This window comes from Bos javanicus, chromosome 18, assembly GCF_032452875.1.
Source record: "Bos javanicus breed banteng chromosome 18, ARS-OSU_banteng_1.0, whole genome shotgun sequence".
Taxonomy (NCBI): Eukaryota; Metazoa; Chordata; class Mammalia; order Artiodactyla; family Bovidae; genus Bos; species Bos javanicus.
This window is the reverse complement of record NC_083885.1, coordinates 7,772,975-8,250,645: the sequence shown is the minus strand read 5'-3', so window position 1 is coordinate 8,250,645 and position 477,671 is coordinate 7,772,975. Positions and strand designations below refer to the sequence as shown.

Genomic DNA, 477,671 nt, shown 5'->3' with positions numbered 1-477,671 from the left:
TCTGTCTTTTGTCCTGATTTCTCTGGAATTCTGTTTCAGTGCCTCACGGGATTCCGGCTGCCTCTGCTGTGTGTCTGGCACTGGGCCCAAAATGGGCAACTCAGCCCAGTCTCCAGAGCTAAGGAAGGGGGCACTGCTTCCAGTTTCCCACCACCTCCAGATGTCCAGGTAACGCACCCAGGGGACCTGGCTGGGCTTTATCCAGACAGGCCCCCTGAGTCTCGGGTTCTAGGCCCCAGACTCAAAGAAGGAAAGTAACCTGCCCCAGGTCTCCCAGAGACGGGCAGCAGGCCCGTCGCCACCCAAACCCCTGTCCGAGGGTGCTGTCACAGAGCACCATGAACTGGGCAGGTTGCACAGCAGCGACATCTTCTCTCACAGCTCTGGAGGCTCAGCAGGGTTGCTGTCGTCTGAGGGCCGAGGAAAGTGTCTCTTCTGCACCTGTCTCGCTCCCAAGGGTTTGCTGGCCATCTCTGGCTTGTACACAGGGGCATCTTCCCAAGCTCTGCCTTCAAGTCCAAGGCATCCTCCCTAAGTGTGCCTGTGCCCCAACTTCCCCTTTTTATTTATAAGGACACAGTCTTACTGGATAAGGGGCCCACCCTACTCCAGCATGACTGCATTTCAACTTACTTCATCTGCAACAACCCTATTTCCAAATACAGTGACAGGCTTTATTTGGAGGTACTGGGGGCTAGGACTTGGACATGTTTCTTTTCCTTTCTTTCTTCTTTTTTCTGGCCATGAGTGTGGCATGTGGCATCTTAGTTCCCCAATCAGGGATCGAACCCGGGCCCCTGGCAGTGGAAGTACAGAGTCCTAACCCTGGACCATCAGGGAATCCCTCCTTGGCCATTTCTGGAGGGGCACAATTTGACCCATTACAAAGCCCAAAGCGGGCCGCGTTAAGTGCTACTCCGTTCTGCCCTGACCAGCTCTGGCCACGACACCTCACTCCCGGCTTCTACAGCCCCAGAGGGCATTGCTCATCCTGTTTTCCCTGGAATGAGCATGGACACAAGTCTGCCCTTTGTCCTCAAGCTCACACGGAGCAGTTCCCAGGGCGCCGCCGTGATTCAGGAGGACCCACTGGGGCACCTTGGGTGGGGCATGACTCAACTCTGGGCGAGGCACTTAGGGAGCCTGTATTCAGTGGCCTGAGCTTCCCCACCACGCACCAGTGTCATCACTGGGCCTGAGTAGACCTAGCTCACAGCTGGCTAGTGAGTTTCATTAGCGTGGATGACAGTGACCCACACATGCGAGTTGGCTGGCGTGACCTCGGGCCTTGTGGTTTCACAATGGTGCTGGTTGACAGGTGGCTGGGTTGTGGGCCAGGGATTCAGGCAAGTGGTTTATTTCTATATTTATTCACTTTTCTGTTTGGTTTGGCTAAAAATATTCAGATTTTCTTTGGAGGTGAATTAGCCAAATCTACTCCAACCGTTAACTGCTTTTCAGAAGTCTGGGATCTGGGTTCAGGAAAAGCCGGCTGGGCCCGTTTCTTTAGCCTTGACGGGCATCACCAGTCCTTTGTGGAATGCTACCTCAGATCACAGGCCGGGAAGGGCAGGGTGAGGAACGGAATCCAGGATGGTGTACGCTACGGCCTGAGCTCTCTTGGTACTTTGACTTGGTGACTCGCGGTTTTGAGCCTGGACTTGGTGTTTCGGTTCAGTTCAGTTCAGTCACTCAGTCGACTCCGACTCTCTGCAACCCCGTGAATCGCAGCATGCCCGGCCTCCCTGTCCATCACCAACTCCCGGAGTCCACCCAAACCCATGTCCATCAGGTCCGTGATGCCATCCAACCATCTCATCCTCTGTCGTCCCCTTCTCCTTCTGCCCTCAATCTTTCCCAGCATCAGGGTCTTTTCCAATGGGTCAGCTGTTCGCATCAGGTATTGGAGTTTCAGTTCGCAAAGTATTGGAGTTTCAGCTTTAGCATCAGTCCTTCCAATGAACACACAGGACTGATCTCCTTTAGGATGGACTGGTTGGATCTCCTTGCAGTCCAAGGGACTCTCAAGAGTCTTCTCCAACACCATAGTGCAAAAGCATCAATTCTTCTGCACTCAGCTTTCTTTATAGTCCAACTCTCACATCCATACATGACCACTAGAAAAACCATAGCCTTGACTAGAAGGACCTTTGCTGGCAAAGTAATGTCTCTGCTTTTTAATATGCTATCTAGGTTGGTCATATCTTTCCTTCCAAGGAGTAAGCATCTTTTAATTTCAGGGCTACAATCACATCTGTAGTGATTTTGGAGCCCAGAAAAATAAAGTCAGCCACTGTTTCCATTGTTTCCCCATCTATTTGCCATGAAGTGATGGGACCAGATGCCATGATCTTCGTTTTCTGAATGTTGAGCTTTAAGGCAACTTTTTCACTCTCCTCTTTCACTTTCATCGAGAGGCTTTTTAGTTCCTCTTCACTTTCTGTCATAAGGGTGGTGTCATCTGCATGTCTGAGGTTATTGATATTTCTCCCGGCAATCTTGATTCCAGCTTGTGCCATTTCCAGCCCAGCGTTTCTCATGATGTACTCTGCAGAGAAGTTAAATAAGCAGGGTGACAATATACAGCCTTGACGTACTCCTTTTCCTATTTGGAACCAGTCTGTTGTTCCGTGTCCAGTTCTAACTGTTGCTTCCTGACCTGCATACAGCTTTCTCAAGAGGCAGGTCAAGGCGGTCCGGAATTCCCATCTCTTTAAGAGTTTTCCACAGTTTATTGTGATGCACACAGTGGACTTGGTGTTTACCTTCTTGAAGAAAAAGTGCCAAAGGAGTCCCCAACACATCCAGATCCTTCACCCCCAGGGAGCAGTCAGTGAGATGGAATACTGGCCTTGCCTGAGTGAAAAGAAAGTCCTAGGGGGCTTCTGGTTCACCCCTGTCTTGCAGGTGGGGAAATCTGAGGTTCAGGGAAGGGAGGGGGCCTTACCCAGGACCACACAGGTGATGGGGCGCGGGGGCAAATCCTTCCTCGCGCTCCTGACCCCTCCTCCTAGAGCTCCCCACCGCCAGTCTCCTGCTTTTCCTCTCCAGCTGCTCATGGAGGATGCCGGTTCCTGCGTATTTCTCATCTGTCTGCCTGGTGTCCGAGTTTGTGGAGTCAGATCCCTGGGGAGGCTCATCTTCCTCTTTTCCATCTGCCCCAGCCCCTCGAAACCAAGCTGTGTGCTCCCTCTCCGTCCTAATGATGTGTGCTGTTGCTTCCACGCTCTCCTGAGATTTCTGCAGCTTTCCACACTTTGCAGCGTTTCCTCTGGGCCTCCCTCCTGGGGTCACTGCCCTCAGCCCAGGGGAAGGGGCCGATCCAGACTCGCCCCCCTCCGACGGCCTTTCCTTTGAGCCCCTCCGGCTCTGTCTCCCACCTCCACATTCCCTCATTCTGCCATCTTCCATTGCCCAGTGCTGGTGGTCCTTCCTGAGGGCCTAGGGGGTGGGGCGAGCCCAGCAAACCAAGTGAAGACAGACCCCCTTGTGGCTACAAACCAATGTAGCTTCTTTGAAAAGTCTAGCAGCCCAGGGACGCTTTTAAAACTCTCTCTCTCCTTTTTTTTTTTTTTTTAACCAAAGGATATATTTTCATTGAGAAAAACCAGAAGATACAGATACAGAACAAAACAATGAGTAATGAATATTAATTAGGTACCTACTACATTTTAAGCACTATGCACACAGTGCATCTAATCTTCAAATGAAAAATTCTACAGGACAAATGATTTCTTCAACAGATAAATGGCAAGGAAAAAGCATGAGAGCAAGGACAGTGTTTAGGTCAAAAGACTTAAAAGTACTACTGACTACAGAGAGATAGGGAGATGGGTGAGCACGGGACAGTACCACGCCAGTGGTTGAATCTGGGGGCTGTGCACATGCTCACTGTAAAATCCTTTTGCCTCCCCTGGACATTTGAAAACTGTCCAATTAAAACTCTGGGGAAATGCATATATCAAGCAAGTATAATGTGTGGATCTTGTGGATCCTGATTCAAGCAAATCAAATTAAAAAGTATTCACAGGACAATCAAGGATGATTATACACTGATTAGATATTAGGTAATTTTTTTTTAATTTTCTTTTTTTTTTTTTAATTTTCTTATTTTTAAAAAAAATTTTTGGCCACACCACACAGCATGTGGGATCTCAGGTTCCTGACTAGGGATGGAACTTGTGCCCTCTGCAGTGGAAGCCTGGAGCCCTAACCTGGACCGCCAAAGTCCCTACGCCCAAAATTTTTTTAAAAATCAATTTTTTTAATTACCTAGGGACTGAAACTCCAGTACTTTGGCCACCTCATGCGAAGAGTTGACTCATTGGAAAAGACTCTGATGCTGGGTGGGATTGGGGGCAGGAGGAGAAGGGGACGACAGAGGATGAGATGGCTGGATGGCATCACTGACTTGACGGACATGAGTTTGAGTGAACTCCGGGAGTTGGTGATGGACAGGGAGGCCTGGCGTGCTGCGATTCATGGGGTCACAAAGAGTCGGACACGACTGAGCGACTGAACTGAACTGAACTGAGGGACGTCCCTGGCGGTCCAGTGGTTAAGACTCTGAGCTTCTACTGTAGGGAGCGTGGCTTCCAGTCTTGGTTGGGGAGCTAAGGTCTTGCATTCTGTGTGGTGTGACCAAAAAATTAAGCAAAAAAAAAAAAAACATATATATATATATATATATTTAGGTGTGATAATGGTATTGTGATGATTTTTTTTTTAAAGAGTTTCTTTGTTTGGGATTTGCTTTAAAATAACCAGCAAGAGAAGAGGTAGGGAGGCAGAGATGAAACAAAATTGGCAATTTATTGCTAACTCTTGATTCTTGGGTAGGGGAGTTCACAACTATTTCTTCTTCTTTGGTGAAGGCTTGAACATTCCCACAATAAAGCATTAAAAAGAAGAAAACATTCTTATTTTGCATCTGAGAAAACCAAACTGAGGTTTAGAGGTGTCAGGATATTTGCTCAAGATCTCCCTGAATTGAGATTAAGGAAAAAAACTCCTAGCTGCCATCCTATCACCCGTTCTTCACACCTTGGTGAACATCCTGCCAGACCTTCTGGGCATATAAAAGGATCGTACGTGACTTAAAATACCTGGATATATACTGCCTGAGTCCATCCTGGGCAACACGAATCATGTCAGCGCTGTCCACAGGCGTCTCTTTCTGACGTGGAACTCCGGAAAAGGAACTCACCCCTGTGGAGGGCCTGCTCAGCTAAGCACTCCCGCCTGGGCCATTCAGAGGACACTCATGCTTTATCATCAGTCATGTGACTGTCCCTGTTCCTACCGACAAGGAAACAGGCTCAGAAAGGAGAGGCAGCTTGCGCAAGGTCACAGACCTAATAACTGAGAGGAAATCCATGCCCGTATTTGATGATGTGACTTGGTGAAGGCCTGCCGCCCGCCCCTGCTGCCCGGAGCCTCCCACAGGGCAGAGGACCCTCACCGCCACACAGCTCTGAGCAGGAGAAATAATGCCAGACGGACAAAAGAACGCACGAAGAGGCGGGGCTGGGATTTGAACACCCCCTCCCCCCAGCCAGTCAGCTACTATACTAGGCATCCTTTCCCTAAAAAATTGTGGTGAAATACACATAATGTACTCCACCTTAACCACCTGTTACATGCACAAAGCTCTGCAGTGTTCTGTTTTTCCTTGTGACACAACCATCACCACCATCCATGTACAGAACTTTGTAACTTCCCAAATTAAACACTAACTCCCCTCCCCTTCCCACCAGCCCCAGCGACCACATTCTGCTTTCTGTTTCTATGAATAATCTGACTGCTGCAGGTCCCTTGTATCAGGGGATTGTATTCTATTTGTCCTTTGCGTTCGGCTTACTTCATTTAGAAGTAATGATCGAGGTTCATCCACAGTGTAACGTGTGTCAGAATTTCCTGCCTCTTTAAGCCTGAATGATATTCCACTGCATGGATAAACCACACTTGGTTCATCCATTTATTTGGGGATAATGGACGTTTGGGTTCTTTCCACCTTTTGACTATTGGGAACAATGCTGCTATGAACACAGATGGACACACATCTCTCTGAATCCCTGTTTTTCTTTACGGGTAGATGCCCAGAAGTAGGATTTCTGGATCATAGGGCAATTCTGTTTTTCTAGGCACTTCTCTGACTCAGTTTTCACGCCGTACTTTTCACTAATCAGGCACCCTTCCGTGTTGCCATGGTTTTGTGATTTTGGTGGCCGGTCACGGGTCCCAGCAAAGTAAGGAGGTTCCTGCAGACTTTGTCAGGGTGCCCTCCTCCTGAAGCGTCCTTCCTGGCTCAGCCTGGTCCACCAGAGGAAACTTAAGGCTTAGTCTCATGGATTCAGACCAGCTTATCACACCCAAGACTCCCCTGGGTGTCCACTTCCTTACTGACATCATGTGACCTTTCAGGCCATCACAAGTGGAACATCCCCCTCACCAGGGAGGCAGCAACCGTCCCCTCTTATCCTGCTTGGTCCTCTCCCCAGCTGCTTCAGTTGGGGTGACGAACAAGCGTTATTGAAGTAATTAAGTAATTACCTCCTCTCCTGGGGGTTACGTCCAACTTTTCAGTATTATCAACAAGGCAACAACAAGAAGATCTTTTTTCTCATGCTGTTGAGTCAGTTCCTTAAGACACATTTCCAGAAGTGGGATAACTCATCACTGGACCGGGGAGTCGGGGAGGAACAAAGGAGAAACTGCAGACCGGGCTCCCAGATCACCCAGCAGGGGAGCCAGAAGGCAGTGCACGTCGGTGAGAGAAAGCGACTGCTGAAGGAGAGCCACTTTTGCTGCCCCGGTGAGTAGAAACTCACTTTCCCACTGCAGATAAGACCTAGAGTGGGCTGAACAGTGGCCTCCAAAAGCCAAGTCCATTTAGAACTTGTGGATATGACCTGACTTTCAAAAAGGTTTTGGCAAACGTAATACAGGATCTCAGGGTGACATCCTTGCAGATTAGGGTGCCCTAAATCCACTGACAATGCTTAGGAGAGAAGGGGAAGCTGACACGGACCTGGAGGAGGAGACCATGGGAGATGAAGCAGAAATGATGAGTCACTGACCCATCGACAGGCCAGTGACTGCCAAGAACCACCAAAGGCCACAAGAAGCTCAGAGAGTGGCCTGGGACAGATTATCTCTTGCAGCTTCCAGAAGGAATCAACACTTCTGATGCTGTGACTTCAGAATCCTGGCCTCCAGAGCTATGAGAGGAAAACCTGTCATTTCCAGGCACTGACTTTGCAATCATTTGTTATGGCCACCATTGCTGCAGGCTCCAGCTCAGCTCCTCCTGGGAGCAGGCACAGACAGCCCCACTCTGAGCACTGAGCCCTTCAGAGGAAAATCCCCGTGTGTCATGGATGTGGGCATCAGGGGTCAGGATGCTAGAGCCTTGGCCCACCAGGGAAACCAGCTGGGATGAGTCCAGCCATCGGCAATCCAACGGGGAAAACAAAATTAGATTTTTTTTTTCATCCATTGCAAATAAAGCCCGGATTGACCAAGGCCAGAATGTGAGAAACAAAGCTTGAAATTATTTAGTAGAAAATATAAGACAGCATTTCCATGACGGTGACATAGGGGGAGATGTGACAGTGTTTGGAGATCGTTCTTTAAAAAGGTAAATAAGTTAAAATGAGGTCCCTCATCCAATAGGAATAGTATCCTTATAAAAGGGGAAATTTGGACACAGAGACAGAAAAGCACAGAAAGTGGCAGGAAGACTCATGGAGAATGCCATGCTCAAGGCCAGGGGCGCCTGAGGCCACCAGGAGCTGGGGAAAGGGCCTGGAGTAGATTCGCACTACCAGCCCTCAGGAGGAGCCAACCTTGCCGACGCCTTCACCTGAGACTTCTGGCCTCCAGCGATGTGACAGAATACATCTCTGTTGTTTAAGCCACCCAACCTGTGATATTTCATTATGGTAGCCCTGGAAAACCAATACAGTTCAGTTCAGTTCAGTCACTCAGTTGTGTCCAAGTCTTTGCGACTCCATGGACTGCAGCACACCAGGCCTCCCTGTCCATCACCAACTCCCGGAGCTTGCTCAAACTCATGTCCATCAAGTCGGTGATGCCATTCAACCATCTCATCCTCTGTCGTCCCCTTCTCCTCCTGCCTTCAATCTTTCCCAGCATTAGGGTCTCTTCCAATGAGTCAGTTCTTTGCATCAGGTGGCCAAAGTATTAGAGTTTCAGCTTCAGCATCAGTTCTTCCAATGAATATTCAGGAATGATTTCCTTTAGGATAGACTGGTTTGATATCCTTTCAGTCCAACAGACTCTCAAGAGTCTCCTCCAAAACCACAATTTGAAAACATCAATTCTTCGGTGCTCAGTCTTCTTCAGGGTCCGGCTCTCACATCCGTACATGACCACTGGAAAAACCATAGCTTTGACTCTACAGACCTTTGTCAGCAAAATAATGTCTCTGCTTTTTAATATGTTGTCTAAGTTGGTCATAGCTTTTCTTCTAGGAAGCAAGTGTCTTTTAATTTCATGGTGAAGTCACCATCTGCAGTGATTTTGGAGCCCCCAAAAATAAAGTCTCTCCCTGTTTCCATTGTTTCCTCATCTATTTGCCATGAAATGATGGGACCAGATGCCATGATCTTAGTTTTCTGAATGCTGAGTTTTAAGCCAGCTTTTTCACTCTCCTCTTTCACTTTTATCAAAAGCTCTTTAGTTCTTCTTTGCTTTCTGCCATAAGGGTGTCATCTGCATATCTGAGGTTATTGATATTTCTCCCGGCAATCTTGATTCCAGCTTGTGCTTCATCAACACCGGTGTTTCTCATGATGTACTCTGCATATAAGTTAAATAAGCAGGGTAACAATATACAGCCTTGACGTACTCCTTTCCTAATTTGGAACCAGTCCATTGTTCCATGTCCAGTTCTAACTGTTGCTTCTTGAGCTGCATACAGATTTCTCAGGAGGCAGGTAAGGTGGTCTGGTATTCCCATCTCTTGAAGAATTTTCCACAGTTTGTTGTGATCCACACAGTCAAAGGTTTTGACGTAGTCAATGAAGCAGAAGTAGATGTTTTTCTGAACTCTCTTGCTTTGTCGATGATCCAGCGGACGTTGGTGATTTGATATATGGTTCCTCTGCCTTTTCTAAATCCAGTTTGAACATCTGGAAGTTCTCAGTTCACATACTGTTGAAGCCTGGCTTGGAGAATTTCGAACGTTACTTTGCTAGTGTATGAAATGTGTGCAATTGTGCGGTAGTTTGAATATTCTTTGGCGTTGCCTTTCTTTGGGATTGGAATGAAAACTGACCTTTTCCAGTCCTGTGGCCACTGCTGAGTTTTTCAAATTTGCTGGCATATTGCCACCAAACAAAAAAATGGCTCATTAATTGTGGGACACCCACCCAATGAAATCCTATATGAAATGAAAAGTAGTCAGCACCCACTAGCTGCAGAGTGAAGCGGAGGGCATCACACCATTTACATACAGTCGGGAAATATGCAAAATGCTAGCTCTAGTTTTTGCAAGCATAAATAAACACCAACAGTATGAAAACAGGCATAGGAAGAGAAACCACAGACAGTGGAGATACATCTGCGGGAGGGAAGAGGAAACCTGGATACAAAAGGGCTCCCTGAAGACGGGAGCTTCAGTCACATCTGGAGTATTTCTTTACAAGGATCAAGAGAAATCAGGTAAGACTCATGCATTCAGTGAATGCTGAGTGCCCACTAGGTGAGGGGCAGGGGTGGGACCCATGCAAAACTACACCCAAGAGTCTGGGGAAATGCTTCCTGATTCACACCCTTTTCTGGCATCCACCCCCACCTTCTCCCCAGCAGGCAGCACAACAGCGCACAAGGTGAGCTTCAGCAGGCAGCTTCTTACCCACATCTGAGCGTGCATGCACGCAAACACAGACTTCAAGAGGAACAGAACAACATAGCAATTTTCTCTATTTTTTTTTTCATAAAGAAACAGAAAAATTCAGATCCATCTTTCACAGGATGATAAGAAGAAAAAAAAGAACAAAAATATACCAAGAAAAAAGCTACCAGCAAGACGAGAGAAACCCAGTTTTCAGCAGGAAAAGGTATGCAAATCCCAAAGCCATAAACCCACAAAGGCCGAGGAGGAAATTCAAACAGGAAACAAATGTATGGAAAATGGTTAACCTCAGGAGCAGCTGGAATCCCCACTCCCACCCCCCACCCCTGCACACTTGGGGGAGGGGGTTGAGGGGACTCCTGGGGGCTGAGGCGGGTCTGGGGGTTCCTACCCACTGGCTTCACAAATGACAGGGAGCAAAGGACCATGAGAGAGGCCAGGTGTCTAGAGTGAGAGATGGGGAGCAGGCCCAAGAAGGTGGGGGACACTGGGCCATGTAGGGAGGCTGGGGGCTCCCCAGAGACTGTCTCAAGCTCAGATGACTTGTGGGTGTCTCAGCCGCAGCAAAGTATCTGTCACAGAAACAATGAAAGCACCACTTTATTCTATTTCCAGTTTTTTAAAAACGCCCAGTCCTGGGAGTATGGGGACCAGGAAAAGCAGAGCTCCTGGGCACACAGGATCTGAGCCGTCCATGAGTCACACACGGTGCCACTCAGTGTGCGCCCGTCAGCTCTGGGGACCCGCGGGGCCCGTGCGTTCAGTCGACTGGTTTCCTACCTACAGCAAGTCTCTGTAAGGCCCTGGCAAGATCCGACCACCACCCAGCCTGTCTGGGTTTGCCTGGGACATGCCTGACTCCAGCACTGAAAGTCTCACATCCCGGAAAAACTGGGACAGTTTGGTCACCCTACGCTTTCCAGGAGAGGAAATCTGATCAGAGAGGTGAAGTGGTCAGACCCAGGCCCAACTGCCAAGACAGGGTTCAAAGAATCCACAGCAGCACAGAAAGATCAAGGGCAGCCAGATCAGAGCAACTCTGAGGCTCCACAACACGCTCTTTTGGACGAGAGTGGCTAAGGCTCAACGCTGGCTCAGGGCTGGTGAGGCGGGCAGACCCGGCTGCCACCCGAGTCGGCGTCTAGAGGACTGTCTCCTTGGGAAGCAATTTGGCAACTTGCAGTTTGTGCCGTGAAACTGTTCCTAGCCTTTGACTGAATGATACTATGCTGGGAAATCCATTCTAAGGAAATTATCCCTCTTTTTATTATTATTAAAAAGCTACTGGAAAGAAAATGTTCTCTGCAATATTATCTAGAAGAGAAAGTAAACCTGGACAGTCCATAGAGGGTAATGACTTTGTACATCATGACCCGTTTGCCCGGGGACACTGCTGCAGAACCACAGCGCTGTAACATGGAGGGCTGTACAGCGACATGGAAAACTCGGACAGTGCACGCTGTGTTTTATGGGAGGGAATAAGGATGTGTCTACAACTTGGCAAAATGCTTGACTGAGGATCAGGCTGGAAGGGAATATGCAGAGTGGTGGGTGTGGTGGGGATAAGGGAAGATTTTTAAAAATTAAAGCTAGTTTTTAATCCCCTTGTACCATCTTTTCGAAAGCAAGAAAGACACAGTTTTCCACACAGATGGGTGCATGTAACTGCTTAGAAACATCACTGAGGTGGTTTTTATGGCACTGGTGGGACTAGCAAATGGTAGGAGACAACCTGAATATCCATCAAGAGGGCAACAGTTAAATAAAAACTGGTACATCCATACAGTGGGGTTCAAATAGCTGTTTAAAAGAATGAGGCAGCTGTAGTTATGAGACCATCATTAAGATGCACTGCGTAAGAAAGGCTAGATGAAGACGTGTGTAGAGAATGTGACTATTTGTGTCGCAATGACACACACACATACAGATATATCTATATTCCTACACACACAGAGACTGTTTCGGGAAGGAACTCGGGGGAGGGCTGTGGGGGCGTGGATGACCAGGGTGGGAGGGCGCTCCCCTCCCCTCCACGCAGTTGGTATGGGTAGTGGGTTAAACGGGGTCCCGCCCCCGAAGTACCCCCAGCACCACTCTTCATAACTGCCCCAAATTACAACTTAAACTTCTGTTAAGAGCAGAGTAGGAAAAAATCAACTGTAGCGCATTAATACAATAAAACATACTCAGGAATACAAACTAGTGATCCATCAAAATGCGTGAGTCTCACAAACAGTATGACTGTTGAGTGAAAGCCGAGCCGGACACACATAAGACACCGGGTGTAATTCCATTTACCTGAAGTTCAAGAACAGGCAGAAATGACCTGCAGCGGTAAAGGCAAGAACAGCAGTTACCTTGGAGGGTGGTGACTTGGAGGGGGGCTGGGGGGCTTCGGGTAGAGTTCTACGTGTTGATCTCAAGGGTAGTTTCTCAGAGTGAATATGTGTAAAAAGTCATGGAGCTGTACCCTTAAGAGTTGTTCATTTAATAGTATATAAATTAAGCTTTCACTTAAAAAAATTAAAAGCAAAGATTAAAAATTATGAGGGAACAAGAGATCCCATATAAAGAGCTATACACCTCATTTTAAAGTGCTTTGATGAGGAGTAACCAAAAAAGATCTGTGTACAGCACAAAAAGTCAGTACAACAAACTCCCAGGAACTTTCCAGAAGCACATGGGGTTTTGGCATACCTTCATACAGCAGGTCACTCACCAGGAGCTGGTGGCCAGCCGGCCTGTGTGCCTGCCAGCTGGGGGCCTATGTCATCCATGCCTGCCATGGGTCCTTGGTACTGGAGCTGACCTTGAATTGCTTTCTGCCTCCACAGCAATGAGAAGGACAGCAACCTCTCTGTGGGCACAGGAGCCCTGCGGGAGCAGCCAGCCGAGCTGGACAGAGCAGGCACCCACTGGTCAGTCACAGGGCCGCCGTGCAGGAGTGGGTGGGGTCCAGGACACTGCAGGGTGGTCAGAGTTAAGGTTTGAAGGAAGAACAGGGATGTGCCAGGCATGAAAGGAAGGGTTAGGCAAGGGTTTCCCCAGGCAAAGGGGGCCACATGTGCAAAGGCACAGAGTATGGAAAAAACAAGAGAGATGCAGACGCCCAAAGCAATCCACAGACTCAGTGCAATCCCTATCAAACTGCCAAGCGCATTTTCCACAGAATTAGAAGAAACACAGTTTTTACATTTGTTCTTGTTGTTCAGTCGCTCAGACGTGTCCAACTCTTTGCAATCCTATGGACTGCAGCACGTCAGACCTCTCTGTCCCTCATCATCTCCAGAAGTCTGCCCAAGTTCATGTCCATTGCATCGATGGAAACACAAAAGACCCAGAATAGCCAAACCAAATCCTGAGAAAGAAAAATGGAGCTGGAGGAATCAGGCTCCCTAACTTCAGACTATACTACAAAGCTAGTCATCAAAACAGCATAGTACTGTTTGGATCCACCTCCTACAGTAATAAAAATAAAAACGAAAATAAACAAATGGGACCTAGTTAAACTTAAAAGTATTTGCACAGCAAAGGTAACCATAATAAAACGAAAAGACATCCTATAGAATGGGAGAAAATATTCGCAGACAAAAGAACCAACAGGGATTAACCTCCAAAATACACAAGCGCTCAGGCAGCTCAAGATCAAAAAAACAAACAACCCAATCAAATTATGGGCAGAAGATCTGAACAGACATTTCTCCAAAGGAGACACACAGACGGTCAAAAAGCACAGGAGAAGATGCTCAACATCACTCATTACTAGAGGAATGCAAATCAAAACTACAATGAGGCATCACCTTACCTAGGTCAGAATGTACATCATCAAAATATCCACAAATAGTAAATACTGGAGAGGGTGTGGAGAAAAGGAAACCCTCCTACACTGTTGGTGGGAATGTAAATTGGTACAACCATCGAGGAGAACAGTATGGAGTTTCCTTTGAAAGCTAAAAATAGAACTACCATATGATCTTGCAATCCTACTCCTGGGTATATATTCAGAGAAAACCTTACCGTTATGTTCAGAGCAGCACTGTTCACAATAGCCATGGAAACAACCTTGATATCCATCAACAGAGGAATGGATAAAGATGTGGCACACATGTACAATGGAATACTACTCAGCCATAATAAAGAATGAAGCAGTGCCATCTGCAGCAACGTGGATGGACTTAGAGATTATCACACTAAGTGCAGTGAGGTCAGACAGAGAAAGACAAATATCGTATGGTATCACTTATATGTGGAATCTAAAGGAAAAAATGATACAAATGCACTCATCCAAAAAAACAGATACAGACTCACAGACTTCAAAAACAAACTACAGTTACCAAAGGGGACATGTGGCCGGGGCATAAATCAGGAGTTTGAGATTAACCTACACACACTATTGCAAACAAAATAGATAATGAACAAGGCCTTACTGTACAACACAGGGAACTCTACTCAATATTCTCTAATAACTTATAAGGGAAAAGAATCTGAAAAAGAACAGATATATGCATGTTATATATATTTTATAAAATATATTTTGTAAAATAAAAATTAAATTTAAAAAGATACAGAATATCCAGGGAGCTGTTGCCATGGCTGGGCGAATGGGCTGGCTGTGGGAGTTATCAAGGTTCTTGAAGTCTGATGGGTGGTGACTTAGGGCAGGAAAGGGTACTGCCACAGCCTGGTGGCATCAAGGTGAGTTTCCTGGAGGAAGAGTAGATGCTCCCTCCATGAGAAGGAGGAAAAACAACCTAAGCCAAGAGCTGGGAGGGATGGCTTCGCCCACTAGCCCGTCGTGCTCCTGGGGCAGACGTGCCCCTGCCCCTGCTGGACATGCATGGGGAGCCACTGGCACTTGGTGGCAGCAGGGGGTGGGGAGGCTAGATGTCCTGCAATGTCCTGTAGCCTCCACGACAGAGATGAGCCCACGCACCCCATGACAGTCCAAAGGCTCATCAGGCATTCATGTAGGCAAAAACCTGGCTTGAAATTATCTGCATCTAGAATCTAACTTCACCTAACATGTAAATGCAAATTTTCTTTTCCTGTCCCATTTTAATAGTCACTGAATTTTCCAGGAGTGCTACCACTGTGTCAGTCGAGGGAAGGCTGTTCTTTGTTTCATTTGGACGGTAACCAAGAGCTGGTCACCATTTCGGAAAACCGCGTCACCAATGGCCTCACCCACAGGGCACACCTGTGACTGTATGCATTTGTGGCTGTTGCCTTCCTGGTGATCCTGGTATAGGACAAGATTCTGATTCTCTTCATGTGATTTTATGACAAGTTACCTTCCTTTTAATTCTCCTCCTTTGTATTATAATGGGGGCATTGTATTGCTGTTTTGGAAATCACAGGTACAGGTGAATTACATACCTGTGAATTCAACTTCAGGAAATAGAGGCACATTACAAAATAAAAAGTTTTACAAAAGAAGCATCGTGTCTGAATGTTTGCGAGCCCCTGAGTCAGGAGGAGACAGACGGGGAACTGGTTTTGTGATGGTGTCATCCAGGCTGAGTGGAGGGACCAGCCTGCCTGGGGCACCCACCATGGAGCATGCAGACCTCAGGAATGAGTCAGAGATGTGGGAATGAGTCAGGATGGGGGATCAGAATCTCGTACCATCCTCTCCAAACAGTGCCCTCAGGTGGAGGTTTCGAAAGGACCTCTGCCTGGTTTGACCCTTCTGTGTTCTCATATGACCTAGGTAAGGACTGATCACTGCCCCAATTTGGAGAGGCAGGGCAGAGGCTCCTTATGGCAAACAAGACTTTGAGATTAAATCTACCTGAGGTACAGTCAGCCTTTAAGGAGGGTGAATGACCCACCAATGAGGGCAGGAAATGTCAAATGAGACATCTCCAGATCAGCTTCAGAGGATGGCATCTAAAGCCGCTGGGTTCACCAGGAGAGAGAGGGAAGGCCTTTAATATTCATTAAAAATGCAGTTTCCTTTTGGGAAAGTGTGCAAATATTTAAGAACTATCAAGTGTCAAATTTCCAACCTGCCTTGGACCCCCAGGGATGGACCCTGGCTGTCCCTTCCTTACAGGGATGAGGCTGGAGCCCAGGCATTGGCCAGATGACCAAAGGCCTCATAAATCATGTCAACGAGTTGAAACTTAATCCCAAATTTAATGCGGAGCCTTTGGTGGATACTGAGCAGGGAGCAACATGACTAGATTTGCATTTTAGGAAAGTCAGTTTGGCCACAGGGTAGGTGGTGGGTGGGAGGGTTCAAGACTAGGTTGGGAGTCTGGCAGGGGGAGATTGTTTGGGGGACAGGAGACGACAGTGGGGTCCATGTAGGGAAGAGATGAGGTGGATTAGGTACTCTGGAGAGTGTGGGGTAGAAAGGTGGCCTGAATTGTTCAGGAGGGAGATGACCGCGGCAGCGGGCACGTGCAGCCCTTTTGTAGCCCATGCTTGAGCCAGGGATTGCCCACCCATCCTCCCAGCACACCTCTATGGCAGGTCCATTAGGATTATCTCTGTCATTTTTACAGACAAGGAAACTGATATACAGACAGCTTAAGCCCTTGTGGTGGTCACCTGGGTGGGATCCCCGCTCAGCGACCCTACTCTCAGATTCCAGGACTCTTTCCGAGGAAGCAAGGCCAGCGTCTCATGACTGACTTGTGCTAAGGATGGCTGCTGTCTGCTTGGGTGGACTGATCAGGGCGGGGTGGGAGTGAGGCAGGGAGGTGGTGGGGAGGGCGCTGCCCAACCTCATTCAGGAACAAAGAATGCAGGATATTCTGTCCAGCCCGCAGCCCCTAATTCAAACCTGCTCACACTGGGAAAGCCACTCTGCAGAGTTGCCTCCTTGAGAAATAGGTGGAAGAGTGTTCTTGGAGGGCAGCTGAGCTGGGAGGGTGCACCCAAGAGCTTCTTGTCTAAATAGACACAGCTCCCCGACACAGAGGAAAGACCAGACCCTCCTCCCACCACCCCCAAGGTCATGGGTAGCTCTGATCGGGGCCAGAGAGGATGCAGAACGCCCCTGCCTTCCTGCTTCTTCATCGTCACCAGCGAGTCACCTTAGCCTCGTCCACAGTCCGGAGGTCCTTCTGTAGAAGACCTGCCACACCCAGCTCGAGGCCAAAACCCAGAACCTCCCCTCCCCCCACGCCTCCCTGGGCAACCCGCAAGAGCAGAGCCGTCGGCCCTGCGGGTTTGGGGCGCCCTCTGCTGGTCGTTTCCCATCGTCCGCCGTGTGAGGCCGGACCCACCTCTGGATTGGGTATTGGGGTGTTTGTGGCAGCGCGGATGACACTCACGTGGAGAGAGGATCTCCTTTCTCCTCAAGTCGGGAAGGGGAGCCAGTCACAGGGGGGAGATGGCTGATCCCCAGCCGACCAGGGCACAAGGGCCTGCTTTTCATTTCAATTATCGTGTTCCCATCAATAGCGGCCTGCCAGGCTGAGACCCTCCCCGACTCCACCCTTCTCACAGGAGGTCTTTGATCACAGCTCTCATTTCGGATTCACAGTAGCCCACGATAATCACGGTGTTAAAATTATTTTAATGAGGGGCTTCCCTGGTGGCTCAGTGGTAAAGAATCCACCTGCCAATGCAAGAGGTACAGGTTCGATCGCTGGCCCAGGAAAATCCCATACGCCTTGGAGCAACTAAGCCCGCGCGCCACAACTGCTGAGCCTGTGCGCGAGCCCAGGCTCCACAATGAGAGAAGTCACACACTGAGAAGCCAGCGCCCTGTCACTAGAAAGCAGTCCCCGCTCTCTGCAGCTGGAGAAAAGCAACAAAGCCCTAGGCGGCTGCTGCTGCTGCTAAGTCGCTTCAGTCGTGTCCGACTCTATGCGTCCCCATAGACAGCAGCCCACCAGGCTCCGCTGTCCCTGGGATTCTCCAGGCAAGAACACTGGAGTGGGTTGCCATTTCCTTCTCCAATGCATGAAAGTGAAAGTGAAGTCGCTCAGTCGTATCCGACTCTTAGCGACCCCATGGACTGCAGCCTACCAGGCTCCTCCATCCATGGGATTTTCCAGGCAAGAGTACTGGAGTGGGGTGCCATTGCCTTCTCCGAAGCCCTAGGCTAGCACAGCCAAAAATAAAATAAACTCTAAAAATTGCTTTAATGAATATCATTGCTACTCTTTATTTCAGTGGGTATTATTTACTGGCTACTGGATTCACAATAGCCCATGATAATGGTATTAAAATTATTTTAGTGGATATAATTATTATCCCTACTTATTTATTAGATATTATTTGAATGAATACACCAATTCTTAGTTATGGATATTTTATTCAATATTATTGCTGGATTTGGAAATTTACTGATATAACTTACTGTTTATCAGATATTATATACTGGATTTGCAGTAGCTCAAGATATCACAGCATTAAACTCTTATTAATGGCTAGAGCCACTCCTCCTATTTATTGCATATTATTTGAAAGGTTAGACCCCCTACTGCTAATAACCATTCAATGAGTGGCCATGATATGCCCATGAGGCATCACCTACATGGAGTTTCAACTGCATTTCTGTTATCAAGCCCCCTTTTCTGAGGAGAAAACTGTGGCCCTCAAAGATTAAGTCCCATGCCCAGGTCCAGTGGTTGCGAGGAAGCCTGCCGATGCAGGGGACAGAGGTTCGATTCCTGGTCCGGAGCTCCCACGTGTCCGGGGCAGCTGAGTCCCGCGAGCTGCAATCACAGAGATCCCGCCCCACAACAAGGGGAGGCACGGACCTCCCTGCAGCGCGACTAGAGCGCGGGCCCCACTCGCAGTAACGAGACAAAGGCCGCAGAGCAACGAAGACTCAGTGCGGCCGAAAAGAAATAAAACGAGAAGGTAAATAATTAAAAAAAAACAAACCCATGCCTAAGCCACAGTCACCTTGGCGCCCCCGCCCCACGTGCTCGCCCACCTGCCCCAAGGCGGTGGGAAAGCTCTGGCTGGGCTCCCGCTCCCTCGGGGAGCCGCTTACCGTCCCCGCCCCCCAGCAGCCGTGAGGCAGCACCTGAGGCGATGGTTGGGCCTGACGCATGCGCACGCCGCTCTCGCGGGCCTCCCGCGCTGGGGCTAGGCTGAGGGGCTCCGGTCAGCCCCCCTGTGTGGACGCGAAGAGGGCTTGGCCGAGTCCAGCCGTGTGGTCAGGCGTGTAGATTAAAGAGAGCTCACGTCTTGGCTGGGCAAGAACAGTCTCTTGAAAGAACGTTCTTTCAAAACTAATCCACATCGGCCCTGTGTGTGTGTGGGGAGGGGTGCGCCCCAGGCTGCCGGCGGTCCTAAGGGGCCCCTCAGGGTTCTTTCCCGAGACTCGTGGGCTAGACGGGGCGGTGGAATTAGCAGAATTAGCCCTCACTGAACACCCTCGACGCCGCCGCCGCTTTCCAGGTCCTGTGCTGGGTGTTTTCATTTGCCATCTCAGAACAGCTCGGTGTTCACCGTGGGGAGACCTGAGGCACCGAAATGTTAAATGACTTCCTGGCCCAGGGTCCTGCAGAGGAGATGTGAAAGCCCTTGGATTTGAACTAGGGTCTTTCTCACGCCAAAAAATCCCATGCATTCCCACTAAAGTGACATCTGTATTTGGCCCGTGGCCCGCTTTGACTTCCAGATCCTTTTCTCCTCCACATCCACGCAAGACCAGGCTTATCCCACCTGGCAACACTGCGGTGTTCAAGTGCAGGGGCCCAGGGATCAGTCCATCTGGGCTTTAATCCTGGGCCTGCTACTCTTCTAGCACCAGGCACTCCAGCCTCAGTTGAAGTGAAGTCACTCAGTCGTGTCCGACTCTTTGCGACCAGGCTCCTTAGTCCACGGAATTTTCCAGGCAAGAGTACTGGAGTGGGTTGCCATTTCCTCCCAGGGGATCTTCCCAACCCAGGGGTCAAACCGGGGTCTCCCACACTGCAGGCAGACGCTTTACTGTCTGAGCCACCAGGGAAGCCTCAGTTTCCTCATCTGTGAAACAGGGATAATGACCATAGTATCTACCTCCAAATGTCACATGAAGAGTAAATCATCAGTTAACATTTTCATATGTAAAACTCTATTAAGAGTCTGATGCAAAATAAAAAAGCTCAACAGACATGGGCTTTTAATCACTGATGTAGTTGCTCTTGGCCTTGGCTGCGAATCAACCTGGGAGCTTTAGAAAAATGCCAAAGTGTGGGTCCCACCCCAGAGATTCTGATTTAATTGGTCTCAGGTGGAGGCCAAGTGCAGGTGTTTGTCAGAGCTCCCCAGGTGATGCCAATGCTCAGGCAAAGGTGAGGTGCATCGGGACAGAGTCTCCACAGCACAGCCGGGGCAGTCCCAGGCACCCGGGGCAGTGGGTGGCAACCAGCAGGTGTCAGGAAGTGCTGGAGGGCTGCTCAGATGCCTTGTGGGTCTATGTCACTAGGAGTTTGGATCTTATCTCCCATCAGTTAGGAGGGAGGTCACCCACTCAGACGAGAGGTCATCAGCTCTGAAATAAAGACAGGCTTTGTCCCATCCTGAAAGTCCCTTAACCCTAACATGAAGTCATCCTGGCCCTGGCCCTGCCTCTGCCCAGGGCAGTGTGAGCTCCGCCCGGACCAAGCTGAGTCCCCGGAATTTCTGAGAAGGGACCCGCCCCGTTTCTTTCTAAGTCACATGTTGCTGGCCTCTGGCTTTCCTGGGTTGTGCCAGGAGAAATTCAGGTCCAGTAAGGATTAAGGGTTAGGCAGACAGGCAGAGGCTGCCGAACTCCAGCCCCGGGCTCTGGTCCCAGCCGCACCCCGACTCCCCTTCCGCCCAAATACCTCTCCTGCAGAGGAGGTTGATACATGTTGGCCTCCTTTATACCATTTTACAAATGACTGCAACTCTCAAGGTCTTTCATTTCTTTGTCTGAAAACATTTTTTAGGTTTCAGTGAGGGTTCAAATGACTGAAGACACAGAGCAGGGCTGCACTGAGTGGTGGTTACAGTCAATACTCACAGGCTGTTGTGTCGGGGGTGGCCTGGGAAGCGGCCAGAGTGACCTCCTGGAGGGCGGACTGTGGTCGCCTCACCTGATGAGGGGCAGCTGGCTGTGCTGAGCTGGGAGAGGGGCGTGCGGGTTACAGACCCAGGTCTGACCCCAAGAGGGCAGGCCAGAGGCTGGCAAACAGCAGACAGAGACAGTGAACCTGGCACCCAACCTCCGCTGCCTAAAATGTTCCTAATTGGGACCTGACTGCGGACAGAGAGAACATATTCAGGGACCAGCATGGGTTCTGTTTGCAGCTCTGGAGCTGAGCATCCTCATCTCTGCTCTTCTGGCTCCAGCTGCGGACCCCAAGCTTGGGAATCAAGTCAGAAAATGCTCCCCAACCCCAAGACAACGTTTCCCCAAAGATGTTAAGGGACTCACACTTCCTGAGTTACTCTAGGCAAGGAGCAATATCCCTCACAGGCAGTACGCACAGCTCAGGGAAGCCTCCCAGCAGCCTTTCAGGGAGATCCCTGCCTCTGTTCCCATTTAAAGTCAACCATGGCTCGGAAGGGTTTCATGCTCCAGAATCCACACCCAAATTTGCTCAAGTGTGAAGCCATACCATTTCTATTCTGCATGCCAGAATTGGATGTGGCTGAAATATCAGCCAGGGGTCTAAGGGACCTCCCTACATTTCCTGGTTAAAATTATATGATGGAAGATAAGTCCCAAGTCTACGATGCTATGAGTTCCCTCCTGGGGGAACAGGTCACTTTCATCTCCAGCTTGGTGTTTTGTGACAAGAGGTTGGTATCATAAATCTTTGTTGACTTAAACATTCATTTCTTCATTCCTTGAGCAAATATTTGTTGAGCACCTCCTGGGCATGACATGAAGCACTAGGGACCCCACAGGGAACAAGATGGACAAGGTCCATGGGCTGATGGAGCCGCGGTTACAGGGTGTGTGTGGGGAGCTGGATGAGCAAAGATGGGAGACGAAAAGGTAAATAAACATCGATGATGAAAGACTGTAACAATGGCTATGTATCAGTTACCTGTTGCTGGCTTCCCAAGGGCCACTGTGGTAAAGAATCCACCTGCCAATGCAGGAGAAGCAACAGAAGTGGGTTCGATCCCTGGGTTGGGAAGATCCCCTGGAGGAGGAAAGGACAACCAACTCTAGTATTCTTGCCTGGGAAATCCCACGGACAGAGGAGTCTGGCAGGCTTCGGTCCATGGGGTCGCAAAGAGTCAGACACGACTGAGTGTGCACACACAGCACCCACGCCTAACAAACACTCCTATTCAGGTGACTTAAAGGACCTTCATCTACTTCCTCCCCGTTCTGCAATTCAGGCCGGGGGCAGCTGGGCAGTTCTTTTGCTGGTCTCTCCTGAGGTCATTTGTAGCCTCAGGTGTCACTGTGTTGCTTGACCAGAACTAGAGAGTTTCAGCTGGCCTCACTATTGTCTTCTCTCTCCATGCGGTCTCTTATTATCCAACAGTCTAGCCTGAGGGCTTCCTTACATGGTGGCCAGAGGGTTTCAAGAGGCAAAGATAGAGGTGTAAGGCCATTTGGGGTGGAACCAGCACAGCGTCACTTCTGCCTTCTCCTTTTGGCAGAGAGAGTCTCCAGACCAGCCTAGATTCTGGAGATGGGAAAGTTAACTCCCTCCCTCTTTTTTGTGGGAGCAGCTGCAAAATGATATGGCCATGTTTTTCAATCTACTCCAGGCTAGGAGAGATATAAACCAGGTGATAAAATAGGGCAAAAGTCAGAAATCAGGCCCACAGACATTTGCTTGGTCTCCACAGTGTTATAGTCTGGCCTCCATCAGATGCGCTGTCAAAGTTCTCACCTCTCCTTATTGCTCTTTCTTTAAATATTTATTTTGCTATGTCAGGTTCTAGCTGCGGCATGCAGGATCTTTTTTAAGTTGCAGCCTGCCAATTCTTAGCTGAGGCACGTGGAATCAAGTTCCCTGGCCAGGAATTGAACCCAGGCCCCCTACATGGAAGTTCAGAGTCTTTGCCATTAGATCACCCCGGAAGTCCCTCCTTATTGAATTCTAACCTTGAGGTCAAGCGATTGTGGTTCTGACATAGGGCTGGGCTAAGGAGGAAAGTGCAACACTGCTCCTACCTGTGGAAAAATGATATGCTTTCTGAGACTACGGCACTGAGAAGAGCCCAGGCTTGGTTATTTGTAATGTGTGTGTTATTTCTGATTTGCAGAGAATCAGCAGTTGGTTCTCTACACTTCTGCTTCACTTTAGCTCTTAGACCCTTTTGGCATCTTCCACCCTTTCTGATAGAGTTGGAGGAGAGAAGCAGAAACGTTCTCCATAAAGGTGAGCCACTGATGCTGCACCTGGAGGATGAGAAGCCAGGATGAGTGAAGGGAGGGGGCACAGCAAGTGCCAATGCCGTGTGGTCACAGAGGGCCCCTGGGGCTGAAGGGTGAGGTGTCAGGTGACACAGAATGAAGCTGTAGCAGTAGGCAGGGGGCCCTTGCAGTGGTTCAGAGGCCATGATGGTCAGGTCTCATTCTCAAGGCAGTGGAACATCAGCAAAGGGCTTTTCAGCTGGGGAGTAACATGGTGGGGTTCCCAAAGGCTGAGAAAGCATGTTGTGGAAGGGACTACTGGCAGAGGGCACTGCTGAAGACAAGAAGGTCTGTCTAGACTCTCATCTGTCTGAAGGAAGCCTGGGTAAAATAGACACCACCAGCGACTCAGGTGGCCCAGGGCCTGCTGCTGTAGCCTGTACAGGACGGGAAGTTGGAATGGCTCAGACCTCGAGGCATAGGACTGGCAAGCTCTGGTCAACGAAAGCCTTGGCAGTGTCCAGCTAACTGGAAGCAGATGCATCATTTATGCAAATGCAAGATCTATGCATCATCTAGGCAGACGCAAGAAAGACGTCTGGGAGATGGGTGGGTCGAAGCTCTGGCTGATCATTAGAGTCACCTGGGTCCTGTGGCTGGGCCCCTCCACCACCAATCAAAGTGGAACTTCTGGAGGGTGGGGTTGAATGAGTTTCCTAGGGCTGCTGTAACAAGTCACCACATGCCAAATGGCTTCAAACAACACACGTTTATTACCTCACAGTTCTGGATGTCAGAAGTGGTCTTACTGGGCTAAAATCGAGGTGTAACAGGACTGTCCTCCTTCTGGGGGCTCCAGGGTAGGATCTGTTTCCTTCTTTGAGCTTCTAGAGGCTGGCCATAGTCCTTGGCCTGAGGCCCTGTGTCACTCCAACCTCTGCTTCTGTTGTTACCTCTTCTCTGTGGCCCTCCAGTCTTCCTGTCTTAAGAACCCTGGCTGTGACAGGGCCCTCTGGGACCATCCACAATCACCTCCCATCTCAAATCTGTAACTCAGGTCACATGTGCCACGTTCCTTTTGCCAGGTCAGGTCACAGATTCACTGGTTCGGGGATTAGGACATCGATGTACCTGGGGGCCCAGGAAGCATCGTTTCGTTGGCCACAGGAGTTAAGGTATCTCAGAGATTCAGAAAAGGCAATGGCATCCCACTCCAGTACTCTTGCCTGGAAAATCCCATGGACGGAGGAGCCTGGTGGGCTGCAGTCCATGGGGTCTCGAAGAGTTGGACACGACTGAGTGACTTCATTTTCACTTTTCACTTTCATGCATTGGAGCAGAAAATGGCAACCCACTCCAGTGTTCTTGCCTGGAGAATCCCAGGGACAGGGGAGCCTGGTGGGCTGCCATCTATGGAGTTGCAAAGAGTTGGACACGACTGAAGCAACTGAGCAGCAGCAGTGATTTCTCTACAGGGTGAGGATGCTCAAAGGGAGGCCCCAGAGCACAGCTCTTCTGGCCATGTGGCCAGGCCCGTGCTGTGTGGACCCATCAGAGTGGAGACCTTGTTAGTGCAGAGCCTCCAGTGTTGTGTCTAATGACAAAGAGAAACAGCTTAAAGGTGAAAGGACAATTGTCAGAAGCAGCCTAATAAACAGGCCAGGGTCCAATCCCAGCCTGGCCTCGGACTAGCCACATGACTTGCAGCATGTGACTCAAATGGCTTGTGACGTCTAATCTGTTAGGCAAGGGTCACGCTCTCAGGAACGCTGTGAGGGTAACCAGCAGCGGAGGTCCTGCCCCTGGACGGCAGGTGTCTGATGGCTGCTGCCCCCCAGAAGTCTCTGGGCAGCTTAGAGAACTGGAGGGAAGGCAGCTGAGGGGCACCAGCACCCCAGGCAGGTGATAACCTTTCTCCCTCCTCCCTCCCCGCCTCCCAGCAGCACTGGGGAAACAGAGCCATTGCAGCGATGGCGAATCTGGCGGGGCTGGAATTGTTAAGTCAGTTTCCCCTTTCCTGGCTGTAGCTGATAAGTATATCCTGCTGGATAAAAATACACCCACCCTTACGGTAAGATCCTCAGGCTGGGAATTCTCAGCACCCCGCCTCCAGCCTGAGGGAGCGCCTGCTGCCTTTCCCTGCAAACATTTTAGGAGTGGCCACTGTTCCTGGGCGAGGGGTCTGACAGGCCTGCCCGGCTCTAGGAGCGGGAGGAGGAGGCTGGGGCTGCCGCAGCCCAGGCCAGGCAGCAGGGCAGGCGTCCTGTTTATAAGCAGCAGCCCCTACAGAGCTGAGGTGAGAGCCCTGTATCTAGCGCAGGGTCGTGCTGTGCATTGGCAAGGGTGGGGTACCACACCGCGGACCCTTCAGCTCCCACCACATGCCAGGATGAGGCCTCTGGCCCCCAGGCACAGGGGATAAGAAAGTACCCCAAGGAGGGGATGGTGGTGCCGACTGGCTTTGTATCCAGTGGTCTGGTGTTTCACAGGCAGACTCGTTCCCATTGAATCTGAGAAAATCTGTTCAGATTTTCAATTTCCTGATGGTGAGGAAGAAGTCGGTGGATCACCCCAAACACCAGGGGACACACACACGGGTGGCTGACTCTGCACACACCAGACACGCAGCCCCCCAGCCTGAATCTTGCCTGTCCCGGGGGCGTCTACAAGACACACCACTCGGGGCTGGCAAGTGGGTTCTCCTCTTTCTCAGTCTTCCCAACGACCCAGCATGTAGTGGTGATCTTTTCTCTTATTTGCTCCCCATATTCGATCCCTCATTTTTTTTTTTTAATCAAGGGAAACTTCACACAACACAAACCATTTAAAAGTGCACAATTCAGTGGCATTCAGTACATTCCGAATGCCGTGCAAGCATCATTTCTATCTGGTTCCAAAACCCTTTCTGCATCTGCAGGGAACCCATCATAGGCAGTCACTCCCCATCCCTCCCCCCTAGGCCCTGGCAACCGTGACTCTGCTGCTTGTCTCCAGGGATCTCTTTTCTGGACGTTTCAGACAAATGTAATATGTGGGCTTTTGTGACTGGCTCCCTTCACTTGGCGTGTTTTATGGACAGGCCACAGGAGGTGGATCCACTCATCTCCGCGTGGGCCGGTGGGCGGTCTGCACCTGTGGGCGAATGTGAGAGCAGTGCTGTTGTGAGCACTGGTTTGAGCCCGTTTTCATCTCTCTTGGCTGCGCGCACCTGGAAGTGGAGGTGCGGGGGCACATGGTAACCCTGTCGAGCTTGTGGTGGAGACACCGAGTGGCTCCCCATAGTGGCTGCACCGCTGCCCCTCCCCACCCGCAGAGCATGAGGGTCCCGGTTGCTCTACACCCTCAGCAACACTTGCCATTTTCTGTTGCTGTTGTTTCACGACAGCATCTCAGTGTGTGTGAACTGTTTTCAGGGGGGCGATGAGGAGCATACCCTGCTCACACCCAAATTTCAGAAGCTGCTCCAAAACCCAACAGGCAGTGAACACAAATGAATGAACTCAGTTCTTTAGAAAGCTACAGGTTTCTTTTAAAATGAAACAACACGTGCGCGGGTGTACACGCACGCACGCGCACACACACACACACCCCCACCCACCTACCCTCTTCACTCAGAGTTGGTCTTGGCACCCATCAGCGTCTATTCTAGCTGAACAAATAGTGGCAGTATCACCAGACCTCCTAATTTGCCTCCTATCCAGGAAGCCTTCCCTGACTGACCCCCTTGGCCACAAAACTATTTAATTTTCCACACTTGCCCATTAAGCAAACACATGAACAGCTTTCAAGAAGGTCTGTCCCCTTTCTAGAGAGAGGCCACCAGACCACCTGGCCTTGAATCCAGTTCTGCCCTCTCACCACTGAATCTCTGGAGTCTGGCCAAGTGCCGATCTCTGGGCCTCAGTTTTCTCTGCTGTGAAATGGGTTGTTCTGAGGATGAAGTGAGTTAACATGTGAGGTGCCTGAAGCAGCCCCTGTGCGCAGCTGGTCAATACGACGTGTTACCCTATGATACCAGCAACAGTTTCAGGAGGGTGACACAGTCAACCTGATGTCCCATCTTCACCTGTATGAAAACTAGCAAAGTGCCCCTGCCCCCACCAAGAACAGGCAATCTGGGGTGTATTCCCCCAGAACTGGGTTCCTTCGTAGGGCAGGCTGTGAGTAGATTGACACCTCAAGTAACGTACATACAAAAGGGACCTGGTGATGATCTAGTCCAGGGTTTTATATAAGGAGGAATTACATCCTTGCCCTCCAGACAAGGAAATCCAGTGACTTAAGTCTCATTTTATAGACAAGAAACAGAGGCTCTGAGAGGGCAGAGACTGCCAAGGTTTCCCAGGAGTGGGCACAGCATGGACCCCTTGGAGCTGCTGGCAGAGGCCTGGACATTGAATGGCCGGGCTTTAGGATCTGATGGCCCCGACCACACCCTTCTGCAACCAGCCAACTTGGGCACTGGTTTCTGGCCAAGGCTTTGTTTAAATAAAGGGTTCCACAGCAACCTTCCCACCCCCCAAAGATAAAAAGGCTGACAGACCACGGGGCCATAGAACCTTCTCGTCATTGTGGGAGGTGGAAAAAATTTTAAGCCAACTTCCAAACCTACCTAACGCTACACTGTGCAACTGAAGAGGAACATTCTGTTTCTTCTCCTTTCCACATGATTTCGGGAGCAATTCTGGCAGACCTTACATGTGTACCTTTGGCCTTGCTGGGAAGTCTCTCCACCTCACGCCTTCGGTGGAGATCTGCCTGTGACAGTTTCCCTGATCTCTGCAGCTTTGCAGTCTCTGGGCAGGACAGCAAATTACAGAGAATCCTATCTGTCATAGAATTCTCCAACCTATGACTAGACCCTTGATGTCAAGACCCTCTGTTCCTCGTTAAGTCTAATGTCTTTCTCTCCTCCAAGAAAAGGAAATCTGAAACTGTCTTTTGGGAGACCAAATGGAGACTTACCCTGATGGAGAATGGAAGACACCAAGGCAAAGACTGTGGAGTGTGGGCAAGGAGCGTGTAGCTTACACTGTGAGCCAGGATCCAGGATTCTGACACTCAGACCGTGCAAGATATGGTGTAAAAAGACCACATTCCGTTCAGAAGCCGGGTCAAGCCAAGCTGTACCGACCATGCTAACTTAGCAGGAACCACTGTAAAAATGAGGATCAATTGCAATGCCTTCCCCATCAAATTGTTTTATTAGGTTAATTAAACAGCTTAAAGACAATTCATTTGTTCGGTACCCTTCTAGAAAATATTTCAAGTTTTAAATGAACTTCCAATACATAAAACAAAATTACTTTACCATAGACAAATTTCAGATCAAAATACAACACTCTGTTTCTGTTTTCTTACAATTATAAAATCCAGTCAATACAAACTACATAAAAAAGATAAAACACTTTCACTGATCCTTGGTACAAGAGAACAGCACAATTGCAGTATGCTCCCAAAGCACAAACCCTGTGCTCGTGAGACGGGGCGACCCCGCAGTTGCCCCACAATGAACCGAAGCAGATAAACAAAGTGCGTGCTACTTAATTTAAGAAAGTTAACACAGCCTCTCTGCATGAGGATTACTTGTAAACCATAGAGCAACTTTGTAAGAAAGGTTACTAATTCAAATTTACTTCAAGTTCACTAAAATTTCATACCAGCAACGGAATAGAAAATTACTCCACGGAACAAACGAGTACACTTGGACCACAGAATGTTTGAGACGTGACATTTCAATGAAATCACATTAGCACAATTTCTCTGCTAGCCTACTGAATTCGGGGAGGATAATTCTACAAGTTGCAACTTCCCAGTACTTGAAATACTTTGAACTTTCTCTAGAATGTCTTTTGTCTAACTTATATATGATTCATTGCAAATCTCTAGTGTTTTTTCAGCAGTAGGTCTGTCTCTAAAGATCAGGATACCTTCTCACACACAATGTAACCTCATCTGAAAACACGTCTAAGTAGACTGGTCAACTTGGAAGCTTACCAGGTAATAAAAGCGGCAGGATTTAAATGAGAAACTCTACTATATGTACCATGTCAGAAAATGTAGCTACGTTAAACAAAGATCTGCATTTAAAACAGGATGAATTTTGGTATGGTATTTTGGGAATTTGGTATTCGTGGACTTTGCTTTGTGGCGTTGAAAGCATCAGAATGACAAGTCAAGAGTGTGCTAAAAACGGGTCCTGGACAAGGGTGGCTGTCACATATGGTGGCTGGTGTTGCACAGGCAACCAGCCAACAGAGACGTGTTTTGCTTTTATTTTAATCAGAGGATGATTACTTTACAATATTGTGATGGGTGTTTGCCATACAGCAACGTGAACTGGTCACAGGTGTGTCTGCGGGTCGTCCTGCCGGGCCAGGGCCCACTGCGAGGGTCAGCCCTGAGTCTGGGAGAGCCACCCTGAACCTGTGGCCCTGTTTCAAGGAATTCTCTTGGCAGTCTTCTCTCACAGTGGGAGCCGGGGGTCAGTGAGAGAAGACATGAACCTACAAGTTCAGGACGAGTGATGGACGGACCCCATCTACAGACAGGGACGAGCATCTCCTATCACCGGGAACAGAGTGAGAAAGCAGTCTGCCAGGGCCTGCTGGCGGTGCTTCTGCAATGGCTTCTGATGAGGGTGCGGGGGGTGCCTGGAGGAGGGAGGTGCTTTGGTTACCACTGATCACTCCCAGCTCTGTTGGTGCAACTGCAGGATGGGCTGTGATGGGAGTTCACAAGTTCTGCTGAGAACAGGATTCCTTTTTTCATGGTCGTACCAATTCACAAGGGGTATTATTAAAAACAAAACAAGTGTTTCTATGTCACTGGCGACTTGAAGGGGCACAGGAATGAGGAAGCAGACAAAAGCAGTGTTACAGATGAGTCAAAATGAAAAGAATTCCATCAGCAGAAAAAGCCTCTGATACTGCTTTTTTTTTTAAACTGAGTGCTGCTAGGACAGCCTGTGCTTTTTTCAACTGAAGGCCACTTGAGACATTTCCCACCATAAAATCATCTACCCCATGGAACGTGGCTGATCTCTGTTTTCATGTAGCACTTGACTTCTGAAGTCCCCTACAAAAAAACAATGCTAAACCCACCGACACTGAAGGTTTGTTTTTAAGCTGATGACACCCTTTTGCCCCACGTTACTACATAATTTTTTTTTACAAAGCATAGTCAAATTCAATGAGCATATGCCTAGGTTAAGAATACATTTATGTTCTGCGGTTTCTTCTGAAGCAAAAATTCCTTTTAAAAAAAAAAAACCAACAATATGAAGAGATGGGTCTCTTTCTTATTGTAAACGAGTAATTCTAATTTCCAATCCTATTCACCATTTGGAGTGCAGTGTGTTTCTAAGCAGAGCTAAATAAGAGAAAAGGAAGAGGTGGACCCTGCACGGTGCCAGGTGGCTGGGTGCTGAGGTAGAACTTGTGGCACGGGGACCCCTTCCCCGGGCTCCAGGAGGAGCCGAGAACCTGCAGGGCAGGCGTTGAAGGCGGGGACAACCCGGGCCCCAGGGAGGCTGTTCTCGTCTAGTTGCTTAAGGAGCCGCTGAGACACACTTGGCCACGCCTGGGGCAGCATGGTGGGGGGACGTGAGGCTCTGCTCCCTGCACCCCACCCTCCCGGCTGCCACGTGGGAGGAGCAGAATGGTGCAGACCCTGGGAGCTGCCCAGCCTGGGTGACCACTCTGGCTGCAGAAAGTGCTGGTCACAAAGGCCAGGTCAGGAGCTCCCAGAAGAATGCCTTTTCAACACATATTGTTAGACTAATGGTCTGGGGAACCAGAAGAGTCCACCCCCGCCCCCCGCCCCCACCACCCCGCTTCAGTACCACCATGTGCCCCGCCCCCACCCCCCACCCTTTTCTTGGATACTTAAATCAAGCAGCTAAAAAAATCAGGCTGGGAAAGGCTATGGGATGAGAATAGAGGGCAGGGTGGAGATGCGATTGCAAAAGTACATGACTAAGGGTATACTTGAGAACATGACCAAAATAACCTCCTTCTACCTTGATTAAAGTTCTTCGACTGCCCAGGAAGAAGTTGTGGGAAGGGCCTGCGTCCTCGGAGATCCTGCCCGCAGCCCATGTGGGCACAATGGTGCACAGGAGATAAATCAACACTGGGTCAAACCAAGGATTATTAGTGAGTGAAGATGACCAAGGGCATGGGCAGAAGACACAGATCTGGAGAACAACATGGACAGCACCCTCCCAATGACCTGGGCTTGGGTGCCTGGCCCAGCCTCTGCTCTGTTCCTGCGCTTTGGGGCAGGTGGCATCGGGAAGGACACAGAGGGAGTGGAGCCCCCGCTGCATGGCTTTCATGGAAGAGGGACAGACAGAGCCTGGGAGGAGGCAGGTCCTCTGGAGGCGCTTCCCAAGGGATGACAAAGTGACCCACTAGTGAGTGGACCCATTCCTGGAGTCAGAAGGTGCTGGAAGAGGTCGGCCAACCCAACTCTTCCCACTGCACGGTCCCCTCGATGGCATCCCAGGCCATAGGTCACCTAAGCCCTGCTTAAGAGAATACGATTTTGACTTATTAGCTTTCTTAACTCTGCAGAGATACTGAGAGATTGACAACGAAAAATACAGAAAGAGCAAGAATCGCTGTCTAGTTGACAATTACGGTTTTAGGGAAGTCTCTAGAGATTTGTCTGTTTATGAAGGTTCTGCTCATGCTGACTGTGCCTCGGGCCAGCGGCCACAGTCAGGAGGTGGTGAGCAGGTGGCGGGCAGGGAGGATGGGAGCAGCACACGAGAGGAACAGAGGCCTTCTCCCCCAAAGCAACGTGAAAGCTGAAGCACAAACATTCCCCCTCCTTTTTTTTTTTTTTTTTAAACTAAACTGTTCACAGAACCTCCAAGCTCTGGAGCCTGCGACAGTATCTGCACACCATCCAAGACCCCCCTGGCTGACTCCATCATACTCACGAGACACAGCTGCAGAGGGCAGCTTTGGGGTGATCCTCAGAGCCGAGCGCTCAAAACCACAGGAGGCACCCCGTTTATCATGAGGCAACTCTAGAAAGTTCTACGAGTGACAGAAACATTCTACCTCTATAGTTTCTGCTTCCTGGCCTGAGCCAGGAGGCAGTGGTCTGGGACACGCACACCTGCTTCTTCTAAAGCCCAGCAAGGCCAGAGCCTGGGGCCTCCAGAGCTTCTTGTCAGAGCTTCCAGAGCGCCCGCCAGCCTGGCTGTCATCCTCCTGGATGCTGGTTCCCAGGGCCCATCAGTGCAGCGGATGGACAAAACAGACTTCCTCGTCCGACTACCAGCCCCTACACACAGACAAGGGCCCTACTTTAAACAGCTGGCGTACGTTCAAATTATCAATGATTCCCACCCCATCCCACAGTTTGTTTCTTTCCCTTTCAACTGGGAACTGTCTTCTGTGAATCTGGACATAAGACTATATTTAGCCATGTTATTAGACTGTAAAATAAGCACCTAACACGCAATGCTTCTGTCATCTGTATTTTTATACGTTATTAAAGAAAACATTAAGAATACACACTGCTCGATTATTCCCATCCGTGTGGACACAAGGGCCCATTCTCATCAATAGCACCTATTTCTCAGCTCCTTTAAACCTATTTCTACTTCCTTTTCTCAATCACAAAAATATCAAGAATGACTTTATAAAATGTCTTATTGAAATCAAAACAAGCTGGATAAGTCACGTACCACTAAATCCAGAAGTCCATAATCTGAACTGGAAAGGAAGTGACTTTATAAAAGGATTAAGTAGCTCACTTTTGATATTACTTTGTTTTGGTTTTTTTTTTTTTTTTTGATATTACTTTGTTAAATAACCCTTTTTTAGTTGAAGGTAAAGAAGTTCTACACACCACCACAAAGTTTGTCTTTAGGTTCCACACAACATCCAAGTTCAGAGAAGTAGTTTAGGTCTAGTGATCTCAAACTGAAACATAGAAAATATCATTTATTTGACTAGCATTGACTACTACCTTTTATATTTTAGGGAAAAAAAGAAAAATTCAAGTTCCAGAAACTTTTAAATATTATTAGAATACTTCATGGAGAAGGCAATGGCACCCCACTCCAGTACTCTTGCCTGGAAAATCCCATGGACGGAGGAGCCTGGTAGGCTGCAGTTCATGGGTCTCTAAGGGTCGGACACGACTGAGCGACTTCACTTTCACTTTTCACTTTCATGCATTGGAGAAGGAAATGGCAACCCACTCCAGTGTTCTTGCCTGGAGAATCCCAGGGGCTGGGGAGCCTGGTGGGCTGCCGTCTATGGGGTCGCAGAGTCGGACACGACTGAAGCGACTTAGCAGCAGCAGCAGAGTACTTCATCAGGCAAACCCTGAAACAAAGGATATTTGTAACCACTCTAAATATCCTAAACACATATCTTGGGGTGTTTCCACTGTCTAGAATTACCCTGAATTCCAGGTTTCAGAGAAGCGGGAGAGTGGTATCACGGATCCAAAAAATATGCATCTTGTTAAAGGGAACGTGTATTTGCTTGTGCATCATGTGGCGGCAGATGCGAGCATGAAGAAAGCTCTGAGGCCAGGATACTGAGCAAGGGGCGAAGACTGTGGCTGAGACGGGCGGCAACTGCAGCCGAGGTCCCAATCACCCCCAATTTGTGCTCGAGGCGCCTAGCTCTCACCTTCCTCACTCCGCTGGCTCTCCACAGGAACCCGGGCAGGTGAACACCCATCCTTTGCTTCTGGGGTGGTGGGCTTCGAGGGGCACGCGGCAGTGGGAGCCATCTTTACACCCAGCATGCACCGGGCCCCCAACGCCCACGCATGCTCACAACCACTGGGTTCGCCTGGCCAGTACAGAGAATGTTTACAATTTCCTCAAAATCATTACGACCAAGGAAGCCTGGGGCTTTCCGGGGGTGAACCCCGGCTCTCTTGGAAACCAAAAAGTGGGCACGGCCCACGGCTAGATCCACCTGAGAACTTTGCCAGAATCCTGATGAGGGGAGCGAGCCCTTTAGTATGAAAAGCACAAGCCTAACCATTAAATCTTATTAATGCACAGGGACAGTGAAGGTTTTAGATTTTACCTGGTATGTAAGTTATTCCTAGTATGCCAGGTTTTTAGGAATGGGCATAACTCTTTTTGGCCATCAGGGGTCCTAAGTAACTCCTAATAAGAAATCACCCCCGGAAGGGAAGGTCTGTTTACAAAAACTGAAGGACCTGAGAGCTGCTGGGGAGGACAGCGCCCAGGTGTACCCTGTCCAGGAGGAAGTTGGGGACATTCCACTGACACACCAGACAAATCTGATCACTTGTGATTTTAAGTATAATGCAGTTCTGTGTTGTTTGCTCAACTCAACTCCACACTTTGAGAGTTTCACTGTAAAACCCCAGGTTATCAGAACAGAGGAACTTCATGAGCCCTATACTTTCAGCAAAGGTAAGATTCTTGGGAAACAAACTCATGAAAATACACCTATTAGATCCTTAAACTGCTCCCACTAGCACCTTATCGAATATGAAGAACAGTTAACCCCAAGCATCTGAATCCCAAACATTGGGTCAAATTACAGACATGTTTTCCTATCTGCTGTGAATGACCATGGCAATGAAGCCTACTATTTTACATAGCAGTGGTGTTTAAACATACTACTTTTCTACGCTACGAAAATACAGCCTTGTAAAGATTCTTTAAAGTTCAAGTCGAGTTTCAAGTAATCACTATGCAGCAGCTCTAGGAGAATTATTGTTCCTCCTGATTAAAAGTAAAATGGAAACTACGCCTTAGAGAATTGTATTCCTCAAGGCCGCTTACTGCTTGCTTCCAGGCTTTTGTTAAAGGACAGAATGTGTTGAATTCTTCTCAATTGGCAGGGGATCAAGCACAGCACTACATAATGAGGCAGCTGAGAACAGTTTTTCCTATAAACACGAAGAACAAGGGAATAAGTGCATGTGTGATTCTCATCCAATTAAACAGGAAACGTGATGAAGCAAACTATTTGTACAGTCATCTTTGAACCAAGTTCCTCTGTGTAACCTGAAAAAGTGTACTTCAAGGTTCTAAGGTACACCTTGTAACTGATGAGTGAGAGGAATACAAATAAAGTCCTTAAAAACTTCTACTGAGATGCTAAAAATGAAGTTATAATAAATATAATTCACCAACCAGAAAGATGAACCTATAGCCACTTGGGGTCTGAATTATTTGAAGTGGCCATTTACTTGGGTCACAGAAGTAGCTAAGTCTTCCCCACTTTATCTTATGCAGTGTGTACCCAGACTCTGAGGGCTTTCATCCCTTGCATCCTCTCTAATTCAAATCACAGTGATTTAAGAATTTGCAACAATTCTGTTGGGCCTTGGGGACACCAATATCAAAATCAGCCCAAATTTCAGTTGAGTAGCAATTTAGATTATTTTTTATCTCAATAGGAAAAAGAAAAGGCAATGGATATGTCTCACTAGCTAATTAAGCAATGTTATTAGAAATTAAAAGATACTTTTTCCTTGGAAGGAAAGCTATGGCAAACCTAGACAGTGTATTAAAAAGTGAAGACATAACTTTGCTGACAAAGGTCCATACAGTCAAGGCTATGGTTTTTCCAGCAGTCATGTATGGATGTGAGAGTTGGACTATAAAGAAAACTGAGCACTGAAGAATTGATGCTTTTGAACTGTGGTGTTGGAGAAGACTCTTGAGAGTCCCTTGGACTGGAAGGATGATCAAACCAGTCAATCCTAAAGGAAATCAACCCTGAATATTCATTGGAAGGACTGATGCTGAAGTTCCAATACTTTGGCCACCTGATGCAAAGAGCCGACTCATTGGAAAAGACCCTGATGCTGGGTAAGAAGACTGAGGGCAGGAGGAGAAGGGGGCAAGAGAATGAGATAGATGGTTAAACAGCATCACCAACTCAATGGACATGAATTTGAGCAAACTCTGAGAGACAGTAAAAGACAGGAAAGCCTGACGTGTTGCAGTCCATGGGGTTGCAAAGAGTCGGACAAGACTTAGTGACTCAACAACAAATTAGATATTTAATTTCATAAGAAAGGGAAGGAGTTTAAAAGTCCTTCCACTTAGAGAACTTCAAATGTAGAACTGAGCAAGAACTAATTTTCCTAAAGGGTATGAATCAGACCAGAGGAGATATGGTTACATGTGAGGTTCTCACATGTCACATATTACAATGTGACAAAGTTGAGACATGTTTAAAATTAAAACAATAGAATTACCTCTGAAAAAAGACAAAAAATTTAGAAGTTTTACTAGGTGGTGTGCCCTGCCCCCCACCAAAAAAAAGAATAGATGAAGCCACCAGCTCAATCTCACTGGCAACAGCAGGGCAGCTCACCTGAGCTCACATTCTCCTCAGACGTCAGCAAGTGCGCCACACTCCTCACCCGCGTAGCGTAAACTTCTATCATTTCTGAACCAGCCCCAAAGAATACTTCACGGATTGCTAGAAAACTAGAAAAATGCTTTCCTCAACATTCTAAGACACAGTATCTTTTCCCTTAAATGTGGTAAGAAAGCGAAGGGTAAGTGAAGCTTCAGCTTTTCAAAGTAAAAACAGCTTCTCTCTCAAACGCAAATCCTTATTACCTCGGCTCCTACGACTTCAGTAAATTCTTAAATTTCCCACAGCTAACTGACAAAGAAAACCAAAGATCTTTTAGTTTATATTTGTGTAACTTGTAAAGGATATATTTGGGAGTTTAAGTTACACTCTAAGTGATTCTTATATGATTAAAATACTTGCCTGCCTATAATATTAAGTGATATTCTAATGGGCTGAACAGTGAAATGATAGTCCAAAGACTGGATCCCAAATTTGGTTTCCATTCACATCTGAAGTGGGGAATGAAGGTGTATCTACGGGATGCTTTCTGTCCACCAGAGAGCAGTGCACCTATCACAGGCAAGTCAGGGTCAAAGAGTATGTTCTGGGAAGATTCTGAGCCCCAAATAAAAAACAGTGAAAAAAAAAATTAAATGTGATAGACATTATTAAATTCTGAGGATAGGGTCTCAAAAATCCCATGGCACAAACAGACCACAGAGCTGTGCATAATACAGGTCAGGCACTTTGCTTTTTTTATTCTCTAGGTTTCCGGCTCTATGTTAGGAGGCCGGCCCATCTGTATACAAAGCTTCTCATTTAAAAATCTCACTTAAAAGCAAGTCACTTTCAATCCTGTGAAGAATGTCACTTGGATCGCAAGGACACTATATTCATTGGTCATAATAAATGACTACCTACTGTGTGCCAAGCACTGGGATTAGCAGAACACTAAGGCAGGGTCCCTCCCACGAGGAGTTTACAGTCTAGAGGGAGGTCCGTATTTCACCTGCCTCCCTGTGATGCTCCTCAGAAGCCCAAGCAGAATTCTGAATAGGAGCTCAATCAACACTGGTGATTAAACCCAGGGCGGGCTTTTCTGTGCCAAGCGGGATCACTTCTCTCAGAGCACAAAGGGCAGCCCCTGAATCCAAGCAGCCTCACCCTTCCCTTCCCTTCCACTGGGTGCTCTGTAAGGGGGTTCCAGCACCTTCAAAGTTGATGCAGTGGAAGTGCCACCTCATTCTTTCCCTGGACAGTTCCATGTCTTCATCTGACCACAGGCAGCCTCCTCTTGAATCAGGAGAGCCAACATTCTAGAAGGTAATACTGTAGTGTTTTTAGAGCTCCTTGGAAAATTTTTGGGGATCCCTGGTCTGGCACACTGTAGGAAGAACGCACCAGGCAGAAAGCCAATGGACCAAGGCAGCTAACACATTTCTCTAGAACCCTAACCTGCTACCCTGAGTAACTGCAGTGCTGCAGCAAAGGAGCCCTGTCTTTACCCCGTCAATATAAAGGATGTATCTCTGGTGCATCGCCCAGGGAACTCCCCGCTCATAAAGGACAAAATGGCACTTCCAAAGTGTCACTGAAGAAAGTGCCATCACTAAAGTGGTAGTGCAAGGTGAGACAATACTTCAAGACAAACAGTATACTGTCCAACATCCCCCAAATATTCCTTTTTGGTTGCTGCACAGTTTGAAAAAAGCCTACTCTTAACTATCAACTCCTGACGGCGATCAAAGAACAGATTAGTGAAAGGAACGATGAATTTAGAAATTTCTTAGGCCAAATTTTTACAGTATACCAACTATGAGTTGGTAAGCACTGTTTTTACTATGCTAAAAAAAAGAAATGCACATAAAACTTACTACAAACTACAAATACATCAATATATTCACTCAACATGAGTTTAACACAGTAGTATAAGCTGAAGGGCCAGAGGCTCAAGAATTTCTCTGAAGCACCAGGAGACAATAATATATGTAGTTTGGAATGACAATTCCAAAAGTAAACATATATAAACAGACATACCACATCACATCACACACACACACTCTCTCTCCCCCTCACACACACACATACACACTTTTATCTCTCACAGGATATAAGCACTATCAAAAAAAATTTTTAAACTTCATTTTAAATTAAACACTTAAATCTTTGAAAAAAAAAACCAACAACTATGTTTGGATGTATTAAACAAAGAAACAAACAAACCTACTTTAGACTGTAGCCTAGAAGAAATCCTTTCAATATTCACTTACTCTAACCTGAGACAACTTGGATAATGAAAATAAATTGCACTTCCCCCCAAGATATTGTATTTAAAATTTTAAGATCTTTAGCCGCTAATTTCAACATACACCTGGTAAAAGTGCCTTCTGTTAAAAGAAATATCAAAAATTTACCAAGAAAGGATGTTTCAAGGCATAAGTGGATGGTTAAAACACAAACCTGCATGAAATGAGTTCAAATTTACTTCACAATACTGATGTAACCGTGATTTACAAGAAAGTCATGATTCATTTTGGAACATAATAAAATTAAATACATCTCGAAACTTCAATGTGATATTTTTATATTTATATATAATAAAATAAGTTTGGCACTTAGCAGCTTTTGTTGGTTATTGCATCCCATATTATGTGGCAAATTTACTTTTAGAAAACATTACCTAACTTTTGCAGCTACAGTGTCAACGAACTAAATAATAATAAAACTTTTATAAAATGAATTGACCAAGTCATGCAGGCACTGATATATTGCAACAGGGACTCATTCACTCCTGAACAATGAACTGTCTCCTTGGAGAGGCCTGGCGTAGCCTGGAAAGAACTTTAAACTTCAGAAATTAAAGAAAAGAGAATTGCTGACTGTCACAGCTTTAACAGGACATGGGTTACCACTTAGTGTACCTCAGTGGTGGCTTCTGAAGGCTAAGGTTCTGTTCTGTACGGGGCATTTTACCAAAGAAAACCCACTCTTTCGGCAGTTTATTTCCCATAAAATTAACATCTAGTTGTACAAAGAAAGTTTTCTTTCTTTGTAGTGGCCATGTAGTTTGCCTTGATTAAAAGACATCCAAGACATCCTGGGGAAAGCGTGCAGACAACAGCTGACTGGTACACGGCACGAAGCACAGAGGCTGGCTTTGACTTAGGGGTCAGATCTGCTACGTGAGTGGCCTCGTGCCTCTGATAGAGGAGATGGAAACCCCGTGCCTCTGTGACCCGCGTCTTCTGCCAGGATGGAGAGCGAACGTGCACACAGCGTTCTTCAGAATCCCCACAGCGACCTTTTCTAGCACTGGATTGACTTCTAACAAGTAGAAGAAAAAAACTGCCCACAGGTGCCCCTTCTACTGCCCCTGGGTGGAGGAACGCAAGTGATGTTTCATACGCATGTGAAAAGCATACGAACATTCTAGGCAGAAGTTTCCAGAAGAAATTCCTATTCTCAAATTTATAACCAAAGGATACGTTCGTTAATCTCTAAGACTAAATGCTGCTTCTTAGAGCCACATACTAAGAGAGAGGGGGAAAAAAAGCTGTAGAAAACAATTAAAATAAAGACCTCTATATTGATTAGAAACCTGATATTGCATAAATTTCAAATGATGAAGTCACTTTGAAGTCCCTGGTTTCACATGAAAGTGGCATAATTCAAATGGAAAACAAAGTATCTTACAAGGTTAAGTGCCACGAATGACTAGACTTTTTCCCCCCACGGGAAGTGGAGTCAATGTGGGTTGACATGGAGAGAGAGAGGAGGAGGAAAGGATTAATTTGCTCTACTATGAACAGAATGAAATTAAGTTGAGGTAGTTTATTCTACCAGCCAAACTTTACTTGTTATGTAATTTGTCAGAAACTCGTACTAGTGAACGGCATTGAGAAAATTCTGCTACAAAGGCTTGATTCTTACCATGGATTCGCATTCTAAGACATTTTCAAACCCTAGACAGTAGTAAACAAGACTGTGTGCTTTCAGGCAGGTTTTTTTTTTTTTTTTTTTGTAAGTTTTTGATCCCTATATGTTTTCTCTGGACCTTTTTTTTTTTTTTTCTTTTTTGGTCATAGCAGACCATTATTATTTGTCCGACTCAGGTCCTTCTTTTATAAAATCTCCTACTTACTAATGTCCTCAGATTTATAAAATGGTTCTGCTTAGTTGAAAAGGAAGAATGGCACTGCAGGAGATCCTTCTCAACCCCAGACATGACAGCTTGCCGCATCTTCATCTGAAATCACACAGAAGTTAGAACTTCCTTTAAAGTCACAGGAGGGCTGCCACCTGACTCCTTAATTTACTGACCCTTTAGATTACTAAGATAGAATGTCATACAAGAGAAATTTTATCTTAGTTTTTTGATTCATCATAATTTAGTTCAAAAAAGATTCTTAGGATGGAGAACTAGTAGTTAAATGGAGACTAACTGGCATTGAGTCCAAACTAACATTTTTAGGCACAAACCCTTAATGGTTGGGCAGAGTTAGGCATAATATCTCCTTCCAAGTGCAGTGGAAAAGCAATTCCGGTATGTTTGGATATGTTGATTTGCATATACGGATTTTTTTTTCCCCCCAACCAAAGCCAGGTACTTGAACACACCGGTCAGTCAGATAGGAGATCCCCTCGGGGAAAATGCACCTTAGGGCTTTAACTTCCATATTTTACACGATAGGATTCCCACTTCCCTTTTCTTCGGACACTGACTAGCCCCGGTTGGTCTAGGGACACACCTACGGGAGAAACGGATTCCCCCCGCTCGGTAGTTTTTTTTTTTCCAGCAGTTTACGTTTTCTCCGGAACAAGAGCTGAAGCCCAGGCTTCAAAGCGTTAGAAAACCACCCGCGTTACCGCACGGAGGCCGGCGCGAGGTCAGCAGCTGCGCGTCCCGCGGCCGCGCGTCACGGCGAGTGCACGCGGATGCGGAAGAGGCCCTGCTGCAGCTGCAGGCGGAACAGCTTGCAGTTGGCGATGCGCAGGGCCGCGCAGCCCGTGCGGCGCAGGTCGGAGGGCAGCAGGGGCTTGGTGTGCTGCCAGGTTCCCGTGCTCCTTTTGAACTCGCGCACGTAGTCGTAGTTGGTGCCTGCGCCCCAGGAGAACAAGCAGAGGTGACATACCGTGCCTGGGGGCCCCGGGCCCCTGACCGCCCCCACCCCGGGAAACGGCTCCCGCGAGATCACCCTTAACATGCTGACCTGTATCGAGATCTCCGATGACGTAGATACTGGCGCCTATGGGGACGGCTCCGTACACAAAAGAGGAACTGGCCGGGATGCACAGATTCTGGTCATTAAGATAGATCCACCTGAAAACAGAGGGACAGGATGAAGGAGGCTAAGAAGATGGCCCGTGACATCCGGGCCGGCTGAGATGACAAAACTCGGGGCGCCAACAGGAGGAGGCACGACCCCCACACCCCCTCTTGGGGAAACGCTCATCTCCCTCCTGTCACTGAAGATTGAAGCCTGTCTGTTCCGGAAGGTGGCGTGGACTGAATCAGAGACTGCACTGTTCAGTGTGCTCCCGTCCCTCAGCACAGTGTTCCTGAGATCACCCATGCTGTGGCTTCATTATCTCATTTCTTGTTATTTTAAGTAGGACTGCCCTACACTGGTGTAGCACTGGGGCAGCCTCTAGTGTTGCACTGGGGCAGCCTCTAGTGTCAGCCTTCCCTTGTGGTTCAGCTGGTAAAGCGTCTACCGGCAATGTGGGAGACCTGGGTTTGATCCCTGGGTTGGGAAGATCGCCTGGAGAAGGAAATGGCAACCCTCTCCAGTATTCTTGCCTGGAAAATTCCATGGACAGAGGAGCAGGACAGGCTGCAGTCCATGGAATCGCAAGTCCGACAGGACTGTGGGATTAACTAACTATCCAGTGTCTGGCTATTTTGAACATTAGAGGGCAAAGCTCTTTTGTGTGCTTATGCTATGGAGTTGCTTGTTTATACGGTTAAAGGTGTATTTCCTTTGATAAGAAAAGGCGCACTGTTTTCCAGGGTGTTATGTCCTTTTGCATGTCAATGAGCAACGTGTGAAAATTCCAGCTGCTGGGCATTTCTGCCAGCTCTTGGTACTGTTGGTCTTTTTTTTACTTTAATGATGCTGAGCATCTCTGTGTGTGCTTACTGGACACTTTGTGTATCTACTTTGGTGAAATGTCTGCTCAAAGATCTGTTCATTTTTCAAACTGGGTTTTCTGTCTTACTGAATTTTAAGATTCTTTTTTATTTTACAGTTACAAGTCCTTTTTTGGATATGTGTATCACAGATCCTTTTTCCCAGCATGTAGACTGTCTTTTCATTACCTTAATGGGGGCTTTTGAGAACAGCGGTTTTTTAATTTTGGTGAATTCCAGTTTATCATTTTTTTTTCTTTTTATAGTTCACACTTTCTATGTCCTTCTAGAAAATATTTGCCTATTCCAAAGTTGAAAAGTTTTTTAAATTAAAATTTCTGGAAATTTTATTGTTCTAGTGTTAACATTTAGGTCTTATGATAATACATTTCAAGTTATCTTTGGTATATAGTGTAAGGTATAAGAGTCAAGTCCTTTTTATCCCTATATCTAGGCATATAGATAGCTAGTTTTTCCAGCATCATTTGCTAAAAATACATTTCTCTCCCCGCTGAATTGCCTTGGCTCTTCTGTTGAAAATCAATTCAATAACCATGAAAAGGAGCCAGGGCTCCATGAAGAAGTGTCTGATTCCACAGCTGAGACAGAAAACACAAGATGAGCCTGGACCATCTTGTGCTGCCACGGAGGAAGCGCTGCAGAAAGGATGAGGTGTGTCAGAGGACACAGCCAACATGCAGCTCCTGACGGCCACAGCTGGACCAGCTGGAGCAACGCAGTAAACAACAGTCCTGGCCGGGTAACTCAGAGAGTAAGATGAATATCCCTGAGTCCATACTGATATAAATAAACGGCCGAATCCATTAAAAAAAAATAGGGAGAAGGGACAGCTGTTCTTTACAGAACTCCAGCTGACATAGGGAGAAGGAATGAGGGAAGCAGAAAAATCCCCAGGAGGCAAACACCATTGCTCTAACTTCTGTGAGGCCAGCCCATCGAGGACACTCCATTAGTGGTGAAAATTTAAGGAGAAACAGTATATTCGCATATTCTCAAATTATCTCTTCCAAGATATTCATGAATTACAAAGGGAGAAGCAGTGACTTTACAGTGGGGGAAACCCCACAGATGGCACCTTAACCATGTCATCAAGATTAGCATCACCAGTAATGGGACAAAGTGTCTCTCCCCCTGACACCAGGCAGAGAAGGGCCCAGAAGCACTGATGAGGGATCCCCACCTCAAACGCACAACCTCAGCCTCGTCACAAGGCATCATCAGACAAACCCAGGTGGAGAGACATCCTCGTAAAAAACCATCCGATAACCTTCAAAGACTCCCCAGTACAAGGGTGGTGCCCCACGCATCCCCACTTAATTCACTTAGAGTAAGTAGAAAAGTCAGCTGCAGTTTGGGTAAAAGGTATTAGTGGATGAACTGGTGAAATAAAGTCGAATAAAGTCTGTAGTTTACTTAGTACTGTACCAAAGTGAATACTACAGCATGTAAGATGTTAACAGTAGGAGAAGCTGGGTGAATGGCTTATGGGAACTCTATTTTTGCTACTTTCCTACAGGTCTAAAATTATTCCCAAATAAAAGGTTTTTGGTGTTTTTTTTTGCTTTAAAACAAAACAAACTAGACTCTGCTCTATAATAATGTTCACTTAAGTAAATTTGACCAATTCCCTTTCATAGCTAAAAGCATAGCCAGGTCAGAGCAGACCTCAGTTAGAGGAAATGTATGTAAGCCCTTTAGCACCACCAGTGTCCAGGCCTCCACTCACTACCGGAGCACATACAATTATTTCACTAAGAGCAGCGCTTTCTTTTTTCCCAATGCACATTCTCCCCAGACTGTTACAGAGTGGTACATTCCCTATTTTGAATCTCAAGAAATGTAGAAGCAGAATGTTGTCCAAGATCATGGAACAACTCAGAGGCCAAGCTGCTATAAAGCGAAGATCCAATTCCTCTAATATCTGAAAGCTAATTGGTATCAAGCAGTTTGTGGGACTGGGAATACAGCTTGGCCCCTGCCTCTGAGCTGCCTCTAATAAATAGGGAAAGGGAAAAACCAAGAGCTATCCCTGCAAAGTGAAATCGGGCCATCACTGACCTCGTGTCTTACAGGCACTGGACCCATGAATGCTTGCACCTGAGGCTCAGCAAGTCTGAGCACGCCCACTGGCTACAGAACGCTGGGAGCACCTCTCTGGAGTGCCAGAAGATACCTCAGGTCCTCAATAGTGTCCTGCTCACAAAGCCCAGACGTAATCCACACAGCAAAAGAGCCAGATAAATGAGAGCCCCTTCTCGGGGGACTAAACAATTAACAGACGCCAACTCTGATGACTCAGATGATGGGATTATCTACCAGGCCGGGATGTGGACACAGCTAGCACAACGATGCTCAGTAAGTGAAAAAGGAAAATAGGCTTATGATGGAAAGATAGGGGACTGTGGCAGAGAAATTTTAAAAATCTAATATGCTACCTGAAGAAGGTAGAAAAGGAAAAACAAAATAAACCCAGAGTAAGTAAAAGGAAGGAAATAAGACAGGAGAAACCAATGAAACAGATCACACAATGGAGAAAATGAACTCTGATGTGCAGCAGGCTCTTTGAGAAGGTAAGTACAATGCTAAACTTTGTCAACAGAGGGCGCTGGAGGGACTGCAAGGCTGGGAGAGGAAAGGGCTTCTTCCCTGGTATCGGTGGTCTGCTCTGCTGTCTCCAGCGTGCAGGGGCCCCGGAGGTGCTCACCTGCGGGGAGGTGCTCTGCTGGCCAGCAAGCAGCTTCCTGCACACCAGCTCTGGCCCCGGCGCCCAAGGGCTCTGCTGTATCCTGGGCCACATCACCCCTGCTCTACAGAGGTGAATCCCAGCCCTGCAGGGTCTGGAGCAAAGTTCCAAGTTTGTTCCTTCCTGGGACTCTTTCCCTCGGTCCTAAAGGCTGCAGCTGCACTTCTTTCTTGACTATTTCTGCTTTCATCGGAGTCTCCTCTCACAGGTTAGCAGTTAACTCCTCCAGTTAACTCCTACTAGTTAATCATTAGGTCGGTGACCACCTAACCACCTGTTAAGTTTATGGAACGCTGACAGCTATTTTCCACACTGAGCTGACTTTCCTACTTATCCTAAGTGAATTAAGTGGGGATGTGGGGGGCACCACCCCTGTACTCGCGAGTCTTTGATGGTGGCACTGAGGTCTGCATGTTCCTCAGGATACAGTGCTGCCCCTGGTTCTCTACCTTGGCAGGGGAGGAACGTTCTGGTGACTTCCACTTAACCCTTGCTCCCGTAATGGTCCCTGATCGCAGGTCAGAGAACCACATGGGGATGTGGCCAGTGGTCAGAGATGTCTATCCAAGTATATGTTCATCAAAAGATGAAGCCGACAGGTCTTGACTTCAGAGAAGAGTTAACTGATTTATCTATTAAAAAGGAGAAGGGGAGGGCACGTGGGCTGAGCAAATGCTCAGAGGCAACAAGACACGGACGGCTGTAAGAAGCGAGCGGCACTCCAGAGCACGGCAAAGGAAGAAGTGGAAAGGCGGACGTTTTTCTCAACCTCAGATCACAGAGGGCCCCGAGGAGGCGGCTAAATCCTCATGTCTTTACTTGGCAAGCAGGGGTAACTAGGAATAATCTCCATCTGAATGAAATGACCAAAGGCAGATTCATCTTTCAGAAGCACAAGTAGGTGAAATGTATCGGAGAGACTGGTTAGAAGGCTAAGGACACCGCACGCATGACAGTGAACTCGCTGGAGCTGTGGCAGAGAAATAAAGGTGGGTTTGTGCAAAAAACACTACAGAGTTTAAAAAAAAATACGATTTGGCAACTCATGAGATGTGAAGCATAAGAGAGAATCAAAGATGACTTTAAAAAACATACAGACCACTGGGAGGATGACAGTACTAGTCTAGTACAGTACTAGAACCAGGAGTGCAAAGAACAGAAATAGGCACACTCGTCTTTCTGGATATATGAAGTTGTTACTGTGACTTGGTATAAATAAAGGCAATTTTTAAAAAACTTTTTGCTTTCCTTCAAACAGTTTTGCTTTTAGTCAGAAACACAGAAAATAGTAAGATGTGGCATTTTTCCAGGAAACTTTTAACCTAAAAATAGGGAACAAAGACAGGAAAGACAAGAGATTACTTAAAAACAATAAATAGTCTTCAATCTAAGGCAGGTTGTTCATTTGGCAACAGCTTCCAAAGTATGCAAATACCACACACTTGGAAACATCTGAGCTTTAAAGAGAGAAACTACTCACAGATGTTTTCCCCCTTCTATAGGTTTTCATGGGAAAGACTAAGTTTTGAAGGCACTATTGTGTGGTATTTGAACTGGTGGTCTCTGAGGCCAGGACGCCCGAGTTCAAATGCCAGCTCTGCCACATGCTGTCTGTGTGTTTTGGGGCACATGACTCAACCTCTCTGTGTTTTGATTTCCTCATATGCAAGACAGGAATGAAAGAGTACCTGTATCTCAGAGGGCTGTTTTGAAGATTAAATGTGTTAAGTGAGGTAATATATGGCACTTAGTATCGTGTGTTTATGTTTAGCTTTATCTAGACAAGAGTCCTATATACTGACAACAGAAATCAAGCTTTCTTCATTCTATTTGTGAACAAACACTGGAGAACTTGAATATAAGCAAACTAGAGAAGTGAATTTTATTGGGAAGTACTTTAAATAGCAACGAAGAAGTAATAGTCATGTTTAACAATTATGAACAAAAGCAAGTAATACTCTTATTGTAAGTGAAGTTGCTCAATCATGTCCAACTCTTTGCGACCCCATGGACTGGAGCCTACCCAGGCCCCTCCATCCATGGAATTTTCCAGGCAAGAGTACTGGAGTGGGTTGCCATTTCCTTCTCCAGGGGATCTTCCTGACCCAGGGATCGAACCCATGTGCCCCGCATTGCAGGCAGACACTTTACCATCTGAGCCATCTGGGAAGCCCAATACTCTTATTACTTAATATTCCATAAACAGGAGACAACCTGAGAGAAATCTAAAGGTTCTAATGATGATAGCATATCAAGGGAGATTGAAAACTTCACAGCCATCTTCAAGTCCTCTACAATCAAAACAGAACAGGAAATGGTAAAACCATAAGCAACCCTGATTATTCCAGCAAGTGAGATACAGCTCTCTAGCTCACACTGTCCAAACAGTAGTTCAGTCATTATGAGAAAGGCTTATATCAATATTTTATCAGAAACCAAGTGTACTGACCCCTGCTTGTTAATGAACTTGGGCAACTGTTTTGAGATTCATTTGGGAAGGAAATTCATATACTACTTTGTAGCGTGAACAGTCAGCCCTCACAGTAACACATTATGGAAGAGAGGTGTAGAAAAGTCTTTGAAATTCTTCCCCTGTCCCAACCATAGTAGCAAGCATTCTCAAATTGCTCTCACACTTTGTCTAGTGAGTTTTCCTAAGATTGTCTGCCCCCAGTAACTGAAGGGGAAAAAAAAAATAGGCTATGCAAACATCATAAAATTAAAATACATTAATAGATAACATACATATTTCTAAAATCTTGGCACCTGTGCATTGTTTACCCTAAAATACTGTGAAATTAAACATTATATTCTGGCACCCCCTTCTGGTAACATGATCGAAATGCTATCACAAGATTAACTTGAGCACAGCAATTTCCCTGTAGGATGTGAACATATTACTGCAAGAAAAACACTGTTGGGTGGTTATAATAAAACAGGTGAGAGGAGCAAAGTGAGGGCGATTGGACCGATGCTGCAACTCCACCTCACATGTATGGCAGCCCATCAGATGATTCAAGAATCTCCAATACCACGTTTATTGAGTGTCTGATACAAGCCAGGGTGAGGCCAGAAGCTAGGACCCAAAGCTGAGCTGGAACTAGCCCTGAAGGAGCTTCAGTTCACAGTCACAATCCAAGAGACAGGCATGGGACCACAGACTGAGGAGTCCAACTCAGATCGGGAGACATGAGAAGGCCTTCTCTTGGCGGTGATCATTAAGCTGAGTTTTGAAGAAGCCAAATTAACTGGATAAATGTGAGAAGGGAAGTTTTAGGCAAAAGGAAAAGTATGAAAGCACAGAGCTGAGACAATGATACCATGCTTTGGAGGGAAGATACCACCCAGTGGGACTCAGGTGAAGCACCTGGGTTGAACCGTAGCAGAAAGAGTACACATAGGTCATATCACAAAAGGCCGTATCTGCTAAATTAAGGAGTTTAAACTTTCTCCTAAAAGCTATCAAAAGCATCAAGGTCTGCTCTGCACTTGAGAAACATTTTTCTCTGGCTTTCCTATGAGTTACCAAGACTTCTGAAGTCACTAAATAAATATCCGGTATGCATTAGACATAAATAGGTAAGTTCAGTGGAACAATTTGAAAGCAAAACTAAATGAAGCTAAGACATGCCTTTGAAAGCACAGAGAGAGAGCTGCAGAAGCCACACAAAGCCATCCACATGTACCTTTTAAACTCATCGTGGTAGAACTCCGACTTGCAAGTCACCATCTCGCCCCCCTGGATGTCCTCGCGACTTCTGACACCCCCGAACACGTACAGTTCCATGGCAACTCCACAGGCCACCGCGCCAAACCTGAAAGGCACACCACGCACACACACTGAGCACTGGGTTCATCGATGTATCTCAGGACTCGACTCCCTAATTCCTCTTTTGCTTGTCTTAGCTCTGTGACATTCAGTGTTTCACAAATACATGAGTCTTCCTTTTTCAGGGTGTGGATTATTCATCTAGCGTTATATGAACCAAATGGCAAGTCAAATAAAAGGTCCATTTAGGAGAAGGGAGAAGCGAGAGCTGGGCGAAGGGGGCTCTCCAGCCCGCCCCGCTCTCTCACCTCCTCTCTTTCAGGGGACAGATGGCGGTCCACTGCTGGGTCCGGGGGTCATAGCACTCCACAGACTCGAAGAGCTTCCCGTAGGATCCTCCGCCCATGGCATAGATTTTCTTCTTCATAGCTGCATAGCAGCCAATCTGGAAGGAGGAAGCAACAGTGGGGGAGGCGACGTTTATCATTAAAAGTTGGCTGAGTCAACACCAGCTTGGCTGGAACCCTGAGAGATGTTTGGAAAAGGGTCTGACGGAGGCTGGCTTTCAAAAATGGGACAAGCATGGGTAATACATATACTGTCCTCAGGGAAGGATCAGCTCCACCTGACACTGCTCCACTAAGCGAGATAAGCACACAGCCTTGCTTTTAAAGGAGCTTTCCAAGCTCTCTTCTTTCACCACTATTTGAAGAGTCCAAGATGCCGAGTCCACAGAGCAAGATGTCACTCAACTCTTGCCCCAAATTAAGTCAGCTGGAAGGGCACACACAGTGAGTGATCATATTACCAGTGAGTCCCAGTACCTAGGTGTGAAATACCCAGGGCACTAAAAAGGCTCTGGCCTGATGATGAAATGCCCGTCTCCACCAGGGAACAGAAATACAGACCAAGTCCTGAACAGGTAATGGAGAGCCCTTAGTTTTCATTCTTCTCAGAACCAATGGCAGTTCTTTACCTCTGGATCAATGGATTAATGCTTCCGCCCAAGTGTGCATGACGATTAAGAAAACAGGTTTGGGAGATCTGGTTCCTGCCTAGGTTAGTGCCGTCACGGAGCAGGTGTGGGCCGCAGGCACAAGAGCGCTGCCCAGAGCCCAGCGCCCCCGTGAACTCTCTCACAGCTCCCCAGCTTGGCATGTGCCTGGCAATGGTGAAGGCAAGAAGCTACCAGCAAAGGCAGACTTGCGTACTGTTAGCGCTTTAACACTATCAATCGCGTCAAAAGGCACCGTGGGAATGAAGACACAGTACCTTTCAAAGCCCGTGTGTGAGTCTCATCACGAGGTATATTTCTCACCTTTCTAACCATGGTCAGATCAGGTTGCTTTGTCCAGGTTTTAGAATAAATATCGTAACATTCCATGGAAATTAGCTCTTTTTCTCCATCTTCTCCTCCTAGAACGTACAGCATGCCATCTATCTCCACAATTCCAAAATTATGTCTTGCCTGAAAAAACATGAAAGAGCTTTGTAGACAAAAGGCCAACTCTCATACTGAAAGCTGATAATCATATATTTAATACAAATGACAGGTTTTCATTACATTCCTGCAAAGAAATACAAGACTCAGAACTGTGTCTCTCAAACAGTTCTGCTTTCCCCAGAAGCTCACTCTTCTATCACAAGAGACAGAGAACCCAAGTCCAGGAATTTCCCGGAACAAGGGATTTCACACGAGGTGGATTCACAGGTAAAATCCTTACCTTTCGCTCAAGTCAGCTCATCACAAGAAAAAGAACGATTACCGCCTGGTTCCATAAAATGATTTTTGTTCAGCATGGGTAGCAGTGGCTCCCAGCTGACGTGTGAAATTGTGTAAGAGCCCCAGCAACAGGCCTGCCCGTGGTCGTGGTGGGGTGGTGCGTACGGGCCTGCACGAAGGCTGCCCGCAGTGTGACACTCACCCACTCACAGCACTGACCACGCAGACAGAAGCCCTGCCATCCAAAAGTCTGAGAGAACAATTTAGAAAGGCCTAGTGTGTGAGGAGGGGCGATGTGGTATGAAGAAAGAAAGCAAGGGAGGCAAAAAGGGAGCTCAGGGCCGGGGGGAGGCCTTGCTAAGAAGGAGGCGGGCAGCGTGCCCCGCGGGCACCTGGCAAAGGACTGAAGCAAGTGTGTTCCCAGGAGGTGGGGTGGAGGGCACAGGCATGCCAGGCAGGGGTCTTGGTGGGGCCGCTGTCTCTGTCATTTCACTCAAAGGCAGAAGCAAACGAAAGTGCTAATGGGGGTAAAAAGAAACATCAAACAAAAAAGGCAACGCTTTATTTACCTCATTCATTGGTGGCAAAGCGGTCCACATATTTGCATCTGGGTCGTACTTTTCTCCTGAGCTCAGGGTCTGCTTGTTTTCATCTTGGCCTCCAAATACAAATAAAAACCCTTCTGAAAAAATCAAAGGAGACACACAAGAAAGTTGAAGCGTAAGTTTTCAATACCCATTCCCAAGCAAATGCAAATGCCGTGAGGGCAGAGAGAGTACGTGGAGGCACCTTTTTGATGACAAGGGATTTGAGATGTTTGTCACACTTCACTCAATCCTTGATGACACAGTTAATCTGTCAGTCACTCCGACCATTTCACTTCACTCAGAATCTCTGAGCAGATTCCCACTTCTCTATGGCTTAAAAGGGAAACTGACACCACCCATCCAGTCATCAAATGACTCTTAAGTTATTTCAGTTTGTCTGTTCCATTCCCCAGCCCATATTTTAAAATAAAATAGTTTTCTTAAAGAAGAAACAGCCAAAGGGACACTGGTAAAACTGAAGGGAAATGTAGGCTGGAGAGGTTACCATGCATGGAAACCATTTTGCTCTGAGGATATTAGCAATGTGGGAAAAACGCAAGCTTTCTCTTAATGGCTTTGAGGGCATGAAGAAAACAGAAATCTAAATCCCAGGCCCACAGAGAGTGTGGTTTCTGGCAGGAAAGCTTCTTTGAAGTTCTAACCCTCAGGAGGAAGGCCAACCAGAATGAGAAGCCAAATTTAAATATCCTTGCTTATCTAGGAAATCTCAAAATTTGAATTTGATTTACAGTAATTACAAATTAGTGTTTTTAGGCAATTGGCAGAAACAAATGCAAAACTTCTATGTAAGACAGTACCTTTATCTAAGTTTTAGAATCTAATATTCTAAGATTTTAAATCATTAAAGTTTTCCTACAAATAATTTTTAATAAAATGATCAGCACCCAGCCAAGAAACTCAGGTATATAAAGGAACTAGACTCTATGAAGATGAAGCAGTAGAAACAGACAATAGGAAGTAATCTAGAAAAAGACTGCGAATTTCAAATATTAGAGTAATAAAAGAGATGATAAAACAAAAATGCTCACTATGTTATTTAAAGATAGCTCTATACGAAGGGATGGACATAGCAGGTTTGAAAAAAAGAAAATTCTAGAGGGGAAAAAAAGATGAAATAGATTGAATAAAATATTCAATGGATGGGTTCAATGGCAGATTCATCCCAAAGAAAACAAAAAGAAGGCAGAAGGCAGGGGATGGAGTACAAAGGTCTAGCCATGCTTAATCTGACTTCCAAAAGCAGAGGGACAGGGGAGAATAAGCAAGGACAACATTTGAAGACATAAATAAAAATTTTCCAGATTTGATGAAAGGCCAACCTTCAGAGTCAAGATGCCCAACAATCCCCAAATATGGTAAAATTTTAAATAAAATGTTCACCTAATACTGAAATGACAGGGAAAAAAGAAAAAAAAGAAAACTTAAATACAGTCCAGAGAAAAGACAGAGTTTTATATCTGACAACTGACTTAACAACTAGGAATAACAGAGGTCAGAAGAAAAATATCTTCAGTGTGCTGAACAATAATAGAGGCCAACCTAAAATTCTATACCCAGTAAAAACATCCTTTAAGGATGAAGGCAAAATAATGACATCTTTAGACAAATCTTAGACTTTGCCGTCATTAGACCCATGTTAAGTTCAGAAGGATGAACTTCAGAGAGAAGGAAAATGATCCCAGATGGCAAGTTTGAGGAGTAAGAGGGAAAAAACAAAGAAGTTGGTAAATATGTGGATAAATCTAAATGAATACTACCTATAGGTGTGTATATAACATACATTAACAAAACACATATACATGTAAATATTTATTTGTAACTAACCACGTATTTTAATACTGTACAACTGTGGAACATGAAAAATAGAGTATAAATGTACTGAGTAACTCTAGACTTTGTTAACAATACAGGATGAGGACGCTGATGTGACTTTCAAAGGGACAGAGACATAGAATATAACCTCTAATCTGGTAGAGGGAAAAAACTGAATGACAAAAAAAGTCGGTCAAGTTTTTTTGAAAAAAAGGCAGGAAAAGAAGAAACATGGAATAGGCTGGACACATAGGAACTACTCAATCATTTCACAACTTTGGTCAACATGATTGGAAACAATTCCTCTCCTTACTGCTTCAAGTTTCTGAAACAACCACCCCTCTAGGAAACCTGAAAGTTAGTGATACAGGAACCTTTGTGGTAGGTGTGCATGTGCGAAAATTATGAACAACTATACACATTATGGGGGGAAAATTTAAGGAAGGTATGTCTGAGAAAAAGAACGAGAAATCAGACCCACATTCTGTTGCCTACACCACTCCATTCAGCTGACTACCGTTGATGAAAACATCGATAATCGTGGAACCTACAGTTTCATTTTCAGTCCACAGCTTTAGCCATGCCTACGGTACAGTACAGTGTGGAAGAGCTTAAAAATGTTATCGTAATGTTAGTGGGCAAACAGAGACTACGAAAGAAGAGTTCCAGGAAGACTGCGGACAATAGTTTTTACGAAGTGAAACGGCACCTGCGGGATGAAGCCAGCAAGGTAGTGAGAACTTCCAATAAGGCTCCAAACTAAAACATACTTTCTGTAGTAAAGTAACTTCAAGCCAGAACTAATTTAGGTAATATTTTCTCAAGTCTCCTATGAAATGCCTGCTCTTACATGACACTCTTACTTTGGGTGTGTGTTACATGCTGTAACTCTACCCTGCCGGGCTCTCCAAGATGGGGCACTAGCATGGCTCAAGGAGATCTGCATCTCAGATGTGATCGTCCGGGCAGTGGGCGGTACGGGTCACTCAGCTCTGCTCTTCCAGCAGTTAAGTCATCCAATAAAAATGCTCCGCTACTGACATCGTAAAAACAGCTACATATTTAAGACTTGGGAACAGTAAGGACTGGTCAGAAGACACTCTTCTTACCACAGTCTTGAAAGCTAGAGCCACGCTGAACATGTCCCCATAGAGGGGCAATATCTTTAAGAGGTTCTGCGTCATCCTGCACAGCACTGAAATCATGTCTCCCTTGATCTTGTGTTTAAGTGAAGCAGATGAGGGCACGGTACCTGCTGAGAGGACCCCGTGGTTGATTCTGGGCATGCTTAGAGGGGCCAGTTCGATCCACAGCTGCCGATTGGGGTCGTAAAGGGGGCACATACATCGCATCGCTGCCGTTGGCTTCCGCGAACTAAGGGGAGGCAGATGATCAGTTAGCAGTTAATATGTTTATATTCTGCTTAGAAAAACCACGGCGAGTTTTACTGCTCTCAAGAATGTTTCAAACATTAAAAAAAAAAGATCGATTGCTATTTAGGCTTTAGATACTGAGAACTGTCCTGAGTTCTTGTGCACCTGGAAATCTCTCTTCCCTTACTTAGACCACAGCTCACGGCCATGCTTACACTCTCTCCTCTCCACCCACGGTCACGATGCACTCCGAGTAGCCGCGGGGCTTGAAGCTGGCCAGCATGGCCTCCCCCTGCTGTGGCTGGCTGAGGGGGATGTTGCTGCACTCCTTGACGATCTCGCGGACCAACGGCTCATTGAGCATCTGCTCCCGTAAGTAGCTCGAGTCCAACCCTGAAACCCACAGCGCTGACATGACATCCTTCATGTGGACCTGCAGAGTAGGGTGGAGAGCACGGGCAGGAGAAAGGGAGAGTGTGCATTTAGAAGGCACATTTTCCGACTCATAGAAAACTACAAATGTTGATGAGTCAGATGATCAACAGGCAAGGAGTAAGGGCCAGTGCTGCTTGAATGTGTGAGGTGGCCCCTTTCCTTTCTACTTCCTCTGGCCTCGATAAACAAAAGTTTAACTTAAAATAGCATCACTTCAGCATCACTTTGCTGGGTCACTGCAAAGTTTCAAGAAGCTTCCATTACACCCTACAGGGTTCCCACGGCAACAGGAAAACCTACAAGAACCCCGCTATGATTTGCTTTATCTCACTAACTTGGATGTGCTATGAGTTATACCCCATTTATACAAATATTGGTTACAGAAAGAGCTTGACACAATATGTCAACTAGATAATGAAAATGTACCAACATCAAAATTATAAGAAAAATCTGAAAAAGCCCAAGTTCCAAAGACAAAAATCGTGACAACTGTGTAATCATTTCTTCAGGAATTACTACTAAAAATGATCTAACATGTATAATATAAATTACATGCTTTTCATACTCAATCATTAAATTTGAACCAAATGACTACAGCACTGTGCATATGTTAAGGCGACTAGTTTTTCTGGGCTTTGGAACCGTCATTTTAAGGTCCACTTGTCTATACCCTGAGTAGTAAAGGCCAGCAGTCCTTACAGCGTCAAGCTGGGATTAACCAAAGAATGAGGAACTGCCTTTTCTTTCCCGGCAGCCACTCCACCTTTGACACCCTCATCACTTTAAGGCAAGAAGAGGGTCACAGAGAAGCTGCTTCAGTGGTGCTGTCAAGTTGGAAACTCTTCTCTCCTCTTTCCTAAGCTGCCCCACCACCAACGTGGAAAACAACACTAACTGTGCCACCTGAGCCGAGGCTAGGAGTGCGGTTTCCCAGTGGACACAGCTTATGGGCCTACAGAATTAAAAAATTACAAGCTGATCGTTAACATGTAAATCAAGGATTACTAAGAACAATTAAAAACGCACTTATGCATTTTGAAAGCCTGTCTGTAATGTAATATATTTATTTTGGAGCTAGCCTCTAGGACATACACATGAGATTCAAAGCCCTGTGATGTCAAGGCTAAAGCACCCTCCCTAATGACCTCAAACCTGATATCCTCTAACACATTTCCCATTAAAAACAACATTCGAAGGATGTCAAGTCACTTTTAAGTGTTAATATTTTCATTGCTATATGATGAATTACACTCACTCTGGTAGACGGATCTGAAAAAAACCAACTGCTTTAGAGAGCCTATGGGAAGATGTATAACAGGTCATAGTTTAGATCACAACTCTGTAAGTTTTTCAAGTTGGAGGAGAAAGATAAAACATGTAAAACTGGGGTGAAGAACAGACAAATACGAATAAGTGGAATGTCAAAGTCAGAGCATGCTATAAGGTACCTTTCTTATTTCCGTATCGTGCGCTATCCATCGGATGACCGCTTCAAACACATATTTTTCGTTGCCGACGTTTAACTTCTCGAGAGAGATCACCTCCTTCAGCTTCTGCGGACTCAGCTCGAGGAACTCCTCGGTGCTGCTGACGTCCCGGAAGTGGGTCTCCAGGTACTCGGTGGCCAGGTAATGCACGTGGTGCAGGCAGTAGTGCAGTGCGAAGTCGCGGATGCCGATGCAGTTCTCGGCGGCGATGCAGCCCTCCAGGAACTCGCAGCACAGCGCCTTGAGGTCCGTCAGCAGCAGCAGGTCCGCCGCCTGCACCACGTCCTGGATGGTGTCCTCGTTCAGCCGGATCTGGAAGGACCGTCGCGGACAGTTTGTATCTGGGCGTGTACATCTAGAACCCACACCACTAATCTAGCAGGCCAAACCACGGGAGCTCCACTTTTGCAGGTCAAAGGCGACTGAGGATTGGCAGATTTCACTCGGTTCAACTTTGCTTTTAAGAGCAGACAGTGGGCCCCAAGGTACCTGGGGACGACACAGACCGTGCGTGGCTGGTCAGCTTCTCCCAGTTTTTCCCTCGCTTTACCCACATGAGCCACCACAGCCCTTCTGAGTGAACTGTCCACGGTGCTCATGCTTAACTTGGAGGAAAACCTTAAATGACTGAAATGCTTATCAGGAAGTCGCAAGTTCTGCAATTCTATGGTAAACGGAAAGGGATTTCTATAAATGCGAGCTCTTCAACTAATGAAAATCTTTCCTCCAAATAAATTAGGATCCCTCCTCTTTCCACACGGTATTCGAAAGATACCATGTGCCCCTGAAGAGAGGGAGAGCCACGCTGCCTGAGGCGCTGCCTTCGGGACACCAAGCACACCGTACTCGGTGCGAAGGATACCATTTGCTCTCAAAGCTACCTTCTGGAATAAATCCCCCCAAAGTTCCACTGCGAACATTTGCTTTTCCTTAATCTTCATTGTCTGATTGATGCTTCCTCCTCTACCCCCTTCAGTTTTTCTATGCCATGGCGAGGCAACATAAAGACACAGGCCCCTAAAATACTGCCATGATCACAAACGGCCCACACTCGCCCACGGCATGGGTGCTTATCCTCCACAAGGAAACGTGGAGGCGGGATCTCACAGCCAAGTGCAGCAAGAAACATTTTACCACGATTTGAGATGCACATGTCTGGCACCACAGGTAAGTAAGATCTCCAAGTTTCAAATGCAAGCCTGAACATGAATACGCTCTAACTGGCTTCTAACCTGTCATAACTGTCGCTGAATTGATTTTACAAGCTAGCTAAGAGTTGGGTCCTATGTCTGGTTTTTTGATACCTCAGAGCATCGCCAGTATTTTAAGGGCTGTCCCCAAACTGATTTGAGTGCATTTATTTTAAATAATCATATACATAACCTTACTTCCACACACTCACCACCTAGTGTTTAGAGAAACAAGAAAGTGGTAACATTGTGAAATGAAACAGAAAGCTTCAAAGAGGATGATGGTCACCGAGTGTGATTCTGGACAGAATGAACGCTGAGAGAAAAGTAAGGAGTGTACTCAGAATACTTATGCAGGAGACAGAGCCTTTACAGATGGAAAATCAGAAGAATGAGAAGGAAGGAGAGAGAGAGAGAGCAGGACACGCGCCCTCAAGAGGAGCAGAGAGAAAACGCACTCTCGCATAACCAGGCACAAAGTACATCAGCATCCTCCTAATTCAAACCCAGATCGTTAAGTCTTCATGCTACCCTTTAAACCACATGAATAGCGGGGTACGGGGCGACAGAGGAGGGCAAAGAAAAGTAAAGGATCCCTAGCCACTGACCACTTCCTTCCTTGGGTTTCATGAAATTCCCAGAAATGTAAGTGGGTACAGAGAGTAAAGGGTACAGAGAGAGCAGGAAAGAATGAGGGGGACAGGACCGAGGCACTGAGAACAACGCAGGCGCCCGTCACCTGAGTCTTGAAGTCTTTACCTCTAGAGAATAATCCCCACCGCCCACTGAGGCTCCCGGGTCCATGCCATGGAGACAGAACGAGTTCCCTGAGGGTGTGGGTCCAGGGCAAGACTGGAATGGAGGTTTAAACACCAGCAGTGAGGGGGCATCCCACATGTACACGTCTCAGACTGGACGGTGGTGCTCAGGACGGGAGAAACAAAGCCTGGATCTGGGTAAATCAGCCTGCTTTCAAGGGCAGACCCCGGAAGAAAGCGCTCGGGTGCCGCGTGTGGCAGGAGATGCAAGTCAAGCCCGCAGTGACGGAAGATGGAGGGGACGGGGCTGCTCGGCCTCACCCTGAGCCTGAGGGTCTACTCAGTCCTCCTTCCTCTGGGTCTCAGCATACCTGCCCACTGAAGATGTAATCCAGGATCTCTCTCATAACCATTACCGATATCCCTTCAAGTTCAATCTTATAGGTTGATCCATCATCTTTTGGAGGATTATAGTTTAACTTTGTCCTAAGAAAGGGAAAAAAATGTAAAATTTCTATGAAAGAACAGAAATAGCTAGAAATATTTATGCACTAAATACTCTACAAAGTATATGATACTTATCGATATATGAATCCCATCTAGAACATTTGGCTTATTAACTTTGGAGCAACATATGTTCTATGACTTTCAACTGCAAAGTACTTGTTCAAGGGTTCAGTGCTTCCTCTTAAAAGACGAGTGAAACAGACAACCAAAGCACTGAGGGCGTGTGAGTAAGGGTCTCTATTTCACCTGGGGAACCCAGGCCCTTTAGGCTTATTTTTCCCTATTTAATTATCCAGCTATTTTCAATGATGTAACAAGGACCCCACACATCCACCACACAAAACAAAAGCTAGGAGCTCAACAATAACCTGCTTCTAACCAAATCATCCTCCCCATCGGTTCATTCCCCTCCTTCCTCATCTGAAGTAACTATTAAACCAAATCCTGTATTCAAGTTTTCCGTTTAAAGTTTTCGATTTTATAAAAGTGTTTCATGCTGTCTGTAATCTTCTGGGGCCGTTTTCATTTACTATTATATTGCTGAGTCATTCATCTTGCTGAGTATCACACTTTTTTTTGGCTGTATAATAGCCCCCTTTCCAGTGGATGGGCCCCTGGGCTGTGGCTCCGGGTTTGGCGTACTGTGAACAGTACTGCGAGGCATTCTTGTGCATGTCTCCTTTTGTAATATGCTGAAGAATTTCTCTTGGGTTTATCCCTGGGGGTAGAATTAAGCTAAATTCTTTTCCAAAGTATGAGCTAATACTCAATTTATTCTGCCCAGTAGCTGGAGCAGTTTTCGGCCTCATCTGGTGTGGGTAAGGGGACTGTGCGGACCCGCAAATTCTACGACACTCGTCTCTGTCCCACTTCCTACTCCTGCCCGTCGATGAGTGAAGTGTGGTCTCTGGTGTGGTTGTGACCCGTCTTCCCTCACTACCCAGGTGCTGAACATCTCTTCACAGGTCCGTGGCCACACGTGGCTCCTCTTTCATGAAATACACGTTCAAGTGTCATTTTTAATTGAGTTCACTGCCCTTCTCATAATGAGGTGCAGGCCTTCTTTAGTAAACTCTTAGTAAACCTTGGCAGACTTGATACTTTTTTTTTTTCCCTACGGTGATGAACAAGTTGAAGAATAATTTTTCACAGTCAGTGCTTTCTGGGTCTTGTTTAAGAACAGGTCCTTTACCCAAGGTCTAAAAGATGCTCCTAATTTAGCAGCGAGGGACGTGAAGACACACTTAAGCCACACTTAGGAACCTGCCCAAAGGCTTGGAGTCGGCAGGATGAGGCAGCCGTGGAAGGAGGGTGAAGGACGAATTAAGTGCAGAACAACAGATGGACAGAGTCTTAGCAAACAGGTGAGTTCCCAGATGCTTGCTCCACGTAGGTAACGACTCCCCTGCCCTGCTGAGGAAGGCTGCCCAGCTCCAGTGGAAGACGGCTGATGTACTCTGAAAGGTGTGCAATGGAGAGTAGTTTAACCAGTCAAAATGCCGACCAAATATCAGGAATGAATAGATATTTTCATCTATACAAAGTCTCAAAACAAATGATCTTCCATGCAACACTTCTCAGAATGCTGTTCCATAAACTGCCCCAGAAAACATCCAGAAAGAGGGAAGATTTTGAACAAAAAAAGACATGATCCAACACAGGAAAGCAGGGAAGGGAATGGTGGAGGGATGACCCTAAGGATAACAGCCCTGCACCAGCAGGAGGAAGCTGGTTCACTCTGGGCCAACAGGAGGCCGTGGGAGGCCTTCAGGCAGGCGGAATCGATGGAATATATACCGCATCTGAAGGCAGAGAGAGGATATTTAGACAACTCTGCCTCCCCCCTACATTCCCTATCTGCGGTTCCTGCCTCTGTAGTTTCCCCTGAACTAATAATTTTACACAAAGGCAAGTCTTTTCTGCTCGCTGCACTCTAGGTGTATCTATACAAGTGACACTTTTATTACAAGTGAAGAAAAAATTTTTCAGTCAATTCTCAATCAAGAGAGACAGCGGAAGTGCTAAGAATCACACTGAAATCACTAATATTGGGCTCTACAATCTACTGTACGCAGACGCGTCCTCAGGGAATGTTTCACTGAGGATGGTGTCAGTATTTCTAAGTCGCCGTGCTGGCCATTACCATATCGCCTCTTTGGCGCCGAGTCCACCCTTCTTGCAGGCTCCATGAAAACCGATCTGAGCCTTCTGAGGGGTGAACTGGCAGGGTGCAAAGCGGAGGGTGCGAAGCGGAGGGTGCTGGGGAGACACCGCAGGGGGAGGCTCTGCCGCCTGGCCCTGGTCCCGCAGCCGGGCAGGCTCCTGGGGCTACGGCTGCCCGTGCGGCCCGGCAGCTTGCCCTGACACTCCTGGAGGCAGTTTTGCAGTAAACTGTCTCTGCTGAGACTCCTCCCTGTGAGCAGCGTTCCCCGGCAGCACAGTGGACAGACTTCTGGCGTGTTCCAGAGGGCTGACTTCAAGCAAATTCCACCAGTGTGGCTTCTCTGCCACGCGTTGATCTGTCCTGGCCGATCAACTCTGCATCTCAGCTGCTCCTTACGTCGGCTACGCCTTGAATTTGTAGAGTTTCCTCTTTGTGGCCAATCCCTCATTACTCTATAATCTCTTATAGTTAAATATTCTTTAAACTTTTGTTGCTCAGATTACTCTGTGGCGTCTTAATCCTGACTAGATGCAGTCTTGAACATATTTAAAGGCACTAGCTGCAAAATGTGTTCACACAGAGGAGCGCCACCTAGAATTCGAGTGGTTCCAACCAGAGCTGGCTGTGCTGGCCCACGGGCTGCGGAGAGCGTGGGGGGAGGCGGGCCGGGCTGATGGGGAAAGAGGTTCTGAAGAGGCTGATCAGCGTGCCCCCTTTCTACTTTTCAGCCATGTGACTGGACTTTTTTTTTTAGATGATTATACAGTCATCTCTTGGTGTCCTTGAGGGAATGATTCCAGGACCCACAGAGATACCACAATCTACAGACTCTCAAGTCCCTCAGCCAGCCCCCCACACCTGCATCTACAGGTTCAACCAACCATGGATCATGTACAACTGACCTCTGAACAACATGGGTTTGAACTGCATGAGTTCACTTACATGTAGATTTTCTTCAATTAACCCATGTATCAGTAAACCCATGCAACACTGAAAAAAAAAATCCACATATATGGACCCGCACAGTTCAAACCCACATTGTTCAGGGGTCAACTACTGCTGCGTGTTTTCACAATGAAAAAGAATCGCTTTTAAAGAGTACAGTTTCCTGGGGCTTCCCTGGTGGGTCAGTGGTTAAGAATTTGCCTGTCAAGGCAGGGGACATGGGTTCGATCCCTGGTCAGGGAAGATCCCACATACTGTGAGGGAACTAAGCCTGTGTACCACAGCTACTGAGCCCACACGCCACTTATCGCATCTAGAGAAAGCCCGTGCATAGCAACAAAGACTCACCACAGCAAAAAAATTAAATTACTAAATATATATATGTATTTTTTAAAGGTACAGTTTTATTTCAGCAGCTGGCAGGGTATAGTCAATGGCTAAGTGAACTTGCTCAGTCGTGTCCAACTCTTTTTGACCCCCTGGACTGTAGCCCACCAGGCTCTTCCATCCATGGAATTTTCTAGGCAAGAGTACTGGAGTGGGTTGCCATTTCCTTCTCCAGGGGATCTTCCCGACCCAGGGATCAAACCTGGGTTTCCCGCATTGCAGGCAGATGCTTTACCATCCGAGCCACCAGGGAATCCCAATGGCTAAGAAAACAGAAAAAAAAAAAACTTCCTTAAATATTGACCATTTCAGACGTCTATAAAATCTGACCCTTTTCAGAGTCCGTGAAAACTGAATCACTGTACTATTGAAGTCCTTAAATGTCTGAGGGTCAAATCACAAAACTTTATTTTAATTACAGTTTAAATTCAGATCCAAAATTTCCCACCTTCCTGTCCCTCTTATATTATCATGGCCAGGTGACAACTCACAGACCAACACCAGTCTGCAGGTTCCAGGAGGCTGATGTCCATTTGTCTGTCAGGAATGTAGTCAAAGTTGGCCGTTAGTCCCTTCCATCTGAGACGCTAAAAGTCGCTCAGACCTGTTGTGAAACTGTCTTGCTTCACAGCCCATGACCATTTGCAATGACTTCCTTCTTTCTTCTCTTAGATAGTCACCATCCTTTCTCACCGATAAACCTTATAAACTTGTCTTATTCCTCCTCCTTTTGTCTTCACTTCCCTATCTCCCAACTAAATCTCTACAGTTTTTGTTCCATTGTTTCACGTTTGTTTCCTCCAGTAAGTACCCTCATTTTCCCAATATCTACCAACATATTTCCTCCATACTTTCCCTTTTTTATCTAGAACTTTCTCAATCGTTTCTATCTCCCTTGCCACATATCGCATATAACTGAGAATTCAGTGAACTGGACTGAATGAGTTAATTTTAAAAAAGAAAAGGCTAAGCCAAAGAGCTAATAACTGACGGCTTTGTTTCTATAGTTAGTCCATATATTTGTTGTCGTCGTCTAGTTGCTAAGTCGTGTCCGACTCTTTTGCGACCCATGGACTGTAGCCCATCAGGCTCCTCTGTCCATGGGATTCTCCAGGCAAGAATACTGGAGTGAGTTGCCATTTCCTTCTCCAGGGGATCTTCCCAACCCAGGGATCGAACCCAGGTCTCCTGCATTGGTGGGTGGCTTCTTTACCACCCACCAGGGAAGTCCAGTCCATATATAATAGCAGGTAAATCAACTCCTTTTTTAATTGAAGTACAGTGGATGTACAATGTTATAAGCTACAGGTGCACAATATAGTGACTCACAGTTTTTAAAGGTTACAGTCCATTTACAGTTATTATAAAACACTGGCTATATTCCCTGTGTTGTACAATATATCCTTGTGGATTACTTTACGGATAATGGACTGTACCTATATTGCTGCTCTCCCTCTTCTCTCGTTTTCTGTCTCTGCCCCAGGTTTGGAATCATACGTGAATTCATCCATCGGAAATCACAATATCTTTGCTTTTATTACTATGTGACGTCAACTAACAAACTCTCCCAGAAGCTGCAGTAGTCTTAAAATACCACTTTGAGAGTTTCATAAGACTCTTTACAACAAGGAATAGTGGGGAGTATTCTAAGACGGGGCCTCCGGCATTTAGATATAAACATCCACGCCTGTCACGTTCTTGCCCAGTTTTCTGTTTCCAGGGCAGGGCGCTCCCCCCTCACCATCCCTGCTCTCCCGTTTGTAGAGAGAAGAGGTTAAATGAGGTGACTTGAGAGCTCCCCCATCCCTGAACACTCCTGGGCTGAACTGCTGAAACAGACCCAAGAGTTACTGTGGAGACTCTGCTCTGGAGACGCATCTGTTGAGTCCTAGATGATACAGTCCAGCCAACTCAATCTGTTTCCGAGGATTTACAACATGCCTCCTGTGGGTGACGCGGTATGAGTTCCTTTTCCCTCCAATTACCTACTCTCTGGGCAAGAACATATTTTCTGTTCTATTAAACAGAAGCGAAATAAAATCAGCTTTGCTTTCTTTTGACAACACTGAAAAGAGGTATAATAAGAAAAAACTCATTGCCTAATAAAGAAGCTGGTATTATTCAGTTTTACATCTATGAAAGAGGTCCATGACTTTTAAATAAGTGTTAACAGAGCAAAGTCCTCTGCTGGTTATACACTGTCCTCTTCTAACAGGCTTCCAACGGCTGGGAAAGTTCAGTTGAGCCTAGATGTCCTAACGAGCACCCGGATCATCAGGTCTGGTCCTCCTCCTCAGCGCAGACATTACTGACACTGGGATTTGAGGTGACAGTGACACAGAAGACATCTAAGTGACTTTTCTTCCCCTCAGCTGCAAAGGCTAGTCTCCAATAAGAGCAAAGAAACCTACTCAGACAGGATATACGAGAATGCAATGCTCAGGGAGTCATGCTTCACAGGAACTCCAGGGAGGGCAGTTCACGGGCATTACTCACACTGTTTCCAATGATTCCCGTCAAACCGGGCAGCTCCCAAGAGCAGAGGGCGGCGGGCTCAGCAGTGCGTATGCCCACGGAGGCCTCCCTGATGACGTCTGCACTGCGGGGAGTCTGTCTTACGGACGCGCCCTCTCAAGTCTTCATGAGCTCCTAAAAGCCATACCCAAAATGGCCCTTTTGGGCAGGAATCTCAGGGCAGTGACACTGGTCAGTACGCTACCACGATGGTGGACGCTGATCATCCTGCATCTGCCCAAACCCACAAAATGCACACCAAGGGTGAAGCCTAGTGTCAACCATGGACCCTGGCTGGTGAAGGGGAAGTGGAGGGTCGTCGGTCGTGACCGAGGCTCCCCTCTGGTGGGGGAGGATTTGCACGCGTGCCGGTAGGCGGCTATGGAACCTCTCTCTTCCTCTGTTTTCCTATGAAATTCACTCTAAAAAGAAAGTCTACTTTTCAAATGATTTTTGTTTTTAGTCCCAGTTGACTTCATGATATACGTATGTGCAGGCAATATTTCCATCAACCGACGGCATCCTCTCAGGACAAGGCTTGCTTTTTGGCAGCTGGGAATGCAGGAACCCGTCTATCTCCCAGCTCCCACCTGCTGAGAACTCCATCCACCCAGGGGACATGCATTTGCACAGACGCCTGACACGTGACCACGCGTCCCAGAGGGAGGCCCAAGGAGACCCTGGGGTGCGCAGTGGGATACGAAGCAGGTGCAAAGAACAACCTCTAGGAAACCCCCACATGGCACCTGGACCTACACGGGCCAGCTGATCCCCACAACGCTCCACCTACAGGGCCCTGCAAAGGCAACGGGCAGTGAGGAGAGAAACCAGAGAGAGCTCAGGTCATGGTGTTGTGTGACCCGTCTGGGAACTGCCACCAGCGCAGGGGGTGCCATGAAAAAAACCAGAAATGGGGAGCAGGGTCACATTTCTCTATTACTCTTAAGAATTGAACATGATTACAAGAGTGGGTCCAATGTTATTTCTTTTCCTTTGTTATTTCCTTTAATTTCCTCTAATCATTTCTCTCTGCATCCCAGTCTTTTTTTTTTTTTCCCACTCAGAGAGAGTGTGGTTTTTACTTATTTACCATCAAAACTTTTCCCCTCATATAGATCCTGGCATGACTCATAATTCTAATGGATTTTAAGAGTAGCTCCCCAACCTGCTTCCCGGAGAGCTTTTACAGATAAAGCAGGTCCTAGACCGATGATGTCAGGTCCAAGACAGTGTATATTTTCAAAGTTTCCCAGCTTAGTCTGATGTGTGCCCTCCTGCCTGGAATATTCTGTCTGCCTCCCACTTGCCTGATTAGGGGAAGATTTACTCCTTCACTGACTTTAGGTCTCTGCTCCGGTAACACCCACAAAGAGCGGCCCAGGTACTGTGTTATCTAAAATAACACCCCTTTCCCCTCCCTGCTTTATTTCTCTTCCTAGAATTTGCCACTATCAAATAGATGGTGTTTGTCTCATGCCTATGCCTCTGAAAGCAAGGACTCTGGCTCCCTGCTCTACCCCATCAAGCGTCTGAAGGGGATGTGGGAAACATCAGGGACTTGGTAACAGCACACAGCCAGTGGGTTTCAGCGCTGCAGTGATCAGCTACTGTGCTCGTCTGGGTCCAAAACAAAAGCAGCACCAGTGTTCAGAAACCGGTGTTCTGAACCAGTGTTCAGAAAGCAGACGTGCGTCCAGCCACGCAGCTGGACGCTCCCCTGCACGGCGCCCGCGGGCTGGTCCACACTGGGGGAAGGGGACGCTCTCGCCGGCCTCCGCCCCGGGTGTGCTGCAGTCAGCAATTCAAGAACTGAAAGCTCAAACGTTCCACCACCCAGAGGCCCCCGAGGAAATCATCGGCCTTTGTGCTGAGGCCCAAATGGACACTGGCCGAAGCGGAGGCCTGTCCTCTGTGCATAAGCCCGAATGCCTGCTTCAGTGCCGTCCCCGCACATCTCTGGTGCACCGCGCAGAAAATTAGCAGCTACAGAGTGATGGGCACGTATGAAGCTTAGGAAAGGGTTCCAGAAAACCAAAGGATACTGTTTGGGTGTCTGCCCACCCACCCAGCCCCCAGTAATGAGGCCAAAGCAGAGCCACTTCGTCGCAGAGGATGCCTCCACAGTCTCCACCCGCCCCGACTACCTCCCTGACCCAGAGCCTGCGAGGATTCACAAAAACGCTTTCCATCTTCCTCCTCTTATCACATCATCCGCTCTGAAGACGAAATACAGCGTTTCATATTTAGATCTGCTCTGAGTAACCACATCCAGTGACATCAATATCTGGAAGAAATATGAAAACACAAAATATCTGCCTTCCAGAGCCGTGTGATTTGAACAAAAGAGAAATCTATCTTAGGGAAGATGATGTCTCCTGAAATAAGAGAATGTGGAAAAGTGTGAAGTACCCCTCAAACAGGGACAGCTCAAGGAAACTGCAGAGTGAGAGTCAGGGTGTGAGTCTGGGGGACAGGGAGGGCGGGACGGTGGGTGTACACGACCGTGGGGGACATTAATTATTCCTGCAGAAATGCAGCCATCGCCAGAGGGAAAGATGTACAGACTACAAAAACCAAACCCATAAAAATGGTGACTCTGTTTTGCACGGCATTCAGCACTGGACATGGATTTAAAAACTGGACCTCAACCAGCTGGTGGTCCCCACCCTCGAGAAACTGACCAGCCCCACTTCTAACCACGGTTTAATGTCAGTGAAACGAAATGGTGCCGGCCATTTCTAGGAGTCTTGAGTTTTAAACTTGCTCATCTGAAGCCTCTGGATGAAGTACCCATTACTTTATTCTACAATAAATGCTTTGTCCCAGTCTGCTGAAAGCCTGTTTCTCCCTCTGCTGTTCTTATCGTGGTAATCGTTTGATTTCCTGCCCAGCTGCTTACCCCTAAAATTTAGAAGACTTGACTAATAAAATACAGAAGGAGTGACAGTTACACAGGGTACTTGGATGCTGAAACTAGGGAGGGAAAGTTGGTGGGGAATAGAATGTTCACATAACCTCCAAGTCTTACCCCTTAAGTTACATGTTAATTACAACGAAAGGCGTGAGATTAACCCAGGAGACACCATCTCTAACCATGTGATCAAACCAACACTGACAACGTCGGGACAAGTGGCTATCCCGGGCCCCTGATGCCACGCACCCAGGACGCGCCACTGCCCCTGCGCTGTTCTGGACAAAAACACATAGTAACGTGAGGAAGAACTAAAGAGCCTCTTGATGAAAGTGAAAGAGGAGAGTGAAAAAGCTGGCTTAAAGCTCAACATTCAGAAAACGAAGATCATGGCATCCAGTCCCATCACTTCATGGGAAATAGATGGGGAAACAGTGGACACAGTGGCTGACTTTATTTTGGGGGGCTCCAAAATCACTGCAGATGGTGACTGCAGCCATGAAATTAAAAGACGCTTACTCCTTGGAAGGAAAGTTATGACCAACCTAGATAGCATATTCAAAAGCAGAGACATTACTTTGCCAACAAAGGTTCATCTACTCAAGGCTATGGTTTTTCCTGTGGTCATGTATAGATGTGAGAGTTGGACTGTGAAGAAGGCTGAGCACCGAAGAATTGATGCTTTTGAACTATGGTGTTGGAGAAGACTCTTGAGAGTCCCTTGGACTGCAAGGAGATGCAACCAGTCCATCCTAAAGGAGATCAGTCCTGGGTGTTCACTGGAAGGACTGATGTTGAAGCTGAAACTCCAATACTTTGGCCACCTGATGAGAAGAGCTGACTCATCTGAAAAGACCCTGATGCTGGGAAAGATTGAGGGCAGGAGGAGAAGAGGATGACAGAGGATGAGACGGTTGGAAGGCATCACCGACTCGATGGACATGAGTTTGACTAAATTTTGGGAGTTGGTGATGGACAGGAAGGCCTGGCAGGCTGCAGTCCATGGTGTCGCAAAGAGTCGGACACGACTGAGCGACTGAACTGAACTGAACCTCAAATGAATTTTAAGCAATCAAATAGACCCAAGTTGAAAGACCATGCAGGAGAATCTGCACTTCACCTGGAGGGGAAATGGAGAAACCTCGTTACTTGAAATAATTTTGGACTCACGGGAAAGTTTTAAGTTGTAGGGTTCTTGTATACCCTTCATGGAGCATATCTACCAATGTTAATAAACTTACATGATCTTTAAAAAAAAAAAGATTTTATAAAACAAACTTACGGCTGCTAGTGGGAAGGGATAGTTAGGGAGTTTGGGATGGCCATGGACACTGCTGTGTTTAAATGGATAACGAACAGGGACCTGCTGCACAGCACAGGGAACTCTGCTCAGTGTCACATGGCAGCCTGGATGGGGGCGCTTGGGGGAGAGTGGATACGTGTATATGGATGGCTGAGTCCCTCTGCTGTCATCTGAAACCATCACAACATGTTAGTCAGCTATGCCCCAATACAAAACACTCAAAAGAAAAAAAGTTTTTATTTTTAATTTTTTTAAACTGAAGTAGCATTGATTTACAATGTTGTGTCAGTTTGGGGTGCCCAGCAAAGTGATCCAGTTATTCATACATATATATTTTTTTCAGTCTCTTTTCCTTTACAGGTTGCTGCAAAATACTGAATAGAGTTCTATACTGTGCTATACTGCAGGTCCATATTGTCTGTCTATTTTATATGTAGTAGTGGTATACGCTGATCCCAAATTCTTCAATTTATCCCTTCTCTCCCCTTTGGTAACCATAAGTTTGTTTTCTATTTCTGTGGATCTCTTTCTGTTTTGTAAATAAGTTCATTTATATCCTTATCTTTTAGATTCCACATATAAGCCACATCATTTGACCTTTGTCTTCCTCTAACTCACGTAAACTTAGTACAATGACCAAAGCTAAGAAATAAAGACTGGCACAATACTATTAAGTTCATTCAGATTTAAGCAGCTTTCCCCATAATGTCCTTTCTCTGTTCTGGGACCCAACCCAGGGTTCCAAACTGCACTCAGCTGTTGTGGCCCTAACCTGCGACTCTTCCTCAATCTTTCTTCACCATTCGAGACCTGACACTTTGGTGAACGCTAGTCAATTACTTTGTACAGTGCCCCTGAACTTGCACTGAATTTCTTATGATTAGATGAGGTTGAGCATTTCTGGCAGGGACACTACCAGACTGACACTGTGTCCTTCACATCAGGGAGGACATGATGTCAATGTGTTGTTACTGCTGACCGTAACCATGGCCACTTGGTTAGGTGATGTTTGTTGGGTTTCTCCACTGTAAGTTACCATTTTCCCCTTTGCAATTAATAAATACATTGGGGGAGCTAAGATGAGAATATGCAAATATCCTTTTTCTCCTCAAAGTCTTGCCCACTAATTTTAGTTGCCACTGGTAGCTCTTGCCGGCAACATTAACGTGGTGTTCAACTGACAGTTTCTGATTCTCTTATCCTGCTTCTACATTAACTAATTGAGCTTCTTCTATAAGAAAGGACTGTCTCTTCTCCCCCATTTATTTCTTTATCCATCCTCAGATACATCAGTGTTTCTTTATTCTATGGATTATAATCCAACGTTATTGTTATTCATTTTCTTGCTCAAATTGTTCCAGCTTTGGCCATCAAGACTTCTTTCAGGGCAGCTCCATGTTCCTGCTAAAAGCCTCTATGTTCTTTTGAGCCCCTCCTTACTTGCTGGCACAAATACTTCAGGCACACAGTCTATTTTTCCTGCCCCAGTGCCTGAATCAACCACATCCCCAAAGACACTGGAGTTTCGAACATTATCTAATTACACTCTAGAAACATCACTCTGGCGGCAGCTTTGGGAGACAGGTGGAGCCTGAGCATAGAGGCAGACAGGCCAGCAGGGAGCCTGCCACAACTCAAAAACAGTGGAAGCTCGAACCCATGTGGTGGCGATGGCAGAGAGGAGACGGCTTCCAGAGACTTGAGAGGATGAAATGACAGGTCTTGGCGTTAACGTGACGCTGAAGGGAAAGGGAGGAGGTGGCCTCCCCGAGGACTCCCCCGGGTCCTCCTGGAGAGCCTGGTAGGACAGCAGCCACCACAGCGGACGAAGGACCACCCGCCTGGGGGTAGAGGGAGCAGGCCGGGCTGGGCTTGGGGTGGCTGCGCGCCCGGCCGTCAGATGGACGCGCTTGGGGCTCAGGCCAGAGGAGGAGATGAGACAGCGGAGGGGAGAGGGCAGGGCGAGGACACAGCCGGTGCCGCACCACGTCTGGGGACAGACGGGGGACCAGAAAAGGAGGCTGGGGGAATGGGACAAGAGGTGTCGAGAGCACGGTAAACCAAGGACAACACACACAGCAGACAGGTCGAGGAGGACGGGCACTTAAAAGTTTTCACCCAAGTCAGAAGGAGAAAATGTCATAAGGTATCAGTTATACGTGGACTCTGAAATAGGACACACATGAACCTATCTATGAAACGGAAACAGAGACAGAACCGACTGCTGGTGGCCGAGGGCGGGGCGCCGGCGAGGGTGGAGTGGGCGGCGGGGGCTAGCCGACGGAAGCTCTTATCCGTGGAGTGGGCACACAGCAAGGCCCTACGGGACAGCACGGGGAACTCTACTCACTACTCCATGAGAAACCGCAATGAAAAAGAACGTGTGTATATGTGTAACTGAATCACTCTGCTGTATGGCAGAAATTAACACAACATTGTAAATCAACTCTAAAAAAATTTTGTTTTTACCTGATTTGGCCATTATATTTAGCACTTTTAGAAGAACAGTTTTAATGGAGTGAGAAGACAGGCGCCTACGGGCAGAGGTGAGACCAAGGACGAGATACATACACGCTTCCTTCACAGACTGCCGGCACAAAGTCAAGAAAATCGTGCACTTGTTGGAAGAGGATGCAGAGTGTGTTTGCTTTTATCAGAAGCATTTATTTAACATTTGTGCATTGCCTATGTACTGGGTGCTGGAAAGGACTTAAGCATACTTTTATGTTCAGGAAAAGGAGCCAGAAAGGAATGAAAATTATTACCATTTTTTTTTTAAGAACGAGGAAAAGGATACACTACAGAATGTCCTAGAAGGAAGAGATGAATATGGGGGCAGGGGGACAGAGCCAGGGAAGACTAACCTTGACTGTCAGCCTCTGCTCTCTGAAGACTGGCATGCAAATCATCACACAATATGTAAATAGCACTAAAGACGATCTCCAGAGTCAAAGATTTCATATCCAAATTTTAAAAAGATACTCTAGATCACGGCTGACACACTACAAACCACAGCCTGTTTTTGTATGCCCTTTCAACTAAAAAAATTTTTTTTATATTTTAAAAGATTGTTGTTGAAACAAGAAACAAAGAATATGTGACTGAGATTGGATACAGACTGGAAAGCCTAAAATATTTCTGACCCTTTAGAGAAAAGTTTGCCAAACCCTGCTCTAAATATTTTCACAATAGCAAACATATAACATTTAAAAATTCAGCCTAAAAAAATAGTAATGATATGCAAAAGAGTAATAACTTTGAGAAACAACCTGGAAAAGTGACCAGGCAATGGCAATAAATATAAAGGAAAAAAAAAAAATCAGATACATACTGTCAGGGTCTTGATAATGATAATCCAGTCTTCCTGGACAGTAATCTGGCCTCATATAACAAGAACAAATCTGCTCTATCTTCAGATACAAATATGCCTGGGACAAAGTCCCTAATGTGGGTTTACCCACAAAAAATACAAGAAAAAGAACCAAGAATTTTGTTTTTTTTTCTAACTTGTTTATAGTGCTACTATTCAGGAGAAAAAAAAAAGAACTGAAAATTAAAAGGTCAAAGGGGAATGATGAAGCAAATTATATGGAACATCAATGATGTCATAATAAATAACTATTAAAAATTATTATGGGCATTACCTTGAGATATAAGAGGGATACAAAATGACTTCAAATGAAAAGATGACTCAGAAATCACATATATATGTGTGTGTATAGAGAGAGATTGCAACTGTGACACTATATTAGTGCACTGTTCAAAACCGGAACTCTGGCAGATGTAAATAACTGAACTCTGATGTGGTTTCCCATAAAACCTTTTGTATGAAAAAAAAAGATTCTTAAAATGTAAATCCAGTTCTTATATGTTTCAAAGTAAAGCAGTCAATAAAAATTTACCTTTTAAAAAACAAGGTTTGAAAACGCATGTTAAAACTTTAAGATGAGTTCAAAGACAGAACCATGACGCAGCAACTTGAGAAGCAGAAAATTCTTCTAGGATGAAACAAGCCTGATTCCTTGTTCTGGTCACACCCTGGCCTTCTAGAAATAAAAGAAAGACATTCATGCCTCAACCTGTCAAACAATTCCAGATTTTCTACTTGGGTAAGATTTTTCAGGTGCTGCTTAGGAGAGGCTCCTCCTGTAACCTTAAGAGCCCATGGAAACGGCCATCTCAAGAGGAAACCCCTTTGGTTTGGGGGCACTCTTTTTTCTTTTTGGCTGCACCACATGGCTCGTGGGATCTTAGTTCCCGACCAGGGATCGAACTCACAACCCCTGTGTTGGAAGCTCCGAGTCTTAACCACTGGACCACTGGAGTGGTTGGGGGCACTCTTGGGGGCACTCTCACAAGTCTTCTCTAATTAAAAACTGGCAGATCTGGTTCTTCTTTGCTGCCGCACACAAATGGCACTGAATACTATTGAAATTTCTTATCACAGAAGTAGGTCCGTATTTCTCCTCACTTTCTGTTCCCTCTTCTCATAGAGTCAGAAGGAAGGTCTGCCTTTTCCAAGGCAAAATGGAACTCCTGATTTAAATTCAAAGGAGAAGTAAGAATTTATATGAATGTATTTTCATGTCTTTGTATTCTTCCTTTCAAAGCAGTTCAAACCAAAGCATTAAACGATGCTTAAGAAACTTTTCTTTTTGTAAAAAAAAAAAAAGATAGTGGGAGTAGGAAAACAAAAACCCACTACGGCCTGAAATACACCCCCACCCCACCCCCGCAGCCCGCCACTGCCCTTTCAGTTCCCTTTAATAATAAGAGACAGCTCACGATGACTTTCACTTCAGCATCTCAAAACACTCTTTCTGTTTCTGGCGCCTCCTTCATTTATAATCTGTTAATAAATGTCTCTAAACAACCTGAAGCTGAAAATGCCTTCCAAAATGTTGTCACGGGAATGAATGCTTCTCTATTAATTCTTTAGTCATGTTGTGACAAAAGCTCTCTCTCTGGAGCTACTACTTTTGAAGAAAGAATTTGGTTCCTGCTCCCAGGTTTCTTGGCACCAGAAATGGGACTTTGTTGAGCTTGATCGCGCCATCTAAAGCGGTACAAAACTCAAGACTCTCTTCTGGGTTAAAATCTGTCCTAAGATGGTTTATTCTGCCCCTCTCCCCCAGTCCCCGATACACGTTCAGCTATATAGTAAAATGCCTCGGCCAAAAGCTTCATCTCACTTCCAAGACATAGCATCCTGAACTCTCATCTCCTACTTCCTCATCGGCACTTAAGACTGCAGGCAACTCAATTCTCTTACCTACAGACTTACTAATGGATCTAGTGCCTCTGGCCCTGGAGATAAAAGACGCTCTAAGGGCACCCAGTCCATCTGTCTGTTCTGTTTCTCCTTACTGAATCAGACAGACACATGCGGCACTGAAGGTACACACCATCCACCACAGAGAAGCCTGTAGGAGGGAGCGATTATTTGGCAGAACGGGAAAAATATTACAAAAGAAGGGATATTGGGTCCTGAAGGATGGAAAGGAATAAAAAGCGAGAGGTCAAGAGAGGCAGAGATGAGAAACGCATATATTCACAGATATGTGTCACACTCTGTAGAAGCTGCAACAACTAGAAGAGCCTGATTAAAGTGTTTCTGGAGCAACGCTACCTTGAACCGGACGCCTCAGAAACCGATCGTAGTCCTCCCCATTCTTCACAGGCAGCTGGGCTCAAAACCTGTTAGCTCTTCCTTCTTCCTTCAGTCTAATTCCTGCGTCCAAATAGCAGTCGGTTGATTTCTCCTTTAACGTCTACCTTGGCCACGACTGACATGGGGGCCTGGGTGCTGGGGCCTGAATCAGTCAGCAACTCTGTGGCCCTGGGAACAACCACCCACCAAGCTACCTTCTCAGAGCACAGCCCCGTTCCCATTACTGGTGTAATACCACTGCTGAACGACTGAGTAAAACTCTAGACGAACTGGCCGGGCACTGGAGAACACCATCCCAACTGGCCGTCTACCGCACTTCGCACCACTCCAGTCCAGCCCCCAGTCCAGCCCGCACGGCGTGCTGACCACCGTGAGCACACACCTGGCCCCTGCACGCACACCTGTGCTACCCGGGACCTTCTCTTTGCCCCTCTCTTCACCTGCCCTACCCAGCCTTCTACCTCTAACTCATCCCCAAGGCCAGGCTCCACTGTTTCCTCCTTGGCACCTTAAGGGTCAAGCAAGTGGCCCCTCCTCCTTGGAACGCCTGTAGCTGGAAGTATCTGTACCATTAAAACAGCCTCGGTTCCACACTTTGTCCTTTCACACCTGAGCTGTAAGCTCTGAGGACGGAGCCTGTACTTGACAGAGTCTTTGAGAGCTGTCCTTCATTGCCCAGTAAGTGACGACCAGCGTTGTTCACTGATAGGACGTGAACCAGGGCTCTCCTGACTCTTCCCTTTTTCTCACCAAGTCCTACTGCTACTCCCTCTACTCCAGCCACTCCAACTCCACTGATGAAGCCAAGCCCAGGGAACTCCTATGTCCTGTCTGAACCATTCTCAGTTCAGTTCAGTTGCTCATTTGCGTCCAAGTCTTTGTGACTCCGTGGACTGCAGCACGCCAGGCTTCCCTGTCCATCACCAACTCCTGACGTTTGCTCAAACTCATGTTCATCAAGTCAGTGATGCCATGCAACCATCTCATCCTCCATTGTCCCCTTCTTCTCCTGCCCTCAATCTTTCCCAGCATCAGGGTCTTTTCCAATGAGTCAGTTCTTCATGTCAGGTGCCCAATGCATTGGAGTTTCAGCTTCAGTATGAGTCCTTCCAATTAATATTTAGGAGTGATTTCCTTTAAGACTGACTGGTTTGACCTCCTTGCAGTCTAAGGGACTCTCAAGAGTCTTCCCCAACACCACAATTTGGAAGCATCAATTCTTTGGCACTCAGCCTTCTTTATGGTCCAACTCTCACATACATACATGACTACTGGAAAAACCATAGCTTTGACTAGATGGACCTTTGTCGGCAAACTAATGTCTCTGTTTTTTAATACGCTGTTTAGGTTGGTCATAGCTTTTCTTCCAAGGAGCAAGCATCTTTTAATTTCATGGCTGCAGTCACCATCTGCAGTGATTTTGGAGCCCAAGAAAATAAAGTCTGTCACCGTTTCCATTGTTTCCCCATCTATTTGCCATGAAGTGATGGGACCAGATGCCATGATCTTAGTGTTTTGAATGTTGAGTTTTAAGTCAGCTTTTCACTCCACTCTTTCGCTTTCATCAAGGGGCTCTTTAGTCCTTCACTTTCTGCTGTAAGGAAGGTGGCATCTGTGTATCTGAGATGCATATCTGATTGCGTATTCTCCCGGAAATCTTGATTCCAGCTTGTGCTTCACCCAGCCCAGCATTTCACATGATGAACCATTCTAGCACCCTCCAAAATGCCTCTCATCAACGCCTGACCTAAACTTTTCTGATAAAATCTAAACTATCTCACACAGACTAAACTATATTGGAAAAAAAGTTTGCGGTCCCTTTCCTGTATCTGCCACCTGCCCAGCCAGTTCCCAACATACAGCCCTCTGGGAAGTGTTCCAGCGGGAGCTGGGCCTTGGTGGGGGTAGTGTGCACACCGCTCTGAACTCAGGGCTATGAGGCCCTGCTGCCCCCAGTCTGGATTCCTGCAGCTCCACCAACTGCGCATCATCTCCTTGGGCTGGTGTTGCAATCCAATCGTGAATCGGATCACAGCACTTCGGTTCCCTCTGCTCTCCCTGTGGCCCCCAGCTCTGCCCACACTGACTCTCCCTCCTCCACACCCCCTCCAGATCTCAGGTTAGACAGCTCTTCCTCAGAGTGGTGCTCCCCCACCTGGTCCACCCCTCCCATCTCTCTGTAACGAGATCTCTTCATTGTCTGCCTCGCCAGCCGAAGTCCACGGATCCAGAGCCCTGGAGGCCCAGGGCATGGCAGCACTGTGCATAAATGCAATGCTCAAGAAAAGTTTAATGAATGATCAAGCATTTAGGAAACTTTTGACCAAGGATCTATATTCTCTACTTAAAACAGCTGTTTCTGCAAATGTCATGAATGGGGGTTACTAACACAGTAGCGAATGATTAGATGAGTCATTTAAGTATACTTTTTAGAGCAGACTTTCAGAAGTAACTCCTCTGAAAATAAAATCAATCTCTTCTTTTTCCGTTCTTGAAATTCTGGTACTACCACACCACACAATATCGTGTAAAATTAAGTGAACATCAAAGATAACTTAACAAGCTCACAAGCTCACAAGCACATGGGTTAAAGGGTGATGACATTTCTAGAGAATGTTCTGACAGCTGCAACAGTGATGTCCGTTTTCCTAACTCCCCTTCCTATCAATAGGGAAAAAGACCAGGAAGTCAGGAAGCAGAGCCTCTCCTTTGCTTCTGCTCCACTGCAGGACTGAGAGAAACTCACAGGAAGAGAAACTCTTCCTGTGACTAACAGATGAAACATTCAAGACAACGATGGCTTCTGCTGGCCTCCAACTCAGCCCACTGAAGCAAAAGTGGGCTCTAGCGAGGAGAGAGCAGCAAACAGTGATCACTGACTTTGCTTTCTAAGGATTTTTTTGCTCTTCCCAATCCCACCTCCTCACACTGCCAGCCACTCACAGTGAATGGGCTCAAAGCGGTAGATAAGATGCAGACCAAACTCACACCTTAAATGTGAGGTTTCTCCAATTCAGAGAACTGACTGTTTTGTACAATTCAAGTGACAAAGGTCTGAAAATATTTTGAGCTCAGTAATACACGACAATTTAGAATTATTCAGAGGCAGAGGCACTTGGTTACTGATGAATGTGAATGTGACTATAAAACTATGTTTTACAATATTTCTACTCACGTTAACACAAAAATTGCAAGTGCAAATGGTCTTTAAAAAGAATCACAAAATACTTATGAGCAAAAATGTACATTTAAAGTTCTATATCCATTAGCACATTAACTGTACAAAGAAAAAAAAAGCACATTGTATTGGTCTATACCCCATTACAACAGTCTATTTTTAAAAAGCAGTCTTCCCCACTTCCACTTGATATGCGCTGCCTCTTAAAGCTTTATTGCCTGAAGGCCAACTCTTTTATCTAACAAAATATTTCCCTGAGATCTTATTTTCCCTGAGTATTCTATTTTCTTAAAATCTCTGAAAGGAAGGAAAAAAAATTACAATTTATTCCCAAAGAGAATTGAAAGCAGCAAACATTAGACCATCATTCTACGGTGAAGACATTCTTTGGCAATAAACGCTGAGGAAGACAACTTCAGTCTCCGCTCTTCTGAGCACAGGGGTCAGGAACTCCAGTTGAGCGATGAAGGACATTTAGAAGGACACACTACCTTCACCCTCCACACGGCTGTGGTTGCCAGCTTTACCAGAGCCTTTGATCTCTCCTTCCTTCTTTGGACCCATCCTGTTTTAGGAGGCAGACAACCCATGGGAAGCACTCAGAATTCAAGGTTGCAACCGTAACCTGCTCCTTGTCACACTCACACCCTGCATCTCCACCCTTAACCTAGAATTCCAACTTACAAATTATTCACTTATATCATAGCTCGAGCATACAAAATGATAGACTTGTGTTCTTCCAAAGGATGATGCCACTCCCCAAAGGACTCAGAAGCAAAACAACTCCTTATTTGTCCTAATTATGTTTTCTTTATGGAATATAAATAGAGTTTAAGCCTCACTTTGATATCATGAGACAGACTGATTAATAGTTTAAACAACAGATAAGGTGGTTTTATAATCTAGATGCTTGGTCTATATTATCCAAACCTAAATCCTTGGATAGCAAGGAGATCAACCAGTCAATCCTAAAGAAAATCAACACTGAATATTCATTGGAAGGACTTGCTGCTGAAGCTGAAGCTCCAATACTTTGGCCACCTGATGTGAAGACCCAACTCATTGGAAAAGATCGCGCTGCTGGGAAAGACTGAAGGCAGACAGAGAAGGGGGGCAGCAGAGGATGAGATGGTTGGATGGCATCACCAACTCGATGGACACGAATCTGAATAAAGTCCAGGAGATTGCGGAGGACAAAGGAGCATGGCATGCTGCAGTCCATGGGTGGTACAGAGTCAGACACCACTTAGCAACTGAACAACAAAAAATCTGCGAAGCCAGAATTCCTATGTGGAAAAGCACTTCGCTCAACTCTCTAAATTATATAATAAAAATTACTTTAAGAACACTGAAGAGAACTTGCAGAAGAAAATGGCAACTGGAAGAAGAGGCAGAAGCCAGAGGGCACAGTTAAGACAGGGAGAGGTTACCAGCTGGCATTCAGTGGCGCTCAGATTTAAAGATGCACCTCTGCCACACTGCTTTTTACTCAAAGTAACAAGTCTTGGGCAAGCTATACAGTAAGTCTAAACACTCAACACTTCTCTTAATGTTAGATCCCTTAGTCTAACAAGAATTGTATTGATCTGTTTCATCATTTGAAACCTTCCAAGAACCTGTCCAGAATTGGAGCATTCGCTGCTACTAAGAGTGATAACTGCTGCCTTGTATATATAAACGCGTATCTTTCAGCTGAAATGAGTAATCTATGCTAAACTCAGACCTCCAACTTACAAGCTCTTGGTTTTCTTAGGAACCCTGAGAAAATCTTTCTTTGATCTTCTGAAAGAGAACATGCTTCAATATTGGTTTCAGAAAATCTCACATTAAGAACAAGGTTTAATCCAATACTAAAGGAAGAGGAGGAAGAAGAGGGAGGAGAGGCGGAGGAGGGGGAGGAGGAAAGAGGAGAATGGAGATGATCATTTTGAACCATGTGACTGAAGCTGTTCAGGGCAGATTTCATCTTTTTAAGCAGTTGTTAAGGATGCCTTACAGTAAACGGATAGAAACAAACAAGGCCAAACACGGCCTAGATCCATTAATAAGATGTTCAAGCCCAGTGTATTTTCCATCACCATCAGAGCGCGGCATGAGTAGGTACAGTTGATTGAAAGATTGCTCAGGATCAGTAAGCATCTCAGAACCTGGAGTTTCCAGCTGAACCCGTGAGGACTAAGAAACCTAACAGGTCACAATCACTATGCAAAACCCTTATGTAATCATTCATGAGCTGCTTTGAGACTCAAGCACAAGTGAAAGAAAAGAGACTTCAGGACTGAAAGCTTGCTCTGCACACAGCAGACAAAACTAATAGACATCAGTGCTCAGAAACTAAAGGGCGGGTTTCAAGTACCCAAGGAAAGGATGACAACAATTTCCACATTACCATGAAACTTGGACTCCCACAGGTATCATATTAGTCTCGTTAAGAAGTTTCATCAGCATCATCTATGAGTCAAATTTTAGATTTAAACGGCAAAACAGGCTCATCAATACTTAGGCCTTGGAACGCATCCAAATTAACAGCATAAAATAAACGCTCGTAACAAAAGAACTCTATAGAGCTACAGAGCTACATATGCAGCAGAATATGCAACCAAGTCCTGCATGACAAGGCAAAGGGAAGGCTGTAACATCAATGTGCAACAAAATTTAAAAAAAAAAAAAAATCTTTTTAGCCATATTGCATAGCATGAGGGATCTCAGTTCCCCAATCAGGGATGGAACCTGCACCCGCGGCAGTGGAAGCTCTGAATCTTAACCACTGGACTACCAGGAAGTCCCAACAAAACTACAGATGGTACAATAAAGCGGTAAGACCGAGACAGACACACAGAGCAGAGCAAACACAGCACAGAGCCCGATCAACCTCGCTTCACAGACGAGCAGACCAGACTAAGGCCCATACAGCTGTCCAAGAAGATCCAGGCTGGAGTCCAGGCCCAATGGCTCCACTCCACACCCACTAGACCAGCTTTTTCTCAAAACACAAGGGACAGAAGTCGCCATTCTTACTGTTGGCTAACTTATCACAAGGTCCAAATTCTTGGGAATCTTTCTTTCCTTTACTCTCTGGGGCTAAAAGCTAAACAAACTCCTGTTCCAACAGATTCCCTAGGAAAACCAAAATTCCCCAAAGTGGATATGGGACTGGAACCTGTACAGAGCCCTATTATACCACCACAGAACCACACGGCAATTCACTTGCAAATTCTTTCACAGACATCACACCCCAAGAGCCACAGTTTATGAAAGAGAGGAGGGCGAACTCCACACCAGATCAAGGGAATTGTGCCAGAATGAGAAGAGCCTAAGACATGAAGCAAAGCAAACTTTGCAATACTCAGGAGAAAAGGAAATTTCCTACAAGCCTCAGGGAACCTTTCCCAGAAGGTCTCATAGTTGCTGAGAAAGGAAAGGGTTGCTGCGGGTTGTCATTATAGCTCTGAATTCAATGTCATCATTCTTAAAGGTCGTCAGCTACGTTTAGATTGTTTTTTTGCCAACAAACCGAAGTGAAAATACCATTCAGGGATCATGAGAAAGTGCTGGGCAGAGGGCATGCCGGGAAAGCAGCATCCCACGGTAAGCTGTGGGGAGTGACGAGCTCTGGGAGTCTCTGCCCATCCTCCCTGGAGCACCTCAATCTTCGGCGGTGTGACACATGCCCCACCCAGCCTTCCTTCAGGTGATCATTAGGAGTTTGTTGCTGAATTGAGGTTTTCCTGCCTTTTTCCTTTTATAATGAAAGTCTTCTGGTGCTAAGACGATCAGGAGGAAAAACAAATGCTAAACCAAAGATAAAGCACAGGAAAAGATTAAAACCAAGTTAGGCTAAAAGACTTTTTATATGGAGTAAAAAGTATGCCAAATGATTTGCTTCAATTCCTACAGCCACAAAGTTGGATTGGTTCCCTTGGCTGATGATACAGAAACAATATATAACATTGTTTCTGAGCCACACAACTTCAGACACCTATGACACTTACTAAAACCAGGCAAACTGGAGACTTTAAACAAAACTCAGACTACCAAATTTGCAAACACCCAATCCATTCATTAATGACATCGCAGACCTAAGTGTTTACGCTTCAAAAGGGAAAGTAAGAAACATCAAGTTCTAGAACATACCAATTCATTTTGTTTCACTATAACTCCTTAAAGTTTCATTCAAACAAAATGGACATATTATAAAAGTCCAATATAATCAGCATCAAAAATTAAACAGTTTGTTTCTAAATACTAATATAAAGTAGTCATATTACTTTGAAGAAGCCTTGAGACTGATAATTTTAAAAGAACCCCAGGAACAAATATACAGCTTCAATGACCAAATAAACCTACAGCAGTCAATCAGTCCCTGAAAAAACACATACTGACCAATTCATATTTACCTAGAAAATGTCAAAAATAACTGCCCTACCTACTGTGCAAGATGGCTGAAAATAAAAATCAAAATGAGACAGTATGTGAAAGTACTTAATAAACAAAGTCAGTAAGAGAGTTCACACAAAGACTAGTTAAACGCAAATAATGCTATAACTTGGTATCGTAAACAAGAAGGAGACTAGGTACCACTAACCTGGAGTCTGATCCTAGTTGAATCACTAAGTGCTGGTAACCTCACTGTAATAGAAACCACTAATGCCCACCGTGTTCCATTTTTTTAATTGGAAGGTTAACAGAATTGGACTAGAGGGTTTGAAGTCCCTTTTGGCTCTGCTACTATGATCGCTAATATTTCTCACCTAAATTACTACTAGTATAAACTAGTATTACTGAATATTATCATATGCGCCACTATGTCACAATCAGATAACCCCATCTTTCCTAACTTGGCAGATACAGCAGTGATACCTTGCCAGTGATACTTCTGGAGACCTGTGTGCAGACCTGTGAGGGGTTTAAAGCCCAGTTACCTATTTCTGCACAGGGTTGGTCCAAGATTAAATGAGAGGAAGACACATTTTATCCCTCATTGATCAGACTAGTGGGCTGAAGCCGAGATGAAGTCATCTACTGACAACTCGAAAAAGAGTGAAAGCTGGGAGCACAAAGCAGGTGCAGGGCTCTTCTCCATCAGAGACAACTGAGTGTCTGAGATGGAAATGAACCAGAACTGGTCCCCTCACGTCCAGTCGGCTGTGGCAAAAAGGAAGGCAGTCCCTGCTTCCACTCATCTGCTAACCACCAGGCACTGGTCCTTCTGCATGCCAGGGATGTGGAAATGAACAAAAGCAAAGTCCCTGGCCTCATGGAGCTTATACTGTGGTTGGGGAAGAACCACAAAGTAAATGAGTAAAATGCAGGGTATGTTATCGTGGTAAGGGCTATGGAGAAAAATGAAGCATGCCAAGGGAACAGAGAGCATGTATTTGGTGATTCACGGTTTTCTTTTAAGCCAGCTGGATGCCACTTAGAGAACGACAAGAATGCATCTAAAGTAGTTTTCCTCAGCATTTCCTCAAACAAGGAGTTCTCTGTACACAGGAAGATGCTAGCCTGCTGATCCCAATTTTATATTGATTGCTCAAAAGCTCTAAACTGCCAGCCGTGAGCTATCTGTCACGTGAGCAATCGAAACCCCACACTAACAATAACTCACCCCAAGCCCACCTTTGAAATCCACAGAGTGCAAATAGATTTTAAGAAAGAGAGCCAGGAAGAGCCAGAAGTTACCAGAAATTAGTTGAAATGCTTCTGACGAGGCACAGATGTCTCTTAACGCACAGGTTAAAAGGCAATTTGTGTGCCGAGGTCTGCTAGGACAAGGCATTGAGTCTACAGCACACATCATTTTGCTTTTTTCTGACCTGTCAATTCTAGTGACATTCTCTACTATTAGTCTGTATTTAACGAGCTTACTGGGCAGTTTCTCCAGCTTTTAGCATTTTCTCCATCTTTTATTAAAAGAGCAACTCAGTCTGCAAGAAAGTTCCTACAACATACCAGCCCCTGCAAGATGTGATACCCTTGTATGAACACTGTCCTATCCACCTTCAAATCACCTCGTTAGTTGAGCTGACAAAACAGGCTGATCTTCGTTTTAAAATGCCTTCTCTAAATCGCTAAAATCTCATCATGGTCCTCGGGTTGTATAACAGCATCCTGAGAATGACAGTAAGTCTTTCGAAATGTGCGACAGCTTACTGTAACGTCCATCTGTAAGACACTGCCCTTCTTTTTAAACGAGGACCCACAGGGGTGGCAAAGTCACTTTTGCGAAGAGCCCGGGCCTGGAGTGGAAGTGGGGGCGGGGGGGGGGGGGCGGGTCGGGCCGTCCATCCTAAGAAAAACATCCCATGGGTTTTCCCTCTGCCCGCACCGGAGGGGAGGCGTGTATTCGGCTTCTCCGTGGGAGGGGCGCTCCCTGGCCGCGTTCGCGGCGCGGGGCCCAGCCCACCGCGCGTCGATTCCGAGGCGAACGGCAAACTTAAGCCGGGATCCCCTGGCCGGGCCCCTGGCGAGGGGACAGGCTCTCCCTGGCGCCGCCCCGCCCTGCGCGCGGGTGCGGGCCCGGGTCCGGCCCAGCACGGCGTCTGGGGGCCTCGGAGGCCGGGCGGCGGGGACCCGAGGAGCGAGGGACGGCAGCGGTGGGGACTGCGGTCCAGGGTCCGCTCCAGGGAGCAGGGCCGGGCCTCGGGGCGGCTGTCCTGGGCGGGGGTGAGGCCCGGCGGCCGGGGCGTCTCCCGGGAGGCACAACGAGCCGAGAGCTGACCACAGGGACCCCGGCGGCCGGCGGGGGTTGGGGACCTGGGGCTCCGCGCCCCGCCCCCGGGCCCGGGGCTGCGCGGCCCCGCCCGGCCCCCGCCTCACCTGATGTACGGGCTGGCGGCAGCCAGGATATTCTTCTGCACCGGGATCTCCTCCCCGTCGAGGACCAGGTGCGCGTCGCAGAAGCGGGACTCCTCCCGGAACGAGCTCAGCGCGCGCAGCAGGCGCGTGGCGTGCTGAGGGTCGGACACGGCGCTGCCCTCGGCCATCGCGGCACCCGCTCCTCCGCCCGCCCGTGGGGGCTCTGGAAGTCGCCCCGCCGGACCCCGCGAGCCGCCTGCGCTCGGCGCGCGCCCAGTCCGCTCGGCCCCGCGCTCGGCGAAGCGAGATCCAGCCCAAGCCTCCGGAACGCGCTTGCGCCGTCCGCCCTGCGAGCGGCCGGCGCCTTTAAGGAGCCGCGGCGTTGCGTCATTTCTCCGCGACGCCCCCGTGCCCTCCTCTCTCTCTCCGTCCCGCCCTCCGTCGCCGGAGGCGGCCAATCAGAAGCCTCGTTCCCCTCCAGTATGCCCCGATCCCGGAACTGGCGCTGCCTGGGCGCGGGTCGGCGGCTGAGAGCTATCTCTGCAGCGCTGGAAGGGTGTGCGCGCGCGCCGGCGCTCCAGGGTTAAGTCCGTGGCTCTGGCGCCGTGAATCTGAATCCGAGCCTCGGTTCCTCCGCTCACTAGCCGTGTGACCATGGGTAAGGTGCCCATCCGCAGTTTGTCTTTCTGCAAGATGAAGCTGATTTCTTAGGTGTTGGTGCGGGCTGATGTGAGATAACCGCACGTAAAAAAGGGCGCACTAGGTGTAGCTTTCATTATTTACGAGAGAAAAGGCGCTTCCCAGATAAGAGCACAGAGATCCGAGAAAGCCAGCCCCGAAAAGAGCGTTTGGGTTGCGGGCCCGGGAGGGAAATGCAGCGGATGAAGCTGAAGACGTAAGCGAGACTTCTTTGGCTTACGGTCGGGAGGTTGGTCTTGATCCCATAGATGGTAGGAACCGTGATAGGGTTTTTCACGAAGATCGAGCTGCTGCGTGGAGAACTGGAGGGTGGGATTGGATGCCAACGGTAGAAACGTGGTTAAATATTGCCTTACTTGAGGGAAGGGACTGGTGGCCTAGATGGAAGGGTGATAATGGAGGTGGGCAGTAGCTGATGGCTTTAAAAGAACAGGCAGAATTAGGAGGGGGAGGGAGTCCTGGGTAATGTTCTGGATTGAGTAGCTGCGTGATGTTGGTACCTTTCAGAGAGAGACAGAAACGCTGAAGGAGTGGAAGGTAGAGAGCCCAGACAGAGGTGGGCTCTGTACAGGTGTGACCAGGCTCCCCCACCCAGTCAGGATCAAAGTGCTGACAGGAAGCAAGTGTGGGACAGCTCTATCTGCAGAGCAAGCCCTACACTGTCAGAGATTTCTGGGAAGGCTGCTAAGGGCACATGGGAACGTGAAATGTAGCCCCCGTTTTGTCCAAACGTTAGGGACTCCACAAGCTCCTAAGGAATTAGCAGTTTTACCAGGGCCAAAGGCCCAAAGAACATGGTCAGTATTCCAGGTAGGCTGGGATAGGGTTTTCAGTGGATCAGCTTAGGTTTTTCCTTCAGCCAACTCAAAGGCCCCAATAAAGTCTGGCATCTTTACCCTGAACCAGCCAGGGGTTTGGGGTTACTGGCAGGAATCAGGGTATTTAACTCTGGTGGAGTCACTGACCAAAGAATAGATAGGGAGAAGGAAGTTACTAGAGGGCTTCCCTGGTGGCTTGGCTGGTAAAGAAACAGCCTGCAACGCAGGAGACCCCGGTTGGATTCCTGGATCAGGAAGGTCCCCTGGAGAAGGGATAGGCTACCCACTCCAGTATTCTTGGACTTCCCAGGTGGCGATAAAGAATCTGCCTGCAATACGGGAGACCTGGGTTGGGAAGATCCCCCTGGAGGAGAGCATGGCAACCCACTCCAGTATTCTTGCCTGGAGAATCCCCATGGACAGAGAAGCCTGGTGGGGTACGAGTCCATGGGGTCGCAAAGAGTCGGACACGATTGAGTGACTAAGCACAGTGGAAAATCCAGACATTTCTAGATCAGTATTATGGATAAAATGATTAAAACATCTAGGATTGGCTACAAAACAGTATGAAGGGAAGGAGGGAAGTAGGTGGGAGTATAAATGAATCAAAGGTGGCTATGAGTTACTCCTATTAAAGCTGTGTCATAGATATGTGGAGATTCGTTGTGCTAGTCTCCGTATTTGTTTGTATGTGGTAAAATGTCATAATGCAAAGTCAACAAGATAAGCGGCTAGAGCTTATATCCTCCATGATATCTGCCCAGTATCCCTGGGAACAGTTGAAACACTTCTTCCTTGAAGTTGTTGCTGTACTTTGAACATTGCTCTGGAAGGAAAATTACTGTAAGGGGTTTATTTGCCTATCTTGCCTGCTAGCTTGTAAATTTAGTGCATCTCCATTTCCAGGTGCCAAGTCCACCGCCTAGCCCTGTTAGTGCTCAGTGGATGTTGGATGGATGGAGGGATTTTAAAAATTGTGAATACCGGGCATTTAATAAATGTTTTCTGAATTGCAATCTGTTTTTAGTTTCTTTGTGTTTGTCTTCTTTCTCAGCTGGGTTGTTGCTGGAGTCAAAAACGATACATATGACAGAAGGCCTTCATATCAAATATGTAGGTACTTGATAAACACTTACTTGGAATTAGTTGGAATGCTGATCTAGTCTTCGAATGTCAGCGGTTCCAAAACAAAGAGCTCAAATAACAGAATCACCCTCAGGTAACCAGTTTTCCCAGAATGGGAGTGTTGCCTTAGTTGAAGTAACTGGAGGTGAATGGGGATTAGTCAGGCAGGTTCTTCCTGGTAGAGGTGAAACTTCTCTGATGTTTTGACAGAAGGAAGGTATAGGAGGGCCTGGGCAGAGGGTTGTAGACAGACCAACATCAATCAGGGCAGCCTCCCACCTGACACCTGACAGGGGAAAGGCAGTTGCTGGCTTGAGAGGTTCCCCTGTGCAGCAGGCAGATGGACAGAAGACCGTGTAAATGTTCTCCATTCCATCCCCACAGTTGCAGTATTCCCGGCCAACCACCTGCCTGAATCACTCACATTCACCCTTCAAAACCCAGCTCGGTGACCTTCGGAGGACCTCCAGCCAGCTTCTCGGGCAGAGTCCCTGTGCTGCACCGTGTTTTTGCCTTCTTCTGTTCTGCACTTAGCTGGCAACGCTGTAATTCACCGCTGTATACTTGGTTTGCGAGCTCCTCCAGGGTAGGAGCTGTGTTGTATTTACCTATTTCGAGGGACTTGCACAGTGCCTGGTGCTTAGTGGGTGCCCACTGAATGCCTCACATAATCAGAGGTGGCAAGTTGGGTGAAGGAGCATGGGCGGCAGACTGTAACACAGTAGGGGCAGGTGGTCCCACAGGGAGTTAGGTGGGAGGCCATCCTGCACTGCCAGCTGATGGCTCCAGGAGATAAGGGGCCAGTGGTGCCAAATCCAATAATTTTTCAAAAGATCTGAAAATTCAGATCCACATGTGCAGTGTCCCAGTTTTTCAACATTAGCCACATATTCCGTTTGAGGAAAAAAAAAAAAAGATGCTGCACTTGTCTGCAAACAAGATCTGGCTTCCGTTCATTTCCAGAGGCAATCAGAAGTCCATCTTGGTTTACTGAGAAGGGAGTTAACAATCCAAAGGGTGCTTGATCCTCAATAAAATTGTTGAGTTGAACTTGGGTGCCCCCACTAAGCCTGATGCTGATGCTGTAGGGAAGGAAGAGGGCCCACGTGTGGGAGGATCTGTCGGGCAGCTGCTGCCAGAGCCACTCCTGGTTAGACCATGAACTGTCTTGCAGTCTATTGATACTGCTCAAACCGAGCCACCCTTGACGTTGCCTATGGCCATCAGAGCGGTGTATGTACTGTTATTGTTTCTCTACATTCCATGTATATCAGACATCAAGCTGTTGTGAAACATGTAATCTAAGAGATTTAATAAACGTCCCAGCAGTTTCAGTCTCTGGTGACTATCAGTGATCCCTTTTAGAGGCTAAAGAGCCCCAGAGGAAGGATTCTTTTTTGGGTCTGAAGACGGAAAATGGATATTTTCACAAGGTGCTAACAGTGGTCATTCACTCAACAAATATTTATTGAGCACCTGCTATATGATACATGTTGCAAAGGTGCTGATGGTGAAAACAGTTTCCTCCCATGCGCTCATCCAAGAGACTTTTACTCTCTTCCTGCTTTTCTGATTATGTATCATTTTACGATCAGGAAAAAACAATTTTCATTTGCAAAAAGAAAATACTTTGTTTCCAAAAATGAACCCTCCAAGGAAAGAATCACTTTGGGGTTTTCTTTTAAAATAAATGTTAGAAAGAGGAATAAGAGTCCAGTAAAAGAGATAATGCAAAGCAAAAGAATTAATAGTTTAGAAGCTCTTTAGAAAACACTGACTTGAGTGGATTCATTTTATTGAAGTGAAAACTGAAGCTCGAGAAGTAAAGGACTCAGTCAAGGTCATACATGTGACCTAGTTGGGGCAGAACAGACTGGCCCCAAGCTTCTGCCTTCCAGCCCTGTAAGCTTTTCCATTACACCAAGTTGACTCTTCGTAAACATTAATGTGGTTGAGACAGTCTCTTCTGATTCATTTTAAGGCAGTCTTCAGATATTTTATTAGGTAAATCTGTCTTTGGTCCAAATCTATATATGGCTCCTTTCCGAAAATCTGAGCTCTTCCAAATCGCTGAGTCAGAGAGCATCTCAGTATTTATAACTCTTGAGAGTTGATTCTACATATTTACACAACATTCAGAGAAGTATCTCAGAACCAGTGAGCTAATTAAGCTGTGCTGAAGATGGTGACTGTTTCTGTCCAAATCCGTGCTGTGTTGCTAGCGCCTGGCGCAGTGTCTGAGGCACAGCAAGCACTCAGTAAATATCGGCTGAGTGAATAAATCTCAATAAGTGGGGAGACCTGGATAGACCTTCAGTTCTATCCACTGAACGGGTTACTTCAGTTGTTACCACAGTCCCGCACTGAACTCCAACTAGTCTATGCAACAGCAGGCTAACATCTCCGGTTGAAAATAAGCTCCTGATTTTACTCTAAACCCAGTCATTCCCGGACTTCCTGGTGGTCCAGTGGCGAAGAATCTGTGCTCCCAAAGCAGGTTTGGATCCCTGGTCGGGGAATGGGATCCCACATGACGCAATTCAAAAAGATTCAAGCCGAAATTTAAGACCTGGCGCAGCCAAATAAATATGTAGATAAAATATTTTTTAAAAACCCTAATTGTTCCCCAAATAAAGTGACAGCATTATTCACTTAACCACAGACAGAGATTTCTTGACATTCTTGACCTTTTTCTCATGCCCTTCATCCAATTCAGCAGCAAAACCCTGCAGACTGTCCTGAGTCCAGCCTCATCTGACCTCTGTCGGTACCACCCCGTCCAGCCACTAGTCAGTCCCCCTGGACTCCTGCACCAACCTCTTAGCTGTGCTGCCTGCTTTTCCTCTTGCCCCGTTCTGAGTTCTTTCACTTCATAAGTTAATCAGATCCAGTCACTTCCCAAAACAAGACTCTCCAAAGGCTTCCCATCAAACTTGAGGGAAAAAATCCAAAGCGGAAAGCCCTGTGTGATCAACCTTGTACTTCCTCTTCAACCTCATTCCCCATCACTTTCCTCTCCCCTGATGTTCACTAACCAAACCAGCCCTTTTGCTGTTCCCTGAACAGGCCTCACATAGGCCTACTCCAGGGCCTTTGCATTGGCTCATCTCAGGCTGGAAATGTCCTTCCTCATATTCTCAGACCTTGTTCTTTCCTTCTTCATAGATCAGAGCTCAAATGCCAACTCCTCAGAGAGGACTTCACTAATCTTCCTGTATAACGAATGCCTCACTCAACTACTTCATTTTTTCTCACTGCATTCAGTCACTACTTAACATATGTTTATTTGTATATTAGGTGTCTCCTCTGACTTTAAGCTTCATGAGGCCTGGCAGGAACTTCCTGTTTTATTTATCAATGTTATTCCCTAGCCTCTAAAACAATGCATAGGAAATAACAGATACACAATAAGTATAGACTTACTGAAAGAAACAAACTGATGGAAGAGAGAACATATTCCTGGATCTTTTCATCCCTTGTTGCCTAACCTGACCTTGCCAACCTGGAGGAAGATGAATAGTCAAGGAAGATGAAGATTCAAGGACATGAAGCTTCCAAACCTCAGAAGGTCACAATGTAACAGCTCTGGACAGATGTTGCTTCAATTACTTCTTTCAAACCAAGTTCTGTGTGAGAACCTTCAAGCCAGGCCATCTTCCACTTTGTATTCTTTAAATTTAGTTTGAGTATTATATATTGTTACCATACCTAAAAGCATGTAAAAGATACTCAATTTCTGTCCTCCCTGTAGAATTCTAGCCAATACACTGAAGGTGTATGAGCTGATTTATTCCGCAACATTTATATCATGTAAGTAATTTGCCTGCTCCTTAGACTTATTTAAATGTAAAGTCACCTGAATTCCTTTAAGTCACTGGACTTCCTCTATACCTCCCTGTGGGTCTCATCCTCCTATTCTGGAGGCTCCAGGGTTCATTACTCCACTGCTTCAGTTTCCCTGGCGTAACCTTAGTAACTTCCCAGAGCAGTTGAGAAGCTCTCACACAAGGGTCTGCCGCACGGCAGGAGCTCCACAAACGCTAAGTGTTGCTACGTTTCCTATCGTGGTCATCGCCACAATCCTCATCCTGGTTTATAACGGCATCTTTCCCGGCTCAGGAATCACTACCTTCTATCTGATTTTCAAGTCAGAAGTCTAGCCTCATCACTTTTACAATCAAGGCCCCACCAGCTTCCTCCTCTCCGTCTGGGTTGACAGCTTCATTTCTTGTTTCTCTCTGATGTGAATGCTGGACTATAGCGAACTTAATGATTTTCTGACTCTATCTGCCATCTTCCCTTCTTACTCTTTAAACATTCCATTCTACTCCTTTGTATTTCATGCTCCATGCCTTTATTTTTTTACCTTTAGATTCATTCTTGTATTTTCTGAACTATGTTAGATCTCTTTAATGAGCAATGTTTGACCCAGTTAACACTTTAATGTATTTATTATCTTTGGAACACATCTTGATTGAGGTATAACGTAAAGCATATGGACTGATGAATTGTTTCATATGGATACCTCTGTGAACTCACCAGATGGATGAAGATAAAGAACACTTCCATAACCCAGAAGGTTCCTTCAGACCTGCTTCTAATCAGAACCTCCCAGTGGAAAGCACTGTTCTGACTTCTATCACAATTGATTTGTTTTTCCTGTTCTTGAACCTTTGCATTTGGCTTATTCCACTCAGGACGATGTCTTTGAAATGCTTCCATTTGTGGCTTGCAGCAGTAGTTAACCAGCTGCACCACATATGCCACCACTTATGTGTCTCTTTCCCTGCTGGTGGACACTTGGGTTGTTTGCAGTGTGGGGCTATTACAATGAAGCTGTCATGAACATTCTCAAGTCTTTGGGTGGCGTATGTATGTTTTTCTCTGTGGATGCGCCCTATTTCAGTTGTCAGGTCATAGGAAAGGCATGTATTAAACTTTAGCAGATAACTGCCAGTTTTCCAGAGTGGCTGTACCAAATTTTACTCTCACCAGTCTTGCACGAGAGTTCCAGTTGCTCCGCATCTTTTGGTAATTGGTGGTGTCTGTCTTTTAATTACACCCATTCCTGTGGGTATATAGTGGTATCTCGTTGTTTTAATTTCTGTTTCCTTAATGAATAATGATGTCGAGCACCTTTTTATGTTCTTGGTTCACTTGGATATAGCTTTTGTAAGGGCTGGTTTAACTTTTGTTTCATTTTTTAAAAGTTGATTTCCACATTGATTTTCAGGAGTTCTTTTATTTTCTATATGGGAATGTAAATGTCTTTTCCCACCCTGTGGCTTGTCTTTACACTCTCTTTGTCTCTGATAAACAGTCTCAATTTTAATGAAGTTCAATTGATCAGTTTTCTCTTTTATGGCTAGTGATTCTCATGTTCTGTTTTAAAATCTTTAAACCATGATGACATTCTCCTATGCTCTCTTGTAGCAGTTTTATTTTCTCTTTCACATTTAGGTTTATGACCCACATCAGCTCCATGCATTTTTCTTAAATCCAGCTTAAAATTCACTTCTTCAGAAACTCACTCATTCATGCTTCTAATCACTCCTCCATTTGACAGAATTTTTAAGCACCTACCATATGCCAGGTATTTGTGGGAGAACAAAAGCACTTAGAGTCAACATTTAAGGAACTTACAGGCTAGTAGGAGAGAGGGTTAGACTTGCACATAAACAATATTTAGAAAGTAGTAATTTAGCTGGAAATTATGATACGGCCTAATTATTTAGACATACCACCCAGAGTAATTTCCCCTTTGAACATCGGCATAAATTCCATTCCCTACAGGCCATGATGCTGTCTTCCTCATCCTTTGCTGGTTCCCCGAGACCCTGTGCCTGGCTTGCGAGGCGTCCCACCATCTGGCCCACCCCTCCCTCCTCACCCTCACCGTCCTCTATCCCAGGCCCTCTGCACAGACCCAGCTGTTGGTCCTGCCACCTCTTACCTCCTGCCTGGACTCCTTCTCTCACCACTTTGATGCCTGAAAAACTCCTTGCTGCTCCCGCACCTCCTCTGTGAAGCCTCTCCTGGCTTTTTTCTGTCTCTTTGTGCCTTGAAATCTGTCCCTGGAGCCAGATTTCTGGGTTCAAGTACTCCTTCTGTCCCTTGCCAGCTCTGTAACCCCGAGTGTGTTACTTAAACTGTCTGAAACTCTGACACCTCATTAGGAAAAATTGTGGTTCCTGCTATATAGGGTTTTGAGCAAATAAATGAGAGGAGCCAGGTAAACTGTCTAGCACAGAGTCTGACACATAGTTAAGTACTCCGTAAAGTGTCACTTTTTAAAAAAAGAGCAAACGAAACAAGACAGTCATACCCAACACACAAATGACATTTATCTGTTAACATATTGGTCTTTTTTCACTAGACTGGGTGTTTCTTGAAATCAGAAGTAGTCTTTTCCTTCATTTTCCTACAGTTGCCACTTCTTGTAGGACCCACTTGTGGAGTCCTTAGTGCAATTCACTGTGCAGGGAGCTTTACATACATTTTCCCAACAGATCTTTACAAGGAACTGCAAGGTAAATATTAGGATCTCCATGCCATGGTTCACAAAGCCGTGTCCCTCAGCTGATTGGTGGAGGAACCAGGATTTTCACTCCCTGATTCATTGCAAAGTTTTCAGCCATTCATTATCCTGCCCTTCCCTCCACGTCCCCGGCACCTACACAGTGACCTTGGTAACCATCTGATGAATGCAACTGAATCTAATAAGCCCCACTCTACCCAAGTTTGTCAGAAAGGAACCTGGATTTATCTGTGTTGCTAAAGTTCTGAACATGACCCTCAAAGGTCAAGCAATCAGGGACTGAGACCCTTCCGGCAAAACAGATAGCTCCTAGAACAGGTGGCTGTTTTCGACTTTCCCTCTTGGGAAACGGTGGTTTCAACATCAGTAATTTGTACTTTGTGGCTTGAAGGTGTGCTCTTCAATTGACACAGTGCCGCCTTTCCAGAGGAACAGGTTGTTGCTTTTCACAAAATTTGTCCTATTTAACGAAACTTCTTGTCTGCTGTCTTAATTACCTACCATCTCGCCTACTGCTCTATTACTGTGGAAATGTACCAAGCTTTTAAACTGCTGTCCCAAGAGGCTTGGAAAGATCCTTTTCAAGCAAATTCTGGAAGCTTGGCCTCTCCAGTTCAATTGTAAATATCATGAGAGCAGGAACCACCTCATATTTGTCTGTACCTCCCATGGCACCTGACTGGGTTAGGGAGGAATTCAGTATTTGCTGAATGGGGTCACCATTATCTGTCTGCTTATTTCATGCTGGAGACTGGGTTAAACCTTGGAAAGGAGAAAGGAGGAATCAGATTCAGGGATTACCCTCCAGGAGCTTCTAGTCCAATGCAGGAGATAAGATTCAAACATAAATAATGTGCATCTGATATGGAAAATGGTGTTTGTAATAGTGATTCCCTGGTGGCTCAGACAGTAAAGAACCTCACTGCAATGCAGGAGACCTAGGTTTGATCCCTGGGTCAGGAAGATCCCCTAGAGAAGGGAATGGCAACCCACTCTAGTATTTTTGCCTGGAGAATTATATGGACAGAGGAGCCTGGTGGGCTATAGTCCATGGGGTTGCAAAGAATCAGACATGACTGAGTGCCTAACACACTACACCGGGGTCCCCCCCAACATACACACCCAAAGCATCACTTGCACCTAAAGATTGATGGGAAATTCTTTGCTATTAAAGCAAGCAGGGAAATATTGTGGGGTACACCCTAACATGTATATGCATTTTGGTGAAACCACAGGTTTCAAGGTGCTTTATTTGGTAGACCTGTGCCCCCACCTTTCTTTAGGAATGTTATGGTGGGCGTGATTTTGAACAGTGCCACTGGGATCAGACAGAACTGGGTTTTCATTCAGGCTCTGCTCCATTACTTTCTAGCTGTGTGATTTTGAGCAAGTGGTCTGAGCTCTCTGAACCTCAGTTCTCATGATTTTTATGAGGATTAGTGTTTTATGTAAAGCTTTTGTCACATGCACAGTAGCTTTTATGCTCATTATGGGAATACAGGTGTGGGATGGGTGGATGGATGGAGCAGAGAACAGGCCAGTCTTGCCACAGCAAAAAAGGCACAGGTTCCCTGTGACATGAATACTTGGCAATTCTGTAGCATTTTGTACTCTTGAAGCACTTTCATAATTACACAAAAATCAAAGAAAGAAGAGCCATCCCAGTTCTACCTATGAGAAAAGCTGAAGCCTCAAGAAATGCCCAGAGTCTTGCAAGAATCGGGACTGGTCATCTTGAGATTTGAACCAGTGCCTGGTTCGGTATCTTTTACACAGGAGCCTGGAGACTTGTTAAGGGGTGGGGTGGGGAAAAGGGGGCCTGCCTTTCAAGCTGCAGCCTTTCTTTGCTGAGCCACGTAGGGCCTGTTAACCTGACCCACATGTTTGGAGACAGAGCCATAGCACCCGCGTGGCTGGGGCAGCACACAAGTCCTCCACTTTCCCTGGTGAGAAGCCGGTACAAGCGATGGACTCCACTCTCCTTATGGACATACAGATGTACAGAACCCCACATACAATTGCAGGAAGCCCTGGGCCTGAAGCCCCTCCACCATGCCCCCTCATAGGGGACTCAAGGCCATCGCTCAAGTCCTCTACAGCAACCATTCTGAACCTGACCCACTGCAGAAATCGCAGACTCATTTCCTCCAGCAGACCAGTAGAAACAGTCTAATCCAACATAACGAACCCTGGCAGTGTCAGCCAGGAACAGCTCACCCTCCCAACTCTGCAATCATCCAGATTCCAGAAAGTTTATCCTTCAAAAATGGCCAAAGTCAACCCGTCCATTTCCCTCCCAGACTTTGACAAGTCTTGATGGAGATGAGAATTGAGGTTACCTGAGTTTTAGAAATCGGAATTGCCAGCGTGTTGATGGAAGGGAGTGGAGAACAGGGATAATATGTAGGTTACCTAGAATTGATGGGCTGCACCACGGCCCAGCACCTTCCTTGTGAAAGTCAAGATCGAGCATGAGAGATAAGAACTCGACCTGCAGCTGAGGGAAACTTGGTAAGGCGTTAAGAGTGTGTGTTCATTACGCACTCGTTTATCAAGCGCCCACTACATGCCAGGCCCTGTTCTAAACACTCAGGAAACATCTGAGACAAGAATAGAAAAAAAAAAATCCTTGCCCTGAATGTAACCTCTGAGCTTACGTTCTAGTGAGGGCTGGTCTGCTGGAGGAAATGCGTCTGCGATTTCTGCAGTGGGTCAGGTTCAGAATGGTTGCTGTAGAGGACTTGAGCGATGGCCTTGAGTCCTCTATGAGGGGGCATGGTGGAGGGGCTTCAGGGTGCCCAGGGCTTCCTGCAACATCCCAAGTTTGGGATGATTTGTTACAATACGCATAATAAATAAGTTAATTTTATAGCATTCTAGAATACAAAAAGTGCTACAGGGAAAAAGAAATTAAGTAGGATAAAGGGATCGGGTGTGTGGGGGTGATAGAGAAATCAATTTGCAATGTTAAGCTACATACAGGAGATGTGTATTGAAGGTGACATTTGAGAAAACTTGAAGGTGAGGAGACCACACACATCCTGAAGCCCAGACGATACCAGTGAAAACAGTGAGTGGCTAACATTCACGCATTCACTCACCAAATATTCACTGAGTGCATTAAGAGCTAGTTGCTTGCAGTAGGCTGAATAAAGGCCCCCGCAGACCCAGGTCCTAACCCCTGGAACCTGTCTGGTCCGTCAGCTATGTGGCAAAAGGGACTTTTTGGATGTCAGGAAGTTAAGGATTTTAAAACAGGGAGATGGTCCTGGATTATCCAGTGGGCCCTAAATGCAACCATGGGGGTCCTTATACAAGGGAGGTAGAGGGAGATTTGACTTTATAGAAGGGAAAAAGTGAGGTGAGGAAGACAGCAGAGAGAAAAAAGTGATGGGAAGCAGGACCATGAGCCAAGGAAGCTGGAAAAGGCACTCTTGCCTGGAGACTTCAGAAGGAAGCTGCCCTCGGACACCTCGAACTTACTCCCATGAAACTCCTTTTAGACTTGTGACCCCTAGAACTGTAAAAATAGATCTATGTTGTTTTACACCACCAAGTTTGGGATGATTTGTTACAGAAGCCACAGGAAACTAACACAGCACTATTTTAGATGAGGATCAAAACTGACGAAAATCCCTGCCACATGGATCCCTTGGCCACTCATTCTGTGCCTGGCACTGGCCTGTGTCTTCGATACATGGCATTCTTTTAATGATCACATCCGTCCTAGGAGATGGCTGCTGTCTGAGCTGAGACCGTGTAACTCGGAGACCCTGTTCTTTACCCATCAGATGGTCTTCTGGTCATGCCGGATTAGACTGTTTGTTGTGTGATGGCTATTTTGGGTGTGCCAATGATATGCTTCTGCCATATCTGATGCCACTGGTCACTCTGGGTGCCTGGCACGCGGTCCCCTTCTTCTCTCCCCAGACCATGAGTAAGGCCCCTCCCAAAGATAGGAGGACCAGCAACAAGTAGCACCTTCTGCATGAACTGCCCCCACAATCTTCATTAAATCAAATGGTGACAGCTCAGAGGCAGGCACTTCTTCTAAGGGCTACAAGGACATTATTTCATCCTCACTGCAGCCCTGTGAAGTGTGTTCCAATGTCATCCCCATTTCGCAGGGCAGGAACCAGAGGCACTGGGAGTTTAAACAACTTATTAAAGGTCTTATGACTCATATGGTTTGGGAGCCAAGATTCAACCTCTTAACTGTTTTTAAGGCTCATCGGAGCTAAAACTTATTGAGCAACTGCTGTGTGTCAGGCAACCTTCATTTACATTTTGCAACTCTCTGGATGAGGGACATGTACTGTCTCTGTTTTATGGATGATGAAACTGAGGCATCATCAGGTTTCGAGAGGATCAAAACCCAGGCGGTAAGGCTGGAGCCCCTGTTCTCAACTCTCGCGCTGTCCTTTAATTACGCACCCACTTCGTCCCAGGCACTATACGTAGTCCCAAGGGTGATGAAGTGAATGAAATTAAGACAATAAAAGTAGTGGTTGAGCAGTTTGACTTTGGGGTCCCAGGAGCCACCTGTGTGATCTTGGGCAAATCACGTAAGTGTTCTGAGACTCAGTTTTCTCACCCATAATACGAGAATGGTACCAGGACCGACCTCAGGGCTGCTGCAAGGATGATGTGGGAACCAGCACCTGTGGGTGTCAACACATGTCAGCTACTGTTATACTGTTGCTACCAGCATAATAAGCTCCATTTCTGCCCTTAACTAGAGAAGAAGCACAGTGTAGCCATCACTGTTCCTCCCATATTAATTCCGATGATAATTTAAGGAACCCTGAACTGGGCTGAGACCTCCTGCCTGTCCAACCCAAATGGCAGACTGAAGACAAAATCAGGGACCCCGTGCCTTCCACTGGTCCCAACCTCCTGGAGGGGGTCAGCATCTCAAGAAACACCAGTCCCCCTCGGCCCTCCAGGAACACAGTGGATGCTCTTAAGGAAAGAAAGTGCTAGAAAATCCTACCAGGGCATGTGATTCTGAATTGAACACGCATATGCTGGACTTCCTGGAACTTTGCCAGGCCCAGAGGTGAAGATGGAGGAAGATGCTGCGTCTCCACTGACTGAGGCTTCCATCTTGGCTTCCTCGTCCCTGGACCAAAGCCTTGCTGGCACCAGCAGAGAGCTGTCCTGCAGTCTCTTCTTATTAGTTGAAGGCACCCTCTTCTAGGGGATGGTGGAGGAAAAGGACGTGCTTTCGTTTTCTCTGTATAGATTTATCAACCCTAAATGGTGACTTCTATACTTGGACAATTGTACACCTGAATGCAAAAGAATGAAGTGGGACCCCTAGCTCACACTGTCTACAAAAATTAACTCAAAATGGACCATTGACCTAAATATAACTGCTAAAACTGTAACATTCACAGAAGCACACATAGGCATACATCTCTGGGACCATAGATTAAATAATGGTTTCCTAGATACAACACCAAAAGCAGAAGAGATAAAAGAAAAATTAGATTAAATTGAACTTCATCAAAATTTTAAAACTTTTGCACCATCTAGAAAGTGAAAAGACTGCCCAAAGAATGAGAGAAAATATTGCAAAGCATAAATTTGATGAGGGGTTTACTTCTATAATATATAAAGAACTCTTACAATTCAATAATAATTAAAGAAAAAAACTCCAAATACCCCAGTTTAAAAGTAGCAAGGGATGTGAGTGGATATTTCCTCAAAGAAGATACACAAATGGCCAATTAGCACATGGAAAGATGTTCAACATCATTAGTTATTAGGGAAGTGCCCATCAAAACCACGATGAGATACTTCATTGTATCTAGGATGACTAAACTAAAAACAGCAGACAATAGCCGATTAGGGAGGATGTAGACACACTGAAACTCTCAGACGCTGCTGGTAAAACTATAAAATGGGGCAGCCACTTTGAAAAACGGTTTGGCGATTCCTCAAAATGTTAGACACATTCATCCTAGGATCCACCAATTTCACTCATTTGAGAGAAATGCAAACATACATCCACATTAATAACTTGAACACGCATGTTATTCACGACAGCCAAAACCAGGAAACAACTCAGATGTCTCTCAGCTGATGAGCAGATAAACCAAATGTGGTTTATTCATCCAATGGAATACTATTTATCCACAACAGGAATGAAGTACTGATTCATACAACACAGGTGAAGCTCAAAAACATGCTGAAAAATCAGTTACCAAGACACGCCCATATTACCATATGATTCCGTTCATATCAAAACACGCACATACAGTATGACTGCTTTTGTATGAAATGTCCAGACTAGGCAAATCCATAGAGATAGAAAGTAGGTTTGTGGCTGCCTAGAACCCGGTAGGGGAGGGATGCAGAATGAGGGGTGGCTGCTCATGGGTATAGGATTTCTTTTACGGGTGATGAAAATGTTCTAAAATTAGACAGTGGTAATAGTTACACAATATTGAATATACTAAAGGCCACTGAATTGAGTACTCTAAAGGAGTGAATTTTATGGTATATGAATTAGATCTCAAACAAGCTATTATTAAAAAAAAAGAATACTATCAGTCCTTGATTGTCCTTGAAGAAACCATCAGAGACTTCTCTTTAGTTAATGCTAATTCCACTCCATACCTGAGTATGGATAAACTGGGGTTCTGGCTGCAACTTGTCTTTTCTGTCCATCTTCTTCTGTGCTACAGAAGCTCTTGGTAAATGTCTACCCCAAGTTTACGTAGTTCTCTCCTGACTCCACGCCCTTTTCTTTATCTGCGTTGCCCATTTTACCTAGTTACCTACTACCATCCTTCACACGTCAGCCATCTCTGGCTCCCCAGACATGATTAGGGGTCCCTGGGGGTCCCTTTTTTACTGCTACTCCATTGAGTTGTGTTGGCCCGTTCCTTGGTGCCATGTCCTTCACTGTGCTATATGATCCCTGAGGACCGAGGAGGTACTGGTTCTGCTGATCATTATATGCCAATGTGGTCCTGGTCATCACTGAGGGAGTAGATGAGTCCATGAGTGAGTGAGTGCATGAGTGACCATACGCCTGAGAAGAACAAGTATCTGAACTGAGTGGAGAGATACAGAGCATAAGAAAGAACAGAGGAAAGGAAGACGGGAGGATCTGCACAACGGTTTTTTCGCATGCAGCTGCTTTTTTACCTGTTTGCTGAGAAGGTTGGATTTCTCAGCTCTATAGCCACTGTGACCATTTGAGCCTCCTAGATTGTAGAATGGCTTCTCAGTTTCCTATGAGTCAATCAGAACCTTTGGCCTTTGAAAGAACATCCAAACCTCATTTTTCTACTCTTTGGCTCAGAAATCCAAAGTTGGGAATCTGGCCAATGCACATGTGCTCGGTCACTCAGCTGTGTCCGACTCTTTGCACCCCCATGTAACCTGCCAAGCTCCTCTGTCCATGGGATTTCTCAGGCAAGAATACTGGAGTGGGTTGCCATTTCCTCCTCCAAGGGATCTCCCCAATCCAGGGATCGAACCTGCATATCCTACTCCTCCTGCATTGGCAGGTGGATTCTTTACCACTGAGCCACCTGGGAAGCCTAATCCAGCCAAAAACCAAAAAAAAGGACAACAATAACAAGAACCTGAATATAGAGAGAGATGTGGGGTGGGCACTGGAAATACACACATGAGGTCACAGATCTTGTGTCAAAATGTCCACCTGCTGGCTGGTGCATGTCACACCATGTCCCAGAGATGGAATAATTTGCATCCCTTAGAAGAATTTAGTGATTTGGGAAAAATACTTGTAATAAGCGGGGAAAGCAGGTTATAAACTGGTGGGTTATAAACCTATTGCCAATATGTAAACTGCATCAGAAATTTTTTTAAATGGGGGAAAAATACACCAGAAGGATTTCAGGGGTTTTCTTCTTTTTTTTTTTTTACCTTTAAACTTTTTATTTGGTGTTAGGGTGTAGCCGATTAACAGTGTTGTGGTAGTTTCAGGAGAACAGGGAAGGAGCTCAGCCATACATAGACGTGTATCCACGCTGTCCCAAACTCCCCTCCCCTCCAGGATGCCACATAACACTGAGTAGAGTTCCATGTGCTGTACAGTAGGTCTTTGTTGGTTCAGGGTTTTCTTCTGGTAATGGGGTTATGGGTGTTTTTTCATTTCTTGGTTAACACGAGGGGTTCTACAATGAATATATATGAATTTTATAATCACAGAAAGCAATCCCCTTAATTCTCTCTCTTTCCACTGCTCTCTTGAGGAATCCACTCTGCACCTGCTTTGTTCAGTCAACCCACCTCTGGCTCCACACCCTCTTCAGGAGCTACACCCTCAGCATCTTGCCAGGTGCTCCTGAAGGCCACTCAGCACGTCCCTCCTGGTCCCCAGGAGGAAGGCAGGCTGGCTCATCCCCACCTGTCCCAACACAGGGCTCCCACGTCCCTCCCCGCTCACCGTGTGCAAGGGAACTCCAGCCTCCTGCTGGTGCTTGACCTCGAGAGCCCACTTCCAGCTGCAGCTGGCGGCCCTGTGTCTGCACCTGGTTCCTACTCCTGGAAGGAACCTGAAGAGCAGAGGCCCCGGGTCTCACCGTTGTTGGATGAAGAGGAAGTCGGTGGTGACTTTTCTGTCTGCATGTTCTGATTTGCCATGAGAAAGACTTCTCCCGGCCATTTAAAAACCATCCAAACTGTCTCTAAATAGTGTAGGAAGTGATCAAAGGTGTTTTCATGTAATCTGGACCCGCAGCCATCTCAACAGTCAGTCTGATGCTTGGTGACTTTCAGAGGAAATGAGTACAACCCAGTAATGCGGATACAGCTGGAATGCACTTATAATTTTTGTGAGTTGATATTCCCTGGTAGCTCAGCTGCTAAATAATCTGCTTGCAATGCAGGAGACCCCGGCTCAATTCCTGGGTTGGGAAGATCCCCTGGAGAAGGGATGGGCTACCCGCTCCAGTATTCTTGCATGGAGAATCCGCATGGATAGAGGAGCCTGGCGGGCTACAGTCCATGGGATGCAAAGAGTTGGATACAACTGAGCGACTAAGCACATGTCCACGTACACACCTAGCTTATTCCTGGGGTGGGATCAAATTAGAGAAAACCTGGATGGAAAAAGTTAGTGGGTCAAACATTTGCAGGCTTACCACGTACCTGACACATCCTTAGAGCGCTTGTGAAATACCGTGGCTTTATCAAAGCAATAAACAAATCCCCGGTGATTTTTCCTGCAGAGCTTCCTGGTCACGTGTTATACCCACATGAAGCACAACAAGGAAGGCTCCCAGGGTAAGACAGACGGTCTTGGCTTCAAGAAAGGCGCATGTGTCTTGGCTCCTACAGCCTTTTGAGCTAATTACCCTGGCCTGTGTCTGAAACACAGGGGAATTCAGGATCGAGATAAATTGGACGTCCTACCATTGACCTTTGGTGTTTTTGAAACTGAGAAGAAAAGACGTGGCAGGCCAGGCTTCCTCATCGGTCTGGTATTTCACCTGTCTTCCTAAGCAAGGCAAATAAACCATGACATACTTTTCTTCCATGCCGAACTGCACCCTTTTTTCATGGCCACATCTGGGTACTGTTTGGCAATGAGAATTGAGTAGAATAGAGGTGGGGAAGCATTTTTCAGATACCACCCTCTTCTCAAATATTTGAAGTAAAATAATGAATAGGTGAGTGACTGTCCCATCTGTCAACTCTTTTCCGTTCCTGCCACCCAAATGCAGGCCTCCATCACACGTTTCTTAGGCCACCATGGCTGACATTTCCTCCCGATCCATCTTATCAATACTGGAGATGCTGAGGTCCCCAGAGGAGAAGAGCAGATGGTCTTCAGTCTACCATCCCCAAGGTTTATTTATTTATTTTGCCATCCCCAGGGTTTGGGTTTTTGTCTGATGGGCTCCATGAGCTGAGCTGAAATGGAAATGCTGGAATGGTACACGAGGTTTTGAGGGAGCAACAGGGGAAGAAAGAGAGACCAAGGATGGCTGGAAGAGGAACCTGGGCGTCATCATTGGTCTCCATGTGAACCACCTTCCTGGTCTTCCTGGGACACCTTCAGTAAAATATGTATTTCTTTAAAAAAAAAACAAACCTATTTCTTGTGGGTACATTGGAGTTGGATTTCTTCATTGGTGGAATTCATTCATCCAACAAATATTTAATTGAGAGCCTGATCCTCCAGGCAGTTTTCTAGGTGCAGAGGGTAGAGTAGTGAATAAAATACACCCAACACAGGACAACTTGGATGAAAACAAACACCAGTGTGGCTGAATCTCCAGGGAACACTGCCGAGGGGACTCCTGTCCTGTGTGGCTCTGATGCACCTCACTGCCCTGGTTCTCAGTCAGGCAAGACAGGACTCAGTCCTGGACTCCAGCCCCTCCACCCCACACCAGCCCTCTGGCCCCCTGGGTGTACCATGAGGCGCCTGTCTTTGCCTCTGTTTCTCTGTCTTAGAAGATCTTCAGAGGAAGAAGCCATGTAAAAAAATAAAATTAAGGTCTGACAGGGCTTTAAAGTTTTAATTTATATTATGCCATGCCTTGCATGGAATGACCACAGAGCACACGCCTTCTGGGTCAGCTGATTGAGAAAGCTGGAACTCATGACCAGGTCCACTGCGAAAGCAGAGAGGGAGCAGGGAGCAATGATAAATGTTTCTGTGTCTCTTCTCCAATGGGTCATATGTGCCCATTCTAGGGACAATGATTATGTGACAATACAGTTTCTGATTCATGGTCACTGTCTTTGTACTCAAGGAAGGGGGCTTTCTTACAAGGGCTAGAGCTAATCAATAAATATTTGATTGACTTTCAAGCAAGGTCCTCATGGCCAAAATAAAATGAAAGAAAAGATACAGATGAGTTCTGTTTTCAGAATGTTGACTCAAAGCAGCTGCGGAAAGAATAAGTGCGAAATGGAACGAAGGACCACCTCTCCTGCACCTCCCCCGGGGCGGGGACAGCCGTGAGCTGGGCGGAGCTGGTCCCCAGGACCAAAGCCTCCAGGCTGTCAGGTTCTTGGGGCCGCATGTCCGGCGGCAGCCCTGGCCGGCGCCTCCTGGGAAGGGGCCTGCTTCCCCGGGTCCCTGCCTGCGTCTGGGATGAACAGCCCGTGGATATCCAGGTGCATCTCCACATCGACGGACGCGCGGGCCAGTTCTGTAAAAGTTCTGGCATCGAGAACCAGCAGAAAAGGCGACTTCTGGGGATCGGTAGAAACTATGGCCGATAAGATAATCCCTTTGGGGAAACAAAGAGAGGCATTTTGTAAAAGTGCACCCTCGAACCTCTTCCAGCTGGGGTGGGGAGGGGGGTGCTAAGTTTCTCAGCTCTGTCTCCCTGTTCTTTGACTGTACCTAATGCGAAGAGTTGACTCATTGGAAAAGACCCTGATGCTGGGGAGGGATTGGGGGCAGGAAGAGAAGGATGACAGAGGATGAGATGGCTGGATGGCATCACTGACTCGATGGACGTGAGTTTGGGTGAACTCCGGGAGTTGGTGATGGACAGGGAGGCCTGGTGTGCTGTGATTCATGGGGTCGCAAAGAGTCGACATGACTGAGCGACTGAACTGAACTGAACTGAACTGAATCGAAACAGAAGGGAAGTGAATTTGATATTCTGTGTGAGCTGAAGGGAAAGGCCAGGGAAATCGGAAGGCTTGGCTGGGCCCATCCCCTCACCTTTCTGAGCCTCAGTCTCTTCATCTGTAGAGTGGGGATAATCTCCCCACTCTCAGGGGGTTGCTGAGAGGATCTTGCATGGTCAGTTATGAAAGCACTTTGTGAATTATTGCACATACAGAAGAATGGCTATTTTCCTACTATTTAGAAATTCCAGTTACAGCGAATCAGCTTCAACACTGCACTTAGCCTAAACTCAGACCTGCTGCATTCAAATGGCGTTTGAATAAGTGCAACCACCTCATGCGTGTGCAGCTTTCCCCTTTGTGAAATGAGAATAGTCTAAATATTCACTCTCAAAGGGACAGAGGGCTAAACAAAATAGAGCAATAAACTTCCAGCAAATATTCCTGATTCTTCCCGAGGCCTCCTGGGTTTCAGAGTGGCTGAGCACAACTGAGGTCAAATCAGCCTGGACTCAAACCCTCTCCTGTGTATGTACTGGGCGTGCAACCGTGGGTAAGTGACCTCAAGCTCCGAGCCTTTCCTCTGGTGGAATGAAGACAAGGCTGCTTCCTGTCCACAGGAGAATATGCAGGGCGTACACGCCCAACCCGGGGGAGGCCAGCCTCGGCAGGAGGTGGCACCAACCGTCCCCTACCTTAGAGGCGACAGTGACACGGGTCCCCTGCCTGGCACGCTGTGCCGTGCAGGTCAATAGGAAGACACTCCCAGGTAGAAAACCACTCCCTTCTCGCCCAAGGGAAGCACCTGGCAGGCTCAGCGGGCAGCCTGCCCTCCCCCCAGGTGTTTGCAGCCCCACCCAGGCTTCTATTTACCCTCCTTGGCATCCCCAGGGGGACGGGCAGGGCATTTCTGGGGCAAAATCAAGGAGGGAAAGGACCTTTAGGTCAGGTGGAAACCTGGATGAGAGAGGAGTCCCACAAGCTTTTTAAGGGGCTCCCTGGAAAGTTTATGTGCTCAGAGGAGTTACAAGTTCTGACCCAGCCACTGCAATGAATTTTAAAACCAGGATTCCACACTCTGGGCCAGGGCAGTGTTGCCCTGTGGCAAGGAAGTGGGCTTTTGTGTTAGTCTACCCCAAAAGGAGGTCTCTCCTCTGCCCCTGGGAGATGACGCCCGAGTCCTTGGACTGTCGGTCTGACGAGAGGTCTTTGTTTACCTGAGGCTGTGCCATCCAACCCGGCCTAGCAAAGTGATTCAGGGGAGGCCTTGGGCCACAGGGCTTCCCAGGAGGCACTAATGGTAAAGGTCTCACTTGCCAATGCAGGAGACGTAAGAGATGCAGGTTGGATCCTTGGGTCAGGAAGATCCCCAGGAGGAGGGCATGGCAACCCACTCCAGTGTTCCTGCCTGGAGAATCCGATGGACAGAGGAGCCTGGTGGGCAACAGTCCATGGGGACGCAAAGAGTGGGACACGACGGAAGCAATTTAGTACTTGGGCCACAGCCGTCAGCTCGACCTCCAGAGGGGCGAAGACTAGAAGTCAGCGTGGTCCGCGCGACCACGCCCCACACGGGCTCCGAGGCTGAGGGAGCACCCCTGGTTGGCCACGCTCCGTGGGGCTCGTTGGGGAAGTGGGAGTGGTCCGTGACTCCCGCAGGGAGGACCACCGGAGACCACCCATGGGATTCTCCCAGATTCCATCCCACTCGCCTTTTCTCTTTCAGTCTGTACCCTTCCGCTGAGATAACTGTCCCCACGAGTGTAACAGCTTTCAGAGTCTTCTGTGGGTGCTCCTAGTGAAGCTGAGGGTGGTCTTGGGGACCCCTGAACTTGCAGCTGACGTCAGAAGTGGGGGTGGGCTTGGGGACTCCCTCGCCCTACTGCTTTGCACTCAGAACCGCCTGGACTTCAAAGCATGGCTGCACCAGCTGTGTGAACGGTGTCTGAGTTTGAGGGGTGACCACAAGCACAGTGCAGCAGGTGGGTTGCCCTTCCCGGGCCTTACCATCATCCTCGTCCTTGGCACCTGGTGTGGGCACGAACAGGGGCTCCGCCGGCCAGCAGTGCTCCTCTCTCCACATCAAGGAGGACTTGGTGACAATGTCGTATTTTATTATCTGCGCATGCAAAGGGGAGAAACGCGAAATGAATGGTTGCAGAGCATGCTCATTCCCGGCGAATAGGAAGGCGTCAAGGCCCCAGAGAAGGGGTGAGCGCCTCAGATGGGGACCTCACACCAGCGAGCAAGGCCCCAGATGACACCTGCCTCTGGTCAGCACAAAAACAGGAAAGCAGCTCCCTTCCTTCTCCGGCTTTAAGCTAAGGTCCCCCCGCCACAGCAGAGCTGATATACACTCTGAATTCTTTAAGAAATAAGAACCCTGGATTTATCTGATATTGGGCACTATATTGCAATTTTTATACGTATCAGATAATCTAACATATTCATTGCCCAGCCTTTAAAGCATAATGTGCTTTCTTCATTGCTTTCCAAGCGTGAGTCCCTGGCCTTCTCTCTGTCTCTAATAAGCCTCTTTCCCCTTAGGGTGTGGGATTAATGGGAAGTGACTCGGGGCGTGTGGATGAGCATGTGGGAACCTTAATTTTTCTCATTGTACATTCCTGCACTGATTGCGTTTTTTAAAAAAAGATCTTCCATTTTCTTACTAAAAACTGAAGCTACTAAGGAAAAGTGATGTCTGTACAGCACTCAGCATGGTCCCTGGGAAACAGCAAGTGTTCAACAAATAGCAGTTTAGGAACCAAAATATGAACCTCTGTGCTGAACACCTGAAACTAACATGATATTGTAAATCAGCCCCGTTGTTACAGCTGTTTAGTTGCCAAGGTGTGTCCGACTCTGTGACCCCATGGACTGTAGCCTGCCAGGCTGCTCTGTCTATGAGATTTCCCAGGTAAGAACACAGGAGTGGGTTCCCATTTCTTTCTCCAGGGGATCTTCCGGACCCAGGGATTGAACCCTCGTCTCCTACATTGGCAGGTGAATTCTTTACCACTGAGCCACTATACTTGAATAAAAAAATTTTAAAAAGCAAAATAAATCCTCCAAGTTTCAGCTCTATTTTCTCTGCTTGAGACTATGAGTTCCTTGAGGGCAGGAACCAGGATCCTCCTGTTCACTTGCTTTTCCTGTGTGCCTAAGCTGGTGCTCAATAAACATGCATCCAATAAAGAAATCACTGGATAAACTCCGGCCACCACGTCTTACCTGAGTGAAGCCCATTAGGAGCAGTTCCCTCTCCTGGATGCTCCGTCATTGCTTCCAGCATATTTTGTCCCAAACTGACCTCACTCTCTGACCTACCCCCATCCCCAAGGGCATCTCAGTCCTGACATCCCTGAGAACTCAGATTTGCAGACAGACATGACCATCCCAGGCTGCCACCCGCCGGGGACCAGTACCTTGGTTGGGATGGGGCTCCACTGGACTCCAGCAGCAAAGATATAGCGGTATGGCTGCCCATTGTGGGCATAATTGATGTGAGGCAGTTCTAAGCCTGGAAAGAGACGACATGGCTGACAAAGCCCCCTTCAGGAGGGTGGGACCACCCGCCCTTCGTGGTATCGAGGCCAGGCATCCTTTCTACAAAAATGGCTCCCAAGCCAGGATCCCTGAACATCACTCAGGCCCTGAGTTGGATCAAGGGTGGTCAAAGGGCAGGAGGAGGGAACTTCAGATAATTACCCCAGCTCTATTAGAAGCTTCGGGAGCAAGGTAAGATAGACCTTGGTTTTTAAGTGTATAAACATCTTTAATTATCCAAGATAGAAATCAAAGAGAATTACATGATTAAAATCAGAGGCCACTGCAACTTTTTAAAAGCTCTTAAAAAAAAAAAAAGTATGTGCGTGCAAATGTATGTGGGCGTGAACAGAAACTTCTGAAGCGTGGAGGAAGCATCAGTGGGGAATAGTTAGATGAATCTAATGAAATCGTATAATAAAAAGTAATATTTACAAAGAATTTTAGTAACATGGGAAAATGTCCCCATGATAACGTTAGATGTAAAAGGCTGCCTAGAGAATTATCACCACTATGTTACAAGTGTAAAGGAAAAGTTTAGAAGTGCTACTGGGCTGATAACTTTCTTATTGTGGCTCGTAGTTTATATTGTCCATTCTGAGTTTCTCATGTGAAAATTTCATTACGTCTATCACTTTTGTAATCCAAAAAAGCCTTCAAATTTCATCCATGTCCATGTATACATATTTACATATGTCCGCTGTGTCAAATTAAATTTCCAAGTCCCCCCCACCATGGCATGGGGCAGCGATGTGGGGAGCCGGGCCCCTGGAGCCCTGCCCCTCCACTCCCCAGCCGTGTCCTGGGCAGGCCAGTTCGCTCCTCACCTACGCACTGAGCACACCCTGCTCTGAGCCTGGTTCCTGTCTCGTGCTGGTGACAGCACTGAGCACGGGGCACAGGCCCTGCTCCACAGGCTTCTGCTCTAGGACAGTGGTTCCCAGTCGGGTTGCAGGCCCCGGACGCTGCTCAACAGCTGCAATGCCCAGCGCTGCCCCCTCCGCCCCGCAGCCGCAGTGCTGGGCAGGGAAGCCTTGCTCCGGGGGCTGTGGCTTCTCTCCGAGGGGCTTTACGTTCTGCGTGGCGCACAGCCTTTCTGAGGCCCAGTTTTCTCCTCTGGCCAGCAGAGGAGATGGCGCCTGTTCTGCAGGGTGCTCAGTGTGCCCAGGTGGAGACCCACGTATGCTGTGCTGTCCAGCACATGGCAGCATCGGAACTGTGGTTTCCTCAGGGTGTAGGCCCTGCAGTGGGATTGCTGTGTCACGTGGTAGTTTTATTCCTAGTTTTCAAAGAAATCTCCATACTGTTTTCCATAGTGGCTATATCAGTTTACATTCCCACCAACTGTGCAAGAGGGGGTTCCCTTTTCTCCATACCCTCTCCAACATTTTTTTTATAGATTTTTTTTTGTTTGTTTTTTGGCTGATGATGGCCATTCTGACTGGTGTGAGCTGATACCTCCCTGCAGTTTTGATTTCCATTTCTCTAATAATAAGCGATGTTGAGCATTTTTTGCAAATGCATGGCAGCATTTGAGACAGAGAACAAGTTAGTGGTTACCAGTGAGGGGGAAGGAGGGGATGATATAGGGGTGGGGACAGGGAAGTACAGACTATTGGATGTAAGACAGGCTCAAGGACGATTGTACAACATGGGGAACACAGCCAATATTTTGGAATAACTAAGTGGAAAGTAACCTTTAAAAAGTGTATAAAAATTTAAATGCAACAAATAAATAAATGTTTTAAAAGAAAGCAAAAAAATTACATGGCAGCATTCAAAAGGCCAGCCGTGAAAGTTCCTGGGTCTAGAGACCACCCCAGTGCTGGGAGGGGTATGAAGGTACACGAGAGAGAAGCGTCTCCAGTACAATGCCTCGAGTCCCACAGCCTTCCCTTGCCTCCCTGGTCCACACACAGCTCCTCTGCACTGGAAGGAGGCGTTACGTGAAGAGGACATCCACCCCTTCCTCTGAACACAGAGAGAAGATGCGTTTTACCTTCACAGAGCAGCTCCGGCTGACAGGAGACCTGGTCATCGTTTTCCTTCAGGGCTCGCGCTGTTGTAGACGACAGTTTGATTAAATTGGAGCCCACTTCTGCATTCTGAAAGAGATCAGTTTTTCCAAATAAATCAAAACGTTGTCCAGAGCAAACACTGGCTTTATGTGCACATTTTTAAAAGAATGCTTCAGTGTCTTGTTTTGGCCTCATGCTAGCCACCAGAAGCAGCTATTACATGATTGGAGTTCTCAGTTAAAAATGAGAATCGGGGACTGGAGGTGACTCCCCGAAGAAGGCAAAGCTGGCGGGTTGTGGAAGGGGGGTCCGAAACCCTGGAACTTTTCTCCTGCTCTGGGCTGCCTGATCCCTCACAGGTGAAATGGATGTACTTATAAGTGAAATGGAAGTACTTACAAGTTCTCGCTTTTTAAATACTGTATGAGTCACTTGTCAAAGGCTGCATCAGTTATTAAAAAGGTGTTTATAAAGAGTTCATAATAACACAGAGAACACCGAGTGAAAGAGCAGAAGAGAGAACCGCAGACACGGTCTGAGCTCAGCCGTGTTAAAAAAGAAAAGAAATCACAGTGGAAAGAGCCTGGGAGAAATGTGCCAAATAGTAACAATAGAGCATGCAGCGGGTGATGCAGACTTTAATTTCTTTGTCTATGTTTTTCTAGATTTTCAGTATTTTCTCCTATGAAAAAATAGGAGAAAAACAAACCAGCAGGAAAGAAAAACAAACATGAGATAAAAATAACTTGGGAGGAAAAAATATCTATGAAGGACGTCTCTTGGTCTTAAGGGGCAGTCAAGACTTGGTTCAGTACTTTAACCCGGGAGAGAGACGTAACACAACTAATTAAATATCTATCGAGCAGCAGTTACTCCCTGTGTCCCCACACACTTGCCATGGTACTTGAACAAGTTACTTGACATCTCTGAAGTTCAGTTTCCCCACCTGTATAATGAGGTATAGCACAAACATTGTATAAATAGTATATGCATCTCTGAGTTATCATGCAAATTAAATAAAATAACGCATGCTGTTGGCTTACAAGAAGGCCAGGTTAACAGTAAGTGCTAAACAAATGTTAACTGCTGTTGATCACATAATTGTATTATTATTATTATTGTTATTGCCATTACCCCTGCCGGGTGAGTTCAGGTTGGGCACTTGGGAGGGGATGAGGAGCAAGACCACCGGCATCTGTGAAATTCCAGAAGGAGAATTACTGCCATGCCTGACTTCTCATTTAAACCTTTCTCGACTTTCCAAATGTCTCCAAACAAGTTTTTATAATTAAATCGATAAATGGCAACCCACTCCAGTATTCTTGCCTGGAAAAATCCCATGGACAGAAGGGCCTGGTGAGCTAAAGTCCATGGGGTCACAAAAGAGTCGGACATGACTTAGCAACTACCCAACAGCAAATTTGAACAACAGCAGCTTTTTGCTAGGAAGGCAGGACATTTACTGCATCTTAGAAGCTGAATTTTGAGATGTGTTTAGTGCAATCCCAGTTGACAGAGGAGGAAACTGAGGCCCAGGGTAGGAAAGTGGCTTGCCCAAGGTCGCACTAGGGGAGCGGAAGCTGAGCCCAGACCTCCACACTGGGGTTCTTCTGCTCAGAAACAGAAGCACTGCAGGCAGCAGGGAAAGCAGGTGCAAAGACCCTGAGGCTGGCCCATTCCCCTCCCACAGGTCTCAGCTCCAGCGTCCCTTTCCCTGACAGCTCAGTCTGCAGTGTCTCCAAGGTGTCTGTTCCACACTGTAATTATCTCCTTTATGGACCTGGCTCCTTCTTTGATGCTGTCTTCCCTGTGAAGACAGTGACCACATTTCACCCTGTGCATGGCACACAGGCAGCTCCTAAGAAGCAACTGCTAAAGGAATGTGTGAACGCTCAAGAGGCAGAACACGTGCTTTGCAGGTGGTTGTAAGAATCAGTCGTCCAGCGCCCGGCACACTGGGCGTCTTGTTGGGAGCAGCTCTTGTTTGCCTCCGCCTGTGCGCGCAGCCTCACAGATGGTGAGAGGCCCTGCCTGTTGCCTTGTAGTCACGAGGCAGCAGCCACGGGCCTCTAGTGCATGTCCTGGGCTTGATTCTCAGGGAGGCGGTCTGCGGACATGTTTTCTAGCTCCAGCATGAAACTGGTCAGACTGGTTGAGGCATGGACCATGAATTTTTCCACACACAGCAGTAACGAGCATGACTCGGCTGCTTTCTGTGGCCAGTGTGCATGACTTTGGGAAGAAATCGCTCTCCAGCCAGAATTCAATAAAATCTTGCAGACTGGCTTTGAAATTCTTCGATGCGAGGGACCTCCCAGGAGAAGAAGTTAATCTCAGTCATCCCCCCAAAACACTGGCTTTGAAGTTTGGCAGTCCTGGGTGTGAAATCTGACTCTATAGGTTTCTTCGTGAGTTCCGGCAGGCCTCCCTGAGACTAGGTGAACTGGAGCCTGCTTCCTTGTTTGTAAAACTGGGGGCAATCTGTAACTTCTGGACAGATGGCGAGTGCAAGCGAAGGTTCCTTCGACCAGCGTCTGAGCACCGTGGTTAGGATTAAATTAAATAATGGTTATGAAAACACTTGGTTCAGGGCCAAACCCACTGTAGTTAGTAACTTGGAATGAGACAGACAAGCACCCAAATCCCAGCTCAAATCCTACGGTGATTCTGCGACGTTTGGCACGTTACTTTCTTTCTCATCTGTTGTCATGGGGATGACAAATAACTTCAAGCACTCACATGCAGATTCAGTGAGGAGCATGCAGACCATTACACGCCCCCACACGTTTGAGGGGGGCATGGCAACCCACTCCAGTATTCTTGCCTGGAGAACCCCCATGGACAGAGGAGCCTGGTGGGCCACAGTCCATGGGGTTGCACAGAGTCGGACACGACCGAAGTAACTCAGCACTCACACAACATTTGCAGGACCCAGGATGAGTGCAGAGGCCCACCAACCCTTTGTCCACATATATTGAATGGTTAAGTCAAATACCATTTTATCTTCCCTTACTTTATACACAGAGCTTCAACATGTTGTGGAACTGTGCTGCCCGGGGTGAGGCAGCCACCCCCAGCCACAGGTGGCTATTTAAATTTAAATTCAGTAAAATTTAAAATTCCATTCCTCGGCTTCACTGGCTGCATTTCAATAGCCCAGGCATCCCGTCCAGCGGCCGCTGCGTTGGACAGAGAACACTGCTTCATCGCGCAGGTTTCTAGTGCACAGTGCTGGGTCTGGAAGGACGCGTGTGAATTTAGAATTCCAGGACTCCTTGGCCTTCTGGAATGGGCTGCAGGGGAGAATGAAGGCCGGCCTCTGGGCCCAGGCTCCCCGCCCCCTTTTCTCCCTGCCTTCCTCGTGGGCCTGAGGCCGACACACCAGAGCACTGTCTGCCCTCAGGAGGACAGAGGCAGGCGCTGGAGGCAGGTGTGGGACATCTGGGCAAGGAACTCAGGGATCCCAGGTATGGCTGGGGTCGGAAGGGTGCCCTTCTGGGTGGGCACCCTGTGGCCCTGTGGGTTCCTCACCCTGTGGAGAAGGGCCACTGGAGAAAAGCCAGAGCAGGGGCCCCTCTGGCCTGGGTCTAAGAGAAGAAAAGGCGTCTAACACAGGGCCCAGCGCAGAGGGGGCCCTCGAGAAACGGGGCTTCTCTTGCTATTTGAACACAAGACAAATCAAATTCACGGAGCCAGGAGTTGGAGCCACCCCTTCGAGGTCAAAGATGCCACCCCCATGGCAGCGCACGGAGCCCTGCAGGGTGAGGGCAGGGCAGCTGGCACAGGTGGGCCACACCACCCAGGCCCCTGGAGGCCTAGCTCCGCCTTAGACAACCCCCACGCCACCCTAACAAACAGGCCAAGGGTACCAACGGGCCCCTCCTTCCTCTGACCCCAGCTGGCCCAAACGCCAGGGAATCTGGGACAGCTGGGAGACCTCAGACTTCTGAACACACCTCACTCACTTTAGCCCATTCTACGTGGAAGGCGCTTTCCACTTTGGAAGTGTTCCAACTGCTAAAGGAAGGCCTTGTGTCCTTTGAGAGACCTTGCATCACCTTTCTCATTCATTCATTTAAAATATCTAAGGGCTTCAAGAGAACCTGCGGAGAACCAGACCCTGTGATGGGTGCAGGGGATAAATGGCTGGCAAGACCAAGAGTCCGGGCCCCCTGGGACCTTTCACAGGACGAGGTGACCCAACAAGCTCATTACTCCTGACATCAATGTGAGCAAAGAGCTGTAGGTGCCACTGGAATGTACAAACCCACTGAGGGAGTCAGGACGCCGGACCTGAAGGATCAGCAGGAACTAGGATCCTGGGGTGGGGGTGGGGGGTGCCTGGGAGCCAAGCCCATCCCAACCCCTCCCCTAGAGGTTCTGCCTTCAGTGGACTGGTGGTCCCGGAGCCCCCAGGCCAGTCCGACCTGCGGCCGGGACGAGAATGGAGGACTCATGGAAAGAGGACAACAGAGGGACAGCGATGTGCAAAGGCCCCAGAATGAAGGGCATTTGAGAAACGGTGGCATCGCCCGCCCCCAAGGCCTCTCCGTAATGTAGACTGTGGATGGGATGGAATCGGAGCTGCTGGATCTGAACACACAGGCCATGTCTGCCTGCTCAACCTTCCCCTGTTCACATGCAGTGAAGCAAGAAGACATTTTTTTAAGGGACAATAAATAGCAATTAAAAAGCGTGGCCAGAGCTACCCTTCCCAGCGCTCACTTTTCTTTGCAGATGGTTCACGCAGCGCCTGTTTAAACTGTACAGGCTAAACTTCTTAGCTTGGTTCCAAGGAAGCAGATTGTTTCTCGAGCTTGTTAAGAGGTGACAGAATCCCGCGCTGCGGGCGTCGGGGGAGAGTGCTTCCTCTCTGTGCTGAGGTCTGTGAGGCAGGGGGAAGGGTCGGCCTCGGGACTCGCCCTCTGGGTGACAGCCCCCCACCCCGCCCCCACTGCACCCTGGAGCCAGGAAATGCTCCAAGCGCTGCACTGTGGAACTTCCCAGAGTGGGGGGGGCGCGGAGGCCAGGGGCTCAGGTGGAGATTCTGTGGGCCCTGCTGTTCACTCGTTAGCCCTGAATCATACCAGGAGAAAGTTAATCCTTTCTTCTCTTCCAGTCTTCCCAACCGGGTCAAGGAGAGCGTCTCAGTTAGGTGCCACTACACCCTTAACACTGAATACTTCCCCAGTGTTCTCTTTAAGGGAGAGATTGGGTCTTGGCAAGAGCAACAGCATCAGGCCAGTGCTCGGGACCTATGCTTCATCACAGCACTCGGCGGTCATCACTTTCTCCTTTGGCAGCGCTCAACGCTGGCTTTGCCCTGGGTTGTCATAGGTTCCCTTCCAAATGAGCTAGGGAAAGAGTGAGTTGATTTAAATGAAAATGTGATTTTGTAAATTTAACAGAAGTGGTAGGAAATACAGTGAACATCATGACAGAGATACACAAGTGACTGCAGATGGGGGAAATGCTGGACAGGAGAAAGGACCCAGCTCTGTGGTCTGACGTAGCTGGGCTCAAATGCAGGCCCCAGGGCCTCTGGCTGGGAGGGGTCTGGGGGTGGCGGAAGCCTCCCTGGGCATGTAGGAGTGTCTCCTGTTCCCTAGGCCTGCAGGGGGGCCCTGTGAGGGGTCAAGGTGACCCCCTGGGGCGATCTGCAGAGTTATACCCTTTACCAGCTCCAAGGAAGGGCTCAGAGCCAGTCTTGGCTTTGCTACCAGGCTGTGTGACCTTGGGCACATTCCTTAACCTCTCTGAGCCTCAGTTTCTTCATCTGTAAAATGAGGCTAATGTGTGGATCTCTTGCATAGGTTTTGATCACTAAGTGAGGTAAAGAAAATAAAATGCTTAGCAACGTACCTGGTACATAGAGTGTGTTCAGTACAGATGAGCCATCAAAATTGAATTGAACTCAACTGGGTTTCATTTAAACGAATTAAGTCATGAAGTAAGGAAGTTCTGGAGCCAGAAGCCTCTGTAGCCTTTAAAACCAAGCCCAGAGCCTAGGCAGCAGCACCCTAATTGACGGTAATGTCTGGCCTGGTGGTCATTTTGAATGCAAGAACAGGACTGTTCAACATCAGGGAAATGGGTAAGCAACTGGAGATGAATTCCCACCGCAGATTGTCAGGCAAATATTTAAAATGATGTCACAGAAGAATGTTTAATGTCTTGGAAAGATGTTTAGATATATGAGGAGGACGGAAAAGCAGTACAAAAAACAGTGTGTACATATTCAGTCATAAAAAAAGAGGCACTGATACGTGCCACGGTGCTGACGAACTTTGAAAACATGCTAAGTGAAAGGAGCCAGCCACAAAGACTGCTTACGGTATGATTCCATTTATATGAAATAAAATAGGCAAATCCACAGAGATAGAAAGTAGGGCAGTGGTTACCTGGGGGTGGAAGGAATGGGGGAGGCTCTTTTGGGGGAAATGAAAATATTGTAAAATTGATTGTAGTGCAACTCTGTGAATATACTAAAAGCCATTGAACTGTACACTTTAAATGAGTGAAAATGGGTGAATAGTATGGTACGTGAGTTATATTTCATTAAGGCTGTTAAAAATTATGCACAGCGCAATTTTTCTCTAAAATTAAGAAATACATATTTATATGCTATATATTAGTTTCAGAAAAGAAAATCATACTGTACATACTTTTTAACAGCTTTGATGTATATATACAATATGCATATGTTATATGCATATATATCATTATATACTAATATGTATGTATATCTTCCTGTCTATTTGCCTGTCTATCTACGGAGAGAGAGAGACTTGGGAGGCAATACAAATATATTTGCAATCGGCTTATGGTGATTTTTTTCCTTTTCACTTAATCTGTATTTTCTAAAATTTCTACCCTGAATATGTTCAATATTTGGAAAAATAATGAAAGCATTTTCTGCCTTTCTCTAAGAACACCTCATTTTGAATTTCAATGTCAATGAAATCAGAACCAAAGCCACCTCCCGAGTGGGCTCACCTCCCCAAGAACTCAAGCCGTTACCTTGTCCACGTGGAGGGGAAGCACGAACCTCTTGAGGGTGGGCATGGAGGTGAGCCTGGAGTTCTCCTTAAAGTCCTCGTTCAGGTTGGCCAAGTAGAAGAGCTGGTAGAGGCTGCCGTCCTCGTAGGTGATGACGTCGAACAGGAGGCAGCCGTCCTCCTCGTAGGCATTGACGTGGTGAAACACCACCATGGGGTCCGTGTGATACTTGGTCGGCACGGGCTTCCGCGTCCTTCGGTCGATGATGTGGATGTGAGTCTGAAAGGAGATGCAGCCCGGGGCTCAGCGCTCCCTCTGCCAGCCCCACGCTGCAGCACTGGGTGGGGGACAAGCCCCAGCCAATGGTTCACCTGCTCGGGACCCTGAAGCAACCCCTCCCCTTTCTGAGCCTCTCTGTCCCACTCCAGGGGGCAAACCTCACCAGAAGCCATGGGGAGGAGGGAAGCTTTGCCGCATGGGGTCTCGGCCTCACGTGGAGGACCAGACCTTTCAGGGAGGGCCCTGAAAGTGCAGCGTCTCCCCGACCTTCATTCAACTGAGATTCAGGTGGGCGGCAAGTGGCCAGCTCCCCGGCAACGGCCAAGTTGGGGAGGACCAGCCCTCTCAGCTTCCTCAAGTCCCACCCATGGCCAGAGCCCCTGAAACCCCGTCCTGGACCCCCCACCAAAGCCCCGGCCCATTGCAGATTGTCCCAGCAACCAGGCTGCCCTGGAGGGCTGCAGTGCTGAGTGACCAGTCTAGTCAAGCTGATATCAGCCCAGTAGGCCTCCGTACACACCTCTGGGTGTCATAGGCGGTATCGCTCTGGGTGGCAATTAGCCGTATCTACAGCCCTAGTTGCTTAATCCGAGGGTGAAGGGGTGTTTTCTTTCTTTTGGCAGCTCTGGCCTAACCATCCTCCTCTGAAAGGAGGGAGAGGAGGCTCCAGCCACCTTCTCTGGCTCATCGTCTCTTTCTCTCTTTCCCCAAAATCAAGCTCTGAAGTTAAGTGGGGGTGATGAGGGCTGAGTGTTGCAGAGGAGAAGGGACAGTGGGAGATGAACACAGGGTGAAGTGACAGGCACTTCTTTCCCATAAACCCAATCCAGGGGTCAGCTGCAGGGACTGCTCAGAAAACTCTACAAATGCATTCAAAGCCCTGCCAGGGCTCGGGGGCTCTCACTGTGGGACTCTCTGGGGCCAGAGATCCCTGGGGGATCCCTGCAGCCTGGAGGCCAATGGGGCCCTGATGCTCCAGGTGGTCCCCCAGGGCAAACCCACTTCCGCCGGCCCCCTGATGGCCCCCTTGCCCAGCTCATTCGTGCCACAAACACTGACATATTTTCAGGGGAACTAGAGAGATAAACCCCCCACACTTTCATGCAGTTTATAGTCCAGTGGGGGTGAGGCCAAGGGTCAGTGACCAAATGTACAACATGTGAAGGATGATGGCTGAGCACGACTGGGAAAATGAGGTGGGAGGTGGAGAAAGCCTGGTAGTGGGGAGGGGTCTGTGACAGCTAGGGGGACCTTGGTGATGGAGGTGAGGGCCTTAGAGCCAGACCTGGATTCACAAGGGGAGGGAGCCAGCTGGGGAAGAACGTTCCAGTGGAGGGGGCAGAAAGTGCAGAGGCCCTGAGGCAGGAACGTGTGTGCGGCAGGTCTGAGGTGTAGGAGGGAGCCAGAGGCTGGGCTGAGGGCATGATGAGGGCCTTCCCAGGCCAGTGAGAGAGGCCTGTGGGTCCGATTCCGGGGAAGACGGGGAACCAGCAGAAGGTTCTGAGCAGGGGAGGGACCTCGGGGAGCTGCTTTGCTTCCTCTCCTCCCTGAGAATGCAGGCATTAAAGAGGGGGTGGCCACAAAGACACCTCTGTACGGATGCCCAAGGATGCTCGTGGTGCACAGGAAGGGGAGCAGAGCGGTGCTGAATGGACGACGGAGGGGGCCCTCTGGCAGGGCTGGATGGGGAGAAGTAGGGGGCTTGGCAGCTGCTTTCTACACTCGTGTGCTGTTTGAACAGATGATGCTGAGCCCCTTGCCCTAACTCGGGACCCCTGTGAAGGCCCACCCAGCCTCAGAAGTCTCTGGAAGGCTAGCTGGTGCCTCTGGGGACACTGCCTGGGAGCTCGCTTCCTCCCCCGCTGAGCCGCCCGCCCCTGCCTGCTGACCTCCGGCTGGCTCTGGCTGTCCTGGGGCTGCGGGGTGGGGGGTTGCCTGGCTAGGCCTTACCTTGTCCTCCCTGTGGAAGGCCAGGCAGGAAGCCCAGCTCACACCCCGAATGTAAGCCGTGGCCATCTTGAGGATGTCCAACTTGAAAGGCTGCTCGAGGAAAATGATGTAGTTCTCGCTGACTCCGAAGCTGTGGTAATAGCTCGGGGAGAGGAGGGAGTGGGCGGCGATGGAGCAGAAGACCTCCGTGTCCTTCAGGGGGCTCCGGCCCTCCTTCCTGCCCCCTGGAGAGAAGCCAGCCTCAGGAGCAGCTGGGACCTGACTGCCTCCCAAGGACACCACAGGGCCACCGCATCCTACAGCCCAGCCTTTCAGCCCGCCCCGCTGAGAAGAATCTTTGGGAGTCGACAGCAAACCGGGTGAAGGGCTGCTGCCTGGCTGAGGCAGGGACTGGACCTCCCCCCACCCGACCCAGGGGCCTGGTTTAGCATCTGAAACCGCTGCCTCCCCAGGCTCAAGGCCCCTGGGTCTCTGGGCCTTAGGGCCAGGTGTCAGTAACTCTGGCCTGGGGCTAAGCTGGCCTCCGCCTGCTTCCAAAATAAAGGTTTATCTGGAGCGAGGGCCACGCTGCCGCCTCCTGCAGAGTCCACAGCTGCTTTGCCTTCAGGATTCAGAGTCCAGCAGACGTGGCGCAGACCACACAGCCGGCAATGTCTCAAATAGTTACTCTGGGGCCCTTTACAGAAAACATTTGCAACCCCGGCTCTGGAGCAATGCTCCTGAAGCATTGAACGTGCATGCAGATCGTCTGGGGGTCATGACAAAGTGTGGAGGCTGACTCAGCCTGTGGGGCAGGGCCCACGGCTCTGTATTTCCGTCAGTCTCCCAGGCCATGCCCTGGAGTGAGGCATGGCAACCCACTCCAGTGTTCCTGCCTGGAGAATCCCCATGGACAGAGGAGCCTGGTGGGCTACAGTCCATGGGGTCGCAAACAGTCGGACACGACTGAGCGACTGAGCACAGCCACGCCCGGGCCGTGGGCTAGCTTCCCAAAATGAAGCTTTGACACGCTGCTGAGGTCCATCATCTGACATGCATTTCACAGGGTTTCTGTGAATTTCTCTTGGCATTTCCTGTTCTGAAGGACCTAGGAGTGAGCCCAAGTGCCTGTGTTGATGTGACAGACTGTGGCAGTCAGGGTCGGCTGTATGATTCCCATTTTACAGATGGGAAACCGAGGCTTGGCGGGGCGGCCAGAGGCACAGGGTTAAGCCAAAGGACACAGTCCCCTCAGCCTGGCCACCTCCTCTGTTCTTTGGAGGGACAACCCTTGGAGGGAAGGGAGGAACTGAAGGAAATACTGCAGGAGGCCAGGCGCCTCACCCGGCACCCAGCACAGAGGTGCTTGGGACTGCTTGGTTTCCTTATTCCTCTGCAAGGATGAGTCAGCTGCTGGCCAAAAGGCCTCCCCACCCAGGCCTGCGGCTGGGTTATAATGAGTTACATGCAAGCGTCCCTGCCATTCCTGTGGCCACCTGTGCACCCTGTAAACAGCTGGCTGGTGGGAGGCAGGCTGTCGGGTTGTGGGGTAGGTAGGTCTTTTCTTCACTAAACAAATGGAACACAAAGCAAACGGGAAGGAAAGGCACCCTGGCCTGGGAGGCGGGAGGCAGGTGTGAATCCTGGTGAAGCGCCAGCCTGGAGCAGGTGCGGAGGGTACCTGCTGTGAGCCGTGGGGACATCACCCGATCCCCTGGGGCTCCCGGTCCTCAGGAACATGAGGTGGCAAACTCAAATGGCTAGCCTACCCTCAGGTGGGACATTCTAGGATCCTGAGCCGGACCCTGCATCCCTTTATTAGCTTAATTAACGGGGGTTCCATTTAACAAGAGCACTCACTGCACCATGGGACCCAGGGATTCCCGTCTGCCAGTGGAGCCTGGAATTTGCTGGACGGGGGTGCTCTACAGAATGGTAAGGGAGGGGCCAGGGGCAATCTCCTATGGAAACCTGTCTTCCTAAACCAGAAGGTCTAGCTGAGCACCCTCGCAGTCCTGCACCATCCCCGGAGCCCGCACAGCCACCCTCGGAGGCCTGGTCTCCTGGGTGTGGTTGCGAGAGGGTCCTGCCCAAATAAGGGCTAGGAGTCCCACCCTTCTCCCCCGCAGGAACGCGCAATCACAATCAGCCTGGGCGCCATGCCAGGCTCCCGGGCCTGAGTGAAGAATGTCTAGAAGGCTCAGGGAACAGGGCGGAATCTGCAGTGGATGCCAGCAGGCCTGAGCTCCCTGAACAACCCGGGGAGCCTGGCTTTTGGGGCTTGGATGAGAAAAAGCAGCACAGCCCTGACAGATGGAGGTTTGTCAGAAAACTAAAAAATGAATGAATGAAAGGAAGGATGGATGATGGATGGATGACAACATCAGTGGATAGATTGATAAATACATGATTAACAGATAAATTAATGAAATAATGAACAGGAATCGAAAGAAAAGGAGGTTGAAAGAGCAAAGGGATTCACTTCTTCCAAAAGGAAACGTAGCATCATCCCTTTTCTCCTAAAGGAGAAAAGCGAGTCCATGGTCCTCTGAGTCATGGATGTGGGCAAGTATCAGGTTGAGTGTTGTGCCATCAACCAGAACCAGAACTCTTCCCAAAGAGCCACCTTGGTGTTCACGCCTCATCCCAGCCCCAGGATGACCCACCTGGGACTGGGGCAGGGATCTTAAAGATCACATATTTTGTCTTCCCCTTGTCCACGATGGACGTGCCAACATTGAGAACATTTCCAGCAGCGTCGTAGTGAGGATGTGAAGTTGCCAGATTTACAGCCACATATTTACGAAAATCAACCTGCAGAACACGACAGTCAGCTGCTTTTAAAAAGGGGAGAGGGCAAAGTCCCGCCAAGAGCTGCCTGACTCCAGGCTCAGAGAGGTGATGGCTATTTTTCCATGTCTCCCAACCTGAAAATAAGGCAGACATTGCCTTTAAAGGAGACGCTTCCTCTTGCGACCTGATGTAACCTCGTGGGGGCTCCCACAGCACACAGGCTGCAGGGGGCTTGGTGAGCTACGTGTGTTCTCTGACGGTTGTCCCTCTCTGGCCCCACCGGGTGGCCTCGGTGTGGAAACCCGATGCCTCACCGCAGAGAGCTCCAAGTAACATCGTGGGCAGAGAGGCAGCCTGGGTGCTAATCCCGGCCCTGGTGAAGTCATTTAAATCCTCCCCTTTTGTATCCCACAGAGGCATAAATCCCCAGGCCTCTCTCCTAGGGTTATTCTGGGAACGGAGAGGTTACAAAAAGCATTTGGTCAAAGGGAAACACTGACTAACGACCTCAGTAACGATCCCGACTCCAAACAGGCCACAATCATAGAGCAATGGGGTGGCCAGGGAACCAGCTGTCCGCCCTTCCTCCCTGAGAACGGCACAACCTTCAGCCAAAAGTCGGGCGCTACCTCCTTCTCACCTAGTGATTCCTCTCTGCAGCTTTGTGGAAAGTGCTCCTCAGTTGGACCTATGCTGCCTAGCTTCAGAGGAGCTGGACATGATTTCATGGCTAAGAAAAGCACTCCCTTGAACAGATCGTTAAGATGTATTGCAAAGACATCAAGGCTTTGAACAGCCAGCTGGAGAAAACTGAAAGTGGATCTACTGATCTTTGTGAAAACGTAGACTCGCTTCTGCCCAGGAAAGGTATCCACGTGGGCGCTGATTTTTGCACCCATGCTCTCTGCCTAATGCCTTCCTCTCCAGGGATGCTGGGGGTCCTGGACAGCCCAGCACTGTCTGTCATTCATTCAAATTTCCACTGAGGGGCCACTCAGTGCCGAGGACTGTCGACACTGTCAGGGGTCGAACTGGACCTTCCAAAAAGGCAAGTTGAAATAGGTCCTAACCACTCGTGTCTATATTTTGGAAATAGGGTTAAAATGAGGTCATTCTGGAATAGGGTGGGTGATTTGTATCTTTACAAGAGATTGGAACGAGGCATCTGTAAACCAAGGGGCGACCACCAGAAGCAGGAAGAGGCAAAGAAGTTTCCTTCCCTAGAAGCTTCAGAGAGAACAGGGCCTGCCAGCACCTGATTTCAGACTTCCGACCTTTAGAACTGTGGGGGAACACATTTCTGTTGACCTAAGCCACCTAGTTTGTGTTCCTTTGTCACGGGAGTGCTAGGAACGAATTCAGACACAGAGATGGCAGGGCAGAGTGCTAAGATGCCCGAGACGAGGGGCTCAGAGGGGGCTCCTCTCTGAGTGCCTGCAGCCTCCTGGCCTCCCCGCAGAGGGTCCATTCCTTAAGTCAGGCACTGAGGCTGCTTGTAGACTCACTGATACCTTCTCCAGGGTTTCCAGGGTCTGGGGGTTGATCCTCCTGATGTAACTGGTCTCTGTGGTCGCGTAGAAGTCTTCTCCACACCTCATGATGTTGATCAGACAGTTGTCTGTGAAATCGGGGATAGTGTGGGACAGGTAGGAGAAAGCTCTGGGGAGGAAAGCAAGTCAGCAGGTCAACCACTGTGTCCACTCAGCTGGAAGGTTCTACTCCAGATGGCTTTAGTTCGCCTACCACTTAAAACACTCTACTTCAACTAAGGGAGGGAAAGTGCTGGGTCACAACTGGTCGTTTGAGGAATCTGACAGTCCAGAGATCGAGTTAACCCAAAGCACCACCACAACCAATCAGCTAAGAAGGGAGTCAGCTGGGACAGCAAGGCTGCCCACTGAGCCCTCCCCAGCTCCCCAGATCCAAAGGTCTCCCCCACCAGAGCCATCAAGAGCTGGTGGACAGTTCTCAAGTATTTTAAGAAGCTCTATAGAAATCATACACATACCCATAATGGCTCCCCCGAAACTAGAAAAGCAGTTGATCTCTGCTTTGAGCAGGAATGACAATCCACCCTCGTTACCTCAACTTTGTCCAAGAAATTCGTTTCTTTGAAAAAGGAAAGTAAACTGAGTTAAGAACTGATCATCCGATTAGAAGGCACACTCAAAGCAGGAAGTCTTGGCCCCGAGTACTGGTGAGTGCTCCCCCTACTGGCAATCACTGTAACAGCAAGGATGCCGCACAAGCTGCGGTTTCAATTCCTTCCCTCCCGCTGCCCCCTGGCTCCTCCCCCGTCTGCAATGGCTGTTCCCAGCCTGCTATTTGCGGGACCCCCAGCGCTGGAAGCTGGGATTGGAGAGATGATGTCAGTTCTGGAGAAGCAGAAACCAGCTTCCCTCTCCAGGCCAGTCTACCCTAATGTACCCCTTCTGTGTCTAAAGCCTATCAGAAAGGAGATGATGACCACTGGCCTGATTCCCTGGCCAACAATTCAGAACGCGTAAGGCATTCATATGCATCACAACCCAGATGGTTTTAAATGTGTACAACTGAAAATCTCCCCCGTCCTTCCTCCCGTTGGTTCCCTACCTCGCCCATGCCTTCTCCCAGGCTTTCTGCACATTCAAAAACAAACCTAGATATCCCCTGCCTTATAGCACAAATTACAGCATATTATATGCTCTTTCTACACTTAGCTTTTTTTTCCTTTTTCCCCACTTAGCAGTGGGGAATTTTCCATTCAGTACATAGAGAGCATCCTCAGTGCTTTTTATATCTGCCTGGTGTTTTCCTGTATAGTGTTACTGCGATTTATTTAACACTCTTCTGTTAATGATCACCTGAGTTATTTTCAGTTCCTCATCATAACAGATCATTCAGCCACGAATAACCTTGTACATTTGTCATTTCAGAAATAGGCAAGCACCTCTCTGGACTGAAGGGAATGTGTGTTTGTAATTTTGATAGGTGACTTCAAAGTGCTCTCCCACCAGCCATGTGGGAGAACATCTGACAATCTGCCAGATGCTCTTTGCCTTGCCTGCTATCTGTAATCCAGAAGTACGTAGCCTGCATGGTCAAAGGCCATCATGGGAAGTTTTCCATCCACCCTAAACACACCGTCAGAGGAGCAAACGCTGGTTGTCTCGACCGTCAAGGATATTGGAAAGCGGGACTAGATACAAAACGGACAGTTACTTGGAAAATATGTTTTTGCAGGGGTCTGGATAGGCCATTGTTCCGAATTCTGACACCACAATCCTGTTTGCTTCGATGTTGGCAGTGTAGGTATCACTTCTCAGGTATTTGCTCCTGTAGTAGACTTCGCCTGAAAGAGAAGCAGCAGAATCATCACAGGCTTATTTGAAACTTATCTGAACTTATTTGAGCCATTCCAGGGATGTGAAGGGGTGGGGGTGGGGGTGGGGGTGGCTTACTGAGACCGTCCCTTAAATGTGTGTGCTGGATACAATAAGCGCTGGTGTGAACTCTCACATACATTTTGGCAAGGTTGACTCACAACAATACGGCAAGGTAAGTATTCCTAGTCCCAGCTCCATCTACGTATGGCGGAACTGAGGCTCAGAAATGTTCCATCGCCTTGTCCAGCATCACCCAGAGACCTGCTGGCCCAGGCCACTGACCATGCCTTCCACCACGTTGGAGTCCCTCCAGGTAAGGTCCAGGTTTAGAGGACTGATCCAGAAGGCCCCATACTCAGGCTGGGTTTCCCAAGGACCCAGTTCAGTTCTGGGGGCCTTACATTAACAATTTAGCCCCTGGAGTAACATTTTTTTAATTGAAATAAACATGGTTTCATTTTTAATTATTAATGGTACAGAAGACTTTTTGCTCTCACTAAAATTATTTTTCAAATCTTTTAAAAAATTTTAATTGGAAGATAATTGTTTTACAATATTGTGTTGGCTTCTGCCGTACTCTGCAACCAGGGAGCGCTCTTATACCCATTCTGCACACAGGAGAGGGTCAGTACATGTGTTGATGACATTGGAGAGAATCTCACTCACTCCAGAAAAGCATGGACCCTTGACCAGTCTGCCAAGACCAACGTGAAAATATACTAGATGATTCTAGACCTGTATTAATTTCTTGTGGCTGCTGTAACAAATTATCATAAATGTAGTGGCTTCACGAAACACAAATTTGTTATCTGTTTTGAAAGACAGGTCTGAAGTGGGTTTTTCAGGGCAAAAATCAAAGTGTCAGCAGGACGGGTTCCTCTTGGAGCTCTCAGGGAGAGTCTGTTTTCCTTGGTTTGTGGCTGTGTCACTCTGATCTCTGATTCCCTTGCCACAGCTTTTCAAAGCCCTTGAAGGATAAGTGGAACTGAACCACGAATCGGGGAGGTGGGGCTAGGAAAGAGGGCGAGGTGTTCCCAGTCAGTCTCCCCAGAGTCTGTAAGTCAAGACGTGGGGTTGGGGAGCACAGCCCACTTCCTGTGAGGGCGGAGTCCACAGCGGCTGAAGCACCAGTTAGGTGCTTGAGAGCAGCAGGAATGGGGGGAGGCTGGGGGACCCGTGGGGACCCCACCAGGTCTTCAGGGCTGTGACTACTTAGGCCTGGGGCCTTCATTTTGGTGGGTAATTTGAAACCTCTAGAGTTTGGTGGGGTTTTTTTGCCATTAATTAGCACATGACATTATGTTGACTTTTCACATTCCTTGCTGTAGTATAACCTATGCTTCCATGGTTGGTGCAATTATAATATGCCAAAAAGTGGGGCCCAAGACACACTGACAACTCGTTCCCATCAGAGAAATGCCCATCACATATCCACTGTCACAAGGATGGCTTCAAGGAGAGGCTGCATCTCAGGGAATTCTCACCCAGGGATTGACATACATACACTACTATATATATAAAGTAGATAACTAATAAGGACTTCCTGTATAGAACGGGAACTCTACTCAACACTCTGTTATAGCCTATATGGGAAAAGAATCTAAAAAAAGAGTTGTTCAGTCGCTCAGTTGTGTCCGACTCTTTTTCGACCCCATGGACTACAGCATGCCAGCAGGCTCCTCTGTCCATGGGATTCTCCTGGCAAGAGTACTGGAGCGGGTTACCATTTCCTTCTCCGAAAAAAAAGAGGAGTAGATACATGTATGTGTATAACTGATTCACTTTGCTGTACACCTGAAACTAACACGGCATTGTAAATCAACTATAATTAAAAAAAAATATCTCTGTGACTTTGACTCTTGGAATTCACACGTTCGATCCTCATGGGATGACGGCTTGGTTTCTTATTGGAAAACAATCAAATCTATCGCTAAGGGGGACCTGGGTTGACTCATCTTCAAATCTGCTTTATAAAAAATTTTAATTTTGAAAGAATTTTAGACTTGAAAAAAGCGCTCCTGTATACTCTTCCCCATCTCCACTTGGCCTTTATGATTGAAATCTTTGTTAGTGTTTGAAAGCATTATCTTCTGGTGGCCTCTGCTAAGGGTTATGAGTCATTTTTCTGTCTTTGCTGTTCTTACTCCAGTTCTTGTCTTCCCAGTTTGGCACTGATTTCCGTTCCTCATGCCAACTGTGCACTAGAACCGCCTGGTTTTGAAGACCACGGAGGCCTGAGGCCCACACCACCAGTGTGCTCGGGGTCATCTGGGAACACAGATGCTCTATCCTTCCCTTTGAGCCCTGGGCAGGGTCTCAGGATTCACAGCTTAAATGAGCATCCTGGGGGATTCTGATGCAGAAACCCACAGACCATCTTTTGAGAAGTACTGGCTTTATGTTACTTGCAAATCGGAGGGCCCTGATTGCCTTATGTGTGCCCTCTTAAATTGTGTATAGAAGTACTTAATGTTTTTGTTTATATTTCCACTGTGAGACACAGGGGAGGCATTGAGAGCTCTAGAGGAGAGGAGAGACCAGGCCAGGCTGTGCTGCACCAACACTGGCAACCTGACTGCCCATCTCAGAAAAGAACAGGAAACAGCTGCTTACCTCTGAGAGTAAAGTTTTAGTCTGAGACTCACTAGAAACTTTTAGGTGCTTTCCAGGTGGCTCAGTGGTAAAGGCTCCACCTGCAATGCAGGAGCCACAGGAGATGCAGGTTGGATCCCTGGGTCAGGAAGACCCCCTGGAAGAGGAAATGGCAGCCCACTCCAGTATTCTTGCCTGGAAAATCCCCTGGACAGAGGAGCCTGGTGGGTTACCGTGCATGGGATCACAAAAGAGTCAGACATGATTTAGCTACTAAACCAGAAGAGAAATAGAATTGTGTGTTGCTTTAAGATACTCCACCTGTGGTCATTTGTCACAGCACCCACGGCAAACCATGCAGTGCTCTTACCATCTCTGATTGTGAAGCTGTGGAGCAAGGCCAGGCCATCGAACCAGTGGTTGTATCTGGTCTCGCCCACCGTGTGCATCCCAGGCCCATTGCGGAGCAGGATCCCCTGCAGCCAGGCTGGAATCTTGCCTGATGAGAGAAAGAATGTTTAGTTTCCAGCTCTGCACCTAAACCAAAAAGCTCAAAGAAGTGTCCACACAGCCCCTCTACCACTCACTGAATCTGTTCACTTCCAGAAAGAATGTGCCTGGCATTGTGTGGGCGCTGAGGGTACCGAGATGAACAGGCAGCATCCTTATGTTCAAGTGGGGCTTCCCAGGTGGCACTAGTGGGAAAGAACCTGCCTGTCAGTGCAGGACACGTAAGACACGGGTTCCATCCATGGGTTGGGAAGACCCCTGGGGGAGGGCATGGCAACCCACTCCGGTATTCTTGCCTGGAATCCCATGGACAGAGGAGCCTGGCAGGTTACAGTCCATGGAGACACAAAGAGTTGGACCCAACTGAGCACCCATGCACACTGCTTCCAAGGAACTCCTCATCCATTAAGAGACAAAGACTAAGGAAAATACCCAAAATACACTGTGATAAAGGCAGTTCCACAGACTCAGCAAGGGTGCTGCGTGGAGCAGAACTCCGCTCCAAGGTGGGTTGAGAGCAGGAGGGTGAGGAACACTTCCTGGAGGAGGTGACCTGGTTGAGTTTTGAGGGAGAGTTGGTGTTTGCCTTGCAAAGGCATGAGGAAAGAACATTCTAGAGCTGTGCTGTCCCATGTAGGGGAACTGGGTACTGGAAACTTGGCTAGTCCCAACTGAGATGTACAGTAATTGTGAAATGCACACCAGATTCCAGAGACTTAGGATGAAAAAGAAATGTAATACATCTCATTAGCAATTTAAGAACATTAGCTATATGTTGAACTGATAACATTTTGGATATGTGGCATTAAAGGAAAAACACTATTAAAATTAATGCCATCTGTTTCTTTGTTCTTTTTGGTACGGGGCTATTAGAAAAGTTTAAATTATACGTGAGGCAGGCATTCCACGGCTGTTGGGACAGTGTTGCAGGTGCTGTCGGCGCCCTGCCCACGTCCCCTTGGCTTTCATCTCTCCCTGAAGGCTACTTTCTGCAAATACCAAAAGCTCTTCACCTGAGGGCTTTGTTCTCACTGTGGAGCAGCTCTGCACACACATGGACAAGCCAGAACCACGTTGGAGAGTTAATGCCCCTGGAAGCTGCTCTCACCCGACGACAGATGGGGTGCTGTGGGTCCGGGGCCACCACTTCCTTGCCCTCGGTGGACACAATGTGAGGCGTGGTTTATGCTTTGCCCGGAGGATGCAGCTCCAATAACTCCTGGTGGTCAATGGCTTGACAACGCCTCCTTCGCCCAGTGTTCCTTGGGATCAGATCAGATCAGTTGCTCAGTCGTGTCCGACTCTTTTGTGACCCCATGAATCGCAGCACGCCAGGCCTCCCTGTCCATCACCAACTCCCGGAGTTCACTCAGACTCACGTCCATCGAGTCAGTGATGCCATCCAGCCATCTCATCCTCTGTCGTCCCCTTCTCCTCTTGCCCCCAATCCCTCCCAGCATCAGAGTCTTTTCCTATGAGTCAACTCTTCGCGTGAGGTGGCCAAAGTACTGGAGTTTCAGCTTTAGCATCATTCCTTCCAAAGAAATCCCAGGGCTGATCTCCTTCAGAATGGACTGGTTGAATCTCCTTGCAGTCCAAGGGACTTGCAAGAGTCTTCTCCAACACCACAGTTCAAAAGCATCAATTCTTCGGCCCTCAGCCTTCTTCACAGCCCAACTCTCACATCCATACATGACCACAGGAAAAACCATAGCCTTGACTAGACAAACCTTTGTTGGCAAAGTAATGTCTCTGCTTTTGAATATGCTATCTAGGTTGGTCATAACTTTCCTTCCAAGGAGTAAGTGCCTTTTAATTTCATGGCTGCAGTCACTATCTGTAGTGATTTTGGAGCCCAGAAAAATAAAGTCTGACACGGTTTCCACTGTTTCCCCATCTATTTCCCATGAAGTGATGGGACCGGATGCCATGATCTTGGTTTTCTGAATGTTGAGCTTTAAGCCAACTTTTTCACTCTCCTCTTTCACTTTCATCAAGAGGCTTTTTAGTTCCTCTTCACTTTCTGCCATAAGGGTGGTGTCATCTGCGTATCTGAGGTTATTGATATTTCTCCCAGCAATCTTGATTCCAGCTTGTGCTTCTTCCAGTCCAGCGTTTCTCATGATGTACTCTGCATATAAGTTAAATAAGCAGGGTGACAATATACAGCCTTGACGAACTCCTTTTCCTATTTGGAACCAGTCTGTTGTTCCATGTCCAGTTCTAACTGTTGCTTCCTGACCTGCATACAAATTTCTCAAGAGGCAGATCAGGTGGTCTGGTATTCCCATCTCTTTCAGAATTTTCCACAGTTTATTGTGATCCACACAGTCAAAGGCTTTGGCATAGTCAATAAAGCAGAAATAGATGTTTTTCTGGAACTCTCTTGCTTTTTCCATGATCCAGTGGATGTTGGCAGTTTGATCTCTGGTTCCTCTGCCTTTTCTAAAACCAGCTTGAACATCAGGAAGTTCACGGTTCACATATTGCTGAAGCCTGGCTTGGAGAATTTTGAGCATTACTTTACTAGTGTGTGAGATGAGTGCAATTGTGCGGTAGTTTGAGCATTCTTTGGCATTGCCTTTCTTTGGGATTGGAATGAAAACTGACCTTTTCCAGTCCTGTGGCCACTGCTGAGTTTTCCAAATTTGCTGGCATAATGAATGTAGCACTTTCACAGCATCATCTTTCAGGATTGGGAACAGCTCAACTGGAATTCCATCACCTCCACTAGCTTTGTTTGTAGTGATGCTTTCTAAGGCCCACTTGACTTCACATTCCAGGATGTCTGGCTCTAGGTCAGTGATCACATCATCGTGATTATCTGGGAGGCACATCCCAAATAAATGACTTACTCCTGAATTCTTAGCTCTGGAAAAACCTGAACCCAGAGACCAGAGACTGGTTCAAAGACCAAGAAGTATGCAAGCTGTTTAGTAAGAGCTGGCCTGTAACTTTCAAGTGAGGGTATAGCGAGTATTGAGGCTGCAAGGCTAAGTAGAGGGCAAGATCAGTAAGACCAAATCTAGCTTTGATTTGGTGCTTAGAAGAAAGGGACACTTTTGATGGGTGTGACAGGGAATAATAGGATTAATTTTTTTCTTTTGCAATTTTAAAAATTGAGATATAATTCACATAACATAAATCCATCATTTCAAAGTATACAATTCAGGGTGTGTGTGTGTGTTTTTAGTATATTTACAATGTTGTGCAACCATACCACTAACCCAAGAGCATTTCCATCACCCTCAAAAGAAGCCCTGTGCTCATTAGCAGTTAGTCTGCATATGCCACCCAGCTCCTAGCAACCCCTAATCCACGTTCTGTCTCTAAGGACCTACCTCTTCTCATACTAATGGAATGTGATCAGATTTGGGGTACCAAAAGTTATTTCTGGCTATGGTGTGGACTCTGGGTTGGAGGAGAAGCTAGAGAGAGGTGGGAAGACCTGAGAGAGGAGGAAGATAGTAGCAGTGGGACAGAGAGAAACTGATAAAACAAAGGGACTTAGAGTTTGACTAATTGTAGGGGAAATGGAAGGGGAACACTGAAAAAGTGCCAGCCGAGTCTCCTGCCCTGGGTGTGACTATTCACAGTGACCTGGGACACAGGAGAAGGAGCAGGTTGAGACAGAGCAGGGAAAGATGAATCTGAGATTAAAAGTAAAGCCCTAGATGTAAAAAGAACATTTGTGCTGTGCTTAGTCGCTCAGTCATGCCCATCTCTTTGCAACCCCATGAACTGTGGCCCACCAGGCTCCTCTGTCCATGGGGATTCTCCATGCAAGAATACTGGAGTGGGTTGCCATGCACTTCCCCAGGGGATCTTCCCCACCCAGGGATCAAACCCAGGTCTCCCGCATTGCGGGCGGATTCTTTACCAGCTGAGCCACTAGGGAAGCCCTAAGAAGAGCGTTTACTGAGCACTATGTGCTGTAGTCGATTAAATCATTTGGTCATTGCAGCAATCCCATGTGGTAGGTATGTGCTGACTTTATCAGCCATACGAGGAAACTGAGTCAGGAAATGCTCAAGTGTCTTGTAAAGGAAGAATCAGAGTCACGAAAGCACAGCCGGATGTGAGGCCAGAGCCTTGGCCTGGCTTCCCTGGACAGATGTGGCCACACAGCACCGTGTGTAGTGAGCTGCCTGCCAGCAGACCCTGACTGGTGGATTAGACGTGACCCTGCAGGGAGGCTGGCACTGGGCTGGAGCCTGTCCTCTGCTGGCCGCCTGGCCTCGGGCAAGTCGATGCTTCTTCCAGGCCCGCAGCTTCACACCTGTCAAGGAAGGGGGCCCAGTTTACAGCAGTGATCCCCCACCTGCACGCAGCCAGAGGGCTCTGAAAACACACATTTCTGGGCTCCACCCCTGGGTGTCTGATTCAGAGGGTCTGAAGTGGGTCCAGGAATTTGAGATTCTAACAAGAGCCTGGGGAGTGCTCGTGCTGCAGGGCTGGGGACCATCCTGTGAAAACAACTGACTTAGATCTGACTTAGATCTAGAGGTTCATTCAGCATCTCAGGTCCTGGGATTCTTGTTCTCTAAAATTTCCAAGTATTGACATGCAGCCAATAAACATGAGCTGCAAGGGAGTATAATGGCAAAATGCCCACCGTACCCCAGAGCATACAATGATGGGTATCACAGATCCACTTTTTTTAAAAATAAAAAGTTAATAGTAAGTGTACATTTGTTTTTTGAAAAAGTATTTGTATATAAAGTCTACCTATCATCAGATTAATCTTATGGGTTTCCCGGGTGGCTCAGTGGTAAAGAATCCACCTGCAATGCAGGAGACTCGGGTTCAATCCCTGGGTTGGGAAGATCCCCTGGAGGAGGGCAGGGCAACCCACTCCAGTATTCTTGCCTGGGGAATCACATTGACAGAGGAGCCTGGTGGGCTACAGTCCATATGGTTGCAAAGGGTCAGACATGACTGAAGCGACAGAGGACGCATGCATATACTATCTATATCGATGTTTCTTTTAAAAACTTAAAGAAAATAGACTCAAATGTTAACAGTCCTTAAGAGACAGAAGAAATACAGCTGATTTTTATATCCCTCTGGATATAAAGTACAAAGAATCGGACACGACTGAGTGACTGAACTGAACTGAACTGAATATACATACATATATAGATTGCACATTACCTCTGTAATCAGAAAAAATACACATAGACGCTATTTCTTTCTTCCAAAAGCCTTCCAAGGCAATTCGTCTGCTGTAAAGCTCCAATGTGACTTGCCTCTCAGAGGGCAGTGCTGTCTCGTCCTTGTGAAAACTGCCCATCTGTCCAAAACAGTGGTGTGGCTGAGCTGACCCCCTTCCTTGTTCTCAGCACGGCTCCTGGGACCCGAAGTGCAGACCACTCTCTGCCCTGTACAGTCTAAACAAGATGGTCCCAGGAAAGTGGCCATGCAGAAGAGGAGGAGAAAGCTATGCAAGGAGGGTTCGTTTGGCAGCTCCCACCCTGGAGCTGTCTCATCTGCTCTGCAGTGCTCGCACCCTGAAACCGCACCTGTGAGGAAATTTCATCGGGATCTGCGGTGCCCTCCCGCACCGCGCATGCACAAGAACGGGCCCTCACACACGCTTCTCGTATCATTTTGAAATTAATTTAGGATGCACCCACTTTTACAAATACCGCACCCTGGGGACAGAGCACAGTTTGCAGGATAATCCCACTGGCTATGAGCCAATAGCAGTAGTCCTCGGACTTTTCTCCTGGAAGTAGTGAGAACCACTGACTCCCCTTGAAAGCTGAGTTATAATGCATAAAAGCACACCGAGATTTTCACAGGGAATATACCTAGAATATGGATCATGTCACCTCTATTTACGGTTTTCCAGATTTTCCAAAAGTGATTTACAGTAAGCATTACTTTTATAAGCAGGAAAAAAAAAAGTGTACATCTAAACATGTAAGTACCCGTGGTTTATACAAAATGCTCACCTGTTACTCTGGCCCTCACAGGCTCCAGTTGCTCCTTCTTATTTCTGCCAAATATTATTTCCATTGTGCAGGGCTCTGAGCGAGAGCGATGCTCGTCCGTGTTCAGGGACTGGTCTTGGCCACTCCTTGTCTTCCCTCCCTGCAGCTTCCTTTACATCTCCCTCCCTTCAGATGGCACTGCGAGGGCCTGGGATCTCTTCCTGCACAGGGAGAAGCTGTGCTGGCGTGACTTATATTTGGTCAAAGGTCAGTTCCCCGGCCATGTGTGGCAGCTAATCTTTAATCCTCCGATTACATCCCCAGCTCTCCCTTTCCACTTCCACATTTGGCTGAACCAAAACTAACAAACAACTTTCTTGATGGGTTTAAACTGGTGGGATGGGGGGAAGGATAAATTGGAAGATTGGGATTGATACATACACACTAATATATAAAATAGATAACAAGGAGCTTCTGTATAGCACAGGAAACTCTACTCAATACTCTATAATGGCCTATATGGGAAGGAACCTAAAAAAAGAGTGTCTATACTGTATAGGTATAACTGATTCGTTTTGCTGTGTACCTGAAATTAACATAACGCTATGTTATGCTCTTACTTTAGTAAATCAGCTACGCTATTGCTTTAGTCGCTGTGTTGTGTCCAGTTCTTTTTCGACCCCATGGACTGTAGGCCGCCAGACTCCTCTGCCAGGCAAAAATACTGGAGTGTGTTGCCATTTCCTTCTCCAGGGCATCCTCCTGACCCAGGGATCAAACCCATATCTCCTGCATTAGCAGGTGGGTTCTTTATCACTGAGCCACTAGGGAAGCCCCAAATCAACTATACTACAATAAAAATGAAAAAAAAAAAAAACCCAAAAAACAACTGGCAAGATCATTTAGGGAAAATTGTTTGGTTTTATTTTGACTAAAGGTCTCTGAGTCTCCTCACCACCCCCTACCTCCCAGCAAGAAAAAGAATCCTATGTAAAGAGCAACTTAATTATATTTCACTTTCTGAAGAAGTAAACATAAAATGTTTCATGTGCCCTTTTAAATAATAAATACTGGGAACCAAAAACTTTACGCACGAACTGTAAGGAATAGTACTGAAGGTTCCCCTGCATTTCTGAATCTCGAGGTGATGCTATCACCAGAAATCCACACTCACGTTGCTACGTTGGATGATGAGTTACTGACCTCACCTTTACTTATGTTGCTTCAAGAAAGAACCAGCTGTTGCCTCTCTGGGTGGAGTGAGAAAAGTGAGAGGCGCTGGCCTTTGTACAACCAGCTGGGTCTAGCAGGGTCAGGGCTGGGTCCACACTGTCTCAGGATCGCAGAGCTCAGCTCTGAGAGCAGCCTGGCCTGGCTTTGCTCCAGCGTGGCCACATGTCCTGACCACCTGGTTGGGAGCTTTAGCAGTGCCGGTGCTGGGCCCCACTCCAGGCCCACCCAGAGTCTCTGAAGGTACAGTCCAGCCCTCAGGAGTCTTGCAGCTTCTCCAGAAGATTCTCACTTGTGCAGCAGGTGCTAAGAAACTCTGGACCAAGGAAAGACGCTACATGTTTCCAGTGACGCTAGATTCATGTTCCTCCCTTTTGTTTCTGGGGTACGTTATGTACCCTTTGGGAGCCTCCGTTTCCTTATCTGTAAATGGAGGTATAGTGATACCAAAATCTCAAGGTTATTCAGAGTCAAAAGTCCAGCAAAAGCCCCTGTCCCCCAGTCAGTGTGGGGGTCCTTTCTTCCCCACTGTCTCCGAAGGCATTTCTATTTGACCCACATTTTCCATTCAGTCCCACAATAACTTGCAAGTTTATTCTGCTGTCTGGTTCAAACATGTGTATCCATGTCAGAGTTATTTATTCCTAGGTTGTGAACGCTGAGTTCCTGTGAGGATTAAAGGAGAATGTCTGGCATACACTGAGCATTTGGGAAAAAATTACACTCCCAAAGGTGGCAACTCTGGTGCAGAAGTAACGAGCTCAGGGCTTATGGGGATCAGAAGACCTGGGCTCTATGATTTAAAAACTGTAACTCATCACATGACCCCTCTGAACCTCACTTTATTCTGCCAAAAGGGTTGGCAATGCCCGAGTCATGGGGTTTGTTGAGAGGATCAGATTGAAGCTATAAAGTGAAAACATGACCACGTTCTCCTTGTCCATTTTGTATATTCAGAAAAGCAATGGTCCCCATTCATGGAAAATATTTTCTGAGTCAAGCACTTGGTGAAGCACTCTGCATGTACTGGCTTGCTCTGGCCTTATATAATCCTGTGACATGAGTGTTCTTAGCAGCATTTGGGGGATGAGAAAACTCAAGGAAGACAATCAGGTTGCCTTGGATCACACAGCTACTAAGAGATCGAAGCAAAACCAGGAAGTCTGACTTCAAAATACCCACTCTTGACAATTTCACACAGCTCTGATGAGTGAGGGATGTTTGCTAGGTTTCTACTTTTCAAAGTAATGGGTGGAAGACCCCAAGAGGGCCTGTCTTGGGTTGATATGTTGGCCTTATTATATCCAGAACACTGAAGAACCCCAGTTCTTGAGCCCCAGTTCTTGAACCTTCATTCAGGTTCCAACTGTTCCTCAGGGCAATGTTATGGTGAAACAAAGGATTTTTTACAATGGTGATAATAACTTGATCGTTACAATAGATCTCCATATTCATTATCTAGAGCTGCCATCACAAAGTTGCACAGAAGGTAATTTTCTCACTGTTCTGGAGGCTGGGAACTCCACAACCCAGGTGTCGGCAGGGTTGATTTCTTCTGAGATGTCTCCTTGGCTTGTAGACAGTCTTCTCACATGGTCATCCCTCTGGATGTGTGCACCCCCCAGTGGCTATGAGTGTCCACTTTTCCTCTTAAAAGGACACCAGTTTGGATGAGGGCCCACCCCAATGGCCTCACTTTACATTAATCACCTCTCAAAGGCCCCACCTCCAACACTGTCACATTCTGAGGGGCCAGGGGTTGGGACTTCAACATATGAATTGGGGAGGGGCACAGCTGAGCCCACCACAATATCACGAAGGCACAATGACAAGTTAATACAGGATGTGTTGGCCGAAAGTAACAGAATATCTGCTGACACACCAAAGACGTGCATTTATCTCAGACATCAAGTCACCTGGGGGGCTCGGGGGCTCGGAAGCTCACCTGGGTCATCTCGCCAGGCTCCCACCTCCCACACTGCCTTCCTCAGGGGGTTAGTTTTTCACTCTTGGGCTTGCTCAGTTTTGCTTGTGAATGACTGCCTTCCCTCCAGGAATCATGTCCTTGCAGAATAACTACAAAAGTAAGTAGATAAGATGGGGACATAACAGGCATTTTTAAAAACACTTGTCTCTCTTTTTGTGCTAGAGAAAACTCTTTCCCATAATGACCTGAGCAGATTTTTCTTAGTGTCATTGGTTGAACAGTGTCACATGATCTCCCCTAGTCCAGTCCCTGGCAAGGAGGAACAGCAGCGCCCCGAGTTCCTTAAATCCACCAAAAGTCACCCCTGAGGAGCATGTTGCCATCTGAATCATAGCAGGATTCTATGAGCAAGGAAAAAGGAGGGAATAGCTTGTAATAGGCAACCCACAGTGTCGGCTGCAGGCAGTACAATGTTCCTGCGTCCTCAAATTCACGTTTCCTTAGCACCAACTATGGGCTGAAAATGCAGCAGCGAGCCAAACAGGAAAACTATTCTGTGCCTTCTTGGAACTTACACTGACTACATGCCAAGTTCTGAGGATGCAGAAGTGATTAATGAGAGTCAGTTCCTGCCTTCTTAGGCTCTCATGATGTTCTTTCGGTTTGTGGGCTGAGTCCGCATACCCCACAGGACATACATTTCCTAAGGCAGTTAGAGGCGGTGCAGTGGTTCGCAGGGCTGTCTTCATGTCAAACTTCCATCTTCCCTCTTTATAAACACTGATAATAAGCAGCAGTGTTATTTCCCAAGAAACTCTGGCATCACTCTGGAACCATAAAAGCCTGACCACTGCTTTCTATGTCTTTGCTAATATGGAAGAGTGGACAAGTAGGCGTTGTCTCCCAGCCTGTCCTCCAGCCTCTGATAAACACCACTCACTGGATGTTTGACACGTGCCAAGAAGTGTACTAAGTGTCTTATTAGCCATCTTTTACTTAATCTCTTTGAGGGACTCATTAGTAATCTTATTTTTACAACCTCAGAGATGTGGAGGAATTTGATCAAGGTCAACGGCTAGTTAGTGCATGTTCTTGCCCAGTACCCGGTAATGCTGCCCACTTTTTGAAGCTGTTGGTTGAGGAACAGAGTAGATATGAGAGCAAAAGTAGGTGTTTCACAATGTCTAAAATGCCTTAAAATGGGCCAATGCATAAGTGAACAGGGCAAGGGAAATATGAAGGGAAGCAGCTCTTCATACACAAGAGTTTTGGTCATTTATTGATATGTAACAAACCACTCTAAGACTCAGTGTCTTCAACATACAGATGGCCAAAAAACACATAAAAAGATGTTCAACATTGCTAATTATTGTGTATGTGTGTGTCAGTTGCTCAGTCATGTCTGACTCTTTGCAATCCTATGGATTGTAGCCCATCAGGCTCCCCTGTCCATGGGATTCTCCAGGCAAGAATACTGGAGTGGGTTAGAGAAATTGAAATCAAACTATAATGAGGTACCACCTCACACCAGTCAGAATGGCCATTATTAAAAAGTCTGCATAAAACAAATGCTGGAGAGAGTGTGGAGGAAAGGGAACCTTCCTCCTACACTGTTGATGGGATATAAATTGGTGCAGCCACTATGCAGAGCAGTATGCTGCTGCTGCTGCTAAGTCGCTTCAGTCGTGTCCGACTCTGTGCGACCCCATAGACAGCAGCCCACCAGGCTCCCCTGTCCCTGGGATTTTCCAGGCAAGAGTACGGGAGTGGGTTGCCATTGCCTTCTCCAGTATAGAGGTTCCTTAAAAAACTAAAAATAGAAATACCAGTGCCGGGGTCCAGCCCCGGTGGATCCAGGGAATTCGAAGCGGGGACGGCGTCGGCGAGGATCAGGAAACAACTGCTTAACTAAATGTTAATTAAGGATATAAAGAGTAATAGAATAAGGATAGCTCAGTGAGGAAATTCAGTGGAGAAAAGAGGCTGAAATAAGGATAGCTCAGTGAGGAAATTCAGTGGAGAAAAGAGGCTGAATAATTCAGCCAGAAGGTAAGAGAAAGAACGACATGGGGAGACCAAGTTTCGGTGAACAAGGCCCCGCACTTTATTTTCCAAAGTAGTTTTTATACCTTAAGTTATGCATAGAGGATAATGGGGCAAGGGGTAGAGTCAGGCAGCAAGCCAGGCTTTCTTCCTGCAAACTTATGATATGCAAATTTGCATCATCTTCTGGCCCAGAGGCCTGTTAACATTTTAAGACTCTTTCTTCAGAAAACTTATTTTTCTCTAAAGGTGATAAGTCAAGCGCCACCCTCCAAAAGCATTAGATAAAGTTGCATTCCTACAGAGCAAAGGTGTGGTGGGCTATAACAAGAAAAAGAATTAACTCAAGGGTCCCAGGTTACAAACATTAAAGCTACTATTTACACCAATTATATTAATCAATACACTGCCAGGGACACAGCAGGTAAGGGATATGGAAACTTAGCAGCAAACATTGGCCCAACAAGTGAAAATCCCTTCACCAATACAATTTCTAATCAATCTTTTAACTACTCAAAATAATCTGTGTTTAGACAGTTTACAACATCTCCTGCCTCTCACAGTTGGGAGGCTCTGAACAATCACATGTGGCCGGAAAAACCTATTCAGGCAGGCTAGAGGATTTCCAAAGGAGTTTGTAGGTTAAACACTGTCACACCCAGGAATTATTAACTGGAGCTGTAAGCTAACTCTTTTTTCAGAGAGAGGTAGTCGGGGACAGCCCCCCGTAAAGTCAGAGGTGTAGGTGAAAGCACAAAGCAGAATGTAGGCAGACTCTGGTTTGGGGGGTAGATGCTCGAGATTTTCCAGGGGAACTCCTGAGGCTTGATCCCGCCTTTGCGTATGCCAAGCCTCCTTCCTCATGACCTTTGCCACGGGCGGAGCTCGCTCCCAGCAATCCAGCAATCCCACTCCTGGGCGTATATCCAGAGAAAACCACAATTCGAAAAGATACACGCACCCCTATGTTCATTGCAGCACTATTTACAATAGCCAGGACATGGAAGCAACCTAAATGTCCATCAACAGATGAATGGATAAAGAAGGTGTGGTACACAGACACAATAGAACATTACTCATCCATAAAAAAGAATGAAATAATTCCATTTGCAGCAACATGGATGGATGGACCTAGAGCTTATCATACTAAACGAAGTAAGTCAGACAGAGAAAGACATACACCACATGATATCACTTATAAGCGGAATCTAAAGCATGGAACAAATGAATCTATCTACAAAACAGAAACAAACTATAGGGAGCAAATTTATGATTACCAAAGGGAAGAGGGGGAGGGGGTAAATCAGGAGTTTGGGATTAATATATACACACTACTATATATAAAATAGAAGATCAACACAGGGAACTCTACTCAATATTCTGTGCTAACCTAAACGGGAAAAGAGTCTGAAAAAGAATGGATGTATGTATCTGTGTAACTGAATCACTTTGCTGCACACCTGAAACCTATACAATATTGTCGATCAACTCTACCCCAATATAAAATAAAAATTAAATTAAAACACACTATTAAATCAAAGAAAAAGACTTAGTGACTTCAAATAACAGCCACTTTGATCACGTCTGTGGGTCCAGTGGGCTCAGCTCTGTGGGTCTGCAGTGCTCTGTGGGTCAGTCCTCTGCTTTCACTGCGTGTGGTTCCGGGCGTGGTTGGGGATCCGCTGGCAGCTGACTGGGACACCAGGGGGGCTGGGCCTGGGCCTCTCTCCCTCTCCATGCAGTCTCAGGGCCCATCACTCACCCTCTTCTCCCTGAGATCTATCAAGATAGCCAGAACTTCTTCCGTGGCAGCAAAAGCCCCCTTAAAGTGAAGGCTTCAAGAGAGAGGAAGCCAAAGGTACAAGTCTCCATTAAGGCTGGACCCAGGACAGCAGATCTGGGCAATTCTGGCAGGTGGGTGGTGAGGAAGCCGGGATGACCCTGCCAGGGACATAGTAAGAGATACTCACAACTAAGTGCCATTTATTGAGAGCTGCCTGTGTACTGGGCTTTCTTCTGAAACTTTTGTACATAAAAACGCATGTCCTCCTCACAATAACCCTAGGTACAGGTGTTTAGCTCCATGGTACAGATAAGGAGAGTGAGGCACAGAGGAGCTAAGTAACCTTCCCTGTACACAGAACTGGGCTTCGAACCCAGGCAACCTGGCTCTGCCTGTCCGTGGGGTCGCAGAGTCAGACAGGACTGAGCGACTGAGCTGAACCGAACTGAAGACACGTGCAGCTGGTGGCTGCCATATTGCACAGTGCGGATCATCATGGAACGTTCTTCTGACAGTGCTGAGTTAGCTGGAGAGCTGCCAGGATGGCATTTATATGTGACTCAGGCAGACAGATGGAGAAGGAAATGGCGACCCACTCCAGTATTCTTGCCTGGAGAACCCCATGGACAGAGGAGCCTGGTAGGCTACAGTCCAAGGGGTCGCAAAGAGTCGGACACGACTGAGCGACTTCACTCACTCACTCATCACTCAGGCAGAGAGAAGCAGGTATGACTGCACAAAAAGCCAGTTTGGAGGGTACAAGGGTCAGAGAAGCACATGGTTCACAATGGTAAAAATGCAAATAGTCCAGGTATTCATTCATTCATTCACATATTCATCTGTTCCACAAGAACAGAGTGCCACCCTTGGTGGGGGCGGGGGTAGCAGTGGCTCATCAGAGGTGACAAAGAGGCAGGAGTGGGAAATCCTCTAGAGTGAGGAATGTGGTGAGGAGAGTGAATGTCCAGAAGGCTTCCCAGAAGGGGCAATGCTGAGTTGAGAGCTGAAGGATGACTGGGAGTTGGCCACATGGAGAAGCTGGAAGAAGAGGCCAAAAGGGGACCCAGCTTGGGCAGAGACTCAGAAGCATCACACAGCCTGGCCATACCACTTCACACCAGACTATTGAAGGAGTAGGCACGCAGTAGAGGGGAGGAGGGATCGGGGGAAACGGTGGGCAAGAGAGAGGGAACCGGGGAAGAGAACTGTTCAGACTTGAAGCACTGGAGGCCGGGGTGGCTGGGAGGGAAGCAGGAAGCAGGTTGGAGTTCTAAGAGGCGCTGACTGGCAGGGCCCTTCCCTGAGCTGGGTTGAGTATCCCCTGGAGCTCCTCCAAAGTCACACACACGTTTGCACAAGTTGGCCATGTTGCCTCCAGCAGCAATCCAAAGCAAGAGACTTGGAAGAAGACTCCGTCCCAGAGGGCAGAGGGCAGAGTGCAGAACCACACACCGTCTGCCCTCTGGAGGGTCTGAGAGGCTCTCAGGGGGAGCAAGAAGGCGTGGTCTCCTCCCTCAGGAAGGGGGAAGGACAGGCCTTCCCAGATGTGTGCCCCGCTTTGTGCTTTGTGCTCACCAGCCATATTTTCTTATCCTGGCCCAGACCCAGCAGGCGCTACTACTGTCCCCTCTTTATGGAGGAGGGCTTCCCCTGTGGCTCAGCTGGTAAAGAATCCACTTGCAATGCGAGAGACCTGGGTTCGATCCCTGGGTTGGGAAGATCCTCTGGAGAAGGGAAAGAGTACCGACTCCAGTATTCTGACCTAGAAAATCCCATGGACTTGCATAGTCCATGCGGTCGCAAAGAGTTGGACACAATTGAGTGACTGAACTGGAAGCTACCCTCGCCGGGAGTTGGTGATGGACAGGGAAGCCTGGCGTGCTTCAGTCCATGGGGTTGCAAAAAGTTGGACACGACCGAGCAACTGAACTGAACTGAACTTTATGGAGGAAGCAACTGAAGCTTTTGAGGTTGTAGCCCTGGGCCAGAAATCACACAACATGGCAGGTGTAGGTGATTGAACATGGGATCCTCTTACCTGATCATCTGGGGAAGGAGGCAGGAAGAGGAGGCTACCCTTCCCTGGGGCCACTTTTTCCATGGAGCATGTTGCATCCATAAAGCAGTCTTGGGATCAAGAAGTAAAGCTAAATTCAAAAGGAAAAGTTCTTGTGATATAAAAACAACAGCCTTGGGGGCTTCCGTGGTGGCTCATTGGTAAAGAATCTGCCTGCTGATGCAGGAGACATGGGTTCAATCCCTGATCCTGGAATATCCCACATGCTGAGAGGCAACTAAGCCCAGTTGACACAACTGCTGAGCCTGTGCTCTAGAGCCCGGGAGCTGCAGCTACTGAAGCCCTGGACTCGAGAGCCCGGGCTCTGCAACAAGAGGAGCCAGCGTGATGAGGAGCCTTTAAACTACAACTTGAGAGTCGCCTCCACTTGCCACAACTAGATAAAAGCCTGTGCAGCAGCAAAGACCCAGCATAGCCAAAAATAAACATAAATAAATAAAATTATTAAAAACACAAAAAAGACAGCCTCGGACTTCCCTGCTGGCCCAATAGTTGAGACTCTACGCTTCTACTGCAAGAGGCATAGGTTTGATCCCTGGTCAGGGAAGCTCTGCATGACATGCGGTACAGCCAAAAAAATAAATAAAAATAAAAAAACCCAGCAGCCTTATTTCGCAATTCTGTATCTTCTACTAAAATTATGGCCTAAAATGAGTTAATGTTTCCCTTTTGGAGATAATGTTATCATATCTAAATTACTTTGCAGTTTTCCAATTAAGCTAGCTTTTAAATGGTGCCTCTAATTAGTCATGGTGATAAGCTGAACAGATAATGTGGAAATCTTGGATAGCAGGGTTCAGGGTGACAGGCAAAGTCCCAGCAAAGGTGGCAGCTGCCTCCCCTAGGGACAAGCATTGGTGGGGAGTTCCAGAACACAGGATGTAGGAAGCAGGGGGAGAGCCTCCCTGGGATTCCAGGAGCAAACACATCATTGCTAAACAAAGACCATAAATTATGCCATTAACATTTAACAGGATTTGTAACTTCCTCAAAGTTCTACTAAACAGCAGAGGCTGGTGTCATATAGGGTATGACAGGTAGAAAAGCGGGAAATCATAGCTCCTGACCTCAGGGAGCTGACCTGACCTCAAGGAGAAAGGAATGCAGGTAATAATAACAATAACCACACAGATGTATTGTATATTATCATTTATATAAAATGAGTTTGTCACACATGGGAGGTAGAATTGACAAGACTAACATACAGTGGGCATTAATGTTAAAATGGAAGTAAACTGCTATAAAGACATGGAATAAGTGGCACTTAACTCCTGCAGCACCTGAGAAGGCTTAGGGGAAGAGGTTTACAGTTGAGCTATTTTTGAAAAAGTGTGTAAGTGTGCAAATGTATAAGAGAAGGCATTCTCAGTAAAGAAACAGCATGTGCAAAAGAGTGGTGGTGTGGCTGGCTGCAGCAGGCCACCCAGCGGGAGATAAGGTAAGGTTCTGTAGTTTATCTTGGTTCTGGGGTACTGATATGAAATAGGAACTTGGCAATCTGGGGGCCTCTGCCTGAGACACCTCTTCAGCTAGCTCTCCCCCAATCCCTACCTCTACCCCATTCCTTTCTAGTCCTTCAAGATCCAGGTTACCAGGCACCTTAGGGTAGCAAACAGCCAAGTGTACATGAGCAAACCTGGAAGGCTAGTCTACACAGATGTTTAAAAAATCTAGAGAACACCGCCCACTATTCCAATACTGAGGTCATTATCAGCTTCTCAGAGCTGGTCCCCAAGTATAGTACTGAAATCATCAGAAAAGTGTGCAGGACACAACGACTCAGCTGTGCAAACATGTTTCTCGGAATTTGATCCAGCAGCCTAAGCCTTCAGGTGGGACCAGCAACATGAACAACAGCGAGATTATTAATTTGGTTTAAATAGGTGTTGAGTCTATAGCAAGAATCACAGAGATGTTCATGCCCTGTGGGCAGCATCCCAGTCCTGAGAAGAGACTTGTCTGAGCTTGGCTCTCCCAGAAGCAGACCTGAAGACTGAGATTCCAGTGCATAGACGGTTTATTTGGGACGTGAACCCAGGAAATGCCTGTGAGGGAGTGGGAAGTGAGCCCGGGAGGGTAGACATTGCTGTTGTCATTTAGTCGCTAAGTGGTGTCTGACTCTCTGCGACGCTGTGGACTGTAGCCTGCCAGGCTCTTCCGTCCACGGGATTTCCCAGGCGAGAATACTGGAGTGGATTGCCATTTCTTTCTCCAGGGGATCTTCCCAACCCAGGGATCAAACCTGTGTCTCCTGCTTGGCAGGCAGAGTCTTCACCACTGAGCCACCTAGGAAGCCTGTGGTAGACATTAACAGAGCATTATCAAGGCCATTACCATCTGGGACAACTGAGCTCCCTCGGTGGGGAACTCTAGAGATGGTGTGAACATGCCTTAGAGTGATCTTGAGAGAGATGACGGATTGACCCAGTAACTTTGGTCAATAAGGGTGAGAGTTTCTCCTGAGAGGCTAACTTTCAGAAACTTCCATCCTGTTCCTTGTGTGCAGAGGGAGGCAAGGAGCCACGGGTGTCTGCATTGAGAAGCCTTACGTGGTGTAAGGGGTTAAGGTAGGGCATTGCCAGTGTCTGCTGTAACCCTCAAGAGATAACTCAGAAGATGTTCATAGCAGTGTTGACTAGGATAGCAAAACTGAATAGATGGAGAAAAATCACACATAAAATCTAGCAAATGGAGATGGACTACTGAAGGTCCATTCATGAAAGGAGACTCAGCCACCGCCATGCTGATTTCAAAGCCATTTAGCAACATGGAAAAGACTTCCTATAATGCTAAGAGGTAAAGGCAGGATTCAATGTGAGCTATTTATATGTATACTATGATTGTGCCTGAATAAAATGTTTATCTTCAAGAAAAGAAGCATTCAAAGGAAGCACAAAGAGATGAATATGTGTTAGGGGGATGAAACTATGAAAATTCTTTTGCTTTTTTGTCTTTTTGATCAAATAAGAGACAAAGATTCAATATGACTAACAAAAACACCAATTCATGTAGAATTGCACCCTTTCCCAAATAAACTGCTTGCACTTGAGTTCTTGTCTCAGGTTTCTGAGGGAAGCCAGACTAGCGTGGGTCTGTTCCTAGGACTTCGATGTCTGGGCCGCAGGGCATGAACAGCATTCTGGTTCTTTTTAGGGACTCAATGCCCTATTTAAACCAAACCTGCTCTCTTCCTGTTTTCCACTTACTGATAATGCAAACCAGGATTTGGAGGCTTGGGCAGCTGGATGGATCCCTGGAATCAGGTTCACATGGGTCCAGTCATGTCCTGTCTTTTCTTCACATACACAGAGGTTAATGCACATTGAGAGCTGACATCACCCAGATAAATTCTGTGCCCAGGAGTCTGCAATTAATCAGAAAATGAAGAACATGAAAATGGAATTTAGCCTGCAGATTTGCAATCCTTATCGAATGTCGCCAAGCACATTCCATGCGGGACATAAATTAAGCCTTTACCCAGGAGATACACTATCTCTGCGTGCGGCCTTCCACATAGATTTCTAATGAAAGTCATTTGTTGCTTGGCCCCTAGAGATAAGAGGCTAGCTCTGCCCAGCCTGTGAGTCAGCGTTGACATCGAATCCTACCCAGGGCCCTGCCCGGCGGAACGACTCCTGAGGGCTTGGAAGGCTTCTGGGAATGGTAATTGGGTTGGGGGCAGGGGTTGGTTTTCAAGGGTCAGCCCCAGGGACCTGGGATGGGGCCAGGCTGGCCAGTGCAATTGAGTCCTACTGTGTGCCAGCCAAGGGATACATGGAGATTAACAGACATCATTCCTTCTCCCCAAGAATTGCACAGAATAAAATAATCCAAGTGTACCTCAACAGAAAGATGGATAAGCAATATGTGGTCTATATTACCTGCAGTAAAAAAGGAATAAAGTGCAAACTTTGAAAATATTATTCTAGACACAAAGGCACACATAGGATTCTGTGTGTATGAAACATCCAGAATGGTGAAGTCCATAAAGACAGAAAGTCGGAGTTGCCAGAAGCTGGGGGAGAGATGGCTGGGAGCGAAAAATAGAAAGCGGTAACTTGGGTCAGAGCGAGTTAACAGCTTAAAGCCAAACGTTAGACCTTTGGCCACCCTGCCATGAGAATCCACTTACCTGATACCTTTTCTGAAGGCTCCAGAGTCCCACCACGTTGCATGGCTCCCTTTTCCAACCACAAATTACTAACTTCTTACGTAGCCCATCTCTTCCAGCACTGTGTTTTGTCATAATGGTATAAACCAGGCCCTGGAATCACCCCTATCACAACCCAAATGGCCTACATAGATATCTTTCTAAAGAAAAAATTCCCTAGAGAAACTCTGGCATTTTCCCACTGCTAAAGTATCATAGTAATTCTGGCAAACTTAATTAATATTAAAAGTTATCATGAACAACAAACATTACCCAGAAAGGCAAACGAAAAGCTAAGGTGGGGATATAACATATCTGAAAGACCCTTCCTTGAACATTTATTCTATAAGCTTTTTAGGAATGCTCTCCCCGCCCAAAAAAAGGAAGGAAGCATCAATACCTGCTATAAGATGGATGAACCTTGAAGACATTATGCTAAAGTGAAAAAGCCAGTCACAACAGGCCACATAGTGTAGGATTCCATTTAGATGAAATTTCCAGAACAGTGGGTATATGGGATGTACCATATTTTATTAACCAATTTTCTCTCAATGGATGTTTAGGTTGTTTCCAATCTTTCCTTCTCACAAAATTCTCCAACGAATAACCATATATCTATATATATGATATTTCACATATGTATGAATTTTTCTATAGGCAAAATTCCTAGAAGTGGAACTGCAACATTACAGAGCTTTTGCTTTTAAAATGTTAATGTTTTTTGATAGATATTTCTATACTGCCCACAACAGAGGGTGTACTAATTTATAATTCCAACAGCAATCAGTGAAAGAGCTTGTTTCCCCACATTTTGGGGGTGTATTTGGAAACTGTCAGGGACCAGTTCTTATAGGGCCTTGAATACAAAGCCAGGAGGCTTGAACTTGATCCATTGACCATGGACACCTGTTGGAGGGTTTAGGAAGTGGGTGAAGATGGGCAGGTTTGAAGTTTTAGAAGCTTGTTTTCATGATGACATCAAATAAATTTTGTAGGAAATATTTATTCTCAAATAGGCACGACTGGTAATGTGATGAGTCAGAGAGCAGAAAAAAGTCTTCATTAGGATGAAGCCACGCTGGGAGAATGTGATTATCATCTGGGCAGAGTGGCCACTCCAGACAGTAGGGCTGGATATGAGCACAACTTGGTTTCTTTACCATCCGTAACTCTAGCTTTCCTGCTGCTTTCCTTTTATCGCATAGTTCCCACAAGCTGATGGCTCCTCACGAAACATTGAGCCCTGAAGGGTAATGACATAAAACCAAGAACCAGGAATTTTTATCGGAAGCTAACAGTTGACCGAATGACAAGCAGACAGGAGATACAGCACTGCTATCTTTCTCTACAAGACTGTTTCGCAAATTAACTGGATTTGGAACTGTCATGGAACAAAGAGCTGGGGGAAGCAAAACAGCAGACACATTCGTCCTGAGTGTTTTGTCTCTTACACAAGAGGTTAGTCACTATGATGTGATACAAAAAGAGGAGGAAAGATGGATGGCAGTCAGTTGTGAAGGCACCAACATATGAAGGACCTGAGCCGGCTCCACCCAGATGTTCCAGCCGTGGTTCAAAGATGAGCACCTTGGCCGTGGTACTCCTGGGGCTTGCTCTGGAGTTTGGGGCCATTACTGCTAAGCCAGATGATGGCAGCTTTTGCTCTAAGAACCAAGTGGCTTTCAGAGATGCTTGCTATGAATTTGTGTCTCTCAGCCGCACCTTCTACGGTGCCCAGAGCTGGTGCGAGAGGCAAGGAGGTCATCTGGTCTTCATTCGTGATGAAGCCACCCAGAAATTTCTGCAGAAGCACCTCTCCCGGGACAGGGAATGGTGGATTGGACTCACAGGGAGCTCAGCTCGGAATGGAACCGCAGAAGGTAGGTGCTGTGATAATTATACTTTATGGGGAGTTTGTGGCTGTGATTCTCACCATAGCTTCTTATCCAGAGCTCCATGGAGCAAATTGCTGCAGCTGCTGCTGCTAAGTCGCTTCAGTCATGTCCGAGACTGTGCAACCCCATAGACGGCAGCCCACCAGGCTTCCCCGTCCCTGGGATTCTCCAGGCAAGAACACTGAAGTGGGTTGCCATTTCCTTCTCCAATGCATGAAAGTGAAAAGGGAAAGTGAAGTCGCTCAGTCGTGTCCGACTCTTCGCGACCCCATGGACTACAACCCACCAGGCTTCTCCGTCCATGGGATTTTCTAGGCAAAAGTACTGGAATGGGGTGCCATTGCCTTCTCTGATGGAGCAAATTAATATGTGCCAATTCTCATGATTAGGAGATTCTCCTTTTGGTTGTTTTGGATCAAATGAAATAATTCTTGCTCAGTAGCTAGCAGAGAATCTGGCACACAGCTAACGTGCTAATGTTAAAAGCCAATGTCCTTTTCTTTACTTGTGCCTAAGACTAGCTGTGGCATCTTCACTTCTTGGTGGAACAGTGCTGGGCACTGCCCTGAGGGCTTCACATCCATTTTCACACTGAATCCTTGTCATAATTGATGAGAATTATCACTGTTGTCCCTACTCCATAGACAAGAAAACTGAGCCTCAGGAAATAATGACTATTTCCAAAGCACTCCCATATGTCTTTCCTTACTTGTTATGAGGCTGAAGTGGGTTAAGTGCTTAACACAGCTCAGTTCACAACAGAAAGTCTCATGTTAACGGTCGTCCTGGAAACCCTTCCTTATCCTTCTCTAGGTTCTTGGTGGAATAGTGAGCCTTCCTTCAACCCCTCCATGTTCAGGTGAGTCCTCCTCTTTGCACCTGAAGGACCTTGTCCACTTCTGGCATGACGTCAGTTCTTAGGTGTCTTCCCCCACACTGTGAACTCTTCAAGGGAAGGAACAGTATTGTGGCCATTTTTGTTTTCCTGGGGTCCGTTCATAACAAAGAATGGGTGTTCATATTTAAGCTTTACACCTGCCCCATGAGGCGAGCACTGCTACACTTATTTTATGGACGGGGAAAATAAGTCCAGAGAGAGGACATGACTTGCTCAAGATGACAGTGTCCTGCCACCTTGCATTGCCCTGTAGAAACTGCTGGGCTTTAGTAATGAGAAGCTAGGTCTGGCGGAGAAGGCAATGGCACCCCACTCCAGTACTCTTGCCTGGAAAATCCCATGGACGGAGGGGCCTGGTGGGCTGCTGTCCATGGGGTCGCTAGGAGTCAGACACGACTGAGCGACTTCACTTTCACTTTTCACTTTCATGCATTGAAGAAGGAAATGGCAACCCACTTCAGTGTTCTTGCCTGGAGAATCCCAGGGACGGGGAGCCTGGTGGGCTGCCGTCTATGGGGTTGCACAGACTTGGACACGACTGAAGCGACTTAGCAGCAGCAGCAGCAGCTTGGTCTGGGCTGAGCACCTGCAGCAACATGCCAGCATAGATGGAAAGGCTTTAATAAAGGAGCAGCCACCAAAGCTCAGTTTAGGAAACTCACAACCAGGAGATCTGAATTCTAAGATGCATCTTCAGGTGACATCCTTTGAACGGTTTCTCGTTTTGTAGGCACAGAAAGCGTGGATTTCAGTGTATCAGACACTCATTTACATGCAGTTAAAGGAGCACGTCTACTTTACATTTTTATTTGTTTATTATTGGCTGTGCTGGGTCTTCGCTGCTGCATGAAGGCTTGCTCTCGTTGCAGCGAGTGGGGGCTACCCTCCAGATGCAGTGGCTTCTCTCGTCCCGCAGCACGGGCTCTAGGGCACACCGGCTGCCGTAGCTGTGGCATGTGGGCTCAGTAGCTGTGGCACACGGGCTTAGTTGCCCCACAACATGCAGGATCTTCCCAGACCAGGGATCAGACCAGTGTCCCCTGCACTGGCAGGTGGATTCTTTACCACCGGACCACCAGAGAGGTCCAGAGCATGTCTATTTACAATCTCCGAGGGATACTGCATGGCTGTTACAGAAAATGGGGTAGATCTGAGTAGGCTGCGAGGTCCTGACCTCCAGCATTCAAAGTTGCTTAAGCAGCAGGGGACTGTCCTGGCCGTGTGCAGTACCATAGCATTTGAGTACTACGCTACGTGCCATTTGGGTACTAGATTCCAGGCGCTCTAGAGGTGGGTGTGTGGATGCCACTTGTTCTGGAACAATTTGCAAGAGACATAACAATGATGGGAGAAGTCTGTGAGTTGAAAGAGATGTTTTCATTTTATACCTTTTTGCTCTCTGAATCTTCCTTAACCATATGTATGGATTCTTTCCTCTAAAAAATGGTAAATGTATTCTTAAGTCTTCACAGTAAATATTTCATATCCAGTGCTTTCAAGATCTCTGGTGTCCTTGATACACACACACACACACACACACACACACACAGTCTCTCTCTCACTTCTTCAGTAGCCTTGTCAGTGCATTCAAGTCTCTGAAGAGTACCGAGGCTATGAAAACTTCTACTTTAACTTATCACTGTCCACGTATATATAACAAGTCCCCTGTTTCTTTCTGGAACATTTCTTACCAACCCAAGGCACACTGCTATGCTCTTTTTTCGACTGTGCTTAGACATTGCTGGAAGCATCATTTATTTAATCAAACTGCCTTGCATGGGCTCGGTGCCCTGGTTTGCAGGTCAAGAAACCTGGAAGACAGGTCTTCTGTCTTACGTTGGAAGACAGTGGCTAGGCAATGCCCCTGCACTGGCGTGGCACAGAGGCCTTCAGGCCGTCCGTCAGCACTGATTAAGCACCCACTGCACACAAGCAGTGGCTCTGGGGCAAGGCCTGGTGGTCGTGTTCCCATCCCAGGGCCCAGGATCTGGATGGACGCCTCATGTGTGAGCTACAGCCACTGGCGCCGAGGGCAGGATGCTTCTGCACCCAAAGCCTGCAGCTACATCGGGAGAGACCCTTCCTTTAGGTGGGTGGCCTCGGACAACTGCACGCAGGAGTTCGCCTTCATCTGTGAGTTTGGTGAGTTGGGCTCTGCTCTGGGGTCTTCCTCCACCTTTTCCTGTCTCTTGGTTTGTCTCCGTCTCTCTGCATCTCCTCTCTCGCTGTGTCTCTCTTTGTCTCTCTCTGTCTCTCTCTCTCTAAATGCCCGTGGTCTCTGTGTGTGTGATGCTCCGTGTCTCTGTGTCTCACTCCATCGTCTCTCCAGCTTGCATCCCTGTCCACTCACCTGCCTACCTCCGTGCTGGTCTCACAACCAGCATTAGATGGAGATGCTCGGCCGCATTTCCTCTCCTTTCCAGTCTTCCTGTGGAAGGAGATGTGGTCCCAGGAGATTGTTCTCACTCGCCTTTGACTCCTGTTCCCTGGTCAGCCTGGCTTTGAGCCCCTCACCCCCAACTCCTGAATCCCCTCCGTGCTCTGCCTTTGTGCCCTTTCCATCTGCTGCCTGTGGCTGACCCTTTGTGGGCCCTGGGGGCTGTGTGTGTGTGCAAAGTCCCTGAAGGCATGGCCTGTGGCTCCACGCTGGGTCCTGCCTGCCATGTGGGGCTTGGTCTTGGAGTTGAGCTACCCCATGGTCCCCTGACCATCAAGCCAGACTCAGTTGAAGCTTTTGTGCTTCCTGGGCCCAGCTTTCTTCCTGTTTCTAAGCCCCTTAGTGGAGACTCTGGCTTCCAGGCCCCGTTCTGGGTTTGGACACTTACAGGGGTCCCTGCTCTATTTCCCCCATGCTCAGCTTTAGATAGGTGCCATTCGAGCTTAACTCTCCTGCCTGGCTGATTGTGAAACTCAGAAACTTTGTGCACCTGTGGGTTATGCAACTTCCCTGGCTTCTTACCAAGCCCCTCCCCAACCCCCCCCAAGCTCCTCCCCCTTCCCCACCCCCACTGCAAGCCTGTCTCAGCACCTTCAGCCCCAGGAGCTGAACTGCACATGCCTGTGTGCGCTTACTCGTCACACAGTAGAAGGACCTCTACTATTCTGTCGCAGGCCCACTACAAAGCTAAGAAAGGGAGGCTCGGAAGTTCTGGGGTAAGTTCCTGCCCCAAGGCCACAGGTCTAGGAAGTGATGAGACGAGATGTGATGATCAGAGAGACAGGGGGAGATGCTGTGCTGCTGGCTTTGAAGACGGAGGAAGGGGCCACAGTATGAGGACCGTAGGGGCCTCTAGAAGCTGGAAAAGGCGAGGGAATCGATTCTCCCCTAAAGGCTCCAGAAGCAATCAGCCCTGGCCACACCTGGATTTTAGCCCAGTAAAGCCCACACTGAACCACGACTATCAGAAGATACATTTGTGATGTTCAAGCCACTAAGTTTGTGGTCATTTGTTACAGCAGCCACAAGAATGAACACAGATTTTGGTCTCAACCTCTGCCCTGTGGTGCTCCCACCAGGCAGACAGGCTTGAGTTTGAAGCCAGTGGTTCCCACTTTCTGCTGTTCACACCTGAGCTAGGTCAATAAACAAATGCTTACCGAGTGTGGACCACATGCCAGGAGCTGGGCTGGAGTGGGGTCTCAACACAGGGACCCCACAGAGCCCAATGTCACCAAAGAGGATAACAGTACAGCTCATAGGACTGGTGAAAAGACTCAACGAAATCACTCGTTGTTTCAAAAAATGCTTGTTTAGCATCTTTGTTTTCAGATAAGGCTCAAGGAAGGTACTTAAACAGGCGGAACAATAGTTGCCGCTTCTGTAGCCCTGACTCTACGTGTAAAGATTCACCTGATCCTCCTAACAGTTCTATGGGGTGTGATGTTGACTACCCCATACAGGGGAGGCACAGAGAAGCCGGGTAGCCTGCAGAAGGCAGCACGGCCAGGGCAAGGCCGGGCTGGCCCAGACCCTGGGCAGTCTGGCTCCAGAGCCACACTCATGCCCATCACGTTGTTTCTCAGCCCTGCTAAGTCAGCTCCCGCTGTGTCCAGCATCTCACAGTCCTGGCCCGAGGCCCCTCCACTTCCCATCAACGGGCACCGGCCCATCTGTGACCTGTGTCCCCCTCACCTTTGCCACAGGTGTCGGCCAGAGTCTGGCCTGCGAGGGCCTCAATGCCACCCTGCACTGTGGCTCGGGGGAGGTCATCCAGATCCAGGACGCTTTCTACGGGCGCCGGACGCCCCATTACTGCATCCAGGGCGCCGGGCACCCCTCAGACCTGGAGGAGGAATGCAGCTGGGTCAGCGCCAAGGATGAAGTGGCAGGTAGGACCCAAGGGCTCTGGCTGCAAGTGCAGGACACTTCCCAGTGTCCCGTGTCCACCGAAGGGGTCTGGAAGGATTGCAAGGCCTTCACATCTGAACTCGGGCCTCTTTCATGTGGGAAAACTGGCCAGTCTGCCCACACCAAGTAGGGGAGTAAGGGGGCCATGGCTCACACCTCACCTGACATCAAAGCCATCTGATGAGTCTGGCGGGCATTTTGCTCCCCATCCCAACTGGGTGCAAACAATATTGCTTTCTCTTCCGAATTTAAACTTCTAAAATTTCAAAATAATTCAAATGTACAGACAAGACTAAAAAATACTTCAACAGACTCCTTGGATTCAATACCCAACTTGGTCAGATCTTAACGTTATTCCATATTTGCTTAACATTCTCTCATTACCAAAATGAATAAAATGTTAGATTACCCACCACTCCTCTTGATACCTGTACTAGCATATTTATTTCATCCATATGTGACTATATCATAGTTTGTCTCTTCCTCTGTTGAGAGATGTGTGGATTGATCCTTGCTATGCGAACAGTCCTGAAACAATTGTTTTTCTTTGTCTAATCAAACCACCATTCTGGATAGTATCTCCCCTTCACATGAGAGGATTTCTCCAGGCCCTTGTTTTCCTAAACCAGATTAAATCCGCCTCTGAGCCAGGTTTGTCTGGTGACAAGGGTTTTCCCTTGGAAAACAACTTGCTCCTCTCTCCACACGTCTGACCCACATTGCCCTTGCTCCCCTTAGAGCAGGCGCCGGGGAAGGAAATGCTGGCTTCAGCTAGTTGGTTCCCTCCGACTCCTTCGTTGGCCCCACATCCCTGAGACGTGGCCCCCCAAGGGGGAATGGCCTGGGCTGGACAGGCCGATGAGTGTGCCTCCCTCTCAGGTGGAACTCAGTGGGCTATTTCCTCAAACACTCAGATGCAAGCTCTCAAACCTTGTAGCCACACCCAGGGGGCACACTGGATGAAGCCCTGCATCCTTTGGGGGAAGGTTGGAGGAGATCTGGGCGGAGCCCCAGGAGGTGTCTGTTTGTACCTAAGAGCCACCATCACTCGTTCATTCAATCAGTTTGCCAACAGACATTAATTGAGTACCGACATTATGCCACGCACGATAGTGGGCTCTGTGGATTCAGTGATGAATAAAACACAATCTGTTCCTCAACAGAGGTCACAGTCAAATGGGGAGACAGACACAAATGCAGGCAATTACCTAGCACTGTGCTCAGTGTCACACAGAAGGGGGCAAAGCTGCTCCTTAGTCACTCACGCAGAACTCACTTTGTGCCTACTCTATGTGTCAGGTACTGTTCTGTGTGCAGGAGAAAGAGCAGTGGACAAGAACAAAGCAAAACCAAACATCCCCTCTCTGTTGGAGACTGCACTCTAGTGCTATGGGCGCCCCTAGTAGGGAAAGAACTCACGCCGAGTGATGTAGCGAACTGGGTCCTGGCAGGAAACTAGAACTCATGGTAGGTCTCCCAGCAGAGTGGACTACCCAAGTCATGGAAGTGCTGAGAGGCCAAAGATGAGATAAGGGTGCAACCCTCAGAGTGCAGCAGCATGAAGCCACTACTATCCCAAAGGGATGGAGGGACAGCCACAGTGGATGTCACACCAAAACCAGAAGTCAGGGCTGCCCAGCAGGCGCTGGAACCATGACGGAGGCTGCCCTGTGGGAGCAAGGACCAGGGGGGAGGTCCTTGCCAGAGGGAGCTGGGGCTGCAGAGGAGCTACCGTGAGAAGGGGTGAGAGGCATCCTGCCCACACCTCTTCCCATCCGGGGCAGGTAGAGTTATGAACACCAAGGTTCCCGCCCCAGTCTCTGGAACTGTGGGTATGATGAAACGCCATGCCCATGAATAAGCTAAATTACGTGGCAAAAAGGTCTCTGTGCAAGTAATTATGGTTGCTAATCTTAAAATAGGAGATTATCCTGGATTACCTAAGTGGGCACAGTCTAATCACATGAGCCCCTCAAAGCAGAGAACTTTTTCCAGCTAGAAGCATAAAACAGACATGGCAGATGGATAAATTGGATAGATTCAAGCATGAAACAGATCTGATGGTCACTGCAGGCTCTGAGATACAGGGGGTCACGTGAAAGGACTGGAGAGAGGCCTCTAAGAGCTAAGGGTGGTCCCAACTGACAGTCAGCAAGGACATGGGACCTCAGTCCTACAGTCCCAAGGAACTGAGTTCAGCCATCAGGAAGAATGGGACTGGAGGCAGGTTCCTCCCCAGGAGCTCCAGGAAGGAAACACAGCCCTGCTGTGATGCTGTGATTTCAGCCTGTCATACCGAGCCCACCAAGACCTCTGACCTCCAGAACTGTGAGGTAATAAATGTGCACTGCTTTATGCCACTAAGTTTCTGTCATTTGTTACAGCAGCCACTGGAAGCTAATACATTGCCTCCAGTCTTCCATCAGCACCTGCTAGAGCACAGGGGAGTGTGGGAAATGTAGTTCCCTGAATTTGAGACCAAGTGGGGTGAGGGTGGATATGCGGGCTGATGGTCAAAGGACTGGCCCACTTCCCAGGGGAAGTGAGATCTAACTGAGACCTGAAGATCTGATAGGAATCATGCACGAAAAGGACAACAGGGTGAATGGGGAGGGGTGTTTAGGGAGAGGGAAGAGCCTGTGTCGGTCTCGGGGCCGAGAAAGAGCGTGGTAGGTGCAGGGAGCTGCAAAGTGTTCAGCGCAGGTGGAGGTGGGGCACTCGCACCCGAGGAACCCAGGCTGTAGCCCAAGATGTTGGGGAAGCACTGGAAGCTTTAGAGCAGGGGAGGAACACAGCCAGGTGTATTTTAAAGCCACCCACAGGCTGCTGTGAGTCCAGGCAAGGGAGGCTGATGCCAGAAACCCAAGTGAGAGAGGCTGGGGGCACAGACTAGGGCAGTGCAGATGGACAGAAAGGGACAGGTTTCAGAAACAGGAAGTACTGATGGGACTCATCAATGGTGGGAGTCCAGGATGACCTTGGCATTGAGAGGAGAGGCTGCAGGAGGAGAAGCTGGTGGAAAGAGGAGAAGGGAGATCTGGCCTGGGGCTGCCTTACCAAGTACCACAAACTGAGTGGCTTAAAACAACAGAAAACACATTCTCTGGCAGTCTGGAGGCCAGTCCAAAATCAAGATGAGAGCTGGACTTCTCTAGCTCTGAAACCTGCAGAGGAGAGCCCTTCCTCTCCTCATCTAGCATCCAGGATTTGTTGGCAACGCTCCACCACAAACCCTTGTAGATGTGTCTCTCTAATCTCTGCTTCCAGCTTCACGTGTCCTGTCTCTGTGTCCAAAGGACAGCGATCATACTGGACAAAGGGCTCACCCTAATGACCTCATCCTAACTTGATTATGTTTGCAAAGACTATTTCCAAGTAAGCTCACATGCACAGGCACCAAAGGCTAGAACTTCAAGATACATTTTGGGGGACACACTTGAACTCTAATTAGAGATCAAAACCTCATTTCAGGATATGAGAAGCCCAGGGTACCCTGTGACACCCATGTGTAGATGCTGTGTAGATGACTGGACACATAGGATCGGAACTCAAGAGAGAGCTAGACAAGAGACATAAACTGGAGAGTCATTGGTCCATGGCTGACAACAGGTGAGGCTTATTAGTCTAAAATCACTACGGATGGTGACTGCAGCCACGAAATCAGAAGACAATTGCTTCTCGGTAGGAAAATTATGACAAACCTAGACAGTGTGTTGAAAAGCAGAGACATTACTCTGCTGACAAAAATCCATATAGTCAAGGCTATGGTCAAGGCTATGGTCTTCCCAGTGGTCACATACGGTTGTGAGAGCTGGACCATAAAGAAGGCAGAGCACCAAAGAATTGATGCCTTTGAACTGTGGTGCTGGAGAAGACGCCTGAGAGTCCCTTGGACAGCAAAGAGAAATCAACCCTGAATACTCATTGGAAGAACTGATGCTGAAGCTGAAGCTCTAATATTTGGTCACCTGATGCGAACAGCTGACTCATTGGAAAAGCCCCTGATACTGGGAAAGGTTGAGGGCAGGAGGAGAAGAGGGCATCAGAGAGTGAGATGGTTGGATGGCATCACCAATGCAGTGAACATGAACTTGGGCAAACTCTGGGAGATGGTGAGGGACAGGCAGGCCTGGCATGCTGCAATCCATGGGGTCACAAACAGTTGGACATGACCGGGCAACTGAAGAAGACAAGACAAGAGGGAGGCATGAAACCATGACACAGGGGGAGGAATCAGGGCCAGGAGAGAATCTGAGGATGGGGTGGCGCTTGCCTGGCAAAGTAACTGGGCAGGCAAAGAGCACTGAGATATGTCAAAATCTGGGACTTTCCTGGTGGCGGTGGATAAGAGTTGGCCTACTGATAAAGGGGACACAGGTATGATCCCTGGTCTGGGAAGATTGTACACGCCACGGAGCCGCGAAGCCCCCAGGCTGCAGCGACTGAGTCTATAGGCCACAACTACTGACGCCCGTGTGCCTAGAGTCTGCTCTGCAGCAAGAGAAGCTACCGCAGTGAGAAGACCAACGCAGCCACAGAGAGTAGCCCCAGATCGCTGCAAATGGAGAAAGCCTAGAGTCTGCTCTGCAGCAAGAGAAGCTACCGCAGTGAGAAGACCAACACGGCCACAGAGAGTAGCCCCAGATCGCTGCAACTGGAGAAAGCCTAGAGTCTGCTCTGCAGCAAGAGAAGCTACCGCAGTGAGAAGACCACACGTGGCCACAGAGAGTAGCCCCAGATCGCTGCAACTAGAGAAAGCCCATGCAGAGCAATGAAGACCCAGCACAGCCAAAACATATAAATAGAAGTAGAAAGAAAAGTTAATTTTAATTTTAGTCGATCAGTCGTGTCCGACTCTTCGCTACTCCATGGTAGCAAAGAGTATAGCTTTGGTATCGCTATACTCTTTTGAGTATAGAGAAAGAGTATAACCATGGTATAGCTCACCAAGCTCCTCTGTCCATGGGATTTCCCAGGCAAGAATACTGGAGTGGGTTGCCATTCCTTTCTCCAGGGGATCTTCCCAACCCAGGGATTGAAGCCAGGTCTCCTGCATTGCAAGTAGTCTCCTGCGTTGCAGGCAGATTCTTTACCTACTGAGCCACCTGGGAAGCCCCAATAAAGTTGTTTAAAAAAATAAATATGCATGCCAAAATCTGGAGCAAGCATGGGTTTCTAAGAGATGAAAGAGGACAAGGAAGGTGATGCTGCTGCTGCTGCTAAGTCGCTCCAGTCGTGTCCGACTCTGTGTGACTCCATAGATGGCAGCCCACCAGGCTCCCCCGTCCCTGAGATTCTTAGGCAAGAACACTGGAGTGGGTGCAGGGCAAACCTACAGGATGCTCTGGAGCCAAGGAGGGAACCAGGACCTGCCTGTCCCTTCTCCAGGCCTCTCTAGGCAGCTATTACATCTACATGGGTGGAGGGAGGGGCATTGGCATGACCCCGCAGTTTCTGACCAGAGCTCTGACCAGACCACACCCGTCTCCTGTGGACACCTGGTGCCCTTGGCAGACTCAGAGTTCCTAATCTTGTCCCCTCTTTGCCAGTTCTCAGGGTGTGGGATTCTACCTTAGGTCATCTGACTAGATGCCAGTGGACCGGTGGTTCTCAAAGTGAGGTCCCTGGGCCAGCAGCCTTGACATCACCTGTTAGAAAAGCAAATTTTCAAGCTGCTGTCCAAATCTACTGAATCGAAATCGGGGTCTAGAATCTGTGTCTTCACAAGCCCTCCTGGGGATTCTGGTGTATTCCAACATTCTGGACCCTGAGCTATTGGAGGGAAGGAATCTACTTCTCTCACAGCCAGCACCAGGCTCAGTGCTGGGTCTTCAGTAGGTACTAACTGGTGCTTGTTGGGGGCGTGGTGGGTGAATGAACAAATGCAAGGTCGTTCATCTCTTGTCTGTGTTATCCCCTGTCTCCTTCACACGGCTCCTGTTTCCTCTGGGATGTGGGTGCCTCCCAGGCCAGTGCCAGGGGCTGCAGGCCTGCCAGGTGGCAGCAGATGGGACCTACTTTGGAGACCTGTGCCCCGGCCGAGGCAGCTACCTGTGGGTGCAGTACCTGTGCCGGGAAGGTGAGTCTCCAGCTTGCAGGGGTGCGGGAATTCCCTTCTTATTTCCAAGCCATGTCTAGTCTCCCTTGGACCAGAGGGAGCAGCCATTCACGGGGCAGATCTGCTGTGTGTTAAGAGACCTCCTCGCTCAAAACTGCTGTCCTCAAAACTCCCTGCCTGGCTTAGTCTGGGGGAAAACCATTTGAGGTTCAGTTGCAAAACAAGCCACCAAACCAGAAGTTTAAAATAACTGTTTTAACTCCAAGACCTTTCAAATTAAATTTCATGGATTGAGCCAATAAACACAACAGACAAAACCGAGATTACTTGATTAGAAGGATTCCTACATGCCACACCCACTCAACCACCACCCTCCCCATAGGCTGCCATTTTAGAATGCACAGCGACTTTCACAAATCTAAAAAACCATAAACGGAACCCAACTACCACAATTTGTGCAAGTTTTATGAATCAAGAAGGAAGACTCCCCCCATTCAATTCTATGATCCTATTTGTGTTAACTATTTAGAATAAATTCTTCCCTCCTTTTAAAGTGTTTTCATAGACAGCCATAGACATGAATGTACAGATGTATATTTTCATATAATGAGTTAAACATTTTAGTCTCCAACTCAATGTTTTTCACTTAATAATATATCTTGGACCTCTCTCCAAGTCACTACTTTATCCTTTTAATGACTGCACAGTATCCCATCATAAGTGAAAGTGAAGTTGCTAGTCGTGTTCAACTCTTTGTGACCCCATGGACTGTAGCCCACCAGGTTCCTCCGACCATGGGATTTTCCAGGCAAGAGTACTGGAGTGGGCTGCCATTGCCTTCTCCCATCATAAGATTAAGTCAAAATCTATTTAACCTGTTCCCCTCTTGATGGACACTTAGATTGCATCTGAGTTTTCCTTCTTACAGATCACTCTGCGGTGATCTCTTGTGCATGTATCTTGGCATGTACCTGGGATTATTTTTAGAGGAGAGATCTCTAGTAGCAGAAATGGTGGGTCATAGGGTATGTGAATTTTAAATGTTAGTAGATATTGCCACATTACCTTCCAAAATGGCTGTATCGAGTTCATTCTTACTAACAGTGCCAATTCCCCTTGGGTTGGGACACCACATTATGCCCTTGTCCAACCAATTAATCGGTCAGAACAGCAAATTCTACTGAGGCTGTGAGTAATGGAGCAAGGAGCTCTGCAGGGGAAAGATGAGTCAGGGAACATTGGGGTCCCCAGGGGCCATCCAGGAGAGCAGAACCCACAGAGACAGGAGGAAGAAGCCTGCATAGAAGAGAGGGTACAGGACATGGGGGTGGCATTAGTTTACAGAACACGCATGGGTGGAATAAGAGTTAGCAGGGTGTCTCGTTTTGTTTGCTGGGAAGAGAGGCCACGTGGTTTGGCAGCAGTTTCCGTTTGGTGATTTTGCTCCCGGACAAAGGGTGCCCTTGGAGATCTGCCAGTCGCAGCCTCACTGTCGTCAGACAGACACGCAGCTTAGGGCAGTGGGTGAGCTGGGTCTGGCTGCCACATGGACCAGATTTTCTGTCTTGACTTTGATTTCAAATATCCTGTCCCTTGTGAATCAGTGTGTTCTGATCACATCAGTTTCTGATTTCTGAAGGGAGGAACTTCATCCAGCAGTCTCCTCTCCCTCCACCCCCTGGCCTTTGTGCCCAGAATGGCCTGCTGCATCCTGAGTTTCCTCGGATGATTGTGAGTCAGGACCAATCAGGACCGCGGTGGCTTTCTCACCAGCTCAGGAAAGTCCTTTTCATTTGTGTCTGCTTTTTATTTCTTTTCCCTTCTCATTTGTGCCAGAAACCAAAAGATGGTATTGCACAAATTAGCCCAGGGCTGCATGAACCCCAGAAGTTCTACCCTTCACCCCATCCTCTAGGCTAACTTATGAAGCTTTAGTTTTCGTAAAATTTAAGGTGCGCTAAATGGCTAACATTGATTCATCAGCCACCCTAACCAAGGAGATTTTCCTAAAGATGCTTTGCCTTTTGTCTTTTTAAACATTATAAAGTACATTTAGACAATCAATGGATCCTAGTTAAATAAATTAGGCTACACTGTGCAGCTTTTAAAGGGTATAAGAGCTCTCTGACTGAACTCATACAGAACAATCTCCAAGATATATTAAGTGAAAAAAAAAAAACAAAAAACGGAAGGTGCCAAATAGTGAACAGAGCACCACCTGTATAAATAAAAAAGTATGTACATGCTTGTGCATGTATTCAGTTCAGTTCAGTTCAGTCTCTCAGTAGCGTCCAACTCTTTGCGACCCCATGAATCGCAGCACGCCAGGCCTCCCTGTCCATCACCCTCTCCCGGAGTTCACTCAAACTCATGTCCATCGAGTCAGTGATGCCATCCAGCCATCTCATCCTCTGTCGTCCCCTTCTCCTCCTGCCCCCAATGCCTCCCAGCATCAGAGTCTTTTCCAATGAGTCAACTCTTCGCATGAGGTGGCCAAAGTACTGGAGTTTCAGCTTTAGCATCATTCCTTCCAAAGAACACCCAGGGCTGATCTCTTTAGAATGTACTAGTTGGATCTCCTTGCAGTATCTGTAAAAGGTGACCCAGGAGACTGGTTAACAGTGATTGCTTCTGGGGACCAGAACTGGGGGTCTGAGGGGTAGCAGTAGGGAAGAACTTTCTTTTCACTGTAGACCCTCTGTACATTTCAAGTTCTGTATCCTGGATGAAAAACAAGATTCAAAAGAACCTTATAAAGTAGAATAAACATGCAGAAGCTGTAAAAGCTCCACTAAGGACAGGTAGACAGAAGACAGTAAGTTTTAAACAGAAACGTGCAATTTTGCTTCATAATAGCAAATGGCATTTGTGTTTTGATCTGCAGGCCTGCAGTTGATGGTGTCCAATGAGAGTTTCATCTTTGACAACATCACCATCTCCCTTACATGGCTCCTTTCTCCCTACATCGGAAACCTGTCCTGTATAATTAATATGGGAGATGGCCACATTTTCGATCCCTACTACCCACCCAGGTAAGAGGTATCTCTGAGCCTTGATTCAGAATGTATCAGTCAGTTTTTGCTGCATAACAAAACAACCTAACACTTGGTGATTTACAATAATAGTGATTATTTTCCATGGTTCTTTGGATTAGCTAGGTGGCTTTTCTTGTGTGGACTAGCTCAGATGGATGGCCTAGGAAGGCCTCATTCATGCGTCTGGCAGTAAGCTGGATGTTGGCTAGTGGCATGTGTCACTTGTCACACACAGGCTAGTCTAGGCTCAGCTGCATGGCGGCAGAAGAGTCTCAAGCAACGAGAGAAAGCCAAGCACAACATGCAAGCATTTTTGAATCAGTACCTATGTCACATTTTCTAATTTTCCCATTGGCCAAAGCAAGTTCCAAGGCCAGAGAAATAGTCTCCACCTGTTGACAGAAGGCATGGCAAAACCACAGTACAAAGTGGCATACATATGGAAATGGGAAGAACGGTGTTCACAGGTTTTCTCAGCGGAGGTCACTCCAGCAGTCATGGAGAGCCGGGTCCTTTCGGCTTGGCTCAGTAGAGTCTTCCCTGAGTCACTGTCCAAGGAGTCAGTAATGGGGTGAGGAAGATGCTCACCTGGGGGTGGGAATGTTTTTTATTGATAAGGATAATAAAAATAATAGTAGCATTACTAATAATAGAGCAGCTAAGCAGCTTTCATACATGATTTCACTTAATCCTCACAACAACCTCATGAGCTAAAGCTATGCTGTCCAATATAATAGCCACTCACCATATGAGCTACTGGGCCCTTGGAATAAGGCAGCTCTCAATTGAGATGTGCTGTAAATGTAAATACACATGGAATATTGAAGACGTAGCTCCCTCCCCACCAAAGAGTGTTAAATATCTCACTAAATGATGTTTTGATATTGCTTATACATAGAAATGGGCTGTCCCCAGGCGGCGCCAGTGGTGAAGAACCCACCCACCAATGCAGGAGACATGAGACGTGGGTTCGATTCCTGGGTCAGGAAGATTCCCTGGAGGCGGGCACAGCAATCCACTTCAGAGTGTTTGCCCAGAGAATCTCCTGGACAGAGGAGCCTCTTGGGCTACAGTCCACAGGGTCTTAAAGAGTTGGACACAACTGAAGTGACTTAGCATGCACCCACACATACGTATAAGTGCTAGTGTTATGGATCTATGAGGTTCAGTTCAGTTCAGTCGCTCAATCATGTCCAGGTCTTTGCAACCCCATGGACTGCAGCACGCCAGGCCTCCCTGTCCATCACCATCTCCCAGAGCTTGCTCAAACTCATGTCCATCGAGTTGGTGATGCCATCCAATCATTTCATCCTCTGTCGTCCCCTTATCCTCCAGCCTTCAATCTTTCCCAGCATCAGGGTCTTTACCAATGAGTCAGTTCTTCGAATCAGGTGGCCAAAGTATTGGAGCTTCAGCTTCAGCATCAGTCCTTGCAATGAATATTCAGGACTGATTTCCTTTAGGATTGACTGGTTTGATCTCCTTGCAGTCCAAGGGACTCTCAAGAGTCTTCTCCAACATCACAGTTCAAAAGCATCAGGTTAAAGGAAATAAATTATTAAAATTAATTTCACCTGTTCCTTCTCACTTTTTCAATGTGACCATTAGAAAGTTTACAATGATACACGTGGCTCACAGTTTCTGTTGGACAGTGCTGAGCTAGATAAGGATTATCTTGTTTTACAGACAAAGCTGTTGAAGCTTAGAGGGTTTAGTAGCATTGCCCAAGCCATGCAGCTAGTGAGTGGCAGCACAGCCGGATAAGTCAGGACCGCCTGGGAATCAAAGCCCTGGCTCTTAGACCCTAGTGGAGAACATGGCTTGCAGCATCAGGGCCCAAGGGCATTGAGTGCTGCCTCCTCTAGGGAACAGAACCTCCCCAACTCAAAGGCAGCTGCACACAATTCATAACGTTTCAGAGTCCTACCTGGGCCTGGGTAAGCTCCATTCTGCCCTGCTGGGTGCCCCAGCCAGAGGACTGACCCATCAGTTCCAGGTCCTTCTTGGGTTCTGGTTCATTTCAGGGGCTCCAGTTCAACAAGGATCCTCAGGGAAATCATGGAGGCCCATAAGCCCCTCACCTAACCCTGAAACATCTCTGGTTTCTACCTCGTGGGGCTAGGTCTCTGAATCCAGCCCTGCGGGGGCCTAGCCTTCCTGGAAGGCCTGGGTGGGGTGGGGCAAACGAAGGGCAAGCCCCACCCACAGCCCAGATCCGGTCCAGTGAGTGTGCTGGGTCTCAAGCTCAGAAATCCTCTGGGGTCTCAGGCATCGTGCCATGCCGCCAAATAAACTGCATCCAGAGGCTGGGGTTCTTATCCCAGATACAATTTGAGAATCAGAGATGATACCTGGGTTTCCATTTTCTTCCCTATCCCATTTATATTGATGGCGATCTTAATACATTTGTTGACCAGGGAATTTTTGTAGAAATTAATACCTGTGCTGTTAATATGTTTCTGGTCAATAATGTGTTAACAGTTTTACAGAATAAAACAAATTATACATGAAGATGCTTTGTGGGGGAAAAAAAGGTTTAAGTGATAGAAATACCCAAGGCATTATTCTGTGAATTTCTTCCCATTTGCTAGTATTTCATTCATAAAACAAGAAATGCTATGTTACACAATCTTTCACCCCCCCAAATTTCATACAAATTGTACTTGGCATAAGTTAAAACTGACTGTAGCCCTGCTAAGCTCTTTAGTTACACAAGGACATCTTAGTAACATACAAATATAGTTAAAAACTGGAGCAAGTGGGACAAAATGCAAATATTTGTCCAGTCAGGATGCTGAATTCAAGGGTGTTTATCATACTGCTCTCTGGAATTCTCTGATTAATTTTTTTCATAATCTAAGAGAAACAGCAATAAGCAATGCTTTACGTTTGCAATCCCTCAGGGCATTCCTGTAAGTAAAAGCTACTGGTATTTTTTTTCTTCTCTTTCGAAAGAAATAGATGGTGACACCCTTCACCATTACCCCACCCAAACAATCCAATTTTGTCTACTTTAAAGATTTGTTAGACCTTGAAACTACCCACTCACCTTCTTCTATGATTCTTTTTAACATTAGGATATATATTTCTGATGCTCTCTTATCTGCACCAGCAGCCTCAGCACTCAATTTACAATGTGAAAATAGCATGAATTTTAAGTGTACAGAGGTCACATACTTTGCATAAATGTCACTATGCTCTTTTAAAATGTGTTTGTACAGACTCCTACTTTTGCTTAACTCCTCATTAGAGTACAAGGTGGGCTTTTCAAACCGGACTGTTGATCTCCATGCCAGATAAGTCACCTGAGTTAATGGGATAGGAGGACTCTCCCAGTGGCTCAGCAGTAAAGAATCCACCTGCCAACGCAGGAAACAATGGTTCTATCCTTGGGTCAGGAAGATCCTCTGGAAAAGGAAATGGCAACCCACTCCAGGATTCCTGCCAGGGAAATCCCATGGTCAGAGGAGCCTGGCAGGCTATAGTCCACGGGGCTGCAAAAGAGTCAGACCCGACTTAGCGACTAAACAACGATGGGATAGGATCAGACCTCAAACCGAAACAAGTTAAGTCAAAGAATTTCTCCTTTAAATGCTTGCCTTGCACCTCCGTGTCTTGTGTTCACTTGCATGGCAAGCTGTTTTGTTTCTTTGTCATGGGCAACTTTCTACATTTCTGAAATTATCTCAGTGCCTTAAGGGACAATTAGCATAAAGTGAAATTTGTCCTGGTGCTGGATAACTCAGTGCCACCTACTGGCAGATCAGGGTGTTGCCGTTATTCTTGGGTCTATTTCAAGTCACCTCTGGACACCTCTGAGTCTGGAGGGCGACCTTCCCTTCCCATTAAGCTGTATCCCATTCATGTCAAAGCAATGTATACAAATCAGTAAGTGAGGGAGTCTTGAACTAATTTTTAAACTTTTCATTGAGGCACAAGGTGTGTACAGAAAAGCGCATAAAAAGATACAGCTCAATTAATTTTTACACAAAAAACTCAGGCATATAACCAGCATCCAGATCAAGAAACAAAACATGATTCTCCCCCTAGAAATCCTCCAGGGCACCCCTAAGGATGATTTCTAACATCACTGAATACTGTGACCTGTGTTTGAAGGTTATATAAATATAACCATAAAGTATATTTTCTTTTGTGTCTTACTTCTGCTCAATAAGCATGTTTCTGAGATTGATCCATGTTATTGTGTATAACTGTGGCTTCTTTTTTCTCATTGCCATATACACTCTGTTGTATGAATATTCCTCTATCTATTCATTCTAGCATGTCAATGCTACATGCATAGGGGTGGTTTTGCATTTGGATTATTATTAATACAACTTGTACAGCTGTGAACATTCTAGTAAATGACTTTTCAAGCACATATGTACACATTTCTGTTGGGCTTATACCCAGGAGTGGAATTGTCGGGCCATAGGATTATTAAATTTAAGTTCTTGTCTCCATTGCTTTGTTCTCCGAGCATAGCTTCTCTTTGTTGGCAGCAGTTACTAAACCACTTTGTGCTCTTCTCCCTTGGGTAAGATCACTGAGAGAGAAATCAGGAAAAAAAAAAAAATCCATTTCTCTGCTTTTTAGTCCTGGGCAATTCAGTTGGCATCAGAGTTTAGAGAATGAAATAAATTGTTTCTTCCAGATGGATTGCTAAAAAACGGGCTAGATTCAAAGCTATCCTTCACATTTCTATAAAGAGTTAGAGCTAGTTTATTCTTAAATCTACATTGTTTGATATTAATAGTGGACACTCCAGCATTCTTTTGATTAGTGTTTACTGTTACATCTTTCTTTATCCTTTTACTTTTAACTGAGCCATACTGTCATATTTAAAGTGGGCATCTAGTAGACAGCATATGGTTGAGTCTTGGTTTCTATTAAATTCCATCTGGCATAATAATTGTTATGTTTAGACCTTTTACAATTGATATAATTATTGATATAGTTAGATTTAGGTCTGTTATTTTGTTATTTGTGTTCTATTTTACCCTCTGTTTACTTCCTCCTTGTTTCTCCCCTTTCTTGCCCTCTTTTGGATTATTTGAATATTTTCAGTATTCTATTTTTGCTTATTTATTGGCTTTTTTGGTAATACTTATTTGGATAATGTTTTAAGTAGTTTCTTTGGGGATTATAATATATATATTTAAACTTTCACTTTATTAACTCTCAGTGGTAAAATATTCACTTAGAGTTAATATTTTACCACTTCAGGTAAAATGTTAAGGCCTTGTTAGCATATGGTTTCCTTTGCCTTTCATCTTTTATGTTATAATTGTCAATTGTAGGGCACTTATATACACTGAAAAGCCCTTTCAACAGTTATGCGTATATCAAAGAACTTGAGAGGAAAAAACCAGTCTACATTTAAAAACCAGTCTACATTTACCGAGACATTTACCTTTTCTTGTGCTCTCCCTTCATTCCTGAAATTCCAAGTCTCCCTCTGATATCATTTCCCTTCAGCTGGAAAAACTTCCTTTAGCATTTTCTTTAAAGTAGATTTTACAGCAACAAAGTCTCTTAGAGAATTTCTTTATTCCTGATCAGTTCAGTTCAGTTCAGTTCAGTCGCTCAGTCGTGTCCGACTCTTTGCGACCCCATGAATCACAGCACGCCAGCCTCCCTGTCCATCACCAAACACCAGATAATGTGTTTATTTTGCTTTAATTCCTGGAAGATACTTTTGCCAGCTATAGAATTATGTGTTGACAGTTCTTTTGACACTTTGAAGATGTCATTCACTATCTCTGACCTCCACAGTTTCCAAAGAAATCTACAGTCATTCATATCACTGTTTGCTCTATGTGGGAGGCAGGTCACTTCAGTTGTGTCCAGCTGTTTGTGACCTATGGACTGCAGTCCTCCAGGCTCCTCTGTCCATGGGATTCTCCAGGCAAGAACGCTCGAGTGGGTTGCCATGCCCTTCTCCAGGGGATCTTCCTAACCCAGGGATCCAACCCACATTTCTTATGTCTCCTGCATTGGCAGGCAGGTTCTTTCCCAATAGTGGCCCTGGGAAGCCCCTCACTATATGTAGTGTATCATTTTTTTTCAGACCGATTTCGAGATTTTCTTTTTATTCTTTTGATTTTCAAGCTATTCAGCAATTGTGTGGGCATGCTTCAAGTTTTTTTGCTTGTTTGTTTTTTGTTTACATTTGGTTTCATAGAATTTCTTGAATCTTTGAATTTATGTGTTTTGCCAAATATGGAAAAATTTCAGCCATCATTTCTTCAAATATATTTTTCTACAGCAACCTCTCCAGTGCTAAAATAACACAAATGTTTTACTTTTAGATATTGTAACACAGATTGCTGACATTCTACTCATTTTAAAAAATTAAATATTTTTTCCCTCTGTGTTCTTTAGGTTGGATAGTTCCTCTTGCTCTTTTAGTTAGGTGACTTTTCCCTCTTCCATCTCTGTTCTGCTGTTAAATCCATCCAGTGAATCTTTTGTTTCATACACTGTGCTTTTCATTTCTAAAATTTCCATTTGGCTTTTAGTGGTTTATACTTTTCTGCTGAGAATGTCTATCTTTCCATTCATTTCAAGAGGATTTCCTTTTATTTCACAGAGCATGGTTATAATCCCTGGGTTAAAGTCTTTGGTAATTTCAATATCTGAGTCATCTCAGAGCTGACATATATCGATGATATTTTCCCTGAAATTTGGTCACATTTTCGTGTTCTTTGTGTATCAGGCAATTTTGAATTGTATTCTGGATGTTTTGGGTAGTAGGTTCCAAGACTCTGGGTTCTTTTTAAAATGCTCTGGAAAATGTTAATATTTTGTTTGTTTGTTTTGTTTTAGCAGACAACCAACCCAATTAGATTCAGACCGCACATTCTGACTTGCCTTCTATGAGCAGAGATTCCCACACCAGTTCAGTTTCCAAAGCTGTCAGGTTCCGTTCCACTCGTGTGCCACTTGGGGTGCTGGTTTCCGCTGCAGTTTAGTCCTTTACTAAAGGCTTTTACTATGTTTCTTTGGGTCTGTTCTGCACATGCACAGTTTATGGGTGAACTCGTGATTCATGCTAGGTCACACACAGAATCAGGGAGCTCTCCTCTCTCCTTTTCAGGACTTTCCCTACACTCTCCAGCTTCCACAGTCCCCTTTCCATGGTTCATCTGGATAGAAAGATCAGTTTTCTCTTAGGTATTTCTGCATCATCCCACACAGTCCGTGCAGCTCCAAGAGAGAGGATAGCTTGGGATGGGGACGGGAGAGAAGAAGAGATAAACAACACAAAACAAAAAATGGGTATTTCCCCTGTACGCTCAGACTCCCTAGGCCCCTTTCTCTGGTCCCCTGGCTAACAGAAGGGATTTCTATCTGGGTTTTTGTTTCCTTTACTCACTGTGCAGTACCATGACTCAGGCTACCACTGGGACAAAGAAAGCAGGAAACCCCCATCTTTATGGATGGCTCCTGAGCTTCTGACTTTGGTCCTGTCTGCCTGCTGGAGTTTCCTTCTCAGGGTCCTCTCATAGTTTCGTTTTGTCTTCTGCCCGTATGTTAGTTGTGATTAACGGGAGAAACAGGCTCTCCTAGGCTAACTCCAGGCCACTGTCCTCCAGGCTTTTTCACAACTGTGTGCTTCTGTAAACTATTTCTCAGCACTTGCTATGTGCTAGGTGCTGCGCCAGGTGCAGGTACACAGGGGGAACTGACAGTGACTATCTGCACCGACGGCCCCGCAGAGAAGAATGACGGGGAATAAGCAAGGTCACCTAGGAGAAGCAGAGAAGCCACAGTGTCTGTAAAGGGAATCCAGGAAAACTTCCCAGAGCAGGCAACGTTTAAAATGAGAACTGAAGGAAGACCAAGAGTATGAGCAGAGAGAAGGGCAGGAGTTTTCCCTGCAAAGAACGGCATGCTTACTGGCCTTTGGGTGGGGAAGAGGTGACAAGTCCTATGAACTGCAAAGAGGTCTGAGCTACTAGGATAGTCAGAGAAGGGGAGTGTGGCAGGGGATGAGGAGAGGGACAGGAAGGGAGATGATGGGGATGTTTGCAGGCCATTTTAGAGATTTAAATTAGTCCCCTCGGGAAAATGAAAAGCAAAACAGCCACAATTTTGATATGTTTGGACTCTGATCCCATTTTACAGATGGGGAAAGAAAGCCCAGAGAGGTAGACTGGGCACAGTATTTTACAGACTAAGCAAGAAGGCCCGAAGAGGGGGTTTGTATGGACCACAGAGGCAATAAATGGCAGAAAACAGACTTCCGGCCAAATATTCGGCTCCCTGGTTAGTCAGAGCTATTTCTTCCACTTCTCACTTGCTTTGGGAGTCTTAATGTAACCTTTGTGAACACTGAGACCCTGGCTTGGTCGTGTAGCATCTTTTTCTTCATTCTTTTTATCTTTGCAGAGCAGGGAAGATGTGCTGTGGGTGAGTACATGTGTGCACACGTGTGTGAATGCATGTGTTTGTGTGAGCCTAACACTGGTAACTTTTCTGACTGTTGCTGGCAGTCTGTCCAGCAGGGTGACCCACCAATTCACAGCCCCCGGGGATTTCACCGTGTTTGCTGAGTGTTCAACCAGCGAGTGGCATGTGATGGCTCAGAAGCAAGTGACGATTCAAGACAACACGGAAAGGCTCCGTGTGACTGGGTGTTCTGGCCTGACCACGTCAGGAGCCAGCCCTCTCTGCTGGGCAGTCTTCGGGGACCCTCTGTGGATTCAGGTGGAGCTTGATGGAGGTGAGTCTGCAGAAATGGTCAAGATCAAAGCAACCTTGATTTGCCCCAAATCTATCCATCCAGCTCCCAGGCTTCAATGAATACTAACAGCAATGATTTATGGAGTCAGTTTTTTTAGCCATTCATTTATCTAGCACCTAGTGTATACCAGAACCTTGTCTAAGTGCTTTATATATACTAGCCCACCCAGTATATTTTACAAAGGAAGAAATGGAAGAAATGTTTAGAAATTTGGCCTAAGTCACAAGACTAGTGAGAGCAACTAGCCTCCTAAAGATCCTTGGCATGCCCATGTCCCATTTCAAGAAATGGACTTCCAAGCCACCCCCTGTTGAGGGAATGTGAACAGTAGTGGGAGGGCTGCCAGCTGGGCCTGAGCACATCTCAGTGCTGCCAGCATTGACCAGCTTGGCACAACCACACTGCCCCCAGTTCAAGCTAATATTCAGCTGCACACACTGGTACAGCCACAGCAGCTGTTATGGCTGGTGTACCTCTGGTTGCTCAGTTTCCCTTCTGACTGGTTACAGAGGCCATTCTGCTTGGTCATCATGTCCATTTTGATTGGTCATGATATCCATTCTGATTGGTCATGGCATTTATTCCAATTGGTCACAGCAATATTTCTCATTGGTCACAATGTCCATTCTAATTGGTCACAGCATCCATTTAGATTGGTCACAGTGTCCATCTGATTTATCAGGACATCATTCTACTTAGTTAGTGCCCATGCAGTGGCAGTTGCTAAATATTTTGCCTATCACCCCTTCTGTCCATAGAGAATCCTTCCAACCAAGACCTGACCTCATCCGAAGCAGCGTCTTTCCTCAAGGCACAGGTCCAGTCTGAGATGTGGACAGAGGCCACTGAGTGGCAAAGAGCTGTGGAGAGGACAGGTCTCAGCCCAGCCTAACACCTCCTGGAGCCTCACTCAGAGCAGTAACTCCATGGAGCTATAACTGGACTTTATTTTATTTTATTTTTTTGCCATTGCTTTTTATAACTGGACTTTAAACAGTGCTTATGGCTCCTTTCTGTTCTGGTGTTCTGGTTGGCTGAAGATGCAACCTAGGTGCACCTGGAAAAGCTTAAGATAATCTTTTTTCATTCTACAAATATAACTGAGTGACTACTCTTTGCCAGATATGGGGAAGGCAGCCATAAACACAAAAGTCAAGATTCGTGTTCTCAGAGGGCTACCATCACCATCATCACCCTCATCAACAACACCATCACTCAAACAAGAAACACACTAGCTTGGTTTCTATTGGAAAGAATATTAATCTGGGGGCTTAAATCATATTTTAAGAGTCAACCACAATATTTAGCATCCAGGTAGCACAAGCACCCGCAAGCTGTAAGGGAGCCCTGTCTTAATGTGAATGGGCTGAGTTCTCCCACTGGGCAGGGTTTCAGGTGGCCAGTCATGGAGATGGAAATAATTAAGACTTTGCAGGTGAGCAGTGAGGACCCCAAAAGAAAAATCACTTGTGAACCCAATACTCAAGAGATCCGTGTTAATTATCTGGGGGAGGATATACCCTTATATATGTCTTTATATCCACATCTATGTGTGTATGTGGACTCTGACCTCACAGCTGGAGTCTGAACTGTCTCAGTATAATCTACTGCATGTTGTTACTGACATCCTTAAAAGTTTCTTACTCCACCTAGGAACAGGGGTGACTTACACCGTGCTGCTAGGTAACACAACCCTGGCTGAGTTCACCATGCAGAGGGGCCCGCTCCCCTACAATCTGACCCTGGACAGAGGAGTCCAGCGCCAAACGGGCCCAGGGATGCACCACCTGGAGATTCGAGCCACCAACGACAGCACCAACTCCGCCCCCTCCAGAAACATCACCGTCCGCTTCGTGGAGGCTCTGTCGGGGCTGCAGGCTTCCTGGGCTTCTGACCACTTGGAGCTTGGGCAGGACCTATTAGTCAATGTCTCGGTGGCTCACGGCATCCCGGAGAGTTTGACCTTTGAGGTGGCAGGACTCAATACAACCTTCTCCTATGAGAAAGAGAACCTCAGAGGGTCATTTGGGACTTACCATGTGGCGGTTCCTCTTGAAGGTATTTGGGGTGTGTGGCTCCCCTTCCAAACCTCCCTCATCTTCCCTTTCCAACTTGGTATCTAGGGTCCTCTTAGTCAGTTTCTCCATATGCCCAAGACACAAACGTGGTTTACAGCAACCAGCTGAGGTCACAAAATAAGGAAGATGCAGAGGCCATCTTCAGTCATGGAGTTTGTAGTTATAGGGATTCTCAACACCGGCACTTCTCACATTCTGTTGTTCAGTTGCTCGATCATGTCCGACTCTTTGTGACCCCATGGACTGCAGCACGCCAGGCTTCCCTATCCTCACTGTTTGGAGTTTATGCAAACTCACGTCCATTGAGTCAGTGATGCCATCCAACCAATTTATTCTCTGCCGCCCCCTTCTCCTGCCCTCAACCTTTCCCAGGAGCCAGGGAAGCCCCCTCCTGACATTTGGGACCGGATAATTCTTTGTTGTGGGGACAGTCCTGTGCATCACGGGATGTTTAGCAGCATCCCTGGCCTTGACCCACTAGATGCCAGTAGCACCAAATCATGACAATTACAAACGTCTCCAGTCACTGCCAACTGCACCCTGGAGAGCAGAATCACCCCCATGGAGAATCACTGGAAGTGAGCAGGCGTACTTGGATCTCTTCCATCATTTCTAGAGGAGAATGTGTTACGGGAAACTGCAGTCCACGCCCTGTGGGGAGAGAGACGGGTAAAAAAACGACAGGGTGGGAAACAGAGGGACAAGAAAGGAAGTGCTGGGACGCTGGCGGGAATAGACGATAGGGCAGCAGACTGGCTGGCACCAGCCAGGGCAGGAGGCCACAGCTGACGTGCAATTAATCTGGAAAGAACAGAGCTCTTTGAGGCCAGTGTGGTGAGGTCAGCAGGCAGGAATGTGATGAAGGCTGCAGAGTCTCCAGCCCACCCAGGTCCCCTGCCCTGGACCTCAGACGTGTGTGAGAAGGTGGGGTAATGTGGTGCAGGTGTGGGCCACCATGCCCTCAGCAAGGGAGTTGGTTTAAAAAAAAAGAGAGAGAGATGGCAGAAGGAACGATAGAGTCAAGAAGAGAAACACTGCAATTTTGCCAGGTACCGAAGGGTACAGATTGGAACAAGAAGAATCTGGAAATGAAATGGAATGACAATGGAAAATACAACACAGAGGCTAGAGATCAAATGCAAATTAATTTTTTGTCCCCTTTAAAGTTACTCAGTGGGGGATGAGAGATTAAAATCTCCGTACACCCTCTGGCTTTTGGACTCACTCTCAGATGATAAGCAGTCTTCTCCTCCCACAAGAACAGACTGGATGCCTCTGGGATGAAGGGGGTGAGGGAGGGGAAAGGGCACCGGGTAGGAACAGATGGCCTTCATGTGACGGCACGGGCCCCGCAGGTGTTTGCAGCTGCCTCTCGGAGGAGCTTCCACGGGCTCCTGCGGTGGGGGTAATGCCTCTCCTTCGGGGCCACATCGCCTCAGCTGGTGCTTCTCCTGTCACCAAGAGGGTCCCTCTCTCCGTTCTCCTCATTCTCTCTACCATCTCCAGTGCCCCCTCTCCTGAGGGCAAACGTCTGGTCCATAGCAAATTCTCACCCAGTCCTTGGCTGCTACCGGCCAACTGTAGTCATTTCCCAGATGCAGAAATGCCACCTTTCCTGTCTTCCCTCCCCCCTCCCTCCACCTGTCATAGATCATTCCTTCAAGGCCATGAGTAAGGAACTGCCCATGGGAGTCTCAGTTGGCGCTAGTGGTAAATAATCTGCCTGCCAATGCAGGAGATATAAGAGACACAGGTTCAATCCCTGGTCGGGAAGATCCCCTGGAGGAGGAATTGGCACCACACTCCAGTATTCTTGCCTGGAAAATCCCATGGGCAGAGAGGAGCCTGGTGGGCTATAGTCCATGGGGTTGCAGAGTCAGACGTGACTGAGTGACTGAGCATAGCACATGTGAGTCCTCAGCCCCAAAGAATACAAACCCAGCTGTCCAAGGGCCCTCTCTGGAGACCTTCTCTCCAGGCTTGAGAAGAGAAGAATGCAGCACCCACCCCCCACTTCCCCATGAGAGAGGCAAGTTGGGGATACACATGTAGCAGCAGCTCTGTCCAAATCCTCTGACAAATCTTTCTCCCCGCTCTCCACTCTCTTGACCCTTTAAAACCACAGCAAGGCCCCCTTCTTCTGGAATCTCCTCTCTCATCTGGCAAATGAGGACTACTCATCCTTTGAACTTCAGCCCTGGCCCCTGCCACACCCCATAAACATTTCTTTCTCCTCCAAGGTGGAAGCAACCCCCTAACCTGTGCCCACACTGCTCCCCATGCCAATTCCTATCCTGGAGAGCCCCACGTGCCTACTAGACCATACGGCCCTGAGGACAAGGACCACATTTCATTCATGTCTGTGTCCTCAGAACCTTGCTCCATGCCTGGCATACAACAGGGAATCATTAAATGCTTCAATGATGAAAGAGTCAGATGCTGCACTCAGAGAACTGGAGAAGCACAGGCTGGGAGAACTGTCTCAGAGTAAGTTGAACCTCTGATTACAATGCCCATAATTCTCCACTTTTTGTATTGCAGGCACATTTCTGGTCACTGTACTGGTGAGGGACGCCTTCTCAAACGTGAGTTTGGAAATTGGAAGCATCACTGTCACAGGTAAGAATTTTCTGAAAAGGGGTAAAAAATTTGTGACTAGGGGCATCCACACTGGCTCAGGATCTAGAAAGAGGCCCCTCAAAAACAGAGCTTTGAATACTTACTTTGTTCTACAGATATTAAGAATTATCTGGTTACTCTAAACAGGCAATAATGTAAGCAGTATAACATCCAACCACTGATACAGAATTCTAAAACATCCAGACTTGTATTACTTACAATCCTTTTGGTTTCAAGTAATAGAAAGCCCCATCTAAGTGGCTTTAAGTTCAAGTCACATTATCTCATGTAATTGGCTAGGAGGTAAGTAGTTCCAGGGATGGTTCAATGGCTCGATATCACCAGCAAGGACCCAGACTCCATCTGTCATTCTGCTCTGTCATCCTCAGAGCATTTGTTTGATCCTTAGGCTTGTGCCTCATGTAATCAAGATGGCTGCTGCAGTTCCAGACATCACATGTCAACCCAGCATTATCCAGCGGCAGCAGAAACCCATTTACCCATACTCATCTCTCTTTTAAAAATAATTTTCTTTCCTTATTTATGGTCGTGCTGGGTCTTCGTTGCTGCATAGGCTTTTCTCTAGTTGCAATGAGCAGGGCTACTCGCTAGTTGTGATGAGTGGGCTTCTCACCGCGGTGGGTGGCATCACTTGTGGAGCAGGGGCTCTAGGGTGCACGGGCTTTGGTAGTGGCAGCTCCCAGGCTCCAGAGCGTGGGCTCAATAGTTGCTGTGGTGCTCAGGCTTAGTTGCTTTGTGGCAGGTGGGATTTTCCTGGCCCAGGGATCAAACCTACGTCTCTTGCATTGGTAGGCAGATTCATTACTACTGAGCCACCAGGGAAGCCTCCGTCTTCTTTTTATTTTGTGTGTGTGAGGGGTACTTTTCCACTAGTCCCTAGCAACCTTCCCTTTAAATACCATTGGCCAAGGTAGGGTCATATGCCCAACTGCAAGGGATGCTGGGAAGCCAGCATTTTTAGGCCCTGTGGGAGAAGAGGGATTCTGTCAGCCAAGAGGAAGGCTGTTGGTAGGCAGCCAACAGTAGATGTCACTGTCTGAAAGTTTGCCTTAAACATGGTTGCCAAAACTTTTGAGGAGCAAGAGGCAGAAAAGCAATTCAAACTGGCTCAAGTCAAAAGGAAATTTTATCAATTCTCAGAAAAGTCCAGGGTTTAGGCACAGCAGGATCCAGTCACTCAGTGTCTTCAGAAATCTGCCTCTCTCCATCTCTTGATTCTGTGTTGGCTGCAGTCTGATTCCCTCTTCCTAAGTAGTAGCAAGATGGCCCCAGGCTTCAGTCCTTAACCCCGAAGAGAAAAAGCATCTCTTTGTTGACATTTCCACCATAAGTCCTGACGCTGCCTCTCACTTGTCCCAGCTTGGTTCATGGTCCCTCCTAGACCTGCTGCTGAGGCCAGGGGGAAGTGCTACTCAGGGCAGATCGGGGTCACACGTCCACCCTGGAACCTAATGTAGGATCAGATCCTCCCACAGGACTGAGAGTGCGGAGGGATGCTCCCCCAGGGAAAAAACATCACCTGTAAGTGCTGTTATCAAAAGAAGGTGGCAGGGACACCTGGATGGGAGGGAAACATGAGATGTCCATTCTGCTGTCCACAGCCCTCCTAGGAGTTTCCACACATGCCATTCAAGGCCCAGAGAGGTTGAGTGACTTTGCAGAAGTCACTCATAAGTCACTCAGTTGATTCATGGCAGGACCAGGGGAGCAACTATCTAGATTTCTTTATTCAGGGACCATCTTCTTTCTTAAGGTTAAGCAAGTTCTCTGGGTCTAGCATTTTAGCTTTGCTTTGCATAATTTTATAGACATTCAAACTTATCATTATGAGAATGAGAATTTACTGAGAGGGAATTTCTTTAAAGATCAGTGATACTTTGATATTAAAATATCCAAGCCACCAGGGCCTAGTGAATCACATGGAATGACCAACCCTAAGTGCTCAGCTTAATCACTACACTTTAATTAGGCAGTAATCACACTCACATTTCAGTTGTCTTCAGAGCATATCACCTGAGAGTACCTACTCCATTTTTTAAAAACTTGACACACTAATGTTCTTTATGGATGAACAGATGACAAAGCAATTATGTATAGCACAGCACTCAGTCCTCCTGGAGCTTTGAAAAATAAGGGTTGCCTTCAGCCTTCTTTACAGCTGTGTATGCTCAGTCGCTCAGTTGTGTCTGGCTCTTTGCAGCCCCTATGGGCTATAGTCCACCAGGCTCTTCTGTCCATGGCTTTCCAGGAAAGAACACTGGAGCAGGTTGCCATTTCCTACTCCAGGGAATCTTCCCAACCCAGGGATCAAACCTGCATCTCTTGCGTCTCCTGCATTGGCAGGTGGATTCTTTACCACTAGCGCCACCTGGGGAACCCACTCTTGATGGATGAAGCATCTAATACTCAGTAACTAACCTGCTCAGGTTCACACAGCTGGTTAGAGGCCACTGAATGGATCCAGAAACACACCATGGTGCTCTGAGTCCAACTCCTACCAGACTGGCAGAGCAGCTTGTACCCATCTCTCCCCATTCTGCATTCAGTGAGGTCAACTTGGCATCTTGAGCTCTGCTTTATGGGATCATTTGCACCACAGAAATCCACAAGCACTACAAATCAGGGCTCCCACCCTCACCCTTCAAGTGCTAGGTAAACATTAATAGAAAACAGTTGCATGTCTGACCTAAATCTTAAGTTCTACCTGCACTGGCAGCTGTCTACCTCTTTCTTACCTGCAAAAGCAGTGTCTCTGGGCCAGTGGCAAACATGACAGTTTTGCTTCTGACCTGTTTGCTATGACCTGAATGTTTGCTATGCGTCCCTAAATTATTTTCAGAGACAGGCAGATGCTCTGACTCTGCCCTTTGGTGACCTTATAAACACCACCAATGTTTGACACCCATCCCCACTGTGTTCACAGCTCCTTCCAGTCTCCAAGAACCACCCCGAACAAAGGTCCAGAGAAAGAATGTGAGTATTTTTAAAAAACGCTTAACCTTACAGGAAAAAAAGGTGTCTAAGTACTCTGTTTTATTGGGGTTTGGGCCTTTTGGGTGCTAACAGCAGAGCACTAGCAATCAATGAGATTTCTTCTGTTTAAAAAGAAGCCCAGAAGAAATCAAATGAAGCATGCTCTCTAACCACAACAGCACTATGCAATAAGTCAGTAATAAGTTATCTAGGATATGTAGATAACTATCAGACATTTTGGAAATTAAACAGCACACTTCTTTAAAAAAAAAAAAAAGATCAATGGATCAAAGAAAAAAATCAGGATATTTTTAAATATTTCTAAGTGATAATAATAATACAGCTTATCCAAATATATGGGATGCAGCTAAGGCAATGCTCAGAAGGAAATTCATGGCTTTTAACGCTTATTTTAGAAAAAAGGCCCAGGTTCTTTAGTGTTTATAGCAAGACTAAGTCTTTGATTCCTTGCTGTTGACTTTTTTCTTGCATTCATTTCTTCAACAACAAGATTTACTGTGCCTCTACAATGTTCAATGTTCAGATATTAGGAGCTGGGGATACACTGGTGAATAAACATATGTGTGGTCCCTGCCTTCATGAAGCTTAGTGGGTGAGACTAACAAATTAGCAAAGAATAAATAATTGTGATGTGTCTAACTAGAATCAATAGGGTGTGGTGACAGCAACTAACAGACTATCACATGTACTATTAAATGTGACCAGACAAGACCTGTTAAGAAGTGACATTTAAGTGGGGACCTGAAGGTAGGATAGTCAGCCACCCTGTTAGGAAGAACAAGCGCTGTCTGGGTGCATAGATGAGAAGGCTCTGAGGTATGTCAGGGGAGGAGGAGGATGGAGGAGATTACTGAGATGGGCAGAGGCCAAATCACACGGGGTCTCGGGTACGAGGGTGTTTGGTTTTATTCTTGGGCCATGGAGACCCCTGGGGGTTGAGCTCTGTTGCAGCCTCCTGCTATTCCCAGGCCAAGCCCTCTGGGCCTGAGCTTTCAACAGGTCCAACCAGAATTGATCCTGGAGCACACTGCACTCCTGACAACCCCTTTCTTAGAATCCATGTGCTCTCTGTTACTGCCCAGCTCACCCTCCCTCCTCCTTCCAGAAGGCTCCAGGGTCCTGTCCTCTGGGAAGCTTAGCCCAATACCAGCTGTCTGCTGTGTAGAGCTAATAGCTCTGCAGCCTCTCTGCTCCAGGCACAAGAGGACGCGCATCACTATTATTCTCACTTGATATGCAGCAACCCCAGGAGTCAGACAGGATCAGAACCTCCAGGGGAACAGAAGCTCTTAGCCTACTGCCTCCCTCATTTACATTCTCATGATCCCCTGAGCGCCCTCTACTGCAGCAGTTAGCACTCTGCGTTTTAATCCTTGGTCTTCTCGTCTGTCCATCAGAGGAGACGTAAGGGCAGGGGCTGGGTCTCTCTCTGTTTCTGTATCTCTAGGCATCAAGCACAGGGCCTGGCCCACAGCAGCCGCTGCCAGCACAGCTGAATGTCTGATGAACCCTTAGCCGCCAGTCCACACCAGGCTAGTGACTTACCTGGTGATCCATCCCACTCCACACTTTACACTGTGGCCATCTCTTGCACAGACTGCTCTGGGGCGGAAGGTAGGGTGCCAACTGTGGAGTGTGTATCACTGGCCAGCTGCTTCTTCTGCAGAGAGACAAAGGGAAAGTGGAGCTGTACGTGGAACCTGGTCAGTACTTGGATCCTTTCACCACAGTGACTCTGGGCTGGCCGGACAGGGATAAGGACTTACGCTTCCAGTGGGCATGTGGTAGGTGGTCTTAGAGCTCTGAACTGTCTTATCTCATCACGAAGCGATGGATGGCGGTCAGCTTTTGCTGCTCTTAACCTTCACACCAGGATTATTCATGCTTGACATTTTGTGTGCCTTGTATGTGCCAGAGGTGGTGAATTCCATGGAAATGGGAGGTGTGGGGAGCAGTGGCCTTGAAGGCAGGCAACCAGAAGAGGCACTATCTATAGAGAATTTAGGAACAATAATTAGACCCTAAAATCAGTCTGCTTTTTTATTATTGCCACAAATAATGTCAGTGGTAAGACACTCCTCTCCTCTTGGACTCCATCCCTCTTTTAACCTCCACGCTTTTGATATGCCACAGTTTAGAAAGAGGAAATGATGAGGCCTTTTCTGACAAAACTTTTTTGTCAACCACTAGCACCTATTTTTAAGAAGTTGTTGTTCTCCTTTTTATGGGGATAGCTAGCTAGGTGTATGTGCTCAGTTGGGTCCGACTTTTTGTGACCCCATAGACTGCAGTTCACCAGGCTCCTCTGTCCGTGGAATTTCCCACATAAGAATACTGGAGTAGACTGCCATTTCCTACTCCAGGGGAATCTTTCCATCCAGGGATCAAACCCTCGCCTCTTGCACTTCCTGCATTAGCGGGCAGATTCTTAGATATATCTTACCTATGGATATATTCCTTTAGAAATAAAATGAATGCCATTCATACTGTATATACTGCTTTTGTTAACCATTTTTTTATTGAACAATATATCCCATATATTTTTAAGTCAACATATTCTTCTGCACCTTGATTTTCATAACTGCATAATAGACTGTCAAGTTGCTATATGGGCATTTACTCACCAGTGCCCTCTTTTTGGCCACTGAGTTTCTTTTGAATTATTTGCCCTTAAAAACAACGCTATAATGAACATCCTTACAATGTTCAATTTCTATTTGCATCTGTGATTACTTTCATCAACAAGTTGCAAAGTCACGTAATGTTTGAAATCTTTTGATATGAATCGGCAAGTCTCACAACACCCTTCAGCATGTTAGTTCTTATTATCTGAATTAATAGAGGATACAACAAGTACAGACTTTAGGCGACTGAGCTGATGGCCTGACCCCCAGGCACGTCCTGTGAATGACTGCACACTGAGGGTCGTTGGGGTAGTGGATAAACACTGATCAACAGAGTTGAAGGGCACAGATTTCCTGAGCTGATATAAAGCAGGAGATGATCTGCAGCCTCCCAGATGGAGATTCGTCCTCCCAGGTCCCCAGTGTACCCCCAGAGACAGACAGCTGTGGACAATCCCTTACATCAAGAATAAGAAGATGCCTCGAATGTTCTCCAGGCGGGGATATTTATCCTCTCAGCGCCTCTCCAGCTATAGGCTGTCCTGCTCACCAGTGCAAGTCACCGATGCGAAACAAGCCAACAAACCCTGCAGGTTTGCTTAGAGTTTGGGTGAAGCGAGGGTCATTTTCCCAGCAGCATCCTTCTGCAGCACCATTCCTGCAACCTGAAAGTGAACTGAAAAAAAAAAAAAACACCAAAATCTCTATTTGGAGCCAATTTTCCTATCAATGACCCATTTCTTCTAAAAACCCAAACCAGAAGGTAGCCACATGTGTCAAGTTCAAGGTTCCTGGGTGGATTACAGTGTTGACCCACCTCTCTCTCTCTCTCAGGGCGCTGCTGGGCCCAGTGGAGTGACTGTGTTGAGAGGCAGCTGCTCCGCACAGACCAGAGGGAGCTGGTGGTTCCACCGTCCTGCCTGCCGCCCTCGGACTCTGCTGTTACCCTGCGCCTGACAGTCTGGAGAGGCCCGGAGCTGGAGAACCTGGGGGAGCAGTGCCTCTATGTGTCCGCCCCCCTGGAACTCAGGCCGCGAGTCAGGTGGGGGCGTGAGAGCAAACTCCTATGGGGTTGCTGTCGGGCCAGGGTGTTCTGACAGTCAACTCTGGCTACACTGAGTAAGGGGCAGGGTTTACACTGGTGGGGAAAACCAGGCCCTGTCTCCGTTCTCTCTGGAGTCACTCAGTGGTCAGTGATGAATCACACAAATGAATGGAAGGAGAGGGTGTACCTCCATGACAGCTTCCCTGACCCCAAGGCTGCTTCAGCAGAGATGTGAAGACAGAACAGGAATGAATTTGGCCAGGAAAAGGGGGCTTGAGAGAGAACAGAACAGCAAAGGGACGGAGCATAGAACAATCTAGAAGTGAAAGAGGCTGGTGTGGCTGGGGCACAGAGGAAGAGCAGGCAGGGGCTAGCTCGGCAGGGCCTCAAGGGTTGTGTGAGATGCATGATTTTGGACTTTATCCTAAGAGTTCTGGAAAGCCACCAAGACGTTTAAGCAGGCTGGGAATGTGATCATGTTTTGCTTCCAAACACTGGTAGCTGGGTACAGAAGCAGCTGGAGCAGGTAAGAGAGGACTCAGGGAGACTGATTAAGCTCATGCAGGAATCAAGAGGAGAGTTCAAAGTAGCAATGACTGCCAGCTGGGTCCCTGAAGGAAGAAGATGGCTCACTCGAACTGGGAACTGATGGGAGCTGGATAAGGGTTGATTTACAGATGTGGGCAGGGATAAGAGGACCAACCATGGATGACCATGCAGGCTGCAAGAGGAGGAAGCCATTGTCCCTCTTAGGACTCAGGGGAAAGAGGCGTGGATGGCATTCCTGTGAACCCCCTGGGGAGCTGCAGCTGCGGGAGAGGTGCCCCTGGAAGGAGCTGGGGCTTCAGCCAGAGGAGCATGGCCTCTGCCAACTACAGGCCATTTGGTGAGGAGCAGGGAGAGTGGTGAATAACTATCCCAATGCTCCCAATTGGATAGACCCAAACAGAAGACAGAGGGTGTTGGAACCTGGTGATGCAGTCTATGGAGCTCAGTCCTGGGTGCATAGAGCCACAGAGTTGATGGCGAGCGGGCTGCAGGGGCAAAGGGAGAATGTCCAGCCCACTAGTTCTAGGGTAGAGGAGAAGTCAGAAGTAGGGAGATTATTCAGCTACTATGAAGCTCATATGGAAAGGATTGGGAATGGGCTGGACACAGCAGGAATCACACTGACCTCTCATTGACTCAAGAGGGGGAATATGACAACACAGAGAAGGCCTAGGACTCAGGTCAGGATGTGTGGGCCCATGTTCCCTCCCCCAGTCAGGATGAGTCACATAACCTCTCTGAGCTCGGTTTGCTCACCTGTGATATGGGAACGCTGATAGGGTTATGGTCAGCACTGGATAAGCCAATAAAAGTGGGACATGGCAGGTATGCTGCAAAATCATAACATTCATTGGAGCTGAAGCTCCAAAACATTGGTCACCTGATGTGAAGAGCCGACTCACTGGAAAAGACCCTGATGCTGGGAAAAATTGAAGGCAAAAGGAGAAGAGGGGGCAGAGGATGAGACGGTTGGATGGCATTACCGACTCAAAGGACATGAATCTGAGCAAACTCCAGGAGATACTGAAGGATGGGGGAGCCTGGTGTGCTGCAGTCCATGGGGTCGCAAACAGTCAGACATGACTTAGCAACTGAACAACAACAATTGATCGTTATTAGAACTATAAAGAATCGTGGAGATTGATAGCTCTCATCCCCTCACTTTGCAAGTGAGGAAACCGAGGCTCAGACAGGTTAAGTGACTTGTGCGAGGCAGCCTTTCCTAAGTGGCAGGGACGAGATTGGAGCCTGGGGTCCTGTCAGCCTCCTGCACTTTTCATACTGTTATCCTGTGCAGTGAATGGAATGGGGATTCAGGCAGGCACAAACTGCTCCATCTCCACGACCACGGGTATGCCCCGGTTTGGGTTGGGGCAGGGGCTGCTTTTATTCCGCTTTGACTTGAAAAAAGGCCATTTCCTACCTTCTCAAATAAATTGAGAACTGGACCAGGCAAGGTGGCTCCTCAGACTAAGGATCTTGCCAGCTCTGTTCTCTGTCTCCCTTTCAGCTGTGAGGAGAACTGCGGGCCAGTGGATGCCAGCAGGGACGTTATGCTGAGGGTCACCATGGGGGACAGGTCTGCAGCAGCCATGTTCAGCTGGTATTTGGATGACACCCCACTGGAGAAGGTGAGGATACTGGCAGCCTCGAAAAAACAGAAATGTCTTCCCACTTTGACTGACCAGACTTGTGTCACAGGCCCAGGACTGAGCTGGGGGTGGATCAGTCCACTCAGCCCGTGGAGTAGGAGTCGGGGGCTGGGGGCACTGGCCTGCAGAGAGAATGGATGCAGGGGAGAAAAACCAACAATAAACATCGCAGCAGATGCCGTGGGGGCCCCAGCCATCCCTCTTACCAGGCTGATCCAGGCCTCCCCCAGGGCTATGGGGAGGCTGCTGATCCATAACTGTGGGGATCTAATAGCCAGCCCCCAAGCCTTTGAGTGCCACAATTTCTGTGGTGCAGCTTATGCTCCAGAGCCCCCCATGACACCAGGCTGAATGAAGCTGGGTGCCTCCTGAAACCACTTCTTTGCCTCGTTTCATTTTCTCCCCACCTCAACTGCCCTCTTGGTTTTCCCTGGGAGCCCTGCCTTGTAAATGCCCTGCACATGAACCCTTGTCTCAGGCTCTGCTTCCAGGGAACCTGACTGAGGACAGATACCCCAACATGCTGGGGATGAGCATTTGGGCTGACCTCGGGGAAAGAGCTGGTGCTGCTGTCCATCCATCGGAGACAAATCTGAAAGGTCTCCCTAGCTCAGAAGCCACTGCCCGGGGGGGTCTGGTGGCCTGGCTGCAGCCTCAGAGATCCTGGGCTGTGCTCTCTTTCAGGCCGAGCCCCTCCCTGAGGCCTGCAGACTCCGAGGATTCTGGCCGCGTTCTTCAATCCTCCTTCAGAGCAACACCTCCACCCTGCTGCTCAACAGCTCCTTCCTGAGGATCTGCGGCCAGGCCGCCCGGATCAGAGTCACAGGTGGGAAGGCTCCTCCAGTCTCTTATCACAGACCCCACCTCCTCCAGAGTGAACTGAGAGGAAGCCAGGGGTGCTGAAACAGGGCCGGCAGTGCGGGGTGGGGCCATACACAGGCTCTGGCGTGAATCCCACCACCGCCACCTTCTAGCTGGGAGACCTCAGGCTGGAGATTTAAGCCTGTTTCCTCACATGCAAGCAGGGCAATAGCAAGGTCTGCTTCTGACTGTACGGTGCAGGCTGAGCGACACAACATGGTGAGGAAGGCAGACCGTCCCGGGGTGTGCCGTCTGTGTGTCCTGCCAGGTGATTCGGCGCTTCTCACTGAAAACAAGCGCCGGACAGCAGCATGTAGACTCTCAGAAAGATAAATAATGGGGTAATTATTCCTCTTCAGATGAATTCCTTTGATTCGGTATTTCTCAAAGTGGCTCATAGGCCACTCGCCCAGGATAACCTGGTACCATTTTAAGTTACACATTCCTGGGTTCACCCCAAACCTTCTGAATTAAGTCTGGGCCAGGGAATTCATTTTAATTGATTAAAATTCTGTATGCACAACTCTTCCAGGCATGCACTGTTTTTGAAAACTAGGTGATTATAACAGGCGGTTCGGGGTGTTGGTGCAGGTTAGCTGGGGCTCTTCATGGTGCTGTGGGAGCCCTTGGTTTGGGTAGGATCTTCCTCTTTCTAGGTCTTGACTGTGGCCCTTCCAAGCTTGGTCTCTTGAGAAAGTCTTGTTTTCCAATATTTTTCCTCCTCACTAAAGCCCTGTGAGGAAGCTATTGTTATTAGCTCCATTTTACAGATGAGGAACTGAGTCTCAAAAGGTCAAAGCCAAGGTCACATGGAGAGTAAATGGCAGGACTAGGATTCTGTCTCTGTCCAATTTTGCTGAGACCCTGGAATGTCCTGCCTGAGGTGTGAGGGGTAGGGGTGGAGTAGTTAAGATATGCGGATTTCTGAGCCTTACCCCTGAATCTCCAGAGAGAGGCTCTGGAGCAAGGCCTGGGAATCTGCGTGTTAAATAAGTTCCCAGGAGATCATGAGCCATGGTGGAGTTTGTGTGACACCCACAGCCCCTAAGCACATCTTTTGTCTCATTCTCCAGCAGTGACCGGGTGTGCCTATGGGGAGGACACCTATGTGGTCAGCTCCCTGCCTCCCCTGGAGGTGCCCACCTGCACCATTGCCCCAGAGGAGGGGACCATCCTGACGAGCTTCACCATCTTCTGCAATGTCTCCACTGCCCTGGGCCCCCTGGAGTACTGCTTCTGCCTGGAGTCAGGTACCGGCTCAGGACTGCGCTCACCCCTCACTCCTGGGCTCATTCCTCTCCAAGAGCAGACACCTGTCTCTCTCTGAGAGCTGCAAAAAATGTGTTCTGTGGGTGAGAGAGGTTTGCAGGATGACCCATAACCCCCACCCCAGGCCCACTGACCCAGCCACACACCACAGCAACATGAGAAGCAGGTCCCATCAGTATCTCCTCTGCAACGATAGAGGCCAAAAAGACCTCTGCCCTGGCATGAGGGACATGGGAAGGGTGAAATGGAGGAGGGTGGGCAGAAGTATGACTACCAGGACACCATTCCTTAGTACACACTGGAAGGAGCCCTGACTCCCGGAGCTCTTCAGGACTAACACAGCCCCGCTCACAGAATCATCAGTGATGTTAGGACCCACTTTGGAGAGGCAACAGGGAGTGGGTGATGTCACAGAGCATGCCAGGAGGAGAACCACTTGCAAAGGCCTACAGGAGGAGATGGAGCATGCTGACGCCGCCCACCGCGATGCCCGGGCCAGTGCCCTGTCGCTGTAGCCCCCACCCAGGACTGCCGCAGGGCATCTTCAGGGGAGACGGGAAAGCCACCCAAGGTGTTTCTGCTCACCTGGAATGGGGGTGGCTGGTCCTTGGCAGGCTTATCTGAGTCCTTGTCTCTTCCCAATGAACTTCAGCATCTTATGACCCTCCCAAGAGCTCTTGAAAATGTTCTAGTCAGACTGGGACCATCATCCAAACCGAGGCTCCAGGAGTGTTTCTGGGGGTTCCCCAGTATCTAGCATTAAACACCACAATGATGTAAACTGGACACCTTGACAAGGTGAAGGTGGAGGGGAGCTATCGTCAGATCATGGGTGTCCTTCAAATAGATGTGGAATGCATGTCTGTGACTGGGTCTGAGCCTACAGGGAAACAATTCAAGGAAGGTAAGTAGATTTCATTTCAAATCTGTGTTTCCCTAAATGAAGACACCAGGCCCGCTGCTCCAGTTCTGACTGGTTATTCCGTTATATTTCCTCCTTCTGCCTCACACAGGTGAGCAGGGGGAAGGAAGCGTGACCAATATAAAAATGAATTGGCATTTGCAATTCTATAACTTTGTGAATGTTTGCACACTACAATGAAGAGATTCCAATGACAGGCGAGTCCCCTTTAAGGACAAAAAGGATATTCATTCATTCATTCATTTTTACAACAAATATATTGAATTTCAGGCTCTGTTCTAGGTCCTATATATACAGTAATGAACAAAATAGAGGAAGTCTCTGACCTCACTGTATTTATAATCAGTGGTGGAGACAGCTGGTAAACAAAGACACAGGATGAGAGGCACTGTTTTAGATAGAGCAGCCTGGGAAGACCTCTATACAGGAAGTAATATTTGAGGGAGTCTGGATACGCTTTGAACCAGTTGTTAAGATCATCTTCCTTTCCTTCTGCTCCTCTTTCTCCTTATTTTTGTAATTTGGTTTACCACTTTGAATTTTTCTAAAAAATCTATCAAGGGGGATTGTTTTTCTGAAAATCGTCATGGATTCTAGTAAGGCTATTCCAAAGTTACAGCAGCAGGTGATTTCCTAGGGAGGACAGTCAGTCAGTTCAGTTGCTCCATCGTGTCTGAGTCTTTGCGACCCCATGGACTGCAGCACGCCAGGCTTCCCTGTCCATCACCAACTCCCAGAGCTTACTCAAACTCACATCCATTAAGTCAGTGACGCCATCCAACCATCTCATCCTCTGTTGTCCCCTTCTCCTCCTGCCTTCAATCTTTCCCAGCATCGGGGTCTTTTCAAATGAGTCAGATCTTTGCATCAGGTGGCCAAAGTACTGGAGATTCAGCTTCAACATCAGTCCTTCCAATGAATATTCAGGACTGAATTCCTTTAGGATGGACTGGTTGGATCTCCTTGCTGTCCAAGGGACTCTCGAGAGTCTTCTCCAACACCACAGTTCAAAAGCATCAATTCTTTGGCACACAGCTTTCTTTATAGTCCAACTCTAACATCCACACATGACTACAGAAAATATCATAGCCTTGACTAGACAGACCTTTGTTGGCCAAGTAATGTCTCTGCTTTTTAATATGCTGCCTAGGTTTTCCTAGCTTTTCTTCCAAGGAGCAAGCGTCTTTTAACTTCATGGCTCTGGTCACCATCTGCAGTGATTTTGGAGCCCAAGAAAATAACATCTGTCACTGTTTCCATTGTTTCCCATCTATTTGCCATGAAGTGATGGGACTGAATGCCATGATCTTCATTGAATGTTGAGTTTTAAGCCATCTTTATCACTCTCCTCTTTCACCTTCATCAAGAGGCTCTTTAGTTCCTCTTCACTTTCTGCCATAGGGTGGTGTCATCTGCATATCTGAGGTTATTGATATTTCTCCCGGCAATCTTGATTCCAGCTTGTGCTTCTTCCAGTCCAGAGTTCCTCATGATGTACTCTGCACATAAGTTAAATAAGCAGGGTGACAATATCCAAAGTCATAGCAGCAGGTGATTTCCTAGGGAGGACAGTGGATCAGCATAAACTGTCTTCTCTCGGGAAGTATGGAGTCCAGAAGTCCCTGCCGTGCCCTCACGAGCTGTGGCTTTTGTGTCCTTGTCATCAGGCTCTACCTTGGTGGACTTATAGTCACCCTGAGACCTGGGAATGCCCCCTTAATTATTCAATGTCCATTTGCCAGGTTCCTGTCTATACTGTGGCCCTGAACCTGCCCTCCCATCAGTTTACCTGCCACTTGGAAAAGAAAACGATGACTTCATGTTGACAGTGGTCATTTCTGTCTCCAATCATGTGGGGGGCAGACAGCAGACCCAGGCAGTGGTTAAGGTGAGTGGCAGCCACTGTTCCTCTACTGAGACAATTTCTTTTTTATTTGTTTGGTTTTTTAAAATTATTTCTTTGCTTGGCTATGTTGGGTCTTACTTGTGGCATGTGGGACCTTGGCTGCATCACGTAGAATCTTTCACTGTGGTGCAGGGACTCTCCAGTTGTGGTGCACAGGCTTATTTGCCCCATGGCATGTAGGATCTCAGTTCCCCCATCAGGGACTGAACCCATGTCTTCTGCATTGCAGGACAGATTCTTAACCACTGGGCCACCAGTAAAGTCCCTGAGATAACTTCTTGACTTGTCTGAACTTCACCAAGAGGGTGGTGGGGTTGAAAGGAGCCAAGGGCATGACCATATGAGGGTTTATTCATTCATTCCTTCAACATATATTTACAGAGCACCTACCACATACCTGGTCTTGGTGATACAGCCATGGGCAAAAGACCTGATCTCTCCCTTTGTAGATCTTAGGACTAGTGGCCAGTACAGGGGAAGGATCCAGGGGATTTGGGGTGGGGTACCTGAGGGAGGTGGGGGCAGAAGAACCTAGAGATGAGTTAGACCAGTGCCTTCGGAGTTCAGAGGAAGGAGGACCAAGATCAGCCACTAGCTCTACAAGGAAGAGGTTGGATAAAATTTCAAGTCAGTTTCAAAGGTGAGAAGCCAGGTGGATGGAAAGACCTGAGGGCACGATGAGGAGGACAGTGAGAGGTGAAGTCATGACCTGCCCGAGGTTTGCTCCAGGTGGCCGTCAGCGCAAGTGGGTCCACGGCCCTCAAGCCCTGGGGGGAGCGCCCACGCCAGGTAAAGCCCTCCAGCCCTACTCTGCTTCGCCGTGTGCAGGCTGGGCCATCAGGCTCCAGCTCCAGAACAAGAGCTGGTGGGTTCAGATCCTCCTGCTCTGAGCACATCTCTGCTCTCCTGTTAGGTGGCACCTGGACACACCTGTGTGGAGGAGGAAGCATTCCAGGCCGTGGTGTGGGACAATGTCACCGCCATTCTGCAGGGCGGGCGTGGCCCTGAGCGGCTCTTCCAGCTGGCCAGGGCCGTGTCATCCGTACTGAACCAGGGGCCGGGCTCCAGGCAGCTGCCGAGAGTGGACACCAGACGGAAGGTGCTTCCGATGGACCCCTCTGTCCTTTTGCTGGGGTCCTGGGGTCTGCATGCAGCCATCTGGGGAGGGGAGTGGGGTCCATGGGTCCATGGGGAAGTCTTTGGTGTCTCCCAAGTTGATGTCATGTCTCTCTTCCAGTACTTTTAGTGAGTGACATAAAATGAAGCAACCTTTCTCTGCTCAGCTTCATGGAACCACAGGTTTCTAGGGTGGGAGGGAATTTAGAGGCTACCACTCCTGTCTCTTTCTGTTCAGTTCAGTTGCACAGTTGTGTCTGACTCTATGCGACCCCATGCACTGCAGCACACCAGGCTTCCCTGTCCATCACCAACTCCCAGAGCTTACTCAAATTCATGTCCATCGAGTCGGTGATGCCATCCAACCATCACATCCTCTGTCATCCCCTTCTTCTCCCGCCTTCAATCTTTCCCAGCATCAGGGTCTTTTCCAGTGAGTCAGTTCTTTGCATCAGGAAGGGGATGAAACTGAGGCCCAGAGGAGAAAAGTGACCCTGTCTTGGTCATATGGTTCATGGTTTGATGCTGTCCCAGCTCTGTCACTTACCATTTCTATTGTCAGGCCCAAGACTGAAATTCTCTAAGCCTCAGTTTTCCCATCTGGAAAACAGGAATAGTATTTTCCTTACAAGGTTGTGGTGAATGTTCAGAATTACATTCACTGTAGCTATGAGTTAAATCACAGGAAAATTGCCAACATTCAAACAGCTTTAATTCACGAACATGGCTATTCCATGCCATACAACCTAGTATAAGCAACTCTGGCAGAAGGCATGGTTACTTCCACTCCCAGTGCATGCTCTGAGGCATCTGCCTGCACTCACCACACACAGCGTCACACACACCTGGGTGTGGGGGACAGAGGACAGACTCCTCTGGACCCTGAAGGGTTTGCACGAGAGCGCTGAGCACACTGCAGAGGACGTGAGCAGCGTTCCCGGGTCCACATTTCCAGTAGGTAGTGAAGACAAGAGCAAACCCGGGTTGGCTCTTCCCCTGCCCTCCTCCAGCCCTCTCACCCCAGCCCTTCTCCCCACTTAGTCCCCTGGCCCCAACACACATGCACATAACCACCTGGCTCTCATTCACCCTGAGCATGACTTACATGCTTCCCTTTGGAGGGGAACTTCCTCTTGGATGCCCTATGATCCTAAGCACACGGACTACATAGCCTGACCCCAGGTCTTCTCATGAAACACTGGGGTCCTGGTGAGAGACAGATGTCAAGCTCTCATTGGGCAATGGAGGAGATTTTAAGAAAGGCTCTGTTGAGAAAACTGGAGGCAAGTCTTCAGAAACAAACGAGAGAGGACACAGGACCCCAGGGGCTCACCCTGAAGTGACCAGCATCCTGAAGGGGCAGCTGTGTGTGTGTAGGGGGCTCCTTGGTAGGAGTGGTGGTTTTTGAAGGATGAGGCCGGCAACCCTGGCAGGGAGGGCGCCTGCAACAAAGCTTCCTGCTCTCTCCTCCCGCCCGCTTGTCTCCTGCGAGTGAATCCACAGGCCAGAGGCCCAGCAGCCTGACATCTCCATGCAGGCAGCCTCTAGGTTGGTGACCAAGGATGGGGAAGATCTGCAGAGGCAAATGTGAGATCATCCATTACCCACCCGAGTTTCCCTCCAGAACAATCTGATACGAGTCCCCTCACTGACAGGACTATTCTTCCCTCCACCCGAGTTGTAGCCTGAATGGGAGCCTGGCTGGCAGCAGACACGCTCAGACTCCACAGCTGCTGTGAAAGACTGTTGTTTTTCAGTTGCTCAGTCATGTCTGACTCTTTGCAACTCCATGGACTGTTGCCTGCCAGGCTCCTCTGTGGGACCTCCCAGGCAAGAATACTTGAATGGGTTGCCATTTCCTTCTCTAGGGGTTCCTTCCTAACCCAGGGACAGAATCCTCATCTCCTGCATTGGCAGGTGAGTTCTTTATCACTGAGCCACCAGGGAAGGCTGAAAGACTGTTAGGCGATTAGATGAGCAAGTTTTGAGTAGCAAGCAGGACAGGAGGGTGAGCAAAAGTTCACCTCTGTTTGTGCTCTCCCAGATGGTTGCTATGAGCCATATCTGGCCACCTATTATTAAATTAAAATGAATTTTAATGAAATAAAGTTAAAAATCCAGTTCTCTGGTTGCACTAGCCATATTCCAAGGTCTTAATATGTAGTTACATTTCGCAAGCGGCTATGTTACTGGACAATCACAAGGACAGAACGTTTCTATCAACACAGAAAGTTCGATGGGGCAGTGCTAAAATTATATTCTTAGGTTTTACCTGCCTCAACCAAAGCCAGCCCCTGGCCTGCCCCTCGTTAGGGCTTAGAAAGCATGTTCCCCCAGATGCTCCAGGAGGTCTGGCTTAAGGCTGGAGTGGCGGGGGGACTGGAGGGAGCCTTGTCCCCACTGCCCCCCAAAGCACACAGGGACCTATGGCTGCAACAAGCTCTCCCACCCACACTGGGCCATCACAATAAGCTAGTTCCTTAATTTCATGCCATTTGAGTCACAATGAGACCATTTGTTTCAAAATAATGCCAGATTTTACAGATTTGATTTGAAGAACTGGAAAAAGCTTGAGACATCCTATATTAGTTTCCTCCTGCTGCCGTAACAAATAACCATAAACTTCATGACTTAAAATGACACAAATGTCTTATCTTACCATTCTGGAGGTCAGGAGTGTGAAAGAAACAAGGTTCATTGGGGCTAAAGCCAAGGTGTTGGCAGGGCTGTGAGCTGTCTGGAGGCTATAGGCAAGAATCCATCTAGGGGCTTTTCCAGCTTCTAGAAGCTGCCCACATTGCCTGCTCCATTTTCAACACCAGCATCTTCAAACCTCCTCCCTCCACGGCCTCCCCCTTCTCCTCCTGTCTTCCGTCTCCCTCTCTGCCACCTCTTCCTCCACCATCACATCTCCTTCTCTGACTCTGACCCTCCTAGCTCCCTCCTTTAAAGACCCCCATGAAGACTCAGAAAAGGAAAATATGGTTGCTGGAGGGGGAAGGGATAGTTACGGAGTTTGGGGAGGTCATGTACACACTGCTGTATTCAAAATGGATAACCAACGAGGACCTACTGCACGGCACAGGGAACTCTGCTCAGTGTTATGTGGCAGCCTGGATGGGAGGGGGGTTTGAGGGGAGAGTGGATACGTGTGTATGTATGGCTGAGTCCTTTCACCATTCCCCTGAAACTATCACAACATTGTCAATAGGCTATACCCTGATACAAAATAGAAAGTTAAAGTTTGAAAAAAATAAAGGAGCAAAAAATCACAGGGACCCCTGTGATTATACTGGTCCCACCTGGTTAGTACAGGATACTCTCCCCATCTCAGAATCCCTAATTTAATCAAACCTCCACAGAGATTCTGCCCAAGCGTCTCTTGTCATGTGAATAACATATGCACAGCTTTCAGGGACTAGGGTGTGCCTATCTTTGGGAGGCTATGATTCTGCCTACCACACATCCTAGGAGACAAGCAGAGATCTATCAGCTTTGGAGGACCCCACATGAGCCTGGTCACTTTCCTGGTCACTTTCTCAGACTCCAGATCTTTCTGGGACAGCCTCATCAAGCCACTGGCATTACATTATCTCCCCCACCTTCTTCTGTCTTTTCCAAGGTCAGAGAGCATATCCTGGGGTCACTGTCTGTGGTCAATGCCACCATGGGGGACATGCAGAGGCTGCGGGGGCTGGCTGAGGTGCTGAAAGAGGTGACCCAGCGCAGTGAGGAGCTCACGCCCTTGGCCCAGGTGAGTAGTGCCCACCCACTAAGTCCTGACCTTTATTTCTGGGACCTTGATCATTCTTCACACTTAACACTTCCATTTGCTTGTACACCCCTTCTATGCATATACATCTATACATATACATATACATTCCTGACCTTTCACTCATGTATCCATGTGTTAATTTATTCATTCATTTAACAAATGCTCCCTAAACGCCTAGTATGTGCAAGTACTATGCAATTCATAGAAAATTCAGCAGCTAACCCCATAGACATGGCCTGTGCCTTCATGGCACTTTTAGGCCACTGGGTGACCAGATACTGACCAAATAACTTCATGAGTACATATATGATTACAAAATTGGAATAAGTGCTGTGTCCGGCCAGTCAGCCAGCCAGCCAGCTGTCCCCAGTCAGTGAATGTTTACTGAATGCCTACTGTGTGCTGGGCATTGTGCAAGGCACTCTGGGAAAGACTCTGAGATGGACAAGGTTACTGTCCTGAAGGAGCTGAGCACACGGCAGGGAAGGAACACTGGCTTCCAGTCCTCGACATGGGCAGCTTGTGTGACGGGCCCGGCCCACATCTCCCCTGGCTTGAGTCCCCACACGCTCCCTTCCACCGCAGTGCTGGCCCTGGAGGAGTTCAGGGGGTGGTCTGTTCCAGGCAGGGCCTCATGCTGTTCTTCCTCCTCCTCTGGGTGAGCCAGCGGGAGGCCGGCTGGGCTCTGCAGCACGCCAGCGAGGGCCTGCTGGCAGTGAGTGCCGAGGCCCACCCTGAGGACCGGAGGCGCCAGGCGGCCACCAGGGACCTGCTCCAGGCTGTGGGCAATGTGCTGGAAGCTTCCCTGAGGGACAGGTCTGAAGAGCCTGCACAGGCCAACAGCAGCCAGGTGGGTGTCCCGGCCCAGATGTGGACCTCATGCTAACCACATGCCCGGCTCACACCAGCATTTCTAGGCGGATCCTCTCCACTTTGTGTAGATGAGGAAACTGAGGCGCGGCGGTTACAGGCCCTTCTAGGAGCTGACAGAAAGGCTCCAGGACAGGAGCTCCTGGGAGGTGGAGCTGTGCAGCAGGCCGAGCGCAGGCTTCAAAGGAGGCCGCCTGAGTTGGAACTCTGCCTTTGTCACTCGCAAGCCTTGTGCCTTGGGCAAGGACACTTCCTGCAGCCTTATCTCCTCATCTGTACTAAGCTGACCAGCTCTGCTGCATCAGATTGGAGAGATCCTATACTCACTCTTGCAAGTCTGAACTCCTGGTTCACTTAGCCAAGGACACAGCATCGTTAGGAGAGAGGCCATTCCAGCACCCAGGACATCACAGAACAGAGACACAAAACCCATCTCCTGCTGCTCCACAGCCCTTTACTCTGTGCTACCACCATTCCATTAAAAAACTCACACATTCTCACGGTGGCCACGAAGGCACACTCAAACACATACCCACACACTTACACACATGCACAAACACTAACTCACATACACCCACACACATTCACACACACTGAGAGCCATCACTTATACTTTCACATATACCTCAAAGCACACACTCCTGTATTTACTTACACCTACACATTCAGTTACACAGTCACACACAGACTCTCACATATAGTTGCAATCACACACAAAATCACATACATACACACTCATTCATGGTAGGATACTAATACTCCCATATCCTCAAGCCACATCTACTCAGACACACATCCACACACTTCCACCCACACATACCCACATCAGTTCAGTTCAGTTCAGTTCAGTCGCTGACTTGTGTCCGACTCTTTGCGACCCCATGGACTGCAGCATGACAGGCCTCCCTGTCCATCACCAACTCCCGGAGTTTATTCAAACTCATCTCCATTGAGTCAGTGACGCCATCCAACCATCTCATCCTCTGTCATCCCCTTCTCCTCCTGCCTTCAATCTTTCCCAGCATTAGGGTCTTTTTCAATGAGTCAATTCTTTGCATCAGGTGGCCAAAGTATTGGAGATTCAGCTTCAACATCAGTCCTTCCAATGAATATTCAGGACTGATTTCCTTTAGGATGGACTGGTTGGATCTCCTTGCAGTACAAGGGACTCTCAAGAGTCTTCTCCAACACCACAGTTCAAAAGCATCAATTCTTTGGCAGTCAGCTTTCTTTATAGTCCAACTCTCACATACATACATGACTACTGGAAAAACCATAGCTGTGACTAGACGGAACTTTGTTGGCCAAGTAATGTCTCTGCTTTTTAATATGCTGTCTAGCTTGATCATAACTTTCCTTCCAAGGAGCAAGCATCTTTTAATTTCATGGCTGCAGCCACCATCTGCAGTGATTTTAGACCTCCCAAAAATAAAGTCTGCCACTGTTTCCACTGTTTCCCATCTATTTGCCATGAAGTGATGGGACCAGATGCCATGATCTTCGTTTTCTGAATGTTGAGCTTTACACCAACTTTTTCACTCTCCTTTTTCACTTTCATCAAGAGGATCTTAGTTCTTCTTCGCTTTCTGCCAAAAGGGCGGTGTCATCTGCATATCTGAGGTTACTGATATTTCTCCCAGCAATCTTGATTCCAGCTTGTGCTTCTTCCAGCCCAGCGTTTCTCATGATGTACTCTGCATATAAGTTAAATAAGCAGGGTGACAATATACAGCCTTGACATACTCCTTTCCCGATTTGGAACCAGTCTGTTGTTCCATGTCCAGGTCTAACTGTTGCTGCTTGACCTGCACACAGATTTCTCAAGAGGCAGGTCAGGTGGTCTGGTATGCCCATCTCTTTCAGAATTTTGCACAGTTTGTTGTGATACACACAGTCAAAGGCTTTGGTACAGTCAATAAAACCGAAGTAGATGTTTTTCTTGGAGAAGGCAATGGCAACCCACTCTAGTACTCTGGCCTGGAAAATCCCATGGACGGAGGAGCCTGGTAGGCTGCAGTCCACAGGGTCACTAAGAGTCAGACACGACTGAGTGACCTCACTTTCACTTTTCACTTTCATGCATTGGAGAAGGAAATGGCAACTCACTCCAGTGTTCTTGCCTGGAGAATCCCAGGGACTGGGAAGCCCGGTGGGCTGCCATCTATGGGGTTGCACAGAGTTGGACACAACTGAAGTGACTTAGCAGCAGCAGCAGCAGATGTTTTTCTGGAACTCTCTTGCTTTTTCGATGCTCCAGCGGATGTTGGCAACTTGATCTCTGCTTCCTCTGCCTTTTCTAAAACCAGTATGAACATCCGGAAGTTCACGGTTCACATACTGCTGAAGCCTGGCTTGGAGAATTTTGAGCATTACTTTACTAGTGTGTGAGATGAGTGCAATTGTGCGGTAGTTTGAGCATTCTTTGGCATTGCATTTCTTTGGGATTGGAATGAAAACTGACCTTTTCCAGTCCTGTGGCCACTGCTGAGTTTTCCAAATTTGCTGGCATATTGAGTGCAGTACTTTCACAGCATCATCTTTTAGGATTTGAAATAGTTCAACTGGAATTCAATCACCTCCACTAGCTTTGTTCGTAGTGATGCTTTCTAAGGCCCACTTGACTTCATATTCCAGGATGTCTGGCTCTAGGTGAGTGTTCATATCATTGTGATGATCTGGGTCATGAAGATCTTTTTTGTATAGTTCTGTTGTGTATTCTTGCCACCTCTTCTTAATATCTTCTGCTTCTGTTAGGTCCATACCATTTCTGTCCTTTATTGAGCCCATCTTTGCATGAAATGTTCCCCTGGTATCCCTAATTTTTTTGAACAGGTCTCTAGTTTTTCCAATTCTATTGTTTTCCTCTATTTCTTTGCACTGAGGAAGGCTTTCTTACCTCTCCTTGCTATTCCTTGGAACTCTGTATTCAAATGGGTATATCTTTCCTTTTCTCCTTTGCTTTTCACTTCTCTTCTTTTCTCAGCTATTTGTAAGGCCACCTCAGACAGCCATTTTGCCTTTTTGCATTTCTTTTTCTGCGGGATGGTCTTGATCCCTGTCTCCCGTAAAATGTCACAAACCACCATCCATAGTTCTTCAGATACTCTGTCTATCAGATCTAATCCCTTGAATCTATTTCTCACTTCCACTGTATAAGGGTAACGGTTTTGACTTAGGTCATACCTGAATGGTCTAGTGGTTTTCCCTACTTTCTTCAACTTAAGTATGAATTTGGCGATACGGAATTCATGATCTAAGCCACAGTCAGCTCCTGGTCTTGTTTTTGCTGTATAGAGCTTCTCCATCTTTGGCTGCAAAGAATATAATCAATCTGATTTCAGTGTTGACCATATAGTGATGTCCATGTGTAGAGTCTTCTCTTATGTTGGAAGAGGGTGTGTGCTATGACCAGTACATTCTCTTGGCAAAACTCCACTAGCCTTTGCCTTGCTTCATTCCATATTCCAAGGCCAAATTTGCCTGTTACTCCAGGTGTTTCTTGACTTCCTACTTTTGCATTCCAGTCCCCTATAATGAAAAGGCATCTTTTTTGGGTGCTAGTTCTAGAAAATCTTGTAGGTCTTCATAGAACTGTTCAACTTCAGCTTCTTCAGCATTACTGGTCAGGGTATAGACTTGGATTACTGTGATATTGAATGGTTTGCCTTGGAAACAAACAGAGATCATTCTGTTGTTTTTGAGATTGCATCCAAGTACTGCATTTCGGACTCTTTTGTTGACTACGATGGCCACTCCATTTCTTCTAAGGGATTATTGCCCACAGTCATAGATATAATGGTCATCTGAGTTAAATTCACCCATTCTGGTCCATTTTAGTTTGCTGATTCCTAACTGTTCATTAGATTAGTCAATCTAATCACACGGACCACAGCCCTAACTCAATGAAACTAAGCCATGCTCTGTGGGGACACCCAAGATGGGCGGGTCATGGTAGAGAGGTCTGATAGAATGTGGTCCACTGGAGAAGAGAATGGCAAACCACTTCAGTATTCTTGCCTTGAGAACCCCATAAACAGTATGAAAAGGCAAAATGATAGGATACTGAAAGAGGAACTCCCCAGGTCAGTAGGTGCCCAGTATGCTACTGGAGATCAGTGGAGAAATAACTCCAGAAAGAATGAAGGAATGGAGCCAAAGCAAAAACAATACCCAGCTGTGGATGTGACTGCTGATGGAAGCAAGATCCAATGCTGTAAAGAGCAATATTGCATAGGAACCTAGAATGTTAGGTCCATGAATCAAGGCATATTGGAAGTGGTCAAACAGGAGATGGCAAGAGTGAACATTGACATTCTAGGAATCAGTGAACTAAAATGGACTGGAATGTGTAAATTTAACTCAGATGACCATTATATCTACTACTGTGGGCAGGAATCCCTTAGAAGAAATGGAGTAGCCATCATGGTTGACAAAAGAGTCCAAAATGCAGTATTTGGATGCAATCTCAAAAATGACAGAATGATCTCTGTTTGTTTCCAAGGCAAACCATTCAATATCACAGTAATCCAAGTCTATGCCCCAACCAGTAACGCCGAAGAAGCTGAAGTTGAATGGTTCTATGAAGACCTACAAGACCTTTTAAAACTAACACCCCAAAAAGATGTCTTTTTCATTATAGGGGACTGGAATGCAAAAGTAGGAAGTCAAGAAACACCTGGAGTAACAGGCAAATTTGGCCTTGGAATACGGAATGAAGCAAGGCAAAGGCTAATAGAATTTTGCCAAGAGAATGCACTGGTCATAGCAAACACCCTCTTCCAACAACACAAGAGAAGACTCTACACATGGACATCACCAGATGGTCAACACTGAAATCAGATTGATTATATTCTTTGCAGCCAAAGATGGAGAAGCTCTATACAGTCAGCAAAAACAAGACCAGGAGCTGACTATGGCTCAGATCATGAACTCCTTATTGCCAAATGCAGACTTAAATTGAAGAAAGTAGGGAAAACCACTAGACCATTCAGGTATGACCTAAATCAAATCCCTTATGATTATACAGTGGAAGTGAGAAATAGATTTAAGGGACTAGATCTGATAGATAGAGTACCTGACGAACTATGGACGGAGGTTCGTGACATTGTACAGGAGACAGGGATCAAGACCATCCCCATGGAAAAGAAATGCAAAAAAGCAAAATGGCTGTCTGGGGAGGCCTTACAAATAGCTGTGAAAAGAAGAGAAGCCAAAAGCAAAGGAGAAAAGGAAAGATATAAGCATGAATGCAGAGTTCCAAAGTATAGTAAGGAGAGATAAGAAAGCCTTCCTCAGTAATCAATGCAAAGAAATAGAGGAAAACAACAGAATGGGAAAGATTAGAGATCTCTTCAAAAAAATTAGAGACACCAAGGGAACATTTCATGCAAAGATGGGCTCGATGAAGGACAGAAATGGTATGGACCTAACAGAAGCAGAAGATATTAAGAAGAGGTGGCAAGAATACACAACAGAACTGTACAAAAAAGATCTTCAGGACCAAGATAATCAGGATGGTGTGATCACTCAACTACAGCCAAACATCCTGGAATATGAAGTCAAGTGGGCTTTAGAAAGCATCACTACAAACAAAGCTAGTGGAGGTGATGGAATTCCAGTTGAGCTATTTCAAATCCTAAAAGATGATGCTGTGAAAGTGCTGCACTGAATATGCTAGCAAATTTGGAAAACTCAGCAGTGGCCACAGGACTGGAAAAGGTCAGTTTTCATTCCAATCCCAAAGGAAGGCAATGCCAAAGAATGCTCAAACTATTGCACAATTGCACTCATCTCACACGCTAGTAAAGTAATGCTCAAAATTCTCCAAGCCAGGCTTCAGCAGTATGTGAACCGTGAACTTCCTGATGTTCAAGCTGGTTTTAGAAAAGGCAGAGGAACCAGAAATCAGATTGCCAACATCCACTGGATCATTGAGAAAGCAAGAGAGTTCCAGAAAAACATCTGTTTCTGCTTTACTGATTATGCCAAAGCCTTTGACTGTGTGGATCACAATAAACTGTGGAAAATTCTGAAAGAGATGGGAATACCAGATCTTCTGACCTGCCTCTTGAGAAACCTATATGCAGGTCAGGAAGCAATAGTTAGAACTGGACATGGAACAACTGACTGGTTCCAAATAGGAAAAGGAGTTCGTCAAAGCTGTATATTGTCACCCTGCTTATTTAGCTTATATGCAGAGTACATCATGAGAAACGCTGGGCTGGAAGAAGCACAAGCTGGAATCAAGATTGCTGGGAGAAATATCAATAACCTCAGATATGCAGATGACACCACCCTTAGGGCAGAAAGTCAAGAGGAACTAAAAAGCCTCTTGATGAAAGTGAAAGTGGAGAGTGAAAAAGTTGGCTTAAAGCTCAACACTCAGAAAATGAAGATCATGGCATCCGGTCTCATCACTTCATGGGAAATAAATGGGGAAACAGTAGAAAGTGTCAGACTTTATTTTTGGGGGGCTCCAAAATCACTGCAGATGGTGATTGTGGCCATGAAATTAAAAGACACTTACTCTTTGGAAGGAAAGTTATGACCAACATAGATAGCATATTCAAAAGCAGAGACATTACTTTGCCAGTAAAGGTCCATCTAGTCAAGGCTATGATTTTTCCAGTAGTCATGTATGGATGTGAGAGTTGGACTGTGAAAAAAGCTGAGCTCTGAAAAATTGATGCTTTTGAACTGTGGTGTTGGAGAAGACTTTTGCGAGTCCCTTGGACTGCAAGGAGATCCAACCAGTCCATTCTAAAGGAGATCAGTCCTGGGTGTTCTTTGGAAGGAATGATGCTAAAGCTGAAACTCCAGTACTTTGGCCACCTCATGTGAAGAGTTGACTCATAGGAAAAGACTCTGATGCTGGGAGGGATTGGGGGCAGGAGGAGAAGGGGACGACAGAGGATGAGATGACTGGATGGCATCACCGACTCGATGGACGTGAGTTTAAGTGAACTCTGGGAGTTGGTGATGGACAGGGAGGCCTGGCGTGCTGCAGTTCTTGGGATCGCAAAGAGTCTGACACGACTGAACGACTGAACTGAACTGAAGTGTTCATGTTCACTCTTGCCATCTCCTGTTTGACCACTTCCAATTTGCCTTGATTCATGGACCTAGCATTCCAGGTTCCTATGCAATATTGCTCTTTACAGCATCGGACTTTACTTCCATCACCAGTCACATCCGCAACTGGGTGTTGTTTTTGCCTTGGTTCCTTCTCTTCATTCTTTCTGGAGTTATTTGTCTGCTGATCTCCAGTAGCATACTGGGCACCTACCAACCTGGGAAGTTCATCTTTCAATGTCCTATATTTTTGCCTTCTCATGCTGTTAATGGGGTTCTCAAGGCAAGAATACTGAAGTGGTTTGCCATTCCCTTCTCCACTACATACTGACATAAACACACTAAAATACTTATAATCACACACAATCCTCCTCAACACGCACATACACAGTCACATTCACACATGTACACACACCTATCAGATGTACGTACACATGCACACGTGATCTGTGCTCTGATAGGAACTCCACACAAACGTCCAGCCCTGATGGTCCTCACGCCTTCCTTGGCTTCAGTGAGGCCACATCTTCACTCAAGGCTTGAGCAGGGTTGGGGAGGAGTTTGAGCCCGAGTGAACCGCGCAGTGGTTCTACCTGTGACTTCCCATTTCCCCTCGGGTAAGACCTGGGCTGTGGGTAGACATCAGGGCCCAGTGGAGCAGCAGAGGCAGGCACACAGTGAGCCTGCCCCTGGTTCTGCGCCTTCCCCTTATCAACACATGGCCTCCATAAGTCACCACCCTCTCTGTGCCTCTATCTCGCCGTCTGCCAGACAGGATGGTAAAAGCACCTGTTCGCAGAGCTTGGAATCTTCTCGGGGCTTATGCCTGATTCCCTATAGTACCTGGTGCTTGGTGAAGTGCATCCCATCCAAGTCTCTGCCTTGCTCCTGCTGCAGGCCCACACGAGCTTGGTGGCAGCAACCAGAGGTGGTATATGGAGACCAGCCCACAGCTGTGGTCCCCTGCTTCCTTTTCCAGATGGCCACAGTGTCCCAGCTGCTGGAAGCTGCAGAGCATGTGCAGGCTGCCCTCCTGCTGGGGAGACTGCCCGGGGGCCTTCCGGCCATGGTGACCACTCCCTCCATCTCTGTGTACACAAACAGGTAATCTGCTGTACTGTGGGTGACCCAAAAAGCTCATCCCCTGACCTGGTTCACTCCACATCCACATCCCAAGACCCTGGGACAGGCAGAGCCCAGGAGACCCACCTGGTGGGATGCAGGGTGGTGAGTGATGGGACCTAGAAGTGGGAAGGGCTTTTCACTGAGAGAAGGGCCCCATACTGGGTGTTTGTACAGCATGAGAAGGGAGGTGGGAAGTGCCACTGGGTGGCCAGTGTCAGAGCCACCCATGTGTCTTCAGAGACGGGTCTTATTGAACTGTGCAGGGAAGGGGGCTGAATGAGGGGGACCAACCCACTTTTAACCTCACTCAGAGTGTGTCTGGCAAGCCCGCTGCTCCATGGACTATGGGACTTCCAGACACTCTGGCCTTAGGTGTTTCTCCGAGGAGTGCCAGCCTCCTTTCACTGAGCCCTCCTCCAGCACCTAGGGATGACCTGCCACTTCCATGCCACCCCCTGACAATCGGGGGCTGGACGACGCTGCAGGCACTGCTGGGACCCTCGGCACTGAGCACCCCACCTTGGTTCCTCTGCCACAGCTGCCCTGGATCCCAGGGGCAGTTTCCCAAAGCAGCACTGTGATCATGACTGGGATCTGAAACCAGGTCCCCAGTCTACTCAGATGGGACAAGGTCAATGGCCAGTAAAGATGGTCTTAAGGGAGGTCAAGTAGGTTGGGGAGATAGGTCTGGAGAAGTGTCTACATCCAAGCTCATTTACTCATTGAACAAAATATGTATTGACCACCATCACATGCCAGGCACTGCTCTAGGCACTGGCGTGCCACAGGAGAGAAAGCAGGCCGAAGCCCTGTCTGTGTGGGGCCACCTGCCCAGCCTTGAGGCATCACCTGCCTTTTATGCTGCTCCCACTGATGCAAACACAGAACCATCTGAGTAAGGCAGGGGTCCCTAACCTCCAGGGTCTAATGCCTGATGATCTGAGGTGGAGCCGATGTAATAATAATACAAATAAAGTGCACAATAAGTATAATGTGCTTGAATCATCCTCAAGCCATCCCCCTACCTGCTCCTTGGAAAATTCGGCTCCCATGAAACTGGTCCCTGGTGACAGAACTTTGGGGACTGCTGATCTAAGGGGATCACGAAAGAAGCTCTGATGCCAAAGCTAGTCCCCATGCGGTGCTAGAGCGGGCAGATCCTCCTCTGACACTGACCTTCTCCTCTCTCTCCCGGCACCTCTGCTCTCCCCTTGTGGATAGAATACAGCCCTGGAGTTGGCGAGGCTCCTCCGTACATGTTGCTGCCGCCAGCTCTGCGACCTTCACCCTGCCCACTGCCCCCTCCCTTGGCTCCATGGAGGACTATCGGGAGCCTGTGGACATAAGGGTAACAATAGAAAGAACACCCTTGGAAACAGCCCTTTACAGTTTGCAAAGCACCTGCACATATGCTTGCCCATTCATGTTGCTAACAGCTCTATAAATTAATCAAGCCCATTTTACAGGTGAGTTCAGTGACTTGCCCAAGGTGACCAGCAAAGCGGCGGGGCTGGGATTCAGACCCAGGCCTTCTGACTCCCCAGACCACTCTTTCCACTGTATTGTGGAATTTCTCCAGCAGCCCTGGTTTAATTAGTCCTTGGAAATGAAGCTCCTCAGACTCCATTCCATAAGTAGGCAATAGTAAACTCAGGGCTTTTTCCTTCCCAAATTAGGGCACATCTGACACTCGGCTCCTTGAGCCTCCAAGAAAGCAGACAAACATCTTTCTCTTAGAGACCTTGCACCTTTGCTATAAGAAAGTGTCACACTGTTCATAGTCCAGTAACTGCTCAGCTGTAGCAAGTGTGGTCAGGTCTCTAGGCCCTGATTTCTGAGGTCAGAGCCCTGAAGGTCACACACACACACACACACACCAGGAAAGACAGCAGCAGCTAAAGACAGGGCCCTCCCATTCACGCCACAGCACAAGGGCCTCCTGTCCACCCGTCTGGGGAAACCTTTTCCTTCACACAGGGGCCTGGTTACCTTCTGGCCCTTGGGCGCCTTGGCTCTCTGTTCTTGGTTTCAGATGATGAGCTTCCCCAAGAGCCCCTTTCCAGCCCGAGGTCACTTCGATGTCAGCGGAACTGTGGGTGGCCTCTCTCTGACCAGTCCTAGTGGACAGCTCATCCCTGTGAAGAATCTGTCGGAGTATATCGAGGTAGGCTTTGGGTGTGCTCAGAAGTCAGGTGGCACTTCTGTCTTCTTTTTCAACTTGGTTGGGTCCAAAAGTTGGCTGGTTATGAAAAAAAATGACTAAAGAAGAGAATCACTGGGAATCACCTGGCGGTCCAGTAGTTAGGACTCCACAATTCCACTGCCGAGGGCCCAGGTTCAATCCCTGGTCAGAGAACTAAGATCCCATAAGCTGCATGCTGCTGCTACTGCTAAGTCGCTTCAGTCGTGTCCGACTCTGTGCGACCCCACAGACGGCAGCCCACCAGGCTTCCCCGTCCCTGGGGTTCTCCAGGCAAGAACACTGGAGTGGGTTGCCATTTCCTTCTCCAGTGCATGAAAGTGAAAAGTGAAAGTGAAGTCGCTCAGTCGAGTCCAACTCTTCGCAACCCCATGGATTGCAGCCTACCAGGCTCCTCCGTCCATGGGATTTTCCAGGCAAGAGTACTGGAGTGGGTTCCCATTGCCTTCTCCGAATCCCCTTCATAGCCCGTCGGAAAATTTGCTAAATATCTGACGGGTGCTCACAGTTTCATTGGTCTGATCTTTGGCACAGAGAAGAGAAAGGACAGAAGAACCCCTACCGGCTTGTGTAACAGCTACTGGGGCTCAGCAGATAGCGCCTTTGGGACATGCTGAGGAGCAGCCTCTCTGGAGTCCCTCAGTTGTGCCCCCTGCCTCCCGCCTGTTCTCGGGAGGTTCGAGGAAACAAGAAACAAGAGATTGTAAAGGTCCCTCCAGCCGGAGAAGGCAATGGCACCCCACTCCAGTACTCTTGCTTGGAAAACCCCATGGACGGAGGAGCCTGGTAGGCTGCAGTTCATGGGTCTCGAAGAGTCGGACACAACTGCACGACTTCACTTCCACTTTTCACTTTCATGCGTTGGAGAAGGAAATGGCAACCCACTCCAGTGTTCTTGCCTGGAGAATCCCAGGGACAGGGGAGCCTGTTGGGCTGCCATCTATGGGGTCGCACAGAGTTGGACACGACTGAAGTGACTTAGCAGCAGCAGTAGCAGCTCCAGCCATAGGAGAGAGGACCTCTTACCTTAACCTGAGGTCTTCTGGAATCTGAGACTGGGTCGCGTGAGCTTTCTGCTGAGTTCGTTTTTCGCTGTCCCGGTTTCCAGCACGATGGGCCTTCCCCTGCGCTGGTTTCTTCGCCTTCCGTTTCTAGCGCGGGAGCTTTGCTGAGTTGGGCTCCTGCTGTGCTTGGCCTCTTCCGCGCAGAGGTTGTTTCAGCCAGGTTAAATCCGAGTCAAGGCACCATAGATGTCACGCGAGTGTATGTTCCTCGGTTCTTTGTCTCGTCACGACAAAGATTTGGAGCAACGGACATTAAAGCTCTCGGCGCCTCACAGCTCTTGGGTCTTGGACAAACCGTGCTACAGCTCTTAGGCAAATCAGTGTTACAGCTCCATTTTATTTAGAAGATAGCAAGAGAGAGAGAGAGAGTGAGTGAGAGAGAGAGAGAGAGTAAGAGAAAGAGCACATGCACGCGGGAGAGAAAGAGTCTGTGATAAGCTGCATAGTGTGGGCAAAAAAAGAAAGAAAGAGAAAAGAAAAAAGAAGAGAATCAAGAGAAATTATCCTCACCCTGCTATAAGCATTGCAAGCATTGTAGTTTAACATAAAACCAAGTATTTTATACAGTTTAACATAAAACTATATATTATTTGGTTATATATATGCTGTGATAAAGAATGTTCAAACAACTGGTTCAACCCCTGGTCAGGGAACTAGATCCCATATGTCACAACTAAGACCCAGCTCAATCAAATAAATACATATTTAAAAAAAGACAAAGGATGGAGGGAATTCCCTGGTGGTCCAGTGGTTAGGACTTGGTGCTTTCACTACTGTGGTCCCAGATTCAACCTTTGTGGTGCAGTCAAAAAAATTTGTTTAATTAAATAAATAAATAGTGGGTGGAAGGCATCAGTTAATCTAGAGAGCTTTTTAAATGGAGAGTGGTTATGGGAAGTCCTAATGTAAGAATAAAAGCAGAGGAATACCAGTAACTAATTGAGTGCTGCTGTATATGTGGTGCTTGGCTAAGGATTTTGTACATAATAACAGTTCTAATCCTCTCAGTGAGGGCTTCCCTGGTGGCACAGAGGCTAAGAATCTGCCTGCAATTCAGGAGACTGCCTGTAATACAGGAGGACCGGGTTTGATCTCCAGTGCAGGGGACATGGGTTTGATCCCTGGTCTGGGAAGATCCCACATGCCATGGAGCAGCTCAGCCTGTGTGCCGCTGCTGAGCCCGTGCTCTGGAGCCTAGAGCCAAGCTTCTGCACTTTCCATGCAGGTGCACAGCTTGAGGAGCAGGGGCCGAATAAAGGCCCCCAAGATATCCTCATCCTCATCCCTGAGCTGTGAATACGTCACCTGACATGGCAAAATGGGACTCCGCAGATGTGATTTAAGTTAAAGATCCTGAAACAGATGATTCTGGATCACCTGGGTGGGCCCAGTGTCATTGAGAGGTCCTTCTAAGCGGCAGGCGGGTGGAGGTGGGGAGGTAGTTTGATGACAGAAGCAAGAGGTCGGGTGATGCAAGGAGGGGTCCGTGAGCCAAGGACTGCAGGCACTTCCAGAAGCTGGAAAAGGCAAAGAAGTGGATTCTCCCCCTGGAGCCCCGAGAAGGAATCAGGTCTGATAACTGTAGCCCCATGTGACTGATTTTGGGGCTTCTGGCCTCCAGGGCTGTAAGAGAAAAAACTTGTGCTATTTTAAGCCACAAAGTTTGTGGTCATTTGTCATAGAAGCCTCAGGAAACTAAAGAAAAGAGCAGAGCACAGGTTGGATTTCAGCTCCCCAGGGGCTCACCCTGATATTCACCGGCATTCCTGTCCTGGCACACCCTTGATGTGACTGTTTCTGATGACAGATCCTGCTGCCTCGGCTTTCAGAGACACATGGTGAGCCAACCGTGCTGAACCTGAGCAGACCTGAAGCTCTGCGGGTGAACCTGACGTCAGGCAGCGCGGCTTTGGGGATCCAGCTGCACTGGAGACCTGACGCCCCACTCACGCTCAGCCTGGGTTACGGCTACCACCCCAATGAGACCAGCTACGATGCCCAGGCTCACCTCCTGCCCACAGCTGCTTCAGGTAGTCCCACCACCCAAGGCGGCTTCTTGAGTTGCTTCCTGGGGGTGTGACCAGCTTAAAACTTGAGAATCAGAGCCATAGAGAAAAACAAAGAAAAAGAGTTTTACACTTGCTACATTCAGTACTTATTTTTGTTGGTGGTATTATTATCAGGCAATATACTAGGTGAACAATTAACTATATGTCCTGAAGGAGCTGACAAGCACTCACAGAACTGAGCTCATTGCAGTCCTCATGACAGCCCTTGGGATGAGGATGACGGAAATGTTTACTTTTCAGATAAAAACAGAGAGGTTAAGTAACTGGTCCAAAGTCACACAGCCAAGGAGGAGCAAAGTCAGAATTTGTGCCCTCAGCAGTCTGACTTGGCAGCCTGCTCGGCACACTGAGCTGGGTGTGCCTCCTCTCCTATACTCCTGGGACATCGGGGAGACCATCAGTGTCTGCTTCCCTGCCCAGGCACCTGGTGCTCCCCTCCTATCACATTAGACCCAGTTTCCACGAGGCTTCAGGCTGACCTGGACACCCCCACCCCCCGTACCCACTGCTTCCTGCAGATGAGCTCTCCATGTGGATCCTGAGCCCAGAGGACCTGCATTTTGGAGAAGGCGTCTACTATCTGACTATTATCCTCGAGTCTGACCTGGAGCCAGCTCCAGGCAGGGACCTCACAGTCGGCATCACCACCTTCCTGTCCCATTGTGTTTTCTGGGACGAGGTCCAGGGCACTTGGGACAACTCTGGGTGCCAGGTAAGGAGGGGGAAGTAAAGAAGATGGTAGAGCTGAGAGTCAAACCCAGGTCTGTCTCCAGAGCATAAGCTTTAAGCAACATGAGGCACTGCTTCTCCAGAGCCTAGCCCAGGCTCCCAGAGCCCTGGAAGCAGGTGGTTCTGTTAATAGCAATCACACCCTTGTCTCAGGGCAGCTTATCTCTGCCTCCGAGGAGCCAAGGCCTGTGACAGTGTCCTGGCAGCAGACATTGGTTTTGAGGCCATCAGAAGCCATCTCTGGGGTATCAGTGTCCCCCTTCCTTCTTCCATGCCTTTGCGCATGCAGTTCTTTCCCCCAGAATGCCCTTTTTCCCTACCCTGTCTGGAAAACTTCCATTCCCACTTCGATCTTCCAATCCAAAGCCATCTTCTTGGGGCGGGGTGGGGGGGGGGGGAGCGGAGCAGATGTCTGCAGTTTCCCTCTGCTGGACTTCCATACCCTCCCCAGGAACAACCTCCACGTCTAGTTGAAATTTATCACACACCCGTACCCATCCCCTAGATCATATTCCTTCTTTCATTCATTCTACACATGTTCACCAGGTTCCAGGCCAACTGGTAGGGATACAATGATGAGTCAAACCAGTGAGCACTCAGTCTAGTAGAGGACACAGATGAGAAGCAAATGGTGCATATGTCCAATGATAGCAGTCACAAGTAGTTTAAGAGGCCAGGTCCCAGCAGACCCACAAAAGGGGACTCAGAACCAAGCTCCTTTGGGATTTGTTTCTGCTTCCTCTTTGGCTTCCTCGTCAAATCCTGCCTGGCTTCCAGCTGCCACACATGGCAGTTCCCCAAAGTACTAAGAAGAGACAAGGGCTCATTGAGATGTCCAAGAGACGGCGTGTTTCCCACACTTGCAGCATAAGTCTTTGTACCTTGTGAACGAGACCTGAGTGTGTTGCCACCTTTGAGAGTCCTCACTATAAGTGACTTGTCTGATCTCCACGATGCTGACACAGAATGCCCATTGAAGACTGCCTTCTGAGGCCTGGGGCTCAGAATAGGATGGTGCAGGGGCTGGCCTCAAGGAGTCTGCCATTGGACAGACTTGGGTCCAATCCCACATCATCAGTACTTGCAAGATGACCTTGGACAGGCCCCCTACCTCCCTCAACTTTCCCATCTGAAAATGGGGATAAGGGATGGCTGCCATTTTCCACAGGGGGGGATCTAGACCAGGTTAGAAGTATAAAGTACTCAGTGTGGCACCTGGTGCATAGTAGGTGCTCCACAGACGAAAGTGACTGCTGTGGCAGACACTCTGGGTTGAGAGAGCATGAGGACAGACTGAGTGAGGACCACTTAGCTAAATGTAAGTTACTGGGAAGTTCCTAGCTTCTGGGTGGAGTCATGGGGTCCAGGTGCTTACATGTGTTTAAGAATATACAGATACTAATGCACACACACACAGATGTGGGGCATACAAAAGTCATGTGGGAATGTGCCATATTACCAAAATTACATTAACCTAGTATTGTGAACCTGATGGTCATTACAGAAATAGATGTTGATACAGATGAATACTGATACAGAGCCATCTGAAATAGGAAACAGCAACCCACTCCAGTATTCTTGCCTGGGAAGTCCCATGAATGGGAGGAGCCTGGCAGGCTACAGTCTATGGGGTCACAAAGAGTCAGACATGACTGAGTGAATGTGCGCACAGAGAGAGAGAGAGCCATAACTAATTAAACGGGGGAAAAATAAATAAATAGATCACCAATTTTGGATGGAAAAATCACCGCTGTCTATTCTCTAAATAACTAAAGAAAGCTCCAAATCTGTGAACTGCAGACCTTATCAGTGGAGTAAAGGCAGAATTATTGCAAGGGATTTGAGAACTATATTCTTCTTTACATATTTTCTCAAAGGATACTAAAGGTGCAGCTTCTGTCATGGGGGAATCTCATGAAGAGTTTCTGGTTTTTTCCAGATTAGCTTCTGGTTTTCAAAAGGGCTGTCATGCTGGAAAAGAGTAGGAAAGCCACTGCCCTCCAAGTCTTTGTGAAAACCCAGGAAAGTAAAACGTTAGGCATGGATCAGGTGTGGCCCCTGGGTGCCTAGTGCTGAGAGGGTCTTGTCAGGGGCACTTGCTTGGGGTTCTTCTCTGAACCAGCCCCACCCCTCCTGGGTGTGCCAAGGGTTTGCGTAAGACCCCAGCTGATGCAAAACACTGATCAGGATTGGGAAACAGTGAGCAAACACGGATGTGAGACCCACATGAACTCTGTCAATAAAACAGTTGACGCCATAGCTGTCAGAGGGGTCAGCCTCGCCAGGAGGTGTGTTAAGGGTGAAAGATAAGAATGATCTGCTGAGGCACATTTGGGCTGCCACAGGTTCTTCCTCACCAGGTGTTGAGCAAAGAACTTTCCACATGTCAGTATTTTCTGTTGTCTCCTACCTTACCACCTCATGGTGGGCCCTGGAATGAAAAAGTAGTGCTGGGTTGTGGGCCTGAATGAAATCTACAGCCTCCAAATAGCCCTGGGTGGACTGCAAGCTAAGGAAGGCCATAGTCTGCAAGGGAAGGCTTGCCACTAAGTGCACGAAATGAATTAAGAGCCAGATAGAGTGCCCTCCCCTGCCTCATTCCTGTCTCTCTCTCCCCTAGCCTCAGTCCCCGTACCACAAGGACCCCGAGCCCAAGCTCCATCTACATGCCCCATTTCCCCCTGTTTTGCCACAGGAAATGGCAACCCACTCCAGTATTCTTGCCTGGAAAATTCCATGGACAGAGGAGCCTTGTAGGCTACAGTCCATGGGGTTGAAAAGAGTTGAACACGACTGAGCGACTTCACTTCTTTGCCACTCAGCAATAGAAAAGAATTCTCCAAATTTTACCCACTTTGGACCAATTGCTGAGAACCAGCTTAGAATGTGAATATTTGTCCTTCCTGTTTTCTTTCCATGGTTCCCCTGATCTCTGGTGTTTCTCTCTTCAGTGTCAGATAACCTGCTGTCTCAGTTTGCCTGGGACTCAGGGGGCTCCCAGGATCTAAGACTTTCAGTTTGAGAAGCAGAGAGGTCCCTGGCAAACTGAGATGAGTTGGTCACCCTGAATGTTTTCTCAGCACCTTGCCTGGCCTGGAAGCAGCACCCCACAAATACTTGACTGGTGAGGGAGCACCAGCTGGGAGAGAGTACTGGAAAGGATGCACACCAAGCACGTGGCAGTGACTGCTTCTGGAGGTTGGGGGACAGAGGGCATTTTGGCTTTACCCTTAACACTTCCTATCCAAAAAGGCGAAGCAGATTGGCAAGATGGGCATGGTCATTCAGTAAGAATGACAGGTGCAAAAATGCTTATTACAGACATGTGTAAGTGTTAAGTCACTCAGTCATGCTTCACTCTGTGTGACCTCATGGGCTGTAGTCTGCCAGGCTCCTCTGTCCCTGGAATTCTCCAGGCCAGAACACTGGAGTGGGTAACTATTCCCTTCGTCAAGGGATCTTCCCAACCCAGGGACAACCTGGGTCTCGGGCATTGCAAGCAGATTCTTTACCATCTGAGCCACCAGGTGAGCCCACTACAAGACATAATTCACTATATTAAAAAAATTAATGTTTCATTAAATAAAAAAGCCCAAAGAGAATCCTGAAGCTGGCCTTCAGCAGTCTCCCACCCCTCCCCAGGACAGGGTCCACCCCTTACTGCTCTCCTCCCATGGGTGGGGAAGATATACTTCCTGAGTCCTTTCACCAGAGCCTCTTTGGGGTTGCAGGTGGGGCCGCGGACCACCCTCTCGCAGACCCACTGCCTCTGCAACCATCTCACCTTCTTTGGGAGCACACTCCTGGTGATGCCCAACGCCGTGGATGTCCGCCAGACTGCTGAGCTCTTTGCCACCTTTGCGGACAACCCTGTGGTTGTGACCACCGTGAGCTGCCTCTGCGTGGCCTACCTTCTGGTGCTGATCTGGGCGAGGAGGAAGGATGCTCAGGATCAAGCCAAGGTGAGGTGGCACGATACACGGAAACAGCAGGGGGCGAGCAGTCCCCTTGCAGGAGCTCCAAAGAATGGAGCCCTGGTGGGGGGCCGAGGGGCCAGCTGCAAGTCCAGGCCTTGACCCCTGGAGTCATCTCCGGTAAGCTGGCCTCTCAGCCTCTTTACCTGTAAAATGTTCTTGTTTATCAAATTATCAGGAGGATCATAAAACTGACCACTTATTGAGGATCGACTATGTACCAGGTACTATTCCCACTTAATGCCCACAACAGCACCAAGGGGGAGGATGCTGATGTTGAGAGTCCCCTAGACCACCCTCAAATTCAGTGATTTGCTAGGAGGACACACAGGACTTTAAATAGCTATTATCCTCATGGTTCCAGTTTACTACAGTGAAAAAGCGCAGATTAAAATCAGAAAAAGGAAGGGTTCAAGAGATATCAGGCAAGAGATTCTAACTGTCCTCTCCCATTGGAGCCCTACAGACAGATGAATTCTTCTAGCAATGATGTGCAACAGCACATGTGACATATTGCCCACTAGGAAGCTCCCCAAACCTTGGTTTTACTAGGGGTCAGTCTCTTAAGTATGGCACCTGCGTGACTGCCGTTAGTCTCTAGCATCCACTGCCCCTCATCCCTGCCCAGGTCAGACTGACAGAGCGTGGCCCAAAGCTCTCACCACAGATCACACTGCTAGCACATAATGCCTAGGGTGGCCCGAGGCCCCGGATAGTCAGACATCCTGATTATGCAGGATATTTCAAGAACTTAGAGGTTATCTTCCAGGAGCTTGCCAAAACCAGTCCTTTCTTTGGGATGTGTAGGGTAATTATCTAGTCCAAAGCCACCTCCAAGGAGCCAGAATTCAAACTCAGATCTGCCTGACGATAAGTCAGGTCTGAGGGTAAAAACAAGATCAAACAATAACCAATTGTGACAACAAAGTTCTGATTCTTTTTCTGATACATGCATCACATCTGACCCATAGGAGCCTTCAATACACACTCAGGAGTGAGTGAGCACATAAATGAATCTAAGAATGCACTGAACCTTTCAACATTGCCTCCCCTCCCTACATACAGCAACACCTCTCAGGATATGAATGGTATGAAACCTAAAAAGATAATAGTTGCCCAATTTATACTGTTGTCTTTGATTTGCCCAAGGGGTTTAACACTAATATTTTAAGTCTCTCAGCTGTAGGTTGGTTTCTGGGGAGCAGACCCTCAGATGGAGTTGAATATGCAGGGTGTTTATCAAGAAGTGCTTGGGATCAGCCCCGGGGCAGGGAAGGAAGAAGGTAGGACAGGCAGGGGGAGAAGTCAAGTTGGGATGCAGCCTACTGATAGTTGATTGACCCCTTGAGGAGCTCTGGAATTGTCCTGAACTACGCTGAGAAGCCCAGGTCTTGATCTTTGGCAATGAACGAATCTGTCCTTAGATATCGGGTTCCCTAGGAGGTGCATGACTTTGACAGAGATGACTTGCATCCCTGACAGTACCACCTTGGCAACTGAGAAAACAGCCCTCCACTGACAATAGATCTGGGGAGCTCATCACTGCCCAGCCCTCTGTAGCCTCTGACCAACTCCAGCTATTTATTTTTTGCTAAAACAACATTCATTTTTAAAAAATTTCCTTAGAGGCACAATCTGGTTACCAATGTTATGAGAAATCATTTATGAACAGAGTTTCTATTTATCAGCTCAAACATCAAACATTCTCAGCTTAATACCAAGTTCATCTCCAATTTGACTACTTTGGGTCATATTTAATAATGAATGTATATTTTTTATTTTAAAAGTTTTTGTTTTTATAAAGTAATTAGCCTCCAATTAAAATAAATAAATTTAAATTAAAAAAATAAAATAAAAGTTTTGGTTTTCACTTGAAACCCTGCTTTTATAAAGAACAGTTCTTATCTGATGCAATGAATCAATAGCAGACATAAGTGTGCTTCCCCCCCTTTAACTGTCATGAACGCCCAACTCACTCCCGGCTAGTGTGTGGTGGATGACCCCACAATGCCATCCTTCTGCCCAGGTAAAAGTCACGGCGCTGGAGGACAACGACCCCTTGGCTCAGTACCACTACCTGGTGACAATCTACACCGGACACCGGAGGGGGGCAGCCACCTCCTCAAAGGTACTTGACTCACCAGACCCCTTGGTCAGTTAGCATGTACCACCCAGCAAAGCGCTGGCCAGTCGGTTGTTGAGTTACTTTAGCACACTGGATTTTGCTGTGGGTTTTTTTTTAACTTCTGCTTTTTTTAGAGAAAAGTATCTTTTTGCTAGACAAAAATAATACCCTAAGCCCCAATATTTAAAAAGATAAAGGAGGAGTGGATTAAGGGAGATCTGGGGTCTGATGCTGCTTCCCTGGTGGCTCAGTTGGTAAAGAATCTGCCTGCCAATGTAGTAGATGCAAGAGATGTGGGTTCAGTCCCTGGGCTGGGAAGATCCCCCGGAGAAGGAAATGGCAACCCATTCCAGCATTCTTGCTTGGGAAATCCCATGGACAAAGGAGCCTGGCAGGCTACAGTCCATGGGGTTTCAAGAGTCGGACACTACTTACAGACTAAGCTACCACCATCACTGTACCCACTGGTCTTCTCATTTAACCCTACTAAAGGATAATTCAAACAGCTAGTTACCTGCACTCAAATGTGCTCACATATGCAGAACAGTCAGTAGACTGCTACCCATGAATAAAGGGGAAAAAAGAATTTTTAAGAGAAAGGGGACAAAAGAAAGAAAGAAACAATGGCAATCATTTGAAAAAGAACCTCGGATTACATTTTTGAGGAAAACAGATTAGCTGGCATCCAGCTAAGAGGTGAGGCTGTCCTTGAAAGGCTGACTAAAGGTAGTGAAGCCATGATTTCATTTGTTTATAGATTCTCCAAAATCCCTAAAAGTTTAGTTGTGGAGCACACAGCAGGTTGTTTCTGTCATGTCTCAGCATCCTTAGTTAAGTCTGGCCTGCGTCATGGCCTTCATCAGAATGTACCATCCCTCACAGCAGCCTCCAGGCCTCCTTTACTGAAACTGTGCTCCTTGGAACATAGTTTGAGAACCACGGATACTGTGTGTACTGTGCTAAAAAAAGCTCCGTTGATTTGGGGTTTTTAAAAAAATATTATTTATTTGGCTGCACCAGATCTTAGTCGTAGCCTGCAGGCTCTTCCATCTTTATTGCAGCATGAAAACTCTTAGTTGTGGCATTCAAGACCTAGTTCCCTGACTAGGGATAGAACCCCTTGCATTAGGAGCTCAGAGTCTTAGCCACTGAATCATCAGGGAAGTCCCTCCATTGTTTTTTTTAAAAATGATATTAGGCTCCATGAGAGCATGGCATGTGTCCATTTACTTTTTACTTTTTTAGTCTTATTTAAATCTTAAGTTTTACTTGTGTATATTTATTTTTATTTGAATTAAATAAATTTTTAAAAATTGCTGCACCTCAGTGCCTCAATCAGCTATCTAACGCACAGTAAGTACTCAGTAACTATGTGCTGAATAATTGCAGGAATCACTTTCATCCATCTAATGAAACACCCACCCCATTTCTGTTTGATATGAGGAACTGACCTTCCTAGGAATGAAAGAGTGAAAGTGTGTGATCCACAGGCCATTTCATGGCTCCCCATTTCATTTTTCAATTGATACTTCTTAGTTGAGTTCTTCTGGCATAGTGGTTCTCAAATGGTTGGCCCCCAGGGATGGCTGGTAATTTCGGAAGTCATTCTGGTTGTCACAACTTAGGAGAGGAAGAGATGCTGCTGGCACCTAGTGAGTGGAGGCCAAGGATGATGCTAAACATCCAACAGCACACAGGAAAGCCCCAGAGCAAGGAATTGCCTGACCGAGAATGTCTACAGGGGAGACTCTGCTTTAGAAGCTGACTCTGAAACAAGGATTCAAGCACAAGTAGTTCATTTGAGAGGGGATTCGAGGGCACCCCATAGTGGAGTGGGAAGCCAGGCAGGGAAGGGAAGGAACGAAGAACTCATAATCAAGCCTACCACCCCTGTGGGCAACTGTAGCCCAATCCCACTGGGGAACTCCGGAAAGCAGTGAAGAACGTGGGCCTCAGAGTTATCCCAGCAGAGGACTGAGGAAACTGGGCTGTTTATCCACCAACCCCACAAGTCATCGGGGGAACACAGCTTGCAGGGGCCATTAATTCTCTGCCAGCTTTCACCTGCTGCTCTGACAGCCAAGAAACCCCCAGAGCAAGAGACACAGCAGCTGGCAGTGGGACAGCCTCACCACTGTGGTGAGGCTGAAGAACGGATAACAGTGGGGCATAGTGATACCTGCTGTAGTTGTTTTGGGCTCAGGTAATCAGGCATGGCCACCAGCAGCACCTGCAGGGCTTCAGAAAACTACAGATTCCTGTGCCCAGTATTCTTGGTAGATCTGGATGGGGCCCGAGAATATGTATTTTCAAAGTAATGGGCAGTCATTCATTCCTGCCTCAATACTGGGAACTCTGGGAGCCCTGAGAATATAGTCATTAGGGAGAAAAACCAGTTCTTGCCCTACGGCCCTTTCAAATAAACAGACGGGAAGTCTGAAAAGTTCATCAGGAAGCATTTTATGAGTACGGCTCATCTCAAAGATGTGCATACAGATAGTGTCACCTCAAATCTTCATACAGCTGAAAAATAACTCAGGCAGGCCCATGGTGGGACGAGAGGAGGAGAAAGGGCAAGCTCCGTTGGGTTTCATTGGTTTTCAGACACCTCCAGTGAAACACGGGGCTCAGTTACCATGCAGAGTTGGCCACTCCTGGCCTCTGGGTTTCAGGTGACTGTCACCCTATATGGCCTGGATGGAGAGAGTGAGCCCCACCACCTGTTGGACCCCGACATCCCGGTTTTTGAGCGAGGGGGAGTGGATGTCTTCTTGCTCTCCACCCTGTTTCCCCTGGGGGAGCTGAGGAGCCTGCGACTGTGGCATGACAACTCAGGGGATCAGCCATCTTGGTGAGTCAGGGGTGGGCAAATCACGGGGACCTACTAAGTGACAGGTCCAAGGCTGGGCACTGTGCATATGCTGCCTTGCTGATCCTCATGAGCCTCTCTAAGAAAACAGAATGGATCCCTATTTCACAGATGAGGAAACCAAGGATCAGAGAGGCCCACCAGTCCACAGGCCACACACAATGCTCAGTCTCTCATTTAGCTCTCAGTTTCCGCATCTATAAAGTGGGGATAGATGCCTACTCTAATGACAAACCCTGCCCAATATGAGGAGAGTAGATGAGACACTGGCTGATTCTCCAGGAGAAGATGTGAGAACAGCTCCACTGCAGAGCACTAAGCTAATTCCTCCCATGCTTTCCTCACTGGATGCTCACTGACCCTCCGGGACAAGTGCTGTTATTATCCTTGTTTTATAAGTGGGTGAATCTAAACTTGGGAAAGATTAACTGGCTTGCCCAAGGTCACACAACTGGCAAGCTCAGAGCCAAGAGTCCTCCCCTTCCTGGCTTACTGCACTCCCCATTTTGCCTGAGACCCAGATGAGTGGCCTCCAGCCTGAACACTCGCCGGTGGCTGGCAGCTTTCAGAAAACACAGCATTTCGACCAGTGTCCTTAACTCAGCTACAGGATTAAGACCCTCAGCTGAGGGTTGGTTCCTAGGATGCAGACTCTGAGATGAAGTTGAATATGGAGGCTGTTTACCTAAGGGATGCCTGGGATTAGCCCCTGGACAGGGAGAGAAGCAAGCAGGATGGGCAGAAGAGCTTTGATGCAGCCCAAAGACAGATCAGCTGACCACACAGGGAGCTTTGGAGCTGTGCTGAGTTGGGTTGAGATGCCCAGGTCTTGATCACACCCAGGTGCCTCACCCAATGGGCACTGGATGTCAGCCACCTCAGGAGGGTGTATGACCTCAACAGAGGTGGCTCTTACATGCCTGATGGGGACTATCCTCCATGAAAGGAGAAAATGCATGTCAAGAGCTTCTTAGCATAATCCCCACTGTGCAGTAAATGCTCAATAAAGAGTGCCTACAGGGCTTCCCTGGAGGCTCAGTGGTAAAGAACCCTCTTGTCAATGTAGGAGACAGGGGTTTGATCCCTGATCTGGGAAGATCCCACCTGCCTCAGAGCAACTAAGCCCATGCACCACAACTTTTGAGCCTGAGCTCCAGAGCCCTGGAGCCACAACAACGGAAGGCCAAGCGCCCTGGAACCCATGCTCCAAAACAAGAGAAGCCACCGCAATGAGAAGCCCACCAACTGCAACCAAGAGTAGCCCCCACTCGCTGCAACTAGAGCAAAGCCCACACAGCAACAAAGACCCAGCACAGCCAAAACTAAAATAAAGTTATTTTTAAATAAATAAAACATAAAAGTAGATAGTTTAAAAAAAAAAAAAAAAAGAGTGCCTATTGATATCATTAGTCTCATTTCCCTGTAAGGCAACAGAGAAAACAGCTGCTGCTGAATCTGACCTCCCAGCAGAGGCAAGATGACTTCATTTCTTCCCTGGGCCTCAAAGATCTAAATCAGATTTGATGATCACCACAGAGCCCTGAGTCCCAGATGGAGGGCAGGCCCATTCTCTGGATGGAGGCCCGGGGTGGACCGGGTTTGTGTGCTCAAGCTTGCACCTCCCTAGACACACAGTCCAAACAATTCCACTTTCCTTGCTTGTATCAGGATGGTGACCCTGGGCTTGCTGCCCTACATGAGGCTGCACAGTTTCAGAATGCACGCTCTTGCAGCATACCTGTGAAAACTTGGCAGCCTCCAAGCTGGTGGTCTACACTAGCTGAACTCCCCACATGAAACCAAATTCACCCACTGATTGGGGCATTTTGATCAAGGCACTAACGGCAATGAAGAAAAATACAAAGTCTCTTTTTAGGAGTTCTCGTTCTTAGGCTCAGGTCTGCAATATATTACCATTATCTTCAAGGGGTCCAAAGACATCTCATCTGCCTAACATTATCCTCAAAAGTGTGGGTCCCCTCCAGGTATGTAAGCCGGGTGCTGGTGCATGACCTGGCAATGGACCGGAAGTGGTACTTCCTCTGCAACTCATGGCTATCCATCGATGTCGGAGACTGTGTCCTTGACAAGGTATTTCCAGTGGCCACAGAGGAGGACAGGAAACAATTCAGGTACTGTTCTTTTTCCTTTAAAGCAAATGCTCTTTTGTCATTTCACCTCTAGAGGAGTTGCATCATAATTCAGTCTCAGCCAAATAAAAGCATGTTTCAGCTTGCAGGTCTGGGTAGCTCTGAATGTGTGATATTAATGACTAATCGGTTTTTCTTGATGTGATAGAAGGGCCCTGGAGGGACACGGACCCTTCGAGACAGAATTATCTTCAGGTGGTGATAACAGTTATAGAACAGTTATCCAAATTTCCTTACGCATAAAGTAACTTGCCTGAGGTCACACAGTAGGTAAGAGGGCTCCAACCACTCTGTCCAGAGTCCCCATCACTAATTCTAAATGATGCTACTATGATGCTGTATTTCTTCTATAACAGGAAAAAAAAAACAAAAAACAAAAAAAAAACAGGTGAAGAATTTTAGAAACAAATCCTCCATCTCAGTCCAGGATTGCTCCAAAGAGCCCAGGCTTCTCCCCTATTCCTGTCTCCCTAATGCCTGTCACTCTCCCCTGGTCTGTCCACAGCCACCTGTTTTTCATGAAGACCTCCACAGGCTTTCAGGATGGCCACATTTGGTACTCCATCTTCAGCAGCTCAGCTTGGAGCAACTTCACACGTGTCCAGAGGGTGTCCTGCTGCTTCTCACTGCTCCTCTGCACCATGCTGACCAGCATCATGTTCTGGGGTGTCCCCAAGGACCCAGCTGAGCAAAAGATGGACTTGGGTAACTCCCACTCTCCAGGCATGGAGATCAGGGCTACTGGCAGTAGACATGAGCTGTCACTGCCCAGAAATGCCATGCAATTCCAGAGGCCCCAAGACTACTCTGAAGTTCAATAACTCATTAGAAGGACTCAGAAGTCAGACATGCCATTATACTCATAATTATTAGAGAAAGGATACAGATCAAAATCAGAAAAAGGAAGAGGCATGTGGGGCAGGATCCATGGGAGACTAGGCACTGAGCTTCCAATGGAGTCTGGATGGTACTCACTCCTTCAGACAATGACATGTGATCACATGTGCAGAGTAATGCCAACCATGGATCCTCTCTTGAGCCTTAGTGTCTAGTTTTTATTGGGGCATGCTAACATAGACATGGCTGACCCTGGATGACTGACCTAAGACTCCAGCTCCTCTAGACGTTGAGGTGATACAGGGCAACCAAGGCCCCCACCATAAATCACATTGTTAGCACAGAGTATACCAGATGACCCAAGAAACCAGGTAAACAAAGGCACACCCATCAGGCAGGACATCCCAAGGGCTCAGTGGTCACCACCTGCCACTCCCTGCCCCCCCAGCCTTGGTGCCATTCAAGGGGCAGACCTCTTTTCAGGCAAGGATAACCCTTGCTGCACAGCCACATTCTGGGAAGGGTGGAGGGGACTCTACTTGACCCCTGCCCTCCATCTGCCCCAGGTCAAATCGAGTTCACTTGGCAGGAAGTGATGATTGGGCTGGAGAGCTCACTCCTCATGTTCCCCATCAACCTCCTGATCGTTCAGATCTTTCGGAATACCCGTCCTTGGGTGGCTAAGGAGCAGAACGCTGGGAAATGGGATGGGAGGCGCCTCAGCCTGGCACCCTCACCACAGCCCATGGAGGATGGCCTTCTGACGCCTGAAGCAGTGACCAAGGCAGGTCTCAACCCTGGCAGCACAGGGGGACTTCTAGCCTGGGAAGAAGTTGGGTTGGGGACTGGGGTTTGAGGCCTGCAGTCCATGTTGTCTGACAGCGTCGGTTACCAAGATTCATCAACTGCACACACACGCACGTACACATATGTGCAAAAATGTGTACATCACACGTACACATGCAGGCATACACACATGCCACATGTACACACATTCACACAAACCATGGATACACCCACAAACATGTATAGAGGTACACAATGTACATCTGCACAGTGCACACATGTACACATGCACACACATACCCACATGAATGCTTACACACATGCCACATGTACACATTAACACACACCACACATCTACAATGCATACATATATGCAAACAACATACGCACATCTCCACACACATGTACACACATGTGTGTACGTGTGTTTACACACATGTACACATGTGCAAGCACAGACCTACAACATACATTCACACATGCACAGATACCTTTTTTGGGTATCTATTCTGTACAAAATATTATACTTTCACTACACATCACAGGCTGGAAGTACCCCAAAAGGATTCCCTCTGTATTCATGCATTTGTTACGCATTTATTGAGCACGTATGTGCCACACTTTGAGGAATATAGCCTGAAATGTGTCAGTTGAAATCCTAGAATAGAGATTTTATGCAGGACAAAACAGAAGCTCAAGGTGATCCAAGGTCATGTCTCAATAGGCAGACCTGGGATCAGACCCAGACTGTCCAACCCCAGGGTGAGTGCTCTTGAGTACTCTGCTGTCCCCTTACCTGTAGCTCACATCCTGTTCCCACTGGGTGACTTGCAGGATTTGTGGAGACTTGTCAGCTCCCTGTTCAAAACTCTGAAGGTGCCACCCCCTCTCTTGGGCTGGGACTCCACGAACTCAATGAACATCAACCAGCTGCTGGCCTTGATGGAAGATGTCATCTGTCGACAGATCAAAGCAGGGCAGGTCTTCTCGGAGGAAGTCAGCCAGACAGGGGCCCCTTTAACACTCACTCTTGGATCAGTACAAGTAAAAGGTGAGTTTTGATATTTCTCTGCTTAGAGGGGACATGTTGGAGCCAGGTGGATGCAGGACTGAGGGCTGTGTCTGTATCACTAGGGGATCAAGAAGTCTTCCCAGGGTCTCCCTCACCAGCCTGCACTCCAACCACTCACCATAGCCTCCCTCTCTGTACTACAGGTATCCTGGTCTCCACATAATTCCAAGGTGCCTTCCCATGAAGGCCTGTACACATTGTTAGTCTTCTGACCTTTAATGTCCTCTCTCCTCTCTTCGCTTGGCTAATGCCTACTCAGCTTGTATTCTTGGCTGACGTGTCCTTTCCTCTGAGCAGCAACTCAACCACTCAGCCCACAACAGGGTCTCGAGCCACGTGCTCTTTAGCTCTTAAGTATCTCCTGCACTGCTTTCACATTCAGTTCACTTCAGTTCAGCCGCTCAGTCGTGTCCAACTCTTTGTGACCCCATGAATCGCAGCACGCCAGGCCTCCCTGTCCATCACCAACTCCCAGAGTTCACCCAAACTCACATCCATCGAGTCATTGATGCTATCCAGCCATCTCATCCTCTGTCGTCCCCTTCTCCTCCTGCCCCCAATGCCTCCCAGCATCAGAGTCTTTTCCAATGAGTCAACTCTTCACATGAGGTGGCCAAAGTACTGGAGTTTCAGCTTTAGCATCATTCCTTCCAAAGAAATCCCAGGGCTGATCTCCTTCAGAATGGACTGGTTGGATCTCCTTGCAATCCAAGGGACTCTCAAGAGTCTTCTCCAACACCACAGTTCAAAAGCATCAATTCTTCGGCGCTCAGCTTTCTTCACAGTCCAACTCTCACATCCATACATGACCACTGGAAAAACCATAGCCTTGACTAGACGGACCTTTGTTGGCAAAGTAATGTCTCTGCTTTTCAATATGCTATCTAGGTTGGTCATAACCTTCCTTCCAAGGAGTAAGCGTCTTTTAATTTCATGGCTGCAATCACCATCTGCAGTAATTTTGGAGCCCAAAAAAAGTAAAGTCAGACACTATTTCCACTGTTTCCCCATCTATTTCCGATGAAGTGATGGGACCAGATGCCATGATCTTCATTTTCTGAGTGTTGAGCTTTAAGCCAACTTTTTCACTCTCCTCTTTCACTTTCATCGAGAGGCTTTTTAGTTCCTCTTCACTTTCTGCCATAAGGGTGGGGTCATCTGCATATCTGAGGTTATTGATATTTCTCCCAGCAATCTTGATTCCAGCTTGTGCTTCTTCCAGCCCAGCGTTTCTCATGATGTACTCTGCATATAAGTTAAACAGGGTGACAATATACAGCCTTGACGAAATCCTTTTCCTATTTGGAACCAGTCTGTTGTTCCATGTCCAGTTCTAACTGTTGCTTCCTGACCTGCATACAAATTTCTCAAGAGGCAGGTCAAGTGGTCTGGTATTCCCATCTCTTTCAGAATTTTCCACAGTTTATTGTGATCCACACAGTCAAAGGCTTTGGCATAGTCAATAAAGCAGAAATAGATGTTTTTCTGGAACTCTATTGCTTTTTCCATGATCCAGCGGATGTTGGCAATTTGATCTCTGGTTCCTCTGCCTTTTCTAAAACCAGCTTGAACATCAGGAAGTTCACGGTTCACATATTGCTGAAGCCTGGCTTGGAGAATTTTGAGCATTACTTTACTAGCATGTGAGATGAGTGCAATTGTGCGGTAGTTTGAGCATTCTTTGGTATTGCCTTTCTTTGGGATTGGAATGAAAACTGACCTTTTCCAGTCCTGTGGCCACTGCTGAGTTTTCCAAATTTGCTGGCATGTTCAGTGCAGCACTTTCACAGCATCATCTTTCAGGATTTGAAATAGCTCAACTGGAATTCCATCACCTCCACTAGCTTTGTTTGTAGTGATACTTTCTAAGGCCCACTTGACTTCACATTCCAGGATGTCTGGCTCTAGGTCAGTGATCACACCATCGTGATTATCTGGGTCGTGAAGATCTTTTTGTACAGTTCTTCTGTGTATTCTTGCCATCTCTTAATATCTTCTGCTTCTGTTAGGTCCATACCATTTCTGTCCTTCATCGAGCCCATCTTTGCATGAAATGTTCCCTTGGTATCACTAATTTTTTTGAAGAGATCTCTAGTCTTTCCCATTCTGTTGTTTTCCTCTATTTCTTTGCATTGATCGCTGCAGAATGCTTTCTTATCTCTTCTTGCTATTCTTTGGAACTCTGCATTGAGAGGCTTATATCTTTCCTTTTCTCCTTTGCTTTTGGCTTCTCTTCTTTTCACAGCTATTTGTAAGGCCTCCCCAGACAGCCATTTTGCTTTTTTGCATTTCTTTTCCACAGGGATGGTCTTGATCCCTGTCTCCTGTACAATGTCACGAACCTCCATCCATAGTTCATCAGGCACTCTATCTATCAGATCTAGGCCCTTAAATCTATTTCTCACTTCCACTGCATAATCATAAGGGATTTGATTTAGGTCATACCTGAATGGTCTAGTGGTTTTCCCTACTTTGTACAATTTAAGTCTGCATTTGGCAATAAGGAGTTCATGATCTGAGCCACAGTCAGCTTCTGGTCTTGTTTTTGCTGACTGTATAGAGCTTCTCCATCTTTGGCTGCAAAGAATATAATCAATCTGATTTTGGTGTTGACCATCTGGTGATGTCCATGTGTAGAGTCTTCTCTTGTGTTGTTGGAAGAGGGTGTTTGTTATGACCAGTGCATTTTCTTGGCAAAACTCTATTAGCCTTTGCCCTGCTTCATTCCGTATTCCAAGGCCAAATTTGCCTGTTACTCCAGGTGTTTTTTGACTTCCTACTTTTGCATTCCAGTCCCCTATAATGAAAAGGACATCTTTTGGGGGTGTTAGTTCTAAAAGGTCTTGTAGGTCTTCACAAAACCGTTCACCTTCAGCTTCTTCAGCGTTACTGGTTGGGGCATAGACTTGGATTACTGTGATATTGAATGGTTTGCCTTGGAAACAAACAGATCATTCTGTCGTTTTTGAGATTGCATCCAAGTACTGCATTTCGGACTCTTTCGTTGACCATGATGGCCACTCCATTTCTTCTGAGGGATTCCTGCCCGCAGTAGTAGATATAATGGTCATCTGAGTTAAATTCACCCATTCCAGTCCATTTTAGTTTGCTGATTCCTAATTGTCGACATTCACTCTTGCCATCTCTTGTTTGACCACTTCCAATTTGCCTTGATTCATGGACCTGACATTCCAGGTTCCTATGCAATATTGCTCTTTACAGCATTGGACCTTGCTTCTATTACCAGTCGCATCCACAGCTGGGTATTGTTTTTGCTTTGGCTCCATCCCTTCATTCTTTCTGGAGTTATTTCTCCACTGATCTCCAGTAGCATATTGGGCACCTCCTGACCTGGGGAGTTCCTCTTTCAGTATCCTATCATTTTGCCTTTTCATACTGTTCATGGAGTTCTCAAGGCAAGAATACTGGTTTGCCATTCCCTTCCCCAGTGGACCACATTCTGTCAGATCTCTCCACCATGACCCGCCCATCTTGGGTTGCCCCACGGGCATGGCTTTCACATTGCTTGTTGCCAAATCATGAATTTCATGGAGAGCTGTACATGTGTACTGCACATTATTCTGGTCTGAACTAGTCTGACTCTCCTCTTGCCCCTTTCCACCTAGATCGCTGTCTCCAGTGCTTAGACCAGTTGTCCAGTAGAACTTCTCACAGTGACAGAAATGGTCTATGTCTCTATTGACCAATATGGCAGCCATTGGCCACAAGTAGCTATTGGCACACTTGAAACATGGCCAGTGTGACTAGGGAACTAAATTAGTTTTATTTTAATTTAAATAATCACACGTGGCAAGTGGCTGCCATATTGGGTGGTGTGGCTTAAGTATGCTGCCATTTTTAACACAAGACTGATCACTGTCTTAACCTTGTTTAGAATACAAAAATGGGCGCTATAGATGGGGAGTTTGAATTCATAACTCTTTGGCCCACTTCTGATACAGTGAATTAAATTTTCTGGAGTGAGGCCAGGAATCTGCATTTTTAACCAATCACTTTGGTGACTGTTATGTGGACTGAATGTTGAGAGCCACTGCCCGCAAGACAAGGTCCGAGTTCCTTAATGGAGCACTCGAAGCCCACCTGGCCAGGCCCATGCTGACCCCATGGTCAGCCCCATTTTGACCCCTGTGTTCCAGCCATGCTGGAGGATTAGCCCCAGAGAGCTGGGCTTGGGCTGCCCATGAAGGTCATCACAGCAGGAGCTCTGCTGATGCCCGCACTGGACACTTGGTCCTGTTTGGGGGTCTTTGGGGTTTGGGGGCATAGGCATTCACAGCATGGGCCTTAGAACAAGGACTCTGGAGTTGGTCAGACCTGGGGCTTGCCCACATGCAAGAGCAGCTGTGCAGCTTTGGACAGTTGGTCAACCTCCCTGAGAAAACCATTTCCTCCCTGTAAAATGGAAGCATTGATCCAGCCCTCTCCTTGGCTGGTTCTGAGGAATCAGTGAGATTATTGGACACTTGAACTGCTTAGACCCAAGACTGACACAGAACAGGAATTCAGTAAGTGATTATCATTGGGAGTGACGGGATCTTCCGGAAACACTGCTAGAATGCTTGCAACACCAAGGCTGTTGATGCTGGAAACTAGCTGTGGCGTCAGTGAGGGAGGCCCAGGAAGGAGGGGGAGGTAGAAGGCCTGAGTTGAGTCAAGGGAGGCAGGGTCTGTGTCGCCATTCCTTTACCCACAGGTGGTAAAGGAGCCTCTACTTTCTCCACATCACTTATTTTCTCAGTCACTTCTCACTCGTGACTGGAGAGGGGTCCTGGAGCCAGGGTGCTCCATTGTGCCATCTTCTATATGTAGTTTCATGCACCCTTTATGAAAATGAACTCTGGTCCAGACCTGAGCCCTTCTTGCCCAGGAGAAAGCCCCATGGGTGCCGGTCTCCCATCTCAGGGTCCAGGGACCCAGGCCATAATCTACCTGGAGAGGCCAAGCTTCCCTTAGAAGGTATGGGGAAACAGTGGAAAGGGTCAAAAGTCTGTTTTTCTTGCATGAATATGTTTTACCTCTGTAATTTAAAACATAAAACACCTTTGCTTTTTAAAAAATTTTTTAGGAAACTGAAATTTGAAGAAAAGAACTGCAGAAGAACATTCAGAAGTAATCAGGGGAAACTTTTTCACTGGCTGTTTCATGCTGTTAAGGAATTATTATTAATTGTTTTAAAAATTGATAATGACACTGGTTTTGTTTTTAAAAGGAGCCTTTTCCTGATACAGGAGAATATTTAGTGTCAGGACATGGGGCTTGGAATTTAGATGAGATACGACTGGGCATGAGGAGATAATTTTGAGCAATGGGTACAGGTTCATCTCATTCTCTTTTCTAATTTAGAATTTTTCATAATAAAAAAACTAAAAACAAAAGATCAAGACTTATACCATCTTTGGCAACATGCAAACTTGGCTTCAAATTAAAATCTTGTATGTATTAAAATATTTACAGATGAGAGAACTCTGTGTCTAGGATTTGCTTTTTATATACTCCAGAAAAAAAAAAAAAAAAAAATTGCAGGGCAGAGAAAGGACTGCCAAAATGTGGGTATATGCTGTGGGAGGGCAATACGTATATTATTCTCATCTCTTCTATGTGTAAGGAAATTTTGAAAATGCCCTTGATAAAAGACTAGAAGTGTGTGTATGCTCAGTTGCTCAGTCATGTCTGATTCTTTGTGGACCCATGGACTGTAGCCTGGGAGGGTCTTCTGTCCATGGGATTTTCGGGCAAGAAGAAGTACATTCAAATCCTAACTGACCATGTGGGCTGAGTACTCCATCTTTCTGAATCTCAGGTTTCCCATGTCTTGGCATATGGTAAGTGCTCGATATAAGAAAATCATCACCAACACCTCTTTTTCTATTGCAGGCAGTCTACTCTGTCATTCAGCACCAGCTGATGCTCTTTCTCTCCCTTGTCCTCCAGAAAACATGCAACGCTCCAGGCCCAAGGTGGGCCCAAGTGATGCCTGGAAGAACAGTGCCTTCCAGCAGTGTCTCTATCTTCAGCTGGAGCACCTGGAGCAAGAGCTGCTGCTGCTGGAGCCCCGGGGCTCCTCCCAGGGTCAGAACCACACCAGGGCACTAGGGCAGCTACAGACCCTGAAGGGCTGTCTGGTGGCACAGGCTGGAACCCTGCCCCCAGCACACTCCAGGTAATCTACTCCCCTGGGTGCTCCCAGCCTAGGGGCCTGCCAGGACAGCATCCTGGGCAACATCAGAAGGTTATTCATCCAGATCTTTCCAGGAAGCAGCGACTCAGGACGTGCAAAATTTCAGGGAAGAGGGCATTCGACAGCGTGATTTTATCAGATCACCGTTGGAGCCCTTTGTACAGCATTTTACAGTTTATAACCATTTCCACATGGGTGCTTCGAGGCTGCACTCTTGGACAAGCCCCTCAACCTCTCTGAGCCACATTTTCCCCATCTATAATAGGGAATGATAACACTTATCTCTTGGTCCAAACCTAAAAAGAATTTAAAAGGGCCTGGCCCATAAAGAGCAGTACCACCCAGGACATCTACAAAGAATATGGGCTAGGTGTGGAAGGGCCTGGAGACAGAGTCCTCGCCAGAGTCCCCTTGACCTGGCATAGTAAGCATTTGTTTACTAAACATTTGCTTTCATCTCCAGGTGAACTGCCTTCATCCCCTTTTCAAGGTCCCAAATTTCAACCTACTTCTCAGATGCCACAGAACCTTCAATTGCCTAACTTGTCCTTGGGCCTTAAATTCTTCTGAAGGCCCATACATATGTAATTAAATTTGCTTTTTCTCCTGTTAATCTGTCTCATGCCAACTTAATTTAAACCAGCCAGAAGAATCTAGAAAGTGTAGAAGGAAATTTTTTCTTTCCCAAGAATAGCACAATAACTGAGTGAGAAAATGACCATTTTTGAGATGTATTCTAAAATAATTGGTGATAATTTTATATTATGTATGGAATTTATTTTTAAATATGCCAAGGGGAAAAAAGCATGTGGAAATAGATGAAATAAGTTTGACAAGGTGATGGTTGTTGAAAGTAGTTGATGGGGGTTCAGTCTACTCACTGATTTTTGTATAATGGGGAATTTTCATAATAAAAACAATTATATAGTACTAGCCTTCTAGGCTTGCCATCTGTATAACGCAGTCTGTATGGGGACTCGCTCCTCAGTTCAGTTCAGTCGCTCAGTCGTGTCTGACTCTTTGCAATCCCATGAATTGCAGCACGCCAGGCCTCTCTGTCCATCACCAACTCCCGGAGTTCACTCGGACTCACATCCATCGAGTCAGTGATGCCATCCAGCCATCTCATCCTCTGTCATCCCCTTCTCCTGCTGCCCCCAATCCCTCCCAGCATCAGAGTCTTTTCCTATGAGTCAACTCTTCACATGAGGTGGCCAAAGTACTGGAGTTTCAGCTTTAGCATCATTCCTTCCAAAGAAATCCCAGGGCTGATCTCCTTCAGAATGGACTGGTTGGATCTCCTTGCAGTCCAAGGGACTCTCAAGAGTCTTCTCCAACACCACAGTTCAAAAGCATCAATTCTTTGGCGCTCAGCTTTCTTCACAGTCCAACTCTCACATCCATACATGACCACTGGAAAAACCATAGCCTTGACTAGATGGACCTTTATTGGCAAAGTAATGTCTCTGCTTTTGAATATGCTATCTAGGTTGGTCATAACTTTCCTTCCAAGGAGTAAGCATCTTTTAATTTCATGGCTGCAATTACCATCTGCAGTGATTTTGGAGCCCCCCAAAATAAAGTCTGATACTGTTTCCACTGTTTCCCCATCTATTTCCTATGAAGGGATGGGACCAGATGCCATGATCTTCATTTTCTGAATGTTGAGTTTTAAGCCAACTTTTTCACTCTCCTTTTTCACTTTCATCGAGAGGCTTTTTAGTTCCTCTTCACTTTCAGCCATAAGAGTGGTGTCATCTGCATATCTGAGGTTATTGATATTTCTCCTGGCAATCTTGATTCCAGCTTGTGCTTCTTCCAGTCCAGAGTTCCTCATGATGTACTCTGCATATAAGTTAAATAAGCAGGGTGACAATATACAGCCTTGACGTACTCCTTTTCCTATTTGGAACCAGTCTGTTGATCCATGTCCAGTTCTAACTGTTGCTTCCTGACCTGCATATAGGTTTCTCAAGAGGCAGGTCAGGTGGTCTGGTATTCCCATCTCTTTCAGAATTTTCCACAGTTTATTGTGATCCACACAGTCAAAGGCTTTTACATAGTCAATAAAGCAGAAACAGATGTTTTTCTAGAACTCTCTTGCTTTTTCCATGATCCAGCGGATGTTGGCAATTTGATCTCTGGTTCCTCTGCCTTTTCTAAAACCAGCTTGAACATCAGGAAGTTCACGGTTCACATACTGCTGAAGCCTGGCTTGGAGAATTTTGAGCATTACTTTACTAGCATATGAGATGAGTGCAATTGTGCAGTAGTTTGAGCATTCTTTGGCATTGTCTTTCTTTGGGATTGGAATGAAAACTGACCTAGTCCTGTGGCCACTGCTGAGTTTTCCAAATTTGCTGGCATATTCAATGTAGCACTTTCACGGCATCATCTTTCAGGATTTGAAATAGCTCAACTGGAATTCCATCACCTCCACTAGCTTTGTTCGTAGTGATGCTTTCTAAGGCCCACTTGACTTCACATTCCAGGATGTCTGGCTCTAGGTCAGTGATCACACCATCGTGATTATCTGGGTCATGAAGATCTTTTTTGTACAGTTCTTCTATGTATTCTTGCCACCTCTTTTTAATATCTTCCAGTTCTGTTAGGTCCATACCATTTCTGTCCTTCATCGAGCCCATCTTTGCATGAAATGTTCCCTTGGTGTCTCTAATTTTCTTGAAGAGATCTCTAGTCTTTTCCATTCTGTTGTTTTCCTCTATTTCTTTGCACTGATTGCTGAGGAAGGCTTTCTTATCTCTCCTTGCTATTCTTTGGAACTCTGCATTGAGAGGCTTATATCTTTCCTTTTCTCCTTTGCTTTTCACTTCTCTTCTTTTCACAGCTATTTGTAAGACCTCCCCAGACAGCCATTTTGCTTTTTTGCATTTCTTTTCCATGGGGATGGTCTTGATCCCTGTCTCCTGTACAATGTCACGAACCTCCGTCCATAGTTCATCAGGTACTCTATTTTTCAGATCTAGTCCCTTAAATCTATTTCTCACTTCCACTGTATAATCATAAGGGATTTGATTTAGGTCATACCTGAATGGTCTAGTGGTTTTCCCTACTTTCTTCAATTTAAGTCTGCATTTGGCAATAAGGAGTTCATGATCTGAGCCACAGTCAGCTTCTGGTCTTGTTTTTGCTGACTGTATAGAGCTTCTCCATCTTTGGCTGCAAAGAATATAATCAATCTGATTTCGGTGTTGACCATCTGGTGATGTCCATGTGTAGAGTCTTCTCTTGTGTTGTTGGCAGAGGGTGTTTGCTATGACCAGTGCGTTCTCTTGGCAAAACTCTATTAGCCTTTGCCCTGCTTCATTCCGTATTCCAAGGCCAAATTTGCCTGTTACTCCAGGTGTTTCTTGACTTCTTACTTTTGCATTCCAGTCCCCTATAATGAAAAGGACATCTTTTTTGGGTGTTAGTTCTAAAAGGTCTTGTAGGTCTTCATAGAACAATTCAACTGCAGCTTCTTCAGCATTACAGGTTGGGGCATAGATTTGGATTACTGTGACATTGAATGGTTTGCCTTGGAAACAAACAGATCATTCTGTTTTTTTTTCCAAGAAAACAATTTATTATCATTTAAAATTTGTTACTTTACTCATATTTCCTTTTGTAGATTCTGTTGTTTTTGAGATTGCATCCAAGTACTGCATTTCGGACTCTTTCGTTGACCATGATGGCTACTCCATTTCTTCTAAGGGATTCCTTCCCACAGGAGTAGATATAATGGTCAACTGAGTTAAATTCACCCATTCCAGTCCATTTTAGTTTGCTGATTTCTAGAATGTCGACGTTCACTCTTGCCATCTCCTGTTTGACCACTTCCAATTTGCCTTCATTCATGGACCTGACATTCCAGGTTCCTATGCAATATTGCTCTTTACAGCATAGGATCTTGCTTCTATCACCAGTCACATCCACAGCTGGGTATTGTTTTTGCTTTGGCTCCATCCCTTCTGGAGTTATTTCTGGAGTTATTTCTCCACTGATCTCCAGTAGCATATTGGCACCTACCAACCTGGGGAGTTCCTCTTTCAGTATCCTATCATTTTGCCTTTTCATACTATTCATGGGGTTCTCAAGGCAAGAATACTGAAGTGGTTTGCCATTCCCTTCTCCAGTGGACCACATTCTGTCAGACCTCTCCACCATGACTCACCTGTCTTGGGTGGCCCCACACGGCATGGCTTAGTTTCATTGAGTTAGACAAGGCTATGGTCCTAGTGTGATTAGATTGACTAGTTTTCTGCGATTATGGTTTCAGTGTGTCTGCCCTCTCGCAACACCTACCATCTTACTTGGGTTTCTCTTAGCTTGGACGTGGGGTATCTCTTCACGGCTGCTCCAGCAAAGTGCAGCCGCTGCTCCTTACTTTGGACGAGGAGTATCTCCTCACTGCTGCCCCTCCTGACCTTGAACATGGAGTAGCTCCTCTCAGCCCTCCTGTGTCCAGTAAGCATTGAATAAAAGTGATCTCAATACCGTATGTGTATGTATATCAGACAGAATACAGAACAGGACAAAGAGAAAACTGAGGGTCTGACAGGTCAAGGAACTTGACCAAGTCATGAAGCTGGTGGAGGTGGAGTAGGAGTTGAACTTGAGCCCAAATGGTGCCACACTGATTATATTCACCCTCTCTTGCAGTTCCCTGCAGGCAAGCAAGCTCCCTCGAGGCCTGCCCTGGTGGTGTGTCCTGGTGGGCTGGCTCCTGGTGGTAGTCACAAGTGGGGTGGCAGCCTTCTTCACCATGCTCTACGGCTTGCACTACGGGCGGACCAGCTCCCTCAAGTGGCTCATCTCCATGGCCGTCTCCTTCGTGGAGAGCGTGTTTGTCACCCAGCCACTGAAGGTCAGGACCTCTGTGGGGCTGCCCTCATCTCCTCCTCCCCTCTGCCCATGCTTTCCCTCCTGCCACCTGCTCCCTCCTTAGGCTTCAGCAGTTCCCTTATCTCTTCATTCAACAAACCCAGCTGTAGGGCCACTTCTGGGTAGACCTGGGGCAGGAAGGTAATTACCAGGATAACCCATGCTCCCTCATGGCCAGATGCTGGCATCTTATCACTGTCACCCTCGGGAGGGTCCTCGCCTCCACTTTACAGATGGGAAAACCTGAGGTAAAGTGGACATGAGTTTGAGCAAACTCTGGGAGATGGTGAAGGCCTGGGAAGCCTGGTGTGCTGCAGTCCACAGGGTCACAAAGAGTCAGACAAGATTTAGAGACTGAAGAACAACAACAAAAGAGGATAAGGTCACAAAAAAATCTTGCCCCAGGTCACATGTAAAATAGGAATTATGTGTTTCCTCAGGGCTAGGATGATTTTGATTGTGGCATGTGCAACTTACAAGAACTTTATCTTCAGAAAATAAAAACACCAAGTCATTAAATGTGTCCATGAACTGGAAATACACTCCTGTTCCTGAAAATGTAAAATTATGCAAGTGAGCAGTCAGTCACTGAACCTGGCCTGGAAGAAGCCAGGTGGTAGGAATACTGGCATGGGGTAGGGGGAAGCTATAGAAATGAGGGAACATTTATAGAGACTCTTTCTACCTATGAGGTGTTGCAGAATCTTTCTCACCACCCACCCCACCCCCACCCCAAACAGCTCCTGACACCTGACCCAATCCAGTCTGAGAATATTAAGAACAGAGTCTTGAGCCTTATGCTTCTATACTGTGGGTGCAGAGACAATGTAACGGGAGGAATTACTTCATACAGAAAGGGAGGGCCAGACGGAGGGAGGAGGTAGGTGTATATGCTAGGGAGGTGTAAGTCACTAGGCTGAGAGGTAACAGAAAGGCTGAGCAAAAGGAGAGCAGCGGGTGGGAGGGCTCAGGGAATGCCAGAAGCAGGGTGAGTTCAAGGATTTGCCTGTCTTGGCCTGGTTGGTGACCAGGCGCACACACACTTCATGACCAGGTGACCTCTCTGCAGAGGATGGGTTGGTTCCCACCTGGCTGCCCCAGAGCATGGCTCTTGTCCCAGGACACCAATGTATCTCCCATTCTACCCAACTCAGACCAGGAATTGACAGAGTTTCCAACACAGGCTTGGGGTTCACGGTGGGTGTTTTCTAGGTGCTGGGGTTCGCAGCTTTCTTTGCTCTGGTGTTGAAGCAAGTGGAGGATGAGGAGGAGCCTGTGGTCTCCCTCCCGGGATGTCTCTCCAGCCCAGGTAATGGTGCCTGGGTGTAGGCAGGGGGCTGACAAGGCTGAGAAAGCCCCATAGAGCCCAGCCACTGGGTGATCCTGGGCTCAGACCTTTGCTCCCCATCAGACTTCAGGCCTACTGGTGAGGCACCCCCAGACCATCCTGGAACAAGTGCCTCCTCCTCTGTCTCCTGAGCAACCTCATTCCTCCCCTATCCAAGCCTTTCTGACACCCAAGCATGAAGAGGCACCGTGGGGTCCGTGTTCGGCAGGGGCCGTCACCCTCTGTGTAATAACAAGCAAGCTTTCCTCTCCAGGATTCAGGTCATTAGGGAACTAAAATACAAGTTGTGGGGGTGAGGGGTGAGAATGGGGGATAAGAGAGTTGTAATTAGGATTCTCAGACAAGGGTCTGCAAACAGCAGCCAGGGGCCCAAATCCAGCCCAGCACCTGCTTTTGTAAAGCATTTTAGTGGAACACAGCCATGCTGCCTCTGGTCAGAGGACCTCTTCCGCCCAACCTGATCTCTCACTTTCCAGCCAAAACTCCTGAGGGTGCCTACAATAAGAGAATTACAAAAAACAAACAGGCAGACAGAACAGAACCAACACTCTAACAGTCTATGCAGAGATTCTGACTCTCAAGGAAAAACAGGAGCAAACAAAAGCCCATACCCCTACATCCCTAGGCAGTATGGTGACTTCCTCATGGGCCTGGATCCTTCCGTCCTCCAATAGGGTTTTGGCTGTGCAGACCCAAAAAGTCCATTAAAACCATCTTCCAAGTCAAAAATTAATTTTCTCCAAAGAGACGTCAGCCTCCCAATCAATTAAATATTCATCGGTCATTCCTTTGGCATTTATCCAGGGAGTACTTGCTGTGTTCCAGGCAATACACTGCCTTGGGAACATGATTTACATAAAATCCAATCATTGTAAGTGTATAATTCATTGATTTTAGTAAATTTATAGAGTTGTGCAACTATCACCACAATTCAGAACAGCTGTGTTACCCCCAAAAGTTCCCTCTTGCCTGTTTGAAATCAATCCTTGCTCTCCACTCAGCCCTAGCAACACAGCACTGACTGGTTGGAACAGGTTACTGCTCTTAGAATAAAAGACATTTGTGGTGTTAGAGGTAAAGAACCCACCTGCCAGGGCAGGAGATGTAAGAGATGCAGGTTTGATCCCTGGGTCAGGAAGATCCCCTGGAGAAGAGCATGGCAACCCACTACAGTATTCTTTCCTAGAGAATCCCATGGACAGAGTAGCCTGGTAGGCTACAGTCTATGGGGTCACAAAGAGTTGGACACGACTGAAGTGACTTAGCACACTTGGAATAAACAGCCCATTTGGGAGACACACTAACAAATAAATGTACAAGATAACTTTAAGAAAGAATGAGGAGGGTAGAATAAGACGGTGCAGGCCTCTCCGCTGAAGGGGTACCTAAGCTGGCTCCCAAAGGATAGGACAGGGAAGGACTGAACACTGAGTATGTGCAAAGACCCGGAGGTGGAACCATAGCTTGTCGCTTTACAGCAGTTGCTGACGGGGTGGCTAGGGCATGGGGAGCTGTGTGCATGTGGAAGGAGGGGTTCAAGATGAAGGCAGAGAGGTGGGTGAGGACCAGGCCATGCAGTGCCCTGGGGCCATGCTGGGGCTTTGGAGTGTCTTAAATAGGAGATTTGTGATTTTAGGAAGATTACTATGACTGCTCTTGGAGACCAGAGATAGTGGGTCAAAGGTAGAAGTGGGGAGGCCAGTAGGAAGACTAGTGAAATGGTCCTAGATTGGGGGTGGCATGCGTTAGCAGTGGGGATGGACAGAGGGGCGTGGATCTAAAAAGTCAGTTGGGTCAATATAGCCATATCAGACTGCCTATAAACGGTGTTAATACCAAATGCAGACAAGGATGCAGAGAAGCTGGAGGACTGATACAGTCCCAGTGGGAATGTAAAATGGTACAGACACTCTGGAAAACAGTTTGGTAGTTCCTTTCAAAACTAAAAATGGGTTTACCATTTGACTTGGAAATTGCACTCTTGGGCATTTATCCCAGAGAAATAAAGATTTATTTTCATACAGGAATCTGTATACAAACTTTCATAGCAGTTTCATTCGCAATTGCCAAAAGATACTTAGCCACTCCAAGAGAAATGAAAATATATATCCATACAAAACATTCATAGACACACTATTCTTAATAGCCCATACCAGGAGTAATCCAAATATCCATCAATAGGTGAATTAAACAAAAGGTAGTATGTCCATTCAACAGAATACTACTCAAACATAAAAAGAAACTACTAATATACACAACAAGGATGAGCATCAAATATTACACTAAGTAAAAGATGCCAGATACAAAAAACTATGTACATATGACTCTATTTATATGAAAAGTCCAGAAAGAAAATCTATGGATACAGAAAGCAAATTAATGAGGCTGAGGGTGGAGATAGAGTGGGAGTACACACTCACTTCAGGGATATGAGGGAACCTCTAGGGGTGACAGAAACACTCTAAAACTGAGTTGTGGTGATGGTGGCACAACTCTATAAATTTACTAAAATCACTGGATTGTAGGTTTCTATAGGGTGCGTTCGTGAAAATTATAGCTCATAAAGTGGTCTGAGAAAGAAGATACTTGGAATTAGACATAACAGGACTTCGAGATATTAGATACCCTCATCTTTCCAAGTTTGGGAAGCACTGAGATCCACCTTAGAGTTCAGGAACACAGGAAGACTGCATTCAGTGATCAGTGAGACCACAGTAATGGGAGGCATCTGTTCCTGGAGGAAAAGGGACAGGACCCTGGGCACAGGATAGCCCAGGCAGAGGAATGGAGGGGGAATGATGGGTCCCGTGGTACCTGGTGAGGGGAGTCTCTTGGTTGCAAATGTATGACCTGGTTCCACTGCCCATTTCGGGGACTGCTTTTATGCCCTTCACTTTCACAGACCCCTCTGCCTTGTTCCGAGCACGAAGAAACAGCAGAAGGGATATCTACCAGCCGCCTCTGGCCTCTGACATTGAGAAGATGAAAACCATGCACCTCAAGGAGCAGAAAGCATTTGCCTTAATCAGAGAAATCTTGGGTAGGCAGCCAAGATTACCTATGAGTGACCTTCCCACTTGCTGGTTCTTAACACAGACTTGAACAGATGTGGTGCAATCTCTTTTCTTTTTCTACTCTTTTTGTTCTGTTTATTCATTTGGTTTTCCAGGCATTGGTCAACCCCCGATTAGTGTTCTAGATGTCTCTTAAGATGTGCATTCACATGAGACATTTTGTCTCTTCATCTTCTGGGGGAATCTCTCCGGGAGTCCTCTGACAAGCTCTTGTAAGGACTGGCTACTGTCATTCTGAGGTCCCTCTTCACTGGGGCCTGAGAATTCTCTTTATTATTCTACTGTGTTGAAGCTGCAGCCTGTATCTCATATTTTCATCCTTCTTGGTTCATTCCTTTGTTTCATGAAACACACTCTCCCATAGTTGCCATGACAAGGAGGCCATACTTGTGTCTGTGCTTCCACTGGCCAAGCACATATGGCTAAAGCACAGAGTTGGGGAGCTTGAGTAGGAATTGCATACACAGAATGAAGAACAGGAGGGGTGTGGGCAGAACCCCAATAAGTCATCTTGAGGTGAGGGGAGGGGTGCCAGAATGCATACTCCCAAGCCCTGGACCCAGAGATTCTAGTTCAGTAAGGTTATGCATCCCCCATGAGATTCTAGCTTCGGGCTTTCTAAACTAAATCTTTGTACCTAATGACCCTTAGGTCACACTCATCTGTTTACTGGTGAGCTGCATGAGGGCAGGGAACACATCTGTCATCTTTATCGCTCTATCCTCAGCATTGCAACTTGGCAGAGCACCCGCCTTTTTTTGGCCGTGCCACACAGCATGTGGAGTCTTAGCTCCCCAACCAGGGATTGAACCCATGCCCCCTGAAGTGGAAGCCCTGGACCACCAGGGGAGTCCCCAGAGCCCCATTTTAAAAAAATTCTCTTTAAGAAACATTCAGACAGCACAAAGTCCATGCAGGCACTATTGTAAGTGCTTTATGAACATTAACTTGTTGACTCCATCACAACTGTGTGACAGAATTTTCATCTCCGCTTCACAGACAAGGAAAAGGAGGCACAGAAGGGTTAAGTCACTTGCGAAGGGCACATGGGTAGGAAATGTCAGAGCTGGAATTTGAACCCAGACAGAGGCTCATGGCCTGTGGACTTTGCTCCTTTCTGCTGTCCTTATAAGGACTGGCTCCTTTGTCACCAGAGGGGCAAGTGGCAGGTCTACAGACCTCAACTGTTCTGAGCCATGTGCCTTTCCACATCTTGCCCTGCACTTGGTAGGAGTTGGGGCTTCTGCCTGACGAGGGGCTGTACCTCTCTTCCCAGCGTACCTGGGCTTTCTGTGGATGCTGCTGCTGGTTGCCTATGGGCAGAGGGACCCCAGCGCCTATCACTTCAACAGACACCTCGAGCACAGCTTCACCAAAGGCTTTTCAACCGTGCTGAGCTTCCAACAGTTCTTCACATGGGCCAACACCACCCTCGTAAGCAACCTGTACAGTCATTACCCAGGTATTGTACCCAGCCCAGGATGTGTATTAGCACCTTTCACACTCCTTTCTTGGAACAGCAGTGGGTCACTGCCTCAGCCTTACAGAGAACCAATAACCACAGAACCATACGCTTTGAAGGAGAGACCCTCTGAGGGCCCCTAACCCTCCCTGAATGCAGAGTAGAGAACCTCCTTCTTAGATAACTGAGCCAGAGTTGGCCAGAGGGAAATGATGTGGCAGGCAGAAAGGACAACATGAGTGAAGGCAAGCCTGAAACACTGAGACGCTACACTTCCTGGAACTAGAGTGCTGAGTGTGGCTGCCTTGTGGGGTAGGAGTAGAGGACCTGTGAGAAGCAAAGCAGAAGAGAGGAACAGGGGCCACATCATGAAGGCTCTGGAAGTTCAGTTTATGTTTAAGGAAGTGAAGTGCCATTGACAGCTTCTTTGTGAGGCAGTAACATAGTCAGTTCTGTGGTATAAACAGCACATGGAAGCTGGAGTAGAGGGTAGGTAGGTTAGGAAGCTGGGGAGAAATGATGGGACTGATGTAAGGACAAGAGGCAGAGGTGATGGAGAAACGGAGGTGGGGACATCGAAGATGCACTGCTGATGGGCCCTGTTGACTCACAGGATGAGCACTGGGGGAAAGGACAAAAATGGTCTCCAAGATGACACCTGGGTAGGGTGTGTCATTCCTCAAGAGAAGTTATGCAAAAAGTAGACCAGGTCCAAGGTGGGGAGACGGTGATGAATGGTTGAATGTGGTTGGCCATGAACTTCTCTTGGCTGATTCTACGTGGTACACTGGAGGTCGTGTTAGCATCCAGGCCAAAAAGCTTGCAATGTGTTAAGACAGTGTTGATGGCTACATTTACCCACGTGTTTCTCATCCCCAGGCTTTGTCACTGATGGGAATGCCAAGCTGGTTGGCAGTGCCCAGATTCGCCAAGTGAGGGTCCAGGAGAGCTCCTGCCTTCTTGCCCCGCAGCTGCAGGCTTTCCTTGACAGGTGCCATGCACCATATTCCCTGGATGTGGAAGACCTGTCAGACTATGGGGAAGGCTGGAATGCCTCCGTCCTCAACAACACCAATGACTTCTCCCAGGCTTGGCGGTACCAGAGCCAGAGCCAGCGCCGAGGGTATCCCCTCTGGGGCAAACTCACCGTGTACCGGGGAGGAGGTTACGTGGTCTCCTTGGGGACTGATCGCCAAAGTGCATCAAGGTAAGGCTCACTTGATTCATGTGCAGCAGAGGAAAGACATTTGCTTGATTCCAGGTCTGATTGGTGGGTGCAGCCTTCAAAACAGGGCTGAGCCAAGCTCATTTTATCATTGTGGGGAGGGCCTGGGGGATTCAGAGGCACTCAGGTTGTATTTTCAGGCCGCTGGGAACTATGCAGTCTCCAAGTTGGAAGAGAAATCCTGCCTCCAGGATTCTCAGCTTAGGGCACGAAGCCTGGTGGCCTCAGTTAGAAACAGTAGAGGGATGGGGAACTCAGGACCACACAAAGCACCCACCACCAGGCAAGTAGGAAGTGGTTAGGGCTCTTAAACCTCAACCATGAATTTGCAAGTTCTGAGGTTTTACCTACTCATAAGCTAACATGCTAGTTCGTTTCATGGATGCTGGCAGAAGACACAAGACTCCTAGGTCAGACACAAAGGATTTCACTCCTCACAGCAAAAAACAGTAGCAGAGCTTCATGGCGATGGGAGTCAGTCCCCAGGAGGAGCCATGATAGATGCTTGCCCTGCAGGGAGTGACAGCACCAAGGAGAAACACTGTGCATAGAGCACTTTATCCACTGTTTCTACAGTGGCAGAAGCAAGCCTGCTCTTTGTCTGAAGGAGGACCTCACCCCATTCCTTGAAGCTGCTCACTGCAAACTCAGTGCTGAGATGAAGCCTGGGTAAAACCCAGCCAGAGCCTTGAGTTTCTGAACACTCGGCATGAATGTGTGGGGACAGGCAGGGCTCACGCATACTGCCTCTCCCAGCACGCTCTAGTGTCGGAGGTATGAAACCTGGCACTGTTAGCGGTGTGGATCCAGGTGAGTGAGTAAACCTGTGTGAACCTCTGGCTCCTCCGCTGCATTATTACAACATCAAGGAACAGAGGTAACAAACTCCAAAAGGAAACACCTGGCGGGGTCCCCTGGGATTAAGGACAGGCCAGAAATAGTCTATTTCCACATAAGAGGTGTTTTCCTGCTACTCAGAACTGACACATTCAGCAGGGTACAAACCCACCAGAAAAGTGAAAGTCGCTCAGTCACGTCTGACTCTTTGCAACCCCATGGAATTCTCGAGGCCAGAATACTGGAGTGGGTAGCTCTTCCCTTCTCCAGGGGATTTTCCCGACCCAGGAATCAAATTGGGGTCTCCCACATTGCAGGCAGATTCTTTACCAGTTGAGCTACCAGGGAAGCCCCAAACTCACCAGGGATGGGGCATATTTTAAAACAGGCCCATCATTACTGCTCTAATAACAGCTATTATTATTAATACTTCATGCACACACACACATATTTCTATTTTCTCTTCATAATGATCCCGAGGCACTGGTGTTAACACCACTGCAGATGAGGAAGCTGAGACCTTGAGATGTTATCAGCTTGCCCACGAGGCAGGCAAGTTTTGAACCCAGGTCCCTCTGGCACATGCTGTTCCCACAACACCTGTGAGCAGATCTCTGGGAACTGGTTTTGTGAACTGCCAGCCCTAGAGGGACTGTGGCAGCTATAGCTGCTGCCTGCCTAAGCCCCTAACGTTCTATGTGGCTCCTCTAACACCATGTCCTCCAACTTTAAAATGCATCGGATACTAAGTACTATGTACAAGATTGGGACTTCCCTGGTGGTCCAGTGGTTAAGACTCCATGCTTCCACTGCAGGGAGCATGGATTTGATCTTTCTGGTCAGGGAACTGAGATCTCTCATGCTACTCCACATGCCAAAAAAATAATAAAAATGAAAATGAAATAGACAAGCAACAAGGATATATTGTCCAGCACAGAGAATTATAGGCCTTACTTTGTAATAACTTTTAATGGAAGTTATTAAAATCTATAAAAACACTGAATCACTATGCTGTACATCTGAACTAACATTGTACATCAGGTACACTTTAAAAAGATAGAGATGGATAATGGTTAAAACCAACCAAAAAACCACATCATAATCCCTTGGATGGCTCACCAAAGCACAGATTCCCAGGTCCCCACCCCCAGAGATTCTGACTGGGGAGATCCGGGGTGGAGCTTGAGAATTTGCATTTCTAACAAGTTTCCAGATGATGTGATGCTAGCAGTCTGGGGACCAGATTTTTAGAAACTCTGCACTCCCAGGAGCAGCCTGAAGGCCCTGGGGCCTGGGGCACAGAGGAGAAACAGAGGGAGGAATCTTGACAGGAAGCGTTGGGCTCCTCCCTGGGCTGAGAGGGCAGGGAGCCCCTGTGTATTGAGACACCTCTAAATGCTCCTCTTCCCACAGAACCCTCCAGTATCTCTTTGACAACACCTGGCTGGACAGCTTGACCAGAGCCGTGTTTGTGGAGTTCACAGTCTACAACGCTAACGTCAACCTGTTCTGCATTGTCACTCTGACCCTGGAGACCAGCGCCCTTGGTGGGCAGGCTTGCCTGTGAACCTATCTGCATGTTCCAGATGATAGACACCCCTCCCTCTGGGCTAGGGCTCCTCACCCCCAGGCCAGAGCTCCAGGGCAAAAGGTTGTTTAGGCAATACTGCCAAAGGGTCTTGGTTCTGCCTTTGCCCCTAAAGGCAAAGTTTCAGGACTGTTCCACCCTTCTTTCTGGCTGTCTGCATTTCTCTCTGGCCTGTCTCTCAAGTCTGGGAGACAGCTGGGGTCTGAAGGCAGCTCATGTTCTTGAGCTTTCCACTCTCCTGTGTGTGGGGATGGGGGCCTAGCAGTGAAGGGCTGGGGAGGGGGTGACCTGGTAACAGATAACTTCACCTAAATCACACTTTATTTGTGGTATCTCAATGTACAATGCAAAAGTTACATGCAACCTATATGTAAAAGTTCATTTTACATCAAATTCTAATACACACATACCAATATATTAAAACATAACTGAGACAAGGGCTTCAAAAATAATTTCCTTAACTACATGTAATACTATTTTGTGTTCTATTCTTTCTCTCCATTCCCCGCTTTCCACCCTTTTTTAATGCTAATCATAATCCACTAAAAACACTGATTTAAGGCCTCTTCAGCTAATAATCAATTTTCCTAAAATCAACCACCTCTTTTTTAAAAATTAAACTTTTAAAATATGACTCTTTTTTTTTTTCCTGGCCACTCTTTGTGACATGTGGGATCTTACTCTCCTGACCTGGCATTGAACCTGGGTCCCCATTGGACTGCCAGGGAATTCTGTACTTTACATATTTTAAAAAGTAATATTTGTAGTTCTTTTAAAATTTCAGGACTGTGTAAAGTGAAAAGTAAAAGGCTTTCAACTTTCATTATCATTCACTACTGTCAAAAGTTACTTTCAAATCCTTTTTGGGGGATTTATTCGCACGTCTTGTAATTTCCTATTTCTTTTTGCCATCTCTTTGGCTGTTTAAGAACCTTTTCAACAATTTGTCCCCAACACAACCTGATTAATTTATTTCTACAAATGAGAAGCGTGGTTTCGGCTTCTGGTCTAGTTGATTCAGTAGCCCACTGATATCAGCAAGGCCTCAGGTGATTTGTGTCTCTCCAGTCTGCCATTTTTTGGAATGGCTTTATCTTTGCAGGCAGTAGCCTTATTAGTCAAATTGGTTTAGGAAAAGACATAAATGGATGAAAAAGAATTCTAAAGAAGGTTGAATTTTAGGCATATTGGTTAACAGCTAAGTTGATCTCCAGTGTTCTCTTTAGATGAAACAGTCTTAACCACAGCCTTAAACAAGCCAACTGGGAGTAAATAGACCTTAGGCAAGCAGGTGTGCTGTGGCTGGAGGTGATGAGGGCAGTGGCCGACACTGAAGGAAAAGGCCGGAGGCCTGTCTTCTGCTGTAGCACCCCCCACCCCCACACCCTGTCCCATCAGATACAGCAGCTGTTTCTTGCCCTCCCCTTTCAGTCCCTTGGTCTGTGGGTTAGAAGGACCTCTACCTTCTTTTCTGCCCGTGCCCACCCCTCAGAAGGGCTTGAGTTCACTTCATCTCACTGATGACTTCCGGTATTGAGTGGGCATGTGGCCGTGGGTGAGCAGAACACGCTCTGCTTTGCAGGAACCTTCTTTGCACATGCGCACCTGCAGAGCCTGCGCCTGTACCCCTTTACTGACGGCTGGCACCCCTTCGTGGTAGCCGCGGAGATCGCCTACTTCCTGTTCCTCCTCTACTACATGGCTGTGCAGGTGAGGGGCGGGCTTGCGGCTCCAAGAGTGAGGACGGAGTGGGTGTGTGCCTGCCTGTTCTCTCTCCCTACTCCCCTCTTCCTCACAGGGGGCCTAAAGAAGGGAGAGGAAGGTGGTCTGCTTAGCTGTGTGCCATGGCAATCTTCCACATCCCCTGCTGGCCCCGAGGGCTGACCCAGCTCAGGCACCTCTCAGGAACTGAGACTTTTAGGATGGTCCTTCCTGGGTGGTCTCTAGGAATTAGGAAAAATCCCCTTTGTCACATTTACCACCATGTTGCACACTGATCCATAAACCTGGATTCCACATAGTCTCTAAGCACTGCCAATTCAAAACCACCAGCCAACAGTTACCTAATAGCAGTTTAAGTCCCTGCATTTCTCTAACAACATCAAAGGAGGCCCATCCACCACCCACCTCTCCTCTCCAAAGCCCTCACACTCCGCCTGCAGCTGTTTCAGAAAGCCTCTAAAATTCTTAAATCCTTCTCATCATGCTGCTTAAACAGTTAAAAATCCCTCCATCTCTTTATAAAAGAGGTGAATTTAGCCTCTTACCAGCCAAACACATGTCCTTCTTCCAGAGGAGTGGGAAAGAGGAGGGAAGTGGAACAGACAACACAAGATTATCTTGCATGTACGGGAGAGGGCTGAGAGGGAGGGCAAGACCACACACTGTTCCCATTTAACAATAACTCCCATTCCCCCTAAGAAAACAACTTTTTTTTTTTTTTAATTGATTAGGCATTGAACCCCCTAGTGGCTCAGTGGTAGAGAATCTGCCTGCCCATGTAGGAGCCATGTGTTCAATCCCTGGGTTGGGAAGATCCCCCAGAGAAGGAAACGGCAACCCACTCCAGTATTCCTGCCTGGGAGAATCCCCATGGACAGAGGAGCCTGGCGTGCTACAGTCCATGGGGTCTCAAAGAGTCGGACATGACTTAGCAACTAAGCAACAAAGCATTAAACTGAATGTGAAGCTCATCCCAGACAATCTGATAAAGAGGTTGTAAAGAGAAAGAAATCTCACTCTTGCGTATCTTCAGGCAGATACACACCCACTCTTAAAATTAATGTTGATTAATCCTTAAGAGGACTTGGAATACCATTTATACCACTATAGGATTGTTTATACCACTAGTTCAAGCTAAGTTCACCTGTTAATTGTGGTAGCCACCTGAGTTTGCTAACTGCCTTTACCAAATGAAAAAAACAGACTTCTTCTATGTTTACAACAGGAGGTAATTTTCCAACTTGTAACCAAGTGGCTTGGCTCCTACCTTCCCAGAGAAACTGGGAGATAAGGGCTCTATCTTCCTTGATGACTATATTTCAAAGAGATGACTCCCTGGCCCTTGAGAAAAAATTTTCTGACTTTTAACATTGGGTAAGACGATTGTTTTTGTTTCCCTGGTGGCTCAGACAGTAAAGTGTTTGCCTGAAATGCAGGAGATTCGGGTATGATCCCTGAGTTGGAAAGATCCCTGGAGAAGGAAATGGCAACCCACTCCAGTACTCTTGCCTGGAAAATCCCATGGATCGGAGGAGCCTGGTGGGCTACAGTCCATGTAGTTGCAAAGAGTCAGACAAGACTGAATGACTTCACTTCCCTTAAGAGGATTGTTTAGCTTTAAAAAGATGTACATACACCTCAAATTAAGGGTCAAGTCCGTTCTTATGTATTGGCTTTTATGTGTGTGTTAGTCACTCATGTCTGACTCTCTACAACCCCGTGGATGCAGCCCATCAGGCTCCTTCCTCCATGGGATTTTCCAGGCAAGAGTACTGGAGTGGGTTGCCATTTCCTTCTCCAGGGGGTCTTTCCAACCCAGGGATCAAACCCGAATCTCCTGCATTGCAGGCAGATTCTTTACTGTCTGAGCCACCAGGAAAGTTCTTCCATCTCAAAGAGGCAGAGAAAGAATTCACAATTATAAGTTTTCTAAAGTAAATGCTTTTTTGAGGGGAGAATTTTCTTCCTCCCTTCTCCCCCCTCCTTTTCTTTGCATCTGAGAGAATTAAGTGCTTTTTTATTAGATCCTACTTTCTCTTAAACACCCACAAATCCTGCAGCCTCGACTGATGATGGGGACAGGTGAGGTCCATGCACAGGATTGGGGAGAGGCCCCTGTGCTCTATGCATATGAGGGCAGGGATCTGAGAAACCCCTAGGGATCCACAGTCTTTGTTAGAACCTCTGGCTCCTTTCCCAGGGCGAGCTCCTGAGGAAGCAAAAGTGGTGCTACTTCCACAGCAAGTGGAACGTTCTGGAGCTGGCCATCATCCTGGCCAGCTGGAGTGCCCTGGCGGTGTTTGTGAAGAGGACTGTCCTGGTTGAGCGTGACCTCCAGCGCTACCGAAAACACGGGGAAGAGTAAGTGGCTCTGCCTCAGGCCCCAGCTCCCACCACTAACACTGACGCTGCTGCCTCCAGCTCTGAGTGGCCCAGAGGGAGGCTTCAGAAATCCTGCTGGCCCTCAGAGGATCCAGGGTTACTCTTTAAAAAATAACTCTAGCTGTAGCACTTAGACTTGGGGTCTGAAGCATACACAACCGGAGAGGACTCAAAAACAAAAATAGAATCCTTTGCAAATCTTACCAAAGCATAGGACTATGTGACATTCTGTAAGGTCCCTCCCAGCTTTGGGGGCAGGGTCTTTGCAAGTATTAGTGCCCAGTCAACCCACGTCTGCTACCATTTACCAAGAGTCCAGTCTGTGCTGTGCAGGAGGTACTAACATTGGCCCCTCAGGAGAAGCCATGGAGGTAAATGTTGTCATCACTCCAGTTCACAAATAAGGAAGTTAGAGAGGTAACGGGACTTCCCCAATGCCACAATACGAAAAAGTGGCAGAGAAATAATTCAAACCTAGTTTATGTCTCCAGGATCTTGGTACTTACTCTGAAACATCCATTGATTGTATAGATATGGCTAACAATTTATTGAGTCATTGTTGGATACCTTACACATTCATAAAAACACCACTTTAAAAGCATTATCTCATCTACTTTAATCTTCCCAGAACTTCTAAGAGATGATGTTATCCCTTTTTTGCAGATGAAGTAATTGAGGCTCAGCGAGGTTGTCTCTGCAAGGTCACACAGCAAGGGAATGCAGAGCTTAGAATCTGAACTCTGCACTCTATCCTAGACTGTGTCCTTCATTAACAAACTTCATTCACAAAGGCCTCAAAGGGGAGAAAATGGAAGGCAGGAGGTTAAACAGAAGGATGGTTTTTCTCAGGCATTATGTATATTAAATGCTTTTATAAACTTCAGATCATATAATTTTTTTCTATAACCTGTTCGCAATCCATGTCAATAGATAGAAGTATAAGTCACACTCGATAATGTACCAACATTAAGACTGAAGTGACATACACAGGCAGGCACAAAAGGGGCATGAAAGGCAGGGTGGGACAGCAGGAGGGGCCTGGACTGTGGAATGAGACACAGCTGGATCCCAACTCTCATTCTTCCACCACTAGTCTTACCACTATATCTCTAGCTATGTGACCTTGTACCAACTGTCTGTCCTTATCTGTAAAATGGAGATGTGATACCTTACCCTGTGGTCCTGAAGGGCAAATGGAACAATGCAATTGAGGTTCCTCAGCACAGCAACTGGGCAGTACTTCCATCGTTCCTTTAAATGTAAGGATGCTGTGGATATACACTCAGACAGGTGTGCAGGAGGACATGGCATCCAGTGACCCCCAAACCAGGAGAGGAGGCTCATGGAACTCCCTTACCTCTGTCCTCTCAACTCTGGGAGGATTCCTCCTTTGTCAGTCTTCCTCAGCTCTGTGGCCATTAACCAAGATTGTCAGGTAGTAGCCCCGTGACCACCACCAGCACCGTCCCTTTTGTAACCAGGACGCTCACCCTCACTGTGACCACCACCTCATCATCACCTGGCTGGGGAGTTAGGATGGCTCTGTCCCCAGACCATGATTAGGCTAATCTTGACAGATGAGCGCTGGCTGAGGCTCTCACTGTCTCTGAGACCAGTCTCTCCATTTGGTCCCACAGAGGGATCAGCTTCAGCGAGACTGCAGCAGCCGACGCTGCCCTTGGCTACATCCTCGCCTTCCTGGTACTCCTATCCACAGTGAAGCTTTGGCATCTGTTCAGGCTGAACCCCAAAATGAACATGATCACGTCAGCTCTGCGTCGTGCCTGGGGGGACATTTCAGGCTTTATCGTTGTCATCCTTATCATGCTCCTGGCTTACTCCATTGCAGTGAGTAGCTCCTTTGGGAAAACTTTCTGGGCTGGTCTCCTCAGAAGTAAAGGCTGCTGAGTGGTGGAGAGTTGGGAGGTTAGGAAAACCCTGGGAACCTGAGGGAGATGGTGGATCTTCTTTCTGAGTCTGGAGCCTTTCAGCTGGGAGCTCATGAACTGGTCACCCCAAATGGCAGAGGCTGGACACCTCGATTGGGTAAGAGTGAGGAAATGTACTCTCTAAGACTGAAGGGACCAACTATCTGCCACGAAGGACTCCTTTCTGTGCCTACTCTGCCTTAAGGGCCAGTTCTCCGGACATTCCAGTTACTCTGACATGCACAGAGCCCTTCCTCAGGCCAGGGGATGCAGAGGTGAAGTGGGCAGTCCCTGACCCTGAGATGGGGCAGAGATGGGGGAGACAGGATGGACACGACTGCAGGCCATGTTGGTTCCTGATGCCCTACACATGAGGCATGAACTTAGAAGGGCTGAAACCACTTCATTTAGCCCCTTAACACTGAGAGCTTTTTGACAATCATGCTCTTACGTGACTGAAAAAAATTTTTTTTGAACTATCAATTATTTTGTTTACTATCGAGTAAAATGAGAAACAAAGACCCTCTGCCCCATGCTGATTTCCATCTAAATAAGCTTCAGCCCCATCCTCTCCAAGTCTATGATTCCCACTGTAACCCAGGCTCCCACCTCTCTATGACCCTTCATCCAGTCCCAGCCCACGCCAGCCCCCTTCCCAGTGCTCACCCTGCCCCATCCAGTCTCTCACCTCTGTCATCCCCCTGATGTCCATACCATACAGCAGTCTATCATATCCTCGTCTTCACTCCACCTCTAACCTTTTCCCTGCCCTTTTCACCCCAGTCCTGGCTCTCACTCCACTGACCCCACCTCATCTTCCTCTCTCACCCTCAGAAATGGGATGAAGTGTGCTGAATAAGTGATGGAGGGTATTGGCTAAGAAGCTGGAATCTGGCTTTGTTAAAAGTACTCCATCCCATCCTTTAATTCATGTGGATTTTTTCAGTCCTCCATCTGCAGTGTGTGGGCTGCAAGGACACCGCAGTGTCCTGTGGGACCAGGAGTCACCAACTCAGGGCCGAGGAACTGCTGGGCTTCCCTCTGATGCAAGAGCTATGGGGGAATCTTTGAGGAGGGGGTAACTGTGGTGAGAGGAAACCATGGTGGGGAGGCTGGTTCTGCCCAGGAAGAAGCCTGTTGTGCATCCAACCCAAATCCCCCAGAGCAAAGAGGCTGGGGCTGCAGAAAGCGCAGCACCATTACTGAGCCTTAGAGTGACCATCTGGGAGACCACAGCAGTGGCCTCCGAGTGTTGGTGTGTGAGCCCAGGTGCATGTGCATCCCCTACAGAACTAAGTGTGCACACACACCCATTTGAAGGCCCTGTGACATGGACAGTATTGCCAGGCCAAGGATGTGGCTGATCCAGACTGCTGACTCTGCTGTCAAACAACACCCTTTGGGGGTGGCATGGTTTCTTTCCTTGTTCATAAGGACTCTTTCCTTAACAGTCAAACTTAATCTTTGGTTGGAAACTCCGTTCCTACAAAACTCTCTTTGATGCGGCAGAAACCATGATCAGCCTTCAGCTGGGAATCTTCAACTACGAGGAGGTAATGGAGGGGAGAGGCAGTGAGGATGGTATGGACACTACCATCAACACCAAACCTTTATGAAAATTAGAGAAAGCGCCCCTTCAAATGCCTCCCCAGTGGATGTCACCCCTTGGGTCCATGGCCTGGCAAGCGCAGGGCAACTCCACACAAATAAAAAGGTTCTCACAGCTCACCCTGGGGATCCCTGTCTACAGAACATCAGACACTGGCTAATCAGGGGAAGACTGTGCTGGTGGGTGTCTAGAAGGGAATGCTCCCGGGCCTAGCCAGAATGACACTCATATTGGAAACGGCAGCAGTGGGGAAGAGAGGGGCTGCCCTTTCCATCTCCAGGCAGCTTTTGAGAGCAATGCCCACACTCTCAGTCCCCAGGCAGAAGGGAAACTGCCTGGCTCCAGGATCTGCCTAGCTCTAAGGACCAGCTTCCCTCTGAAGGTGCCTACTGAGGGAAGTGACCACTAGCACACAGGACCCTGAGGGATGATTCTGGTTCTCTTCCTGACAGGTCCTGGACTACAGCCCATTGCTCGGCTCCTTCCTAATTGGGTCCTGCATCATTTTCGTGACATTTGTGGTGCTGAATCTGTTTATCTCTGTCATCCTGGTGGCATTCAATGAAGAGCAAAAATATTATCAGGTGGGTCCCTTTGGCTTGGTCTTCAAAAGTCACTGACCTTGAACTAAGAAGAGGCTGGCTGAGCAGCATCAGACATTAGGGGAACTAAAGGATCACTGTAGCTCAAGGCCCTCATTTCACAGGAAGGGAAACTGAGGCCCAGAAGGAGGAAATTAATTCCCCAAGATCATAGCAAATGAAAGGCAGACTAGAATCACATCTCCAGTTCCCAGCTTGGGACTCTGTTCGTTACATCGGTGATTCCCAGCTATGCCTGTAGACTAGAATCATCTGGGGGCTTCTGGAAATGCCTGCTACTGCACCTGAGGCAAATAAAAACAGAATCCCGGGGGGAAGGATCCAGCCACTGGTATTCCTAAAATTTCTTGTGTGGTCTGCATGTACAGTCAAGACTGAGAACCCGTTGGATTTTAGGTGATGACAAACAAAAGTTAATATTTCATGAAGTGGACTGTCTCCATTCAGAGATCTGCAAAATGGGGTGTAAGGCAGGAAACTTTTATAGGATAAAGAATAAAGGATAAGGAAGTAGAAAACAGAAAATATCTGATTGGCCAGGGCCACAGTCAGGCTTGTTTGGGGTGAGAAGAAAGAGGAATTAAGTATAGAGCCTGGAGTGGTCTAGCGTCTGGGGACTGGCTGACTGGCTATACTGCATTGCTGGGGGAATCTTTACAGAGACACAAAAGACACACAAGTTTCAATTTGCTGACATGGCACCCTGGGCAGGAGTGGCTCCATCTTGGGGCTAGAAATTTATTTCAAGATGTCATGTGGTCACTTTAGCTTAAATTTGAGAAACCACCAAACTCTTCTCCATTTCACATTCCCAGCAGCAACACAGGAGAGTCTTTGTACACAAATTCCTAATAGCCTTTGTTGGGGGTGGTAGAGGGCATCTTGTCATTTTCAATGGAGGGGAAGAAGGAAATCCCTGAGGATAAAGGCAGGAGTGAATACCCTTAAGATTCCCAGAAGGAAGTCAATTCCAAAACAAAAGCAACTCTAAACAGTGATATCACTTTGGCAGGGACCAAAGTGGATGAAAAAACCATGGTTTCCCCATAAGAAAGAAAAGCCTCTGAAGAGAATAGCTCTACCTAAGTCACATGGTTCTTTCTCCCTCTGCAGCTGTCGGAGGAAGGAGAGATCGTCGATTTGCTACTGATGAAGATACTCAGTTTTCTGGGCATTAAATGTAAAAGACAGGAGCCTGGAAGCAACAGTGAGCAGCCTGTTGTCTGAGGTCTGGCACGACAACCTGTTTCAACTATGCCCCAAATTTAAGCTGTTGGTCCAGGCATGATCTGTAGAATAGGGGAAGGCCAGCACATTAGGCCTACACTTACCAGTGATTCTGTAATCTCCCCAGGTTAGTACTTTTCTGTGTCCATATTAGAGTCACCAAGCCTGGCAAGCAAAAAAAGATAAGAGAAATACATACATATGGTTGCCACCACTATGATACTGTTCAAATGTATTTCCTCCTAGAAATAAAACAAATATTGTCTGGAGTTCATGGGGAAAAGATCCCCTCTACAGACTAATTATTTCATCTTCTCGGTCAGTCAGGAGTTGCCTTTGAATGATTCTAGCTCAGGGTTTCCCAAACTGTGGTCCAACAGATGCTAAGGGATGTCGTATTAGTTTGCTAGGGTTGCCAGAACAAAGTACCACAAACTGGGTAGCTTAAAACAATAAAAAAGTATTGCTCCACAGTTTTGGAGGATAGAAGTCCACAATCAAGGTGCTGACAAGGCCATGCTCCTGTGGTAGGCTCTATGAAGGAATCCTCTCTTTTAGCTTCTAGTGTGTGCCAGCAATCCTTGGCATTCCTTGGCTTGTAGGTGCATCACTATAACCTCTGCCTCAGTTGTCACATGGCCTTCTCCCCAGTATGGGGGCTGGGACTTTAACCTATCTCTTTAGGGGACACAATTCAACTCATAACAGCTGTCGTCCTCCCTTAAATGTTTCTAGATCAAATGTGGGAAACACTGGACATATAAATTCTTTAGCATGGGAATTGTTAGAGCTTTTAATATGCTAAATGTGCACTGTGAATCTCCTGGGATAAGTGTGAACAATAACATGTGTAATGATTCCCAAACCCCTATAACCAAGGCTTCTGGTATTACAGCACTTCATTCAGGGCTAGTGTTCTTTAGGCAGTATTTTGCGAAGTGCTGATCTATACTAGTGTTTCTCAATCTTGCTTGCTGCTGCTGCTAAGTCTCTTCAGTCACGTCCGACTCTGTGAGACCCCATGGACGGCAGCCCACCTGGCTCCCCCATCCCTGGGATTCTCCAGGCAAGAACACTGGAGTGGGTTGCCATTTCCTTCTCCAACGCATGAAAGTGAAAAGTGAAAGTGAAGTTGCTCAGTCGTATCCAACTCTTAGTGAGCCCATGGACTGCAGCCCACCAGGCTCTTCCGTCCATAGGATTTTCTAGGCAAGAGTACTGGAGTGGGGTGCCATTGCCTTCTCTGTCAATGTTGCCTATATGCTAGAAACCCCAGACTTCACCCCAATTTATCTATCAGCATCTCTGGGTCACAGGCATCAATATTTTTTATGCCCCCTAGGTGATTCCAATGTGCAGTCAGATATGATAAACATGCTTTAAATTCTGAAAACCACAGATCTAGATAATAAAAGTCTTCCAGGTAACTGTGAGGACAAGTGTACATTTCCCCTCTGCTGCACAGTGGAAGCACCTGATGAATCCTCTCCAATTCACCCTGTCTTGTCTCTCCTCACACACCCATTGGAGCAGATACTCTAGGTTACTGCCCCAGATCCATTCCATGCTTTCCTCCTTGCTGTCAGAATCCTGATTTATTCAAGTAGCCACTACCCTTACCCCACGTGACACACAGCAAGGTGAGGCTGCAGCCGCCTCAAAGTATATCTCAATCTGTCTTGATAATAGCCTTTGACAATGAGCCATCCATTTAGGGTGGCCACATGATCCAGTCTGGCCAATGAAAATTTTGAAAAGAGGTCTCTGAGACACTTCTGGGAAAGGTCAGTTTGGTAATAAAAAGAGATGAGTTCAAGGGCTGCTGGACACTGTTCGGTGTAAGACTGCTGGAACTCTGACAGCTACCTTGAGACCATGGGGTACAATCTGAAGATGGCAGAGCAGAAAGATGAAAGGAACATGTATACTTGGTGAGGTCTTTAAATAGCTACTGTAACAAGGAAGCTGAACTACTGCCAGCTTTCTATCTGGATGAGAGCTTAAATTTCCTTTTATGATGGTTGAACCAGGATCCCACTCTTCTACTGACAATGAAAAGCCAGGATCCTTTACAGAGAGACACATAACATGACAATGCACATAAAACCTTGGGGGGTTTATCTTCTATCCACCGCAAAACCCATCATCCCTTATGTATTTTGTCATGAGCTATATTTGCAGACATGCATCAAATAACTCATAGCAAAGTGTACACATGTCTTCTGAAAATATGGCACAGAAATCAACCCAAACACATACTGTCTGTTTTAAACAGGAAAAGTTCTAAGATCTGGATTAGTTATAAATTCTTCGTTTCTTTTTCCAACTATTCTCCACTTCTCTATTGACTGTAAATATCAAATTGTAAACTTCTTTCATTGTATTTCTGTGAGAGAAATAAATATATCTGCACAAAGAGATGAGCAGACCCCTTTGAGACACCTGAAAGAAATCACCACCTGAATTTTCAGGTGCCTGTACCAATTGTGTAATGAGATGACCTTTCACATCTCAAGCCATGGATGCTACAAAGATAATCAGATGGAAAAAAAATTTTAATCCCCAATGCTTGTTACATTAAAAAAAAAGACACACTTCCTACTGCTTTGGCATAAGGGCCCATGACATAGCCCACAGATTGATAAGTGACCCTGTTCTTTGTATCAAATGAGTTATTGAAGCTGGGAATAAATATTTTAGGGCATGGCTTGCATTATGCTGAAGTGACTTGCAACAAAACAGTAAAAATAGAACACTGATATTATGGAAACTAACCAAGATCTGGAGTTTAGAATACAGCACTGTGAATCAGTCAGCATCCCAAACAGAACTGAGCTTAAGAGCAGTTGACTGCAAATTGGACTGATGAGCAAGTGATGCTACTGACACCTAGTATGCTTAAGCCATAGAATGTCTCCCTCATTCCACTCCTGGGAAAGTTAGTTAACCTTTCCAAGCCTCCAGCTCTTCATCTATGAAATGAGTATAATACCTACCAGTAGGGCTTTGGTGAGAATTACAAAGATAGTGCATCCTCCCAGGCACATAACGAAGGCTCAGTGTACTCAGAGGAAAGGACAACTCAGAGGAGCATGACAAACTCAGAGGAGCTTGCAAACCACTGCACAGATGTGTTGACTTCCCCAGTTTTGTAAGTGAGGAAGAATGTTAGCACAACATTTGGGTCTCCCAAACACACACATATTCGCACATATACTCACACACGCATATACTTCAAGGTATGCCCTGTAATACTGACAGTGTGGAGATTGAGGTGTTTCTCACTCCAGTGTTTCTTTGCTGATTCTTGCCTACTCCACAAAATCTGTGTTAAAGGCGAGGTCTTTTCTCAAACCTAATTTTCTGTCTCCTTGGATTGGGTGAGACATGTCTTCTGCTTTTCTCCTAAAGTTTCAGTCACAGGACTGCTTAAGTAAGGAGCTGATCATGCTGGGTCTCAACTCTCTGCCTTTTGACTGCTACTGCAGTAGCTCCTGCAGTATAGACTCCACCAGAAGCCACTCCTGACCCTTCAACAAGTCCTTGCCCCTCTATAAGCTTCATGATTCGGTTTCTCCCCTCTTTGGAGACTGTAGGATTTGGGGAATATGCAAAGTAATAAAGTTTTCAATATTTCAAAAAGTCAAAGAGAAACTGCATTTGTGTTAGCGCACCTTTGGCCAGTGCCCAACAACCAACTTTGGCTGGAATGATTCTTTGGATCTGCTATGAATACTGCTCTGGGTGACCTTGATCCTCTTTCCCGAGGACCCAAGAGCACCACTCCTGCCTGGAGCCCTTCTCACAGCCTGGGTGGGTCTTGGAAGTCACATAAACTGACCTACAGCTTTCACTCGCCCAGAAGCACCGCCTGAAGGCGTGGTCCCACCCCTCCCGGGACGCCCCGCCCAGCTCGGCCTGGCCCGCCTACTCCACGAGCCAGTCCCCGCCCCTCGCCACCGCCCCTTCCGGGCCTCAGGGTCTTCCGAGCGTCCACGCCCCTCCCGCCTGCGGCCCTGTCAGGCCCCGCCCCTCTCGGGGCTTCGCCCCCACGCCCCCGTCCAGCCAGCTCGCTCCGGCTCGCTCCGGCCCGGAGCCGCCCCGTCCCGCCCCGCCCCCGCCGGCCGGGGTGCTCTAGGTGCCGCGCGGAGACCCTCTGCACCCGTGCGAACATGGCGCTGCGCGCGGTGCGGAGCGTGCGGGCCGCGGTCGGCGGCCTGCGCGCCATCTCGGCACCCAGCGCGCCCTGCTTGCCGCGGCCCTGGGGACTGCGAGCGGGTGCAGTCCGGGAGCTGCGCACCGGCCCTGCTCTGCTGTCGGGTAAGTGTTGGAGGGCACGTGGGCCGAGCCGGGCTGCCTCGGGGGAAAGGGGCTGGGCCTCGATCCTTACCTCGGGTCCTCGGCCGCGGGCCGCCCGGGTCCAGCGAGGCGACCTCTGTGCGCGCTTTTTGTTGCTGGGACCCCGTGTTGCGGCGCCGTTGCTACCTCCCTGAGCTGCTGGGACGGCCCCGCAGCCTTTGTCATGCGGGTTGGGAGCCGGGGCGAGGGGGCGGGGAGACTAAAGACACGCGCGGCCGCCGTGTCCAGGGTGGTTCTGGCAGGAGTGTCGGCCGTTCGCTGCTGCAGACCCGGGCAAGGTCGCTGAGCTCCTTCGTGACCTTAGGTTCCTCGCATTTGTGAGCATCGTGCACCCTAAGAGTGAGGACAAGTAATAGGTTTTACTTTGCTATGCATATCGTCACTGTAAGTTCTGAAGTAAAAGTAAAGCAAGAGCATTTATTGAAACTTAAAGCACTGGATCTAGTTTTACCAGCTAAAGCTAGCATAATTTTGCAGACAACTATTTCCTAAGGCAGTGCGATAAAGTCTCCTGGGTTCCACTGAGGACGTTCTGCTAAAGTCTGTATCGTCGTATATAAAGTATAGTTGTGAATGTGGCTGAAACGAGGCCTTACATACACGGGCTTGAAGTAACTGGGAGACTTGCCCGTGAATATCTTGGCCATCTGTGCTACTTTAGCACAAGTGAACGCAGAGGAAAAACTGTTGGACTTCATGCACCAAAACGTGAGGCACTAAGTGCACCTCCTCGCGAACTCCGGCTTCTTAATGCACGGAGCGCAGGTCTGGTGGCTGTTATCTCATTAAGTTCGTTGTTTTAGAAACCTGTTTGGGACTAGAAAAGTTGATAAATTTAGTTCAAAGTCAAACATAACGAAGCTTACTTATCTCCCCCCCCCCCCCACCGTAATCTCTCAGATCTGTTGGTGGTACATATCAGTACATTACTATTTTACATACATCAATACATTACTAATTTGAATATAAGGGAAAAGCATTTCTCAGATAACTGACTTTCAAGCCTGTTATTTTTTTGGTTAGTTCAGTATTACTTTTTTGCATTGTCCTGTTAACTAGTTAAATATTGCCCAAGATATCAATAGCCATGATCTGGTTGAACACCTGAGTTTTCAGTTCTAGAGACTTGAGTTCCAAATTTTGGCTTCCTCTATCTTTGGTGGTCACTTGTTTCCCTCGCTGGAAAAATGGAAATAATAATCCCTACTTTACACACTTGTTGGATGAAATGAAAGAATGTAACTGCTGTACATATAGCCTGATGCATAGTAAGTACTTGATAATGTTACTTATTAAATGTTAGTGTATAGAATCAGCAGAAAATTGATCAAATATTAGTATATTTGATTCAGTGACTTTGAAAGGGGGAAAATGCAAAGTTCTCAAATTACTCAAAACACTTTATTTTCTGGGGGCTGAAACCCATTGTTTTCAAGACTCAAAATAACTATTTACCTAATCTCCTGTTCACCTTTCCTCCCATTGGGCCAGGGGTTAAAGGAGAATTGTACCAATCATTGTTTTTAGCCTAAATTGCGTGGCCTGGTATAAAGACTTAATGGCCTTTGAGGCCAACAGGACCTGGGTGCATTTAGCTTAGCAGTGTTGCTGCCTTTTCCTCTAAACTGTGGTTGCTCAGTTGCTAAAACTGAATGTTGAGTACTCTTGTTCCTCAAGATTATCTTTACAATTAGGCAAGATGGCAAGACCAAGGTCAGGACAGTCAAGTCATATTTATGGTTGTCCAGTCCTTTCTATAAAAAAGTGTATTAGTTTAAACTGCCAGTTCTAGAGTTGTCACAGAATGTTAGGGAGAATTGAGTGCTTTAGCCAGATAACTATATACTAGATGTTTTGCTCAGAATCTTCTTACACTTTAAAAAATTACTTCCCTCCAACTTTTGATTGCTTACTATATGCCAAGGACAGTGTTTAGAACTGGGGCTACAAATGCAATAAACCCTGCTCTTGCTTGCTTTGTGCTTGGTCTACTCCCTGGGGGAAGGTGACAGAAGGGCTGTATCTGTAGCATGTTAAGCGCCATGTTGGGGGGAGAGGTGCAGAGAGCTGGGGGAGCAGACTGGACAGCCCAGGAACCCAGGCTTGGAGGGCTAGATAAGGCTGCTGGCAGGAAGAGTTTCTAAGCTGAGATCTGAAAGTCAAGAAAAGGCAGTGGGGAGAGTGGGTTGCAGTCAGAACACTAAGTACAAACAAATCTTAACCTTAGGGAAACATCAGATTGACCTGAAGCATTCAGTAATTTGAAGTGGAGCGGAGCAACTGACTGTGAGATTTTGCCACCTCTTCCACTGAGGAGTATGACATTCAAGTTATTTAATGATGGGGGTGGAAATTAATATTTTTTATTTACATTCTGGTATCTATCAGAGCTGTGTAATCAAGACAGTTTAATGTTTTAAGTACAGTTATCTTTTGGGTTAGGGGTAAGAGTAAACTAGCAATACTTGTTTTAAAACAGTATTGAAATTAATGAGCCATTTTCATATTAATTTCGGTACTTTTGGAAAACTGCTTCACTTCAGAATGTGGCATATATTTAAGAAGATATGCTTTATAAAAAATTTTATTCTTTTAAGCAAGTACTATCTAAGTAATTTTTTTCACATCACTCAAGTTTTGGTAGGTCTTTGTTCCAGGAATCCTTGAGTAGTTTGGCCATCCTTGTATTTGAAAAGAAGCAGGTTATAAAGCCAAGGGCTAACCTATCCAGTAAATGTTGAGCAGAGCTTGCCTTTCTACCGGTTAATGTCTTAGCTCTGAGGTGACAACTGAGTTCTGATGGTATAATTTGCTTCTCATAATGATGGTAGCCACTTTATTCAAGGGCCAACTTGAATTCAGTTAAAGTAGAATCAAGAACTTAGTCAAGTTATAATTGTTCAAGGTCAGTTTTATTCCTGACACAGCTCTACCTAAAGAGGCACATTATTTTTTAGGTTAAATCATTTATGAGCATTTTTATGCTCCCAAAATTTCATCACTCTTCAGAGGGACAGACTTCTTTCTGTAAGACAGACCAGTAATGGATAGGTATACATTTGAAATGTGCTCCAGTATTTGTGTGTATGATTTAGACTGAGTAATGTTGAGTACAAATAATCAAATTGCCAAAAGATCCAAAGGTATTCACATCAAGCCATCTTTGCCTAAATAATATCACTGTTGAGATGTGTCTTATGATCTGTTTTGTCCTGGGCAGTATACTATTGAATGACAGTGTCAATAAGTCAAACAAATACTGGGAAGACCTTGCCTTTTGATAGCATTGATATGAAGAGAAATGCTTTTAAAGAAGTGATGCCACTGCTTTTCTGAAATATTGGTCTTTATTTTAGTGCGGAAATTCACAGAAAAACACGAATGGGTAACAACAGAAAATGGTGTCGGAACAGTGGGAATCAGCAATTTTGCACAGGTACTAGATTGTCTTGAAATATTTAAAACAGTCTGCTCTTGCCTAAATTGGATTGTCTTTATCTTTTAAAATTGTTTATTCTGCCCCTTAGTATCTTGGGCCCTTTAAAAGCCCTTAGAAGAACATCTGTCATAGGTGGAAAAAGAAAAACATAGGAAAGTGTATAGTGTTTTAAGAGAGTAAAAGGTTAACAGTTAATAAATTCAAGAGAAATGTTTGTTTCATATTGGGTCAGTTAAGGAAAGCAGCAGAGCAAGCAAAGGGCTGGAGTGTTAGTGTTTTGTGGATAATAGTGATATACACATGACCTGGGGACTTGAAGAGGGAACACCTAGAATGGCACAGATTACACAAAGATAAACTTTTTATTTAGAGTTTATCTCAACTAATTCCACTATTGTCACTGAGCCTCCAGTTTGATATTGTGTAAAAGAAAACTACAATATTAGAAAACTACACCAGGACTTCCCTGGTGGCTCAGATGGTAAAGCATCTGCCTACAACATGGGAGACCTGGGTTCAATCCAGTATTCTTGCCTGGAAAATCCTATGGACGGAGGAGCCTGTTAGGCTACAGTCCATGGGGTTGCAAAGAGTTGGACACGACTGAGCGACTTGGGTGGGGAGAGGAGGGGGCAGGGGATATTAACTGATGGGAGGATATGGTATTCCTCAGAAATGCTGGGATCTCATGTACTGAGAATCAATGACAGCCGTATCTTTGTGGGCATATCTGTGTACCTACTGAGGCCCAGTACAGAATGCTCTGTGAAATACTGTATAAATATTGTCCTCCTCCCCTCAAGTTTATGAGGGGAAATCACTTAACATGGAAAACGACATGCAAAACAATATGTGGTGGATGACCTGAGTCGTACAAGGGGTTGTAACCCACTCACCTGATGGAGAGATCACTATTGATTAGTCAGCAAATCAGTAGGAGAAATGTCCTCAGTAAAATTGCAGAAGTGGAAAAGCACAAAGTGTGTTTGTTCTTAAAGGAGCTAGTCATCTTTTCAGGGCATGTGGTTGGTGACAAGGGTCACTGCCACCTGTGGGCCAGCTGATGGCATGTTTTCTTGCAAGTCCTGAGGTGAGAATAATTTTGCATTTTTAAAGGGTTATAAGAAAAAACAGAATTTGACCCCTCAAGTGTAAAGTATGTACTATTTGAATTAAAGGGATTAAATGCTTGGCTTGTTCCTAATTACTAGGTTTAATTTGATTTCTTAGAGATTTTTTTGTTTTTGCTTTTTAAAGGAAGCTTTGGGAGATGTTGTTTACTGTAGTCTGCCTGAAGTTGGGACAAAGTTGAACAAACAAGGTGAGTGTTTTTCTCTTCTTGGTATGTCATGACTCATGCCATGAGTTTTATCTTGAATAATGACTTGTCTGCATCTTATTGCCATCCCTAGCTGTAAGGAATGATGATAGTAAAGAATAGTGAACATCTTCATATTTTATAATGGAAGGTAGGAAGTAGAGAGAAATGGCTCTTAGCACCATCCCTGCCACACATTAATGCATTAGGGATATAGCTGAGGCTCCAGTGTTCTTGCCTGGAGAATCCCAGGGACGGGGGAGCCTGGTGGGCTGCCATCTGTGGGGTCGCACAGAGTCGGACATAACTAAAGCGACTTAGCAGCAGCAGCAGCGGAGGTCTCTTAAGTTTAAAAAATAAAATCTGTTTTTCTTTGGAGGCAGTAACGAATATCAGAACATGAGTTCATGAGTCAGAATCTGGTTTTAAATCCAGGCCCCTCAACATATCAGCTGTGTGATTTGGCAGAAATTACTTAATGTAGACCTCATCTGTGAGTTAGGATAATAATAACTGCCTCATATAGTAGTTATAAAGATTAAATGGAATTAGCATAATATCCAGCATAAGATTTGTTGTTGTTTAGTCACTAAGTTGTGTCCAACTCTTTTGCAACCCTTTGGACTGTGGCCCGCCAGGCTCCTCTGTCCGTGGGATCTTCCAGGCAAGAATCTTGGAGTGGGTTGCCATTCCTCCTCTTCCTGACCCAGGCATGGAACTCATGTCTCCTGCATTGGCAGGTAGATTCTTTACCATGGAGATTAGTACTTGATAAATGTCAAGCAGTAAAACCACATGTTATTCATGGGCTCCTTTACATGTATAAGATACTGCTAGAGAATTTAAGTATCTGTTTTCTAATATCTTTGACAATATTGGCCATATCTTTTTCTGCTTAAACTTTCCCTATCATTTATCTTGTTTAAACTTTTTTTTTTATCTGTACACCAGTTGTTTTCTTTTTTATGCTTAATTTAAAAATTTCCATAAATAAAAATATGTTGAGTAACCTCCTTAAACTAATGAATGCTTTAAACTTTCTGCCAAAGGTGTTTTTTTAAATTGATATGAAATTTATATATGGTGAAAATGCCTAGATCTAGATCTTAACTAGATCTAGGCATTAACTATATACTCTTAACTGTATAATCCAAACAGTTTTGATAAACGATAATCTCTTCTCTGATTTCTATCACCATAGATTACTTCTGCCTGTTCTTTAACTTCATTTAAAAGGAATCGGACAATATTATGCCTAGTCTCTTTTGTCTACCATCATGAGTTTGAGATACATTCATATTAAGTGCTCAGTAATTTGCTTTTTATGCCAGCGGTGTCCCATTGTGTTTGCTGAAGTTGTTATACCATTTGTATTCTCACCAACAGTATCAGAGTTCCATGTACAACATATCTCATTGTGGTTTTAACGTGCATTTCCCTAGTGACAGATTACTCACCTTTCCATGTGCTTTTTGCCACTCACATCTTTGTGAAGTCTCTAGTCTATCTTTTTTACCATTGATTTTAGGCATCTTTTATAAATTCTAGATACAAAACCTTTTTCAGATATGTATTTTATGAATATTTTATCATATTTATGTATAAAACATTGTGTTTTCTCTAAGATATCTTTGTCTGTCTTCATAGTTCCCAGATTATATACCCCAGTAACATGAGGTGCTGTGGGATATTTTTAATTTTTAACATCTGTTGGACACAGCACAAACTAAGAATCAGTGAAGTTAACAATTGCAATATTGAATCTTACTCTATTACTTTGGGTAATGTATCTTTGAAGCAAGTACTCCACAGTTGGTGTGGAACATGAGGTTGGGCATTGGTTGATATGACCTGATTCCCTGATGGAGAACTTATACAATATGCAGCAGACACACTTATATCTGTAAATTGTAATTAAGAATGAAAATTCTATTTTTGTTCAATTGCTGTATTTTTTTTTTAATTGCTACTCAGTTGTTAGGATATAAAAACCTTCTAAGTAGCTTGGACCTGACCTCTTAATAAATTGAAATGTTAGGTATTTGTTTTGGTCTAGGAGAAGGCAATGGCAACCCACTGCAGTACTCTTACCTGGAAAATCCCATGGACAGAGGAGCCTGGTAGGCTGCAGTCCATGGGGTCGCTAGGAGTCAGACACGACTTCACTTTCACGCATTGGAGAAGGAAATGGCAACCCACTCCAGTGTTCTTGCCTGTAGAATCCCAGGGACGGGGGAGCCTGGTGGGCTGTCGTCTATGGGGTCGCACAGAGTCGGACACGACTGAAGTGACTTAGCAGCAGCAGCAGCAGCAGTTACCACGAAATCCCCACCAAGGGCACTATGAGCTGAGAAAGGGCATGGTATGGGCAACTCAGGTCCATACCAAGGTTCACAGAGATTGAACATTTCATTATTAGGTATATTTAGCTGTGGGAGTTTTCAAAGATGCCCACTATCAGATGAAGCAGTTCCCTTCTATATCTAGTTTGCCGAGATTATCATTTGTGGATGTTGAATGTTTGTTGAATTTTCTCCATCTGTTGACATGTTTGAAGGGTTTTTCTTGTTTATGTGATGAATGATGATTCATTTTTCAATGTTAAACATTCATTTTGACTGTTTAACCAACCTTGGATTCCTGGTAGTCATTGTGTAAGAATTGTTTTTTTATGGTGGATTCATGTTGATGTATGGCAAAACCAATACAATACTGTAAAGTAATTAACCTCCAATTAAAATAAATTTATATTATAAAAATATTAAAAATAAAAAAGAATGTTTTTTAAAAAATGTACTGTTGATTTGCTGTTTTTTACATTATGTTCATGAGAGATACTGGTCTTTTCTTAAAATGGCTTTGTCAAATTTTGGAATCTGTTCTATCTGCCACATAAAATAAGTTTAGAAATATTCCCATCTGTTTTTCTGAAAGAATGTGCATCAGTCTTGATAGCTCATCAATTTTATCAATCTCTTGAAAGAATTTCTACTGTGTAGAATTCATTTCTACTATGCTAAATTTTCTGTTTTCCATTTCATTTATTTTTTCATGGCTTTATTTTCTTCCTCCAACTTAATGTTTTCTCGCTTCTGGAAATTTGTGGGTTTGTTGGTTTCCACAGTTTTTCTTAAATTGACTTTTTATCTGTACTGTAAAATGCCATCTCCCTTGCAATGAGTGGCAGCTAAAATCTAGTTTGATGCTTTTTTTTTGTTGGTTGTGCTGGTTATTTGTTGTTGTAAGGACTTTTGTCTAGTTGTGGGTAGCAGGGGCTGTCCTCTAGCTGGAGTACACAGGCTTGCCATTCCAGGGCTTCTCTTGTTGCGAAGCATGGGCTCTAGGTGTGTGGGCTTCAGTAGTTGTGGCTCATGAGCTCAGTAGTTGCAGCACACAGGCTTAGTTGCTCCACAGCATGTGGGAGTCTTTCTGGATCAGGGACTGAACCCATGACCCCTGCAGGCAGGTTCTTAACCATTGGACCACCAGGGAAGTCCCTAAAAATCATTTTTTTTTTTTTTAAGAATCAAAAGTGTCATCTCTTCTTTCGAATGTTGCCTCTTCTCTCTAAACTGCCTTCTTTTGTTCATTTTCTAGTATCTTTAGAAGCCAGGTCATTTATTTTAAGATGTTATTTTTAAATAAAACCTAAAGATATTACCTCTGTTTCATTGACTACACTAAAGCCTTTGAGTGTGTGGATCATAACAAACTGTGAAGAGCTCTTAAAGAGATGAGAATACCATACCATCTTACCTGTCTCCTCAGAAACCTGTATGCAGGTCAAGAAGCAACAGTTAGAACCCTATATGGATCAACTGATTGGTTCAAGATTGAGAAAGGAGTAGGACAGGGCTGTCTACTGTCACTCTGTCTAACTAACCTATACACTGAGCACATCATGAGAAATGCTGGGCTAGACGAGTTACAAGCTGGCATCAAGATAGGTGGGAAAGGGACTTTCCTGGTGGTCTAGTGGCTAAGACTCTGCTCCCTAATGCAGGGGGCCTGGGTCTGATCCCTGGTCAAGTAAAGTAGATCCCATATGCTACAACTAAGAGCCTGCATGCTGCAACTAAAGATCCTGCGTACTGCACCTAACACCCAGTTCAGTCAAAAAAAAAAAAAAGATAGATGGGAGAAACATCAACCTCAGATATGCAGATGATACCACTCTAAATGGCAGAAAGCAAAGAGGAATTAAAGAGCTTCTTAGTGACAGTGAAGGAGGAAAGTGAAAAAGCTGGCTTGAAACTCAACACTGAAAACTAAGATCATGGCATCTGGTCCCATTACTTCATGGCAGATAGAAGGGGAAAAGGTGAAAGTAGTGACAGATCTCTTCTTCTTGGGCTCTAAAAATCACTGCAGATGGTGACTGCAGCCATGAAATCAGAAGACGATTGCTTCTTGGCAGGAAAGCTATGACAAACCTAGACAGTGTGTTGAAAAGCAGAGTCAGTATTCTGCCAACAAAGGTCTGTATAGTCAAGGCTATGGCCTTCCCAGTGGTCATGTAAGGTCATCAGAGATGACTGTAAAGAAGGCAGAACGCCAAAGAATTGCCTTCAAACTACGGTGCTGGAGAAGACTCCTGAAAGTCCCTTGGACAGCAAGAAGATCAAACCAGTCAATCTTGAGGGAAATCATCAACCCTGAATATTGATTGGAAGAACTGATGGTGAAGCTGAAGCTTCAGTATTTTGATCATCTGATGCGAAGAGCTGACTCATTAGAAAAGACCCTGATGCTGGGAAAGATTGAGGGCAGAAGAATAGGGTGTCAGAGGATGGCATCATGAATGCAATGGACATGAACTCAGGCAAACTTCAGGAGATGGTGAGGGACAGGGAGGCCTGGTGCACTGCAGTCCATGGGGTTGCAGAGTCGGACATGACAGGGTGACTGAACAAAAGATATTATTTCCTTCTAAGCACTACTTTAGCTCTACCCCCACAAACTGGTATGTTACATTCACATTCAGTTCAGATCAATTTTCGATGGTCTTTCTTCATGTTCATTGATCCTTTCTTCTGTATCCAGTCAACTCTTAGTGCCATCTAGTGAATATTTTATTTTAGATAGGCCTTCCAGTTCTAGAATGTCCATTTTTAAAATTATTAGTTTTTTGCAGGTATTCCCCCAAACATTGATTCACTGTGATTTTATAACATGTTTTGAGATTCTCTGCTAATTCCAATATGTGGGTCTGTGGAACATTTTGAGATCTTTATACTGACTACTTTTCCACTTTGGCAGGCCCATACTCAATCCTCTGACCCCTTGAGCAAATAAGACTATGGTTTTTTACTTGTTCTAGTTACAGTGTGCTGTTTGGATGGGGCAGTGTTGTCAGGCTACAAATTGTATAAATGAAGATCTTGCATGACAAAACCTATGGTTTTATTTAAAGATATTTAGATCTTTTTATCATGACTATAGAGGTGATCACTTTTCTCTATTTTGTATTTTGGGATCACTAACTTGACATTTCATATTTTCTTTAATTTTCTCAATTTAGAGGAGTTTGGTGCTTTGGAAAGTGTGAAAGCTGCTAGTGAACTCTATTCTCCTCTATCAGGAGAAGTAACTGAAATTAATAAAGCTCTAGCAGAAAATCCAGGACTTGTCAACAAGTCTTGTTACGAAGACGGTAAGTTGTTGGTGAAAATTTTTTTAAGGATTGTTTGCTGCAGTTAACATTTAATCTAGACTATAAAGCAATCTTTAACTGATTGTGATTTCTTTTTGTACTTCTTGGTATTATAATAAAGACATTCTGCTTTAAAAAGAAAAAATACAGGTTAGGTTATATTTTAGATCTCTGTCAATAAAAGCATTGCCTAATTTTATAGGGTTCTTAGTATTGTAGTTGTAGACTCATTATAAACTTCAAAGTACTTACCTCTTCAGTCATAAAGCATTAATCACATTTTGTGGTAAAGGTGGTTAGTAATTATTGCATTCAGTTTTCTCATATTTTCATCTTCATAATAATGTAGTAAGGTAAACTAGTAGTAGTTTTTTCCCTTTCATAGATGAAATTCTCAAAGGATTTCTTTGGTAAGGTCAAACAGCCAATAAAATGCAAAATTAGCATTAAGTTGTAGTTTTCTATTTCCTATCGCCTGCTTCTCTCTTCTAATGCTTTCTAATGCCATTAATTTCAGTAGTTCCAGTGTTGGTGTTCTTTATTTTATATACCTGTATATTTGGATCCCTGTGTAAAGTTGTTAATGCTTATTAACTACAACCTAAGATTTCTTAATCCATGATGGTACAATTTCTTCTGGTTCTTTATCATTATTATATGTAAGAAATATTAATTCTTAAGGTTAAAATTTATGTGACTTTCTCTTTTAAAAGGTGATTTGGAATATGATACATTTTTTTGGTTGCAGGTTGGCTGATCAAGATGACATTCAGTAACCCTTCAGAACTAGATGAACTAATGAGTGAAGAAGCATATGAGAAATACATAAAATCTATTGAGGAGTGAAACTGGAACCCCTAAATAAACTACTTTGAAACAACTTAATCTAGCATAGTTGTCTTAAATTAGTGGTAGATAGATATTTAGAAAGCAACTTTTAGCAAAAGAAACTACTTGTAACAATGTTTCCTGAAGAAAATACCCCTTAACTTTCTAATGACTTCAGATAAACACTGCATCTTTTTCCACAGCATCCTGTGATTTTTAGGCTAGGCTCCAGTTATAATATTCAGAATTCCTGAAATTATCTCTGGTAAAACTAATTACAAAAATTATGTAATTCAAGGATAACATGGTTATCTTAAACCTTATATGACTTGTAACTTGCTTACAGCTATCCTTGGATTTGGGTCAAAATTATCTTTCCACTAGAAATAACTGCCAGTGGAGAAAAGTTTGTTAGTTGTATAGTGTCCAGTGAAGAATATTACTATCTTAATTTTGCAATACACTGTGTTTGCTGGTGCTATTTTTATACAGTGAAGCAACAGCCTTGCAGGAGAATAAACAATTTAATAATAAAATATTCAACTTCTTAATCATGTATTTTGTTCTGCTGTTAATATTTCATAGTATGTTTCCTAGTATTTATAAAGATGCTAATTTTAACTTATGGGAAGTCTTTTTTTTTTTTTAAAGGAAATTTAAGTCCTGCCAATGAGAAAGTTCCAAGAAGATGTTTCCTTTTAGTCACAAACCTGGCTTTTCTTAAGCAAAGATCTAGTTGCCTGATAACATCAAGTACTATTTTTTGATTATCTTTAATGTATTGAAAAAGAAATCACTGACCTTGTTTTTCTGTCATGCTAAATTAGAAGAGTGGAGTAAAAACAAGAAAAGGTGAAATTGTGACCAGCCTAGCACATGACAACCTTAAGAAAGCTAAGCCACATAAGTAATGGGAATAGAAGTGGACACAGTGAAACTTGTGGCCAACATAGCATACACTAAGAACAAACTCTTCTATCATTTTCCCAATACTGGAGGAGAAAGCAAGTATTTAGGGATTACTGTCTTCTGATAAATAAAGAGCAAACACGAGAACATAGAGTATGTAGATAGATAAGTAACATACAAGCCTTTCCTGTTCCTCTGCAAAATGGATGCATTCTTTCCAGGACTGAGCCATTAGCCCTATCACTGCTGAGCTGTCTGTTAATAATCTATTTCCTTTGGAACTAGAAATGGATAAGTAATAATTGCTCATCTTAGTCTAAATAATTAAATTTTGTTTTAAAGGTGCTCTTTTGTATTACCTTCTTTGGTCTTTACAATAGCCAGAGCTCGGTAGGGCATATCCATAACTACAACCATTTCACAGATGAGGTGATGGAAAGGATAAAAGCTGGAAGTTATGGTTAGGGTTTTCACATTTCCTGATTCACTATCAGTTCCTTTACAAATGTATGTTACTATAAAAATACAAGGGAATTCCCTGGAGATCCAGTGGTTAGGACTCTTTCACTATGCAATGAAAGTTAGGCACTTTAATTGCTGGGGCCCAGGTTCAATCCCTGGTTGGGGAACTAAGACTGCACAACATGTGTGACGTAGCCAAATATATATATTTAAATGGGAATCTAGTCAAAGCTATGGTTTTTCCAGTAGTCATGTATGGATATGAGACTTGGACCATAAAGAAAGCTGAGTGCTGAAGAACTGTGGTGTTGGAGAAGGCTCTTGAGAGTCCCTTGGATTGCAAGGAGATCCAACCAGTCTATCCTAGAGGAAATCAGTCCTGATTATATTCATTGGAAGGACTGATGGAGAAGCTCCAATACTTTGGCCACATGATGTGAAGAACTGACTCATTGGAAAAGACCCTGATGCTGGGAAAGATTGAAGGCAGGAGGAGAAGGGGGCGACAGAGGATGAGATGGTTGGATGGCATCACTGACTCGAAGGACATGAGTTTGAGCAAGCTCCAAGAGTTGGTGATGGACAGGGAAGCCTGGCGTGCTGCAATGCATGGGGTCAAAAGAGTTGGATACAGCTGAATGACTGAACTGAACTGGGAGTCTGATGGGAGAAGGGGATGGGATCAAAGAACAGCTATTACAACTTGGTCTTTCACAGTTCAGAATATAGAGCCAATTCAATTCTGTTATAGTGCTGCTGAAAATAATAGGTGTTGAATGGCCCTTCAAATGGACTAAATCAACAAAGAATTCAGTTTCTCAGACCTCATTCCTTTGAATCATTTTGGTCTTAATAGAGAAGCTTAACCTATGTTTTGAATAATGCTCTCTAATTAAAACTCAAGAAATGAAACCGATAACCCTGAAGGTTAAATTTCTTTTTTTTTTTCATTTCCCCGAAGTTGACAGCCTTAAGTTTTAATAAAGAAACCACTAGAGGGCTCGCTATAGGCGTGCTAGTATGAAAATGAGGCTGGTACTTCAGATCACCTCAGCATAATCAACTTCAGAATTTTTCTGAATTTCTGCAGTTTTGGGCTGCTAACATGTCAGGGTACCACCCACTTTCGGTTTTTAAAAATATGCTAAGTATATAACTTATTACTCAACAATCACTGTATTATTTCAGACCTAATCATACATCTATATTTGTGATGAACTTTTTTCTTACCAGCAACATGGTTTTACTATTGACTACTTCCTCCACCCGTTTTAAGTGGACTTTTTTTTTTTTTAGGGTTAGATATAGGTTCAAAACTGAATGGAAAGCTTCTGTATACCTCCTGCCACCATTTTGGTGTTTTTAAAACACCCCTTTGCCAACTCTGAGATCTTATTCTACAAGAACTTTTGTATCTTGATTCCATCTCTACTTCGGCATTTTATAAACATGACTAGCTAAACGCACATTTGTTTCTGCTCAGTCATGCTATCAAACTTCTACTTGCTAGGCCTCAGTGGTGATTACAAGCCTTTAAAAGGGGTATGCAGGCATAATTAGTGTGAAGCTCATCAGTTGCCACATCTTCCAACTTCCACATGTACTTAGGGCAAGGTGCTTTCAGTCAACATGTTTAATTAACAGTCATTTAATAAATCTTAGTTAAAAGACTTTTGGTATACTTCCCAGAAACTGAGAATATAGTTTTAATGAGTGGGGTAACAAATCCTGCTAGTCAGGTGGTTTCAAATTTTCCATTTTCAACAGAACTCGAGGTCCTTCCTAACCAAACTGTCTGCTGAAGTTAAGAGATACGGCAATGACAAAATCCCTTTCATGTGTGTCTTCCTATGAACAAGTTATTTCACTCAGCTTACATCTATGAAAAAAAATGAATAAAATTGAGACTGAATCTCTCATTCTGGTAATATGTAATATTTTCCTATAGATACATGAATTGATGAGAGAACAGCCCCGTATTTTGTACACTGTCAGTAACATCTTTTGTTTACTATTTGTAAACACAAGGAATACACTCCTATTATTTGCTGAGTAGAAATAAAGGTGATTACGTATCTGAAAACAAATTTAGTTGTTTTAGCTTTACAGTCTTAGGAAAATTTTTTAAATTTCATTTTCAAATTATATTTTTGTGTTATGTTAGGATGAAATTATGTGGATAAAATAAAAATACAGTTATGAATTTAAGGGGAAAAATCAAAAGAAAAATTTGCATTTTTTTCTTTCACTTTATATAGTTTTTTCCTTTACAATTAAAAAAGTATATATAGAATGCTTCACAAACTTGCATGTCATCCTTGCGCAGTGACCACACTAATATCTCTTATTATTCCAATTTTAGCATATGTGCTGCCAAAGTGAGAACAAAATTATCCATTTTTTTCATGTATTTTGATCATCTGGATGTTACATCCTTTAACATTTATGATTGGGAACTTCCTGATGTCCCAGTGGTTATGATTCTGGGCTTTCACTGCAGGGGCCCAGGTTCAATCCCTGGTTTAAAGAAGTGATATTCCATGTGGGTCAGTCACGTAAAAAAGAAAATATAATTGAAAACTTTATGTTTTAACACAAAAAATGTGGAATGAGGCATGCAGTTTTGCATAGTTCTTAGAAGTATGCAGAGATACTATTCATTACAGGTTATAAAATACAAAAGATCCAAAAGTATATTTTTAGTTAAAGAATACCTTAATAAGTAATCATAGTCTAGAAAAGTATGTTGTTCTAAGGTCTTAGAATGTCGTATTTATATCATAAAAATGGTCTTTCCATACAATTGATAGGCTTTGTAATTAATATAGTGTATGTCAATCACCTTGGACTCTTTTGAGACCCCATGGGCTGTAGCCTGCCAAGCTCCTCTGTCCATGGAATTTTACTAGGCAAGAATACTGGAGTGGGTTGCCATTTCCTTCTCAAGGGGCTCTTTCCAAACCCAGGGATCGAACAGGGTCTCCTGCACTGCAGACAGACTCTTTACCATCTTAGTCATCAGGGTAGCCCAAACAGCTTTTAATCACAGTGGTATAAAAGGCTGATATTTCTCAAGCAGTAACAGTTACACTTTTAAAAGCAGAAAGGCTTTGGAACCAGAACTGAACCACCATGAATGCCTGATTTGGGGCAGTTTCCCATTCCTGGCTGCACCTTGGGATGCTCGAAAGTACTAGCACCAAAAGTGGGAGGGGAGTAGAAGGGGACCTTCCACTGAGTTCCTCAGCTGATTTAACGACGTGGGGCTATTTTTGACATCTGTAGAAAATATGCCAACGCCCACTTCACAGGTTGCACTACTACAAGACTTGGGTTCAAACTAGTCCCGCCCAGTCAAGTAAGCGGCTTAAACGCCGACTGTTAAGTTTCTGGCCTGTACCGCCCCGGCACAGTCCTTATGTGGGGAAAGGCAATTTGGGGACAGTTGGCAAAATCTGGGGACAATTTCGTTCATCTAGTACCTCGTGGGTAGAGGCCAGGGATGCTACTATCCACCCGTCATCACAGAACCAACCGCGCCACGAGCAACGGTGCTGAGGGCGAGACCCTGGCTCTCTGAGGGGAAGCTGAGTCCTCGTTTTCTAACTCCAAGGCCTGACGGGCGCCTAAGGGGACACAGTACCTCGCCATGTGACCTCCCGCGCGCTCACGCGTTGTGAGCGCCTCACGCGCCGGTGGAAGGTTGGCGGGCGCGCACAGGCTGTCGGGAGCACGCGCCAACCGCGGTCAGTCAGAGCCGCTTCCCGCGCTGAGCTTTGTTGCGCGGGGCGAAAATACGTCACTTCCGCCGCGAATCCCCTCCCTCCCCCTCCAGGGACCGCCCATCGCCCCGCCCCCAGCGCGTCTGTAACGCAGGGCAACCGCCCCTGTAGCCCGCCGGCGGGGACTAACCTGCCCGGGTCCTTCCACCCCGCTGGCCCCTCAGGAGGGTGTGAGCGGCCGGGCCGCTTCCCCGCCTCCGGGTCGAGGCCCCAGACTGCTCCACCGGCGGCAGAGCGAGACGCCTTGCCCAGTTGGGAAGGGAGCTGCCTTCTGAGGCGGGGAGGTAAAAGGAAGAGGAGAAGCTGGGCCTGAAGAGGAGTGGGCAGGGCCTGGGGGGGAGGGGTGCGGAGTGGGTGGGGCAGTGGGAGGAGCCGCTGAAAGGGCGGAGCCCTATGAGAGAGCGGCCCTTGGAGGAAGGGGTAGGGTTGGTGGGGGCGCCTCGCTGGAGGGCATAGCTATTGAAAGAAGGGGAGGCATCTTTTGTGGCCAGGTAGGATGCTGGAGGAAGGGAAGGGCCGAGAGGAGGAAGAAAGAAAGGTCTTGGAAGAAGGGTAGGGAGCCACGCTGTCAAGTGCCTGGGCTTTTGGAAACAGGTGGCAAGAGTTGCGTGTTTGAAGACTTGAATTTTCCTGTACATTGTATGCTGTGTGAGAGCTGGGAAGACTGGGGTTGCTTTACCATTTTACTACCCTTGCTAGGCAGAAGGAGAAGCGGGTGGCAGAGGATGGGATGGTCAAATAGCAACGACTACTCCATGGACATGAAAAGACCTCTGATGCTGGGAAAGATCGAAGGCAGGGGAAGGGGAGACAGAGGATGAGATGGTTGGACATGAGTTTGAGTAAACCACGGGAGTTGGTGATGGACAGGGAGGCCCGGAATACTGCAGTCCATGGGGTCGCAAAGAGTCAGACACGACTGAGCAACTGAACTGAACTGGGAGATAGTGGAGCGCGGAGGAGCCTGGCATGCTGCAGTCTATGGAGGGGTCACAAAGAGTCGACAGGACTTAGCAACTGAACAACCACCACCAGTGCTAATGAACACTTAATGAGTAATGAATGTGACTGGAAAAAGCAGAAGAGTTGGAGACTGGGATTGGAGTGAAATGTTCTGATAGGGAGGGATGGTTGTAGAAACTGTGCTTCTAGGAATCATTCTATGAATAATCAAAGCTGCTGTGCTCTGTGGGCATGTAAGAAGAATAAAGCACAGATAATTAACATGGTGGTTTAGTCACTAAGTTGTGTCGGACTCTTGTGACCCCATGGACTGTAGCCTGCCAGGCTCCTCTGTCCAAGGGATTCTCCAGGTGAGAATACTGGAGTGGGTTGCCATTTCCTTCTCCAGGGGATCTTCCTGACCCTGGAATCCAACCCAGGTCTCCTGCATTGCAGGCAAATTCTTTACCGACTGAGCTATGAGGTATAGGAATTGAGGATAGCCATTTGTAGTCTGATTATAAGGATGAGTGATAGCAGAAATGTGGCAAAGATAATGGCAAAAAGAAAGAGTGCCCGCCTTCTTCAGTCAGTAAGATGTCTCAAATTCCTCTCTCATGCTTTAGCTCTCTGACTTCTGCTGCTGCTGCTCCTGCTGCTAGCCAAAGAAAACTCTCTGCTTTTAAGGGACACATATCATTAGATTTCCTGAAGAAGGGCATGGCAACCCACTCCAGTATCCTTGCCTGGGGAATCCCCATGGACAGAAGAGCCTGGTGGGCTACAGTCCATGGAGTCACAGAGTCAGACACGACTGAGTGACTAAGTACAGCACATCATTTAGATTAGGCCCATCCCAGTAAACCAAGATTGTTTCCCTGTCATCGGGTCAACCAATTGGTACCCATAATTACATAGTCTTTTGAAGAATGGTCCTTGGGACTTACCTGGTGGTACAGTGAATAAGAATCTGCCTGCTAATACAAGAGACAGGGGTTTGATCTCTGGTCCAGGGAGATCCCACAAGCCACAGAGCAACTAAGCCCATGAACCACAATTACTGAGCCTGAGCTCTAAAGCCGGTAAACCACAACTACTGAGCCCTTGTGCTGCAGTTTCTGAAGTGCATGTGCCCAAATGTGTGTATTACTGTTGTTGTTGTTGAGGTGCAAAGTCGTGTCCAACTCTTTTGCCAACTGTGATGGCAAAATATGATGGCAGATGTGGGGAATCACTGGCTTTTAGGTACTTCTGCCTAGAAGTGACTCATGATTTCAGTCCTGTTATTAGCCGAAATAAGTCACAAGGCACTGCTTAACTTCAAGGAGAAATGTAGATAATGCTTCTCTATCTCCAAAAGGAAAAGGAAGAAAGATTTGGGGGACCAATAGTAGCATCTTGGTACCACACTGGTCTGGTATCATCAGAGGTGATGTACGAAGCAAATGACCTTTACATATATTATAAATGTCACTACCTAAAATAAGAACATTTGTGGTCTTTAAAAATAGAGTCCAGGGGCTATGGGAATGGAAAAGTCCTAGATTTGGGGACAGAGGATGAGATGGTTAGATGGCATCACTGACTCAATGGACATGGGTTTGAGCAAACTCCAGGAGATAGTGGAGGATGGAGAAGCCTGGCGTGCTGCAGTCCATGGGGTCGCAAAGAGTCAGACACGACTTAGCAACTGAAGATAAAACTAAAACATTATAATTATTTTCTTAAAACTGTTTTCAGTTTTCTAGATTCAGAAACATTTATGAAAATACAAAATACAAGGTCCAAGAATAGATAGACAATCTCAAAGAAGTTGGAGGAGTAACTGTTGAATATCAAGATATGAATCTGGAGCAGGATAATTGAGGGATTGGGGGCAGGAGGAGAAGGGGACGACAGAGGATGAGATGGCTGGATGGTATCACTGACTCGATGGATGTGAGTCTCAGTGAACTCCAGGAGTTGGTGATGGACAGGGAGGCCTGGTGTGCTGCGATTCATGGGGTCACAAAGAGTCAGACATGACTGAGTGACTGATCTGATCTGATCTCTGATAGGAATCAATATGATATTGGTGAATGGAGAGACACAGGTCAATGGGCCAGAATAGGGTGTTCTAAAATATACCCAAATAAATATCAGTTCAGTTGCTCAGTTGTGTCCGAGTCTTTGCAACCCCATGAATTGCAGCATGCCAGGCTTTCCCTGTCCATCACCAACCCCCGGAGTTTACCCAGACTCATATCCATTGAGTCGATGATGCCATCCAACCATCTCATCCTCTGTCGTCCCCTTCTTCTCCTGCCTTCAATCTTTCCCAGGATCAGAGTCTTTTCAAATGAGTCAGCTCTTCACATCAGGTGGCCAAAGTATTGGAGTTTCAGCTTCAATATCAGTCCTTCCAATGAACACTCAGGACTGATCTCCTTTAAGATGGACTGGTTGGATCTCCTTGCAGTCCAAGGGACTCTCAAGAGTCTTCTCCAACACCACAGTTCAAAAGCATCAATTCTTTGGCAATCAGCTTTCTTTATAGTCCAGCTCTCACAGCCATACGTGACTACTGGAGAAACCATTGCCTTGACTAGACAGACCTTTGTTGGCAAAGTAATGTCTTTGTTTTTGAATATGCTGTCTAGGTTGGTCATAACTTTTCTTCCAAGGAGTAAGCGTCTTAATTTCATGGCTGCAATCACCATCTGCAGTGATTTTGGAGCCCAGAAAAATAAAGTCTGACACTGTTTCCACTGTTTCCCCATCTATTTCCCATGAAGTAATGGGACCGGATGCCATGATCTTCGTTTTCTGAATGTTGAGCTTTAAGCCTACTTTTTCACTCTCCTCTTTCACTTGCATCAAGAGGCTCTTTAGTTCTTCTTCACTTTCTGCCATAAGGGTGGTGTCATCTGCATGTCTGAGGTTATTGATATTTCTCTTGCCAAATAAACATAGCCAATTGATTTTTGACCAAAAAAAAAAAAAAATTAAATGCAGGAAGAATAATCTTTGAACAAGAATGTTGCCACCACTGGCTGTTTATATTCAAAAACTTAATTCAAAATGGATCATAGACCTAAATATAAACCATAAAACTATATAACTTTGAAAATTAAATACAGAAAATCTTTATGACCTGTGGTTAGGCAGAGTGTTATTAGACATGACACCAAAAACATAATCCATTAAAAACAAAACCAAACCCACATATGATAAAACTGGTCCTCATTTTAACTTTTATACAACATATCTGTAAGAGTAGCAACAGAAGATAATGTCCTTTCTCTGGCCTCTGCTGTAATATTGGTGTGTCTTTGCCACTGACCAGTGGAGAAGGCAATGGCACCCCACTCCAGTACTCTTGCCTGGAAAATCCCATGGACGGAGGATCCTGGTAGGCTGCAGTCCGTGGGTCGCTAAGAGTCGGACACGACTGAGCGACTTCACTTTGACTTTTCACTTTCATGCATTGGAGAAGGAAATGGCAACCCACTCCAGTATTCTTGCCTGGAGAATCCCAGGGACAACGGGCCTGGTGGGCTGCCATCTATAGGGTTGCACAGAGTTGGACACGACTGAAGCGACTTAGCAGCAGCAGCAGCAGTGGTAATGAAGTCTTTGTTCCTTTCAGGAGCAGGGCAGTTCGTATTCTAAGTTACAGATTGGTTAGGGTGTCAAAGCTCCATTGAGTTTGCCAGATGTCTAACAAAGAGGCATTTGGTAGTCTCTGTACTTCTCAGTTCATTAACAAATGACATCATCACAACGTGGGGTTGGAGATCCTAAAGGTAATGTCTGTGTTTTTTCTTTTCCTCCTGCATTTCCAATGCCTTCTTTTGTATTCAGTAAATTCAATGAGAAGGCCTTGAGTCCTTTGACTTAAAGAGTAATTGGCCAGTTATTTATGGAGTGTCTCCAAATCTTCCCCTGTGGCTCAGCTGGTAAAGACTCCACCTATAATGAGTGAATCCTGGGTTCAATCCCTGAGTTGGGAAGATTCCTTGGAGAAGGGAAAGGCTACCCACTCCAGTATTCTGGCCTAGAGAATTCCATGGACTGTATAGCCCATGGGGTCACAAAGAGTCAGACACAACTGAGGAACTTTCACTTTTCCAAATCATCTTCATTAACTATATTCTCCAATTTTTTTCTGAGTTTTTTCCCCACCTTTTGGTACATCTCTTTAAATAAGTCCCTGTTCAAGGTCTTTACCCCAATTAAATTATCCAAACCATGAAATCTGTTCTTTGATACATTTATTCAGTTTGCTTAAGATCAAAATTCATGCTTTGCTCACCTCCACTGTTATCCTGTTTTATTTCTTGAACCATTCTGTTAACATGATGGCTTGAAAAAAAAAACACATTTTATTATGGAAAATTTCACAGTGACCCAAAAGTACAGTGAATAGTGCAGTTAACCTCAATGTCCTCATACTCTTCTACAACAAACAGAATTTGTGGCTTTTTTTATTTCCTTGTTCTCTAACCACAACCAACCACCCCCACCCCCTTGCAGGATTATTTTGAAGCAAATCATGATGACTTATGTTCAATTGGTAAAATAATAAGCTATTTTACAGGCTTTTGAAAAAAATTATTTATCTATTTATTTGGCTGTGCCAGGTCTTAGTTACAACATGTGGGATCCAACTCCCTGACCAGGGATTGAACCCAGGCTCCCTGCATTGGGAGTACAGAGTCTTAGCCACTGGACCACCAGGGAAGGCCCCTATTTACAGGGTTTTTTGCTGATCATTTTCTTCCATTGCTGTTTAAATGCTACTAGAAAAGATATTTTCTGTATCACACTGAATTTCCCATAGGCTCTGTTTCTTAGAGTCTCACTCATCTTTTTTTAATTTTCATTCATCTTCTTTATTTCATTTCTAAATATCTTAAGTTCCTTTGGCCTTTTCATCTTGAAAAGGATCAGCTTTTCTTTGGGTTTATTCTTGTTTATCCAGACATGTACTTTCGGGGCTTGCTTGGACCTCAGTCAACATTTTTTTCTTTGTACATTTTTTGGTTCTAGCCACTTCAATAGTGTATGTCATATAATTTAATATCTTCTGGCATACATGTGTGTGCCTTCCTGCTTTGTACTCCAAATCCAATTTTCTAGTTGCATCTGCAAATGCATTTTCCCATGGGAGCATTTTCACTGTGATCCTTGTGTTTCCTTGATGTGATTTTCTAAGAAACATATGGATTTTAATGTATGTTTTATACCAGTGATTCTTAAACCAAATCAGATTGTAAAGCTCTGTGGAAGTCAAGAAGTGGAAGAACACGAGCTCTGATTTACTTTAAATCTATAAACAAGGCATAATTTTACCATCAGAAAATCAGTATTACACCACTGCAGATTTTTGCATTCCAAATAGAAGGAAAACTGCATGTAATTGGTAAGAAATCACATAGCCACCCTTTTAGTTGACCTTTGATTGCTTTTTGCACATTTCTATTTGTCATCTCTTACATGAGTTTGGAAGATAAGAATGGACAATTAATATTTTTTCTTTTAAATAAATCCAGGTGTTTTATTTGTTTTTTGCCACACTATTCTGCATTCGGGATCTTAGTTCCCTGATCAGGGATAGAACCCATACTCCCTGCAGTGGAAGCACCAGGGAAGTCCTAAATCCATAAGTCTTTGAAATTAGCCTTATATTTTATATTTTATAATGTCAATAGTTGGCAATGGATGGTTTCATAATATTTCTTCTGTCTATTCCTGAACATGTCTTGACGATGTTTCACCTGAGTTATTGAATTGGTTTTTTAAAAGAAACAAAGCAGTATTAAAAGCTAAGTTCCATTTGCATTTTAAACCACAGGAAGAAGATGTTAAAGACTTTAAGCAACCATCACAGTAATGGATTTCGGTCACAAAAATGAGACTGAATTAGAAAATAGTGAAAATTATGAAATTGAAAGCACAGAAGAAACTGAATTAATCTATACTTGTCCAGATGAAAGAAGTGAAAAGAATCATGTTTGTTGTCTTCTCAATATCAGTGACATTACACTTGAACAAGATAAAAAAGCCAAAGAGTTTGTCATTGGAACTGGATGGGAAGAAGCAGTGAGTATTTTCTTGAGTTAGGTCTTGTGCATGTTAGGGTTTTGATACAAGCCTTTTACTATTTTCATAAATAGTTACTGTTGCCAAAAAAAAAATGTGTAAGCAAGGAACAGAAACCTCTGAAACAGAGGTAGAATATTAATGATGATAATAGCAGTACCTTTTATTGAGTATTTATGACCATTCTGTATGGTCATAAATACTAAATACACAGTACTAAATGCTTCACATACATCAATTCATTCACCCTCTCAGGTGTTATGAATAGCCTCACTTTTTGGAAAAGGAAACCAAAGCACCAAAAATGAAATGTGTCAAAATCTCCCAGGCGGTGGTCAAGGCAGGAGCTTGAACTGAGCTTTTCTGGACTCCAGAACACAATTCCCTTAACTCAAGCTACTTAACTTAACTCCTGCTACTTAACTCCCCAGGAGACCAGAGATTTCTATCCTGGTGCTTCTATGCAGAATCCTGTGGTTTATTCTTAAACTATTCTTAGAATCAATAATGAAATATAAGGGAATTGGTCTGATTGCTTGGCAATGTCACAGCTAGGGCTGGGAGGGGAGAGGGGTGTCTCTGGATGTACTGGGGTTGAGGCTGGGGTGCTGCTCCACATTGTAGAATGCTCGGGGTGGCTCCCACCACAGGAGATGCTCCAGCCCTGTCTCAGTTCGGGCTGCTAGAAGAGAATACTGTAGGCTGGGCAGCTTAAGCAGCAGACATTTATTTCTTACAGTTTGGGAGGAATGTTCGAGATCTGGGTGCCAACATGGTCGGTTTCTTGGTGGGAACCGTATTCTTGGTTATATCCTCACACAGCCTTCTTTGGTGCAGGCAAGCGCAGAGAGCCTGCAGTACAAGAAAGCCTGGCAGGCGGGACAAGTATGGTTTTGATTTTATTTTAATAGTTCTGAATTTATTTTAATACACATCTAAAAATATATATAGTCAGCACATCAGTGTGCTGATAGATACTATCGCTTAGTATTTTAGTCTTTACAAATACTATTACAAATACTATGGCGTAGTAGGAGGCTAAACTAAGCATGAAAAGTTAAATTAAGTCAATCCGAAGAAAAATATTGATTCAAATAGGAGAGTCAAAATGGGGATGTGTCCACAGTGGGGGCAGCTAGGCTGAGAGTAACACACTGCTTTATCTGCAGGTCCGAGGCTGGGGACAGATTTCTCCAACTGCCTGCATCTGGCCCAGGAAGAAGCTTAAGAAGGCGAGGGTGGGAGAAAGTGCCAGCAGCTGCTTACTCTGTGTCAATCTCTCCCATGGGAGCCTGGAGGCCAGGCCTCAGTCAGAGGGCGGGAAGTTGGAGTCTGGGGCTTCAGCTCCAGCTCCAGCCGAGGCAGGCCCAGAGAAGGATGGAGGCAGCCTCTCCCAGACCCCAGGCATCCCCCCAGGCTCCACTACGACCTCCAGGGAAGTTAACAAAATCTGCTTTCCCACCTACAGTCAGGGAGAGAAGAAAAGTCTGCAAATAAAGGAGTTCATTTGGTGCCTGGAAGACTGGGCCACCCCGGAGACCGTTAGGGGCAAGGACCCCAGAAGGCCCTGGAGAGGCACCGACAGAATTCTCCCCGCCTCAGACTCCCTGACTTCCAAAGCCCTTTTAGTCCTCCCTCCCTTGAAGTCTTCGCCCCCAGATGGCTTGGATGTTCTGGGTAAGAAGACTAAGAACTTTTTCTTGCGGCCAGAAGAGAAGGGGCTGAGTGTGGAAAAGGATGAGTGTGTGGCTTATGCCTATGGAGTGAAAGCGGTTGACGGGGCAGGCGAAAAGCAGCCCACTGAGCTGGCCAGGCACCACAGAGTCAAGGACATGCAGCCTTTCCTCACCCCGGTGGCCCGGACGCCCCTGCTGCCCGAGCCTGAGCCCTGCTGCCTGCACTGGTCCCGCCTGCCTGAGAAAAACCTGCTGTGCCCTCCCTGCTATCTTGCCACCTTCCAGCTTTTGCAGAAACAAGGAGCGAGGAACTACAAAGCCAGACTCAAAGCCAGGGAGCCCAGACCTCCCATGAAAACCCCAAAGCGCGTCCTCACAGAGGCCAAGCAGGAAAACAGGCCCCAAATGTTGGAGACCAAAGTGTTCTCAAGACCTCTCTTGCCGTCCCTCACAGTGAGCAGAGTTGTTATTCCCATTTCCACTCACAGACTCCTTTGAGCTGCTACAATATAATTCCCTGGGAACAAGCAGCGTCTGAACATGGTTCATCTTCTCTCCCCTGTCTCCCTCCTGCCCCACCCCAGTCTCTTTCTCTTTCTCCTTCTCCTCTTCATCTCGCACACTCTTCTCTCCCTCTCTCCCCCGGTCCTTTTTTGGTGGTAGATCAGGGACAGCTGAACCTCATAGTACGGATTTTGATGTACTCTCAAAACCTCCACATTTTGGTGTTACCTGCTTCTGTTGCTTAGCCATTTACAAAACGCACACTGGTTGTGCCAGTCTCAGCCTCAGCCTGGCTTATCTGTGCCCTGGAAGACAAGCGGATGGTGGGGAAGCTGGAGGGCCTCCCTCTGGGGTGGCCCCCAGGTCAGCCCCTGAACCCCAGTGCTTCAAGCCAGGCGTCCTGGGCTTATTGAGACCAAATCGTTTCCTGATCTTTTGAACCTGGCAGATGGTCTATCAGTTACCACATTTTCTCTTGCAACAGAGATCTGCTTTAATTGAAACAGTGTTGTAAGATAAAATTCCAGCCTGTGTCCAGATGAATTTCCTGTGTCCAGGGTGGCATATCCTTATATTGATATTGGATGGATGGATGTGCCATATCCATTGTATCTTATGTGTCCCAGATTTCATATACTTAGAGCCTCATGTTAGTCTGTGTCTGGGAGGTTTTGGCTACCTTTCTACAAAATTCATCGTGAGAGGCAGGTTGAGAATAATTATTATTTTTTAAATGTCACTGTGATTATTGTTAGCACACATGCTTCTTCAAGTCTTACATCTACTATTTGGGAACTTGACATCCCCAGACAGAGTTATGGGATGGAGGTGTGACTTTCTTCCTTCTTCCATCTTTCCTACCCCCTCATTTTACTCCAGTGCACATTTCCTGAAGTTGTGTATAAATTAAACGTTTGTAAATAAGTTATATTTTAAATGTGAAGTGACAATGCTATGCAGAGAGATGCTGTGAAGAACAATTTTGTAATGTGAAAAGCCATTTAGCTGCTCTGTAATTATATAGTTTGCATTTGCTTAAAGTATATTATACTTGAACTGTAGGCTTTCCATTTCCTAAGTGATGGGCAGACAGAATATATGGCTATTTGTAAACATCTGCTTTCCATAACTGGTCTTTGTAATGTCTTGTCTGTTTAAGTTTAGTTTTGTTGGTTTGTCTTTACAAAACACCAGAAATGCAGGAATGATTACAGTACAATAGTCATTTAAAGGTGTATTTTGCCTTTTGAGGTTGGACACTTTACAGACTAGAAGCACTTTTCAGGTTCTACTCACCCTTTCTCGTCTGAATGAAGAAACCATCTGAATTCACGTCCAAGAAGAGGTCCCGATTTCCCCCCGTGTCTGCACACTGGGGGTGTCGGACCCAGTGCTGCTTGAGCACTGTCCAGCTCTGGCAACCTGCCTACCTGAGTCAGTGGTTTTTTCCAAGTCCTTCTTTGTAGGCTGCAGAATAATGAATAAGCTCACTGTGTATACACCTGTCAAAGTGTTTGCTTGGGAGGGAAAAGTATCTACCAGTATGAACGAGGGACAGAGCGCACTTGCTCAGCCCAGGGCTACTTACCAGTTGAGATCTTGCCACAGTTTGAACTGATACAAGTGACAACAGAAAGAATTTTTTTTTTTTCTTAAGAAAAACTCACTTCTTGAGATAAGGGTTATATATTCTATACCTTTGGGGATAAACATATAATAATTTAGAATTGAGATTTAGTTAAAGGTTTGTTGTTGTTCAGTCATGTTCGACTCTTTGCCACCCCGTGTTGGTTTTAGTATCTTAAAATTTTTTTTTTAATCAACTAGTTTTTTTTTAAATTATGAAAGTGTCTATTTCTTTAGGTAATTATTCAAATACCTGATAAAGTCCCTCTAGTATCTTATTTGTGTTGGCCGAGGAAGTTTGGCTTGCTTCTCTGGACAAAGTCACTTTAGGCCTTGTCCCAGTTTTTAGTCAGATTAAATCAGGACGTTCAAACTGGTCTTTGATATCCTAGTCTATCTAGATAAATGCTAAATGTTTACTAGAATGCAGTAACAAAAATCTAGGCCAGTAACAAAAATTCTTCCATTTTAAGGAGTCAACATGTTATAATTCAGTCCCAGTCACCCTCTTCCTACCTCCAGGTGATGACCTCAAATTAAGTTTTGGTTCTTATGTGTTGTTGTTAGTCGCTCAGTTGTGTCCAACTCTTTGCCACCCCCTGAACTGTAGCCTGCCAGGCTCTTCTGTCCGTGGAATTCTCCAGCGAGAATACTAGAGTGGGTTGCCATTCCCTGCTCCAGGGGATCTTCCAGACCCAGGGATTGATTCTCAAGCCAAACATGGAGGGCTCTGTGTTTCATCTTTTATTCTGTTAATTTGTATCATTAGTAAAACTTTCCAAACTCCTATTTTTCTGGAAATTTAAAAAATCACCGAGTGGAAGTGTGGCTGCTCCCAACACAGGGCTCCTCTGCAGAGCCTCACCTCCTAGGGGAGGCCACACTGAGTTCTGGGAGTGCTGCTGAGCAAGTGCCGGGCCGGAGGGACTGGACACCTGGGAGAGTGTAGATCTGACAGTGATGGGGGGACAAGGGCGAGGGGAAGATTAAGTCAGAATAAGACCCGGCAATGTTTGGACAAGTATGGCGAGCTTTGGCTACTCGAGGAGACTTCCTCTCATTTTTAGCTTTGTTCTTTTTAGTCTGGACTAGATCTACTTTGCTTTCAATCTCTCCCTCTCCTAAGTGCTGGAGCCCCAGCCCATCTCTATGCAGGCTCCCCCGGCTGGCCAAGCAGGCTGAGCTGCACAATTGGAGTCCTCACACCTGGGACTTTTTGGGGTGTCTGGGCTTGGGTTCAAGTGCAGCCTTGGTGCTGCGGTTTAGGGGCTCCTGAGAAGCCAGATGAGGAAGAAACAGGGGCTCCCGTAGCTGTGGGCAGACAAGAGAGTTTGCTGGTACCACAGGCAACACTCACCCACTGTCTGCCAGGCTAACTGCGGCCCTGGAGCCAGGAGAGGTTCTGTGCCATGCCCTTGAGGCCCAGGCTAAACTCTGACCCGAGTACCACTAACCCATCACGTGACACAATAATTCCACTTGAATTGGCAAGGCACTATTCTAAGTGTTGAGAGCTTCTTCTGGGTATTGCCTCCTTTTATCCTGAGCAAATTCATGAGGCTCAGGGCTCATTTTCTCCTGTGACCCAAGAAGAAACTCATCAACAGAGTTTGGGTTCAGGTGTGCAGCTTGGGCATCTGAAGGTGCCAACTTATCTCCAAGGTGAAGAAACAGCTGGAGTGCTGGGTGGAAAGAATCATGTAGGGCAAGGAAGGAGGACTTCGGAATGTCTTTCCTTCCTGTTAGATGGGAATAATTTCAGACACAGGATGTGGTGAAGACGAGGAGGTAATGTATGTAAAACGCTCACAGAGATTTGTGGTTTTCCAGAATGTCGTGATTGGATCAAATACAGATAGCTGGATCATTTCCCTTTAATGAATGCCTGGCTGTTCAGAATCATTTAGAAATCCTGTGGGCATGGCCAGTTGTCACGTGGACTCTTTAAAAAGCTCACCTCCCTAACTTGTCAACTTGGGGGTCCTTGGTTGGGATGCCTGTCCATCAGTTCATGGGCCATCTTCATTGCCTGGCCCTTCTTCTCATTCTGTTTTGCCTGAATTTCCACCGCAGCAGTCTAAACATGATTGCTCTCCAGACTTATGCCATGTCTCTCAGACTGGTGTGGTGTCATCCTGAGGTGTTACAGCAAAAAATTTACTTCTCAAGTTTAATCTAGCAGATCAAAGCTATTGTATATCTTCCTGAACACAGTCTAAAGTAACTCAATAACTAAAACTAGCACCATCATCTTTTTTTTCCCTAGGAGCTGAAAACTAGACATTTTTAAATTGACTCTGTCCTATAAAATGAGGGGTTAGGGACTTCCCTGATGTTCCAGTGGTTAAGACCCTGTGCTTCCAGTGCAGGGGATTCAGGTTCGATTCCTGGTCAGGGGGAAAAATTGAGGGAATTAATACCTAAGGTACTTCCTGATTCTGTCATTTTAGTGAAGTTAACTTGCCTGTAAACATCACTGCTGCTACTGCTAAGTTGCTTCAGTCATCTCCGACTCTGTGCGACCCCAGAGACGACAGCCCACCAGGCTCCCCCGTCCCTGGGATTCTCCAGGCAAGAACACTGGAGTGGGTTGCCATTTCCTTCTCCAATGCATGAAAGTGAAAAGTCAAAGTGAAGTCACTCAGTTGTGTCCGACTCTTAGCGACCTCATGGACTGCAGCCTACCAGGCTCCTCCATCCATGGGTTTTCCAGGCAAGAGTACTGGAGTCAGGTGCCATTGCCTTCTCCGAGTAAACATTACTAGACACTCAAAATGTGAACAGTTCTTTCTGTCAGATTTGTGATCAGATTGACTCTGGATGCTGGCTCTTGTAGTGTAAAATCTAAGTGAATTTCAATTTCTACATTTCAAAAGTTGCTTACAGTAGAAGTCCTAAAAGAGACTTTTTTTTTTTTTTTAACGTAAGACCCAGGTGGCTCAGTGGTAAAGAACCCTCCTTAATGCAGGAGATGCAAGAGATGTGGGCTCGCTCCCTGGGTAGATCCCCTGGAGGAGGAAATGGCAACCCACTCCAGTGTTCTTGCCTGGGAAATCCCATGGACAGAAGAGCCTACAGTCCGTGGGGTTGCAAAGAGATATAACTAAGCACCCACCAGAACTCAACTTTTCTAATACATCCTTTCTAAACAGCATACACGCTTTATTTTATTTTAGACCATGCTGGGTCTTCGTTGCTGGGTGCGGCCTTTCTCTAGTTGCGGCAAGTAGGGGCTTCTCATTGCTGTGGCTTCTTTTGTTGAAGAGCACGGGCTCTAGGGTGGGTGTGCTTCAGTAGTTGCTGCACACGGGCTCAGTAGTTGTGGCGCATGGGCTTAGTTGCCCCGAGGCATCTGGGATCTTCCTAGGCCAGGGATCACACTGCAATATACACACTTCTTAGATTTCAGTGGCCGAGCATCTTTGGAAATAAGCATTGCATCCACAGCAATGCTTAAAGTTCCACCTCACCAACCGGCCCTATCCCTTGGGCAGGACTTTTCAACCTTGGCACTACTGGCATTAGGGATGGGTAGTTCTTTGTGTGGGGTTGTTTTGTGCATAAAGGGAAACAGCAGCATTTCTGGCCTCTATGCACTAGATGCCAATGGTCCCCTCACAGTTGTGACAATCAAGAATGTCTTTAGACATTGCCAAGTGCCACAAGGGCCTAGGTGAGAATAGGTGCTTTAGGGAATTAATCATCTAGAATCCAATACCTGTTTGCAGCTTCTCTGACAGCTCTGCTTTCTGCTCCAGAGTGAGCAGAAGCCTTGGCACAGAGGCAAAGGGCATGTGGGATTAGTTCCGCCTGCCTCATCCTGGGCAGCACGAGTGCTCTTGGCTTTGACCTGGTCCCTCAGGGCCTCCTGGGGGCACCTGCTCCATTTCCCTCCAGGCCTGCTTTTCTCTGGGACCATTTCTCTCAGAGTTAATAGTAGGGCTCATTTAGTCAGAGCCAGGGACAGCTGTAGGCATAATCTGATTCTCTTTAGGAGAATGTGCATTATTTTGGCAAGGTTTTCAAGAAAATTCTAAGATGCTAAATTGATGTGTTTACATTTAATGGCATAATTCAGAATTCTCTACTTTTCAACCAGTACTCTCCTCACATTCACTGCACTAAATCAGTGTGAATACTGAGAGGCAGCCCAGTATGTATGACCCTCCTTAATAGCCACTGGAAAATTGATACTTTATATATGTGAAAATGGCTTTTTTCCTCCCATTTGGCTCAAACTACAAGCCTTGCTTCCCTATGTATCTTAAAATGAAACAATTTCTCACTTACTTAAACTTGAGGAGTGCTAACTTGAAGATATAACATAAAGTAGCCTTATTTCCAGCAACACAGGAGGGTTAGGACTATTTACTGTAAAATGTGAAAGAACTGTTAGCAATTTCATTTAACATCTGCATGTGCTCTGAAGAGAAGTAGAAATCTAACTAACAAGATAAAAACCACTGGTCCCGATATTGTTCATGACTCTGCTCGGGCTGTTTTGTGGCCATTCACCAAATCCTCATGATGGACTTTTCTAATGTAATCCCAGGAAAATGGAATGTTAGGGAGATACCATTATAGTAGCTAATGGCAGAACTTGAAATCTGAAAACTTACTCCTTAGACACATATGTCATCAGAGAAACGGGATTTAAACGGTTCTAAAATATACCATATCTTACCAAAAGAAAAGGTGAAAAAAAAAAAAGATACCAGCCTACAACTCATTAATAAGTACTAGACTCTCAAATATAGCTAAACAAAAACTATTACCACAAACTGAACTAAGACAATATAAACAGTTCCTAAAATATCATTTGCCAAAGTTTGGATGGCTTCTCAAAAAGCAAACTATAAAATCTTAAGTTTTGAGAGCTCACTTTTTAAATAGGGAAGTCTTTAAGGAGCATTTTAAGGTTAGATATCCTTTTGTGGTAAGTTAACTCAGATGCACTGACTTCTGCCAAATTTTTATTGCAGCACAAGCTCTACATTTTCTGAAGTCACTAAATTTCTCATTACAGCACAGGAAAAAGAAGATAAAGTAGGAGAAGTATCAGTTTCAAATTCAGCCCTAAGCAGCAACATTTTTGAGATGCAATCATAAAACCAAATATTTCACCCGGGACAAGGAAAAAGCAGTGGATCATCAGAAAACAGAGTAAAAAGCTGCAAGAAGATGTGAAAAAAAAAAAGAAAAGCAGTGAGAAGATGCCAAGCTTGGAACAAGGTCTTATTGACACATACTATGCTAATCTCACTTCTTTAGGCTAAAAAAAAAAAAAAAGTCTTTGTTCACATAGGTAATATATACATCTTTCAGAATTTATGGAGATAAATTTTTTAAAAAATATTTTTTTATTTTCTGAAATATTTGACTGTTTCAATGATAAACTAAAAGTTATAAATTCTGTTGTTTCTTCTTTGTAGTCTTTATGTCCTGTAATATTAACTTGCTAGATGGTGAAGGAACCAAGTTAATGGAAGGGCCTTGATAATGAGTTTCTCATGTGACAATCTTTGCTATTTCTGATTTTGTGGATTTAGAACAAAGTTACAAATGTGTTTATTAATTAGTAAGGCAATATATAGATTTACATGTTTCCCCCTCAAGTTGAAGGAACTGAATGAATACCGGCACTCTTCCCGTGTATTATAGACAATACTCTTATTCCCTCATTTGCTCCTTTCAAACATGCATATTTTATCCTATTTTTAAAAATGTATTATTTACTTACTTATTCTTTTTGGCAGCACTGGGTCTCCTTTACCGCATGTGGGCTTCTCACTGCAGTGGCTTCTCTTACTGTGGAGCACAGGCTCAGTAGTTGTGGCACATGGGCTTAGCCGTGCAGCATGTGTGATCTTCCTGGACCAGGGATCAAACCTGTGTCCATGGCACTGTCAGGGGGATTCTTAACCACTGGATCACCAGGCAAGTCCCCACACATGCATGTTTTAAAATAAAGAGCCCAAATGTGTTAATTTGAGGACACCAACAACCTGAGTCCTTTCCATTTGCTCTTTAGTCTGCCTCTGTTGATGGATATGTAGTCTAGTAAATACAGTTCACACAACTGTGAGAAACTTTGGATTTAGGCACTGCAAAACAGTGGTATTTAAAGGACTATCTTCTTGACTATCAAGAACATTAGATTAGCCTACATCTTGCTGAAAAAACTAACTAACATTCATGTGTTTTAAGGCTTTTAGGTGTTGGGAGTAACCAGTAAGTCAAAAGACTGTGTCCTTTCCTAGTGTCAGATCTAATCAGTGACACTTTAATGTATGTAAGATAAGCACACACACATATATGAGATATAAAACAATATTTGAGACTCCAAAGGCATCACCGACTCAATGGACATGGGTTTGGGTGGACTCTGGGAGATGGTGATGGACAGGGAGGCCTGGCATGCTGCGTTTCATGGGGTCACAAAGAGTCGGACACGACTGAACTGAACTGAACCAAAGGAATCATTCCTAAATGCTTCTAAGTTACACATTCCTCCCAGTCTTTGTTTAAGAGCCTTCTGAAGACAAATCTGAGAAGCATTACTTTAAATATTCAAGTAGGGGTACTCTTTCTACCCCCTTCTGATGTCTATGTCAGAAGCTTTCTCTATGTCCTTTATACTTCAATAAAACTTTATTACACACAAAAAAATAAATAAATAAAAATAAATAAATATTCAAGTAGTAAGCGCTCTTCAGTGTCAGTATTAGGTTAAGTTTGGACTGGAACTAAGACAAGCATTCTAAAACTGAGATCATAAAGGATTACATGAAAAACCACCCTGTCAGTTACCACTATTAAAACAATTCAACTTCACAACTAGACTGAAACAATGTTTTCTTCCAATCAAAAGTAGCTTCAAACTTTGCATCTTTCAGGTAAGTCTAAAAAATTTCTTCTTTTATTTCCCTTTATCTCTAATCGAACACACTGATTTGGCTTTCCTACAGCTGGTGACTGAGCAAAGAACTACTCATATAGCTTTACGCTCACATATTTGCTCTTAAGCTAGAACCACATTACTTACAAAGATAAAAGACACCCCATTATGAAATGGTGACATTTGGATGAAAAAAAATGGGTAATTTCCTTTGAAAAAATTTTCCAAAAACTTATGGTAGTTTTTATCAAAATAAAAACTTTACATCAAAATAGCAGCTTTGGTAATGGAATGTCTTTCTCTTTTCTACTGGGAAAACTGTTAGCATATTTTCATGAACAAAGGTAATGGAAATAACTAGGCACAGTCATTTCATCATGTGACTTTCAGAGGAGGATGAATTTGTGAAGAGTTAAGGCAACAAAGTCACATTATGAGTACGTTGAAGAATTCACACAAAGGTAGAATTCTCACTTCTCTTTAATCACTGAGTTTTCAGCTTTTACAAATAATCTTAGAACAATTCAGGGAACTAAGGTTTGGGTGGGGGACAGTTCTTACTGGTACATGAACTATTACATGCTCAATTTTCTGTAAATAATTCAGTTGGCTGAATTAACAAACATTGTCACAGACACACAGATTTTTTTTTTTAAAGCCATAGATCACTGCATATATATTTACAAAAAGCCAAAACAAACATGCACTTCTCCTTACTAGGAGAACTGAAATAGATGTTTGAAACGTTAAGGCAGTGATGATTCTAAAACATAATGAAATACTAAGTTAAGGCTTTATGTTTGTTTTGAAACCCACATTCATAGGCAACTGTGACCCAAGCAAACTTTAATCTACCAGGTTGAGTTCATCTGCCCAGGACATGTTATTTATCCATTACCACCAATTCTTCTATGGGATAGGAATCAGTAGCAACACCAATGATTTTCTCTAATGAATTATTAGTTCCTTCCTTAGGTTGTATTTTGAGGGTTTAGTCTTCAGCAGCATAAAGCATGTGCCACATAAGGAAAAGAGCATTTTTTTGGGTAAACTTAGAAAAATGTACAGACTGCATTTTTACTTGCCTGAAAGCTGGCCAACAATCAAGAACTCAGGATCTTCTAAATACAAAAAACCCTCCAAGTGTACCTGACTGTTCAGCCATCTCAAAACATATTATGTTCTTGCAGTGCTGGATCTTCACCTCATTTTCTCTGAAGACCGTTCAGTATTACCCTCTCTAAACAAACAAAGCAACATAATGCAGAATGCCGTATTTTAGACGGATCTATTCTAGACTTGCTATCCTCAAGGCACAAACACTATTCTTGCTAGACCAATGTGTTTCCTCATTCAAGGAAAAAAATGAGAGGTGGATGAAAAGACTCACTTTACTCTAGTAGTTGATTGCACTCTTGCCCTAGCAAGCTTATGAAAAGTACTGAAATGTAACAGGGAATATCCTTTTCTCCCTACATTACTATTTTTATTGTTTTTTTAACATTTAGAGCGACAAAACTCAGACTCAGCGGGTGGGGTGCACCTTGAGCAGCTCTGGAGCACCACCCTGGCCTTCGGTAGGGTGCAGGAGGGATGGCTTGTAGGACACACTCCAGGACGAGCTAACAGGTGTGATTCTACAGCCCAGCATTTCCATAGTTGGGGTGACTTACTGTCACTTAGACTGAAAGGATCACTATTTACACTAAGTGCTTGCCGCTACTACTTTAAGCAATAATTGTACAGCAACATGTCTTGTGAGCAAAGTACTATACACTTACGTTCCTACCAGTAACAGTTCACGTAGAGGGATGGCATTGGCTATAAGCAAATTGTCTCAGAAGCTAAAGACAACAGTAGTTTTCCTTTGTGTCTTCAAATTAGGGAAGAGTAAGATGTCAAAGCAGGCGAAGCTGTTGCTGTTTAAATCTGACGGAGCAGCGTCAGACTTCTTTACACGTTATCAGGGAATAGGACTCTCTTAACAAGCACTGGTAAGAGTATTTTAGGTGCAATTTAAGTCAGTCATGCTTTGATGAACATGTTTTGAAGATCTGAGGTTTGCACCCTAAGTCCTGATGAGCTTGGCTTCAGCTAAATGGCAAGATGGGTTTTAAAGGTGTGAAATACATTTTTTTTTTAAAAAGGGAAGACTACACTGAAAGGGCAAATGTCGGCAACACAAAAACAATCATGTTCAGATCAACATCTTACACTTTATAATACACTCACAAATTTTTACACAAGTTTCATGTTTACAAGTACAAAAAGGCAAAGAACCTCAAAGAATCGAAGTAACTGTATCGTCAACTACATTCAATAGAGTTAATACTGTTGTCCCTGTTCTTCATCTTCTAAATCCAGAAGGGAACTGTGAATCCATCCCCCATGTGGACTCCGCTTTCAGAAGTTGGAGACTGGGTGTAGTTCTGCACACGTTTGGGTTTCAACAGAGCTGAACTGAGATTCCATCGTGTTCCAGGCCAGATCGGCCAGAAGAAAGTCATCCATTGCTGTCTGAGTTTCATTGCTGGTGAAGAATAAGCTCCCCAAAGTTTCAAAGCCAGAGTTCATGGTCTGTGTTTCGGCACTGTTCAACTGAACTTTGCTTTCCAGGGCAGGCAGGTTTTTAGCAGTGGAGATTCCGTCAGTCTGGGTCTCTGTGTCAGATGAATCAGTACTCATGGAAAAGCTGGAGTGTTTCAGGATACTTCCCAGTGGCAGACGAGGGCTACTGTCTAAAAAGAAGTTCAGGTCTGTCTGTGTCTGCGTGTCAAACATCTCAAGGCCTAAGAAGCTCGAATTCCCCCTACAACTGTAGGCCTGGGCAGAAGGGTCTGCAAGGAAGAAGTCAGTTTGGGTTTCTATGTCCAGTGACTCCAAGACTGGCTCAGTGGTCATGGTGCTAAGTTCACTCTCCTCGGTTTGTGTCTGTATATTTGAGGCTGAAAAGAACTCTTCGATATCAAAATCAATTGCAGGATTCTGGGTTGGGCCAGATGGGAGCTGGGTGTCAGGTCCAGTATTTGTGTCAGACAAAAGACTACGATTGTCCAGCGTCTGACCAGGTAGGTTACTTGACAAGATGTTTTCTAGATCACTTAGTAAATCCATGGTTTGGGTCTGATTATCTGTCATGTTCTGTGACGAAAGCATACTGTTTGGTGCACTGAAGTTTATTATTGGTGTGGATTTCTCAATATCTTGAGTTAAAGTTTTAGCGTGGTTCTGAGGTAACAAGTCATGAGTTACAGACTCTGCTACTAAGCTGCTGCTTATAATATTGTCTGTGGACACACCATATGATGAATGGACACTTTCAAAAATGTCTCCACACATTACAGCTTGGTCCATCTGTACTCGGTCATCTGCTGGACTTTGCATTCCGCTGGTCTGAGTTTCTCTGGAGATCCCACCTGGCTGGAAACTGGCATCTATAAATGCATCAGTTTGAGCAGCGATGGATGAGGTTACCTTAGAACTGGGCAAAAAAGTCTGAGTTTGAACACTAATGGGAAGGGAAACCTGGGAACCAAATGTCAAATCAGTTTGCGAACAGGACGACACAGAGGAGTCAGGGCTGGCCCACTGTGCAGTTGGCATGAACTGCGGTGTGGTGTAGGACAGGTCTGTCTGCACATTGATGGAAGAAATGCTGTTCTTCTGACATGTGTTCCCGAGTTCTTGTAACGGGCTAAATGGACTTTTACCCAAGTTCACTTGAATACCTGTGCTAATTGGCTCAACAGCAACAGGATTTACAACTTCTGAAAGAGGGAGGCTCTCCTTGAGAGAGCAGGCTTCCGAATCCAGGCTGAGGATCAGGGTTCCAATGGACAAGGGCAGTAAGTGCACGGCACCGGGGGCAGAGCCCTGATGGTCGACACCCAACACCACAGGCTGGGCTGAGGAGTCGGCTGTAGGCACAAAGACAGGCACAGGAGAAAACTGCATGACGGGGAGTTTAACCAAAGCCACTTTGGGCTTTGGTAAAAGCAACTTCTGAGGGTACCTTGGAGCTGCTGGAAGAGTCTGTTGTTTGGCATTAGAGCTGCAAGAGTCTTCAAAGGAAGCCACCAGCTTTATTTCTGAAGTCTCTAGTTGTGGAGCGTCTGGCCGTGGAATCGGCTGCTTGCTCAGCGATTCAACGGTCTTCCTGGACAGCTTCTGGCTGTGCAGGCAGCCTTCCATTTTCCTTTTCTTACTAGGTGGATCCCTGAAAACGACGACAGAGTGAAAAAGAGAAAAGTGATTTTAAACTGCGGCTTTCTTCATCAACCCTGGCACTGTATCTTCACTTATAAGCTCTATGTCTCACATCTACAGCAGGGGTCAGATTCAGCCTGGTGAAAAGAAATCCCGTTTGTAACCTGGCCCATTACACAGAAGTTCAGAAACATGCCAACAGGAAAGGAGGAAGCACACCTTTGGGTAAAGCTCTAAGCACTAGAACTCAGCTTAGATCCGCAAGCATCAGGAAGCTAACATATTATACAATGCAGTGATTATCATGTCTAAAATAGGGAGCTATTAATCCAAATATAAATTTGACCTTTCAAATGAAGCGATTTCATGATTTAAACAACTCTTCAACAATCCAGTATCCCTCTAATAGAAAACGATGAAAGTTTTGGAAGAATTGAAAACTCAATAGGCACTTCCCTGGTAGTCCAGTGGTCAAGAATCCACTTCAATGCAAGTGACACAGATTTGATCCCTGGTCCGAGTAGATCCTGCCTCTGGCAGACCAACCAAGCCGTGCACCGCAACTACTGAATGCCTGCGCCGTAACTACTGCAGCCTGTGCACCGCAGCAAGGGAAGCCTCCAGTGAGAAGCCCTGGCATCGCACACAAGGGCAGCCCCCGAGCACTGCAACTGGAGGAAGCCCACGCAGCCATCAAGACCCAGATCAGCCACAAATAAACACAGAAATCTTAAAAAAAAAAAGAAATCCCAGTAAATTTTCAATTCGGAATAATAAGGGACCTTTAAAAGGAGTTGGTGAATGCGTAAGGAGCGCAACTGGGTCAAGTAGATGTGGGTTATTTACTAGTACTGCTGCCATTTCCAAAAGGTCCCTTCTTCATGTCTCATCTTTTCTCTACCATTCCTCCTCTCTCCTCAGCCTAACGGCTCTCCAGGAAGTTTCGCCTGAAGCTCTCCCCACAGCTGCTGGCTTTTGGGCCACCCCCCCCCTCCCCCTTTACCTGTGTTCTGCAGGGATCTCATGGCCAGTTCGGTAGATGTGGGACTGTAACGCAGTCCGGCTGGCATAGGGACACCCACACGTGCACTGGAAGGTCTTGCCACAATCCTCTGCATGTCTTTTCAAGTCCCACTCGGTGCCATACGAATTGCTGCACTTACTACATTTATGCTTCTTTTCAGCATGCATTTTCATAAAGTGCTAGGAAGAACACAAAAGGACCGAAGTGAAAATCTGCAACTGCTCAAAACCTTTCAAAAGTCATCAACATAAAATAACAATGATTTTACATGATAAAATATAGCAGTGCAAATCAAAAGAATGTAAAAGCAGGCCAGCTGCCCTTTAACATATGCCTCATCTTTGTGAAAAGTTGAGACTGTTTTGGAAACAATCCATGGTATCCACCCCTACTTCTGATTTACAAATAAGTGCTGCAAGCAGAACAAGTCTTGGAGTGCTGTTCTCAGGACCCCCTCCAGCAAACCCTCAGGGAAGTGTTTCAGTGTCTTCCAGTCCAGAATCACCACCTTCCCCACTGACTGGGTCCCTCGCTCCTCTCTAGAGGAGCTGCTTCTGAAATTCTTTTCCTACAGTTTCTTCCTCCCTGGGAGAACATCTCCCTATGCCTCTGCTCCTCTGACCTTGAAAGATTCACACCAGACATCTGGAAGCACACCCAATTTATCATACTTTGCTGACCTGGTCTTCTCTCCAAATCCACTCTGGACATCTTCCCCCCGAGAACCAGCCAGCCTTTGCTCACACCCACTCATTTTTCCCCAAGCGAGAGACTTGGGTGTCTGTCCTTATAAGCAGCTTTCTGCTCAATTCTCTTGTATGATTGGCAAGTAATTACAATACATTGGGTTTATGACATCTGCATTTCATCCCTAGAGAAGTATATAGTTAAGACAAGTAAAATACCTGTTTTACGAGAGAAAATTGAGAAAATGGTCTGTCAGGGCCTCTAGGGCATCCTTCAATTGGACAACAGTAGAATTTCGGTACAGTTTTCAAATCTTTTCTTACTGTTGGATTTACTATGCCATCCTGCAAAAGAAAAATGAAATAATGATCTTTAAAAACCATCAGAGCGAGTTGGGGGTGATAATAAGGAACGACTAAAGATGGGCACAAGGGATCTTTATAGAGTGATGAAAATGTTCTGAAGTTTGGGATTGCAGTGGTGGTTGCAGAACTGTGCATCTACTTAAAAATAACTGAATTATTCACTTAAAATGGATAAATTTTATCGCGCATAAACTATAACTTAATGTGTTACAATTTTTCAAAACAACATAAACAAAAAACAACTATGTTGTTTAAAAACCTTCTATCCATTCCTTTAAGATTCCTTCTAGATTTAAAAATCTCTGTCCTTAATCCAATGTCTTTAATTGTAAGAGTTTCTCAGGCTCAAGACTTAGTGTCATCCTTAAGTCTTCCCTTCTTTTTTATCTCACCCCCACTGAATCAGGGTGAGCCTCTGAAAGAAACCTCCTTTGACTATGATCAAAGTCTTCTTGATAAAGAGCACAGTGACTTTCTCTGATCACCACTATGCCCCCTAACAGAGCTAAAGCGAGCTGACACAGCTCTTTTACGGCAGCATGAATACAGGCACCATGCTCTAATCTGAAATTTAGTAATCATGATAATGGCCAGCGCTAACACAGCGCTTACTACTGTGCCAGGCACTGCTGTAAGCACCTCATATATATATGAACTCATCCGAGTAATCCTTTGTTATTAAGTATGTGACTGACATTTTGACTGGGGTTTTTAAAATAACTGGTGAGTTAATTTAGCCTGAAGTACTATCTTATTGCCCTTGAGGAATCCACAGCCCTCAGGAGTGAAACACCTCTGGCCTCCAGTCTAATTCTTAATTGGCCACTCCTAGTTGGCCCCAGAGGAAGGTGTGTGGGGGTTGGAGTGATGAAGGGCCTCTCTACGGGCCACTGGAAACAACCAGACATGCGTGCAGGCCTGCAGCAGCACCTAGATGTTTGAGTCCTTAGGTGCTGTGATGAGAGAGGATTCAATACCTTTGGAACATGCCACCTCCTCCTCTACCATCAGTGTGTACCTAGAGAGGAAATGAACAACCATGTGGCTAAGACTCCCTTTGGTTTAACAATCTCCGTAGATGATCCTAATGTGTAGCTGAGCTTAAGAAGCACGGTGCAGTGGTTAAACCCATGGATTCTGGAATATGGACTGCTGTAGTTTGAATTGCTCCTTTCCTTTAACCTTGAAAAACTTAACTGTCTTGGTTTCCTTATCTGTGAAGTAGGCATGATAATAGGACCTACTTCAGGGTTGTGGTGAGGACTGGTGGCTCAGACGTTAAAGCGTCTGCCTGCAATGTGGGAGACCTGGGTTTGATCCCTGGGTCCGGAAGATCCCCTGGAGAAGGAAATGGCAACCCACTCCAGTATTCTTACCTGGAGAATCCCATGGACGGAGGAGCCTGGTGGGCTACAGTCCACGGGGTCGCAAAGAGTCAGACACGACTGAGAGACTTCACTTTCACTTTCAGGGTTGTGGTGAGGACTCAGTAGCATTATAGTTAATAGTACTATAAAACAGAGCTTATCACATAATCCCCCAATGGCTCAGCAGGTGAAGAATCCACCTGCAATGCAGGATCAATCCTCGGTTGGGAAGATTCCCTGGAGGAAAAGTACTCCACTCCAGTATTCTTGCCTGGAAAGTCCTATGGACAAAGGAGTCTGGTGGGCTACAGTCCATGGGTCCCAAAGAGTCAGACATGACTCAGTGACTAAGGCTATCACATAATCACTCCATTATTACAGCTACTAGTTATCTGCTGTGGAGATTTTTGTTGCTTCTCTTGCTTTCTGCCAATAAGCTAATCTAAACTCATCCTATACATTAAACACTGTTTTTGTGGCACAGAAATAAAAGCAAAGTAAACACATCAGACCAAGTCAAACTTACATGCTTTTGCACAACAAAGGAAGCCACAATAAAACGGAAAAACCACCTGCGGAATGGGAGAAGATATTTGCAACGATGCAACATAGAAGGGCTTAATCTCTAAAATACACAAACAGCTCATATAACTCAACAACAAAAAACAAACGACCCATTCAAAAAACAGGTGGAAGAACTAAATAGACATTTCTCCGAAGAAGACATACATACGGCCAACAAGCACATGAAACATTACTCAACATCGCTAATTATTAGAGAAATGCTAATCCAAACTACAGTGAGCTACCACTCCACATCAGTCAGAATGGCCATCATTAAAGTCTACAAACAATAATGCTGAAGAGGTGTGGAGAAAAGGGAACCCTCCCACACTGTTGCTGAGAATGTAAGTTGGTGCAGCCACTATGGAAAACAGTATGAGGTTCCTCAGAAAACTAAAAATAGAACTGCCATATGATCCAGCAATCCCACTCCTGGGCATGTATCCAGATAAAACTATAACTCAAAAAGATACATGCACCGTTACATTCCTAACAGCACTATTCACAATAGCCAAGACGTGGAAACAACCCAAATGTCCATCAACAGATGAATGCACAAAGATGATGTGATGTATATACATACAATAGAGTACAACTCAGCCATAAAAAAAAATGAAATGCCACCACTGGCAGCAACATGGATGGAACTAGAAATGATCATATAAGTGAAGTAAGTCAAAAAGAGAAAGACAACTACCATATGATATCACTTATATGTGAAATCTGAAATATGACACAAAATAATTTATCTATGAAGCAGAAGTGGACTCACAGGTATAGAGAACAGACTTGTGGGTAGCCAAGGAGGAGGGACAGACTGAGAGTCAGGTTAGCAGATTCTAACTACTATATACAGAATATACAGACAACAGGGTTCTACTGTATACTATAGGGAACTATATTCAACACCCGGTGATAAACCGTAACAGAAAAAAATACATAAAAAAGAAAGTATATGTATGTAAAACTGAATCACTTTGCTGTGAACATAACATTGTAAATCAACTATACTTCGATTTAAAAAAGAAAATCTATGGACTCATCTTAAAGAAAATATTATACTTGTGAAAGTATGATTGGAATGCTCCTTTTGTTAAAACAAGGACATCTGCTAGGCTCAAATGACAATAACACTGTCATCAAACTCATCCCATTCACCAATTTATCTTTTTTAAAGGAAATACTTTTTAAACTTATATTATCTTCCTTCTAGTGTATAATAGGAGAAGGCAATGGCACCCCACTCCAGTACTCTTGCCTGGAAAATCCCATGGACGGAGGAGCCTGGTAGGCTGCAGTCCATGAGGTCGCTAAGAGTCGGACACGACTGAGCGACTTCACTTTTGACTTTTCACTTTCATGCATTGGAGAAGGAAATGGCAACCCACTCCAGTGTTCTTGCCTGGAGAATCCCAGGGACGGGGGAGCCTGGTGGGTTGTCATCTCTGGGGTCGCACAGAGTCGGACATGACTGAAGCGACTTAGCAGCAGCAGCAGTGTATAATACGCAAGAAAAAATGAAATGTGGACAAGATATTAAGAAAGACCCTAAAAGCCTTAATTCACTTGACCATTACCAAATTCTTCTTAGTTACAACCAAGGAGACGGCCCTCTTCTGTGTTTTAGCCTGTCAAATGTTCTATAAAACTCTGCTTACAGGGTCACCACGAAATTCATGCTTATTTCTAAAACATTCTCAATTTGCTTAGCAATCCTTTTATTACCCCTTTCAAACTCCCTATCATGTTCTCATATACCTGTTCACTTCCTTTTTTGAAAAATTAATAAAATTTATTTTTAAGAGTTTTATTCCATAGCAAAACTGAGTGGAAAGTACAGAGTTGCCATACACTATATGCAGCCCCCCATCCCACTCCAATATAGCCTGTTTCACTATTAACATCTCTCAGCAGAATGGTACATTTGTTTACAATTGATGAAACTACACTGACACATCATTATGACCCAAAGTCTATAGATTATATTAGAATTCACTATTGGTGCTGCACATTCTATGGCTTTTGCCAAACGATAATGACGGTTATCCATTATTACAATATCACACAGAGTGTATTCACTTCCCTAAAAAGCTGTGCTCCGCCTATTCATGACACCTTTCTCTGTAAGCACGGACAACCACTGACTGACTGCTCATCTCTTTTCAGGGCTGACACTCCACTGTCTGGATGTATCACTGTTCCCTACTGATTCACCTCTGGAAGGACATCTCGGTTGCTTCCAAGTTTTGCTAGCTACTCTTTTATACTGTCTCCTACCACCTGCTCGTCTTTCCTTTTCCACTGCTACATCAACAGTTCAAGTATTCCTGGCTTTGTTTGGACTTTGTCACTAGCCTAATTTCTAAACCTTCAATTTTCTTTTCATTCACATGTTGCCAGATTCACCTTTCTAAAATATAGCTCTGATTATAACATTACCTCACTCAAACATATTCGAGAGCACTCCAAATTCTTCTAGCCACTGGGACATCCAAAGTCCTGTACTAAACAGCTTCAAACTACACTTCTTTTCTGTCATTTCCCTGTTATCTAATGGAACTACTTAACATTCCCCAAAAGTTTTCAAGAGGAGAAATATATATTTGTTGCATTTAGGAATCTTTTTGAAGAGTAAATGTTTATGGTCACCTAAGTCAAAGTTGTATCACGCACCAGGATGAGACACTAAAGGCAGCCATGCTGATGTCAACATCTTGGTGTTGTCATTACAGGTGTGGCAACAACCTGATGCTGTTCACTTTCCCGCATTCTTAGGGCCAATTCCTCGGCCCATCCCAACACCACCTCTCTACCCAGTTCCTGACCTTCTTCCCAACTCTGTTTAGAGACAATAAGCTCTGAGCTGAGAGCAGGGGAGAAAAGAAATGGTGATGGCACAGTAAAACATGAACTGCAGTAAAAAGTGGTATTTTCGTTCTTAAGTGCTATATACATTCTAGAATAAAACTTAGCAGACTTATCCACTAAGCCATGCTTTAAAAATGTGTGTTGTTGGATAAGGTGTTCTTTAATGGTCCTCCTGTCCCTTCCACTATTTTCAAACACGAGGGATAAAAGAATCAAGAAATGCTCATCTACTCCTACTCTTCTTTCCCCCTGAATCACCAGGAACCCACATAAAATCACAAGGTATCATGTACCTTGCAACTTACAACTCTTTTATCTCCACTTTTATCCATCATCATTCAGAAGAACTTGTTAATCGTAAGGGAATAGTTCAGTGAGGGCAGGATACCTTCTGAGCAAAGATTAGAATAAAATAAAGAACATCTCAGCAACCAATGGGGAAGGGAAGAAAAGATTATCATAATCTAGGAGAAAAAAAACAAACTAGGGAAGAAAAAAACTATAGGAAAGAAAAAAAAAAACTAGGAAAGAAACTAGAATTACGTAAGTAGCTCTAATCAACAGAAGAAAGGGAAAATCTCCATGGAATACTATGCACATCTCCAAGCAGACATACTCAGGTTCAGGGCCAGAAGGAGCACACTGGAGTCTCTGGTCTAACACAGAACCCTTTCAAGGCCACAGAGAGCTCCCCATCAGCTCCTGTGCTGAGGCCTCTTTTGGACACGTGGAGAACATCGTGTCCAAGAGTAGTGTGTGAACTCAAGAGCCTGCTTCTTTGGCTCCTGACTAAGTGTAGATTCACCACACTGGGCAACACTATGCAGATATGGCTGTTTTGTCACATAGGCCACCTTTATTTTAAAAAACACCAAGAGGGCAGATGTTCAGGGGCCACATGGTTAGAAAGACAGAACAAGGAAGCAAAGTGAGCCTGTTTGATAAGAAAAAAACAACGATGGTTCAGGGTGAGGTTTCTCAAATTTCCCCTGAAACAGGTCTCTCTAGTGACCTAGGAAGGCAACTCAGGAGAGTCCATTTTGGGGTTGTTCAATTTTCAGTTCAGAAAGAGATCTTGAATGCACTGTGCTGTCTTCAGACAAGAGAAATCTGAGAAATGACTAGAACTGGAAGAATGGCTTCACACAGATTCTAAGCAGGAGAGGCTACTGATACTCAGCTGGGCTAAAGTTCAAGTAAAGACCTGACTGTCAAAATCTGCACTTGCCTCAAACACATTCCTGCTTCTTAGTCTACTGTATGCTTCAGAATTCCTGAACTTTATATACTTTAAAAACACAATTAGAAATAAACTTATTCAAGCTAGGCTTCAGCAGTACGTGAACTGAGAACTTCCAGATGAACAAGCTGGATTTAGAAAAGGCAGAGGAATCAGGGATCAAACTGCCAACATACGCTGTATCATAGTAAAGGCAAGGGAATTAAAAAAAAAAATCTACTTCTGCTTCACTGAATACACTAAAGCCTTTGACTGTATGGGTTACAACAAATTGTGGAATATTCTTAATGAGATGGGAATACCAGATCACATTACCTGCCTTCTGAGAAACCTGCATGCAGAACAAGAAGCAACAGTTAGAACCAGACATGGAACAATGGCCTAGTTCCAAACTGGGAAAGGAGTACGTCAAGGCTACATATTGTCACCCTGCTTATTTAACTTACGTGCAGAGAACATCATGAGAAATGCTGGGCTGGATGAATCACAAGCTAGAATCAAGACTGTTGGGAGAAATATCAACAACCTCAGATATGCAGATGACACACTTTAGTGGCAGAAAGTGAAGAGGAACTAAAGAGCCTCTTGATGAAGGTGAAAGAGGAGAGTGAAAAAGCTGGCTTAAAACTCAACATTCAAAAAATGAAGATCATGGCATCCAGTCCCATCACTTCATGGCAAATAGATGGGGAAACAATGGAGACAGTGTCAGATTTCATTTTCTTGGGCTCCAAAATCACTGCAGATGGTGACTGCAGCCATGAAATTAAGACGCTTACTCCTTGGGAGAAAAGTTATGACCAAGCTAGACAGCATATTAAAAAGCAGAGACATTACTTTGCCAACAAAGGTCCGTCTAGGCAAGGCAATGGTTTCTCTAGTAGTCATGTATGGGTGTGAGAGTTGGTCCATAAAGAAGCCTGAGCGCCGAAGAATTGATGCTTTTGAACTGTGGTGTTGGAGAAGACTCTCGAGAGCCCCTTGCACACAAGGAGATCAAACCAATCAATCCAAAAGGAAATCAATCCTGAATATTCATTGGAAGGGCTGGTGCTGAAGCTGAAGTTTCAGTACTTCAGCCATCTGATGCAAGGAGCCAACTAATTGGAAAAGACCTTGATGCTGGATTAGATTGAGGGCTAGAGGAGAAGGGGATGACATAGGATGAGATGGCTGAATGGTATCGCTGACTCAATGGACATGAGTTTGAGCAAACTCAGGGAGATAGCGAAGGGCAGTGAAGCCTGGAGTGCTGCAGTTCACGGGGTTGCAAAAAGTCAGACACGACAAAGGGAATGAACAACAATTGTATACTATCAAACCAATCCTGAGAAGTACTGATAAATGGTATCTTTTTGCTTAATGGATTCTTCACAAGATCTGGAGAGATATAGCTCCTGACAGCAGTTCCACAAAAAACAATATAAAGTGTTAAAAGGTGCTTGCCAGAATGACGTTCAGGCCAACAAGGTAAAGACAGTCCTCGTCAGACTGGCCGCTTCCGTTGTGCTTCGAGATGTAATGTCTGCCTTAGTAATCAGTGAGGGGATGATCTGAAGGTGGGTGATGGCTGTTACATATGAGCTGAAGAGAACACAGCAATTAGGCTGCAGAATTCCTACAAATATATAGTTCATCCACTCAAGTTAAAATCTGATTAAGGAAGGGAAGTGTTTAATTAAAATTTAGTATGAAGGAGGAAACAGGAGAACAACCATTTCCAGAGTCACTGCACTTGTGTGTGGAAGCAACCCAGAACTACCATGGAATACTGCAGTTCCACCTGCAGGGAAAATACAGACCCACCCCAGCTTACTTCCACAGTACATTTCCAGATTGGGCTCCCTCATCTTCCTAAGAACCCTGTTGCCTCTCTAATCAGCTGGAGTTGGAAGTGGACAGCTCTTCATGGTCACCGTATCTACCCTACTACAGAAGACAACCTCAAACTTTCTGTTAAATTCTTATCAGAAGTCTGAGTCTAACAACATTCCTGAGGAAGCTTTACCTGAAGGGCAGACATACCATGCAAGAGACTAGGTGATTTAAACTTGCTTCTCAATCAAGTCAGACCATCAAAAGCTACATACTCACAACGTAGCTTTCAATGACACACTTTAAAATTACGTTATAAGCCACTGTTGGCTTAGAAAGACTTTAAGAAGTGGTGGAAGGAAATGTCCTATTGTAATGATTGAGAAATTATGATTTAAGAGGTATTGGGTGGGGCTGCACCTCTGGGTTTTTAATAAGCTTTCCACAGACGGCCACTTCGGGTTGAAAAAAGAATCACCTCCCCGTTTTATGTAAGGTGGAATGGACGTTCAGGATTATTGTCCTGTAATTATATATAATGTCCCCTCTTAAGATCCTAGAGGGAGACTTCCCTTAGCTCTCATTCCTGAGCAAAGCTGATATTACCAAAGCGGTGGAACTTGTTGCCAAATCTGCAGCTCCCTGCTAATGACTGGGCAGCACCCAAAGGCCCGAAGGAGGTGCTTGTGGGTGTGGTGCAAAGAGCGCCGGCATAGAGCCGAGCCCGCGTTTAAAGCCCAGCACTACGCGGGCAGCGTCACCGGTTTCTCTGCAACAGGACGGAGGTGCCCTGAGAGCTCACGACACGACCGTGAGAAACACCCGGGCCGCCGCCGCGTGCGCGCCGGTGGTCCCGCGGGTCGGAGCCCGACAGCCTGGCGCGTGACACAGGGCTTTCCTCCCGCCGTGCCCTCCTGCGTCCGGGCTTCCACTCTCCCTGGCGGGTCCCCCCTCGGCGGTCCGGCCCGTTCTGAGGGCCGCGGCGGCCCGCACCCCCGCCGCCGGCCGGACCCCGGGGCGGTCACGTCCGTGGCCCTCGCCGCCCGCGTCAGACGCTCGGTGGCGCCAGGCCCCGGGAGGCGCGGCCCGCGGCGGGCTCACCTGCAGGCGGTGGCTCTTGACCAGGTGCATGTTGAGCGCGGGGCTGTTGGGCAGGATCTTGCCGCAGCCGCGCACCGTGCACAGGATGTTGGTCCGCACGGCCCGGGACAGCTCGCTCACCGACGGCTGGATAAGCTCCCGGGCCGGCGGCGCCGAACCCGCGGGCTGCTGCCTCGCCGGCGGCGGTCGCGGCCGGCTGCCTCTCAGCCGCCCGGGGGGCACCCACGGGCCCGAGGCGGCGGCGGCTCCCCTCGCGGCCGCCGGGACGGCCGGGGCGCCCGAGGCGAGAGCCGCGGGATCCGCCGCCGCCGCCTCAGAGGCCGCCATGGCTCTCGCGCCGCGGACGGACCAAGCCAGCCGGCTCCGCCTCCCGCCGCAGCGACTTCCGGCAGGGGGCGGGGCCTTATTAGCATCCGGCGGGGCCCGGGCGGCGGCGCCCCCTGCCGGAGGCGGAGGGCATGTCTGCGGCGGAGCGCAGCCAGGTGAGGCGGGCGGGGTGTAAAACTTCACAGGGGGTCCTGGGAACAGGTAAGACGTGTAGGTCCCTCTGAGCCTCATTCGCCTTCCTAGAAATCTGAACCTCGGGCAAAAGTTGGATACAAGAAAAAGCAATGCGTTCGGGAACTTTACTTCCCAAAGATTAGAAATAAACCAGGTGTTCAAGAGCAGCAGAGGCCGAACCTTGTTAATTACAATGAATGATCCGTTTACCACACATGGGGAATGCACTTTTCATCCAGTATCTCATTTTGTCCTCAAAACAGCCCTCGCGGGTACATACTATGAGTTCTTCCTCATCTGCAGAGAGGCAAGTAACTAGCCTGAGGTCACATTATACAAACAAAAGAACTGTTATAATTGACAGAATTAATAATTTTAGAGACGGTAGATTTACTTGCCTGTAGTTTAACTGGTGAAATCTGATTACTCTTTGGGAGACAGTGTAACTCAGGGCCGGGCTCCAAAAACGAAGTAGCAAGAGGGACCAGATAGGTCAAGTAAATGAGTGTAGAAGGCCAGGCGTACCTAAAAGGGAGGGGTGAGGACCCCAGGGAAATGAGATCTAGCCTAACTGGAGCAGCTGCTACCAGTCTTTGGTATTGCCATGTTTATTTTTCAGGATTTTTATGTGACAACTCCCAACTTTTTAACATATTAGCAGCTCTGCTTGTTTTCTACTGCTGCAGTAACAAGCTACCACACACACCTGGTGATCTGAAACAGTTTGTTATTCACAGTTGTGGAGGTCAGAAGTCTGAAATAAGTCTACTAGGTGAAGATGAAGGTGTGGGCCTGGCTGCATTTTTTTCTGGAGGCTCTACGGAAGAATCTTGTTTACTTGCCTTGTCCAGCTTCTCAGTCATTTATGGTGAGTCGTGCCCTCTTCACATCACTCTGATTTCTTCAGTAGTCACATCTCCCTCTGCTCTCTTCTATTCCAACTTTTGAGGACCTAGTGATTACATTGGGTCCTTCCAGGAAACCTGGGATAACTTCCCCATCTGCAAAGTTAACAGGTTTATATATTCCAGGGACTAGGATGTGGACATCTTTGAGAAGGGTACTGTTTTGCCCACCAGAGTAACTAATTCTGATTTTAAAAGTATTGTGTGCCAAAAAAAAACCCCACGTGTGAGACAGCATCCATAAGGCTTTTCTTTCTTCCAGCTCGGTGTCCAAGAGGGCAGACTTGAGTCTGACTGCCTGGGTTAGTTAGTTAGTGTTAGTCGCTCAGTTGTGTCTGACTCTTTGTGACCCCATGGACTGCACCCTGCCAGGCTTCTCTGTCCATGGAATTCTCCAGGAACGAATACTGGAGTGGGTTGCCATTTCCTTCTCCAGGGGATCTTCCTGACCCAGGGATCAAACCCAGGTCCCCTGCATTGCAGGCAGATTCTTTACCACTGAGCCACCAGGGAAGCCCAATGGTAATCTTACCTCTGGTTTTATTTTGTCCTCCTGTTTCTTTTTCTGTCCTTCATTTGCCCAGATTTCCTCACTTTTAATTCTATCATAATTGTAACATATGTTGTTTTAACACCAAATCCTTTGTGGATCAAGATAGGTACTGTGTTTTAAAGTGTTATTATAAAAGGACATGTGATTTAGTGATGATCACTGAAGGATTTTCACTAAAAGTGACTCATGTACCAGTTTTTAAATATCTTTATTTACAAATTGGTATATTACCAGTCAGTTTGAATGCCATATGTGTGATAAAATAGATTATGAGAAATATCATATTTACAATGAAATCATTATTTTGTATAACTGAATCACCTAGTAGGCTACCTCTTGCAATAATAACTTAATGGGCCCAAATGTGCCCTTTGAATGGACCAATTTTATGCTTCTCTTAGAAAATTTTGAGTTCGGTGTAGTTTCTTGGTGCTTCTTTCTGTGATCCAAGTCTTAAGAGAAAATCCCACTGGAACCAGACCTCTCTGGGATTGAGGAGAGACAGGAGTGAAAGAAAAGACATCCTGTCACATCTTAGTCCCGCAACTGCTATGCTTTGCGGCAGGAGGAAAGAATCAGTCCCAAGAATTACATTGAACATTTCCAAATCTTCAATATCAAGGATGAATTTCTAAAACAGGTTTTGTAGATAGAAGCTCTCCAGCTAGTCATTAACTAAAATTCATATGCAATACAGTCAAGGATGCTGTACTTAACAAAAACCACATATAGCTTATTTATCTCTAATTTTAAAATAATTCTTTCCCTTATTGGGTATGCAAGTGAGCAGTGGAGAAAGTGGTGCATCTGCAATACCTAAAATTAAAAAAAAAAAGAAAAGAAAATGAAACATCAGTTTAAAAATGGCCAAGATTAGAGGGTGGATCATGGACCCTCGTTAAATGAAACAGAATATTTTCAAAACGAGGCATGACGGAATAGCAGGCTGGAGCCATGAGAAAGTTGAGAGGCAATTAGTCAGCACAGAGAGGGTCAAATGTAGTGTGTTGTTAATTCCCACTGGTGAAATAAGCTGACCACTTACCGGCTGGGGCCAGGGATTTCAGTGCTTCCAGAAGATGCGGGCTAGAGAACTTTACCAGGCACCGGAGGGGCTCTTCTCTCTCAGCCAGGATGCCCCCGTTTAAGTCACTTTTGAATTTCGTTTCAAGCTGTCATCAGATATATTTATAAATGACTATTAAATACATCAATTGCAATGGCAAAATATAAAGAGACAGGATTATGTGTTTCACTAATTCTTGTTATCAAGAAACACAGGGATTAATGGGAGTGGGACCATTTAAATTGCTAATTGCAAACACTGGGGGAAACCAGGATATCAGCAATATCGCACACAAAATGCCGAGGGTGCACAGTGCCTGACATGCAGGAGATCCTGCCCTCAGGATGTCCTTTACTTGAGCATTAGGTTTACATTCTTAATGGAAAATGAGCACTATTTTTTGTAATCTGTCATTTCAATGTAAAAAAATTTCATGTGTTTTGGGTCACTACCACAATTTAACTTATTATAGAAAATTTAAGAAACATACAGAAGGAGCACAGTGTAAGGAGTCCCCCATACATATCACTCAGCTGAAACAATCACCAGTCTTGTTCCATCTATTACCCCACCTCCTGTTCCCTACTGCCCATATCCACTGGATTATTTTGAAGCAAATCCAAGACACCATAGTATCCTGCTTGTAATATCCATATATACCTAAAAAGGATTTTTTCTAAACTTCACCTCCACATTAGCACACCTAAGAAAATTACTAACAGTTCCTCATATCATCAAATATCCAAGTATTGCTACTTCAATAGGTACTTGGCTATTAGACTCTAACTTCAACTTTTTGCTTTTTGCTTAAAATGATTCTTAAAATTTAGAGGCAGAATGCTGAAGCACTCATGCATGAAGCAGTGCAGAGGGTGAGTAATGTCTGCTGCTAATTCAGATGGCTCAGAACAAAGAAAGAGAAAAGAAAGCAAATGTGGCTAAATGGTAACAACGAGCGCATTTTGAAGCAAAGGGGAAATGGATGCTCACTGAAGTATTCGTGCATGTTTCCTGAAGGTTTGGCATTTTTCAAAATAGAAGAGGTAGGGGAAATTTAGTAGCGGGTATGAATAAATGCATACCTTGACTTATAGAATAGACACATTCTCAGATGTGTATAAAGCAAAGTTTTGTGGATTAAATCTTATGTGTCCTAGATCAGCGGTTCTCTATGCAGAATCAGCTTGAGGGCTTGTGAAAACAGATGGTTGGGACCCACCTCCAGAGTCCCCTATCCAGTAGGATTATGGGGGGCCAAGAACCTGCATTTCTTACCCATTCCCAGGTGATGGTGATGCTGCTGACCCAGAGACCACACTTGGAGAATGACTGTCTTAGGGTATATTTAAAAGAACTGGGTTAAAACCCGCCATTCAGGGAACTTAACTTGAAAGGTGTCAAATCAACTTTTCCCACTAAAAACAAACCAAACCAAACAGGTGTTGGGCCTGACTAAGCAGATCACTGGTGGACTTCAAGTGTGGCCTGTAGCTGCAGAAAATTCTAAGCAGGAAGAATGTTATTGGAAGGTTTGAAGGGAGGAGAGTGTTATGAATATGAATATGACTATTAGATTAGAGTGGTCATGATATAAATCTTGAATTTTGCTAATGGTGGCCAAGGGCTTGCCCCCCACCTGGCTTTCCTGGTGGGCAGTGACTCACTCCTGGAATGAGCCAGGTTTGCAGGCTACTGTTTTTTTCCCTATGTGATGCCAACTGGGCTATATAATGACTGATTTCTTCAATCTTTTGTCCAATAAGTATTTATGAGCACTGACCATGCACAAACACTATTCTAGGTGTGGATGGGCTAGAAGGATACAATCTGTTTTTCCCTCAAAAATATAGATCACAGCTGGTTACACATAACTGGATTAATATAAAAGGTGAAATGAAAAAGCAGATTCAAAATTTCCAAAGGTTGTCCTTTGCAACAGAGGAACTTACTAAATACGATAAAGAAGTCTATTTTAACTCATAGATTATACAAAATTGAAGTGACAAATGAATGACATAAGTTTCTTTGAATTGTTTTCCACTTGAAATTTTAGTTCTTTTTAAAAAATATTGATAGCTTGTAGTTAGTTTATAGCAACATCCTACCTTATATTGTGCAAATTCTAGTCTTGGTTGAGGATAGTCTCCAAAAATTTCTTGAGTCACTCTCTGCACTCTTTCTTTTTCAACTTTGTTTTCATGAATGATCCTTGAATCCACTATAGATGGAAGATTTCAAGAGAAACCAGCTGTTAGGAATGTATTTCATCCACAAAGTATCATCCTTTCATTCCTAATCTTTCAACTTGCTCATATAATTTTGAAGTAACATTTACTGCCTTTTCACTTGATTGAAATCATTTCTTATAAAGTAGAAAGTTAGAAATATAGGTTGATAAGAAAGAAGATAAAAATCACCCATAATCCTACCACACAAAGATAAATACTGTTAACATTTTAATACATTTGTCTAACCCTTTGTTTCAGTGAATAAAGATATGTATTTTAAGGCTGGCTTTATAAAATACACACAATTGTGTAGCCTGCTTTCTTTACTTAACGTGAAATCAATACAGTTCCTATGCCATTGGAAAGGCATGGTTTACTTCATAATGGCTGCACCATTTCATCTTACTGCTAAGTCACTGCCAAGAAAGAGGAACATTTCCATTTTTATAGTATATTATACCCCACCACTTTTTTCGAACTTTCTGATCCGCATTAGTAGTTTCATAGTCTATTTTCTTGGGTTTTCTATGGATGGACTCGTGTCAACTATGAATGGTGATATGGTCACGACTCTGATTACAGGCACACCTCAGAAATAAGTGGGTGCAGTTCTATACCACTGCAATGAAGTGACTCACATGAGTTTTTTGGTTTCCCAGTGCATATGAAAGTTATGTTTATATCGTACTGTGGTCTATTACATGTGCAACAGTATTATGTCTAAGAGGACAATATACATGGCTTAATTAGAAAGTACTTTATTGCTAAAAAATGCTGACCATCATCTGAGCCTTCAGCAAGTTGTAATCTTTTACAATAGTAACATCAAAGATCACTGATCACCGTAACAAAAATGAAAAAGTCTGAAATACTGCGAGAAACTGTGACAGAGACACGACCTGAGCCAGTGCTACGGGGAAAATGGTGCCCACAGATTTGCTCAATACAGGGTGGCCACAAACCTTCAATGTGTAAAAAGCGAAATACCCACAAAGTGCAATAAAGTACTTGGGAAGCAATTTACCCAATGCATTAAGATCCTGGGCTCCAGGCTCAGATTCGGTTTTTCTTCTGGCTTTGCTGATTCCTAGTTATGTGATTCTGCTCAGCAAGTTACTAAACCTCTCTGAAACCCAGTTTTCTACCCCTCTTTTCTCATGAAAAGAGCTTGTTCATGGGACTGCTGTGAAGATTAAGGAAATGATACATATAAACACCTTAGTATGGTGCCTGGCACAGAAGAAATGCTCAGTTAAATTATTTAATTGTTTGTTTTGTTTGTGATTATGATTAGATGCCATTCTAGCAAATTCTAAAGGAGACCTATATTAGCTTAGCTTCCCCACTTCAACAGAAATTTACTTTTCAGTTTTCTGAAAACAGGAGATACTTTTGAATCACAATCCTGGTACAGAAATGTTTTACTGGGTGAGAGAAATCTGAAAAGCAATGTCCTTCCAAATTTCAGTTTTTATCTTAAAATACACATACTATTTATATCTAGCCCAAGGCTTCCTTCTTGTAGAGATGTAGTACAGTTGTGAGTTTCAAAGCTCTAGGAAAAAGAAAACAGAAAAAAGTAAATGCTTTCTTAATTTTATCACCTCAAAGTATAGATATTAATTGGTTTTAGTGCACAAAAGTATGGCAAATCTTATCTTTCGTTTTTCCCAACACAGATATTTGAGGCCCTATGCAGACTGAGTTGAGCATTTCTCCTAGAGCGATATTGACAGAGGCTGCCGGGGCCAGCAACTAGGCTGCTTTGTTTGAGGAACTCTGTACCTTGTTAACATAAAAGTGTATCTGGAAGAACTATAGCTGCTGAGCCAAAAGCTAGAGAAATCAAAGGCAGCCTTTACAATGTGATGCTGCAGCTTTATGTCTTTATAACTGTGGAAAAAAACCTCACTGACATTGCTTACAGAAAAATAACTTTCCCGCTGTAAGTCTAAATCTCCCAGACTCCTTCACTCACTTTCCCCCACTGAAAGCACTGTTTTTATAATCAAGTATTTGATGAGTTTTTCCAGAAATGCACCTAATCATAGCAGAACTGTTGATATTAATAGCAATTTGGTAGGAGGCAGGTAGGTAAGAGGGAAGGTGCTATGGGGGAAAATCATTATCTAACTTTTTTAAAAAATATTTTTAATTGGAGGATAATTGCTTTACAGTATTGTGTTGGTTTCTGCCATACATCAACATGAATCAGCCATGGGTATACATATGTCCCTTCTCTCCTGACCCTCCCTCCCACCTCCCACCCATCCCACCCCTCCAGGTTGACACAGAGCACCAGGTGTGAGCTACCTGCATCATAACAGCAAATTCCCACTGGCTATCTGTTTTACATATGGGAACGTATATGTATGCAACATCTTAATGTTAAGCTTGTTTTCTTTAAAGAGTAGCTTGCAGAAAGCCATCACTTCTTTCTACTTAGAACAGATGAAAATACATAAGTAGAACATACCTAGGGGCTCGAAGATATACAGTCTTAACAATTCTATAGGAGTCTGAACATATGAGCACACAGATGCCATGCAGAGGGGGGAAAAAAACACAACAACCCTGAGCCTTGGAGCAAGGCCAGATCCATTATCATTAAAAGGAAAAAATACATTCAAATAATTTTTTTTCTTCATAGGTTTTTTTTGTTTGTTTGTTTTACTCCTAGTACACTAGACACACCTCATGAAGTTATGAGGAATTATGGTTATACCCTTTGTACCAGATTGGCCCAGGATAATATGCCTTGATATTTGACCAGAACATTTTTTCTTTTTTTGACTTACACAGCATGGCACGTGGGATCTTAGCTTCCTGACCAGGGATTGAACCCATGCCCTTGCTTTGGAAGTGAAGTCTTAACCACTGAACTGCTAGGGAAGTTCCACACTCAAATAATTTTTTTTTTAACATTCAAATGCAGAGCTCATTTTATTGAAACTCAGTTGAACAAATTACCATTAATTTGCCCTCAGTAAAATTCAGTATTAAAAATGTTTCATGTTTGCCAAGTGAAAAGTAAATAGCTGAAAGGTGTTAATAAAACTTTTTTTAATTTATTTTTTTATTGAAGGATAATTGCTTTACAGGATTTTGTTGTTTTCTGTCAATACACTCAAATAATTTTGACAAATAAACTGTGGGAATTCATAAACCAATGCTTCCTCTTTTAATTCCTATATCACTTACTTGACTAGTGGGACAAAAAATTCTGCTTCTCTCTTGCATAAAAGAATAATATAATCAGTTTCAAAAGATAATGTCAAGTTACTCTGAAGAGAAAATAAATTCTGATTGGAATAGCTGATTAGGAAACAGGGGCCCTATAACATACACTCCAATGACCAATGGGCAGTATAAACAATACAGTTATGAAAAGGTGAAAGTGAGGAATTATCTTATTTCCTATCATGTTTGCTGAAATCTTTCTCCACTTCAGGGACATCTAATGTGATCTCCTGTTGTTGGAGGTAGACTTTCCTACCTGCTTAACTTCTAAATTACGCATGAAAGAGAAAATGGAGACTCAGGTTTAAATAGAGTCAAAGATGGGCTCACCTGATTATACTGTTTAAAAACAATAGCCTTAAGAGAGTCCAGATACCGGCTTCTGAGGTCCATTTTCACAATCTGATGGTGTTTGCTAGCAACTGTCAGTGCCTTGAAGTGAAAATTAGCAAGATTATTAATAACATTACTGTGTCTATCTCTTTATTTATAATACTTGTTCAGACAAAATGTAGGAGTTGTAATCAGTGAATAATTTTTACTTTAAAGTGAAAAGAAATCCAGAACAATTAAATCTCATGGTCTGTTACTCAGCTTGAAAAACAAAAACAGTGGCTAGTGGCATTAAGATCCTCAGAAAGGCAAGATCTTTTGTACCATTTTTAGAAAAGAGATCCTATTTTTTTTTTTTGGTCAAACTACACAGCAGGCAGGATATCAGTTCCCCAACCAAGGACTGAACCCATGCCCCCTGCAGTGGAAGTACGGAGTCTTAACCACAGGACTGCCAGGGAAGTCTCAGAGTGATCCTGTTTAAAGTTAGGAATTGTGATAAATTAAGGTGAGAGTTAAGAATAAAGGATGAATATGCAAATGTTACCATTTTTGATGATTAGTTGTTAATACTACAATGACACTGCCATGCAAAAATTATAGACCCTATGTACCACTCTGGTTTTTGTAATAAAACATCTTCCGAAAGGAACCAGCAAAACAATTAAAAGCAGTTACTTTGGGTGAGTGGGATTGGGAAAAGGGGTATGAAGTCTTAAAAGATTGTTTAGAGACTTCATTGGTTGGATTTTTACCTCAATTGTGCATTACTTCTCGATTTCGAGACACTAATGAAGAGTTCTAAACCAATGCTGAATAATAGTACTTCCTGCTCCTTATTTTAGGAGATCAAGAATTATGGGTGGTATTTTACATCAAATGATATTGAGGAGTTTAAACCTACATGGCCCTGAGATAAGGATAATGCAAGAGCTGACTCATTGGAAAAGACCCTGATGCTGGGAAAGACTGAAGGCAAAAGAAGAGGGCAGCAGAGGATGAGATGGGTAGATAGCATCATCGCCAACTCAATGGACATGCACTTGAGCAAACTCCAGGATAGTGGAGGACAGGGAAGCCTGGCGTACTGCAGTCCGTGGGGCTGCCAAGAGCCGGACACAACCTACCAACTGAACAACAACAATACCGCTTATAGTGGTTGGTTCCATACCTGACCCAGAAGGGGTAGATTGCTCTTCAGTCGGGAGGACGAAGTGAAGGCATATGGAGTTTGGGAATAGTATACCACGTAAGCAGGTTTGTACTGGTTTGGCTTTTTATACTGTGTTCCCCAGGCAATTCGAATCCATACCGAGTTCTCCTCGGCGTCTCTGAAGCTGACTGTCACCTTAAAAAAAAAAAAAAGACATAAGTTCCCTAATTAACATATCATATTGTACCAACAACTGATGCTTTTTAGGGGTGAAGGATGTCACTGTCTGGCTGAAATCTGGCAGTTTTTCTCTTACTTCTCATTACAGTGATTTGGGAAATCTCTGGATAAGTGTTTTATGGTTGCTTTGTAAAGATACATCCATGCCTTGCAAAGTCTTTTGGAAGGAAAAAAAAAGAATTTAAATCCCACAATCAGTGTATGACATCACAAATTTTCAATAATTTCTTGGGCTTTGTCCTGAAAAAAAATAGTAGAAAGGGACAGAAAATGGGCTACCTTTAATAACTGGAAAACATAGTTTTTAGTTTGTCTCTTTGTAAGTTTTCCCAAGAACTTTCTATTTTGAAGAGTTTTATCTGATAAGATGTGCAGTTAATCCTCTCTCTCTCACATACACGCACACACGCGCGCACACACACACACTCCACCCAGCACTCCCCAGTTATGCTTCCTGTGCCCTCTCATACCAGCTTCTCTCCCCCATGGTTCCGGGAAGGAGTTCTTAACCTGAAGTCAATGGTTAGAATTCAGGGCATCTCTGGACTTGGTGGGGGCGGGGGGGAGTTATTTCATCTTTACTTGTGGGCCTCCCTGATGGCTCAGACAATAAAGAATCTGCCTACAATGTAGGCCACCTGGGTTCAATCCCTTATTCGTAAGTGAAATTTAGCATCTCCCTTCAAGTAGGGAGTGAAAGTAGGCATCAAGACAGTAGAATTTTAGGATGTTATTTTATTGTCCACAGAAATCTCAAGTATTTTTATCACATTACAATTGTTGCATGAGCCTTAAGAATATCATTTACACTTATTAGCACTTTGAAGCTAGTTGTTTTTAGACCCATTATGAGATTATTTATTGTGTTAATAAAGAAGCACATGCATTACTGTATCAGTTTGCCATCTTAATGCCTTTACAGTAGCTATCATTTGTTTCCCCTGTGATTCTGTAGATTTTATTTTACAGCATTTAAAAACACACTTCTGAGAAGTGGTCCATAAGCTTCACTAACAGCGAAAGCATCGTTGCCACAAAAAGGTTAAGACACCTGTCCTAGAGCAGCCACTGAGTCACTCTTCAGTCCTGGGCACCGGGAGATACTACTTGGCATGATGTCGCCATCATCAGCCTTTGGGAAAGTGGGGTTAACTAGCCACTAGTTAAGTTATGCAGAGGAAGGTAAAGATAAGCCAGGAGACCTCAGCTGGTTGAGGAAAGGGATGAGGACGTGCTGGTCAGCTCAGAGTAAAGGGACAGGGCAGACAGAGAAGACCCAAGGCCTTTACCTGTTTATCCTCATCTAAAACCTGCAGCGCACACAGCATGTCACTCTCCGGCTGGCCTTTCAAGCAGGACAGATGTGACCAGTAAAAAAGCCCCTTTGTCGCCCCAGCGCCATGCTGTTGCTGCTGTTCTAAGTCATGTCTGACTCTTCGCGACCCCGTGGACTGTGGCATGCCAGGCTCCGTGGGGTTCTCCAGGCAAGAACACTGGGCTGGGTTGCCATTTCCTTCTCCACCAGCCCCTGCTAGCGTGCCTGAAATTCATTCACGAGGCAAAACCTTTCGGACCATGGTAGAGATGAGAAGAGATCTAACAACTGAAATACAAGGGCATCAAAGTAGGAGGAAATGTGAGTGTTTCAGACGCTTTTTCCCCTTGCATGGTAGGGGTGGCCTGGGGTTCAGAGAACAGAAATCCCTGCTGCCCAAAAGAGGAACAGGAAAGGCCGTCAAGTGAGGAGCTGGGAGTGAAGTGAAGGCGTCAAGTGAAGGTGCTGGGAAGGAAGATGCACATAAACTCTGAACTGGACCCGAGAGAGGAGACGCTTTCTAGCTTTCTTGTTTTGGGTGAAGTAGGGTGGGTGTGCTGGCTGCAGTTTTGCAAGAGGAGTCAGCCAGTCAGTTTGAGCTTCATGAGAAGGCTGCTTCCAGAAGGGTCCAGATCATATATCTACAACATTCCTGGAGAACTGGCCAGGGATTCTGTAATTATGAGGCTCTTTGTTTTTGTTTTTTTTTTTAAAAAAAAAAAAAGCAGGTGCATGCAGTATACCCACAGTCCAGATGGGACTCTCCTATAACCTCTGCAGAGTTCACAATTTCATGGTAACAAGTTTTCAAATAATATAATCCAAAATAACAACTTATTCACAAAATTTAAATAATAATAAAAAAAAAGAGAAATCTTCTTTTGGTTTACAGTTTTCTTTGAATTAATTTATAAATACGTTCCCCCTCAAAAGGCTGAAGATTTTGTTTTGTAAACCTCATAAAATGATTCTAAGATTCATTTGGAGGAAAGGTTAGCACATTTTTGACAAAGAAAAATAATTGGGGGTAGGGGTAGGGTTGACTTGTCTTACAGGTTATGAAAATGTTTTAAAAACTAATGATTAATGGAATGGGGAGTTTGCTCCAAGCAAGTGATCCCCCTGATACCAAAACCAGAAGCAGGAAGAGTTGCCTACACGGTCACTGGCAGGACCACTGTGAGTGGTCTCCCTGCTAGGGCAGAGCTGGCCCCTGGAGGAGTAGACCAGAGTAGGTGCTTTCTGCAGGCAGCTGCTAACTCAGGCTAAGCTTGTGCTCCTGCTGGAGACAAGTGAAGGGGGCAATGGGGAGGGGCCGGTGGGATTCCTTCCATGTGGGGGGCACAGCAGGAACAAGAAGAAATATTTCCCTCCAAGAGTCTTGTGGCAGAAAAAGCAGGGCTTGAGGATAATCCTGGGGAAAGGATGTATTTTCTCTGAGAATTAAGCATGTTTCTAAGCAGTAGAGTAGGAAGCAGATGAGGGAAGGGAGTAAGGATACAAAAGAGAACAGAGAAAAATAGAGCAGAAAAATCGGATGAGGATGCAGGAGATGAATGCAGAGCACACAGAAGGGTCCTTGTAAGAAAGGAGATGAGGGCACATGTTCGGTGACAGGTGGATAAGTAGAAAGCAGGACCAGTTCCAGACTAAAGGATGAGGAAAGGGGATGGAGGTGACATCACCTTTACGGCAGAAGGCAAAGAGGAACTGAAGAGCCTCTTGATGAAGGTGAAAGAGGACAGTGAAAAACCTTAAAGCTCAACATTCAGAAAACCAAGATCATGGCATCTGGTCCCATCACTCCATGGCAAATAGATGGGGACACAATGGAAACAGTGACAGACTTTATTTTCTTGGGCTCCAAAATCACTGCAGATAGTGATTGCAGCCATGAAATTAAAAGACGCTTGCTCCCTGAAAGAAAAGCTATGACCAACTTAGACAGCATATTAAAAAGCAGAGACATTATTTTACCAACAAAGGTCCATCTAGTCAAAGCTGTGATTTGCCATTAGTCATGTATAGATGTGATAGCTGGACCATGCAGAAATTTGAGCGCCGAAGAATTGATGCTTTTGAACTGTGGTGTTGAAGTCTCTGGAGAGTAACTTGGACTGCAAGATCAAACCAGTCCATCCTAAAGGAAATCAACCCTGAATATTCATTGGAAGGACTGATGTTGAAGCTGAAACTCCAATACTTTGGCCACCTGACGCAAAGGACTCATTGGAAAAGACCCTGATGCCAGGAAAGATTGAAGTCAGGAGGAGAAGGGAACTAGAGAGGATGAGATGGTTGGATGGCATCACCGAATCGATGGATGAGTTTGAGTAAGCTCCAGAAGTTGGTGAAGGACAGGGAAGCCTGGTTGTGCTGCAGTCCATGGGGTCGCAAAGAGTTGGACATGACTGAGTGACTAAACTGGACTAAAGGGGATGGAGAGACAAGTCAAGGGGTTTGAGAATCAAAATATGCTCCAAAAGGGAACACCAATGTGCCAGAGGATGGGCATAGTGAGGTGGATAGGACAGAATTTGGGGCATTTGCTAGTCTTCCTCTATGCAAGGAGGACTAAGGCAGAGTCAGGTGGGAAGGGAATGAAGCAGGGGAGGCTGTGAGAAGGCTATCACCTCAGCCTATGACAAGATGTTGAAGTGGTGCTTGGCTCTCGAGCTACAATGACCAAACCGCAGCCATGAGCCACCCAGGGCCATTTAAGTAAAATTCATTATTGTTAAATAAGATGATCATTTTTAGATTCTCAGTCAAACCAGCCACACTTCAGGTTCTTGGCAGCCACATATAGCTGCTTGGCTGGTGCTAGACATCTCTGATCTAGAACACTGCCATCAATGCAGAGTCCTACTGGGCAGTGCTGCTCTTGAGAAAGAAGCAGAACCCCTGAACTGAAAGCTAAGGCGAGCAGAAAGTTTTTACAATGAGCAGAGTTTGTCTTTGATATTGAGTAGAATAGTATGGAATATTACTAACTGAAATTCTTGCAAATTAAAAAAACAAGGTAGTGATGAATTTTAAGTGCATGGGTGCCGTGAAATTGAATCTCATGGAAATTCAGATAAATTCTATTCTTACATTTTTTAATGCTCTCTGAAGAATTTTCTTGAATGAACTTTTGAATTGTTCCATATCAAAAAGATCAATGTCGTCACCTGTCAAAGTGAAAAGAAAAATCAAGAAAAATCAGGGGAGCTACACTGTCTTCAATACATTTGCAAAGACCCTGAAGGTAAGAACAATAATGATCGAATCACACAAACACTGCCAGTATCTCTGACTCAGCATCACCAAATAGAGTTCTCACTTTTCTATACATGAGTAATAATCACTTCATTTGGAAAGAAGAGACTTAAGAGGAATATGCTGCTGTTCCTTTTTAAATTGCCCAAATATCAAATACAAGTGTTTGGTTTAAAATGAGAAACATCACCTGGTGCTTTACTCATCTGAAAAACATCCCAAATTTTCTGGTGCCGATGAAACTGAGTATCTGAGGGAAGAAGAAACAGCTTATTACTGCATGTCAGAAAACTTTCAAGCAACGGGCTTATAAGTACATATTTTTAATAATGTGAAAGTGGAGAAAATAACAATAATTTACAAATTAAGTTATGCAGATTTTTCTTTGAAATATAAATTTTCAATGGGTTAAATTTACTCCAATAAAATAAGTTATAATGAATTACTCAACACAGTAGAGATTTAGCCTTTATTCTTAGACAATTTATTCTGTCCATACAGGTCTACTCCACAGAGTGCTGCATCTCTCCAGCAAGCCAGCGATGACATGTTCCCGGCACTGGTGTTTCCATCGACTTTGCTTATTTTGCGCTCTTCTCCTAGCTCCTTAGGCACCTCATTATGGTCTCTACTAAAATGCCACCATGCAAAAAGGCCTCCCTGAGCACTCTACCCAAATTGAAGCCCCCATCCCACTATGGTTTTTCCAGTAGTCATGTATGGATGTGAGAGCTGGACCATAAAGAAGGCTGAGCACCACAGAATTGATGCTTTCGAACTGTGCTGCTGGAGGAGACTCTGGAGAGTCCCTTGGACTTCAAGAGATCAAACCAGTCAATCCTAAAGGAAATCAACCCTGAATACTCATTGGAAGGACTGATGCTTTAGCTGGAGCTCTAATATTTTGGCCACCTGATGCGAACAGTCAACTCATTAGAAAAGACCCTGATGCTGGGAAAGATGGAAGGCAGGAAGAGAAGGGGACGACAGAAGATGAGATGGTTGGATGGCATCACCGACTCAACGGAAGTGAGTTTGAGCAAGCTCTGGGAGATGGTGAAGCACAGGGAAGCCGGGTGTGCTGCAGTTCATGGGGTCACAAAGAGTCGGACGTGACTTAGCAACGGAACAACAATAACAACATTCTGCCCTGCTCTAGTTTCCTTCTTGGCACTTATCACTACCTGACATTACAGCATATATTTAGATGTTCATTTGTACACTTGCTTGTACACATGGGATACTGGACTTAGTCTTGTTCATACTGGACTTAGTCTTGTTCATCTTATTCCCAGTGTCTAGCCACTGCTGCTGCTGCTGCTAAGTCACTTCAGTCGTGTCCAACTCTGTGTGACCCCATAGACGGCAGCCCACCAGGCTCCCCGTCCCTGGGATTCTCCAGGCAAGAACACTGGAGTGGGTTGCCATTTCCTTCTCCAATGCATGAAAGTGAAAAGTGAAAAATGAAAGGGAAGTGGCTCAGTCGTCTCTGACTCTTCATGACCGCATGGACTGCGGTCTACCAGGCTCCTCTGTCCATGGGATTTTCCAGGCAAGAGTACTGGCTGGCATCAAATATATGTACTTGATGACTGACTGAATGAATGGATGAATGTATGATACAGAAGGCACCCTTTAGGAGTTACAAAGTTAAGGGTATCTTGGATTAAAAATGGATCCAGTAAGTTACTGAGCTCAGTCCTAGCACATCATCATCCTGGCCTTACTCCGTCCCTGTGCTGACCCCCATCTGCATCCGTGTCTTTGGACCTAGGACCAAGGTGCTCTGCACCCCAAAAAGAGGGACTGTGGGCTCCAACACTCAAGGACGCCAACCTGCTGTGCCTTTGAACTATTATTTTTCTTGCCCTGTGTCTTTTTTTTTTTTCTTTTTTGGTGCCTTAGTGTTCTCTCCCTATCCAGTCTGTTTATGGTGATGGCCTGAGAAATCTTCATGATCTAGTTTTGTCTAAAACAGGTGTAATCAGGTACAATGTGATGTCTGCCCTTAAAGACAGCATCCAAAGGGTTTTGTTTCTTTCTAGTATATTCTTCCTTGGTTCTGTGTTTCAGAATTCAGATGGCCTGCTAAATGATCTCTGAATAAGGTTGTTATATTAATAATGGAGATGAATCATTTTTTGTTGATAATGATTCTTTTAAACACCATGCAGAAGTTCATGATAAATGGCAAAGAATTAAGTACAAATGCTGACATTTCCTTGAATAGTACATATCTGAGACTAACCCATGATCTTTGTGACAAGCTTGGTCCACTTCTAGTGTCCACTGTCTTAGTCAGGGGTCCACTTTCTTTCTAGTGGCACATGCAGACCCCGGAGCCGTGCCTGCCTCTCTCACTCAGTACCCCCTTGACCACACCACGTGCAAGTCCAGTCAGTTTTATCCTTACAAGCGGCACTGTAATTATAACAAATTCTCAGAAATATATTTTCAAATTCTGTTAGCAATAATACAAAGCCTAGCAAATATTTACTATGTGCCAATTATTGTGATAAGAACTTTTCAAGTCTTATCTTACTTAACCCTCACAACAATCCTGTGAAATACAGGTTGTTATTATGTCCATTTGATTTAGGAAAAGTCTGAAGCTTAGAAAAAGGTGACATGACTTGGCAAAGGACACAGACTGGTAAGTGACAGAGCTGAAATATGAAACCAGGTCAGCTTCACTTTAAAATCTGAGCCATCACATACAAAACTGCCTCTCTGATGAAACTGGACTGGTTAAGTGTAAATACAAATCACCAAGACTTACAAATGATGTCTAAATGGGCTGCGTCATTGAGACTCGCACGGTTCTCCTGAAAGAGATTATAATAATACTTTTAGTAATTATGGTGACAGGTTTGGTTCCACTCCATCTACAGCACATTTTAGGGTTGCTAAGGACAAACTACGAGGGCCCTCTCCATACTGTACTGACAACGTGTCTCCCAACTATGCTCTTCTGTTAAGTAACAAATATGGCTTCCGATTCATGTCCCAGTACGGGCTCTCACAACTGTTCTCCCACCATCTACTCTTCATTGATCACTTTTAACTTTCTGTTTGGTTTTTTCAATCAATGGTATCCTTCCACACCTCCTCTATACCAGCATTTCTCAACCAGGCTTGAGTGACATTTTGAGTCAGATACATCTGTCTTGTGGAAGCTGTCCTAGAATGTAAAGGAACATTCCTGGCCTCTATCCCCTGGAAGCCAGCAGCGCCCACTCCCAGTTTTAACAACCAGAAACATCTCCAGATGTCATGTCTTCTGGGAGCAAAACCATCTCAACTGAGAACTACTACTCTATACATACACATTTGTATGTTCACATAGTATATAGTTTCTTTTAATGTTATACATAAAGATCTAGTTTATTCTTTTTAATGATCGAAGAATATTTTGTTAAGTGGATGCAACATTTTTTATCTCATCTCCTAAGTATAGTTAGTTCCAATTTTTTGTGTGTAAATAATGCTAGTTAACATCTTTATTTATATGTAACCATTTATATATAACTAGATATATAAATGTTTATCAATTATAATATCATATATACCTCCTTATTTTTTATGTTTTCTATATATTTAAATATCCAGAAGTGGAACTGCTGGGTCATAAAGTATATTTATTTAAAAATGAATGAGGGAAGGGTATACTGGGTATATAAGGGTATAGTAAAATTCTTTGTACTATACTTGCAACTTTTCTGAAAGCCTGAAATCACTTTAAAATAAAAAGCAAATAAGTAAATAAATACATGTGAAAGAGAGTGTCTCTTTCTGCATAACTTGATCAACATATTTGAGTATTATCTTTTCATCTTTGACAATCTGATAGTTTAAAAAAAGAATACTGCTCATTATTTTAACTTCTTTGTTTCTTCTTCCTTGGTATTCACTTTTCTTCTTCTCACTAGTTTGTAAGCATTCTTTGTAAGTTGAAAAATCCAATTAAAAATTAGCACCTTTTCCACTATAGTGGGACAGAGCCCTCCTCAGTCACAGCCTAGAGCTACGTAAATCTCTTTTGGACTAAGGAAAGGAAAGAGAGAGGAAAACCAAAGGGTAGCGTGATATTCAAGGTTAATCACTTTGAACACTGTTACCTCACAAAGCAGAACCAAGTCCTGAACAATAGATTCCTTTCTCTGCCGAAAGTTTACGGTCTGCAGTTGATTTTCAGACAAAAAATTCCAGGTTTTTAGGATTGTCATCATTTCAGTCATTGGGATTTTCAAGATGGTCCTCCTGAAAAACTCAGCAAGAGTTTCATCCATCTCTTTGGCACTTTAATAAAAATAAAAACAGTACAACAAAGTATTAAGCAAACACAAAAGTACAAGTTAGTGAATTTTCAGCATCATAATTTTAGCCAGAATTATGATTTGTATGTCAAACACCCAAATTTTTCAGCCATTCTGCAGAGTATTTCAACAAGAGGATTTTCTCTTAAGTGTACATTTAAACATGTTTTAAGGCTTTTAAAAATTAGTATTCTCTCTCCTTTCTTGGCTAGAGTATTTTGATCTTTTGATAGCAATAGTGAGTGAATCATTCACTCATTTACTTATTCATGTATCAAATTACTAAGCACCCATGAGTGCCAGGCACTTTTTTAGGCACAGGGGATAGAGCTTTAACCAAAAATGACAAAAATTCCTGCCAGTAGGAAGTGTCCTTCCTAGCTGGGAGAGACAGGTAACAGGAAAATCACAAAAAATGTTAAAACTGGTAAGCGCTGAGGAGAAAAGGGAGCAATGTTAGGAAGCTAGTAGCAGTGAATATGGAGCAGGCTGGGAATGGGTGGGGGAAGAGGGGAATGGAGAGCAGGCCTGAGAGAAGGTGGCATTCCAGCCAATTCTTGGGGGAGGAAGAGTGAGCCATGTGGCTGGTTGTTGGAGGAGCTCTCCAGGCAGACGGAACAGTAAGCACAAAAGCCTTGCAGCCATCAAGGGGAGAAGGAGGCCTCCAGACAGGCCAGAGAGGAGAGTGAAAAGGCACAGAGGAGGAGGTGAGGAGGGCCGTGTTTATGACAAGAAGCAGAAGTCAGTCTGTCAATCTCATGCGCTTCCACCAAGACTACAGGATACACAAGGACAAACAGAAGAGATTCCCCCAAAAGGATCGTGGCTATGAATTATTTCTACCATTTAAATGTTTGTTGAATGGCATATGATTATATTATATGATTATATATGATTAAGCTCCACAATGGCACCCCACTCCAGTACTCTTGCCTGGAAAATCCCATGGACGGAGGAGCCTGGTGGGCTGCAGTCCATGGGGCCGCTGGTGTCAGACACGACTGAGCGACTTCTCTTTGACTTTTCACTTTCATGCATTGGAGAAGGAAATGGCAACCCACTCCAGTGTTCTTGCCAGGAGAATCCCAGGGATGGGGAAGCCTGGTGGGCTGCCGTCTATGGGGTCGCACAGAGTCGGACACGACTGAAGCGACTTAGCAGCAGCGGCAGCAGGGCAGGAACTATGTTTGTCTTATTCACACCTGCCTTCCTAGGATCTAGAACAATTTCAGCCCAAGAACTGTCTTAGTGGAAATACTTGTTGAATAGGAAGCCCCAAAGTATTAGATACTCTCCCTAAGAAGCCGTGCCTGAGGAGATAAACAACCTGGGAAGGATTGGCCAGTGACAATATCAAACCAACGTCCCCCATCAAAAACACTGGAGGTGGGGGTGGTTGTCAAAACGCAGACTCCTGGGCCCAATGATTTAAACTAGGGGAGGGGAATGCTGGGGAAGTGCTTGAGATTTCTGCATTTTTACAATTAGAGTCTTAATTCTGGCTAAAGTATGGGAATGTCATTCTAAAGAATTCTGGTAGAAAGAGGGAATGGAGGGAATGCAACCTCATCAATAAAACTGGAAACCCTTGAATAAACTCTTCTGATTCCCTGTGATTATCCAACTTCTCTCTATTTCGCTGCGCGTGGCACAGTGTCTGGCATATAGTACGTACACGAGATACAACAGCTGAATGAAAGCATGACCAAAAAGGTCCCTGTAAATATACACCGCCGAAGAGCTGCCACAAGGAGCACGAGTAATGCGAGACTAAAAAGGACGGACGCCAAGGTTATCCTAAAATCGAAACACCAAATTCTGAAGGAAGCAGCAACCGAAGACTGTTTAGCCCTTGACAGCTCTGGGCGGCGCGAGCGCGACGCAGGCCCTACGTAAGACCCCGCCCCACCAGGGCGGATGTGACGTCACGACCCAGCGTCTCCGCCCTCTTCGCCTAAGCCTCAACTGAAGTTCCCCGCCTCAGGCCCGAGACCAAGGACCAGTCCCTCACCTTGGGACCCGTGGCAGTCACAAGAGAGTCGCCTCAGAGTCGTGGGACGTGGCTTCTTCTAGGCTCCCGCCACATCCCGCCGGATCCCACGCCGCCGGGTTCTCGTACCCACATCGCCGGCCGGCTCTCCCTCATCGACTGTTCCCGCCCGCTGCACCTTCAAAACCACCAATTGCAGGTCCCGCCGTCCTGGAGCCCCGCCCACCGGGGGGCGCCAACTCTGGACTGTACCCTCGGCACAGGGGACCGCGTGAGGAGAGCGACAGAAGTGAAACGCGCCGAGCCCCCCGCCTCACTCTTCTCAGCAGAGAATATTTTTTGAGTGCCTTAATCCCAGCCACAAAATCTGGCTTGTCGGTTCCCCTTCAAGTTTAGGCTCTGCGGCGCCTCGGCGGACTTGCTCTCCCTCCCCTCACAGCGCCTGAAAATGGGCCCGTCCAGGCAAGGCGGCGCAGGCGCCTGAGGTGGCGAGCGGCGGGGGCCGGCCAAGCGGTGTCAGCCGTGGAGGGCGCCGTGCCTTCGCCACCCGGAGCTGGCCCGGCTCCGGCGCCCAGACCGCGCGTTTGCAGGCGCAGCGTCTTCGCCGGGGAATACCGCTTCCACTTTCCGGGTGTGGCCGCGAGTCGGGTGAGTCCCGGGGGTCCGGGCCGTTCGGAGGCGCGCTCTCTTCCTGGCCGCGTAGTGCGGGGAGGCCGCGGGACACCCACCGGCACCCCCCTGAGGTCCCTCAGGGTCGGCACCGCCGCACTGGGTTTCCCGGGGCGGGATAGGCTAAACTCAGTCCGGTTGCATCCTCTGAGGATGCGCTGGTAGTTGAGCGCAGGATTGGGGCAGACCTTCGCTTTCTGCCCCACAACTCTCGAGCTGGTGACCTTGGGCAGGCTCCTCCCTCCTCGGTTTCCTCGCCTGAGAAATGGGTGTAATCCAGCGCCTAGGCTGTGAGAAGCGCTTAACTACGTGTCCGACGCGGTGAGCGCTCCCTACGGTGTATGCTTGTTACTGCTCTTGGGGATCCAGGCGTTCAGGGTTTGCTTGTGGGAGCCTGTTAGGGCGCCTCTCAGCTGCAGTGAAATTTTCCACCAGTCCGTCCTGCGATGCGAGAATCCAGTAAGATCCTCATGTAGACTTTTCAAGGAAAGTGACAGGCAGATCCCTTTTATCGGGTTTAAAGATGACCGAGCTTGTTTCACGTAAGTAGTTTATGAAGAGTTAAGTAAATCCTAGTACTGATTTAAATGCATAAAGGAAGTGTGCAATGACAAAGGAATTCTGTTGTAAGACACTCGTTGTGTCTTCTTTCCTGTTCATACAGGCTGCTGCACATGTCGGGTTGATTTAAAACGACCCTCATTTCCCACCTTTTTTAAAAAAGAAAAACTATATTAAGGTCTGAATCAGTGCTCAAATCTGTGATGGTACTGCATTCAGGAAACATTTATTGGCCATATACTATGTGCATTTAGGAGAATATCTCTTCCCCTACTAGCCTGTGTGGTGTTTGATGGTTATGGACTAATTTTTTTTTTTTTTTTTGCTCTGAACTTCACGTGATTTGACAGAGGGCTCAGCACCAAGAAAGTGGTGATAAATCCTAGTTCAGGGAACGCTACAACTGGGCCCATGCCTTAAGAAATGACGTGAGGTTGCTCTCAGTAGCAGTAGGGGCATGGTCTGTACTTCGAGCACTTGTCTCCTAATCAGAAGCCTCTGTTTAGATTTGGTCATTTTGCAGCTGTGATAAGTAAAAGTGGGTGAGGAAGGTCGTCCCCTGCTATGTCTGCTACTTCTGCTCAATACAGTGAGGTGTGAAGTAGAGAGCTTTCTGAAATTAGACTTTTAAAAAATATATGTTTTAGAGAGCAGTTTTTTCCTGGAGAACAGATTCTTTAGGCTCTGAACAAGAGACTTTTCTGGCCTTGTTTTAAAATGACATTAGAAATTGTAACTGTAGTGTGAATTTCTTTCTGGTGAAGTCACACAATAGCAAAATGTCTCTAAAGAAAGCCTTAGTGGCATTAAAATATAGGGTTTCCCTCTTGCGATTATAGATCTGCTGAAGTGTGTTATTAGAATGTTTCCTCTCTTTTCTACACTAGTGTTCATATATTGCTTGTGCTGTCTTTTTTTTCTTCTAAAATTGTGCCACCTGGTGGTTGAAATCTATCATAGACTACTTGTTAGATTTTACCTCAGAGTCTTGGTAGAATAAGGTGAAGCAGTGAATAAAATAAAACTATAAATTTTGTTATCTTTAGCAAGAGCTCCCTATTGCTTAGACCCTCCCAGCTCACCCCCAAGTAAAAGTTACGATTGCTTTGCAGGGACCTATTAGACAGTTATAAAAATATCAGATGTCACAGATGAACATTTTTAAGAGTTCAGGCAGACTGTTTTGGTATCAATCTGTGCATACCTGAGGAAGTGGATGGGATTGGCATGGGGAGAGAGGAGTTGTAATTGTGAGAAGTAAACTGTTCTGATGGTTTCTGAATGCCAGTGTACAAATGGAACTGAAATTTTGTGTTTAACTAAATAATAACTGTTTGAATAGAGTTATCCCTCTCTTTCTCATTAGAACACCCTTACACTAAATCTTACCACAAATGAATGTTTCCTTCACTTTTTTTTTAATACAGTCTGTCTGTAATTATCTTGGTGCTACCTTTTGAAACTGTTTTCTGTATTCTTAGCAGTAACAAGTGTTTATCCTTTGAGTGCAAATTTTATTTTGCGAAATGGCTTAAATTTAATTGTGAACTTAGATTTGAGAAAAAAACTTAAGGGTGCAATGTAAGAATATACTCTGTGACATCCTTACTTAGTCAGTCTCTTGGGCACAGGAGGCCAGATAAATGAGTTCACACAGCAGCTTGTTTCAATGTTGGACAGCTCCAGGAAAATGACATCTGCCCCTGTAACTTCCACTTTGATTTCCAGTCCTATCTTCGGACACATCTCAGAGTCAGTTCGGTTCAGCCTTTCCCATCAGGTGACAGAACACTTCAGATATACTAATGATACTACATTTGTCACACTTACTCTTGATATAGATCTAGAGCTAATTCTGTTTTATGGAAGAAGAGACTTATGTTTCAGATTAAGTAGCTAAAACGATATAACTTGTGAATAGCTGTGTCCACAGTTTTTACCTTCAGACCCACATCTTCTCCCTTCAAATCCATTACTTGTCCTACTTAACCTGGCTGTTCCTTTTATCTATTTTCTCTGTTGTGGGTTTCCCTTAGTTAGTAAATATTCCCAATTTCATGAATGGCTTCCTGTTTAAACCTAATATCAGAGCCATCTCCTTCCTGAGCATTCGTCCCAGGGATATTCAAATTGTCAGTGTTCTGGACATGGCTGATCAGGACAAGCACAATACTTTTCTTTTTCTTGATGTAGACAGATACTCTTGTTTCTAGTAATACAGGATAGTATTAAATTGACTTCTTTGAACCTCAGCCTGCAATTAGTCCCTGTTGAACTTGTAGCTAATCAGAGGTTCTTTGGGGAGTAGTTTTTTCTATCTGAATTTATTTCATTCACAAACTGCTGGGAAGGCATATCTTTCTTATTTTGAAAGTGGGAGAAATCTGTCACAGTGAGAGATTACATTGGGTAGTAACTCTGTTATTTACTGTGTGACCTGGGGCTTAGTTTTGCTATGAAAATATGAGTAACACATATTTTGACCTACAAAAAAGCAATTTCTTATGGTTTAACTGAATTTAAAAAGGTACCTGCTTCCTACAGTTATTGGAAGAATTATAAGACTTGTGCCTGCACATGGTAAGTATTCAACAAATTATTTCTATTGTAATAATATATTGTTATGGCTTTGAACAAATTTTGAAAATAAGAATATGGAATATATATTTGACTTTTGTTCATTTCATAAAATGTTACTTGAGTTATAATAGTGTTATTAGAATAGGCTGTTAAAGATGACTACTGAAAGGTGTCAGCACTCATTTAAATGTGCTCTAAGAACAATGTTATTATTTTATAGTTATACTTTGTATATTATACCCAGGAGTACCCCAGTACATATGCGTATGCACCAACAGTTAGCCGAAGCTGGTGGATGGAAGGAAGGGGGAGGAAGAGAATATCTAACTAAAAAATGGGGTAGAGGCAAGAGGGGAATGATTGATAAAACGAGGAATTTGTTAGGTAAGGGATAAGATAAGTGTTTAGAGCTTTAAGTTAAATAGTAGCTTTCACTAAGAACAAGAAAAGGAAACTCCTATATATGAAACCATTTTCTTATTTGGTATAATCATCTAGGATAAGTAGGTAGAAGGGAAGGTAAGTAGGTAGAAGTACACCATGGCTGTGTGTAGAGTAGCATACATATTTGAAGTAAACTTTTAAGGAAGGAAAGAAAAACATGTACCACGGTATATATTTTTGCTTATACACAATGTGCATATGTGTGTTTTTCTCAGTACCCAAGTGTTTTCTTAAGTATTTACTTTGCCAATTAGAGAGGGCTTTTCAGTACCTCAGAAGTTTGTTTCTGAACTGTAAAAACACACATTTGAGGGCTGGTTCATAGATATATGCAAAAATATTTTGTTAAATATACTTACAAAATAAAATTATTAAAGACATTTTCTAGATGACTAAAACCAGTGTACGTCTTCTTCAGAAAAAATAAGCAAGGCAGAAGCCAGATAACCTTTACTATATATAAGTGTAGGTGTATAATATTGGTATAATATTAGATGACTTACATTGCTGTACTGTACGAGACCTCTTTTTTCTGAGGCAGAATTTTTATATCATTTAAAAAGATTGTAGTCAGTGACAGGCAAACAAAACTTGAACTTGGCTGCGTTTTCAGTTTCCATTTCAAATACTCAAGTGTTTTCACTTGGCACAATGGCCTGATTTGTGATCTTTAGCTGTGGTATGTTTGTGTGTGTGGCAGGGGGTGGGGTTGAGGTTATTAGTCACTCAGTGGAACAGTGATTTGATACTTTTATAAGTTGAAATCTGAAGTAGTAGGTATAATTCTCTGCAATTATTTGTTTAGTCATTTTTAAGGATTTCGTTTGTCAGGAGTAGAACGTGGACAGGCTGTTTGAATTTCTTGAAACTTTTTTCACAGCTTTATTAAGGCATAATTTACATACTGTAAAATTTGCCCATTCTAAGTGAATTAAGTGATTTTAGTAAACTTATACAATTATGCAATCATTACCACAATCCTATTTTAGAACATTTTTGTCACCCAAAGTTTTCTTTTTGCCATTTGCAGATTAATCCTCACTCTCACCTTTGGACCTCCACATTGATCAGCTTTTGCCTCAAAAAATTTGCCTTTTCTAGACATTGCATGTAAATAGAATCATACAGTACTGTCTTTTGAGTCTGCTTTATTTCATTTAGCTTAGTGCTTTTGAGATTCCTCCATGTTGGCACATGTATAAGTTTATTCCTTTTTAGTGCTAAATAGTGTCCCATTGAATAAATACACAAATTGGTTTATCCAGTACTTGGTTGTTAAACATTTGGATTGTTTCCAGTATTGACTACTATGAATAATGCTATGACCATTCATATATAAATCTTTGTGGGGATATATGCTTTCATTTCTCTTGGGTGTGTTCTTAAGAGAGAAATTTCTAGGTCATATGTTAAGTTTGTGTTTAACTTAAGAAACTACTAAATAGTTTTCTAAAGTGTCCGTACTACTTAACCTTCCCAGTAGCGTTGTATGAGATCCCTTTCCACCACATTGTAAGCAGTGCTTGCTATTGTCTCATTTTTTGATTATAGCTATTCTGGTGGATGTATAGTAGTGTCTCATTGTGGTTTAAATTTCTGTTTCCCTAGTGACTAGTGATGTTCAGCATCTTTTCATGTGCTTAATTAACCATTCCTATATCCTCTTCGGTGAAATATCTATTTAAATCTTTTGCTTATTTTGGGGGTATATTTTAAACACTGGATTGTTCATAAACTTTCTTTATATGTGTTAGGTGCAAATCCTTTGTCATATATGATTTGCAAATATTTTCCTTTAGTGTGTAGCTTGTAGAGGAGCTACACACTTTTATTTTTTAGAGCAGTTTTAGGAGTTTTATTTTTTAGCTATTTTTTAGAGCTAGTTTCATAGCAAATTTGAGCAGGAAGTACAGAGAGACCCCCTAGGCCCCCTCTGCCCACACACACCCTGCCTCTCTCCCACAGTCAATATCCTCTAAGAGTGGTATGTTAATTACAATTTGATGAGCCCTGCATTGACATATCATCACCCAGAGGGTGACTTGTCTTTTCATTTTCTTAATTTTGAAAATGGAAAATTTTAATTTTGATAAGTTTTAACCAATTTATTCTTTTATGAATTTTAATGTATCTTTGCCCAACCTAATGGATTTCCCTGGTGGCTCAGATGGTAAAGCGTCTGCCTACAGTGTGGGAGACCTGGGTTTGATCCCTGGGTCGGGAATATCCTCTGGAGAAGGAAAGGGCAACCCACTCCAGTACTCTTGCCTGGAAGACCCCATGGACGGGGGAGCCTGGTAGGGTACAGGAGCCTGGTAGGGTACAGTCCATGGGCTTGCAAAGAGTCGGACGCAACTGAGCAACTTTATTTCACTCACTTTTGCTCAACCTACTGTCATGATTTCTCCTAGGTTTTCTTTCTTGGAACTTTTAAAAGACTAAAGTAGTTAATTGGTTCTTTCCTTTGGTAATCTCTTCTGGGTCATAAAGAATTGGTTTAAGAGAGAAATGGGTGAATAGAGAAATAGGTGAATGTAACTATAGCAAATACCTCAAAATAATATTTTATCTTAGACCTTGGATGCTAATTTTCTTTTTTGTGAATGAACCAATTAAACCTAATTTCAGGGATTTTTAGCTTCTTGTTTTCATTGTAATAATTACATTTTATGGATAGATCTGCTAAATTTGAAAAAAAAAAATCCACATCTGCTTCTTGTTTCTCTTCATGATTTAGATAGATTTTTCTCAGCCAGATGTTACTTAGGAAGAAAGCAGTCTATATTAATTCACACTAATGTGAGACTGACTAATGGCCCTTTAACCCTTATACATTTAAAAAGGATTAATAGGCCAGTTCTCTTCATTGGTAGGATTTTACCTGAATAAAATGGGTTGTAATCTATTTCAGGAGTATGGGAAAAATAATTGAAGTCAGGCTTGTTAACATAGGCAAGCTGTTTCTGGTTAAGCACCTATTTCGAGGATCGGGTCTCTTGAGTCTGCTTTTTTCTGAACCTGCATGTTCTCTAAATACTCCTGATAACCCACGGAATCTAAGTTGTTGGATAGGAAGGTGAGGCTCAGGTTTAATTTGCCTAAGGTCACCTTTCTTTTCTGATAAAGGTCACTGAAGTTTCTTACAGAAAATAATTTTAGGTTGCATTAACAAATACAGTCACACATATTCAAGACACTCTTGTATCCACAGGTTGCTCTGCTGTGTTCCATCTCCTCCTAAAGATGCATCCTGACTTATCTCCACACTTGCACACTGAAGAATGCAACGTCTTGATTAACTTGCTTAAGGAATGTCACAAAAATGTAAGAGTTCAGAAAATAACCCTGAAACAACAATGAAACCTAGATACAATACACTAATGTAAAACGTTATCTCCATTAATAGAAGGAAATGATAATTCTTAGTTATGGGTCTTAGCTTAGTGAAGATTAGCAGTTGATGCTTGTGATTTGTTTTTAGAAACTACTTCCTTTTTATGATGAGTAGAAATCAAGCCTGGTAGTTTTATTAGGGAGCTTCTGAAGTGATACATAGTAGTTACAGTCTATCTTCCTTGACATCTATCATTATGTGCTTAAAGGAAGTTGAAACATTTTTTACAATTACCTGTTAACTAGATTTAAATTATGACTGGCCTCATTTAGCAGGTTTACTTAATGGTTGCTGTGTACTTAGTCACTGAGTCCTGTCCGATTCTTTGTGACCCCATGGACTGTAGCCAGCCAGCCTACCCTGCCCATGGGGATTCTCCAGGCAAGAATACTGGAGTAGGTTGCCATGCCCTCCTGGTTAGTGGAATGGAAATAAAATTCCATTTTTAAAACCAAAATAGAAAATAAGCCCATTTTTGCAATGCATTAAATTTGATGCTTTCACAGATGTCAAAGTTTTTTTTTTTTTTTAATATATTTGGTGTATGAGACAGTTATAAGAAGCATTTGTGTTTTTCTTTAACTTTGCATGATGCATTATTTCCTTCATGTTCTTCATAAACTGTAGATATATCAGATTCTTATTTAAATGAGTAAAATTTTAAGACTAAAAGTGAGGTAGTAAGGAATGTTGATGACCTGTGAAGTCTGATATTTATATTGTTTCAAAGAATGTTGTTGATGACAATACACTTTCAACAAACTATTTCCGCCATACATCTAGATTAAGAATTGATATTGTAAGTCTTTTTAACTTTAGCCATTCTGTGGATGTGTAATAATATATTATTTGGTTTTAAATTGTGTTTCCCTCGGGCTGATGACTTTAGGCATCTTTTCATGTACTTATTGGCCATTAACATAATGTCTTTTGCCCATATTTAAAAATGGGGTGTTTGTCTTGTTATTGAGTTGTAAGAATTCTTTTTATCATTCAGCATACAAAGTGTGTTGTGAATATTTTCTCCCAGTCTGTGGCGTCCTTTTTTATTTTCTTAAAGATGTGTTACAAAGAGCTTATAAGTAATAGTTTACTAGGTTTTTCATTCATTGTTTATGTTTTTTTTTTTTTGTTCTAGGGATCTTTGTCAATTTCCTGGTCACAAAGAGTTCTCTCCTATTTTTTTCTTCTGGAAATTTTATAGTTTTAGTTTTTTAAATTTAGGTCTGTGATTCAAATTAATTTTTGTGTATGTTGTGAGGTATGAGTCAAGGTTTATTTCTCTCCCTCTGGATACCCAGTTATTCCAGCACCACTTGTTGGAGAGCTTTCTTTCCCCACTAAATTACCTTGGTGCTTTTGTCAAAAGTCAATTGCCCATATGTGAATGGGCCTATTTCTGGGCTCTCTAGTCTGTTCCACTGATTTATATGTTTATTCTTAACACAGTTGATTTTGACATTATCTTACTGGGGCCACCTGATCCCATGACTGTTTTGTCCTCTTCTCTGTCTTAATTCACTTGCACTGCATGTAGACCGATCTCTCAGTCCTAAGTTTAATCATTGTTCCCCTTTAATGGCTCCCTTTGCCTGTAGAATAAATTCTACATTTCTTTGTATTTTGAGGCCTTCATGTACTGGCCCCTACTTACACTTGGGCTTGACCACCCTCCTGCCCCGCATCCTTCCTGCTCACTCTGTCTGCAGTGGTACTGGAGCATGTTTCTGTCTTCTAGGCTTTTTTACTTGTTTTTTCCCTTTGCTTAACTTAAAGGTTTTCTCACTGTCTCCACTTCTCACTTGCTTGATAAGGTTTTGTCATCCTCCAGGCTTTATTCTGCTTAATTTGTCATTTCCTCTTCCTTTTCTTTCTTGGCCTGGATTCCCTTGATATAATTACTCTATATTTCAGTAATACTTTATGTATTATTTCCAACTTTATGGCAGTTACTCTCACACTTTTTAGTCTCAGAACTCCTTACATTCTTCAGAGTTATTGAGGACCCCAAAGAACTTTTGTTTATGTGGGCTGTATCTATCAATATTTGTTGAATTAGAAGTTAAAACTGAGAAGTTGAAAAATATTAATTTATTTTAAAATGACAATAATAAACCATTACACATTAATAGTTATTTTTCATAAAAAAAGACCTTATTTTCCAAAACAATAAAAGGGTGAAAAGAATGACATTGCTTTTACATTTTTGCAGTTCTTTTTAATGTTTGGTTTAATAGAATACAGCTGGATTCTCATATCTGCCACTTTGCTCAATCTGTGCTGATATTACAGGTTATGTAGCCTCTGGAAAAATCTACTGTACCCTTGTGAGAGAATGAAAGTGAACAAAACAAATAAGATCATCAGTTATTAGGAAGATGGATTTTACCTTCTGAAAAGGTTTTGAGTGGTCCTGGGACTGCACTTTGAGAGCTGCTGCTGTATGGTGATCACTTCATATTTTGTCTCTTCCTTCTGACTCTGAGCTATGAGAGTGGGGCCCAGGCCCACCATGCTCACTCTTGTGTCCCTAGTGGCTGGGACACTGTCCTCCAGACCCTGGTTGATTCACTTATCCAATCAGTAGCTCTGCCAGTTTGCTCTCTAGAAATAGACACCAGGCACTGGAGGCTCATGCCATGGGTATACAAGAGAGGTACAGTCCAAGAGCATTTCTTTTACTTTTCAACTTTTTATTTTATATTGGAATATAGCCGATTAACAATATTGTGATAGTTTCAGGTAGACAGCAAAGAGGCTCAGCCATACATATACATGTATCCATTTTCCTCCAAATTCATGGATATTTCTTTTATCAATGCCACTGGGGCATTTGTGGGTTTGTTTTTCATGTAACATCACAGAGTATTATTCTCATTTGGGCTTAATGTTGAGGGGAAAGTGAGAGTATAAATTAGCTTTTGTCTTGAATTTTTTTTTTAATTTTTTTGTTGTCTTGAATTTTTAAAATAAGATGTATGAATATGGGATGATATCAATAAATATAAAGTAAAATATGAAATATTGTGTTACATTCTAAAAATTTAATCCTGTCTATTGTTTCTGTTTGGCCAGAAGGTGTATGAAAAAGCATTGTCCCTTTGTATTGTCAAGGAGGTAATTTATGCACAGGAATTATTTATCCTGAAAAGGTCATTAGGTAATCACTAGGAAACCTTAAATCCTTGCCAGAAAAACTCTGATCATTTACTCAGTGTGGACAAGAAAAGTACATTTAAAGTGGTAAAGAAATAGGGAAAAAAGAAATAGCATGACTATTACTAATTATGTGTTGTCTGGTTTCCATGAAAGCCTTAATTAGAAAGAAAAGGGAAAAAGTGCTTATTGTTACAAGTTCAGCATTTATGGCATGTCATTAAAGGAGATCACCATGCTCTCTGACCTGGCCTTGAAAATGGCGATGTGCAAACACACTAATGGCAAAGCAGAGCAGACTTTGAATATTAAGCATTGATTTCCTTTTATTGTGAATTAGTGACTTGTTTATATGGCCCATACAGGCTGTGTAATATTAGTGTTAATGTGTTTTTAATTTATTTTGATGACATAGAGGCAAATGAAAAATGGCTTTGGCACCAAGCGTTTCATAGGTAACTCTTCTATGGGACAGGAGTGTTTGCTCATGAAGGAAGTTACTGTCAATATGGCTACACTGCATTTGGACATCACTCTGTAATAGAGGATGGATAGCATGCCCCTAAAGAAAAGATATTAGGTAATAAAATGCTTTTCACTAGGGCATTATGAGGTTTTGGCAGGTTAATAAGCTTCTCTTTTATCAAAGAAAAGTCTTTTTTATTTTTCATTTCTACCTATAGAACATTTCTTCCTTTTTTGTAGGAATGCTAGGGTAAGCCCATTTATTTGTATATTTTGTACTTGTGGGTTAACTGTTTGATTAACTATTAGCCATTTGCTTATTGACAAGGTGACACATTAAATATTTCAATTCTGAGCCAGAGACCTTAGCATATTATGGGATGAAATATTTTACCCCTTTTCTTCCTTTTAGCACAGCATTCTGAAATTTTTTGGTCATTGCAATGATCTTGATCGGGAGATGAGAAAATGCTTGAAGAATGAGGTAAGGAAAACATTAAAGGATGGAAATGGTTGAGCAGTAGAAAAGACTATTTTGGAGCAATATTATTTATTACTACCATTATTAATTTTTTTTTTTTTTGGCAAGTTTTCATATAACACCAAAACTTGACTTTATAGGTATGTCTTCCCCTAAAGTCAAGAGGATAAATGAAAGCGTCTTCTGGGGACAATCTTTTGGAACACTGCTGATTTTTTTACATGCACATAAATGAAAGCAACTATCTTAAAATAATCACTGTAACTCCTCTGGATAAATTTTAAGGTTTGAGAAGTTGAATCTGTACAGCAGAAAGAATTGTTGATCAGCTTTTAGCTCTAGCAGGTAACTAAAACTCTCTGGGCCTCAATTTCCTTGTATAACATGAGGAGGCTAGATTTAGGCTCTTTCCAGCCTTAAAACTTGGAATTTCTTTATAATTATAGTATATACAGCCCATAGGGATCTAGTTTGACTTGTTTGGAAAGACTCATTTCCTGAACATAGCTTTAGGCTATGACTTGGACTTGGGCAAATAGCCAAAGTTTATTGTCTTTTTGTAGGTACCGCAGACTGAACAGAGTGCATTTTAAATCTTTGAAAAGAAATTTAATTCCATTTCTGTTTTATTCATCAGAAATTTTTTGTCCAGAACCTTTAAAAATATGTAACTATTAAAAATCTGCCTTCCAATTTTCATTTTCTGTACTTTTGAATTTTCTCCCCACATGAGCCACATATCAAAAGGTATTAGATATTTGAAGACATTCAGCATCTATCTTTAATCATTTTTTCCTGGTTTCTACTTTGGGGCTTTTTTCCTCCTTCCTTCCTGGAATCCCTTTACAGCATCTTTACTGTTTGAAGAACTTCCTGGAGTTCTGATAATTTTCTTCATGTGCACAAATGGGTATATGTTTTAAACTAATTTTTGAAACACTTTTTCTTTATATGTAAAGGGTATTTTGTATGGAAACTAAACCTAGGGCTGTCTTCCTTTTTTAATCAGATTATGGAAAAATAAGCCCATACTGTTTTATTTGGTATAGGTATTTATTTCTTACGTGCTTTCAGTTGTGTAAGATAGCCTTTTTCCTAAGTTTAGATTTTTTTATCCTCACAGTTTAGTGATTTTTGTCATTGGTTTGGTGATTATATCTTCATATGAAAATTTCCCACCCAGGTGGTCCTGAACTGTCAGGAACTATTTGGTAGAAGAATGTTGGTAGATCTAATCCTTTAAATTTTAAATTCTTATTTTGTCCCAGTTTGTTTTTGTATAAATTTCAGATTTTCTCCTTGACTACTTTCTAATCCTCTCTGTGGTTTTTATGTTGCTTCATTTCCTGATTTATAGATTGTTTTCTATCTGTTCTTTCATCCTCCAGTTCTCCAAACCTGTGCTCATTTATTTCCTCTCTGCTTTTAATGCTTCCCAGTTTCCCATTTACTGCTCCTAATGCTCCTACCATTTCCTTCATGTGTCATTTAAGTACTTCATTCTTTGAAGCTTTTAACTAGAAAAAGGATCTGGCCAGTTCTTTCTGACCCTCTCTTTGCTGCTGTGTTGCTGCTTTTGTCCTTTTTATTGAAATAATCACTAATACTACTTTTGCAGTGTCCTCTTTTGTTCCTGTTACTTGTTTGGTTTGGTTTCTGCGTTGTTTGGTGGCATTTTGTGAATAACATAATAGTCACCCTTTGTATCTTTTTTTTTTTTTTATTCAGGGGCCATCTTGACTCCTTTTGGAGATTTTATAACATATATTTTAATATAAGCTCTGTCTCAATTTGCTCTATGACTTATTTTATTGGCTACAAAATACTGTCTTCTGAAGACTTACCTTTAGAATCCTCTTTCCAAGCTGATTTTAGAGGCTTCCTATGATATGAAGAGAGATATCAAATATTCTTCTCAGAGCAGGTATCCCTCCATGTTCTAGAATTTTCTTCTTTAACCTTTTAAAGCAGTAAAATGCCCTTCTCCCCCTAGCAGTCTATGAGGAAAATTAATGTAGGACAGATAAAAGGAATGCTTTTGTTAAAGAGACCTGGTGCTTCATCTGTTATTTGAAGTGGCCCTTTGATGAGGAAAAAAAGAAGTTTGAAAATTGCTACTATTCTAGAAGATATGTTAGAACTCTTGAGTCAAAACTTTAGACTTAGAAAACTTCTTAAAGATTATCCAGCCCAACTCCTTATATTTGAGGTTAACTGGCCCAGAAAATCAAGTAAGTACCTCAAAGATGTGAATGTCAGGCTCAGGGGACGGGAGCTGGAGTTCCTGGTCAGTGCTCTGCCACTGATCTTTTGTTTTTTTGGCTTCTTTCTATACCTGATGACTGAAGGATTTTAATGTCCAGCTGTTTACACATACTCAGTTTTTTCAACTTGAATCTGCTTTTACTTTTTTCCCACTCTACCTAAGAACCCCTCTTGCACCTTTAAAATATATCTTTATTGGTGTATATATTCTAAGCTTAGTATGTAAATAGTAACATAATCTGCTGTCTCTTTTCTCTCCCCTTCCTTTTATTTTCTAGTACATGGAAAAGAGGAACAAGAGCAGGGAGCTTGGCAACGCAATGCGAAAGAGACTTTTTAATCCTCCAGAGGAATCTGAAAACTAGATCTTATTTTCACTGGATGCCTTGCCTGAGAGAAGACCCAAAGACTCTTGGTTGGTAACTGAAGGAATCCTGTTGCATTTGGTCTCTAAAATCTTTTGCATGGAAAGTGACCCATGAGAAATCAAGCCTTGGAGAAGTATGGAAACCCTGGATCTGGAATGTTTGTCGGGCAGAGCTGTTTGTACCCTCCCTCCTCTACCAACGCATCTGAGACTTCTGTTTCTTCCCTTTGCCTATGACCTGTTAACATTTGAGTACCTTAACCTTCAATAAAACTATTGATTCTGATCATATTTCCTCTGTTCTTTTAGACTGTCTTGGAATTAGGGCTGAATGGTGCCATTAGACTTCTCTTTTTGCAGTGTGGCAGTTCTGGAGCCTAAACATTGAAAGCACAGCAAGAGTTTGGGGAAATCCTAGCTGTGTTAACTCTATGAAAATGTTCCAACTTGATTGTTTTTAAACTGCTGTTTTCCAAGAGGTTACATGTTTAACACTGATAAAATTGCTTCTGGCTAGGATTTAAGTCTGAGCAGACTTAGCTTCTCCATTTGGTTGAAGGGCCCACCCTGGGTGCCAGTTATTTCCTGGGCCTGTGTGCTTCCTTTTTGTTGGGGGCAGGGTTCTTCTTCCCAGATTCATTTTCTAGCAGCCATCCTGCCAGTGTTCCTTTGGCCATGCAGTGTTTCTGAGACCTGTGAATCTGGAAGCCAGCTTCCAGTCATGGCCACAGCCGGGGCTTGAACTTCCTGTTGGATAAGGTTTCAGCAGACTCTGAGCCTTGAGTTCCTTGTAGTGAACTCTGTGTACATGTATGGTAGGAGGCCTTGTTGAGCATCAGTGTTTACTAGTGATTTCCCCATCGCAAGAGGCATTGAAAAGGCTGGACATTCATTTAGCAAGGGAGTTAAACAGGGTAACAGAGATTCAATGAAGATATGGAGGAAGAAGCAGAATTCTGAAGTCCCTTTTAAGGTTCAGATTTATGAGTATTTATTCAATCACCCCTTCTCCTCCCAGCCTCCCTGAGACCAAGTACAGGTACAGAAGTGAGACGTTGTATCTTCAGATGGTTGTAGTAAGCTGACAAGTTAACTATTACAGTAGTATAGTAAGTACCATGATTAGTCAGGTGTCATGGAAACACAGGGCATCCATGCCCAGCCTTTAGGAAGAAGCCATTCTAAGAAAGCTACTTAGCAAAGATAACCTTTGGCAAACAGTGAAAATGAAATACATTCTCAGGAACTTAAAGTTGTTTAACCTGAACAGAATACGAGAACTATTAGTAAAGGAAGACCACAGACAGCTTTGAATTCTGTTGCAATTTTATCTTCAGTGCTCTGATAACCACGTGGGGGTTTAGAAATGATGATTAGGGATTTATGGGGGGCCTTAGTTGGAAGGATGATGTGTTTTAACTCTGTACTTCAGTAATATTTTGGTTATGGTTTGGGACATAAATTGAAAGAGATGGGAGACTGTACCCAGGAAGACCAATTTGGGTTTTGCCCCAACATAAATGAGAAATTAGGGCTTGAGTTAAGGGTTTGGGGATCAGGGCTTTGAGGGAAATTTGGACCCAGAATCAGCATTTCTGACTAGGTGGACAGTTTAAGAAGAGTCCAGGGCAGCCTCAGCATTTGATTTATGTTTCATCCTGATGGTCCCTGCCCTGCGTGGGAGGGAGTTCAACAGAAGTGTGGTGTACAGTGCTGAGTTTGCAGTATGTGTGTGTAGGATCCAGGTGGAGATTTATGCTTTTAGACTTCTGAGTGTTAGAACCTAGAGCTTATTAGGATCACAGACTAGAGCAGAATGGGGAGATGGCAGCATGCAGGTGGCAGCTAATGCTCCGTTGGCCAGTGTCCGTAGTGAACTGTGAATGTTTATAGAGCAGAATGAAACCTTGGGGTCACTTAATTTTTTAAAACGTGTATAAGTAGCAGCTTTCTATGGAGCATTCAAGCAATTTGTAAGTTTTACAGAGTAAAAGTTAGGCATCCTCCTTTATACCCCAGTATTACTTGACGCCCCAGACGTCTCTGTAGCTGTCAGTTGGGTGAGTTTCCTCTATACATTTACATAGATATTTCAGGTCAGGAGAAGCCCTGTGTGCGGAGAAGGAGTAGGCATAGAGTTAGAAGATAAACCATAGGAAAATGTGCCTCAGATTGTCAAGGGTGTTATGGAGGAGGGAGTTTCATTGAGTCAAAGTAGGGCTGAGGTGCCAGTTGATTTGGTTCCTCTGTCTTGTGTGACCTTAGAACAGTGTAGTGTGGGGTGGGGAGAAGTGGGTGGAAGCCTAGGTGGAGCTGAGGATTCAAGCACCTTTGAAAAGTCTTGGCTCTGAAGAGAAGGGCAGTGTTGTATTGAAAGATGGTCTTCAAAAAAATCAGAAGAAGGTGGGGAGTGGCACTTGGGAATGGATATATGTTGAAAGAATGCCAGAAAAGAAGGATTCATTTGTGGAGTAAAGTTCTTTGAGGCTGTGAAAATGAATGAGGTTCAGGGCTCAGGCTGACAGTGATAATATTTTTTTCCAGAAGGCAAATTAGAAACTTTGAAAACTGAAGCACTATAGGAAATGATAAGTATTCCTTTCACAGAGCAATAAATACCTATTTATGCAGGATGCAGTGCTGTTTCTTCTACAAAGAATTAAGAGGTTCTTTCTGAGCACCAGAAGCTCAGACACACTAACACGGTCGCCAGTGATAAGCTGGTAAACGTTTCATAACTGACTCTCAGGAAAAAACAAACAAGTGAAACCACTCATTTGTAGCTTTTGCCATTTTCCATGGTGTAAAGTCCTGCCATGGCAGATTTTAAGGTACCCAGTTGACCTAGCTGAAGGTGGCGTAGGGAAGAGAGGTACGCACGGGGGTCCCTCCTGAGCTGACACCCACCCCCACAACATCCACTGCTCCACAGAAGGAATCACCCTTGATTGCCCCCTGCTTGTCACCTTTCCCACCTCCAGTGTTTGGCGAGTTGAAAGTACCTGTAACTGAGGTGTACGCTGAAGCAAGAGTGTTGTGACTTCTGCGGCAGGGTAACTTCAGTCCAGGACTCCTGGAATCCAGAGTGTCCGGGGCATGCCGTTTTGTAGAGGAATGAATAACCATTTGCCAGGTGAATCAGGAAGGAAATGAGACCCGCCTCTGCCCTGAGGGTTGGGTTTGTGTCCCAGGAGCTCAGATGCCTCCTGCCCTCAGCCCTCCTCTCCATAATCACACCGTGATAGCCATCTCAAGGACTTTGGGGATCTTCCTGGCTGTGTGACTTCTCAAGTAGTGCTCAGCCTGAATTTCAACTCTTAATTTTAAAACGAGGTTCTCAGACTAGTATACGGTGCTGTTTACCTCAAGCCGACAAAGCACAAGTAATCAGTGGGAGAAAACTTTGTTTTGTAATTTAAAAAAATGCTATGACTGTGAGGGGAAATTTAGCCAGGGCGTTTTTGCTGTTTTGTGTCGTTTTCCCTTTAAAGTTCCATCCCATCTAGATCTCAGCTTCCTGCCTTCATTTCTCTTTCTGACTGCTATAAGGCACCACTTTTACTCATGGGACTAAGTCATATCCCTCAAGAGTATGGAGGCTAAATCGAGAGTCACAAATACCGCTCAGAACTCCTCTCCTTGCTCTGGTCTGACTTCCCTCTAAACAACCAACCTTCTTTCTACTGCTGGGGAAGTGCTTTTCATGTCCTGCCCTGAATATTCCAGCTGTTCCTAATTTCTGTACAGTAACATGCACACGTAAGGCCTTGGCCATATGAACCCTTTCTAGTTTTCCAGCTCCTTCTAGGAAGGGAGTTTGTGAAGGAAAAAATGCTCTGGAGCTGGCACACAGTGAGCAAGGGAGAGAGGAGGGAGTTTTCTTCATCTCCTTCAATAGCTAAGTAGTGTTACTTAATACCTTCCTTGTAGTAAATCCTTTTCTGCCATCACATACTACCCTCTATCCTTTTTAATGTACTTTATTATATAAGTTATGTGTTTTATGCTCACTGCTAGTCTTATCTATTAGTATATTTCTAGTTATTTTTGTTGTCTGAAGCATGTTCTTGCAGATTCCTCAAGAAGGTCTCATGGAAACAGTACTCCCCAGGTTTTGGCATGATGATAACAGTTTGTCTGTACTGTTAAAGAAGGAGTCTTGATTCGAATGGTTTTTCTGACTTAGTATGAAGTCTTCATTGCCTTTGCATAATATTAAACAAATACTATGCTTTCTGAGATTCCTTGGCTTTCTTCTTCCATTTTTATCTGAGCCCTCACTTTTCCATGTCTCTGTTGTTCTATCGTGCTCAGCTTTTATCCTGCTTCCTGCATTTCCTCCCCAGGGTGGGATCTTACCCTGGAAAGAAACCCTGGAGGATGGGTTTTGAAAGTCCACAGAGGCTAAACTGCTCCACCCCTTTTCACACTATCCATGGACCCTTTTTAAAAAAAAAAATGTTTTTAATTGAAGGATAATTGCTTTACAGTATTGTGTTGGTTTCTACCGACCATCAACATGAATCACATGGGTCCCTTTTAACTCACCCACTATTGAAGTAAGCGAAAACTCACGCAGTTGCAACTGCTAGTCTCAGATTGGCTTGTCAAGCTTTGCCATGAATATTCGTTGACTGTTTTGGGTGCTTCAGATGCCCTATTGCCTCTCTGTGCTTCTTACCATATAGTAGATGCTGGTACCTCACAGCACTCTGGCACTTGATTTGTCTTCTGTTTTTGTGGGTTACCTGTTTATCTAGTTTTGTTGTAAATATTGTTCATGGGCCTGTTTGTTTGTTTGTTTTGGTATTCTTATCTAGTTTCTCTGTTTTTATGTGGGGGTTTGGAAGGATCTACAAAAAATTTGCTCCACAGCCACCACCATCTTTCCAGAATTTCCTGTCATTACCCATCATGTACACCTGATTAACAAAGGCTAGAACTAATCAGTATCTCCTGAGTAGAATGTACTTTAACCTTACTGTTACTTTCTATCCCGAGACGTCTCTAGCTTTTTTAGCCCTTAAAGTGGTGATTGTTTTGGTTTTTGACTTCAGTATGTGTTTAGGTTTGCCATGGGTTGCTTGTCATTCTATCTTCTATCCCACTGCTTCTAACTTTAATTACTTTCCTTCTGAAAAACAAACCTCTGAGGCTCTTTTAGTCAGTGTCTGCTAGTTGTAAACTCTTTCAGAGTTTGTCTGAGAATGTATTAATTCTGTGCTCACCTTGGATGGTATTTTGGCTGGGTATAGAATTCTAGGTTATCATTTTCTCTCATCATTTTCAAGAACTTTTCTTACTATCTTCTGACTTACTGTTTCAAATTTTTTTTATCATCGAACCTCTCTGTCCTGCCTACTTGGTAATTTTCTTAAATCTGTTTTCCAGTTTATGAATTCTCTCTTCTGCTTTGTCTTCTCCACTGTTCAAACAATCCATCAAGTTTTTTATTTCAGTGACTGATTTTCCCTTTCTAGAAGTTTGATTTGATATATTTTCAGGTTTACTCATTCTGTTTTCATAAACATAGTTCTTATCTTTTCAATTCTTTTATTTTAAATAGTTTTATTTTAATAGTTTTTATCCAGTAGTTCAATTATTTGAAGTTTTTGTCTGTTTGCTATCTCTTCCTCATGGTTGATTGTTTCTTTGTGTGTTTTTAATTTCATTATTGTTAGCATATCTTTCAGTTCAGTTCAGTTCAGTCGCTCAGTCATGTCCGACTCTTTACGACCCCATGAATCGCAGCACGTCAGGCCTCCCTGTCCATCACCAACTCCCGGAGTTCACTCACACGTCCATCGAGTGGGTGATCCCATCCAGCTGTCTCACCCTCTGTCGTCCCCGTCTCCTCCTGCATATCTTTAGCAGGGTTCATTTAACTGAACTTGTACAGTGTAACTTGAGGTTATAGTCTACTGTATTTGCTTCTACTAGGTGCCCCAGAGGTATTACTGACTCAGAGGCTAACTTTTCTGGTCGGGAATTCTGGGTCACTTGAGTAGTGAAAATTGTTCAGGTTTAGACTCAGTGTTATGAATTCTAGGTGAAATTTTTCTGCTCAGAACCCAAGATATGTCAGGGTTTACCCCTATCTCCCTCTGCTGCTGAGTGAATGTATTCTAGTTTCCTTTTCTTAGAGGTGAGTGCCCTTTTGGTGGTCCTGGTACAATACGGTATTCTTACTTCTTATACCACTCCTCATACAGACCCAGTGTCTTCCATCTTTTTTTATGTATGAATGAAAACCTATTTCTAGGTTAGTGGAACTGGTCCAGGATACACAGCATCTTCTGATGCTCTTATCTTTCCAGTTTAACAATGCTTTCAACCCCCAAGAATTTTATTTTATTGTGAGCTCAACTATACTTAAAAACCTCATCTGAAATATGTTCTCTGGGGCTTCCCAGGTGGCGTGAGTGGTAAAGAACCCACTTCCCAATGAAATATGTTCTCTGTTTTTTTTGTTGTTGCTGTTCATGCTGATCAGCTTGTGAGACCTTAGTTCCCCAACCAGAGATCAAACCAAGACCCCCCACAGTGGAAGCACAGAGTTCCAACCACCAGACCACTAGGGAATTCCCTCTTTTCTGGTATTTTATAATAGCTTTTTAGTGGGAAGGTTTTCAGATGATATAATCAGCCATGTTATCAGAACTGATACCCCACACATAAAATTTTAATTTTTCCTAGAGGGTGAGTCGAGAGAGTAAGGAGTTGGAAGGAAAGGAAAAGTGAGAAGAGCATGGCGAAGAGAGGAATTGTAAGAGAGCCTTCTTTTCCAGGTGCCTCCATTGATGTTTGGATTCTTGCTGCCTAACTGGTCCATAATGATCGGTTTCAGCATCACCTGGGAGGTTTGTTAGAAATACGGAGCCTTAGGCTCCATTCCAGACCTACCAAGTTAGAATCTGTATTTTTATTTTTACTTTCTTTTTTGCCACACCATGCAGCATGATCTTAGTTCCCTGACTGGGGATTGAACCCATCCGTGCCCTCTGCATTGGAAGAGCAGAGTCCCAACCACTGGACCACAAAGGAATTCCTGAGACTCCGCATTTTAATAAAAATGTCCAGGTGATTTGTGTGCACATACAAATTTGACTTAGACTATTTCTGATCTAATTACCTTCCATAAAATGGCTATTTTTTTGAGATCAAAAACCTTCTTCCACTCCTGTTGACCACTTCTCTGGCTTTATCTTTTTCTCCAGTTAATTTTTAAACACTTTCCTGAAATGACGTTTGTATTGAGGTTTTTGAGAACATTCCTATTGGTGATATATTGAGGAAGTGTTAATGTGACAGACTGTCATATTGACTATGACAGCAAAATCTTAATGCTGGAGCAAAGCCGTTGTGAAATTCTCAGGGTACTTGCTTTCTACTCAACTCTGCAGGGTAGAGAATTGAGAAAGTGGAGCGTTCTGTATAGAAGGCCTTAGAGCTGTATAGAGAGCTTTTATCTTTCACTGGTGTGTTTGCTCTGCACATGGAGGATTCATAATTTGCTCCTTTTGCTCTACATGCTCACCAACATGTACTGTCTCCTGTCTTTTTGATACCATTCAGACAAATGTGAGGTGATACCCTATGGCTTTTTTGGTTTGTGTTTCTCTGATGATTACCGTTGTTGAGCATCTTTTTGTATACTTGTCCATCCATATGTCTTTGGGAAAAGGTATATTCAGTTCTTTTGCCCATTTTTAAGTTGCTTGTTTTTAGCTTTTGAGTTATAGGAGTTTCTTATGTATTTACATTTTAGATATTAACCTCTTATCAGATATATGGTTTGCAAATGTTTTTTCTCATTCTGATTGTTTTTTCATTTTACTGATTGTTTCCTCTGCTGTGCAGAGATTTTTAGTTCAGTGTAGTCCCACTCGTTTATTTTTGCTTTTGTTTATGCTTTCGATACTGTATGCAAAAAATTGTTTCAATTTTTTGAAAACGGTTTCAAGCAGCTTTTGTTTCTCCCTGCCCCCCACCCCTCTGGCTAGGAACTTTACAGTTTCAGGTCTTATGTTTAAGGTTTTAATTCATTTTGAATGTGTATTTGTGAGTGGTGTAAGATTAAGGGACTTAAGAAACATAAGAACCAAATGTAAAGTATGAGTCATGCTTGGATTCTGATGGGAACAAGCCAACTGAAAAAGCCATTTGGGGGGATAGTTGGAGAACTCTTGAGTATGACTGGATTTCAGATGATGTTAAGAGATTACTGTAATTTTGTTAAGTGTGATAATGACATTGTGATTATATTTTAAAAAGTGTCCTTTTCAGTCAAACATGGGTTTTGGAAGTGTTCATAGTGGGAGTGATGGGTGTGTGGGATTTACTTTAAAATACCAGTTAACAAAGTGAGTTTGAGGGTATTAGGTAAAAATGAGATTGATCATGAGTCTAACTATTGAAACTGAATGGTAGATTCATAAGATTGTGTTATACTTTTCTCTCTTCTTTAATGAATGCTTGAAAATTTCCATAATAAAAAAATGTTTTTAAGAGTCCTAGATTTTTAGAGTCAAGAAGCAATTTCAGCAAGAAGTGTGATTTGTCATAAATATGTGCTTTTCTGAGAAAAGGACTCAGTATCATTGGTTCTTTTCTTCCTAAATGCTTAAGATTTATCTTAAATTTTTTGACTCTGAAAGGTTCTGGGTTTTTCTGCTGAAAACAAAGGACAGCCTTTCAAGAAAGACAAATGTTGACCATGGAAATGCTAGGAGTGAAATAGAAATGTGTTCACATAGTGTTATATATGCCCACACAGAAACCTACTCATAACTATTCCGAAGGCTTTTTTTTCTCCCCAGGGCTTTATTTTCCGTGACAAATTCCCATAATCCCAAAATGTGTATTTCAGACTTTGTTGAGTTATTAGAATACTGCCATGATCAGGAGTTTGGAATCAGACACACCTATATTCAAACCCCAGCTCTGCCACCTATGAACTGTGGTGATAAAGGGAAATTTTACTTAAATTCTCAGAACCTTGATTTCTTCAACTGTCAAACAGGACCTACCTCATAGAGTTGTAGTGAGGATTAAATGACTGTATCTCCCATGTGGAGAGTTTAAATGATCATGTTCTTGGAATGCTGTGAGTGTCCATAGAATCCTAGCTTGTTTCTATGTGTTAGAAATCTAGAAACTCAGGAACATGGCCCTTTGGAGACAGATGCCTCCTGTCTGTCTGTAGATCTCCATCTCACTTGCAACACATAACTTCTTGTGTCACTGTAAGGCATTGACTCCTCTGAAGTGCATTTGTACAAAATTCCTCTTTCTGGAGCTGACAACTCAGAAGTGCAGTTCCACATGTTTGTTCGTCTCATTTCGTTTGGACTTGTCTTCTCAAATTCCCCCAGGGGAAGAGAGTGAGATGTGAAAACTAAGCTTAAAGACCGTTTTCTTGATTGAGGAGGGCACTGCTAGATACTGCCTGGGCTACACAGATGAGCAAGGCCCAGCCTGTGTCCTCAGGGCCTCAAACGTGTGTCTGTGTGTTGAGAGAAGAAGGAAGGTGGTGTGAAAGGCAAGTTTTAGAGTCAAGGTTTCACTGAATCTTGGCTTTCTTGCATATCTTTGGCAAGTCATCTCTTCTGTCCTTTGAACCCCAATTTTCTCAGTTATAAAGTGGAGTTCTCTACGTCGCCCATTGTTGGGCGGATCAAAGACAGTGGCATTGCTTTTGAACTACACAGTGCCATGCATATGCTCACTGATATTTTCGAGAGAGTGTCCAGCTTCTGTTGGCATCCCAACGGCATCAGAACAAGCAGGGACTGCTGGAGCGCGAGCTGGGCCTAGGGAGGGTCTGAAGCAGAGTCTAGCCCCACTGTCTGGTTCTCAGCCTCCTTGTACTGCTCCTGGGCCCAGACAAGGGAGCTGCCCAGGATGTGGTCCTTGGTCCAAGTTGCAGTGTCCTCAGAGCATCCAGGAAACCCCTACTCAGAAGGACAAGGAATGAGGGGTCACAGGCCCTAGGGTCACTCTGCACCTTCATATAGAACATAATGGGATCTCCAGGGCATGCCGGCCAGTGTGCAAAGTGCTGGGAACATAGCATGAACCAACAGACGTGGAGGTTGTAAGTTCAATGAGCAGTCCACTGGGTCTTCCATGTGCCTGGCCCAGCACTGTCCAGTAAAACTTTCTATAATAATGGAAATATTTATGTATCTGGGCTTCCCTGGTGTCTCAGTGGTAAAGAATTCGCCTGCCAATGCAGGAGACATGGTTTTGATCTCCGAGTCAAGACGATCCCCTGGAGGAGGGCATGGCAACCCGCTCCAGTGTCTTTGCCTGGAGAATTACCATGGACAGAGGAGTCTGGCAGGCTACAGTCCATGAGGTCCAAGAGTCGGGCATGACTGAGTATGCAGCATGCGTGCCATGCAACTCAGTAGCCCCTTACCCCATGTGAGCATCAGATCAGATCAGATCAGTCGCTCAGTCGTGTCTGACTCTTTGCGACCCCATGAATCACAGCACTCCAGGCCTCCCTGTCCATCACCAACTCCCGGAGTTCACCCAGACTCACGTCCATTGAGTCAGTGATGCCATCCAGCCATCTCATTCTCTGTCGTCCCCTTCTCCTCCTGCCCCCAATCCCTCACAGCATCAGAGTCTTTTCCAATGAGTCAACTCTTCACATGAGGTGGCCAAAGTACTGGAGTTTCAGCTTTAGCATCATTCCTTCCAAAGAAATCCCAGGGCTGATCTCCTTCAGAATGGACTGGTTGGATCTCCTTGCAGTCCTAGGGACTCTCAAGAGTCTTCTCCAACACCACAGTTCAAAAGCATCAATTCTTGGGTGCTCAGCTTTCTTCACAGTCCAACTCTCACATCCATACATGACCACAGGAAAAACCATAGCCTTGACTAGATGGACCTTTGTTGGCAAAGTAATGTCTCTACTTTTGAATATGCTATCTAGGTTGGTCATAACTTTCCTTCCAAGGAGTAAGCGTCTTTTAATTTCATGGCTGCAGTCACCATCTGTAGTGATTTTGGAGCCCAGAAAAATAAAGTCTGACACTGTTTCCACTGTTTCCCCATCTATTTCCCATGAAGTGATGGGACCGGATGCCATGATCTTCGTTTTCTGAATGTTGAGCTTTAAGCCAACTTTTTCACGCTCCACTTTCACTTTTATCAAGAGGCTTTTGAGTTCCTCTTCACTTTCTGCCATAAGGGTGGTGTCATCAGCATATCTGAGGTTATTGATATTTCGACTCTTGAAATGTGGTTTGTGTGATTGAGGGACTGAATTTTAAATTTAATTTTAATTAATTTGAATAGCCGCATGTGGCCAGTGACTGCCATACTGGACAGTATTATACAGCGCTGGAAGCATTCTGAGAAAGTTAGAACGGTACCCATGCACACCAAAGGTTTGATTTCCCTTAAGAAAGAGCTGTATCACTCAGAAGACCTGATTTTAGCTCTGCCTCCCACTGTGTGTGGATTGGTTGTGGTACTTGGCCTCCTCTCTGTTGAGCTTCCTCATCTATAAAACAAGAACAGAAGGATTGGATTAAATTCTTCATTGCTAAATTCTGGACTCTCTTGTGATTGGCTTTTTATTCGCGTGGTTTATTACTGTGCCATCACCTCTGTAACTAAATGCCATGGACATAGGGGTTTAAAACAGGAGAAGTTTATTTTCTTAGTTTTGGGAGGCCAGAATTCCAAGGTTGGTTTCATTGTGTTGAAATCATGGTGTCAGCAAGGACTGTGTTCCCACACAGTCTCGAGACTCGAGGGGAGGGCTTGAGGGAAAAATCAGCTCCTGGTGGCTGCCGACACTCCTTGGCTGGTAGCTGCATCACTCCAAGCTCTGCCTCCCTGGCCACATGTCCTTATCTTCTGTGTTTGGATCTCACTCTGCCTTGGGGCCCACCAGACAATCCAGGGTAATCCCCCTATCTCAAGATCCTGAATTTAATCATTCTCAAAGACTCTTTTTCCATATAAGGCAACATTCGTGTATTAGGACCCAATGTCTCTGGGGGCTGCTCTTCAGCCTAACACACAGTACTATTTAATAATTTGGGTTAGCTTCCAGTCAAAATAACGCAGCCTTATAACTGGATGCATGAGCGTTACCACCTGCCCACATCCTCTCCAGGGGAAATTGTCCCAGCTTTCAGAATAGGGACTTGAGTTCGGTATGAAACACACTTCCCTGCTCCCACCTTGATTTGTTTATGCCAGAACAACTGTACTAAAAGATTGACTGACTCATGCATATGCCCTGGTTCTTATACTACCAATACTGAAGCAATGCCCACATCACTGGCAGCCTCCAAATTGTGTGGCAGGGGGCTTTGACAGGAATTCGAGTCAAGAAGACCCAAAGTGTATTGTACGGGGTGAGAGGAGAGAACGCTTGTTGGATCAGCTGGGTGAGTGATGTTTCTCTAGTGGCATACTCATAAATTTGAAAATATAAAGGATTGGCCCTAACACAGACCAGGAACAGCTTGTAACTGATTTGGGACATCATGTTTTACTGTTACTTAATCAAATCTGAGAGCAGTGGTTGGGGAAGTTAGTTTTGTAAATATTGCTCTGAAGCTTTCACATTTCAACAGAGAACAGATGCCAAGTGTTTTTAGTATTATCAATGTTCAAAGTTATTGAAATAAACCACAGATGTACTCTTATCTGGAAAATCCCATGGACAGAGGAGCCTGGTAGGCTGAAGTCCATGAGGTTGCTAAGAGTCGGACACGACTGAGCGACTTCACTTTGGCTTTTCACTTTCATGCATTGGAGAAGGAAATGGCAACCCACTCCAGTGTTCTTGCCTGGAGAATCCCAGGGACGGGGGAGCCTGGTGGGCTGCCGTCTATGGGGTCGCACAGAGTCAGACACGACTGAAGCGACTTAGCAGCAGCAGCAGCATCCTCCTTGAAACAGCAAGATGCCAACAATGCCCTGGGGTGGGGAAAAGATGGAGAGGAGAAGAAGAAAAATGAATTTGTGAAGTTTGAAGGAAGAGTAAGTTGGCTGAAAGACCTTCATTTTCTTTCTTTCTTTCTTTCTTTTTTTTGCATAAGAGGCCTAAAAGTGAAATATTTATCATCACAGAGATAGAGAAACACAATTATCATTTAACATGAGTCACAACATTGTATTATTCAAAAAGGAACAAAATGACTTAGAGGCGGAATAAAATCACTTCATTTGTGTCTCAAGAACACAAAGTTCTTTTGGTTTGCTTAAGTCCTTGGATTAAATCAGTGGACAAGCATCTGTTCTGTTCCCTCAGGTGGTCAGCGGCTTTATTACTTCCCATTCACCAATAATGATGAGGTATTTCTTAAGTATCAGGCAGCATGCTTTACTTGAATTATCTCATTTAGTCCTCATGTAGTCCTATAATAGGGCTAATAGTTTTTCCCAAGGACAGGGAACACAGTCTTTTCCCACACCTAAAGAAAATCTCACTGACTTCCGGCTTCCTGACAGGGAGGGCATTTTTCCTTCAGATTCCTGTCTGGTTCTGACTGATGTGTTAACACTCTGGTTTCCCAAGTGTGCTTGTGATAGGCTCTTGAGTTCTGTGGACCAGTGCCATAGAATACTGGGATCACAAGTACCTTCTTAACAGGCATTTATGGGGCTCCCACTAGGCCAGGCCCCAGGCCAAGTGTTGGGGACACACTTGTCCTCAGCCTCCCAGAGCCCACAGAGTTTTCAACGAGAGTGCTACGGGCATTTTAGGCCAGATAGTTCCTCTCTGCGGGTCTGTGCTGCTCATAAAGAGCCTTCAGCATCCCTGGCCCTGACCCACTAAATTCCTAGCAGGGAGACAGCTAAAAATTTCACGGCACGTTTCCATTTGCCTCCAGAGGGCGCTGCTGCCCCTGGTTGAGAACCGCTGCAAGGAAGATGGATTTGGAACAAAGCAGAGAAAGTTCAGATGTACGTCTTGGGTGTGGTGCACACTTGTCTTCCTTTCTAGGAGTTTGGCCCATTGTAAGTTAGGACAGTAGATGGTGGAATTTAAAAAGCAGAGGGAAAAGCAAATCCCTTTATCTGAGAAGTTGCTGCCTTAGATGCTACTGCTGAGGTGGGGACCAGGAAGCCGCTTTCTTCCTTTTCCTTCACCTCCTCTCCACGGTCTCCCACCCACTACCCTGTTCCCTGTCTCCATCAAAGGGGATACCTGATGGGCCTGAGTGACTGAGCCTAAGCCAGAGGCAGAGGGGGAGCCTGAAGAGGCACAGTGAGGGGCTAGGTGACCCTGAGCACCGTGGATGGTGGGGGGAGCGAGTAGGAGGACTCCTCCATAAGGCTGATGAGCAGCCTGAGGGCACAGGTAAAGACATCCTCTCCCCATCCTCCAGATCCCTGGAGTGTGTGCTGATGCAGCCCACAGCAAGATTATCCCGATCACCAGACTGTACCCTCCCACCCTACCCCCTTTCTGTGAACAACAGAGCAAAGGATTTACACTGAGAAGAAGAAGAAGGCCGGGACCCTGCCCTCAAAAAACTCAGCATCTAGCCCAGCTCTCCCTCATGAAACCTACCAAGTGCCACGTGTTGTCTGGGGGCTGGGAGTGAATGACGGAAACACTGCCTTGGCCTACACAGAGTTTGGAGACCAGCAGGAGCGACAGGCCATTGAAAAAAGATTTATAGGGCCAACTCATTTCAAAGTTGGATCCGACGTGTGGTTGGCAAGAGTGTGGAGGGACCGAATCGTGCACAGCTGGTGGAGATACAGCTCAGTACGACCTCTGCTGAGAACGGCGAAAGCTGGAGATGCATGTACCTTATGAGTCAGTGACGCCACTCCTGCTCATGCACCCCAAAGAAACCCTCCTAGGAATACACCCAGTCAGGTATCAATGGCATGTTCACAGCAGCTTTCTCTGCAGTGGTGAAAGGAAAAAAAAAGCATCGGAAGTGGTGAACAGGAGGATGAAGGAGTACGTTCATCATGTGTTGGGATACATCTGTGAAAATGTGTGAGCTGAAACTTCACATATGCCTGCGGATGTGTCTCCCTAATCTGATCATGAATAATAAAAGCACGTTACGGAATAGTATGTACAGTATGATCCCGTTTGTATTAAGTTTATTTTATTATTGGCCACACCGGGATCTTAGTTCCCCGACTAGGGATGGAACCCCTGCCCCTGGCATAGAAAGTGGAGTCCCAACTACTGGACCCTGAGGGAATTCCCTGTATTAAGTTTAAAAACACACAAAAGGAGACTTGGGGCGGGGTGGGGGTGGGGGTGGGGGTGGGGGGGGCAGTAAGAGTACCCCCTGCGGGTCTCAAGAAAAAAAAATAAAACCACACAAAAGAATGCAACATATTGGTTAGACATACATGCGTAGATAGTAAAAGTAGAATGAAATAAATGGGAATTATAAGCCCTAAATTTATGCTAGCAGGTAACTGTAAGGAGGCAAAAGGGAATGTAATTGTGCATGAGACTGCAGGGATCTTCACCTGTGGCTGTATTTTCTATTTTAAGGCGGATGGGATGGTGGCCACTTCGGTATTCTGTTATTATTTATCTTTAATGCCCACCCATCTTCTGTTCCCCTCTGTCCTTCCTGACGAAACCTCCACTTTACTTAGGGATCTACTCTCCCTTTACACATCCTATGGGGGCCTCCGGAAAGCTGACCCACCTTCAGGTTTGTGGGGCATGGACTCATTAAAGGACTCATCACTGTTAGCCACCAGTTGGTTTAGAAAAGGGCCTGTGGTCCAGCTGTGTTCAGTTAAACTCGGCAAGGTTTGCTGAAGTCTTCTGGGGAGCACCTTCTCTAAGGAGAGGGCTACGGAAGCCTCTCTGTCATTCTCTGACTCTCTTCCTGGACCCCAGAGAGGAAGCACATAGTCCTGCTTGCCGGGGCGGCCCTCCTCCAACAGTGAGAGGAACAGCCTTAAAAAGCAACCACCTCTGTAAACGGCAGAGTGGAGAGATGATTAAATCCTTTGACTATCACACTGGCTCTGAAGCCCGTCCCACTGCTGCTTTTCCAGAATGGGAGCCAGTAAATGTTCTTGAGGTTTAAGCTGCACTGAAAGCATTCTCTCTGTGCCACACAGGTTGCTATGGAAGCACACGGCAATCGTTCCCTAATCAGGAAAGTTAAGTGTTTCTTAATTTACTCAGTTTTAAGCTTTTCTCCTATTTGTACTATAAACATTTGTAGTAGTAGCGAGGTTAGCCACTGAGGAAACCCATGAACAAGAAGGAAACCAAATATTAATGGAAAATCACGGTGTGATCGTGATTGTCTTTTTTTCTTTTTTTTGAGAACATGTGTATTAGTTCCCTGTGTCTGCTGTAACAAATTACTACAAACTTGGTGTCTTAAAACAACAGAATTTATTCTCTCTCACTTTTGGGGGTCAGATATCTGAAATAAAAATGCTGGCAGGGCTGCGTTCCTTCCAAAGGCTCTAGGGGGAGGCTCTGTTCCTTGGCTCTCCCAGCTTCTGGCGGCTGCTGGCATCATTCTGGTCTGTGCCTCTATCTTCACAGTCTCCTCCTTGGGTCTCTGTGTCTCCTCTTCTGTTTCTCATGAGGACACTTGTCACCGGGTTTGGGGCAGCTGGATATTCAGGATGGTCTCATCTTGAGATCTTTAACTGAATTACATCTGCAAAGACACATTTCCCAGATAAAATTACATTCACAGGTTTGGGGAGTAAGGACATAGGCATAGGTTTTTTTGTGTGTGCCAACATTCAACCCTGTTTGTTGGGATTTTACAGAGCAAACAGATGACATGGTTTTATCTGCAACCTAAAAAGTGGTTCCTGATTCATAAAACATAGGAATAAATAGATCAGTAGTTACTGGTGCTCTATAGAAAGTATTAAATCTTCTCTCATCCAAGTTAGGTAACTGCTTAGGTTAACATTTGAGAGTTGGTTTTTTGTTTTTTTGTTTTAAAGATTTTAACAGAGGAAATGAAGTTGCATGATATATATGTTGGACAACACATTCTTGACACTGTAAATTCCTGGCTCCGTGGAAGACAAACGGTGTCCCGCCTCAGATAACGTCCCAGGACAAATGTGAGCAAAGAAACCCGGCACCACACACAGGCTACCCAGAAAGGAAAAGTGTGAATAAAATTAGCAGACCACAGATGAGCGTGAGAAGGGACAAGCTAGTCACGTTTTGAGACCATTTGATCTCCTCTGAGAGATGATAAGTCCCCGAAAGACAGCTGTGGATGTTGGAAAGGAAGGAAAGGACCTTGAACTTGGAATCAGACAGACCTGATTTGCACTACTGACATGTTCCCATATGATCTTGCGGAAGTAATATCCTGTCCCTGGATCTGTTTCATCTCCCCCTTAATCTTAGGAAAGTTGCACTTCCCAATACAATTTTATTTTATAAAAAATGGGGATGATGATGCATACCTCTCAGGGTTTGGGCTTCCCTGATAGCTCAGTTGGTAAAAAAAAAATCCGCTTGCAATGCAGGAGACCCTGGTTCAACCCCAGGAATCGACCAGGAATTGTTTGGAGAAGGGATAGGCTACCCACTCCAGTATTCTTGGGCTTCCCTTGTGGCTTAGGTGGCAAAGAATCTGCCTGTAATGTGGGAGACCTGGGTTCCATCCCTGGGTTGGGAAGATCCCCTGGAGAAGGGAAAGGCTACCCACTCCAGTATTCTGCCTTGGCCTGGAGAATTCCATGGACTGTGTAGTCCATGGGGTCGCAAAGAGTTGGACATGACTGAGCGACTTTCACTGCTCAGGGTTGTTATGAGGATAAATTGATTTGTCCTCTGCAAGAGAACCTTGCCCATAGTCGGGGCTCAGGACATGTCTGTTGCATGAGAATCTGAACTATGAGTGTCTTCAGTGAGCGGCCAGTGAAGAACACCTACAGCATGGGTGTATTACCATAGTTCTTCAGATTCATCAGTTTCTACAGGGCTTCAGGTGGAAATAGAAAGGCCAAGGTAAACACACTGGACTTCTAGCCGTCACAGAGTAACTGGTGTGGATTAAACCTGCCACCACAAGCAAATACAAAAATGTATGAGGCAACCTCTGTCAGACAGTGGGCAACAAATATAGCAATCACGTGATCCCTGAGAGACAGGAATTGACAGGAATTGAGAAACTCGAGGATTGAGTCCCATAATCATCTAGCACTCTGCCTGGGGACATTATTCTGACTGTGGCATGAAGAACTGGAATTTGACCAGAGCACAGGGGTCCCACTGACTTAAGGAAGCAGAGATCAGAGTTCAGGGCAACTGAAGAAGTGGAATCCACGGGGCAGGATGTTGCAGAGGAGGGCGCCATACAGGGAGAGCTGGGTGTGGGGGCTTCCCCTTTGAATCTGTGGTTGAGAAACACATGTGCAAACAAGTCCACCTGATGCTCACAGAGAACAGCAGCCGCAGGGTTTAGAGAATATAGGTACTAGACGGAGAAGGCAATGGCATCCCACTCCAGTACTCTTGCCTGGGAAATCCCATGGACGGAGGAGCCTGGTAGGCTGCAGTCCATGGGTCGCTAGGAGTCGGACACGACTGAGCGACTTCACTTTTGACTTTTCACTTCCATGCATTGGAGAAGGAAATGGCAACCCACTCCAGTGTTCTTGCCTGGAGAATCCCAGGGACGGGGGAGCCTGGTGGGCTGCCGTCTATGGGGTCGCAGAGTCGGAGACGACTGAAGTGACTTAGCAACAACAAGCAACAAATAGGTACTAGAGGATAAATAGTGCTGGGGATCATCGTATGTTAGTCCTGCCAGAACAGAGATTTCATTAATGGCTTGTGAATACCCTGTATTCAGCTGAGATGTTAGAAAGGTCAGGCCTTAGGAGTAAAGACTTAGAGCAGGGTTTCTCAACACTGGTATTATTGACCTTAGTTCTTTCTTGTGTGGGATTATCCAGTGCATGTCAGGTGTGTAAGCATCATCCCTGGCCTCTACCCAGTAGATGCCAGGAGTGCTCCACCACCTGGTGAGAACCAGAAATGTCTCCAGAGGTTGCCAAGCGTCCCCTGGGGCAGAATCGTAGTTGAGAACACTGCCCTAGGGTAAGATCTAATTTGTACTTTTCCTAACAAAACCCAAAATAATGTCCTGACAAGATTTGCAGTCTGGAAGGCAGAGTATGTGAGTTGAGTCCTACCGAGTTGGAGGGGCTGGGCTTTCCACAGATCCACACTAACATCGTAAAACTAAACCTGCACTAGTTCAAGTTTTTTTTGAACAAGTAATGGTTTGCCAGTAACTGAACAGCAGAAGCCACACCTTTCAGGAGATAATAAAAAAGTCTACAATATATACCCTTCTATGTATTAGTCACAATGTCTGATTTTTGGTCCAGAAATACTAGACATACAAGGAAATAGAAAAATGTGATTTCTAGTCTAGAAAAAAAAAAAAGCAGGCACTAAAAACTAAACCCAAGGTAGCCCAGATATTGGACTTAGAAAATGAAAGCTTTAAAGCAGCTATTACAAATATCAGAAAATTAGAGCAAACTGATAATCTTGGCAAGGAAGTAAAGACTATAAAAAAGAACAAATGGAAATTCTACAAGTGAAAGTAAAAACTGGAATGAATAATACCTGAATGTATTTAACAGCAGATTTGAGATAGCAGAAGACACAGTCAGGAAACTAGAAGGCAGATGAGTAATAATGATTCAATCATTATTGCAGAGATTTTTTTTAAAGCTGAAGAGAAAAAAGAGTGAAGAGATTTTCAAAAATGAACTGAGCCTCAGGGACTTGTGGGACAATATCAAATAATCTTATCTATGTGCAATTAGAGTCCCAGAAGGAGGAGGCTGAGAGGGTTCACCTCCAGCACACTTGTATTACAAAAAATGCCAAGGGATGTCATTCAGGCATAAAGAAAATGAAACAAATATACAGACCAGTCCAGGGACCATGTCATATTAAAGCAACCAAAACAAAAAAACTTGTGTAGTCAGAGGGAGAAAAAAAAAAAAGCAGTCCCCCAATAGTATTCAAGGGAATTAAAATCACAGTCCACAGTGACACTCTTAAATCCTTTTGGTGGCTTTAAAATATGTCCATAAATTCTCTGATACTCCTTCTTTCAAAAGATGGAGGTCAGTTCTCTCCTCCTTGAGTGTGAACTTATGATTATACAGTGGAAGTGAGAAATAGATTTAAGGGCCTAGATCTGATAGATAGAGTGCCTGATGAGCTATGGAATGAGGTTCATGACGTTGTACAGGAGACAGGGATCAAGACCATCCCCATGGAAAAGAAATGCAAAAAAGCAAAATGGCTGTCTGGGGAGGCCTTACAAATAGCTGTGAAAAGAAGAGAAGCGAAAAGCAAAGGAGAAAAGGAAAGATATAAGCATCTGAATGCAGAGTTCCAAAGAATAGCAAGAAGAGATAAGAAAGCCTTCCTCAGCAATCAATGCAAAGAAATAGAAGAAAACAACAGAATGGGAAAGACTAGAGATCTCTTCAAGAAAATTAGAGATACCAAGGTAACATTTCATGCAAAGATGGGCTTGATAAAGGACAGAAATGGTATGGACCTAACTGAAGCAGAAGATATTAAGAAGAGGTGGCAAGAATACACAGAAGAACTGTACAAAAAAGATCTTCACGACCCAGATAATCACGATGGTGTGATCACTCACCTAGAGCCAGACATCCTGGAATGTGAAGTCAAGTGGGCCTTAGAAAGCATCACTACGAACAAAGCTAGTGGAGGTGATGGAATTCCAGTTGAGCTATTTCAAATCCTGAAAGATGATGCTGTGAAAGTGCTGCACTGAATATGCCAGCAAATTTGGAAAACTCAGCAGTGGCCACAGGACTGGAAAAGGTCAGTTTTCATTCCAATCCCAAAGAAAGGCGATGCCAAAGAATGCTCAAACTACCACACAATTGCACTCATCTCAGATCAGATCAGATCAGTCGCTCAGTCGTGTCCGACTCTTTGCGACCCCATGAATTGCAGCACGCCAGGCCTCCCTGTCCATCACCAACTCCCGGAGTTCACTCAGACTCACGTCCATCGAGTCAGTGATGCCATCCAGCCATCTCATCCTCCGTCGTCCCCTTCTCCTCCTGCCCCCAATCCCTCCCAGCATCAGAGTGTTTTCCAATGAGTCAACTCTTCGCATGAGATGGCCAAAGTACTGGAGTTTCAGCTTTAGCATCATTCCTTCCAAAGAAATCCCAGGGCTGATCTCCTTCAGAATGGACTGGTTGGATCTCCTTGCAGTCCAAGGGACTCTCAAGAGTCTTCTCCAACACCATAGTTCAAAAGCATCAATTCTTGGGCGCTCAGCTTTCTTCACAGTCCAACTCTCACATCTGTACATGACCACAGGAAAAACCATAGCCTTGACTAGATGGACCTTTGTTGGCAAAGTAATGTCTCTACTTTTGAATATGCTATCTAGGTTGGTCATAACTTTCCTTCCAAGGAGTAAGCGTCTTTTAATTTCATGGCTGCAGTCACCATCTGTAGTGATTTTGGAGCCCAGAAAAATAAAGTCTGACACTGTTTCCACTCTTTCCCCATCTATTTCCCGAGAAGTGATGGGACCGGATGCCATGATCTTCGTTTTCTGAATGTTGAGCTTTAAGCCAACTTTTTCACTCTCCACTTTCACTTTCATCAAGAGGCTTTTGAGTTCCTCTTCACTTTCTGCCATAAGGGTGGCGTCATCTGCATATCTGAGGTTATTGATATTTCTCCCAGCAATCTTGATTCCAGTTTGTGTTTCTTCCAGTCCAGCGTTTCTCATGATGAACTCTGCATATAGTAAAGTAATGCTCAAAATTCTCCAAGCCAGGCTTCAGCAATACATGAACCGTGAACTTCCAGATGTTCAAGCTGGTTTTAGAAAAGGCAGAGAAACCAGAGACCAAATTGCCAACATCCGCTGTATCATCAAAAAAGCAAGAGAGTTCCAGAAAAACATCTGTTTCTGCTTTATTGACTATGCCAAAGCCTTTGACTGTGTGGATCACAATAAACTGTGGAAAATTCTGAAAGAGATGGGAATACCAGACCACCTGACCTGCCTCTTGAGAAATTTGTATGCAGGTCAGGAAGCAACAGTTAGAACTGGACATGGAACAACAGACTGGTTCCAAATAGGAAAAGGAGTATGTCAAGGCTGTATATTGTCACCCTGCTTATTTAACTTATATGCAGAGTACATCATGAGAAACGCTGGGCTGGAAGAAGCACAAGCTGGAATCAAGATTGCCGGGAGAAATATCAATAACCTCAGATATGCAGATGACACCACCCTTATGACCGAAAGTGAAGAGGAACTAAAAAGCCTCTTGATGAAAGTGAAAGAGGAGAGTGAAAAAGTTGGCTTAAAGCTCAACATTCAGAAAATGAAGATCATGGCATCTGGTCCCATCACTTCATGGGAAACAGATGGGGAAACAGTGGAAACCGTGTCAGACTTTATTTTTCTGGGCTCCAAAATCACTGCAGATGGTGATTGCAGCCATGAAATTAAAAGACGCTTACTCTTTGGAAGGAAAGTTATGACCAACCTAGATAGCATATTCAAAAGCAGAGACATTTCTTTGCCAACAAAGGTCCATCTAGTCAAGGCTATGGTTTTTCCTGTGGTCATGTATGGATATGAGAGTTGGACTGTGAAGAAAGCTGAGCGCCAAAGAATTGATGCTTTTGAACTGTGGTGTTGGAGAAGACTCTTGAGAGTCCCTTGGACTGCAAGGAGATCCAACCAGTCCATTCTGAAGGAGATCAGCCCTGGGATTTCTTTGGAAGGACTGATGCTGAGGCTGAAACTCCAGGACTTTGGCCACCTCATGTGAAGAGTTGACTCATTGGAAAAGACTCTGATGCTGGGAGGGATTGGGGGCAGGAGGAGAAGGGGACGACAGAGAATGAGATGGCTGGATGGCATCACTGACTCGATGGATGTGAGTCTGAGTGAACTCCGGGAGTTGGTGATGGACAGGGAGGCCTGGCATGCTGCGATTCATGGAGTCACAATGAGTCGGACATGACTGAGCGACTGAACTGACTGAACTGACAGTGTGAACTGGCCTCCATGACTCACTTCTAATGATTGGATTATGGTGGAGGGATGGTGCCTGATTTCCAAGGCTGGGTTGTGAAAGGTCTTACAGATTCCTCCTTGATCTCTCTCCTGGACTACCCTGGGGAGGCCAGCTGCCCTGTTGTGAAGATGCTCAGGCAGCCCTTGGGAGAGCCCTTGTGAGAAACTGAGGCCTCCCGCCCACAGCGATATGAATGAGCTGTCTTGAAAGAGGGCTTTCCAGTCCATCAAGCCTTCAGAGGAGGAGCTTCCATGGTGGTCCAATGGTTAAGGCTTCATGCTCTGAATGCAGGGGACCCAGGTTCAATCCCTGGTCAGAGGACTAGATCCTGCACACGGCAACTGAGTCCTGGAGCAGCCAGATAAAATAAAAAGCCTTCAGAGGACTTCAGCCCTGGCTCACATCTTCACAGCATCCTACTGGAGACCTTGTCAGAATAGCCCAGCTAAGCATCTACCAAATTCTTGACCCATAGAAATAGGGAGATGATAAAACATTTTTGTGTTGTGCTGCCAAATTTTGAGATAATTATGTACCAAGGCTGCCCTCATAGCTCAGTTGGTAAAGAATCTGCCTGCAATGCAGGAGACCCGGATTTAATCCGAGGGTCTGGAAGATCCCCTGGAGAAGGAAATGGCAGCCCACTCCAGTATTGCCTGGAGAATCCCATGGACAGAAGAGCCTGGCAGGCCACAGTCCATGGAGTTGCAAGAGTCAGATACGACTTAGTGACTAAACCAGCACCACCAATTATGTACCAATCAATAAAATTCAATCCCTTCCTTGATGGATCTCAGTTGCCACCTCTCTCACACTATACAGCAACTCCAAAATCTCTCACTCTCTTATTTTTCTATACTTTTCAAAATTTTGACAAATACTCTTAACTGTCCAAGCCCAATTCTCCCCTCCTCTCCCCTCCCCCCACCTCTCTCCCTTTCCCTCCCTTTCTCTCTCTCTTTCTTCTTTGTTTACTTGATTTTGGTTTTGTTCTGTTTAGCCGTTTTCCATTATAAATTCTCACCTGCATTTTTCTGGTTCTTTTCACACTGATGAGCCAGATTTCCCTAGTAAGCCCCAAGAATGGAAGAGAGTGTGGAGAGGGGCAGGAGGAAATGTTGACCAAGTTTTTCTTCAGTAGAAGAGGGAAAGCTATGAACACACACTCATCTTGTGCTCAGTCAGGTCTGACTCTTTGAGTCTCCATGGACTGCAGCCCTCCAGGCTCCTCTGTCCAGGCAAGAATACTGGAGTGGGTTGCCATTTCCTCCTCCAGGGAATCATCCCGACCCAGGGATTGAACCCGAATCTCTTGTGTCTCCTGCGTTGGCAGGCAGAGTCTTTTACCACTGGGCCACCAGGGAAGCCCCTCACACATTATCAGTCATTTTTGTTCTTATTACATTAGTGTTTAAAACCACAATTTGTTAGTTGCTTGCTATATGTCAGGTACGGTGCCGGTAGCTTTAAATGAGTGTATTTAATCCTAAAAACACATCCCAATGAGGTAGATACTATTATGCTATTTTTTCAAGAAGAAAATTGAGGCACAGAGAAATTACTTAACCACACTCAAAGAGCTGTCAAGCAACACGATCAAGGTTTAAAAATAACTCAGAAGCCCATGGCTGATGTTGATATGCATATTGCACCAAATTGGGCTGACATTGGTTCAAACTCAGATTTAACTTACAAAACCAGAAGGCTGACTTCTCACAGATTCAGTTCTAGTCAAAGCTATGGTTTTCCAGTTGTCATGTACAGATGTGAGAGATGGGTCATAAAGAAGTCTGAGTGCCAAAAAATTGATACTTTCGAATTGTGGTGCTGGAGAAGACTGTTGAGAGTCCCTTGGACTGCAAGGAGATCCAACCAGTGAATCCTAAAGGAAACCAACCGTGAATACTCATTGGAAGGACTGATCCTGAAGCTCTAATACTTTGGCCACCTGATGTGAAGAGCCAGCTCATTAGAAAAGACCCTGATGTTGGGAAAGATTGAGGGCAAGAGGAGAAGGGGGCAACAGAGGGTGAGACGGTTGGATAGCATCAGTGACTCAATGGACATGAGTTTGAGCAAACTCCAAGAGACAGTGAAGGACAGAGGAGCTGACTCGCTGCAGTTCATGGGATCACAAAGAGTTGGACATGACTTAGCGACAACAACAAGAAGACCTTTTAATGCCCTTGTTGCCTAATCTCCCTTCTTGGGCCAGAAAGAAATCCAGGATCTCCAAGTACTACAAAACAGGTGATCATTCTCTTTCTTCAACCATAGATAGAATCTGAGTGGAAAATTCCTGGAACATCTCAGTTCAGTTCAGTTCAGTTGCTCAGTCGTGTCCGACTCTTTGCAACCCCATGGACTGCAGCACTCCAGGCTTCCCTGTCCATCACCAACTCCCAGAGCTTGCTGAAACTCATGTCCATTGAATCAGTGATGCCATCCAACCATCTCATTCTCTGTCGTCCCCTTCTCCTGCTTTCAGTCTTTCCCAGCGTCAAGGTATTTTCCAGTGAGTCAGTTCTTTGCATCTGGAACATCTAGGTTTTGCAAATGAAGTCTAGTTTGTATACACACAGAACCCAAGGAACAAGATTATCTGATCACCACCTTTCTATTTGTCAGTTTCTCCTGTGGACAGCAGGAGCATTTGCCCCACAGGATTGAATTTACACACCCTTGGTGCGTCATCTGACGTGCAAACCTTCCTCAACATGGTAAGGTTTGGTGTTGAAAAGCAGTTGCCTCTGTTGCCCCTGCTGTTTTCGATTTCAGCAAGGGTACGTGTCTTTAAAAAAAAAAATGCTCATTTTTATAATTAAGAAAGTAGCATAATAACACAATAGAAAACAGAAGGGGAAATTACTCATAACCCAAGGCCTTGAGACAATGATTATTCTTATGACGCATCCATCAGGCATGCCTTGGGCCATTGTGTTCTGGCGTTTTGTGAGGCCTCTATTTGGGCTCCAGATGTCGAAAGTTTAGCTTTCAGGAACTGTTTGTTTCTGCCACTGAAATATGGTCTGTCTGCAGCTGAGACTCTGTCTTTGCTCAATTCAGAAGTCCGGGAGCTTTGAGCCTCCCCCCATCAGCTCTGCTGGAGGGCTCCCAGTGATGGAAGGTGGACTGGTCAGGTCTTCTGTTGTTCCAGCACATGCTCATTTCTCGGTATAACTGATTGCGTTGTTGTTTGTAACCATCTTCCTCCTCCCCAGGAGAGTATTATACATCCACACCCTTTGCCACATGACTCCCAGGAGTGATGCCCGTGAGTGGAACAGATTTCTTCCAAGAGTTATTCCAGTGCATGGAATGTATTGTCAGACTTGGCCATGTGACTTGCTTTGGCCAGTGGAATGTGAGTGGACATGACCCAGGCTGTGTCCAAGCAGAAGCTTTCAATGATCTCGCCCAATTTGGCTTGCCCTCTCACCATCAAATCACATTCCAAATGCTGGCCGCTCCTTCAGCCTGGGTCCTGGAGTGAGAAGACATGGATCAGAGCTGAGTGGAGCTGTGAACCTGATGCAAGAAGGACTCTTTGTCGTAAACCCCTGAAATTTTCGGAGTGGTCTATTCCAGCAGAATACTGACCAGTACATTGGTTCTCTAGGAAAGCAAGGAGGAGTCCCTCTTCTGGGACAAACCTTCCACAGTGGAGGTATCTCAGCTACTTCCAGCTCCCTCCCCGAACTGAGGCATAACATCCCTCCCTTCACAGGTAGGACTCAGATACTGGTGCGTACCTCCATGATGTTGAAGGAAAGCTGTGTGACATGGAGATTAAGTTGGAGCCCTGCCACTCGCCTCTGTGTGATCCTGGGCAAATGTACTTAACCACTTTGTCCCTTATTTCTCTCCTTTTTGTAAAAGAATAGCACTTACCTTAGAGTTTTGATGCCAAGAATAAGTGTGGTGATAGGCCACTATGGAGTTTATGGTTATTGTGCTTCCACTGACTGACTCATCTGTCCGAGCTTTTAGGAGAATGCCATGGAGAACTTGTAGAGCTGGACCTGGAGGCCAGAGCTACTGGAGTCCTGCTGCCCATCTCTCATCTCTTCTGGTTTCTGACTGACTTTATTCTTTCTTCTTGAAGATTAGTTTTTCCCAAGACCCAAGAAGCAAAGGGCTGTCCCCACTTCCACAATCCAGGGAAGAACTCTGATGGTTCTGACATGGGTCATGTTTTTACCCATCAGTCAATCTCTCTGTCTGGGGGTGAATACCAGACAGCCACACCTGGGTTCACAGTCCCGAACCCAGGTCCACTGCTAGAAACATGAGAGGGGGATCAGGACAGTAGCACCATAACCAAAGTTACCACACGACCAACACGTGACTACCCTTCTTTGGCTGTGGTTTGTGGTTGTTTTGGGCAGCATGAAAGCGCATGGTCTTGGAAGCCATGCAGCTGTGTGAACCTGAGGAAATTTTTAAAGTTCTACAAACCTTTGTGTCCTCATATAAAAATGAGGGTAATAATTTCCCTGTCCCTGGTTTGTTATGATTAAATAAGATAACATATGAAAGCATCTGGAACATAGGCTCAGCAAATACAAATAGTTATTATCCCCCATGTTCTGTGATCTGTGCACCTGGGGCTGCCTAGGAGAATTCTTTCCCTCCTTTCCTCATGTCCCTGTTTTTTTCTTTGAGTAACACAGATTTCAAGTGGAGCCAAGGGACCCCCATTAGTTGCTCACTGCATTCTCTCCCTGGAGGCAAGCCACACGGGAAAGCTGATTAACAGAGGGTAGAGTCCTGAGAATGAGACTGGAATATACAAAAGAATTTGGGTAGTTTTCAGAAGAGTTTCTCCACTAGGATGCCTGAAATACTTTCACTTGCTACGTGAGCAAATCTTAACCTACTTGATGTAATCAACCCCTCAGAGTCTGATTAAAACTACAGACCACTGTTCTCTGAAAGATGCACAGTTGCACAGACAATTTCGGAGGGCCACAAAGTTCCAGGAAACCCAGCCCTGGGACTGCAGGTTCAGAGCGCTTGCACTAGATAGGGAATCTTGCTAAGGAAACTCTAACACGCGTTAACCCAGATGGTGGTGCTGGTAACCTAGACAGGGTACCACTGCTAGAAAGAAAAAAGTCCCACTGTTGGTATTACTGTTACTATTGTTGGTATCATTGCTTTCTTCTGTCCTTGCATGTTCCCTTCGTGATTCCAAGTCCTGGGGGACGAAAGTCCAATTGGCCAGTGGGGCCATGGGCACTCCTTGGCCTGGGGAGGGTGAGAGACTTTTTCAGTCACCCAAGACAGCACAGTGCAGGAGAGGTAATTTCCCCAGAAGAAGTGAAGATATTAACCATAAACGGGGTCATGGAACCCCCCTGCCTTGTATGACCCCCCAAATGACAAATGTCTACTCATAGCTGTGTTGCTTATATCCGTCTCAATTTTCCTCCTGGCGACTGCTGCTGAGAAGCTAACAGAGGTATTTCACCTAAAGCTCTGGCACCCATCATCTCGTCTGCATCACAGGAGTTGCTTATTCTAAGAGTCTCTAAACATGAACTTCCCTCCTGGTCCAGCCGCTAAGACCCAGTCCTTAGGCAGGGCGCCAGGGTTCAGCTCCTGGTCGGGGAACTGGATCTCACAAGCCACAGCTAAAGATCCTGCATGCCGAAACTAAGACCTGGTGCAGCTAAATAAATAAAGAAACCAAGAAAGATGAGACTCCAAGGCGTCAAGTGACTTGCCCAAGGACACAGATGGAAGATGGCATAGCTGAGCTGACAACCTGAACTTGTTAGTCTACCAGTCTCCAGCAGATGCTGGGAAGCTGGCTGGACCAGGAGGAAGAGTGTGTGTGTGTGTGTGTGTGTACACGTTTCACCACGTGGGCCTCACATGGGCCTGGAGGGGACATCAGGTGAGGGTCCCAGAACACAAGGGTCTAGTCCTGCCCCAGGGAGAAGGGAGTCTGCTCTCTGGCCAGAGATCCCATGCCGGGACTCAGGTTTATAGAGGAAACCCGGAGAAGGTGATGGCACCCCACTCCAGTACTCTTGCCTGGAAAGTCCCATGGACAGAGGAGCCTGGTAGGCTGCAGTCCATGGGGTCGAGAAGAGTCGGACACGACTGAGCGACTTCACTTTCACTTTTCACTTTCATGCATTGAAGGAAATGGCAACCCACTCCAGTGTTCTTGCCTAGAGAATCCCAGGGACGGCGGAGCCTGGTGGGCTGCCGTCTATGGGGTCGCACAGAGTCGGACACGACTGAAGCGATTTAGCAGCAGCAGCAGCCGTGATCTCTAAGAGAAGCCTGGCCTCAGCTCTGCGAAGGGATTCCGGCTTTTCCCGGGAAACTAGAGTGGATGAAACTGACAGCCCTCTGCGCCGAGGGAGGAGGAGGCCGAGGCCGGCATCCGGCTTGGCTTCCTGCGAGTCTCACCGAGCACCGGGCTGTCTCCACAGTAGCTTTGGCGGCAAACAAATCGGCCCAAGAAAAGTAGGTCAGCTTGCGGCCAAGCGGCACTTCCTGCTGGTCTCCAGCGCCCCGCTCCGCGCCCTCCCCACTTCTCCGCACTCTCTGCTCTTCCCCGGTCTGAGCTCCCTGCGGCTCCCCTTCTCTCATCCCTCCTTCCTGCCCTCTCCTCCTTCTGGCCCCCTGCCCCTTTCTCGCCTCTGTTCTCTCTCCACCGACATCCTCCCCTGCTTCCTCTCTCCGCCTCTGACACTTGAGGTTTTAGAACAAGAATACAACCAATCTGTTGTCTTTCAAAAACAGATAACATGCTTATTTTAAAGAGATCAAAGGTCGCAGAAAAAACGCAAAATCCTATCACTCAGGATTAACCTTAGTGAACACGGAGTGAATATATGCACATATTTTTATGTATTATGTATATGTATATAGTAGAGCATATATACAGTTTATTAAAATGATATACTATTTTTATTGAGAGTATTCAATTTTATAATTTACTTTATTTAAATTCAATGCAAGAGATTATAGTGAAATGGAAAGAACTGTTGAATTTTAAATAAACATGTCTTTACTTCAAGAGATAGAATAAAATATTCCTTTAAAAAGGGAGGTAAGGAAGGAGAGAAAAGAAATGTAAATTAAGTGGTTGGGGATTTGTAAAACTACATATTTTGGTTTTTATTGTAACTAATATAATTAATCCTTATCAAGAAAGCTGGGAGCATTAATATTTGTGCATTTTCTCCTATCACGTCTTTTGCTTCCAGATTTTATTCTTAATATTTATTGTTTACTTATGTAATTAATTTGTTTGACCACACCAGATCTTCACTGCAGCATTTGGCACGCTAGATCTTTCGTTGTGTGTGGCATCTCGTTCCCTGACCAGGGATCGAACCCAGGCCCCTCCATTGGGAGTGCACAGCCTTAGCCACTGGACCACCAGGAAAGTCCCCTGCTTCCTGGTTTTTAACACATTACACTATGATTGTTTTTAATTTTCTGAGCTTCACGCTCAGTAAATATATGTATTTATATATTATATATTCACTTATATAAATCCATTTCTCATAGTAACCATTGCTGTTGAGTGCTAAGTCATATCTGATTCTTTGTGACCTCATGGGCTGCAGCCAGGCTCCACTATCTCTTGCAGTTTGCTTAGATTCATGTCCAATGAGTCTGTGATGCTATCTAACCATCTTCCTCTGCCACCCCCTTCTCCTTTCACCTTCAGTTTTTCCCAGCATCAGGGTCTTTTCCAGTAAGTCCGCTCTTCGCTTCAGGTGGCCAAAGTATTTGAGCTTCGGCTTCAGCGTCAAGTCCTTCCAATAAATATTCAGGATTGATTTCTTTTAGGATTGACTGGTTTGATCTCCTTGCTGTCTCAAGACTCTTTTCCAACACCACAGTTCAAAAGCATCAATTCTTTGGAACTCAGACTTCTTTATAGTCCAACTCTCACATCCACACATGACTACTAGAAAAACCGTAGCCTTGACTATTCAAGGCTTTGTTCCAAAGTGATGTCTCTGCTTTTTAATGACAGACCTAGCTATGTCTAGGTTTGTCATAGCTTTCCTTCCAAGGAGCAGGTGTCTTAATTACATAGCTGCAGTCACTGTCTGCAGTGATTTTGGAGCCCAAGAAAATAAAATCTGTCACTGCTTCCACTTTTTCCCTTTCTATTTGCTATGCAGTTATGGGACCAGATGCCATGATCTTAGTTTTTTGAATGTTGAGTTTTAAGCTAACTTTTTCACTCTCCTCTTTCACCCTCAACGAGAGGCTCTTTAGTTTCTCTTCACTTTCTGTCATTAGAGAGGTATCATCTGTATCGGAGGTTGATGCTGTTTCTCCTGGCAGTCTTGATTCCAGCTTGTGATTCATCCAGCCTGGCATTTACTCTACATGTAAGTTAAAGAAGCAGGGTGTAGTAAAACCATAGTAAATAGTAACCATAGTAAAGCACATTTACTGTTGGTTCTATATTTAAATAGATTCAATGCTTATGACTAGCCCCCTTTCCTATGTCTTTTGCATTCCTCAATAATTTATTTACGGTCATCTCAATTGTCTAAATTTCATTTTGAAGTCACTGTTTCAAGAATGACTTATGGGTTCTGTATTGCTTGAACAACATCGTGGACTGGGTGCAACCTTCTTAAGACACACTGTCTCTCATTTAAAACTTTATAGACAGGATCCTATTGTGTTCTGGCATTTGAGTGCTGCTATGGAATTTTTTGAGGATAGCTAGAATTTTTTTTTCTTCATTGTGGGTAGTTTACTTCATTACTTATTGGAACAATACTTTCTGATTCTATATAATTCCCGTTTAACTGGAACATATATGAGCATTCTGAATAAAACTTTCCTGCCATGGATTGTGCTCTTAGAGATTAAAAAATCATTCCTCTATCACAGGAAAATTATTTGTACCATGTGGTCTTTAAGTACATCTTAAATGTTGGGCTATCAATTTAAGGAATCAAACATCCATATGTTGGATATTTTTTGTCTTCCATATCTGTTAGTTTCTCTGTAACAGTTTTAAGATGTTTGTCATTTTAATTGTAGCACGTCTTTTATGTCATTAATTCAATTTTCAGCACAAGATCTGCTTTTTCTTTGCTGTCCTGAATTATGTGTTAGTTCCATAATATTGTTGTCTGAGTCCTCAGTTTGTTCCCTTAGTTCTTCAGTCTCCACCGAGAGCATCCCACTTGTTTTATTTTCTTGTTGGCGCTCTTGTTTTACTGACATTCATTTTCTTATTTGTTGCTATATAGCATGAAGTAGTTGTAAGGGGTTTCCTTCTCTTTTTGAGTAATGCTTTCTTCTTGGCTGAGTTCTTTATTTTGTATTTACGTGTCCCTTCCTCCCACCCTTCCCCATTCCTGCCTCCTTCTCCCTCCCTTCCCACCTCCCTTCCTTCTCCCTCCCTCCTTCCTCCTTCCTTCCCCTCCCTCCCTCTCTTCTGTCCTTCCTCCTTCCCTCCCTTCTTTCCTTTCTTCCTTCTTTTCTTTTTTTGCAGTAAGTCTGCACACTTTCTATCACATTTCTTTTCGTTTTATTTATGCTTGAAAATGAAAGTGAAAGTCGCTCAATCGTGTCTGACTCTATGCAACCCCACGGACTATACGGTCCATGGAATTCTCCAGGCCAGAATACTGGAGTGGGTAGCCTTTCCCTTCACCAGGGGATTTTCCCAACCCAGGAATCGAAACCAGGTCTCCTGCATTGCAGGTGGATTCTTTACCAGCTGAGCCACAAGGGAAGCCCAAGAATACTGGAGTGGGTGGCCTATCCCTTCTCCAGTAGATCTTCCTGACCCAGGAATCGAACCAGGGTTTCCTGCATTGCAGGCATATTCTTTACCAACTGAGCTGTCAGGGAAGCCTTTACTTATGCTTGTGCAGCACTAATCAGACATTCTGTTTGCAGTTATAAAGTGTAGATGACATTTTGACTTTCTCCTTATCCTATCTGAAACCAGATTGTTTCCTCTGCAAGTTGTATTTTGAGGGCAAGGTATTTTGTGTTCTATCCACTTACCTGTGGCCTGGGGGGGATGAGGGAGAGAGATGAGCAAACATGCTGTCTGTTAGAATTGTCTGGACTCTAGTCTCTCTTCTAAATTATGCCAAACATCCTGGATCAAGATTCATTCCTCTCAGTGGCGATGGTGGTGATGGTGGTGGTGTACAGCCATTTCTCCAGGGGTTAGAATATCCTTGGTTTTGTTTTCCAATTCAGCATATAGGTTTAGAGCCTTCCTTTCTCTGTTCACTTTCCTCTGTTGTTTCTTATCGTCTCCCTATTTCTTCCCAGCAACTCTTTCCCCTACTTCTGTATCAGAAGAGAAAAAGGTATGAATTAGGGGATTCAGTAAAACTTCCCTGGATTTGGTTGATTTACAGGTAGAACTTCTGGGCGATGGGGGCCTGAGAGCCATGCCTTGTTGTCCTTTCTGCTCTGCTCCATAATTTTTGTTTCTTTTCTTAATTTATCTTTCATCAGTTTACTCCTTTGGTCTTATTTGAATACTACTGATGACTCTGTGTTTTTTCGCTTGTTTAACTATTTTACTCATTGTTTTAGATGTCAGTGCTGGGAATTTTTATTTTATTTTTTTGCTTATTGTCAGGGCTGGGAATTTTTGAGATGCAATTTCAATCACCATCTTAACCTGGAATTTCTGAAGTTGTGCTCTGTCCATGACACCCGGTTATCCATAAGACCACCAATGTGATTAAAAAAATCCTCCCTGGGGGACTTCCCTGGTAGTCTAGGGCCAAGACTCCACATTCCCAATGCAGGGGACCTGGGTTCAATCCCTTGTCAGGCAACTAGATCCCACATGCCACAGTTCAGAGTTTGAAGGAAAAAAAATCCTTCCTGGCCCTCATGCATTATTTATTTATTTGCTCCTTCATTCACTCATTCATTCAACAACATTTGAGTTAAGACACTGTAATAATTATACTATTTCTTCACTCTCACTTCCAAACTGCACCTTCTGCACATCCCTAAATCAGATTTATTCAGACAGTTTAACTGATTGAGAATATTGTGCCACCATGTAAGAACTACCCAAAACATAGGAAATTAAAGAAACTTTTTTTACATTGTTAAAAGATACCTTGGAGGGGACAGATTAAGTTTAAATGTAGTCTTTCAATTTTAAAAACTCTGCCAGCAAAGTTCACTTCAAAACTACATCATAAACGCATGCACACACCCTGAAGTTCTTTGAAATCTTAGGTCCTCAGCCCTGCTATTTACTAGTCTTCCAACTTCCTGTTGTACCACCCCTTAGCTTTCTGCTATTTCCATGTCATTGGAACATTTTGTTTGTATGGTACTTTATAGTTTGGAAAGTGTTTTCCTTATTGTCTTTTTAATTTTTCTCTTTCTTTCTTTCCTTCCTTTCTTCCACTCATTTTCCCCTTCAATTTGCTAAGGAAGGAACCAAGATTTAGAATGTGTGACTTTCTTACATGGCTGGCAAGGGAGAAAAAGTAGCAGAGAAATGGAATTCAACACAAACCTCTACTTGTTTCCCAGATATCATTGGTTCCTGCTGTCTTGAAATATATGGGACATTTTTGTTCATAGGGAACAAAATTTAGTTCTTGCTTATGGTGAGAAAGCATGGTACATATAATTTTGTATCCCATTTTTCCCCCCAAGACTATACATCATTAGCATTTAAAAATTCTCCTCAGCTTTTCAGATGTCATTTTTGGTGGATATGTCACAATTTACAATGCAGTTCTCTAACATTGGACATTTAGATGGTTTAGGTGCTGTTATTTTCCTGTAATAGCTGAAAAAGTAATAAACATATTTGTGGCATATAGCTTTTTGCTTTTGTTGAATTCTTTGCTTAGATTAAGTTTCCAGGAATGTCTTATAATAGTGCTTTCCAAAGAGGTCATTGTAATTTATAATGGCACTCTTAGTGAATGAGGTTCTACTTTCATTCCAACTTGGCCCGAATTACATCTTGTTTGTATTGTGAAATTTTGCCAAATTTGGCAGGTTTAAAATAATGTGTCAAGGTTGCTTTAGCCTGCATTAAAATTTAATAGTATGGATTTTTTCCATAGACTTTTTTACCACTTGTATTGGCCCATATAAATTATCTATTTATATTATCTCTCTATAAGATCTTAAAGTGCCCACAAAATCTGAATTACTCAGGGTCTGACATTTTTGGGGCTTCCCTGGTGGCTCAGATGGTAAAGAATCTGCCTGCAATGCAAGAGACCTGTGTTCGATCCCTTGGTTGGGAAGATCCCCTGGAGAAGGGAATGGCTATCCACTCCAGTATTCTTGCCTGGAAAGTTCCGTGGACGGAGGAACCTGGTGGGCTACAGTCCCTGGGGTCAAAAAAAGTTGAACACAAATCTTCTGTGGTCTCTCCTACACCTGGGTGGGGAGGGGAGAAACAAAAGAGCAGACATAGGGCAGCTTCTTGGCACAAAAAGGTGCCATTCCCAGGCTACTATTTGAGTAAAATGCTGTCACATCATCAGAGCCCATTTCCTGAGTCCTGACAGCCTCTTTTCACATCCTAGTCTTCCTTTCTTCTTTGTAAGATGCCTGTAGCCACTGGGAGCTGAGTCTTCAGCCGGCTGTAGAACATGGATATTGTCCTCATGGACTGTTATTCTCAGCCTAACCTGAATGACACTAAGCAGTGGGGCTTTCTGAGCCCCAGCGTGTTTCCGACCTGGTGATGTGGATCCATTGGTCATGGGTTCCTTGAATAAGGGGAGAGGGACATGTCCTTGGGGTGGCAGATGCCTTGCGTGGAGGGTCTATAATATCAAATACCTACGTGAATCCAGTACTTAGATTTTGTTTGTTTTGAATGTTGATACTGTGTGGATAAAACAGTAAGTTGTTTAGCTTTACCTCTGCAACCATTTGCTTCGGAATTAGGTGAGAGTCCAAACCCAGTATCCAAACAGAGAAACAGCTAATTACCCAGGTGGAGAAGTTTGATAGGGACAAATGCTATGCAGGGGGCCTGAAAACCATCCATAAAGCACAGAAACTCAAACTACCTTCACCTCCCCACTGTGAAGCTCCAGCTGGAATTCCACAGAGACCTGGAGCTCCCAGTGTTCAAAATCTCCCCCATCCCATTCCTTGGTGTCCATTATCTTAGTGACTAAGACCATGAATATATTCTGTATGGACACGTATCTACATGTCTCTATGGGCTTCCCTTGTGGCTCAGCTGGTAAAGAACCCGCCTACAATGGCGGGAGACCTGGGTTCGATCCCTGGTGGGGGAAGATCCCCTAGAGAAGGGAAAGGCTACCCACTGCAGTATTTTGGCCTGGAGAATTCCATGGACTGTATAGTCCATGGGGTCACAAAGAGTTAGACACGACTGAGCTACCTTCACTTTCACTTTCTGTATGGAAACCCACATGTCGCTTTCGACTTCCTTCTTCCCTTCACCCCCAGTCACATCCAGTCACTCATCAAGTCCTGATGATTCTGCCTCCTTAATGTCTCTGCAGTCTGTCCCTTCTTCCCTTCTCTCCATGGACCTCTAGCATCTCTGGCTGGGGTGGTGAGTGAAGAGTCCTCCCGACTTCTCTCGGGATGAAGGGCCTTCATGATCTCACCTTTGTGTGTTTCTCCAGCCATATGTCCAGCTTTCCCTTCCTTTAGGCTCCAGCCATTTGATCCCCCTTCAGTTCCTCCAGTGTGGGGGTCATCTGCTGCGCTTCCCCTCCAACCTGGCCCCTACACCTCTGCCATTTGCCTTGCTGGCTGATTCCTACCCATCTCAGAAGTCTACATGGATGTCTCTCCTTGACCCCCTAACCTAGCAGAGTCGGGGGCCTTCCCCTGTGTCCCTACTGTGCCCTGTGCCCGCCCCCCATCCCGTGGCAGGTATCAGGCTGTATCATAATTGCCTGTTTGCTGTGGTAGCTTCATTGCCTAATACAGAGCCTGGTGCCTAGTAGATGGTTAATCAGTATTTATACAGCAGTTGGCTGAACAAAAACAAGAGAGATTGGCTTGGCACCAGATGAGCATGTTAAGACCTGATAGGTTACCAAGATGTATTACTGAGAAATTACATCTTTCTGGGTAATAATTAATATCTTTCTGGCTAGTCTCTCGCCCGCCGTTCTTTTTTTTTTTTTTTTTTGCTGCCCTTCTCCTTCTCTTCCTCGTTTATCTTTTAGCTTATGTGTTTTCTACAGTTTTTACAATCAACATGCATTTTTTTGTAATAATAGAAGGAAAAAAAGTGACTAATTTGTCTTATCACCACCAGGAATGAATTTTGCATTCTGGGTTTTGAATTTTATGGCCCAGAGATGAGACATTGAAGGAGGGTGCTGCTCCTTGAAGGCCAGCAACAGCCTTCTATGTTGGTTGTATTTTTGTATTGCTTAGCTACATTTCAGCCTTTCAAGGATTTTCAGCCCATTAAGATGGATGTATTTGGATGAAAAGGCGTTAAAAAACAGTCTTTAAAATGCTAAAAGCAGGCAAAATAGCAAACGACATTTAAAAGGAAGCAAAAACACTGAAGGGACGAAAAGCGACATATCATGAAAAAAAGAATTACTTTTGAAAAATGCTTGGCTACCTATATGAAATTAAGGTGGACGCGTCCTTGGACGAATAAACCAGAAGCGCTCGAGTGAAAGACTCCCGTCCGGCGCATGCGCAGTGCAGGGCCACCGGGCCAACGGCGTCGTGCTTGGAGCGCCTGGGCCTTCGCCGCGAGGCCCGCCCACCCCAGCGGAGGCGGGGCGGCTCCAGACCGCCGTTGAGGTTCTTCCGCCGGTCAGTCGCCCGAGTGTGAGGGGTGGGGGGCGTCCTCGGACAGTAAAGTTTTCTCTCAGGCCGGGGAGAAAACGGATTCTGCATTATCTCAGGGTCCTGTTCTTTGGTTCTAGACTTCAAGGAAATGGAAACGTCTAGTCGAAGTGTTTATGCCTCCGGCCAGTTTACGCACTACACAGACCTTTGTTCTGGTTCCCTAAAGCTGCGTAAATGCATTCTCCTCCGCAACTCAGTGGTGTCAAACAAGCATTTTTTGTTTGTTTTGAATTGATGGATTCTGTGCGGGAGGAATTCCAGCGGCTCCCCAAGGCTGGCGGCCCGAGTCCTCTGAAGGCGTCGTGACTCATCCGTTTGGCAGCTGTCGTCGGCTATTGACTGGGGGTCCGCGGCCCCCCTCCACGTGGATCGGTCCACGCGGGCTCCTACCTGGGCTCCTCTGCGCGGCGTCGCAGCGTGTCGTCTGTCTTCCCCAGAGCAAGCGCCCGCCGCCGTGGCGGGGGGCCAGGCGGGAGCTGTGTGCTCTCGGCTGCTTGTCCTGAAGAGTCTCACAGGGCCCCGCCCTCATGGCGCCGGAGAGAGCGGTCCCAGGCCCTGCCCGGCCTCGGAGCTGGGGTGCGCTGGGAACGTGGACCCCGCCTCTCGGTGGGGCGGTGTGTGGGATGGAGGTCTGGGGGCCACTGAGGCACCCTCCCTGCTTAAGGACCTTCTTCCGGATTCCATTGGCCAAAGGGTCGCGACTGAGCTGCTGCTGCTGCTGCTGCTGCTGCTGCTAAGTCGCTTCAGTCGTGTCCGACTCTGTGTGACCCCATAGACGGCAGCCCACCAGGCTCCCCCGTCCCTGGGATTGTCCAGTCAAGAACAGTGGAGTGGGTTGCCATTTCCGTCTCCAATGCATGAAAGTGAAAAGTGAAAGGGAAGTCGCTTAGTCGTGTCCGACTCTTCGCGACCTCTATGGACTGCAGCCTACCAAGGCTCCTCCGTCCATTGGATTTTCCAGGCAAGAGTACCAGAGTGGGGTGCCATTGCCTTCTCCACGCGACTGAGCACGCACTCCCTAACGCACCTTTAGGTCCAAGTCCAGATTCCTGTGTCAGACAGAGAACCTGGCCCCCTGCCTCGCCCACCGAGACGCCTCTCTGGTCTTTCTGGTTCTCCATCATGTCAGCGTCTTGACACCGGTTCCCACCTGCCTGCTTCCTTCCTTGCAAGGCTGGCCGCTCCTCCTCAAGTCTCAGGTTGAAGACCCCTTGAGGGAGGTCTTCCCTGGCCGCCCGACACAAGCTCTGAAGTTCTCTGTCTCCACACCACTTGATTCCCTTCATTTGGCCTATTCCACTTTGGGATTACGTATTGATTTCTTCTTCAAGTGTAAGATCTATGCCTCTTTTATTAAAAATATATCCCCACCGCCTAGCACAGTGCCTGGCACGCGGTCTTCACCCAGTAGAGATGTGTTCGGTCAATACATACACCCTGCAAGCTGCCTACTTCAAGGAGGCAGGCCGAGACCTGGATTTTAGGGCTGGCCCAGGGCCCCACGTGATCACGTTTCCAACAGGTCCGCTATGTTTCGTCTCCCCTTTGCTCTGCCTTCGCGCCTTTGCAAAGGCCTTGACTCCTGTGCTAAGAGATCAGGAGGGCGTTAAGTGGGAAGCAACGCACCCTAGCGGCCAGCATGGCGGTGGCTGGGACAGACCGCCAAAGGAAGGCTGGTCTGTTGGAACTGGAGATCCAGCCCCTCCTTCCCACGTGACAGTGCACCGAGATTCGTTTCCAGATCCACCTTTGGGGAATTAGGGTTTTACTGGTACTACTGGAAGTCGCTTTTGATAACGGTTGGCAATAAAGGGAAAGATTCAATCCCTTAAATGGGCTTACAAAGGGCTTTTGTGTCATGTGTAAAATATTGCAATTATTTTAAAAATGTCATTTAGGTGAGCTTCCTTCCACCAGGTGAGCTGACAGAGCGGCTGCGAGTTACCTTTGGCATGTAACTTTCATTAAGTAAAAAAAAAAAAAAAAAAAAACACGTAATTAACCCCATTGTTAATCCTTTCCCCTTCATTCACTCTGCACTGGTCCAGTGGCCTCTTGGCTAGTCTTCAAACCCATGTAGAAAGCCCCATTTCAGGGCCTCTGTGCTCACTGTTCTCTCTGCCTTATGTACTCTTGGCCCAAGGGTTTTCATGATTCACCTGTTTATCTCCTTCCGGTCTTTACCCAAAGAACATTTCCTCCAGGAGGCCATTGCCTGAACATTCTCTTGAAAATTGCAACCTCCTGGCTGCTGCCCAACAAACTGAGCTCTTTTTAATGTCATGTAATAATAATTGTTTTCACTAATTGTCTGATTTCTCCCACCAAATTTTAAGCTGTAAGAGGGCAGGAATTTTTGTTTGCTTTCTTCACTGCTGTATCCCCAGCTCCCAGCTCAATGCCTGGAACATAGTATGTGCTCAATAAATACCTTGTCTAATGAATGGATAAACAACTCTGTTAATAATCATCCTTATTCTGGGCATTTATTAAATTAAAATTAAATAAGATAATGTATGTGTAGTTCCTGGCACATAGGTATTCCATACCTTCCTTTGCCTCCTGCATCCCACCTTCCTTTGCCTCCTGCATCCCTCCTCCCTTTGCCTGGATAAGCAATTCACAGTAATGAAAAAGAAAAACTTGATGGGTTCAAGAATTCCTTCAAGACACCTCTGTACTTTCTGTCTTCCAATTCCACTCAATTCTTGAACCCACCCTCATCAGGTTTTTCTACCTCTGTTCACTGAATCTGCCCTTCTCCAAGTCTCCAAGTCTCCAAACCTCCTTGAGGCTAAATCCAGGTCCTTATCTGATGTGCTCCATCAGTAGTACCAGACACGGTTGATCCCCTTGTCCTTGACATAGTTCTTGGGAAGCCTCCTCTTCTGATCCTCCTCCCGTTGCCGGACACCAGTCTTCTCTGCTGAGTGTCCATACTCGCTTGCTCTCTAAAGGTTGAAGTTCTCCAGAACTCATGCCTTGGGCCCCTTCTCTTTTCTATTCATACTCTGTTCCTATGTGAGCTCATCCAACTTCACAGTTCTAATCCCATCCACATGCTACTGCTGACTTCTGAATTTATTTCCCCACCCTGGGCCTCTCCCCTGAATTCCACTCTGGAGTACCCACTGGCCTCTGCACTGTCTCCACTTAGATGCTGAATAGGTTTCTTAAACACAAGTCCCAGCAGAGCCTGATGCATCCACCCCCGCATTGTGCATCAGCTCACTCTCTGACCAATTTTCCCATCTTGATTAATGGCGGTGCCATCAATCCTGTAACTCAGGCTTAAAACCCTGGCTTCATTCTTGATGCCTCTCCTTCTCTTATGTCCCACGTCCAACTGGCAGCAAGTCCTCTTGGCTGGCTTTCTGGATCTATCCAGAGTCCAATTCTCAGCACTCCCTGTAGGTCGCTGTCATCTCTCTGTTGCTCGGATTTTTGCAGTGGCCTTCTGAATGCTTATTCCCTTGCTTCCCCTGCAGGTAATTTCCACACAATGATCAGAGAAATCTTGTTAACATGTCAGTCAGGCTATGTAACTCCCGTGTCCCAAATCTTCCCAAACATGTGTCTCCTCTCCCCTCTCTGTATTAGTGTTCTAGAGCTGCCATAACAAAGTGCCACAAACTGGGTGGCTTGAAACTTGTTCTCTCACAGTTCTGGAGGCCAGAAGTCCAAAACTAAGGTGTCAGCAGGGCCAAGCTCCATCTGAAGTTGCTGAGGGAGGAACTGTCCCATGCATCTCTCCTAGTTTTTGGTGGTTCCAGCAGTTCTTGGTGTTCCTTGACTTGTGGCTGCATTATGCGAATCTCTGCCTCCATCCTGATACGGTCTCCCTGTGTGTGTCTTCTTTTTTTTTAAGGACCCCACTCATTGGATCAAGGATCCACCCTAATCCAGTGTGGCCTATCTAAACTGAATACATTTCCAAATATGGTCACATTCCGAGGTTCTGGGTGATCGTGAAATTTGGAGGGAGGCGCTGTTCACCCTCGTCCTCTCTCTAACCTTCAGCTTCATCCACACTGTCCTCCTCATGCTCCTTGATCATGCCAGGCTTGGTCTCACTTCAGTCTTTGCATTGTGTCTTCCCTCTGTGTGGACTGCTGACTTACTCAAGTCTTTTCTAAAATGTTTACCTTCTCAGTGACACCTTTCTTGGCCACCCTCTCTAAAAACCTAACTCCTCCCATTGGATTTCATATTCCCCTTTTCAGCTTTATATTTTCTTCTTTAGCATTTATCACTTTCTAACATGCTATATATTTCATTGTTTTCTTTGTTTACATATGCCAGTAGAGGGTAAGCTCCACGAAGGCAGGATTTTTGGTGTTTTGTTCACTCTTCTCTTCCCAACGCTCAAAACAGAATAGTACCTGTTTTGAGTGCCCGATAAAACTGTTGGAAATTTTTTGAATTAATAAACTGAATTGTCTAAGAGTAGACTCATTTGATCACTTAATTTTATTTTAAAAAATTTTTTATTCATTGGTTGATTGCCATGTGGAATCTAATTCCCAGAATAGGAACTGAACCCATGCTCCCTGCTTTGGAAGTATGGAGTCCTAACTACTGGACCTCCACGGAGGTACCTAGAATTTGTTATTTGAATTTATTTTTTTTTAATATTTTATTTATTTATTCGACTGCACCAGGTCTCAGTTGGGGCACATAGGATCTTTTAGTTGTGGCATGTGGGACCTAAAACCCTGACCAGGGATCAAACCCAAGCCCCCTGCATTGGGAGCATGAGTCCCAGCCACTGGACCACCAGGGAAGCCCCTATTTAAATTTGTATACAAACACTGTTCATTTCTGTCTATTGACTTTTTCTTTCTGTTGACTTCATTTTCAGGTAGGTTCTTCTCTTATCTGGGGGGCAATGACCACTAACAACTCTTAGGTTTATATCTTACCAGCTTGACAAGAATCTCAGTCAGCTATTGCCACAGCAATGCTACATAACAAGACATCCAAAGACTCAGTGGCTTTCTACAACAAGCGTTTGTTTTTCTGGCTCACAGCTTTCTGCTGGTTGACTGAGACAGCTCTGCTCTTTGGGGATTTTTCCTGGGCTCAGGTCTACTCCATATGTCTTCATATTCTCTCTGGATCTGCATCTATCCATGAAATGTTCTCTTCATGGCAAAGGGTGGGAGCCCAAGAGTGCAAGTGGAAATACGTGATACCTCTCAAGGCTTTGGCTTAGAGCAAACACATTGTCACATCTGACCACTTCCTTTTGACCAAAACAAGTCACCTGGAGGTGAAGAATCAAACTTCAGTCACTCATACACTACAAAGTCATATGAGAAAAGGGAATGAAAAGCTGAGGACAGTCCTCTAATACCCCATAGTAGGCTCAGCAGAAAGAAACTCTTGTTCCATAATCTCAAGGAAGGTCTTCAGCTGACGCTCCCTTGACTGACGTGGTTCATGCCCATCCTTGACTTAATCACTGCAGCATGGGGCAGGCATTACAATAATTCATCAGACCAGTGTCATGTTCTCATTTCTGGGAATGAGCAGTGGAATGAGGGTGGCAGAGGTCCACCTCTCCCAAGCCCCTGGATTGAGAATCAGAAAAATGCATCCTTCTAAAGGGAAACTGGGGTTGTCTTTACCCCCAAAAAGTGTGAAGGGTGCTGGAAAAACAAAACCATAAGTGCACTCATCTCTCTAACTCTAGAATTACTTGAGATGCTTGGCAGGTGGGCAGTCTCAGGAAGCAGAGAGCAGCATGTGGTGTGGCACATGGGCTGTGGTACTTGGTTTGGAAGTCTAAAGGCAGTCCCTTGCCTACAAGTGTGTTGAAAGGGAGATCCATTGGGTCACCTCAAATGAGGACTCCTGCCTGCGCATGGGGAAGCGGGCCATCGTAGCTTGAGGCATCTTCTAGCCTCACCAACTTACGATTCACACTCAAGTTGGTCCAGTCAGAGTGAAGCCCAGGATTTGCCCAGAAGTCCCTTAGAAGAGAATTTCTCTCTTTTCTGCTGGGCTTGTCCCTGGGAGAGCAAAGTCTTAGCTGTAGCCAGTGCAGCAGAAGTAAAGGATAGAGAGAAGCTGGTGATGTTGTTCAAATCCCAGAATTCAGCAATGCCTATCTTTGCTATTTCATGTCAATGAATTTCCCTTTTTTACTTAACTGTTATGAGTCATCTGTAAGCGAAGTGCTCCCTTCCTGATACCATGCCTACGCTCAGGACCAACCCTGCCCCTCGCTTGGCCTCTTTTGATCCCATTTTGCATTGAACATTTGCTCTCCTGTGGCTCCAACACCTGTGTAATTTATCAAAGGGGACTGTAGACGAGGCGACAGGTCACCAGTGACAGGTTTTCTGAGTGGAGAAAACTGTCCTCAAAATAGGATACTTTGTGCTCTTCTATTTGAAATGGCTTTACCATCAAGTCACAGAGGGAGGTTTTGTCCCCTACATTTTAAGTATGTAACATTACAACAAAGACCCAAGGAGCAATATCTCTTTTTTGGGGGGATGAGTAAATATAGAACTAGCCGTTGCCAGAAACCAGTGTTCTAGATAAATGTACTCTCTTAAGAGAATGATTTTTCTTATAATTGTACCAAATTAACTAGCATTTTATAGTCTATGTATAGTGCTTTGTAAACATTTTTATATTTATCATCTGACCCAATCACCCCAGGTTACAGCTACCCCAAGAAGTGGGAATTTTAATTCCCATTTTATGGATGTAGCTATTGAAGCTCAACAAAATTAAAATAGGTCACCCGCATTCTCCAGCTAATGAGGGTCAGAGGTGGAATCAGAACCCTGGTCTTTGTGATTTCACAATCCTTTGTAGTTCATCCCACACTGTGCTGGCAGATTGAAAAAGTTTGTGTCAGTGTTGGGTGGATTTTAGCTTGGAGTCTGTTTTATTTTCTTGGCTGCCAAGACAGTCTTCCATGACTTCCTTGGACTATTGGATAAGGGTTGTAGAAAAATTAGAATGTCCTGAATGGAAAGCAGCTTCCGGAGTTAAGAGGTCACCATCCTGATCTTAGCCTCTCATCTTCTACCTAGTCCTATTGGTTTTAGTTCTCAAACAACCCTCAAATCTGTCCCTTCCATTTCTTCTCCAGGTCCCCATTTTGTTTGCTGGGAACACAGCTATTGCCTCCTCATAGGCCTGCCATTTCTACTCTTATCAGCTCCAACCCATTCTCCAAAGTGCTTGAGAATGAAGAAAACACAAGTCAGATTGTGTCACATCTCCACTAAAGACCTTTCAGTGAGTCCATCTTCTCTTGGGATAAAAATCAAACATCTTACAAAGGCTTTGGAGGCCATGCATGGTCTGCCCTGACTCCCCTGGCCCTTTAACTCACTCCTTTACCTGATTTCTTTTTTTTTTTTTTATTTTATTTTTAAACTTTACATACTTGTATTAGTTTTGGCAAATATCAAAATGAATCCGCCTTTACCTGATTTCTGAACTCCAGCCACATTGGACCTCTCCCCGCTTCTAAGGTACCTCAGTGGAGCCTAGCCTAAATCAGCCAAAGTCAACCTGACCTGTAAACACATGAGAGATAATAAACTATTGTCATTTTAAGACAATAAATAATGAGGGGACTTCCCTGGCAGTCCAGTGGTTAAGGCTTTAGTTTACAATGGAGGGGGTGTGGGTTCTATTCCTGGTTGGGGAGCTAAGGTCGTGCATGCCTTATGACCAAAGAAACAAAAATAAAATGGAAGCAATATTGTAACAGATTCAATAAAGACTTTAAAAATGGTCCACATTAAAAAAAAAAACTTAAAAAAAAAGGACAAATTAATAATTTGGGCATGTTGAGGTTGTTTGTTTTACAGCAATAGCTAACGGATACAGTCTTCTGTGAAAACACTGCCCCCCTGGATGCAGCCATTTCTGCCAGTGCCTGTGGTCACTGACCAACTGTGTGTGTGACTGTCATTTTCCCCACATTTGATCATGCTTATGCTCAGCTTCTCAGTCTTTCTTCGATGAAGCTCCTTCAACTTTTGGCGATTTCCTCTCCTTCCAAGCAGGCTCAAACCAGCTGCTGAGGCTGGGTAAAGAGACGGTACTCATGTCGTTTCCTCTATCAGCCTGCTCTCTTCAGTTCCCAAGCCCCAAGCCCATTCATCCTCTTTCTTAAAAATAATTAAAAATAAATGAAAGCATCCTTGCATTGACAGGCTTGAAAACCCACGCAAACATCTGCCTGTGGGCATCAGTAGCCTATTCAATTTGGCAAACTGCCAGACCTTATGTGATGATTGTGTTGGATTGGCTGAAAAGTTCATTTGGGTTTTTCTGTAAGATGCTATGGAAAAATCCAAACGAACTCTTTGGCCAACCCAATATCTCCAAGAAGCAGATATTAAGATAGGATTAGACAAGCAGACGGAGAAGGTGATGGCACCCCACTCCAGTACTCTTGATTGGAAAATCCCATGGATGGAGGAGCTTGGTTGGTAGGCTGCAGTCCATGGGGTTGCTAAGAGTCGGGCATGACTGAGTGACTTCCCTTTCACTTTTCACTTTCATGCATTGGAGAAGGAAATGGCAACCCACTCCAACGTTCTTGCCTGGATAATCCCAGGGAGTGGGGAGCCTGGTGGGCTGCCGTCTATGAGGTCGCACAGAGTCGGACATGACTGAAGCGACTTAGCAGCAGCAGCAGCAGCAGCAGACAAGCAGAAGCTTCAGTGGGGGACTTGCCCATGGAAGGTGTGACAAGGGGAGGAAGCAGTAAGAGGTAGGACGAACCTTCAGGTTAGATGTCTAAGACTGACACCTTTGAGAGGAGAATTAGGAGGAAGAGCCCCAGACCACAGTACAGGTCTAAGAACATTTAGGCCAGGCCAGTAAGGAATCCTCCAGATAAAGTGCATGTTCTGTGGGAAAGGGCTTGCACTGTGCTGCGCCCAGTCATTGGGTGGTATAGCCTGGGAAAAGTGTGGCCTCAAGATGAACATGGTACATCCCCACAGGTGGCTGCTGGAGCTGTCGGTCAACTGTCTCCACAGCAGAAGGTCTGAGCACTGAGTCTCCATGGTCATCATACCCTTAAGCCCAGCTTGGCCCTCACCCACTATGCCCTGAATAGAGAAATGTATTTAGATAAATACGTGTGGGGTGAATAGGTGGTTGGGGAGGGGAAGAAATCAGATCTCTCCAAGGAGAGAGTTTGGCCTCTTTAGATGACATTCATGTGGAGCAGACATATGGGAGACCTTGACTCAGAGACAGGTACCCAAGAAAACGTGTCTATCTTCGTCTAAATCGGGAACACTAACCAGATGGCTTTGGAGCAAGTGGCAGTTCCTGTGGTTTTTCACCAAAACGGTGTTGATTGTCAAAAGGCACGGGGTAGCAAGACTGGAGTATGGGAATCAGGTCTGCACTTCTCCTTTAAAGCAAAGGAAGGCACATGAAACCTGTAAGACCTGCCTTTACTGGCAGACTTGGCACAGGAGAGAAGACCGGGGTCAGAATGGTCACTCATTCACAATACTGATTTCACACTTGTGCTCATAACTGTACGGAGTGCGAGGGGAATGCTCCAGGTAGCCTCCACTTGTCCCTTCAGACCTGTGCTCTACTTGTCCCCACCTTGCTCCAGCCCCGGAAGGAGGACCTATGTGGGAGGCACCGGGCTCCAGTGCCCCCTGGCTTCTGTTTGGGCTTGGACAGTAGGGGATCCTGGCACGAGCCTGGGGGGAGGAGCGAGGGAGGAGTCAGCCGCTTCCCCCTCTGGCTCCCTCTCTGGTCCCTGTACAGCTCCGTGACTGGTGATCGCTGCTGCTCTCTAGGAGGCTGACTTGCCATGGCTCTCCCATTCATGGCACCCCCAATGATCCCTCCCTTCCTCCCTTTAGGCTTAGGGTGGTAAGTTCTGGGTTACATCCCCTACACTCACTCCTTTGGGTAAATAAACCCTCCTTTGCTTATCAAGTCGGTCTCCCGGGAGGCCCGGCAGTGATCAAGGGACAGTCACAAGACAGACTTGGTGTCTCTGAGGTCAGCAAACATTGTCTTAATCAGCTCTGGCTGCCCGAACAACATACCATAGACTGGGTGACTTAAACAACACATCTTTATTTCTCACATTCCTGGGGGCTGAACATCCAAGATCAAGATTCATTTCCTGGTGAGAGCTGTCTTCCTGGTTCGCAGACAGCCACCTTCTCACCGTGTCTTGAAGAAAGCACATGTGAGACCGCCAGCTCTAGTCTCTCTTCCTCTTGTTATAAGGATATCATGGGGCGCCACTCTCGTGACCTCTTATAAACCTAATCACCTCCTGAAGGCCCTATCTGCAAACACTATCACACTGGGGGCTAGGAATTTCAATATAGGAATCTGCGGGGCTGTGAGGGACACAATTTAGCCCATAGCAGGCATCAAGCATGTAATTCCACAAACATTTAAAATTATAATACAACAAAATCTACAATGGAAAAGTACTTGGGTCTCTAGTCTGGGGTAAGGTGGGAATCAGAAAGGGCTCCCTTGAGGAGATGACTCGTTTCACTTGCTCTGTGCTGGGCAACAGCAGATAGGAAAGCCCGAGGTGGGAAGGAGCCAGGGGTGTTCCACAAACCAGAGAAGGCTCGAGGGTGGGCGCAGCCTAGTGATGGACTTGGAATCAGTTCATACAAATCTCTCTGTCTCTTCTTTCTTCTCCTCTTTCTCCTTCATGCCCCCACTCTTTTTCTGGGGGGGCGGGGCTAGGGTTCAAGGAGGTCTTTAGTCCAAGGTCACCTGCTGATTTTGAGAAGGACATAGGTTTGGGGTCCCTGGCTGAACCAAGGCAAAAGTCCCCAGGTTCAAAATGCTGAGTACAGCCTGGGCCATTGCTTTCTGCGCTCTTCTTTCTCTGGACCGCAAGGTGGGTGGGAGGATTAACTCCTTGTGATCCAAGCGATGAGAGGGACAGAATGACTCAGAGGCAGAACTGGCCTGATGCGTAGAGGGCTGGTTATGAAGGGTTCCCAGATGCCAGGACAGGCAAGACAGAGTGCACTTGGCAGGACACTGTGGGATCTCATTTATTGGATCCATTATCTGAATTAGGAACAATTTGAAATGATGACCATGAGATAAAAATAAAAGATAAGAGCATCTGTAATCATCCTTGCCCCTGCCTGTCTGTGTTGTGAGCATTGCGGAGGCCTCTCTTACCTCTCCTCATGTTTCAGATCATTTAATTAAATTTAACTAGTTCTCTGGAAGCCAGAAAAGGAAGAAGCGAGCCAGCATTTACTATGTGCTAGGCACTATATTAAGCATGTTGATGCTGGAAGCCACACACAGCAGTTCAGTTTCTCATTCAATCTTCCCAGCAACTCTACACAGAAGGTGTTATTTTTTACATTTGATGGGTGGAGGCATGCTGAGGTTTAGAAAGGCTGGACAACCTAATTGTCATCCCTTAGTTAGAGTTATACATCTGTCTGTACATCTGTCCATCCATCCACCAATTCATCTAACCATCTACTCATCCATCTATCCATCATCCACCCATCCATCCAACTATCCATCCATCCACCACTCGATCAACCACAATACTTACTGATCATGTTTCATGTGCTTTTGGGCACTAAGGGTATCACTGGGGAAAGAGACACTTGATCTTCTGCCCCCATGGAGCTGTCAGTCTAGTGGGGTGTGTGCTCAGACCTCCCCTGATCCCTTGGGTAGGATGTCTCAAAAACCGTTTTATCCATGGCTCCATTCCAAGATTCCCTACACTGTCTGGGTCTGGGCTTAGGTTTTTGGAAAAACACAAGGCTTTTCAGTGGCACATAAGCTATTCTTAGCTCTCAAAGAGAATATATTTGGGGTGGGCAACTGACTTGAGTGGTGTCTTTTAGTGCTAAAATCAGAGAGTCCTGGGCATACCTGGATGGTTGGCCACCATAACTCAGTGGTTCTCGACAATGCGGTGATTTTGCTACCCTTTTCCCCACTCCCCTCCCCAGCACCCAGGAATCCTTGGCAATGTCTGGAGACATGTTTGGTGGACACAGTAGGGTGAGGGAGCTGTTGTTTTATTTCTAGTGGCTAGAGACCCAGCATGCTGATGAAGAGCTTACAGTTCCCCAGGGCAGCCCCCTCACAAAGAATCATGCAGTTTAAAATGTCAGTAGAGCCCCAAGCTCAAGGGAGGGGCTAGCAGTGCCACACAGTTACTGAGGCCAGGAGTAGTATTCAGCCAATGTGGGTGGAGTTTCTCACACCAGGAGCAGCATTCAGCCAATGATGACAGTCCCCCAAACTGGTTGCACTCAAGTTCTTAAGTCAAAGTCTGCTTCCGGTGGAACCCAATTATCTTTAGAAAATCAAACATGGCCAGTTTTATTAATATTTAAAGATAACTCCATTCTTCTCCCCATTTCTGGCCCCTAAACTCAGCTCAGGGGTCCTGCTGCACAGCCAAATGCAGATTCATGAGGGCGAGTGGCCACCCTAAAGCTGAGCAGCAGTTCATGCAGAAGCTGCCAGTGCCGTGCCCCTCTTTGGGTGGCCTTAGGGGCGCACAGATTTGCCTAAAGGACTGAAGGCGGGGTTGAAGCAAGGAGTGGAAAGGGAAGTAGAAGCGTTTAGGCAGGCCGAGTTTCCTTTGACCTGACCTCACTGACATAAGCCACTTGTTTCTGTTGGCCTTGTGATTGTACCCTGAAGCTTTTTCTAGCCACAGTTGAGCATGGGTTAGTTGGGTTAGTATAGCAGGGTGGGTAAGGAACATTCCAGACTTTAAAGGCAGACAGAGTTTGACTTGAAATCTGGAGTTGCCGTTTACTAGTTCTTTGACCTTGGATTACCTACTCAGTCCCTTGCCTCATGTGATTGTCATGAAAATTAAATAACATGCACATAGAATGGATATTTTACCTGGTCTGCTGTATACTACAGATATAGTAATTATAATATTGATGTGTTCACATGTACAATATATATATGTGTGTATGTATATTCCAAAATATAATTTTGCAGTTTGCAAGTTCTTGTAGCACCTAGGATATATGATGTGGCCAAATGATGATCCAAAAATGATCTGCAGAGAGATAAGATCCATGAATGTAGGATAAAGACACATTTGCTTCCAATCTTTTTTCAATATTGACATTTTCAAAGTCTATACAAAAGTAGAAAAATTAATGAACCCCAAATACTCACCAGGCTTCCCAGGTGGCTCAGTGCTAAAGAATTTGCCTACCAATGCAATAGACATAGGAAACGTGGGTTTGATACCTGGGTTGGGAAGATCCTCTAGAGAAGGAAATGGCAAACCCACTTCAATATTTTTGCCTGGGAAATCTCACAGACAGAGGAGCCTGGTGGGCTATGGTCCCAAAGAGTCCCTGGTGGGTGGGGTCACAAAAGTCAGATACAACTGAGCGACTGAGCACACAGCACAAATATCATCAATATCTTGCTTTATCCAAAACAATATTAAAAAAAAAATTGTTGGGAGAAAAATCTTGTTTTATCTATTCATCCCCCAATATTTTTCTTTCTGGAGTATTTCAAAGCAGATTCCAGACAACAAGTCATTTCAGCTGTTATCTTCCATTTGCACTGTAATGAATTTAGCCTCACACTTCACCCAGGGCTGCAGACCCTCTGGGGAGTGCCACCAAGACTGCCATCTGCCCTGGGCTATGGGGTCTCCATGGTTCCGCCCCACAGGCCTAGGGAAGGCCTGATGTCCTGAGCCCCCCACACGCGCGCTCTTTCCTCTCAGGCCTTTGTTTGTCATGATGGTTTCGAGGTCATATCTGATTTCTGCCCGGGTACCTGCTGCCTGCTTCTGCAGACTTAGCCGGCGTAATTCATGCTGAGTGTCTGTCTCGACTCTGGGAAGGCGCTGCTGGCTCCACATTTCACAATAAATATCTTTTTAAATGGCCTGGTATTCAGGCTCATTTCTCATTTCCAAGGAGACTCTTGACTGATGACCTAAAGAATTGCTTCCCCGTGACTGACAGGGGAACGTAGCATCCCAGGCTCCCTGTTCCCTCCCTCCTGGAGGTGTATAGAAGCTCTGACTTCAAGGGCCACAAGCTGCTCCTGGCAGAGCCATTTACCCGGTTACAGCCCACTTTCCTCTGCACCTGCGAGGCTGCTGGTTGCCAGCCTGGGGGTACTCCAATGGGACGCATTTTTGCAGGAAATCCATGTTAAGGCCTCCGAGGGCAAGGTGAATTAGGGCCCCCTGTCTGCCGGCAGCCCACAGAAGGCACAGTTTTATAGAGGCCTTGAAATCCACAGAATGCAAAAGCTCTACAAGGTGGGGTGTTGTGGGTAGATTCTCTTGACGTGGAGGCCACGCTGCAAAGGCTGGCTGTTTTAAAATCCCGATGTGCACAGGAAGCCCTAGGCACTCCTACTTTGTGATGCACCTTCTTACAACCCATCCATCATAATAAAATGTACCCACATCCCACGTGAAATGCAATTCATGTGTAAGTGTCAGGTTGCAGATGACTAGAGGCCTGGAGCAAATTCTACTCCTAGAGCCTTCAGTGAGAGTGTGGCCCTGTTTGTGCTACCCATGAAAGCAAAGAGGCCTACAAAAATGATGGTTCTTCATTTTTGTTCTTCCACCAGACTTAATTCTGTGTTATAAAATCATGAAGGGCCTGAAAAAGCCACCTGCCCTTTTCAGTTATACTTTTCTCTGTCTTAGGGAGAAAGACTGTATCTTACCCAGGTTTGGAGTTTCATGATATAAAAACCAACCTTTCAGTTCCTGGTAAATTGCTAACGTGGCCAAAGCAACCCGCCCTTCTGCTTTCTAGATGATCCGGAAAGGTTTTTCAGTCTTTAAAATGTGAATGGAGTGTAGTTGGCTGTGACTGAGTTAATTCTGCCTTAATGATTGATGATGCTTCAAAGCCCCTAACCAAGTCCATCTCAGAAGTCGGTCAATAAAACACAAAAGTGTCATAAATGAGAAGGGCCTGGGGAGCGTATTTGGCTCAAGGCCACTGGAGGCTCCTGAGCAGCTCTGGCCTCTCCTCTCTGAGATTCATCATCAAGTCATCCTGCTGCTGACAGTTTGGTTCTGACTGTGGTCCCTTGTTATGGGCTGGATTGTGTCCGCCCCCCACCCCCCAGCCCCCAAATTCAAAAGTCCTAACCCTCAGCACTTCAGAATGTGCCTGTATTTGGAGACAGGTCTTTAAAGAGGTAATTAAGATGAGGCCACTAGGGTGGGTCCTAGTCCAATATGACTGATGCCCCTATAAGAAGAGGAGCTTGGACTCAGATATACACAGAGGGAAGGCCATGTGAAGACTTGGGGCAAGGATGGCCAACTACAGTCCAAGGAGAGGGGCCTCAGAAGATGCTAATCCTGGGGTGTCGTTGGTGGTCCAGTGGTTATGAATCCACCTTCCACGCAGGTTTCATTGCATTCCCTCCATTGAACCAGCCATCTGGACCATCATTCTTTTTATTTTTTTAAATAGTATTTTTAAAAAATATCTTGGCTCAATTTATTTTTTTTTCTGCCATACAAAGTCTTTTATTTATTTATTTTTTAACTTTCCCTGGACAGCTTTATTTGTTTATTTTAATTGGAAGCTAATTACTTTATAATATTGTAGTGGTTTTTGCCATACATTGACATGACTCAGCCTTAGGTGTACATGTGTTCCCCATCCTGAATCCCCCTCCCACCTCCCTCCCCATCCCATCCCTCAGGGTCATCCCAGTGCACCATTGGCTCAATTTATTTCAAAATAGGTTTTATCCTTGGGGAACTAAGATCCCACACGCCATGGGGCAATCAGGCCTACACACCACAACGCAAGATCCCACAGCTTGTGACTAAGACCCAATGCAGCCACATAAATAAATATTTTTTAAAAATGGTACAAGGAGTTTGAAAGCTCAGTGAGCATTAAAAAAAAAAGACACTAACCTTGCTGACCCCTTGATTTTGGATTTCCAGCCTCTCTAGCTGTGAGAAAATCAATTGCTGTTGTTTAAGCCACCCAGTCTGGTACTTAGTTATGGCTGCCCTACTTCTGATAGTGGACTGGTACCTCAATCTCTTTCTCTAGGACATACCCCCATCTCCCAATGCCTACCCCAGTCTGGTCTTTCCAGTTCCTCTTTCTCAGGGGCTGGTGTCATTTGATTGTCGCTTGATTCTCTATATATACTTTTCTGAAGCCAGCTCTCAAGACTTGTGAATATCACAGCTCCTGAATTCCTCGCTGAGATGCTATTGTGGGTTTTGCTTGCCCGTCGTACTTCTTTTGGGAAACCTCCCTTCTCTCATTCCATGTATTTCTAGTAGAACGGTTAGTCATAACATCTGCCTTCTCTCCATTGAACACCCATCTGGACCATCCTTTTTTTAAATGGTATTTTTTTTTAATGTATTTTATTTTTATTTATTTATTTACTTTTGGACTCCAGAGCATGCAGGATCTTAGTTCTCTGACCAGGAATTGAACCCACGCCCCCTGCAGTGGAAGTCAGAGTCTTAACCACTGGACCACCAGGGAAGCCCCTGGAACATTATTCTTGACCAAACATTTCTGAGGGAGAACCTAATGGTCTTGGTGGCCAACTGGATATGAAGAGAGTAGAAGATACCGATACTCTGGTTTGGTCATTTGGATGGGTGTGTGCGGGACTGGGAACGTGGACAGAAAATAAAATTTGGGAAAAGGTGATGAACTTTGACCTTCAATGCCTGAGAAGTGAGCAGATAAAAGTGACGTTTCAGGACGGCTGGTTTTGGACTGATAGGAGTCTGGAGATTGAGAGACCCAGCAAGAGATGATAACTGATCCTAATATGAGAAGAGAAATGATGTCATTAACCAACCACTTCTGCCTAAGGATTGTGGCAATTGCCAGGTTCAGATGAACATGCTTTTCAATAGTGAATCCAATGATATGTTAGGGAGTGGAAACCAGAGAGGGTTCATGATTTTCCAAGATAGAAGGAAGAGAATTTGAAGTTCCCAAGGGTAATCAAGAAGTGAGGAGGTGAGAGAGAAAAATGGAAAGAAGAAGGCAGAAGGAGAATCAGAGATTTGTCTCAGCATGGGGCTCCTGGTGGAGTCATGTTACTGACTTAGGCAAAGGAATCTTAAAAGATATTCCACATTTAATTTTAAGTTCTCTGCTTTGCTCCACCCACCTAAACTTTCATTTCCTCTAAGCACACAAATTTCTTTAGTTTTGCTTTTAAAAGGAGATTGAGGAAGGGTGTGAGTGTGGATACTTTCAGAAAAGCAAGAGCATCTGCGATGTCATAGGACACATGCACTGAGGGTGGTGGAGGAGCTCAGTTGACAGCTGGGTTTCACTTATTACTGTTTGTTATCTGCCTCAAACCTGACCTTACCAGCTGGGCCTGAAACCTTCTTCTAGATTGCTGGGTTCCACTGCACGATGGAGGTCCCTGGCAAGCACTTGTTGCCTCCAAAAGGTTCACCAGTAAGAAGCCTCTGAATGACCCACCTCCCAGTTCCGTCCAGTGGTCTGGCCTAGAGAATACTGCTCCAAAGATAGCACAGAAATTGCCCACTGACACTCTGAGATCACACGGTAAGGGAACTGGCTACACTTAAAGAGGTGAGGTTGACTTTGCAGCTTCAAAAAAAATTTTTTTTTTTCCCAGCCAAGTTTCTGTTCTGCTAGCAGTTCTTGCTTGTGACCCAGAAGCGGCCAGTGCCCCTAGGGAATGATGCTATCTAAACTTCCTCCTGTTTCCTGGCCTCCCCTCCCCCTCCCACTACCCCTAGGCACTTGGGCTTCCCAGCAGCCTCTGTAGACCTTTCCTGCACCCCTCCTCCAGCCACATCCCTGCTTGGAACCCTCATCCTATCAGATGCAGGCCCGCAGCTGGACTGCCGCCAGTGGCAGCCATGAATGTTGGCATCGGGCTTAAATCCACACTGGCCTCCCTCCTGCCTGCAGCGGGTCCAGTCTGGTCTTCCTGTGCTGACTTCTCTCTCTGCTCTGGCCAAGGCGCGTGTGCAGAGTTTCTTGGTCCAAATCGCACACTGACAACTGGGATATGTGTCAGTACATGCATCCTGAGCTTTGTGGCTGTGAACTCTGGAAATGTTGTCTGTAAGTTCATTTTTCTTTTGTACACTGGTGTTTGTTTGATCCATTAATGAATGCAGCCCTCCACACTTCAGGACATTCTAGAGTCCTCTTTTCCTTGTCTTTGAACGGAAATGATTACTTGTCTGGTTGCCCGGATGTGGCTGGGAGCTGGGCCAAGAATCCCCTTTCATACACACCACTCAGTGCCCACACCCATCCTCAGTCGTCTCAAAAACGCTGACTCATCCCCTCTATCAGCATCATTTGTTCACTTACAAGAATACTGAAACCCACTGGGTGCCAGGGGCTGTGCTAGGTGCTGAGGGCACAATGCCAAAACAAAGCAATGGGAGATACAAATGACCCAACAATTCAGTCCACTGACTTAAGAGGAAAAGATGGGGAACACACCTAAGCCAGCCTTGGAAATTCAGAGACAGTTTTAGGAAGAACTGCCGTATGCATGGACCTATGAAATGCTGGCATTGCGCATTGACAGCTGGCTTATGTTGGCATTGATGGTGGCCTTAAGCCATGCTGTGCATCTCTCATGCCGGAAAATTCCATAATAGCACCACACACAAAGAAACAGGGAAAGACATCCACTCAGTGATTTTTCCATTTCTTGGTTCAAAATGTCTTCATCGGCAGCCTCTAAAAGTGTCACGGTAGTTTACTGCTTGTCCCCTTTTCACTTGTAGAATCTGTGCTTTGTAGAGTCAAGACTTGTTCATTGTCCTGACAGATAAACATATTACCCTATGGTAGAGGTCCAATGGGAATGCCACCCGCCCCACCAAGTTCAGCCTCATCTTGAAGCCCTGCTTTCTGGATACTGACCATGAAGTTCCCATCGAATGAGCACTGTGCTGAAGGCAGGCAGACAGGGAAAGGGAACCTATTATTTTACACACACACACATGCAACCAAAGCAGCCAGTAACTTTGGAAAATTTAGTTAAATCTGGAGTTAATTCAGGTAACTAATAGCAGGTGATATTTGTTGAGTGCTTACTATGTGTCGCTTCCCTGGTGGCTCAGCTGGTAAAGAATCCGCCTGCAATGCCGGAGACCTGGGTTTGATCCTTGGGTTGGGAAGATCCCCTGGAGAAGGAAAAGGCTACCCACTCCAGAATTCTGGCCTGGAATTCTGTACATACAGAATTCTGGACTGCATAGTCCATGGGGTCGCAAAGAGTAGGACACGACTGAGAGACTTGCACTTACTATGGGTCAGGTTCTAAAAGTTTGATATGTGTGCCCTCGTTTCATCCTCATAACCAGCCAGGGAAACAGGAACCATTAGTGCTCCAGGGTAGAGATAGGAAAACACACAGCCAGGCTGAGTAATCGGCTTCATGTCTCACAGGCAGGGGTGAGAACTCAGGGCTCCTTGCTTTGGAGCTGGGGCTCCTTGCTTTAGAGCTGGGGCTCCTTGCTTTAAAGCCAGGGCTCCTGACCATGCTGACTTTCATGGTTTCTCATGCATAGAACAGAGCTCCCTTCAAGGGTTTATTCTTCAGGTTGAGAGGATGTTTGGTCCGGGAATCTGAGCAGGAGAAAAGAGCATGGAGAGAGAGTGTATGTGCAGTGGCAGTCCATGGCTGCCTTGTCCTGTGGGCGAAGCTGCAGACCCCCTTCTTACAGAGTCTACAGTGAGCTCAGAGCCACCAGGAGTGGGTGGGTGCATGGGAGCCGAAATCCAGCACCGCTTCCCTCGTTAAGCCCAAAGGGGACGCCCTTCTCCAGTTCCGCAAAGGCGCCAGCTCCCTGGCTCCCCCTCGCTCCCACATGCGCACCTCTTTGGATTACGTCTTTGGCCTCTGGGCCTATCCCGTGTAGACTGGAGACTTTGTAAGACCAACGCGATTCTGCCCAGGCTCACTCAGCAGCCAGAATCTAACACCAGGAGGTGGATTCAGGTTTCTGACTTTCCTGGGAAGAGAATTCTGACAAGAGTAGGGTCTTAGGGAAGAGAAACAGAAAGAGAAAGAGAGAGGAGAAGAAATAGCAGGGATGATGGATTACTCATTTGATGGATTACTCATCCAATTAGTGATTGGATCACTAATTGAAGCCTTAGGAGAGTGGGACCCCCCACATCCAAGGCCAGGTATAATTCCTAACCCTCTCAGCCCTTCCCAGCTAACAAGGGAGCTGAGTTGGATGAATGGGATCAGCAGACAATTACAAATACATACAGAGCATTTATTGGGTTTCAATCTCCCCTTGTTTACTTGTAAGAAATATTAAAGGGCAAATATGAAACCAGCTAAGTATATCCTTGGAAAGCTAACTTCTCTGGCCAGAATAAGAAATAAAATGTCTATTTCTTTTTAAAAGATTCACTGTGGTTGTTCAGTTGCTCAGTCGTGTCGTGTCCAACTCTTTGCAACTCGATGGACTGCCGCACACCAGACTTCCCTGTCCATCACCAACTCCTGGAGCTTGCTCAAACTCACGTCCAACGTCATCAGTGATGCCATCGAACCATCTCATCCTCTGTCGTCCCCTTCTCCCACCTTCAATCTTTCCCAGCATCAGGGTCTTTTCAAATGTATCAGGTGTCCAAAGTATTGGAGCTTCAGCTTCAGCATCTGTCCTTCCAATGAATATTCAGGACTGATTTCCTCTAGGATTGACTGGTTTGACCTCCTTGCAGTCCAAGGGACTCTCAAGAGTCTTCTCCAGCAGCACAACTTTATAATATAGGAGATCGGTGTCTGGATGTGTGCGTGTGTGTTTTTCAGCTGTGCCTGCCTAAGTGTGTCCCCATACTGGTGTGTGACTGTGTTTGCACATGTTCACGTGGGGCTCTCTGCCTGCAGCATCTGTAAGGCACAACATTGCAGTTGCTTTGGAAACAGCATTCTTGCCCTGGCACAGCCGGGGACCACGGGGCGTGGCAGACTGACATGGCCGTGCAGCTATGATGCTCTCAGGGAGTTGGAGGCTCTCAGGCAATAGTGCCTTGTCTTGACTCTGTGCATACGCATGGACCACAGTGGGTAGCAAGGTGCAGCAAGGTCTCAAGGAAGTTGTGGAGTGCTCATGTGGAGGCAAATCTGGGAAAGAAGGCCAGCTGGCTGTGTAGATGTGCTCTTGGAACCTTATTTTCTGCTCCCTAAGGAATGGCACCACTTCCTCCCGTCAGTGAGATCTCTCTCACAGGAAGCAGCTACTGCTTCTGGCCACCGGGGGACACAATTTAAGGCATCTCAGGGAGCACCCTGAATTTGCTTTACATAATGGAATGTTAGCAGCCACATTGTATTTTGGGGTAAAGAGGTTTTAGGGAATTTCTGCTGGGCAAATGAAATGATTCAGTGAGAAAAAACTTGGTTAGAGTAATGGTCTGTGGGGAAGCTTATAATATAAATACAGATTTATATAGAGCATGTGCTGATACACTTTTTTTATTTTTGGCCTCACTGCATGACTTGTGGGATCTTAGTTCCCCGACTGGGGATTGAACCTGTGCAGTGCTGGTGTACTTTTGAATGAGATGTGTATTCTCACACCTTAGTAAATAATATCATTAAATCATTTAAGGGATGGGAGAGAGGCTCAAGAAGGAGAGGATATATGTTTATGTGGCTCAGTGGTAAAGAATCCACCTGCCGATGCAGGAGATGCAAGAGACGTGGGTGCGAACCCTGGAGAAAGAAATGGCAACCCACTCCAGTATTCTTGCCTGGGAAATCTCAAGGACAGAGGAACCTGGTGGGCTACGGCGCATGGGGTTCCAAAAGAGTCGGACATGACGTAATGAGTGAAAAACAACAAAAACAGCGGGTTCACTTTGGTGTACAGCAGAAACTAACACAGCATCATAAAGCGATTATACACCAATAAAAAATAATAATAGCATTGAATCATTTAAGAAATCTAGGAGCTTAGACAGTGAAGATCCAGGGATGAAAATTCCAGCACGTTCTGACAGAGTTCACAGAGAGTGGAGAAAGTGTTTAATTGGAGAGATAATTGCAACGAAGTGTCATTTGTATGAAAAAAGAAGTAACCAGGTGTGACAGAGCAGGGGAGAGGGAGGCAAAGCAGAGAGAATCAGAGTGGCCAGCTCTCCATCCTCTCCCCAAGCCTGTCCCTTGCTCATACCAGCCTGGGACGGATAAGTCAGGAGAGGACAATGGTGCTAAGAAAGAAATGTCGATGTCAGTGTTACTCGTGTGTGTGGGGAAAGAGCCCACAGTAGCAGGCTCTGCTGGATGGTAATGTGACAGATGAAGCACTGACTGCAGATCGGTGCGGCTGTTAGCGACTATGCACATGAATTCGCAAGTGACCACTGTGTGGGCGTGAGAACACGTGTACTAATGATCAGAACACCCGGAGCTGTCGGCTGTTCCTTCTGCAGGATGGCAGGCTCTGTGCAAAGAACTCTGCACCCCTCATCTCATTTAAACCCCACTTATTCTCATCCCATGTTTAGCTGAGAAAATGGCACTTCATGGGGGTTAACAGGCAGCAAAGCTCCAGGTCTTTATGTCTGAGTCGTTTCTACTGTTCCCACCTCAGCCACAGCAACCAGAATGACACATGTCTAAGCACATGTGGTTGTAACTGGCCTCTTAGAATAGGACCTCAAGCAGCTTTCTCTCTTTCTCCCCTCTGCCCAGTCAACCCACGTCATGGGACAAGCTCTCTTGTGCCCATGGTGGAAGCTCAGATGGGCCTGCTAGCCTTTCCAGCCATTCGCAAATATTAATACAAAACACCCAGCTCACTTTATGTCCCCAAGATTCTCATCTCAGTAAGGGATGCGTTCAATCCAGGGGAAGGGGCCAAACTCCAGGCCCTCTAACGGTGAAACTTTAGTCCTGGAAGCGGGCCATGGGAGAGGCTGTGTGGTCAGCTTTGCCCCGTTTCTCTGCCTTTGCCTCCCTCTGCTGGGTGAGCAGTTTCTGGTCTCTCCTGGGTCCAAGTAATGGAGGAAGGAAGGAAAGGGGTCCCGAAAAGTCTTACCTGCCAGGTCCTGCCTTGAACTTGCTGCTGCTGCTGCTAAGTCGCTTCAGTCGTGTCCGACTCTTAGCGACCCCATGGACTGCAGCCTACCAGGCTCCTCCGTCCATGGGATTATCCAGGCAAGAGTACTGGAGTGGGGTGCCATCACCTTCTCCCACCTTGAACTTGAGGCCACATAAAAATTTCAAATGAAGGGAATAATTTAGCTCAAATAAAAGAAAAAAAAAAAGAGAGAGAGAGAGGTAGATTAGTTTTGGAGGAAAGGGGTCCCTGGGAAATAATGATTGTTAATACTATCTGGGCCTCTTTTTCTGGTACCGTGCAAACACATATATAACCAGAGGGGCTACAGTGATTTTTTCCGATTTTATTATCAGGGAAACTGAGGCTCTGAGAAAGAAATAATTTGTGTCAAAGGCAGAGAGCTTGGTAAGTACAAGATCAGGGGTTTGGGCCCAGAGAGTGTGAAGTAAGAACTTGGTCTCTTAATGGCTCTGCTATCTGAAGTTGGAAATCTATCAGGAGAGGAAATTACTACTCCTTACCAACTTGACAATTTTGCCTTCTTTCTTATTCTAGGAAATATTACCAGACTGGATAGCATTTCCTTTTAATAGCTAGTATCAAAGCAAATCTAATGAAAAAGTGTAACCTGAAAAAAAAAAAACACTGAAATGGTACTAATTTATGATCATAAAGGGATGTCTTGTGTTTGAAAATAACCAACAACTTCAATGGTATGTAGTGAATTAGGAAAACAAAACAAATCTCAAGAGACTGAATTTGTATAACTAGAAACTATCTCAAGAGAATTATTTCTTGCATTGCATGATACTCGGAGCATATTTCATACGATTGAACTTGCACCCAGAAGTAATTTGTTGTAGGAGATAAGATAACCTCCCCCGCAACTGGTGACCTGTAGGGAGAGAAGAAGAATGTATCACTGATGATGGCTTTTGCACATCAAGCTGCTATTTCCGTTCTTGGAATTTGTCCCTTTCTCAGTGCTTCAGTTTAGTTGGTGCTCACAGAAGCATTGCAACACTTTCTACATGGTACACTTTCCAAAGCATTTTAGTTCAAGAGACTGAAATTTCTGGGGTGGAAGCGGGCATTTTGGAAGGTGGTGTCTTGCATCTGCCAGTCTTCACCCCTTTGCCCAAGCCGTTCTCTTTGCATAACTTCATTGTCTTTACTTGTTGAACACCTACTCATCACATAAGACCCACAGAGATAGTCACCTCACAGAAGCCTTCCTAACTGCCACAGAAGCTGTCTGCCTTCATTAGACCGCAGCGAGTTTTGCAACATTTTACCTTTTACGAGGGGCTTCCCAGGTGGCTCAGTGGTGAAGAATCCGCCTGTCAGGGCGGGAGATATGGGTTCCATCCCTGGGTTGGGAAGATCCCCTGGAAAAGGAAATGGCAACCCACTCCAGTATTCTTGCCTGGAAATTCCATGACAAAGGAGCCTGGAAGGCTACGCAGTCCATGGGGTCGCAAAGAGATGGACATGACTTAGCGCCTGAGCACATACACATCTCGTGTGAGAGCCGCCCATCTTTGTGTCATTATTCTAATTAGAGAGTTCTCTCTTAGTAGGTGGCAGAGTACAGCTGTCGAGCAGAGGTTGCAAGTGATGGCTCACAGCTTGTTTTTGTACAACGCTTGAGGTAAGAATGGTTTTCATAATTTTAATTGGTTGAAAAAAAAAGTCAAAAGACGAATGCTATTTTGTGACACATAAAAATGACATAAAATTCCGATTTCATTGTCCATAATTAAAGTTTTATTGGAGCACAGCCACACTCATTTGCTTGAGTATTGTCTGTGACTGCTTCTGAGCCACAACAACAGAACCGAGTAGTTGGAACACAGACCATCTGGCCCGAAAAGCCTGGAATATTTTCTGTCTGGTCCTTTACAGAAAGCATTTATTGACTTTTGCTTTAGGTCAGATGTCCTCAAATCTTAGTGTGTCTCAGCATATCATGGAGGTGCCTCTGCTGGAACTTGATAGGAATACAGAGTCTCATGACCCACCTCAGACTTTCTGAGTCAGAAATTACATGGGTGGGGTCCATAATCTGTGTGTCCATAATCTGTGCCCCCAGTCAATAAATGCTTTCTGTAAAGGACCAGACAGAAAATATCCCATGTAGGATCATCAGTACCATCTTTCTAAATTCCATATATATGCATAATAAACAGTATTTGTCTTTCTCTTTCTGACTTACTTCACTGTATAATAGGCTCCAGGTTCTCCACCTCATTAGAACTGGCTCAAATGCGTTCATTTTTATAGGTGAGTAATATTCCATTGTGTACATGTACCCCCACTTCCTTATCCATTCATCTGCCAATAGACATCTGGGTTGCTTCCATGTCCTAGCTATTGTAAACAGTGCTGCAGTGAACATTGAGGTACATGTGTCTCTTTCAATTCTGGTTTCCTCGGGGTGTGTGCCCAGCCATGGGATTGCTGAGTCGTATGGCAGTTCTTTTCCCAGTTTTTTTTTAATCTCCACACTGTTCTCCATAGTGGCTGTACCAGTTTGCATTCCCACCAACAGTGCAAGAGGGTTCCCTTTTTTGGAAGGAAATCTTAGTCTAACCTGTGACCTTGCCTTTAGGATGAGCCACACAGATACATCTTTGCTTTATTATCTGTCAAGCCATTAAGCTCTCTCTACATCTCAGTTTCTTCATCTGTCAAATGGGGCTCATGATAACCAAGTCAGGTTGTCTGAAGGTTCAGAACATGACGTTTGTGAAAGTTCCTGAAATATGTTATAGGGCTTCTATAAATGGACATTTCTTTCTCTCCCTCCCTCCCTCTCTCCTTCCTTCTATTCTCTCTCCCTATCCCTCCTCTCTGAAAAGGAACTATACATACTTACTGTCTCACTGCCTCTGAATTGCCTTCCTTCACAAGGCTGCTTGGGACTTTTAGAGCCTTGAACTACTGATTATGTGTCTCCCTCCAGTATGGTGTTTGTCTTATAATTCATGCAAGGCAGGCTGGGAAAACCATTCTTAATTTACTTGAGCACATACTGTGTACAAGCTTCTATACTAATGAATAAAATTAAGATCAAGGACTTAAAAAAAAAAAAGAGAGAGGTTGCCTGTCTACCTCTTAGAAGATTTCATGATAAAGGTACAGGCCAGGGTTTAAAAAATTAATGGTTGCCCTTTAGTTAATTGTAATCAGGTGGATTTTGTCTTCTGTGTCAGGAAGAATGATAAAGGGTGAGTGCTTGAGAAACAAAATCATACAAAATTCTTTTAAGGAACCAGATATGAATACATTTAAAAGAAATACAGCATTTTTTCCCTTGGGTCTGGTTTTAAAACCATGATTAAATTAAGCACACAAAAATATTACATTTTTCTTGGGATTTCTTTCCCTTACAATTTAGCCATTTCTGCTTTACAAAAATTTGTTAGGAGAATCAAATGAGATAATTAATATAATTGTATTGGAAAATTATAAAGTAATGCTTAAATGCAAAGGAGATCAGGTTTCCCACATTAAGTTACAATCTCATTAGAGGAGAAAGTACAGTTTATTGGATGAATAGCAAAGGGCACAGAAATTAGGTAGAGGCTGGAGGACCCCCTTTATCTCTGAGCCCCTGGGAATCTCTGCACCTTACTTTACCCGTTAAGTTAATTACAGAGAAGACCTTTTAACTTTCTTGCTCTCAGATTTCTTACTGTCTTTCTTTACCTGTGGCAGAACCTGAAAGATGGGGAATAACCTCCCTATGATTCCCTGCACGTTGGGCACAAAATGTGGGGCACAAAATGTTGGTTGTTTACTCTTCCTTGTGGGTTCTCAGTTGCATCTGATACTGTGACCTCATGAACCATAGCCCACCAGGCTTCTCAGTCCATGGGATTTTCCCTGCAAGAATACTGGAGTGGGTTGCCATTTCCTCCTCCAGGGGATCTTTCTGACGGAGGGGTTGAACTCGTGTCTCCTTCATTGCTGTCTCCTTCCTTTCTGTTAACTAGTAAAATGGAAGTGAAATAACCAAAGATATATGTAGGGATGTTGGTCCATGATATGAGCAACTTCTTTGCTGGATTGGATAATAGCTTTTGAATCCTGGGCTAATAAACTCCTGCAAAGAAGCTCAACATCTCTTGTTGCTGCTGCTGCTGCTAAGTCGCTTCAGTCGTGTCTGACTCTATGCGACCTCATAGACGATTCTTTACCTCAGATTCTTTACCGCTGAGCCACAGGGGAAGTCTTTGACTCTTCTTTACCCCAAGTTAGAAAAGGGACTTTTTATCTTTACCTTTTTGCTTTAGCACTCTCCCCCATCAGCTCTTTGGGTTCTTCAGCTGTGGATATACTTACAAGGGCTTGCCTGGTAGCTCAGGCTGTAAAGAATCTGCCTGCAATGCAGGAGACCTGGGTTCGATCCCTGGGTTGGCAAGATTCCCTAGAGAAGGGGATGGCAACCCACTCCAGTATTCTTGCCTGGAGAATTCCATGGACAGAGGAGCGTGGTGAGCTACAGTCCATGGGGTTGCAAAGAGTCACTCACGACTGAGTGATTAACACTAACTATATTTGCAAATCATGTTTATGCTAGTAACTTCTTTCTACCACTGCTTTTAGGCAGTTGGTGTGGTGGTAAATACTTAACAATTGGCTTCCTGGGAAAATGGATGCATATAAGTTTGAACATTATTACTATTACTGACATAAAGGAAGTATAGCATACAGTTTACAAATAAAGCTAAAATAAGCAATACTCTTATAAATTCCATAGAGCTGATTGATTTTCGCACAGTGTTTTTGCTGATCTCTGCTGAATGCTTGTATCTGTAGCCAAATTATGGTTGCTACTGATCAGCAAGTGTAGTAAATGTTGGTTGATGTTTTCCTTTCTGTTAACTAGTAAGATGGAAGTGAAATAACCAAAGACATATGTAGGGATGTTGGTCCATGATATGAGCGACTTCTTTGCTGGATTGGATAATAGTTTTTGAATCCTGGGCTAATAAACTCATGCAAAGAAGCTCAACATCTCTTGTTGCTGCTGCTGCTGCTAAGTTGATTCAGTTGTGTCCGACTCTATGCGACCTCATAGACGGCAGCCCACCAGGCTCCACCATCCCTGGGATTCTCCAGGCAAGAACACTGGAGTAGGTTGCCATTTCCTTCTCCAATGCATGAAAGTGAAAAGTGAAAGTGAAGTCGTTCAGTTGTGTCCAACTCTTCGCGACCCTATGGACTGCAGCCTACCAGGCTCCTCTGTCCATGGGATTTTCCAGGCAAGAGTACTGGAGTGGGGTGCCATTGCCTTCTCCGAACATCTCCGTTTAGAGAAATGCAAATCAAAACTACAATGAGCTATCTATCACCTCACACCCGTCAAGAATGGCCATCAGCAACAAATCTACAAACAATAAATGCTGGAAAGAGTGTGGAGAAAAGGGAACCCTCTTGTATTGTTGGTGGGAATGTAAATTGATACAGCCACTATGGAGAACAGTATGGAAATTCCTTACAAAGCTAGGAATAAAAAAATTACCATATGATCTAGCAATCCCACTATTGGTTCTATACACTGAGGAAACCATAATTGAAAAAGACGAATGTACCCCAATGTTCATTGCAGCACTATTTACAATAGCTGGAGAAAGCAGTGGCACCCCACTCCAGCACTCTTGCCTGGAAAATCCCATGGATGGAGGAGCCTGGTAGGCTGCAGTCCATGTGGTCTCGAAGAGTCAGACACGACTGAACGACTTCACTTTCACTTTTCACTTTCATGCATTGGAGAAGGAAATGGCAACCCACTCCAGTGTTCCTGCCTGGAGAATCCCAGGGATGGGGGAACCTGGTGGGCTGCTGTCTATGGGGTCGCACAGAGCACGACTGAGGCAACTCAGCAGCAGCAGCAGGACATGGAAGCAACCTAGATGTCCGTCAACAGATGAATGGATAAAGAAGTTGTGGATGAATAAAGAAGATAAATGGAATATTACTCAGCTGTAAAAAGAATGCATCTAGGTCAGTTCTAATGAGGTGGATGAACCTAGAGCCTATTATACAGAGTGAAATAAGTCAGAAAAACAAATGTCGTATATGAATGCATATATATGGAATCTAGAAAGATGGCACTGATAAACCTATTTGCTGAGCAACAATGGAGATACAGACACAGAGAACAGACTTGTGGACACAATGTGGGAAGGAGAGGGAGGGATGAGTTGAAAGTAACATTGAAACATATACATTACCATATATAAAATCAGTGGGAATTTGCTGTGTGACGCAGGAAGCTCAAACCCAGTGCTCTGTGACAACTTAGAGGGGTGGGATCCGGTGGGACCTGGGAGGGAGGGTCAAGAGACGTGTATACCTACGGCTGATTCATGTTGATGCATGGCAGAAGCTGGAGAAGGCAATGGCACCCCACTCCAGTACTCTTGCCTGGAAAATCCCATGGACGGAGGAGCCTGGTAGGCTGCAGTCCATGGGGTCGAGAAGAGTCGGACACGACTGAGCGACTTCACTTTCACTTTTCACTTCATCCATTGGAGAAGGAAATGGCAACCCACTCCAGTGTTCTTGCCTGGAGAATCCCAGGGACCGGGGAGCCTGGTGGGCTGCCGTCTGGGGTCGCACAGAGTCGGACACGACTGAAGCGACTTAGCAGCAGCAGCAGCAGCAGCAGCAGCATGGCAGAAGCTAACAATATTGTAAAGCAATTATCCTCCAATTAAAAATAAAGGAAAAAAAGGTAAAACAAATGTCTTTTGAATCCTGGAAGACTATTTCCTTAATTTTGAGGGTGATTAGTATAAATATAGGGCTTCCCCAGTGGCTCAGTGGTAAAGAATCTGCCTGCAATGCAAGAGACTCAGGAGAGAGTAAGTATCTTCAGTGTTGAAGGTCAAACAGTCTCTATTGCAACTACTCAACTCTGCAATTGCAACACAAAGGCTGCCATGGACAATATGGAAGTGAATAAGTGTGGATGGTTATGTCCTAATAAAACTTTATAAAAACAGGTGGTGGGCCAGGCTTGGTTCATAGGCTACAGTTTGCCAACCTCTGGTACTTAATTTCCTGATTATAATGTTCAGTACTTTTAAAACTTGTTTTTAATCAAGAAAAAGTACTTAAATCTGTAACAAACATCATCTATTTGTTGAATACTTATTATGAGCCAAGCACTGTGGTTAGTTTTGGGAATCACTCACAGAAAATTAACTCTTCCAACTTCCTCTCCACAAAAATGAATCTTAACTGGAACTCGGTATGTAAATAGATAAAAGCTGAACTGTTCAACTTAGAAATATAGAACTCAGAGTCCCATTAACTTAACCACTTTCTGGTCCCACTGGTTTCCCCTGTATTTAACTCTAGGTCTCTACTGGAAACAGCCTGAAAACCATGACCAAATCTTTCAGTTGTACGATATTGACAGTTTTTCTTTATTATGCCACTGCTTTGAATTTTTTTGTACATAAATCTTTGATTTTCTACTTTTCTATACTAGATTTCTAACAGAGAATTTATGAGGCCAAAGGTTATGCCTGTTTTGAAGTCTCTTGCTCTGTTTTGCCAAAACATTTTTCAGTTTGTGCCACCATGAACACTATTATATGAGTTGTGTCCCACCTTTGCCAGCATCCAGTACTGGCATTTAAAAAACATTTGCAAAAAAAAAAAAAATTAAAAAAATCCAACATTTGCAAGTTTGATAGGTAAAAAATATTGCCTTGTTGTTTTAATTTGCATTTCTTTGATTAGTTGAGTGCTGAACATTTTTTCATATTTATTACTCATTTGCATTTTCTCCCTGAATTGATGATAATAGGACATTTTGAACATAATTTAAATGGAGTTTTGAAGAGAGATTAAAAAATCAGTTTTTTATTTTCCTCCCCAGATACCAGACTTTGAATTGAATTGAGGTCATGGTCAAGAAAAGCAGAATTTCCACAGAACTCTCCTAGGTAGCCAAGCCTGTGTTTTATTCTGTATGCATTATTATTCTCAATTTGATAAGATAATATTATTTTTTCAAGTGTTAAAAAACACTCTTTGAAAATGTACAGGCAAAGATTTAAGTGTGAGAGAGAAACAGTAAAGAATAAACAGAAAGGGAAATGAAGCTAGGTCTAATAAAAGAAACTAGATATGTGCTGTGGATTGAAAGTTTGTGAATGTGTAAGCCTAACTTGCCAATGTGTTGGGCTTTGGAAGTGGGACGTCTGAGAGACGATTAGGTCACGAGGATGGACTTTCATGAATGCTCTTAGTGTTCTTTTAAGAAGAGATATGAGAGAGATGAGCAACTTCACTTCTCATGAATCAGGCGGCTTGCCACTTCTTGGGGCTTCACTGGTGGCTCAAAGGGTAAAGCGTCTGCCTGCAGTGCAGGAGACCTGGGTTCAATCCCCGGGTTGGGAAGATCCCCTGAAGAAGGAAATGGCAACCCACTCTAGTACTCTTGGCTAAAAAATTCCACAGATGGAGGAGCCTGGTAGGCTACAGTCCATGGGATCACAGAGTCGCACACAACTGAGCAGCTTCACTTCATGAGAGATGATCTCTCTGCCCTCCACTGTGTGAGGATTCTAGATGAAATTCTGCAAAGAAGGAAGAATTCCCTCGCCAGACAATGAATCTGCCCACATCTTTTTTTTTTTTTTTTGGCTGTGCTGCATGGCTTGTAGGATCTTAGTTCCTCAAACAGGGATTGAATCCAGGCCCTTGGCAATGAAGGTACAGAGTCCTAACCACCAGGGAATTTCCCTGCCTATATCTTGATCTTAGATTTCTTAACCTCCAGAACTGTATGAAATAAATTTTTGTTGTTTAAGCCATCCTGTTATAGCAACTCAAACTAAGATAGAAATCCATATTTGCCAGGTCCAATCATATATATTACATAGCTTGTAATAAAAACAAAAGCTAAGAAAGAGATTTATTATATTAGCTCACACAATTATGGAGGCTGAGAAGTCCCACAGTCTGTCATGTGCAAACTGGAGACCCAGGAAAGCTGGTGGTGTAAGTTCAAAAGCCTAAGAACCAGAGGGCCAGTGGTATAGATTCCAGCCCAGGTCTGAAGGCCTGAGAACCAGGAGGGCCAAGGGCTGGAGAAGATTGATGTTCTAGCTCAAGTAGTCAGGCAGAGGGCTAATTCAACTTTCCTCTACCTTTTTTTTGGAAATCTATTCCGATCCTCAATGAAGTGGATAATGCCCACCTGCCCTGGGGAGGGCTGTCTGTTTCACATGTGCTCACCTTACATGTGCTCACTTTACATGTTTCTGCCTTAGTCTCTCTGCGTGTTTAAATCCTGTTCCTGCTTCAGATTTCTCGAACGTCCTCAGGGAGGCCTCACCTGACCCCTGAGGTTAGGCCAGAACTCATATTCTGTGAATCCCTCTACCCTGGGCTTTTCTGGCATCATCGCAAAGGTAATTAAATAACTGGTTGTGCAATTCAACCTTTGATATCTGCATTATGGTTGCCATGTCAATTAAGGTAGAAACTACTGGGAGGCAGAATCAGAGCTGTTTTATTGGCCACAAGCCACACTTCACGTTATGCCTGTAAGATGACATCCCAATCCAAGCACGGAGGGAGGAGAGGGAGAGACACTTATGTATATACTTATTTTGAAACTGATTTTTTTTCTTCTCTATTCTCATTAATTCTGCCCGTGATGGTGAAAATGTTATCAAGGCTGGCAGGATACAGTATCTTGTGATTGCTACCTTTGCCCTTTGTTCTGGAAGATCCCCTCCACCTCCTTGTGAGCTTATGGCTCTCTGTCCTCAGCATGTGCTTTGACATGTTGAGGAAGCTGAGATTTAAACATCCTAGTCCTTGATTTCTTTTTCTTGGAGATGGTTTTGATCACTGTCTCCTGTATAATGTCGTGAACCTCCATCCATAGTTCTTCAGGCACTCTATCAGATCTAATCCCTTGGATCTATTTGTCCCTTCCAATGTATAATCGTAAGGGATTTGATTTAGGTCATACCTGAATGGCCTAGTGGTTTTCCCTACTTTCTTGAATTTAAGTCTAAATTTGGCAATAAGGAGTTCATGATCTGAGCCACAGTCAGCTCCTGGTCTTATTTTTGCTGACTGTATAGAGCGTCTCCATCTTTGACTATAAAGAATATAATCAATATGATTTTGGTATTGACCATCTGGTGATGTTCACTGTAAAGTCATCTCTTGTGTTGTTGAAAGAGGGTGTTTGCTATGACCAGTGCGTTCTCTTGGAAAAACTCTATTAGCCTTTGCCCTGCTTCATTTTGTACTCCAAGGCCAAATTTGCCCGTTACTCCAGGTATCTCTTGACTTTCCACTTTTGCATTCCAGTCCCCTATGATGAAAAGGACATCTTTTTTTTTTGGTGTTAGTTCTAGCAGGTCTTGTAGGTCTTCACAGAACTGTTCAACTTCAGCTTCTTCAGCACTGGTGGTTGGGGCATAGACTTGGACTACTGTGATAGCAAATGGTTTCCTTGGAAATGAACAGAGACCATTCTGTCATTTTTGAGACAGAAAATTCTTTTCTTTTTAATTCATTTGACTGCACCAGGTCTTCGTTGCAGCATGTGGGATCTAGTTCCCTGACTAGGGATCGAACTCAGGCCCCTTGCCTTGGGAGACTGGAGTCTTAGGCACTGGACCATCAGGGAAGTCCCGAGACAGAAAATTCTTAAAGAGATGGGAATACCAGACCACCTTTCCTGCCTCCTGAGAAATCTATATGCAGGTCAAGAAGGAACAGTTAGAACCAGACATGGAACAATGGACTGGTTCAAAATTGAGAAAGGAGTATGTCAAGGTGACAAGTATATTGTCACTCTGCTTATTTAACTTCTATGCAGAGGACATCATGCAAAATGCCAGGCTGGATGAAGCACAGGCTGGAATCAAGATTGCTGGGAGAAATATCAATAACCTCAAATATGCAGATGACACCACCCTTATGGTAAAAAGTGAAGAGGAACTAAAGAGCCTCTTGATGAAAGTGAACTAGCTGGCTTAAAACTCAACATTCAAAAAATGAAGGTCATGGCATCCGGTCCCATCACTTTATGGCAAATAGATGGGGAAACAATGGAAACAGTGAGGGACTTTATTTTTTTGGGCTTCAAAATCACTGCAGATGGTGACTGCAGCCATGAAATTAAAAGACACTTGCTCCTTGGAAGGAAAGCTATGACCAACCTAGCGTGTTAAGAAGCAGAGACATTACTTTGCCAACAAAGGTCCTTTTAGTCAAAGCTATAGTTTTTCCAGTAGTCATGTATGAATATGAGAGTTGGACCATAAAGAAGGCTGAGCAATGAAGAATTGATGCTTTTGAACTGTGGTGTTGGAGAAGACTCTTAAGAGTCCCTTGGACTGCAAGGAGATCAAACCAGTCAATCCTAAAAGAAATCAATCCTGAATATTCATTAGAAGAACTGATGCTGAAATGGAAGCTCCAATACTTTGGCCACCTGATGTGAAGAGCTGACTCTTTAGATAAGACCCTGTTGCTGGGAAAGATTGAGGGCAGGAGGAGAAGGAGATAACAGAGGATGAGATGGTTGGATGGCATCACTGACTCAATGGACGTGAGTTTGAACAAGCTCCAGGAGATGTGAAGGAGAGTGAGGCCTGGTGTGCTGCAGTCCATGGGGTCACAAAGAGTCGGACGTGACTGAGCAACTGAACAACAGTCCTTGATTTGGCTTCCCAGGTGGCGCTAGTGATAAAGAACCTGCCTGCCAATGCAGGAGACAGAAGACATGGGCTCAATCCTGGAGAATCCCATGGACAGAGGAGCCTGGTAGGCTACAGTCCATGGGGTCACAAATTGTTGGACACAACTGAAGCGACTTAGCACACAGACCTTGATTACCTCCCCACCCACTATTCCTAAAGGTAAGCAGGAAACAACCTGAAGTTTACTGTCATCAAGGGAAAGGTGAAAAGCCAAAGGATTATCATTGGGTAGATCTGTTCACTAGATAAAAGAAATGCAGGGTGGAAAGTGAAACATGCTTACCTAATCCTGGAGTTGCTATGGCTGGACCCCTGATACCTAATGTTTCCTTAATTCCACTGAAGTTACCAGCACTTACCATTAAATAACAGCTAGATGGTCAGCCCCACGTGTGGGGAATTCCTGGGGGGTCTTGTTGACTACTCTGTCCTTGCTATGACACAATAATCTAGCTCATAGCCTGAGATGGGGGGATGGAGGCTCAAGAGGGAGGGTTTTATGTATATATAACTATATATATTATATATAATAGAATGGGAAAGACTAGCGATCTCTTCAAGAAAACTAGAGATACCAAGGGAACTTTTCATGCAAAGATGGGCACAATAAAGGACAGAAATGGTATGGACCTGACAGAAGCAGAAGATATTAAGAAGAGGTGGCAAGAATACACAGAACTGTACAAAAAAGATCTTCACGATCCAGTTAATCACGAAGGTGTGATCACTCACCTAGACCCAGACATCCTGGAGTGTGAAGTCAAATGGGCCTTAGGAAGCATCACTACAAACAAAGCTAGTGGAGGTGATGGAATTCCAGTTGAACTATTTCAAATCCTGAAAGATGATGCTGTGAAAGTGCTGCACTCAATATGCCAACAAATTTGGAAAACTCAGCAGTGGCCACAGGACTGGAAAAGGTCAGTTTTCATTCCAATCCCAATGAAAGGGAATGCCAAAGAATGCTCAAACTACCGCACAATTGCACTCATCTCACACGCTAGCAAAGTAGTGCTCAAAATTCTCCAAGCCAGGCTTCAGCAGTACGTGAACCTTGAGCTTCCAGATGTCCAAGCTGGATTTAGAAAAGGCAGAGGAACAAGAGATCAAATTGCCATCTGTTGGATCATCAAAAAAGCAAGAGAATTCCAGAAAAACATCTACTTCTGCTTTATTGACTGTGCCAAAGCCTTTGACTATGTGGATCACAACAAACTGTGGAAAATTCTTAAAGAGATGGGAATACCAGACTATCTGACCTGCCTCCTGAGAAATCTGTATGCAGGTCAAGAAGCAACATTTTGAACTGGGCATGGAACAACAGACTGGTTCTAAATTGGGAAAGGAGTATGTCAAGGCTGTATATTGTCACCCTGCTTATTTAACTTACATGCAGAGTACATCAAAAGAAGCACTGGGGTGGATGAAGCACAAGCTGGAATCAAGATTGCAGGGAGAAAAATCAATAACCTCAAATATGCAGATGACACCACACTTAATGGCAGAAAGCAAAAAACTAAAGAGCCTCTTGATGAAAGTGAAAGAAGAGAGTGAAAAAGTTGGCTTAAAACTCAACATTCAGAAAATTAAGATCATGGCATCTGGTCCCATCACTTCATGGGAAATAGATGGGGAAACAGTGACAGACTTTATTTTTTTGGGCTCCAAAATCACTGCAAATGGTGATTGCAGCCATGAAATTAAAAAACACTTGCTCCTTGGGAGAAAAGTTATGACCAACCTAGACAGCGTATTAAAAAGCAGAGACATTACTTTGCCAACAAAGGTCCGTCTAGTCAAAGCTATGGTTTTCCCAGTAGTCATGTATAGATATGTGAGTTGGACTACATAGAAAGCTGAGTGCTGAAGAATTGACGCTTTTGAACTGTGGTGTTGGAGAAGACTCTTGAGAGTCCCTTGGACTGCAAGGGGATCCAACCAGTCTATCCTAGAGGAAATCAGTCCTGGATAGTCATTGGAATGACTGATGCTGAAACTGAAACTCCAATACTTTGGCCACCTGATGTGAAGAACTGACTCATTTGAAAAGACCCTGATGCTGGGAAAAATTGAAGGCAGGAAGAGAAGGGGATGACAGAGGATGAGATGGTTGAATGACATCACCAACTCAATGGACATGAGTTTGAGTAAACTCCAGGAGTTGGTGATGGATCCGGAGGCCTGGCATGCTGCAGTCCGTGGGGTTGCAAAAAGTCGGACACGACTGAGCAACTGAACTGAACTGAGCTGAATAAACACACACACACACACACACACACACACACACACACATATAGCTGACTTATTTTGTTGTATAGCAGAAACTAACACACTGTAAAGCAATTATATTCCAATAAAAATAATTAAAACCAGTGTTTCAGGACTAAAAAGAAATCTAGCTCATAAATTTGTACTTGGTAAAATTTGTCAAATGTATGGAAGAATTAAACTCCTCAATCCATTTAGAATTCATTTTAGTGTAAATTATGATTTAGAGAACTTATTTAAAAATACTTATTTATTTATTTGGCTAGGCTGGGTCTTTGTTGCTGCACGCTCTTTTCTCTCGTTGCGGCGAGTGGGGGCTACTCTCTAGCTGGGGTGCCCGGGCTTCTCATTGCGGTGGCTTCTCTTATTGTGGTGCACAGGCTCTGGGGTGTTCGGGCTTCAGTAACTGCGGCACAGGGGCTCAGTAGTTTTGGCTCACGGACTCCAGAGCATAGGCTCAGTAGGTGTGGTGCACGGGCTTAGGTGCTGCGAGTCAAGTGGGCTCTTCCCGGACCAGGGGTTGAACTTGTATGTCCTGCATTGGCAGGCGGATTCTTTACCACTGAGCCACCAGGGAAGTCACTAACTTTATTTTTCCCCCACAAACAATCAGTCTGTAACTTCAACGGCAAATGGCAAATAATTGATCTTTTTCCTATTGACTTGAAACACTGTACTTACTGTATATGAGAATCATGTACATACTTGGTGCTGTTTCTACACTTTCTGTTGTTTATTACTCTGTCTATTTGATCTCATAACCATTCTCTAAGAAATTGTTCTTGATTATTGTTTTTCAAGGACCAGTAAAATATTTACTTATTTTTGTAGAAAGATTTTACTTTCATAAATTGTACAAGAAGACAACACTTGAATATCTTTAAAGCTTAGAGCCAAAGACCACAGAATATTAAGGCATTCTGTAATACACTTTGGTTAATTTATACAGCACAACTAATCAGTTTATTTCCAATTGTAATGTTCTATTTTAAAAATTAAAAAATAAAGAAAATATAAAAAATAGAGAATATATTAAAAGCAAATTCTACTGAAGATGTTTGTTTACTAGGTTAAAGTAATTTAGCAACTTGAGGTAATGTTTTCTCTTTCTCTGGATGATTGTGAGTGAGCTGGGATAAGCTGAATTTCTAGTCTTCTGAAAGGGAGTAAAAGAAATTATGGAGCACATTACACATTTCTGGAATGGCTCCTCCTTCCTCATTACTAATTTTCAAAATCTTCTTGGCTATTTTCACTCATATATTATTCCAGATAAACCTTATAATTATTGTGTCAAATTCTGAAAGGGAAACCCTCCTGATATTTTGCTTAGAACTGAATTACCTTTAAAGGTTGGCTTGGAGAATTTTTAGATTTTTGTAATATTGAATGGATTCATCCTGGAATATGATGCCTTTTGAAAAAAGCTCAGTTGTCTTTGATGTCCCTTAACAAACATTTTTAGCTCCCTAAGAGTCCTGCGTATTCCTCCTTTGCACCCTCCATCCTTTGCTCCTTCTTTTCTTCGCTTCTTCTCCTTTCCCCTTCCACCTTCCTGCCTCTCTCCCTCCCTCCCTTCTTTCCTTCCCTCTCTCTTTCTCTCTCCCCCTCATCTGTTGTGAATGCTTGTTTCTTACCCATTAACTTTTAAAAACTAGTTAGGTTGGGAAGATCCCCTGGAGGAGGAAATGGCAACCCACTCAAGTATTCTTGCCTGGAGAATCCCATGGACAGAGGAGCCTGGCAGACTAGAGTCCACGGCATTGCAGAGTTGGACATAACTTATCGACTAAACAACAAAACAACAATTTATTAAAAAAAATTATCAAGCATTTGTATAGGGCCAGTCTTACTCCAAGTGACTGAAGCCATTGGCATTTTTCTTTTATCATGGTAAAAGATAAATAACACTAAAATTTACCATTTAAAGCATTTTGAAGTATAGAGTTTAGTGGAATTAAGTACACTGACATTGTTGTCCAACATGGATCATCCCAAACTAAAACTATCAGGCCATAGTCACCAGTGTAAACAGACACTTTTGAAAACTTTCCTGTGAGTTTCAATAGCTTTACAATTGATTTGTTGTTTTTGAGATATATATATATATTTGTGTTGCATGCAAATAAAGAGTCTTGCAGTGGTGTATAGAACTTCCACCATGATCTAAAATATCTGAAGCGATTATGGAATTACTGATTATGGGAATTATTGTTTTGTTGTCTGTTTTAATGAGAATGCCTTTAGTGGCTTTTAGTTTGTTTGTTTTAATGAGCAATATGCTGTTACTTCCTGGCTTGCCAGTTGATACTGATGTGTGCGTGCATACTAAGTCGCTTCAGTCGTGTCTGACTCTGTGCGACCCCATGGACTGTAGCCCGCCAGGCTCCTCTGTCCATGGGGATTCTCCAGGCAAGAATACTTGAGTGGGTTGCCATGCCCTCCTCCAGGGGATCTTCCTAGCCCAGGGATCAAACCGTGTCTCTTACATCTGCTGCATTGGCAGGTGGATTCTTACCACTGGTGCCACCTGGGAAGCCCATATATATATATGTAAGTACAAATATCTTATTAAACTTGCTAAAATTTGCTTAAGTGGCCATTTCAAAGAACTCATTCTCATATATATCAGTTCTACTTTATTTCCTAGTGTACTAACTTCTCATTTATTGTAATTTCTTACTTCATTTGCTGTAGGTTTATAGCTTCCTGTGTTGGCTGTTTGTTTTTATTATTTCTTATTCAGTAAGAAAAGCATTTAGGGCTATGAATATTCTTCTGAATACAGCTTTGACTGCATACTGTAAAAAGTGCTATTTATTGTTTTGACAGAAATTTTCTAAATTGTCTTGAAATACAGATTTTATTTCCAAACTGAATCAAGAGCTACTCTATAAAGTTTAAAATTCTGCTGGTGATAAAATGGTGATAGCATATGGCCTGTATAAATTCTAGTTTTGAAAAAATCTAGAGATTTTCTTTGGAAACAAATAGATACTGAGTATATATCTTGATATATAGATTTTCCTACTTATTTTATCTTTAAAAAGTATTTTAATCTAACTTTTTGCTCAGTTCTTTCTGAAGATTTTTACAGCAATTCTTATGTATTTTGCTATCAATACATAAAAGATCTTGACTGTGGTTGATTTACTGGTTCTGCCTTTACCAGGTGGTTACATTCTATGTGAGGGAAGTGTTCCCAAAGACTTTGAAAACTGAACACTGATTTTCTAATTGGAATGAGTGTAAAATTTGTATGAGAGGATATTCCTTGGGTGTGTAAACCTTCAACTACTACAATATATCAATATATTTTTGCTTTAATGATTCTTTATTTTTCAGCATTCTTTTGATAGTTTTTTTCCAAAGAGCGTCATGTATCATGAGTTTAAAAAAATTCCCTGTGTAATGTAGTATATCTAATTTCTAGTTTAAAGTTATTGATTCAGGGTTACCATGTCAGCAAGGGTGATTGTATTAGAATTTGACATTCTTATAAATATAAAAATAGTTGAAATTTTATATTTAAAAGATTATTATTTACTACAAATTATTTTTAATTAATAATTTCAAAATTACAAAATCATCTATAGAATGTCTAACATTTAGTGCAGTATGGGTCTCAAAGTAATGACACAGGATAATGGTGTATATTTATTTTCTGCTAACATGGTGCCATCATGTGGCAACTTCAACCATTATCATCATCATTATGATCAGAATGACCATCACCACCAACCATCATTTCATAATAAACACCATGTAATACTTACATATGCAAGGCTGTGTTCTAAATACTTTAAATATGCTATCTCACTTAATACTTGTAACATATAAAGTGGTTATTATTGCTATACAACTTACTTCATTGGAGAGCTCAATAATTTTGCTATGTTTTTCAAGTTTCAAGGATTCTGGGCTTTGCATTATTTCAAATATTGCACAAATATTGCACACAAATTACAATGCTCTTAAGATATTTATATCCCACTACTTAATTCACTTAATTCAAAATGATACAAAATGCAACCTTACTATTTTGCTAGATCACATTACGGAAAGTTTGCATGCATTTATATCTGTATTACAATCTTATTACCATTATTTAAAAGAAATCTTTATCAACAAAGGAAAATGTAAAATGGCGTGTTGTTTTAATTTGCATCTTTTATTGGATTAAAAATGAATTTTTGGACTTTAGTGTCTCTTCTGTTGATTTTCTGCTCATGTCAGTTTTTCATCTGGGGTTTTAGTATTTTGCTCTTTGATTTCTGAAAATTCTTTCTATTTTAAGGAAATCAACTAGTTCTTGAAGTTTAAAGCAACTTGACCAAACAGCTGTGTTTTGTATGATTTTGCGCTTTTTTTTTTTTTGAAGTAGAAAAGGAGAGCTTTATTACTTTGCCAGGCAAAGGGGGACACAGTGGGCTCCTGCCTTGATAATCTGCATGTCCCCACTTGGAAAGGATAGTGAGAAGCTTTATAGTAATGGTTCAAAGAGGGTGTGATCAGCTTGTGGACATTCTTCTGAGGGGTTGGTCATGAGGGAAGTGGGAGTCAGCACCATCAACCTTCAGGTTCCAACTGGTCTGGGGTCTACGTGCTTGAGGGCAGCATACCATAATTCACTGTTAGCTTCTCCCTCCTGGAGGGGTTTCAGTATCTGTGAGTGTCCAGGAGTCTCTAGCGGAGGGGTGAGGTGCCAGTGGCCTGCTGCAGGGTCGGGGGCACTGAATGCAGCAGTGCGTGCACGAGACCTTTTGAAGGAGGTCGCCATTATCTTCACTACCTCCACCACAGTTTGGTCTCAGGTCAAACCTTGTATGATTTTTAAGTTATGTTTGCTGTAACTTTTCTGCTTGCATTTGCCTCTGAAGTAAGTTTTTATTTAGTTAATAGAGAATTTACATTTTTATCTTATCAAGTCAGTTGCTATTTTCCTTTGTAATTTACTATATAAGCTTTTCTTCTGCATTGAGAGTTGATAAATATTTAATAATACACGTTCTATTTTTATGATACAATTTGGTTTTATTTAACTCTTTATTCCAGTTAGGATTTCTGTTTGTATATGGTGAAAGGAGAAATTATTAATTCAAAGTGAATCTTTACCCTCCCCTTGCAGTTCTTAGCCTGTTGTGCTAAAACAACTTATTAAAATATCTGTCTGATTTTGAATACACTTATAATTAAATTAATGTACACAATAGATTCTGTTTCTCAGTGATTGGTTTTGTTCCCCTGAGTCCCTTTATCTGTTTTCATATAATATCACACTGTGTATTACACCCCACCCCAGAGATAGCTGTCGGGGCTAGTCTGCCTCCATTCGTGTTTTTCTTTGGTAGCCTTATCTATTTATTTCCCCAGTTTTTATTTTCAAAGACAGTTGCAATGGCATTTAGAACATAGGAACTTCAGGTGGATTTCCGTTCAAATTCAAATCCTGTATTGGCATCTGCCAGCCTTCTAACCTTGGGCAGGTTGCCTCAGCTTCCGCATTTGAGAATAATGGCAATATCTCCCATGAGAACAATAGTAGTATCTTCTCTAAGGAGAATAGTATCACCTTCTGCATGGGACCGTGGTGAGGATTAACGGAATTAAAACTCATATGGCACATAGATATATGTGGCATACAGTAAGTTCTAAAGAATACTAGTGATTATCATGAATTTGTCAAGTTCAAAACTCACCCATTTGGGATATTGATTGAAATCGTAGTAAGTGAAACCTAAGCATTGTTTTGGAATGATAACTCCCTCTTCAGGAGCCTTGATTGCTTTATTCAAGTCATACTGAATATTTTACCAATGCATGTGTGCATGCTCAGTCGTGTCTGACAGTTTGTGACCCCATGGACTGTAGCCCACCAGGCTCCTCTGTCCATGGAATTTTCCAGGCACAAATACTGGAGCGGGTTGCCATTTCCTACTCCAGGGGGTCTTCCCAACTCAGGGATCAAATCCACATCTCCTGCATTGGCAGGTGGATTTTATACCACTGCACCACCCGGGAAGCCCCTATTTTATCAACGAGCATTTGTTATTTTACCCACATATAGTGTTCCGGTTGGGTTATTAGTTAACTAGAGAATTTAAGATCCGGGTGGAGAGGGGATTTGGATCATCACCCACCAACACCCTGAAATGAGACCATTGAACTCAGCATTTCCCACCAGTCTCTTAAAAGGATAAGACCCATTTATTGCATGTGATTGATAAAAAGGATAGAAGTAGCCTCAGCCATTCCTCTCCCTGATAAGTCTTAACCTAAGGCAAGACCTTAGGCAAGACCTTGCCTTAACCCTAAGGCAAGACCTTCTTTGGTTAGGATGTTCTTTCTGGGGTGAGATGTGGCTGGCTGCAATAGCAATGTGGACTAGGCTTGACCTGGATACTACCAACAGCCTGTTGCTGAGAAGGTCAAGGGTTGAGCACCTCCACCTTCCCACAGAAATGCATTAGAGCTGCACACCTGCTCTAGAGAGATGCAGGAACTCTCACCTTCCCAGTCCTCTGCAAGCTTGTCCCATCAGAAACAGGGATAAACTTGTGCAGATGTTTGACTTCTGGCATCCCCTTATTAGGAATTCTGAAGGGACTCATATCCTTTATGTTACTCAGTTGGTCAAAGTTTGATGCGTTAGAAACTGTAGCTTTCTTGCAGTCAGTCCTTGCAGACCAGTGCAACGTGGTTACTTTTGCTTTCTTATGAAGGACACGCTTTTCACAAACAAATTCAAAACTCACTCTCCTTTACTTATCTCCCAAGGCTAAATAGCTACATATAAACAGAACTTATTCTACAAATATTTGTAGTTTCCTTCATATGCCACACACATAGTTTTCATTTAGATCTTTAAGTATGCTTAGTTGCTCAGCCGTGTCCCACCCACACTTTGCAACTGCACCAGGCTCCTCTGTCCATGGGGATTCTCCAGGCAAGAATACTGGAGTGGGTTGCCATGCCCTCTTCCAGGGGATCTTCCCAGCCCAGGGATTGAACCCAGGTTTCCCACACTGTAGGTGGATTCTTTACCATCTGAGCCACCAGGGAAGCCCTAGATCTTTTACAGATATTATAATTTTTTTGTTATTATTATGCACTGGATTACTTTTTCCTGGTTCATTCTTACTGACGTTGTAGGAAAGTTATGACTTTTTGAATATATATGTTTTAGCAAGCCACTTTACTGTTTTTTCCTTCTGTAACTTCTATTGAATTAATCAAGTTTTCCTTATTATGTTTCCCCTCTCCTTCTCTGACTTAGAAACTGTACATTTTTTCTATTCTTTTATTATCTTCTTTAAATTTTTAATGACATAGTTGGCTTAAGGTTTAATCAATATCTTTGTCCTCTTTTCAAACATATGAAGACCTCAGAATGATTTAACTCTGATCTTTCCTGCCATCTTCCATATTTTTTATTATTTAGTGGTTTCATCTTTTTTTTTTTTTTAAACATTTTCTTTTGAAGTAATTATAGATTCATAGGAAGTTACAAAGATAGTACAGAGCAGTCTCTGTATTCCACCCAGTACCTTCTAAAAGTCAGGGCTTCCCTGATGGTTCAGTGGTAAAGAATTCACCTTCCAATGCAGGAGACACAAGCTCGATCTCTGACTGGGGAAGATCCCACAAGCCACAGAGCAGCTAAGTCTGTGTGTCACAACTATTGAGCCTGTGCTCTAGAGCCTGGGAGCCTCAGCTACTGAGTCTATGGGTTGCAACTACTGAAAGCCTGCATGCCCTGGAGTCTGTGCTCTGTAACAAGAGAAGCCACCACAGTCAGAAACCTGTGCACCGCAACCAGAGAGCAGCCGCCACTCTCTGCAACTAGATAAACGCCCTTGCAGCAGCAAAGAAGACCCAGGACAGCTACAAACAAATAAATGAAATTATTTAAAACGTTGCATCTTAGACAAATAAAGTACAATGTCAAAACCAGGAAGTTGACATCGGCACAATGTTTATTTATAGTTCTATGTCCCTTTATCATGGGTAGGTTTGTATGACAACTACTGTAATCAAGATGCAGAACTGATCAGCCACCATAAAGCTCTCCCTGTGATATTCCTTTATGGTCTCACCCTCTCTTGCTCTCCTACTGTCTCCAACCCCTGGCAATTACTAATCTGTGCTCCATCTCAATAACAGTATCACTTCAGGAATGTCATATAAATGGAATTGTACAGTATGTGACCTTTTGAGACTGGGTCTTTTCATACAGCATAATGTCCTTGAGATCTATCCAAGTTGTTGAGTGTATCAATACTTTGTTCGTTTTTATTGCTAAGTCGGGTCACTGTTATCACCACTGTTTTGTTTTTATTCCCTCCACAAATGTCATTATTATTGCTATTACTCAGATTTATTGATGTGTTTACGAGTTTCTCTACTTACTGTTTCTTGCACGACTCTACTTCCTTCTGAGTTCAACTTCCTACTTCCTGAAAGTACTATAACCTTCAGTAACTCTTGCAGTGAGGGTTTGTTAGTGCTAAATTCTTTCCATCTCTTTTTATTGAAAAGTATCCTTTTTCCCCTTTGCTTTTTTAAAAAAATGAAGTATAGGTTGATTTACAATATTACATTAGTTTCAAGTGTACAGCAAGGTGATTCAGTTATATATGTATACCTATTTTCAGATTATTTTCCATTATAGGTTTTTTATTACAAGGTACTGAATATAGTCCCCTGTGCTATACAGTAAGTCCTTTTCATCTATTATGTATATAGTAGTGTGTGTCTGTTAATCCTAAATTCCTAATTTGTCCCTCACCCTTCTTTCCCTTTTGGCAATAATAAGTCTGTTTTCTGTGCCTGAGAGTCTGTTTCTGTTTTGTAAATAAGTTCATTTGTATTATTTTTTAGGTTACACATATAAGTGATATTATATATTTGTCTTTACTTAGTATGATAATCTCTAGATCCATACAGGTTGCTGCAAATGGCAACATTTCATTCTTTTTTATGGCCGAGTAATATTCCATTACATATATATGTAATGGATCACAGCCTTGTCATGGTGAAAGGGCCTACATAAATTAATTAAGCTCTGAGCCATATTGTGCAGGGCCACCCAAGACGGTCTGATCCCAGTGAAGAGTTCTGAAAAAATGTGACCCACTGGAGAAAGAAATGGCAACTCACTCTGGTATTCTTGCCTGGAAAACCCCTTGGACAGTATGAAAAGGCAAAAAGATATGACAATGGAATATGAGCCTCCCAGGTTGGAAGGTGCCCAGTATGCTACTGGGAAAGAGCAGAGGACAATTACTAATACTCCAGAAATAAAGAAGTGGCTGGGCCAAAGCAGAAATAATGCTCAATTGTGGATGTGTCTGGTGTAGTGGCATCCCACTCCAGTACTCTTGCCTGGAAAATCCCATGGATGGAGGAGCCTGGTGGGCTGCAGTCCACGGGGTCCCTAAGAGTCGGACATGACTGAGTGACTTCATTTTCACTTTTCACTTTCATGCATTGGAGAAGGAAATGGCAACCCACTCCAGTGTTCTTGCCTGGAGAATCCCAGGGACGGGGGAGCCTGGTGGGCTGCCATCTATGGGGTCGCACAGAGTCGGACATGACTGAAGTGACTTAGCAGTAGCTGGTGTGGAAAGTAACGTCCAATGCTGTAAAGAATAATATCACATAGGAATCTCCATAAATTGAGGTAAATTGGACATGGTTGAACAGGAGATTCCAAGAGTGAACATTGACATCTTAAGTATCAGTGAACTAAAATGGACAGGAATGGGTGAATTTAACTCAAATGACCATTATATCTACTATTGTGGGCAAGAATCCCTTAAAAGAAATGGAGTAGCCCTCATAGTCAGCAAAAGAGTCTGAAGTGCAGTATTTGGGTATAATCCCAAAAATGACAGAATGATTTTGGTTCATTTCCAATGCAAACAAATCAACATCACAGTAATCCAAGTCTATGCCGCAACCACTGATGCTGAAGAAGCTGAAGTTGATTGGTTCTATGAAGACCCACAAGATCTTCTAGAACTAACAGCAAAAAAAGATGTTCTTTTCATCATAGGGGGTTGGAATGCAAAAGTAGGAAGTCAAGAGACACCTGGAGTTACAGGCAAACTTGGCCTTGGAGTACAAAATGAAGCAGAGGGAAGACTAGCAAAGTTTTGTCGAGAGAGCCTGCTGGTTGTAGCAAACACCCTTTCCCAACAACCCAAGGGACAGTTATACACATGAACATCACCAAATGGTCAATACTGAAATCAGATTGATCATTTTCTTTATAGCCAAAGATGGAAAAGCTCTATATAGTCAGCTAAAACAAGGCCTGGAGCTGACTGTGGCTCAGATCATCAGCTCTTTATTGCAAAATTCAAGCTTAAGTTGAAGAAAGTAGGGAAAACCACTAGGCCATTCAGATATGACCTAAATCAAATTCCTTATGATTATACAGTGGAGGTGATGAGTAGATTCAAGGGATTAAATTGAATTAAAGTTCAAGATCTGGTAGAGAGAGTACCTGAAGAACTAGGGACAGAAGTTCATAATGTTGTCCAGGAGGCAGTGACTGAAACCATCCCAAAGAAAAAGAAATTCAAGAAGCCAAAGGGGTTGCCTGAGGAGGCTTTACAAATAGCTGAGGAAGGAAAAGAAGTGAAAAGCAAGGGAAAAGGGAAAGATACACCCAGTTGAATGCAGAGTTCCAGAGAATAACAAGGAGAGATAAGAAGGCGTTCTTAAATGAACAATGCAAAGAAATAGAGGAAAAGAATAGACTGGGAAAGACTAGACATCTCTAAGAAAATGGAATTTATCAAGGGATGGAATATATGCAAGGATGGGCACAATAAAGGACAGAAATGGTAAGGCTCTAACAGAAGCAGAAGAGATTTAGAAGAGGTGGCAAGAACACACAAAAGAACTATACAAAAAGGGTCTTAATGACCTGTATAACTATGCTTGTGTGGTTACTCATGTAGAGTTGGACATCCTGGAGCGTGAAGTCAAGTGGGCCTTAAGAAGCATTACAATCAACAAAGCTAGTGGAGGTGATAGAATTCCAGCTGAGCTATTTGAAATCCTAAAAGATGTTGCTGTTAAAAGTGCTGCACTCAATATGTCAGCAAATTTGGAAAACTCAGCAGTGACCACCAGACTGGAAAATGTCAGTTTTCACTCCAGTCCCAAAGAAGGGCAATGCCAAAGAATGTTCAAACTACTGTACAACTGCATTCATTTCACATACTATTATAGTAGGATTATGCTCAAAATCCTTCAAGCTAGACTTCAACAGTGTGTGAACTGAGAACTTCCAGATGTACAGCTGGGCTTTAAAAAGGCAGAGAAACCTGAGATCAAATTGCCAACATAGAGAAAGCAAGGGGATTCCAGAAAAATGTCTACTTCATTGACTACACTAAAGTCTTTGTGTGGATCATAACAAACTATGGAAAAGTCTTAAGGAGATGGGAATACCAGATGACCTTACCTGTCTCCTGGGAAACCTGTATGCAGATGTTATGTTAGAAGCAGTGTTAGAACCAGACATGGAACAACTGACTGGTTCAAAATTAGGAAAGGAGTATCCAACCAGTCCATTCTGAAGGAGATCAGCCCTGGGATTTCTTTGGAAGGAATGATGCTAAAGCTGAAACTCCAGTACTTTGGCTACCTCATGCGAAGAGTTGACTCATTGGAAAAGACTCTGATGCTGGGAGGGATTGGGGGCAGGAGGAGAAGGGGACGACAGAGGATGAGATGGCTGGATGGCATCACTGACTCGATGGACGTGAGTCTGGGTGAACTCCGGGAGTTGGTGATGGACAGGGAGGCCTGGAGTGCTGTGATTCATGGGGTCGCAAGAGTCAGACACGACTGAGCGACTGATCTGATCTGATTGCAAGGCTATATATTGTCACCTTGTTTATTTAACTGACATGCAGAGTACATAATGCAAAATGCTGAGCTGAGTGAATCACAAGCTGAAATCAAGATTGCTGGGAGAAATATCAACAACCTCAGATATGCAGATGATACCACTCTAATGGCAGAAAGTGAAGAGGAATTAAAGAGCCTCTTGATGAAGGTGAAAGAGGAGAATGAAAAAACTTGCTTGAAACTCTGCATTCAAAAAAGTAAGATAATGGCATCTGGTCCCATCACTTCATAGCAAATAGAAGGGGAAAAAGTGGAAGCAATGACAGATTTTATTTTCTTGGGCTCCAAAATCACTGTGGACAGTCACTGAAGTCATGAAATTAAAAGATGCTTGCTCCTTGATAGGAAAGCTATAACAAACCTAGACAGCATATTAAAAAGCAGAGACATCACTTTGCCAACAAAGGTCCATATGGTCAAAGCTATGGTTTTTTTCAGTTGTCATATGCAGATATGAGAGTTGGACCGTGAAGAATGCTGAGAGCCAAAGAGTTAATGCTTTTGAGTTGTGGTGCTAAAGAAGATGCTTTTTTTTTTTTTTTTTGACAAGACTCTTGAGAGTTCCTTGGACAGCAAGAAGTCAAACCAGTCAATCTTAAAGGGAATCATTCCTGAACCTTCATTGGAAGGACTGATGCTGAAGCTGAAGCTCAAGTACTTTGGCCACCTGATGCAAAGGGCTGACTCACTGGAAAAGATCTTGATGTTGGGAAAGATTGAAGGCAGGAGGAGAAGGCAATGACAGAGGATGAGATGGTTGGATGGCATTGCTGATTCAATGGACATGAGTTTGAGCAAACTCAGGGAGATAGTGAAGGACAGGGAAGCCTGGCATGCTGCAGTCCATGGGGTCACAAAGAGTCAGATATGACTGAGTGACTGAACACAAATTTGTTTTCTGGCTAAATGAATTTAACCCAACTAAGGAGAGACTCTTCCTTAAGAAAGTGATGACACAAAAGAGGAAGCTTGAATAATGAGTCAGAGTTGGATAGGTTGAGATATAGAAAGTAGGAAGGAAAAAAAATTACAAACAAAGGGAAAATTATATGACAACATGAATTAAGAAATAAGTGTCACATCTGAGGAAGACTGGAGGAGAATCAAGCAGAGGGGAGAATGTTTCCCTAAAGTATGCAGGATCATAGGTTATATAAGATTACTTGAGATTTGATATGTTTTCCGAAAAGCAGAGCCAAAGTGAAAAGTTTAAATAGTTGTAGGTGTTGACATAGGCAACATGATCATTTTTATATTTTAGAAAGACCTCTCTGGTTGCAGAATGGTGAATGAATTTAGATGGGATGCAAGGTGGGTTTCTAGGAAGCCAGATTTGAGGCTCCTATCTCATTCTCAAAAGTTTAATGATGCTTAGCTTGTACAAATTTTCTCTTATTATACTTTTGAGTATTGCTTTGCTATATTTGCTCTTTTTCTGCAAAAGATCCCTTCATTAGTGAAATCTTTGTAATGTGTCCAATTTATCTGCCAACTCCTCTAATATTTTCATTTTCATTCAATATTGCTTAAATAGTTGATTTTTAAAAAGTTCTGTTTAGTGTTTCTCAAATTTGTTCTATCCATCGTTTAATCAAGTTTGGGCAGCATTGTTTGTTTGTTTTCCGTGTCCAATACAGCTGTACTTTTAATTAAAATTTATTTTATCAGTTGGTGGTTTATATCAGTTTGTTCTTGTTTAATAGAAAATATTTCTCTTGTATCCTACTGAACATAAGAGGTGAATCTTTTAATGAATCATCCTTTTACTTCACGAAGTTTGATATAATAAAAGATCATTTATCCAAGAGTCTAAACATGAATATATGATGAAATTATTACATACTTGTTGTATCCTTATTTTTTTAAAGAAAAAAACATTTCCCACTTAAAAAAAACCCATTTATTATAGTAACTGAAGAATGATTTCCTGAAGTGAATGATCCATGGTAACCCTAAGTTCTACTGGGCTGGATCTGTGATGGTGAGATTTGAAATGGGTGGATGAAGAATGTCTTTATCTGATGCCATTTTATACTGTGAAAAACTCATAAATTTCGTGGGACAAATGTAATTTATTCCTGAGCAAAAGATGGCTCAGATGTAGAGGCTGAAAGAGAAATCTGAATAAAACAGATTTATTAAAACCAGCAGAGGAAGGAAAAGCAGATGACGGGTCTTTTCATCAGCACGGTGGCACTGTTCCATTCTCAGTTTTTGTGCTGTTGTGACATCAAACCCTGTTGATAAGAGACTCTAGCCACATCCCCCTCTTCAGATCAAGGAGGATTTCCTGGGAAATAAAAACTTCATTTCAAAGAGTAATTTATCGTTTTTATAAGCCTGTCGTTTTTAAAAGGAAATGAGTGTAAAGCAAATTCTCTCTTTGTGTTTGAATTGATAAGTAAAATATGGTTGCTGTGTTCCCATTATTAGATATTAGGTATATGTTATTTTTCCATTTTCAAGTTAATCCAGATGTTTTTCTTGGGTGCAAAGTGATGGCTTCATGTTTAGTATTCTTCCTTTATTTTGCACGAGACATTTATATTAGATAATACTCTCCTAGGATATATAAAACTTTAAAAAATAATTTATTTTTTCTATCCATAGGTGCCATGTAAGATTTTAGGATGCCTTTTAAAAAAATCTTTGTCCAGTCAGAATGTCTGCTATCCAAAACTCTACAAAAAATAAATGCTGGGGAGGGTGTGGAGAAAAGGGAACCCTCTTACGCTGTTGGTGGGAATGCAAACTAGTACAGCCACAATGGAGAACAGTGTGGAGATTCCTTAAAAAACTGGAAATAAAACTGCCATACAACCCAGCAATCCCACTGCTGCTGTGGTACATACACACAATGGAATATTACTCAGCTATTAAAAAGAATGCATTTGAATCAGTTCTCATGAGGTGGATGAAACTGGAGCCTATTATACAGAGTGAAGTAAGTCAGAAAGAAAAACACCAATACAGTATATTAACACATATATATGGAATTTAGAAAGCTGGTAATGATGACCCTATATGCGAGACAGCAAAAGAGACACAGATACAAAGAACAGACTTTTGGACTCTGTGGGAGAAGGCGAGGGTGGGATGATTTGAGAGAATAGCATTGAAACATGTATATTACCATATATGAAATAGACACCAGTCCAAATTCGATGCATGAGACAGGGCACTCAAAGCCAGTGCCCTGGGACAACCTGGGGGATGGGGAGGAGGAGGGGGGGAGGGGGGTTCAGTATGGGGGAAACATGTACACCCGTGGTGGATTCATGTCAATGCATGGCAAAAGCCACCACAATATTGTAAAATAACTAGCCTCCAATTAAAATAAATAAATAAATTTTTAAAAAATGAAATAAAAAAAATCTTTGTACTTGTTTGAAGTTAAGATACTGAAATCTGGATATACCACATTGTTCTGGAAGAGGTCAAATCCTGGACATTCTGGTGAAATGATCTTCCGTTGGAAAAGTCTTTCACAGGAAACTCTTCTTTGAACCTTACTTAGAATTTTACACCTTTCTCTTGAACTTCGGAGCACCTTTTGCTCTCTCTTGATTTCTTATAGCACCTCCAGGTGGACTCGCCATTTAGAGTGTGTAAGTAGCAGCAGAGAGATTGCTGGCTGCCACTATAGCTGGCAGCGCTAGTCAACATTCTGCAACTGTCAGACAAGTAATTTCATCATCTTGTAGATCCAATATTTTCTTCACACAGCACAGTTTTTAAGCAAGAGAGGCAAGTCAACATAGATGGTTTCATGCTTGCAGAGTTGGAATTATCAGGACTGAAAGAGACGGCAGGATGAAACCATATGAAGATGCTCTCAGGCAGATAAGCTCAATATATCCCTTTCAGCCATCCCAAAAGGAGTTTATCACCATCTGTCAGCTACAGAAGCTCCCTCAACTTGCACCCCGCTCTCTCCCCCACCTCTGTCTTCTGTTTGCACTTACACTCTTTATCTGGTCCACAGTCTCAAAGTGTTTATCTAACGGAGACCTGATTAAAAAAAGAAAAGAAACAACTGCAATGTTTCTCTAATTCTGATTCAGTAATTCTTTTTCAGTCATCGCAACATTATGTTCTAAATAATCCCATACTTTCATCACTGTATATGGAACATCATACCAAGTCTACTTTTCAAGTGTGATATTTAACCAGACCCAAACATCTTCCTTTGTAAGGTACTGTTTTTCAGTTTGGATCCTTATGACTCATCTGAGCCGACGTGGATTTTTATTTTCTGTCTACTCCTTCTTGAGCGTACCGTAGCATATCACATAGCAATATCTGGTGTTGGGTAGCAATTCGTATTGTTCCTAATCCTCTGAGAGATGTGGTTGCTGGTTGATAGCGTCTCCTGTATCTGAGGTTGACAGTGGCTTTGTGTAGTGTGTCTCACTGTTACTGGTGCACAGCAAATGTTTAATAAAATTTCCTCCAACTCCAAGCAGTTGAGGCAAGATTAAAGGCTTTTGTAAGTAGAGTTATGTTTCAGGAAATGAAGAACTGTGAGACCAATTGGTTTTTAAAAACTGATTTTGAGATGACTGAGGCCCTGCTTCCCAGAAGGGGGAGATGGCTGAGGGAAGAGGGTTCCTCTTTGGAGCAGTGAAAAAATGCTCTCTTAATGGTGGCGATGGACACACAGTGCTTAACAACTGAAAGCCATGAGCCTCGTGGGGCAGAGAAAGGTGAGGAGGGTAAACCAGCAGAGACATGGCGGAGTGAAGTTCATGGCATGTTCTGGAAATGGTCATCACTCGATAATCATTTCCTTTGATTAGTAATTTTTTAACTTTGGTTTTTTTTTTTTTTTTTGCTGATTTCATTAGATTGCTATTCATTCCATTTTTCATTTCCCCCTCCTTGTTCATTTGAGTATTTTACCAAACTTTTCTGTCTCACTCTGTTCCCTTTTTCTGTGTTCACATGCTGTCTGTATATTGTGATTTGCAAATAAGACTCCAACTCTTTACTCAAGAAAGGCATATTGTTCGCCACCATGGTGTTCTGCTCCCTGCATGTCTCAACCCCATGGGAGACATCTCACTCTTCCTGGGACCTGTCATTTACAATCTCTGTCTCAAGGTCCTCTGACGCTGGCCCCTTGGGTCTCGCTCAGCTCAGAGGGAGGAAACTCAGCAGAGTCTCTGCCTATTGGAACCATTTCCTCCCACCTCCAGTCTGTCCGTGTGAGAAGCTGACAATCTCAAGAGAGGAAGCAGGCAGGAGTGGGAAGGGAAGACAGGTGTGGAACACTCCAAAAGACCTGAAACATTCAATCTGCTCCAGAATGTGACTATCAGATTAGATGTGAGCAAAAGACCTGTAAAAAAAAATTAGGAAAAAATATTAAAATCTAAAAGGATATTTCTCTGCGAACGTGTCACAATTGTTTTTAAATTCTCACTCCATTTTAAGGAAATCAAGAACTGAAAATCAGAGAGGAGGCATGTGGTGTGCTTTATACGGGTAAAATAACACAGAGTCATGCCCTGTGCTGGCTGATACCACACAGTTATAGCTGTAGCCCTCTGGCTGGTGATAACTGCATTAGGGCAGGCGTAGAACGTTTTCAGCATCACAGAGACTTCCGCTTCACAGCACTGCTTTCGGGGGTACCCAGTCACAGGTCCGTCTAGTCGAAGCTATGGTTTTTCCAGTGGTCATGAACGGATGTGAGAGTTGGACTATAAAGAAAGCTGAGCACCAAAGGATTGATACTTTCGAACTGTGGTGTTGGAGAAGATTCTTAAGAGTCTCTTGGACTGCAAGGAGATCCAACCAGTCTATCCTAAAGGAAATCAATCCTGAGTATTCGTCAGAAGGACTTATGCTGAAACTGAAGTTCCAATACTTTGGCCACCCGATGCGAAGAGCTGACTCATTAGAAAAGACCCTGATGCTGGGAAAGCCTCAAGGCAGGAGGAGAAGGGGAGAACAGAGGATGAGATGGTTGGGTGGCATCACCGACTCAATGAACATGAGTTTGAGCAAGCTCTGGGAGTTGGTGATGGACAGGGAGGCCTGGGGTGCTGCAGACTATGGGGTCTCAGACACGACTGAGCGACTGAACAACAGCAACTCACAGAAAAGTTCTCATTTTTCCATTACAAGCATCGGTTAACCAGTGTGCACATGCCTATCTTATATATTTAACATATACGTTGTTTAATGGCATACTGTTTTCATTGACTAAAATTTTTAAGCAATCACTAGTCTCCCAATGTCATTGGAGAATTAGATTCTACCATGGTTATAAGTTGTTATGTATGAAGTGAAACAATTAAATGATTCAGAAGATGGGGGAAAAAGGGAGAATGAACTGTAGGTGGAGTCTGTTTTCTTTACAGAAAAAAAAAAATAAGTAAAGGACTTTTTATTTCATTAGAGAGTCCTTACTTTTAGAGTGGACTTCACTGAGGATAGGTGATTCATTCCTTTCCTCTGTGATTCTGGAGGTGAAGGCCCTTGTAGCTGTATAAGCCGGCAGAACAGCAGATTGTGGAGTCTGTCCTGGACAGCCACGCCTGTTCTGTTGCCTGGATGGTCACTCCAGGAAGCCCTCTCAGGATCCCCCAGCTGACTGCACTTTCTATATCAGACTTACTCGTGTTTCTCTTTGACTTTCAGTTTTCTTCCCCCACTGTAAGCTCCATGAGGGGAGGGAGCGTGACTGGCTTTGCTCACCACTGTATCTTTGGTATAAAAGGACATCATTCAGTGTTAGTTGAATGGAAGTGAGATCAACACAAAAGGTTTAAGAGCCTGGTGATCACAGGTGTGCATCAAGTGGGGCTTGTTCCTTTGAGGAATGAGAGGTTGCCCCCCCCCCCCACCCCAGAGACAAAAGCATATTTCATTGACATTTACACCTTTGACCCCTCACATGTCACCAGATTTTACAACTCATTTACAATAGTGTCTGGGAAAGACTGCAGCCTCATAAATAACTTGGCAAGTTAAGGCTAAAGAAAAACAAAAACAGAAACAGTTGAAGAACTAGTCACTTGTTTTAAAAAACTCATTTCACGATTCATTTTCATTTTTCTTATCAAAGAGGCAGGAAGTTCAGCGTGTATAAATCTTTAATGTTAAGCATACCCCTTCGAAATGAGGACAAGTTCTTAAGCCTCTCCATGAAGCAATCTCTTCGTGAAAGTTTATGCTGTGTTGGGAATAGCATGTGCTAATTTAAGTGGGATGATACACAGGGAAGAAAGAGCACTGCAAAAGAAAAAACAAACCTTAACCGTAATCTCAAATAATGACTGATGGGTGAATGGCTGGTTTGGGGGTGGAATTCTCAAATGATGACTGATAATTATGCAAGAAATATTAAGCATGTTAAAAAACATAAGCAGTCTTTTACATGTCTATCGACAACTTAACTGTGTACCCTGGCAATCAAAACGTGGTGTTAAAGTTCATTTTCAAGGACTTGAAATAAAAAGGCAAATAGCAAAGCATATGCCAAAACAGGCTGCTTATGAGTAACTTCTCAACCGGGGACTCTGCCTTTGTGAGAGAAATATCAATAAGGAAGCTTCTTACATAAATAAGCTGAAGGAAATATCTTGATTTTTAGAACTGATAGGATTCCAAAACAGGAAAATCTTCAAAGCAGATGCTTTAAAAAAAAAAAAAAAGAGCCAAATATTTCTTCCCAAGGCAATACTCATGCTCTGAAAATAGCTGAGCAATCTCCTTGTTGACCTTTCCCCTCGTTCTGACGACGTTAGTGGTAACTTAGGTGCCATTTTCTCATTCTTTTCTTGAGCAGCTGTGGTGCCTTGAGTTTTGCTCCCTAAATAAAAGTCTATATTTGTAAATTCTCCACCTTGAGAATGAAATATATCTAAATCATAAGAAGGAATGGGCTTCTTATGGTAGCTTTGCATTTTTCTGATTTGTCGAGACCGAAGAATCCTTAAAGCACCAACTATGCACATGAATGCTCAGTTGCTCAGTCTTGTCTGACTCTTTGCAACCCCATGGACTGTAGTCCGCCAGGCTCCTCTGTCCATGCAATTCTCCAGGCAAGAATACTGGAGTGGGTGGCCATTTTCTCCTCCAGGAGATCTTCCCAACACAGAGACTGAACCCCCATCTCTTGTGTCTCCTGCATTGGCAGCAGATTCTTTAGCATTAGCGTCACCTGGGAAGTGTCTATAAACCCCTCATCCTTCCCTTATGGAATCTTGGAGCACTTGAAATACTCAAAGCTATGTAAATGCAATGCACTAGCTGCTGGAGACAGAATAGCCTCTTGTGTTCTTTTTCTTGTTTTTGCACTCTTGGGTTGTGAGCATTTTTAAGTGTGGCCACCTTAAAGTGGAGGTAGAGTGGAAATAAGAATTGCAGTGTAGCAGTTGAGCCTTCTGGCTTCATGTAGCACTGAGCTCTTTTATTCCCATAACTTTCTTTCTCTTAAAAAATCTTTTAAAGAATTGAAGTATAGTTTCTGTCCAATACTACTTAAGTTACAGGTATACAATATAGTGATTCACTATTTTTAAAGGTTATGAATCATTTGTAGTTATTATAAAATATTGGCTACATTCCCCATGTTGTACAATATATTCTTGGTAGCTTATTTTACACCTAATAATTTGTACCCCTTAATTCACCAACCTTATGTTGTCCCTCCCCCTTCTCACTCTCCACTGGTAAATTAGTCTGTTCTGTACACCGGTGAGTCTGCTTCTTTTTGCTATATTCACTAGTCTGTTGTATTTTTTAGATAACACATATAAGTGCTATCTACTTGCACCCCCTGCATTGGAACTCGCACCCACTGCATTGGAAGGCAAAGTCTTAACCACTGGGCAACCAGGAAAGTACCTCCTTGGGCTACTTTTTTGAAATAGATGAATGAATGAGTGTGGAGAGTTAAAAGGAGCAGCCCAGGAAACTGACTAAACAGAAGCAGGGCTGCTCTTGACCAAGGGTGGAAAGAGGCCAATGTATTCCTTGCCCTTATTAGAAGGGATGTCCCTTACTAACACAGAATTCCTGGTGACTCAGAGGATAAAGAGTCTGCCTGCAATGTGGGAAGATCCCCTGGAGAAGCAAATGGCAACCCACTCCAGTATTCTTGCCTGGAAAATCCCATCGATGGAGGAGCCTGGCAGGCTACAGTCCATAGGGTCGCAAAGTGTCAGACTTGACTGAGCGACTTCACTTTCACTTTTATACTAATACTTGCTGGACTGCATTATTCTTCCCATTTTCCTTTCTAGCCACTCTTATTATTATTATTTTTTTTAACAAATTCACTGATGTTGTCAAGGCGTGACCCTCCTTCTAGGAGCATTGTAATGGAATATTAAATTAAATATAAAATTAAAGATGACCCTGGAAAAAAGAATTTGACCTTCTATATCCCTGTTAGAACCAAGTTTATAGGGAAGTTCATAAAATTTTGTGACCTGCAAAGCTACTCAATGTAGATGTTAAACAGGCTAGTTCCTTCTAATTGTACCTCACTACAACTGTGTCCTCTTGACACAAAGTGTTCCCCAGAGACTGGGCTGTGTTATAAGCTCCCCAAAGAATGAAAGCTGAAAAAAATTCATCCATCATTGGGACTTGCTAGCTTACTGGAAACAGGATAAATTAATGTTCAACCAGATGTTTTGACTTCGGCCAGACAGACGAAGCCAATTTCTATGTTTGAACTGCTTGGCAATCTTCTTCAAGGAGATTTGTTGATGGAACACTTCAAGGACAGCCAGTTTTCACCCAAGTCCATCAGAGGAGTCCTGAGATGCAGCCAACACCTCATCCACATTGCTGTCTTCAGAGATCTGACACTATTGTGAAATGGTTTTTCTTGGTTCCCAGGAGCTCAAAGAACCAGATGACAAGTGAAAATCCTGTTCAGTAGACCAACGGTTGTCCACCTGGGCCATTTTGCCCTCAAGGGATGTTGTCAATGTTGTGGAATGGTTTTGGTTGTCACGGTTGTGAAGAGGTGCTACTGATGTTTCATTGTACTTTGACACAGTGCTTTAAAACAAAACAAAACTGACTCAGCAATTAAAGCGGGAGGGAAATTAAATATGGAAGGACCTGAATTCATTGATGGCATTTGTCTTGATATAGCTTTATAGGATCATGAGGCAGTGTGGCAGAAAGAAAAAAATTCACTTCAGTGAAAAAAAAAAATGAGTGTCAAGTTTCTGTCATTTAGGGAAAGAACAGCATGAGTATTAGAGATGAAGGACTCTTTGATGGATAAAATACTTTGATGGGGCTGTGTGGTTGGGAAAGGTGAGCCTCTGTCTTGCCTTTTTTTTTTTTTTTTTTTTGCCAACTTGCAGGCAAAGCCTAGATTTTTGAGGGTGAAAGAGCTCAACTGCTTCCACGAGGAAAGTAAGGATTTTGAGTGTTGATGGGCAGCCGAGGAAAGAAGGTTTGAGGGCCGCAGCATGTCGGAAGGAACTCTCAGTCCTGTGGCAACAGGCAGTATTTCTGGACAAATTGTGAGAGTGGAAAATTTCCTGTGGGGGAGGAAATATGGAGACCTGTGAAAAAACGACGCTGTTTTAAATTGGGGGTTGAATTTCTCTGGTTGTTAGGAAGTGATTGTGAAGAAACCACACTGGTTGTCCTTAAAAGCCTCAGTGAAAGTGAACCACACACAGCAGACTTGGATACTGTTTCGTGGAGAGAGAGAGGGGAAGAAGGAAGATGAGTGGCGATCAGAGGAAGCGGAATGCCCCATTCACTCCTTCCGGTTCCCATCCTCTCCTTCCGGTTCCCATCCTCTCCTTCCGGTTCCCATCCTCTCAGACACTAGAAAAGAAACAGGACTTCTCGTGAACTAGGATGGGGCCATGAGCCACATCGTTCAGATGATATAAGAAGATGTGCCCTCAGCTAGCCAGACAGTCCTGGAGGCATCTGGCTCACAGAACTGAGTGAGTGAGAGGAACCTTCAAGCCATGGTGCCTTTTCACGAGTCACACTGGAGACGTGTGTCCTGTACAGACATCTGTGTATCTGTGGCTTTCTCAAGGCCTTTAGGTGACACACGCAGCTTTCCTAAAGGCCTGAAATCTAGTTCTTTTTGCCCAACCCGGCTATGTGAAGGAGAGGAAGGGAGATGAGATAGGAGGAGATGGTTGTAAGATGGTTTGCCTGGGGTTGGTTGCATGAGTCGGAGCCCAGGCTTTCTGTTGACATCACTTGCTTTGGAAGATGGCTGAAGTCTACGTCGTTTTTCGGAGCATGTTCCCTCAAGATGTCTTGGTTTTGTTGCATCGCAAAGATCATGTCTGCTTTGTCTCCCTGCAGTTCTGGGAGTTCCCAGCTGCCAGATGCAGCATAAGAGGCTGTCGAAGAAGTCGTTTGCCAAAGGTGAAAAGTTAGAGGTGCCAAGGCATTTGCTGCAGTCATTTTTCTTGTCTAATATTTGTCATCTTCCATTAGTCAGGAATACTAATGAGTAGTCAGGGTGTCCAAATGACAATAATTCACCGTTTTCCCAGTCATACTGAGACTGTTTAAATGCAGCTGTAGGAACTGTAAAGCATTTGCATGTTACTGCTATGGTCTAGGTCCCATAAAGTTCTTTCTGGAGTTTTGCTCACTAAATCAGCCCTAACGCACTTTCATCTTCTGTGTGCGTGTCTCGGCTTTTCACTAAAGCTTGCTTCTAGATGTTTGCTTGGTTGGTTCCTCATCCCCTTTAATGTCCGTTCAGATGTTACTGCTCTGGCGAGACCTTCACTGCCCTTCCCCCCAACCACTCTCTGGTTTAGAGTGTTGCTCCTCTGCCTCTCTGCCGTTCTGTAGTAGTTTTTCGTCTTATGCGGCTTTTGTTTTGTTTTAGTGGTACTTATCACTAACTGCCTTGCTTTGTTTAGTCCCTTCTTGGTTATTGCCTTTTTCCTACTAAAATACAGGGCTTCTCCTGTGACTCGGGGGTAAAGAATCCTCCTGCCGATGCAGGAGATGCAGGAGACACAAGTTCGATCCCTGGGTTGGGAAGATCCTCTGGAGGAGGAAGTGGCAACCCACTCCAGTATTCTTGCCTGGAGAATCCCTTGGACAGAGGAGTCTGGAGGGTTATATCCATGGAATCGTAAAGAGTCAGATACAACCTACTAACTGAGCACACACTAGAATACAAGCTCCGTGAAGACCAGGGTCTCATCTAACATGTTGGCCATTTTACGCACATTACTCACACTGTGCCCTGAACCTAGCAGGTTCTCAGTAACTATTTATTTAGACACGGACAAATGAATGAGTGAAACTACTCTTTATGACACATTACTTTATGGTCTTGTCCCAGTTCTCATTCTCTTCAAAGTCTCTGTTGGTTTTCCTATCACACTCAGAATTACTTCTTAACTTTCCATGTATACAAGGCCCTACCTAATCAAGGGCTGGTCTACTTACCTTTCAGTCTCTTTCCACTTTTTGCTTTACTCCAATCACACTCATTCTTTTCTTTATTTGAACAAGCTAAGTTTACTCTTGATGGTCAAGAGTATGGGCTCTGGCCTTGGCTACATCTGGCTTGGAACCCCAGCTCTGCTTGTTGCTGGCTGTGTGATGCTGAGCAAATTCTTTTCCTTGTCTAACCTTCATTTCTCTCATTTGTAAAGTGCAAGTAATTATAGCACCTACCTCATATGTGGTATGGAGAAGGCAACGGCAACCCACTCCAGTCCTCTTGCCTAGAAAATCCCATGGACAGAGGAGCCTGGTAGGCTGCAGTCCATGGGGTCGAAAAGAGTTGGACACGACTGAGTGACTTCACTTTCACTTTTCACTTTCATGCATTGGAGAAGGCAATGGCAACCCACTCCAGTGTTCTTGCCTGGAGAATCCCAGGGACAGTGGAGCCTGGTGGGCTGCCATCTATGGGGTTGCACAGAGTCGGACATGACTGAAGCGACTTAGCAGTAGCAGCAGCAGCATATGTGGTAACTACATGGGGCCACATGCTCAGAGAATTAAGGAAGTCTCAATGAAGAGACTTGTGGACACAGCATGGATTGGGTCAGGGTTGCAGATTTCAGTTTTTTAGGAAAATAAAAAGTTGGTCTTGGGTGTGGGTGAGCTCTCTAGGGAGGTGAGTTCTCTACTGGGAAGAGTGTGAAGAAAGGATGTGGAGGATCAAGGATCAAGCTGTGTGTTGCATCCATAGTGAGATGGGAAAGTCTCAAAGAGAAGGCATCAGAAGGAGGGGAAGCAGATCAGGGTAGCGGTTTGGGGAGCTGGAATAGGCAGGGGTGGCTGGAGAGTGGCTGAAGAAGACGAGATCAGAGATATAAGATGGGGGTAGAGTCTGGAGGTCCTGGAATGTCATTCCTGGAGTCCGGGACGTCCTTTGTCCTTACCTATTGAGGATCACAGATCCCTGAGTGGATTGAACAGTGTCCTCCCAAAATCTATGTCCACCCCAAACCTCAGAATGTGACTATGTATGAAAGTAAGATTCTTTTCAGGTTTCCCAGTGACTTAGCAGCAGCAGCAGTGGTAAAGAATCTCTCTGCAATGCAGGAGACACAGGTTCGATCTCTGGGCTGGGAAGATCCCCTGAAGGTGAGCACAGCAATCCACTCCAGCATTCTTGCCTGGAGAATCCCATGGACAGAAGAGCCTGGTGGGCTATAGTCCATGGGGTCTCAAAGAGTCGGACATGACTGACGGGACTGAGCATGCATGTACCAGAGTCTTTGCAGATATAGCAAAAGTAAGGATCAAGATGAAGTCATGCCAGATTAGGGTGAGGCCTAACTCCAAGTGTCTCTATAAGAGACAGAAAAGGCCACAGAGAGACACAGGGAACAAGGCCCTATGAAGATGGAGACAAAGATTCGAATGATGTGACCATAAGTAAAGGAACACTAGGAGTCCCCAGAAGCTGGAAGCGGCAAGGACACACCCTCCCCTAGAGCCTTTGAAGAGAATGTGGTCCCAAGAACGTCTTGATCTTAGACTTCTGGCCTCCAGCCTGTGAGAAAGCAATTTCTATTGTTTTAAGCCAGCAAGGTTTTAGTCATTGGTTTTGACTGCTTTAGAAAACTAATCCAGTCTTCTAGAGAATTTGATGAAATCTATGGATCTTTTCTCCCAAAAAAGATATGTATGTACACACAAGTACAATTTTGCTATCACTTTAAATGTATGTGCTAGAGCTCAACTGTAGGTCTCAAGGTTAAGCACCCTTCCTCTAGAAACTGGGGTACCAACTGGGGCTTCCCAGGTGGCCTGGGGTAAAGAATCCTCCTGTCTGTGCAAGACATGCAGGTTCAATCCCTGGGTTGGGAGGCCCCTGAAGGAGAAAATGGCAACCCACTCCAGGATCCTTGCCTGGAAAATCCCTTGGACGGCAGAGCTTGGCAGGCTCCAGTCCAAAGGGTTGCAAAGAGTTGGACAAGACTGTGCATGCACATGCACCATTAACTCAGCTGGGTCTGAGTTTCAGAACACGAGTCAAAGAAGCAACGTGGAGATGAGAAGGAACCAAGGGAGATTTTAAATATGAAAGACTTAGAGTGCAGTCACTTCCCTTTTCATACGTTTGCAAAATACTTCATTCTTTCCTTCTGGAAATTTTTAAATACAAAAGAAAATCAGTAAGGTTGCTTATCATGTGTCCCAAAGCAGGATTTTTATTAGACAAAAAGGAGCAATGATTTTAATTTCTGCAGTTTGCTCAAAAATGATGAAGAACACCCTGGAGTAAATGCCGTTTTGTCTCGATTCACTGGAATCAGGTAGAGAGCTGAGGGAGATGTGGGTGGAGGAGTTTAATTTTGTGATTTCTGGGGCCAAAGGTGAGGTTGCTGCTGAAAGTGCAATACTTGGGGTGAGACAGATGTCTGATGAAGTTAGAGGCCGTGACCAAGCAGTTCTGGCAAGAGGCAGGAGAGTGATGCTACCCTGGAGGCATGGAGTTAGGGCAGCAATTTGAGAGGCACTCTTGCCTCCTCCAGCTCAATGGCAGTGGCCACTCCATCTTTACAAATTTGGATAAAGATGAAGATAATGCTTCCTGAAATATTCTTTATGTATTGAAGAACTGATGCTTTCAAACTGTGGTGGTCAATGGACATGAGTTTGAGCAAGCTCTGGGAGATAGTAAAGGACAGGGAAGCCTGGCGTGCTGCACAAAGAGTTGGACACAACTGAGTGGCTGAACAACAACAAATTTGGCAAATAGCTTTATTCTTCCTGCTGGCATATATCTTCTAAATGTGAGTGGTGTTTCCACTGCCATTGTGTGATCATGGAGAGGAAGAAGAAGAGGTTCAAATTTAGCCTTGTGTGCGTGTGGACAAGTCGCATAGTAGAGGCTCAGTTTCCCTATCACAATAAGGCAAGTTACTGTTAGGTTAAATGAGGAAATACCTGTCTGGTGTACATTGTCTGTGGATGACTCAGTAGCCTTCCCCACCCATACTTTTTCTATACTTTTTCCCCGATTGCTAACAACATCCCAATTTATTTCGGGATAATAGAACCCTATCTCAGGGAATTCCTTGGTGGGCCAATGGTTAGGACTCAGTGCTTTCACTGCTATGACCCAGATTCAATCTCTGGTGTGGGAACTAAGGTCTGGCAAACCATAAAGCACAGCCAAAAAGATTAAAATAGAACCTATCTCAGCCCGGGGTGGGGGTGGGGGAGGCCGTATGACTTAGATCAGGATAAGGAGATGAAAGGAGGAGTTTGCCAAAGAAGGACAATCTTCCAAATAAAAAGACAAAGTCTCACAGGGATAAAATCTTTGTCCCTTCGTCTTCCTTTTGCTTTGAACATTGTATGTGAAGTCTGGGGCTGCAGCAACCATCTTGTAACCACTAAGATATAGGCAATTTATGAACAATGGCAGAAGAGAACGAGAAAGAGCCCAGATCTCTGACAGTATCGTTGAGAAACTGAATCACAGGCAGCCACCACTAACTCCTAGGCTTTTTGTTAGAAAAGTTAAATAAATTCCTGTTTTATATTGCAGATGAATGAAATCCTAACTGCAATCTTTAATGTAATCTTAAATGTGAAACAGTATGTTCTCATACCAGTACTTGGCAATAGTGAGTGTCAATAAATGCCAAGAACTTCCCCTTTACTCCTCTCTTCTGGTTTGGTTTAAGTTGTGCTTTCCCTGTATTATTTCCCAAGGACTCCGTTTATTTCTTTTGCTCGTACCTTCATTACATATTTAATTTTATTCAATAATATCTTATTTGACTGAATGTCACCTATCAACCGAACCTATCTTTCTTCAACATAGTTGAGAATCCGATGGGGATTGTGAGGGGGAGAAAAATTAGTGGCGATTGTGCAGAAAATTAGATGTGAAAACCCTCATTTTATAAAGATAGTATTTATCTAAAGGCAGAATCTAAGAAGAGAGCCTCTTATCTTACTTGTAAGTTTGTATACTTTTACTTTGGATTCGGTTTGTATCAAAACTTGGCTAAATGGTTGCGAGCCTGCTCAAAACAAAAAAAAAAGTGGTGATAACATAGGAGGAGACTGAAAAAACTATAAAAAGTATGAAGTGAGCATTGTAATAGCTCTAAGTCATTTCATATAGCTTCAGGCAGCCTGTACACTTGAAAATTCCCAGGGGGATTTCTATATCACAGCACAGTACGAAAGCTGACATTCCTAATTATCCAGAGACATATAGAAGAGGTTAATCTATGTTTCATATATTCTGCCCAAGGCAGGAAAATGTTTTAGCTTCTTCTGAAAGATTCCCATTAAAAAAAACCCCAAACTTTTGCTTGAAAACAGTAAGCTTCTCGTATCTGACACATTTCACTTTAAATATCCGGGTACACGTTATCTTGTTGCCTAGACATGTCACAGGTTTTTTTTTTTAGAGATTATCATCCTAAATTCTTAATGTATATCTCTGCTCACACTTCCTACAGCGATAGAGCATGAGAGACAGGTGATAAAGTTCTATTGATTTGACTTATCTTCACATGTAGAAGCTGTTGGGTGTTATAACTTCATTTAATCTTTCAGCTCTTCAGAGTTTGTGTCACACTTAGAAGAATTCAAGTGACACGAGTTCTGGTTTAGTGAGTGATCTCAGGGATGTTCAGAATATCTTGTCCATGAGAGAAAAAAGCACACTCTCAGAGTCCCATGTTACGAAGCATGAACTGGCTAGATAAGGATTCCCCCAGGGTTAAGGGTGCTGTAGTCTTGGCATGAAAGGAGGTGATGGGTGTCAGCTCTTCTCTAAATTTTTGGTAGAATTCAGCTGTGAAGCCGTCTGGACCGGGGCTTTTGTTTGCTGGAAGATTTTTGATTACAGTTTCAATTTCCATGCTTGTGATGGGTCTGTTAAGATTTTCTATTTCTTCCTGGTCGAGTTTTGGAAAGTTGTACTTTTCTAAGAATTTGTCCATTTCTTCCACGTTGTCCATTTTATTGGCATATAATTGTTGATAGTAGTCTCTTATGATCCTTTGTATTTCTGTGTTGTCTGTTGTGATCTCTCCATTTTTGTTTCTAATGTTGTTGATTTGATTTTTCTCCCTTTGTTTCTTGATGAGTCTGGCTAATGGTTTGTCAATTTTATTTATCCTTTCAAAGAACCAGCTTTTGGTTTTGTTGATTTTTGCTATGGTCTCTTTTGTTTCTTTTGCATTTATTTCTGCTCTAATTTTTAAGATTTCTTTCCTTCTACTAACCCTGGGGTTCTTCATTTCTTCCTTTTCTAGTTGCTTTAGGTGTAGAGTTAGGTTATTTATTTGACTTTTTTCTTGTTTCTTGAGGTGTGCCTGTATTGCTATGAACTTTCCCCTTAGGACTGCTTTTACCGTGTCCCACAGGTTTTGGGTTGTTGTGTTTTCATTTTCATTCGTTTCTATGCAAATTTTGATTTCTTTTTTGATTTCTTCTGTGATTTGTTGGTTATTTAGCAGCGTGTTGTTCAGCCTCCATATGTTGGAATTTTTAATAGTTTTTCTCCTGTAATTGAGATCTAATCTTACTGCATTGTGGTCAGAAAAGATGCTTGGGATGATTTCTATTTTTTTGAATTTACCAAGGCTAGCTTTATGGCCCAGGATGTGATCTATCCTGGAGAAGGTTCCATGTGCGCTTGAGAAAAAGGTGAAATTCATTGTTTTGGGATGAAATATCCTATAGACATCAATTAGGTCTAACTGGTCTATTGTATCGTTTAAAGTTTGTGTTTCCTTGTTAATTTTCTGTTTAGTTGATCTATCCATAGGTGTAAGTGGGGTATTAAAGTCTCCCACTATTATTGTGTTATTGTTAATTTCTCCTTTCATACTTGTTAGCATTTGTTTTACGTACTGTGGTGCTCCCGTGTTGGGTGCATATATATTTATAATTGTTATATCTTCTTCTTGGATTGATCTGGACATACACACTGAGGAAACCAGAAGGGAAAGAGACACGTGTACCCCAATGTTCATCGCAGCACTGTTTATAATAGCCAGGACAAGCCAGGACATGGAAGCAACCTAGATGTCCATCAGCAGATGAATGGATAAGAAAGCTGTGGTACATATACACAATGGAGTATTACTCAGCCATTAAAAAGAATACATTTGAATCAGTTCTAATGAGGTGGATGAAACTGGAGCCTATTATACAGAGTGAAGTAAGCCAGAAGGAAAAACATAAATACAGTATACTAACGCATATATATGGAATTTAGAAAGATGGTCACAATAACCCTGTGTACGAGACAGCAAAAGAGACACTGATGTATAGAACAGTCTTATGGACTCTGTGGGAGAGGGAGAGGGTGGGAAGATTTGGGAGAATGACATTGAAACATGTAAAATATCATGTAAGAAATGAGTTGCCAGTCTAGGTTCGATACACGATACTGGATGCTTGGGGCTAGTGCACTGGGACGACCCAGAGGGATGGTATGGGGAGGGAGGAGGGAGGAGGGTTCAGGATGGGGAACACATGTATACCTGTGGCGGATTCATTTTGATATTTGGCAAAACTAATACAATTATGTAAAGTTTAAAAATAAAATAAAATTTAAAAAATAAAAAAATAAAATAAAATAAAAAAAAGAAAGGAGGTGATGGGTTTTCAGTTTAGGTCTCAAGCCCTTGTACCCTTTGGTCAAGGAGAGGAACATAGACTCTCCTTCACTCCATCACTAAGGAGAATACGAGAGTGAGAGAACAGCAGGCAAAGCAGACACAGATATAGAACCAAGTTCAGGTGAGGAAGCTGAAGCATCACTTAGCCTGGATAAAGACACAGAGAGCCTAGCATAGGAAATGTGGAACCTCAAACTCAGAAAGAAGATCAGACCAGAGCAGTATGTGTTCCTTTATTTCTCTTGGTTGTCCTGGTTAGGGGGATTCACACATTGCTTTGAAAAGACAGGCAGTTAGATCAGGAACCGTGGCTATGCTTCCTAGTGTTGTTCAGCCTCTGCACCCCATGGGCTGCAGCACACCAGGTCTCCTTGTCCTTCAGTGTCTCCCAGAGTTGGCTCAAACTCATGTCCATTGAGTCCATGATACCATCCAACCATCTCATCCTCTATTGCCCGCTTCTCTTGCCTTCAATCTTTCCCAACATCAGGGTCTTTTCCAAGGAGTCAGCTCTTCACGTCCAGTGGCCAAAGTATTGGAGCTTCAGCTTCAGCCTCAGTCCTTCAAATGAATATACTTCCTATATGGTTCTAATGATAGAGGATTAATGATGCCATTTTCATGACAAACTTTGCAATCATTCATTCTCAAAACATGTTTTGTCAACTTAAGAGAACACAAAGTTAAACAATGCCGGAGCTTGTTCTTTATAGATACTTGGACTAAGTGGACCCAACTTACGAAATCTGAAGTAGACAGAAATCAGGTGTACAATACTTATTATTCAAGGGTTCTTCACCTAGGTGTCCATGGATTTATACTCAAGAGGAATGAAAGTCACTAGCAATCCATACAAAATTCTGTATCTCCCTGGACCTGTGCATTTTCTTTCCTTTTTTCTTTTTGGACCTGTGCATTTTCAAGGTCAGCCAATCAATAGCTTTTCTTATAGTCTCAGAAATCTGTCACCCTAATGGGGTTTAAGCAACACAGCTTTTTAGAATACCCTCAAGAATTTATTATCTAATACACAAATAATATGAAGTTTTAGAAAATGCATATGAATGAAAGAAAAAAATATACCAAAACTACATATTTAGCTATTTCTCCAGCTTTAGATATTAAAAACTATGCATGGATATAAATAAGCACACACAACTGAAATATACATATATACATATTGTTTATACTATATATTCTTAGAATAAAATAATTGGATATAACCAAACATTTGTAAATTGTATTTTGCCTTTTTAAATCATATATGTCTACATAATCATCCTCAATGATTATATGGAATTCCATTGTATAAATGTATCATAAATTTAAACATTTAAGATTTAAAAAGATATTTTCTTATTATAAATTACAGTGATATATATCTATATTTTTGCCCATTTATCCAATTAGTTTTAAGGACAGGCTACAAGAAGTTGACTTTCTGAGTCACTTTTTAAGTCTTCTAATATTTTACTCAATTACTTTCCAAAAATTTTACACTCTTAAGAGCAGTATAAGAAAATGCCTCTCTCTCTGTTCATCTGCTGACACTGGGCACAGATTTTTTTTTTTTTTGTCTCTGTTAATAAGACTGTTAAAAAATGAACCTCAAAGGACTTCCCTGGTGGTCCAGTGGTTAAGACTTCCCTTTCCAATGCAGGAAGTCTGGGTTCAATCCCTTGTCAAGGAGCTAAGATCCAACATGCCTCATAGCCAAAAACCCAAAACATCAAACAGAAGCAATATTGTAACAAATTCAATAAAGACTTTAAAAACGGTCCACATTAAAAAAAAAAAAAAAAAAAAAACTTTGAAAAAGAAAAAAAAGGAGCCTCAATATTTGTTAGCATTTATTTGTTGATTCTGCTGTTACATATATTTTAATTATTTATATCCTTTCTTTTGAGAATGAACTTTTATTAATATCCTTGGCCTCTTAAAATGTTACTTTTTTCACTTATAAGAACTTTTTCATATGAATCCTTTGACATATGTGTTGTACATAAATTTTCCCAGTGTGTAGTTGGCTGAATATTTTGTAGAAAAGAAACTTTACCTGTTATGTAGCCAAAGCTTTAAATTGTGTTTCATTTAAATATTGTTCCTCCATGTTATATTTAAATAGACATAAGATTATATAAACATTCGTCCATATTTTCCTCGAGAGACTTCATAATCTCTTTTTTACATTTCATCTTTCTATTTCTCTGCCACCCGCATTTTCTTTAGGTTGTTCATGGTAATGAATGATCCCTAAATTTTAATGACTTCTGATCATAGACGTTTATTTCTCACTCACTTTGTGTACTGGCTACAGGCTTGCTTTGGTACTGGTCCAGACATGCCTCATTCTGGGAGTCCACCTGAACAAGCAGCCTCTGTCTGTGTCTCCTGCCAGAGGGACAAAGAGCCATGGTGGAACCATGCAGTGGCTCACTGAACTTACACCAGGATGTGGCAGAGTCACTGGCCACATCAAGTCATGTGGCTAAGTCTCTGTCATGGTGCACGGAAGCATAGACTCGTAGGAAGGGCAGCTGACAATTAAAAACTAAGTATAACATACCACTTGTTTATTGGAGGGTCTAACTTTTTATTTTTCTAAGTAGTTAGCCAGTTGTTTCAATACCATGTATTAGTAGTCTTATTTTCCATGCTGCTCTGTGATGATAATTTTATTACAAGCTACTTTCTTTTTATATCCTTCTTTTAGTTCCTGGACATTCTGTTGGGTTTCATTGATCTATTTTTCTCCTCCTGCACAAGGCCCAGTTGTACTTTTAAAGTTACCTAGGGAAGGGCTCACTTTATTTCCTTTATTTAATAAATGTCTTGAGTATGCTCTGTGTTCATTATTTTAGTTGAATTTTTGAAAACCTGCACCATTTATTTTCAAAAAGAATCCTATTGAAATGATGGTTGAGTTGTGTTATATGTTTGGATTTATTTGGGGAACTTGTTTGTTTGCAATATTAAGTCTTCTCATCCATGAACATAGTATGTTAATTTTATTTGTCCATGCTATGTTTTAAGTTTTCTTAGAGTTTTGTAGATTTTACAAAGTGTGTCTTAAACTTTACATTTGTTTCAAGAAATTTCATAGTTTTTCATACTTTTATAAAATAATTCTCCCCATAATATTTTATAAATGATTGTAACTAGTATATGGGAAAGCCATTGTCTTGGTTTATACTTATTTTCTAATAAAATTAGAACTCTAAACTATTTAATAGTTTTCAATTAATTTTCTTTGTTGGGGACCAAATAGTTACATATGTTTTTGCAATTTATATCTCTTTTTTCTACTTAATTGTACTCACCAAAAGCTCTAAAACAACGCTGAATAATAGTGGTTATTTCAGGAATAATTTTCTTACTGCTATTTTAGGAGAGGAAAATCTTACTGATGTTTATGAATTATTTTTCCAACTCTACTGTTAGGATTGTTTAATTAGACATGCACTTGGATTTTTCAAAGTGTTTTCTTTTTATTCTTAAAGATCCTCATAGAGTTTTTCTCTTTGGATTTATCACCATGGTGAATCAGATTGATGATTTCATATATTGAATTATCCTGTACATCTGGAAATAATGCTCACTGGACACAGTGCGATATTCTTGGCTATATAATTTTATTTGTCTTGTTATAATTTTTAAGCTAACCTTTTCTTCCATATTAAATATTGTAATTTATCTCTAAATTTTCTTTATGGGGGTATTTTTGTCAGTTTTTAATGGTGTTGTAGTTATGCTGATTAATTAATTAGAGATTAATAAATTAATCAGTCTCCGTCTTTTTCTACATTTTGGAACAGTTTCAAGAGTATAGGTACTTTCTTAAAAGAGTTTCACCTGTAATCTCTGGTCCTAAAATATGTTGAGGAAAGCTTTTTTTTTTTTAAATATATCTTACATAGTCATTTGTGTTTTTGAATTCACTACTTCCCAAGTCAATTTTAGTGATTTATAATTTCCAACACATTTTCATTTTTCCATTAAGATTTTAAGATTAATTGAGATAGATTATACAGAAAAAGAAACTATCAGCAAAATGAAAAGGCCATTCACTGAATGGTAGAAGATCTTTGCAAACTCTAGGTCTCTTGGGGGTTAATACTAAAACGTACAAAGAAATCATACAATTCAACATTAAAAACAATAACAACCCAATTGTAAAATGGGCAAAGGACTGGAAGAGAAATTTTTCAAAAGAAGACATACATACGGGCCCACAGAAACATCGAAAGATGCTCAACATCACCAATCATCAAAGAAATACAAATCAAAGCCACAAAGACACCTCACACCTGTCAGAAAAACCATTGTAAAAAGGCAGTGAATAACAAGATTTGACAAGGATGCAGAGAAAAGGGAACCCTAGCACATAGTTGATGGTAATGTAAATTGGTGCAGCCGCAATGGAAAGCAGTATGAACAGTCCTTAAAAAATTAAAAAATAGAATTACTATATGATCCAGTAATCTGACTTCTGGGTATTTTCCCAAAGAAAACATCGCAGCCTTATTTACAATAGCCAAGATAATGGAAGCAACCGAAGTCCATCAATAAGTGTGGTATATATACACAATGGAGTATTGCTCAGTCATAAAAAGAATGAAATTCTGCCATTTGCAACAGTATGGATGGACCTGGAGCATTATCAGGCTCAGTGAAATAACCTGGAGAAAGACAAACACCATATGATTTCACTTATATGTGGAAGCTGAAAAACAAAACAAATAAATATAACTGAACAGACTCTTGGATACAGAGAATAAATGTGGTTACCTGTCTAGTCAAGGTTATGGTTTTCCCAGTAGTCATGTATGGATGGGAGAGTTGGACTGTGAAGAAAGCTGAGCGCCGAAGAATTGATGCTTTTGAACTGTGGTGTTGGAGAAGACTCTTGAGAGTCCCTTGGACTGCAAGGAGATCCAACCATTCCATTCTGAAGGAGATCAGTCTTGAATATTCATTGGAAGGACTCATGTTGAAGCTGAAACTCCGATAGTTTGGCCACCTGATCCAGAGAGCTGACTCGTTGGAAAAACCCTGATGCTGGGAAAGATTGAGGGTGGGTGGAGAAGGGGACAAGATGGACAGAGGACAAGATGGTTGGATGCCATCACTGACTCAGTGGACATGAGTTTGAATAAACTCTGGGAGTTGGTGATGGACAGGGAGGCCTCAGGGTGCTGCAGTCCATGGGGTCACAAAGAGTCAGACATGACTGAGCAACTGAACTGAACCAGATGGAAGGGAGTTGGGGAGAATCTGTGAAATAGGTGAAGAGGATTTAGAGGTACAAATCTCCAGTGCCTCTGAGTACTGGAATCACAAGGCTGAAATGTACAGCTTGCAGAATATAGGCAATGATATTGTAATAGCTTTGTATGGTGACAGATGATAGCTAGACTTACCATGGTGATCATTTTATAATGTATCAGATCAGATCAGTCGCTCAGTCGTGTCCGACTCTTTGCGACCCCATGAATCGCAGCACGCCAGGCCTCCCTGTCCATCACCAACTCCCAGAGTTTACTCAGACTCACGTCCATCGAGTCAGTGATGCCATCCAGCCATCTCATCCTCTGTCGTCCCCTTCTCCTCCTGCCCCCAATCCCTCCCAGCATCAGAGTCTTTTCCAATGAGTCAACTCTTCGCATGAGGTGGCCAAAGTACTGGAGTTTCAGCGTTAGCATCATTCCTTCCAAAGAAATCCCAGGGCTGATCTCCTTCAGAATGGACTGGTTGGATGTCCTTGCAGTCCAAGGGACTCTCAAGAGTCTTCTCTAACACCACAGTTCAAAAGCATCAATTCTTGGGCGCTCAGCTTTCTTCACAGTCCAACTCTCACATCCATACATGACCACAGGAAAAACCATAACCTTGACTAGACGAAACTTTGTTGGCAAAGTAATGTCTCTGCTTTTGAATATGCTATCTAGGTTGGTCATAACTTTCCTTCCAAGGAGTAAGCGTCTTTTAATTTCATGGCTGCAGTCACCATCTGTAGTGATTTTGGAGCCCAGAAAAATAAAGTCTGACATTGTTTCCACTGTTTCCCCGTCTATTTCCCATGAAGTGATGGGACCGGATGCCATGATCTTGGTTTTCTGAATGTTGAGCTTTAAGCCAACTTGTTCAACTCTCCACTTTCACCTTCATCAAGAGGCTTTTTAGTTCCTCTTCACTTTCTGCCATAAGGGTGGTGTCATCTGCATATCTGACGTTACTGATATTTCTCCCGGCAATCTTGATTCCAGCTTGTGTTTCTTCCAGTCCAGCGTTTCTCATGATGTACTCTGCATGTAAGTTAAATAAACAGGGTGACAATATACAGCCTTGACGTACTCCTTTTCCTATTTGGAACCAGTCTGTTGTTCCATGTCCAGTTCTAACTGTTGCTTCCTGACCTGCATACAAGTTTCTCAAGAGGCAGATCAGGTGGTTGTAGGAATATTGAATCACTATGTTGTATACCTGGAACCAATATAGTGAAGTAGACCAATTATACCCCAATTTAAAAATATGTAGACATTGAGAGGCAGTGAATCAAAGTGATAATGATGGTTATCTCTGGGGGTGGGGATTATGAGTGATTGCTAATTCTTAATTTATGCCCTTAAGTATTTTTAATTGTCTTCAATGAACATGTATTGTTTGCAATATTAGAAATAAAACAATGTCATTAAAACTGAAAAAAATTAACTGTCATAGCATCTAAGGTATCTTGTTCCATTTAAAATATTTCAGAAGCTATAAATTTAAAACAGCTTGGAAACTTTGATTTATAAGATTTCTTAAATGGAAACAAAGCCGAACAAGGACGTCAACTCTGTCTGCCACCAACAGATGGCGATAGCGGTCACTTTGTATTGTTAATTGCACTTTAAGACCAAATGGACTTTGAAAGTCTTCCAGAACCTAATCTCTACTGAAGGAGACCTTTTTACCATTCCTCCAGTGTTCTTGCCTGGAGAATCCCAGGCACTGGGGAGCCTGGTGGGCTGCCGTCTATGGGGTTGCACAGAGTCAGACACGACTGAAGCGACTTAGCAGCAGCAGCAGCAGCGTTATATAATTGTGCCCTGTTTATTCTATTTTCCCTCTGCTTCTCTTATTTCTTTCTCATTTCATTTCTCTCTCCTTCTCTTTCCCTTCCTCCCTACCTCTCTCCCTTCCTCCCTTCCTTTTCTTAGCCTTGTGCTCAGTCTTGTCCCACTGTTTGCGACCCCATGGACTGTAGCCCGCCAGACTCGTCTCCCCGCCAGGCTCTTCTGTCCATAGAATTTTCCAGACAAGAATACTGGAGTGGGTTGCCATTTCCTACTCCAGCAGATCTTCTCGACCCAGGGATCAACCTGCATAGACCTGCATCTCTCTTACATCTGCATTGGCAGGGGGTTCTTTACCATTAGCGCCGCCTTGGAATGCCTTGTTCTTTTCAATGAATCAGAGTTTAGATGAATTTATATCTTTAATTCCTTATGTTTAGATTCCATATCTTTTTCCCTGTTTTTTTTTTTTTAAAGTTAAATGCTTAGTTTATTTATTTTCCATATTACTTAATAATGGAAGCCTTTAACTCTGTAAATTCCTCCTCTGCTTGACACCTTGACTGTATTCAATTAGGTTTTAAAATTTATTTATTTTTTAATTGAAAAATAATTGCTTTACAGAATTTTGTTGTTTTCTGTCAAACCTCAGCATGATCAATTAGTTTTGATATTATCTATTTTCATTGCAATTAACTTCTAAATAAGCTGTCATTACAATTTTGACATCTTACACATGCTTATGCAGGATGGTTTGTTTTACATTCAAACAGAGGAGACTTCAATGTCTAACTCCCTGAAGTTACGAATTTGTATTAATACATGTGTGTGTGTATACTCAGTCGCTAAGTCGTGTCCTACTCTTTGCGACCTACATGGACTGTAGCCCACCAGGCTCCTCTGTCCATGGGATTTCCCTAGCAAAAATACTGGAGTAGGTTGTCATTTCCTTCTCCAGGGCACCTTCCCAACCAAGGGCTCAAACCCACGTCTCCTGCGTCTCCTGCATTGGCTGGCAGATACTCTACCACTGAGCCTTCAGGGAACCTGCCATGAAGTTGTATAGGGGAGCAAAACTGTATTCACATGAAATATTCACTGATGAATTAATCATTTATAAAATTGATCTCGTCTTAAAGGTCCTTTCATTGGTAATACAAGGGTCATTACCTGGCCTTTTGGTTGATCATTTTCCTTTAGTCGATTAGTGGATATTTTCCTGACAAAACAAAGCTGGCATGTTATACTTGATGAGAAAGAGAGCCTGAAGATTTTATAAGGTTGAAGGTGATGTTGGAGAACTGTTAGAATCACCCAAATTTAAGTGAAAGAAGAGGAAAATTTCAAGATGATGGTGTGTAGTATCAGAGGAAAGAAAAAGTGTTAGTGATCCAGTCATGTCCGACTTTGCGACTGCATGATCTGTAGCCCACCAGGCTCCTCAGTTCATGGAGTTCTCCAGACCGGAATACTGGAGTGGGTAGCCATTCCCTTCTCCAAGGGATGTTCCCTGACCCAGCGATCAAACCCAGGTCTCCTGCGTTGCGGGCAGATTCTTTACCATCTGAGCCACCAGGAGGAACAGATATCTAAATACAAAAGCATTGAAACGATCCTTGGGAAACTGATAAAAGTTTTGAGTTTTTTTCAGCAAAATCATTCTAGTAATATTATTCAAACAAAAAGGGTGTTGCATCATGAGATCACAGATTTGTGAGAATATGCCAAAATCAATATTTTTTGTTCTTTGATTTCATTAAATGTGTACTAAAATAAACTTACCTTGATAACTTTTTGTTTCGTTTTTCAAGACAAATGAACTTTTCTTCAGTGCTCATTGTGAAAATTTGAACTTCCTTTTAAGGGGATTTACTTTAAAAGGTTATTCTCAGGATCAGATATCCTCAAGGAATGTCTGCGATCAATGTGTAATTGTACTGCATTTTTGAATTTTATTTATTATGTGTTTATCCTTGAATTATTATACAATATATACAATATATTTATATATTTATTATTATTATTAGTGAATTTTATTATTATGTGTTTTATGTTTGTAAATTTTCTGTAATTTTCAGGAAAATATACTCTCTCCTCACCTCATTTTAAAAATTAAGCTTACTAATTTTATGACTTAAATCCTTTATATTTTTGTTGATTTTTTTTGGCCTAATTTACCTTCCAAAAGCAATAATGTTATGTTGACTTTTCACAAAATTACAGTGATTCTGTCAGATTTTTTTTAATTGTATTTCTAATGCATTGTTGTTTTCTTAATATATTAAATGAAATGTTGTACACAACAGAGTAACTCAAGAAAGTTTTAGACATATTTTAAATTGTAGTAGTAGCTAACATTAAATGTTTCATGCATTTTTTGTTCCAAAAAGCTGTGGGAATTGATAAATATTTGCTGAACAATGCACCATGTCTTCATTTCGAATTATGTCCCATATGACTATATAATGTCCACTGTTTTACATTCCGTGTTTTTCCTAGATTTCTTTTAAAATTACTATCATTTATTTATTTGACTGGCTGGGTCTTCGTTGTGGCCACAGGATCTTCGGTCCTTGTGGTGTGTGATATCTTTAGTTGCAGCGAGTAGTTCCCGGGCCAGAGATGGAACCCTGGCGCCCTGCATTGGGAACGTGGAGCCTTAGCCACTGAGCCACCAGGGAAGCCCCTAGATTTCTGTTTCATCTAATATTAATTTTTCATTTATACCATGTCTTCTCATGTGTGTGTGTTCAGTCACTCAGTTGTGTCCAACTTTTTGTAACCCCATGGACTTGTAGTCCACCAGGCTCTTCTTTTTATGGGATTTTCCAGGCAAGAATACTGGAGTGGGTTTGTCATTTCCTACCCTCGGGGATCTTCCCATCCCAGGGATTGAACCTGCATCTCCTGCTTCTCCTGCATTGGCAGGTGGATTCTTTACCACTAGCACCACGTGGCAAGTCCATGTTTTCTTGTAGTCCTTTGTTTTTTAAACATGTTATATCATTTATATTTTATATTTATATGTGAAAAAAATACAGGTGACCCTTGGAAAATGCATGTTTAAACTGTGGGATATACTTACAGGTGGATTTTTTTTTCAATAGTAAAAACTATGGTACTAGAGAATCCCTTGTTTGAATTCAAGGATGCAGTGTCTCAGATGTGGAGGTATCTCGGATTCAGAGAAATGATGGATATAGAGATCCAACTTTAGGCCAAAGGGAGATTTCCCACTGCATGCAGAGGGTGAGCACCCCTAAACCTCCACGTTGTCTGTTCAAGGCTCATCTGTGGTTTTTGGCCTAACATGCTTTTGCAGCCTAATTTAAGAGTCTTTGCCTCTTTTGGGGGGCATTTATCCCATTTACTTCTGTCACTATTATAACTATTACTCCTGTCATCTTCACTGAAGTTTCCTATTTTTTATCTCTATATTCTCTCTTGCGGTTTGTGGACGATATTAACTTTGTATTTTGGAAGCTAATGCATCATGTAAATTCTATAGAGGTTATCTTTACTGTTTCAGATTTGCCATCTGATTTTTTTTCTAATTGCAGGGTCCGGAGCAAAGGGGAATCTGGGCTTTCCAACCCACCATCTCCCATTCAAGAAAAAGTATTCGCTTCCCCCTTGTTCACACATTTTAGTCCCCGATATTATTACACTGTTACTTTTACATTCACTTTCAGTAGTAAAAACAGACTGAAAACACATTTAGACCTCACTATTATGACAAGTTTCAGTGTTTTATTACTGATCTCCATAGATAAGTCCATTCCTGAGGCTTTTTTTTTTTTTGGATTGGAATATATAATTAGGTAATTTTTTTCAACAGAAATATATTTTCTGAGTTCATGTTCATATTACAATGTTATTGTGTTGTCTTTACATAAAAATGACTACTTTCTTAGTATAAAGTGGTTAACATTTAAAGTTACTTTAAAGTGGTAAGTCTTTTGTTCATCATTGCTTTCTTCTATTATAGCTTCAGACCTTTCTTCGTGTTTTTTCTCTTGTTTAGTGGCACTTAAAAAAGTCACCTTTTTTCTCCATGTCCCATGACTATCATGCTTTCTCTCTTCATCTCAAGCTCTGTTCTTCTAAGTTCTGAGAACTGCTCTCAGGTTCGCTGTCCATATTACATACCGTCATGTACTGTCTACGATGTTGATTTTGATTCATCTACAACGTTTCAAATTTCCTTGAAATCTTTTGTGTACCTCATCTCTCTTTTAATTTTTTTCTTTTGCTTATTAGTCTTTGTCTTTTCTCAGGACACTCTGATCCTTATTTACAGAACTGATTATTTTTTGTCCTTTGAGAATCCCAATCAAAAAACCTCCCGTTTTCTTCTCAGTTTAGGAGTAGCTCATCTTCCGAGGCAAGTTCTTTCCTGGATTCTTCCTTTTTCCAGGTTTCTTGTTGTTCAGATGTGCCTTTTCCTCGGATGAATTCACTATGTTCTCTTTTACTTTGTGATTCAGTTGAGTGAAATTATAATCTTATGGACATATGTATGTTTGGGAAAATGTAATATTTCACTCTTTAATGAAAAGAAAAATACTCCTTCTCTTAGTGTACTTTTTTTAAAAAGCAAAACTGTTAATTGAAATCAATATAATAAAGTTTTTCTCCAGAAAAAACCTTGTCTTTAATGGCCTCCTTTAGAGCCCTGAATAGATAATTTCTGAAAATGCTTTTATTGTATTCTGTTACAGGACTTGCTTAAAAAAAAATTTTTTTTTTCTTGGAATAGTTTTACATTTACAGACAAATTGTAGAGATAGTACAAAGATTGCTTACATACTCACCTAGTTTCCCCTATTATTAACATTTTAGTAACAGTAGCTAATGTAATTATTAATGCTTTACATTAGTATGATACATTTGTCACAATTAGCAACTAATAGGGCTTCCCTGGTGGCTCAGACAGTAAAGAATCTGCCAGCAATGCAGGAAATCCAGGTTCAGTCCCTGGGTTGGGATGATCCCCTCGAGAAGGGAATGGCAGCTCACTCCAGTGTTCTTGCCTGGAGAGTCCCATGGACAGAGGAGCCTGGAGGGCTACAGTCCATTGGGTCACAAAGAGTTGGACATGACTGAGTGACACACACTTTCACTTTTCACTGATACATTACTCTTAACTAAAGGCCATTCTTTACTTACATGACATTAATTTTTACCCAATGTCATTATTTTTCCTGTTCTAAGATCCCAACCAAGTCACCACATTGCATTTAATCATCTTTTAATCATTGTACTTCCTTAGACTTTTCTTCATTGTGATGGTTTCTTAGACTTCCCTTGTTTTTGATGAGCTTTTGAGAAGTACTGGGGCTTCCCAGCTGTCTCAGTCCTGAGAAATCCACTTACCAATTCAGGAGATGCAGGAGACGTGGGTTGGATCCCTAGGTGGGGAAGATCCCCTGGAGGAGGAAATGGCAACCCATTCCTGGAAAACTCCATGGACAGAGGTGCCTGGTGGGCAACAGTCCATAGGGTCGCAAAGTGTCGGGCATGACTGAGCACGCCCACATGTTGCATGCACGTTGAGGAGTACTGGTTGGATATTTCATAGAATGCCCCTCAGTGAGGGTTTGTCTGATAGTTTTCTCTGGATTACAATGGGATCTTCAGTTTTTGAGAAGAAGGCTCCAGAAGTAGAGTGCCATTTTCACCACGTCATATCAAGGGTGCCTACTATCAGCTTGACTTGTCACTCTTTGACCTTGGTCTTGACCCTGGCTGAGAATGTGTTTGTCAGGTGTCTCCACTCTAAAATTACTCTCCCCACCCCACTGCCCCCCTCTCCCCGCCGCCTTCCACACTCTTGGAAAGAACTCACTACAGTAGGGAGTTATGCTGCAACTCCTTGAGTGTGGAATATCTGCATAAACTATTTGGAATTCTTTGCACAGGAAAATGTGTCTCTTCTAACCCATTTATTTATTTAGCTGTTCATTTATATTAGCTTTTGACTCATGAATATTTATTTCATACTTTGGATATAATCCAATACTACTAAATTTATTTTGTCACTCAAATTGTCCCAGCTTTGGTTCTTGAAAGCTTTTTCACTTGGCTTCTTTGACATACTCTCATCTTTGTGGGTTTATTTATTCATTTTGAGTACTTTTTAATTTTCTGGTACTATAAGAGAGCCTCGGTTCATTTTGTATATTTTCTGCCTTAGTTCTGGAATCAGCCATTTCTCTGAGAAGCTCTGGTTCTTTTTACTGTAGAATGGTGTTAGACACCAAGATCTGGGCATCACGTGTGCTCAGGGCACCTGACAAGCCCTTACTTCTCTGCCCTCTCAGCTGACAGAGCAAGGAGATAACGTGTGTGCACACTAACGTGTGGATATAAAGCTTTATATATGTAACTACTTGCATCTGTGTTAAGCTAAACATGAGTCCATACTGATGTCTCCACCTCCAACCCATTTCCACAGCAATAATTCCAGCTTCCTCTCACATTTCTCTGTAAACCTCCACTTCCAAAACTTGCTTTAGTTTTTAAAAAAAATTATTTTATCTAAGTATAGTTAATTAACAATATTGCATTAATTTCTGGTACACAGCAAAGTGATTCAGTTATACATACAAAAGACGCTTACTCCTTGGAAGGAAAGTTATGACCAACCTAGACAGCATATTCAAAAGCAGAGACATTACTTTGCCAACAAAGGTCCGTCTAGTCAAGGCTATGGTTTTTCCAGTGGTCATGTATGGATGTGAGAGTTGGACTGTGAAGAAGGCTGAGCGCCGAAGAATTGATGCTTTTGAACTGTGGTGTTGGAGAAGACTCTTGAGAGTCCCTTGGACTGCAAGGACATCCAACCAGTCCATTCTGAAGGAGATCAGCCCTGGGATTTCTTTGGAAGGAATGATGCTAAAGCTGAAACTCCAGTACTTTGGCCACCTCATGCGAAGAGTTGACTCATTGGAAAAGACTCTGATGCTGGGAGGGATTGGGGGCAGGAGGAGAAGGGGACGACAGAGGATGAGATGGCTGGATGGCATCACTGACTCGATGGACATGAGTCTGAGTGAACTCCAGGAGTTGGTGATGGACAGGGAGGCCTGGCGTGCTGCGATTCATGGGGTCACAAAGAGTCGGACACGACTGAGCGACTGATCTGATCTGATACATTCTTTTTCATATTATTTTCTATTGTGGTTTGTTACAAGATGTTGAATGTAGTTCCCTGTGCTATATAGTAGGGTCTTATTATCTATCCATTCTATATATAATAGTTTGAACCTTGCTTTACTTTTAAAATACCATTTCCTTAAGCAACATATCCTGAGTCTATAAACGCGTCTGTTTACGTGTATATGGATTTTGCTCGTTATAGAACATTAAAAAATCCAACAGTGTCTATGGAAGAAAACCCAAATACCCATCTATATTCAATCACTATTAACATTTTACCACACACACACACTGTTGCACATTTACACACACAATTTTATGAATAAAAGTGTAATCATACTAGATATACTATTTTGTAATCTGCCTTTTCCGGTCAACTTTTTCTCATGTTCATAACTATTCTTAAAGATCATGATTTTAATTGCCTAAAGAATATTATCCTTTTAGACATTTACAGTTTAATTATTTTTGGTATTATAAATGACTATAATAAATACTCCTAAACATGTCATTATTTAAATATCTGTTTTTTAATTTAGATTAATTCGTGGAAGTTAAATTACTTAAGGTATGACCATTTTAAGGAGAATGATAAACAATGTCTAATTTCCTTCCAGAAAAGATAGCAACAATTTATTAATAGCTTCCTACCTACATTGTATGTAAACCATTTCTTCTATATCCTTAGCAATCCTAACTATTGGACTAATTTTTAAAAATTATCAATTGATGAATTAAAATGCCAGCTTGCCGTTCTTTTTCATTGAATTTTTTTTAATAAGAAGTGTGTTTGAATAGTCTTTTCCTAAGTTAATTGCCCATTCATATTTCTTCATTTCTATATCGCCCACTAATTCCTTTGCCTTGCCCATTTTTTTTGTTAGGTATTTTTATTTCTTATTATTTTGAAATAGCATTTTAATATAAAAATTTAAAAGCAAAGAAAATAATTACCCATGATCTCATCACCCCTTCTAAGTCCATTGCTATCATTTCCAATTTGATGTGTCTATCTACACACCAGAAGTCAGTATTTTACATTTTAGACATGGTTAATTAGAAAAATGGCACCCTAGACACCTTGTTTTGTAGACTGCTTATTAATCACGTAAGGCTCTATCATTAATATTTCCTCAGTCAACACACAATGGTCTTTTTCTGCTCAAAAGAGAAGACCTCTTGCGAGTGAGTGTCTATCCATCTGGGTGCCTTTTCTGTGGCCATCCTTCATCAGGAAGTCTGACTCCACTCAGCAGGTTGATAAGGACCCAAGCCTGGACCGTCTCTTAATTCCATGACCCCACTCTTGGTGCCACAAGGATTTCTACAGGGTTAGCATGAACTGACTTTCCGGAATCACGAGCCACTGTGTTCCCTTTAGCTGCACAGCTGCCACTCTGCTGCCTTGGGGGCAGGGCATAAGGAGAGATGACTACTTTCTGCTTTATCAGTGCATTCCAATCATACATACAGGCTTGACTCTGAATTTCCCATAGCATAACTAAGACAGCACTGCAACATTTCACAAAACTGAAGACTCTGAGATAAGAGACACTGAACACAGAGAAAGTTCCAACTCATTATTCTGCTATCCTCAGAGACCACGGATCCAGGTTCCTCTCCCTGAGTGCCCAGCTGGCACTGCCAGGGCGGCTCCCTAGACTGAGTGATTCTGGTAGAGGCCCACCTCATTTCACCTTTTCTCCAGTGGCTTCCTCTACTGGCTTTCTCTTTCGTGGGGCCTCAGGTTCCCTCCCCGTTGCAGGTACCCATATGTTACCTCCAGGTTAGTTCCCTGCCATAATGATCAACAGTTGCAGTGAGTACCCTTCTCAGAAGTAAAAATAAACCTAGCGTCCTGTCCACAGGGGTAGGGCTTGCTTTTGGGCACCCTCTCTCCCAACAGATTATAATGGTCAGTACATTTTCTGAAGTCAAGTTTCAAAGAATTGAAATCCTGCTACAGGCAAGCAGATATTCAAAAAGGATACGGGCATAAAGCTAATTACTGCAGTACTATTTGTAACTGCAAAAGGCGGCCGACTGACAATGTCACTACACATCATGGAGTATTATGCAGCTGTAAGAATAATAATTGTAGATAATGCTAAAGAATGAGCTACAGGAGAATGAGAAAAGCAAGGTGGAGAAAAGTGTGCATAGTATACCAATACTTATCTAAGAAATGGGGTATATGAATGTATGTGCGTTTTTATTTGTGTTAAAAAATTCAACCATAAACCATAAAATAAAATGGTTACCTGCAAGTGGAGGGAGGGAACAGACTGGAGGGAAAACGGTAGAAGCTAGACTTGGAGCCGACTCACTGGAAAAGACCCTGCTGCCGGGAAAGATCAGGGACAGGAGGAGAAGAGGGCGACAGAGGATGAGATGGTTGGATGGCTTCATCGACTCAATGGACATGAGTTTGAGCAAACTCCAGGAGATGGTGAAGGACAGGGAAGCCTGGCGTGCTGCAGTCCCTGGGGTTGCAGAGAGTCGGATGTGACTTAGAGACTGAACCACAACAGCAGGTTTCCCTAAATATACTTTGTTTACAGATTTAATTTTGGAATGATGTAAAAATGTAATTTCTAAACATCAAAATCAAGACAAAAACAAATGACTCTAAACGTGTAGTGAGTTGTTGACTTAACCAATCATGGAGAACTTATTCCAAGTGATTTTAAAACAAAGAAATGTGACTGGAAATCCTTTGTGGGATATACCCTAAGGACTAAAAGAACTGTAAAAAGTTTCTAGCTTTATTCATTGAAAAGGTATAGAAGCGATGACCAGCCCACAGCTACAAGTTGGTGTTCATTTTATGGCATCGACCTTTCTCAGTGAGAAGAACCAGGGATCACTGGGGACATGGTGGATTCAAGATCTGGTGCGGGAAGTGGTCATGACACCTGAGTATCTTTGCATACCAGAAATTGAGGATGCATTGAAAGATTCAGGAACCAACTGCAAGAGGCTCCCGCTGGCCAAAAACAGGGGCCATTTGGGCAATAAGAAGAGGAACAATAAGAAGGGGGTGAGATATACTAAATACGATAGAATTCATGAGTTCAACGTGACACTAAGACAAATACCTTATGACCTTTTGGAGGCTGTTGGAGAACCAACTCATAAAAGAAAAAACAAAGCATTTAGCCAGCCTTTCCTGTACAGATATGCCTCAGGGCAATCAAACAGTTGATCAGGGAAGATTTCATACAAGTATCCAGCTGATAAATAACGAAGAGGTGATAGATGATCTTCATTTTGCAACCCCTAATGATATGGATCTAGGCAGAAATCAGTATCTCTGTGGCTGCTAAAATCAGAAAAAGAAAAGCAGACCCCATGTGCCTCCTGGTGGGAGTGCACACCAGGTATGAAGTATTCTTTCCCCTCAAACAAAATCAAATCTAGATCTAACGACCCACACAGAGGAGCTACTGGGTACAGAAGCACATGCTGAACAACACTGCTGACAAATGATTTAGTTCCTCCAACACATACATTGCAAGAGAAAAAGGCAGGGACCATGATCTATACAAACCAACTGTGACTAAGTATTTATGAGACAACTGGGGAAATTTGGACATCGACTGAACATTTGATAATATCAAAGAATTAGTGAGATTAAGATTGATATATATACTGCCATGTGTAAAATAGATAGCTAGTGGGGAATCTGTTGTATAGCACAGGGAACTCAGCTCAGTGCTCTGTAATGACCTAGAAGGGTGGGAGGGAGGTCCAAGAGGGAGGAGATATATGTATACATAGAGCTGATTCACTTCGTTGTACAGCAGAAACTAACACAACATTGTAAAGCAATTATACTTCAATTAAAAAAAAAAGAATTAGTGTTAATCTAGGTGCTTGCCTGAAAAATCCCATGGACAGAGGCACCTGGTGGGCTACAGTCTATTGGGGTCACAGAGTCAGACCTGACTTAGTGACCAAGTAACAACAATAACAACAGCCACGTGCGATGGTGGAGATGCAGTTGCATGATGCCAGTCCTTCTGTGTTAGAGAGGTGTATTGACACGGTTTCAGATAAAGTGATGTAATTCCTTAGACTTGCTTGAAAATAATATAGTGTTTTGCATGAGGGAATGGGACAGGAGAGATGAAATAAGAGTGAGCTCAGGCTGGTGAGCCCAGTACCTCGTGCTGGGTATGTCTATGCAGGCTTACTGCGTTTTTCTCTCTGCTTTTGCATAAGTTTGGAATTTTTCATTAAAAAAAAAAAAGATTAAAAAGAGAAGAATGAGAAGGAGAGAAGGAGGAGGAAAAGGGGGAGAAGAGTGAGTGAGAACACGCATGCTCACATCCTAAGATGTAGGAAGCATGCCGTCTAGGTCTATTTAGAAAAGAAACACGTCCGTATAACCCTTGAAGATGCGACCTTCCCCACAACAGATACAGCCTTTTACCTGATCCTGTAGAACTGCAGTTCTCAAAGAGTGGTCCAGGTCTCTCAGGGTCTCTGAAAGCATTCCAGGGACTCCCATGGTCAAAACTATCTTCATAATAACACCAAGAAACTTTCGCCTTTTTCACTCTCATTCTCTCACCAGTGCATGCGGTACTTTTCTAGAAGTTTCATGATTCTAGTGGAGAAAGCAATGGCACCCCACTCCAGTACTCTTGCCTGGAAAATCCCATGAACAGAGGAGCCTGGTAGGCTGCAGTCCATGGGGTCACTGAGAGTCAGACACGACTGAGCGACTTCACTTTCACTTTTCACTTACATGCACTGGAGAAGGAAATGGCAACTCACTCCAGTGTTCTTGCATGGAGAATCCCAGGGAGGGGGGAGCCTGGTGGGCTGTCATCTATGAGGTCACACAGAGTCGGACACGACTGAAGCGACTTAGCAGCATGATTCTAGATAACTGTGTTCCTCTGGAGGCTAACGGAGTGTGTGCTGGTGTCTTATTTTTATGTGTGTAAATTCCTGTTCTAAAAATGTTTTCAACTCAGTTTCCAACAGCAGATAACAGTAGCTATAATCCACATGAGCACAAGCCCTTTTGGCATTCCCAATCTTGTTGAAGAGCACCAATAGATCCTGAGACCCAAAGTTGAGAGCCTGTAATAGAGTTTAGTCACTTTAAACAACACTGAGAGACATACCCATATCACAGTAATGTCATTGATTTACTACATACAAAAAATTGCATTTTTATCTTCTTAGACAAAGCAGTGTTTTTTTAAAAAACATTCATTTGGCTGTGCCGGGTTTTAGTTGCTGCATGAGGGATCTTAGTTCCCTGACCAGCGATAGAACCCAGGCCCTCTGCATTGGGAGCTCAGAGCCTTAATCTCTGGACCACCAGGGAAGTCCCAACAAAGTAGTGTTGGGTCAACAAATTTGAGTCCAAGTTCATTCTTCTTACAACACACATACACAGAGACACCCCTAAAAACTGATATTGTTTGCCTCCCAGTATTCACGCATCTCTTACTGCAGGATTTCAAAGTCAGAGGATCAGTTCTTAGTCATGGCTTACAGGCAAACACTTGGGTTTTCTTGCTTGCCTCATGGTCTCTACAAAAATAACTTTTTCTCATGAATATATCCCACAGGGAGTCTGAGCCTACTTCAGGCAACAGAAGGTCTATCTGCCCTTTCTGGAGCATATGATCAGCATCATGATTCTTACATTTATAAAACAGGCCAATGGTTCTTACCTTGTTGAAATGATTAAAATGATACAGCTTGCATGTAATAGTTGAGTTCTGTACACCATGCCTAGAAGGAAAGGCAGACTCACTCCACCAAAAATCACTGGCGTCCAAAAAGAGCTCAACACATCTTTTCACTTTCCCTTTCAATTAAGGTGATTCAAAGCCTACCTCGGTTGCGATCCTAGGAGGTCTTTTCTTTTCATTATCCTTCTCTCATTTCTCAGTCCCTCTTCTAGCCCCAATATCTGTGGTCTTTTCTGCCCCTCAGTTCTTACCTTGGAGCCACTCTTTGTTCTTAAGGTCATCAAGCTTCTGTACGTGGATCCTGCCTCTGTCTTGCTGGGACAACAACAAGGTCTTTCATTGTGAATAGGGGTAGCAAGAAAGAGGCAAAGGAAACAAAAGATGGTCATACATGGAAAGCATGTGGGGGCTTCCCTGGCATGCCAGTAGTTAGGACCTTGAGCTTGCACTGCAGGGGGCACGGGTTTGATCCCTGGTTGGGGAACTAATCCCACAAGCCCAGCGGCGTGGCCAAAGGAAAAAAACAACTGGAAAAAAAACAGGAAAGCATGCAGCTCAAGGTAGTTGTTCAACAGTGGTCCCTGCCAGCACTGACTGCACCATTTCAAGAGCCCTGTTACTTGGTGTAGTCCTTCTCACTTGCACAATCTTTGTTCCAACTCACTGACCAACAATTTTGTTTATATCACCTCTGCCCAGCCCACATGATATCACAGACCTCCTTATCTAGCTTAGGTTCAGTTACCATCATTCTTTCCTTACAGTTACTTCCTTATATATATTCTTAACTCCATTTCCTCTCTCCTTCCACTGAACTCACACGGTGAATCCCACCCTTGGTTAAACCCAATGCCCAGCTTGCCCCTGAACAATGGAATATGATTGGATAAAGAATAACCAAGCCTACGGGTCTGATTAAATTATGACCACATATCCAGTGGGCCTTCAGTATCTCCCAGCAACACCACCCTATTTTCCTAGTCAATTTCCTCTTTTCCCCAAGTCAACCTTTTTTTTCCCCACCTCACTGCAGGGCATGCCTGATCTTAGTTCCTCAGCCAGAGATTTTAGTTCCTTGGCTAGGAGTCTTAGTTCCCTGAGCAGGGTTAGAACCTGTGACCTCTGCAGTAGAGGCAGAGAATCCTAACCACTGGACTGCCAGGGAATTCACCTAAGTCATTTTTTCATATTTTAAAATCTGTCTTCATACACTAGAAGAACTACACATGTTCATTTTAAATCTAGATAGCCTGAACAGTGAAAAAGAGGGGTGTTATTAGTTTTGGGAGAAGTATTGTTCCAGGCAAATCAAGTTCCCCTATCTGATACCTTTCCCCTTGCTTTCATTTGATGATTTCATGGCTCATTTCATGGGGAATATAGAAATCACAGAAGAGAGCTCCAAACCTGCCAGTGACTTCATCTGCAGCCACACACTTGGCCTGCCGTGTGTGTGCAGAGAATGGTGTATTAGTTTCCTGTGGCTGCCGTAAGAGCTCACCAGGAACCCGATGGCTGAAAGCAGCAACAATCTATTCTCTCACAGGACTAGGGTCTAGAGGCCTGGAATCAAGGTGTCAGCAGGACCACATTACCTCTGATGGCTCTGGGGAAGAATTCTTCCCTCCTGGCCTCTGGTGATTGTGATCAATCCTTGGCATTCTTTGGCTTCTACACACATTTCTTCCATCACTGTTTCCATTGTCACATGGCATTCCCCCTGTCTGTCTCTATTTTAAGGACACTGGTTATCGGTTCAGGGCCAACCCGAATCCTGTATGACCTCATCTTAACTAATTACATCTGCAAATAAGGTCACCTTCTGGGGTTCCAGGTGGACACGGGTTTTAGGGGGGCACTATTCAACCCGTTGCAGACAGACTCTGTGTTCCTAAGGCTGGGCCCTCTGCCTTGGCCTTCTGTATCCCCTCACCAGGACCTTTTCAAAGACTCTGTTCCTTCAATTCTTTCTTCTCTTCGCGGTGTGACTATTTCCTCCTCATGACTGTGTCATTCCTATCATTGTTCAGACATGTGGTCATATCATCTGTATTAAAAACCCTTCCGGCATCTGATGCCTGCCTCCATCTACCGACCCACTTCTCTGCTCTTTTATAGAAAAAGGCCTCGAATGAGTCACCTGTGCTCACCATCTGTACTTCCTCTCTGCCCAAGTCTCTTGAACTCACATCAGTCTAGCTTTCAACTTTACTGCTCCAGCAAGATGGGTCTTGTCAGGGTCACCGAAGCTCTCCCCGTTGCTGGATCCTACGATCAGTCCCCTTCTCCCCCGTTCTCCCCCTGAGGTTTAAGGAGAGGTCCCCTGTCTCTAAGTTGGCTTTGGGATGCCACACCCTCTTCCTCCCTTCCTATTTCCATCACCCCTTCTCAGACACCTTTGCTGACTCCTCACCGTCTTCCTGACCTTTAACTACTAAACCACTCTAGGGCTCTATCTGACACCCTCTTTCCCACCAGGTCTATGCCTAGTCTTTACCGGCTGTGTGCTGACCACTGCCACTGTGTCCAGCCTGGGTTTCTTTTTTTTAATTTACTTTTTATTTGGCCGCGCTGGGTCTTAGTTTTGGCACATCACTGAACTCAGTTCCAGCATTGGGTTCTAGTTCCCTGAAGGGGGATCGAACCCAGGCCCTATGCACTGGAAGTTCGGAGTCTTAGCCACTAGACCACCAGGGAAGTCCCCTACCTGGGTTTCTGACTCACATATTGACTCTTCCCTCATCTCCATTTGGATGTCTAAACTTACCTCAAAATTAGCATGCTCTAAAATGGAATTATTGATTTCCCCTCACCCAGACCTAATACAAATACAAATAACCTACCAGATACACTTCTCCCCAGGTTTCCACATCTCAGTAAATGGCATCTCCATTCTCCCAGACATTCAGACCAAAAACTTAGGATTCTTGGACTTTCCTGGCTGTCCAGTGGTTAAGACTCTGCTTCCAATGCAGGGGATATGGGTTTGGGCCCTGGTTGGGGAACTAAGATCATGCATGCCCCATGGTGCAGCCAAAATAAATAAATAAAATAAATACAAAATAAAATAAAGACTTTTAAAAATGTAGGATTCTTCTATGTTATTCACAGCCCATGTATCCCCGTAGACACCTCCCATCCAACCACTTCTCTTTGTCTTGACACTTCTGCCTTAGTCCACACCACGAGGATCTCACACCTGGACTTCCAGGATGGTATCCAGCAGCCCGCTTGAGTCCCTTCATTGCAGTTTCTACCCAAGAGCCAAGTGACCCAATCATATCATCCCCTGTTCAAAGCTTCCCCAATGACCTCTCACATCACTGAGCATGGAATCTCAATTCTTTACCTGGCCTCCGAGGCCCTCCATATACCTGGCCCTCGGTCAGGTCTCAGACTGACCTCCACCTGTGCTCTTTCTCGCTCGCTCAGCTTTAGCCACTTTGCTTCACAGCTGGACCTTGAACACACACAGTTTCTTCAACCCCAGGGCTTTGCCTTGACTGTTTTTGGTTTCTGACATTCTCTGCCTTCTGACTGGATTTATGTTCTCACTTTCTTTGGGGTTTCAGCTCAAAAGTCACAACCTCAGTGAGGTCTTATTTTTATCTAAACCAGTACCCTCTCCCAAGCATACACCCATCTCAGTTTTTTGGTTTTTGCCTCTTTATATGGTTTCATTTTTCTCTGTAGTTCTTATGAGCCCATGAAATAATATCACATATATATGTTGTTTTCTTGTTTGATTCACTGTCTCCTCCACTGTACTGTAAGCTCCTAGAGGGCAGGGCATTTTTTGTTTTGTTCAGTTAGAATAGCAACTGACATGCTGTAGACACTGAATAAGTAAGATTTACTTCAATTACTACTGTATTACCATCATCGTCATCATCATCATTGAAATAAAATGTTTTAAAATTAATGCTAAAAATAAGGTTTAATTAGCAACAAGGGTTTCTATATGGCATGAAAACAATATTGTTTGAAGGTTTTATTTAATGCCTTTCTACAGGATCTTGGACATTCAAAGATATTAATGACACATGCAAGTTTAAAACCAGCAGTAGCAGGTGTAATATTAATTATAACAGATACCATTATTCAGCCGTTGTTAGTGGCAGGTGCCTTGCATGGATTATCTTATCTAATTCTCCAAACAACTCTATGGGTTGTCTATCACCTCAATTTACAAATGCAGTATGGTGGTTTTAAAATATGTCCACAAAATCTTTGATGGTCCTTCCTTTAGATGGTGGAGGCTAATTCATCTCTCCTTGAGTGTGGACTCAGCTTAGCCGCTTCCAGATCCCTAACGCGCAGAAACGGTGAGATAAGAAATGCCTTTCGTTTAAGTTACTAAGTTTTGGGGATAACTTATTATGTAACAATAAATATTTTGGGGAATGAAAGAACAGAGAGGTTAAGTAAAGAGCCTCGTAGCATACACCTAGCAGTGATGATACAAGAATTGGAACCCAGGCAATGTGAACCTAGAACCCAAATGTTCAACCATGCTATATAGGAAGTCAAGATCAGGTCTCAAGCAATGCCAGAAGGAGAAGAGTATGGCTTTCTAATGCCACTGTCAGGGTGGAGGATACAGTCTATCCTTGGATACTAAACTGTCCATTCTTGCTCTATCACAAGGGCATGTTTCACGCAGCCACTTCCCTTGTTTCTAAGTTCCCTTTCCGCCCCAAGCTTCTTTTAGCATATAGTGAACATCTGTCTTCCCGGCATCCTTTCATTCCCCCATTTCTTTGGGCTTCTGCACATTCTCAATTGGGATCAGGTAATTCTGGCAAAGCAATCAATCATTGCACTCTTCCTGCTGGGATAGGTGGAGATGTGATTTAAACTGGCCAATCATAGAGCATTATTAGTGACTGGCTACAGTAATCTGTCCAACATACCAGCACATGATGTACAGTGGCCAAGCAGAAACATTCCCTAGGATTTTGAAATACTCAGTTGAGATCTCTAAGCTCAGATGTGAGCTGCTGCTGCTAAGTCACGTCAGTCATGTCTGACTCTGTGTGACCCCATAGATGGCAGCCCACTGGGCTCCCATCCCTGGGATTCTTCAGGAAAGAATACTGGAGTGGGTTGTCATTTCCTTCTCTAGTGCATGAAAGTGAAAAGTGAAAGTGAAGTCGCTCAGTCGTGTCCGGCTCTTCAAGACCCCATGGACTGCAGCCCACCAGGCTCCTCTGTCCATGGGATTTCCCAGGCAAGAGTACTGGAGTGGGTTGCCATTGCCTTTTCCAGATGTGAGCTGCCAGGTGCCATATTCTTAGCTGCCTGGGGAAGTCTATCTCCAACAGGAAAGAGTGTAGCATGGAGACAGAGGACATCTTACATCCTTAGAGACCTTGAAGCCAGCCAACCTGGAGAGCAACTCCATCCTTTTCTAATCTATGTGAGTCAATAAACTGTGTTTTAAATTAGTTTGAGTTTCTATCAGTTGCCCTTCATTGTGACTAGTATGAAGAGTCTGTCCCATTTTGTGGAAGATGGTAGGTATCTTCCATTCTCCATGAGCAACAGTGGTTCTAAGTCATCCGAAGAACCTGGAGCAGTTCTGTCCATTGGTTGGCCTTTCCTCAGAGGGTGAAGGACTTCCTTTTAATCCTTTAGGAAGCATCTGGCCTTTCTGGAAGCCAGCGATGGTCTGGGGGCAAGCTCAAAATAAAATGGTGCTATGACGGATGGGGAGTTCAGTCACTCAGTTTAAAACCTTAGTCATCTCTGTATCCTTTCTTTCCTTAGTTGCTCACCCCCTCCCTCAATTATGCACACACACATACACACACATACACAGACACACACACATCCTGTTAGTCATCAAGTCCTGTTGATGTGGATCAAATACTTTATGGAAGTAGATGGAGTAACCATAATGAAAGTCTGTGGCCGCCAGGTTCTTCCTTCTGAACATCTTGCAAATCCAGTTTTTCTTCTTCATTTCAACCTCCACCACACTGGACCACTGCGACTGGTCTCCCTACCTCTAACCTCAACCCCTGGAGTCTGTTCTTCATATTTCTTCTAGAATTTGTCTTCTAACACACTTTTGATTGCCACATGCTTTTGATGGATTCAAAAGTCTTCATCCAGTTTCCCCCTGCTGACTGGCTAAATTGCAAGGTGCTTAGCTTGGTGTTCAAGACTCTCCATGAACAGACCCACATTCATTATCCAATGTCCTGTGACTTCC

At 44.9% G+C, this 477,671-nt stretch overlaps 8 protein-coding genes, 3 long non-coding RNA genes and 2 other non-coding genes across 28 annotated transcripts; 5 read left to right on the top strand and 8 right to left on the bottom strand.

Moving 5' to 3' along the window:
* The first annotated feature begins 6,293 nt into the window (after nucleotides 1-6,293).
* LOC133230011 (uncharacterized) lies at nucleotides 6,294-11,840 on the top strand. The gene is made up of 3 exons (XR_009730708.1): nucleotides 6,294-6,814; nucleotides 9,968-10,085; nucleotides 10,496-11,840. It is a non-coding gene; the product is annotated as an uncharacterized LOC133230011 (long non-coding RNA).
* Nucleotides 11,841-32,914: 21,074 nt separating this feature from the next.
* Nucleotides 32,915-87,422, bottom strand: GAN (gigaxonin). 3 transcript variants are annotated; one of them, XR_009730703.1, is made up of 12 exons: nucleotides 84,909-87,422; nucleotides 58,881-58,995; nucleotides 56,523-56,873; nucleotides 54,855-55,072; nucleotides 54,519-54,640; nucleotides 51,416-51,528; nucleotides 50,442-50,591; nucleotides 49,432-49,568; nucleotides 49,041-49,169; nucleotides 41,671-41,780; nucleotides 41,209-41,558; nucleotides 32,915-40,706 (listed from the first exon to the last, which is right to left on the bottom strand). XR_009730703.1 is itself a non-coding variant. In XM_061386842.1 (11 exons), the coding sequence occupies exons 1-11, from the start codon at nucleotides 85,073-85,075 to the stop codon at nucleotides 41,377-41,379; spliced, it is 1,794 nt and encodes a 597-aa protein (XP_061242826.1). In that variant the 5' UTR covers nucleotides 85,076-87,422; the 3' UTR covers nucleotides 32,915-41,376. The 3 variants fall into 3 exon arrangements, 2 of the variants coding, with proteins under 2 accessions (XP_061242826.1, XP_061242827.1); XM_061386842.1 differs by having other exon boundaries at nucleotides 32,915-41,558; XM_061386843.1 differs by lacking the exon at nucleotides 58,881-58,995 and having other exon boundaries at nucleotides 32,915-41,558; nucleotides 84,909-85,221.
* A 16,705-nt stretch (nucleotides 87,423-104,127) lies between these two features.
* On the bottom strand, nucleotides 104,128-135,904 carry BCO1 (beta-carotene oxygenase 1). Its single transcript, XM_061386841.1, has 11 exons — nucleotides 135,633-135,904; nucleotides 129,536-129,664; nucleotides 126,410-126,539; nucleotides 124,720-124,867; nucleotides 123,082-123,229; nucleotides 120,437-120,660; nucleotides 118,229-118,486; nucleotides 111,190-111,295; nucleotides 109,070-109,164; nucleotides 107,652-107,763; nucleotides 104,128-105,295 (listed from the first exon to the last, which is right to left on the bottom strand). The coding sequence occupies exons 1-11, from the start codon at nucleotides 135,694-135,696 to the stop codon at nucleotides 105,066-105,068; spliced, it is 1,644 nt and encodes a 547-aa protein (XP_061242825.1). The 5' UTR covers nucleotides 135,697-135,904; the 3' UTR covers nucleotides 104,128-105,065.
* A 14,048-nt stretch (nucleotides 135,905-149,952) lies between these two features.
* LOC133230000 (polycystin-1-like protein 2) lies at nucleotides 149,953-256,532 on the top strand. Its single transcript, XM_061386839.1, has 43 exons — nucleotides 149,953-150,701; nucleotides 153,592-153,756; nucleotides 155,758-155,943; nucleotides 161,931-162,041; nucleotides 164,905-165,052; nucleotides 173,563-173,783; nucleotides 175,458-175,862; nucleotides 178,424-178,501; nucleotides 181,446-181,495; nucleotides 183,183-183,300; nucleotides 184,975-185,182; nucleotides 187,245-187,365; nucleotides 188,071-188,212; nucleotides 189,321-189,497; nucleotides 192,181-192,326; nucleotides 193,258-193,443; nucleotides 197,083-197,214; nucleotides 197,903-198,085; nucleotides 206,156-206,280; nucleotides 207,523-207,649; nucleotides 208,334-208,465; nucleotides 211,373-211,595; nucleotides 212,153-212,346; nucleotides 216,095-216,325; nucleotides 218,364-218,465; nucleotides 221,135-221,313; nucleotides 223,317-223,463; nucleotides 223,987-224,186; nucleotides 224,885-225,102; nucleotides 225,939-226,155; nucleotides 232,129-232,357; nucleotides 237,038-237,242; nucleotides 238,472-238,568; nucleotides 241,510-241,647; nucleotides 242,958-243,143; nucleotides 244,023-244,350; nucleotides 246,619-246,752; nucleotides 248,376-248,503; nucleotides 250,716-250,876; nucleotides 252,535-252,745; nucleotides 254,277-254,378; nucleotides 254,887-255,018; nucleotides 256,150-256,532. Exons 1-43 carry the CDS (start codon nucleotides 150,401-150,403, stop codon nucleotides 256,261-256,263), a joined length of 7,338 nt encoding a protein of 2,445 aa, XP_061242823.1. The 5' UTR covers nucleotides 149,953-150,400; the 3' UTR covers nucleotides 256,264-256,532.
* Nucleotides 162,261-216,237, bottom strand: LOC133230001 (uncharacterized). 6 transcript variants are annotated; one of them, XR_009730697.1, is made up of 10 exons: nucleotides 216,148-216,237; nucleotides 206,020-210,003; nucleotides 190,102-194,060; nucleotides 189,391-189,577; nucleotides 187,158-187,508; nucleotides 184,603-184,816; nucleotides 183,283-183,506; nucleotides 183,062-183,176; nucleotides 170,469-176,533; nucleotides 162,261-165,643 (listed from the first exon to the last, which is right to left on the bottom strand). It is a non-coding gene; the product is annotated as an uncharacterized LOC133230001 (long non-coding RNA). The 6 variants fall into 6 exon arrangements; XR_009730698.1 differs by lacking the exon at nucleotides 216,148-216,237 and having other exon boundaries at nucleotides 206,020-208,540; nucleotides 209,528-211,377; XR_009730696.1 differs by lacking the exon at nucleotides 216,148-216,237 and adding an exon at nucleotides 210,943-211,377.
* Nucleotides 235,933-277,028, bottom strand: LOC133230003 (uncharacterized). Of its 3 annotated transcripts, XR_009730701.1 has the most exons (5): nucleotides 276,875-277,028; nucleotides 267,471-267,726; nucleotides 264,958-265,146; nucleotides 260,654-260,955; nucleotides 235,933-256,428 (listed from the first exon to the last, which is right to left on the bottom strand). It is a non-coding gene; the product is annotated as an uncharacterized LOC133230003 (long non-coding RNA). The 3 variants fall into 3 exon arrangements; XR_009730700.1 differs by having other exon boundaries at nucleotides 264,958-267,726; nucleotides 276,875-277,027; XR_009730702.1 differs by lacking the exon at nucleotides 264,958-265,146 and having other exon boundaries at nucleotides 276,875-277,027.
* GCSH (glycine cleavage system protein H) lies at nucleotides 260,209-272,418 on the top strand. 2 transcript variants are annotated; one of them, XM_061386836.1, is made up of 5 exons: nucleotides 260,237-260,583; nucleotides 263,979-264,058; nucleotides 265,319-265,382; nucleotides 270,901-271,032; nucleotides 271,781-272,418. In XM_061386836.1, exons 1-5 carry the CDS (start codon nucleotides 260,436-260,438, stop codon nucleotides 271,876-271,878), a joined length of 522 nt encoding a protein of 173 aa, XP_061242820.1. In that variant the 5' UTR covers nucleotides 260,237-260,435; the 3' UTR covers nucleotides 271,879-272,418. The 2 variants fall into 2 exon arrangements, with proteins under 2 accessions (XP_061242821.1, XP_061242820.1); XM_061386837.1 differs by lacking the exons at nucleotides 270,901-271,032; nucleotides 271,781-272,418 and adding an exon at nucleotides 266,018-266,151 and having other exon boundaries at nucleotides 260,209-260,583.
* LOC133231238 (U6 spliceosomal RNA) lies at nucleotides 275,513-275,617 on the bottom strand. Its single transcript, XR_009731110.1, has one exon. It is a non-coding gene; the product is annotated as a U6 spliceosomal RNA (small nuclear RNA).
* Nucleotides 277,029-277,096: 68 nt separating the features above from the next.
* On the top strand, nucleotides 277,097-293,270 carry C18H16orf46 (chromosome 18 C16orf46 homolog). Of its 4 annotated transcripts, none has more exons than XM_061386831.1 (4): nucleotides 277,097-277,297; nucleotides 283,792-284,039; nucleotides 285,209-286,168; nucleotides 292,872-293,270. In XM_061386831.1, exons 2-4 carry the CDS (start codon nucleotides 283,830-283,832, stop codon nucleotides 292,893-292,895), a joined length of 1,194 nt encoding a protein of 397 aa, XP_061242815.1. In that variant the 5' UTR covers nucleotides 277,097-277,297; nucleotides 283,792-283,829; the 3' UTR covers nucleotides 292,896-293,270. The 4 variants fall into 4 exon arrangements, with proteins under 4 accessions (XP_061242815.1, XP_061242817.1, XP_061242813.1 ...); XM_061386833.1 differs by having other exon boundaries at nucleotides 292,828-293,270; XM_061386829.1 differs by lacking the exon at nucleotides 292,872-293,270 and having other exon boundaries at nucleotides 277,098-277,297; nucleotides 285,209-292,291.
* TRNAG-CCC (transfer RNA glycine (anticodon CCC)) lies at nucleotides 282,605-282,677 on the bottom strand. Its single transcript has one exon. It is a non-coding gene; the product is annotated as a tRNA-Gly (tRNA).
* A 1,935-nt stretch (nucleotides 293,271-295,205) lies between the features above and the next one.
* On the bottom strand, nucleotides 295,206-310,322 carry ATMIN (ATM interactor). 2 transcript variants are annotated; one of them, XM_061386827.1, is made up of 4 exons: nucleotides 309,981-310,322; nucleotides 300,879-301,004; nucleotides 299,953-300,152; nucleotides 295,206-298,959 (listed from the first exon to the last, which is right to left on the bottom strand). In XM_061386827.1, exons 1-4 carry the CDS (start codon nucleotides 310,305-310,307, stop codon nucleotides 297,147-297,149), a joined length of 2,466 nt encoding a protein of 821 aa, XP_061242811.1. In that variant the 5' UTR covers nucleotides 310,308-310,322; the 3' UTR covers nucleotides 295,206-297,146. The 2 variants fall into 2 exon arrangements, with proteins under 2 accessions (XP_061242811.1, XP_061242812.1); XM_061386828.1 differs by lacking the exon at nucleotides 309,981-310,322 and adding an exon at nucleotides 302,402-302,819.
* A 1,808-nt stretch (nucleotides 310,323-312,130) lies between these two features.
* CENPN (centromere protein N) lies at nucleotides 312,131-331,558 on the bottom strand. Of its 2 annotated transcripts, none has more exons than XM_061386834.1 (11): nucleotides 331,103-331,558; nucleotides 328,894-329,074; nucleotides 327,555-327,600; nucleotides 324,966-325,025; nucleotides 324,611-324,687; nucleotides 319,978-320,154; nucleotides 318,804-318,905; nucleotides 316,725-316,788; nucleotides 315,111-315,223; nucleotides 312,985-313,111; nucleotides 312,131-312,755 (listed from the first exon to the last, which is right to left on the bottom strand). In XM_061386834.1, exons 2-11 carry the CDS (start codon nucleotides 329,062-329,064, stop codon nucleotides 312,673-312,675), a joined length of 1,020 nt encoding a protein of 339 aa, XP_061242818.1. In that variant the 5' UTR covers nucleotides 329,065-329,074; nucleotides 331,103-331,558; the 3' UTR covers nucleotides 312,131-312,672. The 2 variants fall into 2 exon arrangements, with proteins under 2 accessions (XP_061242818.1, XP_061242819.1); XM_061386835.1 differs by lacking the exon at nucleotides 331,103-331,558 and adding an exon at nucleotides 330,767-330,996.
* On the top strand, nucleotides 331,559-345,752 carry CMC2 (C-X9-C motif containing 2). Its single transcript, XM_061386838.1, has 4 exons — nucleotides 331,559-331,729; nucleotides 338,547-338,659; nucleotides 342,763-342,834; nucleotides 345,375-345,752. The coding sequence occupies exons 2-4, from the start codon at nucleotides 338,579-338,581 to the stop codon at nucleotides 345,459-345,461; spliced, it is 240 nt and encodes a 79-aa protein (XP_061242822.1). The 5' UTR covers nucleotides 331,559-331,729; nucleotides 338,547-338,578; the 3' UTR covers nucleotides 345,462-345,752.
* Nucleotides 345,753-477,671: the final 131,919 nt, after the last annotated feature.

What these genes read in the sequence shown, in the direction of transcription:
- GAN (XM_061386842.1), bottom strand. Translation starts at nt 85,075, where the DNA reads ATGGCCGAGGGCAGCGCCGTGTCCGACCCTCAGCACGCCACGCGCCTG. An exon ending in ATTACATCTTCAGTGGGCAG is followed by an intron (nt 56,874 to 58,880) that starts GTATGCTGAGAC and finishes CGGTCCTTCCAG; the next exon opens with ATCCGGCTGAACGAGGACAC. An exon ending in GTGGGTGGAGAGGAGAGAGT is followed by an intron (nt 54,641 to 54,854) that starts GTAAGCATGGCC and finishes GCCTCCCCTTAG; the next exon opens with TTCGCGGAAGCCAACGGCAG.
- BCO1 (XM_061386841.1), bottom strand. Translation starts at nt 135,696, where the DNA reads ATGGAAATAATATTTGGCAGAAATAAGAAGGAGCAACTGGAGCCTGTG. An exon ending in CCCTGGAAACCCTGGAGAAG is followed by an intron (nt 123,230 to 124,719) that starts GTATCAGTGAGT and finishes CGTGTTCTGCAG; the next exon opens with GTTGATTTTCGTAAATATGT. An exon ending in TTCCCCTCCACGTGGACAAG is followed by an intron (nt 111,296 to 118,228) that starts GTAACGGCTTGA and finishes GATCTCTTTCAG; the next exon opens with AATGCAGAAGTGGGCTCCAA.
- LOC133230000 (XM_061386839.1), top strand. Translation starts at nt 150,401, where the DNA reads ATGAGCACCTTGGCCGTGGTACTCCTGGGGCTTGCTCTGGAGTTTGGG. An exon ending in AGACCCAGGCAGTGGTTAAG is followed by an intron (nt 192,327 to 193,257) that starts GTGAGTGGCAGC and finishes CTCTCCTGTTAG; the next exon opens with GTGGCACCTGGACACACCTG. An exon ending in GGGAGCCTGTGGACATAAGG is followed by an intron (nt 207,650 to 208,333) that starts GTAACAATAGAA and finishes TCTTGGTTTCAG; the next exon opens with ATGATGAGCTTCCCCAAGAG.
- GCSH (XM_061386836.1), top strand. Translation starts at nt 260,436, where the DNA reads ATGGCGCTGCGCGCGGTGCGGAGCGTGCGGGCCGCGGTCGGCGGCCTG. An exon ending in GAATCAGCAATTTTGCACAG is followed by an intron (nt 264,059 to 265,318) that starts GTACTAGATTGT and finishes TGCTTTTTAAAG; the next exon opens with GAAGCTTTGGGAGATGTTGT. An exon ending in GACAAAGTTGAACAAACAAG is followed by an intron (nt 265,383 to 270,900) that starts GTGAGTGTTTTT and finishes TTCTCAATTTAG; the next exon opens with AGGAGTTTGGTGCTTTGGAA.
- C18H16orf46 (XM_061386829.1), top strand. Translation starts at nt 283,830, where the DNA reads ATGGATTTCGGTCACAAAAATGAGACTGAATTAGAAAATAGTGAAAAT. An exon ending in GAACTGGATGGGAAGAAGCA is followed by an intron (nt 284,040 to 285,208) that starts GTGAGTATTTTC and finishes CTTTATCTGCAG; the next exon opens with GTCCGAGGCTGGGGACAGAT.
- ATMIN (XM_061386827.1), bottom strand. Translation starts at nt 310,307, where the DNA reads ATGGCGGCCTCTGAGGCGGCGGCGGCGGATCCCGCGGCTCTCGCCTCG. An exon ending in TCAAGAGCCACCGCCTGCAG is followed by an intron (nt 301,005 to 309,980) that starts GTGAGCCCGCCG and finishes TTTCTTTTGCAG; the next exon opens with GATGGCATAGTAAATCCAAC. An exon ending in AATTTTCTCTCGTAAAACAG is followed by an intron (nt 300,153 to 300,878) that starts GTATTTTACTTG and finishes TGTTCTTCCTAG; the next exon opens with CACTTTATGAAAATGCATGC.
- CENPN (XM_061386834.1), bottom strand. Translation starts at nt 329,064, where the DNA reads ATGGATGAAACTCTTGCTGAGTTTTTCAGGAGGACCATCTTGAAAATC. An exon ending in TTTTTAAACAGTATAATCAG is followed by an intron (nt 316,789 to 318,803) that starts GTGAGCCCATCT and finishes TCTTTTTCCTAG; the next exon opens with AGCTTTGAAACTCACAACTG. An exon ending in GAAATCCCTGGCCCCAGCCG is followed by an intron (nt 312,756 to 312,984) that starts GTAAGTGGTCAG and finishes TTTTAATTTTAG; the next exon opens with GTATTGCAGATGCACCACTT.
- CMC2 (XM_061386838.1), top strand. Translation starts at nt 338,579, where the DNA reads ATGCATCCTGACTTATCTCCACACTTGCACACTGAAGAATGCAACGTC. An exon ending in TTAAGGAATGTCACAAAAAT is followed by an intron (nt 338,660 to 342,762) that starts GTAAGAGTTCAG and finishes TCTTCCTTTTAG; the next exon opens with CACAGCATTCTGAAATTTTT. An exon ending in GAAAATGCTTGAAGAATGAG is followed by an intron (nt 342,835 to 345,374) that starts GTAAGGAAAACA and finishes TTTATTTTCTAG; the next exon opens with TACATGGAAAAGAGGAACAA.